This window comes from Aulonocara sp. 'chitande type north' Nkhata Bay, linkage group LG23 (assembly GCF_057382095.1).
Source record: "Aulonocara sp. 'chitande type north' Nkhata Bay isolate Kocher_YH1m ecotype deep benthic linkage group LG23, A_spYH_male_GT1.1, whole genome shotgun sequence".
Classification (NCBI taxonomy): domain Eukaryota; kingdom Metazoa; phylum Chordata; class Actinopteri; order Cichliformes; family Cichlidae; genus Aulonocara; species Aulonocara sp. 'chitande type north' Nkhata Bay.
In genome coordinates, this window is record NC_141365.1 from 25,116,927 (window position 1) to 25,686,086 (window position 569,160).

At 42.0% G+C, this 569,160-nt stretch overlaps 6 protein-coding genes, 2 long non-coding RNA genes and 6 other non-coding genes across 19 annotated transcripts; 9 read left to right on the plus strand and 5 right to left on the minus strand.

Moving 5' to 3' along the window:
- Positions 1-316: 316 nt before the first annotated feature.
- LOC147301883 (uncharacterized) lies at positions 317-246,966 on the plus strand. Its single transcript, XM_086284079.1, has 3 exons — positions 317-477; positions 245,701-246,017; positions 246,226-246,966. Exons 1-3 carry the CDS (start codon positions 317-319, stop codon positions 246,579-246,581), a joined length of 834 nt encoding a protein of 277 aa, XP_086140205.1. The 3' UTR covers positions 246,582-246,966.
- Positions 11,097-11,168, minus strand: trnam-cau (transfer RNA methionine (anticodon CAU)). The gene has a single exon. It is a non-coding gene; the product is annotated as a tRNA-Met (tRNA).
- Positions 11,175-11,247, minus strand: trnar-ccu (transfer RNA arginine (anticodon CCU)). Its single transcript has one exon. It is a non-coding gene; the product is annotated as a tRNA-Arg (tRNA).
- Positions 49,723-49,795, plus strand: trnar-ccu (transfer RNA arginine (anticodon CCU)). The gene has a single exon. It is a non-coding gene; the product is annotated as a tRNA-Arg (tRNA).
- On the minus strand, positions 60,143-60,215 carry trnar-ccu (transfer RNA arginine (anticodon CCU)). Its single transcript has one exon. It is a non-coding gene; the product is annotated as a tRNA-Arg (tRNA).
- LOC147301888 (uncharacterized) lies at positions 69,441-71,620 on the plus strand. The gene is made up of 3 exons (XR_015127300.1): positions 69,441-69,527; positions 71,221-71,326; positions 71,523-71,620. It is a non-coding gene; the product is annotated as an uncharacterized LOC147301888 (long non-coding RNA).
- On the plus strand, positions 167,275-169,741 carry LOC147301889 (uncharacterized). The gene is made up of 3 exons (XR_015127176.1): positions 167,275-167,762; positions 168,675-168,767; positions 168,898-169,741. It is a non-coding gene; the product is annotated as an uncharacterized LOC147301889 (long non-coding RNA).
- A 144,611-nt stretch (positions 246,967-391,577) lies between the features above and the next one.
- Positions 391,578-391,650, minus strand: trnar-ccu (transfer RNA arginine (anticodon CCU)). Its single transcript has one exon. It is a non-coding gene; the product is annotated as a tRNA-Arg (tRNA).
- Positions 391,651-464,713: 73,063 nt separating this feature from the next.
- Positions 464,714-470,644, plus strand: LOC147301891 (POU domain, class 3, transcription factor 3-B). Its single transcript, XM_086281971.1, has 2 exons — positions 464,714-466,678; positions 467,074-470,644. Exons 1-2 carry the CDS (start codon positions 465,452-465,454, stop codon positions 467,173-467,175), a joined length of 1,329 nt encoding a protein of 442 aa, XP_086138097.1. The 5' UTR covers positions 464,714-465,451; the 3' UTR covers positions 467,176-470,644.
- A 16,525-nt stretch (positions 470,645-487,169) lies between these two features.
- trnar-ucu (transfer RNA arginine (anticodon UCU)) lies at positions 487,170-487,242 on the plus strand. The gene has a single exon. It is a non-coding gene; the product is annotated as a tRNA-Arg (tRNA).
- An 11,677-nt stretch (positions 487,243-498,919) lies between these two features.
- Positions 498,920-525,246, plus strand: mrps9 (mitochondrial ribosomal protein S9). The gene is made up of 11 exons (XM_086282596.1): positions 498,920-499,061; positions 499,383-499,568; positions 506,580-506,642; positions 507,972-508,002; positions 508,090-508,169; positions 516,267-516,352; positions 516,443-516,518; positions 516,604-516,772; positions 522,130-522,238; positions 522,979-523,148; positions 524,862-525,246. Exons 1-11 carry the CDS (start codon positions 498,975-498,977, stop codon positions 524,951-524,953), a joined length of 1,149 nt encoding a protein of 382 aa, XP_086138722.1. The 5' UTR covers positions 498,920-498,974; the 3' UTR covers positions 524,954-525,246.
- Positions 518,478-521,935, minus strand: LOC147301894 (uncharacterized). 3 transcript variants are annotated; one of them, XM_086282597.1, is made up of 3 exons: positions 521,699-521,935; positions 519,967-520,122; positions 518,478-519,541 (listed from the first exon to the last, which is right to left on the minus strand). In XM_086282597.1, exons 2-3 carry the CDS (start codon positions 520,090-520,092, stop codon positions 519,308-519,310), a joined length of 360 nt encoding a protein of 119 aa, XP_086138723.1. In that variant the 5' UTR covers positions 520,093-520,122; positions 521,699-521,935; the 3' UTR covers positions 518,478-519,307. The 3 variants fall into 3 exon arrangements, with proteins under 3 accessions (XP_086138723.1, XP_086138725.1, XP_086138724.1); XM_086282599.1 differs by having other exon boundaries at positions 521,608-521,723; XM_086282598.1 differs by lacking the exon at positions 521,699-521,935 and adding an exon at positions 520,810-520,878.
- Positions 525,247-526,354: 1,108 nt separating the features above from the next.
- Positions 526,355-544,780, plus strand: LOC147301895 (SLAIN motif-containing protein 1-like). 4 transcript variants are annotated; one of them, XM_086282035.1, is made up of 10 exons: positions 526,355-526,915; positions 528,423-528,565; positions 537,369-537,512; positions 537,680-537,799; positions 540,501-540,650; positions 541,066-541,449; positions 542,150-542,161; positions 542,646-542,795; positions 542,915-543,236; positions 543,643-544,780. In XM_086282035.1, the coding sequence occupies exons 1-10, from the start codon at positions 526,521-526,523 to the stop codon at positions 543,716-543,718; spliced, it is 1,896 nt and encodes a 631-aa protein (XP_086138161.1). In that variant the 5' UTR covers positions 526,355-526,520; the 3' UTR covers positions 543,719-544,780. The 4 variants fall into 4 exon arrangements, with proteins under 4 accessions (XP_086138161.1, XP_086138162.1, XP_086138164.1 ...); XM_086282036.1 differs by lacking the exon at positions 542,150-542,161 and having other exon boundaries at positions 526,356-526,915; XM_086282038.1 differs by lacking the exon at positions 537,680-537,799 and having other exon boundaries at positions 526,356-526,915.
- Positions 544,781-547,869: 3,089 nt separating this feature from the next.
- Positions 547,870-560,341, plus strand: fam171b (family with sequence similarity 171 member B). Its single transcript, XM_086283070.1, has 8 exons — positions 547,870-548,474; positions 549,128-549,361; positions 550,328-550,420; positions 551,554-551,712; positions 553,901-554,071; positions 554,163-554,279; positions 554,369-554,492; positions 555,762-560,341. The coding sequence occupies exons 1-8, from the start codon at positions 548,276-548,278 to the stop codon at positions 557,080-557,082; spliced, it is 2,418 nt and encodes an 805-aa protein (XP_086139196.1). The 5' UTR covers positions 547,870-548,275; the 3' UTR covers positions 557,083-560,341.
- The last annotated feature ends 8,819 nt before the right edge of the window (positions 560,342-569,160 follow it).

Genomic DNA, 569,160 nt, shown 5'->3' on the forward strand with positions numbered 1-569,160 from the left:
TTCTACTACTCTTTTTGTAACAAATACATTTTTGTAGAAACTATATTTTAAGATAATATAGTTAACAGATAGATAACTTAGTATTATGTCTCACCTCAACATAATAAATCTAGAAATTTAAAAAATGGATATGAACAGTTATAGTTTTTGTAGTGTTTTATCCCTTTAAGCCATAAGTCACCTCAAAAACTCTGGTCACCATTCTTCTTCTTTTTTTTTGTTCTTTTTTTTATTTCTATAGCGCCAAATCACAACATAAGTCGCCTCAAGGCGCTTCATAGATACAGAGAAAAACCCAACAATCATATGACCCCCTATGAGCAAGCACTTTGGCAACAGTGGGAAGGAAAAACTCCCTTTTAACAGGAAGAAACCTCCGGCAGAACCAGGCTCAGGGAGGGGCGGCCATCTGCTGCGACCGGTTGGGGTGAGAGAAGGAAGACAGGATAAAAGACATGCTGTGGAAGAGAGACAGAGGTTAATAACAGATATGATTCAATGCAGAGAGGTCTGTTAATACATAGTGAGTGAGAAAGGTGACTGGAAAGGAAAAACTCAATGCATCATGGGAATCCCCCGGCAGCCTATGTCTATTGCAGCATAACTAAGGGAGGATTCAGGGTCACCTGAATGCATTCTGCATTGGTTAGTGAGTATAATCAGACTGGATCCAGTCTGCAGTTTTTTCCTGTCTGGCAGTTTGCTGTTTAGCTCAGCTGTCAATGCTGCGAGCGAAATGTCCATGTTTATCTTCTCTGGAGGAGGCTGTAATAGTTTGTGAAAGGAGTCTGATATATGTCAATGAGTTAGAGTTGTTGAGGATATCCTGAATGTTTGTGTCAGTAAGCCCTCCTATTTTTGCTGCTGTTAGCTACTATTAGCCTCTGTTAGCTGCTATTAACCTCTGTGAGTTGCTGTTAGCTGACGTGAGTGAAACTTTCTTTGAAGTGGATCTAGTATTGTTGGACTCTCACTTTTAGTGAATAAACTCTTACACCATCTGAGAATGTAATCGAACTGTTTGTCAGTGGAAAGGTTGATTTTTGTAGGAGTCTGAAAACTAATAAAATCTTGTAAGTAAAATTTTAGTTATAGAGCACCTTTCGAGACACATCACAAAGTGTTCCACAAAGAAAAATGAAGGCATTTAAAACAAAACAGACAAAAAGTTAACCAAACGCAATTCCAAAAAGATGACTTTTAGTTGCTTTTTAAAAGCGACTGCTGAGTCCACAGATGTTAAACTCAGAGGAAGAGAGTTCCACAGTCTGGGGGCCACACTGGCAAAAGCTCTCTCTCTCTTAGTTCTCAGCCTCATATGCTATATAACAAGTACGCCCTGATCACATGACCTCAGGGACCTGCTGCAGCAGGTATGAGTCCTGACTTCAGTTCAGGAGACGAGGCTTGAGGTGGCACCGATGGCGTTATCTCCTTCCTTTTCATTCTTTGGTGAAGGGGGCCCTTTCTTTGATGATGAAACATAGACATGATCCTGCATGTCTTGAGTCTGAAGTTTCAGGCACTAAGGCAAACACCCCCCATGATTTCTCTTCTCCTCCTCTAACTTTGCTGTACTACATACGTATCCAGTCTCTATCCACAAACATAAAAGAAAACAAAAAAGCGATTAGGCAGAAAACAGATAACCTTTCAGGTCACTGTATTCAGGTCACATTCAACATACTGTTGCTTGCTTCTGTGTATTTTTATTGGATTAATTATATATTTATAAGATCGCATCAATTTGTTGGAAGACATAATTACATGATGTATATTTACAAGCACAACATGCTTTTTTCTCTCTATCAAATACCCTCAAAAAATGACTGACTCTACGTTTAACTATATAAAAAGGTGTACAAGAAATCACAAACCACTTCCAGTGTCCGGTTTGGGAGGATTACCTGTAAATAAAAGCAGAGAAAGACTGCAGAGGAGTAGGCAGCTCCTTTCAACATAAGCCCCAACAACCACTACCCAAAGGATCATTAGGGGGTCCATTGTTCCTCGTGGGGGGACAATCCCACATGGCTTTAATCTGGGACTCTCCACCATTTGACTCCAGAACTGAAGAAGCTTCTCGGTTGAGAGGTGAAACATCTTCAAGCAACTTAAAGAGCAACTTAAAGAAGTCCAGATGCTTTTCTCTCTAAGCTCCTTAGGCTACGATGACCTGGGAACAGCACCATGCAGGACAGACGAGCTCTACAGAGGGTTGTGCGGTCAGCTGAGCGCACCATCCGCTCCGAGCTCCCTGACCTGCACTCAATCTACAGCAGGCGGTGCTGGACCAAGGCCAGGAAGATCGTGAAGGACCTCAGCCATCCCAACAACAGACTGTTCTCTCTGTTGAGGTCAGGAAAGCGATTCCGCTCCCTGAAGACCAACACAGAGAGACTGAGGAGGAGCTTCTTCCCGCAGACGATACGGTCTCTCAATCACACCACCACACAGTACTGACCCACACATATGGTTCTTACACACACACTGGACTTTCTGGACTTTGTTTTTGCACAACACTGGTCACTATATTCTTCATTTCCAGTTAATACTTGTACAGCTGCTGTTATTGTGTATATATTTATTTATATTTAGATTTCTTCATACATTCTTATATAGTTCTATATTGTGTATTTTGTTGTACAGTTATTTTATTTTCAACTTTAATTTATATATTTTATCTTATTCTTCCCAGTTAAATTTACCCTTCATTCTAATTTGTGTTGTACAGTTATTTCATTTTTAACCTTAATTTATATGTTATTCCTTCCTAGTTAAATTTACCCTTTTTAATTTTTCATATTTATTTCCTATCTTATTCATAGCCTTTTCCTTTTTTTGTTCTCTTTAGGTCACGAGCAGTTGTCCAAGCATTTCACTACATATCGTACTGTGTATGACTGTGTACGTGACAAATAAAATTTGAATTTGAATTTGAATTTGGATGACTGAGAACCTTCACAGACATACCACTACCCAGATAATTTGGCAGTTTGTACATTGCCTGAATTAAAGTTTATGGCCTGAGAATATACTAGTACTTATACTTGTGTATTTCTGTGCTACTTGAGCACTCATTCACCCAATCAGCTTTTTCTCATCCTAATAACCTTTTAACCCAACATTCACACACTTGCACTCGAACTGATACAGTAGGTACAACTTGGGGTTCAATGTCTTGCCCAAGGATACCTTGAGAATTAGTCTGGAGGAACCAGCGATCGAACCTCCAACCTGGACGATGTGCTCTACTTCCTGAACCACAGCCACCCCTTACTGCCCTGTGCTACCACTGAATACTTCAACATTTTTATTGGCTTTAATGGATTTTACCCACCAGCAGATTTCTCAGTCCTGGGTCAACTTTGACTTATGATTTTACACTGTCCACTAACTATGATGCACTTTGATTTATAAATCAAATTAAAGACCGCAGTTGTGTTTTTTGCAGTTGAGTGACTGTAATTTGAATTACTTTCCCGTAGGAACGCTGCGTTACTGCGTTAATAAAACCGTGATTTTTTTGCGAGAATGTCTCATGACAGTGACGTAAGCAAGTGCGACGTTCGTGACAACAGCTGTGTGCAGATCAACAATGGATCATATATCGAATGCAGGAGAGAGTATGTGCATGCAACGTTTAAAGCGTGGAAGTACTGACTGTTAGATTTGTATTGTTGATTGTCATTTATGCTTAGAAATATTTAACCATATATTCTTAGAGGTGTATAATCAATTGTGTAGTGATAGGTTGTGTGATCTTTAACAGGCTGCAAAGGCTTGGTGTGTATTCCACACTAGAATGCACACCTACATCCTGGGAGCATGGGGAGAGGTCGTACCTTGTTTCATTGTTTTACGGTAGGATTAACGTAGTTGCGTCTGTTCTAGTCTAAGTGCTTTTGTTTATAAATGAACTGCTGTACTTCCTCACCGTGTTATCTATCTAGGATGAACCATCTAGGGTGAGGGGGAGGCTACCCTCTTCCTGACCAAGGATGTTTGACCCTTTGATCAGCAGTCCACACACACACACACACACACACACACACACACACACACACACACACACACACACACACACAGGCAAGGTACTCTTTGTGTGTATGTAGACGTCATATGTTAATGAACTTATGCATATTCATGTAACCTCAATAAAAGAACAGTGGTACGGGAGAACGGACGAGAGCAACTGGGGTCAAGCAAAGGAACGGTGCCTGTCCGGTTCTCTCCCGTGCACGAGAAACATGAAGAAGCTTGCCTACTTGTGTCTTGCTTTGCAGTGTAATTATATTGTCTTCAACGTTCCAGCGGATGGGTTCAAGCTACAAACCTATCACTGACCTTACTTTGAGTTTGATTCCATAAAAAGTGACAAAAACATTAGTGTCCGTTGTGCGTGGGAAAAGCGAAAAAAACCCCCCCTAAACTTCCAAGCAAGCACCAAGTGTGCTGAGAAACTCGCGGATTCTTCAACTGACCGCCGCGGCACACCTGCACCAGGGTAAACCTCCGCCTACGCTACTCCTGCTTTACAGGTGAAAATAGAGCAAAAGGACCGCTAGTCCTTGATGTTATTTATTTTCTGCTGTGTTTTACTTGCATCTATTTGAAAGACTGAGTGTAAACACAAAAAAAATTAATATTTTATGTGCTGGAATGTGCAGAAAATAAGTTTAAATGTTAAGCAAATTTCTTCCAGTCAGAGAATGTTGCATATAATTTAATTTTTGCTTGATGCATAAAGTTAAAATATTAAAACTAATAAAACAAGTTTTAAAAAGGGACTTTTCCATTTGATTACATTTTGTATGATAGATTATGCAGAAAAAGTAGAATTGGACTGAAAGATCTATCGCTTTATCACCTATTCAGGTTGTAAATTGTGTTTTTAAAAAGTAACTAAGTAACTAAGTAATTAATTACTTTTGAAAATAAGTAATCAGTAAAGTAACTGGATTACTTTTTTGGGGAAGTAATCGGTAATTAGTTACTGATTACTTTTTTCAAGTAACTTGACCAACACTGGGTACCAATCTGCCTATCTGTCATAGGTACCCTCTCTGGTCATCCACTTAACCCTTTACAGCCGATCGGAGCGGGCACGCTCTGTTTTGCGTAACTATTTTTAAATCCCAGTAGCTCTGCAACCACGTAAGCTAGCGCAAAAATTTTTTTTGCATATGAAACCGGAGGAGTTGTACTTACATCTTATGCCATCAGCTTGTCCTAGGTCACGGTTTCCTTCCACATAAAGCTTTGCAAAAACTGCATAAAAAGCGCTTGCAGGAACAAAAACATAATATTCCAGAAACACGCTGTGCCGTTCCGATCAGCTGTTCATAACACTTCCTACGTTGGAATAGACGTCAGCGCGAACTTTTGCATTTCCGCCATTACCTGCCCGAAACCGGAAGTGACGTCATTTTCGCGGAAATGTAGTCTTTTTTACTATCAGGGCCTCAGAGCCTATACTCGTCTTTTTTAAAGTTATCTTTGACTTTATGACTTTCTGTGTCGTTTCTGGGATGCTTAGGACTCATATTGCACTGCTGGAAATAGTTTATTTTGATGCATATGCTGCTTTTTTGCAAATTTGCAGTATAATATTTATTTTCGTTTTTCCTGCAGTGTATAAAAATTGGTGTATTTCAAAAATAAAACTATGAAGACACTCAAAATAAATTTCCTGTGGTGGGAAACTATTTTGTGCAACTTTTTTGTATTTACAGTTTTGAGGGATAAGCCTCTTAAATTTCTCTAACTACAAATATATGTTAAAAAAGCAAAAACGATTTTCAATTTTTTTGTAGTTTATTGCACTTTTTTGCAATTTATGTAATTACTATGCACTTAATGAATAGATATTATTAAAATCTGGGCTATAATTGTTGTATTGATGTATAGCAACTTGAAATGCTCCCAAAAATGGCTCCACAGCAGGTAAAAATATAATATAATATAATATTGGTACCTTGGTGTTCATCTGAACAATAGACTGGACTGGACTCATAACTCAGACGCCCTCTACAGAAAAGGGCAGAGCAGGTTGTACCTGCTGCGGAGACTCAGGTCGTTTGGGGTGGAGGGCCCACTCCTGAAGACCTTCTATGACTCTGTGGTGGCTTCTGCTATCTTTTATGGTGTGGTCTGCTGGGGCGGCAGCATCTCTGCTGGGGACAGGAAGAGACTGAACAGGGTGATCCGAAGGGCCAGCTCTGTTCTAGGATGCCCTCTGGACCCAGTGGAGGTGGTGAGTGACAGGAGAATGGTGGCTAAGCTGTCATCCCTGTTGGACAACATCTCCCACCTCATGCAGGAGACTCTGACAGCACTGAGCAGCTCCTTCAGTGGGAGACTGCGGCACCCACGGTGTGGGACGGAGAGATTTCGCAGGTCTTTCCTCCCCACTGCTGTCATACTCCACAACAAAGACTTTAACTGATCAAGCACACACATCCATACATATGCAATAACACTAAGTGCAATAATCTTTTCTGGCATCGTTGTATTTTTACTCAGTTGTATATAGCATTCGTATTCTATTTTTATCTTATTGTATATTTTTATTCTATTTTATTCTACTGTATATAGTATTTTATTGTATTTTATTCTATTCTGTACAGCTGTGTACTGTATTTATTCTTATTGTATTCTAATTTTTGCGTCATAACTTTTGCACTGTCCACTTCCTGCTGTGACAAAACAAATTTCCCACGTGTGGGAGTAATAAAGGTTATCTTATCTTATCTTATCTTATAAGCTCTGGCGGACTTGGTTCTATGGTAGGTCTTAAAGGGTTAATTACCATTGCCCCTCTTTTTGATATTTCTTTGGCTAAAGCCACTGTTCCAACTGTGTTTGCTGGGTTTGTAGGTGTGAAGTGACCCAACACAACAACATATCGCCACAAAGCTAGGCAATGCCTTTGTCTTCAGGTGATTTGAAATGGTGACATTTTATGTTAATCATATTTGACTTTGTTTCTTATATTGCCAGTCATATGTTCGAGGGAAAATAAGTCTTTGTTTGGGTTTGTACTGTTAATTACTATGCAGAGTTGCATAAATGACTGACATTTAAGGTGTGTATTTTATACAAACCAATACCACAAAGCTTGAAAGGAATTCAGGTTCCCCTAATAATCTTCCTGCAAAGTTTAAGTCAGATTTGACAGTGTGGTTTCCGTTGGAACTGACATGTCGTTAATTATTTTGACAAAACACATGGACAAAATTCACAATTAGTTTTTTTTCAAAAACAAATGATAAAAAAAACTTTCCCTGATCTCTGAAGCATTTATTAAAGATTATTTATCCAGTTATTTATGTTAAATAGGCCATTTATCATACTTTCTAAACAGATCTTTAGTTCAAAATTTAGTATAGAGAGCTGGTTCTTGAACCAGGTCAAAACTGGACCAAATCTCACCATGAAGGCACCAAATATGAACATGTTATGCAACTTGTATGATGTTAAAACATGCCTGAAGTTTTTCAAAGATGCTGTTCTGTTGTAACACATCAGGAAGTTGTAGACAGTCTTCTCCAGACATTTTACTATAAAAGGTAACTTTGAGAGTCCTCTGTAATGAGATCATGTTTTTCTGAGTGGTTGCAAACAGGCTTTAAGTATTCTGGGACACATCCAGAGCACAGATTACTGTTAACTCCCACTAAAGATCAGTGACATCAGGGAGGTCACTGATAAAACATAGACAACTCAGTGCCATAGACATGATCCTGCATGATGATCCTGCTGGTGCCACATTAAGCATATATAGACATCCCTAAATCAATAATTATAGCCCAATAAAATGATGTATATGATTAGAAAAAGTGTAAGATTACATGAGTACATTTACTTTAACTACTTTAAATATATATGTATTGAAGCTGTGAACTATTACTCAAAAAGAATTATAATTTTGCACTTTGCTATCCAAACTATCCATCACAAGCTTATGGAGCTCCACTTCCCACATAATAAATCTGCAACAGGATGCAGGGCTGCAAATGAGCACACTTATGAACATTTTAATGATTCAATATTCTGATTTCCTGTGGTCCCCCATGGCTCCCCATTTAAAAAAAATCTCCCAAAATGCCCCTTAGTGATATCCAACACTTCACAGAGAAAATTTGGAGGTATAGCTCATATTAACAGCCCGATGAGTGCTTTAGTCGTGCCACAGTACTTAAAAGCTCGTCCATAGTTGCATTAAAGAAGAGAAAATGATATTGCTGGGGCAGGGCATCAATAAAAGAATCAGGAACTACTATTTAGGATTTCAAGTCATTAATTTTATGCTTAGAAAAGTTTAGAAATTTTAGAATTCCTCAGTCAACCACATAATCTTATTAAAACTTACAGGATTTAAAAGATGGTCCACTGTGTAAAAAAAGGCTCTGGGGCTGTGCTCATTAGTGTGAATTAGAGTAGAGCAATACTTGGCCCCTGCCTTCTTAACCTGTTCAATGAAAGCAAGCATTAATGCTTGATAATGTACTTGAAGATTATAGCGGGAATCTCTTCCAACAAAATGATTAAAAGCAAAAATCTCCAATGTATTTGTTTCATCCCTTCTCGCATTTATGTGGACTGGAATTAATTTGTGCTACACCTTGTTAGAGCATGCAAAACCTGATCCTTCCATAATGCCACACACCCATCAACAAAAGGGAATTAAATCCTTTGTAAATATCAAACTAAGACCTCCCAGTCACAACAAGGACTCTCCTTGATGGCTGTCTCACAAGCATAAGCTATCAAACGAGCTGCTTGTTTGGGGGTGGGGGGGTTGAAAGGAGGGACTAGGATGAGAGCCAATTTTTCTTAGTGTCAGCGATAAAAATCCATCTGATTGAAATTGCGGGCCATTATGATATGAGAAGTAGAGTGCTAGAGAGATGGGTAGAGACAGGGGAGAACGAGAGAGTGGCTGCACAATTGCTGAGCTGCTCCTTTCTTTTCATTTCCAGATGAAAGCTAATTACGCGGTGTGGCGAGAAGACAGGGCGGCGTGCGCGTCGCAGGAAACGGGGAGCCGAGGTGGTTAATTGGGGTATGTGATTACACAGGGCTGTGGTTAGAGAGAATTAGGCAACAACACACTCGGCAGCACAGCTCATCATGGCGAGAGTGAGAGGAGCGGGCGATGACGCTGATATCCTCCGCACTCACCTTGCCCTCAGCAGACACTCCATGAGGCCTGCAGACTGAGATTTGATTTTTAGATTTAAAAGAAGCCTGTTGGTTATAAAAATTTACTCTTTCGCTTCCATTTTTGGCACGCTGCACTTCTTAGAGGTCATTTGGCAGGGAAAAATCATAAACAGCTTTCTGCATATTTGATGTCTGTAGCTGCTCATGTCTCATGTTAACATTAGTGCAAAAGTATTAAACAAGAAAGCACATACAACAGGTTTACTGTATTCTGTATGAACAGGACAATATGATATGATTGACCATTAAGGTTGTCTGGTAAAATATAAACAGGTTCAACAGTTGACAAACACCTGCAAGGCATGTCAGCAACTCAGTGCCTTTAGGAATTTAGACATGATCAAAGTGACCTGCTGAAGTTTGTAGCGAGCATCAGAATGTGGAAAAATGATGACTTAAATGAAATTGATAGTTAGTATGGTTGCTTGTGCTAGACGGGCTGGTCTAAGTATTTCAGAAACGGCTGATCTACTGGGATTTTTCCACACAAGCAACATTTACAGAAAACTTTCTGAAAAAGTCCAGTAAGCAGCAATTCTCCGGGTGAGGGTGGCAAAACTACTTTGAATTGACAGAACGGCAACTGCAGCTCAAATAACGACTCATTACAACCAAGGTATGGAGAAGAGCATCATGGCAGCAGCAGAAGACCACACCGCTGCCACTCCTAAGACCATGAAGCTGAGGCTGCAGTTCACACAGACTCATCAGAACTGGACAACAGAAGATTGGAGAAATGTTGCCTGTTTCATAAGTCTTCATTTCTGCTGCAACATTCAAATGGCAAAGTCAAAATTTGGTGTAAAAGACATGAAAACATCATCCTGCCTTGTATCAACAATTCAGGCTAGTGCTGGTAGTGTAATGGTGTGAGACACTTTTTGACACACTTAGAGCCCTTTAGCAACAGGGTTTAGTTTAACAAAGACTAATTGAGTATTGTTATTGACCATGTCCATCCCTTATGACCACAGTGTACCATCTTCTGTTGGCTGCTTCCAGCAGGATAACACACCATGTCACAAAACTCAAATAATCTCAAACTGATTTCTTGAACATAACAATGAGTTCACTGTAATGGCCTCCACAGTCACCAGATCTCAATCCAAAAGAACACCTTTGGGATGCGCAGCTTATAAATCTGTAGTAACTGTGTGATGCTGTCATGTCATTATGGACCAAATCTCTCAGGAATGTTTCCAGCAACTTCTTGAATTATTGCCATGGAAGATCAGGAGACAAAAAGGGGACTTTGGTCTTGTCTTGGTCTATAGTGGTCGGGAGATTTGGAGTCAACAGTATCCATGACACACAACGTCATGCGCAAAAGCATCAGCTCTAAGAGCCGTGCTTAGAGAGTGCTTTGTAGTAATCAGAGTCGACTCCCATTGAGCGAGAGCCGGCTCCTTACTTAATTTCCTTTTGCTGCTCAGCTCTCACACAGTGGCTCAGCTATGCGCCAATCCCTCCATATTGTGGCCAATCACATGTGAGGATATAAGATAATATCATTATGTGAAAAACAGAGAGGGTGAGAGACGCGACAGTCAAGTGGAGCGTGCGTCTGTCCTCTCAGTAAGCGAGTGAGACAGTAGACAGCGGTGCGGAGGGCTGTGTGAGTGCATCGCAAAAACATATAAATATGCCTGACACCCGTAAACGAAGCAGCATCTGGCTGCAGTTTAAAGACTTTTTTTGTCTCTGTCTCGACTTTGTCTTGTCTTGGTCTCGATACCCTTTGGTCTCGGTTTAGGCGGTCTTGACTACAAGTCTAGTATCAACCCAGTACTAGACATCTCATAGCCAGTAAGTGCATAAAGGGAAACTTGTATTCCATTAATGACTGAAAGCAAACTGGCTAAAAGTCCTAGCAGAGGATGGTTTCGATCCATCGACCTCTGGGTTATGGGCCCAGCACGCTTCCGCTGCGCCACTCTGCTGGAAATCACCCCAGATGGGACTCGAACCCACAATCCCTGGCTTAGGAGGCCAGTGCCTTATCCATTAGGCCACTGGGGCTGCACACAATGAGACTTAACATGATGGATATTGTGTAGTGTACAGCTGGTACATCGTAGCTTTTGTATTTAAATAGCAGCTTGAGGTTCGTATCTTGCCAGCCTGTTTGGCATGAAGACTGGAGTAGCCAGGGACCAAACAACCAACCTTCTGAGTAGTAGGTGACATGTTCTACCTCCTGACCTATAGCCACAGAGCTGCAGTGTGTGATGCTATCACGTCAATATGGACCAAAAACCAACAAATGTTTGTAGCACCTTGATGAATGTGTGCCATGAAAAAGTAAGGCTGTTCTGAAGGCAAAACTGGTCCAAACTAGTCTTGTACCTAATGAAATGGCCTTGATGTTTTTTCCCCTTGACACAACTGTTAAACCTCATCATACAGAATTTGTATTGGAGATGAGACACAACTGTACCTTTACTTTTATATGGTCAGCTCAGCTGTAGCAGAAAATGACCTACAGCATGAACCCTCTCACTGTGAGCACTATTGATGACACTTCAACGACCTGCACTCTAAATTTCACAACATTATCTCTCTGTTAGATGGTCTTTATTGATCAGCACATTATTCAGAGTGTCTCCCTCCCAGTGCACGTACACTCTTTACTTTTTTATCTTCAAGAACAAAAGAACTGGCCATGAAAAGACATTGGAAAAGTGAGTTAAAGGCTGTTACCACTCTGCTACAAAAATAAAGGGAGCATTTGACTGGGTGTCACTGGTTATAAACACAAAGGTCCTGAAAAGACATAATTATGGGAGCTGAAAAGAGGGAATTGTAACAGTAGGAACATCTGTCTTCCTATGGCATTATCTCTTACCTTCACAAGCTTTCTCTGGCATCATTCAGCTCGGGTCAATACATTTCACCTGTGAATGTCTTAGGAAGGGTCCATGTGTAAGTGAAAGGGTAGACCATCCTTCATCGTGAAAACAATAAAACTGGAGCTGCAGCCTCCAAAATAAAGACTGGTCACTAATTTTTACTGCCAGTTGTTACATTATGTGAAACAAACTTTAATGCTATGACAATTGTCAGATATAACAGCCTAGTAAAATTGGTCTATAGTGCCACAAATGTCATTATTTTGTAATCTGTGTCAGTGAAGCAGGAATAACACGGGTTAAAAACTAGAGAGATTGAAAGAATCAGTGAAAGAGGTGCCTTATGTGCCATCATGGTTGATCCATTCATGAAAGAAAGTGTCTAAGACCTCAGAAACACAGGCGTAGAGATCGGCCAGGGACCCCAGACACTGACCAGTGTAATCTGTGACCAACTGGTGAGTGGTTCCTGGCTATTTGCTATTACTTACTAGGGTGAAATTGGTCATGAAGGCATATACAGTGCTGCTTTAAATTCCTGGCGATTGCTTTGATTGCCAGCAGCTTCTATGTAAACACCTGCAAACCACTCATTAATCGACAGTGAACTTGCAAAAAGTCCAATATGGGCATTTGCTCTCTATGAATACATTTTTCTAGCAGGGGGAGATGTTGCTGTCCTGCTTTTCACCTAGCTTGAAACCATGCTAATTTAATAATACAATCAAAGTTACGCTAGCATGTAGTAAGCAGTTTTAACTCAGGCTGGCATGGACTGTAAGGTTTAGAGTCAAAGTCTGGGTTGATCCCTTTATTGCAGTCTTTTCACAGTTCCTGTTGTCCCTCTGCCATCTTTAAAAATGTCCCTATAAACAGGATTTCTAGCACTTCTTTAAATTCCTGTATGCTACATGCTAGCTTGTATGCATGGAATGATTTGCTAGCCTATATAATTTGTATAAACTGATAAGAAACTTTAATTGATATTCATATTCAGTCAGAGCTTCCTCATCTAGCGAGGTCTCTTAGTTGACAGTATTTCTGGGTGTAATCAATCATCCTGAATTTTAGGTTTGTGTGTGATAGAGAAAGTGTTCCTGAAAAGGGGAGCATTGTACAAAAAAAGCATCAAAAACAGCTACAAGTTTTAAACACCTGCCTCTCTGGAGAAATTGCTTTGGCCAAAACGTGTAGCACGGCCACAACAGGATGAGGTTAATTACCCTGAAAGCCCTTTTTGTGGCGTCTATGCATGTGCGATCCCTGCATGAATATGAATCCTCACCACTCAAGCACTCTTCTGCTCAGTTTTTGTTTTTCTCTGTGATGACCTGGCCGCTCATTTTCCCAGAGGACCTGTTGTGTCCGGTAAGCCCCCTTGACCAGCGGCGATGACCTCTCGTATCAAAGCTGCATGTGTAGAAGAAGTAGCTCACATCAAAGGTGGCGAGCCTACCAAAATAAACCGAGTGTTGTCGCCAGACTTCGGTCCGCCTTTGAACCTCCCCCACCCCCGATCTGCTTGACAAAGCTTCAATTAGCCGACATCAGACCACACGCAGGAAGCGGTGGTTCCTCCTCCTTCCATCTCTCATTGCGAGCCCTTCTTGATTCATGGACGCTTTGTTTTTGGTGAATAATTCCTGCCTAGTCAGCTGCTCTTATTGTTAATCAATCTTAACCACCCACACGGCGATGAAGGTAACTCAGAGATGAGAGCAAACAGAGGCATATTAGAGGCGGAGGTGTATGTTTGAAGGGGCGTTTGACATGGAACTGGAGTTATTGGTTATTTTAAAGGTTATTTCTGTGTTACCTGACAGCATTTAGGTGTGACAGGAACCGAGGGGAAGCAAGCAATAGGAGGGATCATGTCAGGTTCAACGCGCTGCTGATCTCCAACACAAGAAAACTTTGTTTTAAGGGGATTTGCTCGGGTTGTGAACTCCAAACAACAGAAAACAAGACTAAAATGTCCCAAAGCAAATGTCTTCTCAAAGTCTTTGTGGCCTCTGTGGTTTGTGTAAACACAGGCAGCATGGAGCAAATGTAGAGCATGTACAAAATAACTGCAGCTATGTGGCTGCAAAAATCATACCCTTTGCATATTCCTGTACGATGTTGAAGCACACACAAAAAAAAACAAAGCATAGTTTTTCAAACATCTACTCTTAGGAGTTGCTCTGGTTGCTAAAAAATACATGCAGTTGCAGAAATGTCTACAAAAAATGACCCTCAACTCTGTCAGTAAAGTTTAGTTGCTAGTTTCAGGTCACTTTGAAGAAAACATGATGCTCAATTAGTACATTTTGGTCATTATTACAATCAGAAAGTAGGAATATTCACAGTATCACTTAAAAATCCAACTTGGTATATAAATCCGTTCATGTATGTCCACGCTTTTAAAAAGCAGTAATGAACAGAGGCCGAAGTTGTTTGACAAACACATATTATTGTTTAATTAAACCTGTGAATCTAAAAAAATGCATGACTGAAAAAGTCACTGATAAGCAGTGAACACAGACAGATAAGAAATTGATAAATAAATAAATAAATAAATAAATATAATGGTAAAAATGTGGAACAGTTTACTAAAAGTAACAGCTGATGGTGTTTTCTAAGAGTAAGAAAAGAAGAACTTGAAATTATTTGCTAATCTGTTAATAAAATAAAATAAAATATTAGCTGTAAAGGATAAAAATTAATATAACTCTCACAAAAGATTTTTTTATGTTGGTGAGATTTATTATTAAAACCACTTCTATTACACACAAATCTTTACACAAAATATGAAAAAGGTCAGGTTTAAAGGCAAAAACACCAAAACCTTATTTATCCCCTTTAAATTATGGGAACAATCCTGCTCAATATCCTACCACAGCTTAGCTGTTAAAACTGGTCGCTGAGCGTAATGAAGATGCCAGATAAACTGCTCAAAATCAAGGGAGCACTTGATCAGTGCAGTAAAACACAAAGTCCTTTAAACTTCAGGGATATCAGTCTGTTCAGTTAGAAAGCAGAATCCACTGTGAATCCATATCAGCTGCTTTGGTGCAAATCAAAGAGACAACAGGTGCACTGAAGAGCCAACAACAGCACAAAGAGAATGGTTTAGCAGGTGGTGCCCACAGATCATCGGTCTCTCCTTATTCTTTTTGACAGATTTTTCTCTAGTTTGGTTTTTCTTAGTTTCTTGGTACCTGCTGACAGCATGAACTTAAATTTGGGTTCATAAGTAACTAAATGCAGTAAACAAATAGCTAAAACTGTAAGCTGTGGATAAGTAGCTCAGATAGTCCCTGAAAGCAGTCCAAATCCAATCAAAATCAGTTCAGATGTGAACACGAACGCCGATGTTGACAAAGATGGTTCTGAATCCATCTACCAATTGAAAGAACATAGACATTTGCTATATTTTTACATGGTGCTGAGCTGAAAATGTAGACAGAAAAAGTAACAACACACTTTTAATAAAGCCAGGTTGCATTTTTTGGGGACCTTATATCTTTGTGGCGTCATGAGAAAAGCAGCCACTAGATGTCACTCTAAGATGTGATAAAAATCTAAAGCGCTGCCTGCTGTAAAAGCGCAGCCTCCAGAACTGGGACAAAAAAAGCACCTTATTTGTCTCTAATGAAATACCAGCATGTTTTGGTAGTAAAAATAAATCCTAAATTAGGAACAAAAATGTCTTCAAACTTGCAAAAAAATTTTATTAAATGGTTAAATAACATTAGGTTTAATGTGAAAATCTTACCATGCAAACTACTGAAGGAAATGAGATAAGAAAAGTAAATAATCTTCTGTTATTGCAGCATTCCCAGATGCACAATTTTTTTCACTCACTTTCTAAACTGCACATATCTCATTTCTCAATTTGTTCTGGCTAAAAAAGTAGATGCCTTTATTATCCATTTATACCCCTATCCACCTAGTTCCCACAGTAAGCCACCTCTCCTCAACAGATTGCCATTCAACCTAATTTATGCAGGGTAACCTTTTGTAAAATGTCCATATGCTTGATACGCCTCTCCTCGCACGGGCGTGCGCTAAGCAGCTCACTGTAAACACAGATGGACCCAACTGCTGCAGAAATAGAGGTGAACATCTGTATGGAGGAGATCTAATGTACCCTATTGCTATTATACTGCTGTCCCATATGGAAACAATCCCCATCGTGTGCACTGAAAACAAGTACACAGGACAGTGAAATGCTGTCTGCTCATGCACAGAGTCCAAAAAATTGAAGTGCATAGATTTTGAATGCACTTTAATGAATTGTGCTTCCTTTTCCCCCCCCCCCGCTGTCGTCTTTCTTTTGTTTTTCAATAGGATGTATATATTTTAATAGAGCATTCAGATAGGGACTACTTTGTGTCCCAGCACAGACAGCCAGCGATGATTGAGTTCAAACACCTTCCCCTCAGAAAGCTGACTCAAGGCGTACAAAGGCCACTGATGAGGTAAACGAGTTTCCCTCTCCCCCTGTAATCTCCTTGTTTTGCTGCCATTCTGAGAAAGACATTCAAGGGGTCTCCTTCCCTCTCACCATTCACTGTCGCATTCACACATTTCACCTCGCTGAATGACGATTCCCGCGTTATAATTTGGCCAGAAAATTATTAGGCAATAGATTGCCACGGCTATCGGGAGACACCGGGCTTACTGTGAATGGCAGGAGCGGTATTATCTCAGCCCTTTCATGGAACTGCATGTTTCAAACTGGCAGCTAATGATTGAATTAATTCGACAAAAGCAAATGATGTTTCTTTCGGTCTCAATGGCAGGGGAAATTCAAAGAGCAATTCTTCAGGTGCCATGTCGTCTCGCAGAGAGAAAAGGCGGGTAAATAATACAGAAAGGAAGGAAGCGTTTACAATTTAAATAGGCATTAGTAAGTCATAACCCCCGGAGCACGTCTCTCATCCAAGCTCCCCGCAATCCATGTTTAGGATTCACCCAATGTAATATAATAAATGCACTGTTTATAAATTTAGATAAACCCATGTGACATTTAAGTGTAATTCTCATTTAAATGGGACACTTTGCCTCCAAGTAAGTAAACGTGTTAGAATAACATGAAATCTGCATTCTATTACACACACAGAGCGCCATTGAGAGCGTGTTTTACATAATTTCACTGACTGTCTGAGAAAATGAATAAACAAAGAATTATGTAAAATGTTGTGATCTGAATTACTGAAATAATGCACATGATTAGAATGCGTGTAAAAGGGGGTGGGGGCGGCGTGCTGGCATTGCGCAGAGTGTTGGTGGAAGTAAAAAGCAGGGCAACAACAACTCCTGCTAGAAAGTCATATTTATAGAGAGCAAAGGCCTATATTTGATTACTATTTTTAACTAACGTGCACGGTGAGCTTTCAGTTCAATTCAACTGGGATGATATTTTCTAAAAACAGTGCGGCCAAAGCATCTAAATACAATTTAGTGAAGTTAAAAAAAGAATTCAGTGTGCTTAAAATGCTTTATAAATAATTATATATAGCAAATGTCACTCAGATCTTCTCCTTCTCCGAGGAGTATTTTTCATTTTTAGATGTCATTTAACTCAGAAATGTGGAATTTCCCAACAGATTTGCTTAAATTAAGGAAGGAATGCATCTCTGTTTTAGTCTCATCTGTCAGTTGTCATCTTTGTGGCTTCCTTGTTCGATTTCCAGTTTGTGGTCATTGACTTATAGTTAACGCTCCTTGCACTGTGTTCATAATTCAGTTTAATCTGATGTTTTGATGTTTGAAGCAGTGTTGTGCCAGTTAGTCTGATTGAGGGCTCGTGTTCAGGGTTTGCAGTACTTGCCCAGTTGTGGTCATAGAGCCTAGTTCTTTCCAGTGTTTGAGATAACTCTGTTTGCAATGTGCTATAATGGTTTTTGCTGTGGCTGGTGCTTGGAAGGCAGTTTTATTATGCCGGTTAGTCTCAGCAGCAACTAAAACAGTATATTGTTTTTTGGTCTCATTTCTAGGGTTTGCAGTACTTGCCCAGTTGTGGTCATAGAGCCTATACTTTTAGTTCTTTCCAGTGTTTGAGATAACTCTCTTTGCAATGTGCTATAATTTTGTTTATTCTGATTGGTGTTTGGAAAGCAGAGTTATTCTGTTAGTTCAAGCACCAACAGGGCACTCTTTTCCTGTCTGATCCCTTGGATTTACAATATTTTGCCATTGTGGTTACAGAATCTACACTTTTAGGTTTTTTTTGTCTCCATCCTTTCAGATAGCTTTCTTTCCTGTGTGTTATAATTTGGTTTAGTCTGTTTAGTGGTCACACTCTCACACAGGACACATTGTTTTCGGGATACAACTGAGGATTTCTTGGCATCTAGCTTTAAGATGTTTAAAAAAACGAGTACTTTATTACGGATGTTAATTATCACCCTATAATTGTGGTTGGTTAGCGGTCTCTCACACTTCAGAGATATTCTGCCAATTCATAATGTACATTTAGGTAACAGTCTACTCAACTTTAGTTTTTAGTTTATTTTTCAGATAGGTTTCTTTGTGTTGGGTTATGATTTGGTTTACTCAGATTGGTGTTTGGAAAGCAGTGTTGTTGTGAAAGGACGTTTCTTTCTACCCTCACCTTTTTGATTTTGTAGGGTCTTTTTTCAGGGCTGGGTGATTTAACTTGATTTAAAAAAACAAAAAACACAACAATTCTACTTTGAATCTTATCATCCAAAATTAAACTATCACTCAGAAGGATAAATATTCAGAAGAAGTTCTAGACTTCATTAAATATGGTTGTGATCCACAACATATTTGAAATGTTTTAAAAAGCTTATGAATGAGTTTTTCAGCATCCTACATATAAATACTGTTTACTTTATGTTGCTGCTTCCTGTTTGAAAATGTTCACTACCTGCCCTCCGTGGCAGCTGGAGTTGCACTGAACTTGTTGTACTACATCAAGGCGATATCCAAAACAAGATGATTGAACTTTGCCATTGGCCCCGCTGTTGTTTTAATGGTGCTGCATGGATTTTCTTTAACATGCTGCCAAGGGACTCACATTAGCATGCCATTTAGAACCTGCATCCTTGCCTGAAATAACACTTATTGCATAATATCCCGATGAACAAGCTCCCGTAATACACCACAATTAAGCTCGGGAAGCGTTTTGCATCTGCCAACCCTCCACTAGCCGTGATTATTTGGCATTGGGTACACAAAGGGTTATGGGCAGTCGTTTGATGGACACGCAGGCCTTTTGATTTTTAATTGTAATTGTAATCCTCTCCACTTGAGGACTTGGAAATGCATCGTTTGAACACCCCTCTCCCCCATCCCCATCCTCCATCTCTCTACCCCTCTTCCCCCCACCTCCTTCTGCGATGGTGATGTGGAGTATTCAACGGCTGCCCACTTCTCGCTCGTGTGTAGCATTAAAAGGTGTAATCCTACTGAAATGTAAATCACCGTTCTTGAAAACAAATTACGCACAAAGATAACAGGGCCAGCGCTCTATCAATAAGGCATCAGAAAGGGCCAGAGCAGTCGCTCCGTTTGTGTGTGTGTGTGTGCATTTTGTTTAAAAAAAAATTTCTTTCAGGGGCCAAATTGCAGCAGAGCTGTTATCAGGGTAATGGTAAACTGTCAGCCAGGCCAGGTTGATTACAAGGTTATCGTAAACAATCTCGTCTAACTGCTGTGGACAGACTGAAGGAAGGAGGGAACCAGATGAGGCGCACACATCACATTCATCAAGCACATTTAAAAGAACGCTCAGGGGTTCGATGGTTGCCATCACCGGCTCCCCCTGTCTCTCTAACTCAAGATAATTGCCCCTATTTCTGCTTCTCCTCTTGGTGATTTTTCTCTGCAGACCTTCACTCGGTTGTCCCATCGCTCCATCAAGCTGCATGTAATATTAGCAGAGATGAAATTTGCGACTGTCAGTTTGTCAGCTGTGAGGTCTGGAAATGCTTCATCTGAAAATGATGGTTAAACCCAGATGAGACAGAAAGGTGTACACGGACAGTAACTGATAGGCTCGCGGGGCAAAGGAACGCCAGTTAAGTATGACATCAACAGGAAGATTGATCAATTTCACATTTCATTCTGATTTGTTTTGCATGATGTGCCCAAAAACAAGATCCATTTCCTGTTTGAAACATTGCCTTCATATCCCTCTGAGATGTATGTAATCTAAGAGAAAGTGTGTATTTAAGGGGGGGGAGCAGCGTTGCCCTCTGCTCTAGCATTGCTGCCTTCAACAGGGCTGTTATTGAGTTCAATCAGCTCCTTTGTTAGTGCCAAAGTCATTCAATTAAAGGGAGCTGGAGAAACAAATTTGCTACAAATCGAGCCCTGAGAGGGCCGCACAGAGAGAGAGAGAAAGGTGAGGAGGGTGGGGCAGGTGAGGATTCGTTTCGTCGAGGTCGCCCTCTGTCCTGAGTTGGAGTCCTGATAGTACGGATACATAGGAAGGCGGAGGGGGGAGGCTTTCTTGGGCCTTCTCCATTAGAGGGCTGGGTGGAACAATCGGCTCCGTTGTCCCGGCCGGGAAAGTGATGAGGTTGCAAATGGAATCCCGGAGAGGGAAACAAAAGATGAGGAGATTGTTTGGTGCAACCGGACTCCCGGGTAGGTGCCCCTCTTGGACACGTTAATTGATCTCATTTGTTACCTATACCTGCCCGATCAAGCTGCTATCATTGCCCGGGAGAAGGAGGGGTGGGGGTGGTGTGCAACTAAGCCTCGCTGGGACTTGTGGTGTCATGTCCTGTAAAGAGAAGGAGGCATGACGATAATAAAGAAACACCAAAGAGAGCAAAATTGCAAACAGAAGGGATGGTGCAGATCTCTAAACAAATAAAAGACAAGAAAAAAGATGCATGAGAAAAGAGAGTGCAGTCAAACTGAGACAGAACAAGAGCAGAGGAGAGTGAGAGGGCAGCCTCTCCTGCCAGTCCACGCTCTAGTCTTACAGGCTTCATTTCACTGCTGCTCTCTGATGGGCCCTGAAACCGGACACTCCCAAATATCCCAATTACACCTGCACTTCTTGTCCTTTTGTAACAGGAATTCTGCTTTTTCTTCCCTCCCGACTCTTCCCCCCAGAATCTCCGCAAAAACAAAGCGCACAATTGTCCAACGTGGAGCTGAGACGACCTGCTCAAACATCCATGTCTGTTTTACTGGAGGCGGGCGGATCGGATGTGCTTTTAATAGTCCTAATTGGACACTGTGTTAGCCTGCAGTTATGTAAACTGTACATCAGCTTACTGCAGTGACAGGTTTTGCGATATTTTGAGAGGAAAGTCTGGACACTATTGGTGTGATCCCAATCCTGTGTTTGTAAGGCGACAGTAGAGATGGCTGTTGTGCTGTAAAAGACCACATGACATGACAAAAAATGTGAGGAAAATAGGATTTTAATGTTAAAATGTGAAATTTTTGCAACCCAAAAATGCATTGGGGTGGCTGATTGATAGCATCATTTGTATTCTTTTCATATTCCTGCTCCTCTGCATTGCTGTTTATGCTAGTACAACCTTTTTGTTACTCACTGAAATTGATGTAGTGACTACGCATGGGCCGCAAAGGCAGGGGAAAAGTCTCCGAGGACTTTACCCTTCGTGTTTTCATGAGCTGATTTGCTACCTTCTGGTTGAGCAATGATGTGCGTATCCTCGCCCTCAGCGAGACAAAGTGCAAGTTTGTTTGTTCAAGGTCTCCGTAAAGCGAGCGTGCAATCGCTAGCTGCGCTCTTTTGTCTCAGTGTGTCTTTTGCAACTTCACCACCCCCCCGTACCCTGCCATCCCCTCCTGCCGGCATGTCTTCTGAGCTGGCATGGCAGGGTGAGAGCTCTCCAAGCTGCCCGCAGCTTCTCATGCATCCTGCTTGGCTGTCACAAGACGCGATGGGCGCCATTCAACCCAATTAGTGAAATCCACTCTGATGTTAGGAAGAGAGGGGAAAAAGGAGAAAGAAATCACATTTTTATTTCGCCCCCTGTCTGTCATCTGCCAATTTCACTGGAAGTAAGAGAGTGGCACCAATTAATGACCGTGGGCCGGAGGCGGCACCAGCACTGGCACAAGCGCAGCATGTTTCAAGCGTCGGGTGGCATCATGCGAGGCCTGCTTCTCTGCCGACGCTAAAGCAAATGAAATGAGACTAATGGGGAGCTCGTTTCCAGCCGCTGATTAAAAGGCCTGGGAGCTCCCGAGGCATCGCCCAGGTCCAGGTCTAGGCCCAGCATCACGGGGCCTTCACATTGCTCCTGTAATGTCATTTTGGACATCGGCACGTCTGTCTCCCTGAGGTCATCTTTCTTCAGAGCCTCTCATTTTTGTTTGTTCTGCAGCAAAAGGCGGGTTAGGAAATCTACGCTTTCCTTTGGGGTGTTAATTAAGGGGAGCATCCAAAATTAATCAGCAAATTCACTAGGGCGAAGGGCGATGTGTCTGAAGGCCTGGAAACAAAGTCCGCGGAGCACCCACGGAGAAAGAAGCCCTCGGCAATGGCCGGGCGGATAAACAAGTGCACAGACGGTGATCTGACACAAAAATTCATGTAAGTATAAAATTTTACACTCATTTTCCCTGTCAGCTTGTCACAATGAATTATAAAGGTTGATTCGCTTATCCGGCTAAGGGAGAGATCACCCACGCCCGGTCATCTGAACACCGTCATATGGTCAGCGTCTGCTGGTGGAGGCCCGTGCTAGCCAGAGAGCTAAAGCTACATCGGTGAACAAGGCGGGAGCACCGATCACCACCTGTATCGATGAGTCGCTACCCAAGAGTGTTCAGATGATGTCGAATCTGCAAATTCGACCGGCTCCCCAGTCTCCCACCTTAAAGAAAAGAAATTTCTCTCTTTTACCTTTTCTCCTTTCATTCACCTTATCCTCACTTTCATTACGCCACCGCACTTAGATAACTCTCCATTTTTGTCTTTCAATTTATCTTTGGAGTTTTTTTTCCCACATTCTCTAATTAGCACAGTGCCTGCAGGCTATTTGTGACCTTTCCATATGTAAATAGATGGATGCTTCCCTCCCTCTCCCCTCTCTCTCCCTGTCTCTCCCCTTTTCTCTCTCCCGCTCTCTGACTCGCCGTGACAGGATGTGTGCAGTCGGAGTAGGCCACTGCTCATGTGTGGATGGATGACACCACTCAAGGCATGTTTGGCAGCAGCTCCGGCGATATCAGGGAGCGAGGTGTTCGGGAGCCTGATGATTGACAGCTGCCAGGTGTGACACTGCCAGCCCGACAACGTGTGTAGCAACTGTCTGCTGTCACTTCCCCTCTCCTCATCGTCTCTGGCGCCGAGGCGCCGCGTCACTCACGCCGTCCTTTAAGCTCCTCTTGCCCAGGGTGTTTCTGCAACTTGCAGCTGGAGTTCACTTCGGAGTTCACTTTGGAGCGGCCTTGCTGCTCAGCAGCGATGGTTTCTTAGTCTAGTACAGAGCTTATTTTGTACTTTGGAGCAGGTATTTTTCCCCAGGTGGTATTGACAAGTGAAGAGAGGAAGTCTAAACTGAAGTCTGATGAAACTAGTGGCCTTTTCTGTGTCGCCTTTTGAGCCTAATCTGCTCCAGCTAGTGCCATTTAGTATAGTGAATCATTATGTACAAAAGCACTGTTCACTGACCAGTAATGCATCTGGGGGAATGATTTCAACAAAAATAGAAGATGCTGTGTTCATCAGTGGACAGTAAGAAAATGTCTGTGTAGGTTCTCAGTCATCCAGGCCTTGGAGGGCTAAGGAGCTCGGGCAGAAAGCAGCGGGACTTTCTTAAATTGCTTGAAGATGTTTCACCTCTAATCCAAGATGCTTCTTCAGCTCTAAAACACAATGGTGGAGTTTAGAACCACCTAAACCAGAGGCCAAACATCTAAAAACGAATCCCAGTATCCAGCCCAACCAAGGGTCCAATCCAGCCCACAGTGGATGCCTTTGCTGAGTTAAAACTGTAAATAAAGAGAATAAATTCTGCCCTTTTCACTTTTACATTTTGCTTTAGCTGATTTGTTTTGCAGTTTCTTAACTATGAAGTTTCCTAAGTAACAAATAACAAAGAATTTGCTGTTTTTTTTAACATTGGGTCCTTGTTGTAAGAAAGTGGCAGAAAGTACTTGATATACTCCAGTAAAGAACTCCAGTACACATGAAATGCTTCTGATACCGGTACTGATAAGTGTACCTGACAATGCAGCATTTATCCAGTATGGCATTTCCACCAGTAATTTTCAGCAAAGAGGCACACATTTTAAAAATGGCCCAATGATAAGCAAATATTAGCCCTGTTGCTTATGCGTACAAACTGACACTGCCAGTGCTCAGTGTAGACTGTGACGCAAGCTAATGGTGCTAAAATTTGGTGCTGATCTGAATTGTGCTCTTCAAAAGTGAAACTTGGCAGAGGATGCCTGGTGTCCTTCCGTTTCTTTTGCTATTTTTTGTTTCATGTCCGTGTCGTGCAGTTCAGTGGATGAATTATGCTACATGGACAAACATATCAAAGGACCTTCTGAGTTTTGGTGATGGTGGGGGAGTTGTATCTGAACAGTTGCTTCCCACTGCTGAAGTTACATGCAAGTTAATGCAATTCAGCCATAAAATGGTGTCAAGACCCTGGTTTGAATAATGGCCTCTCTGGCTTCCCACCAGGCTCCGCTCACAGAGACAACTTTGGGGAAACAGCATGAAAACATGTGAAGTCGGCGAGACAAACTGGCTGCTGGAGAACTTTTCTCGATGCCAAAAATGGAATACGCTGCCGGTATGAATCCCGATATGGATTCTTATTCCTCAGAGACAATCCAAAGTGTTTTTCCTCACATTTGCATACATTACAGGCTAGATTGCCAAACCAGATCACTTTAAAAGACAAATGCATACAGCAGCTATGAAAGTGAACCCTGTTATTATGGCATATTAATTGATGATAATCTTTTGTGCCAGTTCACCACTTAGAACCGGGCGATCTCTGACCTGTGCGGATGATTAATATAGATGTAGAGCAGGAAAACACAGATGAGTGAACGCATACGCCGCAAATAACTCGGAAGAGTTGTCATATGCTGTGCGCACACGCTGCTGTGCAGACAGCGACATGACGAAGTAAATAAAGATGAAATATATGCGACGTAATTGTTTTACCCCGGCGTTACATTTAATGCATGAATTATGTCTACAAATGGCAGGTCTCTCCCTTTCACTTTGGAGAGAGAAGTGTATTTACAGACTGCTGGTGGTCCCTGGAGGCCCCCGTTTCCCCTCTCAGCAGTATTTAATACCTCTAAAGTGCATAATTGCTGATCAGAGAGTCTGTGATGCTCTGTTTGGTGTGTAAAGGACTTCTTTCAACAAGGAGAGGAGAAGGGAAGGGGGAAGGAATGCTACACCTCCAGTATCATGTGCCATATTTGTTCACAGTGGCTGGTAGTAGCAGGAGCAAATACAACGGCAGAGTGGCTGTCTCAATAGCGAGTCGGTATCTCTTTACCGGAGTCTTTTTGTGCAAAGGGAGAGGGTTGGTTGTCGTGTAGTGCTGGCTGACCACCGGGTGCACAGAAAGCCACTTAATAAGTAAAAGCTCAGTGTGATTCTGATCTGGCACAGTGACCTCTGGAGAGGCACACCCACTGGCTCTCTCTGTCCCTCAGTGTCCATGTCCCCCCAACCACAATGGGTGGCGGGGACATGACATCAACATTATTTTCCCCCCTCTCCCTAAGCGAGCACCTGCTCCGCCGGCAACCACCACCAATGCCCCCCCTCCCCCCCAGAGTGGTGTCCCCAGCCAGGGCCAAGGCCACGGCGCATTCCAGCCCGACACTGATGCGAGGTGACCGGACCGGACGGTTCACACGGCCCCTCCAGTAGTGCTGGGGCTGCAGCCAGAGTCGCACGCAGACAGCTGGGGGACATGGGAGAGGCGGAGGAGGAGGAAGAGGACGAGGAGGATGCAGGGCACAAACAACCATAAGAAAGAACAAGTGGAGTTAAAGTTGACAGGTTCAACAGAGCAGCTGAATGTCAGTAACAGCGGCCAAAGCAGTGCTTGAAAGTAAACACAAAATGTTGTTGTTGAAGTGGTAATCTGTGTTGTTTATGTAGCTTTTTTTCTTTGCTTCTATCTTAAGTGTTGAGTGTCTGTTGTTAATGATTATTTGAGTATCAGGACTTAAAACTTTGGCTAAAGTCCCACATTGTCCGATATATAAAATTACATGTTTAAAATTTTTAATGTTTTAAATTTTGAATACATAAAGAATATAACATTTATATACTTTCAAGTTTATTGATTTTAAATAGATATAATTGTGCTTCAAACATATATTTGCGGAAAACCTATATTTACCCAAATACGCTATCCTTCAGGATAATATGAGCACCAATCGACGCTAACACTAGTTTGCTTTGTTTTTTAAGTTAAAACCTGTTTTTTTAAGCAATAATAAGATAATAACTAATTATTTCATTTAAATAAGGTTTTCTTTAGCTATGCATGAAAGAAATTTCTTAAGCTAAAGCTACTGTTATTATTATTTTATATTTTAACGAACTGAAAACTTTAAGCTAATACTTTAAAACAAACAAACAAAAAAAACTGCAAAAGAACCATGGCTTAAACCCTAAAAATCATGATTAGGTTACAAAGAGGACATGTGGTGAAAAATTTATATCAGTTTCAATTTGAGTAGCAAAAATTAGCTTTTTAGCTAGCTAATATTGCTAAACATGTAGCTGTTTCTGACGCAAAGCTAATATGTAACAATCTGAATTCTTTGTGTCCTTATTTGTTGTTCTATAATAAAAGTATCCAAGTAATAGACTACATGCAAATGGGACATTAGTGGGTTATGTCACAATGTCTGTTTAAAAGATAAATTAAGCCAGTGTGCTAGCTAAAAGTCATATTTTCACTCTTTAATCGTTACAACTGTAACTGTCACAAAGGCATGTTTTTTTGTCACTTATCAAAACAGTTTTGGGTTTTTCACTAAAGGAAAATCACAAAACTGTGATAATATTTTTAACCCTAGGTGAGATTTTAAATATGTTATAAATAAATAGACAGAAATAGAAGTCCATTAAGGGAGGTAAGTTTCATTGCTTGAATTACATATAGACCAGTTTTGTTTATGTATACTTTAAGGCCTGGAAGAGTAATTAATTAACATGAATCTTAAAAACTATCCGTAAACAACAGGACAAAAATATCAAAGCTGAGGCCTATTGTAGTTTATCTACTCCTGAAATTAAGCCAAAATGTCCTTCATGGACTCCAGAAATAACAAAAGTAGCGCTGAGACATTTTCATTCCAAGCCATTCACTCGAGTCTTTAAACATCACTCATGTTGTTAGTCTCTCAGCTTTACTGTTGAACAAAGAGTTGTTGACTGAAGAGGATAATCTTGAGAAGAGGATAAAATATTGAGAAGGTATCATGCTAAAGCAGTCCTTTGCACTGATTTAGTAGCACACTTAAATATTTTCAAACAGTCGGTCTATTAATTATATATAGAAAACCCCTGTGTGTTCAATTTAAGGCATTATTGTAAGTTTTACTATGGAATAAAAAGTATGCTCACATTGTGCTTTTACACTGCTACATATACACAGAAATAAAGAATTTACTGTCATTTTTTAGAGCTATATCATCAAATATGATAGAAATAAAGATAATCTTAATGTCTTAATTAAACATATCTGCTCTACGGCGACAAGTATTTTGCTCCTTCTCAAATGCAAAGATCACTAGCTTGTTCTCCATCAGGAAAGTGGTAATTAATGAAAGCTTGGCGCACATATATGCAGGCACAACGGCAGCTCCTGCACTCAGGCAGCCACTTATACACTCACACAGCCGCAGACACAGACACGCAACCTTATTAGCCGCTGTCCTCATGTGGGATCACCGTTTGTTGGTGAACCGTTGCTCCGCTGAATGAAAGGGAGAGAGGCCTGAAATAATTTGTTTAACTTGGAGCAGCTCCCAACTCAGCAGGTGAGAGGAAGGGAGAAAAAGAGCGTGTGTGCGTGTTTTCTTTTTGTGTGCGGTCGTCTTATCAGTGTGTGTTTGGCGGCAGGTCAGGGTCTCACTTCACTTGCCCCAGCTGCAGACCCTCAATTTGTTGGTTTGGGTCACGATGACATGTGGAAAGCAAAATCTCCTCCACCCCTTCCACCCGGCCTCCTGCCACTTCCTGCCTAACCCGTCCTCTGTTCCCCGACCCCCCCCCCACAAACCCAACTCCTAATTATCTCTGAATAGCAATTTTATTGAACCCTAATTTGTGGTAATGAATTGTGATAGGAGGCGCAGCAGAGAGAAAGGAAAGAAAACTTCACCCGCCTCCTTCCACACACACACACCTCTCTTTGTTAATTGTTAGGGCAGCCACTCTCACCCAGAGCTGTTGCTGATAATCAGTGTTATTGTCCGTGTTTCACCCTTGCTGACCACAAGATGTTCATATGACGTCCCATTCAGGGTTAGCTACATGAGAACAGATGCAAGCGAGTCGATTTGCCTGTAAAGGTGGGGGTCACGCCAACGCAACGTGACTTAGAAGAAATCTGGCTCCGCACTGGGATCGATGAATAGCAACCCCGTGGCGACCACCTGCATGCAGAAAACAAACACACACAAAAACAAACACTGATGTGCTGCTTTGTCATCTGAGGGGATTCTGAACTTTGGACCTGTGTTTTGGCAGAGCTCAGCCACTTGAAAAGCGGTGAGTGAGGCGGCTGAAGGGCACTCGTCCAGTCGCAACAGGATTCTCCTCTGCGGAGCGTCGTCAAACGGAAACAAGAGTTCTCATCAGCCGGGCCAGGGTCACGGGGTCAAACTGGAGGACTCTGACACAGATTAGTCTTTCTTTCTACTTTCTCTCTCGGAGAAAGGAACTGAAGGTGGATGCATATCCATGAAGAGTGGACTGTTTCTTTGATATCTAAGCAAATGCATATCTAATTTTTTTTTATCCCCACTCTCACCAAATGCGTGCTTTTAAGGGAACTTTGGATTTTTATCGTTTTCTTTTTCTATAAGTCTTGCTGGACTTTGTGGTGTGCTATAAACACAATTATTTTAAACAGTCTTAATTAGTCTGAATTTTTCTGTGAAGGTTAATTTATTTAAATCTACTGTTTGTGATCACGTCTCAAGATCGATGCAATTTGGACTGAAAATCTTTTGTTAAAGTTAAATATTATCATTGCAATGCAAAGTAAATATCCCAGATATCGAAGGGGATATTTAGGATACTAGACAATCTGGAAGTCATTGGACTCACTTCCCATCTGCAAAACTAGGTCTGCTGTTATTACATTACAGGCCTCATGTAATGAGTAAGTAATGGTGTTTAATAATGTTGTCTTATACTGTAATGTGGCCTTAATAGCATCCTATATTACTCTGAGCCACCCTCACTAGTGTATCCAGCCATATCTAAAAGCCTTATTTACATTTTTCTGACAGGAAATTAGCAGCATAAACACACCATAGCTCCTCATCTTTCCCACCACAATTCATTTGCAAACCATCCTGAAGAACATTATCTCAAGCCATGTGATATCTGAAAACAAAACAACCAAAATGGAATAACACTGTGGGCTTTCAGATGTCTCAAAATCCCAATAATTTAAAGACTAGCTTTGTTTCTTTTTCTCTTTTACCTACCCAGAGTGAACAAAGCCCCACACAGGCCAACTTTCCCCCCTCATGATTGGAAGGGATCTGCAGCCTATATCTGGTCATACAAACACTGTTTGCTCTGGGCTTCCTGTCTGTGGACTTACATTACAATGTGTAGATTTAGAGATTGGGAAACTAAAGTCACCAGGCTTTTCAGTTGGATAACGGCTTCCTCTCTCTCTCTGCCCCCCTCCTCCCCTCCCTCTCCAGCCCACTGTCTGTCACACTGTCGTCCAATACCAGATGGTAGGCGTTCAACACGGAGAGCAGCGCCGCTAAGCTAAAATACCTGATTACAATTCACCAATACAATTCAAATATCATGGGCAGGCTTAAGGATAATACCTCTGTAACAATATCATTTATTTTTTCCTCTGTTCCCTTTATCCTTGTTTTACTGGGAGAGGAGACTGCAAAGCTCTTTCTCAAACAGATAAAAGAAAAGATAACCTTTTTTTCACCCCCCCAGTCCTCTTCCTCTGCTCCTGTGGGGATTATTACTCCCTCCCGTCCCTGTGCCAATAAGAAAAATAAAACCAATAGGAAAATTGAAAAAAGGGACACAACTGTGTACTTTTTTATTCCACATTTAAGAACAATAAGCACAAAAAAATTTTTTCGAGTGCAAATATTTATAGTATGTAAATCTTGCCTTAGCTGACATTTCAAAGCCACGACAATAATGAATGAAAATTTTATGCCAAATTCATATTTATGCTGTTTATTCATATTTGACAAATGTATTCAACTCCAGTACTGTCATACATATACATTGTTCTTGTTAATGCATGAAGTGCACTATAAACTTCACATTAGTGGTGACATATTGAATAAAACCCATGGGCAGTTTGTATATAAATAACAACAATAATAATAATAATAGATACAGTTACATTATAATTTAAAATCCCTATTATAATTTTAATGTAATATTCTGAATGATACCAGAGGGAAAACACATTTTAAGTCAGCTTTATTCAGCATTAAAATATTTTGAGATAGTTCTAAAAGTAAAAATAAATAATTATTTTATTTAAGATTTACTGTATAATTTGATAAAATGTTTTCTTTATCACCAGTAGCATGTTTTATTCCAAGTTAAGCTATTTAGTTTTATATGTGTGTTGTTCTGCAGAGATTGTTTTGTTAAAATGAGAATTTGTAATCCATGCTGTAAATTCTGGTTTTTGACACATCTGATGAAATTAAGTTAATAAGCAGCAAAATTCAACATATTTAATTCATTTTTTATTTGTTTTTTTTTTTTTGCAACTTTTTCTTTCGAAAGGATGCAACAAACATTATTGTACAATATACAATACAACATATTTTGGATGTTGAATGAAGCGAGACACAGATAAGAAAACTGATCACGCACTCGCCAGTTTTGAAATTTTAGGACATTTTGCTTCCATAAGAAACATAAAATGAAAGGAAATGTCTCATACAAAAGTAGATCTTTACTTCGTTTTATTTTACTACACTTTATGTCTTTGTTACTTAATTTAACTCTTGTAATGCAAAACTGTATGTGTACTGCAAAGTAAGTCATCAGATGAAATGGAATTTTCAGTTTTATCTCTTAGTTTGTCCATGAATACAGATTTGTACTAAAAATGTATGTAATTGAACACAACAAAGATACATACATACATATATATATGTGTATACTGTATTTTGTAAAAGTGTGGGGAAAGGTTCTTGGTTGCTGCCAATAACACAAAACAGATTTTGTCTGCACAGTAAAAACTCCAGTGTGTTAATGAAATAAGAACTTGGTACCTGGCTTTATCCAGTGCTCAGATATCCGCTTTGGAAAATGTTTCATAATTGGTACATTTTTGTAAAATATTGTATAATTTGCATATTAAAACAGAAAAGTTCTTGTATTTTGTTAATGTAATCAGCTTTTTATTCACATTTCATTAGTTATAGCATCTTTCATTGTTTCATGATAAAACCCTTTAAGAAACCGTCATTTTATTAAACAACGTAAAGAGAGATTGTTATATTACCCTAAAATTTTAAAAATTCATATTCAATGTTAAATTTGAGGCGATACAAAGCAGCAGTGACCTTATGCTTTTTGAAAAAATAAAATAATTATGCTTTATTAATAAACGAAAATCAAGATTTGCGACTGGAAATTTGTAGTTTAAACAATGGAAATGACAGTAAACACACGTAAATCTAAAGGCACTCTTCACTCGCACTACTACGAGTTATAAAGAGTGTGCAGCAACGACAGGAACAAACAACAAAAACCCCACTGTGAACATTTTTACTTTGCGTACTGTTACACCACTGACTGTAAGATTTGCTTTACAGGAACTAAACACGAGAAATGATCCTCACACAGTCAAGACATAACTTATACATACGTTAACTTTATACAGACCTGCGATGTGAATGTGTAACAGCTGACACTTGTGTTGCTGCTGTGATGCAGGACCCTCATTTCACCATTTCCAGCTTGACCCTAACGTGCGTGTTTTTAACTTTCTCCAGCTGGTTTGGGGAATGTTCACAAACCCAGCAGTTTTAGGAATTTTCCATCACCCAGAGGAGCACGTAAGCTTCAACCAAACACATGAACCCCTTTCACAAAAGTGGATTTGGGAGGTTTTTCGACTGACAGGCTTTAAAGACAGAAAACAGCGGTTGTTCGCTGTTTGGAGGCGGGGATGTTATTCTTCCATGGCCAGAGTGTGTTTTTCTCTCAGAGTGTGATCTCTGGTGTGGGCAGAGGTGCGTCTAGCCGCCCACACTGCTGGCACTGCTGCCCATGTAGCACCCATAACACTGAACCATTAGTGGCATGGCAGTCTACCCACATCTCAACCACCTTCATTAGTCATTCAGCTCCTTATTTTTGTTTGGTTTCCCCTCTGGCTCCTAATTAATGCTTAATCGAAACTGCTGAACTGAGCTGGTAGAAAATTCATGAATATTAAAATCGACCCTGACGTTTTTTTCTCACTTTCTCCTCTTTTTTTTTTCCTTTTTCACTCCCTCTCTCTCTCTTTTTTTTGGGGGGTTTTGGCTTGTCAACAGTAGTAGCCAGGCGCCATTAATTTCTGTTGCTGTCACAGATTTAAGACGTCATCCTTTTTTTACTGCTGTGATGGAGGATAGTGGGCAAGATTTTGCCAGTTTGAAGTGAACTCTGAGTTTTTCTTGTCGCTTTGATGTATGTTTTTTTTCTTCTTTCAATTCAAGGGCACTTGGATGTAGTTTGGCTTTGATGGAGGCCCTTAAGTTGAGCAGACAGAAAACTCATCAGGTTTTAGACCCTCGACGTTGCTACAGATGGAAACAGATAAATGCCGTAACGTCATAAATTCAAATCCCATGATGTGTTTGCGGATCATTTTTAATTCACAGAGGAAACTTGTTAAAGTTTTCTTTCAAATCGCATTCCCTAAAACTGATTTCTATTGACCCGTGCTGACAGAGCTGTTTGCCGGCTGGAAGCTCTGCCACTCAATATTTGGTTTTATAAGTTTCAAACTGCCGACTCAGCATTAGCTCTGTTATATGACCAAGGTTACTAAGTTCATTTCCCCCCCTTAAATCCTCTCAAATATTAGTTTCTGAATTGATCAAGTTCTGAAGACTGTTTTTGTCTGGAAGCTTAAAGAATTAAAGGAAGTAGTTTCCAGGCTTGGAAATGACTTTCAGGAGAATAATTCATATGATGAAAAAGGCATGTTTAATATTTAATATTGTATTTGAGAAGTTACAATGTAGCAAGAGTCCCTCGGTTCCTCCAAAATAAAAGCTGCGATTGGGTTTTTATTTATAAGTGCGAAACTTTAGATTTCCAACGACAGCTGCGAGGGAATCTTTACAAATGAGATACATAAGGAAATGTACAATTACCCAGCTATTCATGCAGCTTACAGAGGATCGCTCCTAAATGTGTTTTCTTGTTACCTCTAATGGGACATGATTATTAATATTTCCTCGGAGGATGCCCCGTCAACTCTGTTCAAAGTTTGTGAGCAGAAAACCATTTAAAAAATATACGCTAGCCCCCGCTGTTTATCATATTTTATTAAAAAAAAAAATCTGAATCTGGAATGAATTTATTCCAGCCTCTCTCTCTCTCTCTTTTTTTTGGGCTTTCATTATTCAAAACCCCACACAAGATGTACTTATATAATAATGTGTGATTGTGGAAGAGCAGCAACAGAGCAGCACGATCACGTCGCTCTTTGTAAAGAAATAAACATATGTCTATATTTGTTGTGACTAAATTGATGGTGGCAGAGCAGGCAAACCAAATTGAAATCTTAGTGACAATTTCTCTGAAGTTGCTCAAATACAATTTGACTTCTGACAAGGGGGGATGCAATTTATAAAACAGAACATGCCATCAGTGGAGGCCGGCATTTGCATAATGAGGATACTTCCATTTCCGCCAGCAATGTTTTTGACAGCCTCTAACTAAAAGCTGTGGCGGAGAGGAGTGAGAAATGTCGATACAAATAATCCAGAAGAGGCAGAAAGAGGGGCGGTCAGGGCAGCCACCGGATCCATCAAAGAGCTCGGCGAGCAAAACAAACACAGTTTGGCAAAAGTCAAAGAAAAAAAAAAATGGCAGAGTGCTCAAGCTGCAGTGATGCTAGGTGACCCTGGCATAAAAGGGACAGAGGGGCCTTCTGCCCTGAGCTACGGCGTTGACTTTGAACGCACCGGAGAGGAGTTGGACCGCAGGAGAATCCACTCCAGAGGTTGCTCTGATAGGTTGACAAATATGACTGAACTGACGCTAATGCCATGCAGCTCTTTTGCTCTAATTGTTGATTCAATTTGCTAATGACTAATTTGATTTAAGTGGCAGGCACATCTCCATGTGTGCAGGACATGGAGAGGAGAAGCATAAAAAATAAAAAAAATGGACCGGAGGTGGCGTGATGGCTTGTCACGCAAAGGCTGCGCGCCTATGAATATTCCATGAGAGTTCACACTTAATTGTTTCTGATTTGTTTATTTTTTTCAATACAGTGCTTTAGCGCACACTCCATCAGTCTCTGTGTTGACACCCCGTGCACCAACCCAACCCACGCCCCCCCCCTCACCACTACCGCCGCCTCCCGCTCATGCCACCCTCTCCTCACCATCCCCCACACTTTCACAAGTGGTGCTCAGATGTCCATCAAACACAGCAATGAAGGATCACTATAAGTTGTCGGAGCCTGTCAACAAAAGCACTCTACCACTTTGTCCCCCCCCCCCTGCACACCAACACACACCCGCTCTCCCTTGTTGAGTCCTCTGATGTGAAGGAGCAGATGAATTTCTAAGCAGACATTTTCGGGGCCCCCATCGAGAGCCCGCTACCTGTTGCCAATGCAAATGGATTCCGAAACTTGCAAAGATCCGAAAGGAAGTGCATTGTTCCACAGGCCGAGCTGAGCTCGAGTCCGCTTGCATGTCGTTTGCCTCTCGGAGTGGACGACGCGATACTTCGGGCGGATCGAGAATAAAGCTCGAACGTGACCCCAGCGCTGCTCTCAAGCACACGGCGGCTCAAAGCAGCCACCCTGTCCAAGTTTCCAGCGGCGCAGAAAGAAATGGCGAGAGCCAGGATAAACGTTTGAGCGGTGCAAAAACTGTTTGTGCTGATATTAAACGCGTTCCAGAAAACTGTAACATGAGTATCGTATGAAGAGTACTTACCCACATGAAAGCCACGAGGGACGGCCTCAGACTGAGCTCCTCTCCTCTCGCTTACTGGAAGTACTGGCATCCAACCGTTTGCTGTTTGTAACCGCTCCAAGCCTGTTGAGAGTTCTCACGTAGGGCTTTTTTTCTTTAAAAACCCTGCCTCTCCTATACCTTTTTGTTCTTGCCTTGTTCTGGCCGGTCTTGTAAAGAAGCGAATCGCTTTCCGTTTTGCCTTTTATCCTCTCCCTTGATGGGCCTTTCTAGCTACATGACTTGCAAATCACGCGGTGATACTGAATGGGATTGGCATTTTCGGATGTAAATACATAGAATATTTCATATTTGGTAATGGGCAATGGAAGGCAGATGGAAGCCTAATTATTGTATAATGATATTTTTCCCCTCTCTGTCTGGGCCGGCGATGGTGAATAAATATAGCCGCGCATTCATGTATTAATTCGTCTGTGTGGATATTTATTTGGTGTTTGCTCATGTATTCATTTATTAATTTATACACTTGGGTCGTCTTTGCATCTGGACAAACGAGGCCGCTGCGAAACGGAGAGCTCACCCTCGGTTTTTGAATCGTGTCACCGGAAATTGCGGGGAAGCGGCCAATCAGACGACGCTCTAAAAGAGTTTCCCGAAACTCTTGCAAATCAAAGTCAAACTTTGCTCATTTCTGCAAGTTCTCCCCCCAACCTCTCTTCTTCTTACTACCGGATGCAAGTTGGCGATGCAAAGCCCGGAGAAATCCAAGGCAGGTCACAGGAGAGTGACAGTTTAGGGCAGTTTATATTAGTATCGATAAATAAACATTATTTAAAACATCTGTCAGGCCCGGTTAAATATCTTCCGTGTGGTTCAGTGACTTCACCAACCCAGGGCATCGAATATTTAATTATTGTACTAACTGAATAATGAAAAAGTCAATTTCCAGACCGGCGCCCTGTATGCAGAAGACAATTGCATTTCTAATATCTGCATCTGAAATCTTCTTCACACACCCTCCCCTTCCTGCGTCCCGTCTCGATGCCTCGCAGGGGCTGCGAAGTCTCCCGCATTACCATAGCTCTCTTCCTGACTAAGTCTGTTCCTCATATTCACTTGTCGTGGCTAATTACGTGTTTAACCCTGTGCTGGTGAGCTTGTTTTACATTCAAATTTATGGGGACCTCGCTGATCTGAAGAAGCAGGAATGAGTGGGGACGCGACAGCCGAGATCAGTCTTCTGGTAATTGATTATCCTCTTAGAAAAAGCGACAGCTTCCAGAGGACTGCCGTCTTGAAGTTGTTGACCTTTGACCTTTGACGGGTTGGAAATGCAGAACGTTAAGGTCACAGGTGGACGGTGGGAGAGCTAGCTGTACGTTTTCTAAAGTGTTTAAGTTAACTGTTTTTTGGGGGACTACTATCATTATTATTATTATTTTTATTATTATTGTTGTTGTTTCTGTGGAATTTCATTTACATTTTTATTGCCAGCAAATGGGAAAAAATTGCTCTGTTTTCATATAAACACAATGCTGCAGCAATAATTTTCTGATCTTGTTGCTTGTGGAATAAATAATTACGCATATGTTGTCAATATTTACATTTCCACTCTTTAATTTAATTCTAATGGAAGTCCCTGGGCGATACGAGCAGCAGCTAATAGAAGCGAAATGATTAAAGCCCTTTCTCCGTAATAACCCTGCTGAAAACACAACTTGCTGTACTGTAATCTAATGTAGCATTTCGGTGTTTACAGACTTCTGTTGTTGATTTAATTTCCTGATGTGATATTTTTTCAAAGCCTCTTTAAAGGCGTCTTCTCTGATAGGTTTTTATTAGTTTTGGAGTAAAACAACAAGAAGACAATTGCCTGCGTAGGTTCCTGCATTGTAAATACACTCCTTGGACTCGCCTTTTTAATCATTACCACACACCCTCCCCTCTGTACAGTGGTTCCATTGTGCTGTAAGCGCCGTGCATGGTGTGCGTTTGTGTGTGTTTGGCATTCAGTACCAGGCTGGGTCAAAGCAGCTTAGTTCCGATCTGTTGGGTGACCTGCCCGAGCCTCGCTGGCCTCACTGACCCGCATGATTTCATTATGGAGAGGTGTGGCGCATGGCCTGTGCACGCACACACACTCGCACACACATGTATGGAGCTACAGCTGGAAAACGAAGACATTTTTACATACACTCAGGGGAAAAAAGGAGCAGGAACATATGTAAATACATGAAAGGAAAAAAAAAGTCTTTCTTACTTCCTGGAAGATGTGTACACAACTGGTACTTTGAATTGAAGTCAGTTTTTCTTATTTTTGTGCTTTGACTTAATTCAGGCAATTCCCTTTAATTAATCCATGAATTTTACATTCAAAATTGCATTTGAAAAAAAGCTAAAAATTAAGGTTTCCTAAATTCTAAAAGTTGGTGGGGTGCAGTGCTCAAAAAACAAGCTGTCCTATTCAAAAGTGCGCCAACGACAAGCTGAAAAAAGTTTTTTAATTCTTAACATCTTGTAGATACACTAATAACAATTATTATTTCACCCCAGTTCAAATAAATCTTCAATAAAGAACAAGATTTAACACCCAAAAAAAGTTTTATCTGCTCCATTCAAAATTCCTCTGACGAGAGTCTAAAACTAAGCCTGCATTTACAAAATCAAGACATGAGGAAGCAGACGATTGTTGGATGCAATTTGTAACTAACGTGTTTTTGTTTGTAGAAAACCACCGTGGAAATTACTGCCTTAACTGTCGACACCAGCAACGAGAGCGAATCGATCCTTGGTCCAGCCGCTCACAGCGATGTCCGAGGAAAAGCAGATTTCTGCAGTCACACACACACAAACATACACTTAAAAGAAAAAACACATGTAATTCCATACAGTCACTGTTATTTCTCTGATGTGCTTGGACTGTGTGTTGAGGGTGGTGTACAGCACACCATCACTAGATGGCGATCTAGGTTAAAGTAGAGTGCTGCTGGGAAGCTTGGAAAAGCAGACCACTGTTGCGTGGCAAGTGATCCTCCTTACTGAAGTGTACACACTAATGGCATGTAGAGCTATGGAATAAGACTAAATTATTCCTGGGACTTTTATACTCGTGAGTGATCCAAGTTCTGAAGGCACAAAAACAACAACAATACAATTTTAATTGCACTTGTTGGGAACACACTACTTCCAATATCTGATTTTTAAAAAATTACACGAGATTGTGTTTTGACTCTAGCCAACCCCACTTAGATTTAAGCAAGATCAGGATGAGAAATTCATGTCTGAGTGTGTTTACAATGACAATAAAGAGGAGTGGTTAAAAACACAAATTACAAATATATCAAGAAGTAGTAGAAAGTATACTTTCCATTATTGTTTAATAATGAACATGCAGTTGCAAATGTAAATGTTTATAAGGGGAACCAGCAGATATGGCTCAATGTGAAGTTATTTCTTTAAAAATTGTAACATGCAGATGATCATAATCATCCAAAAGCTGTATGAGAGCATTTTTCTGAGTCCCGTAACCGGTGTTGCTGTGGTATTTAATGAAGTGTACGAAACATTAATGGACATTCTGACTAGCTCCGGAGTAGTAAAATGAAAATCATAGGAGGAGAGAACAAAAATGAAGATGGCAAGCAGTTAACAGTTAGTGTGTCCTCGTGCATTGTTATATAACTGTAAAATGGCAAAAGTAAAAAGAAAAAAAATGGAGCAAACTGTAGCTGATATACTGACCTGCTTCAGTGGAGTAATATGTGCTATAAGGCGACATGCTTTTCCTTCCAGTACCTTGAAAAAAATTCTCTGTTGTACTTACTTGGATGGAGAATCAAAAACACAACCAAAAAGTAACCCATGAAAGTAAAAATGTGGCACGTCTTTGAGAAAGTTTTTTTTTTTTTTGCATGCAAAGCTTTACTTTTACAATTGACTTCTTTCAAAGCGCACACAGTGGACTTTATTCGGAAACCGTTGTCTCCCAGAAAACAGCTGTAAGTTGTCAATATGACTTACAATTTGGATTTAAGTTAGGCAACTTCTGCAATAGCATGCAAAATGTGCACGGCTGTCAGCGCCTCTATGGTTAACTTTGTAGTTTCTCTGCTTAAATCTAGCACAACAGTGAGTTAGCAAACTTAAAAGTGGTCCCAGACAACCCTCACACTCAATCTTTTTTTGTTGAGTTTTGGGTCAGATTGCTCAACTTCCATTCTCCTTCTTCATAACATGGACTTTGTCTCTCCCTTTGTAGATGGAAATGCTCCTGCTAATCTATCTTGAGGACCTGACCTATCCAGAAGGTAAAGAAGCCATAGCCTAGCTTTACTTGGGTAGTCTAAGTACCTCACCCTCCATATCTTACTATTTGCTTCTTTATTTAAATACATTTTTGTTCTTTTTACTACCAGAATAGCACACTTCCTGCTAACTTAACAAGCAGGGTTTTTTTTTACTAAAGAGCAGGGCTATGTTTTAGCTTGATTTAAGCTAATTCAACTATTACATTTGCTATGTAGCTAAAGCTGTAATAAAAGTTAACACTTGATATTTAAAACTAAAATTAGAGCCACACTTTTTATTGCTGGTCATTACTTAATTCAAAAGGCTAATACTGAGCAATTTTTTGTAAAGAAATACTAATATTTGAGGGGGGTTTTGGGTCCATTTTTTATAACAAAAGTGTTATTTCTTGCTAATGTGATGCACAGCATACACTAAACAAACTGTGAGACATTAGCATTCTGTTTTTGCTGGATTGTCACTAGTTGTGCTTATCTAGCTAATAAACTTACATGGAAGCTGATACAAACTCCAGGTGCCATAAATTAATAGTAAGGACAGGGCTTGCTTATGTTAGTCATGATGATTATTACTTAAAGATCAATTAAAACACAAGTAGGGCCTATTCAGATTTAAATTTTCTGAAAAAATGAATATTCATTTTTGTGGCTACTGTTTAGATATCTAAACAAACAAAAAAAGACAGTGAGAGGCCACTCACTTCATATGCATCCTTAAGTTACTTATCTAGAAAGAAAATGAATATCTCAGCCAGATGTTTCAAGTTTAGACTTTACACATTGCTGTGATGTTTCATGAACACACAAGACGAGACGGTGTAGGAGAGACGCAAAACCAAAAGAGGCCGTTAACGGAAAGGAAAACAATGAAAGGGAATCTATGTTTAAGGCCAAAGAATCAAAGCTCTTTTATTTGCATAACCTGCATGCAAGCATTTACCATACACACACACACCCCACACGCATACATCCCATCACTGTAGTATCTCATCACGTCTATCTCCGCCTCTTTCCAATCTCCCTCGCCTTCTTTACATCAACTCTTTTTCTCATCCTTTTCTTGTATTTCTCCTCTCTCCCCTTGCTCTCTGCCTATGCAAGTTGTCATTCTCTCACCATAATAGCGCTTCTGCGCCTTCATGTTGCTGGTTGTTTGCTTGAAACATAATCTGTAGATGTAACAGAGGAAGAAATTGAGTCTAACAAATGGCTTGAAAGGCTCACGCGGCATATCAAGCCCAAACCAACAAAGGCAGACAAAACGCCCGTCTTTTTTCCTCCCCTCAACATCTGAAGTTGATATTTTCAACAGAATAGCGCGCGGCTGACGTTCCCTGAATAAAGAACGCTGCGTTCGCTGCTGCTGTGTTGTGTTACGCTGTCATTCTGACTTGAATGGGAAAGTTGAGGCCCGTTTGTTTGGTTTAGCTGTTGAGGAGAAATGGGTTTGTTTGATTAACATTTTGCTCGCGCATGTCAGTTTCAACTGCATCATTTCTTTGGGGAAATGAAAAGAATTGAGACTGAGGCAGAGTAAAATGTAGAATCTATCTATCTATCTATCTATCTATCTATCTATCTATCTATCTATCTATCTATCTATCTATCTATCTATCTATCTATCTATCTATCTATCTATCTATCTATCTGACAACATAAATAATTTGAGTAAACTGGACAAGTGATGGACAAACGAAGTGTCTGTCAAGAAGCCATTCATAAGGAAGGGAAACAGGGAGAAAAGGCTCAGGTACGGAAATTACACAAGAACGAGACATAAAGCAAGTCATATGAAATAATGAATATACAACTTTGTTCAAATCACTGTCAGTGTATACAGAGGAGGTCAAGAGAGAGAGAGAGGTACAACAGTGAGCATTTACAGCCATCTGTAAAACACGGTGGAGGCTCTGTCATGGTTGGAGCTGCATTTCAGTCAGTGGTGTTTGAGATCTTGTGAAAATAGATGAATTATACAGAAAAGTACCATCAGATTTTGATCCACTATCTGCAAAGGTTTTGATAAACAACAGCTTCATCTTTCATCATGACAACGATCCCAAACACACTGTCAATGCCAGAAAATCATACCTGGATAGAAAAACACACAGTGGAGCACTATCAGTCATGGATCGGCCTCCCTGAGCCCGGACCTCAACATTATTGAAGCAGTGTGGGATCATGTGGACAGAGAACAGAACAAAAGGCAGAAACATCCAAAGAAGAGCTTTGAATGTCCTTCAAGAAGCCTGGAGAACTATTCCTGAAGACGACTTAAAGACATGACAAGAAAGCTGCCTAAGAGAGTTCAGACTGTGCTGAAGAATAAAGGTGGTCACACCAAATATTGACTTTCAACTCTCTACAATTGTACAAACTCTGTTTTTTCCCTGTGTGTTTGCATGTTTCAGTAAATCATTGGAAATATTTCCTTTCTTCCCAGCAAAATGTAAAGAAATTACAATGATTCAAAACTCTTGCACAGTATTGGATATATAAAATGAAATTGCTCATGGGCTTCAATAGGCTCATGTGAAACGAGCTTAACTGTAACTGTGATTATGGCTATTACTGCACACCATGACCCACACATTACTACACATTACCTCAATATGTGTGTGCCTTTACGTGTGTGTCTAAACTAGACCGTCAGCTCTGCCGCAGCAGGTGTAATCTCTTGGTTTCACTAATGCGCAGTGATGACATTGTTTTTGAAATCTCAAAATTGCCTCCCAGTTCACAAAAATCACATTACCCATCCACGGAGTAATGTCCCATTTGGAGAGCAATGCTGCTAGCTTACAGATCAGGCAGGTGCTGCCTCAAATCTCCTATAATGCACTGTGATGTAGAACGCCATAAAAGGGCTGTTTTGCTGCACACAAAACAAAATGCTTACTGTTGAAGAATGAACCTCCTACGACTGCATAAAAGCAGAGTATAAATGGCAAAATGAAACCAGTTTTCTTTCTTTTGTTAAAAACATTCTTCTTTCCTTACATTACAGCTTGCTTCTCACTGTCACTTCCATAGATTAAATGCCAGCTGTTGCTTTTACGGAGCCAAAATACCCCTTATTTCTTCTTCACACAAGCTTTTTAACTGCCATTATCTATACATAAACCCAGTCCCTCGTCTGGCACATCTCTAATGGCAAATTCACGCACACCTCTTCCCCTCTCTCTTACACCCGTTTAATTAGCTGTTAATCACGGGCAAACTCACATGCTGTATTCTGTGTTGTGAGCAATCTGGCACTTTGGTGGATTTTCTGGGTGTTGATAACAAGTTGGTTTTAGCATTTGTTGGTTTATTATTTTAGATTCCTTTAAAATTGATTTTTGGGGTCTGAAAATGTTGATGATAAAGACAAAGGCAAAGTGGTGGGAAACTTCTTAGACATTTCATCTCATTAAGTCTCCCTTAGGGGAACTACAAAACCACAATACAGTACACGTGATATCCCTAATTTCAAATGTATAATCTTCGTCTTTGAATTGTGATGATTTTTTAGAGTATCATGACGACAGAGATTGCACAGGCAGGTAAATACTGAGTTAAGATGTCAGTGTGTTCTTGTGTCAACAATATAAGGTGCTTATTGTTATGATAAATGATAAACGGCAAAACAGAGGAAATTGCTCCACAAAGGTAAGAGCAGTAATGAACAAGTTAAAGTACTAATATTACAAGTAATCCAATATATTAAATATAGCTCTAATAAAAGTTGTTCTAATATTTAACTTTCTTGATATATTATCCAAAATTGAAATATAAAACATAAAAAACTTTAGTTTAAGTGCCCGTCTTATCATGCAGACAATTAGATGAAAATTCTAACTGGGAATTCGGAGATTCTGGTTTTTGAATGAGTCTAGAATGCACTATCAAACCTGTTTGTATATATAGTCTTGTCTTTCCCTTTATTCTTGAAAATGATGACACATTTTCTTGGTGGGTAAAAGGTTACTGGTTCAATTCCAGCCAGGGATATAAATCTCCTTTGGGGTTGCATCTGGAAGGGGATCTGGTGTAACAAAAAAAGGCAACTCTGAACTAAAATACCAAAAGTAGTACTCATTAGTCACCATGCAGCATGATCCAAATGGTCCATGTAATTACATATTGTATACTGTATTACAAGTTGAAATTAATGAGCCTCGGTGTGAAAACATCCCTTTTGTGTTGTTACAGCTAATAAAGTGGCAGTCTCAGAGGTTTCCATTAAAATATGCATTGCCATATGAGTACTTTGGAGTATTATGAAAGTATGGCAGTATTTATATATTTACATTCCCAGATTAAAATGATTCATTTCCATTAATGTTCAGAAACAGTGACAGTCAAGCCATTTATTTAGGCTTAGGCAGCAGAACTAGTCGGGTAATATTATGCACTTGCCTGATGGTACCTACCCGAAATAGGGATTGACACTGTGATCGGTGTGTCCCTCCGAGATGTCACCAGCTTAGTGTAGATGACACGTCGGTGCTAAAAACACTGAACAGGAAGAGGCAGATGCAGTGAACTGTTAGAAGAAGCGCCCCAGGTGAGAGACTTCTCTGAGAACTTTCACTTTCACGTTGCTTTTTGCAGACCCATGGCTCACTTATTTCTTAAATCTAACTTCACAGACAGAGTTAAATCTGATATTTTTTTTAGACTACAGCTCCATGGTGTAAATAAGCCTTTATACGTGTAGTGCTTCGTTTCTGCTTTAAGCTATTTCAGATTTTTCCACCTAACATAATGCATCATCATATAATTTTCTGATTATATTTTGTATTAGTGATCAGAATCCATAAAGCGTGTGTGCTAACTATAATAGCAGTACTGATATAATAAATTTAGTGGAAGGAGGAAGCCAGTTGTTTTTAACAATCGTCCTGCGGTGATGTTATTATGACACCATGTTGTGTATGATTGCATTTTTGGACTGTGATTTTACATCTTTGTAACTACACCACATTAGAAGAAAGAAATGTGTGTCTGACCAGTCATTAGCCAAGACCCAAGAATTTGAAGAGACAGCAGGGTGAAGCCATTAATGACTCTTCTCCCTCACTCATTTCTACGTCGAGTAGGTGGGAGGCATACCTTGCATCTGGTCATTAACTGACTCACCTCCGTCATTTCTTTCTTGAAATGATGCACTAAAAAAGAAGGAAAAGCTTTGCATACGTTGCATATAAGTGACAAGGATGGATGATAGTGAAACAATTTGATAAACTGATGCTAGCCTCATATCCGTACAGCCTCCTGTGAGTTTACATGTTAGGTATAGTGCAGCTGGAACAGATTTTTTCCCCACAAAGAAGCTTTATTCTAAGCTGTGACACTCGTATTTTTTTTAAAAAAATGAACAGAGTGAAGCCAAACATCACAAAAAGCTCCGGCTTTTAGAAACTGACCGGTGTGCAGTATTTTTAGAGACTCAAAGAAAAGAGAAAAGTCCAATGAGATGTGAGAGGATTGCTGCAGCTTTTAAAGAAAAAACAAGTGACTAATATTTGCTCTTGAACAGCATTCACCATGAACCACCCTGCAAAATGTATTGTAAGCTATTACAAATAATTGCTTTTCCGCTGTCTTCACTTGCACTCATTTCCCTCAATATCTAATTCTTCTGTAATATTTGTGAAACCGTATTAGAATCACAGTGAATGTAATACAATGTGTTATCAACCCATTACCTCCCTTCAGGAATCAATAATTCAATCATACAGCGATTTAGATGGAGTTTACACTCTCGCCGCGGCCCACACAGTGCACTGTACATTGCGTCCTTTCCAAGGGGACGCTCCTCTCGTGCCCCCAAGACCCCTTGACCACCCCCACCCCGCCTGTGACTCAGACTGCACGGTGGGGATCAACCGTGGCCCTCCTCTCCTCATTAACCTCATCTAATTAGATGGCAGGGAAGTCCATTGTTCGCCCTAATGAAGCCTCAATGGAAAGACAGGGCCTCGGCTGGCTCTTCTGACACTGCTGTGAAATTACAATCCCTGATCCTCGTCCTCCCTCCCACCTTCCTACCCCTGGCCTCTTTCTGTCTGCGTTGGGGTTTCTTGGAGAGCTTCACCAACGTTGGAGGTTGTCTAGCAGATAGATTGAGAGACAGATGCAGCAAGCTGTCTTTTTTCTCATTCCTATACTGCTAATTTTGCTCCAGCAGCAACGCCCAGGGTGGCATTAGCTCTGCTTAACCCTCCAGTATGGATCCCATCCACTAATTACTTAGCTGCAGTGGTTCGCTGAGATTTAAGTACCACCTCAATCCCATTATCTTCCATCCTTACAGCTAGCCCCTGTTGCCCGGGCTCTTTGTAGTGCAGGAGCGGAGGCTGCGGGGTTATTGATATGGGCCTCCCTCGCAGATAAGATCCACGGCGGTGTGAAGGAGGAGGAGAATGGCGGGCTTGGATGGAGAAACAACACAAAAGGGGAGGGGGGCCTGCACCTATGTAGGTAAACCGAAGGTGGCAACAGGAACACCAGGTTGTGACTCGGGGAGGGGGGTTAAAATTGGATGGGGTGTTTGGAAAGATTATTTGCCCTCCAGTGTTTTCACTCTCTCTCTCTCTCTTTTTTTTTAAAGAGGTGGGGGTTTCGCTCTCTGCTCACCCCAGAGCAACTAATTACAATTCACATGTCACACACTCCACACATAATAAGAGTTAGGAAACAGAATTAAAATATTCCAAAGGCCTGCAGGGGGTGTCATCTCGGGAGAACGAGGGGAAAGTGTGTCTCTTTTTTTTACGATGGGGTGGGGAACTGCGCATGTGTTTGTGAGCCAGTGCATGCGGCATGTGCGTGCGTTTGTCAGGGAGAGGTGGGTGGATCGGGGGTGGTGTCGGGGGGGGGGGGGGGGGGGGGGGCGATTGGCGGGAGCGTGAAAAATCTACAGCACTCCCCGCTCTGTGCGTTCCCGCCTGCTGCCGTCCCATCGGCGGGCCCGCCGCCCCACTTTCTCTTAACACGTCGCCTGCTTGGCACACCGGCACGGCTGCCTGTTAGGGTGGCGGCGGCTCCTGGTGGTGGTGGTGAAGTTTTCGAGGGGGTGAGGTGGAGGGCAATTGAGTGACATCTGCTCTGCTGAGACGAGGGGGCAGGCGGGCTCCTGGCATCAGCGGCTGTGGTGTCGGAGGCGTTGGCACGAGGCTGGCTGGGTACAGCAGGGGTGGTGGCGCCGGCAGCAGGCGGTGGATGGCCTTAACGGAGAACCGTTTGCTCAAACAGCATGACATCTCCTGGAATGAAAGCACACACGCACACACACACACACGCACAAACACCCACTTTTTTTGGCAAAGCTTGTGTGCTTCCATGCACACAAACTGGCACTCCATCCTTCTCCTCGTTCTGTCACGTCCCCCTCTACTCGCCTGTCTTCCACCTCACACTTCAGGTTTCCTCAAAGCCTTCCCATGACCAGTGCACACTCGTCGCTCAGTGTCTGTTTTCTTTTTTTTTTAACCCATGTTTTCATCTGAAGTCTGCAAACGTGGACGGCGTCGGCGGCGTGTTTCATTTAGGTCGCCAGTTACTTTCTAACTCTCTTCCATCTCTGTCTGTCTTTCATCCTCTATCTCTTCAGGTCCCCCCCCTCAAACCAAACACCCTTAATGAACTGTGAAGCTGACACCTGCGAGAAAGCAACAACTACATTAAAAATGAGCGGCAACGTCCCCCAAAACCTCCGCCTCGTCACCTGCCACCTCCTGAACGGGACAGGGAAGTGAAAGCACCACAAAGGATTGGGTAGTTGATGCTTTGCTTTGGTTGCTATTAAAGTTTTGAGTTATTAGCAAATAGTAATTTTGAGTAGAGGACAAAGCATTCATGTAACCTAGAACGTGGTGGTGGTGGGGTGATAGTGGAGAAAAAAGACAAAGAAGAAGAAGATGAGTGACGTTTATTAGGTTGTATCTAAACGAATCCACTACTCTCCTCTGTCTCTCTCTTAGAAGTTGTTTCCCTCCACTCTCACATCACCGCTGTTGTCGAGGCAACTGTGACGCTGATGCGCTGTAAATTGATTTCCCCGAAAGATGTGATGGATGAATAGAGAATGAACATCTTCATCGCTGACCCCGGCGCCGATTGCTTCTCCACCCTGCCTGCGCCAAAGATGATTGACAAGGCTGCTAACGAGTGCCGTCGCCGGTCGTGTTATAATTTTTTCTTCTTCTTTTCGTTTTTGCTGCGTTGAAAACAGCCAAGATCTCGCTCGGTCCCGAGGTAATGAGCTTCTGGAGGAAGGAGAGGGAGGAAGAGGAAGAGGAGAGGCTCACCCTGGGAGAGGTGAAATAAAAGAGTGGGAGTAAATAAAAAAGAGGAAAAAAAGGGGAGACAAAGCACATGAAAGTAGATTAGAAAGAAGTTGAGGTTATCATTGACTTGAGAGGGGCCATTTCATTGTTTATCTGCTGTCTTGATGGATGTCTTTCAAGCTGGGGCTTTCTTAGCCGCGGTGCATTCGTTTCCCAATCGCTGAGAGGCAAGAATTTTCAAAAGGCCCCCATAAAATGTGGTATTTGCATTAAAAGTATTTGATGTAAAACAACAACAAAAAAAAGTGCAGCGCGCTGCAGATTGCATATCAGAACGCGCACGCTCGGCCCCGTGTGCCTGTGTGTGTGCAATGCATGCATTTATTCTGTTTGCATATGCATGTAGGCATGTGTAAGGCTCTGGCATGTGTGTGTTTGCGTGTAATTTATTCCTCCACGTGGGGGCTGAGGGCAGGTCTCCCTCTCTCCCTCTCTCTCTGTTTATTTGGATGATTAGGAGGTGACAATATGTTGCTGATGATCAGGTTTATAATCAGCTACCATCGCAGATTATTCTAACCTTGATTAAAGACCTGCGGTCTCCCTATCATCTCCCAGCTCAGCCTAACAAGATAGGACGACGCTCTGATTAATGCCAGAGAGCAACTAGTCATGACACAAAAGGACAGGCCTGCATCACCGCGGGAGGACTGTCACGCACCACACTTTGTCTTTCTGATTTGTCTGCTTGATGCAGGACCTTTGTCTTAATTATTTGCCTTTAACAAATGAATCCGTGTGAGACTGATTCACTTTTCATTACTGCAGTAATAAGGATGGCGTTGTTGATGCCTGCCATGATTACATGGCTCCAGAATCTCGCCGCAGCACATCCACAAGCCCCCCCTCCCTTTTACAGAATAAGTCATGAACTCGTCACCAAACTTTTCTTTTGTCTTCGCTGACAATCATTACTGCGACATGTGCACGTGTCTGTGTGTGTGTTTATGCGGGGGTTTGTGTTTTCCTGGCAGAGCGTTTGATTCATTATGCTGCGAGGTGTTGTTGAGGTCCCGGAGGTGTGTAGGAGAGGATTGAATGAATGAGTCGCTCTCACAGGTTGTCAGATGATGGAGGCGCTGATCCAGCGTCTCTGGCAATCAGCCGGACGGAGGCAGACACAGAAGCCGCTGGCCTTTGATTCACTTCAGCCACTCTCTCCCTCTTCCTGTGGGAGTGGGATCATCACATACGGATACTGCTGGCGAAAACAAACCTCTAGTTTAACGGCGATGTCACAATGAAGAGGAGGCTCAGTGATCCACCATTAGGCACAATTTGTTTCCTGTTTTCTTTCCTGAATCACAGTAAAAGTCAGATCTCGCATCTGTGCGTTTGACACTGGATACGTGTAACCTTGGCAACTCCACATTAAGATGGTAAATGGTAGCCTGCCTGATGATCTTATCAGAACACGATTATTTTTACTAAGAGGCTAAAGCTACTCACTGGCTCCAAAAGCCTTCATTTACCACCTATTTACTTCAGTGTGACTTTTCTTTTTACAGCCAGTGTTAGCTTCAAAGTCCCAAACAACCAACAAGATCCTTCGTCTAAGGCAGGCGTGGGTAAAATTTTTGTTCGGACGGCCAGCTTCACTTTGGTATGATAAGCAAAGGGCAGTAACCACATAGAGGGATGACACACAAGGTGGCCCCAGTGGCCTAATGGATAAGGCACTGGCCTCCTAAGCCAGGGATTGTGGGTTCGAATCCCATCTGGGGTGCTGTCCAGCAGAGTGGCCCAGTGAAACCATGCTGGGTCCTTAACGCAGAGGTCAATGGATCGAAGCCATTCTCTGCTCGTACTTTTAGACAGCGGGCTTTCTGTCATTAAGGTCACTGTTTAACGTGTCCATTAATGGACACTGTTTATATATGCACTTACTGGCCAAGTAATTCCTAGTATCTGTTTGGACCCTGCCTTAGCTCTTAATGGCACAGGGTGCTGGAACCATTCATCACAGATTTTGGTCCATGTTGACATGATGTGAATCTCCCGTTCCAATACATCCTAAAGTTGCTCTATTGGATTGAGATCTGGTGTCTGCAGAGGCCATTTGAGTACAGTGGACTCATCATGTTCAAGGAAACGCTTTGATTTGGATATATTCACCTTGCCCTGAGACTCATCAGACCAGCGAACCTTTGTCAGTATTTTATGGTCCAGTTTTGTGTTTTATAGCCTCAATTTCCAGTTCATAGCTCGAGACTGGTTCCCATTGCGGACTTCTGCTGCTTTCAGAGATGCTCTTACACATACCTTGGTCGCAACAAGTGTTTTTTTTTAAATTTACTGTTGTCTTCCTTTAGCTCAAAGCAGCCTGGCCATTCACCTCTCACCTCTGATATCTACAAGGCATTTTCTCCCAGAAAACTGCCGCTCACTTTTTTATATCGTTATCTGTAAACACTAGAAATGCTTATGTGGGAAAATCCCAGCAGATCAGCACTTTCTGAAATAGTCAGACCAGCCCATCTGACACCATCAGAAATGCCAAAATCAAAACTCATGCTGGTCTTGAAACTCAATTGTCTAATTGCTTTTGAACCTCTGAAAATGCGGAACTGTTTATAAAAAATGCTCTAAAAGCTGTAAAGCCAACAACCTGCACTTCAGTCACATGTTAGTTATTTGATTTAAAACACGATGTTATGGTCTAAAGTAAAAACGTCCACAAACTTATGGACCTGATTGTATCTAACAGTATAGATCAGCGGTCCCCAGCCTTTTTTGCGCCACGGACCGGTTTATGCCCGACAATATTTTCACGGACCGCCTTTAAGGCGTCGCGGACAAATACAACAAAATAAAACTAGTACCGGTACCGAAAAAAAGAAAATTTATTCATAACACACGTGAAAAGACCAAGGAAAACCGAGTAAACGATAAAAACGATAACAAAATAACGGCCAAAACTGATAAAAACCCTGAAAACTATACATTTCACACCTGAGCCTCAACTCTCGCGGCCCGGTACCAAACGACTCACGGACCGGTACCGGTCAGAGGCCCGGGGATTGGGGACCGCTGGTATAGATGACCTTCTCACTTATTTACAGCCCTGTCATATGTAAATTATCAGTCCCATTGCCAAGTTTAACTTGGGTCACCGAGGGTTATTTAGCCTGTCGTTGCTAGTCTTTGAATTTCAGTCCTCAGTCTGATTAAATATACAACAGTGTGGGTCTGTGGGATACAAAGCTAAGGTCAACAAAACAGGATCATTACTGCAGCCTTCAAACGTATTCTTTTACCCCTTTTATTATTCATGTTGAACTGTAAAATGACTTTTGTAAACATCAGCATTATAACATCAAGTACATAAAAAAAACACATTAAAACATACAAACCTCAATTTTTTTTATAGGCAGTTCAAGTATTTAGGTTTTCTCTGTTAAAATATACATTTCATATTCAAACCACATCTTTATTTTTTATCATAAAACACAATGCGCTTTGTAATCCCAATTTCAACAAACAAAGGTCAACCAATTACCAAAATTCAAAGCACAAAAACAAACTCATTAATTTTATCTAATGAAGTTAATATTAAAAATGAAATTTCAATTATTACACGTCGAGAAACTAAAATGTTTATTCTCTGTGTGCAGATTAAACAAACTTTTCTTGTGCCTTTCGGTGACCGTAGCAACGCCATAGTTCCCCAGATGGGCAAAAATAAATAAAATTTAAAAAAAATCAGCATTTCAGCTTGTTTACTCGAGGACAGAAACCGAGTGTGCTCTATTCGCCCGAATTGTTCTCGCGTCCAGGTGCTCTTTGGACAAGGTGCCTTGCATGGAGCCACGCTGAGCTGTGGGACAGTCTAAATGGAGGAGGTCCAGCCACTGATTGTCCCTCTCCTCTTTGATATTAAAAGCATTCTAGTGAGAATAATTTGTGTTTAGTGCCCCGCTGCGGATTGAGCCGTCCTGTTTGACCAACCGAGCTGACCTAATTCATCCTCTCCAAGAGCGCACAAGTGTTTGTGTGCTAAATGCAGAATAGCTGTTGTGACTAGCCGGGCGCACACAGAGCCTTGTTGTTGTTGCCGGGCGAGCCTGTGTGTGCGTTTGAGGGCCACTGAGTACGTGACCTCTCATCCAGCATCTCCAAAGCGCCGGCTCAGCAGGCGGGTAATTCATGCCAAAGCTTTGGCCGCCCCGCTGCTCGGAGCACGCGCCCTCCCCTTCCCCCTGCCCCGAGCAGCCCCTCCCACCGAATGCCCCCTGACCCATGTCTCCGTGGCGATGGGGTGTCCCGTCACAGTGAGCACCTGGCACCTGGCCACCCCGTCTTCTTCGTCTTCTCCTCTTTCTTTTCTCTGTTTTCCCTCCCTCACAGGCCTCATCGGGGGGTTCTATAATGAAGTTTCACATCTTCATTCAGGGAGCGACAGGAAGTGGTCCAAGCCTGGAGCGCTGTCAACATGTTGAAGGATGTTTCAATTCTTGGGAAAATGCTTTTCGTCTTCCTACAGGACTGTTCTGTTTTTGTGCCCTTCAAACTTCACGGACACAAACGCGGGCCTGTCTTCACATCTACCTTTGCGCAATTTCTAGCTAGCATGACTCTAACAACACCAAACTGTAAACACTGAAGCAAGCTTTTAGCTCAGAGATGTCGAACTCTTTTTACATCGAGGGTCGCATACATGCAGCCTACTTTGGGCAACTTAGTTTTTCTGCCTGATAAAGAAACATTGCTAAATAAATCTGTCAGCAGGACTCTTTAGATTTCAATTGTAAGAAACCCTCAGCTCACATGGTGCTTGTGCTGCCTGGGTGGGTCCAGGATGAGTTGTCCGGCCTCTGCTGGGCTCAGGTGGAGGCCTTCTTACATGTTTTCTGCTTTTATGTTCTGGTGTGCACGCTGGCTGGATCTTGATCTTCGCTCTGGGCTTCTGTCAAAATGTAGTTGTTTTTAATCAGGTCAGTCCAAAGACCAACATTGACGTGTCTCTGTTTAACCTTTGACCTCTGTTCTAACCTTTCCTACTGTAGTGGCAAGAAATCTGTAACCCTGCACAGATTAAAGCCCCGATCGTTCCCTTCTACTTCTTTTATTCTTCCCTCTTTCCTGCTTTACCTTCCGCCTCCAGACATGACATCACGTGGCCGCTGTCTCGACGAATCGCTGGGCTCCTGTCTCATCTCTCTCCTTATTACATGCCGATTAGCCCTACAAAGTGGTATAAAAAGGTGTCTAATGCAATTACCCTAGTTAGGACATTTTAATAGTGTGCTGCGCCTCAGAGATGTATGTGCCGTCCAGGCGCTGACATTAAATCAATAATCAGCCTGTCACGCCTGCTTGTTAATTCACAGCTTTGCATTTTATACCCCAACATGGTGAGATTGATCATTGGTAGCGGGGGTTTTGAAGTGGGGCAAAGGGGTTTATAATGATATGTGTAATGGAGTATGGGCCACGTTGCTTTAATTTGCATGGTAGATACTAACTGAGATTTCATCTGTGGGATGCTCGCAGCCTCTAATTTGTTCGGATAAATTGCGATATGGAAGAACAGTAGTTTTATTGAGTGTGCAAATGACTCTTTGTACATGAATGTGTGTGTGTGTGTGTGTGTGTGTGTGTGCTGGAGGAAGGGAATGACTGAGTGAGAGCACTTCCTTTGTTTCTGTGTCCCCACCACAATCATAACGTCATTACTCAGCACTCATTTCTAAATTATCTCACTTATTAGTGGATAAATGCGAGTATTCATAGCTCATTATATCACTGTCACATTTCCCCCCCTCAAACTGGCCACTGCAACTTCTTTATTTTAAAAAAAATGGGAGATGGGACAGAAGAAATGTGACAGGAGTGGGTGTGACCGGGATCATAACAGCAGAAATCAGCTTACAGGCAAGTCGAAGGTTTAAAGAGTTTGTAAAAATTAAGAATAATAGAGTTCAAACTCAATAGACTGTGTGTGAACTACATTTTCCCCATTTTGATTTGTGCTGTGATAGTATTTTATACTTACTTATATTATTCAATATTTTATACTGTGCACTATACTTTTCTAGTAAAGGGTCAGACCCCACTTTTTCCTTCGGAGCTGTCTTTGTTCTTTGTGGTATAAATTCTGAAAGATCCTTTAAAGACTCTTTAAAGACTTAATGTTTAATGTAACCAGAGCCAGTGATCCACATCTTAGTTACTCTCTGGTCCTCGTCTGGTTTCATGAGTCTCCACGAACAACAGAAACACCACTCAAACAAAGTGGAGCCCAGAGCAAAGCTCAGGAGCTGAATAGACATTTTCCTCATTCTGCTGCAGGTCACAATGGATCAGCTGTAGACTGAATAATATGCAGCACACTGAGTGCACCCCCAGTGGCCTAATGGATAAGGCACTAGCCTCCTAAGCTCAAGCTCGTGGGTTCGAGTCCCATCTGGCGTGATTTCTAGCAGCGTGGGCATCACAAGTGTGCTGAGCCATCTCCTGCTAGCACTTTTAGACAGCCAGCTTTCTGTCATTATTGCAAAGGAAACTGTTTATAAATGCACTCACTGCTAGAACATGGCTGTATCCTGATGAGACATGGTGAGCGCATTTCCACAGTCTTAAATCCCCTTTCTTCCCTGTCCTCATGCTCTGTTTAAACTTCAGCAGGCTCTCTTCATCATGCTTAAATGCACTGAGTTGCTGCAAGGCGATAGGCTGATTGGATATCTGTGTTAACAAGAACCTAGACATTCGTAAACTTATAAAGTGAACAGTTAGTGATTGCTACCTAAATCTGTAAAGATGTCCATCAGATCATAGAGCTGGATATATGCACAGTCAAAGTTTGAACACAGTCTTAGTGGAACGTTTCTCTTTTTCATTTTATGTTTTTATTTTTCACATTTTTTATCAAAAAACAACAAAATCATCTGAGTTCCCCAGTGAGCTGCTCTCAGTTGAACTTTCTTCACAGTGTTGATATTCTGCTTTCTACCAAATATGTGCAATCTGATCCTCGCTCACTTTGCTACTGAATAAATGTTTCAGCAGCGGCCCAGTGAGAGGAAGACTAAATCAACAATGCACCTTTAAAGCCACCCAACGAGTAATGAGGACTATTTATCAAATTCATTTTACATCGTAGGCCACAAATAACTCGCTCAAGTGGCCCCGACTAGTGAAAGTTCCCCTTTCTCTCAATAAAGAGAAATAAAACTGAACATTTAATCCCAGAGGGATTTTTAACAATGCAATTTCAACAGCGTGTCTCAGTTTTTCCACATGATAAAGACACGTTGGTGTAGTAGATTAGCATGACTGTAAGAAATAAACGTGGAAAATCACAGAAAAAGTTATAAAACATAAAGAAAATTAACTTTTTTTTGTTCAGACTCACTGTAAAAAAAAAACAACAATAAACAAAGCCGTCTGACTAGGGCTGCACGATTTTGCATAAAATGAGAATCACGATTTTTTGGCTTAGAATTGAGATGACGATTTTCTAGCGATTTTCTTTTCCAGTATAAATATTTATTGCACTTATTAACTGCCAACCCGTTCTCACTCCCAAAGCGTAACATTTTACGCTAGGTGACAAATCGTCACCATATTACGTTTTCGGCTACCCACCACGTTCCTAAATGACGACCTCGGAAAAAAGAGGAAATATGAGAACCGTCTGGACTGAATCTACACATGTTCGCTCTTTTTCTTCAAATCGCTTAGAAACACGCTATTTAACATCATTAAAGGTCAGGGCTAGGGATAAGGTTAGGTTTAGGGCTGGAATACAGGGCTGGAACGTCTATTACCGCGGGAGCGTCATTGCACTGGATCCCAGTCATAACCCGCCGCGTACCATAAGAACGCCGAAGGTCTCCTTTCGCGTTCCTCAGGAACGCCGCGGGACGTGACAAAACGTCGACATGTTACGCCCCGGGAGTGAGAACGCTCTGCAACTGCACATCAACTTCGTAACAGTTGAGACTGAACATGAACACAATAAATAAACATAAAACAACAAATGTCTCACGTTTTGTGGTTGCATTTTCCTAAATCCCTCGTTTTGCACAGTGTTGATGGGAGCCATATCTTTGGTCAGGTGATAAGTGATAGCTTCCGTAATTTCTTTGTGCCTGCGGGAGTTCGACGTGTATAGGGAAGCGCTGTATAAGGTTCCCGTTATTGGTGTTTGGGTGGTTGACCGGGACGGATTTCCTCCTGTCACTTTCTCGTCATCCCTGACGTGCTCTCCATTGTTTTTTCCCTGCTAATTTTAGCATCACACGGCACAGCTTCTGTATCACGTGGTATAAGGCTCCGCCCTTGTCATTTGTTGAGCAGGAAGAGTGAGCGCTTGTTTTCATGCAGAGTACGTCCCGGATCAAAATGCGGTACAATCGCCGTCGTCTTTTTTTTTTTTTTTAAATCGTTGTCATTTGGAAATGAGATTTTCTAACGATTAATCGTGCAGCCCTACGTCTGACCCACCGTGCTCCTTCACATTTTCCAGTCCTCCAGTCGGCTGGATAGGAATCGTTGTCAGGCAGATTCTGGGCCCCAGGCCTTATGTATGTTTTTCCAAAACAACATAAAGGAATGCAGGATGGCTCAACACTTTTGCACAGCACCATGCATCTTACTACTCAGCAACAAGCAAGAATTAGTGACAGGTAAATAGCTTCCTCAGTGGGCTTCTGTGATATGGCACAACACTTTCACGCTGTGTATAAGTGTACCTTGAAGAAAGCCAAGTAACACCCACAGGAGGTGTGAGTGTCATGGCTCCCCGAGCAGACCTCCATCATCGTCTTCTATTAGTCTTAATTAGACCTTCATCTAGGAGAGTCACTCACTATGCCAGCGCGTATTAGCGGCCCCTGAGAAAACACGATCCTGTGGCTTCACGTTGGAAATGACCAGCTCCTGCTCTTCCTGCCACCTCGAGCTCTGCAAACTCCCTTTGGGCTCCATTCATGCAAAAGCACACATCAGCACTCCCCAAAGGGAGAAAGAAAGCCTCTCTCTAACGTTTAAAATCTCCAGCATTTGTTTGTCGGTGCGTCCCGACATCTTAGCAGATGAAAGGTATGAGAAATGTGCGCTAATTTATCATTTATCATTTTAGAACTTGGAACAGGAAGGAGGTGGGGGGGAGGGGGGCGACAACAACCTGCTCAACCTTGGAGGAGCGGCATGGAAATCAAGATGAGGCTTTCATGAATGTGACAAAGTCTCAACACTTTCCTCCTCCCTGATGCATAAAGTATGTTTCGCCCTTGCAATTCAAGGTTGTGAATAATGTGTTTTTCTCTAAACATTTTAATTAAAAAACATCCATATACGGCGATTCAAAGAACTATGATGCAGCTACCCCTCCGCCCCACCACCACCACCACTCCTACCCACACCTCCCTTCTAAGCTGAAGTAATTCTGCAGCGACGCAATGACGCCTCAGTTTCCTTCAAGGAGATCGCTGAAAGCCGTATTAATCATTGTCTGGTGCTGGCCCACCTTCCCCGGGTGTTTTGCATCCCGCGACATCACTTTCAAAGTCTACCTCCTAAACTCGGGAGAGTGACAAAGTGGTTCTAAAAGACTAACGGCGTTGAGCATATGGCAGAGGGTGGTGGTGGTGGAGTGGGAGGGGGACAGTCAGGCTCCCTAGCCAATCCAAAGAAGATGAAGGAAGGTGTTGGGGGAAGGAGGGAAGAGTAAGGATGCAGAAATGACGATTCTCCTATAGAGCAAGCACCTCATGTTTCCGACTCTACTTTCTACCCTTTGCTTAACTCCATGCTAAGCTGCGTCTGTGTGGATGAAAATGTCCCTCCTCAGAGCGGGAGGCAATATTTTCCAGGGAGCAACCTGTACACATGCATTAATAAACACAGATTCTTAGTATCTTGGCGAGTGTTTGCCTCACAAACAAATGAATGCCTCTCCATGTTCCTATTTCCTGGCGGCCTCTGATTGGTTCTGACAGATATTCAGGGTTTTTGGTGAAGTAATTAGTGAGCCTCCGGGCGTGAGCTGAGGAGAGGCCTTCAGCGCTGGGTTACTTCACAGTCTTTCCTCTCTCCTTCTCAGGTAATTGCTAGCAGCTGCACAGCCTGGGAACTGAGTTTAAAAGGAGCTTTGCATCGATTCCCTTTATACCCCCTCCTTTCCCACTTTCCTTCTCCCGTTTCCTCATCCGTGCCAGCACAGCCTCCCCAGTGATGCCTCAGATCCTGCAGACCGCTCAGATGTACCCGATGCTGCAACAAGCTGGAGCCACTGCCGACACAAGTACCCGGGTGACTGCAGCCGAGTAAATATTACAAATTTTGTTTACCTACGGTATCCTAAAGGGCCAAAACAGAGAGCAGTTTTATGTTTTTGTATGAAAGAAAAATGCACTCCAACCTCTTTCCCTCCAGAGGAAAACAAACAGAGTGTGTCTAAGTAATTGTTCATCACCACCTACAGGTTTGCACAGGCCTGCGGAGCCCTGGACCGCTTAGGATGCACTTACGATTCTCTTCTTTCTGCATCCGTCTTGTTGCACAAGTACAAGTACACAGTGGGAGGACACCCATGAGCGATCCGAGCAGCAAAAGTTTGGAAAACGAAACGTGGTCAAGGTTAGACCAGAACTTTGGCTGAGATTTGGCAAGTCTGTTAGTCAGAGAACTGAGATTTTTTCAGTAAAAATTAAAACTTAACTCAAAGACTTTCCCCCCCGCTCGCACGATCAACCGAGGTCGCTGCATTGGATGATCCCTCCGCCCTTTCCACTCTTTCCAACTCCTACACCTCGCTTTCCTCCACAGCTGAGATGTCAAACTCATTTTACATTGTGGCCCACACCAGTAAAACTTCCCTTTTTGTCAGTGTAAATAACTTTAAATACCCTTTTAATTCATGAAATATTTCAATATAAGAAAAAGAAGAGAAATGCAAGTCAATTTTTACTGTAAAGCCACCATTAAAAAAAAACATACATTTTTAAGGAAACAGTATAAAAAAAGGGAACTTTCTGTAATTTAATTGTTTATCTGTTTATTAAATGTACGAAAATATGGTTAAATGTCCCATAGTCATCACCTCATCCACAATTTTATAAGATTTCTAGTGTGTTTACTTTATGGCGACTGTTTCAGGGGTTGTTGAGGCTGAAACAAGCTGCTCGTTTTCTTACAGCGAGTTAGAGAGACAGCCAGCAGACTGGGTGCTGAAAGGAAGAAAGGTTAGAGTTCAGACTAATTACTTATGAACACACTGTTAATATTTTGCTCGCCGTATAAGTGAACAACTGCTTCCGTGCGCGCTAAAACGAATGGCACCAATCATTTGCTATATAAATTGGCCTAGTTCTGCTGTCAGAGTATGAGCTCCTTTCTGTTTCTTGTCATTTCAAGCCATCATTGTATTTGCATCGCTGACATATCAAAGAATCCATACAGTCTTTGTACTGCGAGACAAAACCGCAATAATAAAGCACCACAAAGGGAACAGAGTGAAAAGTTGTGACAACATGAAACGCCACAGAAATGTGAATCCAAAGTCACCAAGAGTGACTGATGGAAACTTAATCCTCAAGAAAAAAGAACAACAAAAAAACAAGTTGTCTCGTGGAGGTTGAGATGTTTCATCTGAAAAGTGAAAATCTTTTAAATGATAGAGGAAAAAAATGTTGTTAATCACAATATCGGCATCTAATCAGAATTATTAATCACTGTGATTCGTCCGGTGGGGCCAATCCACCTAATTGATAAAAAAAATTTCATTGATGTTAAAGGTGTAAAAGTACCTACATCTATCAAACAGGTAAGGGGCGGAGAATAAGCATGGTCAGCTAGAGAGATGCACACTTTATTAGGTACAACTGTTCGGGTACTCGATTAAAACAGTGGACATGTAAACTAAATTGGCTACAACATGAGGTGGCATAAAAAGCATGAAGCCATTGTGCTGTTTATGTTGGTGTGATGATTTTCTCGGCACACTTGAGGCCCATTACTCAGGGTTCAACCAGCTGTCTAAAAGTGTTAGCAGAGGATGGTTTTGATCCATTGACCTCTGGGTTATGGGCCCAGCACGCTTCCGCTGCGCCACTCTGCTGAAAGGCACCCCAGATGGGACTCGAACCCACAATCCCTGGCTTAGGAGGCCAGTGCCTTATCCATTAGGCCACTGGGGCTGCACGCAGTGAACCCAAACATACTGCATATTGTTCAGTTGGTTCAGCTCCTGAGCTGTGCTCTGAGCTCCACTGTGTTTAGATGTTCCTGTTGTTTGTGGACAGGAAACCACCCAAGGACTAGAGAGTAACTAAGATCTGGATCACTGGCTCTATTACATTAAACATTAAGCCTTTAAAGAGTCTTTGGAGCATCTTGCTGATTTCATGTGACAATTAATTAAAACAGCTCTGATTCTTAGCACACTTTGGGCCGCTTAGTACCAACGAAGCATTAGTTAAACACCAATGAACAGTGTTGTTGCTGACGATGTCCATTCCTATATGACCACAGTGTACCATCTTCTGATAACACGCCGTGTCACAAAGCTAAGATCATCTCAAACGAATTTCTTAAACATGACAATGAGAATGACTTCACAGTCACCAGATCTCAATCCAATACACCATTGGTATGTGGTGGAATGAGAGACTTACATGATGGATCTGCAGCTGTTGTTTCCATCAATAAGAATTGCCACCTGGCGATCTATAGTCGGCTTTGATCCTCATAACCGGAGGTTGCATTGGGGTCGCTGAGCAGTCTGTGAAGGATACCTTAGATATTCTTCACTATGTCAAGGCAGTTCATAAGATTAGTTATTTTTCTCAAATGTTTTTTGCAGCAACAAAAATCCAGGACTTGAGACGCCTTTTATGTGCTTTGGTGTGAATTCAGTGTAGCTTTACACTATTTCATTTGGACCAAAGTGGTAGTCCTCTTGACCTAAATTGTCTCCCTGCTGCCATTCTAAGAAAGTCATATATGCCTGCAGCAGATTGTTGTAACAGTTAAATGTGCAGCCTGGTCTTTAAATGTATCGTAGCAATCTTGTGGGAGTCATAAGCCCAGTAATTCCTCCACATGGTGAAATAATAAGGAGTAAGAGGCCATTTCCTTAGGTACACCCCGTGGTGCAAGAGCTTTTCATTCATGAAATTTTCATATTTCAAAATAATGCCCCCACTCACGCTGGCAAGTGGACTCATGAACAGCATGAGCGAGTGAAATACCTTTCATGTCCCTCTGAATCACCACATCTGAACATTACCGAGCCTGCGGAAACAGATTTCCACCCCCTGGAAGCTTTCCCAAAAAAGGTCGAACAATGCCAAGAAGTTCGAGACTTCTCTTAATGACTTGATGTGTTTATGGGCTGATGAGCTTTTCGGTGTATTTTTTGTACCTCCACATGTCTCAAAGAGAGGAATCTGATGAAAGCAGCGTACAGAAGTCGTCTTAATGCATTCATCCTGCCTCTGACAACAAGATAGAAACTGACAGAATGCACGCCTGACATCCACCAGCATCCGAACGCTTGATTGGCTTATAGTATTTACATGCTCAGTGATATAGTACATCAAAAATATAAATTTTCTTGACATGAAATAAAACAAACTCTAAGGGCCTTTATATTTAAAAAACAAAAGACCCCTCTTCATCTCCTTCAAAAAAGATGACAAGCAAAGACAAAGCTGAATTGGATAACGGAGACCTAAATGACAAGAAAACATAGAGCGGTGTGATATACAGTACCAATAACAAAATGCTTAAGTGACAAGCAAAGGAAATAAAATGAAACGCAGCGTTAAAGCTTCACCTCACATAAACACGTCACTGCGTGAGCCTGAATCCTTGCAGAGATGGCAGGAGAGTGACATTTCATTGTACAGCTTGCTGGGTTTAATGTAAACCTCTTACAGGGTTGGTATAGATCACATTTCTCTTTAACACAAAAGGTTATTGTTCAGGGATCGGTAAAACGCTGCTGAATGGACTCATTCTCCTCTTTTAATTAACATCACGGGCACATCATAATGTCACCACTTTCTCCTTTTGTCTCCCAACTGGCACTTCTTCTTCTGTTTTCTATAAAAAAATACAAAAATATTCGCTCATGGACCCTTGGCAGGAGGAGGAGGGGGGGAGTGTGTGAAAGGCAGAGAGGCAGGGGATTGCCAGGAAGGAAATATTGTAGAGAAACGACAGCCGAGGCAGGTGTTTTTGTTTGAGGGGTCCTCTTTGGCATTTCTCGGCTGCTGAAGAACATCACTGCAATTATAGGCGACAATAGCTGCACACACACAGTGTAGGTTCATTACCTATAACAACCTCGGGCTTTTTAATCTGGATCCTATCAGTTCTTTCTGTTTACTCCCGCTTTTTCCTTTTCATGTCCCGCTAACAAAACACAGGGATAAAAATCTGCTGCAAATGCTATAGATGCGCTCCCATAAATTCACTTGCTAACTCCTGTGCAGCCAGATGTTCACATCTGCTAAGCGACTATAAATCCATAAGAGACAGGAAGTCATTTCCAGTGGCAGGAAGACACCGCTGACATGTGGCAACAAGTTGAAACTGAGTGAAGATGTCGGGAAACATTTATCTTTATGCCGTGTGCCGTGATGCATGGATGCACCGGCTCATGGGAGCAATCGCATCGTATTTGCTTACCTACTGTTGTGTGTCAGGGCTCAGAAACATCAGTGACGACAAATCTGGAGCTTTCTACAGTCCTGTGACAAAAAGTTTTTCCAGTCCTTTGGAAGCTAAAAGCAGCTTGTAGAAAAACACTTTTGGGAGCAATAACTTGAAATAATCTTTTTCTGTGTGACTTTATTGGTTTCTTGTTTTGTCGTGGAGGAATTTTGGCCCATTCTGATTTATAAATCTGCTTCAGTTCAGTGAGGTTTGTGAGAATTTGTTCATGCATAGCTCTCTTACCGTGCCACATCTGGACTTTGACTGGGCCATAATAACACTTTGATTCTTTTCTTTGTTGTTCTTCTGTTGTAGATTTGCTGCTGTGCTTGGGATCATTGTCCTGTTGCATGACCCAGTTTGGTGAAAGCTTTATCTGTTGGACAGATGTCTCACATTTGACTCTAGAGTAATTTGGCATACAGATGAGTTCATGGCTGACTCAGTGACTGCAAGGTGCCGAAATCATCACCCCTCCACCACCGTGCTCGTGCTGACAGCTAGTATGAGGTGTTTGCGCTGATATGCCCCATCTAAAGTCTCAGTGCAGATTTTATATGCACTTATTCACATGAAACTAAAGTTGGTTCCACTTTAAATCATCATAACTACCACAGTAAACAGAAAAAGAACCACAAACGTTAAGACAGGGAAAAAATGGTATGAATTTCTCCTCTTGCTGGATCGGAGCCAGTGTTGCCAACTGTTTCCAAGGTGGGTAGAGTTAACCAAGAATAATCTACAGTCACTCTAGCAAGCATGTGGGGCTGTACTTCTCATCGCTGAGACAAGCAGACTGTTACATTTTATGGGTAAATCTGTTTTTTGTTTTTTTGTTAGAAGAAAAGAGTAAAAATAGGACAGCACTTCCTTTCAGCTAGGAAAAATATCATTTTGGTGACCACTGTTAGGCTTTTGCCAAATGCTGTAACGTACTTGTTACTTTTAAGAAAAGTAACAATTGTCTGACTGCAATTACTCAGACATATTGGTGAAGGTTAAATAATTACCGCCTCATTTATAAATGCAAGCAGAATTCATGTCTTTGCAGTTGATTGGCAGCTGCTTGCCAGTTGGTTGTATTCTTGTTATAAATATTAAAGCAAGGTTGCTGAGCACCTATGTCATTTTAAATCATCGTCCTGCAGCAAACACGTCACTGATTTTGGATGAAATCCCGTTAGACCTATAAGGTTCTGACTGGACGTTGAATCTAAGTCATTAATGTGAATTTCTGTGTATGTAGATTTGCAAAGATGGCATCAGATTTGTAATTTTTGCCTATTTTTCACAGTCAATGTCTGTATTATCACAAACAGACAGCATGTGATTGCCAGCTTGACCCAAACTGATTGCAGACGGACTTTTTATTAACACTTGATGCGCCAAAGCCGAAGTTGTAGATGGCAGCTAACTGCGAGTGGTCCTTGTGTTCAAAGCGACCATTTCAAAGGCAACAAGATTGCAAGTTTGTTGCACCTGGTCAACTATAGTCTCAAATCACTGTTTTTCCAAGTGTAATTGCAAAAAAAAAAATGTGGTCACTTTAATGTAAGTATGCATGATAATCATGTTGTGAAGTGCACTGGTCAAACTGATTCCAGTTTCCAAGAGACTCTGACACAAATGTACTTTTAATTTTGGCGTAATTATGAATAAAATCCTGGGTTAGAGCCTTTAAATGTATCTCAAGTGACCTCTGAGCAGTCTTTGTGATGCTGAAGACTGACGAGCTGCAGACCATAAGCAGTCACCAGATAGCTGTTATCACATCCAACCTCACTTCTCGTTGCCTCCTGGCTACCCAGGGGCACGCTGAAAGGTTAAACGAGTTACGACAAAATTAATTTCCTCTCCTGGATTTCTTTAACCTAAACACCAGAGGGTGACTTTCACAGTCTGGGAAAGTGGGGTCGTCACACTGTGATCCACAGAGAGGGTGCGAGTGGACAAAGCTTTGTTCAGGCCTCCCCCCTTGTCCCTCTCATTGAGCCGTTCACTCCATCACTCCCTTACACCCAATAGGAAATCTCGGTCTTATCCACGGAGATGTCAGATGAGAAACGCTTTCTCCGGAGAGCAGGAGCATCCGACAGTACAGAGAACAGCTGATTCTATTCTGAGAACAAGTTTCTCTCTTTATCTCTGCTTGTTGACAGGCTGACAGACAGCTGGTTTGATTGGCAGATGCACAGGCAGGTTGATAAACTGTAATACCCCCCCCCCCCACATTAACATGGCTCTATATATGTCTGAACTCCAGCAGCTCATACCATCTTACAAGTGTGTTATTGTACATTATTTTGTTGCTATATTTGGTGAAAATTTGGTGGCGGAGGAGGAAAGTGGTGTAGATTTCTGAAAATAAGAAATGAGAGTACTTACGCTGCTGCAGCTCTTTAGTGCTTGGATTTTGCCAGTGCTATTTGTTTGTACTTTTCATTTGTTCTCACCCACTTACTCTATATTTCATTTAGCATCAGACACATTGAACTGTGAAATATATTCCCCCATATTTGTTTTCATGTATTTAAACATTTTTTTTATGTTCTTCTACTTTTTATTTCCTTTTCCTTTCACTGCAGCAATAATCGCCAGAAAAACTGAGCCGTAAACAATTTCTTCTTTGGCTACATGTTAAAAGTACAGCAGTGAAAACTAGAAAAAGGACACATCCCCCTAAATTCTACTCTTACCCTGTGTCAGCTTGGCTATAGATGAAGTAACTATCCTTTTAGCAACTAATAGGTTGTTGATGACTAATTTAGGGTTGTGGTTAATATAACATCCACCTGTCTATATGGCTCTGACACATTGACCACAAAACAAGCTGCCTAATAAACAGCTGGCCACAATGGGCGGGAGTCTTCTAGTTTCTGGGAATGCATTTGACCTGAACCCCAATTATGTTGCAAGTAACTGGTGGATGTCAGGAGGTTAAAAAGGATCTGTTTGTTTATGTTTGGAGAAAGAAGGAAGATGCGTACGACCCAAAGATCCTGGTATTTTATCTTTAAGTTTTTGTGAAATTATTTTATTTCTGTGCGCAAAGTAAAATAATGAAAGCATCCAAAATAAAGCTAGGATAGTAAATAGGCTTTAGGGTGGGTCAATAAATAACTATCCATTTGTAAATAGTGTGTACAGTATAAAATACTATCAAAAGTGTATGTAATACAAAATACTGAATATAATATATGACAGCAATATATTGTATAGCAGCGGTCCCCGACCTTTTTTGCGCCACGGACCGCCTTTAAGGCGTCGCGGATAAATACAACAAAATAAAACTAGTACCGGTACCGAAAAAAAGAAAATTTATTCATAACACACGTGAAAAGACCAAGGAAAACCGAGTTAACGATAAAAACGATAACAAAATAACGCTGAAAACCGATAAAAACCCTGAAAACTATACATTTCACACCTGAGCCTCTACTCTCGCGGGCCGGTACCAAACGACTCACGGCCCGGTACCGGTCTGAGGTCCGGGGCTTGGGGACCGCTGCTGTATAGGTTCTCAGTTATTCAAGCTGCTTGAGTTGAAGACTGCTTAACTTCTTTTTGCAGGTTCTTGAAGATTGTCGCTTCTCATTAAAAAGGCTTCTTCAGCAAATGGGGAGTCCCAGATTTAATAAATACCGAACCCTCACTGAAGCGAAGCAGTGACGCCAACTATCAGTCAGCTGTGACAGTCAAAAGTCATTCACACCTTGGCCCACGCGACCCTCAGTAGACTGGTATTCATATATATTTAAATTTTCTTACTAAAAGACTCAGTTACACAATATTTTCTATGCCTGAACACTTTTAACCTCACACTCACAAACTCACACTCCAGCGGATATGTCGAGAGGTAACTTGGGGTTTAATATCTTGCTTAAGAATACTTTGACATGCAGGCTGGAGTGGATCAGACCACTGACCTTCCAGTTACTAGACCCTTAATAACTCACATGATGACAAGGTGGGCCAGCAACCCTCAGGAACACCTCCAAGATGGCATCCATCCATCTTCTTGCTGCATATCCAGGTCCAAGTTGTGAGTCGCTTTCCCCACCCACCTCCTCTAGCTCTTCCGGACACTAAAACATTCCCAAGCCAACCAAGAGACATAATCACTCTAATGTGTCTTTGTCCTCCCAGCTGGACAAAACACCTCACCTAGGAGGTGTCCAGGAGTTATCCTGGTCAACTCCCCCAAAAAATACCTAAACTGACTACTGAGTGCTCTGACACCCTTTAGAGGAAGCTCATTTTAGCCACATGAAACCGCAATCACTTCCTTCCTCGCCTCACTTAGGAAGTAACAACAACCTTTAAAAGTAAACAAGCCATTTGGATGAGAAGTGAAATGCCTTCAGAAGGACCCCCCCCCCCCCCCCCCCCCCAAAAAAAAAAAAGAGGTCCGGTTGTATTTATTGTCTCTACCACACATGAATTCACCCTTCACAATAGCTAGATATTTAATTTGCTGCTGCGACTGCGAGACACTTTGCAACCCACTGCAACCCACACTCCCTGACAGCTGCTCTCTTCCACACAGCAGTCTGCTGCTGCTGAACACAAACACCAGATATAAACTATGTCTATGGTTTTATTTAAACCTAAAGTGGTCCTGACCGAAGTTTTGTAACAAAAATTGACAAAAAACATAAAACTGTATGGAAACAAACGACAACACATCAGTAAGCTGGTCATCAGTCAGATACGTAGACACAGAGACAGACCATTAGGTTCACAGACAGGCCGTCTTCTGTCTCTGTTTACCCTTTGAAAAGCAACAAGACAATTGGAAGGTCAGAGGTCAAAAGGTTGTCTGGGCAGCAGCATTAATTTTAACGCTGTGTGGTGGCTTAAGAGAAAAATGATATGTGCTGAGAGTGTTAAACTGCCCCTGGGGCCTTTTGGGCATTTGTGTGACAGGTAATTATTTTGAAGTTAACTGAAAAATCTGAGCCAGACCATCTGCAGAAAAGCCGAGCAGCCGACACGTCTCTGCAAGACAATCAGCCACCGCAGAGAGTCGTACTCTTAAATGTGCATAATAATTCGCAGTTAAATCTTGTATTTATACCACAGCTGTAAATTATACTTTTGTATCCAAGCTATAGCATAATGATTGCGATCATTTCCTCCACCCTCCATCTTCCAAAACCTCTGACAATGTGCACAATAGCATATTGTAATTATGGACATGGAAATGTTCTTCATCTCTTTTTCCCCACTTCCCTCCTGCTGTGATGATAGCAGCGTTATGTTACCATGATAGATTAGGGAGATTTACTCGGAAACAACAAATTATGGACAACATCCTAGTCTTTGATCTGCTTAGATTTCAATTGTACTTTATACCTTTTGGCAAAGGTTAAAATCCTCCCAGCTATTGTTTGATCACCCATCTTTACAGCAATTTAAAAGCTCCAGAAACAGGTTTTATTGGAGAAAATTAGAGTGAAAGCACAAGACTTAGTGCCCTGATGGTGTACCTGTGACCCTGAAATGATCATGTATGTAATAAGGGAGGGTCTACACGTGTGAAACGTGTGAACTTGACAAGTACAGTAGTAGGTGAACCATCAGAGCTCAGACCTGGAGATCATGAGGTCAGTGAGGGTGCCAAGGAGCCAGCTGGTGGTTGTCAGAGGGGGCGTACATCTCCAGGACACTGGTAACCTTACTGTAGCTCCTTTAGTTTAGTTTTTTTTTTTTAATTCAAAGCTGCTCTGAACAGTAAGTTCAGTAACATTTGAAATTTTTATTCAACTTGTCCTCTTTTCCTTTCTTGTCCAGTTGTGCTAATTGAATCTATAATTTCTGGCTTTATGCAGCACAAAAGCCAGTGAATGCTGAAATTAAGCTTAAAAACCTACATCTGCTGGAAGGTGAATTTGTCTTTAAAGCCTCCATCAGATGTCGATTTTCGAAGTGTATGACCTGTAAAGAAAGACCCTGTGGGCGAGTACACTGGAAAGAAAAACAGAATTATCCATCAATAGGTCAAATAGAAAGCTGAGAGTCATGTTTTCTGAAGCAGAGGTTAGCAATGCTGACGACTGGTGGAAAAATGGTGAGTTTAACTTGGAAGTTTCAAAGTGGTACGACATTTTTCTACTGTCAGTAAAAATGCACCCGTCAAAGATCAAGTGGTGGAAACCTTGGAGAAAATGTTAGCGTGTGTTTTAACCCTCAGATCTTTAGCACAACAGTCAAACAGGAAACAAAGTGCAGCTTAGATGCATCACCACCACGATGAAGACAACAAGTGTGGATCTGATTGAAAATCTGAGGAGATGATGGGACATGATGCACACTGAAAGACTCAATCAACCACAGGACAAGAAAACATTCAGCACTGCAATACGCTATTGAGGACTGAAATGTTATCAGAGTGCTTCCCTTAACCCATATGGAAAAGATATATATAAATCTTATAAAGTTTGTATCTGTCTTGTGTGAAACTTGTATGAAAAGCATATAAGAGTGAAAACAGATATAAGTAGTGTTGGGACTAACGCGTTATTAAGTAACGCGTTACAGTAACTACGTTATTATTGTGGTAACGAGCACGGTAACTAGTTATTATGCCAAAATCAGGAACGTGTTAGTCGTTACTGGGATTTAGATAGGCTCGTTACTCGTTACTTCGTGTGGTGGCTATCGCGGAGCTTCCACAGATTCAATAACATTAGCAAGTGGTGGAGGCCAGCAGGTGGATGAAGGAAAGGGGACGCAGAAGGAAAAGAGACCCGAGGCGGCCGCCGGTCCAAGTGTGAACTGAACTTCAGGTAAGAAGTTATGACCTGCAGTCTCTCTGGGTCAGATATAAACCAAGTTTAGGTGGAGTTTATTTTCGTTATTCTGACTTTTTCCGTACTGCGTGCTAGCTAGCATGACGGGGTTTCTATACAGCTGGGTGGTGCTATGATGTTAATGATGTTGAACTTTATTTTGTTCATAAGTTATTAGAGTTGCCAACCGTCCCGTCTGGTATTCAGAGAAAATATTACGCGTTTCTTATTGAGGTGAAAAGGAACAGTTTGTCCCGTAATTCAGCTACAATGGAAAAGGCACAAAGCTGGAGTTATTCTGTGTTTACGCTGCACAGCTGCCTCTTCTTTCATTCTCCCCCCTCCCTCTCCCGTTTCTACTTCAATCATGAAACTGATCAATGATCAGCTGATCGGCTTTTCTCTCTTGTTTGTTTATCGCCCACTTTGCGCCGAAAGAGGAAACCAGCGGATGTCGCGCTAAACAACAGCAGCACGTTTAAGCTTGATCAGCTGTTGTTAGAATTTATTTAATATTAATTTCTAGTATCAGCTGATGTTTGCTGGAGCCACAGCTGTAAACCTGCTGGTCATGATATGGTTTGGTTATCTGGTGAGAGGGAAACATGAAGATGAAACCAGGAGATGTCCTTACTGGATCATCAGAGCTGTGATGGAGAAACAGGTTTACCTTTTAGGTGACATGAATGAGTTGAAGGGAAGTTATGAACTGTTTCTGAGAGACAAATAAAACCAGGATCCTTTTTTAGGTAGCTGACAGCTGGTAACTGTGCAGGTGCGGATCTAGCAAAGTTTTGCCAGGGGGGGCCAGATAGGGCATTAACAGGGAAAGGGGGGCACAAAGAAATACTTTTCTTTCTTATTCTCATTTAAAATGTCTAGCTTTTAAAAAATAATTATCTGAATCTTACAACAAACGATTGATAGATTGAAGCATATATACCATCAAAAGAGTGTACATCACTGTCACAACAGTGTTTATTTTCATTCAAAGGCTTTATGATTTTTCCTATAATGGTGGGCGGTCTCTAGTCAAAATGCCCGGGCCAATTTTCTGTCCCAGTCCAGCCATGTATGCAGCTCATCTGCAGCCTGGTGTTACCTACATCTTCCTATTCAGAAGGGAGAATTTCCGAGTTCTGAGCACAATTGAAAGCACCACGATTGCAGTTTTTGTGTTGGATGTAAAAAGCACACATGACGCTGTGACGTAGGCTAGAATCATGGCAGCAGTCAATGACGGTCCAGGCGTGGGATTTCTCTCGTGGAAATATGCACATTATCTTTTCCTTTCTATTGGTAGGTGGCACAGTGCACTTGTGGCAAGTAAGCAAGCTAGAAGACTGGCAAAGTTATGGAAGAAACACATTAACAAGAGAATTCTGAGTAAAACCAAAGTTACTTTCCCTAGTAACTAGTTACCTTGAAAGTAACGAGTAACTTGAAGTAACTGAGTTACTTTTGAGAGAAGTAACTAGTAATGTAACTAAGTTACTATTTTAAAGTAACTTACCCAACACTGGATATAAGATCCCTTGAAAAATTATATAATGAAACTTGTATGTTTTGGATACTTACTAAAACAATGTATGAAAGTAATGAGAAAGTGGCCACTTTAATGAGTAATCACATATAAGTTTTTACTATTTCTTTTCCATATGGGAATCACCAACGTTTTTTTTCCCTTTAGGGATTACTACCAATCTGCATGTCTTCCTTCACTACATCCATGAACCCAGAGGTGGGAAGTAACAAAGTACAAATAGTTTGTTACTATACTTCAGTAGAATATTCAGGTATCTGTACTATCTAGTAGTTTTTTTTCCCGGACAACTTTCTACTTCCTACATTTTCGTTACTTTTGCTTTAATGCATATTGAACCAATTAACAGTCTAAACAGTCTAACCCCTGACTATGACTATCGAGTCAGGGATTAGTGTGGCTCTGTGTTTTTATTCATTTATTCATTTTTTTTGCCACAACACTGGAAGGACTGCTGGTGTCTGTAAGTTGTGTTCGCGGTACTTTAGCATCAAGCTAGCCCCACTGAAGAGGAGCAAGCATAAAAGGAGGAATATGTTCTGGCAGGTAATTTCAAATGCAACATTTCAATCAGCTCAACAAACATCAGCAAACACACAAACTGCTTGTGTGAAGTTTGTCTTACAGTGTGTTACTAGCTTAAGGTCCGGCTGCTGTTTTTCACAGGGAGAGAAAAGAAAGAGCTAACGTCACTTAGAGATGAAGAAAGATAAAGACAGGAGAGGAAGAGGAGAGGTTAGACTTAAAGGTAAGGACTGCTCATTTAAAGCTTACATGCAAGTCCTCATTTTTAAAATCAGATATCGGGTCTGTACATGTGACATTATGTTTTTTCATTTCATGAAACATGCTGCAAAAGAAACTGAGGTAGACTAACTGTGTTATTTAAAGGTTGCATGAAAATCCTCTGCAGGTTAATGCAGGATAAACAGGTTAGATTGTTGTACTGTGATGGGTATGAAGTAAAGAACAGTGTGTGACTGGTGCAAGGTGGCTGTGGTTTCATGAGTTCAAGTGTAGCAGAAATTCATATCAATTTTAGCTGATGATGGTGAGATCTATTCCACCTTCATACTAACTGTATAGTGTCTGATATATAGACAGCGTAAACAGTGTACTTTCAGTGTAGGGCAGCGATCCCCAACCTTTTTTGTGGCACAGACTGGTTTATGTATGACAATATTTTCATGGACCGACCTTTAAGGTGTCGCGGAAAAATACAACAAAATAAAACCAGTTCCGGTAGCAAAAAAAAGAAGATTTATCCATAACACATTGGGAAAGACTAGGGATGGGTACCAGTATCCGGTGCCATGATGGCACTGGTTCTGACATAAACGGTAGTAACCAGACCAAAAAGCAGCGCACATTTCGGTGCTTTATTTCGGTGCTTTTTTTCGGTTTCCGAGGATAGTAGGCGGGCCCAGGTACGTACGTTCTTTTAGAGCAGAGCTACAGATTAAAAATGCCCAAGGCGAAGCGCTCAAAAGTCTGGCTGTACTTCATAGCAAAATATGCAAACTCAGCAGCCTGCAACAAGTGCTTTAAGGTGATACTGTGATACTGTCAAAGGAGGTAACACCTCAAATCCGATGAAACACCTGGCAACGCATACCGTTTTTTTTTAAAGCCGAAAAATGCGCCGTATTTGATAGCTTGCTGCGAGACCTCACACGAGCACATCTACTGCGGGTGGGTTGCCTGTTTTCGGACCCGGAGTTAGCAACATCCCCCAAAAACCCGAAGAGTACAGTCCTGGCCCCTAGCCCTGCCAGTGTAGCAGAAATGATGGCAGATGATGATGCAGCAGCAGCCTTTCTTCTCTGGTGAGTAGCTTAATGTTGTTCGTGTATACTTTACGTTGAGTAGGCTAACCACGTTATTAAATTAATGCATGTAAGGTGAACTAGCAAACACCGTCGTAGTTACGGCATCTACGGCGTAGATGCGGCTGTCTTCTTGTTTGATGGCAGATACTCCCTTCACCCTGGCCAAAAAGACTAAAATGACCAAAGAAAAAGTGGAAAACAGTTAAACATGAGAGGTTTTTGGACCAATTTTGTGTTCTTCATTCTTTAAGCACCAGTTTGAGCACCGTTTAAGCACCGGCACCGTTTCAAAAGTACCGGTTTGGCACCGGTATCGGATAAAACCTAAATGATACCCATCCCTAGGAAAGACCCGGGGAAACCGAATTCACGAGAAAAATGATTAAAAGAAATAACGATAAAAACCGATAAAAATCCTGAAAACCGTAAATTTCACACCTGAGCCTCAGCTCTCGCAGCCCAGTATCAAACGACTCCCGGGCGGGCCAGGGGACTGCTGGTGTAGGGGATGGAAATCAGCTATGACCACTCACAAAACATCTGGTTCAATTAAGTTGTGTACATCCACAAAGAGCAGCAGGTCAGCTCACAGCCTGTACACTGTGAAAATGTACTTGAGCTTTCAATAGAAATGATCGATTTGGCGCTTGGAGTACAATGACTTGTGCCCTTCCTCCCCTGTAGCTGGGTCACAAACTGGAGAATTTTCTTTTTGGTTCATTACTTACCAGACTGTAGATTTTTGGCATTTTCCTTGCTGATGGAATTAACAACACAATACCGTTCAACTGAGAGCTTAGCCAGGTGTTGCAGGCTCATCTTTGCAGATGATCTTTTGACTTCATTAGGTGGCGACCTCCAGCTTTCACTGGACCAGTTCTCAGTTGGACAAGGGTGTTGTGCCCACTCTGAGTCTGGGATGAGTTCCTGCCTCAAGTGGCGCAGTTTAAATGTGTTGGGGTGTTGTTAGTGTGTGGGTACAGTGGAACGGGTGACTGTTGGACAAACTTGGGCCATGTGGTAAACAGAGAAGTCCCTACCTCAAGTATCGTTACGAGCGCTGGATAGTGATTGAAAGAATGAGATCACAGATAGAAATGGTGTAAATGAACTTCCTTTAAAATTTAGAGAAACATTGAGGGCTTAGAAAACAGCAGCTGCTCCTCCATAATGAAAGGAGCCAGTTAAGACGGTTCAGACATCTGACTGGGATGACCTCTGAGGTGAGGTGTTGGAGTTATGACCCAGACTCAGGACACGCTGGAGAGATTGCATCTCTCAGGTGGCTTGGAAAAACCTTGATGTTTCCCCAGGTGAGCGTAAGAAGGTGGCTGGGGAGGGTGAGGTCTGTTTAAGCTGCTTCCCCCATGAGCTGAACCCAGATAAGCACCTGAATATGAATAGATGGATGGATTGCTCTATTTCTTCAGACTTGAAACTAGTGGCATTTCCCATTTACTAAGGCAATACATTAAGTAGGAAGTGGAGACATTTTCACATAGACTTTTATACCACGTGATTTTTTTTTGGAGTCGCCCTCTGTTAATCAATAGAAAGACTGCAATGCAAATCAATGTGCACAAACCATGAATGCCTTAATTGCTGGGACTGTACCTTTCTGTATAAAGTTGGCAAATGTTGATTCTCGTTTAGAATAAGCCATTGTGAGGGTGGTAGAGGTCACTTCTTTACTTAGAAATTATAGTTTTGTTAATGATTAAATATAATTATTAATAGTTTTGCAGCCTTGCAGCTTTCTTGATGAAACCACATCCCCTAGAATTCATATATATAGTACAGTACACACTGCAGTACTGTAGTCTACAGTACTGGAGTGTGCATGGGGTGGAATTAAGTGTCAGTCGGTGTTTTCTGTGTCCTTGCTACAGCTCAGCATGATGGGAAAAACACTCCCTGTGACCGCTAACTGCACTAAAAAAAAAGGCTTTGCTGACGTTATTTGTTCCTCGCCGTGACTCCCACTGAATGTAGCACCAGCAGTGCAAACAGCCCCGCTTGTTATCCAATTGTGCTTCTGCCAGGTATGGCAGGCAGGGTAGTGTTTGCAGAGTTGACTTGAAGTCCCGAAAAGCAGTCTCCGTGTGACAGCCTGTCAGTCATTACCTATGGCGGCTTGCCTGGCATGACTCTCTCGCACACTGCCAGCACCGACGCTTCAAACTGTTGTGCGGCGCTTGTTTGTCCTTGCGGGGATGTCTGTCATTTCGCTCGCAACCTGCTCCTTTCGAACTTTTATTTTCAGCTTGTCCTTGTGTTTATTAGCCCCCGTTGCACTGTAAATCTCTGTCTGTGCCTCTCGCACAGTGTTCAGCCCGACTTCAACCGAACACCTTCTCAGACTAGCGACTCTGCAGCACATCGTGAGCGTTTCCTGTCTGTTACAATCAATCTTCACTGGCCAATTAGAAACCAATGATACCATTATCACTTCAAAAGAAGACAAAAAGAGGAGGGAAAGGGAAGGGATGGGATGGAGGGATGCAGAGAGGGAGGAAGAGGGGAGAGATCCAGCCTGTAATTAGTGGCCCTAACTGGAAGAGAGAACAGGGGGCCACATGGTTAGGGCATCTGTGGCCGAGCATACACACACACACACACACACACACACACACACACACACACACACACACACACACACACACGGTCCCGCTGGCGTCTGGGGGTCCGGCGGTGTCAGCCCTACTCTGGGCCAGTGGCCAGCGCCTCTGTCCCTGTCATGTGGGCCCGTTAATGAGGAAGTCACATATGGACTAGGGACCCTCGTTAGGCAGGCGAACAGGGAAGCAGACACACACACACATACATGCCATAATGTGGTAGCAAACACACACACATATAAACAGGTGCAGGTGAGGGCACACGCACAGATTGATGGACACCAGGCATTGCAAGCAAGCCGGGGGCAGAGAAAGAACATCCTGTCATGGACGACATGAGGGCAGCACCAGACGGGGCCACACACACACACACACACACACACACACACACACACACACGTCTCTAAGTCCATCAGTGGTGCTCACTCAAACACACACGGTACTGCAGGCCTCAGAGCAACACAAGCTCCCCCTTGTTAATGAACTGAACTGACTAGAGAGCCGTGCTGAGAGCAGACCAGCTACTGTACTTTAGGGAGGGCAGTTGGATCAAGTAGCTGGATGCTGTGGAGCCTCATTCAAACCCACCAAGCAAGTTAAAATTGTTCCAGGTGACTGTGAATGATGGTTAAAGTCGTAACCCTTGACATTTTTCACAGAAATAAATGTTTTTTTCTGTGCTCCCTGCGACTCGACCTGGACGCCTTGTTGTTTGAAGCCTCTGCATTTGCTTCAAAAACACATTCAAATGGATTTTAAACCCTGACTGTCATTTCCTTTGCTGCAAGGCTCTTTGTTTTATTTCGTATTTCATGTAGTGAAATACCCAGGGCATTTTTGTTAGAGGATTAAACGGTTTAAAGTCTATTTTACCTGGAGTTTGTGTGCTTCCTGTGGCAAGATCACCATTGCCACACACTCTTAATAAGGCCCTCTTAAAACAGGCACTTTTTTTTAATGTTGAAGGCACAGAAAGTAAAGATGCCATCAAAATGAATTAATTATGTTGGATTTTATTGTTTTGAAAAGATGATCCCAGTTTTTATCTCGAGTTGGATCTTACTCATATTTAGACGTCTAGCTTCGTTTGTTGACATTTTGCTTCTGTGTGCCATTTTTGCCTTTTAGGACTTTTGAAGATGCTTTACAATAAAACCATCTGCGCAGAAAAGTGCTCAGTCTTATTTTAACTGACTTACATTGTTGGGAGTTGGGTCACTAAAGAAAAAGAATGAATTTGGGTGATGACCTCAGAATTCAGTAGGAAAAATAAAAGAATTCTCCAATAACAGAATTCTGAGAGAAAAAAATCTGAACTCAGTGTTTGAGGAAAAAGAAATCAGGATTATGAGGAAAAAAAACGTCTGAAGTCGGACATAAGATGTAAGGTAAGAAGCCTAAAAAAAATAAATCTAGGATTAAGGTTAGAATTTTTGAGGAAAGAAAATCTGAATTCTGAAGTGAAAATTAGAATTCTCAGAAAAAACAACAAACAAAATTCAAGGATTAAGATCAGAAATCTGATATTAAAATCAGAATTCCGAGATTATAATCAGTGAAAAAAAAAATCAGAATTCAGATAAAAATGTCAGAATTCTGAGAAGATCCCCCCAAAACATATAATTTTCCAGCAACTCTAATCCTTTTGCATAGAATATTATATTATTGTATATAGCACCTATTTAACAGGCACTTTACATTGTAAGGTAAAGACCTTATGGTATTATAGCAAGAAACCCAATTAATTCCCTTTAGCAAGAACTTGGTGACAGTAGGGAAATAACTCAGGAAGGGCAGCACATCTGCCTGAACCAGCTGGGGAGAGACAAAAATTGCTGTTCACTGCTTGGATCTACTGCAGAAATATCAAACAAGCAGCATCTTTTCAATAAAAATGATAGCCGAAGTTACAAAAATAAGACCCGCACTGTGACACAATATCCTTTATATATACTTTAATGTCTGAAACAAACACAAGTGCAAAGATAAAAATCAAAAGCTTTTAAATGTTGCATTTAATAGATCCAGTTGCAGCTGTAGTGATAATAGTTTGGAGGGAAAAAAAGTCCTGATTTCAAGCTAAAGATAAATTCTAAAACACAACACGGGGCATCGCCTGTTCTTTCTCTCTCATTAGGATTTGCACTCCAGACCTCTCACTCCTGAAACTTAAAAAAATACCTCGGCTCATCTCCTAAATTTGAGGAGAAAGCATACTATACATGCAAACGTCTTTTGTTTACTATGCTAGACACTTTTCTGTAAAGGCTCTCCACAAGATTGAGCTCTATAGAAGATTTTGTCCAGTCATCCAGAAGAAAATCTGTAAGGTCAGAGAGGGACAATGGACTCTGTTTTAGTTCCTCCAAAAGGTCTTTGATGGGATTGAGATGAGTGATCTGTGCGGGCCAGTAAAGCTCTTCCACACCAGACTCATCCAAACATGGACCTTGCAGACAAGGGAATGTAACAGGGAATGTCAGAGATTGTTAAACTGCAGTTTTGCTAACATTAGCCATCAAAAGTGATCGGTTATAAACCGTCAGAGGGGTCGTTTCAGTAAACCTGTCTTTTGCTTGGCTGAAACTCTTCTGTCCATGTGGGTTGACTGGCAGGTACGTTTGGGTAAAAACGCTACAATCGGACTCCAGCTACCTGTTTTTCCTGCGCAGGTGCTTCTCTTGGACTGACCGGTGAGACAAAAAAAAGGGGGGCAGGACACAACGGGGGCGATGGCTCAGCTGCTGCCCAGACCTTCAGTTCTGCCTTAGCTGTGTGTGTGTGTGTTTGTGTGTGTGTGGACGGCAAGAGGAGGGGTGGCGGAGGCATCATGGGGGCAACGCTCTTTCACATGGGCCTCTCACCAGCTGTCACCCCCAGCACACCGCTGAATGGGGCCTGTCACTCCGCCGGCCCCGTCGGGATTTAACTGGTCAAGATAGAGCAGGGAGAGAGAGCAGAAAGGACGATGCGGGGTGGGGATGGGAGAAGAGAGCAGGAGAGAAAATGAAATACAAAAGCGGCTCAGAGAAAGCTGGAGAGCAGGGATTAGGGCGCACATGTGTAGAAGACACTAATGCATCTTACACTAACTTCAACCTCAGCACCCCCCCCCTCCTCCTCCTCCTACCCTCCCCTTCCCCCTCAAAGCCCAGGATTAGAGATCCCGGGTGGGCAAAGGAGAAGCATATAGGCCCAGGTCTCCACATCTCCTACTCGGGGCTTATTATCCACGTAGCCCCCTTTAGCTTATTACAGGCCTCATCCTGCTATTTATCATCCCTTTGTGTCATATTATTTTTCCTGCTTTTGGAATACATTATATTTTCCTTAAGTTAAGATGCGGATCAGACGGGCTTAGAAGACTTGAAGTTGGAGGGGGCTGGGGTTTGGGTTAAGGGTGTCGTGTTTGCCACATCTGCTCGCCGCCCGTTTGCCACGACGAAGGCTGAGAAGGAAAACACAGGGGTCGCTCGAAAATCTGAACCTGCCGGGTTAAACCTCTCCCCACGGTTTACTCCGTCCCTCCCTCCTCAGCTCATCCCTCTCCTCTCCGTCGCTCTTCCCCTTCGCTTCTTTCCGTGCCTCTGTCTCTCGCCTGGCTGCTTTTTTGTTTGTCGAGGATGATAGCGTGAGAGCGGCAGGTTTCGGCTCAGGCAAAGTCCTCTTTTCTGAAGACCTGAGGGAGGTGAGGCAGGAGGGGAGGGGAGCGGAGGTGGGTGCTGTTCACCGCTGATACTGCTGCTGTCACAATCCTTCCTCTCTCACACTCACGCACACATTGGCCCATTCAAATTCAAATGAGGTTTACTGGCATAACCATAAGTGATTACAGTACTGGCAAAGAAAGGAGGTTGTGCAAGGGTTAAAATGGGACTGTGACATCAGATGGTTTCAACACATTTGGAATAAAAGCGTGCAGGCTGAAGGACTCAGTAGGTTCAATCAGATTAGAGACAATAAAAGCAATTATGAAGAAACTTTGCGCACTTCCGGGTTTCAAACTAAAGAATTTAACAGATTTTTGTTTTGTTTTGAAAAAATAAAAACCTGTTGTATTCTTTGAGTTTTATTTTGTTAAGTTTTTTCAGTGCAGCAGCAAACATTTGTCATTGGACGTGTTGGTTTCTCTAGGTTGTAGGTTGTAGGCACAGCAACCTCACAAAGCTGGCTGTGACATTTGTCTCTATTTTTATTCACGTCTAGTTCAGTTTGGGGGTTATATGCTAATAATCAGCCCCTTATGCATTTTGTAATTGATTGCTGTTAAAATAAAGAAAACTTTGCACAGTAATGTACCATTTTCTTTTGAAGGAATCTACTGTACTTTGTCTGTTAAGGCAGGCTTGAGTTTCAGAAGTATTAGAAATAACCAAGTTACTGAGACTTCACTTTTGAGCACAAACACTCATGGGAATGTAGCTATTTAAGTTCAAAACACCAGCTCAGTAGTGCTGTGATGGTTATTTTAATTATTTAATAATTATTAATTATGCTGCATTTAGACTCGGACTGTTGAGGACACATGATGTGTTTTCTGGTGTTTGTGTGGCTGAGAATGGTGTTAAGATTTAGCTTGCAATGAACCGCGATGACAGAGACTGCTGAAATATTTTGTCACGTCTGGCCATTTTGGGGTGTTGAAATGTTAAAAGCAACACAATTCCTGCATCAGAAGCTAACATCTTATCATGAAAGACAAGAAAATGAATTTAGGAAACAGATCCAAGGGCATCAAAACTACTTTAGCATGAAGAATGCTGGTTTTATAGATGTTATTTACAGCAATTAGCTGATTTATGTAAAATAGGACCACTAAAATTACAGTATTTTACTGTAAAAATGTAAATTATCTGTCACACTGTAACATTTTACAGTATTAAACTGTTTTATGTACAATAGGGTCACTAAAAGTACACTTATTTACTGTAAAAACGTAAAGATTGGTGCAACATTGTAACATTTTACAGTATTAAACTGTTTTATGTACAATAGGGTCACTAAAAGTACACTTATTTACTGTAAAAACGTAAAGATTGGTGCAACATTGTAACATTTTACAGTAATAAACTACTTTATGTACCATTGACCCACTAAAATTACAGTATTTTACTGTAAAAATGTAAATTATGTGTCGCACTGTGATAACCTGCTGTCAGTATAACAGGACCGCTAAAATGACAGCATCATAGTGTAAAAATTAAAATGATATGCGGCACTGTAACATTTTACAGTACTGTTTTGGATTTAAGCAGGTTCACTGTAAAATAACAGTTTCATGCTTATAAACTGAGCTGCTGCTGTCGTTGAACAGGGACAGTTTGTACAGTGTGCCTCGTTGTTATACACTGTATGGTCTTTAAACCTTTTCCCCCCACATAGTCTTGTGTTATCCTTTTGGCACTAATCCCCTGGAAATGTTCACATCACCTACAGTAACTTTAAGAGGTGAGGAAATAAAAACAGGAGTACAGTATTTTAAACCCTTACTACTAGTCAGAAATATTTTACATGGCATGTGCATGTGTTTTTTTTTCTCCACCGGGTTAGAGAAAATTCAACCATGCACATCATGAATAGCCAAAAATCACAGCATCTTGCCCATAGGGGTCACTAGCACTTCACCAAATGACTGAGGATTTGCAATGGAAAAGAGTTGCCGGTGGATTGTCAGGGAGCGAGCGCACATGTGTGCTTGTTGCCTTTCCACGCACACACATACATACACCCAATACCTTCCCATATGCTGAGCTCCTAGCTCGTCCACCGGCAGCTCTCACCCCCCTACGTGTATGTAGCATTTTCCCAGCATGCCTCTTTCTTGCAGCAGTGTGCCCCATTATCTGCATTTCTTCACATGGTGTGGAAGGGAAGCGAGGCCTCGGCAAGTTGGCCGTGGCTCAAGCCGGCGCTGATTAGCGGGGGCTACATGGATGTGACACGTACTCTCTGCCAGAGCGTGATCCCCCCCCCCCCCAATTCATGCTGCCACACACACACACACACACACACACACACACACACACACACACACACCAGTCTGCTGCCTGGAAGAGTAGACAGGCCTCAAGCAAAATCCAACACCCCACCGCACAGACACACACACACACCACTAATGCAAATGAGCTCTCTGGTCAGCCATGCTGAAAAGGCAAGAGAAGGCAGGAGCGTATGGCCAAACAGCGGGGCTACCACCCAAACCCACCACCACCACCTCCTCTTCACCCCTCTCCATCACTCACCCCATGAGCACACACATGCACAAACCCACAGGAGCAGCACAAACCAAATACACTATAGCTTCCTTGCCAACACCCTCACAGCGCTCTGTCCTCTCCTTTCGCTCGCACTCCCACCTCTCGTCCTCTAGACACACACACACACACCTATACACACACACACCTAAATCTGCCCCTGTGCTGCCTCATGTGTTTATCATGCGCAGTGTTGCCCTGAGATTCTGTCTAAGAGGGCAAAAACGCACCTCAGCAGGACGGATTTTTGAGATGAGGAGAAAGTTAAGTTTTAATGAGTGCCCCGAGAAATCAATGATTCGTGGGTATGCGGTTGAACACTGATGCTGGAACTCGTCGGGAAAATAATAAAGCAGAAAAAGAGAAAGGAAAACAAATTGTGCAGTTTTTACATTTTTCCACACTGAAAACAGGGACACCATCACCACTGTGATCGGTGGAGTTCAACACATTCAGATTAGACTTCTTTCACTTTATTTATACGTGAACATACATATAAAAAGTGTGTATTCAATTGCATGAATGAATTTGGGTTCATGACACAATTAAAAACAGTTTCTTCTCAACATCTAAAGAGAAGACGTTTACACATTTCATTTTGTGCTCTACGTTCTGCAGAGGAGCTACAGGTGGCTTTTTCTAAGGAAGCAAGGAGTGATTTGCACCGAGTGTGTAGGGTTCAGAAAGACGCTCAGACCCATTCGGGACTTTAAAGGGATTACAGAGAAGGCTGTGAAGGAGGCATGTGGCTGTTTCTCTTGAGAGACCACTGCTGTAAATCTTTACGTATTACACTGCATGAGTCGCACCTTTATGCATCATAACATGCCGTGAATTTGCATGGCTGCTACCTCGGCCAGCTCTCGGGACTTCCTGGTAAAATGAATTAATAAAGAGAGGAAAGTTGTGCAACATGCCAAGTCTGTAACGGCCAGAAATAACTTTCCCTTAGAGGACTTGTAAAACTATCGTACACGTGAAGAAATAATATAAGAGTTTGTTGGAGTTTGGGCGCGTGTACCATTGCGGCTGTAGGTTTAATTTATTGGCAGATGAAACACATTAAACATTAAATATTACTGTTTAAAATAATTTAAAAAAGACATACATTTGTTATCATTTAGTATTAGACAAGTTTCAAGTTAAAACTGTTATTAATGAGCACAGAGGAAGATTAGTTTAGTGTTCGAGTTCTGCAAAGTTGACTTAAATTGTGTGATTTTTTTTCCATTCGTCAAATTAAATTAATTATAATAAAACGTAAAAATTGTATTAAAAATAAATAAATGAAGGCAGACTTAATTATTTTTAAGGCAGTGGTTGTTAGCCATAATATATTTACATGAAAGGCAGGCAGTGGAAGTGGATGGCCTCCTTCTTATTCTGCACATTGCCTGCCTCTTCTCTCTGCTCACCTTTCCTGGAGATGCTTTTCTTTTTTTCTCTTTTTTTCCCACCTTTATTATTTTACCACTTAAACTACAATTCCCTTTCTCAGGCTGTAAAATACTAACTTAATGTACGTTCACTTATTTAAAGACTTGTAGGTTTAACACAAGTGTTGCTGTTTGATTTCTCTTATTAATTTGTGCTTTATTCTTGTTGTTATCGATACAAAACAGGTCACAACGCGGCGGAGACGCACGGGTCGCTGAGGTCCAACTAACCACCGCGCACGTCTCCCTTTGAGGCCCTAACAGAGCATTTTAGCTGACGCACAAGCACGCCATTAAAGCAAGTGGCCTCATTTTCGCTCTCCCTCGCTCTTTAGATTCACTTGCAGCATCAATTTCTGCCTCTAATTCTGAATCCCAGCAGAGCGACTTCCATTCTTTCATCACACCAGCATTGTCTTCAGCTCTCATTAGGCAGCCTCTCTCTCCCTCTCCATCTCCCTCCCTCTCTCCTTCTGCTAGGAAACACCCATTTTGTTGACTACACAGTCAGGTCAGACATCAATCAACGCTCAACAGAGGGAGCGAGCAGAGACAGAAAGTTGAAGTCCAGGGAGATGAAGACGATGCCGTATGCTTTGGTTCTTTGTGGTTAGTCCTTCCTAACTGCATATCCTTAAAGCATAATATTTGTGTTCTGTCTTTTCTTTTTAATTTATTTTTTAAAATCTTGAGCATATTTTTCTTCAAAAATGCACTCAATACTTATTTAAAAAACTTGCAGAGGTTAGAAAAAGTAAAAGATTTAAAAAAATTAAATAATCCAAAAATAAAAATAATAATATTAATAATAAATTATATTAAAAAAGATTCTGGGAATACATTTTAATCAAACGTTGAGCAAAATGTATATAAAATAATAATAACACAGTAATTATGCAGTAATTACACAGTAATTACATTTTTATTGACTGTGGCAAGAAAAATCCATTAATTAAACATCCGATATCTGTTAAAAAATTTACAAGTATGCCAGTTATTGTTTTTGCAATTTCAAAAAGCGACACTGGATTGTTAAGTATTTAAATGTGGGGAAAAAAAAACTGTGTTTATGTTCATACATGCAAAAAAAAACAAAACTGTGTAAATTAATAGTTATTTTCACTCTTATTGTACAGAGCAATATCAAAGTCAAGATTAAAGCTGCAAGCATGCAAATGACAGTAAACACAAAGCCTGTCACACCTACTGCACCAGCATTTCAATATTGTGACAAAGCAATAGATCAAAACAAGAGCACATGCTGTTTATTGCTCCTCTGTCGCTCATCGGAGGCGAGTGTGTACACAATTTTCACCCGGGTCGGGGTCAACAATTCACATCTTAGCAAGGGCGTGAACTTGACCCCGAAGCAGCGAACCCCCGAGGTTCCTGAGGAATACCTGGAACATTGTTCTTACTCTTTATCTCCCCCCGCCTCCTCCACAATCCCCCCTCGCCTTGTCCCACGAGCTACAGCACATGCTCCGTCCTGCACGTTCTCCTAGGTGCGCAGCCGCCCAGTGATAAAAATGTTACAGCAACATCAGGGCCTGTCAGGGAAGGAGACGGCAGTTGTGCGGAGGGGGAGGCAGCGGTGGTAACGGCGGTGGTTGGTTAGGGTCGGAGGGGGCGGGCTGGGCAGGCTACGGGAGGTTTTCACTCAGAGGACGAAAGAAAAGGGGGCAGAGGAGAGTGGGAGAAAAAAATCACAATAACCGATGAAAGGATGAGATGTGAAGAGGGAAAAATGTTACTTCTGGAGGCATTTTTCTCAAACCAATGAGAACAGAGCTTTTCACCTTTGTGGTGCAAAGGTCAGGTTTCGCCGCAGGGCGAGTCAGCCCAGACTTGGAGAAGCAACTTTCCCTTTTTTTTCCCCTCCATGGAGGGATAAAAGTGAGTCAGTGTGTGTGTGTGTGTGTGTGTGTGGGTGAGACTCTGTACATGTGTGCATGAAAGCACAAACCTGCCCTCATAGAAAACAAGCCGCTGTGTATTATTATGCTGCTAATGAAGCTGTTTAATGGCAGGTGTCTGTTTGCACGTCACCAGGGTGTTAAACATGGCAGACCCCTGTTTTAGCCTCACACTCCTTCTCCTTCTTCTTCGTGTCTTTGTTTTTAACCAGCAGGTTTCTGCTTGTAAAGATTTACAGTAAAAGTAAAAATCAGGATGAAAAGACGATCACGTGTCCATGAAAGCTAAAAGCAATAAAGTGACTGCAGATCTGATGAGGCACAGGCTGGTGACGAGCTGAGGGATCAAATCAGTTATTTCCTACTGTTATCTTTATGTATAACAAAAACAAATTAAAAACTCTTTAGAATAATATAAATAGCTGTAGCACCAGCTATGGTCAGGTAACCTCTCCATGTGACAAAAATATAATTTGACATAACAATATGACACATTTTTGGATAAATTAAAGAGCGTTGGTATTTAAGTTGACTTAATAAACACAGAAATAGGTTTGTTAACATCTTTAAAAAAAAAAAAGATAATTATATGTCTGTTTTGTATTTATTTTCCAAGATTTTTGAAAAATATTCTCCCAGACCTTCAGGTTAAAATTCAAAACCCTCACAGTTGTGGATATGAGCCTCTCAGTAGCTAATGCAGACCTTTTTTATTTTGGAGCTTAGGTGTGTTATGAGCACACGGTGTAATCAGTCATTAGCTGATTTACTGACTTGAGTGCAGTGTGACGCTATTATTGCTAAGACTAAAGAAATAAACATAAATTAAAGCATTGATAGAAAGAAACTGAGAGAGAGGGAAAGCTTTTATTAAGGAAGAGGTAAAAATCACAGCGGTGTAAAAGACGTCTGGTGGCTGATGACAACATTATGAACATTGACACAGTGATCAGTCTTACACATCAAGTTAAAGCCCAGCATTAAAACTCATAAAGTAATCGAACAAAACAAACCCAAACTGCTTGTTACACAAGAGCGCTCCTCTGCTGTGTAATAACACTGCTGCATTCATTCATGAGCGTCAGTTTTTTAAATGTACACAGCAAATCTTCATGTCTCGGTGCTCCCCCACACTGTAACGCGGGACACTGAAGGCATCGAGCAGAATAGAATGTAGGCCAATCAAACACTAAAGGACATGCAGAGCTGAGCCGCGGACAAGACATGTGCAGCTCCGCTATACGTTCGCGTGTTTTTTTATATATTACTCTGCATGTAAAAAGCCCACTGGTGGGGGGGAGTAAAGGCAGAGACAAAGAGGGGAGCAGTTAGACTAACAGATGAATGGAGTAAAAGAGGGAGTGAGTGAAAAGAGAGAGAGCTGTGGAGTGAAAAAAAGAGAGCGAGAAGTCTGATTAATAATTGCAAGGCTGCTAGGTGCCGATCTTCTGGCTTCTCACTTCAGTGGGCCGGTGCGGGGATCTCGCCTTCGGCCGTGTCGGTGGGGCTCATTAGGGAACCTCTAGGGACCTGACAGAAATTGTTAGCGGGATGTGATGGCCGAATCAGATGCCTCCCCCCTCGTTCCTCTTAGCTACCACCACCACTATTCCCCCCACCCATGCTTCCTCCCCTAATTCCCTCCACCCGCCCACCAATGTGCCCCCTATACCCGGACAGGAAAAGAAGGGGGGGGGGGGGGGGGAGAAGGGGACCACCAGTCCTCCCAAACAGCCCCCTGGTCTATAACAAGGCCGCCTGTACTACACCTGTAATCAAACTGGCTCCGGCCGAAGAAGAAGACGGTAAAAAAAATTTAAAAAATAGCACTGGGGGGAGTGCGACCATGCTACAGGCCCCGCTCTGATTGGAGCCGGCGGAGGACGAGGCGAGGAGTACCAGAGCCGCGATCCATAATTGATGTGTGCGCACAATTACAGGCCTCCAGACATCAGCAAAGTGTTGCACAAGCGTGCCTCAAGGATAGTTGAATTTTGAACAGGCGTTGCATAAAAATCAAGGATCACTCTGTTCCTCTGACTGCCCACCTCCACCTCCTCCTCCACCCCTCACTATCACTACATCTCTCTTTCCAGAATTTTGATACTACTGTCTGTCCAGCATGTGTGTGTCTAAAATGTGCCAAGCTAGTATAATGGATGAGTGACTGTGGGCTCACTTCACTGGATATGCATACGATTTCTCCGTCTAGTGCATATTTTTGACTTTAAGGGCATTCATTTGCACTTGTCCACTCCCATGAGCTACACGCGGTTGATCTATTTATTTTCTGCAGACAAGCGGCAGCATGATCATGATCCATGTTTACTTTGAAGAAAGAAAAAAGGGGAAAAAAAGAAAGAAGTGAATTAAAGTTGTTTGTTTGAAGTCTCGAGCCACCTATGGAGCTGTAAAGGCCTAGATCAGGGGTGTCGAACACAAGGCCCGGGGACCAGAATTGGCCTGGCGAAGACTTTGGAAAATGCTTTTTTACACATTTTTAATATTAGTTTTAAAGCTGATAAAGACCTCCCACACAGCCATTAATACTACACCAAAGTAATTATGTAAAAGATAAACAATTAAATGATAGAAAAGTTGCCGTTTATCATTATCTACTATAGAAATTTCAGTTAAAAAACCCCAAAACAACAACAAAAACTTTATTTTTTGCATACAGGACAATCTGGGCAATGATCTATGATCATTTTTCTGTAATTTTACACATTTATCATATAAAAAATGGAGACCTTCATTTAAAATTGCCATAATTTATCTTATATTAAAATATCTCAGGGGTTATGTGTAGTTAAACATCTTCACACTGACAGAAAGGGCAGTTTCACTGACTCGATTAAGATCCATCCCTGCTCTAAATGTTCCCACTGAATAGAACGAGTTCATTGAGTTATGAAGGTTTTTAAAATTTTGTTTAAATTAGATCAATGACCAAACCTACCAGAACACCCTAAATTAATTAACCACAGCACAAAGAAGCCATATTGTACTCAATAAAAGAAAGCAATAGTGCTCGCTTGAACTACTTAAATGGACCAAATCATAAAAATAGGCCACTTAGAGATTCACAGTCACCCAAAGGTGATTCTTATGCATCTAAATTATTTACTATTCCCTCTAGAAAAGCTGTGTTTTGAAGCTAGAGTCACAATAGTTTCCTCAACGCTCAGAAGTTGCACCATAAAAATGTTTTCTTGTGTGCAAGTGCAGAGTCAGAGCACAGTCACCCAAAAGGCCCCACTGAATAATCTCCCTCGGAAATGAAAAGATTATTGATGATTAAGTCTCCGTACGCATGGGCGCTCCAGCACTAATTTGTCAGTTCAGGGAGGTTGGAATATAAAAAAAAAAAAAAGGAAAAAAAATCTGCAAAGTTTTTAAGAAATTTACATAAACCCTCATTTTTCAAGGAGGTGTGAACATGAGTGGACTGAAGTGTGTGCGAGTGTGTTTAAGTGAAAGCTTTAAATGGAAAGAGATTATGTCGTACAGTGCATCGCTCAAACTCTGGAGGTTATTCACCTCACCGAAACGCACTGCAACACAAAATATCTGCACACATTTAGATCTACTGATTGCATTTTCAGCAAAGGAGCGAATCTCCTCCGACCGAGGTCACTCTCAGACACTTTATCGATGGGCTAATGAAAACTGTGATATGATGACACATAATGATAAGTGAGTTTTAAATATTTTTAAGGACGACAAAAGATGGCAAACGTGTTTAAGTAAGGTTTCCTTGGAAAAACCCGTGAGAGCTCCCATCTTAAGGCAATTTAAAACATCTTTTCTTTATAATTCTAGACTTTCAAAAGCCTAACATCAAAGTTATTGCATGTCCATAAGCATCATTGCCTCGTTGTGTCACAGAGGAATAATAAAATATTGGGTTGATCCAAAACAGTAAAATAATGCATATTGAAACCAGCTGACACTCTAACAGTAAGTAAAACTTTATTTATATAGCACCTTTCAAGATAAAAATCACAAAGTGCTCCACAGAAGCTAAAACCTAAAAATAAAAATCAACCAAAAGCAAGTTTAAAAAGATGAGTTTTTAGCTGTTTTTTAAAAGCGACCACTGAGTCCACAGATCTCAGGCTCAAAGGGAGAGAGTTCCACAATCTGGGGGCCACAGTCCCAAAAGCTTTGTCGCCTTTTGTTTTCAGCCTCGTGTGTTGGACAGCAAGCAAGCCCTGGTCACATGACCTCAGGGACCTGCTGGGAATGTATGGATGTAAAAGTTCACTTATATATGTTGGTGCTTGTCCATGCAGAGCCCTGAAAGTCAAGGTCAAAACCTTAAACTGGATTCTGAATTTAACAGGGAGCCAGTGCAGCTGAATCAGCAGGGGTGTGACATGGGAAAACTTGGAGGACGTGGTCAGAAGCTTTGCAGCAGCATTCTGAACAACTTGTAGATGCTCCAAAGATGCTTCACATAAACAAGTAAACAAAGAATTACAATAGTCCAGACGAGATGAAACAAATGCATGAATGACAATTTCTAATTCGGAGCGCGATACAATGGGACTCAGCTTAGGAATGTTTCTCAAGTGATAAAAACAGGAGCGAACCAAAGATTTGACATGGGCATCCAAAGTCAGAGCTGAGTCAATACTAACACCAAGGCTCCTGATAGACGGTTTTGCAAATGTAGCAAGTGGACCCAAGTTTTCCATAACACTAGGTACAAAATTTTTAGGAGCACAAACAAGAACTGAGCACATGTGGGGTAATTTGTACATCAACAAAGATAATTAATGACACATGTATGCAAAATGTGTGAACACAATGTTATGGGGTTATGGCATTCCAGCTGTGGATGTGGCTCAGGAAGTAGAGTGAGTCGTCTACCAATTGGCACGTCAGTGTTTTGATCCTTGGTTCCTCCAAACTTGGGGATAGTGATCCCTGAATCTCCCTGTGTGAATGTCAGGTTAGAAGTTGTGAATGAATGAGGCTTATAGTAAGAAAGCACTTTGAATGCTCAGATTGAATAGAAATGCACCATACAAGTATCAGTCCATTAACCGAGAGCTGCCTGTCTTACTACTTTACTGTAACAACCCACTGTAAATACATCAATATCCATCTGATGTGCTCATTATAGAGTTTATTTTTAGCAAAGCAGATGAGGCTTTCCACAGGACAGTAAGCCATTATAAAGGAAAAATATCTCAAGCTGCTTGCACACAGCGATTCACAGTAACGCGGTGATCAGCAACCAAACTAGCCCAATGACATTCACCAACTACAAGCAGTGGACCAAAAAAATGCTGACGAAGCAAGTTGGCCGATCCCAAAATAAGATCAAAATTTGAGGCAAGCGAGTGAAGTGATTGCCAGTGATAGCACTGGATATCCTCACCTGGTAGCAAATACATTAGGGGGTTACCAAGGCAACTGGAGCCAGAAATGACCGCCAACGGCCGAGTGTCAGCTCAAAAGCGATGCACAATCAGCAGTTGAGCACACAAACCGGACACACTGGTACTCCGTAGGCCGCCGAAGATTCTTATCTAGATCAGATATTTTGATGTCGTTATGTTGCCTAGTAACCACCTGACAATAGGCTTCAATGACCCACTTGTAGCATTTATGCACCTTTCTGACTTAAAGGGCGTCACATGATTTTTATTTCACAACAATTAATTTATATCTGATAAACCTGAATTATGCATTATGGAGGTGGTTTGCTAAGCAACCACCTAAAGCAGTCTAAAATCACAAATCAAACAATGCAGTAGCGTGGGTCTGTAGTAGTAACTTCACTATACTTCACAACAAGAGTCACCTGACGGCGCTTTATAATGTAAGAAAAAGACTCTACAAAAATGACCCCCTTTGAGCAAGCACTTGACAACAGTTGGAGAAAAAACCTCCAGCAGAACCAGGCTCAGGGTTGGGCGGCCATCTGCCACGAAGGGAAACACTTGTTGCCTTATTTGGGATGATTATTTCATACACAGCTTGAAAACATTGATGGATAATCCCCTTAAAATCCTTGTGAAACAACATGAAATCCAGCACTGGGTTCTTTTATGGAATTTTAGAACGTCTGCTTCACTGCTGATGGAGACCTGTTTGAATAAAGGTTATAATAAAAATCTGTATTTTCATTTTTGTGTGCTGTTTGTTAAATACAGCTTAATGTCAATAAAAAAATAGTAAAAAGTATACACACAGGGTGATTTAATAATTGTGTCTCATGAATAAATTAAATGTTTTTTCAACTTTTTTTTTATTTGCATAAATAAACAAAGAATAAAAAAATTACCAAAAATTTCAGGGAAATTTTACAGGTTTTCACTTGAGCTTTGCAGAAAAACCTGATAGACCCTGACTGCACGGCGGCGGGGAATGCATTACAGCTTTTTGCTGTATCGTTAAAGAATATAGTTGTGCAGAATTAATAAGTTAAACTCTCGCATTGGTGTTGAAATTCAGAAGATGAACTTGTTCAGTAATCAGAAGATGACCTTAAGAGTTTTTTCTTCTTCTTCTCCTTTTTTTTTCAGCCATTTACATGTATGTTCTCTCGGCTCAAATGTGCCTCTGTGTGGGAGTCGGGTGGGGGAGAAGAATATTCTAATGATCCAAATGCTCGTACTCGTGCACTCAGGCTGACCCTGGAGTTCAGGTGGAAAAGCTGCAGTGTTTCTCTTTGGAAATAAACCAGATGACTTCAGATGCGAGCAGCCGAATCAACCCCAGTGCGAACTGGTGCAAACAAAACCAATCTGCATCTTCCTCAGTGGAGATGTTTATACAGGAATGAAGATGAAGGGAACGTGATGGCCTCGCAGCTCATGGTGCCGAATCTAGTGTCTTCACCCTTGAGTGTCAACAGGTGAAAGTGGGCGATAACGGCGTTTGATGTTGCCAGACAGAATTTCTACCACCCAACTTCACTTCTTCTTCTTCTCCTAGACCTCTCAGCAGACTTCAAAGCCCCCCCCCCTCCCTCCTCTATCTCTCTCTTCTCACTTTAATCCACTGTAGCAGAGCCCTTCAGTTCAAAGCGCTCAGGAACCCACCCCACCTCACCCCTCACCTCCACCCCTCTGCGCTCAAAAAAAAAAGAAAGAAAAAAAACTGCAACCCAAACTTTTTCTTCACCCACCTCCCCATCCGCCTCCTCTCCTTCCTCCCTCTGCTGAGTAGCAATTACAGTTCTGCTAGCGCGCTGACCAGCTCCCGCTATTAATTAATCCCACAAAGAGCGTTCATTTCCTGGCTTTCTCAGATTGACAAGAGATGAAGGAGCAAGGGGTATGTGCGAGTGAGGAAGGGAGGGGTGGGCCAGAGATGCCTGATTCAAAGGCAATTCAGTCTGACCAAGAGAAGAAGAGAGAGTAAAAAGGGAGACGAGAAGAAAGACCTGCACTCCTAAAGTAGGTGGAGGTGGAGGGCGCATTTGATACAGGGCGCTACTTGAATGTGATTGAATGCTTTGTTGCCGCGGGCTCTTTGCTAATCTTTACCTGCACAAAAATTCACAGCGCTGGAAAATGCCCGCTTGAAGGGGCTTGTGAGTTGAGAGGCGTTGGCCTGGGTGGCCGAGACGGTTGGGAAGAGGTTTCATGTCCTGCCTGCGCGCTCTCACTTCCTTTTTGCCCACTGGACTTTCTTCTCTGAAAGAAAGGGAACTGCTTGTCTTCTAATGAACAGCTTGGTTGGATGGATGGGTGGGTGGCAGGGTGGTGGTTGGAGGGGCATGAAACCCCAAGTGAATGAAAAGAAAAGGAGGCTGAGAGAGTAGAAGGGGCGGAGCTGGAGAGGAGTGTCGCCAAAAAAAAAGAGGAGCAAATGATGGTGAAGGGATTGAGAAGGTTCATTCATGGCCTGCATGCTGTTATGTTTGAAAGGTGTGACACAATCTAATGGGTGGACTTTTCTTATTATGTGTAGAGAGCTGTTATTTCCTGGGTGGCCATTGCATCTGGCTGCAGAATGAAGAAACTACCTGGAGGCGAAAGTTTGGGCCAAATGTATCCTACTGTCATTAAGTCCAGCCTAACTCAAAATTTAAATAGAAACATATCAGCATGCTCTGAGGCAACATTCATTTCCTGGCAGGCCAGCTTTTTGCTTGGAAGAACTATAAACACCTTTATAAACAATTTTTTCAAGTTGCATTAGTTGATTTTCAGTTGCTGCTACCTCTGCAAGCCTCTTTGCAACCCACCCCAGGTCCTATTTTTCTGACTTAATGAGTGTCACGTATGTTTCTCACTGACCACATTTTAACAGTTACCGCTGAGAGACCAAGGACAATCCTTGGAGTGCTTGTGTCTGACTTTTAGAGCATTTCTGTATGTTTGTAGACCCACACGTCTCCAATTCCTATGTTAAAGTAATCTTACTCAAGATACCAAATCACAAGATGCATGCAAATGTTAGACAGTGTGTGTTTTTTTGGGTGTGTGTGTGTAAATGACACTTGTGCTTAAATTAGGTAGAAAAGCACTATGAAAGTTAGCTGTTACCAATATTTCTATTTAATTTATTTCAATTTATTTATATAGTACCAAATCACAGCAAATGTTGCCTCAAAGCACTTTATATTACAAGGTAAAAACCCTGAAATGATACAGAGGAAACCCCAACAATCAAATGACCCTTATGAGCATGCATTTGGCGAGAGTGGAAAGGAAGAACTCCTTTTTAACAGAAAGAAACCTTTGATAGGACCAGGCTCAGGCAGGAGGTGGGACACAGGACAAAAAAGAAAACACATATTATAGGACAGCGTTGTATCCTTCATTCAGAACTACTCTCTAAAAAACCACAATATTTAAACTTTAAAATGATAGATAGACTGGGAACCTGTACTGTATACTTGCCCTGTGACCCTGAATTGGGCAAGAGGTTAAGAAAATCTTCATCTTCTTCTAAATCAAGTGGACTAAAGTAAACTTTTACATGTTAGTTCTGCTTTATAATAAAAAAAAAAGGTACTATGAAAGGTAGCTGGCCACTTTAGCCCAACTGTTAGCCTTACTGGCTTCAATTTAACAAATACAGTTTTGGAAAGTCAGTTCAAATAGACACTTTATTGTGTCTGATTGATGAAGGTGAAGGGTGAAGGAATTAAAGAAACAGCCAAACATGCTTTTCTTAATAATTATTCAATGAATTTTAAATGGCTCTTAGAAAACATAAAACTCACCTTAGCCTTAGACAGCATCAATAAACCTTCACTCACTTGATGAAGCATCCATATTTCACATAATCAATTTCTTTGAGGTGGCTGATTGAGGGCCTGAAATTCATTTTGAGTTGTTCCAGTCGATGCAGTTTCAAATATTAACGTAAAGTGGGCTCCTCTCTGCACATTGCCTTCACGAGAGTTACAGTAAAAATAATTTCTAGAGATCCTAGTTTTTATTTTGGCGTCAACACTTAACCTAAAAAACAACAAATACCTCGCCCTACTGAATTTACTAATGACCTGTGTTGATGACTATAGTAGCACTCCTGCAGGTGACATTTTTCCACCTGAAATTCTGTTTAAGGTTCAGGTTTATCAGATATAAATTAATTGTTGTGAAATAAAACTCATGTGACACCCTTTAAGTCAGAAAGGTGCATAAATGCTACAAGTGGGTCATTGAAGCCTATTGTCAGGTGGTTACTAGGCAACATGACGACATCAAAATATCTGATCTAGATAAGAATTAGGGAGATTTTTGGTTTCATATGTTTTTGACTTGACTTTAGTTTGAGTTGAAAACTTGGAGGATTTTCAAATTGATGCCATGGGTGTGTCTGCTAAAAATCTTGGACGAGTTCCAACCCTGGTGACCTTGTTCTCAAGGGTCAGAGGTTGGAGAGCTCTGACCTTAGATACACCAATGGCATTGATACGATAGGTGTATCTAATAGGAGGCTAGGGGGAAGCATTTTTTATGCCGTGCCACCATGAGGTCAAATAACCTGCAAAACTATTACAATTTTACTTCAGCAATATCTATGAGTGCACTTGTTACCAAATGCAGTAGTCTGATTGGTCAGATCTGTTTGTTCGCATTTTAAAAAGTGGAAAAATCGAACTATAGATGCTGCAAATTCATTAAGAATAGATGAGACAGAAAAATATTTATAACACACGAAATATTTGTGCAAATTTTACACGAACTACTTGTAAAGGCCTTAAATATTACCCTCAGGTGGAGCTCTGTGCACTTGGAGAGCTTCTCCGTATTATATGGGAGTAGTACAATATTTCTCATCATCTCATATAAATATTATCCCACCAAACAGTCATCACAAAAGAGGAAATTAGAAACAGACATCAATTAAACAAAATTACACTGAACTAAAACAGCATAAAGTTAAAGCTAAACCTTCTTTACAGAAGCCAATTTTACACATGAGCTGAGTGTTTGTGACTTTCCAAAAAAGCGCAGCAAAGTGGCTGATCATGTTTCCTCATTCGAAGGGAAAGCACTGGCAGGTGTGAAAGAAAAAAAAAAAACCTCAAACAGAGGAAGTGAAAATGTAAATATTGAGCCAGAGGATGGAGAGGAGGGGTCAGGGATAGAGGCCATTTTCACTGACCCCAAATGTCTGCAGGTCCAGTCCTGGCTGTCTCTTCAGGCTATGCCAGATGTTCCCACACACATGTTACGATCTCGCACCAACACACGCTTTTCAGAAACCAAAAAAAGCAGTTTTTCTTGTTTTTCTATCATTCATCACCCTTATGTCAAAAGTCATTAATCCACAGTTGTTTTCATAGATGAAAATTAATGGTTCCACCTGATTGGATGTGATCCCCGTTTCCTGTTTTATGTGTGGCCAGAGCTCGGAGTTTGTTTTTCTTTTATTGGGGTTAAGTCATTTTCTAATTTTGACCGGGATTTCTGAACCTCAGATAAATTTCTACTCTTGGATCGGCCGTCAGTTTTACAAGTCGCGTCTGCGGGCGTTCAAAATATGAGCCGGCACTCCACAAACAGAGAGCTTCCTTCAGGATAATTTGGTCCTCCGGGATGGACTTGGGAGCCATTAACAAACTTCCCTCTGCTCTTCTAACGGGCCACGATCGTGAGAAAAGCTAACACTTAAAAAAAAAAAACAACTCAATTTTCCCTCCTTGTTTGGTCGACCTGATTAGCAGACTGCTAATTCTCCTCCCCGGTGTAATTAATCACATTGACACCTGTACTCCGGGCTTCATTCTCACTCTCTGCCAATCGGGTTGCGACGGCTGTGCTGCAGGCACATCTGAAAGTGTTATTTTTGTCATCTCATTAAGAGGGCTCAGAAAGCTGCAAAACAGAGTCCAGGATGCCAGGTCTTTGATATGTGCAATTTTATATTTCCACTTTTTCTTGAAGAAACATGAACCAGAGAGATTTTTTTTTCCTACCGTCAACTATCAAATGACGGATCTTGGTGCTGTTTGAGTGATTGAGAAGTAAAAAGATCACATAAGCCTACTCGAAGCTGTCTTGCTGTATATGAATATGCCCATTATAATAAAATAAAGATTTGGGATTTTTCAGAGCTTGTCTGCTGTAATAACTGCTCTTGACTGTCAGGGTGGTCTCACTTACCTCATTAAGTTACGTGAAACTGAATAAAAGTCATGTTAAATCATTATTAGCAGCCAAAATCTGTATTTTTTTGAGTGTTGTTAGTTTATTCCCTTTTTTGTCTATTTACCTGCATTTGCCACCGTGGTGGTATCAATTTTGGGTAATCGGTGCAGAGGGTGTGGTTTTTCATTACTTGTCGATGCCGATGTGGCATGCAGACCTCATGGAAGATTTAATGGAATCTAACAGAAATCTTAGTAAGGGGCTTCCAGGCTGACACACCTCAACTTCGCATGGAGATCTGAAGTGGTAACTCTGGACTGGCAGACTAAGGTGGTGGGTCACATCTTTAAGCAGAATGCTAGAACAGCTCTTTATCCTATTGAGGATATTTAAGGCTTGCGTGGAAGTTTGTTGAGTCTAACTGTGCTTTGTGGACTTGGAGAAGGCATTCGACCACGTCCGGGTATCATGTGAGGGGTACTTTGGGACTATAGCATGTCTAGCACGTTGCCACGAGCCATTTGGTGACTGTAAAGTTGTTGCAAGAGCATGCTGGTAGCACGTCGGACTTCTTCCCGGTATGCGTTGGACTCTGCCAGGAGTGCCCTTTGTCAGTGATTCTGTTCATAACTGTTATGGGCAGAATATTTAGCTGTAGCAGTTGGTGAAGGTTTTCCTCTTTTGTGGCTTCAGGATAATGTGGTTCTGTTGACTCCATCAGGTGGTGGTCTTTAGCTCGCGCTGGAGTGGTTCACAGCTGAATGTGAAGTGGCAGGAATGAGAATCAGTACCTCCAAGTCTGAGACCAAAATCCACAAGTGGAACACGTTGGAGTTCCCACTCCACCCTGAGATGAGTATCTCAGGGTCTTTTTACAAGTAAGGGGAGCAGCAGGAAATTCATAGATGGGTTGAGGACATAACTGCAGTGGTGTGGAAGCTGTACCGGTTGGTCTTGGTGAAGAGAGATGTGAGCATGACAGTCAAGCTCTTGATTTACCGCTTTATCTATGTTCCTGACCGCACCTACAGTCAAGAAATTTTGGTAATGACTGAATGAATGAGGATATGGATATGAATGGCGGAAATAAGCTTTCTCCGAAGGACGGCTGGACTCTCCCTTAGAGATAGGGTGAGTTCAGCCATTCAAGAGGAGCTCAGAGTAGAGCTCCTACTCTTCCACATCAAAAGGAAACAGTTCAGGTGGTTTGGGCATATGACAAGGATGAGGCACCCCCCTCATCCTTAGGGTTAAGATTACATCTCTCAGCTGGCCTGGGAATGGCTTGATGTCCCCCTGGATAAACTGAAGGAGGTTGGTAAGGGGAGCTAGGTCTGGATGGGCTGCTACCACCATCACAGTGGATGGATTGATGACAAAATCAGTACCAGCAAAATATTGTTTATTTGGTGGCTTTAAATAAAGAAAAAGTACAGGTGTATTCCCCCAAACCCAACATACCAGTAATGATTTGTGTTTAATCTAAGTGTAAAGAGCTCTGGAAGAAGTATAGGCATGCGGGGCAGGAATGAATTGTAATTTGCTGCTAATCAAACAGCAGCTGTGCCTACAGAGAAGAGTGATCTGTTTTGTTTGCGCCGTGCTGCTGAAGTTGTGGCATTTAGTTTTCTTTCCCCCACCCACAACAAGCCACTGATTCAGGTCAGGACTCAAAACAAATTTAAAACATTTTCTTTCTAAATCTGTTTGTTTTGTTGTAATCCCTGTGGAGGTTCCATTCTGAGAGGCAACACAAGGTCCAACACACAGGCTGTAAAAAAAGCGGAACATAACCACAATTCCATTACCCACTGTCCCGTTTAAAAAACCTGAGTTAAGCATTTTGCATTTTCTGTCTGATATTCATACACCAGGGGCAAATCTGACCCTTTAACGTCAGTTCTCCTGTCATGTATAATATGCATGGCATGCATTACTGAGTAAGACTTGAAAATAGTGACAGAGACCATAAACTTATGAGGAAGTTTATGATGTCCTTCCTAATGTAACCCCGAGAGATTTGTGCAATCAAACTTCAAGGAGACACAAATGTGTAAACCACATGACTAAATTCTAAAAACAACCAAAAATGAAGTCAGAACTAATAAAACAAACTCCCGTGATTTAAGTCTCATGTTGTTCTTCTTTCATCCGCCTTCATTTTATTCACCAAACATGAGCATTATACAAGTGCCAGTCCATTTACCATAGAGAAAGGAAAAAGTTCACCATAGTCTGTTTATCAGAGTTGGATATTTTCAGATTTCAAACTGGGACACAGCTAAACAAGCAGATGGCTGTTCTATGAAATCATTGTAATGACCCTCTGCTAGCCATCATGGTGCATTCACACCAAACCCAAACAAAGCCCAGCTTTACTCAGTTGCACTTGAAGCCCACGGATATCCGACAACAAGAGCACTCTTCCTTTTCTTTCACCTGTCTCTATCTAAAGAGAAAGTTTAACCAAGCATTTCCCCTTCAACGCTGTTGGTGTCAGGAGAATCCCAGCTGATGGTTTCCATTCACGGATTCACGTCATTTTGCTTTACATTTGGGTTTCAAAGAGTTCAGGTTTAAGCCACTTCTGCTCTGCCTTCTCTCTTTCCAACCACAGTTAACTTCTTTCTTTGTTCTATAGACAGTCTAAAGTCTCTGTTTTTAGGGTTTTGCATTAGGTGGTAGCAACTGATGCTTTTTTTTTAGTACCAAACTAACTGAGTTGAGCTGATAATGTGATGTCAACAGACTGCATTGATGTCACTGGACAAGGAGAGGGACTTCATCATAACAAGCAAACGCACCTTTGTTGAAGGGAAGTGGCTGCACACAAACCAACACCATGGTGATGAGGTGAGGACTTTTGCCATCGCTTTGATGTCCTCCACCGTTGTGTTGTGTTTGTGTCATGTACAAATGATGTTACAGCACTTTCGGGCCACCTTGCTATAACAACCCCAATCGCATTGAGGTGGTACTCAGTTGTAATGGAAAATGACTCATGGCAGATCTTACAGCTAGTTCTGTCATTACTTCATCTCACTAAAACTCCAGTATTGTTTCTCCTGGATAGCGCCCTGTGACCCGGTTGCTGCTTAATCATGATAAATTCTCTGATAAATCTCATTCTTACAGGGTGTCAATCAAGGCCTGTGTCTACACCCCCACACCGCCCAGAGAAAGGACTGTCCAGACTTTGCCTGAAAACACTTGTGGAAGCGATCCACAGCTGGGTCTGCTCTCAAACATCTCTCTGCATTATGAATCGCCATCATTAATAAGCCGATCCATTCCAATGTACATTAGATTATTCCCGAGGAGAAAGCGATGAGGCTTTGTGCCAACCCATGGGAGTGCTGAGTTTTATGTCTACATAACTGGCTCCTTCATGCTTCACCTGCTCTGCTAAGTATCTTTAAAAATCAATTGTCCAAAAATGAAAAGCATGGGCAATTACTTTATTGTCACAGTCATCATCGTCATCATGTCTGCTTTCCAAAAAAGCAGGCAGTGTGGAAGGTTTTAATGCCACGTAATGACAGATATTAGTGCAGCTCTGAAAATGGGCACCAACTTTCAAAGAGTTCAGAGAAGTTTCACTGCAAAAAACCCGCATGGCATCGAATGGTACAGTCATCACTGAAGTTTGTGTGAACTGCCGAAAGTACATTCATGCTTGTAGAAAGTTATCTTGTTACAAATGTCACTTTCTTGGTTGCACTCTTGATGCTACCCACAATGCTAATCTAGTCACTGTAGGGACAAGCAGACCAGTGATAGCAGAGTCGTCATTTGGTATTGCAACATGTCTAAAAGTTGCAACAGGCAGACAAAATCTGATTTTCCCAGTTTTGTTTTGGGGGGCTTTTTTTCTTTTTGAAATTCTCACCGAGATTTTTCTTCCTTTCTTTTTCCTTTTTTAAAAAAAAATGAAAAAAATTCTCAGTGAAATGCGTCACCCTCTGGGACTCGACATGGCGGGTCTGCTGTTGTTTCAGGGGGTCAGGGGCCAATCTGGGCATCAGAATGTCCTGGAAGCCAAACGTGGCAGCGCACCTGCCTTGCATTTCAATCCTCGCACCCCAAACCTCGCACCAGACCTCGCCATCAAAGAGCTCGGCCCGCGCTGACTCACACGCGGCAACAGCCAGGACATCTGTGGAGTTTTGGCAGCCCGAACGTGTGTGTGTGTGTGTGTGTGAGTGTGTGTGTGAGTGAGTGTGTGCGCCTTCGCGTCCAGACAGTGTGTGAGACCTCACGTTCCAGCCAACACCGACTCTTACTCAGGCTGTGTTTGGCCGTTGAACCACTGGGAGCTGCGCCGCGTGTTACAAGCGGTGGCCATGTCAGCAGCAGAGGCCTGTGGCTGCATCCTGGGAGTCTGCCGGGGAATCACTTTTGTGAGGAAGTGAAACCAAAAAAACACCTCACAAATATACAGTGCTCTCTCTCTCTCTCTCTGTCACACACACACGTTCTCACTCTTCTTTTTCTGCACTAAAATCAGGCGCACACGTAAATACTTTACACACAGACGCCCTCTACTGCATGAATATTCATCTGCAACTGTGATGAGCTGTGACATGCTTTTCTGGCAAGGCCTCGGGACCACATGGTCGGGGTGTTAGAGGAAGAGAAAGGCCGTGTCGGAGCGTGTTACTCAGGCCTGCCTCATTCAATTGGATCCAACCAACGATGGTTGGATTTCTCAATCTCAGATGGATTCCAGACTTTTTCCTTAAAGCTGCTCCTCCCCCGTTCCTTCGCTCTTTGATTTCAAAAGTGGGGCTGCGGGGATATCCGTGGTTGTGAGCACATGTGGATGCGAAAATGGAAACCATGTCGATGAAGAGCCTTGCTCTGCGTCTAATGCAGACCGGTATGCGTTGGACTCTTTTTACCCCTCCTGGGGTAAAAATTTAATCTGAGGTAGCCCAATTTAACGAGTTGTTGCTTTTGTGTCGCAGTCGGCACGGGGGAAGCTGGCATGGCTGATGATGGTGGAACAATGCCGCCGTTCCGCGGCCGCCCATTGTGCACAGATCTTTGCATTGTTCGCTCCCTCCTCGCCCCCTTTCGCCGCTTACACCCGGCCAGCTGGCACGGAGATGGCAGAGCCGTTGACAAGGTTCACAATACCCCCTCTAGTCCACACCACAATAGAGGGACATGGACACAGGCACCTCTATGGCACACAAGAGGCTGAGGAGGGGATACTGGGGCCTCACAGGCAGGTGGTGCTGCCAACGTCTCGGCGACGTGTTGGTAGCTTTCATTGCTGACAAGGGGCTGGCAGAGAGGTTTCTTCTTTTAAAATCCACATTGTTCAAGGGGGACTCTAGAGGATGAGTGTTTGTGTGCTGTTTTTCTCTCTGAGAGATGGGGAGCTTAGTCTCCTCTCATTCTCACACACACACAAATTCAGGAAAGAGAGGTAAGAGCAAGAGAGTGAGGGAGAGAGGTGCACGCACACACATCCTCGAAATCCAGCACTTCCCCCTCTCTGTCTTCCTGCTCTCTGTTTGCCTCAGCTTATTGCATTATTGCACTGACTTTAGACTTTTGTCAAAGCTTATCAATAAGAAAGAAGTGGCAGATTCACATGTTTTGGCAAACTGCAGGGGAAGAAATAGGGGGCTTTAGTTTCTGAATGCTGAGGAATTTCAAGTCTGACTGACAGCTGGATGCCAGCGTGCCATTTCTCAAGTCATGATACGGTGTTTGCAGAGGGATGTCGTATTTGACTGGGTGCTCTTGCCGCTGCCTGAGCTGCCGGTTTGTCATTTTGCAAGGAGCTTTAGTGTCTCCTGGAAGCTCTGACTTGGTTACACAAAGATGAAGCGTGTGTGACAGCACCATCAAGGTCGCTGAAGGTCATGTTAGAAACAGTTTCTGAAAATAGACTGTAGAGCTGCAACATTAGGGTTAAGAAAAGGCAGAAAAGGCCGCTGCTATTTACCTTTTTTCCTCCCCAAGTTTCACTTTTTTTCCATTTATTGCAGAAGTTCCTTTAAGTCTGCATTCTCACTTATGACAAGCAGGGGGAAACAAAAAGAAGTCCTATCATATAGAAGTCTATTAGGAAAGGAACACACTCCTCACTTTGTTTGTCACCTCAATAAACCTTTTCTCAATGTGTTTATTGTCCTGAGCACTAGTTTGCAGTTTTATTCAGTGCTACACAATGATTGTTTTTATAAATGACGGTCTAATTAAGAGTAAAATAGACAATAAAAAAGGTGGATGCCTTGTAACTCACAAGTCTGCTTCTTGGTCAAATCCACAAGTAGATTATCAGATCACTCAAATATGGTGATGTACAAAATGTTCCAGTAAAAGCTACCAAACCAGGGCTTGACATCATGGTGGCTGTATACATTGTTTATATGATGAGATGAGATGACATGAAAAATACTTTATTTATTCCACATTTGGGAAAATTATGTGGTAGATCCCTCTCTGCCTGACAGATATATTGAATTGATAGCATGCTGTACGAAAGGTTTCTCATATGTGTCCTTGTGGTAGCTTAGCTGAATCAGTCTGTTAGAGAAGGTGCACCATGCACTAAGCAACATACATGTCTGAAAAGTATCTCAACAGACTGGCTGACCTCTTTTTTTTTGCTTTGCATTGCTTTGCTTTTCAGTTTACTGAAACACAATAGGGAGCGTGCACCACCCTCCTGCTGTTCAGCTTATAATTGTGCTTATATAATATAAGTTACATTCTCAAGAAGGCAAACCACTAAATAGGAAAAATAAAAGTTAAAAATTCAAGCTTCCCTCAGAGATGAAGCTATTAGTATCTAAAAGTGCTCAATACTCATCAAATCGCCCAGTCCTGGTCTCAGTGCACAGAATCTTTAGAAACATTTTAGCCATAGCAGCCTGTGATGGTACATTTTGTTGGTTCATCACTATTAGATTCTGCACAGAGGTCAGTGGAAGTCTGATTATGACTCCCCCTGACTTTGATGATCCACTGACTTTTTTGCTCTAGCGCTATTATCAGGTCAACTTTTCTGGTTTGAGTGAAATGTCTCAAATTATTGCATGAATTATTCACTTTCCTGTGCCATAAGGTTGTCAAATTTTCCAAAACAGTCTTTGTTTATAGCACAAAGCGTGCAGAGGGAAACGAGAGGATCGCTAACGTGTTAGCTCTTCCAACCATACCTCCTAAACAATGGTTGCCTTGGTCTGGTCCACTTTCAAGTTCTGCTTCAGGTTCAATTTATTTTCTAATCAGTCCATCCCTGTGGACCTTCCACCCAGCCCACATCTCGCCCTCCTCCTTCCTCCCCTGTTCCCCTTCAACCGTTCCTGCCCCACCCAAAAGGTTCTCCCCTCCTTTCCGCTGTCAGTACAGCACTTTTAAGGGAATTGGTGCTCTTTGAAATGCATATTCTGCAAGGCCCAACACTGGCATGTGTACACTGCTGAGTAATTGTGTAGGCCAAATGTTTAATTACACATGGCAGGCCAAGCAGCGGGAGGCCACACCGCAGCGGGGCTCAAAAACAACGGACTAGCTTCTCTTCTCTCGGTCAGACGCGCCAATAACAACCAGCCCCTCCACACCCCTCTCAAAAAAACATACTGAGAGTACAGACGGCGGGCCTAGGGGAGGTGAAGGGAAGGGAGGGAGGGAAATTTGTTTTCATGTTTATGTGCAACAGCAGATTTAACTATTAAAGTCCTGCACAGTTGATGTTTGATCAGTTGCAAAGTGCAGATATCCTTGCAGGCAGACGCTTTATGCAACAGCACAGCTCAGTGAGCTGTGCATACCTACAGCCACAAGGTGTGCAAACGCTTAGCCTAAATGTGCTCTTCTGCTGAATGTGCTTAAGCTTTGCATTAGCCCCGCGGTGGTCTTTGGTCTTCTCAGCAGGCCTGGGCTTTGTCCTGGTTCTGCTAATGGATCCAGACTGGTCCTGGGGTGCAGCACGGGGGAGACGGGGAGACTGGGGCCCAATGTCTGTGACCTCTGGATGGCGGGGTCAGTGGTAGGAAGTGCAGAGCAGCGGGGGAAGTGGGAGCACCTGTGCAGGTCAGTGGCAGCCCGTCAAGCTTAACTAATTTTGAAATTGACCTTCAACCTCCATTCCCACGGTGCACCGGGGCGAAGGCTGAGAACGGTCTGCTCGGTCTCCTCCTCCAGCTTGACTCCTGTTTCTAATTACCGGCTAGAACAAAGTTGTTATCTGATTAAGCCTCCTTATAAAACCATATCATTGATTGTATCCTTTGCTCAGTGTCGGTACAAATTAGCCCATTAACACACAACAGGGACGTGGTGAGTGATTTAATAAAATGAAGCTAAAGCCGATAATGGCTGCAGTTCTTTGAGTGGTTGACCTACTGTGAGGGATTAAGGAGGCCCGCTTTCAGCCTTACACCAATACTGGCGTTGTCTACACACACGCGTACAGGCCAGACTAACTTTACACTGAAGATATATGTTTGAAAAACTTGGTTCACACAAACCAATAAAAGGTCTGCGTGTATTTTTGTATCTCTACCACATGGCTACTGTTGATGGTTTTACAGCTTGCTGATCGGTTAATCCTGCATGTCAAAATCAATGACGCGGTGAATCACTCTAATTGGCCTGCAAGGCCTGTTAAAACTTTCTCCCCCCGTGCAGCCACACTCGCGTACAGTATGTCGCACCTGTGAGCATGCATGCATGCGTGTTTGCATGTGTACATTAGACCCGTTTCGGTCCGCCGGTGTGGTCTGCAACCATGTGCCTACAAGCTGGAACATGCTCAAACAATCACATAACAGTTAAACTGCTATGGCCCCTCAATTTTCAGCCACACTCGGTGTCACGGGGAAAGCCGTCTGGCAGAAGGAGCGCTGCCAGATGTCTGGATGCTGGAGTCTGTACATAAGAAAGGGATGTTGGGGGAAAAAGCATTTATTCATGTAGTTATCTGATTGTATGATCCTATCATGTAATGTAACTTAAGTGCAAAAAAAATTATTTCTATACAACAATAATTATGTGCTTTTGAAATTTGAGAAATTTGAGAACAGAATTTTTTTAGTGTATCTCAGAAAGGAAATCTACTGAGCAGATGGCACATTTCACTCATTCATATGGGTGCTTTCAGGCTCCTGTTAGATTTCATACTGATACATTTTTAGTTTTTAGATGGGCTTATTCATTTTATTTAGTTTTATGTGGATGTATTGCTACAGTGTTAGAGTTGGGGACCATTTATGCCACTAAATTAACCCTTTATGTTCAAACAGCTCGGCTGCGGCTCTTTACATAACCACAACTCTGTTACCGTTTGTGCTAGATACAAAATTTCAATGGTTTCAGAAAGAAGAGAAGATGAGCTTTATGGGGATATTTGGTGGATGACAATAGCACAAAGCATTTACCAGGTACTGCTGTTTGAACACAGACAGAAAAATCAGCTCAACCTAGATTTAACCATGTGCGCTTCACATTACAGAGCTAAAGAGAAAGTTCCTAAAATTTTACACCCAAAATGAGAACAAATAGGTCCAGACAGCCTGTCTGAGAGTCATTGCATTGAAGGTTTTTGCGTTTGGTGATCAACTGGTTCCTCAGTGGTTTAGATCAGCGCCTTCAACCTCTGGACAACCACTATCAACATGCCAGGCATTTGCACAGGATTCCTGGTAGGATGTAACCTGTCTCCGAACAATCACGGTGCAACTTGGACTGCCTGCAACTCTCTCACTCTCTCAGACAGACCGGTGAGGATTTGTAAGTCATCTAATTTATCAAAGCAGACAGAATCCCAACATGGTGCAATTAACTGAGTGTTGTCTGCCTTGTGTTTCTGTGCAATATGGGACTTGACCCAACTGGTTGCCAATTGGTTGTATTCTGGGTGTATTTGTATATACATGAGAGGATATATATATGCTATAATTTGAGTCTCAGTGGCTACACTGACACCCAACAAGTGAAAGATCCAAGATTGGATGCTGGGAGAAGACACAAATAAGATCAGTCTGAATCTCGTTGGCCAATAGTTTTTTTCAATGACCTTGTTTTGGACAAAAATAAGACAATAACCAAATAAAAACTATTGCACAAGGACAAAAACTGTTATGAAATGCATTGGCGCTTTTGTCAATGATTAAAAATGAGAAACGAGATCCAATCAGAACTAATTAAGTTGCGTAGAAAGGTTGTACTAGTTTTGAAATTATGCTATCAGGAGTAATCTCCTCCCGTAGTAAGGCTAGACGTGCACATTTGATCACCCCCGTACAACAAGCTCCCATGCTCCCTGTTTCTCATGAAAACACGGCACAATGTCCACACTTAGGAGGAAGAGAAGAGCAGACATGTGCGCACATTGAGACGACAAACTTTTACGTTTTAGCCACTGAACCAATGTTAGTCTACTTTTATCTCATCATATGTAGTTGACTAAAACTAAAATTTGATGTCAAAGGAAGCACTCAAGAGCAGCTAGTCTCTAAGTTGAATCTCAAGCCAATGATAAAGAATTGCAAAAAACCACATTTCTGTGTAAATCTGCCAAAATCTTAACTACGAAGGTTAATCAACCAGCCAATGACGCTCACTCCTCTGCTGTGGAAAAGACAAGGATTCAATTCAAGATGTGTTTTAAGGTGCGCTGAGAGGAGAGTTCTGGTGGAGGGTATGTGAAGGATGACAACCAACAGACAACAACATCCGACAGCGGGCTTATTTTTCACCCTAATTGCCAGCGCCCTTTGTCAGGTTGGGTGGGGGGCAGCCAGAACGCTTGGCATTCTTGACTTCCTGCCAACTCTCTCTCTTTCTCTCTCTCAGTATCTATCTTCCTCACTCGTTTTGTGCCGCGCTAATGGATTTTTTCCTTGTTTGTCGTTGCCATGGTGAAGGGATCATTGCCAAATGTGTTGTGTGTGTTTACACATCTTCTGCTATGCGATTTAAACGTCATGAAGAAGGTGGTGGTGGTCGAGGAGGGGTTGGCTCTGGCAGATGGGTAGTGACAACCTCTTTAAGGAGGATGGGGAACGCCATGTGCTGATGACTTCTGAACTCTTAAGTGCACGTGCAGAAACAAAACACTGCCATAGAGCAAGTTTTAGGACACCTGAAGTTAGATAATTGAAAATATAATAAATTAAAAAGGATAAAAGTCAAACTTGTTTCTTTTTTATCAGTAGACATTATGGAGATTTGAGCTTTTCCTCAAAAAAACAAACAAAAACGAAACAAAAACCAGACCCTCATCTCCTCTGTTTCCCACAAGCATAGACCCTGAATCCCAGCATTCTCCTGGCATTGTTCCTGCACTGCTAGTCATTACCATCATAAAAGCTGTGAGGATATGCATGGCTTCATTCACAAAATCATCTCCCAGCGTATTGGTGATGAAATCTCTGGGAGGAGTAGGAAGAGAGACAAAACTGCCCCGGGAGCAACAACTAAATGAAAACAGCAGTCTCAGCCCAAAGCGTGTTCACTCAAGCAGGAACCCCCCAGAACAAAGGGGCTGTTGTGTGTTTTCAGCAACCCTGGTGTTGTACGGGGGCCTTGACCTTAGCCGGTCTTGACCTCAACCTGCAAGAGAAGTGGCTGTTTGTTTGGAAATGACACATTACACCTCATGTGTTGGACAACAAAGCTGCTGTCAGTCACAGCGGTGTGACTCCAGGCGTGATCGATTATCGTAAGCTGGTAAATTCAACCTAGACACTACGTTAGGATGTTTTACTTTCAGGCAGAATTTAATAAAGACCTCATTCATTCGTGTAGATGATTTTATTCTTTTTTTGTTATGTAGTCGCCTCACAACCTATTTTTTTCCTGTTTATATAGAGCTGGAAAACTATTCTCTTATTACAAAGCCACTGACATCTATCAGTCTGGAAAGGGTTACACAGCCATCTCTGAGTCTGTGGGACTTCAGTGAACCACAGTGGGAAACATTATCCACACTTAAGAAACCTGGAACAGTGGTGAAGATTCCCAGGAGTGACCAGCCTGAAAACATTTCTCCAAGAGCTTCGATGGCTCATCCAGGAGGTCACACAAGAACCCAGAGCAACATCTAAAGAACTGCAGGCCTCACTTGCCACATGATTCAACAGTAAAACAGAGACTGGGCAAAAATGGCATCCACGTGAGAGATCAAGGAGAAAACCACTGCTGACCAACAAGATCACAAAGGCTCGTCTCACATTTACCAAAAACATTTCGATGAACACCAAGAAAATATTCTCTGCACTGAAGAGACAAAAATGGAACTTTGTGGAAGGTTTGAGTCTCGTTACATCTGACATAAAACTAACAGCATTTCATAAAAACGACATAACAGCAACAGTGTGATGGTCTGGGGCTGCTTTGTTGCTTCAGGATGACTTGCTGTAATTGATGGAGCCATGAATTCTGCTCTCTACCAGAAAATCCTGAAGGAGAATGCTTTGCATGGGCCATTCATGCTGGAAGATATGGCTGAATTAAGACGATTCTGCAAAGAAACGTGGACTCCAGCACAATTCCTCCACAGCAATGTGAAAGACTCTGACCTAACTTTGCTTTCTTAATTAAACAGTACTGGCAACTTTTTACAGACTGGATAAGACCATTCTCTGTAAACCATAGAGATAGTTGTGTGGGAAAATCCCAGCAGATCAGCAGTTTCTGACCAGGCATCAGATATATGGCACAAAATATCTCCCACACCGTTACATCAGCAGCCTAAATTCTTCATACAGGGAGTGCAGAATTATTAGGCAAGTTGTATTTTTGAGGAATAATGTTATTATTGAACAACAACCATGTTCTCAATGAACCCAAAAAACTCATTAATATCAAAGCTGAATGTTTTTGGAAGTAGTTTTTAGTTTGTTTTTAGTTTTAGCTATTTTAGGGGGGTATCTGTGTGTGCAGGTGACTATTACTGTGCATAATTATTAGGCAACTTAACAAAAAACAAATATATACCCATTTCAATTATTTATTTTTACCAGTGACACCAATATAACATCTCCACATTCACAAATATACATTTCTGACATTCAAAAACAAAACAAAAACAAATCAGCGACCAATATAGCCACCTTTCTTTGCAATGACACTCAAAAGCCTGCCATCCATGGATTCTGTCAGTGTTTTGATCTGTTCACCATCAACATTGCGTGCAGCAGCAACCACAGCCTCCCAGACACTGTTCAGAGAGGTGTACTGTTTTCCCTCCTTGTAAATCTCACATTGGATGATGGACCACAGGTTCTCAATGGGGTTCAGATCAGGTGAACAAGGAGGCCATGTCATTAGTTTTTCTTCTTTTATACCCTTTCTTGCCAGCCACGCTGTGGAGTACTTGGACGCGTGTGATGGAGCATTGTCCTGCATGAAAATCATGTTTTTCTTGAAGGATGCAGACTTCTTCCTGTACCACTGCTTGAAGAAGGTGTCTTCCAGAAACTGGCAGTAGGACTGGGAGTTGAGCTTGACTCCATCCTCAACCCGAAAAGGCCCCACAAGCTCATCTTTGATGATACCAGCCCAAACCAGTACTCCACCTCCACCTTGCTGGCGTCTGAGTCGGACTGGAGCTCTCTGCCCTTTACCAATCCAGCCACGGGCCCATCCATCTGGCCCATCAAGACTCACTCTCATGTCATCAGTCCATAAAACCTTAGAAAAACCAGTCTTGAGATATTTCTTGGCCCAGTCTTGACGTTTCAGCTTGTGTGTCTTGTTCAGTGGTGGTCGTCTTTCAGCCTTTCTTACCTTGGCCATGTCTCTGAGTATTGCACACCTTGTGCTTTTGGGCACTCCAGTGATGTTGCAGCTCTGAAATATGGCCAAACTGGTGGCAAGTGGCATCTTGGCAGCTGCACGCTTGACTTTTCTCAGTTCATGGGCAGTTATTTTGCGCCTTGGTTTTTCCACACGCTTCTTGCGACCCTGTTGACTATTTTGAATGAAACGCTTGATTGTTCGATGATCACGCTTCAGAAGCTTTGCAGTTTTGAGACTGCTGCATCCCTCTGCAAGATATCTCACTATTTTTGACTTTTCTGAACCTGTCAAGTCCTTCTTTTGACCCATTTTGCCAAAGGAAAGGATGTTGCCTAATAATTATGCACACCTGATATAGGGTGTTGATGTCATTAGACCACACCCCTTCTCATTACAGAGATGCACATCACCTAATATGCTTAATTGGTAGTAGGCTTTCGAGCCTATACAGCTTGGAGTAAGACAACATGCATGAAGAGGATGATGTGGACAAAATACTCATTTGCCTAATAATTCTGCACTCCCTGTATAATACAGAATGGATGGATGTTTTTAAATGTTGTTTACACCAAATCCAGAATTACCAAACCAGGCAACATTTTTACAGCCTGCTATTGTAACATGTCTCAGAGTCTTTGTGACCTGTGCCCTCAGCTTTCTGCTCTATCAGCTAGCTGATAAGAGTGGCATCTGGTGTGGTCTTCTGCTGCTGTTAAGATGCTCTTCTGCATACTTTGGTTGTAACGAGAGATTATTTGATTTGCAGTTTCCCTTTATTAGCTCAAAGAAGCATTCTCCTCTGACACCAATGGGGCATTTTAACCCAGAGAACTGCTGCTCACTTGTCATTTTCTGTCTTGAGACCATTTTATGTACCTCAGAGATGGTTGTGTAAGAAAATCTAAGAAGATCAGCAGTTTCTGAAATGGCAACAACCATGCCATATTCAAAGTCACTCAAATCACCTTTCTTTCCCATTCTGATGATCAGTTCGATCTTCAGCCGACTGTCTTGACCATGTCTACATGTGTAAATACAATGCTTTGTCCTGATTGGCTGGTTAGATAATTGTGTTAATGAAAAGTTTAGCAGGTGCACCTAACAAGGTGGCTGGTGAGTGTTAACTGATGTTGTATATGCCAGTTGCTAGACTGAAATGGCATCTAGCATCTGGCAATTCAAAAGCAGCCATTACTTCACTGTAATTTAGCAGGAAAAGTTTTTACAGTGTCGTTTTTATTAAATGCTGCTCATACCTGAGGAAATATACGCATTACATCCCAGTGGTGTTCTAGCAGGTATTTACGCCGTGTGTTTGTGTGTGTGTGTGTGTGTGTGTGTGTGTGTGTGTGTGTGTGTGTGTGTGTGTGTGTGTGTGTGTGTGTGTGTGTCATTGAAATAAACCACAATGTGTGTTTTTGGTAATTAATGAACACTGATATCTGTCAGGTTTATCTATCATCTCTCAAAAGCAGTCCAATTTTGTGAGTAGACTCAATAGATTGCCATTTTTAGTCTTTATTACCACCTTTACCTTGCAAAAACTCTAACCTCACCTCTGTGACTGACATCCCGGCTGAACTGTAAATACATTGTGAGTGTTCTTTAGCCATTGCCCTGCTCTATGCCGGTAAGCAAAGCTCCCCCACTGTCCTGAAAGACCTGAACATGAGGCGGCACTCAATGCATGCTGGGTCTTCCGATCTGCTGGGAAACATGGTAAATTCTTCACCCCAGAGAGGAGGCAGGCACACAAAAGGCCTGACCTTCTCACTTTAGCAGGGGAATAAAAGTGCAAACAGCTAAAGGTGGAGAAACAAAAAATATAACCAACAAAAAAAAAAGGTGGTAAATCCAGTCCATAATGAGAGAACAGCTGTGAAAAAGTCTGTACTTACAAAAACGATACCCCCTGATTGTTCAACTTCCACCTTAAGACATTTCCACTTCTAGTCGTCACATGGACCGGCTCCTGCAAGCACTTAGACAAATGCAATTTCACTTTATCAGCTAGAACATACTTTAGCAATCATCTCATTTTCCACTCGGTCTCCCTCTCACGTTACTAATCTATATTATTTTCACATGCCGATATGGTGATCATACAGCTCATCCACAGGCAGGGGGAGGGATTTGCATCCAGGATGTCGTGGTGAATGATGAGACTGTACTGTAATCAGTGCAGGGGTTGAAAACACAATGCAGGGACATAATGTGTATTCAGTGTTTGTTTTTTCAACTGTTTTATGATGATACATACAGTTTGCTTGCACAGGCTTATAAACAAAACATACTGCTTATGCAGATGCAAGAAATAAGTAACACAGTATACTGAAATGTAGAAATCTAGCTCTCATCCGACTTTCGTTTTAAAGTAAAGGTACATTCCAACGATTTTACATTTAAATGTCATAGAGATGTCATCAGGTTTATCTAGGATAGGGTCCTAGATATTCCTAATGTTAAGTCATAATAGCAGGCAGTGCAGGTCATTTACACAAGTGGGACACTGAAAACCAATATATCAGATTATTGACATGTTATAATATAAAAAAAGCACACCAACCCTCTTCATGTCCTTCTTCCATTCATCCATGAATATATCTACCTTCCTTTTCGTCCTCAAATCAGGGATTTCCCTCCCTTTAACACTCATACTACCTCAATTTAAAGTTCCTGCTCTCACATCTACACTCCTACCTTTCCTTTTCTCTTGTTTGCTTCTGAATAGCAACAGCTTCCACCAGCACATGGAGACGGTCATTGTTAACCTCAAATTAACCTTAATTGTTGCATTGCAGCTTCCTTCAATATGGAAGTCAGATTTTTGATGATCCACATGACTGATTTGCCAAGATTTTATGCCACAACCCTCCCCATTTATCCAGGCTGTTGACCGGCACTAGGAGTATGCTGGCTTATAAGGTCACTTGCAGCACCAAAAATCCAACATGGCAGCAAACAAATTGTTAATATGCGAAACTTCAAAATGCCTCATAAATCAATGCGAGGTTTCACGTCTTTCTTTTACAGTGTGAATGGTAACATGAATTAGAATGTATACAGCTTTATTATGAACTCATGCAGAATATAGATGTCACTTACTAACTAAGACCTCACAGAGGCCAATTGGTGGCTTTTGGCTACCAACGGTTGTTATTCCCTAAACAGTGGCTAGCAGTTGCTGTGAAATCTGTTTGTAAGCCCCATTTACACAGACCATAAGACTGTGAGCACCGATTACAAGGAAAAAAAATTGTATTCCCCAAACAAGTGGTCAGTGGTTGCTAGAGGCTGCTGGCATTGGATTTTTTGCGAAGACGTATATGATGCTGCATTGTGATGGTGACTTTGTGACTCTGGTCAGAAACAAGTTGCCACTGTCAGTTTGCATAGTGGATGCTGACTTGTTTGCAAACACTCGCCAACTACTTGCTAAGTGGTCGTGAAGCTATAACACAAACTGGAATCAGACACTCATTAGCTTCAAAGTAAAAGCTGGACCTTTTGAAACCTGTCTTACCAAACATGCAACATTTTACCTTTTTATTTCCAGATCAGTCACACTTCTTTAAGTTTCACTATCTGTTAGCGAGTCGTTGACAAGTGTTTGTAAACAAGTCGGCATCCTTGAATCTTGTTGGTAACTGTAGCAATCTGTTTTCCAACCAGAGCAATAATAAGGAGAATTTTTACGATGGAATGTTAGGGGCACGTTAAGAAAAAACTACATAGTTGATCATTTTGAGAAAAAAGCTGAAATGTTGAGATTACCGTTGTTGTTTCAAGACAAACGGTCACAGTTACTGTACCCTCGACAATATATCTTGTTTAGATTTAATGAGGTAGTGAAACAGATTGGTCAGCTGTCTTATGAGACAACATAATCCTCTTTATTGTGCGAGGGTGTAACCATTGATAACCTCACATCTGTCCATTACCAGCCAGTTCCTTTTGTACAAATCCACGGTCTGTGTCTTTGTCGATGTTTATGTTTATGTGCTAAAATAGAAATTATTTCCTTTGCAGATTTTAGTCCAGTAGACTCTTCATGATGGATTTCACCTGCAACCAGCCAGAAACCTCAGCATCTGCTTGGCCAGTCAGAGATATTTTCCCCTATCCAAGAGATCAAGGGGGTTGCCAATGGGTCTCTAGCCTTAGCTAACATACATATACATATGCATTGATCCTTACTCCCCAAAAAATCAAGGTGGCTGCGACTAAAATGTTAAACATGCACTGCATCCACTTTTTATATGGCCTTTAGGGGAAGACAGGGAAGCTAGGGGAGGGTGGGGGCTGGAGGGCTCGGTACTTTATGACACAGGTGAAGGAGTGAAGCATAAAATCGAGCTCAAAAAGTGAAAGCCTTACGTTGCACATACTGACACAACAACATTTGCCTGTTCCCAATTAAATATCCATATATGTTAACACCAGCTATAATACAAATGATAACTCATGCTACATGAGCTCACTTGTATATTTTACATTGACAGAACATTAAAAGTCTCATCTCATATTTAATGGAAAAATGCAGATAATTGCCCTCTTCTTCTTCTTCTTCTTCTTCTTCTTCTCTCCCAGCAGAGCTACTCTCCACTATCAAAGCAGGCTGTTCATTTCAATATATATGCATGTTTAAATTTTTCACTTGCGATATGTAATATGTGGGGGAGGGGGGTGTAGAGCAGTGAAACAGCCCTCAGATAGTGAGCTTGATAATCAGAGGCTGTAGTTTCCTTTCCCCTCTCCTCTCTTGGTTTTGCACACCTTGCAGACCTGCGTTTACTGCCTTTGTTAAACAGCCATTTGCACCCGTGTCCCGTGAATACATTTCCTCGGGGTGAATTCCATAATTTTTCATGTGTCAACGTGATGGATCGTCCCCGATTTTAGATCCCAACTTTGACAAGCATCCGAGGAGGGACCACACCGCCGCTGTGGAGTGGCCTTTGTTTTGCATTGCAGCCCATTTAGTGATAGACAATAAATCTTCCCCATGCAAATTTTTATCTCCCCTTAAGTGCATGATGCTTCCTGAAGGTTAACATGGATTGCGATGGGATTCAACATTTTTGTGGCCGCAAAACGGCGTCCGCGCTCGTCCTCGTGAGGAAATAAGCCGTGCAGATAAACCGGCAATCCAGGCGGGGATTAGTGACGATGAGTGATTTTATGTTGGTTGTTACAATTTGATGGCTCTTCTGCTGTAAACGCTTGAAATAAAACCCATTAAAGTTTTTTCTTTTTTGTGTGTGTAGCCTGTCCCCCTATTCTCCCGCACTTTTACCAAACCATCTAAAATTGCCCCCTTCAGGATTTCTGTCAGCCAATACTCGAGGTGTGCGCTACGTTCGTGCTCGCGTGATTAAAATGAACCCGCCGGCTTGAGTACCTGCAACTGGCGAATCTGTGCGCCGAAGGAGGCACAACAAAAGCGGGCGGGCCATTCTCCCTCTGATAAACAGACATAATTCAAATGTCAGCATTTGAATGTCATCCTCAAAGAGCCCTCTCCATCAACGCGCGAGTCATTACAGACGATAGGGAGAGGGAAGAAAGGAGGGGGACATTGTTTCATCTGTTTGAGCTTTCTACCCCTCTAATTATTAAAGCAGCTTTCTTCCCCCCCTCCTTCTCCCCTCCATCTTTTGAAAATGCACAGAGGGAGAAAGAGATTAGAAGTATTGTTGCCTTTTGACAATTCTATCCCATCACCAGCACCACCTCTCCTCCTCCTCTGCCTCATCCTCTTCATACAGGTTTGAGTTTTAATTTGTGGCCGTTGAAGAAACAGAGCCCAGATGGCGAGGCACACAACACGTCATCTCTCTGTCTGTCTTCTTCCTCTCTCTCTCTACCTTTTCTCTCCCTCAGAACCAGCACCGGATAACAAAGATATGCAGATGAGGCCGAGGCGGCGAGCTCTGGATCGGCGCCAGGAAGATCGTCTCTCACAATAGCGGGGGACAAATTGATGTGTCCTGCAAACTGTGCCACAGTAGCAGTGGGGTTACTCCGCCGGCCCTGCCAAAACCGTCACTCCACTGGTGCCAGGCAGGCGTGCCCCCGGTGGCAAAGTGAGGACATCAGCTGCTGAGCGATTGCCAGAGGCCCGTGACACAATATGTAGCATCAGTGTCAATGATGTCATTAGACAGAGAGCGACGCTGCCAGCAAACTCATTAGCCCGAGTGGAAGTGCCCCAACTCTTCATATAGCCACAATACGAGCAACAAATGCACTTCTAGAGGATGCGTTGATAGTTTTCGAGTGCTGTGATTCCTCTCAGGTTGGGGGTTATTGGGTCAGATTGATAAGATGAAGCATGCATTACAGGACTACAGTGAGCTGCATATTATGCCAAGTGGTAGCCTGCCATTCGGCGTGGAAAGGTTCAGAAAAAGCCCGACAATACAGATGGTGCGCTGCGCAGAAGATCCAGTGAAGTGGGGCTTTTTATAGGGATAATCATCAGTAGTTTCTGGCTTTTGTCAAACTGAAACATCAAGATGTTGGAAACTTTGTGCATTTGCAAGCCTGCCAACACAACACTCCCATTGTTCCATCTACCCATGTTCTCCTGTTTTGATGTTTCCTCCATCCTTTGCACAAATTTACATTTGCATAAATTCTTCAGCCGCTCCTCACACCTTTAAATTTTGCTTCCAAGGAGCCTGCCTTTGTTGTCATTTTTAAAGTGCTCATGAACAATAGTTCCCCAGACTGTCTGAGGGTCTTTCAAATGGTTTCTTTGGACACTGGCTGCTTTTTCACTCGTTTTCCTGTCCTTGTACCTGACCATTGTCAGAGGAATGTTGTTGTTTGTCAACCAACTTAACTCTGACCTATGAATGAACCCACTGAAACATAAAAAAAGTCTCTTAACTCAAAGGATGAACCGGTGTTGTGTCTACATATAACAGATAACTTAGCAAAGAACCTATTTTAAATTGTTACTTTAGGCTCTTTGTTACTAGCAGTCTGTCACAAAAACACATAATTTGTTTCCATTTCTTTAGTTGAATCTATGAAAAATGCCGAAGATAACACAGTTTGACAGACAAACAATAGTATTTTTGCACCAACAGGGGGATTCCCAAAAAGCTATTAACTGTAAAGTTGGTATATCTCAATATGATGTACAGTGTGTTGTTAAAACCTAAAAAACGATCTACATTAGATTAACAGTATCTGAAACTTGTGCACAGTACTGTGCATGCCTCTGTGTGTTTAACATCAGCCAAGTTTCAAGATCTTCTATGAAATACCATCTTCAGACAGCCCACTACATATATTTTAGCCCCACATGTGACCACAACCTGGCAGCCTACAGTGTAATTCATGTATAACCAACAAATCCCTGCACAGGCACACATATTATCCACCCATCCATTCTCTTCCATCATGGAGCCTATCTCATTTACCACAGGGCAATAGGCAGGATACATGGACTGTCCGGCAGCCTGTTAGTAGGTTACACTCACATTCACATGTATGGACAACAACCCAGTACAACCAATCAACTAAATACATGTCTGTGGAAGGAAGCCTAAGTACCCGGAGAACCAAAGCAGACACAGTTAGAACACGAAAACATACTCCCTTAGCCTCGTTGTTGCTTCACCACTTTGTTCCCATTTATTTCTATGGTCTAAAGTCAAGAGTTAAAAAATATGAAACTAATGTGCAACTAATCCAGACTAAAGTTGGAAAGATATTTATTGATCAACCTTCTTTAATCAATAACTCATAAGTGAGCCATTGTAAAAAAAAAAAAAAAACACACAAACAGCACTTCTTTTCAACCATATCAAAGTAGATAATAAAATGAAACTTTAAAATTCCATCAAAAAAGAGCAAACCTCAGGTTTTTCAAAGCAACAGGGACCGTCTACAAAGTGCAACCCTGAAACAAAAACAAAGATACTTCAGTACTACTACTTATTCAGTCTACACAATGGGGTGTCACCAAAATCACTTCACATGTGTTTTTTAACACAGTTAAAAACAATTCACTAACTTCACAGATCTCCCGACATCTTTTGGTTAGGCAGCGACAGTCAGTTTGGAAAACCTCCCATACTCTCAAACCTAAATGTTGGCAGGTGTGTACATGTGTTCCTGTTATCCTAACTACACCTACGCAAGTCAGTTTGGCTGTGTAGGCTGGCTTCTCACAAGCACTACAACCATGAAGTGCAATGCTAATGTAAGATGCTAAATTCTCTTTTTCTTTTCTAATGTTTGTTTTTTTTTGCTACCAACTATAGATTTTCTTTGGATTAGCAGAAAGAGGTCACAACTTGCTGAGTGGGATCTTCCTGCTGAGCGAACAGCATCAGTTTGGTAAGACTCTCCCATTCTTGACTTTTTTGGACCTGTGCTCTTTATATTACTATGTTTTTACCCTCATTGAGATGTGCATACCACTGTCAGCAAACAGCGTATAACCTGAAAATACAGCCTGCTTTCATTCTCAGCAGTAATCTAATGTAACCCTGCTTGGCTTTAATTTTCACAATGACAAATAATTCAGAGCTCCTGATTTTTCTGTTTCTGCTCTTCTTGATTAATACAAATAACATAAAAAAAAAATTCACAATGGTTTTCCTGCATTTCACCAGTGCTTGCTCCAACAAAGTACACATAATAGCACCTAGACCACAAATTGAAAAACCAAAACTCTTCTTATAATCTTGACATATGACCCGGTAGTAAATACTTTAGAAGGTTAGCGAGGCAACTGGAGCCTAGCATGGTTCCAAGAGCCTGGGAATGAGGTTTTAATGAGGCGATCAAGCTGGTTTGGGCTCAGTCAAAGAAGCCTAAAGACTGGTTGGTGACCATTTGGCAACCAACCAACCAACCTCAAAAGCACAGTCACCATTTGTCTTTAAACTGGATCAAGATACAGCCAACCTGCTTTGTTCAGTGGAGGTCAGAGATCTAGACGTTATATGTAGCTACAGTAGTTCATCTATATATGGAGGCATCTGAGCATGGAGAGAGATAAAAATCAATAATAGCCCAAATGCTCCAAAAGACCAACAACAGTTCAGCGACTCTAGGCAATGAAAGTAAAGCATATCAGAAGTGACAACATTTGCTTGTGTCAGGACACCTGTTAACAAAACATGCTGGAATTATGTTCATTTAACCTGTAAAGTTGGACATTTTAACATGGCAGGGTATGAGCACTGGCCTGGTTCTGGAGCCAGTGTCAATCTTTCACTTCCTTTAACAGAAATTTTCAACCCCGATTCTTGTTTGAAAGTGACATGAGCCTGATAGCTTCTAAAATAAAGACGTTATGAAGAACTACAGCTTTCTGAAGAACAATGGTTTTGAAAAGTTTTTGAGCTTTGGGGTAAAGTCAGTTTTGGAGCATAGCGACACTGAAACAAATGGTGAAACTTGCTTCTCCACTTTGCACCAGCTCCTTAAATGTGAAAGCTGAAAATTGCAGCAACCTTGGAGAGAAAAAAACAACCACTTTATAGGATATTATTCCAAATCTTCTGAGAGCTGATCCTTCATGTTAGAGGAAGTCCCACTGAATCAGCTAAGCTGGAGAGCATGCAGGCCTGCAGAGACACCACCGGGCCCCCAGTAGGCTCTCTCTGCCTGTGCCTCCATCTTTGATGAGTCTCCCTGCTTCTTTTTTTTTACAATCAGCACAAATCAATATACATGCAACAAACATGCCTTATCCGCCTCTGATGAATGGCCGGGGACTGGAGAGAGTAAGAGAATGTGGAAGAGGGAGGCAAAGGCATAGAGGAGAGATAATCATATCTCCACCCTCAGTCAATAAGCCTACGCCTCATTACCGATGCATGAGGGAGGGCTGTGGGGGGAGAAAGTGATGGAGACAGTATGCACTCACATACTCATACTGTCATTACCTTAAATTAGCGGCAGAACATGATTATCCCTAACTTAATGCCACTCTATTCATATATGAAAACTGTCTGGTGTCATCCACACTTTGCCTGAGGAGAGGAGAACATATTTGAACAAATCTGCAGCAACATTAGAGTGCATATTGAAAAAAATTAAATCACAGATTATTTATCTTGGGGCAGAAATATTCCTGAATATTGTTTGAAATGAAACATCATCATCTATATCTTAACAGACACAGGCAGAGTGTGCGGTGGAAATGAAAGCAATCACTGCTCACAAAGGGGAAAATACTCTAAAAATGGTTAAACCACGGAGATCATATCTATTAAACTGTGTGGGTGGGACAGAAATAATGCTTCTTTTTATTTTACTTGCAATTGAAAAACTGACATACTGGAAAAAAAAAAAAGTGTGTGGTACAGCTCTCTCCATGCGCTTTCATATGATATGTTACTCAATATGGTTTCTTGAAAAAATAATTTCAAGGTCAGCTTTGACCTTGGGCGCCAACAATGAAGGTCAAGGTCACCCAGTGAAGGTACCCGTGTCCTCCAAGACCTTGCATATTGTTGTGAAGTTAGTAGAACATCCATAAAAAAAACTGTGGGCAATATAACGTTTTACTGATTTCCACATTTGGTGTGACAATGACCAATTTTTCACCAAAATGAAATCAGCTCCAGCTGTTATTGGTTTCTACCATCACACAAAATTTAAAAGTGATATCTTGAAAACTGAATGCTAGACTGCTGACAAACAGACAGACAAACCAACAGAGATGAGAACATTCTCTCTCCCTTTGGGGAAAAATGAAACAGCTTCTCACCGATGGACATGAGGACCCACTGCATTTGAATGTACTGTAATGTGTAGCTGTAACCACAAATTTTTCAGTTTGCAGGTTTAACTTTTAGTCGGGGGTGTTTTAACCTAACCAAACTGAGAGTCATTAGTGACAAAAACCAAGTGAAGCAAAGTGCAAAACATCAACATCCCAAATAAAACACATTCTCCTGGCTGATAAACTTAGAACATCTGCTACCACGACCCTTTAAACTTTCTACAAAACACCAATGTAGAGACACCACCTCTATTTCACTAAACAGCAGTATTTAACACCCAGATGTGAGAACTCATTGGTTAATGCTGTGATTTGACCCAAGCTGTGATCTTTTACTAAACATAGCCAAGTAATTTTTGGGGCCTGAACCAACAAGTGAGTACAAATCAGTGAGTAAAGCCTACAAACCATGGTCTAGTGCACGGGTGATCAATTAGGTCCACAGTTAGGGCTAACTGTAGCATCTACTTTTAGCAGTAACAGTTTATAAAGAGATTAAATTAACTGTGAGCAGAGTTACACTTATTGGTGCCCCCCCCCCCCTTAGAACAGTCACAGGTTCTCATGTGGCCCCTTGGGGCAATTATTGCCCACCCCTGGTCTAATGACAGACTCAGGGATTAATTCACCCAGGGCCATTATCTCCTGGCAACCAATATCATTTAAAGGTGACAATGCTAAACAGCAACCAAAGACATTTAAAAGATGGATGTAGCTACCACTGTGTCAGTTACTGGTTTCTGAAGCTTAGAGAGAAACATTTTCCCTCAATGAGGATCAGTGGGTCTGACTGTGAAACCACACTCTCATTAGCTAATGACTTGTGATTGGCAGCTTGTTAGCTAATAAATGTGTGACTGAGAACCTTCACAGACATAATAAATGTGTGGTTTTATAGTACAGATAATGGTCAGTTTTACGTTTGATTTACAAAAGTTGTTTTCCAGACAGAGGCAGAGTCATTTCATTTCAATAGCCGTGCAATTTGGCCCAAGTTCGCAAACTAAGGTGGTGTTCAGCTACAAGTAGTTTAATACCAGCTATAAGCGTTTGAATAAAGCGAAAACACGTGTACGTTAAATGTAGGCCTAGCTTTGCAGTCTGGCAGACACAGTTGGTATGATGGAAACAGGCTTTAGTAACTGACACCAGTGCAGGAATGTATGCGATGATATTTCGACACTAGCTGTAGCATTTTTTATCCCTTCAAGGCGTTGAAATGAATTATTTCAACGCCCTCGGAGTCCCTAGGGACGTTTCCCTAGAGGGACTAACCTGGGGGATGTGGCCATGACCTGGTTAGGAGCTCTGGGGCTCTTGGATGGTGTTTTCCTTGTGGCTGCATACAGCGGAGATGGGGGAGGGTCTGTGCTGGCGGACGTTGGTTACTGGCCTGGTAGCCTGGCTGCCCCTGGGAGGGTCCGGGACGGACGTGGAGGCTTGGGGGTCTGGGGGTGCTCCGCCCCCCAGTCTGGGGTGCTGGCCGGGCCTTGGGGGCTTGGGTCCTGGCTGTTGTGTCGCCGGAGCAGTGGGCGGGTGGGTGCAGGGGGGCTCAGCCCCAGTGCAGGGGACCTCTGATGCATCGGCCCTACTAGGGGGCTCTCTAACTGGTGGGGAGGTTGTTATATCTTTGCAGGTGGTCTCCTCACTACAGGAGCTCACTCTGCAGGTGGGGGGAGAGATATAGGAGAGGTGGAGAATGAACTCAACCTGGGCGTCTATTGTCTTGTGTAGTTTGGGAGTTGATTGGATGATGGGGTGGGTGCAGTTTTCTCTTGGTGTACTCCAACCCACCTCTGGCGCTGGTACCCTACCCTCAATTTTAAATGCATTTAGACACTAAGGGTTTTCGGGAAGAGCCGTGCTGCTCTCTCAGAGGAAGCTAGTACCATGCTCTCCTGAGTTTTAAATGCACTTTAGAACAGCACACAGCAACACTACATATGAGCGGGCGTAGGGAGGTTTGAGGTCTTCACTCATCCCGGTTCTGTTAGCCGTCAGGGCTGGGGGGTTGGGAGAAGGTGCTGGCCGTCAGACTGGGGTCTGGGATGCGGGGCCTCCCTGCTACTGCAGATAAGGAGGTGGTCCGCTTGCCTCCACCCCAGAGAGAAGGGTTACATCTCCTGGGTCTAGGTGCGGCTTGCCCCTCTGAGGGCGGGGGTACCTGGACCTGGGATATAGAGTATGTTTGGGGAGTGCGACTGTCTGTGCAGTGTCTATTTGTGTCTGTCTACACGTTGGGTGAGTGCCGAGTATTTGGTTGTGCATATGGGGTGGGAATGCACGTCTGTGTCCACGTGTGCCTGTTCGTCTGTGTCTATATGTCAGGTTGGGTCTTAGACTCAACCTCTCAGGGTACATCTCAGGCCCTCTAAAGTATGGAGGCCTATCTCCCCTCACCACACTCCCTGCCGGTGGCTGATGCCCTCAAACGTTGGTGTGTTGGTGGTCCTTGTCGTCTGGGGCTGGGCGCTCATGTATGTACCGGCTCGGCTCACTCCTGGTGGCCGATTGGCGGGGCCGGGCGCCTGTGGCCCGGCTGGGCTCCTTCCGGGGGGTGGGATGCCCTCAGGCCTCTGGCCTCTGGGCCTCAAGCTCGGTCCTCTCTGGCACAGCTGGCTGCCGGCAGAGCCCGCGGGCACGCCACTGCAACCCCCTCTGGCCTCTACTCCGTAGCTGCGGGGTGACCTCTCCTTTGAGGCTCTACTCAGCTCTTCCCAGGAGGCTGGCACGGTTCCCCCCCCTTTGGTGGTCCTCCTCGGGTCCTTGTACTCTGGGGCCTCTGGATATCTGGGACCTGGATTTCCTCCATACCTGCTTCATACCCTGGTGGACGGGGCAATGGCTCCCCACACTCCCTAGCAGATCGTTACATGGAGAAACCTTTGGAATACAAGCATGCTGATCCACACAGGTATGCACACAGGTGTGCACACAGGTGTACACACGGGTATTCACAGACGTGGACTACACCTTTCTTGGCTGCTGCCTCAAAGCACATTGTGCGCTGTCTATCTTGCGTGCTGCACAATATCGTTTATTATCTAGTATTTACTGCTAGCTAGCTTATTGTGATGGTGCTGTTTTTTTATTATGTTGCTCTTTGTTGTTTGCTTTCTCTTCTGTTTTTTTTCTCCATACAGGTGATCCAGGTGTTTTGTTTTTTTTCTGTTTTTTTTTTCCCTCTCTTTTCCCCCCCTTCTCACCGTCTCTTCTCCCCTTTGGTTTTCTTTCTCTCCCTCTCTTTCTTTAATTCTTTCTCCCTGTCCTATCCCCCAGTCATGTCTGTCCCGTTTGTAGCAACTGAAAATAAAATAAATACATAATTATAATAAAGGTCAATCAAATGGACCAATATGGCAAGGCCATGATGATCCACTTGGTAAAATAAATCCGCTTGGCATCTTTCTTGGCCTTAAGACAACAATTCTGATGGCTAAAGATCCAAACGGGACACAAAAAAAAAAGAAAAAAGAAAGAAAGAAATGAATTATTAAAATACCCGACTGAAAAAACTTTTTATCTGTAACAGCAACTGGTGGTTTTAAGAGTAACACTACAATTTTTCTTTGCCGGATTTGTTTAGTCTTAAAAAAAATGCAGTTTCATTTCAACTCTTCATAGTTTTCCTGTTTTTTCTTTCAATAAAAAGATGATAAGTAATTAAAAACTAATGCGCAAGGACACAAACTATGATTAAATTTAGTGATGACTTCGTTAAGGAAGAAAAAAAGAGATTAAAATATTCCTGGGAGATGAGATCCAATCAGAATTAATTAAGTTGTGTAGAAAGACAACAAAAGTTTGGAAGTGCAAATTGTGCAGCAAGGTGAGACACGTACACGAAATAGCACAACTAACTCTCTGTTTCTTCTGAAAACTTTAGATGTAGTCCACTATAAAATATTTAGTTAACTAAAAGAATTTAGTTGCCTTAATTATCTGTGTGCTTTTATCTGTGATCTATTGAAATACCTGAATTTGTGTAGATCCGCCATTAAAAACAGTTTAAAACCTTGCACGCTGTCCATGGTCCTGAAATTATAACAGTTTAATTAATTTAACATTTCACTGTTTATTTGAGTCAGACTTCTATAAGACTGGAAGTCTTTTTCCAACCACAGTAATCGCCACCAGCACAATCAGGAAGAACAGCTGTATTCAGCTCCTTGGTGAAAATGTTAAGGTTAAGTTTTTGAAGGAGTGAATTTAACCTAAAATATGATCTTGTCCTGACCCGATTCGAGTAGCTTTTAGTGCCTAAACCTGTGACCAGCACCTCTTCAGCCTCCCAATTTAGACTTTCTTGCTTTTTAAAAGAGCGACATTATGATCCCAGATCATGTCACTGTACCAGCGCCAAAGGACACTTTGTGCATATCCCCGTGACTCCAGCAGTGTCTGACAGAGCAGCAGTATTTGACGCCCTGGTAAGAAAATGGGTTTCATAAAAAGTATGGTTTTCATTTCCCTTGAGACTTCTCAGAAATCACACGTGCAAAGATCAGTTTCACCTGTAATTTTACATGTGCATAAATTCCAAAATTCAAATGGGATTTTTTCACATGAAGTAGAATTCCAGATGTCTCGGATGGGCTTTTATTCTTTGATCTGGAGTTTTGTCCACCATCAGTCCAAATTCAGCTAAGAAGCTTTTTATGGGGAAATTTTAACATCAGTATTTAATTTATCTGTAAACCTGACTTCACCTATATTATGTGTATTACCCACACACTGGATTCAAGTTCCCAAATTTTGAAACATTTGAATCCTTTGAATTAGAAAAGATGCACAGGCTTTTTCTTTTCAGTGTGTTTGTTGTTGAAAGGAATCAGCAGAGGTTCATTAGGAGCATTCTTGTCAGTATCCTCGCCAGCCTCCATCCTTTCTTGCCTTGCTTCTTCTCTTCTCTACGTCTTGAACCCCAGATCCTCCAAGATTAGAGTTTTAGGTTTTACAGCTTCTAGGGGCCATCCCTCCTGTGGCTTAAGAAGGGATGCCAAGTCCCCCCAAGAGGGCCACTGATCCAGAAGGTCCCCAGAGTTCGGCTCTTTCAGCCAGATTGACAGATACTAATAGCGTGGATGCCTCTCATCCCATAGAGACGGCCTATTAGGGCACAGAGCCGAGGGGAGACCAGGAAAGTGGCCAACTAGTGGCTGACTTATTAGTGAGATTGGCGAGTTGGCGCCACTGCGGGGTGCTGTGCTGATATTCATATGTCACGCCTTCCTCTTCTCCCTTCACCCATTCCAGTCCTGCAACCCTCATCTTCTCCGTTCTCTTCTCCCTCCCTTTGCCCCTCCTCTTCCCTCCCTTTGTGACCTCTCCTGCTCCTCTGCCTCACTCGTACTCTCGTCATTTACTCCTTCTCCCTGCCCCTCCCTCGCTCTGAAGGGCAGGTCCCTTTTCCTAATTGATCTGTGGAGATTTCGGCTAACCTTCTTCCTCTTGCAAAGAGAGATGAGAGAGCACAGATTAGAGGTGAGAAAAGAGGAGGAGACGTGAAAGATGGATGGGTACTCTTTATGCCACTGCTGATATAGTAAGCACCTAACGCAACAGATCCAGTATGTAAACACGGGAAAAATGTTTTTTAATAAGTGTCCACTGTGCTCTTGGGTTTTATTAATTTGTTTATAATATGAATTGGACTCTGTAGCACTAATGATGACGACATTGATGACAATAATCCTGAATGCACTAATCTTAATAAGCAAAACAGGAAGAGAAAAAAAAATAGAAAAATAGCGAGGATGTCCCTGAATAGTTCTGGCTTTTGCCCCTTTAGAAACCAGTGAGGTGATAAGCGGAACCATTATCAAGGCAATCGATAAAGTGGGGACCGTGATTAATGTCACCCCAAGCTTGAGCATCCCAGGGCCAGGCCACAGGGACTACCTACCATCCCCTTTCAATACACTGCCCACAGCGGCTCATAACAAGCTTTGTGGACAAGCCAATTACGGTTGTTCTATGGTAGCGATTTACATCGAGACTCTTTTTGGATCTCTTCATAATGGCTGTGTAATATTTCTTTGAGTATTCATTTATGCTCTTATTGTAACTGCAGTTCTTTTGGGAACTATTGCACTTTAAATTAATTTGAGAAATGAGTTTAATTATGTGTGCTTGACCTATGCTGTGGAAATGGGCTAAATTGGTGTACACTACAATAAAGTCAAGAAAAATTGGTCTTAGCAGCAGTAACAGACCTCAGGAATCGGATAAAAAAAATATAAACAACAAAAGGCACACTTTGCTTTGTCAAGAAAAATGTAAATTGCTTTTATGTCACAAAAAATAAGAGACAATAATGTTCAAGGATGTTGAGGTCCGGGCTCTGTGGAGGCCAATCCATGACTGATAGTGTTCCACTTTATGTTTTTCTATCCAGGTATGATTTTACTGCATTGGGCAGTGTGTGTGGGATCATTGTCATGCTGGAAAATGAATCACATGCTTTCCAGATGGTATTGTGTGTTGGATCAAAATCTAACGATACTTTGATAATTTCATCACTTTTCATCAGTTTTTACTAAAAAAATAAAGTATATATCACACATTACTCATTAATTTTCCTAAAAGCAATTAATAACATCACTAGCCACTAAAATAAGGAATTTGTGACACGACTCGTTACATTGCTTTTAACCTGAAATGCATTGTGACTTAATTACAAGTCCATATTGTAAACAGTCCCACACATGAACAAAAATCGCTGTCCTAGTGAGGACACACATACGATCTTTCATGTTTAAATATTAATAAAAATCCAACAGCACAAAGTAGTTGAAAACCAGCCCAAAAAGACTTCAAAGTGGTTTCCACACTTCACTGCTACAAGCCTGACTGCTCATCACTGGGGTTGTTACCTGTTGAAGCTCAGCAGCCATAGCTGCTGAGATGGGGTCGGCATTCGCTCAGCTTTAACGTCTGTCTGGGCTCTTCATTAGAGCCGTGTTAGCACGCTGTCTGTGCAGATGCTTGCAAAAGAGCCAAAGTTGTGTTAGCAGCATAATACAGTTGTTTCTTTGCAGGACACAGTCTTGCTCCTTTCATGAAAATAAAAATAAAAGTCATGTGTCTGGCTCCTTGAAAACAAAATACAAACAGATGATTGATGGCTCAAGATTTTTGCACAGTACTGTAATTCCTGTACTAAACAGAGTTAAAAATATCTGGTAATATTCTAAATTTCTTTACAACACTAAACATAAAGAGTTAGCTGTTGTTTGAGAACTGCTGAAACTAAATCTTCATCTTTTAATCCTCACCATCAAAGCAGGCAGATCTGTTCTTGGTGCCACAGAGCAGCAGGGCATCAATAACTTGGATACAGTTTCGCAAAATATTTTGTATAATTGAATTCACTTTGTACAAACTGTGGCTATTAGACAACATGCCCGGCTCAGTGCCAGAGCAGCGCAGTGGGTATTGTGTAAACAAGGCAGAGTAAAGAAGTCAGGCTTGTGGAGGTGCACGAACGGATTGAGTTTGTGTCCAGAAATGTTTTGGTAATTAGTAAATGCATAACTCAACAGATCCATAACTTCCACCATGGTTTCAAAGGGGTGTCAAACATAAGGCCTGGGGACCAGTATCGGCCGGCAAAGACTCCAGTCTGGGCCACTGGACAGTTTTGTAAAATGTGAAGGATGGGCAATGACCAACCACATTTATTCCTTCCAATTTAAGCCCAAAGAGTCGTGCTCACAGATTTCTTTCATTTACTACGGCAGGATTTCTTTATCACGTAGAAAAACTGAGACAAACTGTTAAAATGACTTTTTTTTCTACATTAAGATATCTCAGGGATTAAATATGTGGTTAAACTTCTTTACAGTGACTGAAAGGAAAGTCTCACTGGTCCCAATGAATTTGACATCCCTCCTCTAGAATGAAAGAGTGCAAACAGATAGTTAGCAAGTAAAAGTGATTCCGGGTTTTACAGAGTGGTCTAATATGACTATTTTCTCTATATTGAAAGGATGTTTTCTGGGATTCTTATCAGAACACGTGCTGAATCAAATGTGGGAATCACGTCCAACATGCTCAGCTTCTTCAGTCAATGAAAACAGCGAAGAACTTTGCATTCGGTGCTTGAAGGCAACGAAGTTTCTGCAGAATGCGAATGCCGAAACACGAGCTTTCTTATTCCAAGCAATTAGCCCATGTTGTCACAGTTATTTTATCATTGTGCTCATGTCTGGAGATACTACTTTTAACTGTGCACATTTGCCACGAACCCATCCTTCTAACCTTCCACTCAGCTATCTTCAGTGTCACTCAGCGATCAGAGACCTGCTCTCCCCTCTCGCTTCCATGCAGCTATTATTTACAGGATTAGAGTGGTAGAGATCTTAGCATGAACACTCCTCTGCTGAGAGTGGAGAAAAAAGACAGGCAAATTACCAGCTAATGGACCACCGGGCACTAATATCTAAATCCCCAATCTGTCTGTAATTGCTGCAAAATGCTCCGGCTTGTGCTTTATGGGCGACTTCTAAGTGACTCTCCCCCCCTTCTCACTCTCTCATTCCTTTCCTTGCTTTATTAAAGCAACAAGGAACGGGGAAAGAAAAAAAAAAGAAACGAGTAGTGCTCTCATTTTCCCTCAGAGTCCTTTCACTTTCCCTGGTGGAATCCCCAAGACATTAATGTCTCTCCTCTCTTTCATATCTCGACAGAAAGGGAGTGAAGTGACCGTCCCGCAGCTGGCTGCCTTGCTTCATCGTCTTCGCCTCCGTCGAGGAGCAAGTGATTAATTTCCTTGTAAGGAGAGATACAGCGGGGGGAGAGCGAGAGGGAGAACTCCGTTTGAAAGGTGCTTTATTTGCATTAGCATTCATAATTACTTAATGACGAATCAGATATGGTTCATTGCGAGTAAGTGCAGAAACAAGCTGTCTGAATCATGTATTTCAATTAGAATACCACTAAAACATGGTCCTCCATGACCGTCCAGTATAAGGAGGACTTTATTTATTTAGCTGGGGAATTATTATTGGGGGACGACGAGGCCTCGTTTCATCCTTTGTCATCACACTAGAAGGCAATGTTCTAATTAAAGAAAGCCTGTAAAACACTGAAGGCCTATTAGAAACGTCGAGATAATTATAGATGAAGAGCATACATTCCACACGCATTAGGCCTTTGGCAGCTTAGGATATAGGGCAACACCTTCTGTAAGGGTATATTTATATTTTAAAATGCCCAGTTTTAATACATTTATAGATATTGTCAATCAACTCTTGATATGGAATGAAAAAATCCCTCCGTTCTTTATGTAAAGCTAATAGCTGTCTAATATGAGTGAAGAGTTGGACCTTTTCAACTTGTTTGTGGTATTAGCGCCTTTGGGATGTGCTCTAGTTCTGGTAAAGGAAATTATAGTGCTTTCTTTTTAGCAACTATCCGTGCCCATACAGTTTATAGATGCACTTTGTAAACCAAGGTAGCTAACATTAGCCAACAGCATAGCGCCATCTTGTCTAAACATGATCACTTCTGGCTGCAGAAAAACAAGCTAGCACTGAGTATTAAGGCCCAGAAATAGGCCCAAAACAATGGATCAATTCACATTAAGTGTGTTCTTCCTTTATATTCAGGTTAGAGGTCACTCTTAAGAAGCCAATACCTAGTTATGTTCTTTGGGCTAACATCAGTTTTCTATTTAGGGTGTTTTTTGGCTAACTGGCGCAAGCAAACCAAATACATGTTTATTTCATGTCATGTCATTTTAACCTGAAATAGGGGAATCTTGCCTTACCTCAGGTATGATTTCTATCTTGAAGATTGATTCTTTCTGAAATAGAGAGCTATAGAGATCTCTATTAAGACCTGGAAGTGCTCATTTCTAATACAAGAGTCCATTTCAGATCCTCTTTAGTCTAATCTGAGGAGCCCACAAAACCTGCAGTACTTAAAAAAAAAAGAACAAAAAGAACAAAGAAAAGTCCTTCATAACAAAGTAACTTCTCTTTCTCCTATCAGAGTGTGCAAAAAGTGCCTCCTTAGCAATATCCCTTTTAATCAAGCCAAGCCACAATAGGAGACAGCGGGAAGCATGTGTAAATAATGCATTAATAACCATCCCAACCACACTCCCGGAGGCAGCGCCGGCACGTAGGGAGTTTAAATATCTCTAAGGGATACCTTCATCTGAAATGTGCTCAGCTCGCTGCTCAGAGCCTCTGCTGGAAAGAAAGAGAAAATATTGAAACTAATTGTGAGGAGTTCAATGGCAGTTCAACGTGGAGTGCACTTCCCAAGGCCTCGGCACGGAGCGATGGACAATCATGTCCGCAGAGCAGTCATTGACAGTTGCTTTAGAGGGTTGTGACTTTTGATGATGAGCTATTGACAAAATTTCCATTTCCACTGATATTAACAGAAAACACGTTACAGAGCTTCCTTTTATTACTAAGACATACTTGTTAAAGCTTTATGTGCAGAAGTGCACAAGCATGTAAACCGGCGTATTGGTAAGCCAGACTTTCAATTTGTTTTTTAATTGCTTAGTAATATTTATTTACAGTGTACGTTTAAATTTAGTTCGGATGTTAAGTTTTTAAGTTATGCGTCATTCTGTCCATAAACACGATAGCTCAAAAAGTTTTAAATGAATTCTAATAAAACTTTGTAGGGGTGCAGAGTGGGGTCATGTTAACAATCTGTTACAATTTGGGTCACATCCACAGAGGTCTTCAAGGTGAACTTAATGATTTATTGGTCAAAAAGTGTCCGATAACTTAAAAACTGTGATTCTTACAAGGGTGATGTCCCATATGAAGGTTTAAAATATTATACTACATTTCACTGATTGATCGATAGCGCCATTTAAATACATGTTTCTCACTGCGACTGTTTCTGCTGGCAGCTTATTTTTAAAAGAATGCTTAAAATTCTACTGCCTTTGGTTATTATTATTTGCAACATTTAGTGAATGACACATTGGTTTATGTGGATTCTAAATGTCACGTCATAGTTTGCATCCATATATCGTGTCATGCTTGACCTCTGACCTCACTTTTAAATTTCACATCTGGATTCTGCATCTGTTTTTTATTTCAAAGAAAGTGCTGTAAAGAGAAAAAGAATGAGTTGCCTATCTACTTAAAAATATACTGTAGTATAATATTATATAATAAACTCAAGTTATTCATGTCCAGTTAGTTACAATTACTTAATACCTACTCCTACGTAAAGTTTTTGTAATCAAAGTAAACATCTGTCATGCTAACCTTATCTGACTCTTACTGCATTTAAAGAAAAATAAATGAATGTAAACATAATACAATATTATTCCCTTAAAAGTAAATAAAAAGACATTGAGCTGCCTGGTGAAGGTTTGTACTCTCGCATTGCTTCTTGTTTCCTCTTTGAACTTTGAATCTTATTAAGCACCATACAGAATACAAACTTCTCGTCTTATCTTTTAAGGTCAACCAGATGTGTCATTATAAACCAACATATATTAATCAACATATAATTTGACAAATTTTAATCGTTGGCTGTAAATTCAGGGGATGCATACTTTTGTGGCTGTCAGTGTTAAAAAAGAACAAGTTCATTATTAAGGTGGATGAGATTCAGCTGTGTAAACTCAACTGATTTCCCTCTGTTATCTGAAGGCCTAAAGTTTCTGAAAGTTTAATGTTCCTTGTTAGCAATGTGGGAAATAAATTGGGCTGCAAGCAGCCATGGCTGCCAGATTTGGCTTGAGATGAAATGCTGCAATATTGTCAATTGGACAAAAGATAGAGAATATGGATGGATATATTTTCAATATGCAGGAACAGCTGTCAGGGCTCTAAATAATATGCAAATCAGCTTTGTGAAAAATATATATGCAGTGCTTTATTGGTTTAACTAATTAATATTTCACTGAATACTGTACATTCGCCATACTATGCATACCAAACATGCTTGTCTGGTGCCAAACCACAGTATGCTGGCCTTGCCTTTGGTCCAGAAGCCTTGATGAAAAGCCAAATCAATGTGTTGAAACTTCAACCAGTGCCTCTAATCCAATGCTGTTTATGTCTGCTGCAGTCGATAGCCTGTAACCTTGGTCATGGATGCTGTGCTTGCCTTCACATCACCACTGTCGTAGTGCAACAACCTCACAGCTGCAATTCTGTCAAGTTTTTATGTTCTCACCTCGGCTGAAAAGCTTTGCTGTGGGTTGAGAAACGTCTCTAACAGTCTCTGGCTTATGAAACGGCTTCAAAGCCAATCAGGGAACGTGGAAAACACACTGTCATCACGCTAAAACTGAGGCTGCTTCTCAGAGTTGCTGAAAAGTTGACATTTTAGAAGTACAAGGCTTTTACCCTAAAGCAATGACATAGTATCCTGCTGTGGAAGCCTGCTCTATGAATGAGAACATCTGGCCTAAGATGCAGAGACTGTGTGTTTGTGAACAGATGCGTGTTCATGTACACAATGACACAAACCCAGTCAGTCCCTGCCAAATCTTTGGTATATGAAACCCCCACCTCCCCCCTTACAAGTCCCCCCCACACCCAGTGGTCCCATTCAGCACGGGGAGCAGCGGGCGCTTCGGCTCGCCACCAACGAGACCCTCTGCCAGTGTTAAGCCCTTTTAATGACTGGATTTCCTCCCGATTGCCAAGTTCCCGTGTAATTGCTTGATGGTCAGCCCGTTGCGGTGCCAAAGCTGGGGGGGGGGGGGGGGGGGGGGGACGCTTGGCAGTCGCTTTGGTGTTGGCTTGGACAAGGGCGAGCAGAAATAGCTGCAGCGGAAGCTTTCGGAGTCGCCGATCGGACAGTCACAGCCCGGGGTTTTCACACTGAGAGGGATCAGAATGAAAAAGAGCCTTGTTGTCAGAGAAAAGACAGCATAATGGACAGATTGTTTCTGTTTGCTGAACCCGCGAAGGATTGTGTTACCCCAAAAGCATCACTTCACGCTCACACACATCCAAATCTCTCGCTGTGTTCCTCTTGGTTTCTTTCTGTCTTATTTGCTATTACATACCTCCTGTTTTTTTCTCCTCAGAATCATTAGAATCACCAGGCTTTTATCTTGGCTGAGCTAATTTCTGAAAATAGAAAGCATAGGTTAGCAAAAAATCAGATCACTAAATAAAACACAGCAGGAAAGAGATTTTGGAGCGGCGCTCCAATACCTACCATACATAGCTGCAGGTTGTCAGTTGCCTTTGTCAGCTCCAAATGGGAATCACTGCCCTTTACGCACTTATCAGTGACCTTAAACCCATATTTAGCCGCCTTTTGTCTCAGCACACAAAGATATCCAGGAGGCTGTAGTTTTTAAAAGACGGAAGAGGAGGGGGAAAAAAGCCAAGATGTATGGTAATGCCATGTTCGGCTGCACTGGCGCTGCCACTGTGGCAAACAAAACACTCTTTAAAAGACCCATAGAGCGAGAGAGGTAAGGAGATACATCAATCAATTAACAATTACCCCTGCTGCTAATCAGCTGTCCCCGGCCTGTGCCGGCCGGCCCTTTTGTAATCCCGTTGGCAGCATCAATTAAATTCTTAAGGTTAGTCTATTGAATTTTCCAGATAGGGGAAGATGGGGGTGGGGGAGTGTGAGGGAGAAGGACAAACTGTAGCCCAAACCTTCACCAGCTTCTCTTCTCTCATACACTATATCAGGCTTTCATAGCACCTAACTGAAAATTGGCTAGAATTAGTAGAAAACTGACGAAAAGACTATAAGCAGAGACGATAAGACACCCCGGGTTAGGACAGTCCTACAACACAGCGTAATACAGCGAGACAGCTGAGAGCAGCAGAATGGGAGAGGCGAATTGTAACGTGTACGAGGGCTGCAGTTTGAAATAAAAGTGAACAAGGTGATGGTCTTGTACGCTGAAGGGTAAGAGGGTGTGAATTATAAAGCGAAGTGGAGAAATGAGACCAAGAAGTCGCTCAGCGCCGTACGTGTGTGACTGTGTGGGTGTGTTTGTGTCTTTGTGAGAGCCAGTTAGAGTTAGAACCTGAAAAGTGAGGACATTTTTTTTTTCGGAAAGCAAGGCAAGTTTAGGCTGTTCTACTTTCTCATCTTCTGATCTTTACACTCTGAAAAAGTTAGCTAGAAACTTGGAGAAACCTGAATTCATTGGACATGTAGGAACAATGTCACTCATTGCTTTCTTTTCTGTTGGCTATTTACTTTTGTAATTTCATGTGTGGCATACAGAAAATTTTTGGCATGCTTTACATGCAATTATAATTCAGTTACTAACTGGACTGAGTCCCAGTTTTGTCCTACTTATTAGCAGAAAACTCGCTGGGTTAAAGCAGTCAGCTGTATCGCCTCAGTGTCCTTTATAAAATGCACCAAAACTGTCCGTCAAATGCATTTACACCACTTTTAATACACGTAACAGCTTAAGGTTAAAATTAACTTCAGCTTAAGCCATCAGTAAGTAAGTAAGTCTACATCTCAGACACCAGTTTATGTAACTCATCTGTGTACTGAATCTGAAGGCAAGTGATGAGATTTTTGGTACCAAGAGGTTACATGTTTTAAAGATAAGCTTGCTGTATAACCCAAGTGCTCTTGAGCTTCAGGCCATGAACTGATGTTCGGACATCCTCCTTCAGGTTTTTCTACTAGAGAGCAGAATTCGTGGTTCCATCAGTTACAGCAAGTCGTCCTGAAATAGCAAAGCAGCCCCATCACACTACCACCACCATGTTTGACTGTTGCTGTGATGTTCTTTTTATGAAATGCTGTTAGTTTTATGTCAGATGTAACGGGACTTAAACCTTCCAGAAAGTTCAGCTTTTGTCTCGTCAGTCCACAGAATATTTTCTTGGGGATCATCTAAATCACATGTGTCAAACTCAAGGTGAGTGGTTAATGTGTCTTATAATAGGTCTATATGTCAATATGTCGATTGTGTTACCAGTGCAGTGACAGTATTCCGCCACTAGGTCGCAGTTCCATATCTGTGTTTAATTAATGCGACAAGTGATAAGAGCTATCCACAAATGATCCCAAAATGTCCAGGAAGAGAAAGATTGATGCAGACGGAAGGATGTTTCAAGAAAGATGGGAAGGTGAATACATGTTTATGCTTCAAGGAGAAAAACCAGTATGTCTTTTGTGTCATGAGGCATTGTCGGTAGTCAAAGAGTACAATATACGTTGGCATTTTGACACCAAACACGGAGCCAAGTATGGTAAAATAAGCCAAAAAATCAAAGAATTAAAAGACAAACTGTGATGGCAGCAGAATGTTTTCACAAAAGCCAAAGCCAAAAATGATATGGCAGTGAGAGCTAGCTTTATTGTGGCTGAAGAAATCGCCCGCGCTTCAAAATGTTTTTCGGAGGGAACGTTTTTGAAGCAGTGCATGCTGAAGGTGTGTGTGCAGGTGTGCCCCGACCAGATACAGACTTTTCAAACTGTCAGTTTGTCAAGAAACACCATCGCCGACCGAGTCACAGAGCTAGCAGGGAACCTTTCAACACAGCTAACTGAAGAGTCTCGCAGTTACACAGCTTTCTCATTAGCTGTTGATGAAAGCACAGACAACACGGATACGGCGCAGCTATCCATTTTTATTAGAGGCGTTAAGCCGGACCTCTCTGTCACCGAGGAGCTCTCGGATGTAGCTGCCATGCATGGGACCACAACGGGACGGGACATTTATAATGCGGTGGAGAAATCCATAAGTAAAACTGGATTGCCCTGGGAAAAGTTGGTGTCGTTAACTACAGATGGCGCTCCTGCTATGTGTGGGGGAAAAGCAGGACTGGTTGCTAAAAAGTAACTGTCACACACCACTGATAATGTATCACTGCATTACCCATCAAGAAGCTTTGTGCGGAAAGGTGCTGGAGATGAATCATGTAATGAACACGGTCATGAAAACGGTAAATTTCATTCAGAAGTGAGGTGGCTGAGTAGGAGCAAAGTCCTCGAACAACTTTTTTGAGCTTAAGGAGGACATTGCTCTTTTCAAGCAGAATAAAGGAAAACTCCTGTCTGAACTGTCAGATCCAAACTGGCTGTGTGATTTTGCCATCTTATGTGACATAACTGAGCATCTCACGCAACTGAATCAGAAGCTGCAGGGACGCAAACAAGTCATCACACAGATGTCCGATATGATCACATGTTTCCAGCATAAAGTGGATCTATGGAAGAGCCAAGTGGAACAGGGCAATCTTGTCCACTTTTCTGTTTGTCAGAGGATCTCAGCCTCATTTCTGGGTGTTTTTTCATGTGCTCGTTTGGCTACAAAACTCAGCCGATTAATGAATGAGTTTGATCGGTGCTTCTCGGACTTCAGAGCACAACACTCGGGCTTTGCCATCTTTACCAGTCCTTTCACCACTGATGTCAGCAAAGCCCCCCCATCACCTTCAGCTCGAGTTAATCGAGCTTCAAGGCGACAGCGGCCTGAAAGCAAAGTTCCAGGATGCTGCAGTCGTGGACTTTTACCGTCTACTGTCCCCTGCTGTAATGCCACAGCTTCGACTTCATGCTGCCCGTGTTTTGTCCATGTTTGGGAGCACCTATTTGTGCGAACAGATGATTTCAACAATGAATCTGAACAAAACCAAGCACAGGTCACGCATCACTGGTGACAACCTCCACGCTGTTTTGCGGATTGCAACAGCACAAGAACTAAAACCAGACATTGACACGCTGACCAAAGGAAAACAGTGTCAGACATCAGGCCAGAAAACACATAGGTAAGTAACTTTAAAAACCTATTTAAAATATAATAAAATGTATTGCAACCAAGTGCAATTTAATGACAGCACTTACATGTTGTTTTGTGTTTGTTGTTTTCAGAACATGATCAATGGATAAGGTTGGTGGAGAGCAGATCCACTTGATGTTTTCAAGGACAGGCAGCGTGTCATTTTGAACTCTTAGTTGTGAGCTGAGACAATGTTTATTTGTTATTTTGAGACATATTATACTACTTTATGTGCAATAATGTTTTTGTTGTTTACAGGTTTATGCAGACAAATGTTTACTCCTGAAGGCTATGGGCAGTCTTTGCTTTTGTAAAATTCTACATCTGTCACATTTTCTTGGTAGCTCGCTATTTATGGTCGTATGTTATTCTGACCCTCTCAAACGAGACCAAAGTTATTATCATAACTTGTTTAAATATTTTTCTTTATTTGCTTAAATAGTTTGATTGTTGAGTAGTGGAGTAATGTGGGTTTCTTAACTTGACAAATTAGATTAGATGTATGTTACAGTAACAGAACAACAAGCAAACTCTTTTTAAATGCACAGTAATATTTGTAACTTGAATGAGTAATAAATACATTTGTCAATATGTTATGAAGTAGTTACATTTATTTTATGTTATATTTGGTTACATTGAATTACATTTATACTATTTTACAGTTACATCTGGCCTTTTGAGGTCAACCATTATGCTCATGTGGCCCTCAGTGAAAATGAGTTTGACACCCCTGATCTAGATGTTTTTGGTAAATGTCAGATGAGCCTTTGTGATCCTTTTGGTCAGCAGTGGTTTTCTCCTTGAGCTCTCCCATGGATGACATTTTTGCCCAGTCTCTGTCTTATTGTTGAATCATGAACTGTGACCTTAACTGAGGCAAGTGAGGCCTGCAGTTCTTTAGATGTTGTGGTTCTTTCGTGACTTCCTGGATGAGTCGTCGATGTCCTCTCGCTTCACCACTGATCCAAGTTTTCTCCATGTGTGGCTAATGTCTCTCACTGTGGTCCAATGTAGTCTCCAAAGACTCTGAAATGGTTTTGTAACCCTTTCCAGACCCCTTTCCACACTGTTTCTCAGCTGTTTCCTTAGATTGTGGCATGACGTGTTGCTTTTTGAGATCTTTAAGCCTGCTTCACAGGTTCTATTTATGTGATTTGTTGATTCAGCAGGTCTGGCAGTTGTCAGGTCTGGATGTGGTTCATGAAACTGAACTCAGCTTTCAAAAAATGTCCTTAATTACAATTAATTTGTGATGTAACACAGGGGTTCAATTACTTTCACCACAGGGCCAGATAGGTTTGGATAACGTTCTTCCCATAATAAATGAAATCTTCATCTATGAAAAACTGCATTTTGTATTAACTTGGATTTTCTATTTTGTACTATTAATATTTTTTTAAAGATCTGAATCATGTAAGTGCAACAAATATGGAAAGTTTTTCCAAAAATAGCTAACCAGTTATCTAATAACTATTCTACTTTTTAGCATATAGAACAACACAAATGCCTTTGAAAACAGACTGAACAACTATTGTATCTCACCTTTAGCAGTATTTTTTAACAACATCTAGCCAGATAGAAGCACCTATCTACACTCAAATAAGAAAACAAACTCCACTGTATTATCTTTTAAATAATACCCTGTGATAGATTATTGACGTGTCCAGTGTGTACCCTGCCTTTAACTCTGTCACCACTGTGATTGGCTTCAGTCTGCATGCTTCTTTTCCTTCCACTGATGCGGTGCTGGTACTTGAGTCAGTTCTGACTTGATGCCTTTTGAGGATCAGCCCACAATTTCAAAGGTTAGAAAACCTGGTTTCACATACAGTAGGCTGGGAAAATTTCATTGGAAAGAAAACTGTGGACAGAATCTGCAGGCTGCACCTACCAATCAATGGTTCCATGATTTTTATGGTGAAAATGAGCCAAACAGTTTTGAGCATTTAAACCCTTGGTTTGGATGCTTCTGCTTAGGGTTTGCAAGAAACCTTTGCATTTGTTTCCCACTGTCCTCACAAGTGTAGAAATTCCATGTGTTGAATTGCATGTGTGTCCCCTTTGGCAAAGTCAGCACAAATATGCACAAACATGATGAGAGGCAGCCATACCGCGCATGACCAAGACAAAAGGTGGAGCCTTTGATCTGTCCATAATGACCTCAGGAAACCAAGAATCACATCATTATGTTAAAACAATCCACCCTCCACACACATTTGCTGACCATACTAATTACACATTGCCTAATCAATACATTATTTAATCAAACCAAACGAGCCCTTTTTGTCCCTCGCTGTTCTTTTATGGCTTGCTGTTTATTGTTCGCTTCCTCCAAAGCCTATTTGTAATTTAAACCAGGAAGCATGTGAACCTGATAGGAGCACCGCTGCAGCCTGCTGGAGGATGAGAGTGGAGAATGCTGACAGCGCTCCTATTTCCTCAAGTGAAACTCTAACTGGCTGACCCTCGGAGGCCTCTGGCGTCTCGCTGAACTCCTGCTGCCTGCGATTGATTCAGATGCCGAACTTATCATCGAGGGAGATGTGGCAGAAGAAATGAAGAATTCTGCCTCAGCATTAGACGGGGGGCACCAACAGGGACCAAATATTCAAATACTGAGAAAAGATTAAGAAAACATAGATGACTTGAGTGCTGACTAAGAGCTAGAAAACACAGAGGAGCTAAAAATTAACTGTCAGTGCTTTGAGCAAACACCCAATACATGAATATACTTTAATATGGATATAGTCAGATAAATATTATCTACTTTTTAGTGTGACATAATGACCATTTCTAGGTCCAGATGCTCCTTCTGTTCCCCAAACAATGTAACAAGCATATAATCACTATTGGGAACGTGAAAAATTCCAAATTCTTTCAACTGTTAAAAAAATAGTTGCGTGTAGCCGTTTTCCCAGGTGTCATAATTAAGTGTAGACCACACATCAGACTTGTAACATTGATTGGCATTAGAGGTTAGTGGTAAGCTCATCAGTTGACCTTTACAGATGATAATCCGTGTTCTGGTTAAGCATTTCAAAAATAAAAAAAATATACAGGGCTTCTTAAATTACAAATGTAAAAATAAAAAAAGCAGCAAGGTTTTGAAGGTTAGTGAATATCTATAGTGAATTATAAACAGGTCCATAATGTTTGGACAAAAACATATTTGTTGTTTTTAGTTTTCCCTCTCTACACTACCACAGTGTATTTTAAATCAAACAATCAATATGGGACTTAAAATCAGACTTTCATTTTAAGTTGCCAAAGTATTGTGTCAACTGTTTATGAATTGCATAAAATAAAAAATTTATAAATTCTAAATATGCAAAAAAAAAATTTGTACAACCTCGTGAAATAAAGCTCAAAGGCTGCACTTCAGTCATACAATGATAGATACACCATAAAAATGTGCCTATGAAACTGTGTACCTGTAACGGTATGGCTAGCTACAGATGTATTGTTATGCTAATATACTCTAAAGACAGTGGTCCAGTTAATGTGTTTAGGTTTTAGGATGAGAGTCAAATTTTTGTAAAGTGTATGTTTTGGCGATTGTCAACATATTTGGATGATGGGGCCATGTAGGGAAGTCATCTGCTAATGCTAGCCCTGGTTAGCTTACATATTGACAATCAGTTGCAGTATCTGCACAATATTATGTCACAAAGAAGACAAGGGGAAATGGAAGAAACTGCAGCCACAGTGAGTTTGAGATTACAATGTTAGAGGTTAGTAATTGACATGTTGCTGTCAGATAGCCTGAATCAAGTCTTAGTTAGCTAAACAGCAAAAATGCTAGCATAAGCCTGACAAGTGGAGTATACACTTATTTCCTTGTAAATTACTATCTTATTTTGCCTCTTTGGGTTGAAAACCTTTACATGGTTAGCACACTCTGTAATAAATCCAGAACGACTGTTTAGGCTCAACACTGGGTAAAAAAATGCTCTTTGACAAGACAGAAACTACAGGTCAGTTTGGGTGGAAATGCTAACTGTGTTCATACACCTTAACTGTGCTGGAGCTACTGTAAAGAAAGTGTCAACCTAGACAATAGCAGAGGCTATGTGCTCCTTCTGCAACATCTCCCCATCACACGGCCTCCATCAGCACGTCTGGCTGCGCGGCAGAGCGTGAACGGGTAGATTTTCCGGTAGCACAAGCCTGAGATGTGCTCCTGCGTCTCGGTGAGCTCGTTTCGCCGGGCCTCCTGCCGAGTCTTCCTACTGCCACTGCAGGGAGACGAGACTTTGCAGCCCCAGGACACAGTCACTACGGGGGGAAAGAAGGGGGTAGGAATAGAGGGAGGGGAAGGAAGAGCGATGGAGAAAAGAAGAGAGGAAAAAGATGCATGAAGGGTTGGGGGGTGATAATGAGAGGTAGAGAAGATGAAGGGACAGACATGAGACAGAGGGGAGCGAGGGGAGGGGAAGCAGAAAGAGGTAAACAGAAAGCAAGGAGAAGTCGACAAACACAGAGAGACAGGGGGGGGGAAGAAAGAGAAGGAGAGAATGATTGCTCGCGGCTCATTTCTCCACACATGAGCCCATCTGTACAGCGCCCAGGGTGGGACGGCACCACTGCTCTGTCTGAAATGACTGAGCGAGCCAAAGACACCCCAGCACCACAGGAAGCCAAATGCAATCCCATGAATCCCGGGCTCGCCTATTATTCTGCAGAAAGCCCTTTTAAAGTGCCATTTTTTCTCGCTGATGGTGCCTTGTTGATTTACTTTCTTTTCCATCATGATTTAAGTTGTTCGTAATGTGTCAGAAAGACACTCACAGTTGAATTTCATGTTTGAATATCTGGCCTTGTACACTCTTATGCCACAGACAAAGATATATATGTATATATATATATATATATATATGAGTGTGTGTATTTGTATATACTGACGCTCACACAGACTGAATTTCTCTCAGACTTGGTTCCATCAGCAGAGCAGCACCACAGGGGTAAAAAGGAGAAATTGACTGGCAGAGAGCAAGAAATGGTGTTTGCAGTGAGCATCTTGTGGTATTGTAATATTTACTGTTAGCACCTCAGGCTACATGATACGCTCCACTGTCACCATCAAACAAGCAGCTCTCTGAAGGAGGGAGCACATCTGTTGTCACCCCTCCAATCCCCTCCCTCCCTCTCCCTTATTTTTGCCATCTCTGGATTGAGAAAAAAATTCCAAGTAAGAAGAGAGAGTAGCTGAGGAAGTGAACCCTGGAGTAACAGAAAAAACGCACAACTTTCTGACCCTCTTTTCTCCTCACCTTTCCTCTCCCTCTGACCGTGGCTTAGGATGCAGCCGATTCAAATTGATCATTCCTCTGACCAATAATTCATTGTGATGGAGCAGACGTGGTCTGTGCGTGGCGAGCGCCCACCGCACAATGGCACCTGCATACTAAATAGCCTCGCCAACCAATCACGCCATTGCATTCCTGGTCAGGTGACCCGCTGTTTATCCTCTGATAAATGGCAGGTCAAGTCGGGTGGCGCTCAGCACCACATCTCTCAGCACCATGTCACCCGTACTCCCGACCGCTCATCAAACCCCCTCGCTCCCTTTACTCAAACCCCTCTCAGCCCCCTCCACCCCTTAAGCCCATTCTGCAATCACAGACCCCCCTCCCACCACCACTAACACCACCACCGCCACAACCCCCCCGGCATTTGCCCCGCATGCATCCATTATTCTCCATGCTGGCTGCACCGTCAGCACAGTCATGATTGCTGACTTCTCCTTCCACTGCCAGCCTCCACTTTGAACACAATTAACTTAGTAATTGCATTTGTTTTAGGAGTATGTGAGTGATTATCAAAGCCACCTATGATCCTCCAAGCATACACACTCGCTGCCTTGCTTCTCTGTTGATGGACGCTTGTGCAGGCAAGACCACCGGGGGGTACAGAGATAGGGCTGGGAGCACTTCAAAGCAAAGCTCGCTTCCTTGCTCAACCTCATATACCTTATTAGAATCCCCTGATTGCCAAACCCCTCTGTTGCTATTGTTTATCTGTTTGTTTCTTGGGCCGCCAACGAGCAGAGGCTTTTCAAATGCAGGGGGTCATTTTCAGCACAGCTGCCACTAACAATGCAAAACACAAGGAGAAACTGAATGGTGGAAATGGCACACACCTACACTGCAGACTCGGGCTTTTGATTTGCAATTGAGGAGGCTGATGTGAAAATGTGTGTTTAGGTTGAAGTGTTTTGCTTTTCAGTGGCTTTTCCACCGCAATCAAAGGAGGGAATGGCCTGTATGCAGCTTTAGATATAACTTTAAGTTGTAGTCAGTGCAATTCAGGGGTTATGAATGAAAAAGACTCTTTCCAAGCTTTTCTTGTGATTTCTGTGTTTTCTTCAGCAATGTCATACAAATGAGTGTTGTTGTATTTCTAAGCATGTTTCATGCTGGTTTGAGTTCTTTCTTCATGAATTTCAGAAGTTTAAAGTTTATTTACTTCCTGTCTTTATTCTTTTCCCCACCATTGTCATTTCCTGATTGAGCTCACTAGTGCCTTATTATCCTTTTCCTTGGTTCATATTCAGCCTTTGTGTCTTCACTCAGTCCTTGTGTGTTACCTTTTCATGCTTTCCACATGAACTATACACGTCCATAGCACTATAAATGTTTGAATGTAGGTGTTTTCAGCCCGGTTCCCACAGGTGTATAAAATCAAGCAGCTAGCCATACAAACTGCCTTTGAAATCACTGATGTTGTAATAGGACTTCTTTTATCTTAGATCATCGACAATCAAGGTTTAAGTGGTTAGTGAGCTGGGAGCTTCGTAGCATGGGTTTCCATGGCTCAGCAGGTGATGTAGGTGTAATCTAAATGGAGCCTAGGACTTTTGCCCATCTTTTGCCAGCCTGGTTTGGATTTCTGATTCAGGTTTTGGCCTTTTCATTTAATTAAACTAAAGCGTTTACTGTGCATAATAAAATCAGACCAATAGATATTATTGAAACTTCCTCACAGGGAGGAACAAACCCCTCTGAATATCAACATGAGTAAGACTGGAAAGCAGTGAAGTAGAGATTTCTGTAAAAATCCCAGTTTAATATAAATAACCATTAATAGGTAAAATTATTAACTGCTGTTGTAGTTAATAATTAGTTGTAGTTAGTGTAGTTATAGTTGTAGCTGTGAAACTTGAAATCTTGTGTTTGAGTATGCATTTATATAAATACATAATATAAATGTCTAAATGTATATTTTCTTTTGTGTCTTTTAATTGTTCGTCTAAAATAAAACGCGACAGGAGAGAAAAATGTATTTCGTAAATCTCAAAATTAACCGTTGCACAAAAAAATTAGTTTTTGCCTGTAAGGCTTCACTATTTGAGACAAACAATAGAGCCAAATTCAGCTGTAATTTCTCCAGAAAATTAGCAAAATTTACCAACACCCCCATGCTTTTACAGAACAATCCCAATGTAACACGGGGCCATGAACTCCTCGTCAAAATCTCAAACTCAGCATCATCAGCCTCTTCCACAATTCCTACGTTCAGTCGCATACATCCCTTTTGCACTTGAATACTGCACCTCTGCTTCTTTGTGATTCCAAACACCAGCTTGTGTGATGTTCCTGCATTATTACACATACATACACAAAATACTCTATTCTGGCCGCATTTTGTGGATCCCTCTTACGACAATGACTTTGAATAAAAGACCAGTATTGCAGCCTTTTTTTAATTGAAATGCAAACTACATCAACGGCTAGGCGGCGGAATTGGCAATACTCTCCTGGCGGCGTGATAAAGGCTTTTTTGCTGTTTCTGTGGCTATCGACTTGGTCATGTGTGTAATTGCCTAAAGCGTTTCTGAAGCCTCCGATGCGCCAATGTAAATATTAAAGAGAGCGCTCGGCTTAATAAAATGCTGTTCAAACAATATGGGGGCCCGAGTTATCTCCTGTCCGTTTTTCAGCGGGGCCCGTGCGTCTAGGGGTTGTGCGAGGGGAGACGGGGGGTCAGTATCAAGATTGGACCTGCTCCTCCATAAGTGACGGCGCAAACGAAGGGGAGCGAGGCGGCAGCTGATTAAATGAATCCGCTGTAAAAGAAAGAAAGAAAGAAAGAAAGAAAGAAAGAAAGAAAGAAAGAAAGAAAGAAAGAAAAGAGAAAAAAGCAAAGAGGGCAAGAAAAAGGAAGTGAAAACAGGAGATATTTTAGAAAGTGAGAACTGTACGGGGAGAAGTAAAGGAGGAGGAGTGAGACTGAAAACAGCAGGAGGGAGGGGAGTGGTGGATCAGACAGAATCTTTAATGGTATTGATCCTGTCCAAGGCCACGGTGGAGATGAAGGCCTCCCTGCACTCATATCCTGCTGTTGTCACCTTGACCTTGGGCCAATCTCTGACCTCTGATCCTTTTGATCCCTCCAGCCTCGCTCCTGCTGACCCTCTGGTCGCCACCACCCCCTCACCTACTGGTCCCCACAGCTGCTGCACCACCTTCCTAAATGAGAATTGACTTTGCTGCTGTGTGCAGGGTGGAAATGTGAGTTAAAGGGTGTCAATAATGTTTCAGAAGAACAATTTCTGTGGCTGTTTCTCCTTTTTTGTCTGGCACGGCGTAACATTTTGACATTTGCCCGCTGCCTGATGCCGTAGCGCTCCCAGTTGAAGGGAGTGCTGCAAGGCCACTAACTGCCTTTAGCTATTGATCCGCCGGTTAAATTGCATGCACACAGAGTTAGTGGAGAGGGAGCATTGAGAGTCAGCTGCTAGGCCGATGCACACTTGGCTCACGATAGCCGCCATCTAATGGTAATTGCTTTCGATCTCTCCCCGCAGACATGCGATTTACAGCGCCTCTTCCCCTGAATAGGTGACACCAAATATTTTGTGTGCATAGCATGTGTGTATGTGGAAGAGGAGGGACAAGGAAGGAAAAATGTATTAGAGTTTGTTGTCATGCTCAAGCAGCTGAAGAAATAAAAAAAAAAAAGCCAGAAGAGCCATCGACATCAATGGGGGGGGGGGGGGGGGGGGGGGCAGTGGTTGTAAAAACATGATAGTTGATCATCTCTAAAAGGGACACTTGGCTTTCTCCTCACCCTGCACTTCATCACCGTGTCGCTGCTGAATGGTGTTTAGGGAGCGGAGGGAGGGGTGGGTGAGGCTTCTCCAGCAAGCCCCCCAGGTGATTACACTGAATGGATTACAGCGGGAAACGGCTGTCCTCCTTTCAAACTGCCAGGTGGCGTCCATTTTTCTCCAGGCCTCATTGTTCGGCTCTGCGTACAGGACAGATTTAGACGGCCCAATAAAGTCCCGTCTTTAGAAGAGACAGCTTGATGCAGCACCTTCTGATCCGAATGGGGGATACAGTAGATCAGCCTCCTCGACGTTAACTTGGGACGAGCTAAAACAAAGGTAGAGTCTGAGGTAGAGGATGATATGCGGCGCTTGAGCACGCTTGGAAATCCACCATAAGCTATTAAAAACTGACCTGCTGGCCATTTTCCAAACTAATCAATCTTGTGCCCATTCACTCGTCCTCAACTTTTTTTTTTTGCCCCCCCCCCCCCCCCCCCACCACCGCTCATCTCTTTGCCTTGTTACAAACAGCAGCCGAGTTCATTAGCTGGTATTTGCATCAGTCCATTCCCTACGGAGTGCCAAGCTGTTTGTATCCCTCGTAGCCCGATACCTGCCAATGCTAATCCTGTTTACAGTAGCACTAAAACACAACTTAGTGGGCCATCCATCCCAAACCTTTGTGCCTGTCAATAGGCTTAGCACGTCGACCAAATTTATGTCAGAGTTGTCACACAGGATTATGTAAGCCATTTGTACCACTTGTCTCTGCGTTTGCTGGCTGTTAACCAACAAATCATGGTTGCCGATTTAAAAGTTCGAATGCCTTTTCAGAAAATATCTAAACAGCATCAAAATGTTTCTCTTTGGATTGCTTACAAGTAGTCCAAAATGTGGCTGCGAGGCTACACCTATTTTGTCATCTTCGTATTGGCCCCCCATATGGTTCAGACTTTAAGAACTTTTGGAGATCACTCTCAGAGCTCTGCATGGTCACACATCTGCATAAACAGACTCTTGCATTTGTGTACAACCGGAAGGCTGTTCACCTTGTGATGGTTCCTCGTTCCAGACCGAAAACTAAAGAAGACAGTGAATTTGAGGTTGCCGCTCCTTAACTGTAATACAGTGCCGTTACAACTGAGATCTGTGGACTCTACATTAACTTTTTAAGAGCAGGTCAAGACAATATTTTTACTGTTGTTATGAAGCACTTGGCCAAAGCTTCAATGCGAGCAAAAAGGACCAAAAAGTCATGCTTCACCCTGCTGAAAACTCTGTTTCTGGCTGTTTTTCTACTTGAGTTCACAAAGCAGTTTGTGATAATGTCATGACCTATAATCCATTGATTCGTGTTCCTCAACATGTCTTTCTTGGCATTATTTAGTATTTCTGAATATGATTTTATTCATTAAAAAAAAAAAAAAACTATGAGAAATGCAAGTTGAGTCCTACCTCTTACAATTTTTCACACACGGTTTTTAAATACGTTGTTAATTACCAATATGCTGTTTGGTTAGCGTTATACACCAATCCAAACCCTACTGTGTTAGGGTTAAGGAATTAAAAAGTACTGATTTAGGGTAAGAACTCAAACACTACTTGATTAGCTTTACAAAAACATCATTGTTTGTTTGAAATAACAGCTAGCTGGCACGAAATCTATGTCCCATTCAGATCCATTACTTGCAAGTTAATGCTTAATAATATGAAAAAAACCCCGTAATGAACACGAAAACATAGATTACTTTTCCTGTGACTATTTCACAAACGTCCGTGAGTCCAGGCTGAAGAGACGGTCTGACATCTGTTCATTGTATCAAAGTAGTTACGACCAATAAGATGACGCCATTTCAACCATTTGCTGGGAAGTCTTTTTACAACCACGAGAGTCGCCCCCTGCTGGCTCTGAAAAAGTAATGCAGGCTTAAGCTTTTCTGCATTGCTTTCACTTTTCACATCAAGAAGCTTGTCCTTCATACTGTTCGTACTCTACATGATGGCACACCAAGTGTATAATGGTGTTCATTCATTTAAGGACACAAAAGCCCTGTCCACATGTGGTTCAAACTTGTTTACGAGGGGCAGCCAGCCAATCATCTCCAACCTATAGTAGTGCAAAGGGAACTAAAACAACTTGCTTTGGACAGAAATTCACCTGAAGGATTGCATCGAGGCCCGGTATAAGATAATTCTATTATTCTGAAGTGTGCATCATGCAAAGTCTGACAGTGAAGATAAGAGACTAGAAATAAGCACACGAGGTCCCCTTTAAAAGATTTCTTCGTTCTCCTCCATAGAGGTGCTTCTGATGCAATAATGAATGAATATTTGATGCCAGATTCGCAGAAGCGTCAACAAATCAACAGAGCTGGAGTTGTGAGGATTTTACCCAGCAACAACAAAATAATGAGGCTGACAATTAGTCATCTGCTCCAAGGGGGAGCTTGTTATTCATCGTCTCTTAAACTTGGATTTGCGGCTGCTTGGGAACAATATTATTAAAAATAAATAAATAACTAAACAAACCTCGATATGAGATCTTATTTGAATCCATATCGACTCTATGGGCTTTTTGTTGTTGTTGTTGGGGTTTTTTTTGCTTTTCCTTTCAGCGACTGGAAAGGTTGCGTGCTAGTTTCACGAGCACCTGATGTGTCCTACTCTAAAGTGTTTGATTCACCCAGAGCTGATGTTAAAATGGATTCCTGGAAGTTTTCCAGCACTGTTTTGTTCTCGCTTTTGTTACCTTTCGAGTATTGTGTATGATAGAGGGACCGCTGGGACTGTTTGTCACACTGATCCTCTTATACTGCCTCAATCCCTTTGTTTAAAGCAACAATTAAAACTGTTAAGCCAGCCACTGTTGTATTTTTTCCCTCTAAGAGCATTTTTTATCACTTCAAAGAGTTTAAGAGCCTTGATAAAAATACCATATTTCAACAGCACTCATTTTTATGTGAGCAAATAATGTCACTTTATATTATGAGCAGGGGAAGGGGAGTGCTGTAAGTAGCAAGGTGCAACTGAGCTGTGTGGTTCTGCCTTTATTTTAGCCTCACGCAGACCGCGCACCTCAACGTCTCACTCCGTCTACACCAAAAGAGCCTAATTCATTCATTTACAGCATAAATATAAAGTTTCCTGCAGCGGTTTATAATCACCCCACTCAGCTTGTGAGATAGTTCCAGCTATTCAGTCACTATCCAGTGATAATTCCCTCATAATGAAGTCATTTTCATTTTTTGGAGTATCCTTGGCCTTGCTCCAGGTTCCCTCAGATGGCGACCAGATGTCGAGACGTATCTCTAAAGACTCCCAACACTTAATTTTTAGGGGATTCTTCTCTCAACATGTGAATCTGTCATTCAAACACGAGGGGGAGAAAAGCATGGAATCAGTTTTAAGCTCCATCTTATGTTGTTTTTCTTTTTTTTCCTCCGCCTTCGTCTCTTCAGCGAAGGACCCTTTAGACTCGAAAAATATTGATCGGTATCCATGAATCCTTTTGAGCGAGAGGGTCTGATTGTTGGCAAAACATTTAAACATGCAATATGGTAGTATCTGCCTCTCTCATTAAGCCACTGCACAAGGCTGAATTTAAAGTGATGACAAGTTAGTGGCGAATGTAAACAGGCAGAATTTGCTTGCCAACAGAGGCAAGTGTGTTAGTAAGAGGTCTAGGGAGCAAGAAATAGTCTTGAAATATTTATAGGGTTTGACTTGGATCCCTCCCTGAGGATCAAGCATTGAAAACTTGCAATCCGTGGATTGCCAAAGGCAAACTGACGCAGAGGTCAAGCCTATAGGTTTTTCTTTACATGAAAACAACTCGTAAAAGGGACAGAGACAGAGCAAGGAAGAGGATAATATATTCCGCGCCCAGGAGCGGGGTTTTAGCTTGAGAGGGTTATGGATTTTTTTTACTCCTTCCCACTTTTTGTTGTTACAGACATCTCCCCTCATTTTCCCCGGATCAAAAATCCATTTTGGATCATCCATTCGATATTAAATCTGGCAGGTACTTGTATACACAACAAACTCAATTTGCCGAGGCGATTTTGAGATCTTTCGCGGGATGTGTCGACGACAGACAACAAAAAGATCCTTTTCTTTCATTTGTAATGCCACGGCAACGGTCGAGTCACATCGAGTCGTCCTTCTGAGGCGCCGAGGGGAGAGGACCGCGCTTTCATTTACATCATTGTTTCAGGGTCGCCTGCCTCGTCGCAATTCAAATATTCTAAATGTTTTTTTGTTTCTTTTTTAAAGAAGCTGCTCATGTCATATCATGTATGAAATGGGGTGCAAGATCTTTATTGTGAATTTATCTGAAAGACACTCAAATCCATTTCATACCAAAACAGGCGCCCCTCCTCTGAAATGCCACCCGTGACTCTGCAAACCCAGAGAGGGGCTGGCTTCTCATTTCCTCATGGTTACGCACGCAATGAGGCCAGGAAATTGGACAGTAGGAGGCAGCCCCTCAGTGTACCACATGACATGCCTCAGACCCTTCTCCTTTAGAGAAGCCAGAAATGTCCCTGATTACTTTTCTTTATTTCAGCCTCACCCTTCAATCTGAAACATTACAGTTTTTTGTATGGAAAGCAATTATTTTTCATTGAAGCCACAAGAACTCTGTCAGCAATTGTCTGTCCAGTGTGCGGTGTAATCTCCTGAAATGAGGCGAGACTTGTGTCCCGCGGTCTCGAGTGCTCTCGTGCAATATTCACACGGCCAAATCGCCGTTACGCAGACCCCAACACAACATGTGAAGTAATTGTGAGGCAACAATTACCCAGGCGAGGCCAGACGTAATCAATAGGCCATCAGACAGACGGGTCAAGGGTCAAATGTCAGGGGTCAAGGTTCAGCTTCTCTTGGAGACTGTGTTTATATGCATGTGTGTAGACACTGCTTTCTTGTCCTCTGGAGGGAGAGGATGCTGATTCATAACCAGCAGGGAGATGGACAGTGAGGTGGAGTCCAGCTGTAGCTCCGTGATCTATTCTTCTTCAGGCGCTGAGTATTGATTAGAATCTACCACATTATTGCAGCTCCGAGGAGAGGCAATCCAAACAGCTGGGACAACACTCGAGGTCCCTACTCCAGCACACCTGGGGAATGATACAGTGGAACTGATAATCTCACATGCATAAAATGGGCTGTTTAATGGCTGCGCGGGAGTGCAGAGTGCATCCATTTCCATCAGGTGTCCCGATTTTGTGCTTCAGAAAATCTTCTCCGAGTCAGGTTTAGCTACGAGGATTGGACACGTGTTTTTCTTTTTTTCTTAAAAAAAGGATAAACCCTGAAAACGACATGGGAATGTTTCATGATTTAAGCTTGGAAAAACATCATTGCCTCATAAATGCTCAAAATAAAAGCTAATACAAGCCAGGCTTGCCAGTTCATCACTCAGTAACATCAATTACATTAATAAAGCTAAAAAAACAGGATGATTTAGGAACAATATACAGAGTAGCAACCAAAACATCCCAGTGACCCAGTGTTAAAACAAACATTTGCCTTTTTTTAAACCATAATCTTGATTCTAAAATGTTCACAAGTTTAACTACATTTGCAAATGTTACAATTTGATTAATATGTTGATATTTCTTCCTCACCAATCACCTGTGTCTGAGTCTATGGCACCATTATCCTAATTCATGTTACTAAGCAACCAGCTGGCACACCTGGTGAGTATTAGCTGCTGAAACAAAAACAGTGGTGTTGGGAATAGATTTACTCTTACTTGGATATTGGGGGGAAAAAAAGTTTTTGTGTAATCTCCATAAGATCATTTAATTGTTGTTGTTAATCATAAATGAGCTGGACTCGTGCCACTGATGTTTAGTTTTCTCTCATGTTAAGTGTCTTTTGTCACGTGTCATCTGATCTTTTACATCTTTCTTTTCTTATGTATCCATATTTCATGTCCGCTTTTATTTTGAAGGGTATTTTCTAATGTGACTGCTGTTTTCACTTCCTGCCTTTGTTCTTTTCCCACACTTTTTATTGTCCGATTGAGTTAAACTGTGCCTTGTTACCATTCTCTCCCTGGAACATACGTATTTAGCGATTGCCAGTAGTTGTGGCAACACAACAACCTCAACTTCTGCACAACCGTTTTTGGTCACAATGTGATCGCACAGATTGCCTAATAGGAAGCAACCTGTTGCCAACCTATCATGGTCCAAGAAGGTTAGCAAACAGTGTCTCATTTATAAACACAAACAGATTGCCAACACGTTGTGATTCAATCTGTCCAATGAGCATAAACTTGTCTGTGACGTATTGCAATACAACCGGCTGCCAACTGGCTGTTTTCTGGCTATATGCAAATATAGTAGAAGTATATCTGAGTTTCAGTTTTCAAGTATATTCAGCAGCAGATTTGAAATTTTTGACCATTTATCACAAACAGATTACATTAAAAGATCAAATTATCTCTGCAGTCCTGCTTTATTGTTTCAATGAAGTGAAGTGTAGTCGCCCTGTCTTTGAAAGTTTATTTATTTATTCCACACAGTTGCAATAAGTTTGGTCATGCTACAGTCTCCAACCATTATTTCCCTACTGTGACTGTAGCATGAATCTTTGCTGACTTTTTGTTGTTTTTCTCTGGATCTTTGTAGCTGATTTCGCCATTTTTGCTTTGTACACTGCAGTCTCCTTGGTGCCCTGGATTTAGACATTTAGTTAGTACCACAACACACTAAATCCGTGTTAAATATCCGTTCAGTTCTTTTATTTTAAACCTTTTGATCAGAATTATTTGATTTGCATTTCAGAAAGTGCATGTTGAAGTGATTGCTGCAAAAACATCCCTTTTGGGAAGCTTTCGGTTTGTGTTTCTGTTCTTTTTTAAAATATCTATCTGCTCACTGATTAGAGATGTTGTTGGTCAGTGTTGTACTCTATGACATTCAGTACATTTGTAGTGCCTCTCGAACTCATTATTTCACTGTTTGGCTGGACTCACATATTAAAGTTTCAGGCTTCAGCTGCCTCCCTCCTCAGTCATATTGCACAGGGTCACACGTTGCATTGCCTAACTCAGAGATTCTGACACATTTTGAGGCCAAGGACACTTTACATAGGAGGAAAGGTTTTCCCCTGATATTTTGAAATGCTTACCAGTTATCTAAGTGGCTAATAAGCCAAGCTATGCAAAAGCTGGATGGAGTTGTTGCACTGAGAAGTGAATGGTGGCAGCTGATGGCAGACTGCTGTGATTTGTCACAATTATCTGCCAAAAATACGATTGCAGGGACAAACTAATGTGTTATTCAAATAGCCACCATCTGTAAATATACACTTTCTAATGATACAGCCAATTGTTTGAAGGACTATTTCAGACTTCTAGCATCCCCACACCCCCTTTTTGAGAACTAACAACTGAGTAAAATTGTATGTTCTACTTCTGGCGGAGAGGTGAGAAAAGTTTGGCTTTTCAAGCATCAGCACAGACTCAAGCCATTTAAATCACATTGAAAAGGATCTTTAGGGAGCAGGGTGTGTGCAAGGCAAGCCTGTCATGTAACCTTACAATGGAGAAGCGGTTAACATCCAGTTTACAGCTAGGTAAACTTAACTACTAAACGAAGGTCCACTGGCATGCTAATAAGGTGGGTGTTGCTCGAAAATACATCGCCAAAGACGTCATGTGTACATTTGAGTCCTGGAATAACAGATGTGAAAGTTATTATGAACATACTTATGCTTTTAAAAGAAAACCAAAGTAGCTGCATATTTATTTGAACAGAGTTGTGAACCCAGCACCTTACCAGAGCTGCTCACTTTGAAGGATATAAGTTGTGAATTTTACAGGGAGAAATAGTGACTATGTGTCATCCACATTCTGAACAGCCTGAATCCCACACTGAGCTTTCTTACCCTTCATCCAATCAAACAGTCAGGTGATCTCAAACTGTGTGAGCTGTAGAGCAGCCAGCGGCTGGACCAAATGATCCAGAACCTTCTGTTGTAAAGTGGATGGCCTGCAATGCACAGGAGGAAGAGGCACAGTCCATCATCAGCCTCCTCCTGTGCGAGACCAACCCGCTACTCTTATCCATCCCTCCCTCCTCGTCTTCTTCTGTAGCAGGGATGTGTCCATGAAATATGTGCAACTTCCCACTGAAATTAGGGGGCCCTGAACCATGAAAGGCACCACAGGTATTGGGCGGCAGTCCCCGCTACATGCCTGGCCTCTATGTAGTAAAGCTCTGATGGCAGAAAGACACACGAGCACTCGTCTGTAACATATTAAAACCAAGGGAAATAAATTACCCCAGTGCGCTGATGAATTATGAGTTGTGTCTCAGGAGCTCGCAATGCTTCATAACTTGGAAATCTTCTTTGGAATATGGTGAGCATCACCTGATTTTTCTTCCTCCCTACGGACTCCTCAGATTTGTGGGTAATAATTGCATTTTCTACTAATCTTTGGGTCTAAATCCCCCCAAAAAACCCCAAAAAATAATATATATCTGCATTCAAATCAAACAGAGAGAGCTCCAAACGCACACACAGCTGGAGCTGAAAAGTTCATGGAAAAACCTCGATAGTTACAGGTGCTAGTGCGCAAGAGCTTTTTGTTTCATAAATGGAGTGCCACATTACTATAAAACCTGGCACTACAAAGAGTTTCGAGGAGCTAGAACCACTCCTGAGCTCGCACTGCTCCCAGAAGAGTAAACAGAGGAACTAACTATCGAAGTAGCAGGTTTAAATTAACACAAAATGAGAGTTTCTTCTCACCAAGGCTGTTGATTAAACCCGAGATGAATGCTCAGTCATAGCTAGCGCCACAGATAGATATTTAGATATTTACATCTCAAAGAAGCTTGAAATGTGACTTTGACCCTATTTATAGCGACAGGAATTATATTGACATTTTGGGGGTAATTTGGGCGTGCAGCACAAATACCGTTTGGCAGTAGCTTAGTCACACATCCATGTTTACACATCTGTACCCAGTCTATATGTTTCTGTTGGCAAATCAATAGAAGCATGCGGTGCTTGTGCCATATATGAGGCCTTTTCCTCATGCATCGTTAAGAGGTCTTCCTTTGGCTTGTGGATATGATTCGGAGCGATGCAAGTTACAACAGTAAATGTGTAGGAGGAGAAATCCATAGGAGAGTAATAAGTTTAGGCCGCTGGCAACAAAGTAAATATTTGTGGAGTTAATAAATCCAATCCATTGTCCAATTCAATTAAAGGGAAACCTTATTGCAGGCTTAGCCCTCCAGCTGGTTCGTCCGGCTGCTTATTGACTTGTATAGTGCAGCTCAAGGTGGTTGCTTGAAACGTCTTCATCAAGAAGATTGTGTGCGTGAATGCGGGAGATTGGTGCAGGTTTTTGTCAATGATTCATCTTTTTTTTGAGGGCACCCCTGACGAGCCGGGCATCAATCTACGCAGCATTAAAAAGTGAACAACTTTATTTAGAGCATCACCTCTGTGCAATCTCGGAAGATTGACAATGTCAGAAGTGAAACATTGTTGAGCCACATGACTGATGGGCCGTTTGGAGGAAAAGTGGAGCGCTTGATGAGATATTAATCAGGCGGCGGCGGCGGGAGGGGTGGAGCAGCGCTGTTGCGCGTGGATCCTAAATGCGAAATGTGATGGAGATGTTGGAGATCTGAGGTGTCTTCTGCGAGGCGGAGCTTGTTGGAGGGGAATAATGAATCGACCCATTAGCATATTGTCACTGGTTGTCTTGTTTACTCCGAGGTGTTTGCCAAGCAGCTCTCCCCAAGGAGAAACGGGCGCTTCACAGTAACTTCTGGAGTAAACACTGATATGCTAATGTGTGTGCAAATACACACAAATACCCGCACACACATAGTGTATGCTCGCAGACAGCAAACACACAATAAACTTTGCTTTTAACAACCTGTGACGGGGCGATGGCTCACGTTCTTTGTCAATATTTATTGCAAAGAGGGAGGATGGGAGGGCTCAACATGGAAATGCAGGGCCTCATACTTCTCACCTAATACTGCCTGTTGTAGGGAATCAAAGGGTATAAAACAGCCGAGTTTACCCACAGCAAACAACCGAGATGTGCTTTCAGATGCTTATATCAACCAAACAGGCAAAACAATCAGGCACAACAGTGTTCCCGAAGGTATTTTCATTGACGTTCTCATGACCCATATGTGCTTGTATCATCATTTACAGCTGATTGCAGTTGTATCTGCAAAAAAGGGCTGGGACGTTCAGCTCTGTCAGTCCAGTCTGTCACTTTTTTCCCTCCTCTGTCTCTTTTACCACATTTCTATTTATCCCCTCATCCCTTTGTCTGGCTACATCTCCATCCTAAACTCTCCATCGGCACTTGCTCAGGCTCTCATAATTGCTGGTAGTCTGCTTAACAGTCACAATGCCTTACTGTAATCAAAGAACTGACAAAAGACCTCTTTCATTTCACTGTCTGCCTCTGTGTACAGTATAATAAGCTTCCATCTTGCTCACATGTCGAGAAGCCAAGGACCCCACCGCAGTAATTTTGCACTGAATGAGATGCAGGTGATCAAAGTCCGCATAGTCTTTTTGATTATCTAGAATAGCCAGGCCCTCCCTCTGCTATGCCTTTTGAACATCTTAAGATTCCTCAGACAAAAAAGGAGGACAAAAAATGCTATTCCTGCATTCTTCTTGTAGATATTCCCACTACACGCTTGCCTGGGAAGCTGGTTGTCCAGCATTTTTTGGTGAAACTTTGAAGGAAAGTAAAGGACAAGCAGCTTCTGGAGGAATGAAACCTGTGCTTTGCCTATATATTTGTTCAAGTGCAATATGTACAGCAGTGGTGAGAGGAACAGAATCTAGTCTGAGTATAAAATCATCTCTGATTGCCTACAGTTAAACTCTGAATGCTATTTTAATACTAACAATAATATACTAAATATATTTGCATTGCTTTAAAAAGTTTCATATGGGATGCTCTAGTGAACTCAATAACCCTTTCTTCACACCACAGTTTTATTTATATAGCATCAAATCACAACAGCAGTTGCCTCAAGTCTTTACCTTATATTGTAAGGTAAAGACCCAGACAATCAAACTATCCCCCTCTGAGCAAACTTGGCGACAGTGGGATGAATAAAGTGCCTTTTAGCAGGAAGAAACCTCTGGCAGCGAGACCAGTTGGGTGTAACGCAATGTCATGTTTTGTTGTACTAACTTGGAACTGGACTTTGGGCTATAGAGACCTGATGGCGAAATGTATATCCCCGACCGGTTGAGAGTGGTTGCTGGCAGTCGCTGATTTAAAACTGGTCGCAAAGGGGTACAACTTTACAACTTTTTGATTTGCTTTAGTTGTTAGCATTTTGGACTACTCCCAAGTGTTTGTGTGAAAGACGCTGACTTGTCTACAGCCATTCGCAAACTACTTACCAAGCTGTAGCGAAACTGTGAAAACTAGAAAACAAGAAAGAAGAAAGTTTGCTTTTCAAATTAAGAAATGATAACAAGTATCAGTTTTAGATGTTACCCTAATTAATAACTATTTCTTATATTTACTGATTACTTTCAGCTGTTTATTTAGCATTTTTGTTTAACTACTGTATTAGTTAAAGATAAAAGATAAACTGCTGAAAAAGCAAGCTAAAAATAAACATTGAAATTATTAGCTAAAACTGTCGCTAGCATCTAGCTAGCAAGTTAGCACCTTTCTAACTTTTTAGCTTAAATATTTGCTTTTTGTTGAAATTAGTTTCCAATTGAGTTTAAATAATTAAATTATTTTGTTCATCCTTGGCCTTTTTTGTGTTAGCTATCTAGTTTATCCATTCTGTTTATCTAAGCATGCCTTTAGGTATTTATCTATTTTTAAATAATGGTTAAATTGCTTTAGCCATCCTGTTAGCTAGCCATGTCTTTTTAGTTTTAGCTGTCCATTTAGCTGTTTATGCATTTTCTTTAGCTATTTCATCTGCAAGCAATAATTTTAGCTAGTAAATTTCAGTTGATTTTTGATTACCCAATAATGTCCAGTATGATCCAACAGTTTTAATTGTTAGCCAAACATTTACCAAGCAGATTTAATGATTTCTGTTAATGCCTCTGCTTTAATTATTTGTGCACGTGACACAAATAATTAAATAATTATTCTGTACGTGACATCTGTTAACATTTACTGTTTAGTTAACTATTAACCTTTTGGTCAAAGTCAAATTAGTTGAGGTAATTTGTCCATGTCTCTACTGGCTGCTGCAGATTTACCCCCTGGGCCACTTGTAACTCTGATTTAGAAGCAGAAAAATAAGAGGTCTGGAATTTCTCTATATTCCCCCTGTCAGTTTCTTGGATTGTTTTCCGGTGTCTTTCTCCTTCTTGTTTCCTTTTTGCCTATGATCAGTTTTCACAGGAAATGTCAGATCCATGCAGCTCATGTGTGTTTTGGCAGTCACCAGTGTCTGACAAGCAAGGAGGCTGAACCAAGTTTAGGAATACCTGCAGGGCTGTGTGGCACACTCCAACATTCAATTAGGGGATTTCTCAGGTGATAAGAGACAACCAGCGGGGCAGTATCCTGGGGATCCCTGCCGTCCCCTTTCCTCCTGTCCCTCTATCCGTTAGGGGCTCCAAATCCATTGTCAGAATTATGGCAAGCAGTTCAATAATTCAGATTAGAGCTCATGTTTATTAATGTCCTACATCTGTGCAAACAACGTGTCAAGCCGAGAGTTTATTGTAATTGCCTGAGCAAACAAAACCTGAAAGAAGCAATTTCCAGTTACAATGTGCTATGACAAGTAATGAGGCCATTGGCATTCCACTCCCATCGTCACCGCTGCTTCTTTTCATCGCCCCTGTATTGTGTGTGATAGATATTTTTATAAGGAGTGAAGGTGCTGGATAATGCGGTGGTGCCACTAGAGGCAGGTTAGTGATTAAAGATAATCATCATTTTCCCCCCCCTGCAAGATCTTATTAGGTTTCCCTTAGCATTACTTACTTTGACTTCCACGTGGGACCGAATGGCGGCACGGACGTCGCCGCAACAACCACAACTAGATGGCAACTATTAATTTGCATTCTTGGATGGAGGAAAAAATAATAACATTGCCTTGTGCCACCTGAGGGACACACGCTGCCTCGCAGTCACACTGTTTTGAAAATAGGCATTGCGTAATCTGCCAAAGCAGCTTTAAAAGGAGAGCTCCAAATAATTGGAATTGACACAGGATATCAACCCGGAGTTTCCTATCTGTGTCTAACATATTAGCCATCTCTGGAAATGAGCTATTATTGCCTAATTGAATTTTGGCTGCCAAATGTTTAATTAAATGGCAGTTGTAGGTTTATTGAATTTGCCCTGTGTTTGTATAATGGCTGAGACCTGTGAGCAGATTATGGAAAGTGCTGCAGTTTGATACATTTTTCCTCTTCCCTCCATGGTGTTTTAATGTGATCACAGTCTTTGTTTTCAGTCACAGATGGTTGAGAGCAACCAGGGGCTTGTTCTGCAATAGACAGCCATGCTGTTACACTGGAGCTGATAGACCCATGAGGACTTCGGATGCCGATTGATGTCTCTACTTAGCATTGTGCAGTGTACCTAAACTCCTCTCTTTTGGCTCAAATAGACTTATAAAGTGCCAAAATGTCAGCTGGAGATGTTTTTCTAGCCTACACTTTCTTAAACATTCTCACCATGAAGGACATTGTGGAAATGTTCCATAACATACATCTTTTAAGGGTGAGGTTGCCTTTTTATGGCCAAAACTTGCAATATAAGTGAAATATTTGCAGTTTTTTCCACCATTCTTGAATTTCAGAAATCCCTCATTGAGGGGTTTCTTGCTGAATCATGCTAAATATGAAAATGCTTCCATATATAGCGACCTGGAGGCTGCTGTGTCGCTCAAAGCGCTGTGTTCGCTGTATAAGCGCATGTTTACAGTGAGCGGAGGGCAGCTCGCTCGGTGACAAAGTGTTTAGGCTGCAACTCTGTCTGATGGCTCGGGGATTAGAAAATCCCTCTTATGATTGATAGATTTATTTGTCACTGCTGTCTGGACGCGAGCGGCTTACACCCCGCTGAAGCTGGGACCATTAATCAGTGTAAATAACGCTCTTCTTATACACATATCAGGAGTCTGTACGTGGAGACATTTGACATGGAAGGGGGTGGGAGGATATTTACCGCAAATAGGCGTGTGAGCGGATGATCAGAAAAGTGACGCGGGTACGTACGGTGGCGAGGAACTCGAGGACTTTTGCTGCTGATGCTAAACAAGAGGAAATTGGTATTTTATTTTGCCGCTCAGATTGTGGAGTTCGGGACAGTGGGGCGTGATTTTGATTAATGGCTCTATCGGATTTCGCCCACGTTAAGGACGGCATCTTACTTTCAAAAATATGGATGGGTTTAATATTTAACTTTTGGTACAGGAGTGTAGCCAAAGTAGTTGCAGAAAGTTCAGTCAGCACTGAAAATGCACTTCCAGCACAGCCCCCCCCCCCCCACCCCCCACCCCCCACCCGGTAGCATGTTCAATAATAGCCTGGTGATTATTGCTCTATTAATTATAATTCTAAATACATTCAGGGCAAATAGACATTGCGATGATTATCGGACGTGTATAATGCACTGCATAACAATGGTCAAACATGTCTGCTTGATGCATTTAATCTCACCCCATTGTTGTCCAAAGAAGTGATCTGATTGGGCAACTTCTCCGGGGTATCACTTCACCCAGGGTTTGCTATTATCTTTGCATAAATGCGCACCTTGTCATTATTTATTGCTTAATTAGCACGCCGCTTAATTAAATCGGCATTAATCAAGGAGACAGAGGTGGCGCTTGGGGAACACTTTACACATGTTAGCGATACTGTACTTTATTATCCAAGGAAGCATAAATCAAGCATCCCTCGCTGGAATTAACTGATAACAGTTGGCTGTTTGTGAAATGGAGGGAAAAAAATGGTTCCCGAGTTCTCCCGCGCTCAGGTACCATCCCGGTGTAATAGAGGCTGGACGTGGACGGGTAAAAAGTGGACAACAAAGGTGATTTTATCACCTTCCTCTTGTACGATGTAGATTAAGAAGTCTTTTGCTTCTTCTTGGGGCCAAAGGACGGAGATAACATTGCAATCTTTACTTTCTAATCATCCCTGGGACGGCGAGAACCACAGTTGGTGCTACGTTTTTGACATCTGAGCTCCCGATTCAATCTGTCCAACTTTGTTGAAAGCACACCCACTTTCCCACATGCATTTCTTTTTCATACACTATCACACGCACCCCAAGTACGCTCAAACACATGAATCATTTTTAATTTGCTTCATAGATCAAAAAAAAAATCTATGGAGAAAAATAATAAAATAAATGAATAAACCCAATCTGTGAAAAGACATTTGAAGCTGAAAATGGTATTTGCTCCCCGCTGAATGTGTGGAAGTGGTAGGCTCTGCGGGCTCCTCTCCCCTTCACTCTCTCAATCTTAATGGAGAGGAGACAAGGAGTGCTCCCCTGTGGAGAGGGAGAGATAGGCGTGGGGTGTGGTGGGGAGGGTGGAGGGGTGTTAGTTGGAGGAGCAGAGGAAGTGGAGGAATCATCTCTGTAATTAAAGCTGCTTTAATAGGAGGTACCAGGCAGTGGAAGGGAGGTCAGTCCCGATGGAGATGAAGCCCCCAGAACGGCCAGCCTCGCGCTACACCCACCCCCACAAAAAAAAGCCATCCCAGGAGGCAAGGTGGGTGCAAACTCCTCTTTTAGCCTACTGCCACTAAGAGGATTTCACCGGCGGGCCCTCGTGGGGAAGGGTGCTTCGGTTAGAAGGGAAAGAGTGGTGGTGGTGGGTGATGGCAGCAGTGGTGGTGGGGGTAGAGAGCCCCTGCTATGGCACAGTGGAAAGCCCTGATTAACTCTCACCACCAGTCCAAAACCCCGTCATGCAAATGAAGGCAGCCCGGCTCTTTTATGGAGGGGGGGAAGCGCTTGTCAGTCAGGCTTGGCCGTCCCTTGATGTGCTTCCATTGTAATTCTAGGTGTGCTGGTTGTACCGTCTTAGATAGGAGCGCAAGGTTGATTCATCCCCATAGGATTGTTAAAAGGTGGATCTGCTAAGTTTTCAAAGTGACTCAGATGGAGGGGGTGGCGGGGAGGAGGGGGGCGGCTAGCGCTCTCTTGTCAGCTCTTTCTTAGCCCATCACAGACACTGGTTTTGAAGATTTTGCTGTCTGACTTTGTGATAATGCATAATGGGAATTCTTTGACAGTACAGTCGTCCCCCTGAGGACAGGCGGTACACTTGGGCCCCTGAAGGTATGGTGTTGCCAGGGCGTCATTCGCAGCTGTTTGAGCGCTTCATCGAGCGCTTTTTTCAGTACTTTTTTTTATTGTTTCCACTTCTATTCCTAGGCAGAGGTCACTTCAATCTGCACACCTCTTAGCAGTAAATGGAATTTAAATCAATTATACGAATGTTGCCGAAGAAATATTTGGGGTCACAGGCTCACATTTCAACTGTTTCTCGGTTCTGTGTTATCTTTGGTCCTACTGTAGCTCAGCTCCGATCCTCGTGAAACCTTTAGATGCTGCCTGAGAGCTAATTTGGAGTTAAATGTAACCTTCTGAGTAGCCTGAAAAACCAGTGTGGGAGAGAAAGGCCACGTACAGCTCTCCCTTTTTTTCTTTTTTAAAGACAGCTCACTGTAAATTAAGACCTGGAGGTAAAGTGTGTTGTAGTTTCTTGAGTCACACACACATTCAGGTTTCTCTGCCTGTCACAGATTGTAGCTTAGCAACCTTTATCACGAGCCCTCTTTGACCTTGACAGGGCTTTTCCTCCTGCTTCGGCCTCCTCTTAATCACTGCCAATTCCTCAGGAATTGGACCATCGTTAGGAATCTTGGAGCCAAATTTGAACTCTGTATTTACCCAATCATGCCATTAAACTCATGACCTCTCTGGCCTTGTTGAACTTAACATTTCTGACATCTTTTCTGCCTGAGCTACAAGAAAATGTGAACATTATCACACATTTAGACGAATAATCACCAGAAGTGTTTTATGTTTGCGTTTGGTGCTTGTTTTTCCATTCTGTGCATGAGCTAGCGGGGTCCAAAACGTCCTGTACTGTAACGTTGAACATATGCAAGTACAGCGACTGGGAAACCAGTGCACTGTATATCGCTTTTATACTGTAGGTATACCTGAGTGACAGTATAGGGCTCAGTCATGGAGGCCTATAGACTGGGTGGTGACCCCCTGGAAACCTTCAGTTGCTTGGTTAAAGTGTGTATCCCCCAAACACCAGTTGGAGGTTGATGGATGTCATCAAAAATCTCCATGCAAAGAAAATAAAATATTGTTATTATTATAATAATATAATATAATAATATTATATTAGGGTCTTTACCTTACAATATAAAGGGGGAGACTGTTGTTGTGTAAAGTAAAATATGCTTGGATTAAATAACTTCATGCCAGATGCATTAATTTCATTTGATCAGTTAAGTTTTACATTATAATCAAAATAACAAAAGAATTTACATGTAAACGAATTAAAGTCAGAATTCTGGGGAAACATTTGTTTTTCAGTGCGACTAATTTGGTTAAATGTAGTGCGCACATACTCTCCTTTTACTCTTTAGCTGTAGTAAATGCTGAAAAAGTGAAATGTTTGCCTTCAAAGTAAACGCTGTGTCTTACCAATTTAACCAGTGTGTTTCAAAGGTGCAACTTTTACTCTGAAAGTGAACATTCTCTGTTTATCTGCACAGCATTAATTTTAAGCACATTGGAAAAATGCTCGACTTTAAAAGGACCATCGCTGTGAAATAATTAGTAAAAACTGCAGTAAAAGATTTCTGGAGGTTCTGTCCATGAACAGCATCAACATGCTGGTCCAGATGTTTCTGCTCCTGGTGGAAACACTCACTTTCCTTCCTGGATTAAAATACTTTGTCAGTTTTAATTCAAAATAAGATGGTAAAACAAGGATGACAGATCTGGACATCAGGAGATAGAGATGCGTGAATGACTCAGTTCAAAACACACCGACAGCATTCCAGTAAGGTTGAATAAAATTATTCAGTTTTGAAGCTTAACTTTAATCTCAGCCAAAACCGGTTAGCTATGGACCCAAATTTAACCAGTTCAAAGCAACGTAAGCAAATTGTGTTGAACTTCCATCACTGTGCGAAGGCCAGCAGGGGTTTTTAAAGAGCAACGGGCCGAGAAGCAGGACATCACGGGTTCAAACAGATGATAGCTGACGAGGCGTTCTGGCTGTTACACTAGCAGGAGTGGACACCTTGGAAAACAACCTGACAAATCGGCCACAGATTTGAAGTTTACGCCATTACATTCTCACCTAAAACATCTTAATGCATTAACACCTAAGATGCAAGCACACACACAAGCTAGTACTCGGTTGTAGTCGATCGATCTGAGTAGGTACTAATGAAAAAGGTGCTTTAGAGAAGTAGCCGAGGTTTGGATTTTTGTCCTAATGTGGAGTCGGTGTTGTGGTCCAGAATTTCAGGAGGAGGTCGTCTGTTGCGATCAGCGAGCTACATATCCAGGCTAAAGTTAGCTGTTGCTTGCTGTTAGCATTGTGCGAGAATGTAAGAAGGATACTGAGACTAGATCCTCTGGATCGCGGGGTTCTCATTTTTACAGTTAGGTTACGGTCTAACCAGGCATTGGCAATAAAGCATCTTTTAAAACATGAAAAATGCTACAGATGCTGCAGTTTAAAGAGTCAAATTGTTCAATATGCTTTATACCACAAAAACAACCCAAAGGCATCGACTATCAGGCTTTCTTGTTTCTTCTGCTACTGATTAGACTTTAGTTTCCACAGCTTGATATGTTAGAGTGAATTATTTCTGCAAAGAGAAACCTGCAATCTGCCTCACCCCTGGCAGAGCAGCAGTCTTAATTTTAGGAGAGGAAAAAGAAGTGACTCGAAGCGAACGGATGGCAACTCTCCCATCTCTCGCATTTGTCATTTGTTAACGCACTTGACCTCATAATCAGACTGCCAGCGCAACAAGGCAGCAAACAAGTTATGTCATGTTATCAATTTATCCAACATGACAAAGTAATAACAGCAATAAATGAACATGTACTTTGGAGAGGCGGCGTTGCAAATTGAAATGCCGGAGTGTGAGATGTGCTTCTCGGCAAAAGACGGAGCAATGAAGATGATGGAAAATCTAATATGAAGGAAGACAAGTGTTTACATTGCGGCTTTGTGCGTTTTACATCCTAAGTACTCTCCGTCTCTTTGTTAGCATCCCCAGGGCTGCTCTCACTGGTGGCAGAGCAGCAGAGTGGAGGCACAGTCGCAGTTCCAGCATGGCAAATAAAACAGCCTGATCTGATGGAGAAAAAACTGCAACTTTATAAGCCTCACTGTTCTCGTTTTGACTGTGTCTGGTTGATTTTGCACAGGGATGGCCTGCTGGGTGTGGCTTTCCTCCCGGGGCAGTACAGTTGGTTCCAGTTTGAGAGTCTAAATCAATCCATCAATCACCCGAGGAAAGGAAGACATTCTCGCTGAAGCTGGAATACACCTCGATACATATTTCATGCACCTGACCAACCTCTCAAGTCACTCTCATTTGACATCAATTCTCCAGGCAGCCCTCAAAGGCCCTGGGCAGTTCACCTGCACACAGGACAGGCTGGCTGGTTCATATACTGCCAGGTCCTTCTTTATTCTCAACGCCCCCGGCACTTCACAGTTCAGCAGCTCTGCACACCAAACAGCACATCAGCCTGACAAATACAGAAGAGTGATAAAACAGCATGTTCTCCTCTGTGTCTCCTAGCACGCTGCAAGTGAGCAACAGAGCTGCAAGACCGCATGGAGGAGTTACCTGGAATCATGAAAGGAGGCGTCTGGGGAGCTCGGAGGTAGCTGAAATCCCCTGCAGGTCTGGGATCAGCTCAGGCCAGAGATCTCTCTGCGTTTCTTTGTTGAAGAAAAGAGAAGTGGAGCAGACTGATGGAAGAAATCAAAGGAGAATGTGTTATAGTCATTTTCTTATAACTGTATACATGTGGCTGTGGACATGTTCAGTGAAGCCATGAACGCTTATCTATGGCTTTTTTGTGGCAGCTGCTGCCACAGACATTTGTGTTAATGGAGCTGATTCACAAAATGACAAAAGCTACTTGACAGCGAAAAAAAGTGATTAATATGGATTGATGCAACGCCTTTAATCGTGAAGACTATCAGCACTGAAAGAAACAAAATGGATTCTTTGTCAAAGCATGAAAATAGTCTTTTAAAACACCCAGCATTTTTACAATGAACTAACTTTTCCAGTTATGAAAATACACATTGTCTCATTTTAATTCCCTCTAATAGTTTTCCTACACTTTAACCAAACAGATGAACAGCTAACCCTTTACCCACAAACACTCACATCCAACACTCTAAGAAATGACACACTGATGTTGGTAGCATTATGTAAATGCTTCATGTTAAAACTAATGCCACCAATTGATTTTTAACTTTAAACACAAGTATGTTGTTTTGAATTTAATTAACAACATAATATTTCAATACAACAAAATGCAGTAAATTAAATCCAATGTAAAAAGTTCATTTAAAATGAAGAGCACTTTAATTTAAAGAGGATTGTCCTAATAGGCTCTCCGTACTTCTGAGTTTGCACATGTGCAGTGTGGAAGTTTGATCATCCGCCATTTTCAACTGAGACTTGCATATGCTTAGCATCCTGGATAGAATCCATCGCCATCTGAGGATTATTTGGTAAGTTCAACAATTTAAGGATGACAAATTTGATTAATGTATACTAACTGATACACATCTGACACTTTCGGGAATACTTTTGCATTTTTTTTAAACAAATGATGCCTGGCAAATTTTTTAACACTCTAGCTTGTATACCTCTCTCACATGTTAGAAGTATGAAAACATTTAACAAATATTGTTGAACCTGCTTCGGTGTAATTTTCCAAAATCTTTTGCGATTCTTGTTAAGATGAGACTTGCCTACTAAGACCGACAGTTTTAAAATTACTCCCATCTACTGCACCTGCTCCCTGACATCAGTAATGACCACTGGGAGCGCCAGCGATCCTGTAGTTTGAAGAATGAAATGAATGTGTAGTGTATTTTAGAAATGTGCATCAATTAAGTTGCTACATTGTTTGAAAGAATTCGACTCCATGTTGATTTCTGGTTTAGTGTCAGAAATCTTCACTGAAGAAGCTTCACTTTTCTTTCCAAGCTCCTTAGACTACGATGACCTGGATGACTGTGAACCTTCACAGACTTATTGTTATCCACAAAATGTCATGATAGGATTTTAAGTCCATATTGCCCAGTTCTAATCTTCTATTTAATTTTAATATTTTTAGGGGCACAATTATTAAATATATTGTTGAACAATCTAGAATTGATTAAAGCAAAAATGAAAGCTTTCACGTAATGTCAAAATTGAAAAGCTTCGATTTTTGGGTTCATATATTTGTTAATCTGACACAGAGGAGTCAGTGCCTTACCAATCATGAACCTCACTGCACATCACTGATGTGAGTTATGAAACATTGCTTAATCACATATCTGCTATGTGTTAATATTTTTGACTTTGTTTTGTAAAGAGGTTGAAAGGAACCAAAATAGGAAACTTCTCTCATATTGAGTTCTTATCTCCACCAGAATCCCAGCGTTGATGTTTGACAGGAATGCATTCTGAAAGCTGTCTGTGTCTACTTAAATGAAAAGCCAGATGACCTGTTCAAGGAATTCTTGGTAAGTTAAAAAAGGAAAATGATCAGTTATTTTCCTTTTTTAAATTTGGGATTGGAAATGGAAGGTGGACTTACTTGTCCATATGTATATGTACGCAATTAACTTATCTTTTTTTAATTTTTATTTAAAGGATGTGGATCTTGGTGCAAGCAGAGAAACAGAGCAGCTGACTTTGGGAGTCTATGTTGTCAGACATGAGAGCAAACTCTGCAGATACACCTGAGGACATTGGTGTCATCATAGAAGGATGCACTGTGCTGCAAGCTCTTAGTGATGTGGCAAAGGGTTGTGCCCTCCTGCTTGGACTAATCTATAGTCTAAATCTGAGCTACCCAAAGCACCTGAAATACACATTTGAATTTCTTCAGAAGGTGCTGATGGAGTTGGATGGGAACAACCTATCCATGAAGGTGCAGGTTCTGAAAAACAAACTGCTTGAGTGAAACAGCCTGCAGTGAACTATAGAGGACACTGAACTTTAAGGTTCTCGAACCCTTCTCCTTGCACTTCATAAACTGTTCAGTTTGAATTGCCACAAGAACTTCTGCAAGGCCTTTCACTTTTCTGCGTTCTTTGTTCTTGAACCTTTACCAACATCCAACTACACTGAAAAAGACTGCTCCTAACTTTGGACTTCAGTTTAAGTTTTGAAGCAAAGGTTATTTTTCTAAATATGGACAAAAATGACACAAAAGTAATTTCTACCTGCTGTTTGCAGGGCTGTATTGTGGGCTTTTCATTGTAGCCCAATCAAGTTTAAATTAAGTCATGTTAATGTTAAAAATGTTGGAATCACAACACTTTCCAGTTTTAATCATTTCAGTTTAACATGACATTCTGTATCTTGTCTTCCTGCACCTAAAATGCACTTGAATATATGTAAAGATTGTTTGGGGAAAAAGATCTAGAAGCATTTGAATTGCTCAAAGTGTGCTTCAACAAGTTTTACACAAAGTGTTATTAAAGTTAGGTTAACTGAATAAACTTGTGTTCGATTTATTTAATTTACAAACTTAAATAGACTAAGTTGCAATTCTGTTAAAGTGATTTAATCCTATAGTTTCAGTAGAGCGTGTTTTGGGTGAGTAGATTTATCAGATTTACTTAAAATTTGTTGTTCAAATTAAATATATCATACATTTTATATTTCACTAACCCAGTTGTGTGGAACCGGTTGACATAACCGAGTGGAGTAAATACAACATTTTATTTCTTAGAGTGAAGGTCTAGCTCGATGGCTGTGTAAGCAAACAGTTAAAGGAAGTAGGGGATCGACGGTCCTTTGCATGGACACAGATACCAGCTAATATTTGCTATCATACGAATAAAATACTAGAAATACTAACCCTAACCCTTTCCAAACAACTGCATTCAAAATGCTCCAAAAACACCACAAACATAAAGGGGCGATCAGTCCAGCAATTAGATGTGGTGACCAGTGGCATTCAGGTTAATATGATTTTTAACACCCAGAAGCGTCTGACCAAACCAGGCTTGGTATCAGGTGGTAAACACATTTATTTGTGCTATTAAATCAGGCATTAACATGGGTGCCTATGGGGGTTAACTCACTTTTGAAGCCCTTTTTTCATTTTTAACCTGGTTTATAAGTTTCTGCTTGGTCTAAACTTATTTGAACCTTAATCAAAGATGTGTAAAATCCTGTGTATTTCTATATCTAAATGAATAAAAAGAATAAAAGTCATGACTGGAGGGTATGTCTATCCTTTTCACTTGTAAAAGTCATTTAAGGTCATTTATAGATTTTTAGAAATGCACTGGCAAGCAGTGACTTCCTGAATCTCCTGAAAAGGATCATTCTGGTTACACAGGCTTACATACAGACTTTTATGAAGGCAAACATAAATACACAATTAAAACAAGTGTAAGAGTCTCACTATCCATTTGTAATAAATACATATTACTGGTTATGAAGATGCCTGTGCTGCTAATGTAAAGAAATATTGTATTTGTGGATGTGTATGATGAGCTATGTGGGTTTTTTGCAATCTCTGTCTCTCTCTCTGTGTAATTAGATTTTTAAACGTGTAAAGGATTCTCTAAATATGCTCTGAGATTTGTGGATGTGTACAAAAAGTGCGTAAATATGTATCCAGAATGTGCGCGATTACAACCCAGACCGCCAAAAAGTTGGGACACTGTGTAAAATGTAAATAAAAAAAGAAAACAATTTGCTAATCTCATAAAACCAGATTTTATTCAGAGTAGAAAAAAACATATCAAACATGTAAACTGAGAAAGTTTTAAAGAAAGGTCTTCTAGAGCATCCGCTCTACTTTTAACAACAGTCTGTGAACATCTGGGAACTGAGGCGAGCAGCTGATGGACTTTTGGGAGAGGAATTTTGTCCCATTCTTTTCTGGTAGAGGATCCTAGCTCGACATTCCTGGATCTTCTAGGTCGTATTTTTGGTTTCATGATGCTCCAAATGTCCTCAACTGGTGAAAGGTCTGGACACCAGGCAAGCCAGTTCACCAACTAGAGTTTCCTACTATGAAGCCACGCTATTGTAAACAACTTAGTATTCAGTTTAACATCATCTTCCTCAGGGCTGTACAGTGCAATATATACATTGCATATGTGATGAAAAAAACTGTCTGTGCCATAAATGGTCTTGCATACGCTCGCGCAACAGCTTTGCTACCCACTTAGTTTTATTGTGAAGCCATGGTACGTCACAATGCTACAGAGTAGTAGCAATGTAGTGTGTTGTGGTAGTAAATTGTTATCATGTCAGTGTTATTAGCCTTGACTTCTAAAAAAATTCCCACAATTCCTTTTATGTTTATCTCCAATCCACTGGTAGATAGGTTAGGGTAGGGTAGCCGCTCAGAGAATCTAATGGAATTTAAAAGCTGTACTTTGACTCTTTCAAGTGATGTTTTAAACCTTTAAAGGAAAACAGGCTCATCAGGATGAAACTAAAACACAACCTTCCAGTTGAGGGTATGTGTGACAAGAAAGTAAAAGTTGGCTGATTAAGAAGCAACTTTAATTTTTTTCAATACTGCTCAGAAGCAGCAAAAAAGAGTAAATTAGACGATCCTTACGTTGTGGGAAGCAAGATATTTAAAAGAGAGAATATTATGCTTGTGTTACGTTTTGGTAGCACAAGCATAAAGCATAAGACTTTTTGGTCTGTGCTACAAAGCTAGCAACTTTTGTACCATTAGTGGTACAAGCTAACAAAGTTATTTTACAGCCCTGGTCTTCCCTAAAAAAAGACAGCATCTGCATGGGAGCCCTAAAACCTGTAAATACCTTTCCATATTGCTGGTGTCTTTCCACATGTGCAAGGTGCCAGTTCCATAGGTTGTCATACCATTAGAAAGGCAGGCTTTTGACCTCAGAGATAATAAGAAGCTGGATGGTCCCTCTCCACTTGAGACCTGAGGACACGGTAGCCATGTTTTCCAAAAACAATTTCATATTTTATTTGTCTAACCACAGAAGAGTTTTCCACTTTGAAGCATTCCCAAAAGATCGGAGGCATCAGGTGTAGATTTTTGGCATTGTCTCTTGCACACAGAGATTTCTCCAGATATTCAGACTCTTTTGATGCTATTTTGTACTGTAGATGATGAGAATGTCTCCACAACTTACTAGACAAAGTTTCTGCAGTGATTTGGAAATCACTGCAGAAACTTTGTTAGTTACTTTTCATACTGGTTCCCATTTTTTTTTTGAATTGGGATCGTAAATCTATAAAAGAAGATGTTCAAATTTGGGTGTGCTGTGATTCATAAATGTGTGGAGAAAAATGTAAACTGTGTAAAATTTCTGACACTAATTAATACCTGTATGCACATTTATATTTTTTTTACATATGCACAATTATATTTTGTAAGTGTGTACGCATGGATTCTAAATATACGTTAGCACATTCCTATAGACAGGTTTACAAACATGACTGCACACACACAGTGAGATCCAGGAACACACCTCTCCATGTAGATTTGCTGGTAATTCTGCCACAACAATACCAGCAAAAAGCTGCTTACCTGGGAACAAATTCCTGAAAATAAATACTCATCATCTGATGGGTTGTCAGTAAAAAGTAAAACCAAAAACATTAATTAGCCAGCAGATTTTAGGAAAAGAGGTGTTTTTTTTCTCCTTCTGTTAAACACAACTAAAAGTACCCAGCAATCACAATAACCATGACAACAGTGATGACCAGCTACGTTGACCAGCACGTATTTGCATTTCATTTGTTAAACACCTGCTCTCTCCCACTCGTGCCACCTAACAGACCTTTCTGACGCCATCTCCTCCCAACTTTCACTCCCAGTTTCAAATGGGATCTGAAGCTAAAAGTATACCCTGTCATCTTTAGCTTGTAATTGCTCGACTTGCCGTTGGCCCTTCGTTCTCCCGGGCTCCAGCAATTACAGAAATACAATGAGGCTTGGCTTTTCTCGCGGGGTGTAGAATGTATATACTAATTCGCAATAAAGTGCTACAGCTGTCAGTGCATTTTCTGCTCGGTTACTTCAATAAATTGGAACTCTGAGTAGGGAAAAAAAACGGGAATATCGTATTATGTGCTCCCCATTCCCCGCTACACGTGCGCAGCCCTCTCTTGCAAACACAATTTGAACAATTCCATTTTCCTCCGATGAGGAAATGTGACTTTTTCATTTCAGAGGCAGACAAACGCTGATGCCCCAGCACCCTAATAATGGATTTCACTTCTCAAGAAACAATTATGAGGGGTCTAGAAGTAAAACAGCACAGTGGTGATATGTTTTATTTTCAAATTATGTAAATTGACAGGAACAAAAGGGTTTGATTACAGTTGGTGACCTTTTTCTTTGTCTTGTAGAAGGGCCCATACTGAACGCGTTGTGCTCCTGCTCATGGTGCTTTGAACAACTATTGTTAAGTATCAGTGATGGCCAAGGCCAGCTGGAGGGTCAGAGTCATTTGCAGATGATTAGTTTCCCCCCAAATCCTGCCTGATTTGCTGCAATCTCTTCACCCTTTCTCCGCATTTCCAATTTCTATCACTCACATCCGTTCCCAACAGCTCGTCTTGGAATCCGAGCCGACCAGAACCCATGAAGAAGAAGAAGAAGAAGAAGAAGAAGAAGGAGCCAGGTCACAATCCAGCAATGGTGCCGGAAGCGTCTGAAATCGAGGCTCTAATGATGGCACTGCATAATGCAGGATCTGCAGGGGTGATGGTGACGATGATGATGATGATAATACAGGATGGGGGAGCGAGGGTACCCAGCAGCCAAATGAAAGCAGACGGCCTGAGAAGGAAGTGGAGCCAGAGTCGGTGTTAGCAGTGTTGTTCTGTAACTGCATGGCGTTAACAGCTGCCCCTGCCATTAACACAATGGGAGAGAGAAAGAGAGCGCTCCTTGTTAGGGATCATTTATTAACTGAGATCATCTTTTCGTTAGCCTTGGGGTAATGACTAATGTCAATGGCAAATTTCACAGTTGTCTAGAGAAATGAATTAGATTTGCAATAAAAGGCCCCTTGGCTTGTTGTACACACTCATTTGCTGGAGTTGGTGAACTTGGAGAACTGTAAAGAAACCAAGGATCCTGTCTTAATACCCTCCCCCTCCTCCCTCTCACCAGACACTGACCTTTTTCTCTCATTATGAGGTGAAAAAAAAAGCAAGAAGGGATCTATAAAAAGAAGCCTTACAGTATGAGCCGTGGCGTGGGTAACATCATTACGGTGTATTCGGCGATGCAAATGAGACCTATGGATTGTGGCGTAACCATCGATGTGGACGTTTAGAGAAACCGCACACACACACATGCACACACACGCTGCGTGGGATCCAACCTTCGCGGACTCGGTTCAGCTGCGTGTGTGAGTGTTTGTGCATCTGTGTCTGCGCAGTTCAAAGATTAAGACTCAGGCGTATTATTTAATCCGCCCATTGAGCAGTGGCAGAGTGTGGAGACAGAATGGAGTGGGTACAATGACCCCCCGTCGGTGGCGACTCACGCCATCTCCAACGCTCCTGACGGCACCACAAAACATGCCCTCACCTACGCACCCCCTCGCCCTCCTTCCTCCCTCTCTTTTCTGACCCAAAGACCCCCCCCCCCCCCCCCCCCCCACACACACACACACACACACCATCCCCAACCCCTTACAAAAGAACCTGTCAGGATGGGACCCTCCCTCCCTCACTGCACGCACACGCACACACAGATGCAGAAACAAACCCTCCACCCTCCACTGCTGTCATCGCCCCCGGGGGTATCCTTCCAAGAATAGCGGACCCCCAAAAAACAGCACTCTTTCTCCCTCTCTGTGTCTCATTCTCCTTTCTCCCCAGTCCTTTCTTTTGCAGGACAGATGACACAATGCAGTGATTCACACCGGGCTGGGCACTCACATACTGTAGGTTAGCCTCTATTGGCCCATGTGTGGCTGGCTCGCAGCGTGGGGTTAATTGCGAGCGAGGTTAACAAAATAGGAGACAAAAATCAGTTTCAGAAGAGGCCGGGGACCCAGGAGGCTGAACTGACATGAAGTGGGACCTGGAACACAATGCGTGTGTGTGTGTGTGTGTGTATGTGTGTGTGTGTGTGTGTGTGTGTGTGTGTGTGTGTATGTGTGTGTGTGTGTGTGTGTGTGTGTGTGTGTGTGTGTGTGTACATGTCTGCATGGGTGCACGGAGCTGGGTCAGATGTTGTTTCCCCTTAATGAGTGGTGCTAACAGAAAGGGCAGGGTTTACAGGATGGCCAAAGTTCTAAACAACTGACACAAAATCAGCTTTGAGCCACGTCAACTGTGATCGACAGTCACACCATCTACATACTACCAAATCAGTCAGTTAGTTGGAAAATAAAATGTTGAGAAACTCAAGTTGTTACTGCTTTTTCAGCAATGTTAAGCTGCTTGATTCTCCACTAGGCACCAACCACAATAACTGTATTCATAGTTTAGTGTGAGTACATTTTCACTGAAAACAGATATTAGCTGGATCTAGAAATGTAGCTGATATATGATATATGGGTGATAAAGGGTTACATTATCACCCATATACAGCCTGCCTGCTTTCTTGGTGCTAAATAACATGCAAATAAAACCCTAAAATGTCCCTCACCAAAGTTGGAGTGTAGACTTCTTGGATGGTGTCTCAGTATAAATAACCATATACATAGATAATAACAAAGGAGCAGTTTTTAGCACATGTAGTTGACCTTTTTTTTTTTTACCCCCTGGAGATCGCCATGTGAAAATGAGTTTATAGATGCTGAAATGCTAAAAATGCAAAGACCTCAGGCTCTTGGTGATTCTTCTTTGTGGGTTTGAGCCGTTAAAGTCATGTAACTCATGTGAGAAGTTGATCAATTGTAATGTAGAACTATCGTTTACAGGAGCCCTTAGAGATGGAGAGAAACGTTCAGTCATTTATCTCATCCTAATCTTCCACATCAAGAAGCCAGAGTGGTTCGGGCATCTGACTATGATGCTTGTGATTAGGTGTCCTGGGCATATGTCCTGAGAGGAGGTCCTGGGGTAGACCAAGCATACATTTTTTGGCTGCCTTGGATCACCTAAAGGCGGTGGTAGGGTAGAGATAGGTCAGGGCTTCTTTGCTTAGGCTGCTGCAACATTTTGCTTTATCTCATCACCATGTGCCTGGCTTCCTGTTTTATTTTGAAAATCTCATGTGGCTTGCTGTATTTTCTTATATTTGTTGTTTTCCTGCCCAGTTCGTTGTCTGTATTCTGCTGTGTCTTATCTAAATCGAGTGTGTCGGATGTGTTCAGCTGCTTCTCTTGTGTATCCTAATGGTTTTATTTCTTTGATTTATCTTGTTAGACTTGTGTTGCTTCCACACTGCACTATTTATGATATTCCATAGGTACTTAGGTACTCCAATTCATATTTTCATTTTCATTTCCTGCTGACTTGTGTGCCATTCCATTTGGGTAAGTTTAAGAACTTTACCTTAAAATTACACACAAAAAATGACCAAATAAGCCCTGATTTCAGCTTCTTGAATGTGTTTTTCTCTGATATCCAAAGCGGTGCAACAACCTTCTTGGTTCCTGAAAATCCCTGCCACATTTCACTGTTTTGTACCAATTCATTGAAAACTCAATCATGGTTTTTTACAAATGCAGACAATAAATAGTTGCTGTATAAACAGAATCAGAAACTATTTTTCACCTTTATTAATCAGGTTTCTGGCTTTACATTGAGTCTGCATTGGGCTGAATGGCAGCACAGTCAGCAGTAAAACATCTGCATTCACTATCGCACAAATACTTTAACAAAGCAGAGCACAAAGGCTATAAAAAGCAGCATCTGGAGTATTTGTATTTGTAACATCAACATACCATGTGGGATTGGTGCAGTACAGTGCTATAAAGCCTCAGCTGTGTTATTAGAAAGCACTATAGCAGTCAGTCACTTACTGTACAGTTTCTCCACAATCACATTTTTGAAAATGGATGTAACATTTAGCTGTTAATACCAGCTGCTGGAGTGTTCGTCTTTAGATGATTTAATTGCCCAGCAATTTTCTCCTGTCAAAAAAGCAATGTGCACCTCAGATGAAAACGAGCGAGCGCAAGTGGGAGAGTTAATTAGCGACCTCGTTAGGGACCTGGAAGTGTCTGGTGGGGCCTCTGTGTGTGCTTGTGCGTGCCTCTTTCTATCTTTGTGTGTGCCGTCTTTGTCTCTGTGTCTGTGTGTATGTGTGTGTTACTTGATGACAAGGATATACAGAAAGGCACGTAGTAATGACCTAATCTCTTATTGTATGTATACATGACCAGCTTATTCTGTGTGACTGACAGGAAGTACTGAATGTAAGCCAACTGATACACATGTGTGACAGAAGATCATTTTATATTTGCTTTAGAATTATTGAATAGTTTAACATATATGTGTGTATGTTTGTTTCTGTACTAGTGAAGTATCATATCAGTCTTACAGTCTTGAACCCCCCAAAATTCTCAGCATTGGCCTTTTTTACATGATACTTCATAAAACTCAACCGAGGTCCTCTTTCTGCTTTGCTTCGTTTAATTTTTTCTTTTGCTTTATTTCACAATAAACCTTACTATGTTAAACATGCTTATATGGCTACTGTAAGTTTCTTCCTTTGAAACAGGGAGGAGCATGATGAATTGGGGGTTTGTCCAGAATAACAGTTAAAATCTTGAGGAGTTCTCTTTAGCCATTTCCAATGCTTTTTGCAATGCTATGTCAGGGCTTGTGACCTCAAATGAAAACAACAAAAGTTGTTAGGGCTAAAAGCAGTGTACACGCCTGACAGGTTGCCAGTCTGTCGCAGAGCTAACTTAAAGAGACAGACATTCATTGTCACATTCAGACCTATGAGTAATTTGCCAATTAACCAAACATGCATGTCTTTGAACTGTGGGAGAAACCAGGAGAGACCATGCAAACGCCACACAGAACTCTGGATCTTCATGTGAGATTGGGCAGCAGTATCTATCAGGTTACCCGTGTTTAGAAATTGTTGAAGTGTTCCGGGAACATGGAAAGCTTTCAGGAAAGTGTCCATTTTCTTAGATCCATGTGTAGAGCTACAGTTAAAAGTAGCTCTGTTAAAAGTGTTTGCAACTGTCAACAGTTAAAAAACAACCTCCTGGTACCAAGTACAGTCAAAAAGAAACCTGCACTAACCTGAACATTGATCATTTTAATTCAACTTCAATGTTCTTCTCCTCAACCTTGGGTCACCACCATCTAAAGATTGTTGATGACTAATGAAACGCTTGTTATGTCAGTGGCACTCTCCAGTGGCACAAACTTCCCACAGCAGAACAACATAGTGCGCTACACTGCAAAACCTTTTTGTGTTTGGAAGAGTAACAAGGCATTATCCTCCAAGAACCCCATTTCATGACCCCTTTTAGCGTCTGTGGGATGCTAAAAGGGCATACAGGCTTCACTTTACAGTCTCGAAGGGTCTGCTGCCAACGTCATGGTTCCAAACAATACAGGACGCCTATCCTGTACTTATATCCTGTACTTTGTAGTCCTGTATAATAACAGGAAGAAGGTTTTAATTACACAATTGTTGGGTGATACAAAACTCACAAAATCAGCATATGAATGCTGGAGTTTTACAGATGCAAAATTGTCTGAAAACAAAACCTTCTCAGATCCTTACGATCAGTCAAACGTAAGCATAAGCAGTTTAGCCTTAATGCGTGCGTTGGTGAGAGGTCACAGTGGACATGTTTTCCGAGACCGATTTGCTGAGACATGTCTCGGCTTTCAGAATTATCGAATTACTCCAGAGATTTAGTGCCTCGCAAAAATGTCACCACCATGTTCCAAGGGCGTGTTGGAGGGTGGATGAACGGGCCGCGTGCGGTGAGGGGCGGAGCGGCACTCTGGCTGAGTGAACTCTGTTGGTTTGGGGAGCAGTGCTGTAATTTGTTAAGACTCAGGGCCCCCCTGAATTATTAAAGGCATATGAGTGTAAATAATTCACTGATCACCAAACAGCATGACAGGCCATTCATCAGCATGTGCGGTGTGTCATGTACGCGTGTGTGTTTACGGCGCTTAATGTGGGTGGCAGACAGGCACGGGGGAGGTTAGAGTGGAGGGTTTGGGGTGGAAGGTGGACTCCAAACAAGTGTCTCTTTGCAACTCGTGCATTTTTTCCCCCTTTTTTTTTTTTTAACTTTCCCAGTTTTGCTGCTGAGATGAATTTCTGCACCAGTGTTCCTTAATTGCGCTTCCAGAAGTTAACACGATACTAACAGGGAGAGGCTAAGCATGAGGAGAACTCACAGCATTGTGGAATTATCTGAATGAAAGTGCTTCATCATAACCTGCTTTAAATTTTCATTCCTGGGATTCTAGCCTTGCACTTTTTTTTTGTTTTTGTTTAACCGTGTCTTCTCAATGGCAAAGCGACTATGGTGACAAATTGCCATAAACGGGCGGAAAGCATGCAAATGCAGCAAGGAGACAAATGTCCAACCTTGTGTTTAGTCGGAAGCTAAGGTCATCCACCCTCCCATCTATCACTGTTCTAATCAGCTCCACGCAGCCCCAATGCATAGCTCAGTACCTGCTGCATAGATAACACAGACAGAGAGGTGGTGGTGGTGGTGGTTGGGGGAGAGATAAAAACAAAACTGATAAAAGATTCAACAAGTAAACATTCATATTACTGCAGAAGCTGCAGCTCGGGTTTTTGGTCGGAGTTTTGTTCCCGTTCCATTATTTTTTGTGCTTGTCCTCTAGTTCCCGTTGTTTGTCTGTTCTTAAACTGCGGGGTGTTTGGTTTTTGCTCGCCAGGTACAGACAGTAGGAGTTTGACCTGGGATTACCTCGTCATATTTGAAGGTGATTGCAGATGAGTTGTATTGAAATGTTTTTTTTTTCCCCTGTCAGAGGTTTCAGGGAGGGGAGATGAGGCGAAACCAGATGTCTGGCTCAGTTGTAATTGCGGTTGCGCTTGTCTTTTCAGATTGCAACACCCAGGTGCATAATTGAAAAGATAGAGACTGTCTACTGTTTTGATTTTAGTCTATATCACTGACTTTTTGTTCTTCCGTTGGTTCATTTTCACATAAATTGAAACCCAAAGTCTCTCTCTCTCCCTTTCTTTCATTCCTTCTTTCCTTTTCTCTCTGTGAGTGCTTCATTTGCCCCCGTCAAGCGATCCAGAGATAGTTGAATTAGAGTCTTGCCCCACGCAATTAAAATCGTATTATTGCTCGAGTGTGACCCGGCCTAATTTAATTGCTGTACATGCTCAAAAATGATTAATAGATACAGTTTGTAAATAGCCTGGGCAATGATGATAACACCAAAGATATGGTTAGTTGGGTGCATTATTTCTTGCTAAAATAAACATTTGGAAACTGCTTTCTGCTCGCCACATTGGATTCTTGAAGTGTTCGCCGCAGCGTTGTCTGATTGTAATAACTCTAAATGAAAGATCAAAGGACACGGCAGCCTCCCGAAGGAGAAAGTTTACCCAAACTAGGAGAAAGGAAATGTTGTGTCTCGTGCATATAACCTATTAATCATTCAGCTTGCCTACCGTCATTACTCGTGCTCTTGTTTCTCTCTGTCTTTGTGCCGTTTTGCCTCGACACCGGTGCGGTTGATATTTGTGACGAGACATTTTTATCCTTCAGACGGAATAAAGGCTTGCGTGAGCCTCGCTAGACCTGAGAAAGTGTTTGGGTGTACCTGTGTTGTCAGGATGTGATTACGTGCCCAGAAAGATGTGGAAAAAGAAATTATTTGTGCCCCTTCTCGCTGTCAGGGTTTTAGGTTTCGGAGAATAATAACAGTCAATATAAAAGTCCTCATAAGTATTGTCATATAAATCTAAGTGTGTTTTGTCCACTTGCATGTGTGTGTGAGTGTGTCTGCCTTTGTGTATCTGGCTGTCCACTGGTACAAGGTAAATGGGTGTGTGCTCATTAATCTCAGAGTGTGTGATGGAGCAGAGTGGTCGGCCAAGCTGCTGAATGTCTAAGCAGGGCGCTGTGCATGTGATTTATTGGTAGAAGCATGCATTAGAGCCCATTCGTAGCCATTAGCCTGGACAGCTAAGGACGCCTCCACCTCCTACTACAGCCACAGTGGCAGTGGGCAGGGCCTATGGTTTACAGCAGCAGGCTGGTACATTTTGTTCAGGATGTAATAAAAGCCAAAAATCATATCATTGCATGGGTCCTTTTTTTGGGATGCACTTCCCAGGAATCATCAGTCCATAAAGCATCTACAAGCTTGTGCCTTTTTCCCCCTCCTGAATTGTGGCAATTGGCACAAGTTGAAGATCCTAGTTTCTTCTGTTTACTACCTAAAAAAAGGAGAAATCTGTCCTCACGCATCATATGCAACATTAGTTCTGTACATACACTGCTCAAACAATTAAAGGAACATTTTCAAAACACATCAGATGGAGAAAAATCATTCTAGATCTCTATACTGATATGGACTGTTAGCAACAAAGGACGCCACATCGTTTGACAGAAATGAAAACTATCAACCTACAGAAGCATGGATTTAAAGACACCCCAAAAATCAAAGTGAAAAAATGATGCAGCAGGCTAGTCCCTTTTCCCGAAATTTCATTGGACCAACTCAAAATGGTACTACTAATGGAAGTTTATTTTGCTCCCACGTGCTTGTATGCATGCCTGACAACATCGGGTACTGATCCTAATGATGAACTCCCAGGTCTGGATCAGTCATCACTGAGTTCCTGGGCGGCATCAGATGGGCTGAAATAGAATGTGTCAGAGGTGTTTTGTTGGATTTAGGTGAGGCGAGCCTGGGGGCCAGGGGCCAGGTATCAGTCCCTTCAATCTCCAGGGACTGCCTGCATACTCTCACCATACAAGGCCGGGCATTGTAGTGTACCAGGAGGAACCCAGGACTCACTGCACCATGATAGGATCTGACAATGACTCCAAAGATTTCATCTTGATATTTAAATGGTAAATGGCCTGCATTTGTATAGTGCTTTTCTAGTCCCTAAGGACCCCAAAACGCTTCACACTACATTCAGTCATTCACCCATTCACACACAGGCGATGGCAAGCTACATTGTGGCCACAGCTGCCCTGGGGCGCACTAACAGAGGCGAGGCTGCCGGACACTGGCGCCACAGGCCCTCTGACCACCACCAGGAAGCAAACATGGGGTTAGTATCTTGGCAGCCAGGAGGCAGCCTGGGATCGAACCACCGACCTTCTGATTAGTGGTAGCCACCCTTAACAGCTGTCAGGGTGCTGTTACCTAACCTGTAGAGGTCTATCCAACAAGGTCTATCCAGGTATGGTCTCACGCAACCAGTAGTGACATTGACCCTAGCCAAATGCAACACTAGCGAAAACAATCAGTCAGAAAAGATGATGAGTGGAAAAATGTCAGTGACCTCCACCTGTAAAATCATTCCCATTTCAAGTTGTCTCATTGTCATGCCTCTAGTGCACCTGTTGTTAATTTCATTAAAACTAAAGCAACTGAAACTAATTTACAACCCCCTCTGCTACTTAAAAGACCAGTTAAGAATGGAAAACAATTATGTTTTCTTTTACAGACCTCATATCTAACAGGTGTCTTGATAGCATCACCCAAAACACTGGCTCAGCTGGAGCCCATTATGTCCTATAGGGAAATTTAAAATAGGCTTTGTTATTCGAGTTGCTTCAGCCTTTCCACAGTTTTTGAGAGGTGCAAGCCTCTTGCAACCCACCCTCACAGCAGCTTTTCCTTTTATGTTGTTTCTATCCTGGATACCTGCTCTGTTCTGTGCTTCTGAGGCCTTGCTGCTCCTCACACCATCTCTGGCTTTCTATGTAGGCATATGAAAGACTTCATTTGACTATAAAGACTCAACACAAGTTCATGAGCTGGTTCAATATTGAATGACTATTGGAGAAAGTGAACATAGATCAAAAATCTTCGAGATTTCTTTTATGGAAGTTATGCTTGTGGAGGATTGTTGGGACGACCTGACACCATCGATAACGAATTTAGAGTATTGATTTTTACGTAGATGTTTTGAATACTGAAAGATGTGGTGCCCCTAAATGGCATGCAGGAAATTAGGTGGTCATTGTGCAGGAGAGGTCATGCAAGACTATCATCAGAGGACAAAAAAAGTTATTTTTGACATTTTTCATTGCAGATTTGCAACTATATTCTTTTCTACCCTCGGACACTGACTTTCCGTTGGAAGAGGCCAAAATAATGCAATAAAAATGGGTTCAAGATGAAGAAAATCTTTTGACCTGTGTTCAGCATTCATCTGCTGCAAAACTGGGACACTGAGCTCAGATATTAAAAAAAAAAGAAAGAAACTCAAATTCATGGTGTTACAGAAGTTGGTAGTAACCTGGCACTGTCACTTTCTGATATCTAAAGTATAAGTAGTCCCTCATTTCTTTTTTTACTGTCCGTCCTCGAAAAGCCTTTTCTTAGAAAAAAAAGAAAATGTGTGTACATGTCTGCGTCTGTGCGAGTCTATATCATTCAGTGTTAGTCCGTGTCAGTGGCTGTGTGAATAGACGAGGTGGGGCAGGTGGGGGGTTACAAGGGGACTGCTGGGAGGGAGGTGGTGGGTCACGGGTGGGGCGGCACAAGGAGGGGAGTGGCGGGGGTCACTCTATTTTGGCTGAGGTAATCCATCCATTGTGTTGAACTTCTTCATCTGTATAAATTCATTGAAAACACGCCGGCCCTGTGGAGTGAAACTGAGCCTGCCCCGCTCCTTTCTTGACAGGGCATCGAGAAAGAGAGCGAGGCAGATAGAGAGAGCTCGGGGGGGAAGGGGGAGCGGGGCGGGGGCCGCCGGTTTTTGGGGGTTTGGGTGGGAGACTTCAGAGGGAGGGAGGGGGAAAAAAAGGGAGTAGTGGACCATGGGAAAAACACAATCCCTGGCCCCTCTATAGCACTTGTTCCACCCCACTTCACCCGCACACCCACCCTGTGTGTGCCACTTGCCACTGACCCTTGCAACCCCCTTCTCATTCTCCCCGAGCCTTTGAGCCCATCTCTCTCTCTCTCTCTCTCTCCCTGCAGATGTGTGTCAGCCTCCAACCCCCTTCCCTACAACAACCCCACCCTCCTCTAGAAGACCTGTGGACCCTCCACACTCTCGGGCCCCGTTACCTGTGCCTCTCACGCCCAGGGACGGTGAAGCATGGTGGGGCAGAGGCTGTGCGTGGACCCCGTGAATCCATCCAGACTGAAGCAAAGAAATGAAAAATACCAGAAGGGTATACGCTTGCTTTTGTGTTTGCACAAAGGGGAAGCAGGTTCGGGCAAAGAAATACAAAAGCAAAAACAAAAACAAAAAAAAAAGAGCATGTGTGGTTATGGTGCACATGCTCAGACTGTGGGTGTGCTGCTGTGTATATACGTCTCGTCTGGAGGCTGTGGGATGAGGAGGGAGGATTACTACTGCAGCACGCGCCCTCGGTGACAGTGCAGTAATTGGTCTGAGGCATCCGCTCCCTTTTGCCACTAGTGACGGCGTTAGCTTTCATTAAAACATACAGCAGAAATACTTATGAAATAAATCATTACCACGGCCCATTAGCCTGTCGTCTTTCAATAATTGAATTTGTCAGCAGTATCCTTTTCAACCACGAAAGCCACCCTCGTGTTCTGATGATGAAGGCGAGCGCCAACAGCAGTCACAGGAATATCTGTGTTCCTTAATTATTCTCCTCCTTCTTCTCTAGCTTGTCAATCACTGCCGTTGATGAACCCAAGTCAGACGATTAAGCATCGGCGCTGACATTACCGGGATTGATTTAATCTCTGATGAGGTGTTATCGATATCTTTGATTAATTGCTAACGACGTAGCGTTCATCTGGGTGCTTAAATCTGAAGCGATTACAGTGGTACAAGTGGCGCGCTTACGGCCTGGACGGGCCCCGGGGCGGCGGCGGTGGTAGCCCGAACACATTTTCCCATATGCGAGCTGTTAAGTAGCATTTGATGCTCCTTTTTTTTGCCACATGAAATGTAAAAAATAATGGTAATTGCAGCAGCAGCTGAGGGATTTCTGCAAACTCATGACGCAGCACTTGGGGAGGAAAAAAAAATGCAAATCTGCATTAAAAGCAACGCCCGCTTTTTCCTTATGTTGAGCTCTTCTCAAGCTAAAGCAAACCCCTGAGATTCTTCAGAGGGAGGTGGGGGAAAAAGAAAGAAAAAAGAGGCAGCCAGCAGGGGGAGGTAAGACAAAAGGAAAAGTAAGTGAGAGCAAAGAGAGGGAGAGGACAGGGGAGGGTAAACACAGGCAGGCTGGGAGAGGAGGAGGAGAGAGGCTCTCTGCCGGGGCGCCTATCGATCCCGTTAGTTTTTTGTCATACATCAAGCGCACCCCAAGCTGAGTGGCAGCCATGCCGGACCTCCCCCTGCCCAGGCGAGGGGAGGGCGGTGTGGCAGTGGCGCTCTGGCCTCTTCCTGCGTCCAGCTGCACGCTCAGCAGGGAGTACGATACTGTATGCTGGTAGCTGACCAGCAGGGGAAAAAGCATCTAGTGTACTTTTACACCAGTGACCTTTGTGAAGGTGGAAGTAGGAAGTGTCTAGAATCACATCTATTTCCTGTAGAGCCTCGCCTTTAGAGGAGATCGGTGCTGTTTTGGGTTGCTTGTGTAGCGCTTCATTTAAAAAAAACAAAACACTTTATAATCAGGAGGTTTTTTTTGTTGGGGTGAGGATACAGTCAATATTTCAAAACACAGGCAATTGCTTCTGCTTAAAGTGACAACATTTTCTTAGCCTGAGGATGCCCGATTGACTTCAATAAAATTACACCCAGAGACACTTTCAAGTCATTTTTTTCCAAATGGTGCCTAAAGTGCGTTTCGGTTTGTATTAGTCAGCCAGAAACGAGCAAGAAGTGTTTGCTCTCCCTCCGAATTTGTAATATTGGTTGGTGAATGTGTGCAACTCCATGTAGAATCCGTAACAGCCTTTCTTCTTTTTTTTTAAGAGTGGTGGAAGTTAAGTTCAATTTCTCACACTAGGCGGCCAACGGCAGCTCACTATAGGCGAGTGCCACCTGAATACTTTCTAGACAGCGTTTAAGGACAAAGCTCGCCTGAGCCTGAGCGCGTCAAAGCACCGCCTCGGCTGTTATAAATAATATATCGCTTAGTTCATTTTCAGTATCTAAGAGTTTTAAGTTCACAGTCTATTTCCAGGGTGTGACACCCGCAAGGGCTGTGAAGTTTTCCCTTTTACAAGAGTCTCGCTCAGCTGCTGCTGAACTGACGCGCTGCTCAGCTACAGTTTCCCCTAAAAGAACAGGAGGAGAGGGAACAGAGAGTGCAGTCAACACACTGTTAGTATAATCCTACTTTTACTGTATCACACTACCACAGCATTTTCTGTTGCATAAAGGAGGCTTTAGCTGTGTAGTAACTGAGCTAATTCCACAACACGGGCATTTCCAGCTCCATATTTATTATTCTTGAAATCTGTTAGAGTGGCTTGGCATGATTAACTGTTCAAAATAATCTCTTTTTAAAAATCTTATAGCTGAACAAACTCCTTTAGCTCCTCTCCCTTATTTAGAGCCAACTTTTTTCTAATTAGCTGCCCCTCGTAAAACAAAGATTTTAAACAGGCTTTTCTACTAATAGCTAAAGTTGACACTACCATATTAGGGATATTTGCTCTCTCTGACATCACACAAAGGCAAGAGTTAAACGAAGTGTTTAGAGCTGTTGGTTTCTGAGGGATTACCAAACTCATTATTTAAAACGTTGGCCATGACTAACATGAGCATCCACAACTGTGAAAAAATATAACAGATCCCTTTTAAAATCTAAATTTTGTTATTTAGTTTAGTTATCCTTCTTCCTATATTATATTCATCTTGTATTTATTCTTATTATTTGATTGGTTATTCATTTATGGTGTTCAGATACTCTAATTGGCTGCCCCTCCTAAACAAAGATTTTGAACAGAAGGTGGGTGGGGCTTTTCTGCTAATAGTCAAAGCTTACATGACCATATTATGGACATGCTCCTTCTATGACATCACACAGAAATAAGTATGGCAAAAAAAAGGAAAAGTATAATCAGTCCTATTTACGTAAATTCAGATTTTTGCTAGTCATTCTTAAATTTTTTCTTCTCCGTCTTCTTCATGTTAATACTTTTGTTGTTAAAAGAAAAAGTATGTCAACAGTGTTTTGATTTAGAATCTGCAGACACTCAAAATGCTTTTCTCTACATTAACCTTTAAAAAAATAATCTTTCAGCTAAACAACTTTGCAGCTTTGCCGCCCCCCCCCCCGTCAAAGCCAACTTTTTTTCTAATTGGTTGCCCCTTGTAAACAAATATTTCAAATGGATGGTGGGTGGGGCTTTTCGATTTAACTTAATTAATTTTTATTTACATAGCACCAAATCACAACAACACCTCAAGGCACTTTATAGCGACCCCAATTCAGAGAAAAGAATTGGCTTTTCTGCTGACAGCCAGAGCTGACAGGACCATATTAGGGATAGCTGCTCTCTATGACATCACACAGAATCAAGAGTTGGAAAAACTGTCTGAAATGAAGTGTTTAGAGTTGTATGAAGCCTGAGCTGTTCGCCTCAGGATTACTGAGTTGCATTGTAACAGTATGGCAGTAAAAAGGAAAAGCATAATAGGCCTACTTTAAATACCAGTTAGTCATAGTTATTCTTATTCTTCTTAATATTATTATTATCATTACTATTATTGTTATAAGTGAAGATATGTCAGTGCTATTTTGATTTATGGCCTGCAAACACTCAAAACGACAATTCAAGTTTCTCTTATGCTTTTCTCTGCGTTAACACGAGCCGTGTCCTATTATTCATTTTACAGCATCACTCATTACAACAAACGTGACACTTCATTTTGGCTTTGTAAAACTTTCTGTTTTCATCACATCTCCACTGTACTGACTTTGGATGTGTGTGTGTGGTTTTTTTTTTATTGTTCACATCAGCGTGAGTATTACTTTACATTTTGCTTGCTGTCAATCACCTGACACCCACAGGAAGAAAACTGAAGTCTCTTGCAGGAAACGATCCTTCAGAAACATGCTGCTTTTACAAAGTGTACTGTCACATCCAGGTCCTTTTTATTTAGAAAGTCTTTGTTAGCCAGGACAGCAGTTTACTTTTTACGCTAGATTTCAAGCTGGAGAAAAAAAAAGAACTTAAATTCAAAACAGGATTAGACTGGTCATGTTTTTAACAATGCGTGCGGAGGTGAGTCACGCCTGGTTGCTTGAGTGAAAAGGTGTTGGCGTTGATGGTGGAGGACAGATCGGGGGAAAATGTCCAAGGGCCCTCCAGTTTGCTCTGGCGCCCCGAGCTGCCTCTGTGCGTGCATGAGTCTCATTTCTCTGAGAGGCGAAGGAGGGGATAAAAAACAGAAAAATAAAGGATGTGGGGTTTCATGGGGGATTGAGGGAAGGAGACGAGAGGTTGGAGAGGGCGGGAGAGAGTTGAAGGAGGGTGGAGGTTGGGGGTGGATGGGGTGGGGTGTTGCTGTCCGGTGAGATCCGCTCGCAGCTGACTCCCCACCCCCACACCCCTTCTCAACGGCTCCTCTGGTGAAAAGGGCCCTGAGTGGCGAGCGGATCCATTTCAGCGTGGAAACCCCACACACACAAAGCTCTGAAAGCTGCTCTTATGCCACGTCTTGGTATCTCTTACCTGTTAGGCCGATTAATTATTCCCCCAAGTACAGGAGCCAGGGAAAGGAGACACCACGGATGGGCCGGCAAGATAGGGCTGCACTCTCTCAACTGAACGAGAGAAGCCAGATAAAGAGAGTGGGTGGTGGGGCGAAGGGGAGGAAGACGAAGAAGGGGAGAGCTCTGTTGTCTCCTCTTTTTTTAGCCCCCCACCCCTCTCAGCCTACAGTAGCCTTCAATCTCCAGTGGCTAATGTACTAGAAAGTTGCACCCACACTTTCTTAGTCACAGTAGAGTGGGTTGAAAGAGCCGGTAGTGTAGTTAATCACTACTTCTTTGCTTTTTCCCCACAACTATCAGCTCCAATGGGAGCGTACAGAACAGCCGCCTCATCCTTTTAGAAAAGGGGGAAAAAAGTTGTGTTGTTTCCGCTGCTGGGGTTCTGCACCCTGGAGCATGTCGTGTGGATGGCGCTTTTGGTGGAAAAACCACTGACGCAGTGACCGGGAACTCCATTAAACGCGGCACTCGCTGCACATGCCCCGATTGCTCCGGCCACCACGCCGTGCTGTGGGGGTTTTTGTGTGTGTGCCTGTGTGCACAGTTTTGCTTAGAGGCCCCGAATATTTGCTGGTGCCATGTTTGGTCGCTGTAGTATTCAAAATTCAAAGGCATGACTCTGTCCCAGCAGTGCTCTGAGCATCCAGCCGCTCTCATGAACAAGCACTTCCTGGTTATGTAGAACAAGGGGTTTCCATGGATATCAATCAGCCAATAGCGGCGTGGCTCCTCAGAGCAGCGTGTTGAGAGCGAGGGTCTCTGGGGCAGCCTGTCTTTTTAAACAAGGCCAGACACTTCACAGACAGGGAGAGGGCCAATTAATTCTGCCGGGGGCAACGCTCCTAGGTTAGCATTTGCTTATAGTGATAAATTGGCGCTTTGTATCCACAGTAAACTACCTATGCTCCCCCCTGTTTGGGCTGGCTTGGCAGGTCCAGGAGTGATGTCATGGGGTTCAGGCTGATTAGTCGGGTGTGCCTTGTCCTTTTTTCACGGGGTCGCTGCACTACAGTCTGTGTAAAATTAATTAAAAGCTGGCTGGGGTTAGTGTCCATGCTAATTCCAGCTCATCGCTGACATCTGCAGCAAAAAGCCTCGTCTAACCTGGCTGGCAATCTTATATCTGGCTTAATTGGTCTTTTTTTTGGAGAATAATACGCCATTCAAGATTTTCTCCTCTTTAAAAATTCTAAAGAAAACACCTATATGCCTCTTTAACCTAATTTTTTATAGATAATTCAGCGAGTCCAAGTCCAACGTGCACAGCAGGAAAATTGTATTCCCTCATGATCTGTCAAAGCCTAATACATATTTCTAGCTCTAATACTGGAAGCTGGAAGTTTACCCAGTATTGCTCTATAGGTCAAAACGTACCCGTGCCATTGTGCTTTTCTTAAAGTTACTCATATTACATGCACATCAAGCCAAATTGCTGTCACAGGCATTGCAGCACCATGCATTTTAATACTGTTTTAGCTGTCAGGAGTCTGAATTAATCACTCTTAGAATTGGTAAAGTCACCGAGCAGTTGTGCTGAACAATCAACAGAAACAGATCACAGGTATCATCATCCTGCCTCATGCTTCCCAAACCTCCACCTGCACAATTATTAATTTCTATTACAGTCATTGACTTCAACACTGGTCATTGGTCAAAGCATCCACGTAGGATGGATGACAAATCAGGTTTACGGCATCTACCAACTCTGCCATTCTGATTAAGGCAGCATTGTATGCTAAAAGATCTCTATTCAAAATAGGAGTCCACCACATACATGTGATTATCAGCTACCTGGTACGTAGGTGTTGGGTCTGTGTTTCCTCAAGCCCTGCTAATTCTAGAGACTTATTCATCATGAAGAAAACAAGACAGTCGATCGATCAATCACTCGCGCAAGGGAGGCCCGTGTCCACCACGAAAATGACCTCGACGACCTCCCTTGTTGCCTTTTTTATTGAGAGACAGTTCACACAAAACACGTCAGAACAAAGCCACACCCAGACAAGGCATTGTATGTATATTTGTGAACTTCTGTATCTAAGTAAGAATGTGTGTGTGTGTGTGTGTGTGTGTGTGTGTGTGTGTGTGTTATGTGAGAATGTGTGTGTCAGGCCTCCTGCTGACCAAAAGGTCGTAAACGCAGGAAGCTTACATTAAAAGAAGCACAAGGATGTGTCTGTAATAAAAGACTACAGCCCCCCACCTAGAACCTCAAGAATCTGGGGGGGAAGGACAGTGGAATTTCTTTCATCAGAGTTAAAACAATGTACAAATGTTAAACATAAAAATGACAAACATTTAACAATTCACTCTAACAGTAGGTAGGTAGAGTTTATTTATAAAGTGCTTTTCACTAACAAGCAGTCAAAAGTGTTCTGCAAAAAACAGAGTGAATTAGGAGGAATTGCAATAAAATATAACAGAAGATTATTGGGATGTTAATCCATCCATCCATTATTTTCCACATATCCAAAGCCAGGTCGTGGTGACAGCAGGCTAAGCAGAGTATTCCAGACAGCCTTCTCAACGGCTACACTTTCCTGTTCCCGATGGGGTGTTCCAAGATGTTCCCAGGAGACATTAGAAATATAATCTTCCCATTGGGTTCTGGGTCTATCCTGAGGTTTCATCCCAGTTGGTCGTGGCAGGAATACCGCCAAAAGGACGCCAGATACCCAAACCACCTAAACTGGTTTTTTTTAGACTCGGAGGAGGAATGACTCTCCACTGAGATTCCTCTACATGTCTAAACTTCTCAAGTTATCTCTAAGGTCTCGATAAATTCACAGATTTATTGTTTCAGTAATTACCCAGATTTCAGGACCACAAGTGTAGGTGAGGACGTAGATGGACTGGTAAACTGAAAGCTTCGCCGCAATGGTCCAGTACTATACCCATGCCAATTTGCAGGCCCAACTCATGCATTCACCCGAATTAGATTCCATGACACCCCAACTCCTTTGCTTGAGGCAGACTTCCCCATTTAAAAAAGAAAGTACAGCCTCTTTCACTTTTAAGGTTTTACATCTCGGTTCATAATTATAAAGAAAAAAAAATCTTCTGGTCTTTAAAAGGTTCTCAAAATAGGTAAATGCAACCAAGCAGCATGTAAAAAAACAAAGTACACTCCATAATCCCATAGCCAACACAGTATGGACTTTGGGCCACCGCAGCATTCTTTTCTTTTTAGATGTTTCATATGATTTGCAGTGCAGTAGCTCAGGTTTTTAAGAGCTTTTTACTCAAATAACAATAAAAACAAACTGTTAAAGTAGAACTTAGGAGCTAGTTTCATGAACATTTTGTCTCTCTTTTTTCTACATCTCTAACATTCATTCATTTATTTATATGTAGATTTGGTACATTTTTGCAGTGTGCCGAGGAGAAACATCAGCATGGATGCAAGGTGAAAGAGAGACGAGGAGAGAATTTTAAGCATTGGTTTAGCTGGTGGAAAAGTTTTTGAATGTTAATTATTCACATTTGCTGAAATAAGATTGACTAAGTTGGGGCTTGGACAGAAAAAAGTGCTTCTCGGCATAATACACTTTTATAAAGTAACAAAAAGTTTTCCCCTGATGATCCTCCCAGGCATGATAAACCAAGTATGGGAGAATATTGTGCAGATTCATCCATGGGCCTCTTCCCTCTCTTACCCCTGTTTCATAAAGCTACCGTGACTAGAAGTAGCCCCTGGTGACTCCATTTGTTCAGCCATGAGGCCATGTGGTCTGAATTTAGCCATCCTTTATCTTCCTCTCCCATCCGGCTTCCTTTCCTTACTCTCCGTGTTTGCTAAGTGGTTGCATGCATGCATACATGTGCCTTCAGAATCAAGTGAGCTCCAAAAAAAAAAAGCATCAATGCTGCAAAACCAAAGCAGAGGGAGAAAGAAGATGGGGCGGGGGGGGGTGTCATCATGGATACTTTATTTACTCATTATTCCCAATACCTCATTATCTCTCATGTCAAACATCCTTGCAGCGTTCCCTTTAAAATCCCTCCCAAGGTGAGGGAGGTTGATCATTTTTCTTTCTTTAAAGCGAGCGAGTCACGGCCAGTTTCCCCTTAAACACGGACACGGCAAAAACCAGAAGTAGAGCAACAAAACAACCTTCAGTCGGCAGGAGCAGGATCCTTGATTTGGCATATCAAAGGAGGGGAGCGCGATCCCCGGGTTGCGGTGTCTCTCAAGGTCGGAACACGCAGACCTACTTCGCCTGATTCTGATTGGCTGGGCTTTTCCAGTCGTGCCTGAGTTCAAGTATAGATAGAAAAATGTGTTTTCCACTAAACAAATGATCTAAGTTCTTAAATCAATGTTGTTGAGAAGGGGTTGGGGGGGTCTGCGACTGTAAAGTATGATGAAATGGTGTGCAATCCTTTTCATTTGTTTATCACAATGTCAACTGAACTTACACCAAGGACACTCGACAGAATCAGAAGAAAGTTGCCCAGTATTGATTAAATGGAAGTATATTTCCTTGCAACGTATTAAAACTAAATTCCTCGAACTGCTGCGCAAACACAGCCAAATTTACTAAATGACAAATATAACACACATCCAGCTGTTTTTTAAGAGCATCTCAGGCTGAAATAAATCCCATGCCTCACCGCCCGAGCCCACATTACTTTCAGCTGACTGGTTTATCAGAGCTGTTCAGTCTCATCTGGGCGAGAGCTGTGCAGGCGGAGGGAGCTGCTGATCCTCCGGCTGACTGAAAAGGGAAAGTTGATATCATTCCCGCTAGCTGCTGAGCAGGGACCAGAGGTTTCCCCTCATGGGGGGTCCTGAGAATGTCACTCTCACTGCCATAGTGGAAACCCCTCCTCCTCCTCCTCCTTCTCTACTTCCACCTCCTACTGCCATTATATTCACCTACATTATCTCCAAATGTCACTGAGAGTAAAACCAATAGCACTGGGAGAATTTATCAAGGAGGTATTATGCTCTTTAGGGTACAAGGTGCTTGATGGAAGCATGTAAACCAGCTGAAGAGATTTTCGCCTCATGCATGACTCGTTTATCGCTGCTGCAAACTGAGGATTTGACTTTTTGGGCTCAGACTCACCAGAACATGCCGCTAGCTATGTCCACTTTCTCTACTATATATTATACATACAGATATTAAATTATTAGGTTGAAAAAGGTTATAACTACTATATACTACGTAAATATGTTAAAATATATGGGGTGGATTGTATAATCTTAAGCTAACTCTATAGCCTCCTAAGACCCGAACTCTTCCACAGCATGCATTTTTAATTTCTCTTTGATATTTAGGCATATTGGGACCCGATGAATGTAAAATTAAAGAATTACCAGATTTTTTTTTTTTTACCTGATTTTTGTTTCTAAGAAAAATGAGAGCCACATGTGAGGATATTCGTTTAAAATTTCGATAGAACAGTAGCTGTATAATGTCCTTGTAAGTGGATATCAGGCCCCTGTAGAGCAAAATTGAGTATTTTGGTCTAAATAACCCAAAATGCGATGTCCACATATGTGGACGGCAGGTCCTAGGAGGATAGTTTTCTTACTTTAGACAAGCAACAAGACATGGGCAAACACATTTGTTAAAAATCTGGAAAAGTATCAAATTCATACATTTTAAATCTTATCCTTTAATGTCTCTTCCTCTCAGCCTATTTGTCATCACTGTCCAGTATATTCACGTACTTCACTTGCGCTCTGTTTAATGCTAACATTCAACCAACGCTCTTGATTTTTTTTCTTCATCTTGAATCCTTCTGAAGAAATTACTACTTAGCAAACACTGGGATTGCTGTGAAGGGATGTTGCAGTCGCACCGTGTTAGCATGTGTGTACAAAGCAGGTCGGTGAGGGAGTATTTGTGTAGAAAAAGAACGTAGCGAAATGTCTACTGCATGTTTGGTAAGATGATGCTTACCCATCCAGTTTGTAGTATCTGACACATGGCAGCAGGGTTCCTTGCAAATTTAGAGCAATTATAAATCGTATGTATACGTCTTTCAGAGCTGGCTATCATGCTAGATAGCTATCCACCTAGCTTTGGGAAGATGATTGGCTAAGAGCACATTCACACAAGTCTAGAGACCTCTACACAGTCATCTGGCAACTACTGTAACTCAGCAAAGTGCATATTTCACAAGTGCTCGTGAGAGTTTGTGACTAATTTCACTCTAGCAACTGTCAGCAAAGATAAATATGATACTGCAACAAAAACATCCTTCCTTTTGTTGCTAGCAGGTTGCTGCGGTGACCTATAAGATTCAGACTTGTCTGCAAACTACTCTCTGAGTGGTAGTTAAACAACAACGTAACAATGCAAACTGGAAACAGAGAAAACTCGCTATTTAAGTGAAAGCTGAGTCTTTTCTAAAGTTCAGCAGGAAGCTAACAGCTTTTACTTTGAAGGTGGAACTTCTCATTTTTTTGGCTTGGGTCAGGTTTTACTACAGCTTGGAGAGTAAGTCACAAGTGGCTGCAGACAGGTCAGTGTCTTTCATGCTAATTACAGGAATCTGCTGGAGACCAGTGCAACCACAAAGATGCTTTTTTGCAACCGCTAGCTGTGAAGTGTCATGAACAAGTCTAAGAATACATGTTTTCCCAGCAAATGGAGGTTGCCAGGGGAGGGTCACCAACTGGACTCTAGGCGTCTTAAGAGGTCATCTGATCGAAAGGTTGGTGGTTCGATCCCTGGCTGCTCCCATCTGCATGCCAAATATACTTGGGCAAGATACTTACTCCAAGTTGCTTTCAGTACATTAATCGGAGTATGAGTGTTCAGGACTGTGTAAAATATAATTTTTTGTTAAAAAAAATATTTAAGGGTAACGCTTCAACTGTCCAGAAGAAGCCTGAAGCGTATTTATCCTGTTAGTTGTGTAGATGTGTACAGATGTGAAGGTCTTTGTCTCTGCTTTAAGTACAACTACTGTCAGCAAGTTTCCTCTGGTGGCTTAGCTCATTATAACTGTAGCTTTATAAAATGTGAGACTGTGACTAATAAAAAAAAAGGAAAAGTTTTTTATCAGTAGCCCTGAGTTCAGTTGGAACAGTTGGATATGACAGATCTTTCCTGAAAGGCTACAAACACCTGGCGGTTATGGGTTTGGACAGCAGACATGTCATACTGACGGCTTCCCCCTACTTCAGCAGCACCCCGAGCTCCGGCTTTTGTGGATTTTTTTTTCTTTTTTGAGCACTCTGAAATTGTCAATCGAGTCAGTGGCCTGGACAAGCTCTTTCTTTGTGACGGTGGGCTTTAAAATGGTGCCAACCAAGCAGCATGGACGAAGGATTTGAAAAAGGCACAATGAACTGGAAAAAAAAAGGGAAAAAACCCTAGCTACCTGGGAAACAAAACCAAGGGCAGGCGAGAAAATGTCGAAGAAAGAGAAAAAAACAGGTGGGGGGATGGGGGGTGTCACAGGCTGACCCTCCCTCCTCTCTATTCCCCAGCCAATTCTGAGCCCTCGGACTGAGCGACAGGCATTTCTAGTCTTGAGGAGTGACAGAGAGAAAGGCAGGGATGAAAAAAAGAGGGAGAAAGAAAGTGAGAGCCTACCCAAAAGAGGGAGAGAACAAGAGAGAAGAGAGTGGCAAGGGGGAGGGATGGAGGGAGAACAACTTGAATCGTTGTCATCAGCTCCGTCACGTTGAATAGGCCTAATGAATGCAAGTGAGTGTTGAGGAGCCATGGCCAGCTCTATCAAGGCAGGTAATACCGCCCAGATTTAATTGGGAGCAGGTATTGGAAGGGCTGTATTACTTTAATTGGGTAGGGGTTCTCTAAATGGAAAAGACAAAGTATAATGGCCAAATTGTAGTGCACAATAGCACTTAGCCTGGGATTGTATGCATTCGCTAATCTGCCCTGGAATGAGGCAATTCTGAACAATTTTCTCAGTGAAACCAGCTGCAGAAAGCTTGTCCCCCCTTCTTTTTTGTTCTCTCTTGGGAAAATGTAAGATTGAAACAGAAAATACCTTTACCGGGGCAATCATTTGCCACGTGTTGGAAAGCGGATACAGCAGTGAGTGGTTGAAAAAAAAAGAAAAAAGAAAGAAAGAAAAGGAGTGTGAGAGAGGGGGGGATCTTTGTAGCAGGGAGAATGGAAGGCAAAAGCAGATAAAGTGGGGCTCAAAGTAGGGCCTGTCACGGTCGCCAACGAGAGAATAAAGTGATGACATTTACAGTGACAGATGAGACTGCACGGGAGAACTGCCCACTGTTTAGAGGGAGGAATCTGATATTTAACAGACATGGCCTCTGATAATTAACAGTGGACATGTATTTAGTGGTGGGCCTTGTCATTATTAATGACAGGCTGGGGATACTGATATCCGGCTAATCTTAATGAAGCACCGGCAGCCAAGCCAGGATCACGGGATGCACGACTCCACATGGATGTTTAGCAAGAAGGTTGAGATGCGTTTTATCATCGGAGCCCTTGCTAGCTTTGACTTTAAAACTCTCTTCCCACTTCTCTTGGAGTTTATCTGAAAAAAGAGAGTGAAGAAAGACATCCCGATTGCTACAACTGCAACCCCCCCCCCACCCCACCCCCCACCCCCCAATGCACTTGCCGAGGACAGGAAGTGCTTAGCAGCACGCTGCCACATTATCCCAGCATGCACTGTGCTAGCGCGATCAGTCTTGTGCATCTTATCGCTGAGGGAAATGGAGGGAAGAGGAGCAAACACTGTCGTAGTCGACGCCATGTTCGCTCAGAAGAAAAGAAGTCCCTCTTGTTCTTAGACTTTTCTTCTCATCTCACTTTCTTGGGGGCGAGCGGGGACTCAAGGAGCTAAGTTGTGTAGTAATTGTGCCGGTGAAGTGAGAATGATTGCATCTTATTGTCCATTGTCCCCACAGGTTAGAGTGCAGAAGGTATTCTCATAGCAGAGAAGATAAAGGACAAAGCTGTAGTGAGGGCCTCTTCTTTTGCCCAGGTGGGTTTTGCGTTTAGCCTGAAAGGCGGTTGAATTGAGAGAAAGCAGCTGGACACCGCGCTCGCTAAAAGGACGCCCCGCTGGGCGATTGCCGCCTCACAATCCAGAACATTCATCCCACTCAAGGCACATATGCTTACCTTCACAAAGACTCAATGCAAAGTTGCTTAGGATGGCAGCATGCAGTTCTCTCCTCTTTTCATTTTGCCATCACCAAGTCCAAACTGTAATGACTACCCTGTAACATTCTGCATGGTAACAAGGGGGGAAGAAACCAAACGGCAGTATTGTCCCAGGAAGGCAAACCTTGGCATATTGTTTGAAGGCTAAATTGCTCCCCGCAAAATACACCCTCTGCTTTATTGCAGCCATCTCTCCCATTAAATGTGTGGGTATTGTGTATGGATTACAATAGCTAAGAGGAACCCAGGGACAGCTTAACCGCTAAGAGAGAGTGAGAGGAAGAGCCTACACAAAGCACTGAGAGTGGCTGAGGTTTTGTCAGGGAGACGCATGCTTGCTTTCCCACCTGGTGAGGAGAGGAGAGGGTTTTAGGGAAGAGCTCACCATCATGAATATTACATGTGGAGGAGAGGCGGCAGGAGGAAGTAGCCAACTCCAGAATAGAACATTCCTGTATATTAGATTACAGTACAATGATTCCTTGGAGGGAAACTCCTGATTAACTTGTACCAAGTGTGTCTAGCAATTAGTTACACTCTGCAGTGGGTAATCCATTGGTATCAGAATGACTAAGTAATGATATGCAATTAAAAGATGAATGAATATGTTACTCACGTGTAATACAAATTGGATCTAGAGCACACTTTCGGAAATACGCTTGACTCGAATGTTTTATTCAGATTTATTAGAGTATCACTACAATCTACTGAATCTTTCCTTTATTAATAAGAAATATTTAATTTCTATTTATTCATGTATTTTATGTCAGGCTATACCGAAACAATTGCTAATTAGGGATTCTGTAGAAGGCTTAAAAAGAGAAGAATAAAGGTAGACTGCAATGGCATCCTTATTATAATGTGAAACACCACAGACGACGAACAAAGGCACTGTACCAGATAGTAGGAAAGTCTTGCTTTACCACTCCATTCACAATCCAACACACTTAAGGTTATAAGTTATAGGAATCACAGATACAAGCCAGTGAGTTTCCTTAATATGGTAGCTTGGCATTTTATAGTGTGAGAGGCTCTGACACCCAGAAGGATAAAATTAAGCCTCTTCAACAAGCTTCTTTTTCTTGAAAAGGGTTTGTAGTGACAACCCGCTACAAGGGGAAGTTTCGGCAGTTTACTGATCTGGTGCATTCAGGTGTGTATTAACACAGTCCCACAATCTTTCCAGGAGGGAACGTTCCAAGTTCAGACTTGGAACATTCCAAGTCTGAACTTGGAACAGAACAGAAGAAACTGGAATAAACTCAGTGTGCATTGGACAGACAAGACCAGGTGTCTCACCATGATTCAAAAAAACAAACTCAGCATATCAACACAAACATCCCGATACCAGCGGTCAGCACGGTGGTGGAGGGCTTGATTCGGGCTTGTTTTGCAGGCTGAGGATCTGAGCACCTTGCGGTAACTGAGTCGTTCGTGAACTCTTCTGTATACTAAAGTATTCTAGAGTCGAATGTGAGGACACATAAAGGGCAGATAAGGCTTGGACCAAATTGGGTCATGCAACAGGACAATGATTCCAACTGAGCAGCAAATTTATAACAAAATGGCCGAAACGGGAAAGAATCAAAGTCAAAAACCAGACTCAACCTAATTGAAATGCATAAAAGTTCATAAACTTCAATGAGCTGAATCAACATTTTAAAGAGGTGTACTTAGTTTTTCACAAACCACACAGAGCCCTGTGAAAGCTTTCTTTTTCACGTTGTATAGTAAATAACATCAGATCAATCAATTAGTGTAAAAGACAAATGAAATGCTGAGCGCCTGCTACCACACTGTGCTTTTTACACCACTGCTCTGTGGTGGAGAACCACCTGGATTTGCTTTATGGTGATTTTGTTTAATTATTTTTTATTTTGAACAGATTTAACAATATGCAACATATTAGGCCAAAACTGAAAAGAGCTTTATTTCTTTTATTTTACAGCAAGTGAGCAGATGTGGGGAAGAATCAGTGTGATTTCTCCCTCTCACTCGACTTCTTGGGTTTCAAAACAAAGCTTTTGCATTTTCACAAGTCTCTCTCTCACCATCCACATCCCACATGTCATTCTAGCACATGTTGCTTTCAATGCCTTCTTTACAAATCAGGTATTTGTCACTTTTAATGAAGATTATTTCACACTTGGCACGAGGACAATCTGCCGTACAGATGTACGTAATTTCAGCACTGCCGCAGCTTCTGTTTGGACCAAAGATTCAAAAAGGTGTTATTTTGTTAGAGGAGGATATATTTTTAACACCATCCAACCATCAAAAAGCTGAAGATGTAAGAGAAGTGGATAGAAGGAAACTGTTATTGTATCAGAATCATTGGGTGGAAATGTAATTAACTGCAAATGAACTGGCGCCTGGTACTTCAAAATGAAACCAAAGAAGCACTTTGAAATTCGTACTTTGTTTTCAGCTCTTTAAAAAAAAATAACAGCAATCTTTTTTTGTTGATTATCCGTTTAAAAACAACTTATTGAAATCATCTTTAAAAAGACAAAACATTCTCCTTTCAATACGTATTTTTAACTGATATCAGCATCTGATTGAAGCAATAGAAAAACATGTCAACAACAAAACAGGCTTTGCTTGGCCTACTTTATGGCTCATTTTTCCACTTAACGATAATGATTTGAGTCTATTTTTTGCATTTTTAGGAGGTTGGCGACCCTTTTAACCAGAATACTGGCAGGGCTCTCGCATTTCTAGTTGGATTTATTGGTCCATCATCTTGGTTAATGCTCAACTATTCCTTCAACAACTGAACTGATGTGGAATATTGTACGGAGATGTGATCCACAGAGGATGAATCCTTTAGTCTCAAGATCTCAATGTCTCATTTGATGTTTGCCACAATTATGTGACTCCTAACCTGGACTCATAGATCCCTGATGTTGTGAATTATGTCATCATCTAAGATAGACATTGACAGAGAATAAAACAAATAAATCTAATCTATCATTAATGGTACCATTAGCTTCATATTTGTGTATTTATAATAGATTTGCCAACAACTAAGCAATAGATTCCCTCGAAAATTGCTACCCGCCAGGTCAAAGATGGCATCAGTGTAAAGACCAGTGCACAAGATCTGGACATTCATGCTTCTGGGCATAAATATCTGATATTTACAGTGGAAAGTCAGCAAAGCCTTTCATGACTGTGTGACCTAATGGCAAAGGTCTCTGGCTTTGCATGTCAAAAGATTTAGGGTGTAAGTTCTAGACCATATTGTGATCATTTAAGTGCTCCCTTTGGGTCAAAGAAACTCGACTTTGTCAGTGTTTTAATGAGGGTTTTTTTTTTAATTCATAATAAGCATTTCAGCCTTTCAGGGCTACAAGTACAACATAGATGTGTGCATTGTTCCAGTTAAACATAAATCTTTGAGCTGTTGGTTAGCCTTCTTTTTAGCCAGTAAACTGCGAAACTGTCACCCAAAGCCAAGACACTGTGCGCTACTGCTCAAAGCATACTCTGTTTTGGGCATATGAGTTTCCTCTTCTGAAAACCAGAAGCAGAATATTGAGACAGTCCATCCATCAGTGTAGAGCACATGAACCGGCACAATTCTGTTCAAGGGTTTTAGAGCAGGAGGTGGCAAGAGTTGGGCCTGAGATCATATGATAAAGTATGGGTGGCACATGAAAACAAATCAGACCAAATGAGTAATCAGGCTTGTGCTTCCCCTCTATACATCTCTAGCAACAGAGGAACCATTGCCTTGAGAGTAGATGCAGACACTACAGTCTGGTTGAGAGGTAATGCGAGCTTGTTTTTCACATGGGGTGGTGGTGGGGCGGAGGGTGCAGGGAGTGTAATTTGTTCTGTCTGGCAGAGGCATGTTGTGTTGATGAGGATGGGGGCCCTCAGTACACTCGCTCCCTGTACGATTCCAGTCTGGAGTTGAAGAGCCCCAAGTGGTTGTAACATAGCCACATCCCAGTGCCATGTGAGCCCATAGAGGGCCTCCACCGGCAGTGCTGAGTGTGAGATGCATAGATAACCCACACACACTGCTGGCAAGCAATGTTTCCTTCACTCTCAGTTAAACATTTTCTGTGACAAGTGCTAGAGGGGTTTTTTTCCTCTTCTGCACCCTGGGTTATTTTCTCAAATGGACCTTTCTGCAGTTGGTCTCGGGTGGTGTCAGTTATTTCATGGTGACAGCCAGAGTTAGGCCGACATATGTTGGCGCTGAACCCCTCCCTGCAGTCGAATCTGCCAGGGCTGCAGCTGATGAGAACAGACAGCCAGGTAGATCCAGAGACATGATAGAAGTCAACGAAGGATTTCTAGGCTTCTCGAAGGGTTTCATCAGTGGAGGATTTCTGGGTCCCTCAAGGTGTTACATCACTCCCACTGCAGTGATACAGAGTAACAGATTGTGTGCCGCTCTAGAGGTATGAGTTCTAAAAATATGAATGCTAAAGCCAGTTTTTTCCCTAGATATAATTCTATGCCCCTGTTAATAGTTCATAGCAACAGTTTATAAAGTTGTTTATGGCAAAATATGCCCTTATACTTACTACTACTGTGCCATATGTTGGATTACTGAACGGTATTAAACTTGTAAAACTTCTTGTTTACTTACATAAAACATTAGAATTCATAAAGAATTAACCTATAACTAAACATTTATTACATAATAGGAGTTTTTGAGGTGTTTTCAGTAACTCTTCTTCACTTTAAAATTGACACATATTGATACTGATACTCCATAAGTATTAAATGGCATATACAAATATCAATGTAACTACCATGACATTATCCACTGGCTAATGAGGTTGTGAGGCTTTGAAATCACTGCAGTCTTAGTGTTTTGAAATGGGACTTGATGATCTTACTAAGAAACTGGGAGAAACTATACAATTGGCCACACTGCAAAGTATACCCTGCTTTAGCCTCTAAGGTATACACTGCTTTAGCCACAAAATTAGCACCATGTTATATTCACTAAGGTGTGAAACTATTGGATGATAGTACAAATTCATCAGGAAAGTGTTTATTGGAGTCACCAATAACACGTGCTAAAAGGGGTTTTCCCAAAGGCTTCTATGCAATTTAAATTCTTTTTGCAATTGCTATATCCCTTCTGGCGATAAGATAGAATGCAGATTTAAGATATTTCCATGCTGCCTTCAGTGTCAGAGCTGGAAAACATGTTTGTCTTCTACATACAGTGTATGATTTGTACTCCTTTGCTATTATTTTTTTACTATCTGAGGAAGTAAAATAGTGTGTGTGAGTTTTAACATCTGAAACAGATGCCATGAGACTGAAGGAAAAAGTGGTGATGATGCCAGCACTTGGAAAATATGGAGAACCTCGTTGTATATGGGAGAATTAAATTTTGGAACATGAGGTTAACATTGTAACTTTAACCCAAACCATGATTTTTTTTTTAAGAAATGAAATGAGTAGTTTTATTACCTATACATCTTGAAATAGTTTTGGTGCACAAACAGGCAAATGTGTGGCAGAAGAGGAACAAGTAAAACAATAAAGAAAAAATAGTGGTCTGTTTGGTGAGTTCAGGTGCAGCGTCTGAATCCCGGACAAGCCCCCACTTTATTACAGAGCTCCCATAGAGTCCCATAGGTCAAGCTTGGATAAATGAGAGGATTGCATTGAGAAGGGAATCTGGCATAAAACAAAAATTTCTGGATCCATCCAATGTGGCAATCCCATATAAAATTTCTTAGGCCATAGTAATTGAAAACCCGCCATAATGTATTTTTATATTTATATTCTCTGAGGATGACCTCAGAGAAGATTCATAGTTGTGGTTAAGGAGGACATGCAGAGAGTTGGCGTGACAGAGGAGGATGGGTTGTGGAAAGTTTTCTCATATCTATCACTCATAAAGTTTATGTCTTTTTTGATCTTACTCATTATACCAACAACCTAAAAAATAATGTTCCTTTTACACTGGCGGCAGTTTGCTGCACATTTATTTACTCACTCTCTCTTTGCCCCTCTTCTCTCTCAGCAAGGAATGAAATCATACGAGTTGTGTCCGCCGAGAATAATCAGACTCATGTTTGTATACATTTCAGTAAGCGTGTCTGAGCCATGCATGTTTCATAGCTCGTTGGTTTTCCTTCCTGATGTCGTTATATGAGTCACCGCTGCTCGGCTGCGAGTGAGTGACTCAGGCTTTTCAAGCAGTTGCTCCGAGTTTGGAACAGGGATTTTAAGACTGGAGGACCATTGGTTGAAATTTGTTGAGCAGACCAATCTGAACGCCACAGCAGTCAGGATGGGAAGCCTGCAGATGTGAACTCAAACAAGGGGCTTTGCTGGAAAAAAGAAAAAGTTCAGTTTGACTTTCCCTGGATAAATAAAGGTTAAAAAGAAGCAGTACTATAATGTGTGTGTGTGTGTGCCTGTTTGAAGCGCTGCACCTTTGAAGGCGGCTTGCCTGTGAGCTGTCAGTGGGTCCCGGGCTGGGAGGAGGCAGCGTGGGGACGAGGTCAAGTGCAAGTCTTTACGTGCACGCATTGTGCATTAGGAAGAGGGCAGCGGTGGCGGTCTGGTGCCCTGGATGAACCAGCGCCTGAGTAAATGTGTGCATTTGTGGTGTGTTTCAGGTGGGGGTGAGGTCTCGGGTCGTAGCCAGCAGCAAGGTCAATACAGAGATCCTCTTAGCCGCCCTGCTTTGTCTTTGTCTTTCTGTCTCAAAGAGGTGGTTGTAAAGATATACAGACACACACATGCACACCATAGGTTCAAAGCAGACTCTTTTATTTGAAGTGAAGAGCATACACATCATTAGGTTGGACATTGAGCTCTCAGTGTAGCGTGAAGCCTCTGTTGCTTCAAAACTTTACGCCGACTGTGTAAAAATATAGTCTATATTTTGTCACATTTATTGCAAATATAAAAAGAAAACACTGCTAAGACGACAGTGCTTTAATGCTGAACGCATACTAAATATCTTGTTTCCACTGTCCAGTGTCCATGTCTTATTTTGCATTACCATACAACGCCGCGAAAACTGATCAAAACAGTCTCTCTTTGAGCTTTTCATCCCGCCGCAACTCAGCGTACATGACAGGAATCATATACTTATTATAACATCTCATCAACATGCAGCATTTTGTCATAAAGTAATAGGCGGGATAGATATTCTGTCTGATGGTGTACAACAGGAGATCCTTCAGGAAATGATTTCCATCATCTCTTCTTGTTGTTGTTGTTAACAGCCTGTTCGTCCACGGCTTGGAGATGACACCGTCTTGATTGTCCCTGTGATTTGTGATATCATCGCTCTCGATGTCTCATCCGGCACTCGCTCTTCTTTCCTCTCTCTCACTGTGTGACTGAGTGTGTGTGTATGGCAACTGTTTGCATGTGGGTGTGTCTGAGAGATGCTGAGGTTTATAAGAAAACACTAAACACAGCTGGTGGAAGTATGCCTTACATTTATGGGTTCAATTAGCGGGTTGTGCCTCTGTCTCACTGCTGCAGATACTGGCGCACATTGTGTTTGTCGTGTGACATCGACTTTCCAATGGCACTATCAGGTTTCAGTTGCACTCACACACTCACCTCGTTGCTATCAGTGGATTTGCTCATACGCCAACTGTAACAATCTTGGCTCAACTGTGTCACAGCACTTCACAAAGAGAAGCAGCTTGGTTTTGGGGGACATTTTCCTTTTCTTGATTAAGTAGAGATACAGAATGAAGGCAAATTGCATGGGTGGAACCAACAGGGTGTCTTAGGGGAGGCCACTGCCCCTCTGGCCAAAAAAACCCCAACAGTTTTTCCCACGTGGACACATTTTAACACCAGCAAGTAATTCTGATCACAGTCATCGCTGCATAAGCAAAAAATAAGAGGGACTGATCTAAAAGAGGTTGATTGTCTTCATCTGGATGTTGCCCTTTCAGTGGGAGAAATGTTTCGCCACTCATCCAAGTGACTTCATGTCAAAAACTGCAGTTCCTCATGTGGCCACTTGAGGCTGGTTCCAAAAGTGAGCCAATCCCCATAGACTCCCATGTTAAAATACATCAAACATTAAACATTTTTAAAGCCTGGTGCAAAAATCTTTATTGTCTCTGTACTTAAGTTATTCCTTTTTGACAACAGCAGGGGCAGTTTAAGATTTATATAGCCACCTGTTTTAACTGTGTTAAAAATTTAAAGTTTTCATTACTGTGGAAGTAAATGGTAGCTATCTGCCAGGCTTCACATCGTCTAATATAAGTACCTAAGCTGGACCTCTGAACTATCATTTTTTGAGCAGTGATTTTATTTTGTAACTTTCCTCGTGATCTGGCAAATAATATTTCCTTCTTCTGTGATTAATTCAACTAACAGCCAAATTGAGAAGGCTGTGCTCCAGTTTGGTGAGTTAATTTCTATTTCAATAGTATGCTGCTTGGCACTAATTAGCAAGTGCAGTATACAATATGCAGTCTATGGATTCAAATTGCTAAGTCTTCTAGTGTAACTCACTTTTGATTCTAAAAGAGCAACGTGGGATAGCAACTAAAATGCTACAATCGTGGCTTCAAAATCAAACTTTACATCAACTACATCTATTCTTTGGTGATTGCCAAGAGTTTTTTCCCCCAGCATTTCCCTATAATATAAGAAAATTATAAAGTTGTAGTTTTATAGAGCTGTAGTTAAGCTGTGTTGCCATTCTTCTCTCTCATGCAGAATGTTTTATGATTACCCCATCTCCACTGAGATTTGTATCTTCACCATGGAAGAACACTTTGATTCCACCTCCAGTGCTCCCGGCCTCGTTTCCCTTCTGCTTGGTGTCTTGCACACTCATTATATATGTCTTCCTTCTCTCCATCATATCATCCAGCTATTTCCTATTACCAGTGTTAATCAATCTCCTCCAAACTCCTTTCATACTCATGCCTCCAAATTTGCCTTCCCCCCCTCCTCTTCCTTTGTCTTTGGCCAACTGTAGCACAGCTTCCACCACTACCACCATCCTGCTTGGTCAACAGCACTCATAGTAGCCATTGTTAAACTTGACTAATCAGGATTGTTGCCCCCACCATGTCTGGGCTGGTTGAAACACAGAAACACCTTGTCAAAAATATAGAAAAAGTCCCTGAATCTCACTCAGTTTTACCGTTAAACCAATGATATCCAGTTGCAGAACACTATTAATGGATGGCTCCTTAGACCTTAGTTCAACACATCACCTCAAAAGTCAAAGTGTGAGAGAGGATAGTTGTGAACATATGATTCACCAGAGACTGGGGTACTTGTTGACAAGTAATATGCTGATGCCTCTGAGTGTGGGTGTCGGATTCATCCTAATGAAATAGACGAGGCGCAACAGGAATCATCGAGGAGAGATGGGTACTACTGACAGAGATTATTTTACACCTAATAATGATACTTAGACCACTGTCTAGCCTTGGTTTGGGTGCAAAACACATCTCATGCTTTCTAGGAAGAAGTTATATATTTGGTGTGTTGCTCCACTGCAGTTATTTTTAACCCATTTGCCACAAACATGTTGTTACTTGTCAGCTTTAAATCTATCATGCGTATAATGTGTTTCATGCACACTCTTACACTCACTGCAGCCTTAACTTTTACAGAGCTTCCTGTTTATCTAACGGGTGATTAAAAGGTATGTGAAATCTTGTATGAATCATAGGTATCAGAAGGAGAAACAAGAAGACCCTGATGCAGTGAAATCTTTTAAAAGCTGCTGTACATTCATTCTCTGTGCAGCCTTGGCCTTTATTGTGTCTTGTTTAGACAGTGCTTTTAGTATGATTTGCATCCTTTATGGATGTTCTTTTCAAGGAGATCAGTCTCCTCACAAAGCCCTTTATTAACCATTCACCCACATCATGAAAAATGTATTAATTAAAATAAGAGCCTTCTGGATGGCATCACGTCACCGCAACAGATCAAAGCAGAATATTTATTGATGCTCCACAAAATAGACCCTTTTTTTTCCCATAGATAAAGTTGATCTGCCATAAACCTGATTGCAGGCAAAACTTTCACTGTACCGCCAAAGTTTGTGAGTTATGATGGAAGGCGAAGTAGAGCCTGTGTCATCAATCAGCAAACAGACGGCACTGCTTTCTGTCACTGGCTGGATAGCTAGCAAAACAGAAATTTGATGAGATGATGACGTATTGGCATCAGTGCAATCAACCTTTAATGGCAAGTGCTGCTCAGACCAGTGTGTGACTGACAGAAATAAAAGGTTAAAAGCTGAGAGGGACATCATGAAATTATTTTGATGTTTAAAAAAAACAACAACTTTATTTTATTCCACATAAGCAACATCTTCCTAATCTGGCACGTTAGAGCTTTGACAAGCCCTCGCCTCATTTACAAAGATTGATTAATATCACAATTAAAATTCCTAGCTGAGATTGTTTTGATTAATATTCCCTTCTTGTCTTGAGGTTCCAAACCACCCATGATGACATGGAAATAAATAAACACACACTCGTGCACTGGCAGAATTCTAAGAGAGTGGAACAACATCTACCCTGGATCTTTGGCGGGAAAAGAGAGAAACGGAAAAGAAGGAGGTGGAGGGGAAGGGAAGAGAGAGAGAAGGCAAGGGAGAGGAAGCTTTTCCCATATTTCTGCTGCTGATTGACAAGGCTGACATATGGAATAGTTCACCTATTCCCCAGTGGCAGGAAGATGGGGGAGAGCGCGAGAGAGGCGGGTAAACTTGCCTGCGAGGCTGAGAGCATTTTTTTTTTCTTAGATTCGGTGCTTCTGATCAGAAGGATTCATATCTCCCTTACTAAATTTAGCACCAGTGGCAATTAGTGGCGGAGTCACACAGCCACTCCAGGAGCAGCTGACAAATAGTACCTTAACAAGTCGAAGATGTACGCCTCAGTTTGATGGATTTGTGTGTGCACAGCTGAGGGGGACTTACTGGAGTGTTTTTCTTACTGTGTGCATGGTATGTGCATGTGATACACATGCTGTTTGTGTGTGTTTGTGTGTTGGCGGAGCTGCAGTGGCATGCTGATCTGCTTCAGCTTGTGGTGGTTCGTTAGTTTAAGACAGGTTGTACATCCTTGGTGGCATGTGAAATACATTTGTAAAGCTGAAGTTTTTTTGATGTTTAATTTAAACGAGAACAGGCTGCAAATTCCCTCAACAGCATCCCTGTTTCTAGAAGGATATCTGGATCTGGATAAGGCTGGATGGGCAGACAAATGAAAGGAGAGATGAATGAAGAAATTAATGAATGAATGGATGGATGTACGGACAAACAGACGGATGGATGGACAGACAGATGGATGAAGGATGGATGATAGATAAATGGACAGATGGATGAAATGATGGACAAATGGATGGATGATAGATGTGTTGCATCAATAAAAGTGTTTTCTTTAAGGTGAACTGTTTGGTGCCTTTTCATTTATACCAGCTGTCATCCAACCATAGTCCAGGACTAGCTGAAAAGTTATTGTTTCAGGTTAATTTTAACCAGTATTAGAAAAAAATGAAAATAGAGACCCAGCCACTTTCACCCATTTGTTTATAGACTACACGTATGAAGCACAGAGTCTGTTAGTCTTTTCAACTCCCTATTAACAACGAGCATGTCCACTCATCGTGATGTTATTTTTTTAAAGAAAACAGTTTTTCCTGTAGACTTCTATTCAAATTACTTTTGCAACCCCCCTTGTGACCATTCAACAGAATGCAGACTTAAGGCACTTTTCACATTGGCTTCCCTTTTCACACCTGGAAGCTACATCCAGCTTTTAAACTCTTTATGGTAACACATAGCTGGTATTAACCAGCATGTTAGTTTGGTGGAAAAGCCAAACATTCCCCCAGTGGATTTATGCTGCTCTGTTAAATCTATGGCACAGAGACATTGTAAAGCTTCTGAAACCTTACGCCGAAAGCTGCTGAAATTTAGAGGTAACTCAAAATTTTGACTTAACTTTGAAAATACATGTTTGCTGTTAGCCATTTACTGTTAGCTTGTCACTTCCGTAGTTGGTCCATTACGTTATCACCTTCTACAATTCTGTTTAGTTTGGTAAATTTTAGTTTATTTATTTATTTGTTTGTGTGTTTTAGCGTTTGCAACATCTTTATTCAGCTTCAGATTTCTTTTTTTAATGTGCTTTATGCTTTTTCTTACGTTGCACTCCATTTGACCTTTTAGGGCCACCACAGAACCAGTAATTGAGATTGTAAATGTAAATGTTAATTCATATATCAAGGGCGAAGTAGGGTCATTTTCTCAGAGGCTTCTATAGAATCAGTCTACAGTGTGTAAACAGAGGAGTCGCCCCCTGCTGGCCATAGTAAAAATACAGCTTTTTAGACGGGAAACTAAATGTTTTAACAATTAGTAAAAACATCTCTAAAAGCATTTAGAGCTTTTGATTATAATTTTAATTTGATTATAATTTTTTATATATATTGTTTGTATGTGTGGAGACAATTAATGCCCATAAATTTATTTTAACAAATTCTGTAACAAAAGTAGTAAAATAACCACAAATAAAACAGAGAACGGTAAGTCCAAAAAAGGAACTTGTTCGGAGACGTATGGAAAGTACACTGATGCATTTCCATTGCAACGATTAAATAAAGAGATGATATTTACTTTATGGTTAAAAAAACAACAAAACAAAAAAGACCTGAGCCAGCATGTGCACACCTGCATCATTGCTATGACAACATCATCATTACAGTAAACGATCCAAACCACACAGATCTGATGTGTGTGTGTGTTTGCAAACTCTGAGGAAAACGAAACAGAAGGAAAGACAGACCGACAAACACACTGAGAGACAGACGGCTGAAACGGAGGCCGCGCCGCTAACAGAAAGCATAGAATGACATCATGGCTCATTTGAGTCACTTCCCAGTTAATGCAGAGACACGGTGATATCAACAAAGCAGCCTTTCCTGTAAATTACCAAAACAACCACAGTGATGAACAGAAACCTCGGCAGGGGAGACTACGCTGCAGGAATTTCTTTTATCATCTCTCCTGCTGTGGTCTCTGGTATTGTTAAAATGCAGTAACTGAAACTATTGTTGTTGTTTTGTTTACCTGTAAGAGCTGCTAAACCTTTTAAAGAACTGCTGCTGCATGAAAAGAAGCCGATGAACTGGCTTTACATCATCCTGCCTTACCCAGGAGAGTCTGTTGCCTGTCGGACGCTCGCACGCGCACGCACACGCTCTTCACTTGGCTAGCCAACCTCCTGAGAGAGGAGGCAGCTAACCGTCTCAGTAGAGGAAATGAGCTATCTGCTCCACTTCTCTCCAAGACTCACAGACTTTTCTCTCTCTGCACACACACAAGCACATCCCTCTGACATTTTTAGACTCTGTGCTCCTCGCAGATCTCTGTTTGTTTGTATCTGTTTTGTGAATACATGCTCATCTGCTTATGTGTGTGTGTGTGTGTGTGTGTGTGTGTGTGTGTGTGTGTGTGTGTGTGTGTGTGCGTGCGCGCAAGCATCCCAAGCGGTGAGTGGGTTTGACCTTAAGCTTCTCCTCCCTCTTTACAGTGCAAGCTCTCGTGTATGTTTCCTAGGCCTCCAAGATATGAGAGGGGAAAATATCTGCCGACAGCCCATCACAGTTCACGGCTCTTTGTTTATCCATTAATAATTGAGCATAGCTGAAGACAGTACAAGGTGTGTGCCTGCGAGAGAGCGTGCATGCATGTGTGGGTCTATGTGCCGGTGAAGGTTGGCGGTGGGTTGGAGAAGGGTGTCACTGAGGGAATTTATGCCTTGCATCGCAGTTTGGGCTAAACTGCAGATTTTCTCTCTGAACTGGATTGTTGTTTGCCATGAAATTAAGACAAAGTGGAAGATTTTCTTCCCCCTATCAAAATAACAATAACATTTAATGTGATTTTGAGAGAAGACTGATTACATGAATGTACACAGTTACAGTGGTGAAAAGGGTTTTCGCAGGACTCTATGCAGCCCGTAATAACCTAAAGTAATTATTTTCTGTGACATCATCAGTCTCTCACACAAATGTGGAAGTTTGGTGCACTCAGTTCATTGAGGTTTACGCACAGCTCTGTTAAGGTCCCACCAGAGCATCTCAGTCAGGTTCATGTCTGGACTTTGGTTCATTGCAGGACTTTGAATCTTTTCTTTTTCAGTCATTCTCTTGCAGATTTGCTGCTGAGCTGGGATCACTATCTTGTTGCATGACCTACTTTGGTCCAATCTTTATCTGTCAGACAGATGTCCTTACATTTGACTCTGGATTACTTTGATATACAGAGGAATTTATGATTGATCAGTGACTGTAAGGTGTCCAGGTCCTGTGTCTGTAAAACAGATCAAAATCATGACCCCTCCACCACCGTGCTGACAGCTGGTATAAGGTCTGGTTTGGCTTTGTGCTTTATGACCAACATCTCCACTTTGGTCTCATCACTCCAAAGCACATTGTTCCAAAAGTCTTGCGGTTTGTTCATATGCAGCTCTGCAAAACTAAGCTCTGCTGCCATATTATTTTTAAAGACAAGAGACTTTGTCAATAATTCGTCCATGGTGATGTGAAAAACTAATTTCCAGTTATCAAAAACACTTGATTGCAGTTCTTGCTGCCAAGGACGGCACAACCAGTTATTAGGTTTAGGGGGCAGTTGCTTTTTCACCTAGGGTCATGTGGGTTTGACGAGCTTTCTCCCTTAATAAATGAAATCATAATTTAAAAACAGCATTTTGCATTCACTCATGTTATTGTTGTCTAATATTAACATTTGTTTGATGACAAATATGTAAACAATAAGAAGTCAGGATGTGGGCAAACACTTTTTCAAGAAACACGTGTACAACGTGACCTTAAGGTGAATTTTACTGGACGTCCACCCCTGGGAGGAATGTACCACTGAGTTACATTTACAGGCCTGTAATCGTATTGTGTTAATAAGCAGCAGTTACATAGTTATGACACATATATGCTCTTACCCTCTCTGGTTAAACAGTTATTTCTGTGATGGGAATTTTTAAGAGTTTGACCTTTTAGGTATTTTATCATTCAACATATCATGTTTTCTCTCCATATAATCTTTATCTCTACAAGTTATCGTTTGCATGGAAAATCATTTTCTTTCCTTTCTTCAAGGCCTCGTCCCCACCTCATCTTAAAGGATCTCAACGCATGCTGGGTGTGTCCACAAATGTGCAGCGTTAGAAAGTGCCTGAGCTGAATTACTATTTCGAGTTCTATCTAAAGCAGAGTTTGTCTTTACATTTCACTCTCTCCTCTAATTACGTGGGTCTTTCAGACATGTTTCCCCACAGAGTGCTTTCTGACAGAACAAAGTAGAAATTCTTTCCCCTCGGAGGCAGCCCTCAAGTGAGAGTCTCCCATCGTCTCTGCGTACAGAGAGGCGAAAAACTGTGGTCCTGTGGGGGCTGTCTGCAAAAATATAAGTTGTACTAGTGAGTGTCTCACGCAGGAAGAGAGTACAGTTAAAAAAGAGAGAGAAAAAGGGTAGTGTAATAGAAAAGGACTAATTTTTCTGCTGATTGCTGACAGTGCCACCACTCCACTCATCTCCAGTCATAATAATCACACTAAAAATGGAGGCAAGTACTCAGAAAGATTAAGTTAAATGAGCTTGATTGAGTTAAATGTGTGCACTTTGTTATAGAAAATGTAAAGCTGGGACACATTATATCACCAGTGCATAAAGGAGGTTTAAATAAGGCGAGGGGAGCATCCATCGTAGGTCACAAGATGATTCTAACATTTATCCTTCATTCGCTGAGAAAATTATCTTGATTTAAATAGTACCATGAGACACCAAAACCTCCAGTTTTAGGCTCACCTCACCAGCCCTCTGCTAAGTCCTCTGCTTTGTAGTCCAGACATCATGAGGCTTGTTTTGGTGTCATGCTGGATAACAAAAGCCAGGGTTGGAGGGGGGACGATATTTAAACAAGCCGAATCTACAATTTTTAACCTTGCTGTTTGAAAAACACGGCTTGTGACGAATCCTAAACAGTTCATCGTTGCTGAAGTTTGGAAGTCCCCCATGAATCTGGATTAGTTGGTTTCACCTAATCATACACCCACCTGTAGTTCACAGGCTGGGAAACGACAGATGTGCTTTCCAAGTAACGCTCGAAGACGACGAGTAAAGCAACTGAGTGGAGCTGAGGTGAGTTTAACATAGAAAACGGTGTAAAGGCAAAAAGGAGGGTGATTAGAGTGAGTGGTGAGCAGATATCCACGTATTTACTGCAGACAAGTGACTGAGCCTGACTGTTTACTTAGCACAGCACACCTGAACATATAGTGTTGCAGTCACCCAGCAATGAATGTATGGGCACCTAACATGGACATAAAGGGTTAAAGTTCACTGCTGCAGCAGTGACGGCTCTTCCACTGTACGTGGTATTACTTCTGCAGGCGTCCGCCTTCATTATGAGTGACACAAAGACACAGCAGAGTAAATCTCCATCAGCAGAGTAAATGTGAATAAAACTACACAAAGTTTAAAGAGTTGTGCTTTCTTTAATGTGCAATTTGTTTTCCGTAGTGTCCAAACACGTTTCTTTGAGGCTTTCCTCCTCCTACATGACTCCATTTAATATAATTTTGCCTGTTGGTCTGGTGTGTTCTTTAAATTCTGCTCTGTTTATTTGTCTGGCTGTGTGTATTTATCATCTAATTCACTGTTTATCTCTCTTTCCCTCTCTTTTTCTTGCTCTGGCAGCTTCTGTAACTCTCTGTCTCGACGTACATCATTTCTATAGAAGTCAACACTCCCGCTCGCCCATCAACATGCCAACAGACAGCTGCACAGTCCGTGGATGCCACTTCCTTTGATATGGTAAAGCAATATTGTACTTCATCTCTCCTTTTTTATTTGTCCATTTGTGAAGGAGATGCCATTAGCAGTGTATTATGCTCCTCTGGCGAGGAAAAAAACATCTCCAAAAGGAAAGTTGGCGGCTGCCCGCATCCTGCAACGCCTCATTAGTGCATTGCCTTCGAACAAACGTATCAAAAATGTTCTGAGCTAATCAGCTTTTATATTCCCGGGCTATATGTAGAAAGAGACAGAGCTGAAGGTCACGGGTGCGTTTGAACGCAGCAAGTGGCTCAGTAAGGGAATGATTTATCTGGAATTATTGCTGTGCTTTGCTCTTGAGGGTGGGCTATTGATGTGTGCGGCTGAAATGGCTTCTTCAAGAGGAGGGATAGGGGGCTTTAGTGGTGACACACACACGCACATATCTTTGCTATCATCGGCCGAACTAAGGCACTTGCCTCTGCACTGTTATCCAGCTTGCCATTTCTTTCATGTCTGTTGCACACAAGGGTGCTCAGATATCGGTAGTTAGGAGGGAAAACTGCCCTGTTACAAAAGCAATAGGGGCTTAGGTGTATTTTTTATTTTTTTTAAATTTATCTGTGGAAGCTGTGCACCAATGTAGTTCATTTAACTGACTGAACGAGCAACTATTAATAAAGTGGACAATTTTACTTTCCTTCTCATAACTTTCCTTCAAATTTTTTTGTACTTAGAATTGGACAATTTTTCTCATATTTTGACAATTTTGTCTAAATTTTGACAGTTTTGCTTCATAAATATGAAATGTTTTGTCATAAATTTGAGAACTGTCACCGACGTCGGCTTTGGCAAAATGGAAAAATCTGATGCCCCAAGAATGTCTCAGCATAAAAGGGAACTTAAGTGAAAAATACAACATACTTAATTTATCCCATATTTCAGGCTATGAATGAAAATGAATGTGGTGTTTTAACAAATAGTGTAAACTGTATAATATAATAGCACCATAAACAACAGCTCTCAGCATCAAATTTATGCCGTCTCCAGTTACCTCAGAAGTCAGATGTCAGTCGGTGCATTTCAGTATTAAAGATAGAAAAGCGAGAACAAAGATTTGTTTTGCTTCATTAGCAAGGTTGAGAAATTCATGCATTACTTGTAATACATAATAATCTGTCATGGATGGAGCCTGGTTAGTCTTCTCTCCGTATGGCTCCGTAAGTCAAAAATCACTACCGTTTCCATTCACTGCTGCCATCTTGCTAAGTTCTGGTTAGTGGGGCTGCTCTGACTTTCCGAGTCGAGGGGGCACGCCAGTTAAAACTTTTGACTGGGAACTGAGAAATTCCGACTTACTTCAAAATACACAATTAAACAGTGGTACTCAAGAAGGAGAAGCAACTGACCCTGAGGTTCAGGATTTATTTAGCTCATGTGCAACAGATGCGAGCAACTAAAACAGCTAGCAATCCGGTCGTTAAGTGATGACGTGACGAATCCTACTTCCGGGCCTAAAGTAGTCTGCTTTTAATATGGCTTTTGTGTTGTTAACATGTTTAATGTTTTGTATTTTCTTCTATTTAATCTCAAAAAGCTCCTAAAACAGTCAGTGATCACTGTTAACCTCCCTCGGCTTTTATTACCGCTAATCATTTATTTAAGCTCAGTTTTTAAAACCTTAGGATGTAACTACTAGGGGTGCAACGATATTCGTATCGATATTGAACCGTTCGATACAGTGCTTTCGGTTCGGTACGCATATGTATCGAACAATACAATTTTTTTCAATTTTTTTTTTCAATTTTTTTTTCAATTTTTTTTTTTTTTTTGTGTCCCGTTTGGATCTATAGCCATCAGAATTGTTGTCTTGAGGCCAAGAAAGATGCCAAGAGGATTTATTTTAAGTGGATCATCATATTGGTCCATTTGATTGACCTTTATTATAATTATGAATTTATTTTATTTTTAGTTGCAAACGGGACAGACATGACTGTGGGATAGGACAGGGGGAAAGAATGAAAGAAAGAGGGGGAGAGAAAGAAAGAAAACCAAAGGGGAGAAAAAAAAAGAACAATACAAAATTTGTAATTTATTTTATCAACTTTCCTTCTGACGATGCTGTCTGTGTTGAGCGCTCAGTGAATCTGCATTTGACTACTCCGCCTAGGCTCGAGAGTGCAGCCTAGGCGGAGTAGTCGAACGCAGATTCACTGAGCACTCAACACAGACAGCATGGTCAGAAGGAAGAGCGCAGGGCAAGCTAGCGAGACAGAAGTGGACCTCCCCACCCTCATTCAGATCTGGCGTTTGGAATTATTTTGGTTTTCATGTGACGTATGACCCTGAAGGTAAGCGAGTCATGGACTAAAGTAAAACAGTATGTTGGATGTGCCATGCAATGCTCAATTACATGGGTTGGAGCTAGTGTGTTAGCGCAGTTAGCTCGTTAACGTGTTGGCCGTCTAGCCCCTCTGTATAGGGTAGCTCGTTAACGGAGATTTGCCGTGTTGTGGCGTTAAGGTTATTTCAACGAGATTAACCTGAAAGCACTAGTGGGAACACAACGAATATGACTGCACATTTACACCGACATCATCCTAGTGCAAAGACAAAAACAACAAGCATGCATGCTATAAACTTTAGCCGAGTCATTTAGACAGCTGTTAGCACAGGATTCTCCTTATGGAGACCTGATATGTTTAATATGCTGCTGAGAATATAGCCCAGAAGAAGCGGATAGTATAGCTTTTATTTTGGAAAGAGACATTTCTCTGTAATAAACTCTCTTTTCCAAAGATGAGTGATTCCTCAATCAGATACAGGGCTCGCAATATCGCTAGCCCGACGTCCCGGGGCTATCTCTGCCCTGCCTGTCGGGCTATTGTAGGAAGGAAAAATATATGTCAATGCTTTTGCATTCTTTCAGAAATGTAGCTGGGTAATTATGTCATTGGGTGAGCCACTGTCAATATGTGACATATTGAAATCGTGTTTGAATTTGCGCTTGTTTTTTTGCTTTCACTTTGCAATCGTGCGAACTGTGTATAGAGAGCGACAGCACTGATCTGTGAGTGATGATAATTTGTGCACCAATTCCTCTGACATCGTCTTATTAATTGTTAGCTTACTATGCAAACATGACAAGTGAAATCTCCCGCAGCTTAAACATGTGAGAGGTTGATCGCGCAGAGAATCGCTGAGCTTATGTGAGTGCGGCAGGATATATATTTCACTACGATGACCTGGATGATTGAGAACCTTCACAGACAGATATATATTTTAGTTCTGCTGAGCCAAATAAGACAGGTCAGGGTGAAGAAGTGACAGCCAAAGAAAAGCTTACCACAAAACGGAGAAGTTATGACAAATCAGACTATAAGGCAAAAAGAAAGTGCAGCTTTATGGTTTCATGGACAAAATAATTTCTGTGGCTGCAATATGACGAGCTAAAAAACAACACGCACAAGGGTTAGGGTTAAATTTAAAAACTGTACTTTTGTGTTAAAATATATATTTATAATTTTAATAAATGACAAATTAAAAAGGCATGAACATTTTTTTTGTATCGAAAAAATATCGAACCGTGACACCAAAGTATCGAACCGAACCGAACCGTGAATTTTGTGTATCGTTGCACCCCTAGTAACTACAGCCCAGCCATGCAGCAGTATATGAATGACTAACCTCGTATTGTGGATGGATTATCTCAGTTGTTCTCCTGGCTGAAGTTTGGTCCGTTTACAGCATCCTGCCATGTGATTACATTTGTTCCTGACCACCGAGAACACTCATGTTAACTTTTATCGAGTGGAAAAAAAGTTAGCTTGTTTATATTATGCTAACATAGCTGTATCGCTAGCGGTCACGTAGTACATCATTAAATACCAGCTAGCCCAACTTCAGTAACCCTACAAACGTCACTGCTGTTTAGTTTTCTGTCTTCATTTATGTTGGAAGTGATAACAGAGCTGTACGTTTTAATTTGTTTCCAAAAACCCTGCAGTCAGGACATGTTATATTGTATTTAGATAGAAACTAGCGAGCTAACTTCCTGCTAACTTCTAACTCTGTTAAATTTCATAAATTCCATTTTCATGGATGCCTGGATGTTAAACTCAATTATTACACCTGGTAGAGCAGAACGCTGATCATTTTATTAAAGATGAAAGACTAGACAGTTTTTCAACTCTCAGTAATGCCATAGTGATCGTTTGATATATGGACCTGCAGCGGAGTTTAGGCCCAGACACGGCTAGTGACGTCAGACTTAACGACTGGATACGTCAACTTTCTGCAAGGTTCCATAAAACACAGCAGAGAAAAAAGAGGTTTAAACAGGTTTACAAGAAAACACTTAAACCCCCAGAGAGCAGCCATTTGGCGACGAGAAATCGATATCATGGAAACAGGACTTGTCCTTTTGTTGTGACGACCACAAGTTGTTCCCATCAACAGCACCTGTTGTTTGGCTTGTTTTTTATAGGAATTAACTTTTACCAGAAGTTACCACCATTTACCACTGTTGCGATTCAAGAATCCACTTTTTTGTTTGCTATCAAACGCAGATGCTGTCACATTGAGATTTTTTCCACTACAGCTACTGTATTTTTGTACATTTTTGATGGCAAAAACATTCAGTTTTAGGTATCACTTCCTTTTGAATTAAAGCACAACGAAATCTTTCGAAAACCACAATTTTCCGCCGATGTTAAACGTCATTAAGGCATCGACCGTGGAGGAGGCAGAGTTGCCCCGTCTCTTTGTTGGCCGTCCATATTTCAGTTCAACCCCAACATATGCTGGAGTTTGACAGAGATACAGCAACTGGAAAAATTGTCTCTGTCTTTTTTTTTAACCATCACTATTGCTCTCCTCGCCCACACACTTAACACTCAGCTGAATGCAACAAGTTTATATGTCCTTTCTGTGGAAGTTGTTGAAAGACATGCTTGGAAAATGTAGAAAATCATTAACTGACATGGCAGTAGATATTTCACCACAATGGGAAAAAAAAAATTGGCACAGAAAATGCTAATCGCTTCACAAAACGAGTCTCGAAATGCATTCAGCACACCCACAGATGAATGTTTAGTTGTGTGAGTCTCGCCACACTTAAGTGTAACTTCCTGTGACGCTTTACCTGCTCGCTCTACGCGAGTCGTCGTGGATACAGGCGTGAGCTAATTGCCAAAAATATAAATGTCTAAAGGCGCGTCGCCCGTGTGGAACGAGAGGTGCAAACACATAAAAACATACATCCCACTCCTCCCCTCCTGATCATTTGGAATCCACATTAAAATGCAATAACGAGCGAGGTAACAAACTAATTATCCCAATTAGCTCACTGTTCATGCAAGCGGGCTTGACTGTATCATCCTACTTTTCCAAAGGCGTCCTCTGGGGATTTGCAGAGTGCTCGTGCGCACCCCACACAGTCGTGACCGCGTTCCTGCGAAACATCTGGCCATGCACGATGGGACACCGAGATTTAAGTGCTCTTTTTATTCTCTCTGCCTTTATAGTTTTGAGATTTTTGCTTCTCTGCTATCAGCGGATCTGTTTTCCTGAAGTTGTGCCGGCTTTCAGGCGTTTTCCCCTCCTCGTGTTTATTTGAGCGTTTGAACGTGTAGTCCTGGTGGGATTGTGGAAGTTGGAGTACTGTCAGGTCTAATTGCCGTGTGGTGTTTGGTAGGGAGACGGGCCTGATTAGGGAGGAGGTGAGGGAAAACATCATGTCCCCACTCTCTTCTCTCACTGTCTCACCTGTTTTCTGTCTCTCCAGCTCTTTTCCCCCCCTTCTCAGTTTTTCTTTCCTTGCTCTCTCTCTCTCTCTGACTCTCTACATGACTACACAGAATGATGGCAGTCCTGCATGGCTCATTAACTGGCAGAGAGAGATGGACAGACACAAAAGGATGGGAAAAAGAGAGAGGTGTAGAGAGGGCAGCCCACAGATTTCTCAAACACAGGTTACCCCGGTGCTCACCTGGTGTCTGTTGACTACATCAAAGACTTTAGATGCCAGGCGAGGGGCAACGTGAGCTGCCAAATGAGTTAGGAATATAGAAGGATCACCAGCTACATAGTGGGAAGAACTACTGGCAATGAATAATGTCTGTGTATAATCTTTTTTTCTCTTTTACCATCGCTGGCTTTACCTCGTATGACTTTAGACCAAATTCTGAAAATCAGTTTGAGTGCCTGCACTCTAATTAGCATCTCCAGAAGTCATCACTACAGTCAGTGTGATATTATAACCAACAAAAAGTGTGACGTGCTTTAGCAGAAGCACCTTTGTAGTGTACAGAAGGTCACGTTGGCTCCATGTGTTATTGACAACTTGTAATTGACAACTCATGTAATCAGCTGATCAGCTGGTTGGTTCTGAGTTGGCTGACTATAACCAGTACTGGCGTCAGATATTTCCAATTCTGTGCTGGTCAAATCACCGCCATGCGGACTGCGACAGCTGCAACTGGTTATTGCACACAGATAATCCATTCAGTAATTTAACTCTAACATGTAACAGGCTGTCATTCTGAATTCCTTTTAATTCCGGTGCTAACACAGTGCTCGCTGACTGCCAGTGAGTACATTTGCCACTTCCTTGCCAATCCGTGCGCACACTCGGTCTGTTCCCTCTCTTTTTGCTATTTCTGTTGTGAAGATGTTCAGCATTTTCAGCTGGATTTAATTTTATTTTTTTAAAAAACAAGTTTTGTCCGTAACCTCGAGCACTTTAATTTCACGATGTCCTCTAACCTTGTGCGGTTCTGGAGAAAATGTAGAAGTTATTGAATCGTGTTTTATGATGAAAAATTGATAAAGATTTAAAATTCAAGTCGGAAAGCCAAAATCAGAATCAACCAAAAGAAGGACGAACACCTCTGACTATTTAAAAAAAAATCACTGCAAAATAATGCTTCTCCAAGTATCCTCATTTACCCTGGTGTGACACCATGAGTGCCATTAGCTTAACACTATGGTCACACTGGGGAAAAACAGTAGTGTGAGTTTGCAGCATGACAAAAAATATTACGACCGTGTGTAATAAACTTGCAGTGTTGCTGCCTTTAAAAAGACAGGGGTCCGTTCTTCGTACCTCGCTAAGTAAGTTAGCTGGATTTGATTGTTGACGATTTCGCGTGATCCTGGATCGTTCGGTTCTCCGAAGCTCATCCGGGACTTGCTGTCATAGCAACAGATCCGTAAGCGTAAACCTGCTCGGGAGCAGGCTTAGTTTATGTAAACAAGATTAGATCGCGGCTACTCAGGTATGTCCGCTTCATTTATACGAAAGCAGCAGCGATATTTTACCACTGTTTTACCATAAATAAATATTATCAATGTAACTAAAGATAATGCAGTATTTGATTCTTTTATTGATTCCATACAGATACATACAGGTCATTTCCTAACAAAAAGGGAAATGTACTATTAATCATTCTATTTCACGTATTTGATTATTTCAGATGTAATTGATATTTTAGAGTAGTAATAGTAAATTACTTCATGTAATCAAGATGAGAGATCACGGCTATAAAAGCAAAGGTGGATTTGGGAAGTCTGTCGCAGCCATGTCCTGTCCGTTTACGCGAGCCACCCATTGCAGAAGGTGCAAGATTGATAAGGAGAGTTTTCAGAATTCAGTGTATATTGCGGGATAGACAGGATCCTTTAGCTCAGCGCGACAGTGTGCTCATAGAGAGATATCGATTTTCCCGTGAGGGTATTATTTACTTAACCAACTTGTTGACGAGGGGGTGCAGGACCACCACCTGTCTTTTTGTGCTTTGTCCTTTTCTTGGTTGCTGTTATAAACAAACAAACAGATTATTTCAGGGTCTCTTTCCTAGAGACGAAAAGCAATATAAGTGATAAATATTACCATTCTGTAGGATATTCTTATATTTCACTTTTACTTGTTCCCATGTTCTAGTGGGTCCTGTTGTGGCTCTAATGTGAAAGGAGATATAATGTAATATAATATAATAAATTTACCCTACCGCCTACTGGTGTTGGCCAGAGGGGCCGATGGCGCGATATGGCAGCCTCGCTTCTGTCAGTCTGCCCCAGGGCAGCTGTGGCTACAACCGTAGCTGCTTCCACAAGTGTGTGAATGTGAGAGTGAATGAATAGTGGCATTGTAAAGCGCTTTGGGTGCCTTGAAAAGCGCTATATAAATCCAATCCATTATTATTATTATTATTATTATTATTAAATTACTTACGAGTTTAATTTGTCAGCAGCTTTCTGCCAGCCCTCTCTCCTTGCTTTTGCAGCCTTTGCAGTGTTCCCTTGCGTTTTAATTAAACTCTGAAACTCCTGAAATCCCTCAATCAAGAGTTCTTGCTCTGCTGCCGAAAAATACTGAGGGCGCTCCTTCGACATTTTCGCCGACCAATCAAAGGGTTGCCGATCAATGTTTCTACTATCGATGCGTAGCCCCTGTTAAGCCACCCAGTGATCTCACATTACTTCATCCAGCTATACTAATCATCAACAACAGGTGTGTTCGGAGAACCGGAATAGCGAGCTCAAAGTTGGCGCGATGATTTGATCTTGGATGTAGTAAGCGAGGTACGAAGAACGGACCCCAGGTCTGCCACCAAAGGGGAATCAAGACAGTGATAAAACTGCAATAACACAGAGTCATTCTGCTGTCAGTCTATCAGTTTGTGATTTAATGTGTTTAAGCCGCCAGTTACAGACAATCTGTCTGTGATAACACAGTGATTAATGCTAAATTTACACATAATCACAAATAAGTGAAATCTAATCAAATCTACATGCACAAATTCACATTAACTACTGAAATTCAGACTCCAGCCAGAATTTCATAGATTTCAAACAGAAACTCTCAGACAAACAATCACAGACTGTGTTTGGAGACAAGTTGCCCTTAGTGGTTGCCCTGGATGTTGAGGTTATTGCACACTCTGGTTGGTTGCTGCAATTGATCTTTAAAAGCAAAAAAAATGAATCTTAATCAGGTAGCTATTCATCTTCCTTAGCCTCAAAGAAATTGCTGCTCTTTGTTAGACTCTATTGTGATGGAGCTGTGATGCATTATTCTAATGCAATGTCTTGACAGTCTGACCCTGTCCGAGTCTATGCCACAGCCTATACCAGCACATCTTACTTAAATATTTGAAGAAAGAAAAAGTAGGACATGATTCAATCAACAAGACTGAGAGAATCCTACTTAGAAAACTTGTCCCTTAAAGTAGTGGTAGTTCTAGCCTGTGTATAAATCTATAGTCTATGCAGATGATGCTTCACTGTTTCGTTCCATTAGTCCTGAATTCGTGTTCAAAGTTTACTGTTAAGACTTCAATAGGTTTCAAGGTAATGTTCTACAGTATTGAGTCAGCTCTCTGTTCAGTCATTTGTAAAACTCTTCCTAGATGAGAGAAGCCAAGAAAACCCACAAAGATGATATCAGCATGCTTGTGAAATAATCATCACAAGATCTTTTCCTGTTCTGCGTCATGGGGTGAAGGATAACGAGAGACAAACAGAGATGGAGAGGAGAGTGAGGAGGGTTCTGTGCAAGAGAGGAGTGGAAAAAAAGACAGACAGAGCAAGGCTTCAGAGACCAAGGGTGAAAGTCTAAATCTTTCATCCTCTTTCTGGGTTCAGAACGAGAGGAGAATTGTAGGATGGATTATCGGTGCTAAGCCACAGAGAGAGAGCAAAGCTCAGCTGTAGCTCTTCTCCTCTGTCCTGAAGACGAAGGAGTACCTGACTCACTGGCAGACAGAAAAATCTGCAATCATGACTCACTGGCCTGTGAATGGAGTTATTGTGGACCCTTGGGTCATTTAAATTGCCATTTCATTTCCTCCTTGAATAGAAGAATTGGTATCAGTTTCTCCTCCTCATCAGCAGCAGCGGCCCAATAATCATTATCATCATCATCGCTGACTCGCTGAAAACCTGAGCCAGGCAAGCTTTTGTACAAGGAGAAACACACTAATTTGGCGAGATTTTCCGTGCCGTTATCTGGATGGTCAGGCCGCCGATTCATTGCGGCAGCCATCTCGCCACGCTGCTTCTTCTTCAGCTCCTTCATGTTGACGGCGGCCTGTTATTCAGATGTAAGATTCGACACAAGTCCAGGAGAAAACACTTGAAACGCTATTAAGCCTGTAGTGGGTCTTGTGTATGCCAGTTGTAAGCCTCCTCTTGTCAATACGACTGTAGGATGCACACAAGTGCGCTGACTGGATGGAGAGGAAGAGAGAGGGAGGCGCGCTGCAAAAAGTGACGGTCCTAGCAAGCCGTTTCGAGACCCGATCTTCTTTAATCGAGTGAGAAATTATGAAAATAGCTTCAGTCATTGCGGCGGATATAATTTTGTGAGGATTTCTGAAGCACTTTTAGAGGTTCTGGGTCCAATAAAAAGGCAGATTGCCACATAGTTATCTTTCTAAGAAGTATAAAGGGTAAATAATTGGCGGGGAAAGTGGCATTTCATCACTTTAAAGGCATGTATATCGACTTGCTTTCATCAAATCTGCTGAAAAACATGACGCTGACACCCTATCCTGGGATTAAATAACCTGCGGTGATGGATATTTCTTGCAGTGCCGGGAGCGATCGAGTTAGAGAAGAGATTGCTTGTCAGGGCCCTGATTTCACCGTTCTCCGCTGATGACGATAATAATAACCATTCGCAGGAGTGGCGGCGAATGGGGAGGGGAGAGAGAGAGAGTGTAGACGTCTTTTTAAAGAGGCGTACACGCAGTTACTTTCTGCAATCAAAACACAAATTTCTGAAGACGACTCGGAGCAGATAGAGCACACACACATACACATACAGGCCCAGCATAGACCACAGTGCACACATCCTGTTGTTTGCCATTGATAGAGGATGTTAGCCTGGTATTTTTGTACTGTAATCAGCAGCCCCTCGACATACTAGTCTTGAGACAGAGACATCTGAGGAAAGATTGTCTGGTAATCAGCCTATGTGGTTTGGGGGGGGGGGTGGCTTGGAGAGTAAAACCTGGTAACTCCAATTATTTTCTAATGTTGTGAGGTGAAACATGCCCACTGTAGTTGGAAAACGATTCAAACCAATCACGGCGTCTGTATAGGAAGAACATCCTGTTATTACCAATCAAGGACCAAGACTCCTGACTCATACCTTGACATATCCTACGCATTGTATCCCTGCGTGTTTTTGCAAGCAGTAACTCCCCCTGTACAAACACGCATGCACACTCCACACTGTGTGACTGCATTTCCTGTTGTGCTGTTGCCTTTAGAAACACCCCCTTCCTCTCATGATCCCCCCCTTCTCCCACCGTCTTGTCATATGCATGATCACTCCCTCCCCCTCTCTCCTCCTCACTCTCCATCCCTCTCCTCCCACTATTCCCTCTCGATGCTTTTAATCTTGGGTTGATGATACTTGGTGGAAGCACTTAAGTTTCTGTGCCAGGTGTCTCCCCGTACTTAACATCACGGGCTTAGCTTCTCGTTTCTGCAGTTCCTTCGCCTCCCTCCCCTGGCTCCTGAACACACACACACAGAGGCATTAACATGTATAGCTGCTGATTCCACGCACACACACTCTACATGCACATGGAGGGAAGCGCTCGGATATCTCTCATAGATATTTACTTTAAATCATGCAACTTTTTTGCTGCTGCTCCTTCACACACATTTAAAAGAAAAGAAAACTGGTCTGAATATTTAAACCTCTTCCCAATTCAGTTAGTTTGAAATTAGGATCTTGGGCTGGAGCCTCTCCCAGCTGTTTGTTAGCCCTAACCCTATAAGGATAGCACACAGAAACAGACAACCATAATTCGTCACATTCATACTTACATCCATTTTAGACTCAATTTATCTAATATGCTCATCTTTGGTCTATGGGAGGAAGCCTGCCACACAGCCACATGGAGAACATGCAGACTCTGCACACAGAGGCCCCAGATCCAATCAAAGCCAGGGCCAAACTGCTGTGAATCAACACACCAACCACCAAAATATCTGACAAACATTTTATCTTTGCATTACTTGGCACAAATAACCACCTCTTTATATCAGTGTGACCAGTTCCCTTCACTGCTTTGCAATTGATACTGATATCGGTGTTGGATCGATACTACCGTAATAGTTCAGTGTGTAGCCCACTGAACTGCCTTCAATTAACTTTTCTTTTAATTAAAAAATATAACTCAAACATGCACAATGAAAAATTTCTAAACTATTTTGTGTTGACTGTCACATTTATTATTTATTTTTTATTTATATAAGTGCTTTAAAGAAAGGCACATTTATATTCCAGATCTCCAAACAACCAAGTTTCAATATACGTAAAAAGCTTATCATGTAAAAAAATCACAGTCATTGAAATGTTTTCAGAATTTGAAAACTGCTAACCACGCACAAGTATCAGTACTGGCCCAGTATTTACCTGGTATTAGATCGATACCAAAATTTGCAGTATCTTTCATGCATGCTTTATCCAAACTGTTATGCACTTTATATCTGTGTGCTTAAAAATGCATTATTATTCAATCTGGTCACTTAAGTCTCCAAAAACCAAAGAAGTTGATGTTAAACATTCTCAGTCTGAAGCTCATAAACCAATAGGTGATCTCCACCTTTTATGTGAGATGTGATCTTTTAAAAACACGGAAATGTCAAAAGGAATTTGGCTGCATAATGCAAGCATCTGCAGTTACAGCAAACATGCCAAGTCCCACAGCTACTGTAGCACTTGCTGAGTCATATATAGATCTCGATTTGCATCGAGTGTACAAAATGCTGTTTACAGCTAGCATATTGAGATTTAGGCGATGCGAGGAGAATTTGTGTGCTGAAAGAGTTTGCTTAGTGTTGCTTTGTTCTTTAAAGACAAACAGCACAAGAGGGGAGGAAGGAGACAGAGGAATGAAAATGAGAGGGAGATGGAGAAGCAGAAAGATAAAGGGAGCGATAGCTCTCATGTGTTTATGATATGTTTGTTTGTGCTGCCACGGGGACCTCTTTTCCCCCACCCCCTCCCCTTGTCTTCTTTCTCTCTCTCTCGCTTTTTTATTTTTTTTAGTCTGAATATTTTTTGCCTTTCTGTCATGTATCTGCCGCCTGTCCAGGCAGTGCTCTGTTTCACTCTCGTCTGATGTCTCAATTAAAATTAATGGGTTCAGTCTGCTCAGATAAAGAATAAAGAGGAGGAAAAAGCCTTTCCAGGAACAATGGCAGCTTCTTGCATGTTGGTAACCAATCCTTCCATGTCTGGGCCCACGCTAATGCGTCACAATATTGACAGCTCTAATGGCACAGTTCCTCTAAAGGGGGATTTTTTAAAAATCCTGGGGCCAAAACGAGGCGCAGCACATGGATTGGGCTGCATACCAATTTGAGGTGGCTTTTACTTTGGAAGGGTGGTTGATTTTTGTGACGTTTGGCTCAGATCTGAGGAAGCGCAGCCGTTGCCTTCCTCGGTGTGGGGTAGTCGGACAGAAGGAGACTACCCCTACTGCTCGTCCTTGAGACGTCTTCATCCCCGGGCTTGGCGGCTTGGCGGCGGCGCCCCTCTGCCCCTTCATCAGGACAGAATGCTGGTGTCAGCACTGCCGCTCTCTTCCTCCTCCCCCCCTTCCTTCCCCGCCCTCCTGCACCTTTGCCTTTATCTGTCGCTTCTTCTAAAGATGCTCTTTCCATCTCCTGTACCCCAGGGGTCAAGCTGGTGGAAGAACAAGCGGGAGGGAGAGATTTTTTTGTGAGGGGGGAGGAAAGGAGGAAAAGTGGGAAGCAAAAGCAGTTGAAGGGAAGAGGGGGAAGAAATGGAAAGGAGGGAGAGGAGCACCTGACTCGGAGGCAGAAAGATAATTTCGGCCAGGCAGCTCTGTTTAAGGTTAAAGCCTGATTTGCATTTCAAAAGCGGCGGCCGGTCGTGTTGCCACCTCAGGGACACCATCGGACCAACCAGCGTGTCATTTAATGTCACCAGGCACCGGGGCCTTGATGAAATTAATAGAGCAGCCCATGATTGATAACGGCGCCGCTCGTCAGCGCCGCCGTCATGACCATCCGCCTCTCTGCTCCCGTCTCTCCTTCTCCTTCTTCCTCCAACAATCCCGGACGTCCACCGCAGCAGCTTCAGAGATCCCCATCATCCCCGCGCTTTCCCTCTCATATCACCCTTATCTGAATGTGCCTGATCTGTCAGCGGCATCTCAGCGAGGAGATCATCTTCTGTCTGACAACAAGAAAATAGAGAAAAAAAGTAAGTATCTGTGTGCTTTTAGGTAACCAGGGCAACCTCAGTGCAGTCATGGGATAAAGCACCTGTGCCTTAAGGCACCAAAAGCCCTGAGAGCTCCTGGTCTGCATCTAAAGCAATGTGTAGTATCTCACTGAGAAAAGGAAGTGACTCTCCAGAACACAGTTACGTTATTCACCGGCACAAATATATAACACATTCAGGCAACACTGTTGTGCACCAGTGACAGCATGCAGGTTCATGGACTACAAGCATCCTGCTATGGTCCAGGCTAAAGGGAACCTATTATGGGGTTTTTTGTGCTTCCAAAAAGTAAGTTGGATCTTTTTAAAATGCTAATAGAATTGTAACCAAGTAAGTTAGAGCAGCTACACTTACTTATCATGAATTCAGAGCTCCTTCCTTCCGCTAATGGGTTTGCAGAAATCACAGAAAAAATCCCACACTACAATAACAATATAATTTAGACACGGGTGCTTTATCGATCTGATCAGCTGCTCACAGCACTTCCTACGTTGGACTATACATATCACGTAGTTTTGATAGGTGCCACTAACTGCAATGACAGGAAGTGACGCCATTTTCACAGGAATTGTAGCTTTTTTTTCCCCATCAACGCCTATCAAAACCCTACTGAAAAGCGATGTTTGACTTTGTGCTTTGTGGACTTATTACGTACATATTATTACATAAAGGTTGTATTGATGTATAGCAAGTTGAAATGCCCCCCCATCCCCCCAAAAAGGAAACCAGCGTGTAAAAATGTAAAGACAAGGTCTGGCTGACTTGTTCTATGGTACTTAAAAGGTTAAAGGAAGACTAGCTGAAGACAAATAAGGATTATTTTGGACTTTGAATCATGGTAAGCTACTGTAGCCCAAGGATCAAGATATGAAGCTAGAAGTTAGTTTAACGGGTCTCTTTAACGCTTTCCCTCATGAAGATTGGTAGTTCGATCCCTGGCTCCTTCAACCTGCATGACTAAATCTATATATAATATTGACTGCAGTGCTGTGAATATTTAAAATAATTTTATGTGAAAAACAGCTTTTTAGCAATATAGCGTTTTATATATATATATATATATATATATATATATATATATTTTTTTTTTTTTTTTTTTTTTTTTTTTTTTGGCCAACCCAGGTATTGTTATGCTTTGTGGAAGTTGAGGGGAGTAGAAGAACTGTCTCAACTAGGTGGTATTACCATCTAATGGAAAAACCTAAAAACTGAGTCGAGTTGAGTAGGTGCTGGTGGAAGGGGGCATTATATGATTGATGCTCATACATTCTTGTTGACAGTACTTTACATGTACCTACATATGGCTTGTTCAGATGCACAAATAATGGGCATAGCATAAGCCTAAACACCACATGTCTGGGTATTAAAGTCCACTCTATGTGCATATGCCCCTTTTACTTAAAATATCCCTGTGTGATCAGATTGTTACACTGAAATGACAAGAATCACTTTAACCTCCAACTACAGTGTAACCCCATTACTCTCTGTCTGCTCAGCTGACCGTTTGTCCGCCTTGGTGATTGGCAGCAATTAAAAACACACACCTGAAGCTCAGAGCAAGCCGAGGCCGTTAGGGAACAGGCTGGGGTCCGAGATCGAGAGGCCCAGCGGGAGGTGCAGGGATAAAGCTGTTAGCCCCCGCTAATAGATGTCCTGATCCTTGAGGCCAGTGGTCGTCGAGGTCAGACTCTCCACACATTACGCCTTCGAGACAACCCTCCAAGGCCTCTCAGTGTGGACAGAAGACAGACAAATCTAGAAGAGAGGCCGAGATATAGGGAGAGAGATGGAAAGGGGAGATGAAAAAAGACATAAAGAGCAGAGAGAGAGAAAAGTGCCGGACTGTGTGGGGAGAGTGTTTTCAAAAGAAAGGCCCAGGGAAGCGAGATGAGAGTGAGAGATCTGCTTGTCCTGAAATGACTTGATATGTTCTTGTCAGTCTTAATCTCTGGGCGTTGTGGAGGAGCGAGTGGGAGGGAGGGGTTCGCGGCGCTTAGTAATCTCCTTCACAAGCAACGTACAGAGCTCGCCGTTTCTCAGCCTCGCATTCAATTCCACAGTCATCTCCAATCCACTTCATAAGAGCACGTTATTTTGCACACATCTCCTCATGAAAAAGCTGGAACAAGAGGTAGACGAAAGGTGATTCACATCCTCCTTTCTCCTTCCCTTTCTCTCATTCTCTCATTTACATCAGCCATTATCTGAGTATATTGAAAGCGGTGAGATAAAGAGAAAAGGGAGGGGGGGAAAGAAAACAAGTGCCAAGGAGGAGGAAAAAAGAACAATAAAAGGAGGCAGAGGAGGTGCAGCAACGTTTGAATCAATTACATCCTAAAGAATCTTTCATTTGCATCCGTATCTGTTCAAAACCTGAACAAATGCCAGATGCTTTTGTGTGTCCAGTTATTTATAGTGGATGTTTTTTTTCCTCTGGTAATTGTGCAGGAAATATCAAATTTGCATAGAGTGATTATTGTTGATTGTTTATCTAGCCGTCAGAACGTTTCAATATTCCAAGGCTGACAGGTTGTCAAGTACTTAAAACTCATTTATTTGGGGAAATTTGCATGTAATTTGGCGGTAATGAGGGGGATGTCTGTGGTCATGGATTAGATGCCGGAGATGCTGCAGGGAAAAAGAGGGAATCTGGCAGACTGGCATTCCTCGACTTGAAACGCACGCTTTATCCTCGGCTCGGCTGCCGCGCGCGATGCTAACACTACCTAGTGCTGCTCACCCAAACAACAGAGGATTGTGTACACACGCTTGGCATAGCTGCGGACTTCTTAATAACAGAAGCAGAAGCGGGCCAGCATGCAGCGCTACACAGGACGAATTGTGTTGTGTTGTGTCACCCCGCAGGCCCTCAGACGGAGGCAAACACAATATGCTTGTAAACAGAGGACTTACAGTATTTCTCAACACAGCAGATGCTAACTTGTTTTGCCCAAGAATCTTCATATACTGTAATTCTTCAAATTAGAGGCCGTATGAAAATGAGGGTCTCAATACCAAACAGAGCCAGCCCGTGCAGCGCAGTGAAAAAAAATAAAGGAAATGTACAGTCTGTGGTTACAGTTAAACTATGATGATGCCTTTTGAGGAACAAACTATTAGCCTATTACGACCCACAGCCTATTCGACACAAAGCAGAGGTGGGGGGATCGATCCAAATATCCATAGCATTGATACCAACGCTGGTATTGGTATCGGATCAATATTAGCGCGATAGAATCGATACTTTGATCAGTATGTATCCCAAGAATATATTACAATAATAATTTTGGGGGAAATGAAAAATTATTCCTCAAACACGTATGGAAAATATCATCTATAACACATTTAAACAGCAAAAGTTGACCCAAAGTGATTTAGAGACGGGCACATTCTAAGCCTCCACAAAGAAAGAAGAAAAAAACAAGTTTCAAAATACATGTAAAGATGAAAGCTGAGTTTTTTTGTTAGCTTATTATTGTGTAGTAATCATAGAGATGTGTTCAGAATTTTCAGATTAATGATGATCAATCTCATAAACATTGCTCTCCGCTATGTAAGCTGGTTTTGTAGGTTAAAAGTATCAGTGTTGACAATACTGGTCTTGTATTTACTTTGAATCAGCTCAATACCAAAACACAGAATATTGCACAGCCCTCCGTAAACAATGGCACCTGCTCAGATGCGTCAGTCTGAACACGTTAAACTGGATCTAAAGCGTGCATGTGCTGGTGTTGCGGTAGTTCAAATTAGCGGCTGAATAGCTGAAATAATAAACGGGTAGTTACGAATGGTTTAAACAGCTGACTAGTCATGAGAAATGTTTAAGCTGAGAGTAAATGTGACGTAGCACAAGAAAAGCTGAGGAAAGCACAAAAATAAAAAATAAAAAATCCAAGCTGTGCACAAAAACTGCCAAGCAATGATGCAATCAGTATTCCAATATTTGGTTTATCTCTATATCTCCCAGCTGTGTCTGGAAACAAAGTCGTTTATTGAACAGTTTCTGACAATAAAAAAGGGGATGAAGTCAGTTTGTTGCATGTTAATGTGCAACTTCAGCAATTTTAGGAAACATAAAAATAAATACTTTTTTAAAATGTGTGCTGGAAACACAAATGTTCACCAACAATTCAGTTTCAGTAACCAGTTTCAAAGGTTTTTGTTGCAGAAACTGTGCATGTTTAGCGTTAGTTTTACCTCAGATGTTTTAGTTCAAATCAGTATGTTTGAAGGAGTTCAGGAGAGGAGGAGTAAAAGAATGAGTGTTCACAGCCATCTGTAACACAGGGTGGAGGCTCTGTCATGGTTTTAGCTGGACTTTAACCAGTGGTGTTGAAGATGTTGTCAAAATTGATGGATTTTGAACACAGAAAAGTACCATCAGATTTTGATCCAACACACAATACCATCTCATAACAGACAGCTTTAATTTTTCAGCATGACAATGATCCCAAACACACTGCCAGTGCAGTAAAAGCATACCTAGATAGAAAAACACACAGTGGAACACTATCAGTCATGGATCGGCCTCCCCAGAGCCCGGACCTCAACATTATTGAAGCAGTGTGGGATCATGTTGACAGAGAACAGAACAAAAAGCAGAAACATCCAAAGAAGAGCTTTGAATGTCCTTCAAGAAGCCTGGAGAACTATTCCTGAAGACGACTTAAAACTGCTTTTTCATACTATATTTCCACATATGTTTGCAAGTTTCTTTAAATCCCCTGTACCTACTTCCCATTTTCTTAGGAAAATACATATATATATATATATATACACACACACACTGAGGACCAGTGTTGCTGTCATGCATTACTCTAATTTGACAGAGTCAGAGCCTAATAATGGGTAAACAAAAATTAAAGAGGAGCAACACTGCCTGTTCTGTAATACTGAATATTTTAAACTCTGCATTATAAACAACGACAGAGTCATGTCATTTGTACAAAGTAAATCAAAGAGATTTTTTCATCTCTGTGGTGGAGAAAATGAAACTTTCTCGGTATTCAGCTCTTTCTGCTTACATTACCAGTCATTAAAGTTGTTAAAATCTAATCAAAACAAAATCCCATTCCCCCCCCCCCCTCATAATCAGTGTTTTTGCTCTCATTGCAATCATTCCCAACTTGGATGGATAACTCACCTAAACCTTTCCTCGTTTCCCCGCAGCCCACCCACCAAATCCCACTTGAAAGCCTGATTAATTGTGTTCTAATAACACCCATTCCTGTGGCCGTGAGATGCGAGCTCCCAGTAGGGCTTTTGTGTGTGCTGTTTGTTGCTGTTGACTGCATTGTCTTTCATTATCAGTCCCCGGCTTCATCTTTCATCTAGTGAGGTACTGGACGTGGCGAGCTAATGAGTAAACATAGCTGGGGGCGAACGGGAAACGCACACACGCATGTGCGCTGAAATCCGACTTTGATGAGTCGCTTGTTTGCTCATCTCTGCTTGAATTTGAAATTCCAAAAGTCTGTTTCACCTGTCACAGGGAAGTTCAGACCTTGAGAAGACTAGCTCTAGCAGTCGGTAGTCTCTGGCTGGGATGAGATATGAGCCCGGGCTTCACACCCCACGGAAGAGCATGAAACTTTGAGCGCCTGTTAAAACATTCAGTGTGTTTTACCTTGAGCCCAAGGTCATCTTCAAAAAGAAGACCCGGCAAAACAAGCCGTTAGTTCTCAGCTCACAGACTCGCTGCCTGCCTGGCTGCCTGACTCACTGAGAACATGAGAAAATACTGCAGAAAGAGCTCGCCGACAAAGCAACTCCCACACCTCTGTGCCTCACTCAAAGTCACCTCAAATCCAAGGTTAAACGCTTACCGTATTCCCCTCTTAAATATAGATCTGTCCCCGAGTCTGGGCTGTAACCTCTGCAAATATGAGCCACTTGGCGAATGTATCTACTGTATGCGTGTGTGTGCGCGCGCCACTTTCATTCTCTAAATGTGAGTGGAGCATTTCTGTGTGCGTGCATGTGTGTTCATATGACTTTTTTAAAAGGGTGAGTGGGGATAATCAGCCCCCGGCGCACCGGACTAAAAGGCCGGGTCAGAGTTTTAAAGAGAAGCTATGTATTTCCCATCCCTGGATAACGGCAATGAAGTGGGCCCTTGTGACTCAACCTGAGAGCATGAAAAGGGCCTCAGAGGGGAGCCGCCATTGCCGTCCCTCTCTTTATTGTCCTAACGGCTGCCTGTTCTCTCTTCCCCAACTGTGGCGAGCGAGCAGAGAGAAAGGAGTGGAGTGGTGGAGAGCTCTCAGTGCTTTACCTACCCAGCAGCCACTCTCTGCCATGAAAGCACAGGTAATGTCCCCTGTTCAGCGTGATAAAATTTCAAAGAACACCAACCTTGCTGTGTCCGTGTGTGGTTTTTGTGCCTGTGTGTGTGAGTCCTGTTATATCTGCTACTGATATGGTAAAACATAGACTCTGGTTTAAGGCGAGTGGGTAATGAGCTGTGGTCAGTAATCAAGAGAATTCATGTCTAAGGCTTAGTTTTATATATATATATATATATATATATATATATATATATATATATATATATATATATATATATATATATATATATATATATACAGTTAGCAAGAAAGTCTCTAGGGTTCGCAGTTTAAACATCAGCTTAATTTTCCACCTCATGGAGAGCACCAGGTACGTGGAAAGAGTTGTATGCTTAGACAACAAACAAGACGCTTGTATTGAGAGGCAGTAATTCTATCATCTAATCCACACATTGTGTGTTGAGGTTCTGAGTCATCCGGGTCATGGTCGTCCTTAGGTTGGAAGCTTGGAAAGAACTAGAGGTCTTTTAGTGTTTTTAAGACTTTTCAGCTCTTATGTGAGAAGCTTCTTTAGATCTAAAATTAATAGGTGAAAACTCCCTCTGGTATTTAAACCCACTGGTGGGGCTTACGACATCAACTGTGAGCCACCTACAATGCACTCTGGAGGTCCTTTACCAGGTGCCTCAACCTCCACCCACAACCTGTGTCAGGTGACCTCTATAGGTCATATAATAAGGTAAGGCAAGGCTTCACAGAGGTTTCACCCAAAGCCTCTGGTAATAATCACTCACGCTTTTGTCACACCTTGGTTCATGTGATGATGCACGTGATTAATAGTGGGTCAAGATCCTCCAAAGGGGACAACCCCCACTGGGGATTAAATACCTGGGACGCTTCATCTTTTGTTTTCTGAAGAAGCGTCTTTGATGAGAGCTGAAGAAATTTAAAGAGGTTTCTTTCCAAGATCCTTGGACTAATCCAGTGGTTCCCAAACTTTTTTTGCTGGGCCCCCCTTTGTTTTACAAGAAAAATGCCCCCCCCCCCCCCCCCCCCCCCCCCAAACACATCCTCCAACCACACACACCCATATTTTGCTCCGTTGCGGTTTATTTCACACCTCAAACATTTAGTAAACAATTAAGGAAATACAAGTAATCTGCAATAAATTACAGGTAGTAAGAAAATAAACTACTAACTCTTTTACGCTATGTCCGCGCCTACACAGGTATTTTTGAAAACGCAGCTGTTTCGTCCACACGTAAAAGGCGTTTTGAATCGCCGAAAACTGAGATTTTTTAAACTCCTTTTTTGCATTTACGTGTGGATGAGGAATACAGAGTTAGTCACGCAACGTCAAAGGTATGTGCCTTTTTTCACGTCACGCTGTGCGCCACGTTATTGTTTACATGAGATGAATTGCAGAATGGCAGACAAAATACTGTTAATCTGTCTGCAGGTTTTACATGCAGTTACTGTCCCTCCATTTACAAAGGCAGAGGCATCACGGTGTGATTATTTTAGTCAGCCACCGATTGTGCAAGTTCCCCCACCTAAAATGATGACAGAGGTCAGTAATTTGCACCAGAGGTACACTTCAACTGTGAGAGACAGAATGTGAAAAAAAATCCATGAATCCACATGGTAGGATTTGTAAAGAATTTATTCGTAAATCAGGGTGGAAAATAAGTATTTGGTCACCTCAAACAAGGAAAATCTCTGGCTCTCACAGACCTGTAACGTCTTCTGTAAGAAGCTTTTCTGTCCCCCACTCGTTACCTGTATGAATGGCACCTGTTTGAACTCATCATCTGTATAAAAGACACCTGTCCACAGCCACAAACAGTCAGACTCCAAACTCTGCCATGGCCAAGACCAAAGAACTTTCGAAGGACACCAGGAAAGTATTGTAGACCTGCACCAGACTGGGAAGAGTGAATCTACAATAGGCAAGCAGCTTGGTGTGAAAAAATCAACTGTGGGAGCAATCATCAGAAAATGGAAGACATACAAGACCACTGATAATCTCCCACGATCTGGGGCTCCACGCAAGATCTCATCCCGTGGGGTCAAAATGATCATGAGAACGGTGAGCAAAGATCCCAGAACCACACGGGGGGACCTGGTGAATGACCTGCAGAGAGCTGGGACCAAAGTAACAAAGGTCACCATCAGTAACACACTACAACGGCAGGGAATCAAATCCCGCAGTGCCAGACGTGTTCCGCTACTGAAGCCAGTGCATGTCCAGGCCCGTCTGAAGTTTGCCAGAGAGCACATGGATGATACAGCAGAGGATTGGGAGAATGTCATGTGGTCAGATGAAACCAAAGTAGAACTTTTTGGTATAAACTCAACTCGTCGTGTTTGGAGGAAGAAGAATACAGAGTTGCATCTCAAGAACACCATACCTACTGTGAAGCATGGGGGTGGAAACATCATGCTATGGGGCTGTTTTTCTGCCAAGGGGACAGGACGACTGATCCGTGTTTAGGACAGAATGAATGGGGCCATGTATCGTGAGATTTTGAGCCAAAACCTCCTTCCATCAGTGAGAACTTTGAAGATGAAACGAGGCTGGGTCTTCCAACATGACAATGATCCAAAACACACCGCCCGGGCAACAAAGGAGTGGCTCCGTAAGAAGCATTTGAAAGTCCTGGAGTGGCCTAGCCAGTCTCCAGACCTCAGCCCCATAGAAAATCTGTGGCGGGAGTTGAAAGTCCGTGTTGCTCGGCGACAGCCCCAAAACATCACTGCTCTCGAGAAGATCTGCATGGAGGAATGGGCCAAAATACCAGCTACTGTGTGTGCAAACCTGGTAAAGACCTATAGTAAACGTTTGACCTCTGTTATTGCCAACAAAGGTTATGTTACAAAGTAATGAGTTGTATTTTTGTTATTGACCAAATACTTATTTTCCACCCTGATTTCCGAATAAATTCTTTACAAATCCTACCATGTGGATTCATGGATTTTTTTTTTTCACATTCTGTCTCTCACAGTTGAAGTGTACCTCTGGTGCAAATTACTGACCTCTGTCATCATTTTAGGTGGGGGAACTTGCACAATCGGTGGCTGACTAAATACTTTTTTGCCCCACTGTAGTTGTTTTTTTCCTGTGTAATAAAGTTCAACATTGCTATCAATACATTTTTCAAAAAATGCCTCTCTTATAACAAGTGTTTGTGAACTAAAAATGAAGAATGTGGGATACTATTTGTCCGTGATTTAAACAGCCCAGCGCTGCTCCCGACGAAGGGAAAACCAATTCTGCAGGGGAGACCTACCTCGGCACTTGTGCAGGTGAAACCAAAGGGCAGATATGCTTCACCATATTTTCTAGTCTTTGGCTTAGAATGAAGTTGGTTTGGAAACGTATTCAGCGATGCTTCATCTCCTGCTTTGCGTTTCTGTGGGTGCCCCATGCTAGCAGTGTCCAAGCTTTTTGTTTTTTTCCTTTTCATACCGCGCCCCCCCTGCCATGGCTCTGTGCCCACCCACCCACCCCCAGGGGGCGGGCCCCACACTTTGGGAAGGTCTGTACTAATCGATCTATTAAATGATTTTTAGAACTAGGAGATAATCATTGCATATATCACCCTGAATGCTCCCGATGCTACTCTTATAACGGAAGCCCAGGGTGTTTGACTGCTTTAGTGTTTGGACAGAAGGCCTCTTATTAGGTACAACTGAATTTCAGGATGTACACCGGGTCTGTGACTCGATAAACCTGTCCCTGGGCAATACATTTTCCTCCAATGCTTCCACTGATGTGTTTGTAGTCGATAAAATGAGCTTAACCTTGCAACATCCACTATATCACCATCAACGAATCATGTGTTAGGAGTGGGAGTTGGGTTGTGTTAACCTCCACCTCTTTTTTTCCATTTTTTCACTAGTTGTCAAATAGAGACTTCATTTGAAAGGTAACATCTTCCATTTTCTAGTTGTAGCTCTAAATGTTGCTGTCACCTGTTTAAAAGGTGTGTATGTGTAGACTAAAGCTCTGTGAAACGGTCAGTGTGCCTTGTATTAAAGTGCTATATAAAGAAACAATCTTTTTAAGGGGCATTTCAAGCCATTATCATACATGTTGTTTTTTCTGGCTTCCAGTGCAATTTATTCATCGAGTTTGTTTGAGTATAATTGTCTGCCTCCTTAATTATAATGAAAACAAACATCACTTACCCTGTGGTGTTCTGGGTACCAAGAAACACTTTTGAAAAACTCGGGAGCAACATTTCTTTCCAGAAATGACCTGGATTTTTTAAATACTGACGAAGCTTGTTTTGAGGAGTTTTGTGTAGGAACTATTTTCCATATCACCCTACAGAAGTGCGCACGATGAGACGGTCATGCTTGTGACAGCATTACGGGACATAAACATCACTGGAGTTCGCTTTGGCTGAGGAGTAATGTTGACTTCTGGAAAAAGACATAGCTTTTGAGGTTTATAAATACATACATGTAGTGTTTTGTGCAACACAAGTCATGTGCCATTTGGTTAAACTGTAGAAAAGAAGGGTGATCTCTCCAAAACTGGATAACTCACACCAAAGCAGTCCAGATGAATCAAACCGGACGCAGCACAAGAGAAGCAATGCAAACCAGAGGAAAAACTCAGATATTGTATGATGTGGTATGTTCAGTCTTCCCTGATTAGATTCATTCATACAAAAGGATCCAAATCATTTTGACCATGAATGAACCTTAGGTTGCTATCAACTTGTTTATCTATGCTGGATAGTTTGATAGCTAATGATTCAGTCACACCACAATAAAAGACTTCAGTAACTTCCGTGTCACTAGGTTGGGTGGTTTGTCCACTGAAGATTTTTGTTTGTCAGAGACCAATTGCAAGTAGTTGCGATAAGCACCTTCAATCGTAAGGTGATTCCACAGGTCGCCTGGTGGGAAGCAATCGCTTCCCAGTTCAATTGTTAATAAATTTATAAATGAAGAGAGATGTATCAAGATCACTTTCAAGTCTGCAACTGACTGCGGCCGGTCCCCATCGAACATGGCTACACGTTCACTGCAAATAGTTGGACAATTTTTTTAGTCATTCTGCAGTCCTCAGTGAGTGTTTTTATACCTTTCTTAGGAATAAAAATTGATCACTTGCAGTCATCTTTCAGCCTTCCTGTCCAACACTGGCTATCCGAGTTCTCATGGGACAATCATCCAAGTAAGTAGATGTTGCTAGCAGTCCATCAGCACTTGTCAGCACTACAGCTTTATTAATTTTTATCGTACAGCGTGTTGACAGCAAAGACAGGGAAATGTGTAAAAGCTGACACGGCTGACACGGCTGACATCGTGACGGGCTGACAGAGATATGAAGTGGAGGTTTGTGTGCATCACAGATGATCTATAAATAAAAGGATCTATAAAGAGTGTGCGCCCCATTAGTTTTTCCCTCTTTTTATTCTTTTCTGGGTTCTGCCTTGCTGTTTCTTGTTTCCCTTTTTTTGACTACCCCCCCCCCCCCCCCCCCCCCCCCCCGCGCTTCTCCAGGATCCATCTCTCTCTGGATGGCTGCCTACCTCTGTGCCTGTGTCTGGGAGTTGGCTGGGGCAGAAATAAACCACAGTAATGGCTTTGCTTTGCTGCTAATCTTGTCATAAGAAGGTGCGGCCCTGGGAGGATAGCTCCTCGCGTGTGATATCCTAATTTAAACATCAAAAGATTCCATCATTAGGAAGCGTGCGTCTAGCCCCAGTTTTCAAGGGAAATTATTACATCTTCCTGCTGCAAAAGTGTAATGCAAGAAGACATTTCTGTCAAGCACACACACATAAATCTCACCGGACTTGATGTTTGTGCACTTGAAGAAAAACATCATCATTAGCAGCTTTCGCTTCTGATAGATGGAACGATGACTTTTTGTGTCGCAGCCCGCCATGGGCTCTGATGATAGCCTTCATTTAGAGTCGCTGCTTGGCGTTTGAGATTTAAGAAGGGGATATATGATCTGCTTAGTGGGATCTGGCCTGTCTTCTGACGGCTTCTCTAGTGTGTCTCGCTGGGTTTCAGAGCCATCACGAAGAATTTGATGTATGTCATGCAGCAAGGAAACATCAGGCACTACCACACCTGGTTAATGTTATCATATACTACACAGCAGGTGTACATCAAAGTGTGTTCACAGACAACACAAGAGCAAAGACGCCTGGATATAAGTTTATAGTTTAGTAGCAGAGGGCTTCCTACCATGAAAAATTGAGGTTATAACCTTGGTGTGGCTTATTTTGATGGTGAAGCCTTATTTCACTTAGGAGGAGCCACTGCAATAAGTTAAAATGTTAAATAGTATGTCAATTTGGGTAAATTTGGTGGCATTACAAGTTCTTTCGAGTACAGAAATGGCAACACTTGATAAGGTCAAGGTTCAAATTCTTGTTCATTTTGTTGACACATTACAGTCGATTTTACAAATATTTTTTTGCACCTGAAAATTCATACAATAAAAAGTATGTAAAAAAGGAAACTGTCACATATATTTGGTATGAATCCCAAACTTCATGGACAAAAGTCCTGTTTTTGGTCACATCGTTTTTATCCTCATCAAACCATTCAGTGAAGCTCCGAGTCAAATGCACTTTTGTATCGTCAGCCTCAGAGAGATCAGTTCATCCAGCATTTCAAATCAGAAATGTTGAGGCTGATAACTGAAAAGGACCCAAGCCATGCCAACAAAATGCTCCCCACGGGATTATCGTACCACGAGATCAGGGTTGTGGTGTTTCCTGCATATCTATGGTAGTTCAACTGCTGAATGCAAGTTTCTAATCAGCCAATCACATGACAGTAACTCAATGCATTTAGGCATATAGACATGGTCAAGACAACCTGTTGAAGTTCAAAGTCAGCATCAGAATGGGGAAGAAAGATCACTAACTTTGTAAACCTTGGAGAAAAGATCCAGTGAGCGCTTGTTTTTTGGGTAAAAATGCCTTCTTGATGTCAGAGGTCAGAGGGGAATAGCCAGACTGCTTATCTTACTCCCTAGTGTTGTCGCACTTTACTTGCACCTTAACTAAACTAAACTTAATCTAATGTGTAATTAATAAGTGGCTAAATGCAGAATATAAAAAATCAGCCCTCAATTCGCCCTTCAGTCTGAAATAAGCTGTTTTAGTTCTTTGATGTCTCTTAAGTCAGTTTAACCGTACAGCACATTACAATGGATGATGGTAATGTAAACAGGATTAATTCAAAAACAAAAGAATATTAAAACACAACTTCTAAGCCAGCTTTCTTACGATTGGCTGCCCCTCATAAACAGAGGGTGGGGCTTCTGCGCCTGAGATGACCACATTGGAGAAATCCCCTCTCAATCACCTCATGCAGAGCCAAGAGTAGAAAAAATACCTGAAACCGAGTGTTTAGTGCAGTTTGAAGCTTGAGCTTTTGCTTTTGGGATTTAGTTGTACATATAATGACCTGATGCACACTTATAACCAGGGGTGGAAGTAACGAATTACAAATACTCACGTTACTGTAATTAAGTACATTTTTTGGGTACTTGTACTTTTACGAGTAATTTTTCAAGTGTGTAATTTTACTCATACTTGAGTACAACTTACACCATGTAATCTACTTTGCTACTTATAAAATCAAAAGTCACTACTGAGTACGCCCACAATTTGAATTAATATTCAAACCTTTCGTCTGCATTTTTGCAGCCAATAAGGCCGTGCAATCGCAACCGCGCCAATTTAAGACGTAAGCAAAGAATAAACTCCGCTGCAGCAGCAGGCACAGGTGTCTGGAGGTGCTAAATGGTGGAGTATAAACTACTTTATAGACGAAAGATTTGGAGACAAAGAAGCCAAAATGGAGACAGAGGACAACACTGTCAACCATGAAAACGACGTAGAAAAGACGGAGGACGCGTGCCCGTGGCCATACCTGGAGGAATTTTTCGTGTACAGAGGAAGAAAAGGAGACAGCGTCCAGATGCAGTGCAAACTTTGTTTGACCTCTACAGTCATTTCAGCTTACAAGACTTCAGCATCTAATCTAAAAAAACACATTGAGGTAAGAGGTTTTACAACTATACGTGTATGATATTGCTTTCTTATTTTTCATGTGTGTTAAGGTTACTAGTTTGGCTAAGATATTGTCACCGCCATTGGTTAGCCTGATATTAAAATAAGACGGAGCTAGCTAATGTGCGTGTGTGCATGTGCATGCATAATTGAGCTACAATTCGTAGGAATGTTTTAGCTTATTATTTGGATAACCACCGTCATTACAATAAATTAAACTTGTAGTCATTTAAAACTCACAGGCCTACAATCAGCTGGCCTATTTAAAAAAACAAACAAACAAAAAAACAAACAAACTTGAACACAGTGCTGAGCTGCATCTCAAATTAATCTTCCAGCTCTCAGCTGACATGTACCAGAGCCCGATTGATGGATCAGTTGATCAGTATCATTGGCCTGATATAGGTCTATCATAGTGACATGGCTCTTAATCAGTAGGGTTATATGTTTCCCAATATGATATCTTTTTTTAAAGAACATAATGTGGATTGGTTTTATTTGTTAGCTGTATGGGCAGCATTTTTGTGTATGTGATCCCTTTTCTTAAATTAGATTTGCTAGATACACATATTTTGCTCTCTTAGTATTTTTAGGACCTGACTAATACTGAAAACTTTAGGGTGATACTGATAAAAAGGAGTTAAAAATTTAGATACTGATACATTGGTCGATACTCTTTTTACAGATAGTATACATATTACAGAACTTAGAATGTATACAGAAATTCACGTTTTTTGCAATGATCGTTCAAAATTGGTTTACACTTGTGAATAAATACAGCAATATATCTGCAAAATTTGACCAATTCACCACTCTTACTATGCTCAACAATCAAAGATTAGCTCAAGTCTAGTTGAATAATGTTTTAAAAATGTGTTTTCTTTTAGTGTTAATCACAGTGATGTTATGAAGTAATGTATGAACCTGACGTATGATAATATTTATCTCTACAGAGGAAACATCCATTGAAGACTGAGCAGTACAATATCACTGTGGCATCAACATCTCGACAGCGAAAGACCACAGCCACACCAAACAAGCTCTCAGCAAATACACAAGCCAAGTTACCAGACCTGATGTTGAGAGCTGCAAACAAACATGTTCCACAAGCAACTGTTGACAAGCTTGTCATCAATTTCATATGTGAGGGTCTACAGCCATTTGCAGTGGTAGAACAGCCATCTTTCAAAGAATTGGTTACCACATTACAACCTCAAGCCAAAGTCATCTCCAGACCCACTGTCCGTGCCAGAATCTGTGAAGCTGCTGATCACATGAAGATGACTTTGGTTGCAGAATTGGATAAAGTCAAATTTGTTGCTACCACTACTGATTGTTGGTCAGCTCATCAGAAAAGTTACCTTGGAGTCACATGCCATTGGATAGAGGAAGCGTCCCTGGAAAGAAGATCTGCAGCACTAGCATGCAAAAGATTGAGAGGGTCTCACACATTTGACATGCTTGCTGGTGCGCTTGATGATATCCATTGCCAATACAAGATTAGAGGCAAAGTTGTAAGAACCACAACTGATAGTGGATCCAACTTTGTCAAGGCCTTCCACATGTTTGGGGCACAAAATGATGCAGATGAAGATGAAGATGAAGCAGACCCAGAAACTATTGACCTGACTGACCATAGGGACTACCATGAGGCAAGTGCAATTCTTGATGAAGACTCTGGTTTGGAGTATCAACTTCCGCCTCATCAGCGATGTGCATGTCACCTGCTAAACCTTGTGGCAACAACTGATGCTGCCCTAGCAGAGAGCATGAATGAAACCTACAAGAGGCTCTCCCGTGCAACCTTTGCAAAATGCCAGGCCATTTGGAACAAAACTGGCCGATCTCATTTGGCTAATGAAGTGGTAGAGGACAAGTGTGAGCTACAGATCATTCGTCCCAATGCAACACGATGGAATTCAACCTACCTTGCCATTGAAAGGATAATACGCATCATTGATGAGAAGGGGGAAGATGCCATCAGGAGCATTTGTGAGGAGTTCAAGGTGAAAATGTGAGTAAAATTGGACACCTACCAATATGGTTTCAAATTTTGTGAATTTTCCTTAATGGATGGTTAAAAACGTGAGCAGACTCTTAATATTAAATCAGAAGATCCCTATTATAGTCATGGTGGGTTTTGTTGTTGTGTCTTACAGGTTGAGTCCTGCAGAAGTTGCATTCCTAAGGGAGTACTGTACCACCATGAAGCCACTGGTGAAAGCTTCAAACATCCTTCAGTCTGAGTCCACTTCCTTTATGGGATGGCTCCTGCCAGTAATCCAACAACTACTGTCCAAACTTAGCAGGCTGGAGACATCAAGCAAGACATGCGTGCCACTCATCAGAGCCCTGCAAAATGGCCTTCAAAAGCGTTTTGGAGCGATGATGGAGGATCCAGAGTTGGCTGCAGCTGCAGTCCTCTTACCCAAGTTCAAGACTTCCTGGACTGACAGAGCAGATGTAACAGAGGCTGGTAAGGATTCATGTGATCCCATTTTTGTGTATTTTTACATTTGAACACATGCTTAAGTGAGTATTTCACCTAATACATTGTAAGTTATTGATGGTCTGTCCTGAATACTAAACAATCCTTTTTGAGAATTTGCCGATTTTAAATTTGTGTTCAGGAATAATCACTGAAATTTAAATAACAAAATTGTGTTATCTACTTGCAATTACAGCCTTGACATACATCAAACAACATCTTGAAACGACAGAGCATGAGAGTGAGGATCAGCAAAGAGAGTCATCTGATGAAGATGAATTCTTCTCCAGACCAATCTCCAGAAGGCTGCAAAGTGCAGTTGAGCTTGATGGTTATCTTGCTTGTGCCACAGACACCATGGAGCTGCTGCACTCCTTCTCAGCCATCAAAAACCTCTCTCTTAAACTGAACACAGCTCTGCCTGCTTCTGCTGCGTGTGAACGACTTTTTAGCTGTGCTGGTCTACTCTTCACTGCCAAACGAAGTCGGATTGCCTCTGTTAATTTAGAAAACCAGCTCTTGCTGAAACTGAACAAAAGGTTCAGAAAGTAAAGTGTGAAAGAAATGCTAAGACTTTAAGACACTTACCTGCCTGTTGTTCAGTGTATGGGGAAAAGTTTAAATGGTTCTACGCATGTTCAGAAACATTTTTGTCATTGTTTTAACAAACAAAATTCCTCCTTTTATATCTACATTTATTTACAAAACAAGTTACCTTTCTATACCTTGTTCATCTGAAAAATGTGCTTTGAACATAAATATTTATACTGGTGAATCGAGTTGAATGCCTGCTATTGACAACAGAATAAAACATCAGTCTGTTAAAAAGTAATTAATACTCTGAGTAGTTTTTGAGAACAGTACTTTGTACTTTTACTCAAGTATTTTTTTAACACCAGTACTTTTACTTGTAATTGAGTACAATTTAACCAGTGTAACAGTACTTGTACTTGAGTACAAATTTTGAGTACTCTTTCCACCTCTGCTTATAACATTGTATGTGTTATAGAAAATAGAAAATCATAATAGGTCCCCCTTTAAAAACAGTTGGGTATTACCCCAAATTTAAAAGCCCCAACCTTTCCTTTTAAATTGGAAGTCCCTAATGAGTGCAGCAAAAGGCTTAACACTGCTTTCTTAATCTGTAGAAAAAGCCTCGTGTCATTCCAATACTAAAGGGATTCAGCATTTTTACACACACAGACTTTTATTCGCCAGCTTTTTCTTTTGCCGTTTCTTAACCAAAAATGAGTCTCGAGCGGCCCCACGATATCAAAGTAATCGGTTAATTTGAGACGTTATAGCAATAAAAAAATGGCGCTTTGAATCAAAGTCTGAAGTTGGTTAATAGGCTCTCCGACGGTTTGGTTCGTGTAATTTGAGCGTTCACAGGGGACGGCGCCTGGTTTATGTGATCTATTGCTTCAGAGCAGCACTTAAGTCGAATTATTAGCTCGACTGATGATGGATTTAAGAGTAAATCAAGAAATACCATGTTCCATAAGAGAGTGCCATCAAAAACACCAAAGAGGTGTTTGCTCTTTCTGTTTCACTTTCAACTCTCTCTCGGTCTCTCGCTCTCCTCTCCACTCTCTTTGCGTCTTTGTCGCTCTCCCGCCTTGCCTCCCTCTCTCTCCCTCTTCCTCCCCTTCTCTCTTCAGGAACACGACTACAGTAGGTTTCAGTCGGTGTATGATTTATTCATTGTTGTGTTTTTTCCTTCTCCTTGAATGTTTGGTAGAGAGGACAGGAAACTTTGAACCAGAGTACAAAGCAATGTATATTTGGGTCACACATTTTTCGCATTTCTTCTGAGAGCCTTGTGTGTGTGCGCTCCCTCTCTCTTCTGAGAGGTTGTCTGGTGACTGGGTCGACTCCTCTCCTCTCCGCCACGTTCGTCCTTGAAGTGAGGAATCAGTGGGGTGCCCCGATCCAAGGGGAGGCAGGCGGAAAGGGAAAGGAAGGCGGGAGAAGGCGAACAGGGCAGAGAGGTTGGGAGCTAAATAATGGATGATTTCTTATTGAAATAAAGGCCTGGTGATAACGGAGGCATGTCATTACCTGTGAAACGGAGCGGAATGCTTAATCCTAAGCGCCACACAGCGAAAGCAGGCCACAACAAAGCCCCGCGTCGGCGGGATCGTCTCAGTGATGTAAAATTCACTGTGATACCAAGCCTGTTTTTTAGGTGTCATCACAGCAATGCAACACCTAATGTCATTACGTCAGTGCGCAAGGCTGAGCCAAGCCCGAGCGGCGCAGCAGCTTCCCCCCTTTCATGTTCTCCCCGTGCTGTGACTTTGACCTAACAGCAGCTCGGCTCGCGCTGATTGACTCAGCAGTCATTATCCCTCCTCCGATCCCTCCGCCATACGAAACTTGTCTGGCCTTGAGCCAAACCGGTAAAATATGAGCTGACACTGAACCCATGACACCACTTCTTCCCAGATACATTAGCGCCACTTCCCGAGCCTCACCTTCACCGCAGACGGCCTCGCAGCACAGCGTGACTTTTAAATCCTGTGCACCGAATCAGCGTATTTGCACCTGACGCAGGTTGTATATTTATCTCTGGTGTGAAACCTGATAAATAACTCATTTGGGTGTAGAGGAGCTCAAGCGAAACCCCGGGGGTGGGGGGCATTGGGATCGGACTGTTCTGTCAGTAGCTAACCTCAGATGTGAAAACGATCTCTTTCCCTTCATGCATGCCACACTTTTTGCACAAGTTCCTTCTCACGACTTAATTATTCCCGCCCCACATTTTCTGCTGGTATTTTGAATTATGGATTTAGAAATGAGCAGGAAAGTACAAAACAAAATCAGGCTAACGATGTTAGCTGTAATTAAAATGGAGGAGTTGCAGGCTGCCACACTATTGGCTTGGAGAGAGATGTATTAACCAGGCATATGGTTATGATAATTAATCCCAGGACTACAGAGAAACAAATAAACACACGCTAAACAAACAGGGGGGACCAGATGAGGGCTGCAGGCAGCGGTATTTGTGGTGAAGAACCCAAAAAGGAGGGGGGCGGGGGAGGTCGTAAAAGTAGATCCTTATCGTCAATGCTGCACGCACGCACTGAAAAGTTAAAAAATAATAATAAAGGAGGCGGGCGGTGAGGGAATGTGGAAGAACACAAGATCAGGACTTTTAGAGTTCATCATTTTTCCTCAGGTTTGATTCCAATTTCAGCCCTTACATTCACACATTTGTGCCGAGGGTCACCCACGGTAAACCCTCCAACACCGAGCCTGCTTTGACCCGGGCTAACTAACCATGCTACGTGGTAGTGCAGTACAGAGGGATGTCCGCACTCTTGCAGATGTGAGTTATGTGTGATTAATTCAGGATTGACCACCAAAATTAAACGCATTTCATTGAATATTTTTACATGTGACAACAATCCCACAGCTTACCTTCCTTTTTAGTTAAGGGACCATTCAACAGCAACAACGTGGAAGGGCTGGATCGGTCAGGCCACAAACTCCCCTTTGTAGACCACAATTTAACCCTACAACACTAACTTGTGACTCTGTAGCACTTTCAGTAACACTGGGTGTATTTTACCCAATAAAACATACTTGACATTAAAATATATTAAAGCACAATTACATGTGGCAAACAAAGTATTCTTCTTTTACACAAACAACATCAGTGTCATGGTGGGGGCCTAAAAATGCTTTAAAGCAACACAATGACAATCTCTTGATTACAATCGTGTGGGCGAAAATCCCCCAACGTTTGTGTTCTTGGTTTAATCTCACAGAGAAAATGCTCAGTCAGATTACAGTGTTTTTCCCCTTCACCATCTACATTGACCAGTGTGAGATGCCCAGTTTTGGAGACGCTGCAGAGATGTCTGCCTTCTGTTTAATGCAATGGAGCTCTTGTAGCATAAAGTATGTAAAGTATAAATGTTTATTTACAGAAATTCTGACCTGGTTCAGAACAAATGTGCAAACCATGTTGTTAGCAGCTTCATATACTTCTTCCTACGTAAGTAAACAGATAACAGCCACACTAACCAGTATCTTGAGAACTTGACGCAGAAACTAATCAGTTGGATGTCCAGTACTGTGCAAAAGGCAATTTAACACTGATCTATGTGTCATTCATATCAGAAAGGTGATTCCCAAAGAGCTATTAGCTCTCAGCATGGTGTGTTTGAGCCACCATTTAGTACCACCTAGAATACATCTGATTAACAAAAGTTTCTCTTTTAATCATGACAATGATCCAAAAACACTGCCAGTGCAGTAAAAAGTGGAACACTATCAGTCATGGATCGGCCTCCCGAGAGCCCAGCCCTCAACATCATTGAAGCAGTGTGGGATCATGTTGACACAGAACTGAACAAAAGGCAGAAACATCCAAAGAAGAGCTTTGAATGTCCTTCAAGAAGCCTGGAGAACTATTCCTGAAGACGACTTAACAAGAGAGTTCAGACTGTGCTGAAGAATAAAGGTGGTCACACCAAATATTTACTTTTGAATTTGTGCACACTGGTTATGTGTCTACCTATTTAATCTACTGTTAACGTTCCCAGGAACATCCATACCAACATCCAAGGTTAGTGGTTCTTTTAAGGACTTGGACCATGACCTCCGACAACTGTTGCAGCTATGGCTTTCACATGTGTTTTTTCTGATAACTACAGGTAGTCTAGAAGGATAAATAGGGCTTTGAGGGTGCACTGTCCCTTTAAGCTTCGGCACTAAACTCAGCAGTCATATGCTGCTTTACCCCAGCAGTATACTGTATCACTGACTCACTAATATGAAGCTATCAGTGTTGACGGCATTATCCCTTTTTTTGTTTTCCACAATACAAACGAGCACAAAAGAACCTCATCTTCTTACAGGCTTTGAAATTAACAGCCAACCTTTTGTATGGGCTTATAAATAACTGGAGATGCTGCTTTCTTCTTCTTCTTAGTGTGATTCAGGGCTAAGACTGTGAAAGAAGGGAAGGGAGAGTAAAGGATGGATGCGGGGCCGTCCAGGCCCAGTGGCATGTGAATAGACATAGCGAGGGTTTGTGGTGAATCAGAAGAAGAGACGCCAGGATAATGCTCTCTCTTTCCCTCTATCTGCTCCCAGTTGGAGGATGAGGGAGACAGAAGGGAATAGCTGCTAATAAGGCGTTGGGTGAGAGGCTTTGGGGAAGCTCCCCGTGGTGCTGGTCTGTAATGGAGATAAGCGTTGCCGTGTTGTTGTCTCACAAAAATCAACAAAGGGAACATGCGATGGGAGATTTGCGGGCGCGTCCCCAGTGAAAAGCAGGGCTTTCACAGCGATGTAATGTTTAGCAGCATTAGAAATCATTAGGCCCGGCACCGAGGAGGCGAGCGTGCCAGACGCCTCGTGCCCCAGTTAACGCTGTTTTGAAAAGCCACCCGTAACCCATTCCTTAAACTTGTTTTCTTCCATTCACCTTCAGATGTTGGCAGATCTGACAGGAAATGCAGTGGGGAGAAAATGACGACTAAGTGTGTTTGTTTGTTTTAGCCGAAGATTTAGTCAATCTACATCCCTGCGCCCTGTGATCTGCAGAAGCGATAAGGCCGTGGCCTGGCTGTAGTTAGAGTAGCAGCAGGTGCTTCGCCAGGCAGTGGAGGGATACAGAGGATGCTGATAAATGGGGCTGGTTTCCCGCATAAAGCACAGCACCCTATGGAGGGGAGAGAGATAATGCATGCAGAGTTCACAGGCGCTGTGGGTAGCTGCTGCAAGGAGGGCGGACATCTTTGGAGCCAAAATGATAGCTGCATCGAGATGAGGAGACTTTCAGGAGGTTATTTCAGCCGAGTTGGAAATATGGAATGGACTCCTGTGATCTGGTGGATGAGAGGAGGCGTAACAAGGCAGGAGTGGGTTGTTTTTTTTTTTTTTAAGTGAGCTACGTAAGCAGCACATATAAAGGTCAAGTTGAGATCCTAAAAGAGGCGACTGGCAGATAATTCATTGCTGCTAAGGAGTGAAATATATTTAGAGCAGCACTCTCTTTATATGGTCAGGTCTCCACATTTCATAGATTTCATTTGTGAAACTTGACCTTCTGGCTCTGTGGACGGCCAGTCTGTCTTGGCTAAGGGTGGGTATCTGTTGCTGTCATTGTGTTGCTCTTAATTGTTTAATTGGTTAATTATGAAAACCAGGACCAAATAAACTCAAAATCAAAATTTTAAAAACTCTATGTGCCCACGCACTTATGATTTCAAGACGTTGGTTTATGATTAGTTTCTGAAAGGGTTTATTTCTCCCTTCTAAAGTGGATTCAGATTTTAAATCTTACCATTGTTTCCTTCCTGGCTGACTAAAAAGTTGGAGAGGGAAATATTACTAACATGACTTATTATTGGATAGCAGGTTGACTAATGTCCTGTAAACTAGTATACTTATCTAGTTCCTTTTTAATGCAGTCATGAGAAAAATGTCTATGCAGTGTGTTGACACCCCATCATCAGTAGCTTGTAGAGCCAATTTTATTAGTACTCATTTTCTTTAGGACTTTTTCAGTCTCTCAAATTGCTGTGGGGAATTTTAGGCCACTTTTCTTTGCAGTGTTGCTTCAGTTCATTGACATTTGCAGGCACTCATTCATGCGCAGCTCTCTTAAGGTCCCAACACAGCATCTCAGTCAGGTTGAGGGAGCTTGACTGGAACATTGCAGCACTTTGCTCTTCTTGGATCATCATCCTGTTGAATGACCCAGTTTGGTCCAAGCTGTATCTGTCAGACAGATGTTCTCAGATTTGACTCTAGAATACTTTAATATTCAGAGGAGTTCATGGTCGGCTCAGTGACTGCCAGGTGCCCAAATCATGACCTCCCATCACCATGCTGACAGCAGGTATGAGGTGTTTGTGCTTCATGGCCAAAGATCTCTACTTTGATCTTGTCTGTCCAAAGGACATTGTTCCAGACGTTTTGTGGTTTACATACATGCACTGTGATGCCCACTATGCAGATAGCATTTCCTTGAACAACGTAAGACTCTGCTGTCTGTTTTCTTCCCAAAAATTCCTTTCGTTTTTCTTTCTTTAAGACACTCCTTCTCCCTATATTCTGCTACACTGCTACTCAATTCAGCAACTGCAGCATTCACATACCTGTAAGTCCAGCTAACAGAAGTCCCCATGTGCCCCTGTTGAGTCATCTTTAACCTCCTACCTGCAGTTAACTAGCAGGAGCTTTTCACACTAGCGGTAGCTGCTAACCAGCTGGTAATGAATGCACTGGGCCTGTAAGGTCAGGCCTGGTTGTCTGGGGACCCATTAGCAAATGCGAGCAAGCCCTCTCAGCCCTGCACTCTCTGCATCCCTCCCTGCATGGACCCTGTGTCCTGCAGGCTCCAGCTAACCCCAGTATAGCACCAGAGGCTGGGCCATGCTCTGTCCAGGGACCCCACCTCAGTGAACTGTCATTTGTCTCGGCCATCCCGCCAGCGCTGCGGGCTACATTAAGCCTTGATCTATGGGGCACTCCAGCCTACTTTTCCCTGGGATTCATATGTTGTATCCACTCTGCTGGGATGGGCTCAGTTTTTAAGTATTTACTTCTTCCTGGTGTTTCATAGTGGACTTGTTTTTTTTCTTAAAAAAGCACATATTTTCACCCCCTAATCACAGCCATTTTTCATAAAAGTGCTACGCTACATTTCACCCTCAGCGCAACACTATCTTTTAAATCAGACAAAGCTGTCGAGTGAAGGCCTTTCTCTGCCGGCTGGTTTACACTATCTCCAGCCCTCTGTGTCCTGAATCTGGTGTCTCTTCGAAGGGTCTGTGTCGCTGTCAGCACTCACACTTTCACTTCTCAGCGCCGGATTCCCTCAGATGGCCCTTTCCATCCACCCTCCCCTCACCCCGAGGTTTCTAAACATGCTTCGATCTCGAGCGGGGCTTGAGTATCTCATCACCGAATGCTTTGTTTCTCTTGTTCCCAGACTCCGTGGTGGTGTATACCTCTCTTCAAGCACAACGTCCCTGGAGCCCGGCCAATCGCCAGGCCTCAACTAGAGCTGTCAAACCTAATTCTGCCAATGTCGGGTGTTGAAAGCTGGCATGGCAGACACTGGAGAAGAAAAAAAAAAGCTGGCGCGTTGCTGTCACATTACTCCTCAGTTGTGTGCGAGTGGGGGGAAGTTGCAAGTAAGATCATTTTGCAGAAACACTATAAAAGCCACATCAAGACGAGGAGCCACAGTTGCTCACTCCCAAGCCTGGTTTCTGGAAATAGACAGTGGGCATTTGCATGTTTCCTGCTTAGGCAGTCTATTCATTAGATTAGTGTTGTGGTAATGTGAGGACTAGCCAGACTTAAATACAGGATGTCATAAATCATAATGTTCATTTTAAGCTCATCCACACACACACACAAGTACTTGCACACACGCACACAAACACATGCAATTACACACTTAAACAAGCGGAGTGGTTGTGTTCGGCGCATGTCGGAGGTGGACATCTTCCCGTCTCTCCGGCTTTTTTTTTGTGGGGCTCCCATGAATCATTGCCTCTTATTCCTTTCTCAGTGCGGGGGAAATCACATTAAGTGGAGCGCCGTGTTTGGCTCGCACCAGTCTTGTCTTAATAGCTGTAATTTGGAGAGGAGAGAAAGGACGGGAAAGAATGGAGAAGAAAGCTCGCTCACAACACTAATTCCAGTCAACAAAAACACCCCTCTCCGATCCCACCACATTAATTTGCATTAAAATATCCAACAGCTAAATATGTAAAGACAAAATAGTGGCATGCTATTTATACCTCTCCTGCCATGCGTGTGCTGTGGCAGCAGCAGTAGCAGCTGCGTGTGTGTGTGCACAACCTCCTGCAATTGTGCCGTGCAGAGCAGACCTCCCACACCAACACTGTAACCATTCCACTTTCGCACAAGTTAGCAAGAGCGAGGAACGCCATGTGGAAAGGGGAGAAATGCAGCATATTACGTCCAACTGTTCTATATAGGCTGGTCGCTCATTCACAAAGACCCAATTTACACTTGGTATTCTAATGGTTTCCAATTGTTTTCTAACAACTCAGTCAAGCTCGAGTAATTATAGGATATAAACTTCCACGTGACTAGTAAACATGACAGGGGGTTGCCCCGTGATTACATTGAACTGTTTTGCTGTCAGAGACTGATGCAAGCAGCGTCAGCAACCAGCTTTGCACAGGTCAGGTGATGGGAGGCAACCTGTCTGCAAACAAGCTCAGTCCAACTTGGACCGACTGCAATCACTCTCAGGTGAACTGTCAAAGGTTTGCACATAATTCTTCCTTTATAACAGATTGGCAACAAGTCACAATCATTCTGAGTCAATTTGCACTGAAGGCTGGAACTCGTCTGTGAGGAACCACATTGCAGTAGAAAACTCGAATCAACTGGTTCACAACTGGTTGTCCTCTGTTTACATTCCCATATAAAAGCAAAGTTGCTGAGCGCCTCTCATTTTACAGAGAAATTCCCATTCTGCAGCAACTCAGTCCCTGTTTTTGGAGGAATATCTGCTCATGTATATTGTATATATAGTAACTAACACATTAACCATCCATTATTTATTCCATTATTTATCCCAACGTCTTTGCACTCTGCACCATTGCACATATAAATATAAATGTGCCTCACGTGTTGCTGTTGTTGGTATTGTCCGTTGTCTATTCTGTTACGTCCACTGAGAGCAAAGAAATAACTGGAGTCTAATTCCTTCCGCGTGTACACACGCTTCGTTAATAAAGCTGATCCTGAAATGGATGCAAGTTCTGGCTGGACTCTGAATAAAATTACCCGACATTTTGCCTGTCTGTCTTGATTTCAGGCCCTTTTTGCACCCCGACGTAACACAAGGACTGTAAGTGTTTAAGTTTGTTCTAAACAAGTGGCAAGTTACGCACTCTGCTCACAGTCATGACTGACTGGACCTTTTAAGCCGTTTACTGAGTGACATAAATTATACAAAAGAAGCAGGAACTGGTGGAGTAAGGCCCAGTCAGTTTCAGTCAGTCAGCCTCATAAAATCCTCGTCAGTTTCACATTTACAGGCATTTTTTGATGGCCTTGTAGTAACTTCTGAGTGCCTCGAAGTAAAATTTGACCCATTATGAGGATCAGATATTATATAGACCATAAAGAAACATCCCGAATCCTGTTGTCTTTCTGCCAGCAACTTAGAAAAGTGTTTAGTGCTGCGTTTCAGGATGGGAGAAGCAACAAATATATAGATGGGGAGGGTGTTCGTCCTAGCGATTTTTTTTCATCTCGGATCATCCTCTGTTAAATACCTGTTTACTCGACGAGACAGGGAAACGTGATGACTCGTAATTCAAAGATTTGCCGTCAAGTTTGATTCTTCGCAGCCCAAGTGCCTTTCTATATCAGGATCTCATCTCTTTGGGTATAATACGACGATTTAATGGCGATTTCTCCGCTGCCGAATCCGTGGAATTATCCATGCTAATGCTTCTGTCTAATGCTACTATCACACTGATAATAGCATTATCTAATCCTGCCGGTGAGCGTTTGTACCTCTAGCTGTTGCAGCCATGATCCGCATAATTCCACTAACTAATGCACCAGTCACTCCCCGTACTTCACAACTCCTCCACAGCACAGATGAGCACCTCTCATGACCTCGAGCCTCCCAGAGCACCAAAATCAATATCCGGGCTCTAGTCATGGTCTGGCTGTAGGGCACCGTCTTTTTTTTCTTTTCTTTTTTAAGTGTATTTGCAAAACACAATTAAATGTATTGCAAAAAACAAAAACACAACAGAACAAGAACCTTTAAAAGATTAAAAAGTCCAGGACTTGTATCAGATCCAGTGGGTACATTCAGTTCCATACCTGGCACAGTGGTTTGTTTATGGCTCGTACGCGCTTACAGTAACTATTTTCTGTCTTTGCTAACCTCCTCTCCCCAGCGATTGCCACCCACTCTAACATTTCCACAGTGGCTGAGTAATCTTTGGCTTCCCTGCTCTGCGGTCGCCTCTGCAAACAGCAAAGTCTTGGACAGAAGCCCCCCTCTCACTGGCTAAGGTGAGGGAAGGTGAGTGGGATGAGCAGAGAGTCTCCAGAAATGTCTGGAGAAGTGTAAACAAAATAAATAAATAAAAAATTTCCTGTTTAGAGTAACTCAGTCAGCTAAATTAACACACAATTGCTTGCCTGTGTTATGCGGTGTTTGGTATAGCACCTCACAGCATCTCGGTGTCAAATTCTTTCGCACTGGGTGGCCCCAGGGAAACCAAAATATTCTGTTACTCTGGCGTTAAATTAAACACCTTTTTTCTTCGTCTAGTGATTTGCATGAGTATATTTGGAGGGAACAACTCTGGCTGATTGCTCGAGTCCTCATTTTTGACTTATTACAATGTCACTGTCACACCTGCTGGAACAAAAAAGGGTGTAAATGTGCATGGGTTGGGGAAAAAGCTGATGCTTTCTTGTTCTGTTCCATAAAGGTGGAGTTTCTAGTGCCATATGGTATCTTATGTGGCTTTCTTTATATTCCCCCTTAAACGCTTAACATTGGAAAACATATTTCTGCCACACAAAAGGTTTAGAAGTTACGAGGGCTGAGATGGAAATGGTGGTTTAAGGTAGTAACAGTTCGTTTTCACCCATCACCAACAGCATAGTCACTCTGGTTTATCCACACATGTGTATGGCTTCTCTAGGCTCCAGATGATCTTCAGATACCTGCAGTGGTGGATCGGGTCTGTCTCTTTTGTGCCCATCGAAAGACGGGGGGCGTAAAAGCACGGTAAGCACAATTTACTGAAATAAAAGCTCAAATTACAGGTTAAAAACTGCCAAATATTGAAGAACTTAAGATTTGGCAAATAAATAATGTTATTAAATGATAGGCAAACTGCAGTTCTTTTTGTGGTCACTAGATGCTGGTTCGAAAATCGAGTTAATCCTCATAGACTTCCGTGTTAAAATGCCCAACTTTATGGCAAGAAAAAATACATTTTCCCTCCGTGGCAACTTTTCAGGAGTGATTTTTTTTAGCTTTCTGCTCAGCTTCACCTGATTCAATTGACTTAACTGAATCTTTTAACCAAGAGAAGACTGGACTCAGCTGGTTATATTCTTATATAAAAACAAGCAGAATGCCTATGTCATTTTATAGTTACACCACCATCCTGCAGCAAATACGACACTATTTGTGGAGGAATTTCTGTTTCAAATCTATGAGTTTCTGGCTACACTCTGAATATAAGCACTTAAAGTGAATTTCTGTGTATGCAGATGGCAAAACATCTGGCAATTCTGGCTGTTGACACAGTTAATCTGTATTATCACATGTAATTGCTATTTTGACCCCATTTGATTGCAAACTAGTAGTCGACCGACTCCGTCTTGTGGCCATTTTATTGCTGCCTAAAGTAAGACGACAATTGGCTGCAAGTTGTTGCTGACCTGGTCCCTGTCTCACAAGTAACCATTTCAAAGTTAATGAGACTGCAAGTTGTCAGCCCATGGTCAAAGTAATTTAATAGCATTGCACTCTCCAACCACAGTTCTCCCACATGTGACATGGTACGTGGCACAAATTAGCACTCAGACAGTCAATGGATGAAACTTTCTAACTGTGCCCACCTGTGTTTGTTAAATCATACTCGTTTAGTTTCACAAACAACGATAAAACTGCAGCTGAAGCTTTAATGTGAGTCTACAAATCAGTGACTGATGTCACAACGCCTACATCTGTATCTTAGAGACAGTGAAGAGTCACTGTGACGCCAACAATGAAGGTCAAGGTGAAATGTTTAACCAACTGAGGCACTCTTGTCTGTTTCAAATCTATGAGTTTCTGGCTACACTCTGAATATAAGCACTTCACAGCAGCCTAGTATGCTGCTGTGAAGTTTGAAGACGATCCATAAAACATTATGAAGTCTTTACTGATTTTGCATATCTGATGTGACCTTTACTGGGTTTTCACCAAAATTAAACCAGCCCGAGCTGTTATTGGTAACCACCATCAAACAAAATTCAACATAATATCTTGAAAACTGTGAATGCGACACCGCTAACAAACTGACAAACAAACTGAAGAGATTACATACTCCCTCCCTTTGAGGGGAGAAGAAAAAGACAGCCCTCTTAAATTACATTAATCAATATTAGCATTGGCATTCTTTGCGGCAGCACTTGAAATATATTGAATGATGGCATAAATCTGCAGTGATGGTCTCTGACTGTGATTGCTGTAAAACCCATATGGGAGACGTCCTTCTAATACAAAAGGACTTCTATAGTCATGTAGGATGTCTGGGGAGTGCATGGAGAAATCCTTACACTCTGCCAAGCCCAGATTCATGGCCCTGCGTGTTTGGCTAGCCATTTCCTGGTGCTGCACTTGCTATTTTATTTGGCCCGCTTTAGCCCCAAGCATAGGGGGACAGTTGTCTTCCCCAGCTCCTGAGCGTGGAGAATTTCCTTGCTTACTTTTCCTCGGCTCTGCGGGAGAAGAGGGAGTATGAGGAGAAAGTTAAAAGAGAAAGCTGGACGTCGGCCGTGTTTGAGTTATTAGTTAAGAGCGGGAGCCAGAGAGGGATGAACGCAGAACCAGAAAAAGATAAAGAGGGGCAGAGATTGAAAGAGAGGGCTGGGGTTGGGGGGCGGTTGCTGGGTCTTTCTTTCTGTTCTGCACATCGAGTTCTCACCTCTCTGTGCTTCTCAGAGTCGAGGAGAAAAAAAAAGGCTGTATTTGGCTGACACCAGCTCTTTGCCCCTAAAAGGAGGCTTTGATTAAACTGCCTCAATCTAAACAGATTCCTATGTGCAATATTTACCCACAATGCTTTCTATGGTGCCACAATTTATGTGGAGAGACACTGACGGAAATTGCAGAGTGAAGGATAAAACTATCTTGGGGGGCCACGCTGGAGCCCCTATGTTTTTTTTTTCTCAGCTGGAATTATAAGGTAGAAACACGGCGCGCCCGAAACACATTTTCACATTATGCTCAGGTGTTTGTTTGCTTTTGGCCCTCGAAGAGTAAAGTGTGTGTAATTTGTGTGCTCTACAGCCTGTAGGACATTCACAGTGATAGTTTGGCTGCGTTCCCTCCAGGTGCGTGTTACACATTGAGAGACGGCGAGGCAAAGCGGGACAAACAGAAAGGGGAAAAAGACAAAGAGGGAGAGGTGCACCTGGCTCTCCACTACACCTGGGAGGAGAGCTGGATGGTGAGGGCTAATGATGTGGTTTGAAAGCTTGCTAAATAGAGCTAGCGGCACTCGCTGTTCCTAGACGGCCTGTGGTTGGTTAGTCCTCACCACAGAGGTGCACATTCCTCCCTGTTCCCCGGTGTCAATCTCTCCTAACCTGTCCTGTTGTAATCGCACACGTCTGCACATTTCATGGGTGTTAAAGGCAGAGTTTTGACCAAAAACACTCAAAAAGAGGAAAGTGTTAAAACTATTATAATTCTAGCCTGAGTGATTTGACAATGATGAATCAATATTTTAGCTCAGAAGACGCATTTAAATGAGGATGTTTTTGGATTAAATCCCCTTAATAAGAATGAGAATATGCAGTAAATGTCTCTCTGCTGGGAACAAACTCAGTGAACTAGAGTTAGGGTTCTATACCAAATGTTGTGACGTCAATCGCCACTCCAGCTAAAACTCGACGTCCAACATGGCACCCCTCATTTCTTTATGCTTCCAAGCAGCTTTTACTTTTTTCTTAAACCAGTTCTCCAGGCGTAAAGGAGGTCTTATAAAAATTTTCTTTGGCAAGTGGCTGCTTTTTCACTCATTTTCAGTCCAATCCTTGTACCTAAACACAATTAAAAAAATGTTGTCAAGTGTCAGGTATCTGAAAGTTATGTCCTTAAGAAACAGAAAAAAATCCAGCAAAGAATTAAAAGGATCCGAAAGACGCATCTTGACTATCACTTGATCCATCTACTGTTCAATGAAGCCTCATCAGAAATGGTCTCAGTGGTAGGGTGGCTGTCAAGGAGCTGTTCTTAAAGCTGGGAAACTGGGAGAGAAAACTGAGGTATAAAAATTACACAAGAACTGGACTGAAAACCAGTGGAAACAGGTCTGGTGTAGTGATGAATCCACATTTTAACTGTTTAGGTTCAAATCATCGTCAGTAGAGAGGTACAACAACCATCTGTAAAACATGGTGGAGGCTCTGTCATGGTTTTAGCTGGACTTTAACCAGTGGTGTTGAAGATCTTGTCAAAATTGATAAAATATGAACACAGAAAAGTATAGTCAGAATGTGATCCACCCTGAAATACTATCTGGAAATCATCTGATTGACAACAGCTTCAAGTTTTCCGCATGACAATGATCCAAAAAACACTGTAGATGAAGTAAAATCATTGAACACACACTGCAACACTATCAGTCATGGATCGGCCTCCCCAGAGCCTGGACCTCAACATCATTGAAGCAGTGTGCGATCATGTTGACAGAGAACAGAACAAAAGACAGAAACATCCAAAGAAGAGCTTTGACTGTTCTTCAAAAACCTGGAGAACTATTCCTGAAGACGACTTAAAGACATGACAAGAAAGCTGCCTAAGAGAGTTCAGACTGTTTCAGGACTGGTAAAACGTTTGGTATGCACTAATGTCTGCAACACTGCGTTTGCATATCTCTCTATGAAGTGTCTGAATCAAAAAAAAATGGTAGTTTACTAATTTAGTGCCAAAAAACTGCAGTTCCTCTAGTGGCTATTTGAGGCTGACTCCAAAAATGAGTCAAGCCCTCTACACTCCCATGTTAACAGCATTAAAAAGCACGTTTACAGCCTATTAAACTACAGCCTGTCTTCTATCTGGTACTAATTAGCAGATACATGTGTGTCTATTGTACCTGTGCAGTTTACTGCTAACCAACTGTCAGTGAGGCTAACATGTAGCTCACTAAATCATTTGCATTGTTGCCAGCGACATCTTCAATAGGTTTCTGTTTTTTCCAGGACAGATGAGCAACGATAAAAGTTATACCACTATAGTTTCACGCAGTACAGCTCAAGCTGTTTGACTGACAGGGAGCACCTGACACCATATATGTCACACAGTGCAGGAATCCTGCCGTTAATCATTTGAAAAAGTCAAATCTTTTGATAGAACCTCTCACCAGAATTCACACACAAATCTCTGCTTTGTATAAGTAGCTACTGTACGCTATAGCTTCTCCTTTACATCCACCTCTCGCCTTCATCCAGCTTTGCTACAGTGTTCTTCATCCCTGTCTAATGTAGCTGATCCCTGCACATATTCCTCCCCCCTTCTCCTTCTCTCTCTCCTTCTATCCTTCTTCTCTGGCTTTTGTGAGAAGAAGAGGTGAGGGGATATGTGTCTTTAACTGAGCTGGAGCTCTGCTGCAGCTTACCTCTTACTGCTAAGACAGGATATGTGCTCTGCTTTGTTACTGCTAACCTGCTTGTTTGGGGTGAGCTCAGTGTGTTTGTGTGTTGCTGCTTGTGTGTACGTGTGCAGAAGTACTGAGAAATCCCATTATGGAGCCAAGTTGCTGCCACGCTTTCCCCATACACACTGTGAACCCGGTGTAATCCACTCACACACTCACCATGCATCCTTGTTTGTGAGCGCACGCTCACACAAATACACAGCCTATACCCTCTAGACTCGGTGGTGAGCTGTGTATCCCCACGCACTGTTGTGTTACCTACCGTGAAACATGACAGCTAATGATATCGAAAGCTTTCTAAAGGTGTGTGTGTGTGTGAGAGAGAGAGAGAGAGAGAGCTGGATTTCTTCCAGACAGACATCGATTAGCGGGGAAAGAGTGCCGGCTCAAAGTGAAAGCTACAAAGTCAAAAGCTATGCTTTCATGTATGAAATTAATTTAATTTTACACCCTTTTTACCTATAAATCAGGTTACTTTTCAAGCTAAATTAAGCCAATGAATGCTCATATTTGCTAATCTGTCAGATCGATTTCTTGGGCTTATGTACTGCAGGTTGCATTTTTCTCCCAGCGAGTGTGGATTTGGTCATTTGCAGAAAAGCTATCCGGGTTAAAACAGTATGTTTATGCGGCCTGTAACTCTGATTTCAGTGACTTTTATTCACAAACCAAGAACCTGCTTCATACTATAATGTAACAATTTAAACATTTTAATACACAGGACAGTCATTAAATCCTAGAATTCATATTTGATAATGACAAAGGAATCAAAGAGCTGCTTATTTATATTATTATATTATTAGCACAATAGCATGTGCTAATAAAAACAATACCTCAAAAGTAAAAACTGACAGTTAAACCAGGAAAAAATAAGCATCTATTTGTCCAGATGTTGATGTAGTTTTGAAGATTGTGAAGAGCCGTTAGAGAGCTGAAGCAAGCTCATGAAATATACACTGTATATAGACTCATAGTCGGGCTTTCTTTCTTTCTACAAGCTTCATTCACACACTTACAGCCGTGTTCAGTATCATGACCAAAGACACAAAACCAACATGCAGGTTGGAGCTCTATAAGAAAAGATGCTACTTTGTCACATACAAACTGTTCCGGGTTCCTTTATGGTTGTGACCACCTTCAGTAAATACCCAAGAATACTTAAACATGCATGCTAGACGAGCTGGGGATCAAACTACCAACCTTCTGAATAGTAGATGACCCAATCTACCTTTGTTGTATCCCACAGTTATATAATGGCTTCATGGTGTAGTAGTTTACACATTTGCCTAACAAGCAAAAGAGGGTTTCCTCTCAGGAAGGACATCTGGTGAAAAACGGTCAAATCAAAGATGCAGAGCTTCCTGCTGTGGTAATCCTTTATGAATAAGGGAGATGCTGAAAGTAGGGATGCACTGATATAGTGATTGGACATTGGTACATTGAAACACTGCTGAATGATAGCAGCACATGAACAAATAACACTCTGGTGGTTGATATCAGAGGCCAATGCTGATATTCATTTATATGGCACTTTTCTCCCATGACCCTGAATTAATTGGATGGATGCATTTAGAATACAAACCACATTTTTTACATTACACAGGATGTTGTTCTCCAAGGCCAATTTAGAATCACTATTTAACCTAACATGTATGCCGTTGGACCGTGGGAGGAAATCCGAGTACCTGCAGGAGAAAGGTACAGCACTGTCGGTGAGAAAGAAGACTTTCCATCCATGTGTTTCCTAACAGCTTATCCAGCTTTTGTGCCGCAGGTGGGCTGGATCTTATTCCAGCTGTCATAGAGTGAGATGCATGTTACACTGTGGACGGGCCGTCAGCCTGTCACAGGACTAATGAAGGTTTTTCTTCAAAATTAAGGACCCAGTACGATAAGCTGAAGTTGAAGTAAACTACAGCATGTACTTAAACAGGTATGGTAAGAGTGGTAAGAGTCAGAGTTCACAGAAAAGACTAGCTTAACTAAAAAGTTGGTATTTGCAATCTGATTAAAATAGAATTGCCTTTTAAAAGAAAATGTTTGCTCTGATAAAAGAAATCCAGATGTAAATAAATGCTGATGAGTATAATCAGAGATCTAAAATACAATATCAACTGAATATGGTTAGAATATGTGATTAAATACTGCCTAAATAATCAATATGCATGTCCAGATGAACTCTAATGCTAATTCTAATTAAAATAATGGATATTCAAGAACAAAAGTTGAATGAAACATCATGGAAATACAAAAAAACCCCAAAAAAACCCACCAAATAAACCTCAGAAAACACATCGGAAGTGTTTTTTTCGGGACACAGTAACGTGACAGAACAGCTGCAGAAGTGACAGAAACCAAAACGTGAAGGACTGAGACACATTTAAAAGAAGCAGAGGCGTTGTGAGGGAGAAAAAGATGTCAGGTAATGTGTGTTGTAATCACATTATTCATGTAATCCCCTAGATACATATCTGCTATTAGCCGTTAACTGTTAGCTTGTCACTTCCGCAGCTGGTCCGTCACGTTATTGTCTCCCCAAAAACACCTCTGGTGTGTTTTGTGTGCTTTTACTTGTTTTTCTTAAGTTGCACTGTGTTTGCGCTCCTAGGTCCACTGTAGTGTTCAGGATTTAACCTAGAAAATATTTCTCAAGAATTATTTGCTCTTCTGCTGCTCAACTCTTGATAGGTTGACCATAAGCACATCCACTTGGGGGTGGGGAGGTGTTCCACTCTTCTTTCATCACTTCCTGCCGGCTGAGCATAGGTGGCGCTGCATGTGCTGCATTGCACCTGTGAGACGGGCACAGAGGGGAGCCTATTTGTCACCAGGCTGTCTCTCTGCCTTGCTGTTGAGTGCTCACTCACTCTGTATGTGTGTGTGTGTGTGTGTGTGTGTGTGCATGGTTGACAAGGGAACGGGCTTCACACACATTCTCCATCCCGTCCTCCTCGACTCTCTCTCCCTCGCTCTCTCCCCCTCTGACCCCAACGCCATCTTCTCTGTCTCATCCTTTATGCACACTGACAGCGAGCCCCTCCGTTTATGGCACTGCATAACGTTCCCTCATTACCGCCCTGGACTCAGAAACCCAAACGCAGCAGCAGCAAGGAGAGGAGGAGGTAGAGGAGAGGGAGGGAAGGTAGTGTATGTGTGTGTGTGGGGGGGGGTGATGTAGAGAGGTGGAGGAAGAGGGGAGAAGTGATGACATTCGCTTTGGCTAATATTAATCTGATTCATTTGGTACGCCAGGAAGCATCACTTTAACTGTTTCCGTGCTGCTCCGGCGTGTGCGCTGATGACAGGAAAGAGGGCGCGTGTGCAATTAAACTATACACTGAGATGGAAAGCAGACAAACAGGAGACGATACACTCATTGAGCAATTTGTCGCTCATGCCCTCTGATGATTTACATTTAGACAAATACGCACAATACCCGCTGTATCTGCACAGTGCACACCCGCATTTATCGACGCATGGACTAATGCAGTTAACGCATGCATACGCATTCTATTTTTAAGGCTAAAAATGGCATCCACACACAAACAATATCAACTGTCACCCTAGTCTGCTGTGCACACACACTCACTGATCCCTATAATACACACACATACACACACACAGATATACACATCAGCTGGTGCAGAGCGCGCAGGCAGGTCGCAGCAGCTTGTGTTGGCTGTAAACAGCAGTGCAGGCAGTATGGAGAGCGGCGGCTGTGTGAGCGCCGGGCCGGCCAGCCAATCAACCCCTCGATCTCCTGTCCCTGCCCTTCCATTGATCCCCATTAAAATGCTTAGCAGATGCTTGGCTTGAGAGAGACAAGCGCCTTTCTCTGCTGCTATTTTCATTTGTATGCTCCTTACCGTCGGCCCCTCAGTCTGGAATAGTCATTTTGCCAACTGGGATGCAGGCCCACTTCCCGACAGTACAGTAGCTATCTATTCACATGTAGCAGCTAAAGCTAGCGAATGTTTAAATGTTGAATCAATGTTGTCATGCACCAGCTTTGAAAAACTGTGGTGAATGGTGTGCCAGAATGGCAGAGATACCATCTGTGCTCGCGTAGCTGGATGTACACCTGCGTTGTTTTGTCTCATCGGGACTTCATCATCGCTCGTGAATGGTTTTCTTCATATTCGCCTGGACGCATTACACTAAGGATGTATTGTTTTAGAAAGAAATTTCTTTTTTTTTTTTTTTTTTCAGAAAAAGAAATTTCAACTTTATTTTTTACTTTGTAGTTTTAGACACCATTTTATCCATAATAAGAACACTATAGACTCCAGACATGGGGATGTTTTGCTTGTCTATCTCGTAGATTTCAGTCATTTGATCGTCCCAGAACCCCAGAAGTCAACAGCACATGCCTGTCTGTCAGCTTTCCATGTGTTTTAAAAACATTAGTATGAATATAACCTCTCAAAGCAAGAAAATTAAAACATGTTATGACACAGTCACGGGTGGTTAGAGACCGCGACATGACCCAAATTATTGCAGCTGTGTGAGATGAACTTGCGATGTTGTCGAAACTGCTGCTTCAAAGGCCGCCGACCACTCACACTTTCGTTCTTTAAAGAGAAGATGAGGTGTGGAAGAGATGGAGGACAAGATGGTAAAGCTAACTGGGTAATGTTTGCTAGCTTTCTAGCACTAATCCATCGGTCAATACAGATAGTGTTGCAGGACATTTCAAACTTTTACTGCTTTGTAAAGTTAAACTGTCAAAAACATATTTTCAGTCAATTCAGCTGACCCACCATTGTTGATTTGATGTGGAGAAGGACAGATTGGTGTGATTTAGCTAATGTGTTTGTATGAATTCTTTGCTTTGCTAGCAGCTGTTAACAAACTGAGTTGGCTGGCTTTAAGCGCCACTGTACCAACTGTCTAAAATAAAGCTGGCAGGCTGTGGAAGAGAGCTTTGTTTTGCCCTAAAGGTGGGTGTTCCTATTATGATGTGAAGTTGGATGAACATTATGAATAGTTATGGTCTGAAATTAAGTTTTGCTCTCACAAGGTCTTCATCGGGGCAGTGTGATACTTTTCCTCTTTACAGATCAACTTGTTGGTTGGACTTGGATGTATATAAGTGGATGTAATATGATGAGACACAGTTCAGTGTTGTATTGAAAGCTTATGATCAACATTTCTGGTGCATTCTCCTTACTTTTTTTTTATACCACCTTATTTTCTTTTGGGGTGTGAGTACAACAACACTAAATTAAAGACTAGTTGGAGTAAAAACAAAAGTTTTCAGTTGATCATAAACAATTTTTTGTGGAAATTTGGTAAATACTGACTGCTTCTTGCTATAATTCTGTAAATACTTCCTAACACAACATCTCGTCTGTGACATAATCCTGTAAGCAGCGTGTGTCTGGAGCATGTGGGCCAAAGTATACCAGGATCAGGACTGGCTTCTGTTGTTGTGCCAGCAAGTGAAAGAAAGCAGCTATTGTGTGTGTGTTTGCATGTTTGTGTTTGTGTGTAGGTACCGGCTTGCATGCCTCCACATAGTGTACAGTATGTGTTTGTTTTGTGCACGTATGCAATCGTGGTGTGGGCGAGCGCGTGGGACGCTTTCTTGTTTGAATGCATACGTGAGCATCATCCGCGCGGCTGCATGGTAACTGAAGCTGCTGTCTTCCTGTTACTGTGTCTGTGTGTGGCGCTTGCCCCTGAGTACATGTGGCGTACACTAGCTGGCTTTGTCTGTTGGGGCAGCTGACGTACGTCCATGGATGAAGGCCTACACTTCAGGCCATGTCTGTGAAAGACCAGCTTTGTTCTTGCGGCCTGCCAATCACTCCCTGGCTTGTCGAAGGGGAGGAGAGGCTGTCCAGGACTTAAAGTTCTTCAAGCATGGAGAAAATGCATATCTGCGTTTTCTTTATTAACTTATCTGGTTTGATGACGAAGCAAAAAAAGTAAAGATCCAGGATCCGGTGGTCAGGGGGTAGAGCAAGTAGAAGGTTAGACCTCTGAAGGTTTGTATCACTGACATGTCCATAACCTCTGCAAACTCATGAACTGTATCCCTAAAAATGGGGAAAAAAAACATAATGTCTAACACACACACTGTATAAATACAATACTGTTGATCACGAGGTAGAGCGGGCCATCTACCAATCAGTACTTGCCTGGCTCCTCTATCTCCTTGAGCAACAAGCTGAATCTGTTGCCCTGGATGCAGACTGTTTTAGTGTGTGAATGTTAGGTTAAAAGCGCTTAGACACAGAAAAAAAGTGCTTGTATGACTGTAAGTGAATGAGGTGAATGAAACTTGTATTAAGAAAGCAGTCTGAGTACTCATTTAGCATAAAAATGCATGATATAAGTCTTAGTGATTGGAGGTTGCCAAGGGGTTGCTGACTGGTCTCTAGGCCTTAAATAGTGCACACTAGTTGAGATTTGCCATTTGAATGAGATCAGACTGAAGCAACAGAAGGTGTAGCATCATATAGATGAATATATATACAATAAAACAAGAAAAAATAACTACAATTCCAGTTTTGTTAGCGACTGCGAGAGAAACGCTCTTTCACTCATAATTTCAATCCACCGAAATCCACCTTTAAAGAACCTATTAAAACATCCGCTCATCAAAACCTCAAACAAAACCAAACACACATCCAAAACCTATCCACACTTTCATCTTCCTTCCTTCTAATAATGTCACAGTGAAGGGACACACTGACAGTGCTCCATTTAGTAGACAGGACAGCTCTGACAACAGCCTGAACAGCGTGCTGGGAGTTGCTGTGACACACAGAAGACATGATACGGCCTTGAGGAATGCTCGCCGAGGAGGAGGGAGGTGTGCGGGGCTGAATTTGCGATGTCATGCGCCCGATTAGGCAGCTAGTCTATCTTGCCAGCGTCAAGGGGCCCCTGATGGCGGAACCGGCGTCCTACCAATACATCGTATCCATCACTCTCCCTCCTTACCAACACGCACACACACACACAGACACTTTCTCTGTTTGCATCAGGAAACATCATTCCCTTCTGTGTCACCTGCTCGGACCAGGAGCATGAAAAATGGTTGTCACGCCAACACCCAAAAATGATTGCTGAAAACGAGAGGAGAGGGAAAATAAAAGTGGAGGGTAAGCGGGTGAGAAGGAGGAGGAGGTATGGAAGGTGAAATTGGAGGAAACTCTCACCAGATTAGGTGCGGGTTAAGAGAATATTGATCTGTGTGCCGAGGACTGTTGATCTCTCTTAGCAGCTCAAGACAAATGGCAGCAAACAGAAAATCGAGCGCTCGCCTTTTCTCCAAGGACAGCTTCAGCTTCTCCATCTGCCTTTCTCCTCCTCTGCCAGTTTTCCTCCCTTGATTCTCCTGATTTTGAAGCACTTCTTATAATAACATCAAACTTCCTATAGCATGATAAAAAATGTTTAGATTGACCACTATTGCAGGCTACTAAGCTAACACTTTTTTGTGCAGGTTTTTTTTCCCCAAGTGTCCTCTCTGCCTAGGGATGGGTATCGAAACCTGGTTCTTGTTGAGAACCGGTTCCCATTGTTTCAATTCCTTCGAATTGTTTGCCATTTTTGCAAACGATTCCCTTATCGATTCCAGTTGCTCCGAATGACGTCACCACGTTGCGGAGTGACATTTACCTGGCAGGAAACAAGGCGCCTAAGTGGCTTAAACGCTCAAAAGTTTGGTTATACTTTACGAGAACGGATGACAACAGGGCAACTTGCAATACTTGCAAAGTAGATATTTCATTTAAGGGAGGAAACACTACGAATATGCAAAAGCATTTGCTCACAAAACACACGATGACCTTAAATGAATGTCGTGTTTTTAATTCTGCTCCGGACTCGTGAATCTCAACCCAGCAGCAGCGGTAACGTTTGCACGTCCTCTCCCGTTAATGCGGCAGGTAAATAATAAACTAACAGTGCATATTATGTTAGTGCGATCTGCCTTATTACAAAACCTGCCATTACTGTGCATTTAGGTGACCATGATGAGAGAGACAGACAGAGTCTGGCTCAGATGCTGGCAGCTCTCGCTGCAGTCTACCGGTAGCGTCTCCTTTCAGGCCAGGATAGACGAATGTCACCGAGCAGTGACTAAGTTTGTGGTAAAAGGTTTGCACCCATTTGCCACAGCAGATGCCCTGATTTTCGGTAAGTGAATGTGTTTAATTGTAGGCAGGGACATTACTGGATATTCTTGTGTAATTGCTACAGAATAATTTATGTTATACTTTGTTATTGCTACAGAAGAATATTTATTTTATTATTTTACATTTACAATTTTTTCTCCTGGGGACCCTGTGACACCCCATTGAAGAGCCGTAGGCTGGATCTCTTAAGATCTCACTGTTGGGTTTGTAAGGCCATGTTACTCCTACATTTCTATCTTGTTCAAAGAGAAGATATAAAACAAAGTTCTAAGCTAATCGACCTTAGTGTTCTCCTTTAAAAAAAAAAAAAAAGAATCGATAAGAGAATCGATAAAGAATCGAATCGTTAAACAGAATCAAAAATGGAATCGGAATCGTGAAAATCTTATCAATACCCATCCCTATCTCTGCCTGTAATATTTGCCTCCTTTACCAGCAGCACATAACCTTGCAAAATAAACTCTAATACACACCTAACCTAAATGCTAAGAAGCAGGAGTTTGTATGAGTGTTAGACATTTCTGAGCGATGCTGAAGGTTGCCTCGATAATTAGACTTTTTCTCCCATTTGGAGTGTACGAGGGGGTCCGCAGAGGCGCCGTGTTTGATTAGGGCCACAGCCTTGGCCTGGCACCCAGCCGGGGTGTTTGATGATGGGGGAGCCAACTCTGGGTGGGGGCTGAGGCTCATCCGTGCCGGCTCAACATCAAACAGCCAGGAGCAAAGGACTCGAGCCCCGAGGGGACCCCTCCAGCACTACTGCCTGGATAGGTAGATACACTCCCAGTCAAATGGAGAGGGGGAGAAAAGGTGGGGGAAAAAAATCAAAAAAGAAAAAAAGGAAAAAAGGCAAGGGGCAGGTTTGGGGTTAGAGGTAGAGGAAGGAAGAAGAGAGTAAAAAGGAGTGAAATTGCAATGAAAAAATTCTAAAAAGCTTAGAGGAAATGGCTAGAGTTAGGCAACCCCTGAAAAGTTTCATATACACAAAAAAAGAATGAAAAGTGAATTTAGTTGACAAGAAACTCTGTTTTATTTTTGCACATGTGGATTAGTGTTGCACTCACATTATCAATTGTTTGAATCTGGGAGGACTAAAGATCTTTTTGCATCCATCGGTTCTCAACCCTCTCTTTTATTAGGAGTTTATAACATAACAACCTCAAAATATCTTTTGAGTCCATCAGGTAAAAATGGTCAACAGCCTTTTTTGTGACACATACATTGGTTTCTGTTCTTTCCATTAGAATATGAAGGTGCTGGTTAATTTCGCCTGCCTTCTTCCACCCTCTCAGCAGGCTTTCTTTTGATTGGCTGCTTTTCACAATCAAATGGTTTGAACAGAAAGTGGGAGGGGCTTCCGTGATCAGTGCCGGAAATTAACCAACCCTATGTGCCATTAAATGTGTATTAGAATCAAAATAGAATTTGGTGTTGGCCAGAGGGGCCGATGGCGCGATATGGCAGCCTCGCTTCTGTCAGTCTGCCCCAGGGCAGCTGTGGCTACAACTGTAGCTGCCTCCACCAGTGTATGAATGTGAGAGTGAATGAATAGTGGTATTGTAAAGCGCTTTGGGTGCCTTGAAAAGTGCTATATAAATCCAATCCATTATTATTATTATTATTATTATTATTATTATTATTATTATTATTATTATTATTAATAAAAATCATTTAACTCTTTTAATCAACTGAAACTCCTCTGGAACCACGAGCTTCTCTCCATGATCTACGGTACCAAGTCCTGCCTCTGCTCTGATTGGCTAGTATTCATTGCTTCATAGAGGTATGTTAAGATAACTGGTTAGGCACATATGACAGGGCCAGAGTCAATCACAGGCAGAGTCGAGGCAGGTCTTTTGAGGAATACAGCTGTAAAACAAGAGACCAAGAGACCTGACTTGCATGAAATTAAAGATCTGTTGATATTTGGTGCTTGGCAAGTGTTTCCAGGTACAGTACTGGTTTTGGCTGCATTATAGCGGGTCTTAGTCTGCTTGGCTGTGTTCATAGTCCATCATGTGTTTCTGTCAGGCCTAACGTTGGCGAGTTCTTAACACTTTCCCCTTTAGACGCTCACCAGAGGTAACCCTTGTCTGTCTTTTGTGAAACAGTGGTTTCTGTCATATTTCAGGCCTGCTTCTGAAACAAAATGACTGGGTGTGTTAGATGTTAGTCTCAGTGATCTCAGTGGCATAGACCCAAATGATTAAGCGGTCACTTGTGGCCACTGTCATGTAATCTGACCCTATGACTCTTTTGCCATCTAATTTAAGCCTGCTTCCTTCTTTTTCTCGTTCTTCCTTCCAGTGTCTTATCTCCCATCTAATTCTCACTTTAAAGCATCCTTGATCTTTCCTTTTTTTTTTTTTTTTTTTTTTTTTTTTTTGTCCATTTGATTCACCTTTTATTGTTTATTTTATTTTCACTTACTGAATACGGGACAGACTTGACTGGGGGAAAGAAGGGGAGAAAGAAAGAGGGAAAGAGAAACAGCTGAGAAGAGGGACGGGGGAGAAGGGCAAAAGACAAAAACCAACAGAACGGGCAGAGAAAAAAAATGCATATATCAATCACCTGGATCACCTGCTGAGAAAGAAAAAAGAAAGCAAGCAGAAGAGAACAAGAGTAATAGAATAAACAACATCACAATGATATATGGGAATATGACAGTAAATACTAAATATTAAACATTATTGTGCAGCACATAAGATCAACAGAACACAGTGTGCTTTGAGGTAGGAGCCAAAAAGGGTGTAGTTTGTGGGTGTGATCACCCGTGTGTACACCTGTGAGCATGGACGCGCTTGTTTTTTGTTTTTTTAAAAGTTTCCTTCATGTAATAATCTGCTAGAGGGTGTGGGGGGGCCACAGCCCCGTCCTCCAGGGCGTGAAGCAGGTGTGGAGGAGATCAAAACTCCAGACATCCAGAGGCCCCCAGAACACAAGAGACCAAGGAAGACCAACAGAGGGGCAGCTGCGCCACTGTCCCGGAAAGAGCTGAGGAGAGTCCCAGATGAGGGCTCACTCAGCAGCCGCGGAGCAGAAGCCAGGGGGAGTTGCAGTGACGCGCCCGTGAGCTCCGCCGGCAGCCAGCTGCGCCTGAGTGACCGAGCCCCAGGCCGAGAGGCCGGGGGCACCCCACCTCCGAAGTGGCCCGGGCGAGCCCCAGGCTCCAGGCCCCGATAAGCGGCCGCCAAGGAGTGAGCCGGTGTGTACCTGGACGCCCATCCCCGGACACAAAGAACCACCAACGCACCGATGTCTGAGGGAGTCCGCCACTGGCAGGGGAAGTGGTGGTAGGGGGAGATAGGCCTCCAAACCTTGATCCTTGATCTTTCCTCTGTCTTCACCGTAGGAGGTGCAGCTCATAGACTTCTACGTGTTTTTTTTTCCTTTTGCTGTATTGAATTTTTATTGAATCAATGTATGCAGCTTTGACATGTCTCTCTCTCTCTTCCCCCTCCTCCCCTTTCATCTCTCTCTGTCTCCAGGGTCGGGTACCGGGTGGTGGGGCTTGATGTTCCACCTTTTGCTTGCCTGTTCACCCGTCACCAGTCATGTTTCATTACCAGGCCTCAGTCCTCCACCTGTCGGCCTGTCTGTCTTCCTGAGCGTGGACGTCCTACAAGGTTAACGTGGACGTGCGTGCTCGGATGTAGCGCGGAGCTCAAGGTTTAAAGCGAGCGTCAGTCTGATTCGTTCAGACGGACGCTTTGTTCAAATGGTGTTAATGTGGCTTTTCCAGGTACAAAGAAAGATTAATGTGTATACCCAGTACATGCAGATGCAGCTCACTTTGTCTCTGTTTATAGGACATGACCAAGTATCTGGACACAGAAACCCACTGGCATAATGGACTGGTGATAATGATGCACTCTGAATGCTTTCCCTGCACCACTCTGGCTCTTCTGCTCTCTTGTAAATGGTATGAATTTCAATTTCTACCATTAGCTTTTGTACTTTATGTTGTCTCAGTGAATTCTGTTCATATTTGAACTCCAAGGAGTCTTTACCTGGCCGTTTGTTATTCACAGGGTGATGGCAAAGCGCTGATGAAGGATAATGATGTGCTGCTAGCCCTAAGCAGAGAGTAAAAGTCAAAAACTGTCAAATCTGTTGGTGTCTACATGCACAGAAATACACATAAAACTGAAATTCACATTAAGAGCTCAGCCAGACAGGAACCAGAAATTCTAAAATGCATCCACAAATAGCGACGCAGTTTCTGCAGGACGACACCCTTCACTGGTTGGGGCCTCTCCCTGAGCCTGGTTCTGCCAGAGGTTGCTTCCTATTAAAGGACGTTTTTTCTTCCCACTATCGCCAAGTGGTAATTGTTGGGTTTTTTTTCTGTATTATTGTAGGGTCTTTACCTTACAACACACACCTTACCCAATCACACACACATCCAAGCTCTATACCTAAGCACATTGTCTAACATTTGTGCACACACTCACACTCTGATGGATGCATTGTGGAAAACTCAGGGTTCAGAGTCTTGCCCAATGGACACTTTGACATGCAGACTTAAGTAACTGTAGAATGGATCCACCGGCCTTCCAGATGGTAGATACCTCACTCTATCATCCCAGTATCACATCGAATGCCCCTAGAGACTACGCCATAGTGGGCAGTGTCACCGCTTCTATTTATACTTATGTATCAGCCATGATGAGTGAGCTAATCAATGGAGCTAATAAATCCTGAGCAACAGTTACTTATACTGATATGCAGTACTCGTTATTACATCAACATAATGAGCAAGCTAGATGAATTTACAGCCTGCCACATAGGATCGCTATATTGTGATTGCATGGTTTGTTACTACCCAACAAACCCATCACAACCATTTAACAATTCGTTTCCTTTCTGGGCTAGTACCGGTATAAATCGGGTGTACGAATTCTTATCTAAACCGTGAGAAAACAGCACTAAATGTGAAAATACTTTTATATCTTATATCATAATTTCAACTTGTGTTTGTGCTTCTCAGATATTTTAGTGATCTGAGTGTAATGCACTTCATCAAAGCAAAAGCAAACCAAAAAAAAAAAAAAATCAATACTGGCAAGGATGCACGGCAGCTAATACTGTAGCCCACGTAATAAGATGCACCAGGCAGAATGCTCCTCAATTAGTAGAGCAAAACTCCGGAGAATATTTACAGTAATCAATGTACAATTCTCCAGTCAACATTTTTTAATTAATTCTCTTCAGCAATTAACTCCCTCAATGAAAAACACCCACAAAAAAGACCTTTCTTTGTGACATTAAACTTATTGCCGAAGCAGGCTGTCTCATTACCCTTCTTGGCTGAAACAAACGAGTGTGTGTTTTGGGAGTGTCGAAAAAGACACACACACACACACACATACGCGCATGCTTGTGGCTAAAAAAACAACCAGGCTCTAGGTGTATTCGCTTACTGTGGATGGATTTTTAAGATAAAATGGGTCAACCTCGCTATTTAGTTTTCAACTGCAGGGATCGAGTTGCCTACCTCTCCTCCCACTATCCATATGGGCTCATGCATATGCATGCTTTCTGGACAGGTACGCCAAAATAAATAAATAAATGAAATAAAAAATATGATTTTTTTTTCTTTTACTTCTTCTTCTTATCCTAGATTCATAGTTTTGTGGTGAAATCTAGCTTCTGCGACAACCTGTCTTTTGACTCTTTTTAGAGGGATGGCATCGAGAGAGCAAGACGTGGTGTACTGCAGGAAGTACACACTATTCTGCAGACAGAGGAACAAATGGAATAGTTCATATCAGTCGGAGGAAAACAATAATCCGGGGCTAGATTTGCCGTCGCCCATAAACGATCGTGGCAATTACGCTCATATTCTGAGGCAGGCAAACAGAATTACAGTGAGATTTTGCCTGTGATTGGGGTGTCACCCCCCTCCATTATTGTTGTGAGTCCTGATTGATCCTCTCCCTCTCTCACTCATCACTCTCCTCTCCCTTTCACTGCCTGTCTTGTTTCATCTTTTCCTTTGTCTCAACCTGCTCTCACTCTCTCCTTCTACCTCAGTTTTTCTCCCTGCTTGTTCTCCAGGCTAATGAATCTAAAGCTGGTGGGAATAGTCTGGTCCGATGAGACCCCGCCACCACCGCCACAACAGCCACAACAGCCATCACCTCCTTCCAGCCTGTTCAGGGCCTTAATTTCTGCTCCACAGTGTCTTCACACCCCGGTCAGCCGCGGGAATACAGCTGTCCATCACTCTTCCACTTCATCCCTGCTAACACTTTTACTACCTTTAAATTAGCCACTGTCACCGCCAACCATGCTTAGGCTCTCCAGATGTTTCAGGCTGTTATTTTTTTTTCTTTCCCCAGCACCGCTGCAGTAAATCTTTGCTTTCTAGAGTGGGAAGAAAAGAGAATGGCCTAGAGGGCGACCGCAGTTCACCTCCTCCCATCTGTTGGCTCATGCAGCTTTCGCACGAAGGCTCGTTCTTTGTGCAACTGAGGAGGAGCACATCAGTTAGACGGAGACAGGCTCGGGTGATGCAGAGGATGCATTGTATGTACAAGCTACTCTGCACTGACATGACATGCCATTTGGGGGAGAGGGGTCAAATTTGTAGAGAAGAGTTATTTATTGTTGCATACGAGCATGATAATGCAAACTGGACTGAATATTTTTTTGCAAAAGTGCCAAAATCTGCCCAAAAAAAGTTTTCACAGTTTTTACAGCAGCTTGTTGTTGCTCTTTGACCATATGATGACCTCGTTACTTACAGGCTGGTCTTTTCCAGTTTTAAAGTAGAAGTTTGTCAGTGGGGTCTAATCGAGGGTTTATAAAAAGCACTGGTAACAACATACAGTAAGATTGGCACAGAGACATCAAGTTTCTTAATAAAGAGCATCAAGAGCAACTCTGGACCTCCCTGGTGTGTCTAGAACTTTCCTGGTGGGCTGAATCTCCTTTCTTCCAGAATATTCCCTGAGCAGTGTTTTTCAGTGACGGTGACAGAGAACACATCGTTCCAAAATCTCCCACTGTTCAGCTGTGGTAGCTGAAGTCCACAGTGAATAAATATTAAAGAAGCACCGACTGGAATTTTGGCCAATTCTGATTTTCTTTCTACGAACTGTTGTTGACAGCATATACTAGCAAAACTCAACTTTTCGTCAATGCAAAAAAAAAAAAAAATTCAAACTAAAATTGCTAATGGTTGTGTTTTATGTCATGTCTTTTATTCTGTCTGTGATATTTATTGTAGTTAGCGCCGCCCGGAAGGTTGTGGTTTTGCGTGCATACGTACATACGTGTATGTACAGGTTTACATACGTGTACGTATATAAACCTGTAAATAAACCTAGCACCATTTTGCCCAAATCCTTGCCCAACAAACATCTTTGAGGGGAAAAACCCCGCTTGATGCGGGCGACTGTTTTGCTTTGGCCTTCATGGACTGTGATCAATCAACAGTTGTCTTTAATCATTTACTAATTTCTGCAAGTGGATATTTATCTATTAGCATTGTTCATAAAACAATAAAACATTAAAGAAAGGAAACAGTTTGAGATCTTGAAGATAAAATGCGGTGGTGTCACCAATATGGTGTCACCTCGTGAATAAGGGACCAGTGAAAAATTACTCTCAAACTTAAACGCCACAAACGACATTTGTACCGTTCTAGGAGAAAAAAATAGAATCTGCTGCTGTTAGTGAGTTAGCGACTAGCTCTGACAGAGTGTCGTTGTCCAACAGGCTGAACATATGGGATTTTTTACCATTATAGGTGAACTTTCTGGATACTTGTAGTGCACTTTTCAGTATGAATGCATGTACAGCAGTAATTCACACACGGAAGTCAACACTTTGAGACGCAGCAATCACTCTGCTCCCTCAGAAAGATCTACAGCATATTTAGCAGCGAAACATTAATTCATCTGATTTCTGAGCTAACACTTTTTCAATTTACACTTATCTCTGTATTAGATGTTTTCTTAATCTTCATCCGCAGTGGGTTTTGGTGCCTAAACTTGAATAATAATTGATGTTTAAATAAGTCGGTCTAAAGAGAATTCACCAATCAGGGTTTACCTTGGCTGTTTTTCTGTTGTACTTAACGTGAGGTTAATTATTACCAGCTTAAATAAGTGTAATAAATGATACATGCAGGTTTTTAGACAGAAAGGATGAAACATCTATCTCATGTGTTGGATGGATAAGTCTGGATTTTGACCTTAAATTTCTTTGGAAAAAAAAAAGTCCACCTACTTGTGTTCTTGGTTGGAGGCCGGTTCATAGGTTACTGCACGCCTCTACATTATAAAGTAGTACAAGTTGTATCTTTGCAGTTGTACTTGGAGATTTTTGGCAGTATTATTGCCCTGAACATACTGTACCTCCTCCACAGCTGTGAGGGTCAAAATAAAAACCTCATGTTGCAGCCATGCCGATGGGGCTGGTTTTCCAAATGGATCGTTTGGGCAGTGCCCGCTTTGCCACATTTAATGCCATCAGAGCAACATTTTGACAATTTAAATTTGGCTGTAACTTAATATTTCGACTGTGTTACTTGGAAAAAACAGTTGGCATGTAAAATGTAAAGAAGGCAATGACTTGCAGATTATTTAAGCCTGTGTTTAAACAACAGTATAAGAATATATCAGATGTTTAAACTGAGGATTTTTTTTTTTTGCTTGAAAAATATGTGTTTATTTTGTATCTGATGTGATGTTGTATCCCCTCTTCTTCCAACAACACCCAAGTATTTTGGAACTAAGGAGAAAAAATGCTGTCGTTTTAGAAGCAAAAACTTTTCCAAGTCTGACCAGTTTGGCACCTCGTTGTCATGGTTTTCTTTTAATAATATACCATTCGTTCTGAACTGAAGGTAGGCCAGTGTAGCACCCAGACTCTATGGGACCATGCTGTAGACCAGCGGTCCCGAACCCCCAGGCCTCGGACCGGTACCGGGCCGTGAGTCGTTTGGTACTGGGCCGCGAGAGTTGAGGCTCAGGTGTGAAATGTATGGTTTTCAGGGTTTTTAATCGGTTTTCAGCGTTATTTTGTTATCGTTTTTATCGTTAACTTGGTTTTCCTGGGTCTTTTCACGTGTGTTATGAATAAATCTTCTTTTTTTTCAGTACCGGTACTAGTTTTATTTTGTTGTATTTACCCGTGACACCTTAAAGGCCAGTCCGCAACACCCAACGTATTTATCTCTGAAAGATTCAACCTCTCCCAGATTTTTATACCCAATCAGACTTTTAATTCACCCAGTTAGACTCCCCAGTTGTTATCCTATACCAGGGCCCCCCTTTTCTTTTCTTTTCTTTTTTTATTGGTATTAGACAACTTTTCCCATCTACCAGTGTCCCTTTTGCAGTTTTTATGAAAATTACCTAAAGAAAACCAGCTTGCTTTTGTATAAATTTCAGTCCAGCATAGGGTTTAAATAAGGTACTCTTGAAATACTTGTCCGAGGAGCCTGAAAAGATGAGTAAAATCAGCTCGGTGCTCAAGCTGTTTAGACTTTGAACTGGAAAGAAAAATTCCTCAGTGACAACCCGATTAAAACGGTTTATTTGCAAAAGCAAAACTAAGTTCAGCAAACACGAAACCCCAAATTTAATGAGCTGATAGCATCAAAGCATCTGCATCTCTTTTCCTCCTCTATCTCTTGTATCTCCTCTCCTCTCCCCCCCCCCCATTCATTCTCACTGTTCTCATTCTCTGGCTCCCTCACATCTGCATTTCCACTCTGTCTCCTCCTCCCCTCCATCCCTCCTCCTCCTGCATCCATTCATCCAATTAACAATAGCCCTTCAGTTTTGTGTAATTTAGAACAGAACACAGCGGTTGTGGATGTTATTAGAAGCGGTATCAATCAGGCCGGGGATGGCGAGGAGACATCCCTCATGCCCCATCTCGAAGCCAAGCTCCCGTATTTTACGAGCAGGGACTCCTCCCGCACGGCTGGCATTGCCCGGCCATCAAATAATAAAATAAATCGAAACATAAGAGTTTTGTCTATTTGCAATTTCCTTTCAGGTCTATCCCGAATATGAAACCAGATGTTTCCGGCATCTCGAAGATGCTTTTCATCTGCTCCTCTCTTCCTTTCTTTTTCCCTTTCTCTGCCCCTGCCTGTGTCTTTCTCGTCCTGTGTTACACCCCCTCTGCCGCTCCCCTCTGCTTTCAAAATTAATGTAAGCCCAGAAAAAGAGAGAGAGAGAGCGAAAGGAAGCTTATAAAAAGTGAAATGTCCTCTTTGCCCAAGGAAGTAGTCTGTTTTGCATTGATAGAGAGGCACAGGCAGCCCCTGGCCATCTGAGGCTGAGCCTGTTTTTCCTCTGCGATATCCTGCCGCCACATCTCTGCCTCTCGAGTACGCCTCCGAGTAAGGCGGGTGGGTCAAAGCAATAGCGTCCCCCCCTCGATTCCAACCCCCAGCCCCCCTCCTTCCCTCCACCCTTCCATCCCCTCTTTCTCCAGTCCTCTAATTGGAGGTGCTCAGGTTAAAGAATGTCCTGGTTATCGCAAAGCCAGCAGAGAAGCACAATTCAGCACTATAATTCTACTGATGAGTGACTTGCATTTTCAAATATTTAACGTCGGGGTGTTTACACAAGCTGCACGTTATTATCTCATTCATGCACATTCAAACACTGACACGAGTTTATACGGGACAATTAATTCCAAGTCAACCCGAATAGGATTTTTTTTTAATAGATTCTGGATATATGTATAGGAATTCATACCCGGCTCTAAAGCGCAGACACTGATACCGTGTTTGTGAAATTCTCTCGGCACAGTAAGTGTGGTCCCAGTCATCTCCCTTGTATGAAGAGGTTGTCTGTTTCATGCCTCTGGCCTCTGTTCATTTTGACAAACCATGCGTGTTTTCTGCCAGTCACTTCCAGGCAACCACAGCTACAATAAACACCACCCCCCCATTTCCAACTCGAGGCCGAGGTTTGATCCCGAGCAGAACCCCGGCCAGCTCACTTCCTCTTGGGGCTTGGAAGCGGGGCCAAGCCCAAACAAACAGGAACTCCAGCGTATGCTGCAGCTCCTGCACCTGCACAGTGTTATGCTGGCCTAAACGGCTCCGGGGCCGGCCAGACGGGGTTTATCTCTGCGAGGATGGTGCTGCCGAAATTTGCAGGAAATGCAGAAGGGGTTGCGCAACCAGAAAATGCTTCATCTAAGATGATTCATAGACTATCAGCACAGAGGTAATCCCGATGTAGAATAGAAAAAGGCAAAAATGTAACACTTAGACAAAACTGTGGAGTCAGTTTCACTGATTTACTCCAGCCCAGTCAAACATTTCAACATAGTGGCTTTTAGTGGCTCTAATGAGGGTCATTAGGCAAAACTACTGAGCCACCCACATTTCTTTAAGAAACAGGTAATAGGTGCAGTCATTTACTGAACTGTGCAAACATACATGTAAATACAGTAAATAAGGCAAAAGCAGAGTTTTCTAATGAACTTGAAAGTCAATATTTGGTGGGACCACCTTTATTCTTCAGCACAGTCTGAACTCTCTTAGGCAGCTTTCTTGTCATGTCTTTAAGTCGTCTTCAGGAATAGTTCTCCAGGCTTCTTGAAGGACATTCAAAGCTCTTCTTTGGATGTTTCTGCATTTTGTTCTGTTCTCTGTCAACATGATCCCACACTGCTTCAATAATGTTGAGGTCCGGGCTCTGGGAGGCCGATCCATGACTGATAGTGCTCCACTTTTTGCTGCATTGGCAGTGTGTTTGGGATCATTGTCATGATTAAAAATGAAACTTTTGTTAAACAGATGATTTCCAGGTGGTATTAAATAGTGGATCAGACAAACCAGGCTGAGTTTTCTGCTAATAGCTCTTTGGGAATCATCTTTCTGATTTGAATGATTCATAGGTCAGTGTTAAATTGCCTTTTGCACAGTACTACACATCCAGCTGTTTAGTTTCTGGGCCCATACTGGTTAGTGTGGCTGTTATCTGTTTACTTACTTCAGCAGGAAGAAAGGGTATATGAAGCTTCTAACAATATGGTTTCCCTGTCCTCTGTGTTCATAAGTCATCCGTTTTGACAAAGATCTCTAACACCACCAGCTGAAATGTATCCCAAACCATGACAGAGCCTCCATCATCTTTTACAGATGGCTGTAGACACTCACTCTTGTACCTCACTCATTACATCACCTGTACAGACTAACGGTGATTTCAATTCATCGCTCCATCAGATCTGTTATCATTGATTTTCAGTCAAGTTCTTCCTTAATTTTGCATACCTCTGCCTTTTCTTCCTATTTCTCTACTAGCTAATATCGATTTGAGAATCAGTAAAACAAGCAGCCATTGTCCACATAAACACTTAGAAAGACCATTAGAAAGTCTGGAGAACTATTGCTCTAGAGCACTTTAAAATTTACAAGAAAGTCTGGCTCCTTAGGAGCAAAATATAAAGTTTTGCACAGTACTGTAATCTGCTTTTACTGTAGGTGTTCAGCACTGGAGCTAGATGACTTTGGTTTCGCACCAATAACCTGGAAGGTTTTTTGATTTCAGTGAGGTAATGTAAGCACATTGTTATTTGAATTCTTATACTGGATCCTACATTTTTCATGTTTTAATTTGGTATTATGCAGAGGGATGGGGGGAGACTTTGAAAGAACAATCCTTAGTACCTTCTTAGTGCTCATAGGTCTTGAAAGGTCTTGACATTTATCCTCAGCAACCACAGACAGCAAAAATATCCGTCATGTTTACAAAATTGAAAGCACATTCCTTCTTCCCAGGGCTCACTAAAATGCAAGTGCTGACAACTAACAGCATTTTACGCCGACTGTTAAATACACGAGTCCAATTATGCTTGTCCTCGTTAACGTGACAAGATGTCAAACAAGCACTTCCTGTTAACTGCCTCTTATCTTAATTGGTCTAGTCTCAGAGGAGGGTCCGGCTCTCAGTGCGACTATGGTCACAGAGTCTGCTTCTCGTCTGGCTCAACCCAACGTGGTCTCATTTTGCTGTCACCGCAGCCCGCTCGACGACGAAACCACTCTGAAATGTTTTGGAGATGTCTAACTTCATCCAAAGTGCCAGCCGTACAAACATCAGGAGGTATCCGTGCAGAATTTCTAACAGGGAGGTGGGAGTCGAATCTTTTACAGAAATATATTCTCACCACCTCGCTCGGTGTTCTCTTTAGGGTTCTCGACTACGACCGAGAGCGGCGCTCTTAATAAAGCCCAAATGCAATCTCCCTCTAACCCCAATGAGATGGCGGGGCTCCTCAGCTCTTCCATAATGCACAATTCATGCTTTTTATTAATCTCTTTTTCCTCCAGCCATTTTTCAAATCACTCCTTTTGTTTACTCATGAATATTTTTCTGCCTTGTTGAGAGGGGATCTGTGTGGTGGGGGGAGGCAAGGTAGGGCAGAACAACAGGGAGGGGGAAAAAAGAAAAAGGCCATCAGCAAGGCGTAGGAATGGCCTGGTGGCGCTTCATCCGTGGGTAATTTGTGGCGGGGAAGCCTTGTATTTCATCACGGGATAATCTAACCTTAGAGGTGTTTTACAGACTGCCTCAGAGCCCAAAATAGGTCACTTAAGCAGGCTTAGCCAGCGAGGCCAGCCTGATACGAGGGCCCCGCACCCCAGGGACACCTATCTACGGTAATTGGTGGTTATGGCCTGGGGTTTTTATAGGCGATGAACAAAGTTGGCCCTAATGTCACATTTAGGACAGCGGCAGTTCCACGCCGGCAATGGCGTGGGCTCATTAACAAGCTCCTAATTGCAGATTGAATGAGTGAGAAGACACCTGTATGGAAGCTGTATTGAGGGAGGAAGGGGGGAGCAGCCATTTTTGATTTCTTATTAGTTCTCTGATGTTTCTGGCCGAGTCACAGCATCCTACTCTGTGTTTTTGATACAAAGGGATAGTGATCATAATAGGCAGTCTATAAAAAGTACCCAGCATTAGGCTAATCTGTCACCCATTTCCATTTTTCTCATTTTTTTAGATCCAGCATGAGATGGAGAGAGTGAGGATGCGCATTGGAGGGGAGGAGGGTGTGGAGGGGGAAGGCATAATGAAAACGGCCTAAATGACAGTGGGTTGACAGTGGGATTGGCTGGTAAATGACTGCGGAGTGGCTCGCCTGCGGAGAGGGGATGGAGGAGGCTCCCAGTAGGCCTGATTAATTCCACTCTCGGCGGCTGCCAGGGGAGAGCCAGGGTTAGCGGCTGCTCGAAGAGGAGCCTATTACCAGTACGCCACTGAAACTGATATAATCAGCTGCACAGCGACCCGGCCTTCCCCGAGACAAACTTTTGCAGGACTCGCTCCCCATTCATTCCACAGGGGGACTTAAATACGGTGGTGAGGGAGAGAAAAGGGGAGAGGGGGCTGAGGTAAGGGAGGGCGCTGGGTTTGGAAGAGGGGTACAAAGGATTTTCTTTTTGAAAGATGGTTAGGGGAGCTTTGTAAGAAATCCTCACTGCTCTTTTGACTCCACTCTCCCTCGCTGTTACTGTACCTCTGTATCTCTTTATCCCTATCTCTCTCCCTTCTTCTTCCCTCTCTGGCTGATTTCCTGCAGCTTTGATAGTGACAGACCCTCCCGTGTGGCAGCAGCTTTAAGTCTGGTCAGATATGAATATGTCACAGCTCTTAATCCCAGACGCTTCTCTCACAGCTTCACAAACCGCAGAAAGTACGGCACTTTTTATCTGATGTGTGCTCTACAATATGAAGCGTCCGCTCCCGTCGTTCTCCTGAACCCCGCTCCTACTGTTTTTCAAAGGGTTGACCCAGAATATGAATTGAATATAGGATAGCATAGCATTATCCAAGTGACACGTGTTCATCTATCTGCAGCTAGAGTCACATCTTTCTGTCCAGTGAGGATTACAGGATTACCATGTTTTTTTTCTTTGGTTTAAAAATAACAGACTTTCCGAGATCCCGTCATGTTACAATGAAAGTATCTAATGAAGCAGAGGCTTGCATACATGTGCCACCATATTGAAGACATTGTTGGCTGTTGATGGCCTTGACGTGAGCGGTTTTCATTGGAACTACTTTCTGCAGGAATGGGCGCTTAATAACTCACTTATGTATTTGCATTGTTTTGTGCTCTGGAATACATGTGCAGCAGAAACTTTTACAAACTTACAGTTTTCGAGATGCGATAACAAAGCTCTGTTACTTCGCCCATCAAAGCATTAATTTAATTTTGGCTGTTATACCTTTCAAGGTTATTTTATTTAGAGCACTCCTTGGAACAGGGGCGTTCCCAGGATTTTTTTCTTTTTTAAGTGGGGTGGCACAGGAACAAAGCAGGGGTGGCCCGTGGGAAATCAGAATATTTAATCAGATATAAAATTAGTGTAGAAAATTGACATGGATACATTATAGGCGTGATCTCTGGGCTCATGTGAAGCCCCGTGTCCTTATTATGACATGAAAAAAGGTGCTGCACAAGAGTTATATATAGTTTAGTGTTAGATATTTGCTTTGCCAACTTAAATAAAAAGTATTTAAAGATTGCTGTACTTAACTGTGTTTATTATATTCTATTACAGTCCTTTGTAGTACTGTTATTTATTATTTTTTACTATTTTTAACTTAAGTAAACATTATCAGTCCCACTTACGCACCTTAATAGTATATTATATATATATCATAGCAAGCCTACTTATTATGTAGAATGGCACTTTTCAGAGTCATACATTGTTTTAGTGGATCATTTTTATTGATTATTTGATGTGAATTTATCTCTCTGTTGTAGCTGTTGATGATAATGATGATGATGTCAATTATTTCCGTATTGCTGGGTAGCTTAAACTGTAACCATACAATGTGTTTGCAAAATAATAAGTAACTAAAGATTTTAAATGAAAGGTGTGGAAGAGAAAGTGTAATATTTCTGTTCAGTATATAGTAGAGTACAGGCAGAAAGTAACACAATGTCGAAATACTTAAGTTTAATTTGATGCAAATTAAACTTGTAATTAGATTCCAACTGGTCCAACTTAATGTTCTTATTCATTAGGGGAACAATCCATGGGCCGGTGCCACCCCATGCCCACTTCTGGGCATGCTCCTGCCTAGAGGCGCTGTTCTGAACTTTTGCACTCAGCCTCTGCACCTTCACAATGGACCTCAAACAGAATCAACGTTATGCTAGCAATATGCTAGCAACCTAAGCCATCAAAAGGAGGTTTTTGCCAACGGGGTGGGGAATACTCATTTTTCACTCACAACCATTGGTTGCCAGATGGTTGCAGATCATTCTCTAGGCCTGAGTGACTGGGGTCTTATTTACTTGATACACTGTCACCCTGGTTACATGTCCAAAATGGTCAACAAGTTAACATCACATGGTTAGCGGTCACATGTCTGCAAAACCTCAATAGGCACAGAACTTTCTGGTTGTACTTTTAATTTGCTGTCCTTACTACAATACTACGCCACTTTTTAAATATTTACAATCACACCCTTGTGAAAAAAAAATCCCCTATAGCAACTTCATACAGTTCGCACGACTGCTCAACTTCCAGCTGCTGGACAGCTCCGCGTGAGTTATCCAGCTCATCAGAGCTGCCCTTGAATCCGTCCTCTATGCAAAACTGCTCCACGAAGGTCGGCCTCACTCTTAGTGTTTTTGCAATACCCGCACTTCCATTTAAGCAAAGCGCAGATACTTCCACTATCTAAACAATATATTACTATAGTATAACGCATAAATTAAGTACACATACAGCAAGAAACAGTAGGTAAAAACTGGATCTCAAATCTAGAGGTGTGGCAAAAGTGAGAGAGCAGTTTTCCTTTTTTGTAACTTGGGTGAAGCAGCATTTTAACCACGTGCCTCTTGGCTTGTGGTTATGCTGCGACAGTCAAGGATGCAGCCACTCTCGTACACCCACACATGTACATGCACACAGCCATTTGTGTCCATTACACAGTCCTATTCATGTCCCATATAGAGCAGGCCTCCCCCTGCCTCAGTCTGAAAAATGTCAGCCCTCCACTCCATATTTCCCACCCATCCCCGCCTCCGCTCCATGCCGATAAAGGTCATGAATAATACATATTAAGCACTGTACTGAAGGCCGAAACTGAACTGTTAAAATATTGATCTTGGCCAATCATAATAAAGAGAAATTACTGAAAGCGATCCATCACCATAAGCCAAGTGTCTGCTACTACTCCGGGCTTAACTTGCTCAATTTCCCCACTCCGCGTAGCGCCACATTATGGCTCAATAATAATAAAGATGATATCAGCGGCTGCAATTGCCACTTGTGTGCGCAGTGAAAGGTAGTGTGTTGTCATGCAAATTAAGCAACAACAAATCCATAACACGACTAAATATATTTGGAGGATTACGTCCCATTCATCTGTGGAAAGAAATAAATACTTTCAGTATTTGCCAGTGCTCGCTCATCTCTGCTCTCCAGATTCCAAATGGTGCATGACATTTGGATTGTGGCGTGTGTGTGTGTGTGTGTGTTAGATGTGCATGAGTAGGAGGAGTGTTTGTGTGTGCATGTACTGCGTGTGTAATTCCACATACAGCATGAGGTTTTTGGATCGTGTGTGTACGTGTGTGTGCTTACATGAGAGTGGGCTAAGAGTAATCTTTCTCGTGTGTACACGTGTGATTCCAGATTGTAAAATATTGGATTTTATAGCTGTGTGTGATGTTTGATCACATTTCAGGCATCTGTGACGATGCCAAACATCGCATTTGGTTTTACGTGTGCAGGGCAAAGCCTGTGTGTGTATGCGCATGTAGGTGCGGAGAGAATGTTTTCTCAGGTGAAATGTGGGAAACTGACGGTCGGAGTCACCTTAAAGCGGCTCTGATTGGATCAGCCGCTCCACCTCCAAACCTGGAGCCCTCGCTGACATTTCACACAATAGCACCTAAAGGTGATCATACGAGGCCGCCTGCCCAACTGAGTGCAACGTTCCCACACTTAATGAGTTTTTAAATATTAAAAGCAGCACACATCGTCGTCACTATTGTGAGCTCTTAATTTACCAAGCAATTAGGCGCGGGCCCTCATTTATCAGCGTGTGTTCATTTGCTGAAAACCTAGTCACTTTTTATTAATCGATGCCACAGAAACAGCGAGGTGAAATTAATGTGCGCCCAGCGGAGGTCACGCCAAGCCGTGCAAGCTAGCTGCAGCTCAGTGGAACGGGAGATAAATAGGGAGCGTGCTTCGCTAGTTACACCGGAGATATGTCGAGGTGTCGGCGCGGCGTACGCCAGGGGAGCGGCAGTGGTGGCTGGAGAGATGAGGAGCGGTGGAGAAGCGCTGCTTAGCTTTGCTGCGACCATCTGTTTATTCTTCTGCTCTGTTCCCATGAAGGAGGAAAATTAAGCAAATGCCTTTAAAAGGAAAAACAATTATAGCTTTAACCTTGGTGCTGCTGTGCTTTCTATCACACTGCTGCTTACTATTCATATAGAAAAGTGGGAAAAGAAGCTTCTTTGAGAGGAATCCTAATGTTCTGTACTTGTATGTATTGCTTTTGTCTCATACTGACACTATGATCCATCCTATACAGTGCTGTGGAAGAGTAATCGCCCCCCTTGTTAAATCATGAATTAACTGTGATTAACCACATTTTTTGGAACGCTGAGTTCAGTTTCACGAGCCACACTCAGGCCTGATTACTGGCAGACCTGTTGAATGAATAAATCACATAAATAGAACCTGTCTGATAAAGTGAAACAGGCTAAAAGATCTCAAACACCAACACATCAGGCCACGATCTAAAGAAACAGCTGAGAAACAAAGTCAGTGACATCTATCCGTCTGGAAAGAGTTACAAAGTCCTTTCTTAGTCTTTGGGACTCCAGTGAACCACAGTGAGAGACATTATGCACACATGGAGGAAACTTGGAACAGTGCGGAAGCTTCCCAGGAGTGACCGGCCAACCAAAATTACTCCAAGAGCTTCGATGGCTCATCCAGGAGGTCACAAAAGAACCACAACAACATCTAAGGAAGTCAAGTCTAAGGCCTCACTTGTCTCAGTTAAGGTCAGAGTTCATGATTGAACAATAAGACAGAGACTGGACAACAAATGGCATCCATGGAAGAGTTCAAGGAGAAAACCACTGCTGACCAAAAAGATCACAAAGGTTCGTCTCACATTTACCAAAAACATTTTGATGATCCCCAAGAAAATGTTCTGTGGACTGACGAGAAAAAAAGTGAACTTTGTGGAAGGTTTGAGTCCCGTTACATCTGACATCAAACTAACAGCATTTCATAAAAAGAAATGGTAAATGGCCTGTATTTGTATAGTGCTTTACTAGTCCCTAAGGACCCCAAAGCGCTTTACACATCCAGTCATCCCCCCATTCACACACACATTCACACACTGAACATCACAGCAACAGTCAAACATGGTGGTGGTAGTGTGATGGGGCTGCTTTGCTGCTTCAGGACGACTTGCTGTAACTGATGCAACCATGAATTCTGCTCTCTACCAGAAAATCCTGAAGGAGAATGTCCAACCATCAATTCACGGCCTGAACCTCAAGAGCACTTGGGTTATGCATCAGGACAATGAGCAGAAACACACCAGTGAGTCCACCTATGCATGACTCAGAAAAACAAAATTATGGTTTTGGAGTGGCCGAGTCAAAGTCTGGACTTAAATAAGATTGAGACACTTTGGCGGGACCTGGAAAACCGTCTGATGTGTCTGAATTAAAACAATTCTGCAAAAAAGAGTATACCAAAATTCCCCCACAGTGATATGAAACACTGATTTCCAGTTATCACAAAAACTCTATTGCAGTTCTTGCTGCCAAGGGCGCCACAACCAGTTATTAGATTCAGGGGAAAATTACTTTTTCCACACAGGGCCAGGTAGGTTTGGATAACTCTTTTAAATAAATGATTTAAATAATTTAAAAACTACATTTTATATTTATTCAGATTATCTTTATCTGACAGTAAAACTTCTGATAATTCATCTACATATACAGAATTTGTAATATTAACCCACAACACCTTAGTGAAGGCGACGCCAGCCTCTTTCTTCTCTTTGTCGCCATAATGTGCGCAGCAATATACTGTATATCATCTCACTTACACACGATCAAAATGCGGCTGCTGGTAATGAATGATGAGACACCTGCTCGGCTCATGTTTACAGCAGCATGCTAATGTTACTTTTACCCTGGGATAGCTATCCACTGTGATGTGCACAGGTGTTGTTTGCTGCATTGCCCCCACTGTTGTGCTGTCAGGCTGGCCAGTGCGGGATTCCTTAATCTCGCCAGTGCGGCAGGAATGGGCAAACACTCTGTATGCACAGGAGATAATTCCACTGCTGAGTTTGAATGTCTTTTTTCGCATGTTTCAAAACTATATTTTAAGAAGTAGGAAAGTCTGAGTGGCAGTAAAAAGGATTCACAACTTTTGTGAGCATCTGAGTGCCAAGTCTTTGCTGTAAACTGGAAAAAAACTGCAATCTGAAGCCATCAAAGTGAATACATGACATTGGTATTTGGATCATTTGCAGGGTATTTTGGATTTTGTAGGTCTGATGATGAAATGCACAGACTGCAACAAGCTAACACTGCAAATTTTCACCTTGTAAAATGGTTCAGGATTAATTTCATCTAGGTTTCTAAATGTACATTAAATAAAATTCAGCTAAAAAATAAGTTGAAATGAACACAATAGCTCGTTGCAAACCTGCTTTTAAAAAGCGATGGGACACAGTGTGAAATTTAATTAAGAACAATACAAAGATTTGCATATTTAATTAAAGGCACTACAAGGACAGCATATCAAATGTTGAAACTGAGAAATTATGTTTTTAAATGAATATGCTTATTATGAATTCAGTGCTGGCAACAAGTTTCAGAAAAGTTGGATTAAGGGAGTATTTACGAGTGTGTTACATCACCTCTAAACAGTTAGTTCCCAAAGTATTTGGGAACTAACTGCTCAAAATCAGCTTTTTGCCACATTCTTGCTTTATATAGGATTAAAGTGTCTTGTCATTTCAGAGCCTGCTTTATCATTTTTCATTTCATAAACCAGCAAGTTTTAACAGAAATGATACTTACGATAGCTTTTGATATCAAAATTCTGAAAATGCAACATTCTTGGTTTTTTGGGGCGAGCAGTTTGTTTTATTTTGACTACAGGTTAGCAACATAATCTGTCCTGACACAATGAAGCACAGGTAAAGCCAGACGTGGAACATGGGGACTACAGCTAATTGATAACATAGATAGTAACGTTCGGGATATGGAAGTATTTAACATGTATTTCAGGGTAACGGTGCTAAAGTTTTCTTTGAGACAGTTAGCATAATTGTTATAAATTACCATAGGCTAAAGGGTTTGCAGTGGCTAATGCTTAAAGTCTTGATGCATACTCAATCATCCAGGTAAGTGAATCTCCAAAAGTTGATTCTGTTCATCTGGATGTAGCGGAGAAACATTTCGTCACTCATCCAAGTGACTTCTTCAGTCTAAGCTGACTGCAGGTTTCATTTCATTATACATTTGCATAATGACTGACACCAGCCCACTGAAGGAACAATGGGCTGCGAGGGCAGTTCCTTAATCATAATTATGCAAATTCTCATAACCATTGATCGACAACCACTGATCTAAACTAATGCTTAATGCTTAACGCTACTCTGCAGGACACATGACACAGAAAGAAATGCAGATACATTTCTTTCTGTATCCTGTTAACAACTGACGTAAAACTCTTCAAATAAATGGTCTGCCACCACCATTTTCATTTCAGTTTTGTTTATAAAGTACCAAATACTAAACACACTGCCATTGCAGTAAAAAGTGGAGCACTATCAGCCATGGATTGGCCTCCCCAGTGCCCGGACCTCAACATTATTGAACCAGTGTGGGATCACAGAGAACAGAACAAAAGGCAGAAACATCCAAAGAAGAGCTTTGAATGTCCTTCAAGAAGCCTGGATAACTATTCCTGAAGACGACTTAAAGAAATGAAAAGAGAGTTCAGATTGTGCTGAAGAATGAAGGTGGTCACACCAAATATTTACTTTCAAGCTCGTTGGAATTTTGCCTCATTTATGAGATTCATATTTGCATGTTTCAGTAAATCACAACTTTAAACAGCTGTCTACATGATTATAAATGGACTGATTGATTGTGATAGACTGGCAACCTGTCCAGGGTGTACCCGGCATCACACCCTATGACACCTGGGATAGGCTCCAGCACCCCAAAGACCCGGATAAGGATAAGTGGAAGAGAATAGATACATGTAGATGACTGATTATTGAAATGATGGATCAGGTGGTGGAAGCAGCATCTTGTGTAAAGTTTTAGTCTTGCTAAAAAAGAAAAACTTCAGTCTAGATTTATAATCATGAGATGACCCCCGTGTCGTGGTTATATCTGGATGCATTTCCCAACATTCCCACCATCTTCACTTTCCCCGCATAAAATCCACCCCTCCCCCATCCTCACGTGCCCCTGATCCACGACCCTCAGGGGTGTTTGCGGCAGACTGTGATGGGGCTGTGCCAGGTTGTTGTTGCTGCTCCAGCCTCGGCCCCAGCCCGTCCTAGGCCCGGGCCCAGCACTGCGCTAATATGCTCCCATTCCTCATCCAGACAGTCCGTAAAGCACTGGGGCAAAATATTCTGTCTCCCTGAGCAGCTCCTAATAAATTGTCCTTTCATCGACGCGCAAGACAAATTTTGCCTTCTCTCCTTCCTTCTCCTCTCACCCTCCCCTCCCCTCCATATCTCACAGCACTCTTTCTCGCTTTCACCATGCTCTGGATCTCCCTGCTCCTCTGCTCCCTGCGGTTTAGTGAAACTGGCACACTCGCACTACCTCTCAATAAACTACAAGGATGCCAGGGGTACAGCTCAGTTGGCCAGAGTTCTCTGCACAAAAAAAAAAGGCTTGTGGAAAGGAAAAGGCACACAGGAAGCAACTGTAGGATTGGAGGGAGGATAACAAGGTAGAGGGGAAAAAATATTTTAAAAAAGAAAATGAAAGGAGAGAGAGGGATATCATTGTGCACCTTACTCCACTCCTCTCCTCCCTGGCTCTCCCCATGCTGCCACAACACAGTACTGCTTCCGCTTTGTAATTGCGCAATTAGTGCCACAGCCTGGTCTTCATATATCACAAATGGCTAGCCGCTGCTATTAAAGCAGCCCCAGCGCCGGGCTAGCGGGCATGGCTAGCCGAGGTGCATTAAGGGCAGCGTTTTGTAAAATGCGAGCCAATTTATCATGATCTGTTTTTCGCTCCCACCCACTGCTAAAACGCCCCTACTCCCTTGTCTTTGAGCCTGACCTTGCGCTGAGCTTGTGTGTGTGTGTTTGTGTGTCAGTGTGTGGGGGTTCAATTTGCTCATTGTTACTTGCTTGCATAATTTCAGGCGGCTGGCTCGGCACAGAGCCTCACACTGAGCCACACACATGCCCGCAGTTATGCACACAAACATACCTCCGTGTGCGCACACACACACGCACGCACACCTCCGCAAAAACACGCCGGCCACTGATTGCTTGCGCCGCCACTTTGCCTTCCTCTGTCTCTCATTTCACTACTCTCTTTTCCTCTCCAAGCAAAAATCCACTCATTTATATGCCGAGGCTAAACGGCATTCATTTGTAAGATGGCAAGCGGTATAACGCTGGTAATTCCTCCTCACCAATTTCCAGCGCACTTTCCCCTTTAGCTGTCATAAGCAGTGCATTAAGTGAGTGAGGCAAATCCGCTCCCTATTCTACACCACCTCTCCCCTCTCTCTCTTTTTTTCCCTTTCCTTCTTCCTGCCTGCCGTTCTCCATCAACCAGTCGTCACCCTCCCTCCTCCGTGGTTGCATGTTTCTGCTGTGGAGATTTACAACGCACGCCTGTTCACTCAACCGTCCCCTCTCTCTTCCTCCATTTACCATCTCTCTATTTCTCTCTTCCCTTTTATTTTTTTTTCTGCCGTGTGGTGGAAGCTGAAGATGACACCCTGAGCTCATCAGAACCCTGCCGGCTTTTCACCCCGGAGAGTCGCCCTGAGCGTCAGCCGTGGCACGCTGCTCAGCAGATACCTACTCTGCTCCAACGTGCCCGTCCCCCCCACCTGCTGAGCAGCCTTTAGCCCAGAGTAAGGCTGGAGCCTTCAGGCGGGAGATGAAGCTCTGGGTAGGGGCTGGAAGAAGGTGGATGAGGGGGATTTGAAGGTGGGGTTACAGAGCAGAGAGGTGGAAGAGATAATGGAGGGTGACAGGGAAGGGTTTGGTCAGAAATGTAGAAGTTGAGATTTACAGCGCCGCACATGAATGCTTGCTTAATGCCTGATTTATGCTTCAGTGGTAACTGTACTTCGGACCTCGTTACCCTACGCTGTAACCTTCTACATAACCGGATGTGCATCTCCCGAGGAATGTAACTACACATTGGGTCGACGGAGCACTTAATGACTGAATGGCATTAAAAGGTATAGGGTTAAGAGTGGTCTGTGGTATGCAGGTGCCTACTGGGGTCAGCGGGGGAGCTGGCCCCAGGGAGGGGTCACTTGCCCCTCCCTTCCTTCCCTCCCCATCTCCAGCTGCCTCCCTCTTCCCGCTCCACCACAACCACCCACACACGCAGGACCTTGGAGTAGGGGTGTGTCAACAGGGTGCAGAGGAGGCTACCCCCCCCTCCCCCTCTGTCCCCTTCGGGCTGCCTCTGCCTCAATTTTATCCCACAACTTAGACATTCACATTACTCACACTCTCATTACACATACATATAGGATCTTGGGGGTGGGCACGATACACGGAATCCAAAGTACCATCAGGGTGTACACCCCACCCCTGGTGTCGTTACCCACCTCTCAATGTTAAATACACGTAGACATTGAGGGCTAGCAGGAGGGACCATGCGCTTACCTGCTGCTCTCTGGCAGGTAGCTCCATGCCCTCCTGGGTTTTAAATGCACCTTAGAACACACATGCATCAACACTACAATGAGCGGGTGGAGGGAGGTTTGGAGTCTTCTCTCACCCCCATTCTCTCCGACCTGCTGGAGCGGGGGGGGGGGGGGGGGGCTAGGAGGAGGAGTTGGCCGTCCGACTGCGGTCTGGAGTGTGGGGCCTCCCTGCTGCTGCGGAGTCGGGGCGGTCTGCCTCCCCCCACCGCAGGGAAAAGGGTAACACCACCTGGGTCTGGGTGCAGTTCCCCCTCCAGGGGCAAGAGTACCTAGACCCGGTTTGTAGAGTAAGCTTGGGGAGTGTGATCGTGTGTACAGCGTCTCTTTATGTCTGTCTCCACGTTGGTTGAGTGTGGAGTAAGTGCATATGAGAGCATGAGGGTGGGAATGGATGTTTGTATCTGTGTGTGCCTGTATTTCTGTGTCTATATGTCAGGTTGGGTGTCAGGCGCCACCTCTCTGGGGACATCTTAGGCCCTCCAAGGTTTGGAGGCCTATCTCCCCCTACCACCACTTCCCCTGCCAGTGGCGGACTCCCTCAGACATCGGTGCGTTGGTGGTTCTTTGTGTCCGGGGATGGGCGTCTGGGTACACACCGGCTCACTCCTTGGCGGCCGCTTATCGGGGCCTGGAGCCTGGGGCTCGCTCGGGCCACTTCGGAGGTGGGGTGCCCCCGGCCTCTCGGCCTGGGGCTCGGTCACTCAGGCACGGCTGGCTGCCGGCGGAGCTCACGGGCGCGTCACTGCAACTCCCCCTGGCTTCTGCTCCGCGGCTGCTGAGTGAGCCCTCATCTGGGACTCTCCTCAGCTCTTTCTGGGACAGTGGCGCGGCTGCCCCTCTGTTGGTCTTCCTTGGTCTCTTGTGTTCTGGGGGCCTCTGGATGTCTGGAGTTTTGATCTCCTCCATACCTGCTTCATGCCCTGGAGGACGGGGCTGTGGCCCCCCCACACCCTCTAGCAGATCATTACATGAAGAAACCTTTTAAAAAAACAAGCGCGTCCATGCTCACAGGTGTACACACGGGTGATCACACCCACAAACTACACCCTTTTTGGCTCCTACCTCAAAGCACACTGTGTTCTGTTGATCTTATGTGCTGCACAATAATGTTTAACATTTAGTATTTACTGTCATATTCCCATATATCATTGTGATGTTGTTTATTCTATTACTCTTGTTCTCTTCTGCTTGTTTTCTTTTTTCTTTCTCAGCAGGTGATCCAGGTGATTGATATATGCATTTTTTATTTATTTTTTTCTTTCTGCTCATTCTGTTGGTTTTTGTTTTTTGCCCTTCTCCCCCGTCCCTCTTCTCAGCTGTTTCTCTTTCCCTCTTTCTTTCTCCCCTTCTTTCCCCCAGTCAAGTCTGTCCCGTATTCAGTAAGTGAAAATAAAATAAACAATAAAAGGTGAATCAAATGGACCATTACGGCAAGGCTGGGATGGTCAATTTGGTAAAGTAAATCCGTTGGGCATCTTTCTTTGCCTTTAGACAATAATTCTGATGGCAAAAGAGCCAAACGGGACAGGCAAAAAAAAAAAAAAAGAGTGGTCTGTGGTTGTCCTTCGTAAGTTAGGATGACTTCAAAGGAGTATAACGGGAATGACAACCTGGATGTGATGTCTCTAGCTGCCTGTGTCCACAACAGAGTATAATCAAGGTTTTAGGAGTCCTTGGCACCACCTTAAAATGGACTAAGCCCTTAACAGAGTAGATTTGGCCACCACTCAGGGCTGGCTCCATACAGAAGTCAATATAAAATAAAAGTATTTACAGCCTGGCAAGTGCATCTCTCTCTCTCTCTCTCTACACACACACACATACATGTGTGTGTGTGTGTGTGTGTGTATGTGTGTGTGTGTGTGTGTGTGTGTGTGTGTGTGTGTGTGTGTGTGTGTGTGTGTCATCCAGTTAAACCATATCAAGGTCTAAAGTTTCCTATTATTAGGGCCATGGCTGTTTTGACTGTCAGCTGCATGCTGGGATTTTTGGGATGCAGGTCATTCCATTCGGAAGGTTGGTATCATCATCAAGTATCTTTGGTCAAGGAGCTGAACCATGAGTTGATCCTGATGTGTTCATTGGAATGTGAATATTAGATAGGAATAGACAAAAGTGTTTGCATGAATGCCTGTGAATGGGTGAAAGTTTGTAGTAAAAAGCACTACTTAAAAAACAGTGAATTTACCATTCAGGATTCAAATCAGCCAATCTGAGTCCAAACATGGTCTCTTCTGGTCCCCAGAAACAAAGATCCTGAAGGCCAGGCTCCAAAGTGAGAGTTCACAAACAAATGGATGGTGCTGCCCATATTTAGTCTCTGTCCTCCTTAAATATCGCTGCAGCCTGTGCTTCAAAGCACACCTTGTACTTGTCTCATGATTATGAAGCAGTTACTGATTTAACCGTATTTAGAAATGACTCTGGTATTCATTCACTCATATCTAATTAAGCCCAGCAGTTAAATTAAGGTGCCTGTGGAGCAATCATGACAGGGTGTCTATTTGGGCCATTTTAGCCCTTTTCTGATAGGACAGTGGAGAAAAGACAGAGTAGATAGCTTCAGGGCAGATTTGAACCTCCGCATTAGTCTTACGCCATAAACTAGCAGCCCATGACGGGATATCTTGAATTTGGGCTTTCTTTTTTTCCCGTCATCTTGGATTTATTCAGAAATAGATCCAGTTCATACTCAGTTAACCTTCCTGAAGCAGCTCCCCAATTTTTTTTTATTTAACAGAGAAATCATCTGCGATAATTTAAGAGAAGAGTGGGAATGAGGGTCGAGCTTGTAGCAACAGCATGCACTGTTTGTGTATTAACTGAAGTTGGTTCTGGACAGAGAAAATAGCTGCAGAGGAAGGAAATTCTCAGATTTAGGCTGCAGGGTACGAGGCCTTGAGCTGGAGCTGCACTTAAAGAGCTGAAGGCGAGAGGTGGAAGAAGAAGCTGAGTTCAGCTCTCGGGCAATTTAATATAAACCTGAGAAACACTGAATGCACCGGCCACTTGCTACTCTACTTTTCCCTCTGTCTGTCACTCATACGTTCACTTTTTTCTTTACCCCTGCCTCTGGCTCTCTCACCCCCTCTAAACACGAAATCCTGCTTATGTTGTAGCGAAACCTTTTCTAACGTCTCCGTTATTGCAGGTCTGCATGAGCACAGTTTGTGGTGCTGCTGACAGCGTAATTATCAGGTAGTTAGTCCTGTAGTTGGCATTATTCGCAGATAACAGATTGTTTCACGGCAATTTCCACAATGTGTTGAAAAGACAGGCCCAAACAATCCAAAAAAATAAAAATAAAACCTATCAGAAACAAACACGTGCTGACCAACACTCAGCTGCTGAGCTACCATTTCTCCCACCTTGGTGTTAATGTGTTTGTTGCTACTTGTCAAACACCCACTTGTTTTGAATTTTCCACAAGAGTCTTGGCACCTCTGCCTTGTAGCACCGGCAATGCGGACAAGAGAGCAATCAATGTTTTGTTGTTTAGAGTGCCGCACGAGTTGCTAACTTTTTGGAGGACTTGGCAAGGGTCCCTATTTTTATTTTTTTACCTCACCCCCCATTTTGATAAGTGGCCAACTACGAGCTCAGAAAGAGGTCAACGCAGGCCAGCGGACTCAACCATTTCCCTCTCACGTGGGGGGTGCAAATTGAGCAAACACTGCGAGGAAATGAGCTCAAACATTGTGTCCATTCATCTATTCATGGATTCAAATTAGCCCTACACGGAGTGAGTTAATTTACACACGAGAGACGTTCGGCGAAGACTTCCTTTTGTTAAAAATTTCTCTGCAGAGCAACAGAAAAAGCTCAGGCTGTGGTGTCTCCTCGTGTGTGCCAGCAGAGAGGATGAGCTGGTGGCAGAGGGGTTATATGAATGGGTGTTTGGCTCAACCAAAAAAATACGGTTTTTCCTGCTAATAGTGATACCATTACTGTATAATTGCTATGTTTTGTTGATTTTTCAGCATCTTAAAATGTGATTCTTCTCATCATGCTGCGAGAACCATTAGAGCCAATTTTATAGCATTATGAACCACTCCAACACAAAATAATGAAATTCTATCATACTAACCAGCATTTTTAAAGGTAGTGCAATCCACCCATACCTAATTAGTGAGCTGTATCAGAGCAACACTACATGACTGGAAATGTGTGGAAAACTGAACTTTACACCTACGCTTGTTGTAGTAAGGACCACTATAGCAAAAAGTATGATCGTTATTTCCATCTGCAGTAATTTATATTTTCCAGTATAGCTCTGCTCTGGAACCTGCCTGCCCTTCCTTGTTCATACATGGCTCAGATCCAGCTCAGAACTACACAACATGACATTGATTAAGTCCAAGACACCATTAAATGCAGGAACATGGGTTGGAGGTGGGTTGCAAAGCAGCTTGCACAGGCAGAAGCAACTGTCAGTAGGCTAAAGCTGCTTAAAAGTTTCTTGATGCATGCTCAATCATCTAGGTAAGTAAATCCTTAATGGTTGGGTAGGAACTGACCTCACAGCCCATTGTTCATTCCGTGGGCTAGGTTCAGTTATTGTGCAAATGTACAGTTTAGAAGGTTGGGGAAACCAGCAGTTTGCTAAGACTGAAGAAGTCAAGATAACTTTTCTCCCACTAAAAACGCTACATCCAGATGAACAGAATCAACCTTTTGGGGCTGCTTAAAAGTTGCATCTTGTATAAGATTTCCCAACAGGATGCATGGAAGGATACTGGAACTGGCTGCAGGGATGGAGGTTGTGCAGCCCAGTTAAGTTCCTCTGTGGTTGTGGCATTGTCATTTTGCAACTTCGAAAAGCATCCACAGCTTGAGTACCTCTAAAAGCTTCCCCTTAAAAAGGAAAAATTATGACCAAAAAGCCCAGGTTAAAAGCCCAAGTACACGTTTTGCATGTGTGGTGGCTGTGACCTTAGAGCATAAGGTTGGTAGTTCAATCTCCAGCTCCTCTAGTCGGCACGTGGAAGTGTCCTTTGGGTAAATACTGATGATCTTGATACTAAACCCAAGTAAACTGAATCTACAACAGGACGGATACACTGAGGTTACAGCACTCTTAGTGATGGGAGACAACATTGTAAGAAAACTTGAGTCAATTAATAAATCGGTGGCTCATTAAGACCAACTAACTCGCGGTTTTAAGGATCTCTCCGTGTTTGAGGCCTTTGATTTTTATTCCCACCTGTGGTATTAAGACTAGCCTCTTGTTAGGGCGATGCTCTTATCTACCTGTTGCAGCGTGCTCAGTCTCGCCTGGATGGTACTGGTGGCTGTTTCTTTTCTTTTCTTTTTTTTTTTTTTTTTGGGGGGGGGGGAGGGAGTGCTACAGAAGCTACTCTATGAATGTCTCCACTTTTACCTTCTGCTGGATTGCTGATTATTTGTCAGAGAGGTGCAGTTTGTATGCAGGGGGGCACCCTGTCTGATGTGGTGGTCAGTAACACTGGGACACCACAGAGGGCAGTCCTCAAGAAGAACATGAACTGACTGTCTAAGTAATTTAATTTTAATGTGTGCAGCAAGATGTTGGAGATCTTCTACCAGTATGTGGTAACGAGAGCCATCAGGATCAACAAACTGATCCACAAGGCTGGAAGCGTCATTGGTCAGAACAGAAGGTCACTGAACAAACTGCTCTCCATCATGGACGACTCATCACCAGTGATGGGCAGTAACGCGTTACTATAATCTGATTGCTTTTTTCAAGTAACTAGTAAAGGGATTACTATTGCAAAAATGCAATTAGATTACTGTTACTTTCCCGTAAGCATTACTGCGTTACTAAACTGTGATTTTGCTTGCGAGAGTGTCTCACGACAATGATGTAAGCGCGTGTGACATTCATGGTAACAGACGTGGATAATATGGGGTGCGGGAGAGAGTACAACCATGAAACGTTTAAAGCGTGGAAGTACTGACCTTACTTTGAGTTTGATTCCGTAAAAAGCGACAAAACATTAGTGTTGTTCACTGCGTGGGAAGAAAACTTTCAGTGTGTGAATGTGTGTGTGAATGGGTGGATGACTGGTTGTGTAAAGCGCTTTGGGGTCCTTAGGGGCTAGTAAAGCGCTATACAAATACAGGCCATTTACCATTTACCATTCTACAGTGAAAAAAAGCCCCTAAACTTCTGAACAAGTACCGCGGGAATGTGAGATTCACAGAGAAACCCCTGGATCCCGGACACTGACAATGTCCATAAAGTTAAAAGATTAAAACAATTTTTAACATGAGACTTTTTCATTTGATTACATTTTATATGATGGATTATGCAGAACAAATAGAACTGGGCTGAAAGGTCTATTGCTTTATTACCTATTCAGGTTTTGTATCATGTTTTTAAAAAGTAACTAAGTAACTAATTACTTTTGAAAATAAGTAATCAGATTATTTTTTTGGACAAGTAATCACACGCGCTCCACTCCACACTTCTGAGGCAGCAGAGCTCCTTCTGCCTGAGACTGATTCAACCATCATTCCTGCCTTTCTCCATAAAACTCTATAATAAGTCTTGAATACAAAAAATGTGTTTGGTATCATTTGCCTGACAGCTGTGTTCACCTGTCAGGCAAATGATAGCAAACACATTTTTTGTATTCATGCAGCTGTTTGTCTCAGATTTATGGTGTACATATTATTTATTAATGCAATTTGCACTTCTGTCTTACACAGTGTCAGTCTTAATTTGATTTTGTTACAGTGTTATTTAACTAACTTCATTTCACTTTTCTTTCTTTCTCCCAGTGTAAGTCCCTCACACTGCGCCTGTGGCACTTTTACTTTAACAATGTTGTTTATTTATTATATACTCTACTATTTTTATTCCTTATCCTGCTGCTGTAACACAATTCCCCTTGTGGGATCAATTATCTATCTATCTATCTATCTATCTATCTATCTATCTATCTATCTATCTATCTATCTATCTATCTATCTATCTATCTATCTATCTATCTATCTATCTATCTATCTATCTATCTATCTATCTATCTATCTATCTATCTATCTATCTATCATCTGATGAAGGTTGGTATCCAAACCTTTAATTTTAATTTGTATCATATTTGCTACATCCGATGTAGAGGTCTCAAAAACCCATATAGCAAAGATGAAAGGTACTAGGGATTCAGGGGTTAAATAATTCCTGCTATTTAAAGCAAGGAGATGCTTTATGTCAAACATAAGGCCCGAGAGCCAGAATTGGAGCAGCAAAGACTCTGATCTGGCCCACTGGATGCCTGTGAAAAATATGAAGTAAAGCATAAATGTTTAGACTTTTAACTGTATTTTAATACATTTCACAGCTTTTCATGCACACACCAATTTAATTAAGTAGCAGATAAACAATGAAATAACAGAAATATTCCTGTTTTTTCACTACAGACTATAGAAATGTATATTTTTTCTGTGAATCAACAGAGACTTTTCTGTTTTATAATCATAATTTATAATCATCTGGACATTTATGGCTTACAGTTTAAGCCCAAAGAGCCATGCTGAAAGATTAATACAGCAGCGTTTCTTTAGCGTGAGGAAAAACTGACATGTGACATTTCACTTCTTTTTCTTATATTAAGATGTCTCGGGGATTAAACATGTAGTTCAATTTTTTTTCACTGACAGCAAGTTTCTCTGGTCCAGTCCACGATACAAAATGATGCTGATATCTCTGCTTTTGATGAACTGAAAGACATATTATCGTAGGCTATAGTATAAAACAGTGTGAACTTGTTTCTCTGCTGCTGCACTTCAAAACACTTTAATTAAGCTTCAGATTACATTTTTTTAAAAATACGTTGTTATCTTGTGGAAAATGGTGGGTTTCCTGAAATGCAACGTGTTAACAAGGTTTTACCGTCGTGACCTGACAAATGCAGAATTGTGTGGTAAACGCACACGTTCTGAACACAAACTGATTTACAACCTCAGACCTTTCACATACCTCCAAAGAATTGCAAAAACACACCTGAGGAAGTGACACTGCAGATAATTGAAATTTATTCCCAATTACGCATCACCACAAACAAGCCTCTCCTGGTTTCTTTCTTCTTTTTCCTCCTGTGGTACTTCCACGCTCAGTGAGCGGCCATCGCCGCACTGCTTTCCTATGGGAGGACTTAGGCTTTGGCACTAGGGTGTAATAGCTGAGAGAGTTAATGTAGCTGAAAGAGCCAAACTAATTGTCCCTGTCTCTGTCATATTTGTCTAGCTGAACACTCCTAAATACCACAGCGATTAATTACCACACAGCCAGGTATTTGGGGACAGCATCTCTCTCTCCCTCTCATTCTTAGCTGCTTGTGTGTGTGTGTGTGTGTGTGTGTGTGTGTGTGTGTGTGTGTGTGTGTGTGTGTGTGTTTATGGGACAGCGTTTAAAATGTCTGTTTACTCTATATAGGCGTGTGTATGCCAAGCCAAGTGTAGTCAGGGGAGTATTTATTCCTCCTTACCACACAAATTAATGCGATGACTTATTTTTGCAGGAACTGTTTGATGTAAGCAAGTGGTGAAGCTTAATTCTCTGATTCTTATCTTTATTAAAGTAATAATGTCACGTCCACAGCAGCCTTTGTTTTCCTAGTTTTAGTGGTGACACATTTAGTACTGATGCCAGTCATCAAGAAGGCGCTGGAGTCTTCCTGCGTGGCGTTTGCTTGTTTTCCCTGTGCTGTGTGGGTTCCTTTCAGTTATTTTGGCTTCCTCCCACAGCCCGAAGACATGCATGTTAGATTAACTGTGAAAACTGTTGCATCCTGCCCAGGATCAACCCCAAGTCTTGACCCAGGACAGCTAGGATATGCTCCAGCCATGACCCAAAGTTCGATAAAAGGTAGAGATGGGCTGATTGATCCAAATATCGTAGTAGATCGTATCGATGCCAACGCTGATATTGCCATCAGATCTATAGTAGTGCAACAGGATCAATATGTTGTTTCTAAGCTCTGAGTTCAATAAGTAGCCCACTGAACTGTTAAAAATATGTACTTCCAACATGCACAGTGAAAAATGTCTGTTTTATTTATAACCTATAGCACATTTAAACAACAGAAGTGATTTAGAGACGGGCAGGTTTACATTCCAGGTCTCCAAAATATATGAAAAGCTGAAAGCTGTGTTTTGTTTTGTTAACTAATTAGTACGGAAAGTAAAAATCTGAGTGATTTAGTGTGTTCAGTGTTCAGAATCTCATAAATCATGACATGATACACTTTCAAAAGTGTATAACAGCAGCTTATGATTCTTTTAAAACAGGGGTGTCAAACTCAATTGCACAGGGGGCCAAAACTCAAAGCACACTTTAGGTCTCAGGCCAAACAAGATAAACATTTATTGAATGCACTAAAACAGTGTTTTTTAAACATAAATATGAATAAAAACAGACAGGTATATTAGTCCAGAATAAATAAACTTAAAAAAAAGAAACTTTAACTTTAAATATTTTGCTCTTCATAAAAATATATCCTGTCAAAATTATGCAAGTTAGAAATATGAACATGCTGCCAAAAACCCCAGAAAAAATAAATGAAAGCATACACAAGGTTGGAGCCGCATGTAGACGGAGCTGGGGCGTTGCTTCAGGAATGGAACTAATAAACTGTGCGGGCCATTCAGTGTATCATTACACTGCAGCTCCATCTGAATCTGCACAGGTGCAGTTCAGCAAAGTCCGCTGACTTGGTTCAAGTGAGGCAAGTTGCACTGGTGCATTTGTGACAGCTTCACTTGAAATGCCTTCACTGCATCATACATGTCATGTCCATGAACTGACAGGTTTCCTTGCTGAGCTCAAAAACTCTATTGAGAACTTTTCCCCAACTCAGCCAACGGACCTCTGTATGATAAGAAATGTCGGCAAACTCTGAATCTATTTCCCACATAAAAGACTGAAATTGACGGTGATTTAAACTTTTAGCTCAGATACAATTTACGGTTTGCGTTACGGTGATCATTACATGCTCCATTTTTAGGACTTTACCACACAGGCTTTCCTGGTGTATGATGCAGTGATATGCTATGCCCATTAAGTCTTCATTTCTCAGCAGCAGGCTATACTTGTTTTGAATTCCAAGAATTGCAGCGAGTTTCAGATCTTGAGCTGACAGATCAGCTTGTCCTCCATCTGCTTCCTTCTTTTTCTTCTGGTCTGTTATTCCTTTCTGGTTTTTTTTATGAGAATTCACCGGAACTTCATTCGGTGCCTTTTTTCTTTTTTTCTGTCAGAACATCTGCACATTTTCTCCATGATACACATCGGACAAATGCATTTCCTTATCTAGATCAAGCTGAGGTGTTGCGGTATACAGATTGCAGACAATAAGCCTGTCAGTGATTCAGCATTTTATTTCTAGCACATTTGGAGAACATTTTACTGGGCATATTTGAAAATGAGGCCCATCATGAGTGCAGTTATAATGAGGATGTATGTTTCATCATCATGAATTCACCAATGCTGACTTTTAAAAGATTTCTCACAAACTTTCTGTTATGCTATCATAAACATCTAAGAAGTAACTATGACCTTATGACTTGTGAAAGGGATCAAAACACTGAAATACTGACGATCAGATCAGATCTCAGGTTTTGGAGGTGATAAATTTTAACATATCTTGATATAAAGCAGAACGTTTCAGCAATAATTTGTTTCAATCAAAAACTTCTTTGACATTAAACCATTATCACATCATTGCAGCGAGGGAAAGAGCGCTGACTATCCTACCGTGGCCTCCGACACCAATAACTCACTGCCTACTGACAAATGTTTCTAGCTACATAATCACAATTGGTTTCATAATTCATTTGTGATTACGTGGAAAAATCACTATGAGATGGGGTTGGTGAGATGAGCAAGAGGCTGACGAGCAGGCAGGAAGTCATTAAAAATCTCTGATTTGACACCAAACCCACACACAATGATTCCAAATACGCACAAAAAACAAAACATGAAAGCAGCTCGTGAGCCACAATAGAAAAAAAACCCAGCATGTGCTTGTCCTGATCAGTCATGTTACAGGTAGTACTGACAGGAGACAAAGTAGGACCATACAACAAATGGCACGTCTTCTGTTTGTTCCCATCCCTTGATCACTGTAAATAAAAAATGATGTAGCAACTATGATGCCACCCACTGGTTTCTGAACCCATTTTGAATCCTTGTTTTAAAAATGTTAGGATTTTAGCAGATGCCATGTTGGATTTTTGGAAACACAAGGGACCATATTTTGACCGGATGATGGAGTGCCATGTCGTTAGCTTATGGTAATGTTTAGTAAGGCCTTGGCCACAGAGGCTTACAGAGTAGGTGCGGAAAATGTGTATTTCCCAAAAAAACGACATTGGTGAGTGGTTGCTGGAGGTTTCTGAGTGAAGCTGGTTGCAACGAGTGTGCAGCACCAAAAACTTTGTCCTGCTAGCTTTTGTTTCTAACAGGTTGCTTTTACTCCCCTAGCTGCATGGTGTACATGGTAATGTTTGTGACTGTTTGCAGACAAGTTGGAGTCTTCCATGCAGATGAGGGGCAACCGTGGCAACCTGCCAATAACCAAAGGTATCAGAGGGAAGTTTGTGATTTGCTTTACACTTTTTACAGTTTCATGATCACTAGAACAGCAGTTGGTAACTGTTTGCAGACAAGTCGGTATCTTACATGCAAAACCTGCAACCACAGCATCCTGCTATTGACCAAAGCAATGGCAAGCAGGTACTAACACCATATGCCTCTTTGTAACCAATTTCAAAAGCAAGAAATCTCCTGCAATCATTTGCCAAACAGTTTCATTTCTCCCTAGCAGTGCTTACCATCACTAAGCAGTCTCTAAGTAAATGTGACTACGGTAGTGACTCAGTAATCGCCTACTGGTTGGGGAATGCACATTTTGTTCCTAGTAACCAGATGTTGCCAGGGAGTCATGGATTGGTCTCTGGGCCTTGAGCCGTAAGCTACACTCATAAACTGTATGGGTCCAGTGGACAGGCACAGATACCTGCTAATTAATGCTGCATAACTGACTAATCATTATTATTACACAGCAAATTCAACAGTGTTAAATGTTTTGGTGTTAGTAGTCTTCTTGCAAAAGTAGAGTTAATTTTACTCTAAGCAGAGTCACATTCTTTTAATGTAACTCTGAGGTGTAAAATGATAGTAGTTAAAATCGAGTGTTAAAAATGAGTGTTTCTCTGTCAAATCTGGAGGTGTTACAATGGAAACATTAACTCCTGACCTCTTAACTCTGAACTCCTACAGGGGCTATGACACCAACAGAGTAAATTCACAGACTCCGCCCCCAGCACGGCTCCAATCGAAGCTGAAGTGAAGCCGTTTCAGAACATTTTGCTCTACATATTTGAGTTGTTTGCCATGCTTGGTAAGTCATGTTTTCAAAGATTGTTTCAATTATTATTATGAGCTTTTACTTCTGTGGCTCTTTGGAGTTGAGACAAAGCTGTGTGAAAGGCATTAGCCATGTTGCTCGCTGATAGCATAATATTCTGTTTTAGCTAGCTGAAAGGTATTGTTTGCGGGCAAATACCACAGCCTTGAAAAAAAGCTTGCATGTGAATTTTCAGTCAAACTTTTGGTCAAATACACCTAAAACAATGTGTAGAATGTGAAATGTTGGTATAATGGTGCTACTTGAAGCCTGAAAACGATCGCCCATAAAACAAAACCGAGCAAACAGCAGTAGCAGACGTCCTGACTGGGTTCTACGTTAGCATTTAGATCCCTCCAGAGTTTTGTGCACACGGTTTAGGTAAAAATGAAAAAGGTTGAGGTTTTACATTTAGTTCAGTATTACCTGTTGCCTGTGTCTTTGTCTTTTGGGAAAATACTTTACACAAGTAATGGCTCAAAGAGGATTCCTTTTTTTTTTTTTACTGTGCTGCAATTGTTTACTGGATTATTTGTGCCATTAATTAGTGTCAACTAATTTTTATTCAATCTCCGCACAGGATATGCTTGTGAAGATGGAATATGGGGGAGAGCAGAAGTGCGTTGAAGTTCCACAAAGGGATGAATGAAGGACATGCATATTGTATTGAAGAAATAAGTGATGAGAATGCTGTTATTTACATTTACCATGTCAGACCTTTTGATAAACAAAATTCTAATGAAAGTGAGAACATGTATACTGTTACATCTTTCAGCAAATGTTTTGAAATTGTGGTGCACAGTTCAGAATAAATGTTTTTCAAAAACCATTGGATCTTTTTAGTAAATGTTTATTTCCAAAAGAAATTTCTAGAAGTTCAGAACAGTAAATTTCCCGCTTTTTAGAATGAATCAGAAGATAACTCTTACGTAGTTAAACTAAAATACTCTTTGAGAGTTAATATATAAACTCTTAACACCAAGTGTTAAATTATCAACTCCAGACAGATTTGGTGTTTAACACTGAATCAGAGTTAACGTACTAACTCTCCAAAAAGAGTTAAATTAACACTCTCTGGTGTGGACCCATATAGACACTTTAATAGTGTTGAAATCAAATCCGACAGTGTTAATTTGGACATGCTGGATTTGCTGTGTACTTCAAAAGAAACCAACACAAACATTTAAGAGAGGTCCAATTCATCGATTGGGATTCAAGGTCATAACAATTAAGACTGCAGTCAACTATAGCGGCCTATGTTGGCACATCTTCTCAACAAAAGCAGCCGCACGCGTAATAAAATGCATATGAGCAAGTTAGTCCAAAATACATTTTTGTACCAGGATGTAAGGTTCATTTCAGGGTTCAAGGTGGGCATTTTAAAATGGGAGTATATGGGGGTTTCCTTCCTTTTGGGGCCAGCCTCAAGTGGCCATTAGAGAAACTACAGTTCAGTTTTCAGTCCCCTGAAACTGCCCCTCACCCTTGCTTTGCACACTGTTCCTCAAGAGTCTTGTTAAACGGTGGAAACCAATTCAAGCTTCGCTCCAGTCACCCCTCTTAACTACAAAGTGAACAGTTCTCGAGATGTATGATGATCAAAAGGATATATGTTTTTTTTTATTCTAATTACTGCCGCGCCTTTACTTTGTGTCAGAACTGCTGGAAATGAATGAAATCACATCTGCACAGCTGACTGTGTGGAATTTCATCCAGACTTCGCACTCCAAAACAAGTCGGTTTGCGAGTAGTTGGTCAGCGTGTTTCTGCTCGCACGCGCACGCTGCTCATGCCTACGTGTTGGGGCTCATTTGCCAAGATCAGAGGCAGGCACCCCGGGTGTGTGAAGTATTCCCATCATGCATCTCTCCATGCCTGGGCAGCCCACGCCCACTCATCATCCCCACATTAACACTTATCTCTCTCCCGCTATCTCTCTCTCACACGCACACACGCTCTCTCTCTTCTCTTCTTTCTCATTCTGCCTGTGTTCCTCCCGCTCTCCCTCTCTGTGATCTCTCTGTTTATGTTTGACCTTTTTGCCGTTCTGCACCGGCTAATGATGGTACAGGGATAGCAGGTGTGCTGCATTAGCCGACTTCTGCCGTGGCGGAACAAATTAGAGGTCCACCGACACGGAAGGCCAGCCTTTCACCAGCGATGCTCCCCGTTAGTGGCCACGAAAACAAACACACCCACGGATGCCCACACACTTTTCACCCAGCGCAGGTAGATATGCAAACAGACAGCAAACGACAGCAGCTATTCGCACACACACACATTCACACACATGCTCACACTCTCTCTGGGTTGTCAGGTGTATGCAATTTGAGTAAAATGACACAACCCAGCCACATAATCTTCTCACCTGGAAAAATGGGAAAAAGAGGACAGGGGAAAGCGTGGAGGCCAGATATATAATCATGCATTGTTTGAACAGCTAGCCCAGGTTTACAAATACTATCCTCTGCTGATTTTGCATAACCAGATGACAGCACTGCTTTGATTCCACCCCCCCCCCCCTTTTTTTTTGTTCCTCCTGCATAGCTGTGCAGTGCATTTGGATTTGAAGAGTGAAAGACAGAAAGTCAGACACACAGAAAAACGCACACATGCACCCTTCCCTGTGTTAATAATACACAGAACTCCACCTTGTCTCCCACTGCCTTCAAACTAGCTGCTCCAGTCTGACTTCGCAGAGTCAAATCCAACCAGGCCGTCCTCTGAAAATATCAAACGGGGAACATCGGCTTGATTTGGCCCCCTGCTGCTGGTGAAGATTTGTGTTTAAGTGAGTTTGTAGTTTTGAATGAGTACAGACTCACACTCATGTATAATGTTGGCTTTCAGAAGGCTTCAAGAGAAAAGTGGTTGAATTGTCTTTAGTGATCTTAATGTGCATCAGAGTGTATTACAAAAGAGATGCCTTTTATTTTACGTTAATCTGATCAGTGCAAGCATCTCGGCATCGCAAATCCAATTACATAGTGTGGAAAACCCATGAAACATTGAAAGAAATTGGCCTGTCTGTTTTGTCTTGCTTGCCAAAAATGATAACTACGAATTTTGATAAGTTTCACTCCCAGTATCCTAGTGGTGCAGTAAAGTTCGGGCCCAGAAGTACCTACAGTACTATAAAAAAAGTCTTAACACACCTCTCATTTCTTTATTTTTTGCTCACAAGGAGCCAAACTTGTGATTTATTTCAAAAAAAGCAATATTTCACCAGCTTTTCTGGAGGCTTTCTTTGGACACTGGCTGCTTTTTCACTAATTTTCAGTCCAGACAGTGGACCTTCCTGTCAACATAATCGGATGAATGTAAAAAGTACCATCACATTTTCACCCACTATGCAATGCCATCTGGAAAGCAACTGATGAACAACGGCTTCACTTTAGCATGACAATGATCCTGAACACACTGCCAATGGAGTAAAAAGTGGAGCACTATCAGTCATGGATCGGCCTCCCCAGAGCCCGGACCTCAACATTATTGAAGCAGTGTGGGATCATGTTGACAGAGAACAGAACAAAATGCAGAAACATCCAAAGAAGCGCTTTGAATGTTCTTCAAGAAGCCTGGAGAACTATTCCTGAAGACGACTTAAAGACATGACAAGAAAGCTGCCTAAGAGAGTTCAGACTGTGCTGAAGAATAAAGGTGGTCACACCAAATATTGACTTTTGAGCTCATTAGAATTGTGCAAATTTAGCTTTTGCCTTATATACTGTATTTTCATGTACATTTGCTCTTCTTTCAATAAATTGCTTCACCTATTTTCCATTTTTCTAACAAAAGATCAAGAAATGAGGGTGGCTCAGGACTTTTTAACAGTACTGCACTGTATATATTAATGCTAACATCCTTCTTCTTCTTACCCATTTATACATACTTACACTGAAGAAACTAGGGTCCAAGAAAAAAATAAGTACTTGAATGTCCTTGAGTAACATCCAAGGAAAAACTCAAGGATGCACTACGTTTGTCAGTTAATAAGTCTTTGGTCATAATTTTCTTGGCAGAAACATCCAAAGAAGAGCTTTGAATGTCCTTCAAGAAGCCTGGAGAACTATTCCTGAAGACTATTTGAAGAAATAACAAGAACGCTGCCTAAGAGAGTTCAGACTGTGCTGAAGAATAAAGGTGGTCACACCAAATATTGACTTTTGAGCTCATTGGAATTGTGCAAATTTAGCTTTTGCCTTATATATAATATATAGGTATATGTTCTAAACCTGATAATTGGCCATAATGGATGGCATATCAGCACTAATAACTCATAGCAGCTGTCATGTTAGAGGAGTGATGATTTGGGTTTGTTTTGCAACAACAGGACCTGGGCACCTTGTAGTCATTGAGTTGACCATGAACTCTTCTGTATACCAAAGTACTCTAGAGTCAAATGTGGGGACATCTGCCTGACAGATAAAGCTTGACCCAAACTGAGTCATGAAACAGGACAATGATACACGCACAGCAGTGAAACTACAACAGAATGCTTGGAAAACAAAAGACTCAAAGTGCTGCAAAGTCCAGACCTTAACATGACTGAAATGCAGTGGTGGGACCTTAAGTCCTTTATAATCCTCAAGGAACTGAAGCAATGCTGTAAACAAGAATGGGGCAAAATTGCTCCACAAAAATGTGAGAGGCCGATAAAGTCACACAGAAAACAATTGCTGTTAATGCTGATAGAGGTGGTTCTACAAGTACTGAATGATGGGGTGCACTTAGTTTTTTACATGACTGTATCCAAACCTAACTGTAAAGCAAATACTACTACTAAATAATACTAAATATTAGTACTAAAACTGAAAGCTATGTGGCTTAAATAATTTATAAAAAGAACTTTAGCAGTAGGAGTTGGCTGTTTTACCACCAGGAAAATTGTGGACTGATTTCTGAATCTAGACTAACTTTGTTTCTAATACATCTCTTTATCCTTCTGTGAAGCTCCTTTCACGTGTACAGTACAAGCAGGAATCTCCGGGCGTTGTTGGCTGGACAAAAGAGGCTGTGACCCATCACTAAGTTCAAGAACACAAAGACTCGAGCTTGTGTGGATGTTTAAGGATTACTGGTAATGGCCGAGGGGAGGCCTCCACCACAGAAATCGTACAATCAAGTGAGATGTTAACATCAATTGTAGCCTTCAAGCGGCCCTGAGGGACGAGTAAAAAAAATTAAATACACACTTGATGGGAGAGAAATTGCCCTCCACTTGCAGTGCTGCAACCGTTTCACCTTAGCAAATGAGCACCTTTAGCTGAGGGAGAAAAAGACAGACCTCTAAAAAAAAAAACCTGGAAATCTGTTTCCCTATTTCCCTCTCTGTCAGCCTCGGCCAATGTGCTTTTCTGTTGTCTGTCATTGGGCCTGCTCTATTACTGTCATTATGGCAATCGGCCCCGGTGGTTAATGTGTTTGTCTATGTACACGAGTCGCTGACAGCCTGTGGTTGAATGACACCCAATCTACATGTGGCAGGATTGCCTTCAGTTTGGAGGGAAATGGGAACCAGCCTTCGTGCTCTTAATCAGACACCTTTGATTGATCTGCTCCTGCTGCTGCTGCTGCTGCTTCGCACACACTTTTGCTTGCTGACATGCAAAGAAACACCTCTCTGACCTCGCCGTCCTCCCATAATAGCTATAAAGATGTGTTCAGTCGTCATGCTGAGTGCTGAGGACAACTGAAAAGCCTGACAGGCCGACTCTTGGCCTGTAGGTAAACACACATGGCTGGGCTGACACGCTTGCTGCTATTTGGAGCGTCACTCTGAACCGCAGGAACTTGCAGGCTCCGAGATGAAAGGCAAAAAGCAAAGACGGGCTCGCGGTGCATCTTTTTATTCTTCTCTTCTACCTCTCAAGGCTTAGATCTGAGGTACGCTTCTGGAAAGTGTTCTCGTCTGTCCGAGGTTTCCTCCTCCTCCTTGACAAGTTGATTCCAAATGCATGCAACACACTGGGCACACTGTAAGAGGAATGGTGTGTGTTTTCTAAGGGAATCCAGTCCCTTAGGACTCCAGGTTTTTCCAGGCAGGCAAGTGGGCTTTCCACAGATTTGTATGTTTGTGTGTGCGCTCATGCATGGGGGATATTTTTCATCCACGCAGGGCTCAGGAAGCGGTGGTCTGGCTGGGAATCAGCGGGAGACACCTCTATGGGAGCAGTGTTTGGCCACTGGAACAAACCTCACACGCACACTTCGTTTCAGTCGCCACTTGACGTCGGTACACATTTAAACACACATAAACACACTAATGGACATGTGCACACACTCGGATTTGCCTCCCGACCGCCATCCAAACACACACTTACACACATGGAGTCCAACCACAAGCCATTTATCAGATTACAGCACCTCCAATCGAGTCTGGATCCATGAAAAAAATCTGATATGGGGCTCGGAGGTTAGCGCGAGGGTCTCGGTGTTACCAAGCGGAAGCAGACTGGAAGTCCAGCAACCAACAGGTCTAATTTGTGATAAAATAAACATTTAACAAGTCTCTTTCTGAGCAGTGAGGTGGGAATAGAGGATGCAATAAATCCTGCGGCTACTAACTTGATAACAATTTTGGAAAACATCAAATTAATTTCTTTTACACTGGAGAAAAGTTTGTGTTGCTTTTCAGTGTGCACAGCTGCATTTCAGTCCAGCGGGACCAACAGATGCTCCAAATAAATCAGTTCCACCCTCACACTGGCAAGAATTATGAAAAGTGACAAGACTGCCAAGTAAAACACCAAGATATCCAAAAAACATACTGGAGAAAAATAGATGTGCTGTGTGCCACAAGTCCTTAGTCTCGTGGTAGAAGTCTCGTGACAACCCAACTATCGATGTCATATTGAAACCCTGCTGTCTGTCATAGTTTACTGAATGCTTTTAAAAGGTCCACAGGCCTTAAAACCAACTGCTGACCTGGTGACCAGGGACATTCTTGGGGCAGGATGACCTGCTGAAGCTGCTCAGGGCTGTGGAGGAATCACTGTGGCTCGAGAGTGAAGACTCATTAAAAAAATGTAAAAAACTAATTAATTCTGGAACAACTAATATTCAAGCTTTTTCTGTAAGTCATTATCAAGCCGAATATTCACTAGTTTGCAAAGTTTTTATTGTTTAAACCTAAAAGTTTGAATGTTTGAGAAAGTTGGCTGGAAAGTTAGTTTAAAAACAAGCAGTTTGTTTGTTTGGGGTTTTTTTTTTTTTTTTTTTTGCCATTTTCTGATAGGCTGTTAGTCATTCCAGGTAAAACAGAATGCAGTGGCTTAGAATAAAAGGACACAGTGACAATTTAACATCTTAAAATGATGCCATGTCTGTGCTCTTCAACTCCTCCCTGCATTTGGTTCTTTTGAGAAATTCTTGTATTTCCTGTTCATTTTATTCATGCAGTTAAACACCAGCACTCCACTCCTTGTTTAATTACTTCGGGCTCCAAATAAAAACTGCCTGGTAACAGAAAAATACTAAACCCAACAACTGATGTCACAGTATCTAACATAAAATCTATATAAACCACTCATAACTGTAACTCTTCAAACCCCAGATTTTCCACAACACTACTTTTTATTCATCTCTGGCTCTCTCCCATGATGTGTCTTTCTTCTGTCTTCCTCTCCTCACCCCCTACTGGTCACGGCCGATCACCTCCCCTACCTGAGCATGGTTCTGCCAGAGGTTTCTTCCTGTTAAAAGGGAGTTTTTCTTTCCCGCTGTCACCAAAGTGCATCCTTATAAGGGGTCATCTGATTATTGGGGTTTTCTCTGCGTTATTGTAGGGTGTTTACCTTACAGTAAATGAGGTAAAGACAACAGCAACTGTTGTGATTTGGAAAAAAATTTAATTGCACTGAATTAAATTTCTGTGCAAACCACAAGTGTTTGCAACATTTTATGAGACTAAAGTAATTAAGGTGAAAATATCTCAAATCAACTAATGGTTACATATTTAGTACTATAAACTGCTGTTTGATTGCTTTTCCTCTGCTTCCACTGCCTCAACAGGCAAACACAATTCCACACTGAGCCCTAACATTGATATCACACAATTGATATTAATAAAAACACATGAACTGCTGCAGCTGCAGCGGCACATTCATCTGCTGCAAATGTACGAGGCATTCTCTGCGAAATGAACCAAAGCCAAGCAAGCGCCTGGAAATTAAATGCTATGATTTGTTTGTGGTGCAATGCATTACACCTGATTGTGTGTTTGCTCATGTGTGCCGAAGACGCGGCTAATGAGGCATTACTGGCGAGGGAAACCCAATCGATGGTGTGCTGTCGCCGGACAATGCTGATCAATTGTACTGTATTGACTGCATTTCCCCCTCATTAGCTCCTCTGGGTTGTTTTGTGTGTGTGTGCGTGCGTGCATGGAGCGGGGGAGGTAGCGTGTGTTTTGGGTAAACACACTCAGGTGGCAGTGGAGGCCTGTGCCATGTCTCTGCTGTGCTATGTAGGCTGGTAGCAGGCATGGGGGCACTGATTACTCTTATTAACACGGAGGGTGTCAGGCACCAGTCCAAATGGCACCACAGCGACTGTTAACTCACGCACACTCACGCACACACACACACACATGCACACGCGCACAGCCTGTTTGAGTCAAGAGCCTGAGCCAAGAGTCCCAGCTGAACCCTGCAGTTAGGCCCTATGTGTTGCCATGAGCTCAGGAGGAGATCTTTGTAGAGAGCTGTCAGAGTTTTAATGACTAATATGTTGCCTGGTCGCTCTCTGAAGCCGTTGTCTGCGATGCCATTCCAACAAAAGCGGAAAAAAAACACCTGCTTTTTTGCCAAATCCTGCACAGAATATTCCACTTGGAAAAACTAGAAAGACAGTGGTTTCTCATTTTAATATTTTGGGTCAGGGATACCTTTCATCCTTCTTTTTCCAGCCTCCTTCAATCACCACCTGCAGCTGACCATTCAGAAACCAACACATAAAGCCTTTTAGAGGCTTTTTGGTCCACAGCCAACTCGCACAAAATGCTTTCAACTCGGTGAATTCAGTGTAGCACTCAGCCTGGCAGATACCAAGCCAGGGTTCATGAATTTGTACTGTTCAGTGTGTTGTTTTATTATTCTTTTATCTGGAGGGTTATAAAGTGGGTGTTTTATCCTTTCTGATCTTTAGTCTCGCTTTTAAAGTGTAATTCAAACAGCTGTATCTGGCAACATAATTTCCTTTGTTTTATCAGGGTTTAGGAGGTGATAGTGTTACACTCTCTCATTTTGTTGTCAGTCTTCCAGTATGGCAACATGGCCCCCATAACCATTTGTACTCCCCCCGTGTTATATAACTCGCTTCACAAAATATGGCCTTTTTTCTTTCTTTCTTCTTTTCTTTAGCTTGCAGCTGATGACAATTAGCATGTTACTGGCAGCGACAGATCTTGGGAGTTTGTCTGTCATCATGGCAAAATGTTGCACGGGAGATTTACTTTAGTTGCTACTACAAAGGCACAAAACTTTACAGATGTGTATTTGACATTAAAATGAAGACTGGGTCTGTAATCCCATTGGTGGCATGAATGGTGTGATACAGTTACACTCTATTTATCTCTTTATTTGACACAGCTAAAATACATGATAACATTCTACAATTTTTGAGACCTACAGAGTAAAATTATATCTTTGTACATCAGACTAAACTTAAGTAGTTACTTAAAAGTAAGTTTGTAACTTATGACCTGTGTTCTTTCTAATATAGGTCCCCCCCCCCCCAGCAGGTGACTCTCATGGGGTTTTTCTAATGAGTTTATGGTTCTATAATCAATATTCTCAAGTTTTATTTGATGCATTCTGATTATGATTTTGCAAACTTTGGTCCCTTTTAGAGTGAAATAGATGAAAAACCAGAGCCTGTTTTAGGGGATGTCCAGCCCAGCTGGGCATGTTCTAAAGGTCTATGGTTTTGTGACAAATCGCAAAGTCACAAACTAGATGTCCATGCAGTGTTTTGTCACAGGTACATTCTTTGATCATCATGACCACCTTAATGCTGGAAAACCCCAGTCCGCAGAATATACATTTAGTTCATGGTCATTTTCAGTCAAGTCGGCATCTCTTGCACAAATTAACAGTGACCACAGCAGTTTTTTCAAAGTAAAAGTTGTGCAATCAAAAGATTTCAAAAGGTACAACTTTTACTTTGAAAGGAAACGGTTACGTTTTCCTAGTTGCAGAATGCTTGGGGAACAGTTGCTGAGTGTTTGCAGAAATGTACACTATGGGCAACCGTGGCAATCTGCACTTACTTGTCAACCAGTTAGTGACTAATTTTCTCCCCCCTGGCCTGTGGTTGCCAGGAGGGTGCTGACTGGTCTCTAAATATACAGTATATGATTGGGGCCTTTGCTGCAATGACTCACATTCATCCATTTTTGAACACCTAAATATGTTTGCCAGTGAATTTTAATCACATTTTCAAACTGTCTTCATCTGGACTGTAAGGTGAGATGATTAGAATAACACTCTCTTTACAAGCTTGTTGAAAAAAATAAACCTTGCTGCCACTTTCTGTAATTAATCCAAAGCCAGTCCAAAAGGTTTTAGAAAGACTTTTTAGGTAAAAGTAAGATATCAGCTGTTTAAAACAAAGATAAACACTGGTAAGTCAATAACTACACATTCAATTCAATTCAATTCAATTCAATTTTATTTATATAGCGCCAAATCACAACAAAAGTCGCCTCAAGGCGCTTCATAACTCCTCCTCTGAGGGAAATGGCAGAAAATGATGGTTGTGTCTGGCTCCAAGAAAGCATGAGTTCACTGGGAAGGTCCCAGCAGGAAAAGGGTTTAGCTGAGTGTGAAGTAGAGCATTTCTGAAAATCAAGCACACATTACTCAACAAATCTTTCCCGGGGAAGTGGGTAGACAAAGATTTTCCACAATGAGATGTTCCTTCCTGACTCCTCCACGTTGGCTCCACAGCGCTTGTATCAGAAGAGCCCTGCTCCCCGACTGCAAGATGATTGGCTTCCACAGAACTTATTAAACATAATTGCAAACTAATTAGTACAGCGATGGCTTGGCACCTCCGTCTAGTGCCACACACTCAATGTGGGTTTACAACATGCATTTAAATTTTACACTAATTACCAATCCCTGATTAATTCATGACTGGGGTGTGCTTTATAATAGTTATTAATAGGCCTGTATAGATTAGATTAGGAATTAATTTCAAAATAAAAACCTGGCATTACATGCATGGAGAACACCATGTGTTGCAGAGCGACCTGTGCACGCTGATGTATGTGTCGTGTCACAATGCATTGGCAAAGCACTTTGATTTAACAATCAGGTTTGCTTTTGTGGAACGACAACTTCAGCCTGTGCCCCTAATGAGCGTTTCTGTTGGATCTGCTGTTGAAACGACTGACTGCACCCACGTAACGTTGCTAATAACGCAGTGAGAGGTTTGAATCCCAGGCTGCGCAGACCGACCTGCACCAGACCTCGTAATTGTAATGAGGGCTACTTCAAACAAACAGATTTTGCACAACGCATCGGCCTGTCATCAGCACGCTCCTCCCTAGCTGGGGGGGTCATTAGTTTGAAACCCAAAAGGCCCTGTTGGAAGGTGACCTGCGAGGTTCTCCATCTTTCTCATCAGGGATTAATCCTGGCCCACACTCCTTGTCCTTCTCTCCAACAACTAATGGTCACAGCATGGACCTCACAATGCTTCCCTAATTTCTGCTAATTGAATGGTCGTTAGCAGCCATGGGGCTTGGCACTGAAGCACGCGTGGGTGTGTGCATGTGAGTATACGGATATGCATGTATGCATCTAACTACACGTTGGCTTCCACATGCACATTTATTTGTTCTGCATCAAATGGCCTGGCACCATTCGGGTTTGTAAGGGGTGGGGGGGTGAAGGGCACCGGTGGCACAGGGAGATCATTAATTCGCCCTGCCTCTCTGCACGGCTTATTTTGATGTTTTTGTAATGAGCGCCTGCTAGGGAGGGTAAACAGCGAGACTCGTCGCAGCCCCTTTGATGTCAAATGATGTGAGAGGCGATGAGGGTGGAAAAGACGTGGAGGAGCGAGTCTGAGGAAGGAGTGGATGCTGAGAGGCCCGCGAGGAGCGGCGAAGATGAGGAGAAATCGCTCCTGGGTCGAGTGGCTGCTGGTGATATCCTGTCACACGTGCACAGGAAGGTGTGAAGAAATGGAGTTGGGTGTATGTGCCTGATGTGGCTTTGGAGTAAGTGTATCTGTGTTAGCTCTGGCTTCAGACCAAAAATGCCTGAAATCTTATGGATACATAATAAATAGAGATTGAATGCTGTGATATTTGGTCATGATATTGCTGAGTGGAGCTATGAATAAGAGACATACTAGTGTCATGTAGCAGATTAAAGAACCAGTTAATTATTAGGGTTTGTATGGAAAGGACGTGATCTGTTAAAGTATAAGTAAAAATGGATATTCATGCATATTAGTAAAGTTCTCTTGGTTAGCCATTGATGCCTTATTCTACATATTACACTATAATGTTGGGCCATTTTTGGTGCAATAACCAACAAAATGAGACATATTCAATAAGAGTTTCCCTTAAAGAACCTTTTAATTAATGTTTACTGACACTGAACAAGAACTTGTTGAACATAAATTGAGATTCTTTGCTCATAAGATGATACTACCACAAGAACAGTTCCTTTACAGCTACAATGTTGTGCAAAAGTATTGAACCACGCTGCATTTGTTTTAAAAATATATATTTCCTTTGGTGGAGCCAGGCGGTTTTGTGATGTTTTAAAGTGTGCTTAAACAATACATTTCAAAATATTCAAAATCTTTCTTCGGACATTAGTTGTTTTTAGCAAAGGACCAATTTTAAAAAGTATATTTCAGGCACTTTGTTAATAGGAGCCTGTCAGGAAAACATAATTTGTTCTCATTTCTTTAGTTGAATCTATGAAAAATGTAAAAGATGATGCAGCTTGACAGACATACAATAGTATTTTTGCATCAACAAGATGATTCCCAAAGAGCTATTTGCTGAAAACTTGGCATTTCTCAGCTTGGTGTGCAACTCTGAGGACAAGTAGAGGACTTGCAGATGAACAGTATCTGAAAGCCATGTCTTTGAGAAACAGGAAAGACTAGACACAGGACCTGAGAGATGAATATGGACCTTCAGCTGATCCATCTACTGTTCAGTAAAGCCTCATCAGAAATGGTCTCAGTGGCTGTCAAGAAGCCATTGTCAGTGGCAACAGGTCTGATGGAGTGATGAGTCCATATTTGGTAGAGGAGAAGAGAGGTGCAACAGTGAGTGCCTACAGCCATCTGTAAAACACAGTGGAGGCTCTGTCATGGTTTGAGCTGCATTTTAGTCAGTAGTGTTGAAGATCTTCTCATAACTGATGAATTATGAACACAGAAAAGTACCATCAGATCCACCATCTGGAAAGAATTTGATTAACAAAAGCTTCATTTTTCGCATGACAATGATCCCAAACACACTGCCAATACAGTAAAATCATACCTGGATAGAAAAACACACAGTGGAGCACTATCAGTCATGGTTCGGCCTCCCTGAGCCTGGCCTCAACATTATTGAAGCAGTGTGGGATCATGTTGACAGAGAACAGAACAAAAGGCAGAAACATCCAAAGAAGAGCTTTGAATGTCCTTCAAGAAGCCTGGAGAACTATTCCTGAAGACGACTTAAAGAAATAGCAAGAAAGCTGCCTAAGAGAGTTCAGACTGTGCTGAAGAATAAAAGTGGTCACACCAAATATTCACTTTCAAGCTTGATAGAATTGTACAAACTTTTTTTTTGCCTTATATATGTCTGTTTGTACATGTTTCAACGAACCTCTGCAGCCTATTCCCAGTTTCCAAGCAAAATGAGAAATGACAGGGAGCTCAAGACTTTTGCATAGTACTATTAAAATTGGCTAAAAGTCTAAAAGTGCCTTGTGTGGGTCATGGATGTTATTTTGACCCATAGCATTTTGCCATTGTTTGATTTTTTTTAATACCGATTTATCCAAAAGTAAGCCATCTGTCATACATAGAGTATATCTGCAGATGCATTGATGTGTCTGCCGGTAAGAAACAATAACTTTTTCTGCCACATCTACCAAATTTGTTAGTAATTCCACACACATGCCTGCACAATAAATTCAAAGTTCCAAGCTAAAATTGCAACATTCACTTCCAAACTCTTCAAGTAAACAGCTCCAAGGTAAGCAATAATGATTATTTAGAGCGGGAGATTGACAATTTTCTGATGCTAAATTTGTTTCACCACTTTCTGCCCCAAACTTGCGTCTCAGCCGAGCTTAATTTGGGGTTGGAATACATCAGTGGGTAAATTGGGCTCTGGATGCTGGGGTGACTCTCAGAGAAGGATCCGCTTTTAATCACTTGTCTACTGCCAAACAACATTTTGCTCCTTTTCTCATCCATTTTGCTTTTGATTTCTCACTCTATCAATCTCAGAGCATTTGTATATTTTCTTTAGCATCTCACTCTCTTCCTTCTCTTCATCCTCACCGAGCTTTCATACACCACTTCTCCTGTTTACCAGTGTGGTGCTGAGGACCCAGCCGAGGATGACATTTTGACAGTTTCCTGTTCTACCACAAACAATAGGACCTTTTTGAATGATGAGCTGTTATTATGTAAATAGCTTCTGACTGATACTGTCTCAGCATGGCAGAGTCCTGCGGTCCGGTCAACGGTTGCGGAGGCTGCTGCCGTGATAGTGATCATTTTCATGATTGCGAGGAGCTCACAGAGGGGCGAAGAGGGGAGAGGTGGCCGGGGGTTACGTTGGATGAGTAGGTCTGTTTACTGCACGGTAAATGACCTCCATATGAAAAACATAGCTTGTGTCTTTTCTCTCGTTGTAGTGGAGGGACTTTGGCAAGTATATTTGAGACATGCTGGCGCTCAAGGTTAAGAAGTTGTTGCTTATTTGTTTCATGGGAATCACATGCAAACATAGGCTTTTTAGACCATTTTACTGGTATATTCGTCTCAACGCTTTGAGGCTTTATTAAGCCCCTGTGCATTAGAAAGATTACATTTAAAGATGCAGTGTACTTTTTTGCCAACATTTCAGCTTTTTGAAAAAGTGCATATAACGTCTTCTGTGTCGCTGGAGGAAATAACTCTGATGATGTCATAATGATCTCATCACACTTCATGTGGGCTACGCTTGGAGGCTACATGTTTACAAGAGACAGGATGCATTACAAAATCTGACATTTACTAGACAGAGAGGATGAATTTAAAAGGGCTGAATTGCATTAAAGGGTCTCAGTACTTGTATGGCTTAACTCCAGAATATCATCGCCTTTAAATTTAGTCCATGATTTCTTGCAAATTATTCTGTTATAATCTCCCTTTTTTAAAAAAGTTCTATATGGCTGAAGAAAACGCTGAACCAGCAATAAAGAGAGGCTGCTAAGAGTTGCTAACGTCTTACTTATGTTGTGTTGCACCTGTGACACATGAAGCTGTGCACTGTTTAATTTCATGCATTAGCTTTCAGCTAATAAGTTTTCTTTAAGCTTAAACACCAACCTATGCCAGAACAAAGACGCTCAATGGAGATGTTATTGCTAAACCTTGCTTCAGAACTACTTTAATTCTTTATGGCATAGATTCAAGAAGCTGCTGGAAACATATTGACATAGCATTGCACAGTTGCTCCAGATTTGTCAGACCCAACACATCCCAAAGGTGCATTATTAAACTGGTGACTGTGACCATTTGTGTACAGTGAACTTATTGAACTCAAGAAACCAGTTTGAGTGTGATGCTCAATTACTGCTAAGGGATGCAAATTGTGCCAAAAAATATCCTCTAAGATATTTTCACACAGAGAACTGTTGCTCACTGGATATTTTCTCATTTTCAAATTCATCTCTAGAAACCCTGGATATGGTTGTGTGGGAAAATCCTGCCAGAACAGTTTCTGAAATACCAACAACTATGCTACACAGTCACACAAAGGCGCTTAAATCATGTAAAATCTTGTAAAAATCAGCCCTTTTCTACTTTTTGATGCTCAGTTTGAATTTCAACAGGTCATCTTGACCTCATCTACATGGTAGCAGCTATGTGACTGAATGATTAGATATTAGAATTAATGTGCAGCTGAACATGTGTACCTAATGATGATGATAATGATGTCATTTCCCCAACAAAAAAACGTTTACTGTTAGCCTCATTAGCCTTGACTACATTTGCCATGCTAGCTGTCATATTTTATTCACACTGCCAACTTGTCGAGCTTAGGAATACAAATAGTTCTAAACTTTTTCAAAGTAAAGAAAATAATTTAACATGTATAAAAACAACAAGCTATGCCACATCACATGTAACTTCAGTGCCAGGTTAGCTAGGTAGCAATGCTAGTTGCTGCATTAAAATGCATATTTTGAACTTTTGTTTGGCCACACAGGGCAATAAATTCATGAAGATGACAGCATAATTTCCATGATCACCACACTGTGCTAAACACATTTATGCCGGGGCAGGGGAGGGGGGTAGTTTTAGCAAGCTAGCTAACTAGCATGTCATGTCATCAGCTCCTTCTGCTTAACCAAAATGGCCAACAGTGAGGTTGAGAAGCGTGTCTGCCCCATGTTCAGCATTTTGACCTTTAAGAATACACCATGATATACTCATGTAGTTAAACTTGACAGTGTGAATTCCCTTATACACTCAAAAAGAGCAAGAGCAACTGTAGAAGGATCTATATCACTCAAATTCATGTGAGAAAGCAGTCATTTACCAACATTTAAGAGGAAATACATTCTTTTCCCTTTCTTAATCATGTCACTGCCTCTCAAATTTAACTTAAACTCTGGAGGTGTCATGATCCTCAGGCTGGCAACCACGGCTTCAACTTTAGTTTTTAGATTGGAGTAAAACTTCCAGCTCATGCAAAAGTGCAAATTCTTCAAGAAGCACAATGCCAGTATTTTTAGATGAGTCTGGAATGAGACACACCAGGTTGACACAATAGTATCGTTGCTTCATCCCATTGGCTAAGAGCTGTTTTTAATTGATTTTATGTAAATAAAACCTATGACACATGTGCACACATCTAATGCATCTTTATCAGCATTTGTTTGCTTGGGTGAGCTTATTTCGTGTTGTATATGCGCGTGTAGGCCTGTGTGGTTGCAGTGACTCACTCTCCCTACCATTCTGACCTCCACGCTGCCCACACAGACACAAACAGAGAGCGAAGTCCGGCGCTAGCTTTGTGCTTTCTCATCAGCCGACCTCTGACCCCTGCCAGCAGCCTCTCTGACCTGAGCTGAGCCATATTAACCCGGGCCTCCTCTGTTTCCAAGCACAATCAGCAACGGTGCCTGCCGAATCAGTCGCACCGCCGCTTCCATCCATCGCATGGGGTAGATGTGTAATAATACATGCGTGCTCACACCACAAATAGGCGCCTCGCCGCTGTGCTGCACACCTTCGCAGAGAGATCAGAGAAGAAGAGAGGGGGCAGGTGATGGATATGAAGGGGAGAGGGGGGTGGGGAGTGAATAGAAAAACCATGAGGGAGCGAGCGTGAGAAAGAGGTGTTGTTGCAGACGAGGTGTGTTCATATTCTTCACTTCATTGGGTCTCATTATTCCCCAGCATGGATGTTTTGAGCATGTCCATGTATGATTCATCCAGGAGCAAACCTCACCCCCACCCAGGCCCCAGCATGGCTCAGGGAAATTACCCTGAGTGCTACACACATACGCGGTGTGCGAAATGTTAATAATATTTGCTCTTTCAAAGAAACAGACTGACCAGGTGAGTCCAGGTGACGGTTTCATATTGAATTTGTCTGTTAAATTCACTTCTCTGTATGCAGCTGAGACTAAAACTCTACACTATATTTCTTGTTAACTAGATACTTTCATGCTATAATGGCACATTTTTCTCATTATTATTACAAAATCCCAGCTTATCTACTCACAACAAAAGACTTTTATTCTTATAATACCAACTTATCATGTTTTTAATGGAGACGAGAAGGTTTGTTTAGACTATTTTTAGAAAAAAGTGACAAAGATTGACTCGGCCGTGCGAGCAATGCAGGACTGAGACAGACTTTAACACACTAAACCAAATAGTTTGGTCTCTTGTTTCTGCATGTTTCACATGTGAGCTAATAAAATGTCTCTGTTTGTGACTTTTGAATAAAATGATGTGCTAAAAATCAGCTTTTACATCACAAAAAATGCATGAAATCACATACTCGGGGGGGATTCCATACAATACTGATTATTTCTACCATTTGTTAAAAATGATGGTAATTTCTTTACAATGAAATATAAACAACAGCAATAATATGTGCTATATTGTCATAACATAAAGAAAGATTACTAAGATTGTTTAAAGGTAATTTGAAGAGCCACATTTTTTACTTATATCATTTCATTGTCATGCTGCATTGATCCTCCCATCCCCATCATGTACCATATAATGATGTATGTGAAATGGAAAACTATCAGGGTCATGTTAGGGTGTAGAAGAGCACGGGCAGTGCCTACTATGATGCATGTGATCGGCATTTCTATCAAAGTAACTGGTGGTTATGGTAGCGGAATACCATGATCAGTGTAAAAGCTGCAGTTCATACCAGAGTGGTTTCACACGCAGGGGCAGACCAACCATACAAGCAAGGCTATTTGGAGAATTGTGCTCACACGCAGTTTTGTCCCTGTTTAGTAAATGTAGCTCTTAAGGATTCATTTATAGCTGTACACTGTAAACTTGTAGATGTAGTTGCCTATGAGGAGTGGTAAACATGCTGATTTTCAAGCCTCCAAAGTCCCACCAGCATGATGCTTGACGTAGATGACGCTGTACGTTGGTTAAATGTTGATTGGTTGATGTGGAAGCTGGAACAGGGAAGGGGATGACAGCAGGGAATAGGAAAAAACAACAGAAAAAAAACACAAAATCCCCTTTAAAGTTGACTTGACAGAAGTCATACAGGCACACATTGTCTATGAGGTGAGCTGTTGCTAGGTAAATAGCCATACTGGTCACTAGATTATAAGGAAAAAACAGTTCTCTGCTCTCTAAATGTAGTGTACTACTCTGCCACTGAGTCCAGCTTAACCGCCCACAGGGCTGGGTACTGGATGAAGCACCTCTGTCCAATGTTGTGCATGACCTCTTTTGCATGTGTTGATTTTTGTAACCTGGCGTGTCGTAGCAGCTGGGCTTGAGTGTATGATTGTGTTGGGTTTTCTTTTTCTTTTCTTTTTTTTTTTTACCAACATTTAGTGATATGTCAGTGCAGAAGATATGAACATATGTACATCTTCATGTTTCAACAGTTTGAAAACAATGTCTTTGGCTGTGTCCCAATTCAGGATCTGCACGCTTGAAGTACGAGCACTACGCATACTACGTACGGTGCGTACTATAAGTACGAGAAGTGCGGAAGTGAGAGGCTTGTGAAATGGGACGGTATACGCTTCGTTGCGCTGTTCAGGTTGCCTAGCAACCATGATAATAATCGCGAGACACGTTACATACAGCTTTGTTTGACAGAAATGAAGGAGAAACATGTTTTATTAGTCATTCATTTTTGTCATTACATCACTTTGATTAGTTGAGTATCTGAGGCTGAGACCACAGGACTGTAAAACATGATTGTTGGGCTTCATTTCTGTGCTGAACAGTCATTTAAGATTAGTTAGTAAATAACAATTAGTTAATGTTGTTCATGAGACTAAAGTCATCTCACTGTGGTAATGTAAATATAATATAGCCAATATTATAGTATTGTCAGATTATTATGATACATTATTATGATATATATATATATATATATATATATATATATATATATATATATATATATATATATATATTCTTTATATATATATATATATATATATATATATATATATATATATATATATATATATATATATATATATATACACATGTACACATATACACACATATACATATATCACTGACTTTCAGCTTGTTGTGTTTGTGGATATATGACTGACTTTAATTATTAAACATTCGCACATAAATAAGTGACGTCATATTCAGTACTTTTGACAGTTCACTCTTCGGCTGCTCCATCTTATTAGGGAAATTCCATATACATAAATGTAAATTTCAAAACTCAACCCCATCATTTAATTTGTTTCTGATTGAAATTGAATATTACTTAAACTCTCTTAAATTAACTTCCAATAAAAAAGGTTTATCATTGATTGAAATTCATTCAGAAATGTTTAACGAATGAGCTGTCACAACTTTCAAATACAAAGTTGTTATGAAGTCTGTCACATTCCCCCCTTTTTTTTCTTTTTTTCTTTTTTTCCCCTTTATTTATTCATCCTTCTTATTTCATTGTGCTGTATATTGTTACTCTTATTTGCCTTGTATGTCTACTGTACAAACTGAACTGGAATGACTGGCTGTTCGCTTTATGATTTCAATAAAGTCTGAAAAAAAAAAAAAACTCTTCGGCCGCTCCCTTCTGCCGTATTTTGCGGCAAAATTCTCCACACCCACCGCCGCGCTATGAATTGTGGGATATATGGGACCACGAAGCGTGCACCGGACCATGCTTGATATTTGGGGAAATCGACGGCGCATTTGGAGTGTGCATTTGAAGCACACTTCGAACTGGGACAGCCGTCGGTGATGTAACCGCACTTGAAATGCGTACTTCAAGCGTGCAGACCCTGAATTGGGACACAGCCGTTTTGATTTCTTTCCCTCCCATATCAGCGCTAATGTGGTGGTACTGTCTGTGTAGCGACACCTATTGTTCAGGAGAATACTGCAGCAGCTTAAATAGAAGTTACTGTATGATGATCTTGCAATGGCACAATGGCAAAGCAATCAATGCACAGGGTATACTGGAGCCTGGTTTGCACATGTGCAGTCGAAGGATATATGATGGATATGCTGGACAAAGGACGCTGGAGGTGGAACTGCCAGGCAGGAGGAAAAAATAGAGGAAGACCACAGAGAAGATTCATGGCTGTATTTAAGGAGGACATCCAGAGGAGGATGTTAGGGACAGAGTGAGGTGGAGGAATGAAGAAGTCTCCCTGCACAGCTGTCATCAGCGGGAGAGCTGGCCATAAAGACCCAAACCATTTACTGTACCAGACTACAAACATGTCTATATCTATTTCTGCGTATGGGGGCCAACTCGCTTTTAATGACAGCCTCAAGTGGCCATTTGTGGAACTGCACTTATTTCCCTGCAGCTTGTTCTTGGCACACAATACAAACAACAACCAATCAAAAAAAGAAGAATTCATCAAAACAAACAGTTCCCACACATCCACGGCACGCTCGCCCGCTCGTCCTCCTCCACTCGGCAACTGCTGTTACACACCTATCATCTTAAATACTGAAAACACATGGACCTGGACACCTACAGTAACAACACACACACACACATGCTCTCACTCTCCAAGCCAGACCAGTATTTATGAAGCTGCCCGCCTGCCTATCTCTTCCCCAGCCTGGGCGAATGATTTTCTTTGAGTGCTGTAACTATCATGTCACACCATGTTGTCATTATAGTGATTGCCGACGGCCCTGATAACCTCCCCGCGGTGATTTGTACCATTGAGGAGTAGTTTCATTTTTCTCTCTTTCTCTCTGTACTCTCGTTCGCTCCTCTCATCTTGATTGCGGCAGCTCCCATCAGCACCCTCGCCTTGTTTGTAGTTGCCGGTGAAAGAGATCTCTCCTCCGCGTGCAACATTTCATCTGCCAGCTGAGGGGAGACGCGCCTCCATCATCCTCCCATGCTCCTTCCACCACCACCACCTCCTCTCACGTCACTCTTTTTTCCTAGTTTTTTTTCCTCTTTTTTTTCTTCCTCACACACTCCAGCTAAGTCATTGCTCCCTCCTCCCAAACCTAAACTCTTTACCCCATACCTCAAATTCCCTCTGTCTGCCTCTGTATCCCCTTTTCATTTCAGAGAAAGCATCAGCCATCTCCTGGCATGATACGGTTTGCCATCAGCACTGTTTACCGTCCGCCTTTGATAGAGGAATAAGCACTCCCCTCCCTTTTCCCTCCCTCTTTTTCTTTGTTTTCGCCCTCCTTTATTTCTGCCCCCCACCCCCCATCCTCACGTAAGTTGTCATTTGTTGCCCATTGTCTCGTTGGTATTTAGTGGCGGGGAGATTAGGCAGCTGTGAATGGACTGCAGCTGTCTGTGCTGGATTAGGGGAGTTTAATCAAAGTATTTTCTAATGCGCCTCGTAATGATGATCCATAGGGACGGAGGCTCTTTAACAGATAATGATAGCTAGGCTGGCTGCTGGAGATGACTCGCTTGGAAGCACCACTGTCACCGTCTTATTGTTGCTTTATATAGGCCCGGATCTGCTAAGACATAAGAATGGTCGGTTAGCCAAAATAGTTTGCTTTCAGCAAAGAATGTGAGTAAGTTTGGACTCAGCGAGCTCCAAATGCTTTGTTTTCAGAATAATTTGCATTTTATGGTTAAATGTCACATTTGATGCTCTGACACAGTTTTCTTTTTTCAATGCGTAAGCGCGATAACACTGAAAACAGGTGTTGATTGGCCCCTTCCAGTTACAACTCTGGTGTTAATGATATGCCTCCTTCACTTGACACAACCACACTATTGTTTGTTCACTTGGCTTTCTTCTGGACTTGGCATTTCCCCCGTGCGGGTGTGCATGAGGAGTTCAAGTCAGCAGAAGATGTCGCAAGTTTTGAACCCTTCTGCGGCCATGTTCAGGTTTGGACCCCTTGACTCAACAGATTAAACCCAACTGTATTTAAAGTAGCTAAAAGCAGCACTACCCCAGTCAACAGTATTTCTGTAATTCTGCTCACATGTGGATGACAGTTTGATAATGTCATCATAGATTAGTCACAACTTACTGGAGAGCCAGTGAGAATAATGTTTTCTCATAATGTTTTTCTACTTCACTGACCAGTTTTCTGAGTTATGGAACATTTTTTCCAGTGTTGCCTTTTTTTCATAGCCTTTGGCTCCTTTGAGATACACAGTAAGTGTGCTTTGGTGTCATTGCTGTGATGGACTTTGTTAAGGCTATGGTAAAAATGGTCTCACTCCTAATTTATCACACATGAACACTTTTTAACCACCCTCTTAGTTCACTTTCAGGTCATGCTTGATTCAGACTTCTCTAAGTGATAACCAGAAACTCCTTTTATCCCTGCGCCACAACCTCCCACACCATTCAATAGATTGTAGTATGCATCAGCTTGACATGCAGTTACATTTCTTGGGCGGTGTATGTCAGGTTACGGCGTAGGGTTAAAATGAGTTTCCAGTTACGGTATATTTAAACTCAAACCATGATCTTTTTCTACAACTAACCAAATATTTGTGGTACCTGAACCAGCCAACTAGTTTTGGTCTTTGGTAGCTAAATGTAATGAAGATTTGATCCCTGATCCAATGAAGTGTTAGTTGGTTCAGACATCAAAAATAACCCTACCAAATTATTTTAATTCCTAAATCCAACAAAAGTAGTTCTGGCACTTTAACAATAGTCAGAGTTTTGGTTTGGTAAACACCAAAACCAACCCAATCAAGTTTTTTTCCAACCAAGTAGTTTTGCTGCCTGAACCTAACCAGGATTTTGATGATAAACCCTATCCATGTTGCTGTGGTGTCTAAAACAACTAAGTTCTGGTTGTTTCTTTTTTCTAAAGTAAGCAAAGTAATTTTGGTACCTTTGCCTATTATAAGTAGTTTCTAGTTTCTAGTGTCTAAGTCTAACCATGACATTTTGGTGCTTGAAGCCTTTTAAATTAGTTTTGGTGTCTAAACCAATTAAACATTCAAACAAGAGATTTGAAAAAGAAGTGGGTGAGTGAGTTATGTGAGCTTCATATTGTGGACTTTGCTGCCATTTAAACTGACAGCTATTCATTGACGCAGCAGGGCCCGTGGTATTTGACAGAAAGGTGTTATTTGACACCTTGTGATGAGAACAGATCTAAGTTCCTCTTCCACCACTGACATTTCCACTGTTGCAGAGAGCAGTGTGGTACTTTGTATTACTGTTGCAAAAGACCAAATCAAGGAGTCATTTAAAAGCAATAAATTTGCATTCATGTAATCAAATCTCCATTTCAACTTAACCTCAGAGGGTGTAAGTGCAGAGGGCAGAGAGAGCAGAATAATTTAAAAAACAAAACTACATATTTTAATACAGTTGTCAGACTTTTGACACTGAAAAGACTCATTTGGCTCAGATATTCAAAATATGGCAAAGGTGTCAGAGCACCTCTTGAACTAAAGTCCGGCCCAGTTAAACGATTTTAGTGCTAGGGGTGAAAGAAGGAATTATTTTTGCTTTCCTTCTTAAGCTACTCACATGTGATGGGCGGTTTTAATGCTTGTGTTGTATCACTTCATGTTTCAGACAATTTTAGTTTATATTTTTTCGTCTTCTGAGAATTTTTGTTCAAGAGCAGTTTGACAACCTAACTTAATCTACAGCTGGGAAGAGCTGTAGATTAACATATAAATTGCTAGAAACTGTGTGCTGGAGAGCCCAGATTCTGTGGAATTCCCAAAAGGAGGGATATTCAACAAGAACGCAGAATTCTTGGATATTTAATGTCAGCAAGTCAACTGAATTTGTAATAATGATGAATTTGTCTACAGGAAAAAAAAAGAGCTGAAGGATTTTGAACAATGTTTCTTGAATAATTAATGAATATTTATGTGGGTTTGAAAGTGTTCTATCCACCAAAGCGTTGTCTGGTAATCAACATTTACCTGTCACTGGAAAACAAATAATAATAATTTATACGAAGTTACATTTAAAAAAAAAATACACCTAACGGTTATGAACATGCAAGACTAAAATAGGTTTATTTGAAACTTCATGCAACACTTACAACAGAATTTGGTTGATTTGATTATTTTTCCTTACAACCTGTCCAGAGTTCTCCGGCTCTCGCCCCATGGCAGCTGGGATAGGCTCCACCCTTGGGTAAGCGGAAGAGAATGAATGGATGGGTGCTTTAAGTTGAAAGAAGCCATAAAAAGAAACAGAAAAAGCTGATGACATACAGTAAAGGTCTATTGAGGATCAGAGGTGATGGTGTGAGCCCTAAATATCTGGCTATACAAGCACTTCATGTTCCTATAAAACTAGTTTCAATTTAAATTTTATTTGTCATATGAAATTTAGAACAGGCTCAACATGAAGAGATTTTTTTTTTTTTAAAAAACAACACATCTGAAAATTTCACAAGATAAAAAACTAAAGATAGAAATAACATAAATAAGATTTTAAAATAAAAATTCTTGAATTTACACGTGTACGTGGGGTGGGTGGGGATTTGTTGTATGCAGCATTATTGCATGTTTGACACCTTATAGCTGTAAGCAGCACTGGCTGTGATTCTTGAAAATGCTGTGGGCCTTACATGGGTACCACTGGAGGCAGATCTCCTGTCATGCAGTCCATCAGCACACTCTCAACTGTGCTTTTGTAGAAGGTTGAGAAGATGTTGGCTCCTGCCAAACTTCCTAATCCTTCTTAGGAAGACCAGGAGAGATCCTCAATGACATTCCCCCCTTAAACTTGAAACTGCTGACCCTTTCAACCCAGTGTTGATAGGCCAACGTCCTTCTTTTTATTATCGTCTCTGGTGTTTTAAGAGAGAGGTTTTTGTCCTGGCACCACTTAATCCAACTAACCCCATGTTTCCTTGAAGATCGTTCCTCTTTCCTTAGATGAAATTTTGCTCGTCATACTCCAATCTCTCCCACAGTTACATTTAACAAATTTTACTAGACACGTCTACCTCTTCAAGGACACAGAGTAGTTCAGGCTAGTAAATACTCTTGAGAGGATGCTTTTGAGAGTCAGAGAGCCTTTTTTGAATGTGTCCATATGAAGGTGTGGTTTTAAGGACAGAACATTAGCATAGCACACTGAAGCAATGTGGCGGGTATCACAGACGAAAGTTTATTTTTTTTATGTTCTCCCCCACTAAAAACTTGAATATGACGACTCCACAGGGGTTTTTTGGTCATCAAATTAGAACAACAGCTTAAAAGCATGAATTTTAATATATTTATTCAGAACAGTTTTGTTAGAAAATAATTGCAGCCCGCGAGGGAGAGAACTTTAAAGGTGCTCCAAAGAAAAGCTCTGGATATAATAGTCCTTTTTCATTGCAGACAGTTTGACACGTCTTGGCAGCAAAAAGCACAGGTGTGGTATTATAACATGAATAACTGGCTTACTCGACAAAAGTGGATTGAGCCATCATCGCTGTTAGTGGCTACACCTGTGCTTTGATTAGACAGAAGTTAGATATGTACTTCCACACTTTTTTTTCATTAATGAATTGTGCTCGATGTGCTCTGTCTGTCAGCATTTGGTTGGTTTGAATTGTTTACACCTGACTGGACTATAATGGCCACTTACAAGCTGCAATAGAGCTTATTCACAGCAGATATTTTGACTTTTCAGAGCAGGAAAAGCCACCGTGTCTCACAGACGTTACGTCCTTAGTTTCCCAAATTGCATGAACGAGTAGCACAATCACTGCGTGGCTTTGCAAAGGAGGTGAAAACTCTGACTGTGCTCTGGATGGTTATTCTTTTCTGTGATCATACAGCAATCAAGCATCTGACTGTGCACTTTAGGTCTGAGTGAGGTTTGACTTTGCTAGTTAAAGAAGCAGCTCACACTGAAATCAAATATACATGTCTATAAATTGATTTTTTGGAGAAAGATATGTCTTAGCACTCAGCCTTTTCTCATTCCCAGAGTGTCTAATACTGCCATAATGTTGCACACATACACTGAAGCTGTCCTTTGGTGATTTTCAACCCAGCCAAGGGACAGCCACAAGCCAGTTTACTTCTGGCGCCAGTCCCAAGCTTGGATGAACAGGGAGGGTTGCATCAGGAAGAACATCCAGCATAAAATCATCAAATCAGCTGCAGCTATTTGATTCAAATTCACTTTTATAAGAGACAGAATAAAGATCGAAGAGCAAGACAAACTAAAAATGTAGCTACTGGTACTTAATTCCAGGTATCAGTTGTTCTTTTAAAATAAGTAGTTTTCCCATTGGACATTAGGAGTGGATATTTGTGAATTACAGTCTCCTAATAAGGATTTTGTAGCTCCTTAAGAGGACCATTATCTCTCAGCATTCAATAATGCCACAGCTGGTGCCAACATCCAAAGTCACTTTATGCATATCTCTGCAAGATTGGCAACTGGCCGCGCTGCAGTATTAAACAATCTGGCATAGGAAGGTGCTTGGCTGACACGGTATTCTGCACAGTCAGGTGTAGTTCAGTAGAAAGTGTATGGCTTTATTAAAGGTACGGCGTGCTAAAATCTACACGCTAGCTCTCAGTAGATTGCAGCCGGTTCGGTGTTCTTACCCCTTGCATTTCAACTGCACACTGCTAGCTATGATGGTCTCTGTAGGGAAATTAACTCTGACCAGCATCCATCTGTATTAAGCATAGGCTGTCAGTCCACTGTTTACCTCAACTGTCAATATGTCTCCACATCTACTTATTCTGGAAGAGGCTGTAAAATTGTGAGAAAGGAGTCCGATCCCAGTGGATGAATCAGTGAAGCTCACAGTGATACTGAGGTGAGTTGTTGAAGACATGCTGAATTTTTATGTCAGTGAGCGCTGCTGGTTTTTTTTTTACAGTTGTTAACTGCTGTTAGCCTCTGCTAGCTGCTGTTAGTGGAACTTTCTTTGAAGTGGATCTAACACTGTTGGACTCTGATACTTCGCCATCAAACGTTCGTAAGATGTGAGAATGTAACCAAACTGTTCATTAGAGGGAAAGTGTGATTTTTTTAAGGGCGTGACATCAGCTTATAACCAGCTGTTGTTGTTTAGCTAGATCGCTGTCAGCTGTCCATCACATGTTTGATCTGCTAACAATAATATTCACATAATATTGGGAAAAAATAATGATGTTTATGCACATTTTCTTGTGTTAGAGTCCTGACTTTGGTTTAGGAGATGAGGCTTGAGGTGGATGAGCTGGAAATGAAGGAGGTGAGAGAGCAGTGGTCGAAAGAGATGATGAAAATATGCGCGTACAAATGTTAAATGGTCTTACATGGTCCACATGTACATACACAAAGCACAATCTTGTACATCTTTGCCACTGTATTCAAGATGGGGCAACATGGCGGCTTCCACAAACCGGCATCTGCTCGTAAGGTTAATGGATGAATTCTGCGTTACTGAGAACACATCAATTTGTTAAAAGCTGTAATTACACACTAATCAATTTATATTTATGAGTACAACATTATTTTTTTCTATTAACCCTTTAAAACCGGTCGGAGCGGGTAACTATTTTTAAATCTCTGTAGAACTGCAACCACGTAAGCTAGCGCAATCATTTTTTTTGAAACCGGAGGAGTTGTACTTACATCTAATGCCATTAGCTTGTCCTAGGTCACGGTTTCCTTCCACATAAAGCTTTGCAAAAACTGCATAAAAAGCAGTTGCAGCAACAAAAACATAATATTCCAGAAACATGCTTTGCCGATCCGATCAGCTGTTCGTAACACTTCCTACATTGGAATAGGCGTCAGCGCGACTATCGTATGTCTGCCATTACCTGGCCGAAACCGTAATGGTCTTATAAGCCTACACTGGTGTTTTTAAAAGTCATATCTGGCTTTATGCTTTTCTGTATAGTTTCTGGGATGCTTAGAACTCAAATTGCACTGCTGGAAATAATTTATTTTGATGCACATTTTCCTATGAAAATGAGTGTATCTAGTGTATTAGTGTATTGGTTCTATGGTAGGTCTTAAAGGGTTAAATGACCTAAAAAACAACTGATTGTACCTTTAAGTAGCCGGGTTGTGCTTTTTCTTTATAAAAAGAAATTTCTCTGCGGTTTTCACATGTATTTATTTGGCACATTGAGCACCATGAGGTGAGTGCCATTTAGTTCAATTATAGTCAAGAGAAGGCAGACACATCTACATCTCAACTCTCCAAAACACCAGAACAATCTAGTTGGATTTAACTAGCACTGCAGGCAGGCCAGAGGAATTTGATTTTGTTGTGAGCAGCCTGTTTAAAACGTAGAGTCAACGCTCTGCTTTTCTGCATCCTCTAGTTCCTTGGACTGGGTTAACTGGATGAAATAGCACCCCAACAGAGCTAGCATATGGAGCTAATCATCTCACAGCCAGCTGACTTCATATTTCTAATCATTACAGCTAAAGATGGAGATGATATGCATCTCTCATCGTGTCTATTAACCCCGCAAAGGTGTTTGTTTTCCAAATTTTCTCCCCACACACACACATGCGCGACTTAAGCATTATTTGGCAGGATTTTTTTCCCCCTTCTCTTCAATACTCGAGGTATATTTTGCAGTACTGCCATGTGTGTTTCCACTCCCTTTCAAATGAAAACAGAAGAGGTAAGTGGTAGTGAGATTTTCCTAACATTCAGGACAGCTCCTTCGTTTGCCTTATCCGGCGCCGCTATTTTGACAGTGCGCCGCAGTGTGCCTCAAAGAAATTGTGTCTGTGCAGAGGAAGTGGCGGGGAGCTGGCGTGTCTGGTGCTAAACTCACAGCAGAGCACGTCGTGTTGTGATATGACCCGGCGCTGACTCGCAGATGATGGAAGACAAAAAAAAACTCACACTGAGACGGGTGACGGAGAAGGTGGGGAGAGAGAGAGAGAGAGAGGGTCTTTTTCAGCTCCAGCGTTGCCTCCCAAATAATGAGAAAAAGAGAGAGATGAAGGGAAGCCGGCTCTCCGTCGCTTCCTCCTGCCTCGCTGCCTCTCCCTCCCCTACGCACGGAGGCCCCATGCTGCTCAAGACAGATGCTGGGGGAAACAGTGAGGCATGTTGCTACTGTGGCTTGTTTCTCAATCAGAGGCTTTACTCAGCACCCAACACACACACACACACACACACACACACACACACACACTTGGCACAAAGATGAAATTTGTGTGCAGATACACACTCACACACCCTGATAATATCCGTTGAGATGTGAGATTACAAACGCTAGAGCTCCACCTGTTCTTTGCCATAACAGGTGCCTGTGATAATTATTTCACCTCTCTCTGATGAGCCTGTCTCACACTAAACAGTATGCAACTGTAGCAACCAGAAATTTCATTAAACTATCGCTTTGTAATTACTGTATTTGATTTCTATTTGATCCTTTTATCTGTGCAGCATAGCTCATTTTGGGGTTTTTTATTTTTAAATGAAAATTGCAACACTTAATATATATATTTTTCCCCAGGAGACAGCAGATGGTCAAGTGTCAGAGGTCACTGTTTGGCTCTGAGGCAGCAGCCGTCTTTAGGAGGGTCAATCTGTGTGTTCAATAAGCCAGAAACCTGGCAAATGCGCAAAATTGATTCAGTCATCATCGGCACGCTGCTGGGATTTGCACTCCCGCGACTCCCCGCTCGTCTCGGTTATCTGTAACCGTTATCGGCGCTAATCGGATGTCAGTTCCGGGCTGTCTCGGACAACAGGCGATCAAATTCAGCATGCAGAATGGGACATGACAAAAAGGTCATGGGGGTGGTCACATGAGAACAAAAGTATTTATGTTGTAGGAGGGATGGTTTCTAAGTCTTTCGGGCTCCCCTTGGCTTGAATGACAAAGTTACAAATATATCGCAGGGTTGCCCTGATGGACCCACACAACACGACCACAGCAGCGGTGGTTAGGGATCCTTGCTTCATGTTATAGTCCAGCCCGATCCCAAAGTCACTCTTAGAATTAGAACAATTTCCCTGCTGTTGCACACAGACGTGACTGTAAAATTAATGTATGTCATGTGTTTTCTGGCCACTCTGATTGTATTTTCAAATGTCTGTTTCAATATAGAAAATTATGCATCAACATAAACGTTGTAGTTTAACCCAAACTGAGAAAACTCACCCCTCAGATCTTTCTTTCTTCAGCATTTTTGATTTGTGTCCATGTTTTAGGAGGTTTACACTGCAGTATCACCCATTCTACTTCTAATTTGTCATATACTGTATGTTCATGTATATTTTGTACATGTTTTAATAAATTGCAGCACCTATTTTCTATTTTCTGAGCAGAATATAAATAAATAATCGGTGGCTCTTGACTTTTCCACAGTACTGTAGCTGTGTAGTTTTTGGTCACGATGAAAGTAGCAGTGACTTGTTGTCTTAAATCCAGTCTTCCTTCATTTCTGTCCTACTTACATTTCACTGCACTTTCCTTTCTTGAGAGTTTATGTTGCTTCCGTAAAGCCATTTTTGACTCTAGTCTGTGAAAAGCACTGTAAATACTGTAAGTATTGCTTACTTGCTTCCTTATACCACCACTTCCTGTGTACTTTGGTGCTGTGTCAAACTGGAAATACTACAGTTTAGTATTTCATGACCTGCCCTCAGATTCTTTGGCAGCCATTTTCATGTACAAAGATACACTGAATATTTGTGTCCATGAGCAGGAATAATAGACTGAATCTCATGTTCCACAAGCTGGCTTGAGACTCTGTTGCGTACCAACCTTTTTTCCTTCTTGCATTTCCTCTCCATCTCTGGTACAGCTGTCAAATAAAGGCAAATGGTGCCAAAACATAAATGCAACACAGAAAAGAAAACAACATATGATCGGTATTTTTCCCAGTTGATCTTTTGGAACAGAAAGTCCTCTACCTGCCAGATTTTTTCCAGGAAACTCTCCAAGATCTGACACTCCTAACCTATCGTGATATAAGATCCTTTATTTAAGGTGCTGTCAGTTGTCTTTGGTCTTTTGTCACACCTCACCTGATATTTGACCTGCTTTTCTAACTAGCTATCTTTTCTCTTTTTTTTAACAATAGATTTCTGCATTACCAAACCATGCACTGGCAACTGCGAGGTTGTTTTAATCCAACCTTTTTTTGGAGTCGCCCACCGGTAATCATACACTTTACTCAAGCAGCCCAGAAAACATCAAGTTCCAGTTCAGTCAGGATGATTTGAGTTGACAAAGATAGTTTCAATTTACAGAAAACAGAATTTGGTGAGGTATTTCACAGCAAGCTGTGATGTTTCATCAATAAAAGTCTTTGTGTCCTGGAACTGCTTTGGCATGTTTGACATTTAAACTGAAATCAAGTACGTATACATTCGTTGGTCACTTCATTAGGTACACCCATTCAACAGCTTGTTAACATGAATATCTAATCAGTTAATCACTCAGCAGTAACTCAGTGCGTTTAGGCACGTAGACATGGTCAAGGTGACCTGCTGAAGATCCAACTGAGCACTAGAACGAGGAAAAAAGAGATTTAATTGCTAATGTTGTCAAACAGGGCCGTCTGAGTAGTTCATAAACTGCTCATTTATTGTAATCTTCCTACACAACTATCTATATAGTTTACATCGAATTGTCAATTTATTGATGTCAGAGGTGAATGGTCAGACTGCTTCAACCTATCAAGAACGTAACTGAAATAAGCACTTGTTACAGCCATGTTAACCATCCAAGTTAAGTCTTGTGCTGTGGTCTTCTGTGCCACTCCCGTCACCTAAAAAAAGGAAACTGAGGCTACAATTCACACGGACTGATGGGTAGGTAAAAGTAACCAATCGTTACAACCAGAGATGGGCAGTAACAGGGCTCCGCCACCTTCTTAAATAAGACGCCCCTCATGAAGCTATCAGCTACAGCTGGTGAGGGCTAATGGGCGGCAGGTGCGGCAGTCCCCAGTGCGGGAACACTTCCGGGTCGCAGTCCCCTCAGCGACTCCAAAACATCCGGGAGCACACAGGGAGAAAGGACAAAAAAGGGAGAGAAAACCACCAAAACATAACATACGGAAAAACATATACAAGAAATACATGAGCTCTGGGTCATCAGACCCAGACCATGACAAACCCTTATTGTGTTATAGCACCACTAGGGGGGAGTCTCCTAGGGTGTGTGTGAGTATAGCGTGGCAGCCATTACATGCTGCTCGTGTTCTGTTCTCAGGACAGACCTCACCATTGCAACGGCCTGGCAGCGGCGACTACCGATACCCGCACATGTATGTACGGACAGTGTAGAGCCGTGGAAACCTGGCTTGTATGGTCTTATGTTGCTGACAGGGAATAAAGGTTTGTTGTTTAATTTAACTGACTGGCTTCGAGTTATCCGGCTAACCTCCACACCACATGCCCGCGGGGCCTGCTAGCCGCTCCTTCCTCGCCAGACTGCTGTTACAAGTGACAAAAACTTTAGCGTCCGCTGCTCACTCTGCTTGGGAAGGAAACATTCTACAACTTCAAATCTGAGCAAGCACGTAGCACACTGCAAGGGGAACATGAAATTCACAGAGAAATCCCCAGATTCCCCTGTTGAAATGACCGCTCCGGCAAACCTCCACCCGCCCCACTCCTGCTAATCAGGTGAAAATAGATTTAAGAGCAACAGGACTTAGTGCTGCTGAATCTCTGATTTTATTTTTTATTTTTGCTGAGTTTTACTTGCATCTATTTGAAAGAGTGAGTGTAAACACAAACAATAGTTTTATTTTATATGCTGGAATATGCAGAAAATAGGTTTGAATGTTAGGTTAGGTTTAAATTTTTTTTTTTAAAGACTGTTTCATATAATTTTACTTTTGCTTGATGCATAAAGTTAAAAGATTAAAACTAATAAAACAAGTTTTAAAATAGACTTTTTCATTTGATTCAATTTTATATGATGGATTATGCAGAAAAAATAGAATTGGGCAGAAAGGTCTATTGCTTTATTACCTATTCAGGTTGTGTATCATGGTTTTATATATATATACTTTATTTTTATTGAAAGCTTTATACTTTTGACATTCATCCACATAAAAAACTAACAAAAAAAACCAAAACATAATACACACTGACTATACCATATTGGCACAGTGAAGCCACTGCCTGGTCTGGGGGAGCTCCCCTTCACCTCTTCTTAAGCCCCATGTCTTCAGGTTTTGTGCTACTGCTGAAATCCACGTAGGACTTTACAGTCCACCCCTGGTGATGTTCGGAAGGGTATTTCCAGTCTATTTTATGTAGAGCCTTCTAAAAGCAGTGGCCACGTCCTTAGCAGGCTTTTCTTCTTCCAGTGGTTGCGTGAAAATATTTAGCTAAACTCTGGTTATATAACCTACCACCCATCATCCCACATTGCTACCTTCAACAAATCTCTCCCACTTCCTCCAGTTTTTATAAAATTGGTCCATTTTGAGGTTCGAAAGAGATGTAAGTTTTTCCATTCTGTATATTTCCTTTCATTATGTGTATCATATTTTTAAAAAGTAACCAAGTAATAAAGTAACTAATCACTTTTCAAAATAACTAATCAGTAAAGTAATGGAATTACTTTCTTGGAGTAGTAATCAGTAACTAATTACTATTTTCTAGTAACTTGACCAACACCGGTTACAACTACGGTATCCAGAAGAGCACCTCTGAATGCACAGCATGCTGAACCTTGAAGCTAATGGGCTACGGCAGCCGAAGACCATACAAGGTGTCTGTAAGAGGTTAATTTTATTGGTACTGGTAAAATGATTAGAGGAGAAATATACATGTTTGATGTTAAGAATATAATTTCTAGTTGATTTCAAAATACTGTTTTGTTAAAGGTATAGAATATAGAAGTGTGACATTCTAATGCGCTTTTTAGTATTTTGGGCTTCCGGCACACTGTAATTACGTAGTTGGGGAGTCGGATAAGCTGGAAGCAACACAGTTTTTTGACCGAGTCTTGCCATGTAAATTAAAAGTTTCAATAAACATCTTTTTTTGCAAGAAAAGTACCTGGACTTGCTCACGTTTCAAATGCATGTTGCCGGACTGACTCCTAAAGGTGGTACAGAAGAGTGAAATAGAGACGGAGTGCCGCCACTACAGTGTCACTCCTAAAAGCAGGAATTCATGGGCTCATAAACTTTAGACAATAGAAGGAAAAAGGATCAGAATTTGTTATGAGAAGAATATGAAAGCATGGATCCATCCTGCCTTGTATCAACAGTTCTGGCTGGTGGTGGTGTGAAGGAAAAAGAGGGTCCAACCTGGTACTAGCAATATGTAACAACGTAATAAAGTGGCAAGTGAGTGAATAGGAAACTCCCTATAATAATGTGTCAGGTTTTTAATTTTTGATTATGTTGACTGACTTCTCACGCCTTCAGTCTCCTTTCCACCATCTAACAATTAACTGTCAGCACACACTGAAGACGATGAAGGCATTGTGTCACCGCAAACCATAAAATATGTGTCAAACGAAGAACTTTGCTTTGCTGCTTTTTAACCCTTAATTTGCTTTTCCTTAAATGCAAGCTGAAAGGAGCTTATGGAGGACTTTGCCGGCTGGGTTTATTTTGATGGGCTTCTTGTCTAAAAGCCTCATTAGTTCACTCTTCTTCATACGCGACACTTCGACTTTTTTCCTGCAATAAAGGAGCATATTTCTTCCTGGCGTCTCCTAAATGAAACGCCTGTTGTTTCCTGAAGGATGAACAGAAATAACAAGGCCACGGCTGTCTTCACTCTCACTGACCCACTGTCCTGTGTGTGATTCTCCAAATAGAATGAGATAAAGAAAGCCCATCTTTTGTGCCGGTGGAAAGTATAATCTCTCGCAGGGTTCCTGTATCAAAAATAATGGCACGGCCCGATTTTCTCCGTGGGCTGGAGTCTGCACTTACTTCTGACTTTTGGCTTTTGATAGCTGCGTCTGCGTTGATAGATGATATCAGCACTGGTGGTGGGAAGTGCACTCACAGAGGGGAATAGCGGTTTTTTTTATGTATTTTTTTTTCCCACAAGCTGTAGCTTTGATGATATACATTATAGGACTAAGTGTGTGTGGAGTATGATCCCAGCACTGCCTCATTACTGCAGGATTACATGTGCATCCATCGGCGAGGGGGGCTTCAATCACTCTGCGCACACCTCTAATTCACAGAATGATGTAATTATCCCCCTTTTTCTCTCTCCATGACACCTCGCACGCATTCTCTCGAAGCACAAAAACATTCACAGGTATTTTCTCCAGCTCTCGGCCCCTCTCTGCCACACACGCACACTTGCAAAGGGAGACCGAAGGCCACTCCGTGACAAAACAGGAGCATTTTGTGCCTTTGACATGATCTCCCCTCCCCACAGTGGACGAGGGCCCACAAAGCCCAGGCAGTGAATAGGGGGTCAGCTGCAGCCTGGCCCCTGGGAGCCTCCCGTCGAGCCTTTTAATGAATGTCATTTTCTTGCATTAACCACCCCGATTGTTGGATAATGGCCTCCCAACAATAACATTTAACCAATTCCCCTGTCTTTTGGGCCGGCTCATTTGGGCCACAGCAGGGGGTGGTAATTGATTGTGTAATTCCAATCAGAGCTGTAAACAGATTGGAGGTTCCTTCAGTCCTTGAGCACCCCCTCCCCGGTGTAAAACCACACATACAGTATGTCCACACACCCCCGGCTCCCTCACAGCAGATGACATCAAAGACTCTTGCAAAATTACCTTTTTTTCCCCACTAAAAGGAAACTTTATTCTTTATCTTTACCAAAATAATACCATGTGGCTCCTAAGTGACCCTGGCTCTGTTGTGTGCTAACACCCCCCCCCCCCCCCAGCTACCCCATCCCTTTCCTTTTCTTTTTTTTCTCCTACTCTTCTTTTTTCTCACATTGATTGTAATTCTCTCTCATGGTCTGCTGCAGAGATCCTGAGTCTTAGAAGCTAGCTGAGGAGGAGAATGAGGAGGTGAGGGGGTTAACTGCACTCGCCAATTTAGATTTACTGTGAGACAAACACTGGTTGGGTAAGAGGGGTGGGGTTGAGAAGCAGGGGGGGAATTGGTGGCAATGGGACATGTTGTCTCCATGGAGATGAAGGGTAACGGCGCACCGTGCATGTTGTGAGTGTGTGCGCACATTCTCAGGCGCTCATTTCAACACGAGCTCAGCTAATTGTCACCAGAAAGCTATTTATTTACTAACTGGCGTTCACAGAGGATGCACATTCCCCCCCCCCCGCGCACGTCATTCTGTTCATTTACCTTAACCAAGGCCTGCAAGTGCAACTTTTGTCAGCTCTTGAAGTCTTTCTTTACTGATATGTGCAAAGCAGGCTTTACATCCCCTTTGCGATTAAAAGTTTAACACGTTTTTTTCTTTTTCTAGTAACTTTCTCTCAACCTGCCTCTTCAGCTACAGTGAGTAAATTGCTGCATTTTTCCAGGGTTGACATCTGGCAGAGCAGAGAATGTGTGAGTGTGAATTTGTTGCTTTCAGCTGTGACTCATATCAGCCTGTTGAAGCTGCGTGTTACCTCTACCACAACAGATTTCTGCTCCTGAGTAAGTGTTGGTCATTGCTCCCAAAAGGGAAAATATGCCTGGTTTCAGATTCAAGCTCTCTTTTGATTTTTTTTCTGACTTTAACCATAAATCTGACCTCTTTTAATGAAGCTTGAACAGTGCATGGAAGTAAAAATAGCCTAAATGTCATTTATTTGCCTTGGATTCTTTTATCTTACACCACCAACCTGCCGCCCCTCTCTGAGCTTGGTTCTGCCAGAGGTTTCTTCCTATTGAAAGGGAGTTTTTTCTTCCCACTGTCACCAAGTGTTTGCTAAAATGCAGTCAGCGGATTGTTTGGGATATGGATAAAACTGAATTGAATAACTTTTTCCAAAGTTGAACTAAAATGCACAAAGATTAAAGTATTTTTAGTTTTTGTGCACTGAGGCTGTTCTGGGTCCAATTTTAATCTGTTTAGAAGCATGTTTCCTCTGGCGTCCTCCCTCAGTTCAAAGTCTGCGTGTTAGCTTAATTTCTTTTTCTAAATTTGAAATAGATCTGAGGTAGATAAAGTGCTTGTAGTGTTTGGCATAAAGAGCTGTATGAATGTATAGTTAAGGTGAGGTGATGTTGGTGATTTATTCTGATTTGTCTGATAAGAAAATTAATGAACGGGGTTACTTAACTTCACTCCATCCTCTTATCCAGATGCACTCAAGCTTCTTATGCCCAAAACGCCTCATTTAAAGCTTTAAAACAGTCCACAAATGATGATGTTCAAGTTTCTCCTGTCATGGGCTGGGTCTGTGACCTAGTGTTTGAGTTCTTATATATATTTTGGTATTCATTTGTGCCCTAGTTTAGTTCATCTAGTTAATTTCGAGGTTGCTGTTTAGTCCTTTGTTTCTTAGTTGTTTATGTCATCTCCTGTATTCAGTGGTCCGTGCGTCTACCTGTCTTGTCTGTGTGGTTATGTTCAGTTCAGGTCACGTCTAATCCCCATGTTTCCTGTTTTACTTTGAAAGTCTGTGTCTAATGTCAGTGTATGTAGTTTCACTTTCCCTGTCCTGTCATTAGGTTCATGTGAATCAGCTGTTCCCCCTCATGTGTTTCCACTTCCCTTGATCATCCCTTATGTGTATTTAGTCTCTGTGTTTCATTCGGTCTGTGTCGTGTCGTCTGTGTTCCCACCGTTTTCACGGTCAGTCTTTGCAGTTATCACCATAGTCTCTGAATCTTCTTAGTTTGTCACAGTACTAGTTTTCCCAGTTTAGTTATAGTCTAGTTTAGTCACGCTATCCCTGCTTTAGTTGTACACTTTGCCTTCAGCCATAATAAAGGCTCGCTTTCTGTTAAGTTCACTCCCGTCTACTCACTTGTGTACGCACCTGGGTCCATCACACACACCACCACACGGCCTGTCTCTGCAGACCGTGACATCTCCATCCATATCACAAATGATGTCTATGGCATAGACATCACACTGAAAATGTGTCAGAAGTAGTGAGCTATCCCAAGATAGCGCATTGATTTAGCCCTCTTGTACATCTGTCTTTCTCTTTCTTACCAACGAATAATTTAAACAGTCCATATTCTCACTGACTAAAAGCACTCATGGGACAAAGCATGGGAGCAAATTTCTGTGACTGCCAGCAAGTCATGCAGCACTTAACTGTTCAAAATGTGCTAATTTATCTTCTCGTTTCTTTTCCAGGGCTCATATAAGATCACCTTCTTGGCAATTATGATCAGACTTATTCCATTATGTGCGGAGTGATTCATTCACATCCTTGTTCTTAACTCAGGTTTTCCTTGAAGACCAATGTTGTAATAATGTTATATTTGGCCCCTTGTAATAAGCCATTTAATAAGTAATAGGGCTGTAATGCAGCCATTTTAAGGCACTTATTAAAATTATGTTAAAATGAGTATGTGTTAATGTTAGTATTATTAAATGTTTACTGTTACTGGTTCACATTTTCTGCTTCCACTGAAATTAAGAGGGTAAGTAGTCTACTTGATTAACTGATCATCAGTATGTGTGAGCGCTTCTATAACAGCAGAAATATTGGCAGTTTGCTGGTCTGCAGTATTCAGGTGTGTGTTTGCACAATGCCACAATCGGCCCACCAAATTCAGACCATGCAATGCTCATAGAAACTGCAAAAAACCCAAGAGCTTCATTTGAGACTCTACAGGCCTCGGGTAGCTTGGTAAACGTTAAAGTTCATGACAGTTCAATTGGAAAAAGACTGAACATGTGTGGCTTGTTTGGAAGGGTTGCCAGGAGAAAGCCTCTTCTCTCTAAACCAAACACGGCAGAAGAGTTTAGGCTTGCAAAGCTACATCTGAACAAAGATCAAGACGTCAGCATGCTACAATTTGCTTTAGACAGATGAGACCAAAGTGGACATGTCTGGTCACGATGCACAAAACCAAACGCAGCATATCAGCATAAACACCTCATATTAGCTGACAGCACGGTGGTGGAAGGTTCATGATTTGGGTTTGTTTTGCAGCCACAGGACCTGGACACCTTACAGTCAGTGAGTCAACTATGAAGTATACCAAAGTATCTACAGTCAAAGGTGAGGACATCTGTCTGACACTTAAAGCTCAATCCAAACTGGGTCATGCAACAGGACAATGATTCCAACAATCTACAACAGAATGACTAAAGAAGAAAAGTCTCAAAGTTTTGCAGTGGCTCAGTCAAAGTCCTCAACCTGACTGAAATGCTGTGGTGGAACTGAGAGCATGCAAACCTTAATAAACTGAAGCAATGTATGCAGTCCTACAGAAATGTTCTTTTTCATTTTACTGTAATTATAATGCATTTAATAAGCGTTTGCTATCCCCTTTTATAGCCACCGGATCTAAGGCAGATGCCTCATGATATAATAATAAGCGTCTATACGCCCTTGTACAAGTTATATTGACAATCAGAAAGTTCTTAATATAAAATTACCCAAGTGCCTTTTGTGTTGGGGTTTGTTTCCTAAAATCTAAATTTATGTTGCCAGAATAAGAATGTACCTTGTCAAAATCACTGGTTTGTTGTTTGTAATTATTTCCTCATAGCAGTGAACCACATCTTCATTCTCCCGCTGAAAGTGTTTAAAGAGCCTGTGGTCTCTCTCCATCTCCGGCAGCATCCATTGATTTTCTCTGTCACTGTCATCATTCAAAGCTCAAACAGACTTCACAGATTTGTACTGTATGGCTACATCCCACCAAAGTTAACCATGAAGATTTCTCAGAGATGGTTTCTGGGTAATGGTTTCCATGCTGTTTCATCATCAAAATACTGGAGTTATGAGATCAGCAGAAAGAAAAGACAGCCCTCAACTTATCCTCACCCTCCATTCAAAGATGATTATATTATTTTATCACGCTTCAAAGACTTGATGCGAGCCTAAAGATTTATACCGGCACCCAATCTGCCGACGCTTAGTTGGATCTTGGTTCATTTCAGCCTCAGCCTCCCTCCATCTTTCTGCTGACTCTGTGCGATCCGAAGAGGGTGAGTAAATCTAATATAAAGGCGTTATTGATTTGCAGGTCCTTAATCACTTTGATTTGGCCCAGTTTTCACTGACCCCCACTGCAGCTATGAGTTCCCCAGGGGTGGGTCTTCGGTATGGCGGCAGATACTCGGAGGCAAATGCAATTTTTCTCAGATGCCAAAGAGATTTAAAAATCCTATCATCAATCATCTCATCACTAATATTTATACATGTGATGTGGCGATCGATAGTCCTTTATGCAGCTCATCGGCGTGCTGGAGGAACTTTATGCATAAGCCTGGTGTGCATATGCGTCTATACAGCATATGTGCTTTGTCTAAACCAAAGTATCGTCTGGTCTCTAATGACTTTTGAAGCTCATGTGGCCTTTGTTTTGGGTGAAATCCTTAAAATGTAATGTTTTTTGGTCATGCGAGGAAGAAGCCAATTCACTAATGTGGACAGCAAAACATTTCCCCCATATGTGTGATGAAAAGTGCTGCAATGAAACAAACCCGTCACTTGCTTCTACCCTCTGATCTGACCCAAGCCCTCCAAGAAACAAAATGTTAGGTTATATGTATGTAAAATACACATAACCTAACATGTTTGTTTATGTAATTTAATGAGAAAAACTGTGTTTCCATAGCACTTTTCAATATATATGTGATAACAAGCTTCACAACAACAACAAAAAAAATAGATCATAAAAACAAAAAAATAATAATCCCCAAACAAGATCTCAGCCTTTCGACAAGTAATAAATGAGTTATAATAATTCAGATATGATTAAATAAAAGCAGGAATAATAAACACGAGTGAACTGGTTGAACTGGTAGTCACACATGCCCATGCCATGACATGACCTGCACCATGTTTGACAGATGATGTGTTATTCTTCAGATCTCAAGCTTTTTCTCCATTTCTCCACACTTTTTTCTACCCGTCGTTCTGGTTCAGGTTCAGTTTGGTTTCATCTGTCTAAAGAATTTTCCAGGTCTGTGCTGGCTCGTCTAGATGGTCTTTGGTTTAATCTGGCCTTCCTGCTCTTGAGTGTAACCAGTGGTTTGCACCGTGGTATAAACCCTGTGTTTCAATCAGTGAAGGTTGATTGTAGATCTGACAGTGATAGCTCTACCTCCTGGAGGCAGTTCTTAACTTGGTTAGATGTTGTGAAGTAGTTTTTCTTAAGAATGGAAATAATTCTGTCATCATCCACTTTAGTTGTCTTGCATGATCTTTCAAACTTTTGCTTTCACTTGCTGTTTAACCTTTTCTTTAAACAGTCTGTATACTTTCAGGTAACAAATTTAATATACATAGCAATAAAAGAAAATTGTGTTTTTATTGCAGAGCTGATTAATAATGTTAAACAAATCAGAAAACACTTATTCACACAGTCACTACAGGTCTCGTAACTTTAAAATGTATCAGTAGCTTGTAATAACAGCTTGTGTTGACTTGCATTGTTGCATATAGTGCATGATGATGATGAAAATGATGATATTCTTGGAGAGGACAGTGTTTTCACAATGTTTAACTTGCCTCCTACCTTGAATTAAGGCTTCCTGACAAATTTTGGATGTCTCCAGTGATTTCCATTCCGCTGCCACTGTCTGTGAGGTCCAGCACTAACTGGATTAAGCTCTGGCCTCTATGGACACTACATACCCACTTTCTGCCGTGGTCATTGCATCTTCATCCCATAGCATCAAAATTACCTACACTTGTACAATGTTGCATCTGTCTCTGCAATGTTGGATGTAGAGATGCAAGACTCCTGTTCAACATAGCAAGGTAAAAGGTGAAGGGTGCAGCAGGGTCACAAATCAGGGTTTGTGTTGCATGTGTCTTTTCAGTCACTGTTTGATTGATTTGGACCAACACTTGTTGTTTCTTAACTTGGGCATCATAGTGCAGAGAGAAGGCCGTGTGATCAAAGTGAACTTCAGGTCTATAATTAATACCAATAACTTTGACGGGAAACAAACTCCATATATATTTTATTTGTGTCTCTCAGCAGCATTTTCGTGTGATTCTGTGTGAAGGATGAATCCATTAGCTGTGCAGCTGATATCATGAACCAATTGTGTCACTTGGTAAACAATGCTAATTAAGAGAGACAGTGGGATTGCCTCCGTGACCCCTTCTCCCCCAATCCATGTTTGTTTGTTTTTATTGTTCATGCTAATTAGACTTAATCCCCTGTTCTCTCGCTGTGGACTCTGACCAGCGCCGGGTGTGCATGCTGCAGCCAATCAGGTGCGTTGATACTGTAATGTTGAGATGTAGAGGAGAGAGAGGGGGTAACTGCTCCGAGGGCACATAAAGACGGGAGAGGAGAGGGAGTTTGAGCTTATAGCTGGTGTGTGTGTGTGTGTGTGTGTGTGTGTGTGTGTGTGTGTGTGTGTGTGTGTGTGTGTGTGTGTGTGTGTGAGTAGGGGTATCATGTCGGGTGGGGCCCCTGGCAGCCATTGTCTTGCAGTACAATGATACGGCTCACAAGTGAGCAGTGGGCCAATAATGAGGAGGAGGCCCCACTGAACAGCGTGTCCCTGCCAATTGTTCTGCCGCCACAGTGGGAAAATGGAGCTGTCGACAAACACACACACACACACACACACATACACACACACACACACACACATGTCTACACGTACTCCTAACACCTTTTTTTTCTGTATGCCTACTCCCACTCTCCTCTTTCCACGCAACACACACATGCACCCCCCCCCCCCCCCCCCATTTCATATCTCTGACATGGGGAGTGTGTTCGCTAATGGCTAATTAAAACAGGACTACTATTAATGAATGGCCAAGCAGCAGACATGATAAGGAAACTTGGAGGGATGAATTAACACATCCTTAACATGTCATCCCAGCCAGCTGCAGCCCACTGTGTGTGTGCATATGTGTGTGTGTGTGCATAGCAGTTGTTCCCCTTGCACTTATTATATATACTGTAGTCAGTAGGACACATGAAAACGTGTATATATTTGTATATATGCACTATATGTAACTTTTTATCCGCTTCTTTAAACTCTTTAAGCATGAGAAGAAATAATATGTGTGAGACTTGGTATAAGTTTTCGATAAGTGATGGATGCCATTACTTGTTGCTTCTTGGACTCTTTTTTTTTTATTCATTTAGTACACAGACGGCAAAAGTGAGTTTTATGACTGATTTGCTCCATGTAATGTTTAGTAAATTGTGAAACTGAAAAGCTCATAAGCATTGTGAGTCTTTAACCGTGGTCACACAGCCCTAAAGATTGGTCGACAACTGCCTGACAACCCAAAATCTGACCTCCAACAGCTCCGAAAGAACTGGAATTAAAATGTATATTTGCGAGGCAGTTGGTTGAGAGGAATACATGCAACTGGTCTCTAGGCCTGTTTGACTGAGGCTTTAGCTAGATGGCAGAGCGAAGAGCCTTCATGTTGTATTAGTGTTTGCATGTTTTTGTTTTAATTTGTAATTTATAATGAAAAAAATGTCATCATGGCTAAAGGCAGATTGCTTCCAGGTTATAAGTCTCCATTAGCTTCGTAGAGCTGTTTGAAGGAACACCTGCTAAGCATGGATCACTTTTAGGTTTGCTAAAGCTGTCACTTCAATGAAAACCAAGAAATATAGTACACTCCTGTTGATTAGTCAGTAAATGCACTCAGATGTAAAGGTGTGTACACCTACACCTATAGCCAACAGGACAAGCTAACTGCAAAGAGGATGGTCATATTTGGAAATGCAAAAGTACTTTAATTTTACTTTACTCATCAGGTAACATTGTAAGGAGTACTCCATACTTTCGACCTGCTGGTAGCCTTATATTGATTCTTTAAGCCTTTTTCAGACATGAACTGGACAATATGTGGAAAATCGCCACCGAGCATTATCTAAACTTCCTGTCTAATGTAGCATGCAGCTGGAGACGGTGCTCTTCAAACATGCAGCAGTAGTGGGAAGCTTCTGGTTTAGGTGAAAATGCTGCACAGGCAAATTATCCTGGAGACAGGATGGCTTCAAAGGACAGTTTCGTGTGTTGTTCTTACATGGACACAAACCGACATGAGACTGACTCTGTACTCAAGAGAGGCAGTGCAAAGACCCTTTCATGTCTCATCTGCCTGAATAGGACATTTGCATTCACACATGGAGCTTTATGGCCCGTTTATGTTTGTCGCCTTGGTCAACTGGCAACAGTCACCACTCAGAGAAAACTTTCACATGAGCACTGGTATGCGAGAAGAACAAGTTTAAACTGGAAGCAAAATAAATAAAACCTTTATTTCCTTGATGTCATTTTACAGACCTTGCTGAACAAACATCTGAAATATCTGAGCCAGTATCATCACAAAACTTTTGTAGTATTTGCCACAGTTCAGTAAGAGTTTGAGGAACTTCTTGGTAACAGTTTTAAAGAGGGTAAAAGGTGGCAGTAATGTATTACTGTTTGTTTCAGAAAGATCTCTGAAGCCGTTAGCTCTCACAGTTTTGGGCATCAGAGTGCTGGGAGCACCAGGGTGAGCTTCATGGGGCATGATGGGTCGCTGCATGCAGCCCAGAGGTCACCAGAAGCCATTACTGGGGGCAGGAAGTGGAATTATGCACGGCTACCTGTGGGTTTGTCCCTGTGGCTGTGCAGCGAGGGTCATTTATGGCTCAGTTGCTGCCCAGTGAGCCCTGTCTGCTGGTCATGGCGCTGGCGATGAAGCAGGATTGTAAAAGAAGATAAGAAGGTGTTGTGGTTTTTTTTTTAACTGGAAGTCAGAGTTTATTGTGAGGAAGTGAACATTAACGAGTGAGTCACCTCCGGGATCTGTGTCCGAACGGAGCGTTACGACTGACCGAGTTGCACATTTTTACTGCTAATGATTGACACTTTGCTGTACGACTCCTCCTCGCTGCCACCGTGTGAGATTCTGACACGGCAAAGAGGAAAAGCAGAGATGCTTTTTGTGAGAGCTCAGCAGATTTAGAGGGCGTGCAAGGTAGTTCTCAGAGCACACACCGACATACACACTCCTCTCTTTTTTCTCTGACAGTAATTTTGTCTCCTAAACACACACACACACACACACACACAAAACTGTCATTTTCACACAAAAAAAGCATCCACACAGGGAGGCGAGAGGTGGATGAGGAGGATTCCGGGTGGATGGAGTGAGAAAAGAGGAGTGAAAAGTGCTGAACACATGAGATGAAGATGTGTAATGATTAGCTACCGAATCGGCTGGTATCAGGAGGCTGTTTGGGGCTTTGTGGTTGTCTTCATGCTCTGTCAGCTTAGCCCCTCTGAACGGCAGGAAAAACCCATGTTCTAGCCCGTGGCAGTGTGACCGGTGTAGGACACACTCTGAGAAAGAAAAGCCTAAACATAGGGTGTGTGACATTTTTTAAAGTTTAATATGTCACTGCCGTATTACCTGCGATAACTAAAAAGGGTTTCTTTAAGCAGCTGAGCTATGCTACTGTGGTGTTAAATACTAAAACAGTGACATTGGTAAAAAGAAAATATCTGAACAGAACAAAAGTAAGGCTCCTTGTGGTGAAAAAAAAGCACAAGTTATTATTTTTGCGCTCTTTTCTACTTTCAGTCAAAGCAGCCCACCCTTAAAGGAACAGTGTGTGAAATCTCACCACTAGATGTCAGTAAACTGCAGATTGCAGTTCACCTCAGCTGTCAACATGCCGGGTGTACACGTCCAGTGACTCTGGAAGAGACTGGAAAACTTTAAGAAAGAGACCGATACAAGTCGATGTCCCTGAAACTGAACTGAGCTTTTCAAAAAATGTGTTTGGTTACAATTAATTTGTTATTTAACAACTGGTTCCAACCTAGCACCAGGTGGGTTGGTGAGGCCTTGCCCACAGTTACCAGTAGAGCTAGCTAACCTTAGTTGATCTGCTCACTTGTGGGTTCAAAAAAACAATGCCATAGAGGCTGAACACTTTAGTCCACAAACAAGTTGGTAGCATGACAGTGGCTGCATCCATCTTTTAGATACAGTCTATGGTTTCTCCTCTAAATCCAGCATGAACGCACACACCGATACTGCACATCATGCAGGTGATGGTGTTTGCAGCACCTACACTCAAATCTTACAATTCTTCAGCCTCTGGGAAGCACCTTAAACACGTATGCATTCATATGCACCTCTGCCTGTCGCACACATAAGCCTATGATTCACACAAACACACACGCTTGTGCACAGTCTGTCACACACTCAATGCTGACACCCTTCTATCCCCCCAAGAATACACACTCCCACAAACACTAACAGATTGGCCAAAAAGTGACGTGTGTTTCTTCTTGATCAGTAAAGCTGATGGATTTAGGCAGGTCTCTCCCCCGTGGCTGTTTTTGCGAGCTACGGCTCAGCAGTATTAGCTGACTGGCTGCTACGCAGAGGTCAGAGGTCACCCTGTCTGTCTGTGCTCCCTTCAGTAATCTCCCTTTCCCTTGCCGTGCGTCCCTTTCCTCATATTAAATCACACTTGACACACCTGGAGCGCAGAAGCAGCCTCATCCATATTTTACCCCGGCGCCATTTTTATAATACCGCAGCACTTTTTTTCTTTTTTCTTTTTTTTGTAGGGTGGCAAACTGATATATTTATTAACTGACCTGCACCAGAGCTGTGTGCGGGTGTGGGTGGGGTTGAGGGGGAGAGAAATAATCGGGTTTGTTCAGGAAATAAAATGAAAAGGAGCTGTGACAAGTTTATGAAGTAAGCAGAACGGCCGTTCATTACTCTCCCGAAACCCCCTTTGGCGGTTTCCCTGTGCCGGGCTGCGCGGCTCTGCGAGTTTTGGCGCCGCGGCAGAGTGAGCAAATTGTCAGGGAGAGTCTTCCCTGGTGTTATAACTTAGCCCTTAAAGGCCTATTATTTCTGAAGAGACCCTCCGCCCAAACCAGCTTACTGTCATAACTCAGGGGAAGGAGCCCCCCGCCACCACCATCAACACATTTTTTTCCTTTCAGGTGGCAGGAGGAAAATGTTTATGGAGGAGCTAAATAATTCAATCGGGGTGCTTCATCGCGCAGGGGGCCACACTGTCATTCACCTGTTCCGAGGTTTTTGCTGGTTTCTTCTCCGTTCGGCAGCGGGAGAGGATGAGTACAGTTTGCCCTTTTTTAACCACAATTTAGCAGAGTGAAGCCCTTTAAACATACGTGGAGAGGCAGGGTTAAGTGGGGAAAAACAGGAAAAATACCCACTTGTGCAGTGTGTGTTTGGTGTGTAAGGTTACACACTTGTCACCTGCTTCACGCGTTCTCACCTAAAGTACTTTTTAGGGTTTTCAATGAATTAGGTCTAAATATCCCGCCTGCATTGTTACCCAGCGTTTTACATATTTTATTTTCCTGTATTTCAGCTTGGAGAGGTTAAGAAATTGAGAAAATAAAACCACCATTGATGTTGTTGTTGTTTTGTTTTTTTACAGAAACTAAGAGTGCATGTCAAACTGATCCACAGAGGTCATGTGGTTCAGTAAATCAGCCCTTAAATTTTCTGTCATCCTCCTCTCAAGCTCTCATTTCCTGTCCTGTTTCCTGTATTTTGTCCCCGCTTTTCATTCTACCCACAACTGCCCTTTTACTGTCCCTTATTTTTCCCCCTCTCTCTCTGTGCCCATCACATTTTTCTCTCTTGTTCTCTGCCTCTGTCTCTGTGGGGAAATATAAGCAAATTAAAAATCCATAATCATTCGTTAAAGACGGTCTCGTGGCCTTCTGCAGTTTGCAGTTTATCCAAGCAGCCTTTTAGGAGAGAGACCTCAGGAAAAAAAAGAAAAATAATGTCACAAGCAGCTTGAATTTTTTGTCTGTGTTTTCAGGAGCTGCTTCAGTAAGCAATCGGTCACATGTTCAACGGCCTGTTAGCGAGGCAGAGCGAAAACTGCAAGGCTGAATTTCACGACACTTGATGGGGTGGTGGAAAAAAGGCAAAGTAGGATAACGAGGAGACAGTAATTTATATATATATATGTATATTAAAAAATCTGTCTTTTACCTAAAAATATTAGCTATAAAAGCAACTGATTTATTAACTATGTTGAGGAAGAGACTGATACAAGTCGACGTCTTTGAACCGAGCTCTCCAAAAAATGTGGTAAATCACAAGATTCATTTACGATTTAACAACAGGTGGCACATACTGGTTCCTGCCTAGCACCAGGTTGGTCAGTGCCTACAAAGAAGAGTGCACCTGAGGTCTTACCTACATTTACCAGTAGAGCTCGCTAACCTTAGTTAACCCAGCCACATGTGGCTTCAAAAAAACAATTTGATAGAAGCTGAGCACTTTAGTTCAAATACTGTCATGTTACCGGTTACATCCATCGTTTATATACAGTCTATGCTTTCCCCTCCAAATCCAACATGTTTAATGGTTAAAAAATGGTTAAAAAACAAAACAAAACAAGTAACCAACCAAACAAGAGCATTATAATAGAACTTTAATGTTTTATGATGTTTAACTATAATATAATGATGTGAGGTGTTATATGCTGTTACAGTGTCATTGTGGCGACATAGAGTGTCATACTGGAAAAATAAATAGTGTGTTGTGCAGCTCTCTCCATGCCCTTTTATATGATATATTACTCAATATGCTTCCTTGAAATTTTTCTTCAAGGTCAACTTTGACTTGGGCCCTAACGATGAATGCGAGTGGTCGCTGGTCTGGTCTGCAACATGTCAAAGGCAACAAGATCACAAGTTCATTGTACACATGGCTGCATTGATTTTGGTTGTGACGCAGTGACTGTTTTCTTTAATTTGATGGATTCTTATACAGCATGCCTCATCCACCTATTCATACGAGCACTTTTTCTATGCTTTATTTTTGTACACAAGTGCTTTATAGCTAAAATTCACACACATTCATACGCCAATGCATGCACTGGAGAGCAGCTTGGGGTTAGCATCTTGCCCAAGGATACTGGGCAAGACTGGAGCAGCCCGGGATTTAACCAATCTTCCAATTAGTAGATGACCTGCTCTACCTTCTGAGCTACAACCGCCCCTATTGCAACATTTGATACAAATAACAAGGACATTGTCAATAACAAACCATCGGTAGGTACATCCCTAAAGATTATATTTTCTAAAAGTAAATGGGAACCTTGTGGCAACCTTAGTGGGTGTGTGTTGTCTGCTTTGCTCTTTTGCTGTGAGTGACTTACTGCCCACACCACGTGTGTCATCCTCTAAGTAAGGTATGTGTGAGTCGCTGCAGACTGAGTGTGCGGGGTGTTGCGCTTAGCCTACATATGTGCACAAAATTTATGAACGTGCACGTCGGACTGCCTGCATCCAAGTGGTGGGAGATTGAGAGAGAAAGTGACAACCGGCAGCTGCCGCCTCTCTCCAATAGTTCTCATAAATTGCTCTATAAATTCTGCCTGTCCTCCACTCTAACAGGGCTCTGGCCTACATTTGTACTATGTCCACTGACAGTGGAAAAAGTGTCTGGCCATAAAAAGAGTCAAGCAAAGCAGACTGTCAAGAACCACCCATCGGCTACTCCTCACCGAATGCCAGAACTATCTCTTACTCTCCCCTCTCGCTGTAAGAGTTCTGACTCCGAGTGTTAAGTTTCACATGAACAACTGACTCTGACATGCTGTGGGCACAATGATATCCAGTGTAACTCATTCAGGCACATTGAAACTTTAAGAATAGAATGGCATGGGCACGGGAGAGTGAGGAGAATGAGGAGAGGCAGTCTGAAGGGAAAAAATGAAGAAAATCAGTCGAATATGTTGGAAAAATATAGTAAAAGAAAACATCTGTTGTATATCAGTCAAGCTGTACGCATGCTCAGGAAGAGAGACGATTGGGAGCAAGCTATGCTTCAGATGAAAGAAGCGGTCAGAAACGAATGACCAGGAAATCAAGCTCAGTCCACAGTCAGAACAGCTGATGGCTCATCTGATATCCAGCTGTGCAAACTGACAAATCCCAGATAGCAACAGTATTGTGCAAAAGTCTTGAGCTAGCCCTCCTTCCTATAGATTTTGCTTCCAGACTTTGTGTAAGTTCTAAAGCAGCAACAAACACATCAATTTGTTCCCATTTCTTTACTTGAATCTATGAAAAATGTCAAAGATTGACAGTTTGACATACATAAAAGAGTATTTTTGTACCAATGAGGTAATTCCCAAAGAGACAGTAGCTGAAAATTTGGTGCTTCTCCGCAAGGCGTGCAGAAAATTTTCAGAAGACAGTCGCTGCTATCTCTGCATGCCACTTTGCAACCATGTCCATCGTCACAGATGGTCTTATTGCTTAGTTGAGGGTCTTTAGCTGGTTTTCATGTATGCACATGGAAATATATCCAAAAATAAATAATGGAGGATAAAAAAATGTAACCTCCATCATAAAAACAAAAGTGACTCATTAAAAAGAGACATAGATTGACTTGGTTGTCGTGGGTTTAGTCATTCCAAATTTATCCCAGAATTCTTCTGTGTCTAAGACAGAGAGAGACTTTATGAATAAAGCCAGCGTTTAACCCCAAATTAGTTGGGCATGATTTCCATTTGGCAGTTTCAGGTGTGTTACAACTGATCTGGAAAATCTAGAAAAATGAAGCCTGGTGTCTCAGATGATTGCAGATTTCTGGCAGATCTGTAACTTCAGAGAACTATCATCACTTTGGGTTGTCTTATAGTCCAAGTGGCCATAAAAAAATTGTTATAAAGTGTAGTGAGAATCCTTTTACATTAGTTTGGTAGTACTTTACTTGTACTGGCTAATTACAGTCTAGATTGGCATTTCGTCTGCTTACATCTAGTCAGAGAGAAGGCTTCAAAGCAGCGCTGCCCTTCTTTCTTTTCTGCTGCACTGCTGAGCATGGAGTCATTTTATTTTCTTGACTTCTTACGTGAACGTTCTCCCACTTCTCACTGCCCAGACCTGAAGGTGACACACCTGTTTAAAATTCTTCAATAACTGCGGCCGATGGCGAGGTGTCGGCGCGGTCGGCAGGGGACCGTCAGGGCTGACGGGAGTTGTGATGAATCTCTAGCCTTTTTTCCCTCTATCCTAATCAGCAGTCATTGATTAATTGGATTAACCCAAAATGATCTTAATCACTGATCAATTTCCATTAGACAGTCCTTAAAAACATCTTAATGGAATTGGAGGAGTTTCAGGCACATGCTTGTGCTTGTGAGTCTGCAATAGTACAAGGTGTTTTCATTCATGACCGCAGATTGTCATGTTTTTTCTGGTTTAAATCATTTCAATGAGCATACTTTTATGTATGTTTTTTTACTTGTGTCTATATGACGTTATATTTTAAGTAAGAGAAAAAGTACACGAATGCTGGAGAATTACATTATGTGTTGCTAAGAAAATGGGAGATAGCTGCAGTGATTTATTGAAACATGCAAAACATGAGATTGGATTAGATTAGATAGAACTTTATTAATCCCTCGGGTGGGTTCCTCTGGGAAATTCGATTTCCAAAAAAGCACAGCACCGACAGAAGTTACAGAGTTACAGAATATTATATATATATATATATATATATATATAATACACACACACACACACACACATATATATAAATACAGAGACAATATAAATAAAATATACGAAGGGGATAAATAGAATAAATAGGAATAAAAATAAAAATAAAAATACAAGTGAATTGCACATTTCAAGTATTGAGTCTATTGCACCGTTGACTATTTACAAAAGTATTGCACAAAAGGTATTGCACAGTGAGGTGAAGAGGCACTACAGCTTAGTTGTTCCCCCCTCCTTTGTCCTCCTGTTTCCCCTCCCTCTCCCCTCCAGAGAGGAGTTAAACAGTTTGATGGCGTGTGGGACAAAGGAGTTTTTAAGTCTGTTAGTTCTTGTCTTTGGGAGAAGCAACCTGTCACTGAACAATTCTACAATTCTAATAAACTTGAAAGGCAACATTTGGTGTGACCACCTTTATTCTTCAGCACAGTATGAACTGTCTTAAGCAGCTTTCTTGTCATTTCTTTAAGTCGTCTTCAGGAATAGTTCTCCAGGCTTCTTGAAGGACATGACTGCTAGTATCCCACTGTGTGTTTTTCTATCCAGGTATGCTGCATTGGCAATGTGTTTGGGATCTTGGTCATGCTGTGTTCACGATTCATCAGTTTTGACAAGATGAAATGTAACTGCAAACCACGGACCTTCATGGAGTGATGGATTCATCACTCGATCAGATCTGTTTCCACTGATTTTCGGTCCTGTTCTTGTGTAATTTTCATACCTCAGCCTTTTCTTCCTGTTTCCCCTTCCTTATGAATGGCTTCTTGATAGCCATCCTTCCACTGAGACCATTTCTGATTAGCCTTCAGTGAACAGTAGATGATCAGCTGAAGGTCCATATTCATTTCTCAGGTCCTGTGTCTAGTCTTTACTGGATTTTTTCCTGTTTCTTAAAGACATGTTTTTTCAGATACTGTTAGTCTGCTGCAGATAGTTTTTTAAATCTGACACTTCTTTCGACCATTTGTTTCCGCAAATGTTTAAGGACGCACAACATGCTCACATACGCCAGGGTTTTAGCTAACAGCTCTGTGGGAATCAGCTTTTTGGTGAAAAGAAATCTATTTTATGTCTGTCAAACTGCTATCTTTGGTATTTTTCATAGATTCAACAACACTTTGAAAGACCTTCAGAAAGGAGAACTATTGCTCTAGACCAATTAAAAGAGTCTCCATGGAAGCAAAATATAAAGAAATGAGGGGGCGCCTTAAGACTTTCACAGTATTATACCTGTAGGTTGGAAATCTTTTCAGGTTACATGAATACTTCCACATTAAACTGGAACCCTTGTGGATAGTCCATCCCAGTTTGAATCCACAGTGATTGTTACAGCATGAAGTTTGTGCTAAAAATGCAGCGTGTCCTTCTTTTCATCTTAATGCGAGTAAACCTCCAACCACCTGTTGCTGTAATTGTTTTTCCTGTGCTTGCAGGTAGAATAAGAAGTTTCTGCAACCCATCTGCCTCTCCCCGCTCAGGGCCACATATTGTATCTAAAGCTAAACTAAAGCCATATTCTTTTAAAAGGAAACTAATTTTCACGGGTCTTTACGTTAGATCTAATTTTCTTTGCAGTATCTGGTTTCGGCAGCCCCTCGAAACCAAGAAAAACCAGGAAATAGCCGTGTCCCTCCACCTCATCTCTCCCCTCCTCTTTTCTCTCTCCCACTGTCTCTCCTCCCGCCCTCCCTCCCTGCCAGCTACTCTGTGATCCCACTGTCTCCCTCTGTTGTTGTTCTAAACAAGCAGCAGGGGGTTGTGGGTAGAGACCTACACTCACGCTGGGTGTGTGAGTCACCGGTTGGGAGGGGAGGTGGGCTGCATCGGTCCCCTTCTGTCTCTCATCCTTTTTTTTTCCTTACTGTTTATCAACTTCGGGGTCAACCACTCGGCTGGCCCGGGCAGGTCAGCTGACTCATCTGGACCCGTCACATGCACAAGAAGCACAAGATATTGCGCTTATAATGCTAAAGAGGCGCGCAGGAGGGAGGCACATACAGTTCAGGGTTGATTTACACTCTATAAAATCCACTTTCATTTACAAGTTTAATTGCACATACTGTATGTACACATTACACCAAGTGTAATCGGCCTCGAGGACACATTCATCAACAGAGACGCTCAAGCATAAAATAAAGCAACAAACACACACACACACAAGGGTGGGATAAAAACCATAAAGCACCATAAAAAGCACACTCACAGATAAATCTCCAACCTGGAAGCGGTGAAGCATAGAAAATCCGGCACTACAATGTAAAGAAAGAACAAAATCATATGACATAACCCACAAACATGTAAACAAACTCCTACATAGGCAGCATAATAAACACAGGGATTCATACTGTAACATGTTTGCATGCACAAAAAGTGTGTTTTACCGAAAGTAAGCTGTGGATCCATGCCAGGAACCACAAATCTGTACGTTTATTTGGCGCAGAAAGGGTATCCAGTGGTGAAGAACAGAAGGACACTGTTACTGAAAGAGGGAGTAGGAGGGTTAAATGAATTCACACTACATAGAATTATATATATATATATATATATATATATATATATATATATATATATATATATATATATATATATATATATATATATATATATATATATAATAGTTGTATCAAGGTTTTTGTGTACAAGCAGAAGAGAGGAATTTTGTGTGGATCCCCGTCGTACGCAGCTGCAAGCTGCACATCTCTGGTGGAATACTTAGCCAGAGGATTATGGGGCCGCCTCCATTTGCATAACTCCACAGAGTCTCTCTCTCTCTCTCCCCCCTCTTATGTGCCTCTATCTCGCTCGCTCGTGTGGAGACACCTGTGTCGGAAAAGCTATAAAGACGTTACCCCTGCGGAAAGCAGAATTACATTTTCTTTCACGTTCGCGCGAGACGTTAATCCGCGCTACAGCTGTGAAAATTGTGCAGTGATACAGAAAGAGAAGAACAGACTTGGTGAATAAGGAACGAAGGAAAAAAAACACTTAAAGTTTCCCTGTGATAGCCCTGACTCAACATGACAAGGCTGATGTGAGATCGAGACTCGTATGATTAAAATGGCGCACGGGGGCACGGTTCACAGTAAAATCTGTCTTGGATACTGAGCAGAAAAACTGAAAGAAAACTGAAAAGCCATCTTCCAGAAACCGCCTTGCTGAAGGTCCCTTAAACAATCCACAGAGCAACTGTTATCAGTTATCAGCCAGTATCACCAGCAGGTGGTTTCCTCCTCTCAGTGGCAGGTAGTTATCACCTCATTTAATGCTGGTTCTCCTCTGTTAGATCACTGGGTCTCAAACTGTGCGACGCTGAGTGAAAAAACATGAAGTGAAACTAAACTGAATTAAAATGAATTCTTTAAGTTTTGTGACACAATTGCGATGACCTTGATTTTGTTAAAATTCAGCTTGGATCCTTTTAATTCTAGTTGATAATATAAAGGTAGAGTTACATCCAAAGTTTACTTGGTTTTACTTTACTGAGCATTAATGGTCATATGGTGAGAGACAACTTACACCCTGGACAGGTTAGCAAGCTGCTGATAATAGTAGTTAAATATTTAAATTAAAATAAGTTATAATAATAATAATAAATCTTCCATGACCCTGAATCATATAAGTGGGAGAAAATGGATGGATGGAAGGTAAATGCTCCTTAGACAACAGCTGTTGGACAAACAATAGAAACATGACAAATCTGTGAATAGTGTTTTGGTCTATTTGTCCTATATAAGGTCTGTTTTTTGATTGGATGTTATTGGTCAAGTGACTGTTCACAGGTGATTTAAGATGGTGCTGCTTATTGTTTAGGGTGCTAACTACTAGTGTTTGTGCAATGTTAAGTAATTAAGTGAAAACATTTTCGGCATTATAGTTACAATTAAGTCATCACTTCTTTTCCAAAGGTTCTTCCTCGCAGCCAGATAGAAAGAAAAAAATCCATTTAAACGTTCCTTTTTCTTTCTGCGCTCTTGGATGCGATCTGTTAATGTTAGTTAGTGAATTTAGGACAGTGGTGGAGTGCTCTACAACTTTTGAAGACTGGAAATATTTTATTTTTATTGCATGAAAGAACAAGAGCTCAATGGTGAAGTGCAAACTGTGTCCGGGACAGAAATAACTCCATCACGCCGATAACTCAACGTCGGCTCTTAGTGAACATCTGCACAGACAGCTGACTGAATGCTGACCCCAGCACAGCAGCATGAGCCTGAACTTCAGCAGGTATCAAAGGTGCGATGAGCAGTCGAGTCAGACTTGTAGCACAGTTTCTTCTACAGAATCACCGTGGCAATCACTTTGAAGTTACTTTGGACTGGCCTTAAGTGCTTTGTGCTCTCAACTTTGTGTACATTCGTAAAAAACAGTTGAAGAAACATCTTCTTTTTTCTCATTAACGAAAGGATGCGAGTGGACATGTGCGACTGTAGCCTCAGGTTTATATTATTAACTGCTATTCACTATTCATTTCAGGCCATGTTGTAGAGTCATGCAAAAGTAGTGTAACAAATTACTTCCTCTGGGAAGTAATTCAGTAATGTAATCCATCACTTTTAAAAAACATTATTATTTTTTTTGTGTAACGTCCCCAACACTGTTGACAACTATTGTTAGTTTAACTTCCTTTTATATGTTTCTTTAATTTGCATAAACTGTTTCCGTAAGCCGTAAGGTCCGGTTCGTCACAATTGGGGGCTCATCTGGGATGAACCTGAGACCTCTTGCAGCTCGTTGCACAACATTAAACATGTACTGCAAAGGTCCATTTTCCAGCTTATTACCTTACAGTGACCATAAGAGCTATTACAGCACTTCTATTGCACATGAATGCCAGAGTTCTTTTCCATTATCTGTGTTGCCCAACTGATTACGCTGGATGAACTCCTGAGGCAACTAGAAGGTACAAGAGGGCATCTACTAGTGGGACTGATCATTTTCAACCTTTGTACCCAAAATCCCTAAAATTATGTGCAAGAAAATCTGCTTCGTCTACGGTCACCTCACCTTTCTGAGACAGCCATGTGAGTCAGCAGGATTTCTTGAGAACTCTGGATTCATTTCTCGTGTGGTTTTTGAACAGCTCAGCCTTGGACCAGGACTTAATTGGACTTGCTCCGTGTGTCGGATGCTGTCTTTTTGCACTTCTTTGCCACAAGGAAAGAAGAAATTGGAAAGTTTTGTTCACTTAAGCAACAGGTTAAACTTCTCCAACCAACACAGAGACATCAAGTGAAGCTGAACTATGTGGGCAGCGTGTCTACAGACTTGATGACTGAGAATTCAAATGCGGTTACATTGAAATATTGATCAGAAACAAGAAGAACAATGCTGCATTTTACCCTCAGAGCTATAATTAGTATTTGCTCTGATGCTGTTAGCTTGATGATATTAACGCCTCCAAGCATCAACCTTTCTTTCTTCCTTTAAGACAAGAGATCAATCTGGCTGAGCTGTGTGTCTATAGATAGGCCTGCTGTGTGCGCTGCTAACGAAAGCGATGACCCAGAGGTTGCTCCTTCCTCCGGTGTCTTTATACTGCCGGCCCCCGCAGTGCTCCCCCCCCCCTTCTCGGCCACTTTCTCTTCCCCCTCGTCTTTCTTACTTCCCCTCTCCGTCTCTCTCTTCTTCAGTGGTGTGAATCATGAAAGCAGGTCCTGTGTAGTCGATGGGCCTTTTTCCTCTGTGGTGCCTCGTTGCAGAGAGAGAAAGGGGGAGAGATGAGGTATTGATTTGAGAGCCTCTGGGAGGAGAACAATAGGTCCCTCACTGAAGCCACTCTGAAGCACAAACACCTTCCCTGCAGCCTCTCAGTGCCGGAGAGAAACCGGAGAGAAAAGAAACAAGTTAAAAAACAGCTTTGCTTTCTATTGCTCCATCTCTCTCCACTTGCAGCTTATTGTGGATAGCCCAGAGGGGAGGAATGATGAAGGGGGAGAGGAGGAGGAGGAGGCCAGGCCTTGGCACTTCGAGGTCCCTGTGGACCGACTAGCTGCACGGGCCGGGACCCCAAAAACTCTGAACCTGCCCTGCACAGAGCGGCTCTGGGCCAATCGCACGCACACACAGGGCCTAGAACCGTGACACCCGCGAGGTCACGGGTTCAAATCCGATACTAGGACGCCCGAAGGCATGCTGAACTTTCTCTGCATGTCAACCCAACCCAACCCGATTGCCTCCCCCACCACCATCCACCCACAAACATCTGAATTTGGTCCGGGGTCGATTGTTTGCTCATTGCGTTGGATAAAAGCTTTCAAATTTGACTGATTCACAGAGAAAATGGACCGAGCGGAGGACTTGGCATGATGTCAGCATGGAAATTACATGTCAGGTCAATGACATCATCAGTAGGAAACAGCAAAAGCACCTCCTCTGTCTCCTTGGTTTATGAGCCTGTTGTCTAGGGAGAAAGGGACACAGCATAAATACTTGCTGTCATCTTTTACCGTAGGGAAAGCTTGTGTGAAATACACCATCAGAGTCCACAGTGGTTCCGACATTATCAGGGTGAGTACAGTAAATCAATTATGGTTAATTAATCAAAAAGATAAATAAAATAATATAATAATAAGACACATAAAGATCTGTTCCGCAAAATGGTAAATGGCCTGCATTTGTATAGCGCTTTTCTAGTCCATAGGACCCCAAAGCGCTTTACACTACATTCAGTCATTCACCCATTCACACACAGGCGATAGCAAGCTACATTGTAGCCACAGCTGCCCTGGGGCGCACTGACAGAGGCGAGGCTGCCGGACACAGGCGCCACCGGGCCCTCTGACCACCACCAGTAGGCAAACACAGGGTTAGTATCTTGCCCAAGGATATTTGGCATGCAGCCTGGGATCGAACCACCGACCTTCTGATTAGTGGCTGACCTGCTCTGCCACCTGAGCTACAGCCACCCAGCAAAAAGTCTGTCTACTCTCTCAAAATATCAACAAAAACATAAAACACAAATTTACAATTCATTTAAGCTGTGCTGAACTGAAACCAATACAGAGATAATTTATTTTTAAATTTAGCATGCAGTTTTTGAAAGTATCTTTAATCCATAATATCAATAAAAGATTCAGAGAATATGAAGAAATCCTTGCAGGCAAGCAAAAGCAATCTCTGCCCTCAGGCATCACAGCATTACTCATTGTGTGTGTTTGTGCATATATATATATATATATATATATATATATATATATATATATATATATATATATATATATATATATATATGAATTACTTACACACATTAAGTCCTTAACTTATTAGTTAAGGAAACACTTATTAGTTTTAGTGTAACATTCAAACACTAAAACTATTTAAATGAATAAACTAAAGAATGACAACTATCTTTTCTGTTTGACTACATAACTGCAATTTTGCATCTTAATCAAAAATACTGCCACGCTTTACTCCTTTTCTCAGCTTTTTGTGAAACATTAAATTTGAACATTTGTGGAAAACTGCAATAATTTTATTTTAGCACTAAAAATATTATTTTGATAAAGAGGAGCTGTGGCATAAACATTACAGGGGGTGTTGGTCTAATACATTTGTTAAGCACTGTAGATGCATACATACATATTCATAGATGCAGTGCTTGACATATTTATCAGACCACCTATCATACAAACAAAAAACAAGTTATTTTATAAATCTGCCAAAAAGTCATTTAAGATAAAAATTATATTGCTGCTTATTAATTAAATTACAAACTGCATTCATGTTTTTATACCAAACTTTGAATAGGCACACTGGACGGCTCTGAGAAGTCAGAAATTAATCAGGCACATTCAACCACAACCAAAATTAATTTTTCTCTTCAGGAATGCAAGTAAACAACTGTAATTTGGCATCTCACTAAAATAAACAAAATGATCTTTACTATTTTTTCTGCTTTTTTGTGAAAAAACCCCCCCAAAAAAAACATAAATAACAAAAATAATTATTATTTAGAATTTTAAATAACATTTTGAGTAATGAGCTTGTGCGTATGCACAAGCTCATTACTCAAAATGTTATTTAAAATGTTATTTAAAATGTTATTTAAAATTGGATTAACCACAACAGAAACCTAAAAACTTATTATAGTTCTTACTAAAACTCTTAATGTTTAATAAAAGAGCTAATAAATTTGTTACATACATAGATACATACTTGCAAACATATATTCATTGTTAAATAATAGGGAAACACATAAGAAGCTTTCATTGGATAATTAATGCAGCGGTTAATATCTGTACCTGGTACAATGACTAACTTCTACTGCTAAACTACCAAACGACTAGACCTGGGCTAAGGGTTGTGTGGTCTGCTGAGCCCAGATTTACACTGGTCCAGAGTGACGGGCACATCACGGTAAGAAGACAGGTGGGTGAATCATGCGTCCGTCATGTCTAGTATATACTGTGTGGGTTCATTGATGTGATCTGGGGTTGCTTCAGTTGGTCAGGTCTAGGTTCAGCAACATTATGTTCCCAAAAACTGAGGTCAGCTGACTGCCTGATTGTCGTGAATGGGCAGGTTTTCCATCAATGGATTTTTATCAGGTGTGTTCAGGATGACAATGCCAGGATTCACCAGGAGAAATACTGTGTCAGAGTCTTTCGGGGAAGCATGAGACATAATTTTTACCACAGAGTCCAGATCTTAACCCCACTGAGGATCTTTGGGATGCATGTCTGACTCCCTCATTACTTATATAAGATCTTTGGGAAAAAAAGGAATGCAACTCCGGATGGAAATACATGTCATGATGTCGCATAAGGTCATTGCCACGCTGTGACGAATGTTCGCCAAGAGGTCCAATACAACATCAGTGTTCATTTTACCCAGTCTTGTAACCTTTACGCTTAAAATCACAAACATATAAACTAGTGCTTTATGTAATTTGCCTTCTCTTGTGCAGAACCTACCTTGCTTACCTACCACGATTAACAGCACAGTGTGCACATTGCACAGAGGTGATGCGTTAAGCAGAAAATATTCTGTGAAATAAACAAGCCTCGGGAGACCGCCGCTCGTCTATCAACACTGGTAGGTTGAAAATGGAGGCGGGTCAAAACGCCCGGCTTTACCTCGTCTCCTACACAAATACACAAGCAACATGGGAGACGCTGGGGTTGGTGCACGCTGTTTATCTTATTATGCAAAGCGGCTGAGGAAGGCGAGAGGCCATGAAACGGTATAATCTGTAGAGTTCATTTAGAGTCTCTCATATGTCTGAACATAGTTTTTATTGATTTGTGTTTAGAGGGCTGCTTTGGAAGGATCAGGATGAAACCGAGGTCAGTCGACGCTTCGTCCATTTAAAACTTTATTACATTTCTCTGTGTATGAATTTTCTAACAAGCTACAGCAATAAACACAAGCTCAGCTGCTAACAGAGGACAGGAAGATGAAGTTAATTCCAAACTTTTCTTCGAGAAAGTTGCTACTTCTTCTTCTTCTTCTTTGTGGCGTCTGACTCTCCTTGTCTGCTGTCAGGTGATGGATGACCAGCCGTGATTCATATCACCAAAGCCTCCTATATATATGTTTGCCCACAATGCACTGCACTTCTCAACAGGAAATGAGAAAGGCTCCCCTCTGATGGCACACACACACACACACACACACACACACACACACACGAAAAAAAAAAAACAATTTCCAACTTTTCAATTTTGTCACTTTCTTTACTTTACTGGTCACTCCTGCGGGCGACTCACGCAGAGACTCGTAATGAATGTGTTTCATAAACACGCATCACGAGTGACCACAGCAGCCGTCAACTTCAAGTCACTTCATTGTGTATTGCCTCCTTCCCCACCACTGCTACCGCCACCCTGCTTTTGCTTTTCGCTCCTTGTGCTCCATCATTTTGAGTTAGCGGTAACAGCCAGCACCTCACTAATTTCCTCTGCCTCCCATTCACCAATGAGGGTTATTAATTTGGCATAGCGCTGTTCCTCTTTATTGGATGTCAGCGCTGTCATATCGCACTGGCCACATCTCTGCAAGCTCTCTGGGTTTCCCCCTTATTCTTTTTCTTCTTCCATCTTCTTCTACTATTTTACCACCCAATATTCCTCTTTTCTCTCTCCCTGCAGGTTACCCAAACATGTACAGTATTTAATAATGTCCAGTCCTATTTTCCCTTAACAGGCACACCAGCAGGCACCTAGAGGCCTTAGAGGAACCCAGGGAGTCATTTCCTGCTCTTTTTTTTCTCCGTTCAGTTATAAAAACCAAGACAGAGGGATTAATATCACCTCCTCTCCTCGTCTCCTTGTCTTACGCCTCTTTCTATTCCCACTCCCTCCATCACTGACAGAGACTCCTCTCAGGCCTTTCCTTCCCTTCATTTCTCCTTGCTTGCAGCTACATCACAGCATCAAGGCAACCGGGAGAATTTTAAACCCCCGGCTGAGTTGTTTGTCTTACGTACCGGAAGTCAAATGGCAGCAGGAGACAAGGAGAAAGGGTGTGTGATGTGCGGGATGGTTGGAAAAGAGGCTCTGAAAGCTTGCCAGGGCTACAAGGACACAAATAGTGACAAAGAAAGAAAAAAAAAGTGGTGCGGAAACTCATCTTTTTCCATCATATGCAAGGCTCTGGGAGGGAGGGGCAGCGGTGGCTGGGTGGGTGCGACTGTAAGGCAGAGATGGGTGGGTTATTAATTTCCACTATGCAGTATCATGCAGCTGGTGGCTCCAAAGCAAGGTTTGGCGGTAATGAAAATGGCCCGAGTCGAAGATTAATGGCTCATAAAGACGGAGCATTTAGATGGGACGGCCGCCTCAATCTGGACAGCGGTGACTAATCGCAACAAACGCATGCACGTGCGGTTATCGCGCACACGTTAACATGCACGCACAGCTTCACTGTTACTTCACCCAGCATCTCTCTGAGCCCATCCCTTCACTTTTAATCCCCCCCGCTTCATCTGATGTTGGTGTGAGTTGTGGCAGGGTCAGGGTTCAAGGCGTGCAGAGAATTATCTTGATTTATGCCCCCAGAGCTGTGAAATGGTCACGGTGTATAGCGTGGCGTGTGGTTGGTCGGTAGACCACTGGGTGAGGTTCCCCCCACCACGCTATATTTTTTTTCCCCATAATAGCAGCAACAGTGACAGGGCCACGGCATCATCAAGCTGGACAAATGGGCTCGCCTAGCGCTGACTATTTTTCCTTCTCTGCAGTTGAAGGTGTATCATATATCTCTAAAACCACCCAATAAGGTTGCAAGAAACGTGTTTTTAAAGCAAATTGATTTGGATGTTTTACAATGCGAACATTTGCGGCGTGATGGCAGCTGTAGCGAGGATGATGCAGTTGTGGTTTTAAATGTGATGCGTTTCAGCACCGGCAGCAGAAGCCGTAAAACAAGTGATTTTCACCCAGACAGAGAGTCGATCCTCTTTTATGCTATTAGACTGACATGTGTACATACCATATAAACTGGATGTGGGTCCAATGGTGTTTGTTTCTCAGTGCTGATCCTGGCCTGAAGGTTTTATCACTTCAGTTAAAGTGTTAATTCTGACTTAATCTTAAAATTTGCCTCTTTTTTTTCCCTTGTTTTGATAATATCATGGAATGATATACAAAATCTGTTGATAGGCCTTCATTTGCAATGATAGGAACAGAAATTATGGATTTTTTTCTCCTTTTTTTTCTTTTTGCCTGTCCTGTTTTGATCTGTAGCCATCAGAATTGTTGTCTGAAGGCCAAGAAAGATTCCAAGCAGATTTACTTCACCAAGTGGATCATCATGGCCTTGCCATATTGGTCCGTTTGCTTAACCTTTATTATAATTATGTATTTATTTGATTTGATTTTCGGTTGTTACAGATGGGACACAAACAAATACTCGGCACTCACCCGACGTGGAAACAGACACAAATAGACACTATACACACATTCATACTCCCCAAACATACTCTATATCCCAGGTCCGGGTACCCCTGCCCCCGGAGGGGCAAACCTTACCCGGACCTAGGAGATGCAACCTTTTTTGTAGATGTCATGTAGGCTTTTTGGAGTAAACTGTAGCTCTGTGTAGTTTGGCACGGAGAATATCTTGTCATATGAACAGAGCAGCCATGACACAACTGCAGGGAGACTAACTAGACCTACAAATAAAAAAAACACCCCAGAAAAAGTGAGATGAAGCATGGAGAAAATAGAGGTTGGAGACTACCTGCACCCCCTTCTTCAGGTGGTATGTGCTCAGCCTATGTGTGCATAGGCTTCTGTAGGACCAAGCCAAGTACATATTTACTACTTCCAAAGGAATTCAGAGGGTAAACAACAGCACGGTGGTGGAGGGCTCATGATTTGAGTTTGTTTTGCAGCCACCTGAGCACCTTACAGTCACAAAGGAGTCAGATGTGAGGACATCTGTCTGACAGCTCAATCTCAATCCAAACTGGATTATGCAGCAGGACAATGATCATCCTAAAAGTCTAAAACAGAATGGCTAAAAAAGAAAAGAAAAGTGCAGATATGGCCTAGTCAGGGTCCAGAGCTCAACCTGAGTGAAACGTAGAAGGATCTTTTTTGCAGACATAAACTATCTGGAAACTTCACTGAACTAAAGCAATCTCTTAAAGAAGAGTCAGCCAAAATTCCTCCACAATGATGTGAGAGACTGAGTCATAGAGAAAACATTTACTTCATGTTAATGCTGCTAAAGGTGGTGCAAGCTCTTATTTATATATTTATTTTTTTGCAGAACTGCATAGAGTCTTGTAAAAACTTTCTTGTTTACATAATTGCATATCACTGAGAGACAGACAGGTCTTTGGGACTGGAAACTGAAGCCAACAAACCAACAGAGACAGTGTATCTCTCTGTGGTCATCTTCCATTCACATAAGATACAGTCTGATAACTTAAAGCGTGTAGTTGTAATCAAAACACAGGTTCAGTCTGAACGTTGCTCGTGTCTGTGAGCACTGGTTAGAGAGAGCCAAGAAGTTGGTCAAAGGTGCCATGGCTCCCTCTCACCCCATTTTCCATTTTTAGCCCAACTCTCCAAGTAAGGTATCTTTATCTGGTTTATAAACAAAATATGTCTCATGTCAGGTGTGGTTTGAGAGCCCACACAGATCACACAGATGGTGTGATTCCATCGTAGGATGGTCTCTAGCTTTGTTTTAGTCATTTTAAAGTTTCTTCTCCTTTTTCATGAGCAGCCCTTTAGCAAAAAAATGTGGGTCTTGGCCTAAGACTAGACTGCGGTAAGGATCTGAAAGACTAGACCAAGCTTAATCCTCCAACCTAAACACGCAGGCTGTTGGCATATACTGCTGCTGAGGAGACCCATCCAACTACAGTATAACCTGATGGTTGCAGCATGGAAAAGAAAGAAAACACTGCCAGGATTGGAAGAACACTGTCCCAAGATTATGCTCCATAGAGCATGGAGCTAAAAGCTTAAAAGTACAAGAGTCCTGGGTTTGGTTCCCCCCGAGGCCATCAATGCTTCAAATGTATAAAAGCTTGTAGTGATTGGTCTCTTGACACACAGCACTGCCAACATCTGATAACATTCTTCAAATAATCATTTGCCACAAAAGGGGGGAAAATGCCATTGGCATAGATCTGACACATCAAAGTGAAAGTTTTCTGGAAATCTGGGTTTAAGTCTCACCAATTCTTATTTACTGTAAACAGAGTAAACTTTACATTCTCTCTCCTTCTTAACAAGACAAAGTGCAGAGTATTTCCCTTGACTGTAGCTGTCTGCTTAGGAGCTAGCTTGTTGTGCAAGATACAGAAATAATGACAAAGTTAAAGTGGAAATGCAGGCAAAGAGTAATGTCTGCAAACAGACCATTTTTGGGCAGATATGTGTTGTTGAGAGGAATACAATTCTACTTTTAAGCTTTATTTCCAATCCTTAAGTTTCTGTAAGAATGAAATCCTCACAAGATCCACAGCCTCTTCAAGTCTGGGCGCTCATTTCACGTCATTTTTCGACACACATCGGCTGCTCTACACGACCTCAGTATCCTCCAGTCTTTCCATGTGTATGCTTTCATATTACATTCGTACCTTGTCTTTGCTTACACCTCTTTTACACTGCCGTCGGCATCCATCTGATTGGGCACTGACTCCTGGGTAAGTGTTGGCTGTCAGCGCAGCAAATAAGAGCGCCCCCGTGTCACATTTGTCATGCCTCTAACCCCCTGCTCAGGCACAGATGTGTTGTTCGGGAGGTGTGTGACATGAAAATCTATTCGGCTTTATGTTGTAAGAGGAGACCAGGTGGGGTAACTCCATCCAAACCTCATCTTCTGCAGTCCCAACAAAGTGCGAGACGCGACCACCGCCCCTCTATCTCTGCGTCCTTCTTCTTCTCATGACTTGCCCTTGCACGTGACCCCCCCTGCTTGGGCCTGTCATCCATTTTATCCATCTCTTCTTCAGTGGTCCCATCATGCGAGAGGGGTCAAGGGGCTTACCTCCAATTTCAACGGGAGGGTATTTACTCTGAGCCTTGCTGGACTTTTACATGGTAGTGTTAACAAGATAAAAAGGAAGAAGTGCCATGCCAAGAGAGGAAACAGAGACTGACAACACTGCCTCCTCGTTGGCGATGCCGAGGCAAGAGGAGAGGAGGGGTTCCCAGAACAAGGGGAGGAAGAAAAAGAGGGACAAGAGGCACTGCTGATTCAGCACTGCAGTATGGATTTTCATTTCTCTCCCCCTACACTCTCTTCACAGGTTCCTCCTCCTCCTTCTCCTCGCTGCACTCTCGGAGTAAGAGACAGTCCTGCCAAATGAAGTTCCCAGTTCGCAAATCTAATTTACCCCCTTTTCCTGGGGAAAACCTATTGAGGGGCATTAGATTTTCCCTGCCACATAATATCTAGCAAGCAGTGCCTCTAAAGAAATCACCCACTTGAAAATAAATGACAAATTGGGTTTGGATCTTGTGGCTTGTATTCGTGTGTGTGTGTGTGTGTGTGTGTGTGTGTGTGTGTGTGTGTGTGTGTGTGTGTGTGTCTGCAGCGCACAACCCTGACCCAGCCCAGAATGAAGGCGGAAAACAATTCCCACACATTTCTTCCCCAGCGCGTCCTCTGAGAGGAGAACTTTTCATTCTCATCCGAGGTGGTTTGGGGGTTAAGGAGGACTGCAGGGAGAGATTTACAGAGTTCGAGATCTGCAGATTTACACTCGAATTCCCGCACACGGAAAAAAAACACCTTATTCGCAAATAAACGCACGCAGGGGCTTGTAAACATATACGTCTACCACAGATGCACACGCCCGGTTGTCGCCATAAACAAATGCAGATGTGTGTATTAAATGCCGATTCCCTGCAGGCCCTGATGGATAAGGCCTCTCCTTGCTGATAACTGAGCGTCTGGGCTTGTGTGCAGCTGAGACTGCGCTGTCTAATTACCCCAAGCGGGAGCGGTAGTGGGTAGGGCTATTCATTTCCACGGTAAAATAGCCCAGATAATGCGCCTCTTCTTTTTTTTTTATTGTACAGTATCGCTGGGGCCAGTGATTGAATTACAGAGCATCCCCCGGTGACTAAGAGGCGGTAATTACGGCGTAATTTAAGATTACATTATTAACCGGCTGACTTTATTAGAATGTAACTTCACCTCTGCAGTTAGCTACATCCTTATCATAAAAAAGGGGAGATGATTAAGGGAAAGAGGAAATTGCCACAATTGTCCTTTTGTAACTGCAAGTGCGTCTGGCATATTAGAAGCGCGGCGTGGGGACCGAGCCACTGGAGGATTTCACGGCTGTGTTTTGACATGCCTCTGCAAGGAAGTAAAAGCCGCTCAGGTAATATGTTGCCAAGCTGAAAGAGAGCAACCACCTATTTTCTTGTGCTGTAGGTGGCTGCAGAAATTGTTCTCTTTGCCTGTTCTCTGTGGTTGTTTAATGGCCTGAAAGACCTTTAAGTGTAGCTGTGATTTAGAGGCCTGTGTTTGGTCAGTAGCAGAAGAAATTGTGAGACTTTTTTATTTTCCTGTTTGCTGTTTGTTGTTGCTCTCTTTCTTTTCCTCGCTTCTGCTTCCCCTCACCCTCCTGTGCCATCAAGGCAGATGGCTGAGCCTCGTTCTGTGAGCATCTTCCCGTTTCTCCCCGCTGTCATGTAAAGAGCCTACAGTAATACAGAGGAAGCCTCATCAATGAGACGGCTCCCTCTGAGGAAGTACTTGGCAACAGTGGGAAGGAAGAACTCCTTTTTAAGACAGGAAATTGAGATTCCATGGACATGCTCATGCTCATCAATTCGGATTTGCCACTAACTGGCGAAGGGGTTGGCGAGCCACCCCTGAGCCTAATCACCTCCTTACCCCCGAGGAGATACTCTGAGTTTTCCAATTCACCTGAGCTCACCTGTGTGAAAACAGAGCACCTGGAGCACTTTGGAAATGAGCCCAACATATCTGGCTCAAGGTGGCTAACTGACTACAAACCAGAGGAAGTCTTAGACATCCCAGAAATATTTTTCCTACGATAAGAGCTTAACATTACCGAGAGTCTGTTTATGGTGTTTCAATATAAAATCAATATATTTAAGATTAAAGTACCCCATGGCTCCTGTCTCTTTCTTAAACCCCTCCTACAAAGTCAGACTCTGGTCCTACTTTTGTTATTCTGTAAACCTGAAAGGGCTTGAGTTCGCATCTTGCTTTAAATATGTATATGTTCGCCATCACTTTGTGCTTTTGTCTGTTCCCTTTTACAAGTTGTGAGGATATCTGAGAGTTGTGTTTGAGTCTCGAGGTCCTGCAGAACTTACAGTCCTTGCATGAACCAAGAATCACAAAAATTAACGAGGCTTGATACACTCAAAGGTCATAAGTGCATACCTGTAGTCATTATAAATGCATAGAAGTGCATCTAAGTTGTTTGTTGATCATTAATAACTAGTTTTTACTCCATGTAATACTTTATTTAACATTTCAATCCATAATGTATAAATTATGAATATGCTGCCATTAAACATGTTGCATATGAACTTATTGATCAAGTCAGTGTTAATGACTGCATACTAATGTAGATGTAATGCTTCATAAAAGACTGATATGTTCAGTATGTACTCTTACCTTACAGCGAAATAGTGCAAAGTTGTTAAAATTGTGTGAGAGTGAAAATAGCTGTCCTTTCTGTCCTGATCTCCAGCATATGACAGCTGATGGGCTACTTTGTTGTTTCCTCACATAAATGGGTTCAAGGAGACGTTCAACCATCTTCCTATTCTGAGGTGCCAAATTTAGTCGGTTGGGGATCAAATAAGTGAACATCTCGACTCTTCTCGGCTGTCAAACAGTTGGCTCACAATCTAAAATTCATGCATACATTTACGGTTTTCTGTTTTTATTTGCAAATGTTGTATTTGAGGAGGGAAGAGGATCCGAGATTGTGACCTGACAGAATCAAATCTGCACTTCAAACTGCGTTAAAGCTCGCCCAAATGTGCAAAAAAAAACCATCCACATTTGCCCTCACGCGCAGTGAGAGAGGCAAAGCTCAAACCGCACACACCAAAACACTACAGCCAAAAAAAAAGCAGCGCTGTGTCTAAGTTGACCTGAAACTGAAACAAGATTAACCCTGATCACTGGATTCGCACATAAATCCTCTCAGAGTGCAAAAACATGGGCCAGGCCACGGATAATGATTACACATCCCTTCATTAGCATCATATCAGTGTTATGGATTAGACTCAACAATAGCAGCCATTGTTGAAGCCGCTATCGAGCATCTACCACATAAGGGGGCTGAAGGAAATCCCCACTTGTAGGACAGTAGCCACAAAACAGAGCACAGTGACTTTTTGTAAGCGCAAATAGGCTCAGTGGTGACCTTCACACGAGAGCTCTATGATTCTGATTCTGATCTTTTTGAAAGGAGGAAGGCAAAGTTTTCTATGAGCATGAAGCTACGTAATAAAATGGAAACTCTTCCTTTTCCTTTCTTCTCTACCCTAAGGACACTAAACAGCTGTTCATCACAAAATTTAGGAGGCTGCTTAGTTTATACGTGAAACTTGTTATGATTAGTAAGTAAAGTTTTCTAGAGCTTACATTCTGTCTTTTAGCCTTGGTTGTAGTTTATACATGTATTGTATAGACTTAGGTACATGTTATATACTGTTTGTGAAGAAACCCTCAACTCTTACTGCCCATAAAAATAAGAACTGTATTTGTCAAATCCAAAGACAAAGGAAAAAGGCGCACACGTTATAACAAGAGCCAGCACTATAACTTGTATTATGATGTGTTATGACATGTTTATTACAATATGATGACATTAGCGTGTTATGGCATCATTGTGACCTCAGAGAGAATCGAATTGACACAATAAAAAGCATGTTGTACGGCTCTTTTATTTCATATATTACTGGATACGGTTTCTTGATATTCTTTTTCAAGGTCAACATTGAGCTTCGGTGCTTACATAGAAGGTCAAGGTCAAATTCTTAGCCAAACTAGATACTCGTGTCCCCCAAGGTCTAGTTTATTGTTGTGAAGTTTAAAGACGAGCCTAAAAAGACTGTGGGTAATATAAAGTTTTTACTGATTTTCCTAAATCAGCTCAAGTTTTTATTGGCATCTACCGTCACATAAAATTTGATGATGATATCTTGAAAAGTGTGGACGTTGAACTGCTAACAACCCGACAAAAAGACAGAAAGACAGACAAACAGAACCGATTACATACATCCTTCTTCAGGAGGAGAATAACTTTACTATAAAGAAATGTTGTGCAGAGTAAAAAAGAAATGGTCCATCTGGGTCCAAATTGGTGACTGAAGCCCCTTTTCCTTTAGTATCTACTCGGATCAACTTGCCACTTAGGTACTAGAGGAAAAGAGGCTTTGGGGTCTAGATACTGACTAGCAATGACACCAAACAGCAGTTTTTGTGGTTTTTAAAGTACACGGTCACTGCGATGTCAAAGCATTGTCATGACCAAATTCAAGTGTTTAGTAGGATAAAATAATGTAATGTTGTTGTTTTATACACAAATGGCCAAGATTTGTTCAACTCTCAACACTGTATATGAAAAGCAGATGGAAAGATTAGAAAGATTAGATCTCACATTTGGTCAGATTTGGTCAGATTTGGTCAGATTTGGTGAATTTCAACAGGGTAAGTCCTCGCGTCTTGAAAATAGAGTACACCCTCTGTTAATTATAAGGTTTTACATATCAGGGCATATTAAAAAAATCATTTCTAGTCCTTACCAGGTCTTATGATGCGGTAAATACAACCTCAGAACATTACATGACACGTAGATAACAAATGTGTGAAAAACTAACCAATGATTCAGTAGTTGGTACAACCACCTTTATCAGCAATAACTCGAAGTAATCATTTTCTGTGACTTTATCAGTCTATTACACGACTGCAGAGGAATTTCGGCCCACTTGTCTTCACAACATTGCATCAATTCATACAAGTTTGCACATATTCATTTATGCACAGCTCTCTTAAAGGTCCCATTAAGGGCATTTCAGTCAGGTTAAGGTCAATACTCATGTCTAACAACCTCATAACAGTATGCGCAATATCACATATGTATTTTATGTTGCGGTACCTTCTCTCATGTCATATCTGTGTGCAATAACGTGGAGACATCAGGTGCAATATTCTTATTTATTATCTTATTCATATAGTGCCTGACTTGATGCTCCTGTCGAAGCACTTCATGTGTTGTATGTGTGTGTGGGAATGAATGTAACTCCACGCTATGTGGCGTTACTGACCAAACACTTGAGATGTGGTTCTTATCTGTGTATTGTTACATAGCATGAGGTAAAGCGGGTTGTCTACTAATCGGAAGGTCAGTGGTTTGATTCCTAGCCCCTTTAGTCTGCATGTCAAAGCATCCTGTGACGAGATACTGAACTACTACTACTGAAAGTTAGCTGCTGTTGAAGCTGCACTGCAGAGTGCCCACCCTGCACAAAATATACAGTATATATATATATATATAATGCAATATAAGGTAAAGTGGATCAACCAGTGTTACTATAATATAAAATGAATAAAATGGTTCTTTATTTAATACTTTGCTATTTACTGATGTTTTGTGTCACATAACTTTATTAGAAAACTGTCTGTAGAGTTATATTTAAAAATGCAGTTAATATCATTTAAGATACAAACCTCTAACTTTGGTCTATAATTACATCATCTGCCAAATTACAGTGGCTGTTCAATGATTTTAAAAAAATGTATTTTGACGATATATTCATGAATGTAAAGCTTTTTTCATCCTGATTTCTGCTTAAATTCACTCTACTAATCGAAACTCATCATTGGGATCAAAACCTTAAGCTTTCTTATACGTGAGATTCACATGCACAGCTCGAAACTAGAACTAGTTTAATTTGTTAATCTGTCTTTGCAAGCTGTTTGCCTTCAGTAATTGCAATGCGTGAGCCCAGAGGCTGCAGGTATTCACTATATCACTCTAAATGAGGGTGCGATGAGTAAAAGACCAGACAAAAAGAAAAGGAAAGCAGCAGGAGAGGAGGGGGATCCACAGGAGAGCGAGATGAAGAGAATGCATGGATGAAGGGGAGAGAAAGAAGTGCGCCGATGGGTCAAGCTGTGTCAATAACTCTTCTTGCAGTTCAGCTTGTGTAAATTGATCTTTTACAATTTCACCTTGTGACAGCCAGAAAAATCGCTACACTTGTAAGTCCAGAGGTGAAGGGGGAAGAGAGATAGAAAATGCAGGGTATTTAGGTCTATCCAGAGAAAGAAAAGGTGATGCAAGCAGAAGAAGTGGGAAAAGAAATACACAAGGACCAAAACTCAAGAAATATTGAGGCTCAGTACACCGCTGAGGTGAATTTAAATCTCACAGTTGTTCCTGTAGATTTTGGCTGATTTGTTTTAACTGACAAGGAAAAAAAAGTTGCGACGACACAGCAAATACAGGCGAGTTTCTCCCAAAATAAGAAGCAAAAAATCTGGATTTACAGTAACAGTTAATAGACGACTTGAGCCAGATTTGCTGATGTGTGCGCGTGTGTGTTTTTTTCTGTGTGTGTTTTCCTCTCATGCACTCTAATACAGTAGTTATGTTTGCAACTCTAAATGAACTCTAACTTGTCAGAGCTGCGGGCATCAACAGCTCAACAGCTTCTAAATATTTGGGGAGGAAGGGGGAGGGAAGGGTGTGTGTGTGTGTGTGTGTGTGTGTGTGTGTGTGTGTGTGTGTGTGTGTGTGTGTGTGTGTGTGTGTGTGATGATAGGAGGGAAATAACAACAGCAGCTTCTTGGCTTCTTTCGACTTAACTGCAGCTGAAGGCTGGTCAGACTGTTTTCTGTTAATGCTATAAGTAATCAGCAAACAGCACATACATCAAGAACACTGGAAAGAGTCTATAGTAATATGGGACACAATGGGCCTCGTGCAACTCCAGACGCTATTATTATAAATCCTATTTGCTCGTAAACTGAAGGTGTGTGGTCGATTGTTGAGATAACGCCCCCTTTATATAACACTACATAATGTGTTGAAATTTTCCGAGGCGTGACCAACAAATGGAGAGATGCCACCAAAAAGAGGAGCTTGATTGGCAAATCAACAGATATAATTATTTTAATGACTTTATCACCTGATAAAGTTGATTTTCCTTGCTCATACAGCTGCTTGTTATAGTCATAGTTCAATTCAATAATAAGTTCTATGTTCACTCATCTGTCTGCTTTCCTTTGGTGTTTAGCTACAATTTTATTCTTTACATCAGTTCCACTTTCCCACACTGTAAAACTCTAGTCCAATCATCTTTCTGCCCGCTCTCTTCAAGCCAATCATCCTCAGCTCTGCGTACTTTAAATCGCAGTGCTCATCTCTCCTTCTCCCTTGCAGGCCCCTTCATGCAACCCATCTCCGCCTCACCAAGTCCACAGACTTCCATCCAAGCCTCCATCTTATCTTCACCACCACCAGTGTCTAGACTCTGGAGGAGGAAACCCTGCCCATATCTTCCCACACCTTGGATTCTGTTCTGCTGTGATGGGCCATCAGAGTCTAACCACCAGATAGTATAGTTGAATCATGTATACTTCAATGAATCATGTTCAACTCCTTCTACTAAGCTCCTTGTTTAATGTTTCACTTTCAGAGCCCTGGACATATATTTTTGTTGACAGAGTGATTCTTTTAAAGGTGTGTTAGGACGAGGATGCAGAGAAGCGGAAAGTTAATCGCAAACTGAGGTATGATGTCTTTGTTTTTAAGTGATCTCAGATACTTGAAACATCTCAGCAGCCACTCACCTGGCTCATGCACGTCTTTGGAAAAAAAGCACACATTCTCTTCCTGAGTACTGGACCACCAAACTCTCTAATAACTTCCAAAGTATCCAAGACGACATAGTCTTAACTGAGATCAGTTAAGAGAACTGCAAGGATTTTAGTCAATGCCAGAATCCAGCGCATACAAAAAAGGTCAGAACAAAAAGCAGAGGAACTCTATGTGCTCACCATTTCTTGCACGAGGCTCAGTTTCCTTATTCATATTCATATTCTGCCTAATTCAAAGTACGTTGTTTCTTAAACCACAGCAATTATTTTGAAGGTCACAATGGTGGCCTTGAATACCTTCCCAAAAAATTGCCTTGCACTTAAATGTAAATGGAAAGCAATGGTACTGTATAAAAACATGTTTTATCATATGTAGAGTATTTGTGTTTAGGCCTAAATCTTTGACCTCCTCAGCAAACTCGTTTTGGGGTTTTTTGTCTTTTGTTAAGAAGCTTTGGATAAATAGGAGGCTTGAAATTGAACTTTATTTATATTCATGTCCTACTCTTCTAATACTTGATGAGCATGTTGTTTTTTTTTACTTAAAGTACTCTGTGAATATTTTTTTTTCCTTCATCTAGTTTTTTTCTTCAGCTTTCAGTTTAGATTTCTATTTTCTCTAAATACCTTTTGGCAGCTGTCAGAGAACAGGTGTAAACCAGTGAAACTTGTGTAAAAGTACAAGGAGGGAGCAGCATGACAACTTATCCAGTTTACCAAAACTCAGAAAAAGATTACCAAGACTTAATCAGTGTGTTTCCTCGCACGCTGGAAACAAGGTACTCAGTGAAATACAAAGAAAATCAGCTTTGCACTGTAATTTGCTTGTTTTTGCTTTGGGGAATTGAAGGAGCATTTTGACCCCGAAACGGTGAATAAAGTCAAGTAAATGGGCACACTATTACACTATTGTCACTATTACAAAACAAGGAACCATTGACATTATCATCCAGGTCAAATCTCATTACGATAGGACAAAGACTATGGCACCACAGACACACAGAGGTTTATGTAGTTCTGGTTGAACGTGGCCGTGTTTGTCTATGTCTGTTGACTGCAGGCCTCATAAATGCATGGACGCTGCATGTGTGAGGGCACGCAGCTCTGTAAACATTACCTCATCGCTGTCATGCAGCGGGGGCTGGGGCCTCCCCTCAGCCCCCAAGTTCTGTGGGAACTGAAGCCCACTCTGCTGGCTGGAACAAAGGGCAGCCCTCCTCTGCCGCTCGCCCCCTGCCCCAGCCACCGCTGCCACAGCCCACCTCGCAACAAAAGGGGCCACGGGACCTTAATTCCCAGGCAACGATATAAATGGTGGCCCCCGACTCCAGAGGATGAGACAGGGACTGAAAATCGAATGGGGTGGAGGAAGAGAAAAATGGCAAAGAAGTCATAAAAGAGTTGCACCCCACCTCCTCCTTCTCACCCAGGAGGTCCCATTGTTGGTGGGGCTGAGGGCACATGGGGGTGGATGGTGAGGGAACCGGGGTGAGAAGAGACAAAGGACAGGTCGGAGAGAGTCACAGGGGTCACAACCTCCAGCCTCCTCCTCCATACAGCCACTGAAACTCCGTATCAAACACAGAGATCCCATCATATACAATCACGCTCGCTCACAGCCAGTTCAGCCGGCGACCTTTGGAAGGTGACAGATCCTTTAAGAGGAGACGGTTTCTCACACATTTGAGCACACATGAACCTACAGATACTGAAGTGCACACATTGTGCTGTCAAACTGAAAAACTAACCTGTGCAGGCATTGCAAACTTTGTTTCACAGCATCAGTCTTCTCTTAACCCTTAAAAGACAGAACTGCAAACCATGAAATTGGCAGAAAATTCATATTTTTTGAAAACTGACCTTCTATTGACCCCCCCAAAAAATTAAAAAATATGTATTTATTTGCATATATAAGTTTTATTTTGTATTATGTTTGCTACAGCAGCCATTTTTGTAGTTTATTGATTAAAAATGCACTGTCCAATTTCTATAGGTTTATTTATGCTTTTGAGGGGGGAGAAAAAAGATGTAGAAGTCTCAAAAACTCACAAAAACTGATGTATCAAATATGACTGACTAGATGTTAAATACAAAGCAGTTCTGAAACCGAAAAAAATAATTTCACATTACTGCTTTGTATTACTTTTCTTCTTTTGTCCCTGTAGAAAGCAGTTTTTTTAATTTGTTGCACTGCTTGTAAAATTGCTTTTGCAATGCCAAAGCATCATCTGAAATATACTTACACTGAATTGCCCGATAACAGTGTAAGGTTAATCCTTCCAGAACACTTCACATCGGCACAAAAACTATTTAAGCTGAAAGCAAAGAGCACTTGACAGATAAATGTGGTTAGAGTGATTCTGCTATACAAACAAGTGGCGTTTCCTCTGTGACTCAGACTAGTTAAAGCCTACTGGCCTCTTCTTTCATTACCTGATGAAACTCAAGTTTTGGGTCTTTGGTTTGGGTTGGCACACACTCCGTGTATGATGGTCTGTTGCAACTAGTTTTGTGTTGCATTTGCAGGTGCTTGGGAAGTTATGTTATTGTGCTTGCAGCAGTGGATAGCTAGTTTTTGGCCTGGGCCTTCCTTACATCCATCCATAAGTGGGACTAATAAAGGTTATCTTATCTTATATATCCATTCTTTTAGGTGCTGGTGGGTGAACTGAAGCTGACTTTGGGCGACTCTGACCACCTGGTTCTCCAACTATTGGATGTGGACCCCATTCATGCAGGCCTAGAGACCAGTCTGCAACCTGCTGGTAACCACTGGTTGCCAAAGGAAGTGTGTATTCATGAAAACTGTTGGCAAGTGTTTGCTGGGAGTTGCAAATTGAAATTGGTCCCTGTGAGCAACAGAATTTTGAAATTGGTCGTGTACTTCACAGGAAGCCAGTGCAAAAAGTTAAGAATGAGTGAAATATGATCATGCTTTCATGCATAAATCCAAACTAGATGTAATGAAAGCATGAATGGCTTTCTTTTGGTCTTTAAAGAAAGAAATTAACTTGAGAAATTAACTAACTTTAGTTAAAAGTCCTAACTGAAGAAAGTTGAGTTTAACCTGAGGTCTATGAAATAATGCCAGGGGCACAAGATCTGAACGGATAGTGGATAATGAGTTTGAGAAAATGTTTTGAGAGCAGGTTAAAAAATTTTCACATGAGTTGTAGCCAGGTATAAGAGGAAGGTAAATTTGGGTATCATCTGCATAAAAGTGGTACGCAATATACATTTTTTAAATATCGGCCCAAATGATATGTGTAATGAAAACAGGAGATTACGGGGTGGTGCTGGTGGTGGATCCCATCTCTCAAAAGTAGTACACTGACCAGCCTGATGTTATCTAACTGCTGGGTAAGCATGCACAAAAAGATACCTTAATTTGGCAATGATGCCATTTTAAGAACAGCAGTGTCATAACGATGACGCTTTAGAGACAAATGTAACTTAAACTCAGTGAGTAATTTAAACTTTTTCACCTTTAGATCTTTTTTTCATTAATTTCACATTTCAAGTCTTTCATCTAGAGGATCTTTTTTCTTTCAGCTGCTCCCTTTAGGGGTGGTCGAAGCAGATCACTTGCCACCTTATCCCTTCCATCCTCCTCTTTTTCATACCAACTCTTTGCATATCCTCTCTCACTATATCCATGAATCTTCTCTGTGGTCTTCCTCTTTTCCTCCTGCCTGGCAGCTCCATTCTCAAGGATTCAAAATACAATCAAAACAATGTTTAGGGATTATTTTAGTGGAAACCTTTGAAATTTACTTGATTTCTTCTTTGTATTACATTGTATGAAACTTGGCCTAACTCTGTGCCGTGTGTTCCAGAAGATTCTCCGTATAATTCCTGCTAAACCAGGATTTGCCAGGCTTGGATACACAGATAGAGGCAAGAAACCTTGAGAGCTGAATCTGTAACTCTTTTTTTTTTTTTTTTATCTTAAAGCTGTTCTACAATGACCGTCCTGGATGGGAAATAAACAGTTTCTAATGCACAGGAGACCAGAGGCTGGATGGCATCCATATCGATTGTAAATCCCTGAAAAATGGAAATGCCTTGTGATCAGAACACCTTGTCTGACATTATTTTCCTTCCTTGTGTTTTGTAATGTGTCTCTGTGTTTTGTAATGTGAGTACTGGATGTGGAAAATGTTGAGTCCTTGCGTTTCTTTCAGGTTTTGCGATTGCTTGTGATAGTTTGTGCTTCGGGCGAGTTAAAAGCAGCTTTCGAAGCAGCTCACAGAGGCTTTGATGATGCAATAGGCTGATTCACCTGTGCTGCATTCACAATAGCGTTACAAATGTATGGCTTATATGTGTCCAAATTCTGCTTTGTTGCATTCAAAGTTAAACACGTTTTCTTCATTTTTTTAAAGCAGTACCTTCACAGCACAAAGACTGTCAGCTTTTTTTTTTCTCTTTTTTTGCCGTGTAGTTGAGGCGGGGTGTTCGCCAGGTCACTGAAGTGGCTGGAGAGAGTGCAGGATAATTGGGGCTATGTTGGATCTAGTGTCTGTAGCACTTCAGTGCTGGGGGTCAGGGACCTGAAAACACTGGCTCAACAGTTACCAATCATTTCAAACCCCCAGCTGAAGAAAAGCATCGTGGGCCAGCTTTCTCTCAGGGCCACGGCCTGTGGAGGTTCAAAGGGACGGTGAAGCTTGCAGGGCTGCATGCGTGTGTGTGTGTTTGTGTGTGCGCACTGCTTTTGAAAGGGAATAAGAGCTCTGAGGCCAGAAGCTTGAACAATTAGAACAATTTTACTCCACTTTCACTCCCTCCATCTCTTTTTCACACACACACATAGACACACAGTCTTTAAAAGTCTAAAGCAACTTAGTGACCCACCAGTCGTCCTCAAATTCAATGGAATGGGATAGCTCTAATTATATGACATAACAAATTATAATCTACAAATAACAGGTATACTTCAAGCCACTATCGTACATTTACAATATTATACTGTCAAATGGCAATCTGGATAATACTAGCTAGCCAGGTGGTGTAACAATGTTTTCATAGCTGAAAGTTCTGCACCTCAACAGAACGGGCACTAACAAAAAGCAAAGGTAGAGAGTCTGGAAAAGCACCAAAATAACTTGTTATGAGTGCCGCGCAATACGGTAAAAGTAAATACAGGGCCAGTATTGCCAATATCAGTACTGATACTTTTATACTATAAAGCGAGCTTCTGTAGGGGAGAGCAGTGACTTACAGTGGGGCAAAAAATTATTTAGTCAGCCACCGATTGTGCAAGTTCCCCCACCTAAAATGATGACAGAGGTCAGTAATTTGCACCAGAGGTACACTTCAACTGTGAGAGACAGAATGTGAAAAAAAAAAAAATCCATGAATCCACATGGTAGGATTTGTAAAGAATTTATTCGTAAATCAGGGTGGAAAATAAGTATTTGGTCAATAACAAAAATACAACTCAATACTTTGTAACATAACCTTTGTTGGCAATAACAGAGGTCAAACGTTTACTATAGGTCTTTACCAGGTTTGCACACACAGTAGCTGGTATTATGGCCCATTCCTCCATGCAGATCTTCTCGAGAGCAGTGATGTTTTGGGGCTGTCGCCGAGCAACACGGACTTTCAACTCCCGCCACAGATTTTCTATGGGGTTGAGGTCTGGAGACTGGCTAGGCCACTCCAGGACTTTCAAATGCTTCTTACGGAGCCACTCCTTTGTTGCCCGGGCGGTGTTTTTTGGATCATTGTCATGTTGGAAGACCCAGCCTCGTTTCATCTTCAAAGTTCTCACTGATGGAAGGAGGTTTTGGCTCAAAATCTCACGATACATGGCCCCATTCATTCTGTCCTTAACACGGATCAGTCGTCCTGTCCCCTTGGCAGAAAAACAGCCCCATAGCATGATGTTTCCACCCCCATGCTTCACAGTAGGTATGGTGTTCTTGGGATGCAACTCTGTATTCTTCTTCCTCCAAACACGACGAGTTGAGTTTATACCAAAAAGTTCTACTTTGGTTTCATCTGACCACATGACTTTCTCCCAATCCTCTGCTGTATCATCCATGTGCTCTCTGGCAAACTTCAGACGGGCCTGGACATGCACTGGCTTCAGCAGCGTAACACGTCTGGCACTGCGGGATTTGATTCCCTGCCGTTGTAGTGTGTTACTGATGGTGACCTTTGTTACTTTGGTCCCAGCTCTCTGCAGGTCATTCACCAGGTCCCCCCGTGTGGTCCTGGGATCTTTGCTCACCGTTCTCATGATCATTTTGACCCCACGGGATGAGATCTTGCGTGGAGCCCCAGATCGAAGGAGATTATCAGTGGTCTTGTATGTCTTCCATTTTCTGATGATTGCTCCCACAGTTGATTTTTTCACACCAAGCTGCTTGCCTATTGTAGATTCACTCTTCCCAGTCTGGTGCAGGTCTACAATACTTTTCCTGGTGTCCTTCGAAAGCTCTTTGGTCTTGGCCATGGCGGAGTTTGGAGTCTGACTGTTTGAGGCTGTGGACAGGTGTCTTTTATACAGATGATGAGTTCAAACAGGTGCCATTCATACAGGTAACGAGTGGGGGACAGAAAAGCTTCTTACAGAAGACGTTACAGGTCTGTGAGAGCCAGAGATTTTCCTTGTTTGAGGTGACCAAATACTTATTTTCCACCCTGATTTACGAATAAATTCTTTACAAATCCTACCATGTGGATTCATGGATTTTTTTTTTCACATTCTGTCTCTCACAGTTGAAGTGTACCTCTGGTGCAAATTACTGACCTCTGTCATCATTTTAAGCAGGGGAACTTGCACAATCGGTGGCTGACTAAATACTTTTTTGCCCCACTGTAGTCAAAACAACCAAAAGTATTCTAAAACTGGCTTTTTTTGGAGAGCTGGAACATAAATGTGTCTGTCACTAAAGCACTTTGGGTCATCTTCTGTTGTTTAAATGTGCTACAGGATATAAATAAACAGATGTGACAGTCAATGCAAAAAGGTTCAGACATAGTGCATGTTTGAGGTATATTTTTTCATATGCAGAAAATGATTTAACACAATTCATTGGGCTACATGCTAAACTTAGAGGATACAAACAAAGTAGCAGTATCTATCCAAAATAAATACCAGCATTGGTATCGATACTATCAATATTTGGATCGATCCGCTGGAACATATACCTCCTTAAACGTCCCTCAATAAGAGGAATAGTCATTCTTCTCTACCGACCAGAGGTGGTCAGGTGGTTCTGACTAGTCTCTGGGCATACATGAATGGGACATTTAGCAATCAATTTCATAGCTGCCAGCAACCACTCACCAACCGGTTGGAGACCACACATTTTCCCCAAGCAACCAGTGGTTACTCCGTTTATATTATACTTATATGAGCAGCGCTTGGTGACGGTGGGGAGTTTCTGCTTATTCATTTTATCTTACACCTGCTATATTATTGATTGTTTAAGATTCAGACCCCAGACTTCTCATTATTACACAGCCTCTCCCTCAGAAGCTCCTCCTTCTATCACACATTAGACAATACGTTTAACTTCTGATGATATTCACCAATTTTCAGCGACTGGGAATTAAAGACACTCTTGAGAGTAAAAGAAGAGTAACATTTAAATTTAGTGGTGCGGTTCATGTTTAAGCTAAACATTCTACCACCACGAAAAAGCAATAAAAAGCAAATTTCAAAGCCATTTTGCCCCGTCTTCGCTGTGCATGTGCTCCCAGGCGGGGGTTTACCAAGGAACGACCCCCAACCATTCCCCCGCCCTAACTTTTCCTTCCTTTCCTCTGCGTAACGCTGTGGCCACAGATTGTGTGGAATGCAATTAGAGCGCCTAAATTAAGTAGTAATGGAGAACCAGGTCTCCCTACCAGTGTTGCCCTGGCAACGAGCGCTCACAACACCGCCTCTAGTAGTTTTGCTACTTTATCTGCAAAATGCACAATTGAGCTTTAAACCAGCTCTCTGTCTGCAGGAGGCAGGCAGGGCAGAGGATAAAGGATGGGAGGGGAGACGGTGATTGGGAGTGGGGGGGGCGAACAGCTGCGTGCTAGGAGGTTCCTCTGCATCTTGTGATATTGCCGGCCGTCAAATATTTATTCCACAAACTGTCTAATGCGGCGTGATGCGCTCACCGTGTGCGGATGAGGGCCAGATTTCAAAGACCCCCTCAAAGGATGACGTGTGTTCGGCGAGCTTTGATTGCGCGGCTCCCCCTCCAGTCGCAGCGCGACGTGACAGAGAGGAGAGAGGCTTCACTTTGTAAACAGCCTGTAGTCACAGGGCCTTGTTGACTAATGTGACAAAAGCTGTGTGAATTGTAGGCACGCAGTGGATTTTCATCAGGAAGCGCAGATTTTAGGAAATGGGATTAAAGTCGAGCGAAGGTGCAATCACACCTGCAGACTTCAGTCTCGGCAGAGAAAGTTTACTTTGTTGCATTCTTGCAGTCGGCTCGTTTAGGCTCACACTTCTCAATTTACAGGTGAACAAGGACTTGTAAAACTCACGTGAAGTATTTGACATAGAATTAGACATTCTTGTCTCTCGAGGTGAGACAAGGTTTTGGCAGCAAAAGAAGTTGAATAAATTATTTGCTGACACAGTTGAGCTTTTCTGGTGTTTAGCTAAAAGATGCCTGCAGTAACTTCCACTCGATAAAAACTAGTGCGATTATGGTGGAATACCTTATCTTATACTGGGCCTCAGTGTTCCCCCTTATGGTTTCTTCTGTTTGCAAAAAGCCAGTTTAGCTTTTCTCCCCTTAAGTGAACTTTATTCTGATTGGATGCCCCTCACAAATAGTTTTGAAAAGCAAGTGGGTGGGGCTTCTCTGCCCCAGTTAGTCCTACAGAGATACCCTCACACATTATACAGCCTCTAAAGCCAACTGTCTAAAAGGTCTAGCAGAGGATGGCTTCGATCCATAAACTTGTGGGTTATGGGCCAGTTATGCTGCGACACTCTGCTGAAAAATCACCCCAGGTGGGATTTGAACCCACAATCCCTGGCTTAGGAGGCCAGTGCCCTATCCATTAGGCCACTGGGGCTAGACATGCCCTTTAAACACGCTGTGATTGTTCAGTGTACAGCTGGTATATTGTGAATAGCAGATGAATGGAGAGCTCAGAGAACAGCACAGGAGCTGTGCTCTCAGCTCCACTTTGTTTGAGCGTCATTTCTGTTCCTGTGGAGACTCATGAAACCTCACAAGGACCAGGGAGAAACTAAGATTTTTATAATTAAATATTAAGAAGTTTAACTTGGTACTAGCAAGGTATACTAAAGTGCATGGTGAGTGCACACATGACAGAAAACTAGAAAAAGCTTAATAAGCCCACTTTAAATTTAGCATATAAACAACTGAGTGAGACATCACTCCCATCCTGAAACACCTCCCTCTCTTCACCCATGTCTCAAACACCACACATGATCTGCGTAGCTGCACTACCTTGGACAAGACAATTTTATAAAGTTTTTCACAGTTAACCTGACCCACAAAGACTGTCTTTAAAGTGGATTTCTACTCAACCATGTACAGTCCCTCAGTTTAAGTTCACGGGAAGCTAAATCAAACCCTGTGTACTGGTAGAGTGAGCCACATGGAGTTAATGGAGAGAATATGACCTTACATCTGCCGCGTGAGCAAATACATAACAGGTGTGTTCTGTATTATTTACCTGCCAGTCAGTTCTGAACCAAGGATGCACAATACAAGACCGGTTGTGTTGAAAATCAGATTTAAGTTAAGATAACTGGGCCACCTTGTCGCCCTCGGGGGCCTCAATCCTGCAGATGTCAGTGTAGGTTCACATCTGCATACAAATGCACAAACTTTTTTTTTCCTCCCCTTTTACATTTCTCACACAACAGCTGTGTGCATTTAAAGATGACCAGGTGCCACAGATTTTTAATTTAGATGGACACAGACACACCATCAAACAGAAACACGGGCCAGAGTGGGCAGGACGCACAGGTGCTGTGCAAACTTCTGACTGTAGCTGTGCCAAGAGGATGTCCCAAACACAGAGAGAACAAGCGTATGGCCCACACATGCTGAATAGTGTCTTTCACTAAAACAGCCTCTCTGCAGAAGACAAAATATTTCAGAAGGGAATCCATGTGTTTTTACTCACATGGAAACCATTTTTCTTTGTTGGTAATTTGTACTATTAAAAAAGAAGAGGGGGTGGTGGGGGGTAGTATTGCATCTGAAAAAATGACTGGACACATTTGGAGCAGCTGGGCGGGTTGTGTACTGTGCAAAGGTAAAGTGTTTGAATGAATGGGTCTGAGTGACTGTGCTGTTGCTAGACTGCATTTTTGAAAAGCAGTGATTTTTTAAAGCAGCCATAATTTATTTACTGGGCTCCAAACTGGCCCCAAGCTGTCCTTTGTTGTAATGTTAGCTCGCCTGCTATCCTGGACAAACAGCTGCCTATCTAACATGACAAAGCAATGCTTACTATGAATACGTTTATCATCAAAACTCCCGGGTGGTTATAATTTCGCTTGTAGTTTAAGTACTTTAACAGCTACAAACTAGCCACTGAGGCAGCCCAGCTAATCGATAAATAGCTGACATTAGCTCAGTTATACAATCCTGTGCAAAACTAAGCTTACCCCATCATTCATTAGCTTGTAGAACTCCCTTTAACGACAACACTTTGTAGTGTCCCTTTTCTATATGACTTTATCAGTCTCTCAAATTGTTGCGGGGGAATATTGTCCCACTCTTTGTTTAGTCAGTTCATTGCGGTTTGCAGGCATTTATTTATGCACAACTTTCTTAAGGTCCCACCAAGCATTTCAGTCAGGTTGAGGTCTGGACGTTGATTGGACCATTGCAACATCTTGATTTTTTTCTTTTTCAGTCATTCTGTTGTAGATTTGCCGCTGTGCTTGGAATCATTATTCTTCTTCATGAATCAGTTTCAGCCAATCTTTAGCGACTGGACAGATGTCCTCACATTTGACTGTAGAATATTTTTGTATACAGAGGAGTTCATGGTTGACTCAATGACTGCAAGGTGTCCAGGTCCTGCATCTGCAAAAAAAGCTCAAATCAGCACCCCTCCACCACCGTGCTGACAGCTGGTGTGAGGTGTTTGTGCTGATATGCTGAGTTTGATTTTGTGCATGATGATCAAACATCTCAACTTTGGTCTCATCTCTCTGCACATTGTTACAGAAGTGTTGTAGTTTGTTTAGATGCAATTTTGCTAACCAGTGGACTTCTTGCTGCCGTGCTCTTTTTAAATAGAAGAGATGTTTTCCTTGCAACCCTTCCAAACCGTTCATACTCCAGTCCCTTTCTAATTTTAGTGTCATGGACTTGAACATTTAACATACTAAATGAGGCCTGTAGAGTCTGACATGGAGCTCCTCAGTCTTTTAAATTAAGTCTGACCCTGGGTTGAATTTGCTCAGACGTTCAGGATTGCAGTATTGTATTAACACAAACCTGAACACTCCAGACCAGCAAACTGACAAAACCTCTGCTTTTGCAGCACCTCGCTGATGATCAATTAATCAGGTGCATTTGATAAGTCTGGCTACCACTTACCCTCTGAACTCCTATGAAAATAGTAAAGATGTATTTACAGTCATGACTGTAGCTGGTAAAATATTTAACTGCTAGTTGGTTAGTTTGTCAAATTACTTAACCAACCCATTCTGAAAGAAAGCCAGCAACAGTAAAAACATTTAAAAGTAAATGCCTATAACTAGGGCTGGGCCATATTATACCGTTCACGGTAATACCGGTATAATGTTAGGCAACGATAGGAAAATGAAATATCGCGATAGAATGGGAGTAAAACGCGCATGCGCAGTGCCTTTGTTTTCATACGCACATGGCCGATTGTTGAGTGAAACTGATGAACCAGAATTGGTTTGTAAAAATGGTGCAACTTCCGTGATGTGGAACTGGTTTGGTGTTTGTCCGTCAGATACACAACAAAGCACATTTTTTTGCAGAACATGCAAGCGGCCGTTGTTATTGTCGTATTTGTCGGACTAAGATGCTCTTAAATCTGGGAGTAATCTGGGTCCTAAACTCCGTATGCTTCAGGTCAAACAACACTGCAGCATCACTTAGAGTTAAAAACTGTCTAAATTCTTTCATCTTTAATAAAACGATCAGCATTGCTGCTTTACCAGGTGTAACTATAAAGTTTAACTTCCAGGCATCCATGAAAACAAAAGTTATTACATTTAACGGAGTTAGAAGTTAGCAGGAAGCTAGCGGAAGTTAGCTCGCTAGTTTCGCTAGTTACCTAAGCATGATATAGCATGTTCTGACTGAGAGATTTCTGAAAAAATAGTGCATAACTTCAGTTTTTTTATTTCTATATGATGAATTCTGCATTATTAAGTGATAAGAACAAGTAGTCTGATATCCTGTAATCATTATGATGCTATAATTTGAGATAAAATAAATCAAATAAGTTTTTTGTACAAAGTATTGGTATCGGATCAGTATCGTCGATACCACCCTGAATTTTACTTGGTATCGGATCGGAAAGGAAATCAGTGGTATCGCACATCACTAGAGTTAGTTAAATTTGGTTGTAACTTCTTAGCTCAGATAAAAAAGTCAAAGATTTTAAAAAAAATCTATGCCCTATGTTTTATAGTACATGTAGGCATACAATTACTTTACCTTACTTGTTATCATGATTACAGCTAATAAAACTTTCATAGCTAATCTATCTCCACTTGAAAGGCAACTAACAGTCATGATAGTTACCACCACTGATTAAATGCAAGCAAGAAAAGATTTGTAAAAAATATCTACATATTTACTTCCATGAGACATCAACAACTCGGCAACTTGTGAACCAAAATCTTCTTCGACTTTCTGAGTGTTTCTCCAGCTAGGGTGGGCATACGTGTGACTTCTGTGTAGGACAGAATCGGGTATGTGTCATCACCGTTTTCGGACGGTGCTAGCTCACATACTGTGACAGGATGCCGGCTGTCTTTAGTAACAGGTCTCTCGATGCTGAACCTTTTGTTAAATTGGGCAAGAAATGTTAAGATGTTTTGCAAAGACTCCCTATTTCCCTCAGAATCATATATCACAGTCTAGCAGGACAAATATAGACGAATTTGCGCTCATCAGTTAACAGGTAAGTTGACCGATGGGACAAACTTGCACTAAGAAATTATCACACCTTGTATTAGCGCTGCAGAGGTGTGAAGGAACAGACTGCTGTCCACAGTGCTGCTGGTAAGGCTCAAGGCGGCATTAAAGGCATCACGAGATATCTAATGCTTCATCACCAGTGTTGTGACATCTCTGTGATGTTTCAGACATATAAATATACACCGCTCGCTATTTTGGTGCTCGCTCATCTGGCTGAGTGAGAAAGGAAGGTAAAAAAACAAGACCGAAGGAGGGTACGGTGGTGCAGCAAGTGAAGGGCTGCAGGAGGAAGAGGAGTCGAGCCAAGTCGAGCTGTTTTGGTATCCCAAGCTCAGGACGCCAGCCAGGAAAGCCGGCCAAGGTGTGCTGTTGTCGTGTACCGGCACAGTGATCATGAGTGGGGGAGGTGGTGGCATGCTGGAGTGAACATCACACCGCTTCATCGCCGTGGCAGCAGCCTACCACATGGGCTCATGCCAAGACACTTGGCCAGCAATCCCACAATCCTTTGGTGCATGTCACTGATGAAGGAAAAGGCCTCCAGTCTATAGCTAGAGCTTTTGGATTTGGATCAATTCAGGGTGGAATATTACACCTTTAGGCTTTGAAATAGCCAATGGTGCACGATTTGTTTTGATAAAACTTCAAATAAATCTGATTTATCATCTTAGATTTGTGCTCAGCTCTACTTAGATCACATATTGAATATTTTCTGAGACTATGTCTCACCGCCAGCGTTCAGTTGCTCTTTCTGAATTAATTTAATCATAAGTATCCCAACTATAAGTACACGAAATTTTTTACAAGGTTAAATTATTCTTAAATCAGGTTAAAGCTGCAGTTTTTGAGAAAATAAAATTCTTTATGCTTAATGTTTATCTACCTGTCTCTCTCTCTCTCTCTCAATCTCCCTTTCAAAGTGTACCTCTCTACATCTCAGGTGGAGTTATGGGCTGTCGTTCCTTGCTGGCCTGCCTGAGGGCGGACTGCTCCACGTTAACTCATCGTGCTCAGGATATTTAAAGGCTGCATTTTGCTTCTATTCTCTGCTGGATGTCATCATCAGCATAGTGGTAATCACGGCATCCTTGAAACCTGCTAGGTCTTTTGCTTGTCATCCCGTGACTTTGTTTCTCCATTTGTTCCCCAACTGCAAGTCCAACACTTCTTTGTGAAACCAGTTCTCCAGGATCCCAGTTCCCTGGAGGAGTTTTACAGACACTACCATCCTGAGGTTCTCACCTGATTGCTGTGCTTACAAAGGAAAGCACCTGAAATCCACTGCTGCAGTCCTAGCTATTTAATAACTAGACCTGCCTCTCAATAACCCACCCGGTTCTTTGTCCAAGAAACAAACCAGGTCTCAGAATTAAGTCATACATGTTGTGCGACCGCTTCCCCTGCGACACTTACCATTTCTCAGGCAATGAACTCTCTGAGTTTATTTTGTCACAGCTGTTTCATCACTCATTTACAAAGAAGGTCCTTTGGATGTGGTGCTTATCTGTGGTTATCTTGTTAGAGAGACTATTATGTCACTTCCAACTTTTCATTTGGTGATTTGAAGGGTTCCAGTTGCAAAGGGGAATATTCAGCCCTAAACCACAATTTCTTCCAAAACTTAACCAAAGGTACAAATGGGAGCAAATAACAGTCTAATGGCTAACAAACCTGTGAGGTCTCCCACTGCCAATGCCTAACACAGGTTTTATAGCTCTTGAAAACTGTGAAAACTGGACCATTGTCCCTTGCAGACATTTTTGCTGTATGTGCATTTAAGTTTAAGGTTTTTTTGGTATAACACGCTCTTTGACTGACTTCACTTAGCGGCATTCACCAAACTTTAGCAACCACTCGCCAGCCAGTCAGAAAATACACAACCAGAAGTTGCCAGGAGATCACGGGTCAGTGTGACTGACACATTAACAGATAGATCAATTCAAGAGAGATTTCAGGTATTCCTTGCATGTTAGGTTACTCCTCAAGATCAAAGAACTGCCTTAAAAAAATAACTTGTTGACTCTCATTTGATCTGTCACTCAAACCTTCCAAAAAGTTCAATTTTTGTCTCATCAGTCCACTGAATATTTTCTTGGGGATCATCAAGTCACCAGTGGTTTTCTCCTTTGACTCTCCCATGGATGCCATTTTTACCCAGTCTCTGTCTTATTGTTGAATTTTAATTGAGGCACGTGAGGTCTGCAGTTCTTTAGATGTTGTTCTGGGTTCTTTTGTGACCTGGATGAGTCGTCGCTGGAGCACTTTCAGTAGGCTGGTCGCTCCTGGGAAGGTTCACCACTACTCCAGGTTTTCTGCATTTGTATATAATGGCTCTCACTGTGGTTCAGTGGAGTCTCAAAGCCTTGAAACTGGTTCTGTAACCCTTTCCAGACTCATAGATGTTAATGACTTTGGCATTTATCAACCTTGGAGGTTTGTAGTTGTTCACCTAAACAACTTGTCAACTGGTCACGAAATACACAACGAGAGGTTACCAAGTGCATGCAGGTTGCTTCACGAGATCAACAAATTGTCTTAAAGACAAAAAAAGGCTAAAATAACAACATGAGGGATTAATCGTTAGTATACGCAATTTACAAATGAGAGTCAACATGTCGTTCTGAGCTCTCACCTCATGCGGAGGAGGTGCAGAGAGGCTAGAAAAACAGCAAGAAGGAGGTGTGTGCAAGACCGACAGAATGTGTCAGTTCCTCTATCTTCTTCCTGCCTCGTCGGTTTTGACGTGGTGAGGAGTGTGAATCGCACACATTCGAGCTAACGTGCGCACAGTCGGACGTGCACGCTCGGAGACAGCGGTCAGGGTGTGAAGCATGAATCACACGTGAAAGCGCAAGGACATACATGCAAATCCACACATAGAATCACACATGTAAACATTTATATGTGCCAATGCAGCAGGTTACCTAAAACTTACAATGAAGGAAACTAACTAGAACTATGTTAACAGACAAAAACAACACAGTCTGGAGAAGAAGATAAAAAACAGTCACTTCCTGTTGTTGCTTTAACAAAGCTTACGCAGATTTAATTTCGTTGTTTTTCAAAACTTCTTTCTTCCAAAATAAAAAAACAAAAAAAATTCCACTGAGATTTTTCATTTCTTCCGAATTCCAGTGATGTACAATATTTCTGACACTGCTGTTGGTACCAAACGGCCGTAATCGACTTTTAAAAGATCGAGTGTGGGGACGAAAAGCACGAAGGCAGCAACAGGAGCAAAATGAGGAAAGGAAGGAAAAAATGTAGTTTATGAAGTTAAGGAAGTATAATTGCAAGGTGCTGAGGGAAGCAGCAAAGAGGAAGTGCAGCAGTATGGAGTACTAGTCCCTGACACACACACTCACCACCTGGGGAGTGTGGATACGGTGCTCTTCTCTTTGGCCAGAGGCTGGTAAATAATGGATGTGTTGGTGGAAGCGCAGGCAGTTTGAAATGTAAATGTGACGGATGGAGAGTAGTGTGTGTATGTGCATGGACAGCTTATGGGTTTGTGTGTGTGTGTGTGATGCTGTCACTTGAGGCTGGGACTGGTTATGTGTCTCGCATGGTGATGGACCGTCCTCCCTGAATAGAAGAAGAAGGAGTGGAGGAGCAGGGCAAAGATGTGCAAGTGTTCACGAGAGGAAAGAGGAGCGAGGATGAGAGGAAAGAGGAGCGAGGATGTGAGGAAAGAAGGGAAGGCTCTCAGGTTACCTCCAAGTAAAAGGAGTAATGGTAAATGGCCTGTAGTTGCCTAGCGCTTTACTTAGTCCCTAAGGACCCCAAAGCGCTTTACAATACATCCACCCATTCACACACTGGTGATGGCAAGCTACATTGTAGCCACAGCTGACAGAGGCGAGGCTGCCGGACACTGGCGCCACCGGGCCCTCTGACCACCACCAGTAGGCAACGGGTGAAGTGTCTTGTCCAAGAACACAACGACCACGACTGTCCGAGCCGGGCCTCAAACCGGCAACCTTCTGATTACAAGATGAACTGCCAACTCTTGAGCCACAATGCCCCCCTAATGCCAGTTAGTACAGCTCAGTAGGTGCTGTCTGGTTTTTCTGGACAGGTGTATGTTTGATAAATGTGTTGCAAGTGAAATAATCACTGGTTTAAAACCTGAACTTGGAATTAGCAGCTCAGTCAGACTGGACCAGCCGACAGGGCAACTTGGGGGCGCAGGAGCTAAGCTACTGGACAGGCCCCCAATTAAACACCTTAATAGACTAAAGTACACAAAAGGCAAGAGTTCCATTATATTTAGGTCCTGATTTTATTTTGTTGACCAAAGCTTATGCTGTATGTATTCTCTTTATGAAGTGATTCTTACCTCTGTAAATATTTATTAAGTTGTTTTACACTCCACTGATTAAAATAGGGACCTTTCCTGGGCACTGACGTCCCACATCTTTGCCTGTGGAAGAGTCTTCGATGTACTCTTGGAGTAATTTTGGTTCTCACTTCTTTCTCAGTTATTTCTTTAAATAGCGGCATGAAGTGTTGCTTTCTGAGATCTTTTACCCTACTTCACTCATCAGACAGGCTCTATTTAAGCGATTTATTGATTCAGCAGGACCTGGGTGTGGTTAGGGAAACTGAACTTTCCAAAAATGATAGTTAATCGCAGTTAATTTGTGATTCACAAGAGGGGCAATCACTTTTTCACAGAGGGCCAGGTAATTTTTGTTATGTTTAACTAATGTTAAATTAGTGTGATTACCTGAAAGATGTACGTGAGACAAATATTCAAAAAACAATAACTAAGAAATCAGAGCTACAAATGCTTTTTCACAGCACTGCATCTTAAACTTAACAGACCACAGTATGAAGTCACCAAGTATTCATTACATGATCTCAAATGCCTGAAATAGATATGAGCAATTTTTCAACATCATCTTGACATTAGTGCCGTGTTCTTGCACCACTTTGCTATCTGTGAGACATGTTAACAAGTCAGCTTTCCGGAGTAAAGAAACCCGTCTGTGCCACATGCAGATGTTCGCTTCTGCTGGTCTCTCTGGTGTCGCTGAACTACTGTGGCACCACATATTGCACCCTGAGAGTTATTAGTCCCTGAAGAACAGTTCATCTCCCAACGAGAGTGGCTCGTGTAGAAAAAAAACTCCATCTTTGGTCTAATGCAATGGTGGAGGTCAGTGCTAGCATATGGCTCAGAGCGGGCGGGCGAGGGTAAGAGTGCGGTGAGGAGTGTGAGCTGCCAGCTGGCCTAAACATGATGGCACGAATGAAGGAGAGACGAGTGACGTGCGGAAGGTAAAAGTAAAGTAAGAAGGGTGGAAAACAGAAGGGAATAGAGGAGAGGAAGTAAGTGAGGTAGGAAGAAACTGAAGGAGGGGACGGAGGGATGACAAAAGGAGGAAGTGATGGATGGAGAGAGGTGGGAAGGTGAAAAACACAGAGGGAAACAAACGTGGAGAAACTGGCATCTGTTGCCCTCCCAACCCCCGCCATCTCCACTGTCACCACCAGCTCCCATTGGTGCATTGTGCATATATGTGTGTGTGTGTGTGTGTAGATAAGACAGAGAAAGGGGCCCAGATGGTCTGAGGGGAGAGTGACAAGTGGCTGTCACGAGATTCAGACAGCCTGGCCCTGTGCTGCCCTGCTGGCACACACGCCTCCATCTATTTGTAAGACCTCCACCTCCTGCGGGGCACCTGATCGCCCCGTGCTACATCTGTTTGCGGCCGTATCTTTGGGAGCCCTGCAGGACACAAGAACAGATATTTCAGCTGCGGTCACAGCATTAAACAAGTGTTAATGTTGATTTTCTCCCTTTTTTTTTCTTCTTTTTACTTAATTCATCACAAACTTAAAGCTGGGACAAAAATCCACAGAGGTTCACAAATGTTTTGACATTTGAGTGATTATGTGCTATGATTTAACTCATCTGTGATGTATGTCCGGTCCAAGCCAGATTAAAAGAGGAAAAGGGGGAAGCTGTCCTGCCTTACAGACTGTCACACTTTGTTTTCTGATTGTTGGAGACGCTATCTTTCAAACTTTTCTTTTTCAAAACTCAACAAACTAACCGCAAAACTTCACACCAAACCTGTAACACATTATGCAGCTCTTTTGAAAGCTAACAGTGCATGCAATCTCCTTTTAAAGTTTAAAAAAAAAAAGAGAAGAGACAATGGCTTTGCTTCAGTAAAGTACATTCGAGTGAGCACACAAAGCGCCAGCTATGCACTGGTGGTGTAAACGGAAAACACTTGTGCCGTTTCGCTTTTTTGTGTGCAGGGCACAGCAGTTTGTAAATAAAAAAAATAAGAACATTGGCATGCATGACAGACTGTCAATACAAACAAGCTGAAAAAAAATAATTTTTAACACTTCACAGACAAAGCTCAGAAGAAGAAAAGTCAAACATTTGTGCAAGAGAAAAAGAATGACTTGTGCAAAGTTCATTATCCGTGAACTTGGAGATATTTACCAGTTTCCCCTTTCACACATATAGCACGCAGCTGGAAAAAGCAATGGGTGTACTCCGGGGACCTTTATGTGATGTTAAAGATGGTTGGTGTCCAATCAGACTGTGTTTGATGGTTGTGTTCTCGTGTGTATGTGTGTTCAGTCAGGTATGTTGTATTTTTTATATTTATATAAAAAGGTGTTTATAAAAATTCCAAAACTAGGTCTAAACCAGAGAACGCCCATTCATGCATTGGCCACAACTTTTACCAGACTGAATTTACAGTTACCGGACACTTTATTAGGTACAACTTCCTGGTACCAGGATAGCCCACCATTTGCTTTCAGAGCTGTTTTCCGTCTGTGTTGAGGCTTGGTACTGGCACTGGCCTCTTAAGCCAGGGATGGTGGGTTTGAATCCCACCTGGGCTGACTTTCAGCAGAGTGGCGCAGCATAAGTGTGTCGATGGATCAAAACCATCATCTGCTAGGACTTTTAGATAGTTATTGAACCCTGCTTCCAATCTTCATAGCGACCTCGTGGCTGTGGAGGCCATTTGAGTACAGAGAACTTATTGTCATGTTCAAGAAACCAGTTTGAGATGATCTGAGCTTTGGTGTGTTATCCTGCTGGAGACATTTATCAGAAGATGGTACACTGTGGTCAGCGATAATACTCAGTTGGTACTAAAGAAGACCAGGCAACATTTTGTAAATCTTCTTTTGTCTAACTTTGGTGAGCCTGTGTGAATTGTAGGTCCACTTTCCTGCTCTTATCTGACAAAAGGGGTACCTGGTGTGGTCTTCTGAATTAAAGTCTGACATGCTGTGCTTTCAGAGATGCTCTTCTGCTTCTTCTTCTCATACTTTGGTTGTAACAAGTGATTATTTGAATTACTGCTGCAGTCTGGCTATTCTCCTCCGACCTCTGACATCTACAGACCAAATAATCAGACCAACAACCATGCCACATTTAAAATCCCTTAATACAACTTTCTTCCCCATACTGATGCACAGATTGAACTTCGGCAGGCTGTCTTCACCATGTCTACATTCCTAAATATACTGAGTTGCTGCCATGTGATTGGCTGATTGCATATTTGCATCAGAGGCGGAGCCAGACATTTGAAACACCCGGGGCTTAGCCCTAAAGGGTAGTATGCATGTGGGATTTTTTTTTTTTTTTTTTGGGGGGGGGGGGGGGGGGGTGCTTTTAATTAAGCAGCAAGGCAGAACAAGGTCGGGGCTGTATCAAGACACGAGGACTAAACCCCAATTCAACCAGACCCAGAACTGATCCGGAATTAAAGCAGGACTACAACAGTTCAAAATCAGGACTACTGAGGACTTAACCAAGACAGAACCAGAATCAGAACTAGATGATAGTAGCACTAAAAATCATCATAGACCTGCACTACACTTATTTTTTATTTCTACCAAAGTCCAGATTCAGAAAAGTTTATATAATTATTTAGCCTGGTTGTGCAAACAAGCCTGCATAACTTAATAAATATATAACTTGAAAAATAACAAACCTAAAAAGAAACACTCGGTACGAGATACATGAGTACCTATGATACGGTGATACTTTTAGTAAGCAACCATTTGACTAACATGTGTGTCTCACCTGCTCTTGTTCATCTCTGTTCTGTTCCTCTCTCTCCCTCTTTGTGCTGACAGTCATCAAATATACAGTTGAAACCAGATATTTACAAACTCTTCAGATCAAAACACAAACACTTTTTTGATTGTAACATCAAATCAGACTAAATGTTTCTTTTTTTAGATTGATAAATATAAAAAACATATTTTTTAACTTTAAGAGTAAAGAGAGAAACTATCTGTATTTCTTAATTGCAAATGGCACCAAATTGTATTCAAAATTGAGCCACACTTATGGAGCTCCACAGTTCTGTTCCTGGTGTTTTGGTTGACATCTCTTGATTTTCCCATGTCACAGAAACAGGCTCTGTGTTTTGCCTTATATGCATCCACAGCTGTGCCACCAATTTACTCACATGGACTCTACGAACCTATCAGAAGTTTCTTCAGCTCAGAATGGAATTGTCTGGAGTTTTCTTATTAATTAACAATAAACTTAGTGTACACGTACTCCTAAATTTGATGAAAGTGATAAAAAATAGACAGCTCTGTCTCTCTTTATTCTGACATTTAACTAATTCAAAATATATTTCAATATTTATCCAAAACAAAACAAGTTTACTCTAAATTGATGTTGTACAGCAAAAAAATGTTCTTGTGTTTTCCATAAAGTGTAAATATCTGGTTTCAACTGTTCCTCTTGTTTTGCATAGAAATATACTGAACAACATACAAAGCATAATATATAAAATACTACCAGAGTTTTTTCTTTGAAAGAAGCCCCTTATGTCCATTCTTGTATATCAGTGCATTACTGAAACCGATTTATTTAGCCGTGGAGGGTAACAACTGAAAATATGAAATAAACACACATGTAAGCTAAGACTCTCTAAAGAAACAGCGTTGTTGTTGTTCGGCTTTTCCTTTCGCCATTTGTTGATTCACTTGAAGAGCGAGTAATGTAATATGGGTCAAGTGTTTGATATCAATCTTTCGTGATACACCGTCATATTTACATTATTTGTACAGTACGAATGATTTGCTTTGGTACCTGGTCAAACTTCAGTTCTCTGTCTGCCTGGCTCCATTTCTCCAACAGCTCACTCGCAGGCAGCAGCTGCCCCGCCCCGCTTAGTGCCTGAGCTCGGATCATACCAATCTTAGGGGGGATTTACGCACAGTCGTAAATTCCCACAGTGTGCACTATGTGCTTCGAATATTGTGTGTAGTTTTTTGTTTTGTACAGTTGTCAGCCAGGCATCTAACTATGAAAAAATTACACTCCAAAAGGCTTCTGAAAAAACAACCCGGCCTTAAGCCCAGTAAGCCACCCCACCCACCCACTGATTTGCATTAACACACAGTTAGACAAGTATAACTAATATTGTGATTGGTGAGTTTATTCGGCATCCACACGCGCTGGTAAAAAACTAGTGGAAACACCCAGATGGGACCTAAACCATTGGGTGAGATCTGTTTTTTATGGTCTCTGACTGGTTTCTTGTAAATTTCTCAGTTTGCAGAAATACACCGATGCATGATGCCTATCATAAATATTTACGTTTTTTGCACTGAAAATTGTTAAGAAATCTCTTGATTGCCTGGAAAGCGATGAAATATCACACAATACCTGTCTTTGTTCATTTCGTATCACATAGGGCTAACTGATTGTGTTGAAGATGAAGATGGTTCCATGCAGGAACCTGATTGAAGCTAGCTTCGAGGACTTTGACTGCACTCTTCTTCTTTCAATACAGACACAAATATGAACACATTTCCTGTGATTATTACACGCAAACAGTTAAATCTGCTGTCAGATTTTTGTGTCATATTCTTTGTCCGTCTTTGTCCCACTTTTCTAAAATCCTCTCCAGTGTTTTAACACTACATGTGTGCTGACCGACTGGCCGTCAGGGCCGACAGAGGAATTGTGACAAGCAGTCACAGTGTGTATTATCTGTCATTTCTGAGCCATGGGACTCAGTTTAATGGATAAAGCCTGCGGAAAACTCACACCGCCAGCCTCTTTATATCTTTATGGGTCATTCACTCGTCTTCCCAAACACCCCCTAATACGCTTTATGTCTCACACTCTGTCTTTTTCCCATTGTGTTGCAGACACACACACACACATATACACACACACATACTCCTGATCTTAACACGGTTGCCCTTGATTTCTGTGATCCTGCGATATTTTTTTTTCCTTTTCTCCCAAGGAACTTCCTGCCCATCCTTTTTCCAAATGAGGGGAAATGAAGGATGGGACTTTGGGGCCTCCAGGCCGCGACCCTCGTAGTCCCACAGCCAGGCTCCCTGGGATCTGTATGCGCCTCAGGACTCCTCTCGGACACCAGGGGGTCTCCCTCATCGGGAGCGGTGGTACGCGAGTGTGAGCAAAAGTGAAAAAAAAGAGCAAAAGAAGGCAAATTGACGAGAGAAATTGGGTGTGAAGAGAGAGGGGGGTAAGGACGCCTGTGCGGAAGTGTGTGTGAGAACGGCAAAAGGCAGACAAACTGTGTTAGTGAGAAAAAGAGCAAGTGTGTGTGTGAGGGACAGCTCGTCCTTCAGGCTCACCTCGGCCCCCCGGGGTCTGTCTTCTCAGCGCCGCCGCCGTTTTACTGGCCCCGGCTGACGGCCGTGAAATGGCGACAAATTTACTGCTCTGGAGCTCATGGATCTGAAAGCAGAGAGGACGTCTCCTCTCTTTCACCCTCTCCTTTTCCCCTCTTCTTCTGCTATGTTCTCACCTCCTGCACACGTTCTTCCGTCCAGCTCTGTTTAACATGTGCTTCTCTAACTCCCGCTTTTTAACAAAAAGAACAATTTTTCATCCCTCCTGTGTTTCCTATCCCCTCTTCTTGCTTTCTACTTTGTATCTTTTTACCTTCTTTCCATTTCTGGTGATTTTGGTCTTCCCCCGTTATATTTTTTTCTGTCGGTTATATTCACCGTCATGTAAAATACAAACATTATTACTCCCGAACACGAGAGCAATCACATATCATTTATAGCCCACTGCTTTTAATTATGGAGGACTGCAGCAGTCAGCGAGGTGAACCAGTAGCAAAATTTGGTCAAAACTGCGGTGTCATTCATCCAAGAAGAAATAGAGTGTTATTTATGAGTTTCTGCAGCTCACACAAAGCCTCACAAACATGCACTTTAGTCATAGTTAGTTTTTTAGGCTCGCACTTAAAACAAACCATATGTTTTATAACTGGTTACTCATCTCTTTGTGCTGGTGAGTCAGCCAGCACCAGAGTTTCAAGTTACAGGAGTGCATCAGCTCTGAGTCACTTAAAGTTATCTGTTGAAAAAAAAATGAATGGGTGCCAGGGAAAAGCTCAAAATAGCTCCTCAGTAGCAGAACTCAGATTCATAGTAAAGCACTGGACAGTTTTCTGTTTAAACTGGTTCTGACCAAGCAGCAACCTTTGGGATTAGAAAGAATTAAGTGAGCAGCATAAACTGCAGTTCCTCCAGTGGCCACTTGAGGCCGTCCGCAAACGACCTGATTTAGACTTCTGCCAAGGATCTTTATGGAGTGTGTGAGGTAACCTATGTATGTTGCCAGTGTCAATGTCAGTATTTATGCTTCTGCTTGTGCAGTTACTGCTGGTGTTAATCACTGTGTGGTCTTGACTTGGTGTTTTATATAATGTTCCAGGTGGAAGAAAAAAATAAAACCCTTTCTGGGTCCTCACTCGTTCTTGTGCTCAGGTTTTTTGAGGTGCAAACATATTTGTCCCTCCAGTTTTTTCCACTTCCTTGTACATTCCCTTGTGTCAATTCGGATAGTTTCAGCAATCTCCCTCCAGGAATTTATGACATTTGTGAGTCCTTATATTGATGCTATGATTATTTTTCTTACAGTGAGACTAAGGATTAATATTCTCTAACTGACGAATTCGAAAATGCCAGTAAAAAAGTAGCCGGAAATGTACAGGGGGAATCAATGGCAATAAACAGGTGCCAACTAAGTGTTTGGTGTCTTTTGGAGCAGTTTTAAGTAATAATTTGGTTTGATAGCCAGAAAGCCTCAGATCAGCTGAAACACTCAGTTTATTTAAATCCAGGTTGAAGACTCACCTGTTCTCAGCTGCATTTGAATAAAACACCAAATCCACACTTTTAAGCTTAAATTTCAAAACTTACATTTTAACTACTGATTTTATCTACTGTTCTGATTTTATCTGTTTTGATTTTATATCCTGTTTTGTTTGTTTGTTTGTTAATTAGTTTGTTTGTTTGTTTGTTTGCTTGTTTTAATCAATTTTAAATCATGCTTTTATTTGTTTTTGTTTCTAATGTCTCTGTAAAGCACTTTGAATCACCTTGTTGTTGAATTGTGCTATACAAATAAACTTACCTTGCCTTGCCTTGATATGCACCTAATTGTAAAAAAAAAAAGTCAATCTGATAAAAGAGCATCTGAAAGGTATTTTCTTTTTTCTGAGTGAGTGAAATTAAACCCCATTATCAGGTTTCCATATCAGTTTAACACATATCTATTCTTTTTTTATATATATATATAGCACCAAATCACAACAACAGTTGCCTCAAGGCGCTTTATATTGTAATACAAAAAAGAAATGAGAGAAAATGCCAACAATCATATGGCCTCCTGTGAGCAAGCACTTTGACAATGTGACAGTGGGAAGGAAAAACTCCCTTTTAACAGGAAGAAAACTTCAGCAGAGCCAGGCTCAGCGGGGGACAGATATCTGCTGCAACCAACTGGGGGTGAGGTATCTACACAGTCTATGGGTGTGTGATGCTAAGCAATGGCTCAATCTCATTAGAGTAAAAACAGGATGGCAACCTCCTTCAACCTGTGGTTTTACTGGAATTTTTCACCTCCAGCAAAAGATTACAAGCAATCCAGAGTGTTGCACCCTCAACTTCAGAAATACAAATTTAGGATATAGGAATAATGCAAAACAATAAAATACAACAATGATAATTTAATTAAAAACTTTTCTGTATAAAAATGTCTTCAGCTGCTTTTTAAAAGAGTCTGCACAGCAAAAACACATTGGAAGAGAATTCCTACCTTTGTGTTGCTGCTTGAAAAGCTCAATGCCAACACATTTTTTAACAAGTACGTTTGACCTGAAGACCTGGAGAGTGAGATTGCAGCAGGTCAGAGATATTTAAAGTGGAAACCAAAGACAAGCCAAATTAAAAGTCTTCTCCCAGTGTTCGGTACAGTCTGAAGGCAATTCAAAGCTGATTTGTTAAAATAAATAAAATGACCGTTACAATAATCCAAATAATCATCTCAAGCAGGCACGTGCAGAGGGGGGGGCTAGAGGGGCTTGAGCACTCGCCCCTTTCCTGATGGGTGCCCAAGGTGCCCTTTTGTTGAGGCAACTTTAAAAAAAAAAATAAAATTATTATTATTTTTTTAATGTGTGTGTGCGTGCGGAGTCCTGTCTGTGCCCCTCAACAATAATATTTAACTATTAATCACAGTTTTGCTAAATAAAAGGATCTGGCTTGCATCAGTCACATGATCACATTTAACCAGTGTTGGGTAAGTTACTTTAAAATAGTAACTTAGTTACATTACTAGTTACTTCTCTCAAAAGTAACTCAGTTACTTCAAGTTACTCGTTACTTTCAAAGTAACTAGTTACTAGGGAAAGTAACTTTGGTTTTACTCATAATTCTCTTGTTAATGTGTTTCTTCCATAACTTTGCCAGTCTTCTAGCTTGCTTACTTGCCACAAGTGCACTGTGCCACCTACCAATCGAAAGGAAAAGATAATGTGCATATTTCCACGAGAGAAATCCCACGCCTGGACCGTCATTGACTGCTGCCATGATTCTAGCCTACGTCACAGTGTCATGTGCGCTTTTTACATCCAACACAAAAACTGCAGTCGTGGTGCTTTGATTGTACTCAGAACTCAGAAATTCTGCCTTCTGAATAGGAAGATGTAGGTAACACCAGACTGCAGATGAGCTGCATACAGGGCTGGACTGGGACAGAAAATCGTCCCGGGCATTTTGACTAGAGACCGGCCCACCATTATAGGAAAAATCATAAAGCCTTTGAATGAAAATAAACACTGTTGTGACTGTGATGTACACTGTTTTGATGGTATATATGCATCAATCTATCAATCGTTTGTTGTAAGATTCAGATAATTATTTTTTAAAAGATAGACATTTTAAATGAGAATAAGAAAGAAAAGTATTTCTTTGTGCCCCCCTCTCCCTGTTAATGCCCTACCTGGCCCCCTGGCAACACTTTGCTAGATCCGCACCTGCACAGTTACCAGCTGCCAGCTACTTAGAAAAGGATCCTGGTGTTATTTGTCTCTCAGAAACAGTTCATAACTTCAACTCATTCATGTCACCTAAAAGGTAAACCTGTTTCTCCATCACCTGTTCAGCTCTGATGATCCAGTAAGGACATCTCCTGGTTTCATCTTCATGTTTCCCTCTCACCAGATAACCAAACCATATCATGACCAGCAGGTTTACAGCTGTGGCTCCAGCAAACATCAGCTGATACTAGAAATTAATATTAAATAAATTCTAACAACAGCTGATCGAGCTTAAACGTGCTGCTGTTGTTTAGCGCGACATCCGCTGGTTTCCTCTTTCGGCGCAAAGTGGGCGATAAACAAACAAGAGAGACGATCAGCTGATCACTGATCAGTTTTCATGATTGAAGTAGAAACGAGAGAGGGAGGGGAGAGAATGAGAGAAGAGGCAGCTGTGCAGCAAAGACAGAATAACTCCAGCTTTGTGCCTTTTTCATTGTAGCTGAATTACGGGACAAACTGTTCCTTTTCCCCTCAATAAGAAACGCGTAATATTTTCTCTGAATACCAGACGGGACGGTTGGCAACTCTAATAACTTATGAACAAAATAAAGTGCAACATCATTAACTTCATAGCACCACCCAGCTGTATAGAAACTCCGTCATGCTAGCTAGCACGCAGTACGGAAAAAGTCAGCACAACGAAAATAAACTCCACCTAAACTCGGTTCATATCTGACCCAGAGAGACTGCAGGTCATAACTTCTTACCTGAAGTTCAGTTCACACTTGGACCGGAGGCCGCCTCGGGTCTCTTTTCCTTCTGCGTCCCCTTTCCTTCATCCACCTGCTGGCCTCCACCACTTGCTAATGTTACTGAATCTGTGGAAGCTCCGCGATAGCCACCACACGAAGTAACGAGTAACGACCCTATCTAAATCCCAGTAACGACTAATGCGTTCCAGATTTTGGCATAATAACTAGTTACCGTGCTCGTTACCACAATAATAACGTAGTTACTGTAACGCGTTACTTAATAACGCGTTAGTCCCAACACTGCATTTAACCAATGATCGCCCTTGACGGCAGAACGCGCTGGTTACGAGCCGGGAACGAGCTCACAAAGAGTACGCGCATTTTTAGCGGTCCGGAGCTGTAGGAGAAACACAAGTTAACTCAGAGACACAGACTGATGCGACAAAACCAGTAAGTAGGTGTACAGCGTACACTGTAGTGTGTAGCACACAGGAGTATTAGCTTATTACGTACACGTTGGTAAGCTGTCTTGTAGCAACTGACGAACTGAAACAAACGAGCGTGCTGTGTGTCCTTTTATTAACTGCACAAGTAGTGCTGGTCATAGCTGCTGGCTACCTGTGTAAGGCTGTCATGGGTCTGTAGCTCTGTCACCGTTTTAGGGAACATATTTAGTTTTAAAGCAAGTTACAGGGCTTTTCCTGACCTTTCTGGAGGGATTATATTTCACTAAAAAACGATCTAATATGCATGTCCACATAATTATGCATTATTATAATCATAATATATTAAAAACACACGCTGTATTTTAAAGAACATACATTAAGAAGCAGATTATATTAGATTTATATTTTAAATAAGACAAAATTTGGATTTTACAGCAGTAAAATTATTGTATCTCTACAGTTTAAAAATGTAATAAGCTTTGCCCTGCACAGAGTGGATAGTGAAACACATGGAATCATCATACACGCATACATACAAACACGCACATTACCAACTCCGGAAGACGATCAAAGCAGCCAAACGTGAGTACAGGGACAGGGTGGAGCAACAGTTTGACAACCCTCGGAGTATGTGGCAGGGACTAAACACGATCACAGACTTTAGAGGGAAAACCAGCACACCGCAGACCACGGCCTCTCTGTGTGAGGATCTAAACGTATTCTACGCTAGATTCGACACAGCGAACACCATGAGACCGGACAGTGTGCGCACCGCGGATGACGTCAGTGCGCACACTGTGTCTGAGGAGGATGTGCGGAAGTGCTTCAGGAAGGTGAACGCACGCAAAGCTACTGGTCCGGACGGGATTCCCGGCCGCGTCCTCAAGTCATGCGCGGTTCAGCTGGCTGGAGTGTTCACACACATCTTCAACCTTTCCCTCTCTCTGTCTGTAGTCCCAGCCTGCTTCAAAATGGCCACCATCGTCCCTGTACCCAAATCCTCCACCATCTCCTCATTAAACGACTGGCGACCTGTAGCCCTGACCCCCATCGTGAGCAAATGCTTCGAGAAGCTGGTCAGGGACTTCATCCGCTCTGCACTACCCGACTCACTGGACCCTCTACAGTTCGCATACTGCCACAACAGGTCCACTGATGATGCCATAGCCCTGACACTACATACTGCCCTGTCACACCTGGAGAAGAGAGACACGTATGTGAGAATGCTGTTTGTAGATTACAGCTCAGCATTCAATACCATCGTTCCCTCGAAGCTGGACAGGAAACTGCAGGATCTAGGACTGAGCAGCTCCCTCTGCAGCTGGATCCTTAGCTTCCTGTCTGACAGACGCCAGGTGGTCAGACTGGGCAGCATCACCTCATCCCCCATCACACTGAACACTGGTGCTCCACAGGGGTGTGTACTGAGCCCTCTCCTATACTCACTCTTAGGGATGGGTACCGGTGTCCGGTGCCATGATGGCACCGGTTCTGACATAAACGGTAGTAACCAGACCGAAAAGCAGCGCACATTTTGGTGCTTTATTTCGGTGCTTTTTTTTTCCTGAGCTGTGATACACTTCTAGCCAATCATTTTACGTTTCCAAGGATAGTAGGCGGGTCCAGGTACGTACGTTCTTTCAGAGCAGAGCTACAGATTAAAGATGCGCTCAAAAGTCTGGCTGTACTTCATAGCAAAATATGCAAACTCAGCAGCCTGCAACAAGTGCTTTAAGGTGATACTGTCAAAGGAGGTAACACCTCAAATCTGATGAAACACCTGGCAACGCATAGCGTTTTTTTAAAAAGCCGAGAAATGCGCCGTATTTGATAGCTTGCTGCGAGACCTCACACCGAGCACATCTACTGCGGGTGGGTTGCCTGTTATCGGACCCGGAGTTAGCAACATCCCCCAAAAACACGAAGAGGAGAGTCCTGGCCCCTATCCCTGCCAGTGTAGCAGAAATGATGATGGATGATGATGGCAGCAGCAGCCGTTCTTCTCTGCGTGAGTAGCTTAATGTTGTTCGTGTGTAATTTACGTTGAGTAGGCTAACCACGTTATTACATTAATGCACGTAAGGTGAACTAGCAAACATCATCATAGCTACATGCGGCTGTCTTCTTGTTTGATGGCAGATGCTCCCTTCACCCTGGCCAAAAAGGCTAAAATGACCAAAGAAAAAGTGGAAAACAGTTAAACATGAGAGGTTTTTGGACAAAGTTTATGGTTTTTCCATTGTTTAAGCACTGCTTCCAGCCAAGAGTGATACCATATATGCCCCATAGCTGCAGAAAAAGCTAACATTGTTATATTTTTACAAAAAGCAGCTGAACATGAGAGGTTTTTGGACCAATTTTGTGTTCTCCATTCTTTAAGCACCGGTTTGAGCACCGTTTGAGCACCGGCACCGTTTCAAAAGTACCGATTTGGCACCGGTATCGGATAAAACCTAAACGATACCCATCCCTACTCACTCTACACCTACGACTGCACAGCCACTAACAACTCCAACATCATTGTGAAGTTTGCGGATGACACTACAGTGGTGGGTCTTATCACCAATGGTGATGAGACGGCCTACAGGGAGGAGGTCAGCGCCCTGACCCACTGGTGTCAAGACAACCATCTCACCCTCAACGTCGCAAAGACAAAGGAGTTGATAGTGGACTTCCGGAGGTGCAGAGAAGTACACACCCCCATCACCATCAACGGCGCTGCTGTGGAGAGAGTGAGCAGCTTCCGGTTCCTTGGCGTACACCTGGCTGAGGATCTTACGTGGTCAGTACACACAAACAAAACAGTGAAGAAGGCGCAGCAGCGCCTCTTCTTTCTCAGGAGACTGAAAAGATTCGGCATGAGCCCCCGCATCCTCAGGACCTTCTATCACTGTGCCATTGAGAGCATCCTCACTGGATGCATCACCACCTGGTATGGCAACAGCACCGCCTACAACTGCAAAGCTCTCCAGCGAGTAGTGCGGTGCTCTGAACGGATAATTGGAGGTGAGCTTCCCTCCCTCCAAGACATCTACAGGAAGCGGTGCCTGAGGAAAGCGGGGAGGATCATCAAGGACTCCAGTCACCCCAGCCATAAACTGTTCAGACTGCTTCCATCAGGAAGGAGGTTCTGCAGCATCCGGTCCCGAACCAGCAGACTGAGAGACAGCTTCTTCCATCAGGCCATCAGACTGCTGAACACGTCATAGACACCTCACCTTCACTACTGGAACTTCAACATTATGCACTCCATACTGTACAGTAATGCCACTGTTTTGCACATGTCTCAACTCTGTATATTTTTATATATTTTATTTATTGTTTACTCTATTTAATTTGTAAAATATGTGTATACACACACACACACACACACACACACACGTAGAAAAATATTTAGTATACACATCCAGAAATGCATATACTATTATATATTGTACATATATTTATTAGTTTCAGATGTAGCCATTCTTGTATTTTGCTTGTTTACGTTATTGTATTTTGCACAACTCTGTTGCTTGTGAAGCTCGCACACAAGAATTTCACTCACATGTACTGTACCAATGTACCTGCACATGTGATGTGACAATAAAAGTGATTTGATTTGATTTGATTTGATTTAATGACATTATTTCATATTTATTACTTCCCCCTCCTCTTTGCTTTATTATTGTAGCTCTAGTAATAAATAATAATGTAAGGATTCTGGATCAGCACCATGATGCCCATAGTATATACAGTATTCTGAAGAAGGTCTAAAATGTCACTGTGTGTGCATGCATGTGTGTGTTTTATTTAGATGGATTTTTAAAAAAAATATTACTCATGATATAACATTGTCCAGACATGCCTGGTAAGGACATGAGGAGGAAACAGTAGGAGCTGTGTGAGGCTACTAAAGGCAGTGCTATAATATTTTTCTGTCATCATTTTATTTTAGATTAAGTGCAAGAGTTGTTAGGTGTGGATAATTAGATTATAGTTTATTCCAATAGCAAGTTGTGCCTTGTTGTCAGAAAGACAGCAAGTGGAGAGTGATATATGAAAAGATGGGATGGAAGAAAGAAGAGAAGCAAAGAGTGAATCACAGGCAGAGCCTAAATTATTTCTCACAGTTTTTTGTTGCCTTATGGTCACCAATCTTTGCATTTTGTTATTATCTCATGACACTTGTTTAATCAGCTACCATCTCTCCTATGGACTTTTTAATGTCTACAGTCTCAGATCAACACAGCCCTGCCCTCCAGCACTATCAGCAACAACCCCTCAACAGCAACATTGTACCCATCAGGTAAAGCATCGGCTACGTTTGCTTTGCCTTGTTGCCCATATTAGATTCTTGATGAATGTGTGTTGTTGTTATTCAGCCTGGTTCAATGTGCCCTTTTTTAACTTTGAGCACCCGCCCCTTTAAACCTCTCTGCACAGCCCTGATCTCAAGCTCAGCCTTTAACACCAGTAGTTTAATTTTAGAAATATTCTTTAGATGATAAAAATAGTTCTGAAACAATTGTTTGGATTGACGCTCATGTTGGTCGTGCAGCAGTCTCCAACCCCTGTAGCATAAGTTAGCTAACCTTAGCTAACTTAGCACTCCATCTTCATGCCTAGTTTTCATCATATCTGCCTCCAAACAACAAAGACGCCCAAAAGGATGAAGTTAAAGTATAAAAACGTTAGTCCATGAACCAGTGATTTTGTTCCCATCTTTTATATACAGCATGTGGGTATTGTCTTAACATCAGTTTCGTTAAATTAAAAAGTATAAAAGGATTAGATTGATATCAACATGAAAATATAAAAGTTTAAATATGTCCAATGAAAGTGCCTATAAATAGGCACTATTATTATAGACTACTAAACAGATGGACACATAAACTTTAATATATAAAATGTATCCTGATAATTATTTACTGACATGTATGAGGTTGACAAAAGGCCACACTAAGCATGACAGATGATGTGTGCTTATGTGTACACATGTGCTTATGTGTGCCCCTGCTGCACCATTCACAGCCATGAGAGCCTTGCAGCTTTAGGGAATAGGAGGGGAACATAAAAAGGATTAGCAGTTTCAAATTAATACTTAGAGAATTGCTTATGCAGGAATGCATTCACAGAGAGACAAATGTTGCATCCCCAGACATGCATGCAGGCCTCAGCACAGGAAGCATACTCATGTGCACGGATGTACTGCATGTGCATGGATCCACACACACTATCAGTAATCACTTTTCAGCGAGCACCTGCAGACACGCACACAGATGCCGTCGGTCCAAAACTGGTGTGATCTTGTCTGTCTTCAGATTAGTGATTATTTTATGGCATAAATCTACTTTTCTTGATTGTAAATTGTTCCTGAACTGTGTGGCAGTATGTTTTTGACAACGTTGTCTCCATTACAGCACGATTGAGCAGACATGCTAAACTACTACTTGCCAGGCTGCTCCTCATGTTTTGTGGCAGCTGGAAAGAAGGCAGCGTGTAGCTGCTATGAGCACTTCTGCAAAATTTCAGTAAAATGTCAGATTTCTAAAACTTTACCATGTGTCACAACTATTGGAGGTAGCTCACACCTCTCCTGTGTGGTTGCTAAGAGAAGAAAAAACATTAGTACCCTTAACCAGTAAGTAATTTTTTTAGTTTATCTTAAATTAAAAAAGGATACCGCACATGTAAATGTAAATAGAATAGTATACAAATACATTTTCCAACAAACTGATGTATTCTCATAAAAACGTATTATGAATATAAGCATGGGGTTAAGGTTTGTGGAAGCATCCTTATTTATTCTCAAAATTGTCACAGTTAGTTTAGTCAGCAGATTAGGCATGTTAGCATGATGCCAGCTAATGTTCGGCTTGAGTGTCCTAAAAATCCCACTTTCCCACTAAAAACAGTTGGATTACATTCTCACATCCTATGAGAGATTACGCTTAGTAACTCAACTTCCAAAAAAGTTAGATCTACTTCAAAGAATGTTTCATTAATGGCTAACAGCAGCGACCATAGGCTAACAGCAGTTAACATTGGCTAACAGCAGCAAAAACAGCGGTCCTTGCTGACAGAAAAGTTCAGGATATCCTCAACAACTCGCCTCAGTGCCGTTTTCATTGGTGAGCTTCGTTGACTTATATCATTCTTCTTTCACAAAGTTCAACAGCCTCCTTCAGCGTGAACATGCTTTACACCCAGCATTGACAGCTGAGGTTAGTGGCCTGACAGCCTTCCACAGGCAGGGAAAAACTCCAGATATCTTCATCCAGTCCAAGTATCAGTAGTACTAGTAGCAGCCTGCATTTTGTATTTGAAACATGTACTTGTGACAAATTTGAAAAAAAAAAAAAAAAAACCCAGAAAGGGAGTAGATTTTTTTTCACAGAGCTTGACAAGCTCTACTCACTCCGGGTTTAGTCACTTTAACTGAAACTACTGGAAGCCGAGAGTTACAGCATTTGCTTTGCAGTTAGTATATGCTATGTATTCAGTTCAGCCATGGGTTTAGAAGCAAAATGTTCATTATTTTTTTATGCATTCAACAAGAATGTACACACAAACATCATCAAACTACAAAAACAGGGACATGTTCAAATGCTAAAGGTGCTGTTTTGGTGGTCACTGTGCAAAGTCCTGGGACCTACAGACTCAGGTACATTTTGATAAATAAGACATGCCACTTCATTCGGCTCTGCCTTCATGAACTTCAGAGTTTTTCTGGTTAAGTAGCACAGAGAATTTGGCTAAACAAGGGGATCGTTTACAGCCTGCACGACCTTACACAGGGAATACATTCTGATATTTGGACCAACAAAAATATAGCACAAGACTCAGAGGCAAACAGTTGTCATAATTTTTCAGTGTGAGCATCGCTGCTTAAAATACTGTAAGTAGGAAAGTGAATCTCTGTGTGTGTGTGTGTGTGTGTGTGTGTGTGTGTGTGTGTGTGTGTGTGTGTGTGTGTGTTTGTGTGTGTGTGTGTGTGTGTGTGTGTGAGTACAGTCTCCAGCATGTCAGCCGTGAAAGGCCTCTGCTCGCCGTTTGAGCTCTCCTGAGTGAGAGAAGTGTGACAAACAGCTCAACAGGCTTTGGCACACCAGCTGTCCAGAGGGGACAGAAATTTCACACACACACACAGTCACACACTCAGGTCCATTCACCTCTAAGCATAGGGCCGAGTGCACATGCTTGAACGCATACACCCAGTTTCACAGCACACGCACACAGACACACAATAAAAACGCACACACTGCTGCCAAGTGTGGCGCAGTAATCTTTAGTAATGCCATCGGTCCTGGGGGCAGAGAACCTAAAAGATGCCAACGGCCACACAACATCAGAGCCTCGGCGCCCTGCCTTCCCACAATCCCCCTCTCCACGGGCAGCCAATCCACTGTCGGACAGGAAAAAATGTACTTTTCTGGCGGCGCTTTTGCCCATTTGAGTGCTTAGGAGGATGGAATGACACGGAGAGCTGCGGGGAGGGAAAAGAGTGACACAGAAAGCAGTTGGCTTGAATGTCGACGTGACCTGCTGCTTTCCGGTCGCCATGGTGATTTTGATCAACAACCATTAATAATGTGTAAAGCTGTTCATTAAGTCTGGGACTGCTCATTTCCAGCACTTCTTTTCAAAAAAAAAAAAGAAAAGAAAGAAAGAAAAATATCTGGTATGAGTGAGCACGAATCCAAGTAAGGATTTGGAAAGAAGCCTCAGCCCGAGCGAAATTTGGATGCGCATCTTTTCCTCGCAGGCTGTGAGAAGCTCTGACTTATTGCCATTCTAATCTTATAGTTGGATGAGAAGAAACATGTTTGTATGTGTTTAATTCCATAGACATTTGAACATTCAGTTCGTCTCAGCTGGTGTCATTTAAAGAGGAACAAATACAGTAGAAGAAGTGGTAATCTGAACAGTGAGAGGGGAATCTCGCTTATGAGACAGATCATTCTGAATTTAAGAGAGCATGTGCATCCGCATCTGGTGTCCAAAGCCATTTGAAATTGCACCACAGTGATTCTTCTTTCGAACACTTGTCGATAAAGGCTGTGTGTAAGCATACATGTCAGACTCTTTAAGTATTGCACTAAATCAGCTTAAAGCTGCCACAGAAACACGTGGTCTTACAGTACTGTTTGCATTCAAATTAGCAGACACCTTTAACAAGGCTGGGTAGCGTTACTGTTAAAAACAGCTTCATTTTTTTACTCTTGTGTTGCAATCACATAAACACGCCTATTAATTTCCTGGCACGTGACGGTCTTGCATGCATACATGTGTCTTTTGATGCACTGACTACCTTTGAAATCCTAAGACGGACAAACTTTTTAGGTTGTACTACCTGAACTTTGTTTGTACGTAAAACCGTATACGTGAATGTGAGATTGCATTCACAGTATGTTGGGATAGACCTCTTTAATTTATGGTTTTTATCCTAATTGGGAATTACTTTGTAACTGTGTGTTTTAAGAACTGTTGTAGCCATGAAATTGTTGTTACTGTGTTTAACTTTCTCCAGTTAGAGTTTGTATACTGCTAGTATCTCCGTAGCCACGTAGCCATCCACAGGCTTGATTTAGGCATTTTCAATAGAGTTAGCCAAACTGAAAGCAAACTGCTGCTGATTTTCAACCTGAGAGCGTCCATGACATTGAAGCCTCATTGGTATTTATTGGGTAGCAAATATTTCTTTAGTCTTTATAGAAATATTGGCATTTTCCATGGAAACTCTACTAACCTACTAATAACCAAAGCATTATCTAACATGTTTTGGGTGAGGCAGTGTTCACTAGTGATGCGCGAATCATGAACGAATCGTTCAATACTCGAGAATCACTTTACTGACTCATGAATCATGATTCACAAGCCCAACTGACTCACTGACTCATCCCTGTTGCTGTTAGCAGCAATGTATCTAGCTTATAATTAAAATTGTGGAGAAAAACACAACATCCAGTATCTTAACAAAAAAAAATCTGCTCTGAACTGGAAGAAAAAAACCTGAGTAGAAGCTCACATCACGAAAATAGCTCCTCAGTTCATAGTAGCATCGCTCTGCTAACAGCACATTTGAGCTACTCACCCCCTCCCTTCCTGTGCTGAATCATAGCGCAAACTAATCACTCAGGACTCACTCACCCCCTCCCTTCCTGTGCTGAATCATAGAGCGAACGAATCACTGGCCCTTTCTCAATTCTAAGTACGCAAGTACGTACTCGCGTTCTCGGTGAGACCGGACTTGCCGAGACCGCACGGGAGTACGAACTTGCCGAGAACACGAACACGGACTCGCAATTTGTACAATTGGAACACCAGCGGTCCGGAGCTTTTACTGCCGTCCCCTCTTAATTTAACTGTGAGTAATATGTTATGAAGCTTAACTTTGAAAACGATGTGCCGGGAGTCCGCTGTTCTTGCCGGCTGTAGTGATCTTCGACCTCGCTGTCTGCTATGGAGCTGGCGGGTCACAGACGTCTCCGAAAACGTCGGAGCGCATTTGGAAATATATGATATCTTGATAAATCGAGCAGATATTTGAAGTTTACACAGCTACATTCTCGCTTGAAAATAACTTAGAAGTTTATTTTGTGACGCAGAAAGAGTAATATTTAAAAGTTTTTAGCCCCGCTCGTCCGCTATTGCCGCGTTTGAGTTTTGGACGAAATGCATTCTGGGATATTTAGCTGTACCAAGTCCACACAAGTCACCACCGATGCATGCTCGATAAAACAGGCGGAGCGAGAACACATCCGGGACTTTTTCGCATTGATGCGTAGTTTGAATTAGAACAGTACTTGGTCTCCGACTGATGACGTATCACGAGAACGCAAGTACGCACAAGTACGCATATTGAGACAGGGCCACTCACTCACTCACTCACTCACCCCCTCCATCCTGGCTCACAGCTTCTTCTTCTTCTTGGTTGGCAACCAATGTTAAGGCGCATTACCGCCCCCTGGCTCACAGCTCAGTGGACATTTAGATGAGAAAATATATATTTGACACATTTAAGGAAAATACTAATAAAATAAAAATAAACAAAATAAATGTTCCCTTTAGAATTTGTTTTGTTCTTTTTTAAAATAATTGTTTTCTTTTAGAATCAGCAGTAGGATATACATGAAAAGAGAAACAAATTAAGTTTGAGTGAAAATGTACATTTTTTGCACCCTGTGGTCAACTGACTCAGTGACTCAAATGACTCAAAAAACATGATTCACGTTGGTGAGTGACTCATTAAAACTCGATTCAGTAAAAAGAATCAAATTTACCATCACTAGTGTTCACCTCTTCGCAACCAGTTTCACTTAAAGACTGCCAGCAACCTCAATTTGAAAAAACAAAAAAAACAAAAAACTTTTTTCTTCCCTAGTGAACTGAGGTCTCCTGTGGGTTGACAACCCGTCTCTAGGCCCATGTGAATGAGGTCTAACATCAGCCAGAATCTGTTGCTTTATGTGTCAAATGAGCCTGTGGTAGTTTATTAAAATGCATTCCTTTTATGCCTTGCTGTGCAACCCTCTCTTTTGATTTATATCATGAGTTCTGAGTCACTATAACTTTGTTTTAAATCAAATAGCCAATGGACAAGAGGGAAAAGACAAATAAACCCAAAAGCTGTATTTTGTTATAAAATGCCAATGTAATGTAGAGCAAACAGTTCAAACAGCTGCAGCGCAGAGACGAAAATGAAGGCGGTTGTATTTTTATGTTTATATGTCCTTTAATTGTAGATCGACTGCTTTCGCCTGTTACCTTGGCTGCGGGCTGGGCTCAGCGCCCAGTCAAGGTTGACAGCTCATCAAATTGAGGAAAAAGCATTGAGGATAGGATTCTGACAAGGCGAGGTGGTGGTGGTGGGGGGGGGGGCAAGGAAGGGAGGCCCGGTGAAAACACCTCACAGGCTGCAGGCGAAAAGCTGCATATTGTAGCTTCAAATCGCTTTCACCTCCTTCTATTGGGTCATGAATCTTGCTGAGCACCTGAGGAACTGTCATCTTTTAATTTAATTTGAAAAACTGCAGTGAGGGTTGGTTAGGCTTTTATGTAAGGGCCTCTTTTTTTCTTTTTTTTGCAGAAAGAGAGGATTCCCCACCTTTCTCCTCTGTGAGGGGCGCCGGGCTTGGAAACATGAGACGTGGGTGGTCAGTTAGTGAAGTCATCAGTCATAGAGGTTACTTGTTATTGTAGTAGTCAGGTGGTGCTGGTGGTGGTTGGGGGGAGGAGGGGCTGAGGCTCTCAAGCAGCCAGAGTCCATGCCGCTGCATCGCCAACGGGGTGAACCTCAGCTGTTCTTCCCTTTGCTTCCTCCCTTCTTTCTCCCTCCTGACCTTCCTCCTCCGTCCTCCGCCTCCTGTTCGTTTCATCCCTCTCTCTCCTTTAAACAGCCGGAGAGGAGCTGTGCTGCTGCTGGTGGTGGTGGTGGTGAGGAAGGAGAAGGGGGGAGAGGGCCTGTCAGGAAAGGAGTGAAATGTGTGTATGTGTGTGTGTTTGTGTGTACAGCTTAGGGAGGGGTCGATATGATGAGGCTTCAGTGTTGTCGAGATGGATTAGCTGAATGACTTTGAGGGGTTTGTTCTCTTGTCTTTGAGCGCACAGCCAACTCACTGTACTCCCTTCCTCTCCCGCCCCGTCTTTCTCTCTGAATCTTCAAGTCTCAGTCCCTATCCTTTTCTGCTTTTCTTTTTTATATATATACATATAAATATATGTATATAGAGCAGACCTCATTAACGATCCTTATTCAAACACAACTACCTGCCTCAAAATATGTCTACCACTGGGATCCAAAGGCAAAACTGGACTAATTTTTCCATTTTTCCACTTCTGTCATCAGTTCATCAGTCTAGTCTAACTAACTTATATACTTTGGGATAATCATATCCAAGATATAAGACCAGATGATAATTTTCTTCCATCTTGCAGCAGTAGGTGTTGGTACTGTTGGTTATAACTTAATTAAAACCACATGTTTCCCCTGGGTTTATGGTGAAATTTCAATAAAACATTTTTCCTTTTTTTAAAACTGAAAAGGTCAGCAAGGATTGGTTCCCCTCACTGTAGAAATTCACTCACCGGGCAGTATATTAGGTACACCTGTTCAACTGCTTATTAACATAAGCGCCAAATCAGCGAATCACATGGCAACAATTTAGTGTATTTACACATGTAGACATGATCAAACTCACCTGCTGAAGTTTGAAATGAGTATCAGAATCAGTAAGAAAGGTGATTAAGAGACTTTGGACATGGCATCGTTGTCTGAGTATTTCAGGAACTGCTGATCTGCTGGGATTTTCCCCACCCAATCTGACAAAAAGAAAATATCCAGTTAGAAGTCAGCGAAGAATGTCCAGACTCCTTCAAGTTTATAAGACGGCAACAGTAATTCTAATAGCCACTGGTTATACAGGATGCAGAAGGGCATCTCTACACTACAGCAGCAGAGGACCACACCAGTGGCCACTCCTGTCAACTAACAACAGTTAACTAAGGCTAAAATTCACATAGAAGATGTGAAAAACATTGCCTGAGGAGCAGGGACGTGCAGAGGGGGGGGCTAGAGGGGCTTGAGCACCCGCCCCTTTCCTGATGAGTGCCCAAAGTGCCCTTTTGTTGAGGCAACTTTTAAAAAATTTTTATTTATTTATTTATTTTTTTATGTGTGTGTGCGTGCGGAGTCCTGTCTGTGCCCCTCAACAATAATATTTAACTATTAATCATAGTTTTGCTAAATAAAAGGATCTGGCTTGCATCAGTCACATGATCACATTTAACCAATGATCGCCCTCGACGGGCAGAACGCGCTGTTACGAGCCGGGAACGAGCTCACAAAGAGCACGCGCATTTTTTGCGGTCCAGAGCTGTAGGAGAAACACAAGTTAACTCAGAGACACAGACTGATGCGACAAAACCAGTAAGTAGGTGTACAGCGCACACTGTAGTGTGTAGCACACAGGAGTATTAGCTTATTACGTACACGTTGGTAAGCTGTCTTGTTGCAACTGACGAACTGAAACAAATGAGCGTGCTGTGTGTGCAACAGCGTGACAAACATTACCTGTCCTTTTATTAACTGCACATGTAGTGCTGGTCATAGCTGCTGGCTACCTGTGTAAGGCTGTCATGGGTCTGTAGCTCTGTCACCGTTTTAGGGAACATATTTAGTTTTAAAGTAAGTTTCTGGGCATTTCCTGCCTTTCTGGAGGGATTATATTTCACTAAAAAACGATCTAATATGCATGTCCACATAATAATTATTATAATTATAATATATTAAAAAAACACACGCTGTATTTTAAAGAACATACATTAAGAAGCAGATTATATTAGATTTATATTTTAAATAAGACAAAAGATTGTATCTCTACAGTTTAAAAATGTAATAAGCTTTGCCCCTGCACAGAGTGGATAGTGAAACAAATGGAATCATCATAAATACATTATTTCATATTTATTACTTCCCCCTCCTCATTGCTTTATTATTGTAGCTCTAGTAATAAATAATAATGTAAGGATGCCCATAGTATATACAGTATTCTGAAGAAGGTCTAAAATGTCACTGTGTGTGCATGTGTGTGTTTTATTTAGCTGGATTTAAAAAAATATTACTCATGATATAACATTGTGCAGACATGGCTGGTAAGGACATGAGGAGGAAACAGCAGGAGCTGTGTGAGGCTACTAAAGGCAGTGCTATAACATTTTTCTGTCATCATTTTATTTTAGATTAAGTGCAAGAGTTGTTAGGTGTGGATAATTAGATTATAGTTTATTGCAATAGCAAGTTGTGCCTTGTTCTCAGATAGACAGCAAGTGGAGAGTGATATATGAAATGATGGGATGGAAGGAAGAAGAGAAGCAAAGAGTGATTCACAGGCAGAGCCTAAATTATTTCTCACAGTTTTTGTTGCCTTATGGTTCCAAGCGCTGTCACCAATCTTTGCATTTTGTTATTATCTCATGACACTTGTTTAATCAGCTACCATCTCTCCTGTGGACTTTTTAATGTCTACAGTCTCAGATCAACACAGCCCTGCCCTTCCCATATTAGATTCTTGATGAATGTGTGTTGTTGTTATTCAGCCTGGTTCAATGTGCCCCTTTTTAACTTTGAGCACCCGCCCCTTTAAACCTCTCTGCACGTCCCTGCTGAGGAGTCTCAATTTCTGCTGCAAAATATGGATGGTAGGGTCATAATTTGATCATTGGTGCTCATCATGGATGTGCCTCCGACAAAACTGCAGCAACTATGCGACGCTGTCATGTCAACATGGAGCAAAATCTCTGAGGAATGTTTCCAGGGCCTTGTTGAATCATGAAGAATTAATAAAGATCCAGCAAGGTGCTAGCAATGACAGAGTTAGTGAATACATATAGGAACCAGTTAACAACTGAAAGTTGGCTGTCTAAAAGTGCTAGCAGAGGATGGTTTCGATCCACCGACCTCTGGGTTATGGGCCCAGCACACTTCCGCTGCGCCACTCTGCGGGAAATCGCTCCAGATGAGCCTCGAACTCACAATCCCTGGCTTAGGAGACCAGTGCCTTTTAAATTAGGCCACTGGGGTTGCACACACAGTGTACAGCTGGTTCATTGTGAATAACAGAATGGAGAAAATGTTTATTCAGCTCCTGAGCTGAGCTCTGAGCTCCACTTTGCTTGGGTGATTTCGGTTGTCTGTGGAGACTCATGAAACCACACGAGGACCAGAGAGGAACTAAGATTGATTACTGGCTGTAGTTACATTAAACATTAAGTCCATAATGGTGGGCGATCGTGGCTCAAGAGTTGGGAGTTCGCCTTGTAATCGGAAGGTTGCCGGTTTGAGCCCCGGCTTGGACAGTCTCGATCTTTGTGTCCTTGGGCAAGACACTTCACCCGTTGCCTACTGGTGGTGGTCAGAGTACCCGGTGGCGCCAGTGTCTGGCAGCCTCGCCTCTGTCAGTGCACCCCAGGGTGGCTTTGGCTACAATGTAGCTTGCCATCACCAGTGTGTGAATGGGTGGATATGTAAAGCGCTTTGGGGTCCTTAGGGACTAGTAAAGCGCTATATAAATACAGGCCATTTAATATGCCTGTATATACAATATATGCCTAAAATAGAAGGAGCAAGAGTAATCAAGAGACAAAGAATAAGATTTTTTTAAGCTTTTTTGTTTCCATCATTTATGAGAAGGCTTCGGTTGCATGCAGGTTAAGAGTCTGTGTTTTCAACAAAAGAGGGAAAGCATTTGCCAGAATTCAATTTCAAGACAATCAGTTATTGTCTGTCTGTGCACAGTGTTCCTTTTTGTTAGTTTTTAAAAACTTTTACACAGTCATCAACAGTGGCCAGTGCATGTAACAGAAAGTCTTGGCTCATATATTCACTGGCAACACCAACAGTCCCAAAATGTTTGGCCGCCATCTCCAGAGGCTAAGTCAGCAGACTGGCCGATGTGTTGCCAGATTGCTGTATGGACTCAACCTACTTTTGTCTTTGTATTTGGAGCAATTTACAGCCTCTGCTTGAAGACGTTGTCCTCCCAAGACTTCATCAGCCATATGACTTCTTTCAGAGTGGTGTGGATTGATGGGTCAGCAAAACATCTGCTTTTAAATCAAAGCATGAAGTGTTTTTCTTTACTTGGAATAATTTTCAAGTTTTGACCACGTCTTTATTATAATAATGATGATGATAAAGATCTCCTAATCTTCACAAATCAGTCTTTTTAACCAAAAAAAGATCTTACTAAGGCCTCAATGACACCAGCCAAGAGACCAGGAGGTGATGAGAAACTTGAAAACATGTGACATGAAATGAACAAATTCACTTTCAAAGTAAAGGTTTCACTGCAATCAACACATTTCAAGCGTCCCACTTTTACTTTGAAACAAATTGGTCTATGTTTACAGTTTGTGTTGCACTTTTTCAAAACGTGGCAGCAATTAGCTGTTCTGCACGACCCTGACCCAAAATATTTTTTTTGCACCAGGTTCTCCACAAGCAACCCAGTGACGAGCAGCTTTCCTTCATCTGCTCGGGTGGGATTGTTATCAAAGACCTATCAAAGATCCACAACACTACACTGTCACTGCTTCTAGCAGGACTGACACAGAAGCATTTGGTCATAATCCCGCAGACAGTAGTGACCACTAAATCTGCAGTTCGTCTCTTAGTGAGCAGTGTGTCGTTACTATTGCAACAACACATCATCAGTAGGGTAAAACTAACCTGTCTTGTGTCAGTCATTATGGAAAGCTGTGTCTCAGGTGTTAGAGCAGGTCATCTACCCATTGGAAGGCAGATAGATGACCTGGTCTGTGATTCCTCCAGTCCTGTCAAACTATCCTTGGACAGGATACTGAACCCTGAGTTGCCTCAGGTGCATCCATCAGAGTGGACTTCAGTATAGATAAATAAATGACTATGACTGTGTGAATTTGGGTTGGAGTAAAAAAAGTACTTTTAGTCGTCAGCTAGAGTAGAAAAAAGCCCATTTACAGTTAAATTTTTCAACTTTCGTTCTCCCCTCACCACACTCCCTGCCGGTAACTGATGCCCTCAGGGGTCGGTGTGTTGGAGGTTCTTGGTGTCCGGGGCTGGGCACTGTATGTACCAGCTCACTCCCGCTGACTACTTGGCGAGGGCCTGGTGCCTGTTGCTCGGTCAGGCCTCTTCCGGGGCAAAGGGGGCCGTCGGGCCTCTGGGCCTGTGGCTCGGTTCACTCTGGCACAGCTGGCTGCCGGCAGAGCCGGCGGGCACATCTGTCCAGCCCCCTCTGGCTTCTGCTCCGTGGCTACTGGGTGACCCCTCATCTGGGGCTCTCCTCAGCTCTTCCAAGGAGGGTGGCACGCATGCCCCTCCGGTGGTCCTCCTTGGGCTCTCGCACTCTGGGGCCTCTGGATGTCTGGGGCCTGGATCTCTTCCATGCCTGCTTCATGCCCTGGGGGACAGGGCTATGGCTCTCTACACCCTCTAGCAGACCGTTACATGGGGAAACCTTTTGAATACAAGCGTGCTGATCCACACAGGTGTTCACTGTTCATAGACATAAACTACAGCTTTATTGGCTGCTACTTCCAAGCACATTGTGCGCTGTTGGTCCTGCGCACAACAACATTCAATATTTAGTATTTACTGCTGTTTACACTTAGCTAGATTAACGTGATGGTGTTGTGTTTAGTATGTTGCTCTGTTGTTTTTGCTTGTTTTCTCTTCTTTTTCTCTCAACAGGTGATCCAGGAGATTTTTTTTCTCTTCTTTCTCTTTTTAAGTGCCCTTTCTCACTGTCCCTCTTCCCTTCTGTTTTTCTTTTCCTTCCTCTTTCTTTCTCCCTTTCCTATCCCTCAGTCATGTCTGTCCCGTCTGAAAAATAAAAAAATTCCACTTTCACAACCACTTGGTGACTATTTGGCAAGTTTTTGTACTTCACAGTGTCTTTCATGCAAACTACCGGTGACAACCTACTAGCAACTGAAGCAGTGAAAGGTGGGGTTTTTTGTGCTGTACTGTTCCCTGCATCAACACTAGCATCTGCCAATAACTGCTGATCAACCAGTCACCAAATACACGCGTTCCTTTGTTGCCAACTAGTCTCTCAGCATGTGTTACTGGGATCTAACCCAGAGTATTTCAGACATCCGCCATGAAAACATTCACGCCTAGCTTGAACGAACTCTGTATTTTGCCATTTAGTGTAGAAAAGGTAGATGTGGATGACGCCGGAGATTTTCTTCCAATCCAGATCCAAACTGCAAGTTAACACCAGATTTAAATGGGGTCTTAGATTACGATACCAAACCTTAATAACCTCATATTAATAATAGCCGTGACCTCATAATTGATGTCAAGACAATTTGATGGATACTCTCAATGCTGAAAAACATTTAGTCTTTATTATGACTCCATAGAAAATCAATTTCTTTTCAATTTTAGCACATTAGTCTTTATAACTCTTTGCCGCTTCTTGACCTGCAGCAGCAGTCTGAAGTGAGAGAAGTGATGTTTCTCTGAAGTGAGTTCAGGTTTGTGGATGTTCAGAGTCAGACAGCTTTTATCTTTCCTCGCAACCCGCCGTTTCCATTATTTTCCCCTCTTTTAGATATTTTCTACTCCTTCTTTCTCTTTGTTGCATCTGTATTTCTCTTCCACTGCTCTCTCCTCCAGCACTTGTTCCCACCACCACCCCGCCCATCTCAGTGTGTGATTGATGCTGAGAGGTAGCATTAACACTTCTCATGCTGCTAGTACATGAAAGAAGGAGGAGGTGGTGTAATGTACGCGAACGATTGATTACCCTTACTGCTACCTTACTGATGACTTCTCCAAAAATGGCTCCCTTGGAATCGATAACCAGCGCTCCTTCTTTTCTTTCTTCTCTTTTTAACCCCATCCCCCCAAACTTACTCTATTCCCGCCTCAATGCTCTAAATCAGAGACAAGGAGCTCATGCAGCAATTATGAAGGAAAGGCACATTTGCATACGGAAAAATAATTAAAACAAACAAAGTGAGGCTGGGACCCCCTGAAGAGAGGAGCAAGGAGAAGGAGGAGGGAGGAGGAAGTGAATAATGTGGGCATGGAGAGAGGTTTAATTGCTCCACACCGAGGTTGTGCCATTTATCTTCAACTCTCTGGCTCTGCCGCTATTTCATTTGTCACCTCGGTACAGATGAGAGTTTACGTAGGTGTTCTCGGGATATCTGTTTCAAGGTAAGCACGCAGACTCACACACACCCATAGACGCTTTGTGCTATCGCGCTTCTAGGAGACAGGTACGAATGCTCTGCTGTCAGTGTGGAAAGATGACTCAGAGCTCTCCAGAGTTAACTGCATCCTTTTTCACACACACACACACACACACACACACACACACACACACACACACACACACTTTTTGTTATTGTAGTTTATAGGTCTATAAAGAGCCGTTACATAAAAGAGTCCAGTTTTCAGAGAGATGTTCAGCTCTTTGGCTGTCTGTCTCCCTCAGAAGCAGTCATTATGCTCCTAGAGCTTCCACGCCGACTACTTAGTTCCTCCTCTCGTTTGTACGGGCGTGCACGAGGACAATGTGTGCTTCTGTGCACGCCAGGTTTTATTTTTTTGTGCAAATGTTATGTGAGTTCCCGTCTTCATCTATTGCATATGCGTGTGTGTGCGTGTGTGGTGCTTTTGAGCAGACTCCCCGCTGACGCCGCGGGGTGCGAGTCGTCACGCACTGAGGGCCGTCCGCTACGTTGGAGCCAGAGTGGCAAAAACTCCATTTTCAGCAGAGTGTTTGAAGCCAGAGGATGAAAGTCGCTGCTCTCGCTCCCTCTCACTCACTCACTCACTCACTCTCTCTCTCTCCTGAAGCCTCTGATGGACAACTCAATGGCCAGCCACTTCTTTAATTAAAGCCTCAGCCTGCTTTTTTTATTTATTTATTTATTTAATTCCTCAGATGAAACATTATTGACCTGATGGGTCTGTGAGCAGATATAGATGATATGAGTGGCGTTGAACAGAGTCTGGTCTTTCAGCGTAGTGTTTACTGTATACTGTAGGTGCTTTAGCCAAGAGGCCTTTAAGGAGGCATATCTTTGAAGTCTCGCAGTCAGGAAATGTTGAAGCAGCATTCAACCGTAATGCCTGTCGGCTGCAAATGTCATTTTTGAGCTAATCACTATATTTGTACTTCAAATGGTATCTACTTATTTGAAGCTGCAATACTGTGCAAAAGTCTTGAGCTGCAATATGCACCTGTTCAACTGTTCGTTAACACACATGCCTAATCACTCAATCACATGGCAGCAGTTCAGTGTATTTCAGAGGAAAATGGCCAGACTGCTTCAAGTTAACAGGAAGTCAAATAACCACTCAAAACAACCAAGGCGTGCAGGAGAGCATCTCTGGTTTCACTATACTGGAAATGTGTTTCCTGGACTGAAGAGTCTCAGTTTCTGCTGCAACATTCAGATGGCAGGGTCAGAATTTAACATGGATAACATGGATCCACCCTACCTCATATCAATGGTTCAGACTGCTAGTGGTGTGTGTGTGTGTGTGTGGGGGGGATTCTTGTCACACTTGTACCAACTAAGCATCATTTAAACACCAGGGCCTTCCTGAGTACTGTTGCAGACCATGTCGATCACTTTATAAACGCAGGGTACTTATCTAAGCAGCCATCAGAACACACCATGTCATAAAGCCCAGATGATCTCAAACTGCTTGCTTGAACATGATGCATTAATGACAGAAATCTGGCTGTCTAAAAATGCTAGCAGAGGATGGTTTCAATCCATCCACCTCTGGGTTAAGGGCCCAGCGTGCTTCTGCTGTGCCATTCCACTAGTAATCACCCCAGACGGGAGTCAAACCCACAATCCCTGGCTTAGGAGGCCATTGCCCTATCCATTAGGCCACTGAGGTTGCACAAACAAAGTCCAAACATGCTGCATATTGTTCAGTGTACAGCTGATCCATTGTGACCTGCAGCAGAATTGAGAAAATGTTGATTCAGCTCCTGAGCTTTGCTCTGAGCTCCACTTTATTTGGATGTTGTTTCTGTTGTTTGTGGAGACTCATGAAACGACACGAGGACCAGAGGGTAACCAAGATCTAGTTACATTATGCATTAAGCCCTTAGAGTCTTTGTAGCATCTTGCTAAATTTATGCGAAGAAGAATTAAGACAGCTGCAAGGCTCAACCTGGTCCAACCCTTCACTAGCAAGGTGTACCAATAAAAAGTCCAGTAAGTTTAGATTCAGTCTAAAAAACTTCTAGACATGACCGCACACACATGCACACGAGAACACAACAATCTAACACAGCCACCAAATCTGCGCTGTGTGATGCTGTCATATCATCAAGGACCAAAATCTCTGAGCAGTGTTTCCAGCACCAGTATTAGCAAGGTGTACCTAACAAAGATAGCTTTTACTGTAGGCACAAAGACCGTGTATTATTGTTTAGTGCTTACATTGCAGTCTTGTGTTTCTGTGCTATATAAATAAAACTAAATTGAACTGAACTGAATTAAAGTGACTGGTTTGGTGAATGTTTTCTGTTTTGGAATGGGGAAAAAAACACAACATGAACACAAAGATCTGGGGTGGAAGTGGGTTGCAAAGTGGTTTGCAGATGTAGGACCAGGCTAAAGCAGCTTGTTATCAGACAGGGTGTGTAGTAAATTCTCAGCTGAGCCAGGGTGAGCTGATGCCAGCTGGCATTCAGATCAGCTGTTACCAGCTCAGGTTCACGGATTGCAGATTTTAGCTACTACCTGAAATAACTGCGCTTGTTTTGTTACTTTTATTTCTGCCCGGTGACTGTTTTCGTTTGTTTATTTGTTTTTGTGAGGTCACGTGACTTGTTTTTACACCATGGTTCAGTTGTAATTGGCTGACATGTAGCTAATGTGTCGAGTCCCGGGCACCTGTCTCAGTTGTTCTCAAAGGCTTTGAAAACAGCATCTAGAAATATAGCAGAAAAATACATAGATACCTGATAACACTTAAACATAAACATATACCATCAAATAAAACCACGCTTCGTTTTTTCCGTCGCACACTGAAGCTACACCTCTTGGTTTCTCAGCTCAACAACAGAATTAGCTGATTTAACCAAAGCCGGCATTAAACGCTACACGGCGAGAGTGAGCTTGCATGTTTTTTTCTTTCTTTTTCTTTTCCAGATATTTGTAGTCTGCATTAACATTCAGCCAAAGCAGCCTAGTTCACCCTCTGCAAGGAACTCAACATCATCCGAGCTGGCTGTAGCTGCGGGCGAAAACAACAAGGCTTTAAACGCACGCTGTCGAAGAAGAAACACTTTCAGTCTCTCAGAGCTCATTCTAATCGTGTGCTTCCTGTTTTTGTTGCTTTTTTGTGTGTGCGTGTGTGTGTGTGTGTGTGTGTGTGTGTGTGTGTGTGTGTGTGTGCGCGCGTGTGTGTGTGTAAATCCCTTGCTGTTTGTGTGCTGTGCTACACTGCTGGGTGCTCTCTGTGTCTGCACGTTGGATATCAGGCACCCAGGGATCCTTAGAAGCAAGCATTACCAGTTAATGCACCTCTGAAGAGAGCATCTGCACTTAAGACAATTGTAGCACAGATGGGCGTGTGTGTGTGTGTGTGTGTGTGTGTGTGTGTGTGTGTGTGTGTGTGTGTGTGTGTGTGTGTGTGTGTGTGTGTGTGTGTGTGTGTGTGTGAAAGACAAAGAGAAAAGAGAGGATGATGGGAAATAAAGGGAGAGAGAGCTTCCTGGGTCTTTGCGTAAAATACGATCTGCGTTTCATTCCCCTCTCAATCCAAATCCGTTTTCCTCACCTCTCTTCTGGGTTCAAAACATTTGAGGTTTATTTTCAGGACCTTGCAGTCTTACCTTTTTTAACAACAACGACAGCAGCAAACACACACACACACTTCCTGGCTATCTAATTTTTGTAGAACCGGCTGTGTCTTCAAGGCAGGCTCACATTTGTACCATCAGTCCCACCGATTCGCTCCAGAAGCCCGAAGTAGAAAAACCACTTTGATGGCACAGGTGGTAAAAAGGGTGCTTTTGAAAAGCTTCTGGTCTGGAGAAATCTGAAGAGATGATCTGAAAACACACACGGTTTATCAAAGATCAACACAGAAGGCCACAGTTCTGGCACTGACGAACCAAGGATGCTCATGCTGTAGTTACCTGTTAGTTGGTTAATTATCTTTATTGGGTTCATTTATATCACAAGAACCTTCTCCTTAAAGAGCAGCCTGCATCTCATCATCTGTTTTCCTTTAAATTTGACCGTTTTTTAGGCAGTGAACATTATCCTGTACGATATGGTCTTTACCTAACTTGTGCATGAGGCGGATGTCGTTGGGATGTGACTCTATACAAGTAAAACTGGACCAGAGGTTGTTCGCAGGTTCTTTCCTCGATAGTGGCTGAAGAAGGATTTGTTTTGTCTTGCACCTTTTCAGCTGACACTGCGATTTACAGACCTCCAGTACGACTTTCAGGTGAGTTATATCACCTGTAAGGCGTCTTCCAGAATTACTAAAGGCAAACATCACACTCGCTACTTTCTGCTTTTGAAAAGTTTGCCTCGCTCAGAGCATGTGTGTGTTAGCAGCGCCTTTTCAGCTCCGGGGGACAGCAGGATGGACGCTAACAGATTGGACCCCCCATATGGCATGTGGTCCCATCCGGCAATAAATAAACTGGCTACTCTGACCTTTGTCTGCACCGAGCTCACAGTGAGCATGTGCTGCTGCTGGACGGTAGGAGCTCAGCAGGAGGGGAGGTTGTTCCTCCTCCTTCCTCTCTCGGTCCCCTCCTCTCCTCCCCACTCACTCTCTTTCAGTCCTACTTCTTCAGCGCTGGAGTCAGCGGTCCATCTCGCGCCGCAGATTGCCTCTGACAGCCGCGCTATTTCAAGTCGGCGGTTTGAGCTAAATTGGAGTGAGCAATACCACCTGTGCCTGCTGGAGGGTCGCTGTGGTTCGAGCTGTTGCTCTGCAGAGAGGAACTGGGAGGAAGGCGAGGTGTGGTGGGGTAGGAAGGAGAGAGCAAGAAGGGGGGTAAAAAAAAAGCTGCTACCTGCAACCATCAAAGCCTCTGTTTCACATGCAATCTGCCCAGCTGGCTCCCCTGTGAGGAGGGGTTAGCTCCAAGCAGAGCTGGATGTTCGCTGCTCTCGCTCTCTTTTTCTCACTCAAACATCCTCTTTTTTTTCTTCTATCTTCCCAGATCTCACTTTGTAGTCCTCACCTCTCTCTCTCTCTCTCTCTCTCTCTCTCTCTCTCTCTTCTGCAGGTGTAGATAATCCCATCTCTACTCTCTCTCTTTATCCTCCCAGACTTTTTTCCACCTCTTCTTCACACCTTGCTCTTTTGATTTACCCTCTTCTCTTTCACATTTTCCTTCAGGTTCTTTTCCTTTTCTTCTTAAAGAAACATTTATAATGTGGAAGACAAAAACAAATGGATTAAAAACTAAATACACCCCTGATTCAGTAGTTTGTGGAGCCACCTTTAACAACCATAAGTTGAAGTAATCATTCTATGTATGACGTTATCACTGTCTCACATCATTGTGGAGGAATTTTGGCCCACTCCTCTTTACAGCGATGCTGCAGATCATTAAAAATTTAAGGTTCTTAAGGTCCAACCACATAATCACTGCAGGACCTTGATTTGTTTCTTTTTCAGCTATTCTGTTGTACGTTTCTGCTCTGTTTGGGATCATTGTCCTCTTATATGACCCAATTTTGGTCCAAGTTGTAGCTGTCAGAGAGATGTCTTCACATTTTGTTAGAATACTTTGGTATAGAGAAGACTTCATGACTGCAGGCTGTCCACATCGTGTGGCTCCAGAATAAGCTCGAATCATGACCCCTCCACCACCGTGCCTACAGCTGGTATGAGGTGTTTGTGCTGATATTCCGAGTGTGGTTTTGTGCTTTATGGCCAAACATCACCACTTTGGTCTGATCTGGCCAAAGAACAGATGAGCAAAATACAGATTCAAATTTTTTGACCATTGCACACTCTGACCTTGAGGTAAAGTTCCTGGGATGTCCAGTCCTGGGAAGATTGTGCCATTGTTTCAACAAACACCTGAATGCTGCACACCAGGAAACCGCTAAAGCTTCTGCTGATGATCAGTTAATGTAGTGCAGTCGACAAGCACCAGCTGGCTACTACTTACCCTCTTAATACAAGCCAATGTGAAAGCAAGGATAAGGGTGTACTCACAGGACTGAGTAGGGTCCATCCATCCATCCATTCGCTTCCGCTTATCCTTTTCAGGGTCGCGGGGGGCGCTGGAGCCTATCCCAGCTGTCATAGGGCGAGAGGCAGGGTACACCCTGGACAGGTCGCTAGTCTGTCGCAGGGCTAACACATAGGGACAGACAACCATTCACACTCACATTCACTCGCACATTCACACCTAGTGGCAATTTGGATTATCCAATTAACCTATCCCCACAAGCTGCATGTCTTTGGACCGTGGGAGGAAGCCGGAGTACCCGGAGAGAACCCACGCAAACACGGGGAGAACATGCAAACTCCACACAGAAAGACCCCGGCCTGATGGTGGAATTGAACTCAGGACCTTCTTGCTGTGCGGCAACAGTGCTAACCACCGTGCCCGACCCTGAGTAGGGTCATGGATGGATTATTCTGTCATGCTGATCTCTGTTAAAAGACTCACAATATTTCATTTCATTATCAGGTCCCAGTACCATCCCCATGAAACATTTGCAACCAGTAAGTAATTATATGTGTGTGAACATGTGAAAATGTTGTGCTTTTGCTCTTAAATAGATGCACTTTTCATTTAAAATATCAGGTCAAACTTTCCTAAGCAAATGAGAAAGAGGAAGCGCAGATTGTCACATCCACTTTACAGCGCAGCATGAAACAAAGCAGAAAGCACGTACTGCACATTGTTGCACACGTTGATCTTTTGTGGTTTGGGGCAAGAGAAGAAAACCCTGTTACACCCAGTCTTTCATAAACATTACTGCAGTTATGAAACGAGAAGACTCCAACTACCCTGGAACTGGCTCCTGTTCTAGCAGCGTGAGGTTAAAAGGGAAAGATTAAAGAATATTTCCGCCCTTTTGTGTTTTTCTTTTGTTATGTGAGGGGAAAGAGTCATCATAAAACCCTCGTTATATCTTAAAGAACCAATTATGTGATTTTCATATAGTGTTCGATTTATCTTAAGATTGTGAAACTCTTTCAAAAACATCCTTTAAAAGACAAACTCTTACTTGGAAAGTCGTGAATTATGACAGAGAAATCTGCACAGATCCCATGTGGGGAGACACTGAAGGTTAGAAACCTGGTCAAATTATACCTTCAACATTCCTGCTCACCTTAAATCTATAGTTACAAACACACACAAGCCTTTTATAAGCTAGCAAGAGTTTAATTCAATATAGGGAAACATTCACAATTCCTTTTCAGTAGCTTTTGTCATGTTTTTTAGTTTGTTCACAGAAACAAAACTCTTTCAAGAGGAAAGCTGTGCTGCTGGACTTAACAAGAGAGATTTACAGCAGCAAAAATCTGGTGCTTCTAGCCAAGCTGTAATTTAAGTAATAAAAGACTCACATTGTGATGAAAATGGTTTTATTTTCATACGACGTTACATTTCCGCACATTCGTATTGACGTTCTGATTTGTCAGCGATCCAAAGCCCGGTAGGCATTTACAGAAGTGCTGCACAGTTTTAAAGTTGAATCAGTAATCATTACAAATTCATCCATGAACAAAATGTACAAACCCACGCAAAATTTATTTTAAATTCAACATCCCAGAGTTTGCAGAGTTATAAAACCCCCTGTGTCAGAGCAAATTTCAAAACCAAGCCAAACTAAATTTTTACACTAAATTTAGTTTGAGATAAAAACTCCAGGCTTCACCACACTGATCTGCAAGTACTGTTGCAAAAAACTGCACTCCAATCGATACCTCTGGTATACCACTGAAGAACTCTGGAAACTTCAGTTCCAGAAATTTTCTGTAACACAGATGAAACTTGCAAAATTATGAAATAAATTCCATTGAATGCCTGATACACACTCACCGTATGCTTACGGACATCGATCGTAGGTGAAAAGTTGCAAAAACGAATGAAGGCAAATAAAAAGATAATACAGTGATAGAAAGAAGAAATTAATCATACTGTAATACTGTACATGTAAACTCCTACTGTCTGTCTACTCCTGAAACATCAGGATTTCAGCAAACAAACCTGGCGCACAGGGACAGTTTAGACCCCTTAGGGATGCATGGCTCAGTCACACAGCTGACAGTTGGACTGCAACCTCTTTGAGAATAGAAAAAACTAGTGGTTGCATGGATTTGTTTGTTTTGGGGGTTTTTTTGCTTTCAGTTATTGATTGTAAGAAGTTACAACAAATAACCAGTCTGCCTCACAAGGTGACTGAGAACAGTCACGTTTGACTCAAACTCCCTGCAATCACTCTCAGAATGATTGCCAACAGATTGCAATCAATCTGGGTCAATCTGCACTGATGACTGCAATTCGTCTGCGACGTGGCACTGGTTGTATTCTGGTTGTAGTCTAATTTAAAATCAATGTCATTTTACTGTAAAATCTCTGTCCTGCAACAACTGCATCACTGTTCGTGGAAGAATTTCTGAATTCATGTTTTTGATCTACGTATTTCAAACTGGACCCTGGTTCAAGATAATGAAAATGAATGTCTATATATGCAGACAGCAAAAGATTGAATTTATTATTATATCATTATCACAAACAGAGTGCGTATAATTACCAACCTGACCCCAATTCAACTGCAAACTAATAGCGGACTGATTCTTTGTAATTGCTGTTTTATTTCCATCCTTCATGCACCAAAGCCGGTCTGAAGAAGGCGACTGACACACACACCTGGTCTCCAAAATCCAGAGTGTATTGCACATGGTTGCAATAATTTTGGTTTCCACATACTATTTCCCTTGTGTGGTTTAGCAACTAGTTAGCAGTGGGCTAAAATGACCCAATTATACCATAAAAACATGTGCCAAGTATATCAGGTTGCCATAATGTAACAGGCCACAGTGTTTGTGTGCTATTTAGGAGCAGCTCAACTAGAAAATAGAACACAAATAAATTCACAAATAAATACATAGATTTAAGCGTGAATCAGTGGCAATGGCATTTTTATTTATATAATGTATTTCATTATATGTCAACTCAATGTGCTTAACAAACAAACCTGTGTAGGTTTACGATGCCTCAAGGCAGCAAAAAAACAGCAACACCTGTTAAGTGTAATTAATTAATAAAGAATAATATATGTATTTTTAAAGCAAATAAGGAGAGAATTACAGGATAATTCAACATTTAATAAAAACTAAATAAATGCAGTAAATTTAGAAGAAAAATAAAACAGAAAACCCTATTAGTTTAACCAATAAACAGCATAAAAAGTTGCACATCATTTCTTTATTAATTTATTTATGTTTAAATAATTATTTTTAATTATCTTGTTATGTCTTTATTTTGGCAGTTTCAGCCATATAGTATCCATATAGTCCCGATCATTTTACAAACGTAAACCATTTCTGGGTTTTTTTGTATTGCTTATTAAGAAATTTGCTTAATCCTGATTGGTGCTCAGAAGCACATGACATCACCATTTCCCAACTGATCCCTGCTCACTTCCACCCTGTCATCATTGGAGGGAAATCTAAACATAACAATCCTTAAAATGACATATATGGTATATAATAAATTTTGTTGCTGCTGCAAGTTCTAACATGAATCAGCACCGTCATGAGTGAGAAGCCAAAATGTCCCTTAGATAGAAATAGCACATGTCTGTGCTGCTTTAGTCCGCCAGACGGGCTGATGAGCGCACACTAGGAGGAAGGAAGGGAAGGGGGGTTGGGGGGGGGGGGGTAGACTGTCTGAGTTTAGGCTCCATCCTCCTCCTCCTCATCCCGGGCAGGATACAGTAGGCATCATTTAGTGGAGAGAGCGGTGGAAACAGTGTGGGGTTAGCCACGAGGTCGCCACACTTACTGCACGGCCGAGCTCATTTCCACTGCTGTCCACAGCTCAGGCTTCCCCTCAGAGAGACAGAGAGAGAGAGAGAGAGAGGGAAAGGGAAAGGGAAGGAGGGGGGAGAAGAGCAGCCAGTGAAATGGCTCATTCACTTTCTGATCACAGCCTGACACACTCAAACTGACGCGCACACACAGCCAGTCAAACACACACAGACATCGCAGCCTGTCTTCATTGTGCGGTTATTTGCTATTTTCGTCCCTCACTTCCCCAGTGTCAGGAAATATTTCCTCAGCCCTGACAGTTCACTTTGTGATTGCCATCTCATACCAGACTCGCCAGATTTCATCAAAATAAGCTTCTTTGTTCATGCATCACGTTATTTTTTTTCTTCAAATTTTCTTTTTGGTAATTTCTGCAGACAAAAGTAGAATAAACCAGAGTGCATGCGCTCAGTCGCAGCACGCTAATCCCTTTCTCAAACTAATCTGATAAGTGCAGCTAATGATATTTCACTGAGTCAAAGAGGATATAGCTGTCATACACTGGAAGCCCGCTTGCATCCTTTCCTTGCATTCCCCCCTTACACACTCACACAGATTTATGTGCAGGCATCCCCGAAGGCACGGCGGTGCTGAACCAATCCGCTGTTGTTGACTTGTACCTCTGCCAACTCTCGCTATGAAGACATCTGATCAGCCAAACGGTCGAATACCTGAGCTACACTCCCGTGCTAACGCCGCACGCAGCACTGAGCGCGAGTCCGTTCGCCGTCTGCTCAGAGTAGAAGCTGCAACACAAAGCGGCCAAATTTGGTGTCAGTGTGTCTCGTGTATCCAGGCCCTGATTTCACAGTGCAGGGAGAAGCTACAGGTTCAAGAAATTTCACAGAAAAACAGAAAAAAAAACACCTGTTCAGCATGAGAACGCATGCTGGGATTGTTAGAAAAATCAAGCTTCTCTACAAAAGATGTGACAAAATATTCAAGCTACCCGAGAGATGTTTAAAAAAAGAAACTTTTTGAATAGATAAGAGCTGCAAACCAGGTTCTGCTGCTACCAGATGAAACCCAAACTCAGTTTTGACAACACTGTGAAGGGATTTCAACTTTACTTTTTTCTTTTTTTAAATTTGGCAGGAAAAAAGGCACATTAATGGACACCAGTATACCAAAAATATGAAATGCAAACATGCCAGATTATAGCAGAACTGCTAATTTACATGTGTAGTCCCGTTTTACTGCCTTCATGCTAACGTGGCAAATCTCCAGGTGGCCCTCAGGACATTTCCTGGTATTTAAGTAAGTGAATTTTATTCATATAGCACATCTGAAACCAAAGCGCTTTACAACAGAAAAAAGGTATGTTTTCATCTTGAAGGCAGTCACAGCTGATGCTTGTCTGAGGTCAGTTTTGATCGCCTGATGGTGAAGACTGATTAGGAAGCAGCATATCCACCACATAATCAAGCTGTAAGTACAAAGAGTGACACTTTATAGCAGATTCCTTAATGCAAAGGAAATCCAGTGCAAGCTCTGACTACTTGTAAACGAGCAGGAGATGATTGACTGACTCCAGTATGCAGTGCGGTAACAGTAGTCCAGTCTACGCGTAACATAAGCATGCATAACCCTTTCCACATCTGATGGATTTAAAGAAAGATGTAACTCTTAAAGCAAACAAACTCTACTTAACCTCGGGTAGGGCTTTCCGTCTCTGCGACGCTTGGTTACGATTATGGTTGTGCTTGATAATAGTTCCAAAATTTGTATTCTTAATATCAGGCCAATCTAAAATCTAAAAGTACGGTTATGCTCTGGTTTGACACAGTTAAGCATTACACTTTTAAAGCTTAGATTTTAATGCTTACAGTTACTGAGTGCTTTTATCCCAAAATGAATGTGGCAAATGTAATCATGAATACACAGACGGTAAACTTTTCACGTATTCATCTTAAACTTTACTGCTGTTTATTAGACATGATATGATCAACTAAAGTGCATTTCTCCTGTTTTTCCTTGTGTGAGAAAAATTTTTGCTCTTTCTTCATTTATTCAGAGGGAAAAACAGGTCAAACTGTTTGCAGTTAGTACAAGTACTTAAATCTATATATGTACTAACAGAGTCAGAGTATCAGTAGCAGTAATATTCCCAGTTTCCTAATTTTCTTGGATTGTGTCCTTTTTTCATGTTGCTAGGCTCCACTCTGATAACTAAAAATCACTCTCACTCTGATTGTAAACTTGTCTCCGATACAGTTTCCCTCCACGGCCTCAGTGTCTCATCAAGGGATCGATACTACCACACACCACAGCCCTTTACTCACACTCCAGTCTGGCAGTAAGGGATTGCAGGAAGCCCGCGGGTCAATGGCCCGGGTCCCAGTCAGTTGATGGCCGTTCGTTAAAGAGCGGTCGACACGGCGGAGTTGGGTGTTAACGGTGTCAGGCCTGATACTCCCGCCGGGCCGTTTTCTCCTAATGACCACCCAATCAATAGCCGTCTGCCCTCAGTACTGACCAATCACATTGACATCTCTTGCTGACACATTGAGCCAGTGGGAAGAGGAAGTTGCAGCTGTGCTGCAGGTCCACCACTTCTGTGAGTATACTGGAGGACATGTTAGTACCATAGTCACTGTCCCAAGAACAGCTTTATTAACAACACCTCTCAGCTAACTTGAAACTGGATCAGGACTACTTTTAGCTCACTCAGTTACATATCAGTTATGTTAGCATGGTAGTATCTCAACCACTGCATTACTATTTCATCCACTGATCTGCTGCTTTTAATTAATACTATATTTAAAAACTACTCATTACTTTTAGTAACCACTTTTATTAATTATTTGATACATTTAGCTAAAGCTAAAGTTAGTTAGGGTTAGCGTCATTTTGACTGATAATTTTGGCAAAATTGCCGGTTTAGCTAGCTTTTTCAACTGTTTACTCATTGTGATTACCTAATACTTGTCTTTATCCACACCATTTTTAAGTGTTTAAATTGCAGTTTTATCTGTTGCAAGTTTATCTGTTGAGATTTTTCAGTCACATGACAATAACTTGTCAGTCATTTCAGATGTGCAACCCTGTTAAGTTAATGAGAGCACTCAGTGACTATCTGACAGCCACCGGTCGCAAGGGAAGAAAATTCCCTGACTTGCTGGCAAAAACTTCCTCGTGATCCTTTTGATCATGACAGCAGATTGCCGTAGTCGCCTCTGCTTTACATGAAAGATGCTGATTTGCAAATTTTTCTGCATGCTCTCACAATTTATTTAAAATTTACCAAAGCGTGTCTTGAACAGAGAATGTTGTCCTCAAAGTTCGCTTTTGCCACTCTGTAGGTAGCAGGTGTTTGCAGATAAATCAGTGTCTTCTATGCAAACTACAGGCGACAATCTGAATACTACCAAAACAACTACAAGGAGATTTACTTTACTTTACTTGAGTTCATCTCAAGCAATGAGTAGACATTTTTCCCTTATGACCTAGATAACTTTTGAGCAATATGAAAGCCCAAGAGTTTTAGCTATTTGCTAACTTTTTTTTTTACTTTTAGTTAGTTAGTTTTTCAGTTAATCTTTTATTTTTAGCTAGTGGTTGAATTTGCCTAACTGTAGTTTGACCTACAATAGTTTACAATAGCGTATCCATACCTTCAGCTTAATTTTTCTTGATAACCTTAGGCAACTGTTTCAACAGCACAATTTGATTTATCCATATAATTTCCAACTATGTATTCAATAGCAATTTTACTGCAAGTCCTAGCTTACTTTTACTTAATAATTTCTAACATTTTCCTCTTAACTTTAGCTAGCTTTTTTAGCAAACTGCTAAATTAGCATATCTGCACAGTTAGATAACAGTTTCCAGCTGTTTATCTGTACCTTAATCTAATAATTTCCAGGTTTCTATTATTAATTTTATCCCACTATTTCAGTCGTTTATCTAATATGTGAAACGAATCATTTCATTTGTTTGTTCATACAATTTCCAACTGTTTATTCACGCCTTAAGCTAGCAATTTCAGCTGCAAGTCAAAACTTAGTTTGATCAAATAGCTTTTTGGGTTGTTTATTGTGTATTATTGGCAACAGCAAATTATGCATATTTATACTGTTAGAGAATCATTTTCAGCTGTTTACTGGTATCTATTAATTACTCATTTCTGAGTTTTTATACATTATTGTTAACCATTCAATTCAGCTGTTGAACTATTTTAGCTGTTTGTATTTACTGTCATTTCATTTTGAACATTTCACAATAATGTTAGCTAATAATAATTCATTTAAACGGGTTACCTTTATCTATACTATTAATTCAAATACCACAAATATTTCATATTTTTTCTTTCAGTCTTTGTGTTTTTTCTGCTCAAAGCAAACATAAATATTTATTTTTTTCTTTATGTAATTATGTTTTTATTTATTTGTTCCTTTATTCAGATTAGACAGCTAATCCTTCCACGTGGAAACTGCAGAAGTACCCTACCACCAGTAGTTTTACCCAGTTTGGGAATCACTGGGTTATGTGATGACTTTTATATGAATTAACTTTTAACAGGCTACATTTAGAGTGCTTATGTTAAAGAGACTTAATTTGTTTCAATTGTAATCGTTTGTGTCAGACTGTAGTGATTACTAATGGCGCTTAGCCTCTTCTATTTGCAGAAACAGACTTCAAAATACTGCATTGGGCTTTTTTTTTCTCTTTTTTTGCTTCTGTGACAAATTCACCTGTGTCTCTGCTGGTGAACTTGTTTCTTTTTCCCTCTTTTCTCTTTTGGGGCGAGATATTTTTATCAGCTCCATGGGGTTTCTTTTTGTATTTCTGCCTCTGTCTCTCTCTCTATGCTCTTGTCAGCTTTTTGGCATTTTTTTTTTTATTTGCAAATAAACCAAAACCAAAAATATTTATATCTAAATAAAACCAGGAGGTGTTTGAACGTAGCTGGCATTGTTCCCTGTGACACCTCAAATCACCAGCCCTTTCCTCAAACCCATCCATCTATCCGTCACTGCGTGCAGCATCACGGTTTTGTATGTTTGTTTAGAGTGAAGGGGCAGGAAATGGACGAGTTGTGGAGATGAAAGGGGATTCAGGCCACGTGGCAGCGCCTACACTGGAGCCTCAGTCCTCTGTGTCTGTCGCTGAGTCCCTCTGTCTGTCCATCTGTCCCTGCACTCTCAAAGAGACGTTTATCCCACCACAAGGGTCATTCAGAACACACACACACACACATATATACAGAGAAAAAAGAAAGAAAGAAGCACACCCTCTTCTGACTGGACAAATGGACACTCGGTGATGAGTGAGGCTCTTCAGGGCGCTTTAATCGTCCTGTCCAATGAAAGTAAAGAGCTTTGTTTTTAACCTAAAAGCTGACTAATGCCTAAGATACTTGTAGGACAAAACAGGCAGAGAGCACACCTTCTGTTGATCTGTTTTTATTGCACAGATTAAAGCAAAGAGACATTGCAAATACAGATTTTTGTGAGCTAAGAAAATAAGCATTTTTCCAGTGTTTCTTTTTTTTCTTTAATGGTTAATAACCCACATTTGAAGACGCATGTTTTCACTGTGACGACATTGTTATACATCAAATTGCTTTGTAGTACTTTCTGCAATCAAGATAGCTATCACTTTATCCGGCTCTGCTCCACAGCTTTGAAATGCTGCACAGACACAGAGAACAAATCAGCAATAAAATCGATTGTTTTTTCAATGGAGTTTGGAATTAAAACACTGCATGAAGAACAGGCACAAAAATCCCTTCTTGTACAGTGAAAAGTGCATTATCTGACATTACAGCACAGCTGCACAGCTTACAATACTTTGCTACTTGAGCTCATTCATAAAAGAAGAGAAGAAAAAAAAGCAGGAAAAAAATGATTCATATCAACACATTATGAGCGTTTCTGTCTTACTGTGAGCGCCGAACATCACATTCAACTTGACATGATGTTGAATAAATGGGAATCGTGTACATGATGTAGAAAATTTCCGGTTACATAAACTGATAAGTCCCACCTTAGCTCTACCGAAATGAAACGGTATATCTGAGAGGAGCTGGCGATGGAGTATTTTCAGTAGATGTGACAATGTGACATCATGCTGAGGGGAAATGAGCAGGAGCAGAGATATATTCCCCCCCAAAAAATAAAAAATCTACCGGCTCTATCCCTGAGCTTTACTGACAAAAATGTCTTTAGGTGGTGAGGATTATGGATTAATCTATAATAACTAGTGAAGGGAAAGAGAAAGGAAGGAGAGAAAAAAAACAGTCTCTGGAGCCTCGAGTCTGAGATACTAGCACGAGAAATACTGCCTCATCATCTAATGTTCCCGCTAATATTCCCAAATTATATCGTTTAGACCTGTATCAGCGCTCCAGAATTAATCATCATTTCTTTGACACTGCCCATCCCCAGAGTTCATTAAATAAACTATTTCCCCTCCTCTAATTTCTACAAGTTGTGAAGTCATTTTTTTTTTCTTTTCGGTCCCCTTCGCCCCCGCCCCCAACCCCTCCATTTCTTCATAATCTGTTTATCCGCAAGTGTCGCATTACATTTGCAAAGCAGCTGGGGGGACCACTGCCATCTTGTATGGAGGGGCTTCAGCGTGATTACCCGGCCTCGTATTTGGCGCGCACTCAGACTTGTCAAATCCTTTGATCTGAACTGTCTTCATAATCACTTCAAAAAGTCTTCCTGAGAGCGTGAGGGCTTTACAAATGGGCTTCCCACTTTCACAGGGCTACACTCGTACTGCCTCTCAGTCTCTCTGGTTGGGTGTGTGTGCTTCCATGTCTGCTTTAGCCTCTGCTTTTCTATTAGTGGGCTAGAAAAGCGTTGTGTTCATTCTTCTCCACCTTTATCGTGGAAAAAAGACAACTAAGCATCTTCTCCAACCTGCGCATCATATTAAGCCATTATAATGTCACCAATTCAATTGGAGGTTTGATTTCAGCATTATGTCTAAAGTGGGACGAGTGCTAGGTCAGGTGCATCCAAAACTAGGGCACAGACTTCTTAAACAGTCTATTAGTACAGTTAACTGGGAATTGAGACATTATTTGTCGTAATGTTACTTTAAAATGTTTTCATGGTCAAAAAACCTGCTGGGTGACTCCTAGTGGCTCATTCTGCTCCCACCCTGTCAGTCAAAGTGGCCACACCCTTAATAAACCCTCAATAAATAGGCCTTATTATAACTTCAATTAAAGGTCACCTCCTGTACAGAGCTAAATCAGCATAAAGAGCAAAACTATTAATTGGACTGGGCTGTAAACATGTTTATTTCTAATGTAAAGTTTGGCTGTTTAACGTGGGAGTCTATGGGGGTTGACTCACGTTTAGAGCCAGCCTCAAGTGGCCATTAGGGGAACTTTTTGCCACTGATGCTTGGCGTACAAACCCGTGCCTGTCAGAGATCTTTTATTTTTGTTATATCACACACTAAAGAGAATGAAAAGTTAGTTAACTGCCACAAATGGCATTTATATTAGCTAAAGATATGCATTATTAGCAGCATGTTTAAACCTAATATAAAGATGAAAATTTTAACTTGGGAGTCTCATGTTCAGATCCAGCCTCGAGTGTCCATTGGAGGAACTGCAGTCTCGGTATGCATCCATGCTAATAGTACAAATACAGCCAAGCTCCATAAGTATTATTTATAATGTGCTAAACAGTGGATAATATAGCAAATCATCAGCAAAACAGTAAATGATTCAGGCAGGGATGTTCTGAGCAGAAGCCCTTCCTCCACTTGCAAACTTGCAACCGTCATTTGCTGTAGTCGCTGCAGTTACTGCAGTAAACGCTGTAATGACCCTTTAAACACCTTTAACTTCCACACAGTGAAAACACCTGTGTGGGTGGTGTGCACAGCCCTTCAATTAGGCCACAGCTTGTAGCCCTCCATCGCTTCAGTTTGACTGAGATTTATGTGTACGCCTATTGCTGCTTCTGTTTAGTCATATGCATATATTATATACAGTGTAATGTGAAGTCCCTGCCCCTCCCTCCTTGTGTTGGGGGGTTTACATATGTACTTCTTTTGTAGTTCATTATCTAAATAGCTGCACATTTCCTTCCTTCTTTCTCTGATATATCCGTCGGTCTACCGCTGGATTTTGGGGGGAAAAGCCTGAACTGATAGAGATAATGGTGGCCTTTAAGTATATTTTTAATAACCTGCCCCTGCTGTGCCACCTGAATGTCCCCTCTCTCCCTCACTCTACATGGATAGATGGATGGACGGAGGTGGAAGTGGTGACGGTGGCAGCAGCAGTGGCAGCAGTGGCGACAGGGGAGGTGAGGAGGTGTAAAAGGAGCACCCCCACCCTCCTTCATTCTGCGCTTCAACAATAGCATTTGCATATTTTTATACTCTGTCTTCCTCTCTCCCTCTCTCAAAGAAAACAGCCTGAAGCGTGAATACTCCAGCAGCAGGCATGCAGAGGAAAACGGAAGCTGGGGAGACGACGTGTCCGCTTTCGCTGGGGGGAGAGAGAGAGAGAGACAGTGCAAGCACACACACACACACACACACACACACACACACACACACATGCAACCCTTACCTCCAGAGGTGTTGCATCAGGGGTGAGGATGAAGGGGGGGGGGGGCAAGGAGGGGTGACCAAAGTTTGGTGTGTGTGTTTGAGTATATATGAATGTGTGTGTGCACCGGGGGAGTGTGGCGCTCCTGAAAGAGACAAAGAAGAAAGCAGACATTAGAATCAGATGGACACACTGTAAAAAAATAAATACATAAATGCAAAGAAATTTATTAAATCAATTAATACTGAAGACAACAGAAAAAATGCAGTGAAATGAGCTAAGAAGAGCTGTTTCATTGTACTTCGGCTTTTTGATTTTGTGCTACTTTACACCAATTCTTCACTAAATTTCAAATATTATGATTTTACTCTGTGTTGAGTTACCTAAGTAATAAAGTAGTTTTAGAATATGATCCTCTCTTAAGAGCTAAACCCCCCAAAAGGTCATTTTCAGCAAGGTAGAAATGCTGCTTACACACTGATACATGGATAATAATTATTAGATTATATAATATAAAATAATCTAACACTTACAGGGGACATTTATTCACTGTGTGTGCTGTATTTTGAGAACTTTTTGACATCATTTGACATGTGAATGCAACTGAGTGTTTTTTTACAGTGTGGTACCGACATTTAATTATGTATCAGATATGAATTTATTGAATAAATAGTTTCATTTGTTTTATTTTTAATTAGTTTAACTTTTTTTTTCTTTTTTCAGTTCAGCTTAACTTTCAGATCAGGTTTTCTCCTTTTAGTGATTAAATGTTTTATTTCAAACATGTAAATATAAAAAATATATTGTACAATACACTGTAGGTCTCTTGTGAAGCAGAAAAGCAAATGACATAAGTTCTATTGTTCACAAATCATTAGTTTTAGTCTACTTTTTCATTTTTTATCCTATTGGCAATTTTTATCAGGGGAAAAACTTAAGAAATTAAAACAATCAACACTTTGTGAAGGCGGATGAACTTTAATTCAAACATCTGAGACTCAACAAAGAAATACATCAAAACCTGTATTGTTTTATTTTTGTTCCTTTCACATTAAAGTCTAGCTTTTATTTTAGTTCGCTACAATGTCTGTTTGTTTTTAACAATAAGTTTTGGTTTTCAGTTTGTGTTTTTTAACCATAATATGGTTACTTTTTAGTTGATTTTACACAGAAAACATTGAAAATAAAATATTGCTAAGGACTAAAAGACTGAATTTCTTCCATATAATCTTTAATAATTTTATTCTATCTCATCTTTTGTGCGGCTCACTGTACAGTTTTCCAATATCTCATATTCAGCACATTCTTTGAGTCTTTTTCTCTGTATTTATCTGACGTCTTTTAGTGAGGTTGTGGGGGTTTTAAAAATGTGCTCCTACATTTTTTTTCTTTAAATTTAAGTTACCTGTTTAGATTTAAATACAACTTTATTTATTAAATTTTAAAGTTTTTCATAAAAAGGACTGTGACCTGAGCTGCTCTCCTCTGATTGGTCAGTGCCGGGAAACGCTTGATTGTTAGCACCTGATGTTGAGTGTCTATTTGTACAGATATACTGCTCAACTTTTGCTTTGTAATACAAGAAGATACAGACGTAATTAGATATTACAGTGTAAACTGATTTAATGTGGGGATACTTCATATCAAGGGGAAGGAAGGTATGTGTTGTAGCATTTGTGGATACTTTGTCTTTCTGTACTCTTCTTCTTCCCAGTGCTATGAATTCAGGTCTTTAACCTTCAGCCTGCCTGACATTTAAACATATAGATGAATCCAAAAATGCAGACTTTTACAGAAAACAGCTCTTTGTAACTCAAAAATAATAATTTTAGCAAATTCAAAATGCTTTTAGAAATCAGTACATCAGTTAGTAAATCATCGGCTTGTTTTTTGATCTCACATATGTAAATATTTTTTTTGTCTGTCTGTCCTTTCAGGTGAACGTTTAAAAAACACTCCATCCAGGCTGAATTTCATCTTTGTTTTTAAGAAATGTATTTATTTTTATTTTTATTTTATCATTTAAAAACTTTACTCCATCAGTAAACTTACCCTTCAAAAGTAAAAAAGTAAATAAAGTTAATTGATAAAACCACTTTCACAGACATAAAGTCACAAAGTGCTTTATAATCAAAACCCTGAAAAATACTGTCGTACCTCATTGCATGCTGTTGCCTATTTACTTCTATTCAGATAACAATTACTGAATTACTTTTAGGCTACTCGGCCGTACCTGTTTAGATAAATTTGTGCACCATCGGCTTCTTTTTTACATCAAAAACACAAACTAAATAATGCTTCAAACATTCAGGCACAATGACGAACAAGAAATGTGAAGATGGGTATTTGACAGCCACCCTGTCAATATTATAAACACAGTCTGCACATCACACAGTGCCACCCAGTAAACATCTAGCTCAAGGTAAACATTCTTGTCCCCAAGAATAAAAGTAAACTGCTCTAAAGTCTAACAGGAGACGCCTCTTCTCCTTAAAAAATTAAAGAAAAGGCTTCTTAGAAGTAAGCAGTCCGTTAGAAAAGATTCATTGTTGAGCTAATTCTGTGATTCTTAAACTTTTTTTCTGGCAAACAGAAAACAGTTGACGCCCCACACCATCAGAAAAAAACAAAGGATCTCCAAAAAAATTTTCCACCACTGAAAAAAAGAACAATTTTTGCCATCCAAAAGTCAAAATCTGGGGTTATTATCTCAAAATTTCAACTCGCTAACTCAACTTCAGAACTTTGGAGAAACTAATTAAAGAATTTGAGGTAGTAATGTGAAATTTTGAGTCATTAAGTCAAATTGTTAGATAATAACCCAAGATTTTGACTGATAAGTGGCAAAAAAAACCACATTTCAGTTGCAGAAGCAAGCTTTTAATCTGGACTTCAGTTGACTTTCAGTAATAAATAAATATCTGAAGGTGCTCACGCTGTGGGGTGGGCACCATCAGTCCTTCCAGAATCAGTTGGGATCTTTCTTCATTCCCACTAACTTTGAGATTATTTTGTGTACTTCTTCTTTTCAGTCTTATGTGGGGATGTTTCTGGAAATGTATCCACTGGATAATGTACGATTTTTTTTTATTTTTTTTTCCCAGTTCTGGCTCTTCTAAACACACCAAAAGCACCTCTCGTGTCAATTTTAAGGCCTGAAGTGGCACTCTGTGGCATCTTCCTGTGTTTTCTATTTCTAGTTTAATCTATGCAAACGTGACTCGCTTGTGCTGCCTGGTCTATAATATAAGTTTACAAACACCACTCCATACTTTGTGTTGTCAGCTCTTTCCCGGAAACATGTTTGATTTTAAAGAACTACTGGGCATCTCGATGTGGCTAAGGAGCTCAACAGAAAATAAAATGTATGTAAAAGAACAAAACAGTGCCACCTACGCAGTTTGATTGGCAGGTTGTTTCTGGAAAGTGCAGCACAGAGATGCAGCAGAACTGCGAGCCATGAAAGATGGAAATGAAGCAGAGATGAATACACTTTCCCCTGGTTCTCACCAAAGCTGCTTTATTGTCAGTGGCATTCTCTTAATTTAAGTCCAACTGGCTTGTACTTGCAGGGTATAAGGAAAAAAAGGCCGGGATCAGCCACTGAATCAAATATTTTGCATACAAATGGCATTTAGAAATGAGAGGATGGATCTGAAGTGTGACACGGGCTCCTGTGGGTGCAGTTTTATCTGCATTGAAGACTGAGCGGCGTTACGTAACAGTGTTGTTCAGAGGTGTCGCTGGAGGCGGAGGAGGGCACACAGGTTGGATGAATATAGGTTAAAGTGGAGTTCGAGAGAGGTTTACGACATATACATCACCCACAGCGGGAAATCTAAATGCAGGGCGATGTGTTCCACTAGCAATCTGATACCAAGTAAATACAGGTCCAATACTGCTGAGACCAATACTGATACCGATACTTTGATCCTATTAAGGCAGGTTACGTATGGGAGAGCAGTGTGTCAAAATGAATTTTTCACAATTCAGTTGGCTATGTTCTTAACTTCCCAGTAATCGCTCCAGTATCGATCTAATACCGATACCAGCATCAGTATCGATACTTGCATCGATCAGCCTACATCTAGCGTCCACCTCACACCTACAACATGAAGGTTTCAGTCTCGAGAGATGCAGATGTACTTTCATTTCACATGACACTTTGCTTTACCTGAAGCTCAGACAAAGAAGCAGGAAAACCTCAAGCTTTCTGTCATTTCTTCTGTTTTGACAGTGAAGACATCTTCAGTGGCAATATATAGTAATATGAGCACATGTGATGCCATATGTTGTGAAAAAGGTGGTTTTTGACCTAAATTGATGACACTTGACACGCTGAAGTTAACACTACCTTTCAGTCTGTGTGAAAACTATTTATAATCAGAGCTGAAACTCCCCGAACAACAGATCTAACTTGTTTCTGCTTGGCTAAAAGCAAACCATGCTATTCTGTTATTCATTTTTTCTTTTGGGGGGTAAAGGGGAAAAAAAGTCTGCTGCACAGCAAATAGAGAGTCTCATATTCAATACACATGTTCACACGCAGCCGACATCACTTCCTGGAACGACAAACTGACAGTGCACGACCAAAAGCCAAGAGCTGAGAGGGATATTTGACTTGACAGTCCATGCTGAGGCAATTTTCCAATGTGGTTGAGCAACAAAGTTCTATTGTGCTTTGCTCTGTGCTGCATTGTTTAATTCTCCTCTAATTACTCGTCATTTATACAGCCTAAAGATCCCCACTCAAGGTAAGCTAAATTAAAAAACAAGCTCTGAAATGAAAACAGACTAAAGACTCTAGCGGGATAAAACCGAGTATAACCTCCTTTCTCTCCAGTTCAGTGACATGCAGTATTTCCCAGCCTGGTTTGCAGCCCGCACTAAGGCCTGCTGGTGAGTAATGTGTGATGGGTGTGAGCTCAGAGGGGTCGGCGGCCAGCGTGCAATCTCCTCAAAGCCGCTTTTGTGGTGCTGCTGGCTTGAACGCTCACTCCGGGCTATGGACAAAGAAGGGAGGGAGGAAAAGTGAAAGGGGTGAAGCTAGCAGCAGCTCCGTGGAGCAGCGAAAGAGAGAGTATGCGTCTAAGTGTGGCCAATCATACTCCTATTGAGGCTTTTGCAGTTGTAACACTTCCAGAAATCACGTCTGGCGTCTCTCCTCGAGACTGTTGCATTAAGGAGTTAAAAGGTCGGGGAGAAATTCTGTCGAACAACCCAATCAGGAGGCTGCTTAATATGTACAAATCCTTCAGTGAACTCTATGAAAGCCTGAGTTCATCGACTGGATGGGTAACCAACTTTAACAGGGAGAGGGTTCATTTGGCTCAAATCATGTATCTAAAAAGAATACAATGAAAATAAAGAAGAAAAACAGGAGATAGTGAATACCTATTGTCACTTATATGCACTAGCACTCACAAAACAGAGGATTTTAACTAAAATGCCCTGAAATATCCATTAAATTTACATTTTAAAGAGTGCTAAGAGAGTCGATCCTATATGATTAATAAGACTATACACTCTACCACCGTTACAGACTACACAACAAATTTAAGGATAAACAAGTTCCTCTAAACCACATCATGACTCGGTACGCTTAATTACGACCATTCACATATGGGACACTCATAGAGAAATGTAGCCACAGTTACAGAAGTGCAAAAATATCTGTGTTAGATTGGAGAGGGAAAGCTCTACCACCTCTCAAGGTGCAGAAGTCAATCTATGAACTCACCAACCACCAAGACAGTGGACTGTGAGCAGGGCTGGACTGGGACAAATAGTCGGGTCCATATTTTTGGTCCAGGCAACCCACCATGATCGCTCAAAAAAAAAAAAAAAAAAAAAAAAAAAATATATATATATATATATATATATATATATATATATATATATATATTATACATGCACATATCATGTATACATTTCTTTTTTATTTAATTACAGATATTAGAACAGTTTTTAATCAGGTTAGAATATTCATTCATTTTACCTGAACCCTTAAATCGCTCTCTTCCTAATTATCTCCATCTAGTTGTTACTGGTACTACTGTTCACTGTAGAGCAGCAACGACAGATAACATGTCGCTTCATTTGACACATTTTGCTGCATCTATTTTTACTTTCTTTTTATTGTTTTCTTTCAGCTTTCCAGCTCTACTTTTTTTCAACTTTTTCTATAGACTGTGTGGTTTGATTGAGACTCAGTTAGCTACCATTTAACACTTATACTGAAACTTCAAGCAAGAGCTGGTTTACATTTAGCATAAAGATGCATTTTCTAGCACTATGATTTGAGAAAATAACATATTTTAGAAATTATGTCAGTAAAAAATTCGATGTCTAACAGTAAAATCCTGATTGTTGCCACGTTGTAATGCTAACTTTGCTAGCATTAATTTTATCTTTTGGGCCAGAGCTAAATGATAAAGCTGATCATCCATGGGGGCAAGAGCTAGAGCTAAAGCTCTAAAACATAAAACCTTACAACTTCTGAATATATACTCTTAAGCCTAATGCTTCCAAATATGTAGGGTTAATAAATTGTTATATACTTTAGAATGGTTATACACTTGGGGGGAAAAAACCCTACAAAATGAAAATATCTCCAACTCTAGGTATCATTGCTGTAAATGCCTGATCCTTCATGTAAAAGCATAATAAGACTTTCTTAAACAAAGCCACCTACAATAGCTAAACACCTTCAGCATGGCCAAAAGAGAGTGAACTACACCACCTAAACACCCTGTTATGGTTCATATGGCTGTACGTTTGTGACTTCCACTTCACCCAATGTGTGTGTACAAGAGCTGTAAGCTGAGGGAGGGGAAGAGGGAGAGCCATCGAGAAGAAGATGTATGTAAACCCATTTCCAAACAAATGGGCCCGACTGCACAGCAACGGAGAGAGGTGCCATAAGCGTCCAGCGTGCATAATGCCCGCATGAATCAAGACTTCCCGGCTGTTGAATGTGACCACACAAGCTTGCGTTTGAATAGCACATATCATCAACAACAGTCGCCGACCCTCAACAGCAAGGCCCCATTCTGAAGTTGGAAGTCACTGATCATTATTGTAAACGCCTTGAAACTGGAGGTAGCTAGCCACATTCAGTCACTCATACATGTTTATACAGTTTGTGTATGATTTAAGCAGAACCTTTGTTTTACAAAAACAGGGGAGGTTCAAAGTGTTGTGCTGAGGACAAATAAGGGACAAATAGAAGGCTTTTAAGAGCCTATGCAGCAGTGCATTTAGTTTTAGTATGCTCTTCCAGGAAGCCATTGCTACCAATAATTTCACTTCAATATGGTAATCAGTGACCACACTTTTAAAACTAATCAGAGCTTAGCTCCCTAGACCAGAGCTGTAAAATCATAATGCAAGGAGACAAACTGTATTAACCCTCTTGAGGCAGGCGTTGCCGATTTGCAACAGTTAAAAACTAACAACCTGATTACCCCACATACATATTTTATGAGGTTTTTTTTACTCAGAAGTACCACTGCAGGACTTGGTTGTGCATTAGCAACAAAAAGTTTAATTTGAGCCTGAGAGGGTTAACTTTAGGAATGATTTGACACTAATAAAGTTGGTTAGAGGGTCTGGGTTACTCTTATCATGTTGTCCTTGGTGCGCCACTGCCAACTTCTCAACTAGCTTTTTTATTTGCATTTTCCAATAGACTTCCAGTTTCATATAATGAATGAAGTCCTGTGGAAATGTAGCCTGAAACTTCACATGGCTAAATTATTGAAACTATTGTCATGTTTTGGTTAAAAGGAGCCATTGTTGGATTTTTACAGGTTTCAGTTTTTGACTATTAGAGATGTCACAAGACCACAAGCCATTTTACAAGACATGCTAGTATATATATATATATATATATATATAAAAAATATATATATATATATATATATAAAATATATATATATATATATATATTCAAGCAGCACATGGTGTCCAGGTCCAAGGGCTACAACAAAGTCAACTCTGGCGTTCAGCCTGCATTAACAGCCTTGTGCACACTCATTTTAGCATTTCCACCACTCCGATTACACATTCCTTACCTTCCCCTCCATCCAACCTGTGCTGGTCCCATTAGAGCTGTAGATTTTCTGCTCATTTACTAAGCATCATGCATCATCAGACAGATGCAGGTTTGCGCTGTCTGTCTGCACATGTGCGTCAAACCTGCACCCAGGCACAAACTCACATGTGCGCATGCGTATACACGGGGTGGAAAAGAAACCAAAATGTGCAGCTTTCTCTGCTCTGCAAAATACAATACCCACAAAATGCTGGTTCACATATACACATGATCACCCTGAGAGGCCTGGGTCTGAGCAAGAGCCCTGCCTGGGGATGTGTGTGTGGGGGGGGGGGACTACCCTTGATACCCACAACCAACACAGCATGCATGGCAGCAACAGTATGTGTGTGTGTGCGAGCATGTGTCTACAAACACAGAAATGTGTTTGCACGCATTCGAGAGGCTCCACTGTGACACAACAAGGCCATTATTTATCCCCTGATTGGGATGAAGGCAACAGCATTGGATTTGCACTACGCTGTGGCTCCCATAAAGACCAAGAGACGACATTTCCTCCCCATTTCCCTCATGAATATCAAAGACGAGGCAGCGCCAGCGCCACTGCCACAGCAACACATAAGGAAAAATTACAGCCCTATTATTTTATTTGCATTACCTGTAATAGGCACCATATTGGGCGCTGTATTTATTGCCTTATCAGCAGCAGCTTGGCTGTAAACATTTGCTGATTTATTAGTCATCGGGCTATACCCAAACATCAGACGTAATTACTGAGCAAATAGCGCAAGGACGGGATCGGGAATTTGGCGGGTTTTGCAGTGGATTGACCAGACTTAGCATGGAGAAAGCAGGCAGCTTTAGCGCTGGAGGTAGAACGCGTCTATCACAGATGGAAGATCTGTTTTTTTCCCCGCCGCTGGCTCGGACCCAGGCATGCCTATTGTAGCCTCGACAGGGAATCAAGAGAATGGCTATTATTTGTACAGCTCTATATCCAGAGTGAGTCCTATCAGGGATGTGGTTAGTGTTGTTTTTATTCTTTACCTGAGCGCCTGCTTCCATCCAATTATGTTGTTTGTCTTCTCAAAGACCCCAATACCTCTAGCTTTGTGCACCCCCCACCCCTCATCCTCCTCCTCCACGCAACCCTGCTCTTCCCCACGCTGTTCCACAAAAAAAAAGTTAGAACTAGATCCATTAAGTTGCTGAAATGAACACTCAAAGACAAACACACACACACAAAAAAGTGGCAGAGCGGGTTACCCTAGGTGCGCCCATTCTTCTGTTATCCAATTTTACTGGGATTTGGAGTGATTTGCGCCTCTCTCCCCGAGGGAAATAAATACTTTGATTAATGTAATCCTGGGCAGGGAGGTGCCACGAGCCCCCCTCTTCTATCCTCGGGGACCGCCACTGTTTAACAAACAAAAACAAAACAACAACAAAAAAGGGAGTAGAAGAAGACAAGGAACGTAAAAAAAAAAAAAAAAGCAGGAATGACATGCAGAGCGGCTGCAAACCAGGCCGCTGATCCAAAGTATGAGTCTGTAGAGTTGATTTGCAGCGGATTTGGTTTATTTATTAATTACTCGGCTTAATAACAGAATATCAGTCTTGATTAGCATGTGTAATACAGGCTAATAGAACAGAAAAATAGCAGCGTGTCCGTAAACTGATTTGCATACACAATAAAACTGGGTTTGTTTTGATGCTGTTGCTGCTGGAGGTGGAGTGTGTGTGTGTGTGTGTGTGTGTGTGTGTGTGTGTGTGTGTGTGTGTGTGTGTGTGTGTGTGTGTGTGTGTGTGTGTGTGTGTGTGTGTCCATGCTGATGTGCTTTACATCTGTATGTGTGGTGCAGGAAAGGGAGAGGGGGATGGATGACTGTGTGGCACCCAGTGAGGGGTGGGGATAGACTGGGACAAAGCTGGAGCACACACGCACCTTTACCCCTCACTCACCTCCTCTCTCTTTTATTTCCTCCTACATGTGCCCGCCTTCACCTTATTCCATATGCGCTCAGCCTCAGTGCAACTTTTGACCTTTGTTTTTAAATTAAATCCTTTTAATTACAATCTGTTGCTCTTGCTCAACTTAAAACTTAGTTATTTTTTGCCTAATTAAAAGTGATTTTTTTAATTCATTGTCAAAAACACATAGAAAGAATTACTTATATATATATTTATATCCTCTCTTTAAAAAAAAGAAGCACAGCCATCTCTATTTTTCACCAAATTATAACATCCCTGCTGATTTCCAATCTGAAATCAATACCCGGCCCTGCTGATGCAACGCCTGAGCCAGGACTCTTGTTTGAAATGAGCACCAAGCATCACTACTGAGTGAGTCCTGCGATAACACTAAACATATAATCTTTACCTCCGCGTTGGCCTATTTGCAAGCTGTAGGCCTATAGTGCTTTCACCGACTAATACAGGGCAATTACCAGCCCCGTGTAGTGCAATATAACTCTACGGTGGCCTTTAATAATAGAATATTAATAAAGAGCCTCTGTCTCATTTGAATGGCTGAAGTATGTGTGTGTGGAGGAAAAAAAATCCCATTCATGTCTGAAATTGAAGGCATGTTTAATGCTTAGACTCAGTGTGGCCCATTTAATTAGCGGTACAGGAGCTACATTATCATTTAAGTGCTCCAAGTTGGATTCGGCTTTAAATCAACGTTTGGCCCCGACGTGGGACGCACTCAACGTATGTCGCGTGGGGATTAGTGGGGGATAAATTATGGGTGCCCATAGGCAACTTATGGCAGCATAATTAAAATGGCGGGAAATGCATCAATATAATCTGAATGTTGGAACTTGTAGTGGTGGAGTGCCTCCCCAATAAACCGGCGGATGCAGAAAGTAGAGCCAGAGTGACCAAACTCGGCGATACTGCAAATTCTGACATCAACCTGATACGAAGTAAATACAGGGACAGTATTGCCGATACCAATACCGATATCTTTTACCTATAAAGGCAGCTTATTTAGAGGAGAGCAATGTGTCATGATTTTTAAATTCTGAACACATTTCAATGACTACTAAGTCACTGTGATTTTTACATTTCCAAAATAATTATGTATTTAACACAATTCAGCGGGCTACATACTGAACTTAGGTGATAAAAGCAAAATCTGAACCCTATGACGCTGCTATGATCTGATGCCAATACCAACGTTGGTATCGATACTAACGATATTTGAATGGCTCCACCTCTGGATATGTGAGGGGTTTCTAGGGGGACAGAGTGACACTTATTTAGTGTTTTTTGTTGTGTAGTGCAGGTGCAGCAAGTATACTCTGAATTAAATCAACTTTAAAATGTTGCTCCTGGCGATCTGTGCAACTTGGCTTCCTGCTACCAATAACCATCACTGTCAGAACGGGTGCATAACGCAGAGTGATAACATCCAGTGCTTTTGCTGCTGCTGCTGCTGCTGCTGCTGCTTGTGGTGAAGAGGGGGATGATGAAGACTGGATACTAAATGGCCGGTAGAGCAATACGGGGAGGGAGGAATTGCAAGAAAGAGCCTTTGACTTTGCTAATAATTATTAATGTCCCCGCGTCCTCGTCTGCTTCATATGGCTCTGACTCATGGCTCAGGCGGCTGCAGATGGCGGCTGAACCACTATGCATATGAACCGTGCAGGACTGCGCTCTCGCTGATAGGCTCCCGTCCCGGATCGATACAGACAGCATTCCTTAGAAAGCTCAAGTTTTACGCGGAGGTCTAAGACATATTTAGAAATATATATATATATATATATATATATATATATATATATATATATATATATATATATATATATATATATATATATATATATATATGTTTCATTTCATTATATATATAATATGGTGTGTTTGCCCCTGTTTTTCAAAAATGAGCACCACATCTTTGTTGCAGTGACCCACAGAAATCAGTCACTTTTCCTGCCGTGGGCGGGCGATATCTTAATTGCCAATCTTCCCCGTTCAGCCATCGATTCATGCCATAAAGTGGGAACGCACCTACGCATTGCAAGAAAGTATACATGTACGTAAAGCCCATTTCATGCCATTCAGTCACTCATACTTTAAAAAACAGAAGGGGGAGAGCTGAAAAAATGCACTGGCACACAGCAAGGTGAGGGTAAAAGGGTCCATTTTTTTTCTTGCAGAATTACAATTTTCTTTTTTTTTTCTTTTTTTTTTAGGGGGGGCGGGGGGGGGGGTAAAATCAGCTAACTAGGTTTGTGATTCAATGAAATAAACTCTTAAATAATTCAAATAAAGCCCACAAATATTAAAGAGGCAGGTTTTTTTTGGAGGGGGGTTGCAGTGTAAGCTGCACCATGAGTGAGCGCGACACCTGGCGGCAGCTTCATCATTCTCAATCAACGAGGCCAACAACGACTTGCAAACCGTTTCCTCCACCTCAGCACCGACCGGAGCGCCGAGAGGTGGAGAGGCCTTTAATGCAGCTCAAATACACGAGAATTTATTTAATAAATTACAAAAATTATTTACATTAATAAAAATCATGAAGAGTCAAGAATCTGGTGTTGATTTTTGTTCTAATTAATTTTAAGTTAACTTCTGCGCATATCTGAGATGAGTCATAAATGAGAAAACATCGTTAGAAGGCGATAATTAAAAAGGAATAACAGACAAATCAAGCGGGTTTGTTTGCCCCTCTCCTCCCGCTTGGAGCGGGCAGCACCGGTGCTGCTGGCCCGGGACACACCGAGCCCCTTTTCATCTCGACTCCAGTGCACAAACATACAGCTTAATGCGACCAGTGTTCCCCCTCTTTTATTGGGCTCACCATGGCTACCAAGCGCTGGGCTCAGAAATGCTCTGCCCCCTGAATCAATGAAGGGAAAGAGGTTTTTTAACCCGTGAGAAAAAGAAAAGAAAAAAAAGTCACACTCAGCAGCTCCTCAAATCAACTTCGACTGTAAAATATAACACAAACTTATTCCCTGTGCCCACTCCTCTCTTTGCCTTTATTTTAAAAAAAGAAAAGAAAAGAAAGAAAGAAAGAAAACTTTTCTTGACGCTCACTGGAAGATCTCCAAAAACCAAAACACACACGACAAAATCTGAAGTCATCCACATTCAAATCCGCGCTATTTTTAAGCCCTTTTCTCTCCTCTCTCCTAAACTTTAAACAAACTCCACAGCAGTGGAAGATCGATTCGTATTAAAACCCATTTTCATACTGCACTTGCCTACGCGAACTCTCTGGAGGATTCCACTGAGGGGTTTCCACTCTCTCTCTCTCTCTCTCTCTCCCTGCTTAAAAATGTGATTGATTTCACTTTTCTCCGGTGGACATTCGCTACAAAGCAGCACAGCATCTGCCCGATATTTATATATATATTTAATTAAAAAAAATAATAATAATAAAAAAGAGAAAAAGAAAGGAAAGAAAGAGACGGGATGGCTGGGGCGCAAACTGCGCGAGCATATTGATTTTTACGCATTCAGGAGAGAGGAAACCAAAAACAAGAAGACGAAGAAGAAGAAGAAGAAGAAGAAGAAGAAGATGATGATGATACGAGTGCAGGCTGAAATGTCGTTTAAAGGACAGACAAGGTGGTGGTGGAGGTGGGGGAAAGAGAGCAAGCCACGAGCGAGAAGAAGAACAAGAAGGCGATAAACTCCAAAACATCCCTCGTGCACAAAAAATAAACAAACAAATAAATAAATAAGCAAAGGTTATCGATGATTGTTGACTTACCTCGTGTCCGAGAAAAGTGGAGCTGGTGCCGGTGATGGTCGGTGTCGGTGTGTGTGAGTGTGTGTTGGGTGGTGTTGTGTGTGTGAGGTGGGGGGTAATAAATAAGCTTCACCGTTGCTCGCGTGCAGCCTGGAAACGGTTATCTGTGTGTCTTTTTCCTACGACTCGGTGCTCCCTGAGATTTTCTTCCCTCTGCCTCGACTGAGCAGGAGCTGTGCTCGGCTCCGCTATTATTTTCACCAAAATGTATGAAAATTTATGCAAATGAAAATCAGCACTAACTGTTCGTCTCTTGTTGTACTTGGGGATGATTTTTTTTCCTCTCCCCCCCCCCCCCCCTTTTTTCCTTTCTTTCTTTCCTTCTTTTTTTCATACACAATAAATGAACCCCACCACCCCCCACTACCCCACCCCACCCACCCCCAATCCGCAGCAGGGGAACTTGGGGGACCTTTTTTTGTAGTAAGCAAATAAATAATAAACACATCACATATCAGAGAGGAGTGGGTTTGTTTTCTTTCCCTGACTCCTCTTTTATGTATGTTACATATTTCTTCTTCTTCTGTTCTTTTTCCGGTCTTGTCTTCTCTGCATATGTGCTGTCACGTTTGTGCCGCTGGCCGCCTGAGACGCCCTTTCAAAGCTGCGGCGGTGTGGACTGAGCAGCAGTAATTTAGACAGAAATCCTCACTGTATATTAATGAATGGAGGGGGCCCCCACGGCTCTGGGCCCTAGCCTGCCCATTCAATGTAAACAAATCCACGCGGCTCCCTCGATTTTTGAGCCCAGTCCAAATTAAATCTGCTGGGGATGAGGAGGAGGAGAAGAAGAAGAAGAAGGGCGGAATGGGGGCGGTGGTGGTGGTTCACTGGCATGGAGTACACAGCTACTCGACCGCCTTATATTTGCTGTTAAATCCCATTTGCAATAAAAATCTTTGCGTCATCTTTGATTTGGGGAGCTTATGAGGCGATGTTGGGGGCTAAGGCGGGACATGCGCCGCTAATCTGCCTGAAATTCACCTGCTTACAGGCCCAAACCCAGCCAGTGGGTGCAGTGGGAGCTATATATCTGTGGCTTATTACCACCCATGCATGCGTATATAAGCATGCAGGGAGAGGGGGGAAATAGAGGGAGGGGTGGGGGGGATGTCCTCTCACAAAGGGCCCCATTCATCTCTGTGGGGGGGGTGTCATGTGGTCATCTTGAGTGACGGTGCAGGCCATGTCTCCGTAAAGGGCTGCTCAGCTCGCCCTTGTTTTGGTCACCACTTTTCTTGCCTCACCCCCAGGTGTTTTAAAAGTGACTCAATATCAATACCGATCAATACCGATATTTTTAACCCGCACGTAGGTGAGAGCAGTGTGTCTTTATTTATGACACGAGTCATCATCAATTTGCAAATTCTGAACATATATTAATGACCACAAAATCACTGAGATTTTTCTTTTAACTGTTAACTTTCTACAATAAGTAGTTAAGCTTTTCGTGCAGTGGCAGAGCTAGAAAATTTTACATGGGGGCCAGCAAGTGTGTGTGTGTGTGTGGAGGGTGGGGGGGGGTCAAGGTAGGGTGGCACATACCTCTTTAGAGAAATAAGTGAAACTCACCCTGTATGTCAGTGGAGTCAACAAAATAGCCACAGGATATCCACAAAAACGACTATTTTAAGCACACAAAAGTTGGGAGACAAAAAATGGTTCAGACATCTTTTATAGTGTACGTCTGAGTTGGGTTGGGTTTTTTTGTCATTTCCACCCCCCCCCCCCCCCCCCCCCAAAAAAAAAACAAAAACTAGAACTAACACTCTTCAGCAGGCTACATACTGAACTTGGAGGATAAATACAAAATATCAACCCTATTGTGCTAGTTTCAATCTGATATCGATACCAGTGTTTATATCATTATTATTGATATTTGTATCAATCGCCCACATCTGTTAACTGGATGTAAGATACAGGATGGCAGTCTCACCTGAGCCTGTTTTTTGCTTCTTTGTTTGCTCTCTTCAGCAGGTGGATTTAGACAAACCCCACAATCCTGAGACTGTAAAGCCCTTTTTTGTACACTTCTGTCCCAGAGAGGAGTGACTCCCCAAAACTAATCTTCTTATCCACTAAAACGTGCATATTTGTCTGTAAAGACACACGTGGAAGACACCAGAGAGCGTTTATCTTGATTATGGTTTAAATGTCAGTTTATCCAAACTTTATTTCCCCCGCGCTCCTCATCCCGTTTGTGTACTAGCATCTCACCACTATTTACTACCAAGTTGTACCCCAGGTTTTGTTTGGACTGCAATTAAAAATCAGCCAATCGGAACAGCCGGAAGGAGGGCTCGTGCGCCCGGAGCAAGGCTGGCAAAAAAAAAAAAAATCTGCCAATCACGCCCCGGGTAACCAATCAATGCGGACGCACGGGGGTAAAACACCGCGTCCTCTGGCTGGGAGGTGGGGAGGGTAGAGGACTTGGGGGGTGTTGGAGGGGGGCGGGGCTGTCTGGAAGAGAGAGAGAGAGATATAGAGAGAGAGAGGCAGGGGGAGAGAGAGTGAGAGAACAAGCGAATGAGAGAAGAGGCTCGCGAGCAGCGCCGCGCACTGTTCCACTGGATTGTACTTGAACGGGAGTTTGCGGTTTGGCAGGTTTATACACATCAAAACAGAACAAAGAGACGGGCTCGAGCACGGCCACAGCGCCGGGAAACAAGAGAGGAGAAAAAGAAGAAAGCGAGGGGAGAAATCTCAGCGACTGAATTACAAAAGAACTGAGGACACTCCGCTCATGGTTTCCACATCTACACGGGGACATAAACCGGGACTTTGTACGCTGTGGAGAATTTGCGAGGCTGTTCTTTTTTTTTTTTTTTTTCCTTCTTCTTCGTGTGTTTTGTTTGTTTTCTGCGGCCACCGAAAGTTTGCTTCGGGACAAGCGCGTGCCGTTTTTCTTATTTGAATTTTTAATGTTCGCAGTCTCACCCCAGCCAGAAACTTTCGAGCCGGACAGCACATGGTTTGAAAAAGGGCTTCTGAAAGACGTGGATGTTTTAATCCCTGCAGTAGAATGTTGTAAACACGAGAGGATTTTATCCACTTTTTTTTCTACTCCAGGATTTTTATTTTATTTTTCCGATGGTGTTTGCCAAAGAGAAAAAAAACCCTCTCCGTACTTTTAAAAGTTTGAATAATTCATGAGATACGATTTGCCTGCTCGAGAGAAGTGACGGTTTTAGAAAAAAAGAAGAAGAAAAAAGGGGGAAGAAAGAGAAAGAGAAAAAGGGAGGGGGGTTATCCACAAACATATTCATAAGGGGCTGACGGAATGGCCACCGCGGCTTCCAATCCTTATCTCCCCACCAATAGCATCTTATCGTCCGGCTCCATCGTGCACTCTGACTCCGGAGGTGGTGGCATGCAGCCGGGCAGCGCTGCGGTTACCTCCGGGTCTGGGGGCTACAGGGGGGACCCCACGGTCAAGATGGTTCAGAGTGACTTTATGCAGGGCGCCATGGCAGCGAGCAACGGGGGGCACATGCTGAGCCATGCCCACCAGTGGGTGACGTCCCTCCCGCACGCCGCCGCGGCCGCAGCGGCGGCCGCTGTGGCCGCGGCGGAAGCCGGGTCCCCCTGGTCGTCGAGCCCGGTCGGGATGACGGGCAGCCCGCAGCAGCAGGACGTGAAAGGATCCGGCAGAGACGACCTGCACACGGGCACGGCTCTACACCACAGGCCCCCCCACCTAGCTCCCCATCAGACTCACGCCGGGAGCTGGGGCAGCACCACGGCGGCTCACATCAACTCCATCTCCGGGGGCCAGCAGCAGCAGCAGTCGCTCATCTACTCCCAGCCCGGAGGCTTCACTGTCAACGGCATGCTGAGCCCGGGCGGACAGAGCCTAGTGCACCCAGGGCTGGTGAGGGGGAACACCCCGGACCTGGACCACGGCAGCCACCACCATCACCATCACCACCAGCATCCGCACCACCAGCACCACGGAGGCGGAGGAGGCGGAGGTGTCAACAGCCACGACCCGCACTCGGACGACGACACGCCGACCTCGGACGACCTGGAGCAGTTCGCCAAGCAGTTCAAGCAGCGGCGGATCAAGCTGGGCTTCACGCAAGCAGACGTGGGCCTGGCTCTGGGCACCCTGTATGGGAACGTCTTCTCGCAGACCACCATTTGCAGGTTCGAGGCTCTGCAGCTCAGCTTCAAGAACATGTGCAAGCTGAAGCCTTTGTTGAACAAGTGGCTCGAGGAGGCCGACTCTTCCACGGGCAGCCCTACCAGCATCGACAAGATCGCGGCGCAGGGGAGGAAGCGAAAGAAGCGCACGTCCATCGAGGTGAGCGTCAAGGGGGCTCTGGAGAGCCACTTTCTAAAATGCCCCAAGCCCTCGGCCCAGGAGATCAGCAGCCTGGCGGACAACTTGCAGCTGGAGAAGGAGGTGGTTAGAGTGTGGTTTTGCAATAGGAGACAGAAGGAAAAACGGATGACGCCCCCGGGAGTGGCGCAGACGCCGGAGGATGTGTACTCTCAGGTCGGCAATGTGAGTGCAGAAACACCGCCCCCCTCCATGGACTGCAAACGAATGTTCAGTGAAACATAGAAACAGCACAGCAGAATATTTTATATCAAATTAAAACTGTTTAGGACATAAAAGCAACACCATACAGACTATCGCCAAGATAGACAAAAAAACAGAAAAAAGACAGCAAAAAACATTTTTTTGATACTGTGATTGTGAGGGAATATGAATGAGACTGCAAAACAAAAACAAGAAAAATACAAAAAAACAAAAATGTGTTATCTATTTTTCACCAGAAACAAAAAACCTTCACCCCTTCCCTTCTTTTTTTCTTTTTGTGTCCTCCCCCCTCTCTTCTTCCAGGCCCTTAAAGAAATGTCTTTACCTAAAAGGTTCCTTCTGCTTTTTTCTTTCAGGGGCATTTTTTAGTAGATTACTTAAAAGATGATGCAAGTGAAGCGAGCGACCAGAGGGTGACAACCACAAGTTCATTCCACCAGGTAATTTTGGCGCATTGAGACAACAACCAAGAGGAAACCCAAGTATTTTTTATTATTATTATCATTATTATTACTATGATTATGACGATGATGATTCCGTTTAAAAAAAAAGAACGAAAGAAAAAGAAAATTCTCTGTCCCTCCAAATCCCCATAAAACAAAAAAGGACAAATTAAAAAATATCACCCCTCATTTCTCATTTTCCTGTGTTTGACTGAAGAAACAACAAAGGACGCTCTTTTTTTCTTTTTGGGGCTTTTACATTTTAATTATTTTTTTGTATATTCAGAAATGGGACTGAACCGCCCCTTTCTACTTCTCCATGCCCAACAATAACAAGAGAGACAGGAGGGGGGGTAAAAACTGCAACTGTGTGAAGAAGAGTGACATCCACGAGGCTTCCTTTATCATTTGCAGCTTCTTTTTGAGGTGGACTGCATGGTTTCACTTATGGAGAATTAGGGATATATTTTTTTCTTCTCCTTCCCTTTTTTGTTTGCCATCTTTGAGGCCCCTCACGAGAAAGAAAAGACGAGCAGGACCAGGACTGACCTGAAAAAAAAATACAAAATCCTTCACGTGGGAGCTTCTTCGATTCTACCTATTATTATTATTATTAATATTATTATTATTATTATTTAATGGACACCACGAGTGGATTTTTTCTTCTTCATATAAAAACACATATATATATATTTTTTTTCCCCCTCATCAACAAATAGAGACATTTGCAAAAGACTCCAGCTGCACTTCTTTGAGAGAAAAAGGACAAAAAAAGAAAAAAAATTCTGTTGCCAAGTGTGACTGAGTGGGTGCTGTGGATATCCTATTAATGCTGCCCTTTGTAAGCAGTATTCTTTGGTAGGTTTTAATAAACAAAAAGAAAAGAAAATGAAAAAAAACTGTAAAGGCGGCAATATAGATCACTAGATCAGATACTGATCTGAGTTATTTACTTTATATTTTTCATCCAAAAATGACTTGTTTTAATATTTTATTGGGAATACTTTCAACACGGTAATTTATTTTTCTTGCCCCCCACCCTCCCCACCCCTTCCTCCTCCTCAAGGAACTTGTGTAAGATGCTTTCCCCTCTCTTGTTTTTATTGTTTTGTTTTTTTAAAAAAAAATATGTGTAAATATATATGTATATATATTTACATATATATAAAAAAATTGCCCTTATTTGTTTAATTTTGTTTTCTAAAGGAGCACAAATCACCATAAGCTGACCGTTGTTAGGTAATAAGGGTATATTTTGATGTGATCAGTTTGATTGTAATTTAATTTCAGTAGTGGTTCCGTACGAGCTGATTGAGACACAATAAATTTGTTAGAATGAAACGCAGTCATGTTGTGTTTTCCACTTTTATTTACTCATGTATTTAACACAAAAGCTCAAAAATAATCCAGATGCTGTTATTTGCGTGCACAGCTGCAGAATAATAATAAAACGCGGGATTCATTTATTTAAAAAAAAAAAAAACAGCGCCGGGATTTGTTGATGTAGTAAGAGTGCGTGATGATGGGGTAAAGGTGCAGTAGTGTTCTCATCATCGTCATCATGCCTTAACTGTGTGTGTGTGAGTGGAACATCGCGGTCAGCTGCAGGCCTGCACAGTGCATGTGCTCGTCTGGCTGTTTGTTTACATCTGCTGCCTCTTCAGGGCCTGCGCAAAAAGCAGGAAAGTTAGCCTTCAGGCTGGGAAATGGTTCCTACTTATATTTAAAACAGAAATAAGTAAATAGGATTAAAACGAGTGTCTCTATTGTGTAGTTTTAAAACAAACGACTGTGGTTTTACAGTAATTCTGCTGTTTTGTATATTCACACACACACATATATATATACATATGTGTGTGTGTGTGTGTGTGTGTGTGTGTGTGTGTGTGTGTGTGTGTGTGTGTGTGTGATACAGGTACAGTAGGGCGCTGTGGGTTAGTGTCGCTGCTGTGTGGAGCCTCCTGATGTTCTGGGGTTGTGTGTTATGTAATATTTAAGCTCGCAGTCCAGATAAACACACTCAGCATCATGTTTGGGGATTTTTTTTCATCCTCCTGCTTTAATTCTGCTCAACATTACGAGAGGCTAATCCGCACAATGATTTCCTTAAGTTAGACTTTATAAGCCGGCTGCCTGGCTCTCCTCTGCCCCTCGCTGTGCAGGTGTGTTTGGGTCCACGGGCTCCATAAACCCGGTGAGGCTGACATGTTGTTTTAGGATCCGGGGCAGTGGGTCACTGAGGTTTTTAAGCACCGAGTGTGTCCACAGCTCAGCACGGTGCAGTCTGACAGGGAAATATACCAGCCAAACAATATCACTAATAGCGCCTGCGCAGACCAAAAAAAGCATCTTGTAATGTTTATCTTCCTGTAGTAAATCTAAATTATTTTTATTATTGTTGTTGTTATCATGCAAATTTTATCACCATGAAAACGTGTCCCTGTCTTTCAAACTTTTTTTTTTAATTTGTACTGAAAATATACAAAATATATAGATATTTTGTTTATTTCACTTTTTTTTCTGGAGTTGTCTTGCTCGCCTATTCAGCAAAAACTCACCAAACGTGTCCTCGCGCTGCAGGATTTTGAATTTCGCGGATGATTTCCCTATACTAGTTGCTTAGCAACTGAATTCAATGATATAGAGAGAAGTGGGCATCATTTTTCTTTGTCTCCATTAGTAAAAGTGGCAGCAGAGGAGGCACGCTGCTGCACGTGAAGCCAGCAAAAACAAAACAAACAAAAAAAAACTTTACACCCTCTCTCGTGCATTTTTGCCTTTTAAAAAATAATATAATTAATTAAAATATTTTAAAAGGTGCCGGGCTGCTTGTTTAATTGTGTTTAAATTACAAATAAATAAATAAATATGTGGGCGTGCTTATGAGACAGTAAACATTAAAATAAAATAAAAATAAAATACCGCGAGGTTCTAGTTTGGCCTACCTATTGCACGCGCTCATTATGCATGCAGTTCCTGTGCTCCTCTGCATAAAAAAAAAAAAAACCCCAAAGAGAAAGTCACGTGACTCGCCGAGATAAGACCTTCAGCACAGGCAGGAACAATCGAGGTTCCTCTGCAACAAATCCCACACTTGTGCGTTTACATTGCGTTTATGGATTCCAACCAAAAAAAAGACACAGACACACACAAAGAAGAGGAAGAAGAAGAAAAATAGCTTTGAGAGCATCCAACAGTTTGCTCTTGCACAAATATCCCAATCTAGAGAGACATTTTTAACCAAAGGGCGACACAAGAAACACACACAGGAGGGGAAAAAAAAGAGTTTCAAATCTCATAATGGGTTTTGATCCGCCTATTCTCCAACAGCTTTGCCTTTTTCATGGGTTTTCATAGCCGTGTTGGCAGCAGTAGCACGCGGGTGTGCATGCATGTAGGTGTGCGCGCGCGCACCGGTAGGCCCCGGGAGCTGGGAGCGCTTCGCTTTCCCCGCTATTGATTCTGGGGACGACGGTGGCCCGACAGGCTCGCCTCGCCCGTCCGCGCTAATTAAAGCCGCTCGTTGTCACAGCTATGCGCTCTTTAAAACCAGGCTTCAGCAGGGTGGAGGGCGGGTGGAGGGACTCCAGATTTTTCCTATAAATCCAAACTTTTGATGATAAATATTTCATGGGCCTTCAATCAGCCGCCGACACACACACATACACGCAAAGTCTGCTTGAGCGCAAGAAATCTAATAAAAAAAAACAGTTACTTAATGAGATTCATATTTCAGTAAATGCTTCTGTTTGAATAAAAATAAATACACGTGTGTCTATTTGACTGCGACGTTCACGCTTGAATACATCCACCCAGACTTACAGGTGTTTGGGTTTGTTTTTCATAACGTTTTTACTGTTTTTAAATTAATAATACGCACCTCTGAAATCATATTTATACCCACCCTGTTTCAGAGGTTTTGAGCGCATTTACCACGCACAGGGTTTCTACTTTTAACAAGGCCCCGCACAACTTCCTCACTTTCTTGGCTCCACTTTCTCTGAAAGCACACCTATGGGGCAGGTGGGTGCCGGTCTCGCCCTCTGACCTGGTGAAAATGTGCATACGCACAACTGGATTCTCCCTTCAAACCCTCCACCCACCCACCCACCCACCCCAAAAACCACCACGTTCATATTTACTCCACGTGTCGGGCGCATGAATATGGATTATTCAGAGCTGCTCTCCGCAGGGAGCCTTCCGCTTCCACGTCTACATGGATTTATGTGTGCTGCAGAAGAGAGGGAGAGGGAGAGAGAGACGCTCAGAAAAACCTATCCCCGTCTTCTGACTTCTGATCGTCATTAACAGTGGGTAGGATTTCCAGCCACCATGGCGCTTTATTTCACCCCACTCGTGTCCCGGTTGTCGGGCTGTCATCGTGGAAATTTTACGAGAAATTGTGGGAGCTGCTACAGGGTCAGTTTCAATTTTTGTGTGAAGATAATTCCCCATTTTTTAAAATTTTTATTTTACTATATTTACAATTTAATATACATTCCGCAAACTAATAATAATAGTATATTTTATTATCATAAATCTAGTTTTATTTGTGAGTTATTTGTAATTTATTCTGAATTATTTATTAGTAATTAAGTAAATAGTTTTGTTTATAATTTCATTTATTCGTAATTTATTTTTGTTTGTTTTGAATTCATTTTACAGCAATTGTACAGATTTTTTTCAAACGCACTATAACTAAGGTTGACGCAACTATTTTAGTTATTCTTTTACTAGTCATCGTTATTCTTACCCCATTATTATTAATAATATTGTTATTATTATTATCATCAGTATTTGCATATTTGTATGTAAATATAAAAAGAAAGTGGCATGCTAGACATTTACGGGAGACTTTTTTTCCCTCCTCTTCTCTCGACATCAGAATATCTATCAGAGTCAAACAAAAGCAGTAGATCATAACAGGCCTCCGTGTAAATACAGCTTATCAAGACTCTATTGTGGCAGCAGGGAGAGAAGAAGAAGAAGGAGAAGAAGAAGGAGAGGAGGATGTTTTAAAATATGACGTGACTCTCGGGGGTTTCCTCTCTATAAATTGTGAAGGTCATGGTTTTGTGAGCAGGCAGGATGGATAGGTGGAGGAGGAGGAGGGTGGGGTGAATGGAGTCTGAAGGCAGCTCAGCTCTCACAGAGGTAATGTGCTTCAGCACCTCATCTGCCTGCGTGCATTTCAAAAGCGCAGAAAGCCTGCGCGCTGAAGTCTAATGTTTGTGGGGGTTTTCTACTCCTCTTCCTCTTTTTAAATCTTTAACTTTAACTCAGCAACACGAGAGCTTTGATTAGCAGTTCAGATACAAAATGCTCCATTAAAAAAAAACAAAATGATTATTGATTATTTAGACACGAGATTTTCAAAATAAATTCACCTCAAACGCTCCTCCACATCCCTGTAAGTGTTTCTCGCCTTTACACTGATGTGCTTCGGGTTTAAAATACCGCTAAAGTGTTTTTTTAAATTATTATTAGTATCATTGTAATTGTTTGTAATAATCATGTAATAAGCACATAATTCTCATAAGTGCGTCACGGGAATTAAAATTTCTTATTATGAAGGCGGTAAATAAACACACTTACAGGAAAGTTTAGTAGCAGCGAAATTCCTTTTTTTGTTTGTTTGTTTTAAGTCACACGCACACACACACACACACACACACACACACACACACACACACACACACACACACACACACACACACTATTACAATAAGTTGTATTTTCCAAAGGAAGTTTTTAGACGAAAAGTAGTCAGTGCGCAGACTACAGACCCCACACACCCCTCATTAATTATTATATCATATTATATAATATACAACATATACAATATATCAAATGAAATCAGGTGTTCATACGTGTGTGTGCGCGTAATTTTAGTCTCTGCGTGTTGTGTGTGGCTCACTTTGTGTCCCTGAAACGCCTCACTGAGAGGGAAAAGTTATATAGACAAATACAGAAGAAGCCCAGAAAGTGAAACTAGACTTCTAACCCCTCTTCATCCGCCTTTAAGCTCATCAAACACAAATGTGGATCTCTTTTACACTAAAAAAAAAAAAAAAAAAAAAAAGGAAAAAAGCTTGAATAAATCCAGCTCACCTGTCAGTTCCCTCCATATTTACCCGCATTAAAGTGACTTAAACAACAACTCCTTCACGTTTTCATGAGTATTTTTCCACAATCAAAGCCTAATCTAATCCAGACATCTTCTCCACACACCCCACCTCCCCCCCGTCCCTCCATCCTCTTTTCTTTTTTTCTTTTCTTATAACCACAGCTTCTCCTCTCCGGTTTCCCTGACCTTACAGCGCCACCCAGTGGACGCTCGAGCTGACTCCCCGTTTGATTTTTCCAGCTCCCCTTGTCATTATCTCCAGCAGAATCAACAACATCCTTAATCAGAGTTAATTAATAAACCTGACATTTTCGTTTAGCTCGAGATTGTGTGCAGGTCTGCAAAGGTTTTAAGTCACTTTGTGTCATTTTGTGGACTTCAGGCTGGAAAGTTAGCCATGCAGATACAGGAAATGGGTTTAATGAGCATTTATTTAAAAAAATAAAAATAAAAAATACAATGCTATCCATTATTTATTAATTAAAGCTGAACTTCTTATTGCTTTTTTTATTATCATTATTTAAGCATTACAATCACTGAGCACCGATGGAGTATGTGATGTGTGTTTATCAGACCGACCTGTCAAAATCTCTACATTTTCAGCTTTTCATCACTTAAATAAGAAGCTAAAGAGCTCTTTGGTATCTCCTGTTGGTTCATTGATTGTCTAATCTCCTTTGCAACACTTTTGTACACTTTGTAGCTGTCCAGACGAGTACGGTCTCCAAGTGTTTATGCCATCCAAGTTAATGCCTTCTTCTTGAGCAATCAAAGCAAACAAGTTGAGAACGTTCTGGATGCTTTGAGAGGAAATCTGTTTCTTGCAGATTCAGCTATAGATGTAACCATGTCATCACTGGGAACTTGTTCCTGGTCTTGATATGATTCTTTAAACATTAGGCAGCTTTGGCTGTTTTATCTTTCTCGTTTTTAATTGTTGTAATTTTAATATGTTTGTCTGAAACAGGTCTCTCTTGTAATTGAGACAGTCTCAGTCTAACCTGTATAAATAAAGGTTAAATAAAAAAAAACATTACTTAATAATATTAATAACATTACTGAATATTACTTAATATTTTTGGCTTTATTTATACTACAGCACTTGGGTATTATCGGTGGCTCTAAAAAAACATTTGATGGTAAATATGATAAATATAATATTTTTTTGCAAATTACACACATTTTGCATCTCCCAAAAATAGTAGCTGTTTTCATGCTTATTTTGAAAATTTTATCACCACCTCAAAGGGTTTCCTGTTGGCATCTGTTCAGCTTTTTTCAGTTGTGATGCAGTTTTGGGAGGGGGGGGATTGAGATCTTGTTTTGCAGCATCCTCGGTTAAACACATGCTACACCCGTGCTCATGATCCCACATAAAAGACAGCCAACCGGGCTTTATTTGTAGCCATGGGAACCAGGAAGCTAGTTAGTGATCTTTCACATTTTCTCCTGCTGTAGATTCGGGTGATGCGAGGTTGAGACTGGCTTTTCAGTCTGTGCACATGCGTTTGGAAAAGCTGCTTTGTGGTGTTGTTGTTGTTCCTGCTAAGGCTACACAACTGATCTGTTATCATTAATGTGTTGGTTCTTTTCTGTGAAGAAGCATCTAGTTCACTGTTAGTTTTTAGTTTTATTTAGGTTTGGTGAAAATGGAGGAAATGGCTTTCTTGAACACTTATTTTTGATTCCATGCAGTAATCTGAGTACTTACTCACTTAATGTATTGATTTTTTCAGTGTTTTTTTTTTGTTTGTTTTGTTTTGTTTTGTTTTGTTTTTTTGTTAATCTAACTGATCCCCCCTCAGATGAAAAAAATGTTGTCAGGGGCTCAAAAATCCTCTTCCATGCCTTTAATGTTTCAGTGAGTTTAATTAGACTAATTTTAAAGTGTGTCTAGGCTACTTTTAGCTTATTTCCAGTTACCCTATAGTTACTTAACTTATAACTTTCTGTACCTGATTTAGTATTTTATCCATTTATCCACTATTCAATTTTAATTTTGTAGCTAACATCTTGTTTCTATGGTTAGCTAACAAATTTAGTTATTTAGCCATACTTATGTTATGTTTAGCTGTACTATTAGCCATATTTCTTTGGCAAATCAATTCATATATATATTATAAACACACTTTTAGCTGTCTATGCTCATCAGTGCATATCAAAACTTGTCAATACATGCTTATCAATAGTTTTATCTGGCTAGTTTGACTCAGTTCATAGTGTTAGCTTAAAATTGAACAGTTAGCTATATTTTGGGCAAAATAACGTAATAATATTATATTCTATCCATACTTTAAGCTTTCATGCTAAAAGTGTTTTACCACTTTTATCAAGCTAGTTCAACTCTTAACTCAGAGTGGTAGCAAATTAAATACTAATTATTTAGCAAATTCATATAGCTGTGGGTTTTTATAAATAATTTTAGCTAGCTACTTTTTTCCCATTATATTTAGCTAATGATCTGCTAATAATTTGTTGAGCTATGCTACTGGATAATATTTCTCCTGGAAGCTATACTTAATTAATTTAAGTTAGCTGCTCTATAACAAGTTTGTTTATTTATTTCAATATTTTTAGTTACTGATTAATAATTTGACTTTGAGCTGTACTTTTTGCAAAACAGTCGCAATTTTGGCTAGCTATTTTATATCAACTGTTAAATTTAGTTAACATTTGTATAAGTGTTTCAGGCATTGATCACTTTTATCAGTGGTGCAGCTGATCTATTTGAATCTTGTATACATTCCCTTTGGCTTCTATTTTCTCACCCTTATCATCTTTATAACCGGTAATCTTACTTCTTCAGATCCAGCCTATCATTTGCATTATCATTAATATTCCTACTTTTAAAGTGTCTTAGTGTTTCAAAGAGTTGCATAAAGTCTCTAAATTTAACACAAAGTGGAGCAAAGTTTAAAACAGAATAATATTCTTGCAGGGACCTTTTGAGATACTCATGGCATGTGTTTCATCTATTCATAAAGTTAGTGAACCCAGCCTGACCTATGACTCTCAGCAAGAGCTTGCTTACTTCTAAAATCTTGTGTCAAAAAGCTGGTCAACATTTTGAAGCACTCACAGCTTTTGTGGACGCCTACTGACAGCCGGCTGCCAACAACTTCTATTTATGTTGGCTCTGAAAAAACAACAGTACAGAGAGGGGGATTCAGAAGGTGCCAAGTTATGACTTGGTAACCTCAAAAAGCAGAGAAAAAGAAGTGATTCTCCAAAGACGCGCCAAACACTTTCTGCTTACAAGCAGACAAACATCACATGGGGACGGCTTCTCTCAAATAGACATGGATTTGGAGGCAGATGTTTTTGTAGTTTGGGCTTTGAGGAGGTAATTCTGGGGACATTTTGGATTTGGTGTCAGGATATCCAAGATCAGAATGTGGTTTAGCTCTTTGGGACCGTTTCAGTGTGTCTACATGTAAAAATGTGAACATAAGTGTACAATAATGTTTCTCACCATAGGCCTGCACATTAGATTTTACCAGTGTCCTATCCCAGGGAGCATCACGGAGCGGTGACGGATCTACAAGCCAGACAGATCGATGGCTAGGGGACAGAGACAGGGGTCGGTTGGTCCTCAGGGGTGCGTCGGTGACATCTCCTGCTGCAGCTCGCCGGCCAGCCGCCAGCTCGGGTCAGCCATCCCAGCCGGCCCGTTCGCTCTGGCAGCAGTTACCAAGGTGACAGCATGTCAGCGCAGCCCCACAGCGCCACTGAGGGCAGGAGGGAAGGGCGGAGGGGAGCGAGCAGGGAGCCAGATGCATCACCAGTTCTGATGGGTTTGTCAATACTGCTTAGATCCAGGGGGAGCAGAGCCCGCCGTGACACACGCTGGGCCTCTCCAGAGAGCCAACACACACACACTCCCTCACACACCATCCTAATGCTGTAGGTGCAGTTTGCCTCATGGGCACTTACTTTATATCTCTAAATGAAACCTTTGCAGGATATTGTCTTGTCCCAGTTAATGCAAACACCTCTGGGAAGATATAGACACCATCGTTTACAGTATGATACATACAGATATGTATTCACATGGGTATATGTTAGCAAGTTAGATCTCCAACAAGCTCCAGTATCCCTTCACTGACCCCACCTATCATATTCCAGTCTTTAGATTAGTTTGATAAACCTTCATTCTTACTCATTTTTGGAGGCAACCCCCAAACCCTGAATGTTTCTACTATGACTCCAATAGAAGAATATTTAACTTACTTAAGTCGAGTTCTACAATGTCAAAAGTTTTGCCATTGCATAATATATTAGTTACGTTTTATATATAAATACTTAGCTAGGTTAATTATTACAGCTAATGTAGCTTTCTTTCTCTGCCATTTCTTTTAAATTTAGCTACACATTAGATAAATATTTGGTATTTAATAACATATTAGTCACATATTTTAAATATTTAGCTACATAATAGCTAAATATTATGTAGCTAAATAATACATAATATTATTATGTATTAGATACATATTTTAGATTTTTTTATTTGTTACTTTTAGCTAGCTATATTTATTGCTTTTAGATAAGTCTTAATGCTGCACTTCTACCATTTGCTAATACTTTAGCACAGTTCATTCACTGCAAGAGGGTCCTGAATTTAAACCCTAGATCTATATGCCAGACCTTCTGGGTGAATTTTTTATGTTCACTCTGTGCTTTCCCAAGTTTCCTCTGGAGCTCTATTTTTCCCCCCAATATCAAAAGTATCCTAGGTTAACACTTCCTGTTTTGGCCCAATAGAGTCTAACAAAATGGAGTCTATTTTAGCTTCTAGGTTGATAGATTAGTTGCTAATCTTTCCACAAGGCTCTTTAAAACTGCAAAATTGGTTAGCAGGTACACATATTTAGTCTGACAGGTACCTCAACACAAACCCTAACCATTGTCAAAAAACAACTCATAACCATAAAATGTACTAGATTACCTGACAGATTCCAGCATGTTTGTCTTAGAAATTCACACAGACATGTCGGGTGACACAACTATTGTGTTCTGGACTTATTTGCACAACTGGTTTTGAAAAATTAAACCATCATCATGAGTTATATCCTCTATGGTTACACAGATAAAAGCACATTCTGTTCCATTCATACAGTTAGAAAGGATTTATGAGGCTGTTAGATATACAACTGCAAGTCATTTAAATGATTTCAGTATAGTAGGTATGCTCTGCTTACAGTGCCTATTATAACAAAGTAAAGTGAGAGTACTGAGACTGGTTAAATATGCAGTTGTTAGCGTGCCTGAACATTGAGTTGATGGTTCAATTTCAAGATAGCTTTGATATGTAGACAAAAACATGTAGTGTTTGATGATGTAAAGCATTAATCTCACAACTCAATGCACAAGTGGCCATAAATTGTCAAATGTTACATTTTATTTCACTCACTGTGTGCTTACACACCACTCTGCATTTAATTATTAGTTATAGATAGTCTCTGGTCCTCTTCCACAGCATGTCTTTGGCCTGTCTTTTTCCCATCACCCCCAACCAGTCATGACAGATGGCCGCCCCACCCTGAGTCCACCTCTGCTGGAGGTTTCTTCCTGTTAAAAGGGAGTTTTTCCTTCCCACTGTCACCAAAGCACTTGCTCATAGGGGTCATATGATTATTGGGTCTTTACCTTACAAGCTAAAGGACCTTGAAGCAGCTGTTGTTGTGATTTGGCACTATATAAATAATATTGAATTGAATTTGAGTTTTTGTGTTGTTGTCTTTGACCTAACGTTGCTGTGTTTTGGACTTTAGAGGCACCGTATTTGACCGACAGAACTGTTTGAATCAATTATTGATACGTCACAACACAAATCCAAGTATTGTTTCATTTGTATGAAGCACCTGTGTCACAGTCTTTACCCTGTAGGGAACAGTGACATACTACAAACTCACATATACAGGGTGGGCCATTTATATGGATACACCGTAATAAAATGGGAATGGTTGGTGATATTAAAGTCCTGTTTGTGGCACATTAGTATATGTGAGGGGGCAAACTCCTCAAGATGGGTGGTGACCATGGTGTCCATTTAAAAGTCGGCCATCTTGGATACAACTTTTGTTTTTTCAATAGGAAGAGGGCCATGTGACACATCAAACTTATTGGTAATGTCACAAGAAAAACAATGGCGTGCTTGGTTTCAACGTAACTTTATTCTTTCATGAGTTATTTACAAGTTTCTGACCACTTATAAAATGTGTTCAATGTGCTGTCCATTGTGTTGGATTGTCAATGCAACCCTCTTCTCCCACTCTTCACACACTGATAGCAACACCGCAGGAGAAATGCCAGCACAGGCATCCAGTATCCGTAGTTTCAGGTGCTGCACATCTCGTATCTTCACACCATAGACAATTGCCTTCAGATGACCCCAAAGATAAAAGTCTAAGGGGGTCAGATCGGGAGACCTTGGGGGCCATTCAACTGGCCCACGATGACCAATCCACTTTCCAGGAAACTGTTCATCTAGGAATGCTCGGACCTGGCACCCATAATGTGGTGGTGCACCATCTTGCTGGAAAAACTCAGGGAACGTGCCAGCTTCAGTGCATAAAGAGGGAAACACATCATCATGTAGCAATTTCACATATCCAGTGGCCTTGAGGTTTCCATTGATGAAGAATGGACCCACTATCGTTGTACCCCATATACCACACCAAACCATCACTTTTGTTGTTCCATCAGTCTTGGAGGGATCCATCCAAGGGTTAGTGTCAGACCAATAGCGGTGGTTTTGTTTGTTAACTTCACCATTCACATAAAAGTTTGCCAATCTTTGTTTTGCCCATTCTACAAATTCTGTGCGCCGATCTGGGTCATCCTCGTTGAGATGCTGCAGTAGCTGGAGTTTGTAAGGGTGCCATTTGTGAGTAGCTAATATCCGCCGAAGGGATGTTCGACTAATGCCACTCTCCAGTGACATGCGGCGAGTTCTACGCTGTGGGCTCTTGTTGAATGAAGCTAGGACAGCCACTGATGTTTCTTCATTAGTGACAGTTTTCTTGCGTCCACATTTTGGCAAATCCAACACTGAACCAGTTTCACAAAACTTAGGAAGCAGTTTGCTAACTGTACCATGGGAGATGGGTGGTCTCGTAGGGTGTCTTGCATTGAAATCTGCTGCAATGACCCGGTTACTGCTTTCACCAGATATCAACACAATTTCGATCCGCTCCTCATGTGTTAACCTCTTCGACATGTCAATGGCTGTGAACAAAGAGAAACTTGTAAATAACTCATGAAAGAATAAAGTTACGTTGAAACCAAGCACACCATTGTTTTTCTTGTGACATTACCAATAGGTTTGATGTGTCACATGGCCCTCTTCCTATTGAAAAAACAAAAGTTGTATCCAAGATGGCCGACTTCTAAATGGCCACCATGGTCACCACCCATCTTGAGGAGTTTGCCCCCTCACATATACTAATGTGCCACAAACAGGACTTTAATATCACCAACCATTCCCATGTTATTACGGTGTATCCATATAAATGGCCCACCCTGTACTACCATTAACAGTATCTTCACAGACTCAGAAACACTCCTCTGCACATGCCCACAATGCTGGATAGAGCACATATTTTGTTGTACTCCTGTATCCACACAACAATATTTACAGGGCCACACACTCCTGACTGAATGATTATTTGAGGATTAAGCTGTTGGTGCAGGACTCAAGCTGACAGATAAAAATTACAGTAGTGTGTGCAGCGGGACCAAAGAGAGCGAGGAAGAAAGAAAGAGAGAGAGAGAGAGAGAGAGAGAGAGAGAGCACGCCTGGCCCATCTGACTCTGTATCTCATTAACCAAAGTGAGGGGCGATGGGGGGGCGGTTGGAAAAGTAGCATCAGCCAGAGGAGCTCAGAGGAGCTCGCAGTGTAACCATTTCTAGGCCGTGGATTTAATAGATTACTAATGATCGGCCACAGGTTTTTCCAAGTTAGACATTAAAAGGCGGACGCCCAAACTGAGATCATTGCTAATCCGTAGGTTTTCACCTCTCCCGAAGCCCCGCTTTGATATGTGAAGAAGAGCGGCGTACACATGCTTGAATTCAAAGCTGTTAGTTTTGGGGAAGGAGAGGTTTACGGCTAATCTAACGCTCCTATCTCGGCGTGGAGAGGTGTCGTTGAAGAAGAAGGTGTGAGGATATGCAGAGCACCTGCGATTCCACACAGGCTCTATATCCAATCTGACCAATCCTCTTAGCAAGAGAGAGCTGAGCTCTGCCCTCCCTCGAAAAGTCTCTTTTTCATTATGTCAGTGTTTAATGCCTAACGAGGGAGAGGAGAGAGGTAAAAATATATATGTATAGTGTAGCTTTGGCAGAGCTTGTTTGCAGCTAATGCCAGAGTGCTACTGTCAATTTTTCATGGCAGTTTCACAACCACCACGATGTCTGCATCCTCTCCGTCCTTCCAGTCGACATGAGCTTGCAGGAGAAAAGTGAAAAACCCGATTTAAAGACTTTACGTGCGCTCTACCTCTGGCGCGTCGCAACACGACTTTAGCAATTAGCAAACACGGAGGTTGCCTGCACTCGAACGCCATTCGAATGGCTTCCGCTGCCGTTTAAAAGCTTTGCTCGCTGAAATAAAAGTAATTAATTGGTGTTATACACCAAGGACATAATTATCTTTTCCAGTAACTGGCACATATTTAATTACCAGTAATTGTTCCCCAAGCCTTGTTCAAAAGTGTTGTGTGCACCAGACAGTTCTGATATATTATACACTAATCCTGCACTTGATACTCAGTCAATTAGGAAATGTGTGTCAAAGAGCAATCATGTAAACAGCACTGTGGAACAACACACATCCTTCTGAGACATGGGCCTTCATCGGTGTCCTTGCACACACACACACACATCTGTCTGCAGCTCCTCCTCAGGGTACAAATCCCTACCTATCCCATTCCTTCCCAAGGTGTTAATGCCTGCCAGATTGGAGAAAAGTAATGTGAGATCATTTCGCAACAAAGGCCACAGATACTGATTAACACGGGGGGCTGCTTTCTCGCCAAGTGGTGCGGTCCCATTTAAAAAGCTAAATTTACTCCCCTGTGCCTTGGGGTGTGTGGGGCCAGAGGCTGCAGTGGGGCCCTTGAACATGAGAACAGGGTTTAATAAGTAAACAGGAGAGGCAGAGCAAGGCGCTTCTGATCAGGGCTTATTTGCCCAGCCGAGCCCCTGGTACGCGCTACTAGCTGATTAGCCCTGCCGATTGTACCTTGTAATTGCAGTGCCTTGACCCCCTCCAGGCAAATATTAGATTTTAGTGGTTTAACCTTTCCAGTCGTCAGAGCGGGGTAAATTGCCCGACCAGATGTTAAGGAGCCCAGCGGTAGTCCACAGCCCTTCTGATCAGCAGGGAAAAAGAGCTTACAGATTGAACCTTTTCTTTTTAATATTGTCTCAATTTCCTCTGGCCTTTCAAGCTGATTTTTCGCAGCGGTTTCCTTCCCCGAGAAACGGTCATACTCCGATCCTTATCCCTCCTCCTCTGATGTCGGGTTACAAGCGAGACGTATTATTTAAAATCAGTCCAGTCACAGTCATTAGCAGGGGACAAATGATCAATGAAGAGATCAATGGCAGATATTAACCTAGCAATCAGCTCTTCAGTCGAGTCACTCTGACAATTTGTCAGCTGGGGAGGTTTAACACATCCACTGGGACGCCATGCAGGGGGGAGATGATGCCTGTTTACGCCACTGTTACTGTTTTAAAGAAGCACAGAGAGAAGATACCCTTGTAAGGAACACATTGCAGACGAAGCTACACGGCCTCCATTTTCTTTGCCTTATTTTCCACCCAAAGCTCTCCCTCTCTCTGACAGTAAGGCGGTGATTGATGTGGGACTCGCACAAAGCGTCCGTCCAGATGAAGCAAAGTGAAAACATTACTGCTAAAGCTGGAATTTCCCCTCGACTCTTCTGATCAGACCCGGCATTTGAAAAATTCTCCCAAATATGCAAATCTGCTCCCGACCGGAGGCCTGGTTTTGATCAGTCTTTGGAAGCCTGAAGAGGTGTGCCTAGCCAAAGCATAACTTTGAAAAGGTCAAAGACACCACCTCGTTCTTTCGTTCATGATCTTATATGTGGTACGACCCCTGTGTTCTCATGCTTTCACACACTTGCGCATGCAAGCCTTTGGAGGAAACCGTTATAGGATACAACAGGATGAGGATGAGGATGGCGGAGGGGCAGCGGAAGTTATACTTAGGTCATTCCCAGACGTTATGAGAGATCTCGGGTTTCTAGATCCAGATCCTCTTCCTTCCCACCAGGCTAGGGCTAAGGAGGCTGGCAGCTGCGTCTCTAGGCCCTGCTTCACCCCTCGTCTAATAGTTTCCTTCCTCCCTGAGCCTCTCACCTTAAAAAACAGTTGGATTGGAGAAGGGCAGGAAAAATAGTCATCTTTTCATCCCAGCGATGGACTGAAGTAACCCTTCAGCTGGAGAGGTAACCGAATACTGCCTCCTGCTTGCTGTCTGAGAGGACAGCAAGGAGAGGCCAAGAGGAGAGGGGGGCACGCAAAGTGGTTCCATGTGAGAAATGGAAGTGAAGTCTGGGAAAGACAAAGATTGTCACCCTTGACACCCCTCCATCTCCCTCCTTGCCGACCAACTCAAACCGCCTTACCGATCTTTGTCTTCCAGCGAGGCTCGAACGTCAGACAGTGTTGCTTTGTAGAAACTGGGGTCATGTCGGTGCAAAGAAATCATTTTTGACTGAATTTGAACATCATCGGCTCCAGCTGTGGGCCCACCCATATTTCCACCATCATGGCACTGGTGTGTAGCCAGTTCTGCCTCTGGCTTCTGAAATGGGGGATACCACATAGAGTTTGAGAAGCATAGGCTACATTCACACTGCAGGCGAAAGCGCATCAAATCCGACTTTTTTGACCCTATGCAACCCATATCCAATCATGTTATTACAGTGTGAACGGCACAAGTCCGATATTTTCAAATCCAATCTGGGTCACTTTCGTATGTGGTACTGAATCCGATACATATCCGATGTTTTAGAAAGCGACTGCTGTTTGAACGGTCATGTCGCATTAAATCTGTCTTTTACGTCACTGACACAAGACAGACGCCAATTATCAGTGCCAGAGAAGACATCGTGAACGCTTCCTGGCCATCCAGTGAAACTGTTAGGAAGACAACGTGAACATTTTATTTGTACTGTACAATCTGCAGATTCTGACAGAAATCTTCAACTATCATTTGAAGCACCGCTCCTCTCTAAAACAGCAATAAGGATCATTATTAGGCCATTTGTAAATAACAAAATAACTTTATAACTTAAAGCAAAATTGGGAAACGTAAAGTCCGAAACAAGTATTTATATTAAGAGCCATCAGTCAAACAATACTGTTTGCTCTGGGTCTAAACAGAGCGCGTTGTGTGTGACGTCTTCTTTTGCGCCTGCGGGACACTTTGAGGGTTCACACTGGAGCGCGTTTGCTGTCACATTTTATTTGTAGTGTGAACAAGCAGACAAAAAAATCAGATTTGATCAAAAAATCGGAATTGAGCATTAAGACCTGCAGTGTGAACGTAGCCATAGACACTGTAAAATGCTGCTGTTTGGCCCTAATCTGAAGACGTTTGCTTCTGAACGCTTGAGGAGAATAAAAGCATTAAGTCTCTCAGGGTGTAGACAGTTAATTATTACCGCCTAGAATCAGAAACAAGACCACTAAAGATGTGCTCATTTGCTACACATCGATGTTATTTATCGTTGATCTCAAAGGAGCTCATCTCATAATTAAATACCTTTTAATAGGAGCGAACTCCTTATAAGAGCCATTAGGTGGTGTTCATTTCTAAACTTAGTGATAGCTCTATTCTATCTGAGAAAATAAAAAGTTTTACATTATTTTTTAAGATAACTGTTTTTACTGAAACCCACTGAGCAAAAGGATGTTTACACACCTTAAACTTTGATTTAATGAATTAATGGATATTTAAAAATGTTTCAATGATCAGCAATTCATGCAAAGGTTAAAAAGCGCGGAAATCAACCCTGTTCTACCTCTACTTTTAAGTGCTTAAAGATGAAAATTTTTTCTGGCATTTCTGCTCAAAAAAGCAGATTTGATAGGGTCAAAAGCTGTGGAAGGATTACCAAGCCCTTATTTTGACAACTCGCGTTTGCAGTTTCAAGAAATAACTTTCAGTCTTAGACCATTTTTCTGTGGGTTTGAATTTCAGCATCTCACATCTGGCAAACTCCACACACACATGTCTCTATAAAATATGAGTAGAGTTTTATAAAAAGAACAGGCCTCAGTTAGCGCGTTAAATGCTAAAGTTCATGACAGCACAATTAGAAAAACACTGAACACATATTACTTGTTTAGAAGTGTTTCCAAGAAAAGGCTTCTTCTCTCTAAAATGAGCACTGCAGCACAGCTTAGGTTTGCAAAGTAACATCTAAACAAACCACAAGACTTCTGGAACAATGTCCTTTGGACAGACGAGACCAAAGTGGACATGTCTGGTCATAATGCACAAAACCATGCTGCTGAAGGTGGTTCTGCAAGCTACTGAATCATGGGGTGGACTTAGTGTTTCACAGGACTCTCGACAGTCTTTTTCATATAAGTATATATACATTTATGGTGTGTATTACTTATTTCATTCTAATTTTGCTCTCTTCTTCAGTCTACTCCCGAACGTGCTTTTCTCTTACACTCAGTTCTCTTCCGATTTACCCGCCTCCTGAAGCTGCTGGTGCAGCAGCAGCTCCAGTCTGTTCAGGTAGCTTTCAACCCCTTGTGGAGCCACTCTGAGGAGGAGGCCTAATATCTGCAGACATCTATGGCCACCGCCCAATCTGTTGCACGCTCCATTCATTTCACGCACTGCCAGAAGTGCTTTGTAATTATCCTGATATTGATGAAGGCTGATTCCAGCAGGTAATCGCTGGCAGTTCAGCTGTTTTTACGCATCTCAGCAAAATGTCTCTATCCATTACCAGTGGCAAATTAATTTCCACTCAATGGCCATACTCGTTGATAATCTCTGAATCAGTGTGTGTGTGTGTGTGTGTGTGTAAGAAGAACGATAAGTAATTCCTGTCAGAGCTCTGAACCATAGCATATAACTTGCTTTACCCCACACTGTGGGTGTTAGCCTGACACTACATAGTACACTCTGTGTTTTAGTCTCTGTGTGTATTGACTATTGGTTAAAGTAACAGTTTTTAAATGCTGCAGGGGTGGAAATGTTGTTCATTTTCTTTAATATTATACAATTACTCATTTTAAACAGTATGACTTTATTAATAACCAAGTGCTAGGAAGACGGGCCTGAGAATGGAAAAAGAAATTGATAGAGGAGCTGGAAATGGGAATAGGAACAGTAGTGGGATTTGAAATAGAAATGGGCATGGAGAAACTGGAATAGACTGGAATGATAGTGGTGTAAATGGGAAATGAAGTAAGCCAACTGGGAGTAAGGACACAAAAGACAGGAATATAAATGGACTAGAGATAGGAAAATACACTCACTGGACACTTTATTAGGTGCACCTTGATAGTAAAGGGCTGAATCACCTTTTGCCTTCAGAGCTTTCTTACTTGTTTGTGGTATAAATTCAGAAAGATGCTTCCAAGACTCATAAAGACTTAATGTTTAATGTAACTAGACCCAGTGATCCAGATCGTAGTTACTCTCTGGTCCTTATGTGGTATCATGAGTCTCCACAAACAACAGAAACACCGACCAAACAAAGTGAAGCTCAGAGCTCTGCTCAGGAGCTGAATAAGCATTTTCTCCATTCTGTTGTTCACAATGAACCAGCTGTATGCTAAACAATATGCAGCATTTCAAGGTCACTGTGCGTGGCCCCAGTGGCCTAATGGATAAGGCACTGGCCTTCTAAGCCAGGGATTGTGGGTTCGAGTCCCATCTGGGGTGATTTCCAGAAGAGTGGCGCAGCGGAAGCGTGCTGGGCCCCTAACCCAGAGGTCGATGGATCAAAACCATCCTCTGCTAGCACTTTTAGACAGAAGCTGGATTAGAAATGGTTCCTCTTTGCACTCACTGGCCATGTCTTTAAATCTTCACAGATTTAACAAGATGCTGGAAACATTCCTCAAAGATTTTGTTGGAGGCCTATCTCCCCTCACCACACTCCCTGCCAGTGACTGATGCCCTCAGGGGTCGGTGCGTTGGTGGTTCTTGGTGTCCGGGGCTGGGCACTCAGGTATGTACCAGCTCACTCCCGCTGACTACTTGGCGGGGCCTGGTGCCTGTTGCTCGGTCAGGCCGTCGGGCCTGTGGCTCGGTTCACTCTGGCACAGCTGGCTGCCGGCAGAGCCGGCGGGCATGCCACTGCAGCCCCCTCTGGCTTCTGCTCCGGGGCTACTGGGTGACCCCTCATCTGGGGCTCTCCTCAGCTCTTCCCAGGAGGGAGGCACGGATGCCCCTCCGGTGGTCCTCCTTGGGCTCTCGCACTCTGGGGCCTCTGGATGTCTGGAGCCTGGATCTCCTCCATGCCTGCTTCATGGGGACGGGGCTATGGCTCTCTACACCCTCTAGCAGACCGTTACATGGGGAAACCTTTTGAATACAAGCGCGCTGATCCACACAGGTGTTCACTGTTCATAGACATAAACTACAGCTTTATTGGCTGCTATTTCCAAGCACATCATGCGCTGTTGGTCCTGCGCACAACAACATTCAATATTTAGTATTTACTGCTTTTTACACTTAGCTAGATTAACGTGATGGTGTTGTGTTTAGTATATTGCTCTGGGTTGTTTTTGCTTGTTTTCTCTTCTTTTTCTCTCAACAGGTGATCCAGGAGATTTTTTTTCTCTTCTTTCTCTTTTTAAGTGCCCTTTCTCACTGTCCCGCTTCCCTTCTGTTTTTCTTTTCCTTCATCTTTCTTTCTCCCTTTCCTATCCCTCACTCATGTCTGTCCCATCTGTAACAACTGAAAATAAAATAAAATAAATAATAACAACAAAGGTCGCTCAGATGGACCAATACGGCAAGGCCATGATGATCCATTTGGCAAAGTAAATCCATTGGGTCTCCTTGTTGGTCTTCAGACAACAATTCTGACGGCTAAAGAACCAAATGGGACAGGCAAAAATATATATATATATTTTGTTGACATGACTGCATCACACAGTTGCTGCTGATTTGTCGGCTGCACATCCACGATTATAATCTCCTGTTCCACCTCATCCCAAAGGTGTGCTGTTTGACTGATATCTGGTGACTGTTCGAAACCTGTTTGATATATAAAAAAAACACAAAACGAAGCAACATGTGCTGAAAAATAACACAATGAGTTCTAGGAATTATTCTCAGCTCTTCTCGTTTAAAGGTATCCCTGTTGAATTGACACAAACACAAATATGAGTGTCTCTCATGGCCATGGATGTTCGCTTGGCTCCACACTTCACTTGAGAGTCCCGTAAGTATTTGGCAGCGCTGCCTGATACCGAGCCTGTTTGAGGAAGTAACATGCTTTGATGTTTACAACAGATTTATCAGGACGGGGCTCAGATGTGTTTCAGTGGGATTTGTGCTCATATTCAAGACTTTCTGCACGCTCAACACGTGTCACACATGTCTGTGGTTGGGATGATTGCTTTATAGGAATGATACTCATCTCAACTATGTATCTGAGGCATACAGACAAAAAAAAAAGAAGCACAGGCATCATTTCCTTAAAATTTGCAAACTAGAAACAAACCCCTCTAAACTAAGAAAAACAGCATCTCACAGTTTATTTGGGTTTCAAATGTCCCAATATCAGAGCTTCTGCTCAGAAGAGAGCAGGAAAAACTTTGAAGCTGATGAATAAGATTGTGCATTAAAGAAATCTATGAAAACTAATATTTCTGCTCCCGTTTTCCCCCTCAAATCTACACTTTATTAAACATGAGGAACTGAACCACATTTGTATGTCAGTTTTGGCGTTAAGGGTTTAAGGTTATGCACACGTTAGCCCGGGGGTGTCAAACACGTGGGCCAAAGGGATCAATCTGGCACGCTGGTTCCACAGAAAGTCATTAATAATTTCAGTTTTGCAGTAATGTAGACAGTGAGGGTACCTGGACCCGGGGTACAGAGTATGTTTGGGGTGTGTGATTGTGTGTACATGTCGATGTATGTCTATCCCTACGTTGGGTGAGTGTTAAGTATTTGTATATGTGTGCATGAGGGTGGGAATGCATGTTTGTGTCTGTGTGTGCCTGTTTGTCTGTGTCTATATGCCAGGTCAGGCCTTAGACTCCACCTCTCTGGGAACTCCCAGGCCCTCCAAAGTATGGAGGCCTATCTCCCCTCACCACACTCCCTGCCGGTAACTGATGCCCTCAGGGGTCGGTGCGTTGGTGGTTCTTGGTGTCCGGGGCTGGGCACTCAGGTATGTACCAGCTCACTCCTGGTGGCTACTTGGCGGGGCCTGGCACCTGATGTTCAGTCAGGCCTCTTAGGGGGCCGTCGGGCCTCCGGTCTCTGGGCCTGCGGTTCGGTTCACTCTGGCACAGCTGGCTGCCGGCAGAGCCGGCGGGCATGCCAGTGCAGCCCCCTCTGGCTTCTGCTCCGGGGCTACTGGGTGACCCCTCATCTGGGGCTCTCCTCAGCTCATCCCAGGAAGGAGGCACGGATGCCCCTCCAGTGGTCCTCCTTGGGCTCTCACACTCTGGGGCCTCTGGATGTCTGGAGCCTGGATCTCCTCCGTGCCTGCTTCATGGGGACGGGGCTATGGCTCTCTACATCCTCTAGCAGACCGTTACATGGGGAAACCTTTTGAATACAAGCGCACTGATCCACACAGGTGTTCACTGTTCATAGACATAAACTACACCTTTATTGGCTGCTATTTCCAAGCACATTGTGCGCTGTCGGTCCTGCTTACTACACAACAACATTCAATATTTAGCATTTACTGCTGTTTACACTTAGCTAGATTGATGTTGTGTTTAGTATTTTGCTCCGTTTTTTGTTTTGTTTTTTTGCTTGTTTTCTCTTCTTTTTCTCTCAACAGGTGATCCAGGAGATTTTTTTTCTCTTCTTTCTCTTTTTAAGTGCCCTTTCTCACTGTCCCTCTTCCCTTCTGTTTTTCTTTTCCTTCATCTTTCTTTCTCCCTTTCCTATCCCTCAGTCATGTCTGTCCCGTCTGTAACAACCGGAAATAAAATAAATAATAACAACAAAGGTCGATCAAATGGACCAATACGGCAAGGCCGTGATGATACATCTGGCAAAGTAAATCCATTGGGTCTCCTTTAATTCTGACGGCTAAAGAACCAAATGGGACAGGCAAAAAAAATTTTTTTTTTAAAAAGTAATGTAGACAGCTGTGCCGGATGTGGTGAAACCACACAGCAGTGCAGCTTTGGGGTAAGCTGTTTAGAAGTTTAGATTGCAAACAAGTAAAATATAAAATTTTATAGCGATAAAAATTTTCTGTGACCTGCAAATTCGAAAAAAAAAAAGACAAAAGGCCTTAAAACTTGAGCTTAAAAGCCTGAGTGTGGTTTTTTATTACCCACATACAGAAGGTATTCGACCTCTGACCTTTGCTTCAAGCTCAATATATTGATCTGAAGGTGAAAGTGATAATAATGTCATAAAGATCTGTTTAACTCTGCCATTGTTTGTATTGACAGCATACAGACATATAGTATAATATATAAGGCTTCTAAATATCACATTACTTTATTTTTGACTTTGTTATGTTGCTGACGATCTGCTGGAGGTTTCTTCCTGTTAAAAAGGTGTTTTTCCTTCCCACTGTCACCAAAGTGCTTACTGGTAAGCAGTCATCTCTCTGTTATTGAAGGGTCTTTACCTTACAGTATAAAGCAGCTTAAGGCGGCTGTTCTTGTGATTTGGTGCTGTATAAATGAAATTAAACTGAACTGAATAACAATTTGAAACTTTAAACAAAATAAACTTGAAATTTACCCACATAAATAAAAAATATTATGTGTTTTAATATAAAGTATATTAAAAGGGGTTCAATAGGGCAAATAACAAGAGCCTACATTTTTGACTTGTTTTTACTACAAACTTACTATACATATATGTATATAGCTGCCTTGGTGTAGGTTTGCACTCTCAGAGTGCTTCTTGTTCCTTTTGGTGGTTCAGTGAAAGTTAATGCTAAAAGTGTTGAGTTTTGCACAGCTACGATGCCACTTGCAGAATCAGACTAACATCAGCGCTGCCTTAAAAAATTATTCTTTGCCCTCGTGAACACGAAGCAGTCATTTTGAGTCAAATGCATCTTAATTGAATAAAATCAAAGGTTTATTTGTTTAAAAAAATGGTTTTTAAGGAAAATATGCTTGGGATACACTGGATGCCTACCAGTAAAGTTAATCTCATTTTGACCAGTTTCCATTACATTTAACGTTTTACAGCATGAACGTTTTTTTCTTTTAACTAAAACTAAACTGAAAATAGATGTGAAAAAACATTTTGAACAAAAAACAGAGATAAAATATCTTTAATTTTAGTTTTTGTTCATTTTGGCCTTTTGACGTAGGCGTGTTTATTGAGATTTTGGATCACTCTACAAACTTGAGTTAATGATGTTCAAGAACTTCTGTGTTTTTATTTTACTACCTGTACTGATTTTCTCAAACCCTGCCTCTGAGACAGGCCCTTCACACTATAATTAAGATAATAATTAAAAAGACGAAGCTAATGAAACTAATGAAATCTAAATATTTGAAAACAATAAAAACTAAGGTAAAAATAAGAATATCCACTCTGGAAACTAAACGCAGCTAAACTGAATTAAATACAAAAACTCAAATACAAAAAAATAAACTACTAAATTACAATAACTCTTCCACATATGTAACATGATTACACAAAAATTTCTATGTAATCTATGTAATCAAATTAAAAATTAAGTTAAATACATTTTGTTCATTTTCTGAGCGCAAAGGAAAGTCACTTTTTACACTTCCCAAAATTAAAAGGGTTAATATCTCAAGTTTTCATGATATTTCCTCAATTTTATTTTTATATTTAAACCTTTTACATTTTAATTAAGTAATAAAAATGTAAATGAAATAGATTTAAATGTATATTTATATTTTATTAAAGTACTTTCTCTGAGTTTTGGCTTGTAAGTCTAAATTTTGCGACAATAACCACAAATGTTGACACCCCCCACCCCCCGAGTGAGCTGCATTTGAAATAAATGATCTGCCCATTTCCTCTTTTTGCCCATTGTCAGTACATACACATCATAACATGTGTTTATCCCACAGTCTGTGCATCGCAGGATCAGCGTGTGCATTATGGGCTCAGTACATTAAGTGTAATATGTGTGACTCATGGTGTAAATGACCACTTACACTTAAATACAGCTTGCTGTGATGTATTGTGGTGTACTGGAGATCCCCCTCCACCAGCAGCGCTAGGGGTAAATAAATACCCCTTAAAAGAATAAATGAGCTTGAGCAAAGTGGCCCTTTGAGTCCCCGTGTTTGTGGAGCAGCCATAATGGATTCTTTAGAGCCGTGAATGGTTTATAGGCATGACAGCCATGTTTCGGCACGATGGGCTTATCCCTACGCAAGGCGCTAAGGATATTAGGGAATCAGCGTAAAGCAGCATGGAAATGATGACTGGAGCAAAGCCTCAACTCGCTGGTATTATAAGCCCTCGATTCTCCAGCACTCCATCCTTAGGAAAGAAGGAGGGGGGAGGGGGGGGGGCGGACTTGGTAAAGCTCCACAGTGTGATATCCTCCATTATTTCTTGCTCCATCGCCGTTTTGGCTCTACAATTAGAAGGATGTCACTCAATCTGGGGGATCGGGCAAATTGAGAGGAGGTCAGTGTCGCCTATTGTGGCATTTCCTTTTCAAGACGGTGCTGGAATCCCTTTTGTCCATATGGAGGAGCTGGAAGACAGCCAGCACTCTAATGCCTGGCACTGAGTTGCCATGCATGACAACTGAAGCCCATAAGGTTCCCTAAATTAAATCCTTTTACTTTAGTTTCAGGGCGGATTTGCTGTTTTCACACCAACTGTTAATGTTTTTTTTAATTATTATTATTAACAAAGTGAAACAGATACATTCTCTACTTTCTGCACATTTCAGCCCATTGCATGGTTTACCTGAGTCCACTGTGAGCTCACCAAACGAATATCTCCACCCAATCCACCCACGGTGGCTCGCTTGTCAAAGGCAGGCCACAACAGAAGGATGATTAATGTCCCACCTCTCACGCCCCACTGTGAATTAGAGACCACAGGTCGAAACTATTTTTCTTGGTGAGCAGGAGCACGCTCGTGGCGAAAAAATGGGGCAAACACTGTTTATCATCTGCCTGACGACAGCCCTCCTCGGGGCAAATTAACCATGCGGCCATATCGACTGGCACGGGCCGGGAGTCGGTGCCCCTTCACTTTGATTAATCTCCCCGTGTTCCTGTTCCAACTCTATCAAAGTAATCTAAGTGAAGACACACAGCATTGATCTGTAAACACAGCATATTACTGTACTGAAAACACACAAACACAAACACACAGAGGAGACAGGACCAAAATTACTGCAGGTGTGATTAGAAAAGGAAGCATTTTGTCTCATTTTTGATGATAAATATGTAGGATAATGAAGGGTTTTCATACATTGTACTGTAGTGCTACCTCCAAAGTGTTTACATGAACCGAGACACCGGCTTCTATTGTCTTGCCCGAACTCTTCCTCTTTGGGATTTTCTTTGGACAACAACAAATGGGATTATCTGGCTACAATAAAGTAAAGCTTAATTAGAAATGTTGCATTTCAGATTTGAAAATACAACAAGGAATAAAGGGTACGGGCATCAATGGAAAACAGATATCTAATTGATTAAGTTAGAAATGGCATGCAGAGGAGCTAGGTGGAGGTGGGTTGCAAAACAGTCTGCAGAGGCATCGAGGTATGATATGGAATGGCACTGAGATTGCTTGCTGTGCCGCATGAAGACTCCAGTATATCCACTGGTAACGTCATCATACAGCCACTTCTATTTATGTTCACCATTAAGGTGCGGGTATCCACTGCAGTATTCTCCTATGGGTGTTGCCACTCAGACAGTAACCCTACATCAGCACTGATATAGGATGAGAAGAAGTCAAAAACAAGCCAGGTTACAGAAATTGAGAGTAAGTATTTGCACATACAATCATGTGAAAAAAAGGCTTTTCACAGGACTGATGCAGTCCACCCTCACCGCTTCCACCAGGGATTAAGAGGCTAAGTAGCAACCAACTAATCAAATACACTTGATTAATTGATAGTCAAGTGTGAGCACCTCTTTAATAGCAGAGGTTTGGGAAGTTTGTGGTTTGGAGCATTCAGGTGTCAGTTAATACCAAGGAGGAAAGATATCAGCAATGATGTTAGAAAAACAACCGGACATTTCCACACAATTTAAAGTCCATCATTCTGAAGTGAGAGAGATTTATTCACCTTTGGAAAAAATTCAAGACAGTTGCCAATCTTCCCAGGAGTGGGCATCCCAGCAAATTCACTCCAAGGTCAGATTGTGCAATACTCAGAGAAACTGAGAAAATACCCAAGAGCTACATGTGCAACTCTACAGGCCTCAGTTAGCACGTTAAAATCAAAATTCATGACAGTACAATTGGAAAAAGACTGAATAAGTTTGACTTGGAACAGCTTCTCTCTTCTTCTGCTTTTTTCCATCACTTGGCAGTAGGAACAGGAGTGTGTCCTTGGAGTAAATAAGCTGCTGTGGTCACAATGGGTTCAGGACTTCTTTGTGATTTTCTTCTATTTGTAATCAGTGGTTATGGTGCAGGCTTCCTCGATGGTCAATCACATTTTCTCCATATTTTCGGCGATGTGGTTTCTCCACTTTTTTCAGGGAGCGTTGCACCTTTCCTTGAGCTGGTCTTTCGCGCCATAGGAGCTTTGACAGTATCCGGTTTCTGTTCATTCGGCACACATGGCCAAACCATCAAAGTCCCCATCGTTGTAGCAACACATCTTAGGTTTGCAAAGTTGCATCTGAATAAACTACAAGACTTGTTTTGCAGTCACAGGACCTGGACACCTTGCAGTCATTGAGTTGAGCATTAACTCTTTCATATACCAAAGTATTGTAGAGTCAATGTGAGGCCATCTGTCTGACAGATGAAGCTTGACCTAAACAGGAGTCTTTGCAAAGGTCCGGTTGAAGTCCAGACCTCAACCTGACTGAAATGCTGTGGTGGGACCTTAAGAGAGCTGTGAATAAACCTCAGTGAACTGAAACAATGTTGTAAAGAACAGTGGGACAAAACTCCTCCGCAACAATGTGGGAGACTGATAAAGTCATACAGAAAACCATTACTGCTCGTTATTTCTGCTCAAGGTGGTTCTACGAGCTACTGAATCATGGGGTGGACTGTAGAAGAGCAAACTCAGTAAAGGACCAGATATAAAGTGCAATCATTTCAAACGAAAACTAAGACCACCTGCTGCTCAGCAGTCACAGCAGAAAGCTGTGGTTCACCACACGCTGCTGTATGTGATGCACATGAAAACCATCAGCCAGCACTCCCTGTGGGAAACTTTGTTTTCATCTCAACGTATGAAGTTCATCTACAAACTTGTGCGTCACATAATGTTGTGTTAATCCATCTCTGCTCCGGCTGCACCGCATATGCAAAACAATCTGCTTTACATGTAGCCGTGCCAGCACGTTTGGCAAGCTCTGGCTGAGCTTTTTTCTTTTAATCATTATTGTGTTATTTCTGATAACTCATGCGGATCTGCCGTTTTAAATCCTGTTGCATGATGCTGACAGCACAGCTCTCCATTTGGCACATGGCGCTCACATGGAGTTGAGCAACGCGTGCAACATCCACTGGCTCTGCGGGGGTCATGGAGGTCGCCCGATAGACGTGTGACCTGGATCCAAAAAACAAAACCAGCGGCAGATACATGGCGTCAAACTCTGATCCATTAAGTTTAAATATAGAAACAAATTGTCATTGTGCTAAAAGAGGTGGAGCCAAGTTTGTCATTTTTTAACCTGTGCACAAACAAGTTTAGAGTTTAAGGTTGTGTCAGTGGCTGCTGTTAATTTATAACACCCCCCCCCCCCCCAAAAAAAAAATAAAAAATCAGCAGGGATCGCTCCAGAGTGCCAGATCCCTGCAGACTTGTAGCTGCACCATGTGGCTGGCATGCTCGCCCTGCAAAACACGAGCTTTCAGTGAGGTGTGACTTTTTAGGATACGGACCGCTGCTCAAGAGAGAGTTTAGAAAGTGGTGTAGTAGAAGTGGCCTTTATAATTGTTTTAAAATGTTCTGCTCTCACTGGAATGTACCCTTTTTTCCCCTTTCTTCTTCTTTTTTTTTCTTTTTTAATTCGCCTCGTTTGTCATTTCGGGCAGATTATGCAGCTCTGTGGTTTTGCTGTCATGCAGCTTGGATTATCCTGTTCATGCTCTTCTTTTGCTTTTTGTTATGCTTTAAAAAGCTTTTTCTTTTACTTCACCAACACACATGTCAAGATTTATCTGGTACAAAAACAAAGTGTGCGGTAAGAACGTGGTACCATGGTGCCACAGGCACAAACACAGGACCTTTTTTTCAGTAAAGTTCTAGCTTAGTGAAAGAGTAAATTGTAAAAACACCTGCAAGAAGATGTATTTTTTTTCTTACCAGATGTTGTTTTCATATTCGTGTTAATGAAATAAATCCTTTAAAGTTGGGGTACAGCCATGAAAATGATATATAAAACAGGGAAATATTTTCTGTGTGTGCACAGTTAAACTTGAGCTGCTACCAACATAAACTTGGATAATCATAACACGAACTAATAAGTAATAGGAAAGGTGTTTCTAAGAATTGTTGGACACTTTCTGAGGAAGTACACTGAATGAACCAACCTAAAAGAGTCACAACAACAAGGTTGAGTTGATGCCGAGGTTTTCTTAGTATTTGACCTGTATTTTCTTTTCTAATTATCTGCGCACCTATTTTTACCTTGCTGTATCCTACTAAAGACAAAACTAGGAGACCACACAGATAATGCAGTTTAAGCTAAATAGAAATATAGAGCAGCTAAATGTTTACAAGAAAAAAAACACATGCTGCAGGCCCATTTTAAACAATTAGCCCAATGGTAACAGATTTGTTTTCTCTTAGGCCCCGCCTCTAATACGCTACCTGTTTCCTACACAGATGAGGAAGAAGGAGAATCAACCACACAGAGTGGGAGGGATCATCATTGCATATTAATTAATAATTAAGGAACTGCAAAGGAAAGGTTTACCAATCTATGATTAAAATATTTCATCAACATTACTGGTAACAACAACCTCATCTACCATATCTTTATCTCCAAGAAACTCTGTAAAAGATAGATAGATAGATAGATAGATAGATAGATAGATAGATAGATAGATAGATAGATAGATAGATAGATAGATAGATAGATAGATAGATAGATAGATAGATAGATAGATAGATAGATAGATAGATAGATAGATAGATAGATAGATAGATAGATAGATAGATAGATAGATAGATAGATAGATAGATAGATAGATGGGGGAAAAGCTCCAGTAACATGAGACTGTACTCTAAGCAGAAGGAAGAAGCCCAGTGGCTAGTGAGTGTCAGAACCACTGTCTAGGATGAGACAACAAACATCCTTGAGTACATCAGAGTACATCGAGCTGGACTGATAGCAGAGAGGAATGTCTGTCCTGAGTATGGCATGAAAATCCAGAGTTAAAAATGTGATATGCCCCCTCAGGGTGGTGAAGAATTACCATGCTAAGATCCTACTGGTCTTCCAGATACAGACAGACAAACTGATGATGGCTAACTAACCAGACATAGTAGTGGTGGAGCAGCAGAGGAAGACGGCCACAGTGATAGATAGTAGCTATACCAAGTGACAGCAACATCAGGAAGAAGGAACACGAGAAGCTGGAGAAAAACAAGGGCTCAGAGAAGAGCTCGAGAAGATGTTGAGGGTGAAGTTACAGTGGTCCCAGGGGTAATCGAAGCACTCAATGCAGTGACCTCAAAACTGGGTGAGTGGCTCCAGCAGATCCCAGGAACAACATCCGAGATCTCTGTCCAGAAGAGCGCAGTCTTAGGAACGGCAAAGATAAAGCACAGGACCCTCAAGCTCCCAGGCCTCTGGTAGAGGACCCGAGCTTGAAGAATAAAGACCACCCTTTTTATACATATATACACAAACAGCTGATAATCATCTTCAAATAATGTCAATTTTACAGCCTGAAATACAAACTACTGACCTAAATTTCTTATTTGTTTGGCACAGTTTTGAGGTCTACACTTTATTCCCTTTGCTAAAATTACTTATGCCTCACTCATACTATCAGCATCTAATTCTTGGTGGGATGTATATTATGCCATATTTTCAGGGGTAATTCTTCTAAAATTGTAAACTGTAAAGACACCAGCAACATTCATCTACATACATAAATCAGGACATTGTTTTAAACAGAAAAGGGCTGCAAAGAAACTAAAACAAACTCCTGATTTTAGAATTTACACTTCTAATAACGTTGTTGTTGTTGTTTTATTAAGCGGACAGAGTTTATTTTATTTTATTTTTACGGATTACCGCACGTGTTTCTGACGTAGACAACTTCCGCCTCGGACGTCACCGCTGTCAGCAAAGATGGCGGCGTCCTGTGTGCGGACCGTGGGCTCGTTTCTGGGGAAATGTATGACATGCAGCTCGAGTATAAACACAGTCGCCACGCAGGTAAGCCAACAGGTAGAATTAACGTAGCGTGTGACATTTTAACGCGTTATTTCACCTTTAACGCACGCGAATATGTTTAAATAAAGGACGAAACTGCCTCGTCCTTGAGTTAGCGGCTTCTAGCAGGGTTTGTTAGCCAAATCTCCGCTGACGGATATTTAAATTAAGAACCTGTCACCACGTCTGTAGTTTCATGAATGTGCCACAGTCGTTGAGGTGCTTTATGTCAGTTTACTGAGCTCTTAACTGTAATTCGGCTGTGTTATCGAGCTGCCCTGGATATTTGTCTGACAATAATGGCTCTTTTCCCCCCGTCCCCAGGTGCTGCTGAGCAGGCAGGTATGTGTGAGCTCTGCCCTGTGCAGGAAGAACCTGGCGGCCGCTGGACCGGAGAAGTTCACCCTGGAGTACATCCAAAAGCAGGTGGAGGAGTACGAAATCGGGAAACGCCACCTGGCCAACATGATGGGAGAAGATCCCGAGAACTTCACCCAGGAGGACATCGATGTAAGTTCGCTTTAATTAGAAAGAATTTGGCAGCAGCTTCTAAAGCATCACACATAGGCAGGATGCTTTATGTGGGAAATAAAGGATAAAAAGACGAGAACGGCGAGGTTTTCATGTGATTTTTTTTGCACCATTTTAAGCTTTGAACTGTACATGACATAGTTGGGGATTTTCAGCACTTCTTTAGTGAGTCTTGAGTACTTGACAGTGGTGTTTGCAAAGGTATCTGCAATTGATGTAGGTCAGGAGCTGGCCTGGGCAGGGGTCACTTAATTTTGGCACTTGCGAAAAGAAAATATAGAAATATAACTGCAAATCAACAGAAAGCTGGCGTGAGTGAGTGATCTCATCTGGCTTGGAGTGTGAAAGTGATGTTTGTGTAGTATCTGAAATCTGCCCCAGCACTCTCCTTTCTTGTCTTTTCTCCTGCTACTGGGAAACGCAGGTGACCCTAGACTAGGGCTGCCACAAACAATTATTTTGATAGTCGACTAGTCACGGATTATTTTTGCGATTAGTCGACTAATCAGATCATGTAAAACGTACAGCTTATTGCATCAGCATGTGTCTGCTCTTATATAACTATCATTAGCTTAAAGCTTGAAGTGTTTAAGGTATGTGCTAACTAAAAATAAAGAGCAGATGATAGTTTATTAAGCTTTTATAGAAATTTGCAGATTGTCTCGGTGGAGTTTAATAAACTCAGCCGTCTGCTCCTTGCTATCTAAAATATAACAGGACACCGGAGTATATTCTCGAGCATCTCACACTTCTGATGATCAGTTGTCTGTTTGACGTTTATTCAGCTGTGTAAAAACTATAACTTTAATCTCAGACAAACTGATTTACTCAGGAACAAAACAAAAAACTGAAAAAAATCAAACAATAACATTTTTAAGTTATCTAAGTGACTTATATATCATGTTTAACCTGAGTAGTGAAAGACGGCGGTGGGTTTGAAAACGATTTGCTGGGAGGTTTTTCGCAGCTCTAGTGAGCCTTGAACCCCGGCTAGCTATCAAGCTAGTGGGTAACAGACGTCTCTGAAAACGTCAGAGCGCTTTTGAAAATATGTGGTGTCCTGATAAACTGAGCAGATATTTGAAGTTTACACAGCTACATTCTCGCCTGAAAATATATTAAACGTTTATTTTGTGACCCAGAAAGAATAATAAGAGTAATATTAAAACTAGCTAGCTGCCGCCATTGTTGGAAACTGAGCAGGGCCGCGCTATGAATTCTGGGATAGCTGGGCCACGAAGGATACACTCGACCCATCCTTCAAATCTGGGGAAAAGGAGGGCGCATTTTTCGGCTGCATTTGGAGGAGTCTTCGAATTTGGACGTAATCGGCCTACAAATGCGGCCTCAGGAGGATGCGGCCCTGAATTTGGACACAGCTACAATACCGGACACTGCTTCTTCTTCTTTGGGGTTTAACGGCAGCTGGCATCCTTGTACATGCAGTGCTGCCATCTTCTGTTTCAGTCCGTTATTACACAATTAAATCCTACTACTTATTCCTGCATCTTTCTTACAAAGCTTCAAACTAGAGCAGGGCGATATAACCAAAAATATTTATCACGATATACATTTGAAAATTTGCGATAACGATATAACTGACGATATAATTGACACTAGACAAAATACTTCACAACTCCACAACTTCATTAGTGCAAAAAACCCCATCAATGTATTTTCACTTAAACAAGCAGCTGTTTTTTTATGTGCATTAAAGTTATATAAAAATGTAACGGTGCAAATTCCTTGCTGACAGTTTAACCAAAAGGCATTTCCAGTGGAAACTGGCCGACATATCCTCAGCATAACCATGTTTAATATCCACAAAATTTAAAAAGAGGTTATACACACACAATACGGTAATATTAGGCGCCTGCCTACGATAGCCGTAATGCTCCGACAATCCATCAAGCGGTGCGGTTTTGTAGCTTAGCAAAGTCGTACTGAAACATTTGACAGATTTTCGAGCGCCGTGTACGACATAAAATCGTTTCGAGGGAAGTAAACACAACCAGAATTCATACATAAGGCACACGGGATTATAAGGGGACCTGTTGATTTTCAGAAAAATCAAAGGATTGATTTTAAGTGTGCCGTAGTTTCCAAACAACACGGTAATAACGACGGCCCGCTAGCATGCGCTATCAAAAATAGTGCTTTGTTGTGTATCTGACGGACGAAAGCTAAACCAGTTCCACACCACTGAAGTTGCAGCATTTTTACAAACCAATTCTGGTTCATCCGTTTCATTCAACGATCCACTTTCGCTCTTTTCATTCTGCGTCGCCGCCATGTGTGTATGTAAACAAAGGCACTGCGCATGCACGTTTTACCCATATTCTATCGCAATATTTCATTTTCCTATCGTTGCCCAAAATTACACCAGTATTACCGTGAACGGTATGATATAGCCCAGCCCTACTTCAAACGACGCGTCGACTATTAAATTAGTTGTCTCCGATTTTGATAGTCAACGTAGTCGTGACTAGTCGACTAATCGTGGCAGCCCTACCCTAGACAAAAGGCTAATCCTCACATCTAAGATTACAACAACCACCCTGCAGCCACACTTACTGCTGAACTACACACCTGCTGATGTCTCCTCGTGCTCTGTGTTTCCTGCTGCCATCTTCAACAGCCAGTCTTTTAACCTTTTTACACCCAGTTTTAAATGAGCGTAATGCCATCTCGTTTTGGGCAAAACTGCAGTCTTAGACCCAGATCTTTGCTTACCGTCCATCTGACATTTTCTTTCACTAAAAAGTGTCTAATCCCATTTGGATATGTGATTCCAGCTAATGAAGCGATTGAGTTTAAGGGGCTGTACGTATGGCATTTGCTGACGTTCACTATATTAAATTGTGGAGTCTGTTTATTTTTTCCCACCTCTCTAGACATTAAAACCTCCAGATCCATTGAGCAGATGACATATTTATATCACATCTCAGTCAAATGCTCAGAAAGCCACTAAATGTGGATTAATACGCCACTAAAAAAAGTCCCAAACAAACTGCGGTTGACTCCTGTTTGTTTGAATTTCCTTTTTAGGAACATTTCTGTAAATTAAAAACAATAAATTTTGGAGTCTTTAGCAGTGAACAGTGAGCTGTAAATCTCTGAAATGCTGAGTTTGTGCGGCAGTGTAGATTCCTACTGTAGCATGGTGGCTTTGAATCCACCGTAGGCCATCTTTGGTATGTCGTTCCCCCTCACACCATCCTATCTGGCATTGCAGGCAGAAGTTTGATGCGTTTAAAGCCTCCACTCTTTGTCAGCATCATTAGCGTCGTTTGGCTCCACGTGCAGCAGGCAGGTGTGGCCGCGTCTGTCTAATCCACTGCATCATTGCTATTAGCAACGCCCTTAAATGCACCCAAAGCTTGTTTGTGATTTTTCTTTTTTTTGGCAATACATTAGCCCTCACTGCTCTAACCATTTAGCTCAATTTCCCACCCGTCCCTCGTCCAGTCCCCAGTGCCCCTCACAAATAATGAAGTGAGCTGTTTGCGCCAGGCTGTGAAAGCCGAAGCGACGGCCAGCAGCCTGGACTTGGATGCGTGGAGGGAAAGAGGAAAATTTGGGAGGACTGCAGAGGTGCATAGTGGGGCACCTGAGAAATCCCTGCGCTCCAGTTTGGAGTCCAGACTCTTCAGGTGTGACGGTGATAAAGACCCGGGGAAAATCAAAAGGATGTTTGCAGCCAGGAGGAGGAATTAATACAGAGCGCAGACCCAGAAAGGCCCAAAAAATCTCAGATTTTTTTTATTTATTTGGGTTTTTTTCTCTTTTCTGGGACTCTGGTGACTTTTTGAGCCAAATTTACTTGCAAGTAAACGAGCACTGAAACAGTTAGACAATATTTAATAGATTAATCATAAATAAATGAAACATTTTTAGGGAACTGTTTATAAAGTGCTTAGAACATTATCAGGTTAAACAAAGGCGAATAAAAGATGATTTCTGGTTTTAGAGGTAATAAGGAGGCTGAAAAAAGTGTCACTAACTGCAGTTCCTCTAATGGCCACGAGGCTGCTTCCGATAGTGGGTCAATCCCCACATCATGTTAAAATTTCCAACTAGGCTAGCTTCTCCCTTCATAGCAACTGTATAACTCATACATATGAATACAGATAAAGCTTAACTGCCATTAAAAAAAAAACATTCATGAAGTTTGTGCTTTAGTTTTGGTCGCGTTCTTGTTAGCGATGATCACAATTTTTGAATATTCAGTCATTAAATTATATATAAATTGTCCATGCAGCTATTTATGATCTTGAAGCTCATAGTTTGCTTGTTTTTAACTGGTTCCTGCTAAGATGTAACACACTGCTACAACCAAAAGGCGGCAGTAGTGTACCTACAAGCTGTTACCGGTAAGAACTGAAAAACAAAAATAAAAGTATGTACCAGTTAGAGATTATCTGCTACTGTACAAACTATATTTGAAAAAATAAAGGGAAATTGGGTCTACCATAGGCAGTAGGATTCCATCTTTTATATACAGTCTCTGGTCTTTAGTCTTTAGAAGCTGGAACTTGAAAAAATTTGTCTTATTTAGCTAAAATGATTTTTGAAAAAATTATACATTTGAGTACATTTGTGGCATCTCATGCAGCTGTGATAGTGTTAGTCGAGTAAACCTATATTAAACTGGCTGCATTGGGGGGGAATCCAGCACAGGACCCTCCCAGAACTGGAAGGCTGCTGAGTGCAAATATAATAGTTAAATATGAATTTCTGTCTTTGTATTTTTTTATCACAATTAATTGCTGTATTATTAGAAACTGGTTTTATGTAACGGACAACTTGACTCCATTCAGTTGTCAAGTCGGCTGTTATGGCAACTTTTACGGCAGGTTTCAGCAAGTGTTGAATTGTTTGACAATCTCAATAACTGAAGTGAGACAACTTTATCTTATTGGATAAACAGATACTGGCAAAGTCTAACTTTGAGAACATTATTTGCAGTACCTTACTTTCCGCACTATAAGGCGCACTTAAAATCCTTTAATTTTCTCAAAATCGACGGTGCCCTTTATAATCCGGTGCGCCTTAAGTATGAATTCTGGTTGTGCTTGCTGACCTCGAACTGATTTTATGTGGTACACAGCGCTCAAAAATCAGTCAGAAATGTTTTAGTACGACTTTGGTAAGCTATGAAGCCGCACTGCTTGATGGATTGTTGGAGCATTATGGCTATTGTAGTCAGGAGCCTGGCAGAGTAATCTGGGTCAAAAAACCGTCCTCTTCAGGTCCCGTTGCTGCTTTACCAGGTGTAACAATTAAGTTTAACATCCATGAAAACAGAATTTATGAAATTCAACAGAGTTAGAAGTTAGCAGGAAGTTAGCTCGCTAGCTTCTACCTAAACATGATATAGCATGTTCTGACTGAGAGATATCTGAAAGAATTCAAACTTACAGCTCTGCCATCACTTCCAACATAAATGAAGACAGAAAACTGAACAGCAGTGACTTTTTTAGGGTTGCTGAAGTTGGGCTAGCTGGTATATAATGATGTGCTACGCCATCGCTAGCGACACAGCTACGTTAGCATAACATAAACACAGTCAAGCTGGAGGACGAATGCTAACCTTTTTCCACTCAATAAAAGTCAACGGGAGACCTCACCAAATGCAATCGCATGGCAGGATGCTGTAAACAGACCAAACTTCAGTCAGGAGAACAACTGAGATAATCCATCCACAATATGAGGTTAGTCATTAATATACTGCAACAACATGGGAATAGAGCAGCTGTGAGAGAATTCAGCATTGGTGAATCAATGGCACAGAGGTGGAGGAAGCAAGAAGAAAAGGTTGACTAAAGTGTGACGTATCTGACTGTTTTGTTTCACTTAATGCGCCTTGTAATCCGGTGCGCATTGTGAATGAAAACAGACCGTTCATTGACAGTGCGCCTTATGGTCGTGAAATACGGTATATATTATTGCAATACTCGAAATATTACAAAATGTTAAAAAATCTCACAGATATTGAATCGTGCAGTGAATTTGTGAAGTTTTGAATCTTCACTCGTGGTTTTGTAGGTTTAAAATAACTCTGTTCATCTTCGTCTTTGATCTTTTCCTCCACTACTGTCTGTCCTGTTGCAGCTTCCTATTTCACCATGAAGTAAAAAAAAATATCTTTGTGCGCTGTGGCTCTGCTAAGTCGTCTTTTCCCCTCTGTCACTCCGTCTTTCCCCCCTCGGGGAGCTCTTCCACATCTCTGTCAACTCTCTGGGGACACACAGGTGCGTCTTCATCTGTTCCTCGTCTTTCCCTTTTCCTCCTCCTTTTATTTTTTTTTCCTACCCTTTAACTTCTCCTCACTTGTCTTCCTCTTCCTGCCTCTCACAGCTTTAGCGCAGACATTTCCCTCGACCGGCCCCCTTTTTTCTTCCTACTTTTCCGTCGTTTTGACAACCTTAAAGGCAGCAACCTGCTCTCTCCCCGCAGCACCTGCTGCCTCGCTAATTGAACCGACAGAGAGAGCAGGACAGGAGGAAGAGTGCAGAGATGGTGGGATGAAGAGGGAGAGAGATGAGCAGGCTGTCTTGATGAGGGGCCTTTCTTCCCTCACACACACATTTCCAATGCCATCTGTAGCCCTGCTAATAACACACACAGCAGAGGATGAACTCGGAGTGAACTGTTAGACATCCACAGTGTCCTCTGTTCGCTGTCAACAAAGCCTAAACTTGTGCCTTTTCATGCTTGTTTTCTCCTCTAACTACACACACACACACACACACACACACACACAAACACACACACACACACACACACACACACACACACACACCTTGCTCGCCTATCCTTGAACCCGCAAGCAGCTTGCACCTCTTACTCTGTCACTTTGTTGGTGTGACCTCTGTTGTGTGGACATGTCAGCGTTGTCATAATGTGCCATCATCTCTCAAACTGCCATCTCCTTTTATTTATTTATTTATGTATTTGTTTGTTTGTTTCTCTGTCTTTCGCCCACAGAGAAGCATCACGTACCTTTTTCCCTCCGGCCTGTTTGAGAAGACAGCTCGGCCGCTCATGAAGGTAAGACTGCACGGTTTAATTTACTTGTTGGTTAAGCGTTTCTCTTTTTTCCCCTATTTACTTCCATTAACCTGTCGTGGCAACACCTTTTAAATTAGGCTATTGCTTCAAGGCTTTTTCACATTGTCAGGAATCTCTGTTTAAACAAAACAAAAGACAAAAATTGAATTTTACAAAATGATAAAATGCTCTGGTGAAAATTCTCATCTTTGTGTTGTTTGGGTCGGTTTCAACCCATTTATAATATGAGACTATAAAACAATAATCAGTGCCAAAACTGAAATCATAAACACACTGTGAGGTCACTAACACTGTCAGAGAGAAGTTAGGGGTTTCCCTCTTTACCTGTTTGTCTCCTTCCCTGAACAAACAGCCCCCTTTATCCCCACTGCTCCAATCTAAACGTCCACATGAAAAGGTACAGACATGTAAGGCATGTGCAGACCAACTCGGTTTAGTCGCTAGCTTTCACAGTACACATCTCCAGTTTGTAGCATGCAAAAATAAGCAGATTTACAATAAGCCAAGCTGTGGTTCATCATATCTGGACACAAAACATTAATATGGATGAGCCAGTTTCTGTGGAGGACGACGATGTAGATGATCAACCAGTGGACACAGATACGTCTGATTTTCTTTACCATCTATGATCTTGGACAAGAACTTCTCAGGAGGACACGTTCCATGGTGGGCACAATAAAAAGAAAAACAAAAATAAAATCTGAACTGGGACAGGGCTCCACTTTCTTCAAAACCAGTTTTTGTAGACGCCAGCACTGTTGTTTCATATTGTCCCAATTTTTTTTTTTGCCCTTTTCTTAAAGGAAATATGTAGTTGAAATATTAAAATAGAAAAGAACAAATGAAACAAATTTAGTTTAGAGATGGTCTGTTCAATTTACCTGTTTTTTTTTTTTTTTTTGTCCTTTTTTTAAAGATTGAAAGGGATGTAAAAAACAAACAAAAGAAGCTTAGTGCTGAGTAATTTCTCTAATGTTGGTGGGTCTACAGTGGAAACACAAGCAGCAGTTTGATGGAACGCATCAGTTCTGGTGCTTTTATGATGAAATGTCCTTGATCTTTTCAGTTTGACCTCAGGTAGGTTGGTAAATTGTCTTGTTCACTGTGGTCACCAGTATAAATATAAACATCACAAGCACAGGTACTTGTCTGGTACATCAGTGAGTTTGAGGGGTAAACAGAAGCAAAAGATGGTTCCTGAGTAGAGCTCAGGAGTGGTGGCTTTTAAAGCTCTACACATCACCAGTTGTTTGATTTTATTTATTTGGGGTTTTTTTTTTACTGAAACAAATATGTTTTTATTTCCAGCATCCTGATGAAATCTTTCCCAAGCAAAGAGGTATGTAAATCTGCTCCTGAATGCATTTTTTATTCATTTTTTTTAACTGAGGGTTTCCAGAGCTGATTCATTTTCCTCTCCATAAAGCTGTCCAGTGGGGAGCAGACGGGCGGCCCTTTCACTTCCTGTTTTACACTGGCAAGCAGTCCTACTACTCCCTCATGCATGTGAGTACGGCAGTACAGCTGGAGCAGCGAGCAGCGCTGTCAGTTAAACCTTCATCCCCCTCAAATCCCCAGCTCTTCCTCACCTGCTCCCTCCCTGCTTCCCGCACCCTCGGGTCATATCCTATTCAGACAGAGTGAGTTGAAAGAAGACGGTGCCGTTCCCTGGAGGAGCAGCGAAGTCAGATCCTCTTTTCCACGCAGCGGTGTGAGGGAAGAGGTGGGAGAATAGAGGGAGGTGAGGCGAGCAGGAGGTCAGAGGTAGTCCAGCTTAACATGCGAATCTCAGGGGGGAACCTGCTGCAGAGATGGAGGCTTATTTTCACCTGTTTGGATTCATGTTGAACCTTTTGAGGTCATCTTTCATCTGTCATACCGAAGGTTTATCTGTGTACCATGAATTTACAAAACATAGTACCAACAGTAGTTTTTATTTATGTTTTTATGGCATATCCTTGAGTCTGTTTCTGTACTTACAGTCTGAGGTCAGGACTAACCCACAATCTGCTGCACGACTTCCTGTTCTTCTTGTAGCTGAAGATATTTTTTATAGCCCTGCATGAATGTAATTTTTTTAGCTGGTTTTCAAACTGCAGCAAAAGGTTGTTTTTGTAATATAGGCTGCATGTCACTAAGAGATGTAGTTTCATAGCTCACATTTAAATGCAGTTCTTGTCAGCTGATGTAGTTGTTGGAAAACACTATGAACTTAAGTATTTATAGTATATATATTATATTTATTTCCCTGCTTCAGCTGCCATCAGACAACTTCTTCCACCAAGGAAGTAAAGCTGTTACACTACACCAGATGCCACGTCATGTTATTCGCAAACTGTTATTTATGACTTGATTGGTTAGTTTTTCTTTTGTGTGGAACTGAAACCAGCACGTTAAAACTGAAAATCTGGATGTAGCTTCCCAGTCTACGTCCACACATAAATGGCATTTTGGATCACTGAAAATTGAGCTTTGGAAAAACTCCGGCCAGGGTGCAGATTTTCAAAAAATTGTGCGCTCTGTTATTGTTTGTGGGCTTTTGATTGGCAAACATTTCTTCACGGTGAGGGTTGCATCATTACCTGTTGGTTTTGTACACTCTTGACTGTCCTTAATGTTTTGCTTTTTGACATAGACTGAGATATGTTTTCAAAATGAACACAGAAAAAACTTTTCTGGATGATTTTTTTTTTTTAATGATTTTTTAAATTCATCCAGCCCGAGGATTTATATCAGTCAACCATTTGGATTTTATGACTATAAAGCATTTGAATATGAAGGGTAGTTCCCGGATACTTTTAGGGGACCTTGTAAATCTTGTTAATATCACGCATTTAGTTTTGTCACTGTTTAAAACAAGTTTATGTGCAATAGCAGATTTCTAAAATTTATCAGAAGCCAGCTGCAGATTTGCAATGGTCAGATCAAGGGAAGAGACGGTGGCATATGAAATGGTGTCTTCTGCATAAAAAATTGCGGATGACAGAGATAATATTGTGTAAAGAATAAATAAAAGAGGTCCAAGAATGGATCCCTGTGGAATACCTAATCACCCAGCCCCCAAATCTCAGCAAACAAAACTAATGGAGGATTTTATTTTTGTTAGGGCTCTTGAAGACTTGTGAAGACTTTTAGCACAAAGGAATTCACAACACTGTGACAGTTTTGGGTTTGGTTGTTTTTTGCTTTGTTTTTTGGGGGGGTGTGTTGTACCTGAATATCCGTCTGTTGTGTAGGTATTCATTGGTCAATATTGGCATTTCGATAATAGTTTTGTACATCTTCAGCTTTTAATCTAAGCAGTGAGCATCACATGTCATTTTCCTCCAGTCTTAGTTATCAGGAATGGGACTTGCTAAGAACACGGACATTCCTGCTTCTGTTGCTCTCAGGCTGTGCACCGTGTGACAGAATAAAAGTACTAGAGCTTTTGTTGCATCTAACTTTCCCCCTCGGTGATTATTTTACATTTAAATACAGCTGAAATCACAGCACAGACAGCCATTATCTTTAATTCAAGTCTGGGGTGATTTCCTTACCTGATGTCGCAGTTATATAATCAGACACAAGCCCACCTGCAGAGGTTTATTGTTTAAGCTAATTACAGACTCTATTTTCTTCATGTGGAGATGTTTATCATCTCACCTCTTCAACTTGACATTGTGCGTTAGTTTGCCTCGTTGTTGCAAACTTAACAAATTTGCCACTGGGTTTTGCAACTTTTTATATCATTTTAGCAACTTTTCTTTAAATAAGCACATACACAGTCACAGGCTGGCTCACTGACCTTTAACATTGTGTTGTTCAGTCAGTCTGTCCGTGTAAACAGAAGGCAGTCGAGGCTCCAATCTTGGCACCCCAGTGCTGGCTTTCAGATCCTTAATCGTAACTCTTTCCCCCGTAAACACAACATTTGGTGACCTCCCTGCACCCTTAATGAGGAGTTTTGACACCTCATTATATCGCAATAAAGATTTGGTTTTCACACCATTAGAATAGGTTGAGTTTTTCCAAGGGTAGCTCCGTACTCCGTAAGCAGACACCACCCTCACTAACTTCTGATGCACCCGGGCATTTTGTTCTTTGAGCAGGCCTGAAATATGACAGAAACTGCTCAGTTCAGGCTTTCAGGGGGCACCAATTAGCACTTACATACATACTGATTCTCATTCCCCTCATCCTCTTCTGTCTGTGTCTGTGTACATGTGATGTTTGAGGGTGGCTTTGGGATCGGCTTAGCCTAAGCACCCAGACCTGGGGCCCGTTCTTCGTACGTCGCTTACTACATCCAAGATCAAATGACACATCCAAGATCAAATCATCGCGCTAACCGTGAGCTCGCTAATCCGGTTCCCCGAACACACCTGCTGTTGACGATTACTACAGCTGGACGCAGGAATGTGACATCACTGGGTGTCGTAAAAGGGGCTACGCATCGATAGTAGAAACATTGATCGGCAACCCGCTGATTGGTCGGCGAAAATGTCCAAGGGGCGTGCTCGGTATTTTCCGGCAGCAGAGCAAGAACTCATGAGTGAGGGATTTCAGGAGTTTCAGAGTTTAATTAAAACGCAAGAGAACACTGCAAAGGCTGCAAAAGCAAGGAGAGAGGGCTGGCAGAAAGTTGCTGACAAATCAAACTCGTAAGTAATTCAATAATAACAATAATAATGGATTGGGTTTATATAGCGCTTTCCAAGGCACCCAAAGCGCTTTACGATACCACTATTCATTCACTCCCACATTCACACACTGGTGGAGGCAGCTACGGTTGTAGCCAGGCTGCCATATCGCGCCATCGGCCCCTCTGGCCAACACCAGTAGGCGGTAGGGTAGATCTATCATATGACACTATATTGTCCAATATCATATGGCATTATATTATATTATAATATGTTATATTATATCCCCTTTCACATTAGAGCCACAACAGGACCCACAAGAACATGGGAACAAGTAAAAGTGGAATACAGGAGTATTCTACAGAATGGTAATATTTATCTCTTAGATTGCTTTGCGTCTCTTGGCAAGGTAATACTGGCCTGTAATACTCTGTTAGTTTGTTCATAACAGCAACCAAGAAAAGGGCAGAGGAAAAAAAGACAGGTGGTGGTCCTGCACCCCCTCGTCAACAAGTTGGTTAAGTAAATAATACCCTCACGGGAATATCGATATCTCTCTATGAGCACACTGTCGCGCTGAGCTAAAGGATCCTGTCTGTCCCGCAATATACGCTGAATTCTGAGGACTCTCCTTATCAATCTTGCACCTTCCGCAATGGGTGGCTCGCGTATACGGACAGGACATGGCTGCGACAGGCTTCCCAAATCCACCTTCGCTTTTATAGCCGTGGTCTCTCATCTTGATTACACGAAGTAATTTACAATTACTACTCTGAAATATGAATTACATCTGTAATAATCACATACATGTAATAGAATGTTAATAGTACATTTCCCTTTTTTAGGAAATGACCTGTATGTATCTGTGTGACATCAATAAAAGGATCAAGTGCTGCATTATCTTTAGTTACATTGATAATATTTATTTATGGTGAAACAGTGGAAAAATATCGCTGTTGCTTTCGTATAAATGAAGCGGACATACCTGCGTGGCCGCGATCTAATCCTGTTTACATAAAGTAAACCTGCTCCCGAGCAGGTTTACGCTTACGGCTCTGTTGCTATGACAGCAAGTCCCGGATGAGCTTCGGGGAACCGAACGATCCAGGATCACGCGAAATCGTCAACAATCTAATCCGGCTAACCTACTTAGCGAGGTACGAAGAACGGGCCCCTGCTCTCTGGGTGCTTACTAAACATACCAAACAGGACCTGTCTTCCTGTCTTAGGTTCATCTACTGCAAATCTCAGAGAGTTCGAATATCAGTGGTCACCAATAGTCAGACCAATATTTAAATTTGAAGTCAAGGTCAGAGGTCAAGTTTTCTGAAAATCATGTGAACACGGTGACTCCAGAAATGAAATATACAAACATTTCAAGCCTCTTAAAGTGAAGATGAACCGTACACTGGTGTTGAGACCACAAAAGAGGGAAAATTTAAAAACTACTACAACAGAAAGTAAACGCACATCAGCAGTATATCCAGACTCCACTAAGAAAAATAATTTCAGGGCATTTTTGTCCTGCAGTGCCGAGATCATTTGTATTAAAAATAGATCAAATGATGTGTTTGGCCTGTGTAATAGCAAAACAGCCGTTTGAGACAAAGATACAAACACAACAGAATTTTAAAACCCTTTTGATTGGAATAAACGGTGTAGTTTTATTTTTTTATGTCCAGGATTCGAGTCCCATCAAAGGTGTCTGGTTGTCAGGCTTTGTCCCGCTACGGGGAAGACCTCCTCCTCGGGGATTTGGAGGGAAGCAGGGCTGGGCGATGAAGAGGAGGATGAGTGGGGCAGATGAGCAGGCACACCGTTCACGCTTGTTCTTCTGTCTGATTGTATCTGCAACACAGAGAAGGAGAGAGAGAAGAGGGGGATGATATGTGAATATTTGTCCCCACACACACACACATCGTTTTGCCCTGCAGCTGTAATCTGCACCCCCTGCTGTGGGTTTAAATAGGTATGTCAGACATGTCTGTCTTTCCCGTCCTTCCCATCCTTTGCCCTTTACCCATCGTCTCGCTGTCTCACAAGCCCCGGGAGCGTTGCCAGGAGGGGGCAGTGGCGTGTAAAGAAGCAGCCTTCGTGCTCGGCTGCTCTCCTCTCAGCCGGCGTGGCACATTAACCTGCTCGCTGCTCCGCTGAACCCTTTATGGCCACAACTCCAGGGAGGCCCGAGAACTCGCCTTCCTTTTCCACACGAAGACCGAATAAATGCTGGTAGTTAATGCCTCGTTCTCACGTAGCCGGAGCTCTGAACGTGCATTTGAAGAGCCTTTATTGACTGTCTGTCTCTGTAACAGCCTCAACTTAAATGTATCCAGATACTGGCCCACTACTCCGCCGCCACCTCCTTTCATCCCGCCAATCCATGCGAATTATTCCTCGCCATTGTAGGAGCCAGTGTTTGCACACGTGTAACTCAAGCTGCCTTCTCCTCTCGCCTTCTTTTTTTCTGATTTTTCTATTACTGTATTTTTTTTTCTTTTTGTAAAGAAAATTGGTTTTTCCTTGATGTTTGCTTGATTTTCTTTTTCTCTCCTCCTCCCGTACCCCTCTGTCGCTGGTCAGAGTGGCAGCGGATTAGGCACACTCTATCAAGAAGGAATTAAACAAACATCTGGTGAATAATTGACGGGGAAATGAGTTCTCACCCAGGCGCTGTGTGGCTAAGGTGGGGTGGGGGTGGGGACTGCCTCGGGGACGTGACCAGCATGCCCACCCTCTCCTCCTTCTCTTCCCCCGATCTTACCCTACCGTCTGTCTGCCTTTCTGTCTGTGTCCGTCGCCATGACACATTCTCCCCAGGTTACCCCCAGCGCGGCATTGATCCGCCGCTCAGCGAAACTCTAGTGTCGGGTATTTAACTCCAGATTTTTTTTGCTCCTTCCAGCTCTGCTTCAGTTGTGCAGCACAGTTGCCGAGGTCAATTTTACTACACAATACATGAGCAAATGCATCATGACATTACAAACTGACTGAAATTAAACTGTAAAGAAAACTAATAGAAAATTAGTAGAAAAATAGAAAAGAGTTTTTATCCTTTAAAAGTGTTTAGTTGTAATCTGCTTTTATTCTCATTATTTTTAGTTTTTTTTCCACTAAAGGCTGATATGAAGTTCTTTATTTTCAGTTTCTCAACAAGGCTGCAAAGAAATTAGCACCTTTTACACTAAAGTCTTGACCTGTCTGGGTCTTTAACTCTACGCTCACTGGTCAATTCATTAGTTACAGCTTCTTTGGAGAGGAAAAACCCAACAATTAAATGGCCCCAATATGAGCAAGAACCTGGCGACTGTGGGAAGGAAAAACTCCTAACAGAAGAGAAACTTCCAGCAGAACCAGGCTTGGGGAGACGCGGCCATCTGCTGCGACCAGTAGGGGTGACGAGAGTAAGACAGGACAAGAGACACACTGTGGAAGAGATTAATAATGACTAATGATTAAATGCAGAGAGGTGTATAAAGAAAATATCCTCCAAACCATTACACCAGCAGCAACCTGAACTATTGATATAAGGCAGGATGGATCCATGCTTTCATGTTGTTTGTACCAAATTCTGACCCTACCAACTGAAACTTGCAGAAGAAATCCTGATTCAGATCTGCAAAACGTCTATTGTCCAGTTTTGGTGAGCCTGTGTGAATTATAGCCTCAGTTTCCTGTTGTTAGCTGACAGGCGTGGTCCTGTGTGGTCTTCTGCTGCTGTTGAGATGCTCTTCTGCACACATTGGTTGTAACGAGTAGTTTCTTGAGTTACTGTTGCCTTCCTATCACATGGAAACCATCATTTTCAGCTGACCTCTGATGTCACCAGGACATTTTCTCTTTTTCAAACTATTTTTTTTGTAAACCCTGGAGAAGGTTGTGTGGGACAATCCTAACAGATCAGCAGTTTCTGAAATACTCAGACCAGCCCATCTGGCACATGTCTAAAGTCACTTAACAATGATTCAGTTTGACGCTGAGGTGTCTTAAACTTGCAACTCTGGTCACAGGAAGTAGTCTGTGTAGAAATCCATGTGAAAATGAGCCTCCAATTATGGCCTCAGTAAACTCTTTACTGATAAATCTATGGTCTCAGTCTCTTGTTTGAAGACTTATTTAGTAGAGCATGAGGTTTATTTCATAAGCATAGAGTCAAAAAGAAGGATGAAGCTTCAGGGCATCACTTGTGACGTTTAGGTTTAATTAAACAAGATGTTGACAAAGAAATCTGTACCTCATCCATCTTTTATTGTGCAGAAATGATCAGTAACTGTACACAGAACATTCAGACTTTGACTTTCATGCTTTCAATGAGTTAAATGAGCAAGATTGTGCCAAAAATCAGCAGCGGGCGATGTAGGTGTAAAAGCTGTTAGCAAAATAAAGAGCAGTGAATCAGTGCTTTATGATCATGTCACAATGATTTCTTTCTAAAGCACAAATCAACCCTCGTACACCCCTGCGCTGCCCTGCCAGAAGGTGCTGTGCGGATGCAGCCAATCAGCAAGGTTTAACCGTTCCTCTGTGGCCACAGAGAAGAGAGTCAGACAAGTGCTGTGGTTATTTTCATAATCCTTTTGGCGCTTTAGACTTTAACAGAAGGAAGAAAAACAGCTGCCTGAAGGAGGGGAAAAGACTTCCTGGGAATGAAAGTTACTTCCTAAACAGAAGAAAGGGCTTTTGGGCAGATCACTCCATTTCCATCACTCATTAGTTGTTCAGTCTATGAAATGGGTAAAATAGAAATGGAATGAAAACTGTTTCTCCTCTTCTGGTTAGAATACGGCTGACCTTTTTCTCATTCTCGAGAGCTTTGGTTGGATTTTTAGGCCCCATGTCAGTGTTGATGTAGGGCTTAAATCTGACTGTGGAGGGCCAGGATGGGCAATGGAGAAAGATGTTCCCCTTAAAATCCCGTTTTCAACCCTGATTTGTGTTCAGTAAGATTTTTCTATAAGACTGAGGAAAGCTTTTGTTGTTTTAGGATCTTTATGGCAAAATCCTGAAAATCGAGAAGCACCAAGACCGTCTGAGGGCCAAAGGACTTTTCTCCCAGGATGCCCAGCTGATGTAAGAGGAGGAAGAGTCCACAATCAAAAGTCTTTAAAGCGGTTTTGGCAATTTGTTTTTTTATTTCGCATCTCTTCCTGTTTCCATTAGCTCTCTCGGCCCAAGCCGGTGGCTGACAAAGGAGGAGCTGGAACTGTTACTAGTGGAGACCATCTCTACTCATGATGTAGGTTTTATGCTTTTTGTTGTCCTATTTTGCACCTCTTTTGTGTCCAAGACTTTGATTTGCATTTTTGTGCATTTGTCTTCAGTACGACCGTTTTATCAAGCTAATGGAGCACATGCTTTGCATGCCGTACAGCAGCACGGAGGAGGAGTTCGTTCAGCGATACCGTCGGCTGCTGGAGGCTCAGTCCTTGAAGCAATTGGTGCCACTGCTGGAGAAGGATGAAAATGGTGTGGCCTTCAGCACCGCGGAGGGTAGGTTCACAACAGCGATGTGTTTCTCAGAAGTCTCAGAAGTTTTGAAAATCGACCAAAAAAACAGTTTAACACAGAAAAGGAACCTCTCAGTTTAAGGCACGTTTGGTTGATTTCACCCTGGTATGTCCCTTTTAATGTGGCTTTTTGGGATCTGTACATGTGTACTAGAGGTCAGCATGCATATTCTGTATAGAAATAATGGCCACCCTCACCACCTGTTGTTTTCTTGTCATAGTGGAGCCAGTTGACCAGGCACAGCCATCACAAATGGATAAATTAGCAAGACCAAAACTGTTTTTGTAGCAAGACGTAAACACGTTAATCTGTGGCAGTCTGTGGAGATTCAGTTTTTGGTATTTCTGTCTTGGCTAAAACTCTGATAATGTGACAGTGTGAGCAGATTTAGCCAGGCTTAAAAACAAATGCAAATAATTTCATTGCACAGTTTTTGTGGAATTCAGAGTATTTGGGGGAAATTTAAAAAAAACAAAAAAAAAACCAGCATGATTTTATTGTGCTGAGCAAAGGTCTTGAGCCCCTCCTCAGTTCTTTATATTTTGCTTCCAAAGAGCCAGACTAGTGTTTTTTAAGTGCTCTTAAGCATTAGTTCTCCAGGCTCTCTGAAGATTCATTCAAACATTAAAAAAAGCTCTAGCTAAAGGGATGAACCAGTGTTGTTAAATTGTATCTTTAGGCACTTTTTTTTATTAGCAGCCTGTCACAAAAACACACAATTTGTACCCTTTTCTTTTGTTTAATCTCTGAAAAATTCCAAAGATAACACAGTTTAAGATTAAATAGTATCATTACACCAAAAAGGGGATTCTCAAACAGCTGTTAGCTAAAAACTTGGCATATCTCAGCATGGTGTGCAGGGTGTTCTTAAAAAAATCAAGGACACTGAACAATTGGAGGACAAAAGAAGTTTCTGGTCTAAAAAACTATTAGTAGATGAAATGTATCATGTCGAGTTGATGAGTATTAAGAATCAGAAAATAATCCAGCAAAGACCTGACACAGAACTTGAGAGATGCATCTGGACCTTCAGCTCATCATCTACTGCCATTCTTAAGGAAGGGAAACGGGGAGATAGGGCTGAGGCATCCCATATTACACAAGAATTGGACTAGAAATCAGTGAAAATGGGTCTGATGGAATTGTTTGGTTCAAAACATCATCAGTATGTACGGAGCAGGTCAGGAGAGAGACCACTGTAAGTGTCTACATCAAATAATCATCAGTCTGACACCTCCTGGGTATCAATTCCTTCTAATGTCTGATTGAGCCCATCAATGAGGGTAATTTCTGCTGAATTATCATGCTTCATGCCTCCCTCGCCTAAACAAAGTGTTTTGTTTTCTTGCTACATGCACTGAAAAAAATAATCAGTGGGATAAACATAAAAAAATTATTGTAAGCGGTTGCACGAAATTAAGTTATGTTTGGTTAACCTTAGTTTTTTATGTTATACCTGCACACATTTTTCTGGTAACACGAACATGACTTTTTTATGTTGTTGTTATGTTTTTCATTCCGGTCAAATATTTATAGAAACCACTTGTTTATCAGACATGAACTTTTTGTGTTAATTGTATTGGACTACTATGTGTTATATTGACAAGATTATTTTATGGTAAGCTTATTTTATTTTATAACAAATTTCTAATATATAATATATAATCTAATATATAATTGAGTGTTCAATAAATAAAACTAAATTAAGGCTGATCTTACTGTATGTACTGTACACTTTCTCTCAATCAAAGAAATAAGCAAAACATTTTTGAACAATGACCTGTATTTTTGAAAATACTACACAGTTGTAAAAATGGACTTTCAATTCAGGCTTCCAAAATATACATGAGTCATATTTGTACAATGCATCTCTTGAAAAACATTCCACAACATTCCTCAAAGTTATCTGCTGGAACCTGAATTCAACATTGTGGGGCCTTGTGACATCGCACTTATGTAAAAAATAGTTTTTTAAATGTAAGAACCATAAGGTAAGGTAATATGGCAACAGGGGTGTAATTATTAAAATGACACAAAGAAGAGACTTAAAATAACATTATAACCCACAGGCACACAACCAAGAGACCTAAACTGATTAGTATTGGCTTGCTTCTATCACTAAACATCACAATCACTAATACTACACGATGCAATCTGTTTGTAGTGGTGCACCTTGGGAAAAAAATTGCAAATTGGTGAAATTGGTGCAAGGCGCCATTTCCATTGAGAAAAATGGACATTCAAAGTTTGAATTTAAAAAAACAAAACAAAAACCATGGCTTGAAAAGTGAAAACTGCAGTAATAAAGGCCCCAAGTTGAAAAGTGCCAGAAAAATAAGTTTCACTATGTACTGCAACTTTACCAGTGCTGGCTTAAAAGAAAGGATGGTACATATTCGAAGAGGTAAACATGTTGTTCCCACATCATAACTGGAAAACTGTTCAATCGTACAGTCTGGTCCTGAGAACCTGGGTCTTCTTTGAAAGGCTGTTCCTTTTGAGCTCCATAACCAGTTTCTATAATACCTCGAAGGTATACTTTTCCAGTGGGTAGGTGAGGTTCAAAGTGTACATTAGTCCAAACAGCATTGCAGCTGCTAGGGTATAGTTATCCAAATCCTGCCAGACTCTCTGGCCTTCAAGGACTATCCCGATGTCCTCAGGGCTGCCATTGGCATCTCTTGACTTTATGATGTAAATTCCCATGGTTTTTTCCTTATTAGATCGTTGGATAATGGCTTCATCTGTGGCCTAGAAAATGCAGAATTCCAAAATTTAATTAAACAGAACACTGGTCAAAGAACATTATACCAAATCTTATTTTAATCTGTGTCACTATTCCAAAAAATGTTAACATTAACACATTAGGTGAACAAAAATGGATTCATTACAGCATGTGATTTGAGTCCTCAGAATGCTTAAAAAGGTAATGCATGAAGTGAAATCTCCATGCAAAGAAGCAGAATACTGTCAGAGCATAGAGAGGTGTTCAACTATGAACTCCACACATCGTTCTGATGCAGGTAAAAGAAAAAACAAAAACAAAAAACGCACCCATGGTAAATTGTGAAAATCCCAGGTGATTTTCAACATACTCCTGGCATAGAGTGACAAGCAGCATTTTGTTAAAATTATTATTTTCCCTAAAGTGTATACACAAATTATTTTTTTCTTACCTGGGCCGTGGGCTCCAGAATGTTCTGCAGTCTTCTTCCTATTTGTCCTCCTCGCCTTTTGAAGACCTTTATGAGTTTGTCAGATAGCACATCTATCTGCGAGAGTAATCTGGACTGCAGTGGCATGGTGGTAATGCGCTTAAACTCTGCATTTATCTAAAAAGACAAGTTGTCACATAAAAATGCTGTCAAAATCTCAAATCTCACAAGGTTACATCCACACAAAGTTGTTATTTTTTGTCATGTTACTATTTATTAGCTATGGGTCCCATGTTGCTGAGCAGTTCCATAGTTGCCCTTACTTCCATACCACCCAAAGCCTGTTTGCAATCACAGCAGTTGCCTCCTTCTGGCCATTTTGCAGTTCTGCCAAATGACCCAGAAACTACATCTATTATTGTCATATACACATCAAGGTCTTTCATTAATACTTAGTTAAATTAGTTAATTTGACCTTTCCAGAAAATTTACCTTACAGAATGTGAGATAACATATGCAAATCTTCACACACCCCCCCCCCCCCCAACAGAGCCCACCCCATGGCAAACTAGCTTATTTAACTGTTTAACTAAAACATTTTAGGTACAACCAGTTAACTAAATGGACACGAGTTTGTTAGTCTGTATTCACTGAGAAAAAACAAGCGAATGTGACTGGGCACACACTGAAAAAAAGCTAATGCACATAATATTGTCCTGCAGCTTAAGCTAGCATTATCGTTAGTTAACTTAAGGAATGACTTGTTTTTTCCGCTATGTTGCTCAACAGGAATTCATGAGAAAAACTTCCCCATATAATGGATGTTCTCTTCGTTTCCTCTCAAACATGTAGTTTTCAGTTTACCTCGACAAAGTAAAGCTCAGCACCAAACGTAAACGAAGCAACGACAAAAAATGGCGGACCGCCACAGTGAATTTTCCCTCGCAGAACACGCCCGGGGGAGGGGGGGTTTCAACAGAAAACACAACTATTTTCTGTTATTTTGATATGACTGGTTTTAAAAGACTGAACATCCTTCTAAAACAAGTGAAAGGCGTGAGACTTAATTATGTTTAGACCAAAAATATAACTGATTCATGTTGGATATATTTACTGTATTTTTACTAATTTAACAACGTCATCATTGCATTAGTCGCTTTATGCTATAGCATTACGCTTACATTAGCTTGAAGCTCAAGGTCGTCATTTTATTTAATTTCTTTTTCTGGGCTTACAAACAGGACACACAACATTTAGATAACCGTTACACTGAATCTTGGGTCTGTGTTGAGTCTTTCAGCTGCTGACTACAGAAGCTAGATTGACCTTTCAGCATGTTTATAGCGGCTGTGGCTATGTGCTGGTAATGTTACCGTGTGTGAGCAGTCACATTGGCAGCAGACATGTTTCAACAAACTAGTCATATCCCGGCCCTACATTAGCTTGTTTAATGGTTAAGACACTGCAGGTACCACCACTTACTACAGACACCGATGCAAGTTTGTAATAGTCTGTTAATTTAGACTGAAAGAATATACAAACAATATTAACTCACATTATATATGTTAATTACTAATTTGCTTATCGCATAATTTCGGTTACCATTAGCTAACTGGAGCCTAACATTGGCCTTTCATGGTTTTCGATAAACAGCCCACATACCTGTAAAATAACAACACCCCAGTAAAAGTCCACATATATAAAGGGTCTACACTCTTTCTCACTGGTGTGTTAGCTTTAAAATCCTATTTACCTTCAAGTGTAAAACTCCAGATGGTAGTAGATTTTCCAAAGCGAGAGACAAAAATGGCGGACAGCGCAGCCGATTTTTCCTTTCCAGGGGGCGGAGCTTGAGGATAAAACACGACTAACTTGTTTCTTTTCAACATGATTTGTTCTAAAAGAATGAATATTCTTAAAGAATATGTGAAAATTAAAAGACAAAAATATGTTTAGATGTGAAATTTAAATTAGTCATGCTGGATATATGAAGTAATTCTATGCAGATTCAACAACCACCCTATTGCATTTTTTTCAGTGTGCGAGACCAGGTAACTTCCTCCATTCCCAGTCATTTCTGGGATGATTTGGAAGGTTAAAAAAGGTAACCTTTGTAGTAAACTTGCAAACATGACACTCGTGTCTGAAGTAAAAAACCAGACTGTGTTTCATTGTCATTCTCAGGTCGGAGGAAGACATCAGACTCATCAGTGATCCTGCGGGACTGCGGCTCAGGACACATTACCGTCAACGGCCAGGACTACCTCCAATACTTCCCCGTGCTGCAGGACAGGTGAGGAGAGCAGCACGAAGGTTTCCACTCTGAGCAAATAAGCCTTTCCACCTCACAGCCTCTGCACTGCTTCATTCACAGATACCGTTTTCCTTAAAATGCAAGACGCGATGGGTTTTACTCTCCACCCTCCACCCCTACCTCTCCAAAAAAAAAAAAAAAAATTAAAAAGCAGCTTTTTCACTCTTCACAGCATCGCCTCGTTTTTTATTTATCTCCTTGTAGTAAGTTAATTACACAGTTGAGTGATTGTGTGTGTGTGTGTGTGTGTGTGTGAGTGAGAGTGAGAGTGTGAGTGTGTGAGAGAGAATGTCCAGAGCTGGTGTTGTCACGCAGTGTGAGGACGGGGCTGTAATTGGAGCAGAGAGGTGACAATTGACTTTGTCAGCAGCTATGGGCCATTCAGCCTAAGACGCCATCCAGAACACAGACACTTTCTTTTTCTCACTCACACACACACACACTCTTATCCTCTTCCTGCTGAGTCAGAAGTTACTCTGTTATATGTGGTGGTGAGATTGTAAAAGAAGGCATTTCACAGCGCCGGGATCCTCTACGCTTGTCTGAAAAGTCACCCAACCAGACATTAAATTAGCTAAGCCTCCGCCGTTGATACCGCTATCTGTTAAATAGTGCACACTCCTGGTCTGCCCATTCAGCCACATTTCATTCTTTCACCTTATTATCTCTTGGTCATTTTCTCTTCTTCTTCTTTTTTTTTTTATAAAAATACCTCTCAGAGAGCAGCTGATGTTCCCGTTGCAGTTCATGGGCGTGCTGGGCCGCTTCAACTTGGAGTGTAAGGTGAGCGGTGGCGGCAGGTCGAGCCAGGCGGGGGCCCTGAGACTCGCCATTTCCCGTGCGCTGCTCAGCTTCCTGTCTGAGGGAGATGGGGAGGCGATGAGACAAGGTGGGTAGTTTTGTTTTGTTTTGTTTTGTTTGTATCTCCTACGGCAGCATCCTGTCTGAAAACTACTACCACTGATATACTTTTACAACTTGGGATTAAAAGAGTGCTCATTCACCAGCTTGTGCAGCTGGTTTTAAAAATCTTTGGTTGGATGGACATATCTAAGCGTGGTTTGCAGTGTGTCCTTAAAATATTTGAAGAACTGGACAAGACATGTAAAGCCTAAATAAACCGTATCTGAAAAGCATGTTCTTTAAGGTAGAGGGTCTAAAATCTCTGTCAGTAGATTACATATTACCTTTACTGGGTTCTGTTTTCCTAAGCATGGATTCGGGAAGTCTGGGGGTCTACTTGGGTCCCAGTCACGTAAAGTTTGTCGTCGGATGGTTAGTGCAAAGGTCGTGTTTGGTTTTTGTTACCGTGTAGACTTCTCCATAGAGAATTTACATTACACACTGACTTTAAAGCAGCATAACAGGAATGACTGCTTGGCCGTCGGGTCTGCAGCAGTCTGTTTGCAAACCTGAGGATAACCTAGGCTTTACCCCTCCCAATTAAGTGCACCGCCTTAGCTATGGCAGCTGCCATGTTTTAGTCAGCAAGGAGAGATCAACAATATTAAATTTAGACTGTACCCCATAAAGGCCACACCCGGTCGGCATGTTTCTACTGCTGTTTGTGTAAAAAGGGAAAACAAACACACACATTTTGTAAACTGTAAATGAACATATTTGAATAATATCAACACTTAGCAATAAAAAACAGAGATGGTTACCCCGAGTCACTCAAGTCACCGTTCATCTGTAGCAAGAGTTCTCAGACAGCAAAGCAACTCTAGAAAATTTCCTGTTACTAAGCACAGCTGTATTTTGCCGTTGTTAGCCTCTGTTAGCTGATGCTAGTTTCACTGAGAATAAAGTTTCACTGAATTGCTGCATTCAGACACTTAGTTAATAAATTTTCATACTGTATGAGAGTTTGTCACAAGGAACTTGGGATTTTCAGGAGGCACGAGCCTAACATTAACTAGCATAATGTTAGCTTATAATCAGCTGTTGTTGTTTAGCCGGCTCGTTGTCACCAGGAATGGGAGGGTCACATGTCTAATCTGCTGACATTAAGTAATTGTGACAATAACGCAGAAAAGTGCCATCAGGTTTTGAATCTATCATGCAAGGAAGCATCTGATTGATAACATTTTTCAGCATGACAATGATCCCAAACACACTGGTAGTGCAGTAAAATCAGAGTTGTATAGAAAAACATACAGTGGAACACTATCAGTCATGAGTCGGACCTCATTATTGAAGCAGTGTAGGATCATGTTGACGGAGAACAGAACAAAGCACAGTATTTTCTCCAGAGTTTTCTTTCTTTTTTCTTTTCTTTTCTTTTCTCAGCTAACCTTTTTTATTAGCCAACTATAATAAAGTAAAGTTATTTAGTCTTGAATTTATTGTGTAGTTTTTATCACCTCTGGTTTTCCTGAGACCACAAAGCTCCGTGACAGCTGGTTGTTTGCTGCTGTGTTTTTTGTTACTTAAACGTTACCGTGATCTTCCCTACCATAAATATTTATGTCACTCTCCAGTCTCATAAGGACTACTTGTGTTATGACATGCATGTACTAATGAACTAATAGATACATAAAAATTTACTCATCTGCGCCTGTGTTCAGTTATATTTCATTCTTTTCATTTTTTTTTTCCACAGCTGGTCTGCTGACCCCCGACCCAAGAGTGAGGGAGAGGAAGAAGCCTGGACAGGAGGGAGCACGACGGAAATTCACCTGGAAGAAGCGCTGAGGGGCGGATCAGTTCCACCTGAGCTTGGATATGAAACATTCAAACTGATTTCTGACATCAGTGAAACTGCTTTATTTTCTCTCCAGAGGCGATGCCACTCTGTCCTCTTTAAGCTCTTGGTGCCAAGTGCTATGCTTTCTCACATGGTTTTCATGATGCACCTGCTGCAGGGAGCTCCTTCAGCCACCAGATGGAGACATGTTATAAGAAATTCATAGTTTGGACTGTTTATCTGTACATCAATTAATAAATTAAAGATTTTCTATAAAATATAAATAAAGGTTGTGATATTTTGGCTTGTTTTTTTTTTTTAGTTTTTTTTTTTTAAATACAATTTAAACAATTTTCCTTTTTTTTTTTTTTTTTTCAAATACCTTCTTAGGTAGTAGGTTAGGTACCTATGTTCACCATAGTGTGAGATTATTTTATAGTAAATGTTAAAGACTCGAGGCTAATTTTTGTTTTTTTTTTTGTTTTTTTTAAAGGCAGGAGTAACGATTTTACGGCAAACTGTGCAGTTTTTGAAGCAAAACTAAGAATTTTTTTTAGATTGAATCAAGTCAACTGTGGTGATGTGTTTAAAAAAAGTTTTTATATAAACAAATCTACTAATCAAATTAATCAAATAAAATATGCTGCCAACAACCTGCAGTAGAACCAGATATGATTTTATTCCGCGTTTTACGTTTTATTTTGTCAAAATCCATGGCCTACATTACCCACAGTGCAACACTAACGCTCGGGCACTGGCTTCGTGGATTCGGAGCATCCGGGTGTTTTCGGGAGTGTATGCTAATAACGGTGAAATACAAATTCGCTTGGGGTGACTGGTGATTTCTACTAAGTAACGTTTTTTTATTAATAAATAAATTGACGAATTCGATAGTTTATCAATAGTTTAGTCTCTAGAGTGAAAAAACATTGCTTTATCGACATATTGCCGATAAAGGTCAAAGGCAGAACCGGACGAACGTAGGCTTTTTTTCGGTTTTATTTCTGTTATTAAATAATATATATTTAATTTGATATATCCCTCACTTCAACCACTAGATGTCGCCAAAGTTTCACAAATGCCTGCCATGTGTGACCGTCTGTTGCTAATTATAACTTCATCTCATTATAAAATAACATCATTAATTAGTTAAAAGCTTATAAGTAAATATTAACTGAGGCCGTGTGTTTGCATTGAGTGAAGCAGAATATAGAAATGTGTTACAGCATGAAAAAAATAAATGTCATATGTTTACGGTTAGGTGTGTTGGACATTAGCCCACATTTTAGACTGACAGGTGCACCATCTACCTGTAATCAGTGCCGGGAGAGGAACAGAGGGAGGGGTACGTGTGTAAATGTGTCGGAGGGAGGGGGGGAGTTATGTAGTCTCCCATTGGGTGAACGTCCAGACAGGCGTACTAGACAGATTACTACCGCTGCCGAATACAGAAAGCAGTCTGAGGGCGCAGCAGCAGCAGCTTGGCCCTACCTGTCCTCCATTTGTGGTTTAAGGTGGAGGTAGAGGTGAAGGCGGCTGGTATTGTGGTCTTTTCGTGTGCTTTTCTTTGCTCCAATGGAGGCGGCCGTGCTGAACCCCGCGAGCATGACGGAGGTGGACTGCAACAGCAACACCCTGAACGCCGAGCTGGAGGTGAAGAAGCTGCAGGAGCTGGTGCGCAAACTGGAGCGGCAGAACGAGCAGCTGCGCACCCGAGCCGGCGCCGGCGGATACTGCCTCCCCAGCCCGCTGCCCACCCTGCTGTGCCACTCGTCCTTGGGCTCGTTCTCCGCCCCCGAGGAGCCTTTCGACTATTTCCACCCGCACAGCGGCAGGGATGGAGCGGCTGCTGCTGCGAGGGAGGAGGACGACGAGGAGGAGGAGGATGCATCCGAGCCGTCGGTTCTGGACGAGCTGGAACTTCTGGATTTGAATTCCCTGAGCTGCTCAGAGGAGTCTGATGAAACCTGGTAAGTGCACACTGCATTTCCAACCATATATTGCTCAGTCATGTAGTATGTGATTTCTAACTGAAATGTGGGATTTTAAAGCTTTGTTTTCAGCTGCTCCAGCCCTCTGCAGTGCCCCAACAAAGCCACACACACCTTGAAGTTAATCAGGCCCTACTTATGTGCTGCCACTTGCCTTTAAAGCTTCAGGGAAACACTTCTTGTGTTTTGCTGTGGAGTGGCTGCAGAGAGGACTAAATCAAATTAAGGAAGTGAAATTTTTTGCTGATTTTTGTCACAGCTTGTGAGGTGTTGTGCAAACTCATAAACAGGAAGTGACCCAGGGCTGCATTTAACTAATACAAGTGGTCATTTTTTTCACTTGTAGCGATGGATAGATAGAGATAGATGGATAGATATGAATATGACAGATCTCCATGTGTGGGTGTGCACTCAGTCCCCTTCAGGTCACACTCTCACCTGATGTCAGCCGGGGTTTTAATCTATAATTCAGCTTCTTCCATGTTGCCCACAGAGCAGCAGCATCCGGGCTGTCAGAATAATCTGATCCACTCTGTTTGAGCCTCTTCCTTGCTTCTAAAAAGGCTTGACACCACCTTCAAACTGAGTGGGAGACAGATTTCTCTGACTCAGGAGGAAACGAGTTGGTGGAGGAAACGAGTTGGTGGCGCAAAAGGAACGATGGAGTCTGGAGTGCGATCTGTCAGGGACTGTGTGCTGAGAGATTATATATGTATGTCACAGCACTGAATTATCCAGATTGAGTTGGTTATCTGTATTCAACAGCTAAGAGTTGAGTTAAAAGAATAGGCACGTGATTAAGGCTAGATATGTAGTGAGGAGGATGTTGACATGAAACAGAAGTTTTAAAAGAGGAAGATGGCATTAAGAGTAATATTTGTCTATATATTTTAATAGTCGCAAAGAGACACTACCAGGTGTAATCGATCATGATGGGTAACAAGTTAACAGGCCTGTGTATGTAAATGCCTGACCACAGCTTCTTATGACAGAAAAGGAGGAAATTCTCATGTGGGCATTGTTAAGTACTGGTTTTAGATGTCTTTCAAGCACAAACTTGGGCAAAACAGTGGCAGTAATTTGTGTTTTCTTGTTTTGCCATCTCAAATGTGAGCTTTTACCGCTTTTCTCAGAGTTACACAAACACACTCTTTGGTTTTGAACTGTTTGTTGGGCAGTAACATCATCTCTACGCCCTGAAACATTAGGATGGACTACTTGGTTTATAGGCTAAATAAGTAAAGCTCCAGTTGGCTTTCAGAATGAATGAGCATTCAAGCACCTTACTACAGAGTAAGTCTTTGTTGACCTTTGAGTTTGGCTTTCCCAGATTTGTCCCCACCACAGTCTACACACTGTCCAGCTCTTTGTAGTCTCTTAAACTGCTCCCCTGATCATGTTTGGAAAGATCTGGGATTGGCCAGAGTCTCCTATCAGAGCTCATAGAAATTGTAGAAGTCTAGTTCACTCTTGCTTCTCTTTCCAGGTTATATGTGTCATCAAAGGACCGCAGGTCGGAGACCACGAGCGACGCCCTCACACCGCTGCAGTGGTGCCGGCAGGCTCTGGACAGCCCCAAATCGGAGGTGGAGGCCGCCAGAAGGTCGCTGTCCCTCCGGCTAGAGCAAGGTGCGAGTCAACTGGTTTGTTTGTAATTTGTGTGTAGAGAAAACGACTCTGACTGCCCCCCCCCCCCCCCCCCCCCCGCCCGCCCCCGCCCCCCAGGGAGGTTGGATTGCACACACCTGGCTGTGCAGGTCAATGGTGCAAAAGAGGACACAAGCCACATGATTAAGTTGCTGCTGGGAGCACTGCTGTAGCTACTGCTGCAAGAAAGATGATCAAGTCTGATATTTCTCTGAGTAGATGAGTGAAGAGTGGGAGTTTCTTCCTCATTAACTTGGAGTTCAGCCTGTGGGTGTTTCTCAAGACGGTTTCTCTTAATAAAATGCATCTTTATCTTGGGAGCATTTCAGAGCTTGAAGTCCCCGCAGTTCTGTTGTTCAGTGCACGCTAAAACCAAAGGCTGAGGCAGCGGATTAGTTTGCAGGGTGCCGCTCGCCTCCAGGCTATTTTAAAACTGATGTACACAGCTTTTAGTGTCTTGCCAAAAACAAGAGCGCTCGCTACCTCACACGCCCCTACTGTCTCTCACAACACAAATGCTGGCCAGGAGGAAGTGTTGGTGTTAGTTCGTACAGATCTTGCACACAGCACAGCTGCTGGCTTGTTAGAAAGAAATGTGTTGAGCACAAATACACTACACTGCAAAAAGTATTCACTCATCTGCCTTCACACACATCTGAACTTAAGTGACCTCCCATTCTTAGGGTTTGATATGATGTCAGCCCTTTGCAGACACAACAGCTTCAACTGAGGTTCAGGAGCGTTTATGGGAATTTTTGAACATTCTTCCAGAAGTACAGTCGGATGAAGGCCTGGTTCACAGATTGCAATCGAATTAATCCCAAAGGTGTTCTGTCGAGTTGAGGTCAGGACTCTGTGCAGGCCAGTCAAGTTCTTCTACACCAAATTCTCTCCTCTGTGTCTTTATGGAGCTTGCTTGTACAAGCAGGCTAGCTGCTTGATTTTTATACACCTGTGACCACTAAAGTGATTGGAACACTTGAATTCAATAGTTTGTATGGATGAGTGAATACTTTTGGCAGTATAGTGTATTACTGATGAGATGAGTCCCTGGGTTCAGCAGATTAATTTGTCAACACTGGTTTTTGTTCAGTGTGGATGAATTCCTTAAAACTGTGTCAGCGTTTGAGCATGAGTTTCAAAATGACATGCAGACACATTTGAATCATTTATTTTTTCACACCAGTATGATAATACTGAGCAGGTACAAGCCCCACCCACTCGCTGTCAAAAGCTTCTGTTTGTGAGAACCATCCAACCAGAAGAAAGCTAGCTTTAAGGACATAATGAGATAAGAGGATTATTTTGATACTGTGAATCATGCAAAGCTGTACTAAGAATACAAATGCAGACATAGAAATTAATAGAAAAGCCCTCCCTTAAAAAAAAAAAAAAAAAAAACAGCCCAGCTTCTCATTTACTTGAGCAATGTGTAATAATTCATTCAGTAATGAATAAGTAAAGACTCTTTACTTTAGATACGTCAGCACATCTGTGGGCAGCTGGGGCCTCGGCATGTCAGCATAAGAAAAGTGTAATTGCACTCCATTTATTTTTATTAATTTGTTGTTTTTGTTGTTAGTATTATTTTACAATGTTAATTTTTAGTTTTTCCAGCTGAAACTGTTCTTCCTGCTCTTGTGGCCATTTTCTGAGTTTGTATTGAGCGGTGTTGTGTTACAAGAAATTTTGTGCTATTGTATTTAGAAGGTTATTAATTAGGTTCCTTTTATGTCAAAACGTCACCTGTGCGATTGCTCTGACAATATGACGCCAAACTTCGTCTGCTCCAATATCTCTTTAAAATGAAATGCATACAGAAGGTCTTTGTTTTAGTTGCCTGTTTGAAATTAGCACAAAGCTGCCAGCAAACTGCGTGGGGTGGAGGAGAAGGAAAAACGTCACACTCTGTTTTGGTGATTGTGCCGTATGAACCAGTACAGGCAGAAAATATGAGCTTGTTCATCTCTGCTTTTGTTACCTGTTGAAAATCAAGATTGACAGCTGCTTGTTTGGCTTCTCAACTTACTCAGCTTGAGCAGCTTGTTTCTTGATCTTCATGTCTTGGATCGTGTATGAGAGAAGTTGTGTTCTCAGTGGTGGTTTACTGTTTGTGGACGGAACAGTTTGCTCAGTCCAACATTGCATGCATTAAAGTCGAACTAACGGCCACACAAAAGTTGTTGATATTTGTGTAGCTATTTTCTCTGTGCCATTTATTTTGGAGGAGCCATTAGCAAGAAAAGAGCTACCACTCATTTGTTTATCTTGCTAGTAAAATAAGAAATGGGTGCAGTTATTATATTGAAACATGTAAATACAGTATTTAAGGCAGAAATAGAGTTTGGACAACGAAATTTCAACTTTATTTGTATAGCAAATACTAAACAACTATAGGTGACAAAAGTGCTTTACATTGAACACAAAAATAAGGGACAATAGAAAAATAAAGTACTCTAAGGTAAAAGTACAATAAAATAGGAATGCACTGAGATGTTTGTTCACTGAAGTCTCATCAGAAATGGTCTCAAACGATCCACTGAAGTTCCAGATATTTTTCATAGATTCAAGAAAAGAAATGTTGTTGTCTGAAGGACTGGACTGAAAATGTGTGAAAAAGCAGCTATTGTCCAAAGAAACACTTTAGAAAACCTCTAGAACTGGTGACTCTTTAGAAAATGACAACGTCTGGCTCTTTGTAAGCAATATATAAAGAAACGAAGGTTGGTGCACTAAAGTGTTTTCCAGAATTTATCATGGTGATCCCCTTTTTTACCAATATGAAGGCAGGGGCATGACATTTTTACCTAAATCCTGTTTAAAAAATGTATCTCACCCCTCAAAGTTGTTCAGATAAACCTGTGATGGTCAGACGGGAGGTGTTTGGACTGATATGCAAAGACGCAGCAGTAATGTGCTAGAGCACAAGTGTAACGTGACACTGCATTTGTTTAATCAGCTTAAGAAGCAGGAGACATTTCCTGTGAGAGGTGAAATCTCAGCAGGTCTGGAGATGAATGGAAACAGCTGGCAGCACAGTCACTAGCGCTCTTTTTAAATGATCCACTTTTTAAAGCCAGTAAGATAAGCAGTCACCTCAGTAATGCTTCCTAAGTACTCTGTGGTCACGGTGATCAGTCTGAGGTCGGCTCACCTTCATCCATGCACTGCAGGGCTCAGCAGTCCGTCGGCACTTCTTAGGCAGATCAGGCCCAGGTCAGCTGACCTGCGTGTCTGTCATAATTACAGCCGTCGCTTAGCGATACTGAGCAACCGGAAAAGATCTGAGCAAGTAAAACAGGAAGTTGGTGTAAATATACCAGCAGGTTAAAGCAAGGAGCAGACCAGTGGATCGATGGCAGTGGTGAGGCCGCCGCTTGGCTTAGTGTTGTCATGGTTACCTCATGGGTCTGTAAAAATGGATTTCGTGTTTGGAGTTTATCGACAGGTGACCTGGAAAAAGCAGATCAGGATCATCAGTCCTGATGTCCGTGTGCTTATCAGAGTCCTCATCAAATCGATGGGTCTCTTTGTAGTTTTTTGTGTGTGTGTGTGTGTGTGTGTGTGTGTGTGTGTGTGTGTGTGTGTAAGATGGGGCTGCTTGTGAAGTGTGAGTGGAGGCGACAGCTCCCACGGCCTCAGCTGAACAGGCAGCTTAACGCCCGCAGCCTTTAATGAGGCGAGATGGAGCTCCACTCACCTGCGTGGGCGCGCTCGTCTGCATACGATCCCGCTCAGCCTCCACATACTTAGGAATCAAGTAATTATGTGCAGTGTTAAAGTCAAAGAAATACTTCACTTACACTGCAATTTTGCTTCCATCAAGGGCCGGCTGTTGGTGTAGAAAGGCTAATCTTCACACTGTAACCGCAAAGCTTGCAGAAAGAGCAACATTGAATTTAATCTTGTTAGATGCGCAGAGTGGAGATTCACCAACGCAATCCAAAAATTCACTGTGACAGTAATGTTTTTGATTAAATCAATTAATAAAGAAAGGAGGCAAGATTTAAAGCCTGCATGTATGCCTGTTCTTTGTGCAAAAGCATCCCCCGCCTCCTTATGCAGTTTCAGCAAGTCTCTAATGGTATCATGCCATCATTAAGTCAAAGTTTAGGTTTGCCAAGGCAAATAATTGGTGCTCATGTTTGGTGCTATTGAAAAGTGCCTTGAATCTGTTTTCTTTCTAGTGACCAGCCAGGATCAACACATGGTTGCAAAAGAGGGCCCAGCTGTCTGGTTGCTAAGCACTTTTCCTGCTGAATTTATGGTGCCAGTCTCTAGGTGGCCATGTTTGATATGACTATAACGCACAATCAAGTAAGCTACGACTTCACATTCAAAGTCTGACATATCCTGATGCTACAGTCACACAAAGGAAACCGGTCGTGGGAGACAAAGTTGTTGCTACTGTGCTACTGCACTGAACTTGTGATCGTGTTGCCTTTTGAAATGGTCATTTTGAAGACGGGGACCATGTCTGAAACCACTCGTAGTCAGCTGCCGTCTTCAAAGCAACATTGGCGTGTCAAGACGGCCATAAAACAAATGGTAAATGGTAAATGGCCTGTATTTATATAGTGCTTTTCTAGTCCCTAAGGACCCCAAAGCGCTTTACATATCCAGTCATCCACCCATTCACACACACATTCACACACTGGTGATGGTAAGCTACATTGTAGCCACAGCCACCCTGGGGCGCACTGACAGAAACACAACAACAAGAGGTCGATAAGGGTTGGGAACTGCATGACAACTTGACCTCATTGTTGCTATACAGTGATTAATTGCACTAAACTGGCAAAAATTACAAATCTGAATGCATGGAAATTCACATTCACGACTTGAATTCAGAGACCAGCCCAACTCACAAATCTGAAACAGGAAGTCCTCCACAAATAGTGACGTAGTTGCTGCAGGATGACAATTTAACTGTAAAATGACATGGTGCTCGGCAGCGTGGCTTTGATACAGGAATACAACCGGTCGGAAACCAGATGTCACTTTGAACTTTGGGTTATTCTGAGCATCTAACAGAACAAATTGTGGTTTAATCAAGATCAAATAGCCCCTCCCTCTGTTAGATTTTCTTCATTTTCCTCATCTTTATGATGACATCAGTAGGAAACATCATGAATTGGTCATCTCAGGCACAGAAGCCACCTGCTTTTAATCTTGTGCGAGGAACCTCTTGTCTTGTTTCAGAGAGGATGATCTAAAGGCCTAGAATCAGATAAAATGAGGATTATTTTGAACTGTGACTCATGCAAAGCTACTCTGTTCAAGTCTTGGTGTAGCAGCCAGAACTCGATACTTGTGAATTTCATTACAGCATATCTTTTCGGCCACACTTGGTTTGTAGCAAGTTACTTCCTGAGAGCCATGTTGCCAGTTAGACACATTTCTACGGTAACTCAGGCTTGTTTTAGATGGGCTGAGTGCGAGTGCTGACAAACAAATCTTAAGGAATATTGCAGCTGCTGTGATCACTGTGCTGGAGTGTCACCTCTGCATTGCTGATCACATGCTAACCTTCCATGTGCTTTAAACTAGCCTCCGTTGCAGTCTCAGTATTTGGGTCACAGAGTTCGACTCCCTGACTCGGCTGCATCCTCTGAAGTTGCCTCGGCTGTGCACCTTGTTGCATCAGAAGCAGTTAAACCTCCACTCGACACACTAACCATCCTCTGCAGAGGAATCCTCCCACCAACTTGGCCCACTAGCTCTCTCTCCCCCACCCGAGGTTTGCCGTGATGAAATGAAGAGCTGTTGCCATAGCAACGGTGTACATGAAAGGTTCGTAGCTAAATGCTTTTATATTCACATTGACAGGTAAAGGAGAGAAAGATTTCCCTCGCATCTCTGTGCGGACACCAGCCTTACTCGCACACCTTTTAAATAATACAAGCAGTATTTTCTTTTATTCACCTCTGATTCCAAAAGAGTGTGTGTGTGTGTGTGTGTGTGTGTGTGTGTGTGTGTGTGTGTGTGTGTGTGTGTGTGTGTGTGTGTGTGTGTGTGTGTGTGTGTGTGTGTGTGTGTGTGTCTCAAAGCTGTCATGTTTCTTCTTTCTATGAATAGTATTTGTGTGAGAGGCGCACAGCACCAGGTACAGCTGCATTGTGTGAGCGTCTCTGTTGTGTTGAATCCTGCTTTGTCCTCGGCGCTGAGCTGCTGAATAGAGCAGTCGGTGACAGACACCGCTGGTGAGGTAGCGGCTGCACGGCGCTGCCCTCGTGCACAAAGACGTCTGTGATGTCTGGCTTTGTGTGGTTATTGTCTTTTTATCTCTGATTTTGAGCTGTAAAGAACAAAAGAGTCGAACTGATGGTGATTTTTTTTTTCCCTTTTTTTTAAGTCCCATAGAATATTCACTGATGGCATTTAAAGAGACATTACACCCAAAAATGTTAACATGTTTCATTTTGGATGCTTGCTGGTGTGAAGTACCAATTCATTGTGAGGAAATGAGGACTACGGCTCATTTACACTCTAGTTTGTCCTTTATTCCCACTCCTGCACTCATTGATGTAGCGCTATCGAGGCACAGGTGGTGTAAAAGGACATTAATCGAGTTGGCAACAAGTCGTTACTGTAAGTGAAATAAAAGCTTCTCAGTGATGTCCTTCTAGTTTCTACGTCTACCCGACTCTGAGCTTAAAATGTTACAGTCAGTCGTTTTTAACAGAAAAACAATAATATTATGCTCATAAATATATATTTATAAGTGCATAATTATGTATTCCGACAAACTGTGTTCTCAAACTTAGAATTAATCTGTTAAAAATACGTAGGTGCAGGTTTGTCATATTGGCCCGCCACCTTGAACACACTGTTCAGTCTTGTTTTATGTATGTAGCTAGAGACCGGCCACATACGAGAAGAGAAGTCATAGACAAATTTTAATTCATTTCTGCAGCTTCAGAGTTAAGATATGATAAAGTACTGTCATCTGAGAAGAGTTCCTTATTTGCAAAAGCAGTGAAAAAGTGTCTCAAAGAGTCACCAGCTAATGATAAGGTCAAGTGACCTGAAAACTTTTTATCTGACCAAGAGTCTGACTTCATTCTCACATCATAGTCTGACAGATGTGTGGTAAGTCTAACAATGCTAGAGCTACCCTCAAGGTTTCGCTAACGGAGGTTAACGCCGGCTAAAAGAGGCTTACGGCAGCTAACACTGGCAAAAATGATTAAATCAGCACTTATTGGCAGAAAAGTTCAGATATCTGTTCCAAATAACGGATGTGTATATCCCTATATTAATGAAATATGATCTGTTCAAAATAAAAATGTTTTTGTATGTTAGGAAATCTTTTTCATTTTATACAAGATTGATGTAAAATTTGCACTGCAAATAAAAGCAAATGTGTTTATCTGAAATTAGTCAAAGAGATTCTCCAAAAGATTTTTACTAAAATATTATTGGGCAGTTGGAGCTGTATGATGGAACTTCACTTTTATATAGAGACAGAACCAAAATATGAACTATCGACGGAAGTGAGTGAAATCAAATGTTAATGTGTATTAATTCTAACAAGCTGCTGCATATTCTCAGTATTGGCCTTTGCTACATGGTCCTGAACAGTCTAGCAACATGTTTGATCTTCCCATCATTCATGTAATATGGGAATGTTTTTATTTAAATAAATGAGTGTGTCAGCTCAGTAACTTCCACTGATCAGTGGTGTCAGACTAATTTTACATTGTGGGCACCATCCAGCCCAATTTGATTTTATGTGCGCTGGACCAATGAAGTTACAGCATTGCCTCATCGATAAACATGTCTACCTGCCAGTTGTTTCCCTCATAGCATGAAAACTCTTTCCCTTCTTCCATATTTAACACCCTTTGTCCAATAAATTCCAGCCTTGCCTCTCTAACTTTGTCTCCAAAGTTGGGTGTTGGAATACTAATGGTAAAGAACGCCTACATTTCTACCTACTTTGGTGTGGTATGCCATTCCTTGGGTGAAGTCTTTTGACATATTGTACTTTTGACAAGTACAATATTTTGTGCAAGTATCCTTCTACTTTCCAAGTGTCACATTTTCTAAAGCTGTCCACTGGGTCAGTTTGGTGGCCCAGTTCTGTCCCCTGGACCAGATGTTTGACTTGACACCCCTGCACTGAAAGCATGAATGGTGCATGTACTAAAAACTACTTCATCCTTTGGGATAATGCACACTTAATGTGAAACCATAGTTTATATAAAAGTATAATAAATAAAAATATAATTTTTTTTCTTTTTGGGGTGGGGGGGGGGGGGGTAGTTTTTGTTAGATGGGTCGATGTACTCACATGGAGGTGGCTTGTTTATCAAGAGGTAGTCACTCCTTAAGTCATTATTACCAGAGTATCCACTACTAAATACTCTGCTTTTTATCATTAATTTCTCTATATTGGACTAACATTTATAAAGTAAACCTGATCTTGTATTAAATTAGACTTGAAACCAATGTTTAAGACTATAAATGTAAATTTACTAAGTAAATAAAGTGAGCAGTTGGGCCACTTTCCCCTTAGACTTCTAGATAAGCACACTTGCTCTGTTGTGCACTCCTGAATATTCACAAATTCCAATAATTATGCTGAAAAGAGCAGAAATCTTATAAACACACTGTCCTGTGTGTGTGTGTGTGTGTGGGTGTGTGGGTGTGTGTGGGTGGGACTTTCTTTTGTTTCTTTATCCGCCCACAGCTTTTAGTTGGTGTGTCATGTCTGACAGGGAAACGTAACAGTTTGTATTAAACATATGCTAACTCTGTGCTTGTTTTCTCCCTCCTTCAGTCTCCAGGTGGCGTAGCTCCCTATCCAGCCCCTCTCCTTCCTCCTCTCCCGGTCCTCCTCTGAGTCGAGTTGCTGGAGTGTCTCCTATCAGTGCTTCCCCTCCAACCAAGCCCTGCTCCACTCCTCAGCCGTCTGAAAGACACGGTACCAATGTTTTATCTTTTTTCAAAGCATCATAATCAGCTGGCCTGGGACTTAAATTTCCTCGAGTACTGTCCAGAATTGAACATCAGTGCAACTTTCACTCATGAATCAGCTGTCTGTCACATCTTTTTCTCCCAAAACTGGCTTCCCCTCCCTCTGTGCCTCAGTTCCTTCCCTCTCCTCCCCGCTCCACCCTCTCCTCCATCGGACTCTCAGTCCCATCGGGAAGGAGCTCTCCCCCGTAGCTGAGAGGACTCCCACCTTCCTCCCTCACCCGCTCACCCGAAGTAAGCCTTCCTTTGCTGCTCTTCTTAAAAGAACATGTTGATTCCTTACAAACATTAAAAATTTAATACGTATTGTAACCAGAATACGAATGTGCCGGGGGAGGAAAAAACTGGGTCATGCTCGAGCTTTTTATACATTATTCCAAACATTCCCTCCTGTAGGAAGTTGAAATTGAAGAATATATTTTCATCGCAGCCTTTTTTTTTTTTCCTCTGCCCTGCTTGTTGCTCGTTATAAGACTACATTTCACTGCTGCACGTGAATCCTGTTTGAAGGCAAAGTGGATTCAAGTGCATTATTAGCAATGGAAAAAACGACGTTCCAGACACAGGAGAGGGCGAAGCTGCAGGGAATAAAACTGCTCAGCCCTGAAGGGAGCGAGCTCACATCCTGAGCAATGTAGCTCAGAAATAACTGCTGGGGGGTCTAAGTAGTGGTGGTGGGTGTTTGCCCAAAGCTTATTTCCATGACACTGGCTTTAATGAGCCTTTTTCTCGTGCTCTCCTAAACGGGAACCTCCCTGCCCTCCTCTGTGCCACCAATGTGTTCGGGGCTGTCAAATGGGCTCTGTGCTGGGCTCAGTCAACCCAGGGTTTGTTCATTTATCTATAAGCACGCTTTCAAGAAAGAGGCACGATTGGCAGCGTCTTACCGATGAAAGCTTGGATAAAGCTACAATACTGGAAAAATATGAAAAGGTTAAACACACTATGGCAGCTGAAGCACTAAATGTGATAGTTAGATGCTTTATTGGTCCCACAAGGGAAATTATTAATATTACAGCAGCAGGATAAGGAATAAAAATAGTCAACAACAAATAATCAAGGTGGATAAAGTGCCACAGTTGCGTAGTGAGAACCTTATATTGTGAGACTGCAGCAGTTTTACATAAACAGTGAAAACAAGGGAAATGAAAAGACTGATGTGTAAGAGAGTAGCACAGATTGTATTAATACATAATATGTACACTATAAATCTAAAACGGCTCCAAGAATGTGTGAAGGCTTTTACACACTGAAAGCATTTAGAAAAACGATGCGAAATTCCCAATTTTTCATATGCAAGTGTCTCATAACGTTTAAATGCACCAAAAGCTCTGCATTGCATGAGTCATGGTGAAGTGAGATTGAGCTGGTCCTGATGTTTCTAAACAAGAAAAGGAAGAAACTGAGATTGTGGGTTCATCCGGTTCTCATGAGCAGGCGACAGCAGGGACGCTTTAATGGTTTGATCCGGGAGCTGAAGTTGTATCACAGCTGCTTTAGTACTTATTTCAGGATGTCAGTGAGGCATTTTGAACTGTTGTTGGGAGAGTTGGGTCTAGATGTTGGGGAAACGATTTGAGAGAGCCGATTAACCCCGGAGCAACGTCTGCTGTTTCCATCTCATTGTGTAGTTGGTACCGGTGCACGTTTTGGAGCTACGACCACAAATGCAATGATCCGATTGATCATATCTGTTTATTCGCATGTGAAAAGTCTCAAAAATCGAGATTGATTCAAAAAATGAATGCCAAAAAATTCCTCCTACGAAATTTTGTGATCGGTGTGAACGACTGTTTAAGAGTAGATGAGTCTGAAAAATAATTTTAAAGGCCTTAGAACAGAAATGTGTCTTATTCTCAACAGGTGTGTTCTCCTCATTGTACAGTTTCATGGAGAAATTCCACCATCAGCTGTAAGTTTTGGTATTGCTAAGAGGAAGCTTTTAGAAACCACAGCAGAACCACATAAAGTTGCAGATCGGGGAACTGATTGCTGACTTGTAACCGCGGAGCTCCAAACCTCCTCTGGCATTAACATCAGCACTAAAGCTGTGTGACAGGAGCTTCATGGCCTCATTTCTATGACCAAACAGCTCCTGTAGGTGGTGCAGCCCGTTTGGTATGTACTCTACCCACTGAAGGAACAACCACTTAGCCCTGGCCTTTTATTAAAAGCACCTCTGATCTAAACTGCACAGCAACAATATTCTAAAACTTCACTGCGATAGTTTTAATGAGGCTTTATTTATAGAGTGCTTCCCTGAAGGCATGTTACAAATTACTTCACACAAGAAAATATGACAAACTCATCGACCTGAAGGAGGGAAAAAAAACCTATTATGGGATTTGTTTTACCTGAAGAAGCTGACCGTTGACCTACCTGAGCTTGTGCCCAAAGTGGAAGTGAAGGAAATGTCATTTGTGCTGATCTCAAAAGTCTCACTTGTCTATCCAGAGAAACCTGTGTCACTCAGCACAACCCACAGACATTTTTAATGTTCCTTTCTTGATTGGTAGGAGTTAATTTCAAAGATTCAGAGACGGCCCGCGTTAAAGAAGCTCGTAAAGGTGCAGAAATCCTGGCCTGTGTGAGTCAAATAAGACTAAAGTAATTAGAATAATGGCACTGATGGAAGGGATTACTTTATAGAGCAGTCGCAGGGAGCAGATATCAGGCAGATCGTTAACTGTGAAGAGGTTTTTGTAACCTCGGGCTTAATATTTCTGCCTCACTGCTGCCTAATGGGCTCTAATTCTGTGAGCCGAGCATCGCCCTCCATTAGTCCGGACCCCTCATCTTTATGTGGAGGACGCTCTGAAGAGTGAAGGGTACTTCTCTCATCGGAGCAGTCCTGCCTCATTTGTTTAACTGTGCAGCATGAAGTGAGACATCGGAGAGGAAAGTCTGACTTCTTGGGTCTTGTTTTTACTTGAAGGTCGCAGCCTGCGGCGCTCCACCCTCAGCCCGCAGTCGTCCATGGACAGCGACCTGGGAGCATCTGAGGCAGAGGATGACTCCATTGCTCTGGGATACAAGCTGCAGGACCTCACTGATGTCCAGGTTATGGCCCGGCTGCAGGAGGAGAGTAAGTAGCAGGACCTCCGTCTGTACCCTGACTGCACTTCCTGATTTTTGATTTGAGTTGTAGACTGTTGGTTAGTTGTTTGCTCCACCTGCCAGAGTGCTTAAAATGCACTATAAATCTGAATCTTTATACAGAAAGAGATGTTTCTGAAATGATTTCAGGACAGTAGAAATCATTCTGGCTGTTTGGTCACTTTTTTATGGTTATCTGTGTCATTTGAGCCAACTCACTTCTCCTGCTGTCCGTCTGTCTATCCCTACTGTCCCCCCCGTCCTAATAATTTAACATATGGCACCAGATCTCAGAGCCCATCGCTACTTCAGCTTCATTAACCCCAGGAGGTGATGACTGTGTGTGTGCGTGTGCGTGTGTGGTGGGTGTTTTGCACGCTGGTCCTCATATCTCGCTCCCCCAGGTCTAAGGCAGGACCTCGCCAGCACCTCATCCGTCCTGGCCAACCGCCGCAGCCAGAGCTTGACCTTCCAGCTCAGCCAGCTCAGCGCCGGTCCCGACCTGGAGGAGGAAGACGAGGAGGACGACGAAGACTACGGTCTCCTGCCGCCACCACAGCCACGCCTCACCCGCCTGCCCCACTCCCACACTTTCTCCAGCATCCGAGACTGGCGAAGAAGCACCAGTTCCCTGTGCACCCCTCCTTCCACCCCCTCCACCCCCCCGTACCCTTCCGCTGGGTTCGCCGTTCAACCTGCGCTCCAAGCCCAGTCTCAGGGTCTTGGGCTGGGGCTGGGAGTGGGCAGCACCTGCGCAGCCGAGCAACAGTGCTTCAGACCAGGTTCAGGTGAGGAAAGGGGGAAACTCGATCTAAATAAAGAAACAAGGCTGTTGTGCGGAATTATCAAGGAACAGATTCCCTTTCAGCTCATTCTTCTGGTCTTCTGCTTCCTGAGAGACCAGAAGAACAGCTGGTGTTAGTGAAACTTTCATGAAAGTGGATCTAACACTTTTGATCTCAGACACTTAAACTCTAATACGTTGTGAGAATGTAATCAAATTGTAAGTGACTTTTAAGGACACTCGAGCCTAACATTAGCTTATAACAATATCAAAAATGAATGTCTATGAGAATATACATGTACAAATCTCTCACACACACACACACACACACACACACACACACACACGCTACTCCAAATTTATGAGTATATCACCTCTTTTTCTTTTCTTTTCTTTTTTGTCTATTAAATAAGCTGAAAGCCTGACTGTACCTTTAATCTCAGAGTGTAGTCCTTTAATGAGGATGAACCAAAGCCTGATTTTAAGAATCTGCCACTAGAAGGTATTTCCATCCATCAGCAGACATGGATTAAAACTACTGATGATCTTTTGATAGAATCAGCACCTATTAATGCTTTGAAGAGTACTAATATAAATTATCTCTGTGTTTATGTTTTGTGCGTGTGATATTTGTGTGTATTGCTGTGTACGTGTATGACGTTGGACATGTTGTTTTGGGGGGAAAACTTCATCATGGCCTCCAGCCGAATATGAGAGTAAGTCAATAACATGGTTCAGTATATCTAACCTCATACATCATCTCTGAACATTAATTTGAGTATTTTTTTCTTCTAATTGTGAACCTCGCCCCTTTAACACTGTGACGGTGTCTCGGTCCTGACCTCGCTGACGCTCTACCTGCTTCATAAACTCTTTCTAATCCTCTTGTACAACTGCTCTTAAAGCTCTCGGGCTGGCATGTGTTTCCATTTTGAGGCGGAGACTCCGAGAGTTTGATGGGATTACAAGTTAGGAGTGTATATCTGACTGTGGGGGGCTGGAAACTGTTAGCAGTATAAAGAAGATCAGAGGCTGCTTTGAGGCATCTTTAAAAATAGTTCAGCATCTGAAGGTTTCTATTTGTCTCTGTGTTTTTGTTTGGAAGCTTCTCTGTTTGCAGACTCTGCAGATAACTTTATTAATCTGGCCTGGCGCAGCTCTGGACGCCTTAAATCTGTTGGCTGTTTTTGTCTGTGTTAGATAAGCTGCGGAGAAGCATGCCTAACCTTGTCAGAGCTCCCAGCATGCCCAGTGTGCCCATACCAGCCAATCCCAGTGCTTCCCCTTCTTTGCTTCGTAACAGCCAGAGCTTTGATTCGTCCAGCGGACTGGCTCGACTGCAGTCCTCCAGTAAGACGCTGCTTGTCTTCTCTAATTAAAGGGACAGCTCACCCAAAAATTCATTCGCCTTGAAGGCGCCGCCAGCCAAGTAAGTTTACTAACTTCAGTTTGTCTCCTCTCGTCTTCAGTCCCCTCTCCAGGCCAACTCCAAAACAGAGTCCAGAGTGTCGGGAACTTCACCTCATTGTCACGGCCACCTCTGAAGGCCACTGCCTACGTCAGTCCCACTATCAAGGGCTCCGCCTCCATGCCCACCTCCATCAGTCTCCAGTCTCTTAATCTGAACAGCAGTGGGGGGGGTGGGGCCAACAGCGGGATCCCTTTGCTTAGTAAACCTGCAGGGACACCCACCACCTCAAACACTGGACGCAGCAGCCTGCCCCGCCCTGCCTCCTTTGTTGGTACCACAAGCTCCACCCCCCGCAGCAAGGTGGCCCAACCAGCACGAAGGTAAACTTTAAAAAGAAGGTGTGTGTGTGTGTGTGTGTGTGTGTGTTTGCTTGCGCAATCTGAAGTAACACAAACCTACCTCATTGGACTATAGTCAGTAAATGTGTAAAATAATGGATTACTTTTTAAAAATAAAGAGTACTGTGTAATTTGTTCATTTGAAGCAACAACTCTCATCAAACACTGATGTTGCTGCACTCTCCCTGGAGCACATGGTATTAGATTCATTTGGACTCACACTAAAAGTTTGAAATGAGGCAAAGCACCGAGTGTTACTCGTCATCCACACCGCACTGGTGGGTTTCCTGAGACATGTGGCTCCAGCGAATGTCTGTTAGATTTACCTGTTGTGGAACATCATGTCTTTGTCTGTCCTCTGACTTTAGTCGTCCTCCTGTTCCCTCAGTTTACTGACTCCTCCAAAGAGCTTGTCCACCTTCAGTGCCCTCCGCGACAGCACCTGGCGAGACGGCTGCTACTGATGGACGTGACGTTTGCGGCGGCGCAGTAGTGGCAGCAACACCCCGCTGGTTGGGGCGACTCGCTGCACTTCAGCATCAAGGGTTTTTTTGTTTTTTTGTTTTTTGCCCGTGGAGATGCTGAAAGGTTTCTGACCCAAAAAAAGTGACTGTTGATGACCTTAAATCTGAGATCCTGCATAGAAAGGTCGGCCGAGGGTCTTTGTGAACCGATCTCTCAGAGTCTATGCAGAATTTCTTCGGGGAAGTCGGGTTTTCTTAATCTGCGTTTGCACGTCAGCCCTTGAATTCACTGACTGCTTCACAATCGACGAGTGTGGTCTGTGCCAAGGGGGCGCTGTTCCCTGCTGCTCTTGTGCAATAAACCGCTGGCTGATGGGTACCAGTAATACTAACCCGCTGAAGAGGGCTGCCAGTTTGTTTGGGTTTTTTTAATGAGCCTCGTGATGCTGTGTGTGTTTGTTTATATCACATTTATTTTGAATAAATAAATAATTTTGACTAATCAGGAGATTTTTCCCTGTGGCAACGAGCGCCCACAATGCTGCTAAAGTTTAATCAGTCCCTGTGCATTTGGGTACAATTACTCCAGTTTTTACAATAAACGTAATAAATGACGTATTCGTGTACAAATCTAACTATTAAGTGTGCATACATATATATTAATTGATCCGATATTTGATTTTAAACGTGACGCTTGACCAAAATATCTGAATGTTTACACAAGTTTTGTGCATATTAACACTTTAAAACTGTCTGACCGATAAGAGGAAACGGTTCTTGTTGCACTTTTGTATAAAATCTCTCAACTTTGTTTCTTTTTTGTTCTGTTTACTAACACTTGCACTTCTTTTTTTAATATATCTGTATTTGATTTTATGGATTTAAAGTGAGTAAACGGCTGTTAGTAAAACGTTCTGGGGATGTTTCACAGTTAACACGCAGCCTAATGTAGCACCGTCTGTTTGTAATATTTGACCACGGCACATTTCACAAAACCCTGACACTTTTGTTACTGTGATAGACCGAATGAGTGAGCATTTTAATAAAATATTCTAAATTAAAGCTGTTTTTATGTTTGCATGAGTGAAACACTGTAACAAAGTGGAGCAGACTTCTTCAGCATCACTTAAATTGTGGAAATGGTCAACGCTGCCACCTAGTGGTATAATATTTTAATGGCCCCGGCGGGGGTTTGACTCCACTGAACGGCTATATTGAGGTACCCCTGAGTAAGGTACCGTCCCTACACACTGCTCCCCGGGCGCTGCATTGGTGGCTGCCCACTGCTTCACACCACCACCATTAACAGGTTCAGCTCATGGTGTTATTTCTTGTTTTCAGTAGCAACCGATGCCTATGATTGTGCCAGAGCACAATGGGCATTTAAGATTTCACACAGGTGCTTGGTTGTTACAGTCTGGAAATGGAATGAAGGTGAGTGTTATTAACCCTCTGTGTGTGCACCTCCAAATCACATGACTGATTTAAGCTGACATAAAAACAAGCTGCAGCCACGCTGAGTCTCTATTTCAGCTCGTGTTGAAAGTTTGGACTTCAAAGTATACACCAGTTTTGAAATTTTCATTAAAGGCCACTAAGTCCAGAGATATGAAAAAATATATATAAGCGATGCCTTTTTCTATATACTAGAAAGAAGAAATGAAAAAAGAAGAAGAAAGCATTTTCTAAGGACAGTCCGAAAACTGTAAAGACAAAAAAAAGCCAACTCTTTCCTGTTGGTGGAAAAATGTACCCTGTCAACCAACTTTGAAGAGGAAAAAAAAAAGGCAGCATGTGGGATTTGGTTGTTTAGGAAGAGGGGAAGGTTTGAGAGTGACAGCAGCGAGACGGAGCGAGCGAATTGGAGAGAAAGGTAGAGAGAGTGAGAGATGAGAGATTTGTGACATTTAGTGTGTTATGTAGTCGTTGTTTTGTGTGTTAGTGAGGGTGCTAATGACTGTCACAAAGGCAGATTGCAATGTAAACACTGTCCAGGTGGAAAACAGGAGCAGTGATACACCTGCTGTCAGGCCTGCAGGGTTTATCCCTGTGGTGTTCTCCTCTGTCTTGTGGTGGATTTTGTGTCAGTAAATAATTTGTGGGGCATCTTATTGTGACACCTGACTGTTTTCTCATTTTAGTTTTAGTGACTTTGAATGTGACATGGTTGTTTGTCTGCGTGAAGATCTGCTGGATCTGCTGTCTCTAGAGTTTGAAGAGACTGGTCTGAAAAAGAGAAAATGTCCAGTGAGCAGCAGATCCCTGTTGATGTCAGATAATGGCCAGACTGCTTCAAGCTGCTGGTGGTGTAATGATCTAGAGGACATTTTCTTTGGACTGAGCTGAGCATCACTTAAACACACACACAGTAGTAGGTGTACCTAATAAAATAACCAGAGAGAGTACGTCCGTTACAGCTTGTAGAATTATCATTAATTAGTCAGACTTTGGGTCAGCAGCGATAGGCTCCACTCAGTTTCACTGTTGATGTCAGTATTTGCATATAAAGCCTGAAGTTTTTTAAATGATCATGTACATGCAGAGTTGTAGTTCCTGATAGTGACCACTAGAGGGCAGTTATCTTGTAACAGGGCAGCAGTGTGATCAACAGAAGTCACCAGAACAATTACTTAAATAATTCTCTGTATTTTGATATGATTTAAAAGGATCACCTGTGTTCACTGACTTTTTTTTTTCAAAGAAATACACTAAACCCAGTCCATAAAGATCCTGAAACACTTCAGCGCTGACCATAAACCCCAAAGGAGAGCATTAAAAAAGCGCCCAATGTTTTTAGAAGGTTCGGGTTTTCTCAAAGATTCAGAGAGTCTAAAACTTTGAAAGAAAAAAAATTGAAGGTATGACAGCAAAATAACTCTTAACCTCTGGGTTTATTTAAAAGTCTCACTTTGGATGGAAGGATCTAACAAGTTTAGAATTTTTGAGGTGTCTCCTACATTTTTGAAACCCATCATTCTGAGGAAAAGTCTGACAAGCTTTCAGAGAGAGCTTCTCATCAGATTTCTGAGGCTGATGCCATGGAGTAATGAATCAAGACCACTACAGTGCAGGGTGATACTGACAGTGGGTTCACTCCTATAATAATTTTTATGATCTTACACCCAGTTGAAGGACTTACCAACACTAAGGAACACGGCAAACACATGAATTAAAAACAGGCAACAGCCTTTAATTTATTTAAAAAGCAAAAAAGCAAAAAAAAAAAAAAACGACCCAAATATAACAAGAGAAATACAGAAATTATTGAACTGTTGATGATATTTCAAGAAAGTCATGGAAATTCATCACCCAGGTTTTCACAGGTTCAGATTTTCACTTATATTTGAATTCAACTTTTGATTTCATCAGCCGCCCCTCATTTCTTTATATTTTGCTTTCAAGGAGTTCAACTTTCTGGTCAGTTTTCAAAGTGCTCTTGAGCAGTAGTTCTCCAGCTTTCTGAAGATCTTTTACTGTGTTTATTTGTGCATTTGCTGCTTTTTCACTCATTTTCAGTCGTTTTTGTTATGCCACTTATCACTCAAGCATAAAAAGGCTCCTAAGTCACGGGATGAGCCAGTGTTGTTTCTACACATCTTTAGGCACTTTTTTAAGCAGCCTGTAACAAAAACACATCATTTGTTCCAATTTCTTTGAATCTATGAAAAATACAAAAAAGAACACAAGTCATGTCCTTATAGAAAGAGTAAAGAATCTGACACAGGACCTGATAGATTCATCTGGACCTTCAGCTGATCATCTATTGTTCCTCATCAGAAATGGTCTCAGTGGCTGTCAACAAGCCATTCTTAAGGAAGGGAAACGGAGAGAAAAGGCTGAGGTATGAAAATTATGAAAATCATCTAAAGGTAGAAACACCCAAAGAAGAGCTTTGAATGTCCTTCAAGAAGCCTGGAGAACTATTCCTGAAGACTACTTAAAGACATGACAAGAAAGCTGCCTAAGAGAGTTTGCCTTATTTACTGTATTTACATGTATGTTTAAAAACGTGATTTATTTAAAGATGTACATAGCAAAGTATAAAGAATTCCCTGTATGATCCGAAGTGTTGAGTCCCCAGTTTACCGACAGAGGGCCGCGCAGACCCCGATGATGTAACAGCATGTTGGGTCTCATCAGAGATGACGCAGAGAGAGGAGCGCTCACTCTGACACTTTTCCCGCGGACAGCAGAGACTCTTGTCAAACAGTAACATCCATGAAACGTTAGAAAACAGCGGCAGTGCTTCTGCTCCGGGTATGTTTACTGATACACGCCCTCATTTTGCTTAATCTCGATTACCGCACGCATTCCTCTAACAGAGTGAGACATCGCGGTTTATATAGACGATCTTCGGCCCCACACGCCCAGCCTCAGCACCAGTGCATCTCCTCTCCGCGGGGTGCCTCCTCCTTCTTTCGGCACCAGCATCACAGGAACCCTGACAGACACACAGACGGAGGGAGGGAGGGACGAGGCCTCGGTGATCGCGCTCCCCGCTCCAGAGCTCGATTCCTCGCGGTCCGTTATGTCTTTGAGCCTGCTCCCCCTCTCGCCATGCCCGCCGCTGAACGCCACCCACCGCCGCTGCTCCTCTTCTTGCCGTCGCTGCTGCTGATCTCCTGCCTGGATGGGGCGGCGAGGGCAGCAGCGGCACTGGAGGAGGGCGGCGGCCTCACGCCCGGGGCCGGAGACCCGTCCGGCACCTACACCGCCGCCTCGAGCCGAGCCGCCACCCTCTCGGCTCTATCAGCAGGTAAACATAAACAAAGAGGAAGGGGGTGTTTGCTGGAGGATGGAGGGGGGTGGAGGATGGAGGAGGGGGATGTCATTGTTACTGAAAATGGAAATCAGCTGCAGAGGAAACAGTGGGGCATGACTGATGGTGCAGGTGCGTTAATAAAGGGGGCTTTCTGCAATAAATTAGGAAATCAGGAGCGCACTGATACACTGCTGGACTGAAATCAGACAGTCCAGTGTAATAGGATTAATAGGAGGAATATGGAGGTGTGGAGGATTAGGCTTTTATCTTTTTGGCCTGAGCAGGTGATGTCTTAATGGGAGACAGGGAGGGAGGGGAGTGTGGTAATCCTGTGCTGCTCTGCTGATACAGTAAGTAAAGTCTGTGTTTACATCCTGTCCCTAGTGAACACACAAAGGACAGCTGAGGCTGTGTGTGTGTGTCCGTCAATAACAGCAAACAGTGCATTGTTTATCTGGAAGCTCGTATTTAAAAGTCAGACTGCATCTCTTCTGTGCTGTCGTTCGGTTCCTGGATGTATTTTTCCACCCTCCCCGCAGAAGTGCTCGCCTCATCACTTTTTCATGGCGAGAGAAAGGTTACGGAGCACGCAGGAGGGACACGTGCAACCCAGATCTCCTCTTTTTCCTCTGGCATCTTCTTTGCAGAGCCTCAGTTTGCCCTGAAGGTCCTGGTGAGAGATCTGGTGACCCGCCAGCCCCTGTCGGGGGCTTCGGTGGACGTCTACGTCAACCACACCTTGAGGACTTCTGCCCAGACCGGGGAGATGGGGGAGGTTCTGCTCTGGGTGCCGTACAGCCCGGGCCTCGGTCTGACCCTGCTGGGCAGCATGGGAGGCTACGTGCCCAGCCTGCTCCCCTGGAGCACCAATAAGAGACCAAGTGAGTAACCAGCAGAGGTGGGCAGATCGAAACAATTACTGATATCAGTACTGGATCAATACTTTATTTCTATCCTCAAAGTTCAGTATGTAGCCCACTGAATTTTATTAAATAATTTTAATTTTCAATTACCAAGTAAATACAGGGCAGATATTACCAATACCAATATTGGTATATCGGTACTGGTATTGGTGAGTATTGTTATTGGTCTAAAGTGCTTTAGAGACAGAATTCAGAAAGTGGGCTCACTGCCAACCTAAAAATGACCAAACCAGTAAATAATTTTTTAAAAGGTGACGTAAAAAACCCAAAAACAAGACTGTGGAGCTTACAGTATTACTAGCACAGTTCCCACACACTCAGACACACACAAACACACTCGCCTCCATTATTCATTGTCATTATAGATTAATGAAGTGTCAGCGACAACACACAACTTGTCTCTGAGGTTTGTCCACGATGAGGCGATTTATGTTCCCAGTCGAGTGTAACTGAGCGTGGCGTCCTGTGCTCGCCTCATCGATCGCTCTTGGAGTCGAGGTGTCTGCCTCAGGCCGGCATGAGACCTATGCTTGTCTCAGCAAAGTGTCTTTGTCCTGCCAGAGCAGGGGGGTGGTGGGGATGTTTTTATTCTGCTGGCCTTAGTGTGGAGAAGGGGCAAGGGAGCAGGTGGTGATTCAAAGGGAAGTGGGGAGCAGGTGTTATGGAGGAGAAAATGCAGGAAGGGTGGGGGGAACAGTTGCATTAGCAGAGACGCCTCCCTTTTGTGGTGCTGAGCCAGACAGCTGAACTCTGCTGTGCTCCAATGTTTGGACGCCCTCTGCTGTTGGATTTGTAGCTCTACAAGCTACCAAACCAACAAACAAACACACCAGCAGATGTTATAGGTCATGAAAACCTGACAGATCGTTGTTGTTCTTCTGTACTTGTGATTGGCTCCTGATCTTTCTCTTTGTTCTCTGGCAGTTTTCTCCTCTGTCACGTTGCTGCTGCTGCCTCACAGTCAGGGGAACATCTGGCTGTATGAAGACTCCGTGCTCATCACCGGGAAGGTACCTGGTGAGTTCCTTCTCACACACACACACACACACACACACACACACACACACACACACACACACACACTGTGTTTAGGCTTTTAGTATTCAATTTACACTGCTTTAAGTAGGCTTTTGAGTGTGTTTGACAGTGTAAAGTGGACACACTTGGCAGAGACACTGAGACGAAACCAGAGGTGTCTAAACATGTGGCTTCAGAGGCTGGAATCGGTCTGCCCAGAGGTACGATTCAGCCCTCTGGATAGTTTGCAAACACTGCGCTGCTGTTCCTGGTTTGGTGCATCAGCCTTACTGCACAGCAGTAAAAATATATCCAGAGTAAACCGTCCCTCTGATGTACTCATTTCTACTTTTGTCTCCCTTGGTTACTCCCAGTGTCCTGTCTTTTTGTCAGCACCACTGTGTCCAAACCATTAACCATATTCTTAACTTTCCTTTCCATTCTTGCTGCCCTCTGTCACTCGTCTCCAACCGCTCCACCCTGCCTGTACTCTCTTGTTCACCATCTGTTACTTTGGGATGGTTGACTCCAGGTATTTAAACTCTGTGACACATGCCTCCCTCTCTAAAATGAATGTAGTGAAGCTGCTTAAGGCTAACTCCTGCAGGTATCACTGCTGTCAACCTTCAGCAAAGACAAATTCCAGATTTCAGACTGCAGAAAACTAAACAAACTGCTTTTCTGCACACAGGCTGCTCTTAGTTTAGTCAGTTTTTAATGTACTTGTGTTCTGTCACTGTGTACAGCAACCCAGTGGGTAGATGGCAGGGCCCCTCTTCTTTACATTGAAAAGACTTTCATTAGTAAAGTGAACATACTGACTGTAAGATCAACTACCCAGTGAGGGTTCATTTTAGCTAGTTTGCTTCACAGTTAAATCGATAGATTGAAACAGCAGACCAAACTGAGCTGTATGTGGCTACTTTACAAGTGACTTTAGTTCAACTAAAGTCACTTGTAAAGATTATTTGAGTAAAGAGAAGATTCAATTACACCTTTAAAAGGAGGAGCTGTTGTGGAAGTGGTTTGCAAAGCGGCTTGCAGATGTGTAACAAATGTGCAGAAGGCTGAATCGACTTAAAAAGCACATGTGCCCAAATTCCTACTGATAACCTGCCATTTTGTTTTCACAGACAGCTCATCCCAGCCGATGGTGAAGTTCCCAAAGAACATTCTCACGATTCCGGATAAGACCAACATCTCTTCGGTGATGGCGTACCTGACTGTACCACATCCCCACCTGGCGAAGGACTGCACCAACTGCACGCCGGGCTTCATCAGCAACAAATCAGGTAAAGAAAAACATTTCCTGATCAGATTTTTTAAACGTCACAATGACATTTGGTCCAGTTAAAGAGGTACAGAATGAAAGAGATCAATCATGCCTTTGAAAAATGATGTTCCACGTCCCAGAAACCAGTCTGTGGTGCTGAAGGGTCCACACACCCAGCTCACACTCCTTGTCAGTAGTGGGTTAGGGTGGTTCAGGTTTTGATCTACTGCTCCATCTACATCCCAACCTTTACCTCTGGTCATGAAATCTAGGTAAAGAATGAAAAAGTAAGGTCGTGAACAATGTTCCCTCTAATTTTCCATGTGTCTGAGCGAACACACACACTCCCTGAGCGGACACTTGGACCACTGTGAGCAACAGCAGATGACTGTGGTCATGCCAGCATTGAATCCATCCAAGTTACATGGTTTATTAAATTACAGCATTTACATTTATGTTAGACTACTTTTAATTAACTGCTTTAGCCCACTTACAATGAAAATGTAAAACAAAAATGTAGTCATTGACCTGTGTAGGATGTTAACACTATTGGAAGTAAAACTAACTTGAACTCAAATTTTGAAAACACAAATTTCTTCTTTTTTTTTTTTTTATAAAGCTCTGAGTTGTATTATGAGTATGAGTCTGTGGTCTGGGAGAGAGTCCTGTAACTCTGTCTGCAAAATACAATATATAATGACCAATGTTGCGCAATTAATTATATAGTTACTTCTTCAAAAAAGTAACTGAGTTTTGCAAACAACGAAGTTTTTTGCAGCTATTTTTTTAAAAATGCAGCCAAGGTGTTTTTTTTTTTAAATAAACATTTCAAACTATTTACAGCATAATCAGCTGTTTGGCATCAAATTTGATGCCATACAAATTATTTGTGCCACTCCAAAAATAATTTCTGTCCGCATCAAGGAGAACAACAGCCTGATACCTGCAGGCCTGACAACAGGAGATGTATCACTCCTGTAACACCTGTAACATTCAGCAGTCGCCTCATTGTTCTGACACACAACAAAACTATTGACTACACTACACACTAACGACATAAGATTTGCGCTATGTCGCAAATCTCTCACATCTCAAAACACCGCCGTCACTCCTAAAACTTCCATCCGTTTCTTAACAACTTGCCATATCATTTTTTGATTGGTCGACATGGTACTTTTTTCGACCAATAGGAAAAGGTGGGGTGTTTTTGGTTTTGTTTTTGCTCACAGGCGGAGAGTGCTTCCGTACTTCGAGCGTTTTTTCTTATAGAACGTTTCTTCCCGCAGTAAATATAAACAACGATAGTATTCAGGAAGAAAACAAACATTGCATATATTTTTTAATCATAACTCTGGTTTTACGTGGCCTATCAACACAATTTAAAAACTGGTATAAAGTCAACACTTTTCCCGTCAGTTGTTCCGTCAGTCCTGCTCACATCTCCAATGGTTGTACACGTTGTCATTAACGTGGCTTCACTCCACATCAGCCACGCTGCTTCGCTAGCTAAAACACCGGTGTCGGCACATAAGGACGCTGTCGTAGCCTGTCAACGACGTTGATTAGCTGCGTATATACGAATGTGAATCGCATTATTGGCTGGACTATGGGATACGGTGGCATCGTTCTAATCCCATACTGGAGCAGCCAGTCACTTACTGACTAACACTGCAAAACAGAATTGTTGAAATTTTAATTTCAATTAAGGTTAGATTTTTTTTTGTGCACAACGCAGATTTTCTGTGCGCAGAGACCGTGCCAGCAGTGGGCAATTGCACACGTGCGCAGCTTAGAGGGAACATTAGTCGTGAATACAAGGCAAGGCAAGGCAAATTTATTTGTATAGCACAATTCAACAACAAGGTGATTCAAAGTGCAAGGGGCTGAGGTAAGCTTCCTCAGTAGGGTGGTTTGGCTCAGCCTCAGGGATAGGGTGAGGAACTTTAGGTGGTTTGGGTATCTGGTTAGGATGCTTCTTGGGTGCCTGTCTTTGGAGGTTTTCCAGGAACACCCAACTAGAAGGAGATCCTGGGGTAGACCCAGAACCTTCTGGAGAGATTATATATCTCGTCTGGCCTGGGATTGTTTCAGCATTCCCCAGTAGGAACTGGAAAGTGTGGCTTTGGAGATGGATGGATGACTTTTTTATTGAGGTACCCAAACAATATGCTTTACCATTTACATTCCTGGCATGGACTGTTTTGCAGTTTTCAGAAGTATTGATCTGAAAGCCGTGGCAGCCATCAGCGTCCTGCTGTACTCCGGTGGCGAGGAGATACAGGTTCGAGGACCCATCCAGATCAGTCTGCCGCTGGGCCACCACACACACCTCAGGGCCTCTGATACTGTGCCAGCCTGGGCCTTCAACCAGAAGACAGGTAGCAATGCAAATAGCAGCAGAGCAGCTGAATTACAAGAAAAAGACTTAAAAGAAATTTCCTCTCATGCTATTTTCCTTGCTGTTTGAAGGTGGCTGGGAGAATCATGGTCTGGGAATAGTTAAAACGGTTGGAAATGAGCTGGTTTGGACCTACACCGCTTCCCATCTGGGCTACTGGATCGCCGCCCCTCTGCCTTCATCAAGAGGTAGATACCTCATTGACCTTCATTAACACATGTGAATGCTATTTTTGTTTAGACCTGTTTCACACCTTCTTATACATTTATCCTTTTAGATTATCTGGGACATGCAAACTCTTTGGATTTCCTATCTTACCATACCTACCTGTTGGTAGGAATACTGGGTGGAACTCTGGCCATAGTGATCGGATTTCTGTCCCTGCTCTTGTGCCACTGTGGGTAAGAAACCCTTCTAGAAATGTTTTCAATTGACAATATATGCAATGCTGATCAACAAGAGGCAGATTAAAAAGGTGTGATCTAAGAGTGCATCCATAGCTTCAAGATTGCCTTCTAATGCATCTCTAAAGAAATCATCATAGCAGTTTTATTCTTCAGATTTGCCTGCGACTTTGCATACAGAAAATTCCTAACAATCTCAGAAAATGATAAAGCCATACAGAAATAATTACTTCAAGTTATTTCTGCTATGGGTTGTGCTTAGATTTTCACAGGCCTTTAACAGTATCAGTAAATTTCTCTTTGGCCTAACTGGTTACAATGTCACTTTAAATTAGGGCTCAAACAATATGGCTCAATATGGCAGTTTTTAGTAATCAAGGAAACAGTTAACAGTTGTTTGGAACAGATATAAATTTGCTATATAAACTAAAGACAATTTTTGGGCTCAAAAATTTCTAATTAAAACAGAACTTTGTTAGCTTCTGTTCTGACACCTTTCATACAGAGAAGGCTAGGCTAAAGCTGCTAGCTGTAGCCTTAGCTTAGCCTTCCCTATATATCGCTGCAAAAAATTGCTAGATTATTCAAGCATTTTTAGTAAAAATGGTAAACTATGCATGCTTTTTATCAGTAAAGTGGATCAGAAGACTGTGCAGCTGCAGCACTAGGAGAAATGATTGCCATGCTTGTTGCAACTCCACCATATCAGTTATCTTAACTCTGCACCATAGCACTGTATCAGCATGTTAAAGTACAATTATAAAAGACTGAACAAGGTCCAAACTGGGTCATGCAGCAGGACAATGATCTGAAGCACAGCAGCAAATCTGCAACAGAATGGCTGAAAAAGAAAAGAATCAAGTTGCTGCAAGGGCACAGTCAAACTGGGAAAATATACGTGATAAAAGTAGAAGAGTGCAGGTGCACAATTAGCAGAAAGGATTGCAATGCTAGTCTTAAGAGTGACTAAACAAACTGGACCCCTCACCTTCTACCAAGCTCTTAAGACTAGTATGACCTGGATGACTGAAAACCTAAAAAGACAGATTACATTGCTTGTTGCAACTTTAGCAATATCTTCTGCCAGAGTTAGGCTAACTCTCAAGAGCTGCTTAACAAGTAAATGTGGTACTCTGTGTTCAGCTTTGATAGGCTGTTAGTAATGAAATAGTGAAACAGTTCCTACTTTAAAGGTTCTTTGAGTGAGTCTGAAAAGCGTGTAGACCAAAGCTTGTCCTGCTTAACTTTTGCTTCTCCCATGTACAGAGGTTCTTATCGAGAGCCCAGGAGGAGGAGAGCACGTTTTTCCAAATTGACGGTTGTAAAGAAAGACCAAACCACCTCCACCCACATGGAAGAGGGCTTGTTGTTCCGATCTGGCGACAACAGCCTCGCCACCTGCAGCATCCAGTGCGAACCGTCATCTACTCCAAGGCACAAAGCCAACTATAACATCTATGTGGAGGATCCAGGGACTCGTGCCACGGCACCGCTTTATGAGAACATCACTCCAGATCGGATGAAGGGTCCTCAGCCGCCACCTCACTACATCAACAGTGAGGAGGTGTCTCGATTAAGGGAGAAGTCGGAGCAGAACCGGGCCAACATCAACTGCGACAACTTCTTTCAGGATAAGCTGGTCCATATCTACAACCAGCCAGTGGCCATTATTCCCGCTCCCGAGCTCTTCAGTGCTCAGGAGCAGCAGCTACCAGGCTGCAAGTCCGCCACCTTCCCCCGCAACGGAAGTGAGTATGATGCTCACTCAGAGCCTGCAAGTAAAGACAGCTACACCCAGACACTACCCAAAGTTCCTCACCACCACTCACAAGGTGGGAGCAGCCCACAGCAGAGTAGCCAAGATGATACCCAGCCTCTGGAGACGCCCCCTCAGGGGCAAGGCCCTAACAGTGTGTGGGGACGCTACAGTAACCTCCTTGAATCCTCCGTCTCTGTGCCTGGAACTCTTAATGAGGCAGCTGGCATGGAGGGCTTCAACACCGGGCACGGCGTGCCCAGTGAGTTGCAGGGGATTTCAGAGCGCACCTTGCTGGAGCTGACACGTGGCAAGTCCTTGTCGTCTCACCCCAGAGCCTGGTTTGTCTCCTTAGACGGGAAGCCAGCAGCGCAGGTCCGCCACTCCATCATTGAGCTCCAGAGCCACCACCGCCCGCCAAGCAGCAACGACACCAGCCTGGACTCAGGGGTGGACATGAACGAGCCTCAGCAAAGCATCCGCGAGACGGAGCGTGACCGACCTTCTATCAGGGCTTCTTCCCTGCCGCACCACAGCCGTGGCGGGCGGTACGGCGAAGAGCAGGACCTGAGCAGCAGTGAGAGCGGCACCACTGCTACCTGCACACCAGAGGACCCGTCCCTGAGGAACATTTTAGATGGGAGCAGTGGGGCCATTCCGAATATTCCTGAAGAGCGTGATGGGATGGATACATCCAGCGCTCAGGAGGACAGTGAATCAAGAGGTACACCACCTCCCCGGCGCCTGAGGAAGGTTAGGGAGAAGGGGAAGACGGAAAAGAGGAGCGCCAAGCACATCCGGGAGGGCAGACCTCTGACCAAGAGAAGCTAAAGCTTCTCAGGCTCATTTCCCCACCCATCAGTGCTTCAGTTAAAATCCAAATTAAGTAATTCATATGAGTTTGTGTTCACACAGGCATTGTTGTTGTTGAGTTCTGTGATTGTACAACTTTGCCAAAGAATGCATAAGCTAGCTCAAGAAATGAATCAGCATCTGTGTCACGTTATGTAGCTGCTGTTAAGACGAGTTTGTGCACCGTGTTCTCTCATTCTCCCAAATCTGACGATCACCAGCGAGATTCCTCACAGCAGATGTCCATGTGAACACGATGTCCCACAGTATCCGGTTCTGGCATTATAGAGGGTGCCTTCTTACTGCCTGTAATCGTTAAATAGGGTTACGCAAAGGTGGTGTGTTTCGATATTTAGTATAAAAAAAATCTGGTGAGTTTGCAGGATGGACACAGATACAGGTCAATGTGTAGTGCACTTATCCTCACCATAAATGCCTGCTGTATATTAAATAAGACGAAGAAGCTTTCCCAGTCCGCAGCACTCGCATCTCGCTTTGTATCCTACTGCCTCATTCCACCATAAATGACGCTCTGGGATTTGTTAACTAAACTGAGTGTAAGTAAAAGGAAAACGAGCTTCAGCTTTCCAACTTTTGACTGACTCCAGAACCTTTGGATTGAAATTTTGATGTACATTGTAAAGCAAAGCAAAGCTGCCATTTTGAAGTTCATGTCTGAAGTTTAAGGTTTTTAGCCTACATCTGTTTTTGAATGCATGAAAATGAATGTTTTCACCGTGCGTATGAATATATTTGCATTTTACCGTTAACAGCAATTCATCATAGATTACTTAGAGACTGAATTGTTTTCCCATTTATTTCCATTTACAGTTGTCCACATTTATTTGTATGACAAAACGTGTCAAGACTTGTTTAACGGGATTCGTAAGAGCCCAAAGAATTAGATTAACTATTGGAAACAATCAGTGGTACAGTTGCTACTTTTCTTTGAGGGATACTGTTATAAATATGCTGTTGTCACACAGTGGACAAAGTGGACTTATTGTGCTACCTATTAGGTTTTAATTGATGAGGTCAGTGTATGTCTAAGTAACCTCTGCAAGGAAAAGTGCCGGCTTCAGTCTACTTTAAATACTTGCTTTCAGACAGTTTTTTCTGCTGTTGGCTCTGGATGATGTCAGAGAGTGGGGCTGTCTTTGCCCCACCCACTTGTTGTTCAAATCCTCTGTTTGTTAGTGGAAGCCATTTAGAAGACAAATAGTCTAAGATAGGCTACTCCAGGGCTCAGTATAAGGAATATTTATTATTTTGATCCTTGAATAATGCAAAGCTACTGCAGTAGAGTCCAAGAATAACAACATGGAGATGGTAACAAGCATAGCAAGTCCTCTGTAACTGAAAGAATCTGTTGCTTGACAATAAATTATGATTTGATTTACTTTTTTCTTAATACCTGAACATCTTTTCGGGTACAGCATTACCCTTTGAAACTAATTTCTTGACAGCATTGTGCAATTGGTGCCTTGGAGATCTGCTTTTAGCTGTACCTGCATGCCCAAATCTATTTATATATATATATATACTCACACAGTAGGCATCAACATAGGTTTATATTTTCTAGAGGGAGGGAAAAAAATCTGGGTTTGAATGAACGCTTCAGTTTATAATAATGGTTCTCCTCTTTTGGTCCAGAGAGCGCTTCTTTGCTACACTGATATAGTGCAGCTCAACAGAAGGCAATGCCATTGTAGCGGTCTGTGAGCTCGTTGGTCCGTTGGTAAACCATTTCAACAACTGTTGGTGGTTTACTGTTAGAATGTGTACAGAGGCTCATTGTTTCCTGATACTGTATCACAGTTATTTCAATCACAAACGTATTTTTCTCTCCGGTTCACTATAAGGCTGACATTTGGTTGGATGGATAGCCATGTATATTAATGTTCCTCTCAGGATGATTTGTAAGAACTTTGCTGACCCTTAAATTTCCACGCTGCATCATCTTAAAGTCAAAGTCATAGACTGTATAAAAGATGGACCTAGCCACCAGAGCATCATCCATTGGCCTGTTAAGTGCTTCAGTGGATGAGTGTTTTCCCCAGCTGGTTTCAAACATCACAGCTGGTTTCAAACACTGTGATGTTTGAAACCAGCTATGATGTGTAAGGTGTGGATTTGACTGAGAAACTGCTTGCTCAGTATTAAGATTTTTAAAACGAGGTTGGAACGACTATGTTCTGAAACTGGCAACTTTGTCTGTAACTTGTCAACTAGGAACTGTGGGCGGTTTTCTGTAAAGGTTTATATGACCCAAAGTCTTTTTGCAGTCAGAGGACTCGCCCCCTGCTGGATATCAGAATGCACCTTTAAGGCGCTCCTGCATTAGCTTGACTTTGTCCATCCTTTAAACAGTCCATGGTCAAATTTTCAACGGTTCAGTTCCTGCAAGACTAATAATAATGTCTGTTGTACTTTGTGTCTAACCAGCAAATATGAGAAATATTAGCTGAAATAAGATGACTAAGGCCTCATTTACACAAGACGTAGAGAGCTGATGGCGACTGCCTGGCACTGGAAGGCTGCTAGGAAAAAAAAAATTCTCCAACTAAAAGAAAACTACATTAAGCTCTCCCATTATTCACTAAGGGTTTCCACAGTGGGCAGTGCTGCACATTTGATTGGGCAGGATACTCATCCTGATGCAACCCACAAGGTATTTCCTCCTGGTCTTGAACTGGGGGATCTTTTGCTTGTTGTGGGCAGTCGCTGTGGAATCCATTGCTAAGACCAGTGACCCCCTTGTAACTGCCGTTCACTATGGAAAAATGTGTTTTCCCAGATTAGCAAAAGGTTGTTGGAGGTTACTGTTGCTAGGTGAAGCTGGCTGTAACAAAATAGAGGGCCGATTTGGCACAGAGTTTGCACGGAAGTCTCCACCTGGTTTGCAAACACTTCATGTCTTGTCAACTACTCACGAAGCGATAGTAAAACTGTGAAGAATAGAGCACAGACTGCCTTTACAGTAAAAGTGTTGCCTTTTGAAATATGTTGGTTCAGCAGCTTTTACTTTGAACGCAAATGTTCTAGGTGGTGCTACACTTGTTCATGTTTCATTACCACTCATTGGTTGACTGGTGAGTGTTTGCAGACAAATTCCATGCAAACTGTGGACGACCGCAGTAATCTGCTAGCGACCAAAGCAATTGCAACAAGGTTTTTGAGGCAGTACCCTGTTTTGCAAACTATTTTACACAACGACAGCCAGCAACCACTCACCAACCAGTCAGGGAATACACATTTTATAAGGGGCGTGCTGACTGGTCTGCGGCCCTACAAGGCATATACATATACTCGCTTAGCATGTTAAGCTTAACTATTGTGACCATATTAGCATGCTAGCATTGAGCTCAGAGGACAACTGGTAGCATAAATCTGAGTACTTACGCTCTTAATATTTATACAAAGAAGTATTTTAGTGAAATATTGAACAAAAAGGCCAACCATACTCTTTCATGCCTTTCCTACCTGGCAGGACAAGGCAGGTTTATCCATGTTTCCAAGAAATCTTCAGTGGGTAAATATGGGTACCCACTGAAGGTCGGGTAAAAACCCACTAAAAGTGGGTAAAAATATCCACAATAAAACATTTAAAACTGTTGAACCATGATACAGTGTGAAAAACAATGGTTCAAATAGCAATATTTTCAAGTAAATTCACTTTTTAAAGAGAACAGTGCAGCAAAGCTTTTACCATAATTAGTCTTCCATCATTTTACGACTCTTTGGATTTCATTCTGTACATTCACGTGTGCTCTTTTGTATGTATATAGTAAAGATTTTATGTACGATGTGACAGTGATTTAAATCATTTGTGCTGTTTTTTTCTACCATCCAGAAGTGGAGATATGCACCGATTGAATGAAACAGATTTTGAGTGTTTTCCCCCCACAGGATTGTACAAAAAGCCTGAGCTTTGTAATTTTAAATGTAGCAACAAACTGAGCACTTGATCATTCAGTACGCTTACAGCTGAAAATATTTTTCTCCTGCTTGTCATCAGCTTTAAAAAACACGGTACACCCCAGCCTCAGCGGCCACTCGAGGAGTCGTATGTCAACACGTTGTGCTGGTACTTCTTGACAAGCGCAACAACTCCAATCACTGCCACTTCCTGTTTTTGAACGTGATTTGTATTGATTTCCATGTATAGTGTTCCCCTTGTGTATCTCACTATCGAATCGTCTGATTCTTCCCCAATGGACACCTCTTGTGTTTTTACCTCTGTAATGATGGTAGTGCTGTTAGTCTTGCCTTTTTTGTGCACCAAATTAATAAACTTAGTTGATACCAGTGAGAATTTATGGCTTTTTAATTAATGCTGTGTTGTAAAATACAGAAAAAATACAACTTTGCAAGCAAAAATAAATCTCATACTTGCAGATTCAAGTCTTTTTTTTCTTTTTCTTTTTTTTACTTGATTTTGATTAAGGATTAAGGATCTCCTGATGTTTAAAGAAACTGAAGTGCCTGATAGCACCTCGAAGTGAAGTCTGACTTTGCGGAGGTCTTCCTGTCACTGGTTCTAAAAGTCAGGGGGTTGTAAACAACATATCCATCCAAGGGGCAGGAGTTGGACTACCAAAGGATCGGGTCCACACAGTCCACGTGGAGCTGAAATGTGTGTGCGCATGTGAAGTTGACTAAGGTGAAAATTTAGAATATGAAATAACAGTTTGGTTAATGTTCGATTTTAATATGTAAAACTTTACACAGAAAAGTTTCACCTGAAAGGCCGTGTGATGCTAATTTTTAATGATTTCTTTCAACTGTTCTTTTTCTACGGTGGAATGATTGTACAGCTTAAATCTTTAATGTAACTCGTCATTGCTCTTTGCAGCATTAAAGTGATTGTTTGACAGCACTCATTGAATTGACCAATACTCAGAACAATGGGAAAGTTCAAGGAACTCCAAGTGACGATCCAAGAAAGAGAATTGTTGATTTACCCAAGTTGGGAATATTTTTTGGAGCCAACTGCAGATTCCAAGATCATCCATTTAACTCACTGTATGCAAGTACAGCTGTTATTAAGATCTATCACCATGTTTTAAAGGTCTGGAAGAAGACCCAAACTGTAAAGTATCATGACTGGTAAAGGTGAGGCTTTCAAACCTGAGAACACTGTACCAGCTGTCAAGCATGGTGGTGGTAGAATCGGAGGCCGTTTTGCTGCCAGTGGTAATGATACATTATACAAAATGGTTGGAATAATGAAGGGGGAGGACTCCAAATTCTTCACTTCAAATTAGCAGCTAGATGGTTGAAACTTGGACACAGTTGGGTGTTCCAACATGACAATGATCCCAAAAACATAAAAACTGGTTACAGAACAGATAAAGCAGGCTAACACTGAGCTTCTAGAATGGCCTTCCCAAAGCTCCGACCTCAACCCTGTTGAAAATGTTTGAACTGAGCTTAAAAGCCTAGATTGTGCCAAGAAACCACCCAATTTAAATGAATTCTTCCTATTCTGCCAAGAAGAGCTGTTAGATCTGAGCCAGGATTATTCCAGAAGCTTGTTGGTGGCTACCAAAAGTGTCTGGTTGAGGTCCAACATGCTAAGAGACATTAAGCCACAAATTAATGGGAGTGTATATGTATAAAATTAAAGTTGTGCACACAGTTCTTGTTTTTTAAAGCTTTTATAGATAGAATTATATAACATACATTAACTTTTTCCACCACTAAAAAAAGAACAGTTCAAAGAAATCATTAAAAGCCCCCAAATACCATGAGATTCATGCCCATGGGTGAGTAAACGTTTCAAAGGTTTTTACAATCTTTGACCGACCAAAAATCTGAAAGTAACTCACATTCATGTTCTCTGGGTAGTCTGACTTTCCACAGTAAAACCCTGAAATGATAAAGATTAAAAAGGTTGATTTAAGAGTCATGCTCATTTAGCCTTCCCACCCTGGAGTTTCCTGTTAGCAGCACAAAATTCTCATATGAGTACAGAAGCTCTTTACAATTAATGATTTATTTCTATGTGACAAGTCAGGACTGATGGTTGTGCTGGCATTCAGGGTTAGGCTTGGCAGTATGACGTTTGGGACACTGTCATCTACACCTTCTAGAAATACGTTAGGATTAACACAGCTAAATGACAGGAATGTCTCAGATGTTAACACCCCCTGTGCTACAAAGACGCCATCTTTTAACCCCCATGTGGCAATTTCAAAAAAAGTCTTATGTTTATTATAACTGCAGAACTACAGAGAGATAAATCTTTGGAGAACCACGAGCTGAATTTCATTTGAATAGATCAACTTATTTGGTATATGTTGTCATTCATGGCACAGTTTAAGAAGAAATGGCAAATTTGTGGGGAAACAACGAGAAAATTATGAACTAAAAAAATTTACACTCATAGGAAAAAAGGCTTTTAGAAAATTTTATGGGGGAAAATGACATTAACAAAAAAAAACAAAACAAAACCCGTTAAATTGGTTAAAAAGAAAATGTTGGTTAGCAAGTTAAAATTTGTTAATTTATGAGAATGATAAATTTACAAAAATGGAAAATGACAAACTTATGAATAACATGCAAATTTATGAGTAAAAATGATACATTAAAAAAAAGTAAATTATGAGGACAAAATAATACATTTACAAAAAAATTGTTTTTACAAATTTACAAGACAAGAAATTGTAATTTGGAAATTTGTGAGAAACAAAGTGTAAGTTGGAGGAAAAACTGATCTACTTACAAGGAGAAAATATGAATTTATGAGAAAGACAAACATGCTCATAGTTTTTAAAATGAATTTGATACTTTAATTTAAAAACTTGTTTGTTTGTTTCCTCAGGATTGGTCCTCCAGCCATTCATTTTATTCTTTTTCACCATCACCTTCCACATACACCTTAATTCTTCGATTGTTACCACTTGTGTGTTTGAAATAAAGTAAAATTCACGTGTATACAGCCTGTTTTTATTTCCCAGGTTAAAGCACAGCTGACGTGACGTCCGTCTCTACGTTCGTTACTCGGTTAGTGCTACTATCACAAACAGCCTCTCTGGAGCCAAACTGCTGGATTAAACAACCCGCGACCTTTTGTATACCCGTTTTTGTCGGTAAAACTCTAAGTAGCAGCCGCAGCCGCTTCACAATCCATGCTAGGTAATGACACGGTTGTCATGGAAACAAGACTCCTGCTGGGCTCCTCCGCTGGAAGGTCCCACCGCTGACCGCTTACCAGGGTTCCAGAGAAACACCTTGAAAGCCCTTCATAAAGTCTGGAAAACTGTTGCGCAAGAGCACTTCAGAAACATATTTTAAAAACTATTAACAGTCTGGCTGCTTGGAAGCAAAGTATGAAGAAGTCAGGACTGAGCTGTTCGCCTGGCTTTACAGCGCAGTGACTCCCCCGTGTGGCCAGATGGGTCATTGCAGATAAACGGCAGCCTGAGTGGAAAACACAAGCAGTCATAAAATCAGGGGCTGATCTAGAGAAATTTTCTTAGGGTGGCACGAGGGTGGCGTGGAAATCAAATGGGGTGGCCAAATCAAAGCCTTTAAAACACACACACACACACACACACACACACACAAATGCACGTGTTACATATGGTTAAAATGATTCAAAGGAAGTATGTATACGTGTTTAATATAAATGTAGCCTATAATTTAATTATTTTCTGTAGCAAACACAAGTAAACATTTCAGTTACATAAAGTTTGTGAATTTTTGGTTTTTATACACTGTATAGCCTGTATAATAAATAAATATGTAGCCCAATAAGTATAAAATCCAGAAAGCTACACAACATGGGGCAGTTCATTTACAAACACATGTCTAAGTAAAGTGTCAAACTTTTTTTCTTAGAAAAAGTCTAATTGATGCATGCTTAAATTTACACAAAATGTAACAAATCTACACTGCCATGAACAAAAATTTAAACCTAATTTTTCATGACTTGTTGCGTTAACCCTCTGATGTCCAAAATGTAATTCGCCATTTTTGACTACTTTTGATTTGACATTTGCATTTCACCTTCAAATTGTTCTTTTGTTTGTGTTTGGTTTTTTCCTTGCTTGTATCATTCTTTTCACCTCAGCCTCACGTCTGAATTTACAGTTATTTTTTCATTGACATATAGTATTAACACAACTGATCTGAAATCACACAAAAAACAAAAATCCTAGTAGTACTTATATTTTTTTTTTACTGTAAAAACCACAGACATGTTTAGTAAATTATTTTCACAACTTGAAATGCAAATATAAGTTGTAAATTTTGAAAATTTCTGCACAACTTTTCTAAACAATAAAGTTATATACAACTATTTATCTAAAAATGTAGCCACTCCTTCTGGAACAAGAAATAATGCTTCTGTGCTGTGGGCTGAACCATTTGTTAATGGGGGAGGGGGGGTATCACTATGTAATATATTCAGTTTTAGAATTTACATTCAGTGTTAACTGTTGCTAGGCCCAATGTTATCTTGTTTTAATAAACAACACTGTCATATGCAAAACTAGGGTGGCACAAGATCATTTTAGGGTGGCACATGCCACCCCATGCCACCCTTCTAGATCCACCTGTGACAGATATTGCTGATTTATTATGTTAAAAGCAGAGCTGGATAAGAATTTAAGCATTACCTTGTGATGGGAAGATGTTTTGCAAAAACTAAAAAGTATTTAGTTTTTGAAATAAATATGCAAATAAGTTGGGTTTTTTGTTTTTGTTTTATTAAAAAAAAAGGATAAATCTAAATTTAAGCCCAGACTTTGACTCTGCCACTCCAAAACCATAATTTTGTGGTTTTGAATCATTCTGAGGTGGACTTTTCAGATCATTGTCCTGCTGTATAACCAGTGTTATTAAGTAACGTGTTACAGTAACTACGTTATTATTGTGGTAACGAGCACGGTAACTAGTTATTATGCCAAAACCAGGAACGCGTTACTCGTTACTGGGATTTAGATAGGCTCGTTATTCGTTACTTCGTGTGGTGGCTATCGCGGAGCTTCCACAGATTCAATAACATTAGCAAATGGTGGAGGCCAGCAGGTGGACGAAGGAAAAGGGAGGCAAGAGGAGAGACCCGAGGCGGCCGCCGGTCCAAGTGTCAGGTGAACTGAACTTCAGGTAAGAAGTTATGACCTGCAGTCTCTCTGGGTCAGATATGAACCAAGTTTAGGTGGAGTTTATTTTCGTTATGCTGACTTTTTCGAACTGGGTACTAGCATGACGGAGTTTCTATACAGCTGGGTGGTGGTGCTATGTTACTGATGTTGAACTTTATTTTGTTCACAAGGTTAATTATTAGAGTTGCCAGCCGTCCTGTAAAAAACAGAATCGTCTCGTTTTCAGAGAAAATATTTCGCGTTTCGTATTGAGGTGAAGAGGAACGCAGTTTGTCCCGGACTTCAGCTACAATGAAAAAGACACAAAGCTGGAGTTATTCTGTGTTTACGCTGCACAGCTGCCTCTTCTTCTCTCTTTCTCTCCTGTTTCTACTTCAATCATGAAACTGATCAATGATCAGCTGATCAGCTTTTCTCTCTCGTTTGTTTATCGCTCACTTTGCGCCAGAAAGAAGAAACCAGTGGATGTAGCGTTAAACAACAGCAGCACGTTTAAGCTTGATCAGCTGTTGTTAGAATTTATTTAATATTAATTTCTAGTATCAGCTGATGTTTGCTGGAGCCACAGCTGTTAACCTGCTGGTCATGATATCAGTTTGGTTATCTGGTGAGAGCAAGGCTGGACTGGGTCAAAAAATCGGCCCGGGCATTTTAACTAGACCGGCCCACCAGGATAAAGATTGAAAATGTGACGTCATTCAGGGGTAAAAACCGCAAAGGATTCTGGGAACTTGTGGCAAGAGGTACTAGCGCACGCAGGCTTTCAATTGAACTCAGTTACACAGCGATAAAAAGAAACCCAAAAAATGTCAAGAAGCTGTTGTATTATTAACTGCAATAGCCGGTCGCATGACAGCCACAGGAAGCCGACGGGTAAAGAGATCGTTTTTTTTTTTGTTTTTTTATCGGATTACGTCGTTGAAGAGAAATTTTTTAAGCCATGTTTCCGAAGTAAGAGCCGACGGATGGTCTGGATATACCAAATATAACGTCTCAGAACACTCCAGCTCACAGGTTAGTCTGCTCCAAGCATTTCCACAAAGGTCAGAGTTTTGTAGTAGTTAATACGTCATTTTTCTTAACATAATTGGTGATATAGGTTACAAGCAAGTCTGGCGCTGAACATAAATTGTCGCGCTATGCTCCTTTATTTATTGTGCATAAATAGTGAATTGTGCTAACACAATATTGCGTTTCGCTTCTGTTATTATGGTACATTGACAAAAACATATACTTTTATTCACAGGATAAAACAGGTTTTTTGTATCACTAATTGCCCAGTGCGATTACAGCATACAGTATTATTGTCACTGCTACATTTCTGTGATGAACCAGAAATTATTTCCACTAATTAATTACCGTTGAGCTCAAAGGTTATATTAATAAACGGTTAACGAATGTGTATTTATGACGACAATTTGTGAGACTGGTAAACTTATGATACGTACGATGGTCTTTCGTTCTACACGGTGCATTTCAAGGTCCTGTACCCATCCGTCGGTAAACTGTACCTGGGCTTGTTGCAGTGACCTGAAGTTACTGAACTTCATGAGTGTGTGCACTCACTCCAAGAACCGTATGATTATAAATCTGAGCGTGGTGAAAGTTGGGCAGCACGCTAACGTCTTTTGTCCACTCTGTGTGCTCGTAAGGGTCTGACCCTTTCACACCTTTGAGTTTTTTTCCTCGTATCTTTTCTTTGTCTTTTCGTCGAGTCTGTCTTTGTACGGACCGGCATTGTTCTCCTTTTGTTTTGTACATTCCTTTTTTGTGCGGCAAAGAAAAAACAAGAAGGTATTGGAACCGGAGAATGAACGTTTTGCGGTGCTGCAAATGCTTGCATTTGATGCGGTACTTGGATTATTTTGCCACTAGTTCCCGGCATGCAATGCGCGAAAATCACGTGATTGCTAAACTAGGGGGCGGGTGCATCCGGCCTCCTCGGCTGTAATTGGTCCAGCCCAGAGTCGATCATGACCAACTGGCCAATCCAACACCTTTCATTATATATACCCTTCCTAAAAAAATAAAAAAAAAATCCATCGGCCCATAAAAACAAAAAATCACCAGCGGCCCACCGGGCAAATGCCCGGTATGCCCGATGGCCAGTCCAGCTATGGGTGAGAGGAAAACATGAAGATGTAACCAGGAGATGTCCTTACTGGATCATCAGAGCTGTGATGGAGAAACAGGTTTACCTTTTAGGTGACATGAATGAGTTGAAGGGAAGTTATGAACTGTTTCTGAGAGACAAATAACACCAGGATCCTTTTTTAGGTAGCTGACAGCTGGTAACTGTGCAGGGGCGGGTCTAGCAAAGTTTTGCCAGGGGGGGCCAGGTAGGGCATTAACAGGGAGAGGGGGGCACGAAGAAATACTTTTCTTTCTTATTCTCATTTAAAATATCTAGCTTTAAAAAATAATTATCTGAGTCTTACAACAAACGATTGATAGATTGAAGCATATATACCATCAGAACAGTGTACATCACAGTCACAACAGTGTTTGTTTTCATTCAAAGGCTTTATGATTTTTCCTATAATGGTGGGCGGTCTCTAGTCAAAATGCCCGGGCCGATTTTTTGTCCCAGTCCAGCCCTGTGTGCAGCTCATCTGCAGCCTGGTGTTACCTACATCTTCCTATTCAGAAGGCAGAATTTCTGAGTTCTGAGTACAATCGAAAGCACCACGACTGCAGTTTTTGTGTTGGATGTAAAAAGCGCACATGACGCTGTGACGTAGGCTAGAATCATGGCAGTGGTCAACAACGGTCTAGGCGTGGGATTTCTCTCGTGGAAATATGCACAGTGCACTTGTGGCAAGTAAGCAAGCTAGAAGACTGCAATCTTGCTGGGTATCCAGTTATGGAAGCAACACATTAACAAGATAATTCTGAGTAAAACCAAAGTTACTTTCCCTAGTAACTAGTTACTTTGAAAGTAACG

Coding starts and splice junctions, on each gene's coding strand:
- LOC147301883 (XM_086284079.1), top strand. CDS start 317: ATGAGCAAGCACTTTGGCAACAGTGGGAAGGAAAAACTCCCTTTTAAC. Junction 478..245,700: donor GCTGTGGAAGAGAGACAGAG/GTTAATAACAGA, acceptor TGTGTCTTACAG/GTTGAGTCCTGCAGAAGTTG. Junction 246,018..246,225: donor AGCAGATGTAACAGAGGCTG/GTAAGGATTCAT, acceptor TTGCAATTACAG/CCTTGACATACATCAAACAA.
- LOC147301891 (XM_086281971.1), top strand. CDS start 465,452: ATGGCCACCGCGGCTTCCAATCCTTATCTCCCCACCAATAGCATCTTA. Junction 466,679..467,073: donor TGTACTCTCAGGTCGGCAAT/GTGAGTGCAGAA, acceptor TTTTTCTTTCAG/GGGCATTTTTTAGTAGATTA.
- mrps9 (XM_086282596.1), top strand. CDS start 498,975: ATGGCGGCGTCCTGTGTGCGGACCGTGGGCTCGTTTCTGGGGAAATGT. Junction 508,003..508,089: donor AATCTTTCCCAAGCAAAGAG/GTATGTAAATCT, acceptor CTCTCCATAAAG/CTGTCCAGTGGGGAGCAGAC. Junction 523,149..524,861: donor TGGGGAGGCGATGAGACAAG/GTGGGTAGTTTT, acceptor TTTTTTCCACAG/CTGGTCTGCTGACCCCCGAC.
- LOC147301894 (XM_086282597.1), bottom strand. CDS start 520,092: ATGCCACTGCAGTCCAGATTACTCTCGCAGATAGATGTGCTATCTGAC. Junction 519,542..519,966: donor TTCTGGAGCCCACGGCCCAG/GTAAGAAAAAAA, acceptor TGCATTTTCTAG/GCCACAGATGAAGCCATTAT.
- LOC147301895 (XM_086282035.1), top strand. CDS start 526,521: ATGGAGGCGGCCGTGCTGAACCCCGCGAGCATGACGGAGGTGGACTGC. Junction 526,916..528,422: donor GAGGAGTCTGATGAAACCTG/GTAAGTGCACAC, acceptor TTCTCTTTCCAG/GTTATATGTGTCATCAAAGG. Junction 540,651..541,065: donor GGCCCGGCTGCAGGAGGAGA/GTAAGTAGCAGG, acceptor TCGCTCCCCCAG/GTCTAAGGCAGGACCTCGCC.
- fam171b (XM_086283070.1), top strand. CDS start 548,276: ATGCCCGCCGCTGAACGCCACCCACCGCCGCTGCTCCTCTTCTTGCCG. Junction 548,475..549,127: donor CCTCTCGGCTCTATCAGCAG/GTAAACATAAAC, acceptor TCTTCTTTGCAG/AGCCTCAGTTTGCCCTGAAG. Junction 554,493..555,761: donor CTGCTCTTGTGCCACTGTGG/GTAAGAAACCCT, acceptor TCCCATGTACAG/AGGTTCTTATCGAGAGCCCA.